Source organism: Mesoplodon densirostris, chromosome 11 (assembly GCF_025265405.1).
Source record: "Mesoplodon densirostris isolate mMesDen1 chromosome 11, mMesDen1 primary haplotype, whole genome shotgun sequence".
Taxonomy (NCBI): Eukaryota; Metazoa; Chordata; class Mammalia; order Artiodactyla; family Ziphiidae; genus Mesoplodon; species Mesoplodon densirostris.
The window spans coordinates 105,186,414-105,763,129 of NC_082671.1; the positions used below are offsets into that span (position 1 = coordinate 105,186,414).

Consider the following 576,716-nt stretch of genomic DNA (forward strand, 5'->3'; position numbering starts at 1 on the left):
GTAATATTCCATTGTATATATGTATCACATCTTCTTTATCCATTCATCTGTCAATGGACATTTAGGTTGTTTCCAAGTCTTGGCTATTGTGAATAGTGCTGCCATGAACATAGGTGTGCAAAAACATATTTGTCAGGATGAGAAATCATTCTAATGCTAAACAAATGGTTTTAACTGTAGGATAAATAGAAGAAATAATGGACAAGATTCTACCACAAACTTAATGAAAACAGAAGGTAATATGGACCCAAAAGTTGTATTTTTAAGTGATAAAAAATAATTAGACTTTAGAAGTGGAAAACATTTGTCAAGAAAATATCATAATGCATATAGGTAATAATACTGTATTGTATATGCAAAAATTGGCTATGAGGATAGATCTTCTATTGTGTTCTTATTACATAATAATAATAAACAGAAAGGGCAGAAGGAAACTTTTGGAGGTAATGGATATGTTTGTAACATAGATTGTGGTGATAGTTTTACAAATGTATAGTCATCATTTCCAAACTCATCGAGTTGTATAAGTTATATATGTACAGCTTATTGTATATCAATCATACCTCAATAAAGTGGTTTTAAAAAAATATCATTAGTACACAAAGGTTAAATAAAAGATCTTTGTTATATGGAATATACACTCTTCTGTTAGATGATTTTCAGCACCAATATGAATCTGACATGGTGCATCTATTAGCTATTCCAGCAAACAAACCGCTACAAAATTTAGTGGTTAAAAACAAAAAGTATTCATGTAGCTTTATGGGTCGGGTGATCATTTCTATTGATCTGGGCCAGAGTCAGCTTATTAAGTCTCTGTGCAACTCTCTTTAGGTGGTAAATCAGCCAGCTGGCCTCTGTTAAGATTATTTAGTCTGTGTTCCATGTGGCCTCTCGCCCTCCAGCAAGCTAGGCCAGATTCACTCCAGATATTATCATTCCATATATTAGATATGATATTATTCATTCCAGATATTACCCTGCTAATATCTGCTACTATCCCAGAGAGAGAGAGAGAGAGAGAGAGAGAGAGAGCTGAAACACACAGGTGTCCTGTGGCCTAGGTGTAGAACTGAAAAACTTCTGTCATATTTTATTGGATGAATTAGGAGACTGGGATTGACATATATACACTAATATGTATAAAATGGATAGCTAATAAGAACCTGCTATATAAAAATAAAATAAAATAAAATTCAAAAAATCAAAAAAAAATTATTGACTAAGGCGACACAAAGCCATGGTAGATTTAAGGAAAGAGGAAACAGACTCCACCACCGTATGTGAGTGGCTGCAAAATCACATTGGAAGCAGAAAGAACAGGGCATTATGAAGTGTTAAATCCTGGTGGCCTAAAAGAGAGTGACATTCAGGGACTAAAATGTGGTTTCTAATGGTTAAAGAGTAGGCTAAGTGGGGAAGAGATACCATGCTAAGATGCCTTGATTATGTCATAAGAAAAATAGAGTCTATAAGAAGAGAGGAGCAGGGCAAGGCTGAGAAGTGGGAAGATAAAGATACTGATAGGATGCTATTAAAATAGTTGTTAGAAAAATTAGAGAGTAGTTAGTATATTTGAGAGTTTTCAGAAGTAAATTGTTGATGGATTGGTGTTGGCATATATGGATGAAGGCCAATCAGTGAGAAAGAGGAATGAGGGTAATACCAAGGTTTTAGGCTTAGACAGTTGGGTCTTAGCACTATTCCGTGAAGAACATCACAGGACAATTGATTTCTCCTTTTTTGTGGGGAGTAAGTGGGGCTGTTGAGAATTAGTAGAGTTTCGGAAATGTTAAGTTTTTTAAACCTCTGACAATAATACATTTCAATGTTGTAGGAGAAACAGAAGTCTAACTACAAATTGAGGAAAGGATAAGTTAGCCAGAGACATCTTGTGCAAATAACTCTTTTATGATAGTTCTCTGAAAAAAGATGTAAAGTTGTAGGATGTAGCCAGAGGAGGATGAAAGATTGAAGGAAAATTTTGTTTGCTTTTTTAGTGCTTCTTTGCTTTTGTTTTTAGGGTGGGAAAAGCTTCAGTGTTTTATAGGTTGAGAAAAAGGGAGAAATTAAATATATAGGTGGTGAGAGGTTTGGGGATAGGATTAGCTTTTGAAAAAAGAAGGGAAAACAATTTCAAAAGTGTGTCATTAGATGATTTTATATGCTCCAAGATGGGGACTTGAGAGTTAAATGCCTAAGTTCTTTTCTCTGCTCTGATGGTTTTGGTTAGCGGAATAGAATATTTAGGAAAATGAATAAGATATAGAATAGCTCCCTTGGGAAGTTTGGGTAGAGAGCAGGCTGAGGACACCTAGAAGGACTCTGTGAAGGAAGGCTGAAGTACTCTGGAAGAAACTTATTTTTGTTGCCAGGAACTTTGTTCAGCCTTTTCATAGGTGTCACTACAATGAGATATCTCATCAGCTCCTCCCTAGGCATGGAATCCCATCCTACACATGGAGAAATGAAGTCTCCTGGAAGATGCATTACCTGATCATCCTAATACTGGGGGGCCAGGACCAAGGATGTCAGTCTAGGTCTATTTGGATCCAAGGCAGGTCTTCCCACACCATACTTCCCTCAAATTTCAATTTTCTATGGTTTTCTGTTGATACTTGTCCACAACTTTTAACTCTCCAACTCCCATCCCTGATGAGAAAGCACTTCGTCCGTAATCACATGTACAAGCCAAGGGTTGGTCCCTCCTGAGGAACCATTTACAGAGATCAAAGGCTGCTGCACGGAAAGGAACCGCTGTCTCATTCCCACAGGGGCTGCCCATTTAGAAAGCAGCCTTGCTGCTCTGCTCTCTCTGATTAGTTATCAGGAAAAAAAAAGGAATTCTTAAGATGCAATATGGAGCAATGGTGGGGTAACACACACCTCAATGTTGGTGCAGCAGATATGCAGGACTTGTACCATCGTTCTAGTACCTGCCCAAGAAAGCCTCCTTTTGTGCAACAAGATCCCAGTGAAAGAAGACTGAGCAGGAGATTATGGAGAGGGTCAGGACAGATTACCCTAGAATATTCCTCCTAAATCTGATCCTGTGCAGCAGAGAGACCTCATCAGGGGCTTCCAAGGAGTCCACCCACCTGCACATCCTGTGAGCAATAGGCATTGGGCATCCCACAACAGATGGGATGCCATACCATCCAGAGTTAGTGCAAAGAGAAAAAAAGCTTTAAAATGGATTTGACATTGAAATTGTAGCCTGGACTAAGCTGCACTGGGCTTTTCAGAACCTAACAGAGCAAAAGCACTGAAAGATCTTTATAAGATGATGTTTAGTGGCAGGAACATGAGAAACAATAAGTCATGGTTAAATATAGCGATTGGAGAAAAGAAATAAAACCACTTCATATTTATACCCCCACTAAAATCAGACTCTTTGATAAACAAGTTACACATGGAATCATAAAAAATATGAGTTAATAGGACCCCAGACACTTAGTATTTGACATGTTTTGGAAACAGCTTCAGAGTGAAAGTTAAGTCTAAGGATTCATATACCTAGAGATGGTGTGCGTGGCATGTGAAGTACAAAAATCATGGTAATATTTATAGATGACATTTTTAGTTGTTACTTATTTGCATAATTTAAAAATGTGTTTTTACCATAAACGTTGTCTTCACTCAGGAAAACAATTCCTGCATCTTGTTTACTTTTCATCTTCTCAATGTTTCACCTCCATAGCTAGCGCCACTCCAATTTCTGCCTCATTTAAAAATAAAGCGTCTCCATTTCATTTATAACTTCTGGGTTTCTTTCATTAAAAAATAAAGCTGATTATCCTCTATTTGCAATAAACTGCCTACTCTGATTTTCTTTTCTGATCTTAAATAGTCAGTCAAGGTTGAGAGGTTTCCATGGGCTGAGAGAGTCCTTCAGAGGACTCGAGAACACCTAGGTATAGGTTCAGAGCCATTGGAACTCTAATTGTGCGATTCTGGTTTCCTCCCATCTGGATTTATTTTCAAATGCAAGTGTTCCATAATTCATTCTCTTTTTTATAATTAAATAAATTCTAGCTGAAGGTCTGAATATTTTAAGGAGCATAGTTCTTGACACGAATTGGATGTTTAGTCTTTTATTGCGTTCATGATATCTGTAGCTAGATAATCTGGAGTTTAGAAAGACAAAAAATTCCTCAGAGTAAATCCTAGTGCTGACAAAAAGATGGCAAATGCTAATGTGGGATCATGGAAAACCAATAGATCTGAATTCAAGTCTGTATCCCAGTGCCTTCATTTCATCGATTGCAACACTGAGGCAATGATTCTTACTTCAGAAAGAGGTAGTCACAAATATGATATCAATTTTAAAGTACCTGGTACTTAATAAGTGTTCACTTTCTTTCTTTAGCAGTTATAAAGGGATAATGTAAATGTTACATATATGCTTATACTCTGTGATATGTTATGGACATATTTATAAATTTGGAGAACATGAACACATTCACCTAGAATTGAAATAATTTTGTTCTGTGTTTTTGACCAGAAAAAGGATGGGAAATCTCTCAAATGTATTTTCATCATTTAAGTCTTCCTGGAATGCTTTTTCCCATCTGAGTTCTATGCCTTACCCCACCTTTGCATATTGAGATGCCTCCTATTTTCCATTCTCCTTCACCTAATACAGCTCTGTACTAATATCATATATTCCTATCAACTAGTAACATCAATCAATTATATCTCCTAGACATTTGGATTGTAAGCTTTTTTCTTCTTTATAATTTCATGCAGGGGTATGTGTCATGGCAAAATCCTGTTAAATGAATTTTTTAATTTAAAAAAAAGTACTAGACAGAAGAAAATATTACCTAAACTTTCTTGAGTGCTTACTGTGTGTCCAGGCTGTGCTAAGTACTTTACATAGATTATCTTATTTAAACTAAAACCAAGCCCATGAAGTAGGTATAGTTATTATTGCCATTTTACATATAAGGCCGCTAAGGCATAGAGAGATTAAGTAACATCATGCTGTCACATGGGGAGGATGTAGATTTGAGATTCAAACACAAGCAGTCTTCTCCTTGAGCCTACGCTATTATTTTATTAATCACTATTATATTTTTTTCTCTTTCTCCACTCTTCAAATTCTGTGAGGAGAATGCTTCAAGAGAAAAATTATAGAGTTAAGTGGCTTGGCAGAGGCAAAATATATGTTAGAACATAATACATTATAGAACACAAAATCACATCTATGGACTGTATTCGTTGCCTACTACTATTATAACAAATTACCATAGATTTGGTGACTTAAAACAACACAAATTTATTATCTTACAGTTATGGAGGTCATACATTTGAAATCAGTTTCACTGGGCTAAAATCAAGGTGTCAATGGGCCTATATTCCTTCTGGAGGCTCCTAGGGAGAATTTGTTTCCTTGAATTTTCCAGCTTCTAGAGGACACCTACGTTCCTTGGCTATGACCCCTTTCTCTACCTTCAAAACCAGCAGTATAACACCTTCTCTATAGTCTGGCATCTGCTTTTGTTGCTTTGAATTAACTGTTGGTAGAAATTGAACATTAAAGATGCTGCAGATGAGGGCTCAGAAAAAAGTGAGAGAGTGATGCCAAAAGCTTGGTCTCCCTGCACCAGTGCAGGGTCAAGTCTCGGAGACAGAGTTTTGGGTGAAGTAGAAAAGGACAGCTTTATTGCCTTGCCAAGCAAAGGGGGACACAGCAGGGGAGGATTTGATGAGGAGTTTTATAACAATGGCCCAAGGGTGGGGTTTCCGACAAGATTAGGGTGTGTGCAGGGTCTCAGGTGGTTGGTCTCCTAATCTTGATGAGCTTCTCTGGTCCCTTTAATCTCAGGTGGTTTCTTGACTGCTCCTCCCTTGATTAGCAACTGTTCAATTCCACCCTTTGGAACTCAGGGAAGGTCATGGAGGAGGCTGGAGTCTTGCCTACAAGAATGGCGACAAAAAAAGGCTTCCATGCTCAGGAGCCCACAGTCGTCCTCCCGCCCCCCCCGCCCCCCCCCCCCAGTTTCAGGAGCATGGTAGAGAAAGCTATTTTCTTAGAGAATAAATATGTTTTTTGTAAAAAGTTGGTATAAACATAAATGTTAAAGGCACTTCTGGTGAATGCTCACAGGGAAATGAGAAACAGGTTATCGGAAATTGAAGGAAAAGAAATCCTTGTTATATAATGGCAGAAAACTTAGTGGCATCGAGTCTTTTAGTTGCATGGAAAGCAGAACTTGAAAATAATGAACTTGGATGTTTAGCTGAGATTTCTAAAGTACTGAAGGTGTGATTTGGTTCCTTCTTGCTGCTTATTCCAAAAAGCCACTAGAAAGAGATAAATTGAAGGAAGAACTTAACCAAAAAAGAACTAAGGACTTAATGATTGGGGGAAATTCTCGGCCTATGCAGATTGCAAAAGAAGCTAAAATTAGGAAATTCACTGTCAGGAGAATGTACTCTGGAGTGAAAGCCAAGGGTGTGTGTAGCTAGCCAGCCTTTTGCTAACACCTAAGGAATATCAAAAGCTCAGAGTGTTAAATCACACAGAGGCTCTTTGAAGAGATTAGGCACGTGACTCATAGATCTCCTTCATCTTCTCAGCAGAAGCCAAAGTAAGAAATACGATTATCCAGGAAAGATCTGTGGAGGAGCCTCTTGCCTCATAGAGTGGACTCCTGTGATATATGCTTGAGACTCACACGTTTCTGGGAATGTTATACCAGCAGAAACACTGGCAGCTTGAACTGAAAGGGGCCGAGAGAGAACCAAATGAAACAAGGGCTGTCGAACCTCAAAATTCTACAGGCAGGAAACAGGCTTATAAAACTACTCATCTCCAAAAATGTGCTACTCTACATGCAAAAGGGAAGATGACTTCTGTCCAAAGGCCAAATCTCCCTCCACCCACTGACAATTAGTGGGCAAGAGCCGTTACAGGCGGAGGGAGGGGGCTCCATGCAGAAACAGCCCAGTCAGCTCTGACAGTCATCTTGAAATTGGTCATGCGGTGGTCTGACCAGCATCACCTTGATTGTGTTAAGTACAGTTAATCTTCAGTTCCAGGGTCAATTTGTTCCCATTTCCTTGAGGCCAATTCTTGGAATTGTGGCAGCTTATGTCATGGCCATAGCCTGGTCATCATGTAGTTAACTTCTTCCACCTGCTGGAGGTTTCAGTATCTACAAGGCAGCTCACAGGATATGGCTCAGAATATTATCTACAGCCCTTGAGGAGGAACTAAAAGTCCTTGACTGTGCTTACGGACTAAACTATTATTATTTGGTCTCCTTTGACTGTTTTCCTTTGCTTCTACATTTTCTCACTTTTCTGATTAAACTTATTCTTTGGCCAAAGTTTTTCCACAGACAAAATGTAGGCTGAGGATATGGGGGGCAAGGACCAGAGGGTCCTGCTGTGTTTCACTTAGATAAGATTTTGGACTTGATACTGAATGAGTTGAGGCTTTTGAGACCTTGCGATGGGGTGAATGTACTTTCATGTGGGATGGATATGAATCTTCAGGGACCAGAGAGTGAACTGTGATAGGATGAATAATGGCCTCCCAAGATGTCCCCATCCTAATACATCTGTATACTATGAATATAATACCTTACATGATAGATGGGTCTTTGCAGACTTGCTTAAATTAGTATCTTGAGATGGGGGGATTACCCTGGATTATCTGGGTGGATCCAATGTAATCATACGACAGAAAGGAGGATCAGAGTCCAAAAGAGGAAATATACAGACAAATGCAGATGTCAAAGAGAAGAAAAGATGCTACACAGCTAGCTGACCTTGAAGTTGGAAGAAGAGGACATAAGCCAAGGAATGTAGGCAGCCTCTAGGAGCTAGAAAAGGCAAGAAAACAGATTTTCTCCTACAGCCCCCAGAAAAAAATGCAGGCTTGCCAATGCCTTCATTTTAGCATAGTGAAACTGATTTTGGATTTCTGATCTCTAGAACTCTCATAAATATAGGTTGCTTTAAGTGACTAAATTTATGATAATTTATTACAGTAGCAATAAGAAACTAAAATATGGTTACTGAATAATCAGATCTATTTGTTCTGCAGCAATATAAGCACTGTTTCTTCTCTGAAGAATGAAGTTAAAACAAGATAAGGCTACACTCCCATTAATATATGCTAAAATATAGAAAATAGGGGATTTTTAAAATATATATTTACTATGTATCCTAGGAACTTGATAAAAATCACTTTTTAGAATCTAGTAGCTTCTTCATCGATTCCTTAATGATGTCCTGTGAATAAAGACAGTTTCACTTTATCCATCCCAACATATGTGATTTGATCTTATTTTACTTTATTATTATTATCATTTTTTGCATTATATAGCTGCCTAAGACCCGCAGTAAAAAACTGAAAAGAAGTAGTGAGTGCAGACAACCATGTTTTGTTTCCAATTTTAGGGAAAGAAATCATTCCATTTTTTGCCACTAAGTTATTATACTAGCTTTTCATTTGATGCCTTCTGTGAAGTGGAGTGTGCTCTCTTCTATATCATGAATATGTGTTGAATTTTGTTATATGCTTTTTCTTCAGCTACTGAAATCATCCTATAATTTTTTTTCTCTTCTAGTCTGTTTATCTGATGAATTGCATTGATTGTTTTTCAGTGATAAACCAGCCTTGCATTCCTGCATAAATCATACTTGGTCGTGATTCATTTTCATTTTTATATCTTTGTGGAATCAAGTTGCTAATATTTTTTCAAGAGTTTTTGTATCTATGCTCATGAAAGATATAGGTCTGATGTTTTCTCCGTAATGTAAGGTTTTAGCTTAGTGGAATGAGTAGGACAATAATTATTCATATTCTATTTTCTGGAAGAGTTTGTGGTATTATTTATTCCTCAATAGTTCAATAGAATTACTAATAAAACCCAATAGGCCTAGAGTTTTCTTTATGAGAAACTTGAAGTTTTCACTACAACTTCAAGTCCTTTAGGAGAAGTAGAGCTATTTCTTCCTGAATAAACTTTGGTAGTTTGTTTGTTTTTTTTCTCCTAAGGAATTTGTTCATTTCATATAACTTGTCAACTGTGGTGTCATAAAATTGTTAATGATATGCGTTTTTTATCCTCTTAATTTTATAAGATCTGTATTGGTAACACCTCTTTAACTCCTGATATTGATAATTTTTATAATCTTTTTTTTCTTGATCAGTCTGGCTAGAGTTTCATCAATTTTATTCATCTTTCCAAAGAATGAGCTTTTGACTTCATTATTTTTCTCTATTGTGTTATGTATTCTATTTTATTGTTTTCTGTTCTTACCCTTAATCTTGTGCTTACTCGATTTAATTTTCTTTTGTTCTAGCTTGTTAAACTGGAAACTTACATCATTGATTTGTGACCTTTCTTCTATAAGTATAAAATGCTATAAATTACTCTCTAAGTACTGTCTACACTCCAGATTTGGGTGGGTTTTTTTCTTTCATTTTTCTTTCATTGCAGAGGGTTTTTTGTTTGCTTATGTTTGTTGTTGTTGTTGTTTTTCATCTATGGGTTATTAAGGGTAAGTTTGTGAATTTCTAAATATTTGGGGTTTCTTTCCAGTATCTTTCCATTATTGATTCTAGTTCAATTCTGATGTGACCAGAGAACATACTTTATATAATTTCAATTCTTTTAAATCTGTTGATACTTATTTTATGGCCCAGAATACATCTTGGTGAATGTCTCTTTTGCACTTGAAAAAAATGTTTTCCGCTCTTGTTGTATAGCATGTTCTATTAATGTTAGTCAATTTCCTTGATAACGTTGTCTTCTATAGCTGCACTGATATTTTAAATCTACTTCTTCTATCAGTTACTATCAATTATTATTAATCTACTATAATTGGTATTTTTCCACTTCTTACTTCAGTCCTGTTAGTTTTTGCTTCCTCTGTTTTGAAGCTGTTAATATGTATTTACATTTAGGATTTTTTTTTGTTTTTTAAATAAATTCATTCAAGTTTGAAATAGAAGAAGCAGGAAATGATGAGACAGAAATAGTATTTATTTGGCAGGAGTGGGTTTTTTTTTTTTTTTAAGATTTCTTTAAAATAATGCACAGTTCAGTATTCTGTCAAATCATACAGACTGAAATCTATTTTACTTGTCAGGATACAATTTGTTTTACAAATTAATTCCCACTAAGCTTTGAATGGCACAGAGCCGTGTACAGAGGAAGAAGCAATGAAGTTTATTGAGATCTCTCTGGACAGGTTTCCTTCTTAGGCATGCTTCATTTGGTAATTCTCCATGCATAAACTGGCTTTATTGTTCACAACATGAGTCTGAGTTGGTGGGAATGGCTGAAAACAGTACTTAGAGAAAAATGGTATATAAATTATGTCCTCAAATCTGAGACACTAGAAAGCACTGACGAAGGGAATCAATGAGTAAATTCTGGGTTAATGGTTAATACTGTGGAACACAAGTTTTCCAAGCTTTACAAATAAACTTTGTTCTCTTTTTTCATCATATATAGATCTTTTTCCGCCACACAGTATTTTATTTATTGTTTGAAAAACTTCAAAGGAAACCTGGACAATTTTATTCCCAGGAGGTTGTTTCACCATCTGCTCAAGCAGTAAAACTTCATAGAACTTGGTATCAGTCTCAGGGTACGTCTACACAGCACCAATGAAAAAGAGATTTCATAACACTCTAATTATTTTTGGTTAACAAGTAGGAGAATTTGACCGGGAATGTTTTCTGCTTCCCATTTGTTAATTGATAATAATCCTAGTAATCAAATATTAACTAAATTTTGACTTTTAATGATGTTATCTGATTAAAGCAGATTTATTTATGAGAGGCCTTACCTTGAATAAAGTTTATGCAGCTAGAATAGTCCCATTATATAAGCTTCATCCTTTCATTTTTTCACCTAACAAATATTTACTGAGCACTCATTTTGTACCAGGCACAATTCTGAACACTGAGATAGTAAGAAAAATAAAATAATAAAATAAAATAAAAGTGCCTTCTCTTACACTTTAATGTAAATACAGTCAATGAGCAGATGAGCATATAATGTCAGAGATAACTACTAAGAGGCTAAATGATCAGGGACTTCCCTGGTGGCACAGTGGTTAAGAATCTGCCTGCCAATTCAGGGGACACAGGTTCGAGCCCTGGTCCAGGAAGATCCCACATGCTGCAGAGCAACTAATCCCGTGTGCCACAACTGCTGAGCCTGCGCTCTAGAGCCCGCAAGCCACAACTACTGAGCCCATGTGCCACAACTACTGAAGCCCATGCACCTAGAGCCCGTGCTCCACAACAAGAGATGCCACCGCAATGAGAAGTCTGTGCACCACAAGGAAGAGTAGCCCCTGCTTGCCGCAACTAGAGAAAGCCCACACACAGCAACAGAGACCCAGCACAGCCAAAAATTTAAAAAAATAATACATTTATTAAAAAAAAAAAAAGATGGGCAGGAAAAGTTTCTCTGAGCAGGTGACATTTTAACAGAGACATGAATAAAGTAAGAAAGTGAACAAGGCAGTTATCTGGAGAAAAATCACCCTAAGCAAAAAGAACGGCTGGTTCAGAATCCCTGAGACAGGAGTAAGCAAGGATGCCAATGTGTCTCAAGAAGAGAAAGTGGGTAAGGGGAGAGTGGTAGGAGATAAACTCTAGGGAGGTGAATGGGGCAGGGGTCACATCATGTGGTATTTATTGCATTTTATCCCAAGTGTGATGGAAGATCACTGGAGAATTTGAGCAGGGAAGTCATTTGATCAGGGAGTTATTTGATGTTTTGAAAGGATCCCTTGGGCTGCTGAGTGGAAAAGAAAACAGACTATACGGGTGTGGGCACAAAAGGGGAAGTAAAGAGACCAGCTAGGAAGACACTGCATAGATCCAAGTGAGAGAGGGAGGTGGCTGAGAATAAGCTGTAAGCCAAATAAATGAGAAATAGCAGGATTTTTTATCTCTTTTGAAGAGCTTTTGCTAATGGATCAAATGTATGAAGGAAAGAAGAGTCCTATGTCTCCAGGGTTACCAGGTCACCACTGGTTGAATGGATGGTCCAATTACTGAAACCGGAAAGAATCAAAGGCTCAATTTTGAATAAATCAAAAGTGATATGCTTATTTACACCTAAATGAGATGTTGATCAGGAAATTTGTAGAATTCTGGCATTCAGGAATAGATGTTAAAGCCCTTGAAACAAATTTGGTAGTCACCAACATATAGATAGTATTTAAAGCCACGAGAACGGGTAGAAACAAGATCTGAGGTTGGCGCTTTGGATTAATCTATTTTTGGTACCCTGGTGTACTCTGTCACGGAGATGAAAGAGTGACTACTGGGGTAGGATCCAAACAAAAGTGTGTGGTCTTCTGGAAACCTAGGAACAAAAGTGTTTCCAAAAGAAAAATAAGAAGTGATAAGTTCTGTGCATTTATTTGCTTCTTAATTCTTTCACTCATTTTATCCCAATTATAATCAATATGAGTAGGAAGAAATACCTACTTTTTATCTGTTGAAGAGCTAGAAAATGAAGTTGAAATAAAAACAGAAAATTTATGAAAAATATAGGGTCACAAATTCTATTTTCTGATCATAGCACCTGGGATTCACACCAAAGCACCCCATCTTTTATTTATAAGGTCATCAGCACTCATGGAATAGCACTTCAGATGAGCAACACACATATGAATATACATCTGCATTAGTTGCTATGTTTAATGGCAATGACAGAATCTTTTTTTTAATCCATTTCCAGATTATCAGTGATGTGGGTAACCAATATATTTAGAAATGAATCCTTCACCAAGAAACTAAAATAACTGTATTGGACTCCATTCCAAATGATCTATTCTTAGCTGATTAAAGGAGTAAAAAAGAAACACTCTGAAATGTTATCTATTACTTAAAATTCTGAGTATAATTTTGGTGCTAAAAGTACTCCAGGACTGTAAGTTTATAGTGTCTTAATCTACATAGAGCATCGGGGATATTGTATTTATTTTTCTCTGATGTTAAAAGAGCCACAACTAGTATATTCCCCTGATAAACACACTGTCTGTCTCCCCTGACAGGAGCAAGTCTGCACAAGTTAATTGCTTGGACCTGACAGTGCAGAGAACAACAATAATAAATGGGGTGTACTGGGTTGTAGAAAGAACAGATGTGAGTTTTCTGCTCCACTCTAAGATGAATTAATTCTCTATCCTCCATTTATATATGCTGTGGTCACCATTGAAGACCTGTGTTTAAAAACTCTATGGTAAAGCACTCTTCATATGGTCTCCACTATTTCAAAAGTCTCCAGTGGCATCTAAAACTTCTACTGTAAGATATAGTCCTTTTTTTACTGTGTTGGGAAGGGGGGACCTTTACTTGAAATGACACTGAAGTATGATTTTTGTTTCTGGTTGTTCTAAAAACCTCTTGCTTACAGACTTACTACCTGGAGAAACTAGAACTGGGCAATTACCTATAACTTTTTCCCAGTGGAAAATGTAGTTGAAATACATTTTGTAATACATTTTGCCACTTTATTTTTTATCTGACTCAAAGGATGCACATATTTAAGCTCCTAGGAATGTAGCATTAGCTTAGGATTCAGAAGATTGATCCATGAAAAGAAATGCACATATTTAAATATCACACCAAAGTAAAAGTGTTTTTTGTCACAGATTTCATTATTTAAGGCAAATCCAATGCAAACCTCATGTGTATTTATTGCTTCTCTGGGCACAGACCAAACTCTTGTGGATGAAAACATTCTGAGAATCTATCACTAGATAGAAGTTAAGGATATGGGAATATGTTTTAAGCTCCTGCTGTACTCCAAGTGCTGTGCTAGGGATTTGCGATACACTAGCTCACTCAGTAGTTACAATAGTCTAGTGTAATGGTAAGAAGTTCTTCTGAGGTGTTAATTCTCTGATTAAGGTTAAGTTTTCTCATCTGTAAAGGACAGAGAACAATCGTACATCACTCATAAATGCTAAAAGAGTTATGCCTCTAAATTGCTTCCCTCAGTCCTTGCAAAGAAAACTCTCTGTTGGTTACATACATCCTTTGAATTAAAAAAAAAAAAGGTAACTAATAAAGAAACAAATTGCTTTCTATGTAACATGGTACAGGTTGCATAGACCATAAAAGGAAGATCTAGAATTTAAACCCAAGGCTGTTTACAGATATCTATAATCCCCACACTCATTGACTGCTTACCTGCACACTGTACCAAGAATTTACATGCAGTATTTCACTCAATTGAAAAACAAATACTTGTGGCAAAGGTAATATTATTTCCATTTTACGGATGAAGAAACTACAGATCAAAAGTATTAAGGAATATTTCTAAAGCTGCCAGAGTTCATTTAAGCCGGAACCAAAACCATGCCAACTATACTGCAACTCTTTTTGGAAGAAGAGACTCAAGATCTGATTCTGTGGCCAGCACATAAGCAGCATCCATTAAATGGCTGTGGAATGGATGACTCTAAATCTAATGATTTTTCTGTATCGTCACTCCACCACTGTCCAAGAAAATCTTTGTTAAAAGTCACACTTCACAGAGTGTTACAAGATATAGGGCTTCAAACCATTAACTGCTGCCAAGCCAAACTGAGCTTTTTAGGACTGCCACCAGTCCTGCAAGGGGGCGAGATGAATCCTACAATTTCACATTTATAGAGTATTAAGTAGCTTGTTTAGAGAAAGGGAAAAGCCACCTGAGCAGAGTCAGAAAGACAGAGATTCGTAAAGCCCCTAGTTTCCTCATCATGCCATGGAAAGGGGCAGGGCATCTCCTGGACATGATATGGGTTCTGATCCAGTAGCACCAGGTAGATTAGGGTGAAGTATCACCAACTTGTAGAAATTGTTTAGATATACCAACTGCCAGTCTCCTGGAGACTTTGGGACCTGATAAACAATGTGGCCCTCTTGATTAGAGGAAGAAAGTACCCAGAATGTATAAAACTCCACTTGGATATAACTGATCATGGAGTCATTCCTTATGTAACACCAGCTTATCTAATCAGGGAAAATTTTAACTCCAGTCCTAATAATCATTGAACATCCACAAAATATAATTGGCTTTGATAAATTTAATATACTGTGCTTGACTCTTTTTTTTTTTAGTGATCAACAAATTTAACATGATGTTAACATAGCATGAATAACATCCTACAAATATGGGAAATTTCAATAAATATTTCATTTTGTTTATTTTCCTGGAATATATCATTAGATTTCCCCCCAAAGAACTTCAGAGAGTCATTTTTAATGTTCTTTAATCCAAACATAAAATGGTGTCTAGAGCCAGACACACTGTAGTGTGGGAAGCTTCCCCACACAGTTATGCCAAGGTACCTCAGCTCTTTTATTATTCACCTCAGACTCTTCCTGATTATTTGCCAAATAATACTGAGGCAGAAACAAAATTAAAATAAGACAAAATAAATTAGAGCTGTTGAGATAAAATTAGCTCTTCTACACTTACAGGTAGCCAGGAAAAGGCATGATATCTTTAAGGCTCAAGTTGACTAATTCTAAGAGATAGGATAGATGAACTAATGTTCCAATAAAATGTATGTTGATCAAACTATGGACTTTTGGTCTAAGAATTGACATTTAATGTAAAAAGGAAGCTAAAAGCAACAAAGTCATTGGCAAGCTTGACCTAGGCTGAGAAAGCATCTCATGTGGAAAATCCAGAAGCAGTATGGATGCTAAAGAAACTTAAATAAAATTTCAGAGCATTTATATTTCTAATAACACAAGAATAGGGCTTTGCATTTGCACATATCTTTTATTTTATTTTAAATTTTTGTTAATATGTTTTTTATGAAAATTCTGTTCTTGCATGTGGCTAGCATCATTGTCACACAGTCATATCATGTTCATTCCTGCTTTCACATTCTGCTCTCACACCCCCTCATATGAAAAGCTGGGGCATGCTAAGTCAGCCCTAGAATGAGAGAGGAAGCAGGAAGGGTAGTAATGGGATGGTTACAGGGTTAAGAACAGAGGCTTGACTGTAAGACAGACTTGGAGTTGAGACTTAGCTCTACCATTTGCTGGCAGTATATTCTTGAGCAAATTATTTGATTTCCCTAAACTGTTTCCTCATCAGTAAAATTGGGATAATAATTTCTATCACACGGGGATGTTATAAGTTTTAAATGAGATCACACATATCATCATTTTTGCCTAAAGCCTCAAGCATAAACACTCAGTAATTTTAGCCAAAAATATGATTTTAGCTATTATAAATTACCAAGTAGTTCTTAGTAGTTAGTTCTGTGCTATCTAATTTACATGTGCAAAAAGATGCTATAAAATATTTTAATTTCTCAGTTCAGTCCCCCTTGAACCTGTGCATAATGTTAACCCAAGACTTTCCTGCATATGGGGATGAGAAGTGAGACCACTCTTGCTCCAGGCGGAGGTTATTGTTAGAAGATGCAAAGAACTAATGGTCAATGATTGCCTTTTAGGCTTTAAAATCTCCCAATCTAGGTGAAGGTTGGAAAACAGAACAAAACAAAACCCACCCCAATTTTTCTCTGGCACTCTCCCCACCACTCACTTCAATCCTATGTCTCTGAGCTGGGGAGAAAAAATGAGAATTGGAAGGAAAGAAAGCTGAAGCTTGAATGCTTAGCAGTTGATATGGAAGCACTGAAGCTGAGGTAAGACACGCCCCTTTAAATATGAGAAAACAAAAGGTGAGGATATTTGAGGCCAACTTCCTGGATGAGCTCTGACAGGTCTGCAGATACCCTGGGTCACAATGATGTAGGTGCCAATTGAATCAGGGTGGCTGCCTGGGATTTCAGTGGCAGAGAATATCTGATGGGGACCCAGTCTACTTCAGTCTCAGGAAGGTTCAGAAAAACAATCAAGCCTTAGCTGAAGGCAGGAGAATCACATAAAATTAATCTTTAATTCAATGGAGACACGCATTCTCAAATAGTAGCTTGTACTGAGTGGCAAGAGGCCATTGAAACAAATGCCAGTGGATGTGGAAGCCAAACAATTGTGTGTTTCCTTGGATACCAGCACAGAGCAGATCAAGACCAAGAAGTGGAGTTCTCTCCCCACCAATACTACAGATTTTTCATAAGCCCTTAAACTTAGAATCAACTTCACGGATAAGGAAAGTAAGGAGAGATCATTCTATATTTGACTTTAAACTCTAAATGATTGCAAAATATCTAAATTTCCCTAGAATGAATGGATTGCAGATTCTGATCCTGGATAGAATCGGTGATCAAGATAGAAATTAAGTTCTGGTAGGAGAAAATAAAATTACTTTTCTGAACGCTTGACTCTTTAGCCTGTGGAAATACTGTGTTCTACATATGCAGCTCTCATTGACTATACAGGCTAGGTTTTACTTCCATATAGCAAAAGAATAAACTATGTATCAGAGAGCATATCTCATTAGCCTAACACACACCAAGACACTGTGGCTGCAGTTGGGGTGACTGTGGCCAGGTGTAGGGTGGGGCCCTAGTTATTACAAGTTATTCAAGTAAGTAGTCCAATGCTTCTCAAACATTGAGGTGCATAAGGGGCTTATTAAAACTGCCCTGTGCCTCAGAGATTCTGGTTCCTTAGGTCTTAGGTGGAGTGTAGGGAATTGAAGCTTTTATATGGTGTCTAGGTTATTTTGACACTGGTTGAGCTATCCAACACTGGTTCCAGGTAAAAAGAAAATAAAAAGAGAATGAGAGAGAGAGAGAAAGAGAAAAAGGCTGAAGCATATGACTAAATATTAAAATAATTATGTTTATACAAAATAGTTATTAGGTAGTAGCATTATAGTCACTCTTTAAAGAAAGATATACTCAGTTGCAATATTAAGGAGAAAATGCTAAGTTTAAACAATTGAATTGCCTTCTAAATTTATCTATTGTTGTTCAGGCAATGACAACCATAAGCCAGACACCATGAAAGGAATATAAAACTTATTAGAAAAATTGTAAAATGCAAGCATTACTACAATATATAAATCCATAGTAACAGTATTTATTTTATAAGTAAATCACAATAGGAGGTATGTGTTGACTAAATGAGTATAGAGCAACTGTTTTAAAATGAATTTAAGAACATAAACCAGCAGCTTAGGGGACAAAACAAAGCAATTTACTGGCTGAATAAAGGATGGTGTGCATATCATAACTGGACAGAAATTAGCCTTTGTGGCATTGGCTGGAAGAGGGGTCATTAAAATGTTTACCAGTAAGAAGCAAATTAACTATGGCAAGACCCTGCCACCCTCACTCATTTCTTCTTTAATCTCTCACCTCTTGTAGGAACAGAACATTTTTTTGCAAGCCAAGTAAAAACACAGACTTTTTCAGCATATTAGCACAATAATGTTTTGCTCAGAGTTGCTAAGATTTGCAGGCAGGGTTAACAATTGCCTCAATTTACCCAGGACTGTGCCAGTAGTGGCACTGAAAGTCTCACAACTCTAGAAAACCCTGAGTCTCAGACAAACCGGGATAGTTGGGCACCCTGTTTGCAAGAATAAAGATAGCTTGTCTTAGAAATATTCTATTCATAAGAATATGAAGACCTTTGTAATAGGAATCATATTTTGAATTGTACTCATGAGTTGCCTCTTTTGTCTTTTTGAGCACAAGACTTTAATTGGTCTGCTCGAAGCATCCATCCATCTGGGGCATGGCAGATGAGCAGTGCTTTACAGAGAAGTAAAAAGTTTGGGATTTGAAATGAAAGATTCTTGGTGAAAAAAACAGTGTAAAGTTTGGCTCAGTATGCAACTTGGGGCTATTGAGACAATGGTTTTCCACTATCAATATTAAGCCTTGAAACGTTATGTTTCCAGCCAACCTACATTCTTTTTTTTTTTAGATGTTGGGGGTAGGAGTTTATTAATTAATTTATTTATTTTTGCTGTGTTGGGTCTTCGTTTCTGTGTGAGGGCTTCCCCTAGTTGTGGCAAGCGGGGACCACTCTTCATCGCGGTGCGTGGGCCTCTCACTATCGTGGCCTCCCTTGTTACGGAGCACAGGCTCCAGAGGCGCAGGCTCAGCAGTTGTGGCTCACGGGTCTAGTTGCTCTGCAGCATGTGGGATCTTCCCAGACCAGGGCTCGAACCCGTGTTCCCTGCATTGGCAGGCAGATTCTCAACCACTGCGCCACCAGGGAAGCCCCAACTCTCTTGAGAGATTATTTGCAAGATTGCTTTGTTCTCTCTGTATTTCATTGAAACAGAGATTGGAAGACATAGAATATAGAGTTCTTCTTTAGCTTAGAAATGATCGTCCATCTACCTTGAAAAGCCTTGTTGAAGTGGAAGATGGTGGCATGGGAAGAGGCGGAGTTTGGTCTCCCCACAACTAGGGTACCTGCTGGACACTGGTGGAGAACCTCAATGCCCAAGGAGATGGGAGGAACCCCCGAGCGACCGGGTAGGACGTAGGGGGAGTGAAGTGGGAGGAGAAGTGGAGGCCAGATAGAACTTGTGCCCCTGAGCAGTAGCTGGAAGGAGGGAGAGGTTCCCACCCCTGGGGGGACGATCAGGGGGGAGCACGCTTAGCATTTCCACTGCCCAATTGGGCCCTGGGAAGCCTGAGGGGCTCCCAGGCTGGGTCCTCCACCCTCCGAGGCCCCCTGCAGGCCGCATTTGTCCTAGGGGCATAAGAGGGAGGGAGGAGGGGGAAAGAGGAGGAGAGGTGGATGGGAAGGGGCCTGGATCCTTCGGGATCGGAGGATCAGGGGAGGCATGGAGGGTGTTACCTCCACTCACTCAGCCCTGGGAAGCCTGTTGGGCTTCCGGGTCTGGTCCCCTGCCTTCCGGGACCCCCTCCAGCCACGTGGTTCCTAGGGGCATAGGAGGGAGGAGGGAGAAGAAGAAAGGCTGATCAGAGGGTCAGGGGGGAGCACAGCTAGTGTTTCCCCTGCCCACTTGGGCCCAGTGACCCGATGGCAGCTTTAGCTTTAAACTTAGTTGAATATTTACTGTGCCCCTAGTTGTAGGCCATTCCCCTTCCCGTATCCCACTCAGAAACCAAGATGCTGGTCTGGTAGAGACTACATTGCAGGGATAGGAAGCACAAATTCCCTAAATGGATAAATAGAAGTAATGGTAAGTTGAAGACCTTCTACTACTACCACTTGTTTCATAGACCCATATAGTTCAGCTATTTGTATCACAATCTCACAGAATGGCCATTGATTCAAAGTATATATGGCACCTTAAAGGACAATACTCTAATATTGCAAAATGTCCTCCCCAAGCTGACACCTTATGTGTACTTTTGAGAGGCCCTTCCAAGATTCTGTAAGATCGACAATTCCTTACCTGTAGATCTCATGATCATGTCCCCTTTGTTATACCTCCTCAATTGTATAGTGATGCCTTAGTCCTAGGTGATGTTATTTCACAATATAAGCACACTGTGAGCCCTCTGACATTTCTGCTAGCTGATGTACTGTATACATGGGTACATATCAATCTCACTATGGATGAATCGCTATCAATATAGTCAAATAGACACCAAGTGACTGGTTGGATTCCTCAAAAGATGAGGGTTTAGTATTAATTCATTGCTGACTGATCAGACATTCAGCAGTAGGTTAACCTTGGTGAAAGAGAATCCAAGCTATTAGGCCCATAGGTAGCCATTATCCCAGCCAACATAGCCTCTCCATTCATGAGCCAAATGTGCAACTACTAGGGCAAAGAAACAGAGGCTGGCTAGCATACTAAATGAGTAATTATGTACATCTGATTTTAATGGCTCCTCTGAAATTGGTATGCTATAATATGAATTGTTTTGAAACAAAAAGATGTACAAACCTTTGTGCCACTCCCAGATGTATCCATCTGCATGCCTCTTGAATATCTCCTTGTCTCCAATTTCCTATTCTTGCACTTTCCAGATCCTTGAACAACTTGCAAAGCTATCCATCACTTCCCAGGAATTTGTGTACTTTGAACCACTTCTTTGTTCACATAAATTTGATGACAAGTTATACTGAATGAAGTTCTGTCTACTTGGGGGACTTTCCCTCACAAATGTCTTCCAGGGCCACTCCAAGTGGTGATAGTGTGTAGCAGTCTTTTCTTCACTTGCACCAACACATTAATCAATCCATCCAGGATTCAGACTAGGTGCTTTGCACCTCCATCATCTGGCCTTAAGGAAACCTCAAAGAGGATGTATCTGTGAGCTTAGAAAGAGTTGTCTTAACAGCAGTAGGTGACAAAGGGTTCTGGTCAACAAACCAATGTAAAGTGTCCATTATCTAGTAAGTTTATCCAACATGAATATGCCCTCAGGGACCAGAGGAATGACTATGCTGGAGATCTGTGAAGTGGACGTGAACTAGGACTTTATCACTGGCCTCTGTATATCTCCCTCTACAAGGGTGGGCAGTTGATGTTTGGATCTTCAGGTATGAGTGTCAGCTCAGAACCTGTATCTTAGTGCTCTCAGAATATCTGAGTATTTCTCCTTTCCCCAATGTATGCTATTTTATTAAAGGAAAAGGAGTGGAAGAATGGCTGTTGAATGTGCCTTCTATGTATATTCCTTCTGGAGGGTTCTTCCTCTCCTTCAGTCAATAAGTCTGAAAATTGGCTAAGGTCTGGAAACAAGGATTGTGATTTTCCATTACAGAGGCTGGCATCAATCTTCTTCTCACTTGTTCTTGACTTTCTTTGATTGTATAGGTCAGGGGTCAACACACTTTTTCTGAGAAGGGCCACACAGAAAATATTTTATGGCTTTTCAGGTCATACAGTCTCTGTTGAACCTACTTAAATTTTCCACTGTAGCACAAAACAGCCATAAACAATAGGTAAACAAATGGACATGGCTGTGTTCCACAGGCAAACGACTGGCTTTGACCCACAGGCTATAGTTTGCTGACCCAGATCCAAGTCTAGTAATACCCTTACTGGCTGCCCATCTATCTCATCCATAAGAGATCTGTCATCTCTCAAATAAGATGAAGCCTCAAAAGTCAGTCCCTGAATGGCATTCTGACCTTGCTGCCCATCATAATAATTATATCTACTTTGCTGCTGATGACTAAGGCCTGCCTCCTAACATCAAATATGCCACAATTTTATTATCCACATTGACCCCAGGGAGACAAGCTGTATACAAGCATCTTCTATCATCAATGGAAGCCTACAGAGACAGTCACCACTATGCTTCTCATCAATGCTGTTGCACTCCTTAATATTGAATTCCTTATCCTTTCAGGAAAAGGAATATCCTCTGGGATCTTCCAGGAAACAGAGCCAGATCATATTTTTTCCACTTGTATAATAAATTCATTTTAACTTGTCCATTCATCTAGTTGGTGATGGAGTTCTTATTACTATCTGAGTGGTAAGCTCTTCAATTTCAGTATCTCACATCAAGGGGACAACTTCTGATACTCTCCTAAGTTGAGTTCCTCAACAAGCATACCCCATGAAAAAGATATGAGGACAAGCAAATTGTTTGAGAGTTGTACTCAAGACGTACTGTCAGGGGAAAGAGGAAGAAAGACAAGTAAGGAAAGGAAGCCAAATACAGATTGTGTTATCAAGCAAGTTACTGATTTGGGCAACTAAAATGCAATCTTACTGAGGAGCTACTAAAGACAATGTAGCATTGACATATATACAATACCAAATGTAAAATGGATGGCTACTGGGAAGCTGCTGCACAGCACAGGGAGATCAGCTCGGTGCTTTGTGACCACCTAGTGGGGTGGGATAGGGAGGGTAGGAGGGAGGCTCATGAGGGAGGGTATATGAGGATATATGTATACATGTAGATGATTCACTTTGTTGTACAGCAGAAACTAACACAACATTGTAAAACAGTAAAGATGTGAAGAAAAAAAAGACAATGTGAAACACAGCTCAAAATTATCCTTCCCAAGGGCCAGGAAAGCTGAACTATATATATTCAAACTCTAATCCATCATTGGCCAAGGACTGCTCCCGGGGTGCTAACTCCCTAATACTTCTAGATGCCCTGAATGTATAATGAGAGAAACTCTGAGACTGAAATAGCAGGAACTTGCAGCAGGACACTGTGGTATGGTCTGGTACCATGAGTACCAAGGGGGTATGGGCAGGACATCAATGATATACGCTACGTACAGTATAGCTGATGGAAAGGAAGAAAAGGATGGGTAGAAGAAAGATAAAGAACGTTTATTTCTTAGAGTAAAAAGCTAAGATACTGTAACACAGACACTCCCAAAATGCTAGGGTTCAAAAGAGATAGAAGCTTATTTTCCTCTTGTGTCACACTCAAAGTTCCTGGTCAGTATGTGGCTCTTCTCCATACAATCATTCAGAGGCCATGGTTATGGCAGTTCTGCAATATTCAATATGCGGCTTCCAAGGCCACACTGAAAATCACATTTTCAGCCAGGGATAGCGGAAAAGAACAGAAGGTAGAGATTTGATTTTCAGCATGTATGTTGAAGCTAACAGACATCATTCTCACACATGTAACGTTAGCAAGATTTTGTCACAGGATCACCCTTAGCAGCAAAGCTATCTGGCAATGTTGTTCTTAACTGGGAACACACAGCTCAACAAAAGTTTTTACCATGGAAGAAGAGGAGAATGGATTTGGGGGTAGTTTCTGCTTCATAAGATAAGAGGGGATTCTTCCAATAGAGGAGAATCTGTATACTAATTAAAGTTCATAAAAACAAACAAACAAAAAAGATTGTTATAAATATATTATTCAAAATTTCAAAGACAATCAATATAACAACCAAAAATTAGCAAAAAAAAAGTGCTCTATTTTAATTTTTGGAGGAACCTCCATACTGGCTGCACCACTATTCCCAGCAACAGTGCACAAGGGTTCTGTCTAAAGGTAATAATAGAAGTTACTCATATAATTCAGTGGCTTGAAAGTAACCACTCAGGAATTTAAAGTGAACAAGGTTTTTAAACTACTGTAGATTTTTCGAGATATGGGGGAGAGGGTCCGATAGAATTTAATTTTTACTATTGTTTTGAATATAATAAAAATACATTCTGAAAGTATAAAAATGAGGTATATTCCCTTGATTCAGGAATATAAAATAAATTATAAAATATGCTGTTAACTAATAAAATCAAAATACATAACAGCATGTTTAATATAATCCCATCTGTCTAAATAAGAAAGGATACACACACAATAAACAGAATATGCTTGTCTATGTTTACAGATATTTTTAGAGAGAGATATAAAGATTATTCATAATGGTTGTCATCAAAGAGTGAAATTGCTGGTCAGAACTTTGAATTAGAAAAAGGGAGATTTCCATTTTTCTGATTTTTTTTTACCTCTTTAATTTATTACTTTGGTTTAGAAAAAATTTTTAAATATATTTACAGGGAAAATAAATCCATTGAGCTAAAAAGTCAAATACTCTGATCTACATTTTTAGTCATGGAACTTAAGCTGCAAACTATCTTAAAACCCCTCAGTGTTCTCCACAGCTGTCTCCTATCAGTTCATGGAATCATTGTTATAACAGGACAGAGTTTTATTAACATGGGCAAAGAAGAGCCCTCTCCTACCTCACAGTCCCCGTCAGTGCCATATGACTGGATTCCATCCACTCAAAATAGTTGTAAGTAGCATGCATTCATTCATCCATTTAACAATTCATTCATCTTAAAATTTTGAGTCAGAAGCAGCAACAAAATCATTAGAAGCAGCTATAAAAATGTCATGACGGTGATGGATGGTGGAAAGAGAATTTCTGGAGACAACAGTGTTTCAGAATAGACATTTGCATTGTTTAAGGGGGACTCCAGCTATGGCCAGAGTTGGAAGAGATTGTCTTTCTTTGTCCAAAATTTTTTATCCTTTTTCATCATAATGCCTTTAGAAGTAACAGCCCTCCGAGGGGTAAATATTGAAAGGAGGAGGTTCTATTAATAATAATTCTTTATCCTGAGAACTTTATTGAATGTGATTATTTAAGTATGGTAGATGTCCTGATGCATCTGCTCACTTGCACCTACTTTGTACAACCCATGAGAAATAATGACCACTTTTAGTATAACGTGCATTCATGAGTTATGTTTTGAACATAAGGTAAAATTTCCATTTCCACATAATGAAACTTTTTTATGATGTGATCATTTTTACTCTTCAGTTTATGCAATGCAATTTTTATTCTCCAAAAGTGATCAAATTTGCCATATAGTTTATGCAGTTAGGTCCTTGTGACCATTCAGAACACATCACACTGACTCTACCTTTGCCTGATGCTTCTGATCACATGGACATATTCCAAAAGTTGTTATTTGAGATACTTATTTAAGTCACTTGAAAGCATTGGTGTTGGTTGAATTCCCACTGGTCCCTTAGGGCAATAGGATAGGCTTGCTGCTGAGTGGCATTGTGGATTCTGCTGGGCCAAGACCAGAGCTGAGAATTCCACTCTTAAGCATCAGTGTCATGGAGGCCAATGAGTGAACACAGCCAACAAAACAGCAAACATACCTAACATTAAAATTGCAGGAGGTGATTCAGAAGACCATACAATCTGACGCCATCAGAGGCAGACATTAAAGTAGAGGTATGAAGAAACAAGACTCTAGAGCTAGGATATGAGTACAAGAAAAAGAAAATTGAACAAAAAGGCCAGTGTTGGCCTTAGACAATTGCCTAAATAAGCATTAGGCTGCTGTCTGTGACAACCTCCACCCAGTCCCCCTCTTCAGCTAGCGTACTGCATGAAAGGGGCAGAATATGCAAGTGAGGGCTACCTGTTCAGATCTCTTCTGTCTGCCCAAAGGCTCTGTATAGGCTAGTGGGGCCCTGGGCTCAGGTAAAGCAGCCAAGCTTCCACTTGGATGCATTATGGCTTTTAATCATACTCCCTTCTGCAACCTTAACAATCTGTCCTCAAACAAAAAGTGCACAAAAACACACAACAAAACCATAGATAAACAAACAAAAACAACAGCAAAAGAAATGAGGCAAAAATAAAGGAGGAATCTAAGCTGCATAACAAAGAGTACCAGCTTGAATATGACAGGATTTCTGGCAGCTGTCCCCCCGCCCCTACCCTCCCCCCGACACCAAATATTAGCAGGTAAATAATGTGTAGGCAAGATCCCATCCCAATAAAAAACATACAAGATTTATTCTTCTATTTTTTAATGATGAAATTTCATCATTTAATTTCTTCTATGAATATGTATTGAGTTCCTATTGTCGATATTCCAGGGGTATTCCAGAAGATGCAATGGCCTTTGCTCTCATGGAGTTTACAGTCTACTGAGAGACAAATCAGTGATCCCACTGAGCTAGGCTTTCAAGTCTAGAAGAATTAAAAAGGGTGCCTTGGAAGCATGTAATAGTGGAAATTGGCTGGATGGGCAGGGGTGTGCTAGCGTAGACTGCTCAGCTTCTTTGCAGTAGTAGATGATATTCTATCCAATATGTAAAGACATTTCATTCCAAGTAAGATTAGCACATGGCTTTTGAATTATAAACACTTTAATAAAATAACAAATGCCCTATAGAAATTAGCTACATGTTCTGATGCTCCAAATTTTCAATTGACAATAAGAAATCTAATTACAGACACTGGGGAGGAATTGCTTTCTTATGAAAATGAAAAAACTGTTACATAGCAGGACTGAGAGATATCACACCTGAGCTGAGAGCCAGCTGTGCTTCATCCCTACTTTCCAGTGCTTTGTAATGAAGTTCATCATCTTCCCAGCATCGTTAGAATCCAAAAGACTTGGATTTGAATCTCACCACACTACTTGTAACTGGGCTCTTCTGCAAGTGTCATCTTCGAAAAATGGGAATAAATAATACTTGTCAACATTGAAGGATTAAATGTGAAGGCAGAGCAAAATGCATAGTGCAAGATGGACCAGGTTGTCTCAAAAACAGAATTATCTCTTTGGTGAAGAGTATTTTTTTATATAATTCAGGAGGAAAACTGGCCACAGCCAGCAAAAACACAGAGAGAAAAATCCTGAGTTCCCGTACCTATTGTCTGAGACTTCTACCCAGCCACAGAGCTCCCCATTTCCCACTAGGCCTGTGAGGCCAGCAGAAATTAATTAATTTCACTAACATCTGGCTCAGTTCTGAGATTTCTTTTCATAAGACAAAAAGAGTAGACACTGTGACTTGTGTATTAGAATTCTAGTACTGCTGTAACAAATTACCAAAAATATAGACGTTTCAAACCACACCCATTTGTTATCTGAATTTTCTGTGGGGCTCAGCTAGATCTCTGCCTAGCATCTCACAAGGAGGAAATCAAGGTGCCTGCAAAGTTGGTTTTCCTTTCTCGAGGCTCCAGGGAAGAGTAACACCAAGCTCATCCAGGTTATTGGCAGAATCCGAGTCCTTGTGGTTGTAGGCATGAGGTGTTTCCTGGCTGACTACCAGCCAGGAGCCCCTCTCAGTTCCCTAAGCCCGCGTGCATTCCTCCTCACATCGCCCCTTCCATCTTCACACCAGCAGTGGGTTATATCTCTGACTTCCCCTTCTGCTTCTTCCAGCTAGAGGTATTTCTCTGCTCCTAAAGCTTTTGCAATTAGATTGAGTCCATCCCTGTATTGTTAATTGAGCATAATCTCTTTATTTAAGGCCACCAACCTTAATTCATCAGCAAAGTAAATAATATATTCACAGTTTCTGAAGGATTAGGCTATGGGCTTCCTTGGGATGCTATCATTCTGCCGAAATCAGCCTGGTTTCACTCTGGGAGCTGGAGGAAATGGTATAGCTATGGGAAAAGGGGAGGAGGGGACCTGTGATAGAAAGGGGCTGACTAAGGGGTTGACTGGAGATAAAGAAGCTGCATCGGGTTGGGGGTTTTGTCTGGTTAGCAGGGTGTTTGCTGCTTGGTTGGCTTTTATGTTGAATTTGAATACCTTTAGGGTCGTCAAGTATACACTTACTAGTTCCACATTTCCCACCATTCCTCATGGTGTTACTCTGCCCGGCTTTACACAGTTATCTTATATCCCTGCCTCTGAAAGTATCTGTGTTTACAAAATCTGCCTAAAATGAGATCCACAGGAGACAAATGAAGAGGAAAGAAGTGGGGCATATGGGAGCCAGCTGTGTATTTGGCCATAATTCTAGCCATCCCCTCCCATGGGGATCTGAAGGATGCTAATAGACCATCCTTTGTATTCTCCACAACAGCCAGAAGATGGTTTCTTGAGTGATTCTATCAGTTCTCTTGATACTTTTCTCTTCTAGAAGGAATTGGGAGCATACCCAAGAGGACAAAAAGGAAAAGGTCTGCCAAGCTACACTCATATAGTAGAGGCTCAATAAATGGTTACTAGCTCACTAAACTGTCTCTCTCTGTGTAAGCTCATTCCTTAACTGTTTATTAAAATGCCTACAAATGAAGGTCTGTGCGCTTGGCATTTATCACACTGAAAAATTTATAATATGAATAAACTCGCAAGAAGCAGTACAGTGACCAGACAGGTAAGAACACAGGTTCTGGAACTGGGCTGCTGAGATGCAAGCTTTGGCCCTACCATTTACTAACTGCTTCCAACTTGGGAAAGTTATTTAACTCCTCTGTGCTTTGCTTTTCTTACTGCAAATTGGGAAGAGTAATGAAACCTATTATACAGATATTTTTGTGAGGATCAAATAAGTTAATAGACATAAGGGACTACCTGATATATAGCACTTCAATAAATACTGAATATTATTATTGTTAAAACCTCTTAATTTGTTTTTATAAAATCTCTGATCTTCTTTTTAAAAGACTGAGTAATGCATTTGAGAAACAGATTAAAATGTTATTTTAATATCTGTGTCTAAAGTTAAACAATGAACTGGCTTCTCACAAGGAGCTCAAAATAAACTACCATACAAGAAATAACCATAAAATACCACAGTGGAGAGTGTGGAGAAAAGGTAGGAGAACAGACTCAAATATGTGTGGAGAGGTGGGAATATAACTGACAGAGAAGCATAACTTTGTGGAGTTTATACCTTAGCAGGAAGTGGATTTTCTATAGAGCCAAGGAAGCTTAAACTTTGGGAAACTTAAACTTTCACAATGCAAGACCCTTCTAAAACCTAGGAGGGGACCTAACTATGTGTGAATTTAGTTTTGTGCTAGTAATTTTGAAATAATTTTCTTTTTCTTTTCCAGCTTTATTGAGGTATAATTGGAAAATAAAATTATAAAGTATGTAACATGATAATTTGACATATGTATGAATTGTGAAAAGCTTCTCTCATTGAGTTAATTAGCACATCAATCACCTCACATATTTACCTTTGTGTGTGTGTTTTGTGAACATTTAAGTTCTACTCTCTTAGCAAATTTCAATTACACAACAGTGTTATCAAGTATAATTATCATGTTATATATTAGATCCTCAGAATTTATTTATTTATTTATTTTTGAACTATTCAGATTCATTTATTCGATAATTCCTTTCTCCCATTTCTCTTCTATTTTATTTTTTTTGAATTTTATTTATTTATTTTTATACAGCAGGTTCTTATTAGTTATCTATTTTATACATATTAGTGTATACATGTCAATCCCAACCTCCCAGTTCATCCCCCCACCCCCGAGAACTTATTTATTTTATAACTGAAAGTTTGTACCCTTTTACCAGTCCTCCCCTTTTCCCCTCACTCCCTACCCCACTACCAGCCCATGGCAACCACTTTTCTGCTCCCTGTTTCTGAGTTAAGTTTGGTTTTTTTGCTTTTTTTTTTTTTTTAGATTACACATATAAGTGATACCATGCAGCATTTGTCTTCCTCTGTCTGGCTTATTTCACTTAGCATATGCCCTCCAGATTCATTCATCTATGTTGTCACAAATAGCAGGATTTCCTTCTAAGACTAAATAATATGAATATTATTTCATTGTGCATATTATTCCATAGTCACACATTTTCTTTATCCATTCGTTTGTCAATAGACATTTAGGTTGTTTCTACACAATGTTTATTGTAAATACAGCTGCAATGAACGTAGGAATCTCTGTGAGGTAGTGATTTTATTTCCTTTGTATACCAAGAAGTGGGATTGTTGGATCATATGGTAGCTCTTTTTTTTTATTTCTTGTGGAATCTCCATACTGTTTTCCGTACTGGCTGTACCAGTTTACATTCCCAGCAACAGTTTTCAAGGGTTCTCTTTTTTCTACATCATTGTCAGCATTTTTTATCTCTTGTATTTTTGATAATAGCCATCCTAACAGGTGTGAGGTGATAATTCATTGTGATTTTGATTTGCATTTTCCTAATGATTAGTGATATTGAGCACCTTTTCATGTACCTGTTGGCCATTTATATGTCTTCTTTAGAAAAATGTCTTTTCGGGTCCTTTGCCCATTTTTTAATTTGGTTATTTATTTATTGCTATTGAGTGGCATGAGTTACTTGTATATTTTGGATATTAACCCCTTATTGGATCTGTGGTTTGCAAATATTCAACTATCCCTTATTGGATATGTGATTCGAAAAATTTCTCCCAATCCATAGGTTGCCTTTCATTTTGTTGATGGTTTTCCTTGCTGTGTGGAAGCTTTCTAATTTGATGTAGTCTCACTTGTTTACTTTTGATGTCTTTACTTTTGGTGTCATGTAGTCAGTTCCTTAAAGAAGGTCCACCAAAATGAAAAAGACATCAGATCTCCCAAAACCAGGATATTCATCTGAAATGAATACATTTCTTATATGGGATACTTGAGATCCACATGTAATTTGTTAGTATTCCTAGCATTTATTTCTGCCGGTCTCTGCGCCATTGTGTCTGCTCTAGGTTTGGCTTATCAACAGAGAACGTTCTGTATTTCAAGCCAGCAACCATTTTATGATAAGAAAGTCTTCTCTGTCCTGTAGCCATCACATTTATTGGAGGCTACATTCTGGAATTTCTACCTCCTAATAGTTCTCAAGGGCATTCCCTCTGCTCTACCTCAGCTGCCATGGTCCCATTCAGAAACTCATCAACTCTGTCATGGATGAATGCAATGGGCTATCTGTTAACTGATGTCTAAACTCCCTCCCTTACTCCTTCTGGTCTATTTTTCATACTGGCAATAGTATTATCTTTATAAAACTCAAATATGGCCATAATAATCCACTTCATAAAATTTTTCAATTACTTACCATTTCCTATAATTTAAACGCTAACTCCTCGGTAGGAAACTAAGATCCTTCATAATCTGGCCAATGTTTTTCCCACAGTGTAGTCCCAACTTCTACGGTTTGCTTTGTTCCTATGTCCCTGCTGCATTGAATTACTATTCATTTTTTGAATATGCTATCCTGTGTCATGCGTCCATGCTTGTCCAGGCACTCTACCCCGGTAATGATGGCCTTAACTTTATTCTCTGGTTGACCATAAGGTGTCTGGTGAATTCCAAGGCATCTGTCAAGAGTTAGTTTTGATTTTTTTTCTTTAATCACCTATGTTAAGAATCCCTTGGAACTGGCATTCTTTCCTTCATGTGCCCATTATTCTTTGTACATGAACTCCTTCATAATCATTGACCTTATCTTCAAGGGCAGAAGCCATTTTCTTTACTGTAACTCCTACAGCTACCACATTTTGAGCATATGGCATGTTTCGATAAATTTTGGTGAAGAAATGATTGAAAGAATGGAATAAATATAGAGCAATTAGAAATGGTTGCCTAGAAGTTACTTCTTATGAATAAATCTTTTCCTCCCAAGTAATACTTCAATAAATGTGTCATTGACAAATGTCATGTCTTTTCCTTCTGTACTAGTCTCTTGAGTACTTATTACAGTGCAGAGCACATTGTAAATACTTCTTAATTGATTAAATATTGTCAGCAAGGGCAATCTAAAGCACACTCCATTTAACTTGTCTGACAGAAAAGCTAGAGAGTGTCTCACAGAAGAAAATAGGGGCGAATAAATACAAACTTGCACCCAGAGGGTGGAGAATTTGTTTCCATTTTTAATCTCTCTAAAAAAGTACTGATTACCCAGGTTAGGGAAGACTATCTCTGTGATTAGAAGACCACAGCTATTTTTATCTTATAGGAAAAGCCAGTGGGAGTCATTAGATCCTTTCATAGATTAATCTAACGTGGGCTTTTGTGTTCCCATGCCTTGGAAATACATGTTGCTTGCATCTATATTGATTTCAACATGTGTAGCTCTAGGCTCTGTACACAATGTATGTTGATATACTTTATGTGTTTTTTCTAATTGTAGGAAAATTATAAGCAAAACTTAAAGAATAAAACTATTTATAATCCCAATATAAGCCAAAATAAGTGAGAATTGGTGTTTGTCATTGCTCTTCTAACAAACTCATAATTAATATTTTTTTAAAAAGAAAAAATATTTTCTCTTAAACATCCATATATTACCATCAAAAGTGCATGCAAAAAGACTAAGCTGAGAAAAATGTGATCAAGGTTTAGATGTACATGCCAAATATAGTCATTGGAAGTATTTAAGTATATTTCTGTGTAAACATATTCTGAAAGAAATATATTTTGTCATGTATTCCTCTAAAATCTGGCACTTAATGTGTTCTAAGATTACAAGCATAAAATTAGCATATTATTATTGTAAATTAGAATGGCAAAGATATGGGTAGCAGCACATTATGAAATGCCATTAGAGAAAAATGGGTTTCTTCCTCCAGGAAATATTGAGAATTCTCTCTCTGTCCTATACTTAAAGGGAAATATTCATTACAGTTACATTTTTTTAAAGAATCATAAGTATATTATTTGCAAGCTTCCTTTCCTCCAAATGAAGACTGGGCAAATCATTGTAATTGAAATCATCTTGAAGTGATGTGAAATTGCATGTCCCTAATCAGTGGTAGTAACAATAATCATAGCTACCATTTATTGACTGTTAATTTTGTGGCAAGGATTTAATATAAATTATTTCAAAATCCATACTACAGCTCAAAAAGTTAAGTATTATTATACCCCCTTTCCACAGTTGATTAAACAGAGGCCAGGAAAGTTCAAGTCGACTGAGGATACAGCCTTGGATGGAAAGTGTAGAGTCAGGAATCATATTCAGGTTACAGCCTAGCTCTCATCCACTGGGTCATATTTGCTCTGGGGAGAAATCTTGAGTCCCCTAGGCTTCTAGCAACCTTGTTGTCAGGAAGGTTTCCTTCTTTATAATGTTCCATTTCCTATGTAAGTCTATTTCTTCCAATTCTGTCCCCTGAGGAGAACAGCTGGTCCATGTCCTCCTTCTAATAAAATTAACTAATTCACTGGTAGAGTAATTTTTCTTATGAGAGATTTTAAAGCCCTAGAGAACCAAGTATTTACTCACAGAAGAAAACAAATCTGCACCGAACAAATGCAAGAAGAATGTTTCTTTAGCATCAAGCTTTCCCTATATTTTCAACATGGGTGGGACAGAAAGAGGTAGACAATGTAAAAGAGCCAGAAGTAAGATATTTAAAAAATATCTAGCTCTAGATATAGTTCTAGTTATAGATCTAGTTCTAGATCATAACTATGATCTAGAACTTGCTGACTACAGATAGAAAAGTTGATGGAAACTCCAAAAATACTAAGAAAATACCTACGCAAACATCTTCAGTGTTTACATCCCAAACCAAATTGTAAAAAATTGCTTAAAGTATTATAAGAATGTTTCACTACAATAATATTTGTTTTTAGATAAGGCCCTTTTCAGACTTATCATTCAATAATCACTTTGCAATTATTCTTATTTTATGAATATTTTTGCTGGTTCTTTAGCGAACTCTCATCTGACTCATTTAAGGCTTCGCTGTGTTTTTACCCATTAATCTCAGCCTCTCCTTTGAAAATTAATCTGTGTTTAATGGCCACCTTATGTAATATGCAACAAGGCAGGACTCTCCCATCCATTCCAAAAAGGATAGCATTGAAATATGTCATTAGGCTTATCTTTGCATCAAAATCTCATTCATCCAATGACCAATCTGGGGAATTTTAGAACTTTATTATAACTTTTTTTTTCATAGTGACTAGGGATTAGAATTCCAAATCATTCTATTTCTCAAGGGATTACCAACATCATGGGGAAAATAAGGGCCTTTGTAAGTTGAACTAAAATATAAACTTTAAAATATATTTAAATCACTACAGACTTAGAGCAGGGGAGTCCTTTAGTTCTCTCAGTATATTTAAACATGACTGCAGTTTCTAACATTTACTAACCTGATAATGAATTCAAAAGGTAAGGCATTTTCTCTTGAGTATAAATATACTGCTGAGTCCTATCTATACCAGAGTGGCTGGACTGCATAATGCACAGCAAATTATCTCTAAAATAAAAACTCTTGAAAATTAATACTGTTTTGTAAGAAAATACAGAAGAACCTAATCTCTTTGGTGAATGAATGAATGAATGAATGTTGAATAATTGGGTTGTTTATTATCCCAGTCTGTACTTCCAGCCCCTGTCCTTCCCCTGAAATTTCTGGACTGTGATAAACCCACAAGTCCACAAGGGAAAATCCTTATCTAAAGCAATACCCTTCCCTTTCTTTTATTTTTCAGTCTGATGTATTGACCTGTTAGGTATCAGTTTGACCAATATATTGAACTCCTACTGTCTACTAGATTCTGTGCAAGTCACAAAGAATCAAGGGTCAATAAGAATAGTCTTGTCCTCCATGAGTTGACATTCTAGTAGGGAGACAAATGGATAAACAGACCACTTCTATGCAGTGTGGAAATTATAATGATTGAGGTATGGTTCAGTGGAATAAAGTCACACCAAAAAAGTAACTAACCACTTGTTAGAGCTCCCATCTCATCACATTTAAACCTGTGCACTCCTGTCATTTGCCACTTATATTTCATCTATGTGTGCTAAACTTTAACCATGAAATTACCAAATTCCATCAATAATACTGCCACTCAGATGTGAAAAGTATAATAATAGCTAACTTTTATTGATATGCCAGGCATTATTGTGAGATTTTATGTGTATTAGCTCAGTTAATCCTCCCAATTTCCTGTAGGAAGTATGGTTATGAACTCATTTCACATACTAGGAAACTAAGGCAAAAGAGGCAAAGTTACTTTCTCAAGGTCACAGAACTAGAAAATAGAACTAAAATTCACACTCAGACAATCTGACTCCATATACCCAGTTCTCAAACATTCCATTCCACTGCTTTCTAATGACAGAAGGTTAAACAAAGTAAAGAAAATTTGATTTGAATCTCAACGGTAGCAGTAATTAGCTCTGTGATCTTAGGCAAGATTTCTAATTTATCAACTTTCAACTTTTTCAGTATGAAATACAATTAAGTTTTTCTTGTGGCAGTTTTCAATGCGGTCTTAAAAATTCTTTGATCCTAAATTTCCATTGAGAGGTGAGGTATGTTTCTCCCCTTACATCTAGGCTCTGTAATTGCCCAACTAAGGCGATGCTGTGCCAGTTTCCATGTTTAGTCCTTAAAAAATCTGTCCGCTTCTTCTTTTCTCTTTGGATGTTCTCTCTTGGAACCTATTCTCCATGGGTGAGGAAGCTCAGGGAAAGCCTATGTGTAGGTGTTCAGACCAATGGCCTAGGTAGAGCTCCAGCCAATACCAACCTTAGATGTATAAATGAGGAAATCTTTGAGCTGACTCTGGACACAGAGTATGGCTGTGACTGCATGAGAGAGCTTGAGCAAGAATCACCTACACCCAGTTCACCCCAGAACCATGAGGGATCATCAAAAATCATTAAATTGTTTTAAGCCACTAAATCTTAGGGTGATTTTGTATGCAGCGATAGGTAACAGAAACCATTCTGTATTTTGTCAGTATTGTTGGAACAAGTACGGAAGCCCTTAGTATATTATAAAGTACTATACAAATGGAAAGAAATGTTAGCCTATATTAAGTGTGCATAAGCAACTGACTCCATATGAAATAAAACAAAACCACAGCGTTCAATACCAAGGGCCAGTTAGTAAATTCATTTAAATCCAGTCGGTATTCCTTGACTGTCTATGCATACCTAGCAACAAATTAGGTTCCATAAAGATAAAAAAACAAGGGTAGGTATATTCCATGCATTCTAAGACTATATAAAATCTCCTTACAACTAAGCAACAAATGAAAGGAACTATTTTATCTAGCATCCAAATTTCTCAGAAACATTATTTTATCCCTTAAAGCACTGTTCACTTCTTGATAGAAAATTTGTTGCTGACATCAGGAAAATCTGGGTTTCAATCTTTCCTTTAATACTTCCTTGAGTGCATATAAAACATCTCTGGTGAGAGGTTTCCATTTGTAAAATGAGAATAATAACATCTACCTTGCAGAATTCTTGGGAGGATTAAATGGCACAACGTATCCTAAGAGCCTAGTACATAGAATGAGATCAATAACGGGCAGCTCCCATTATAATTGACCTTTCTAGGTGTGTTCTCCATTGCAAATTTGCAGTAAAGACAATCCTAGATACCTGTCATCATAGTTCAGAAAAATGGCTACAAAGTTTTCCTGTGTTCTTTTCTTAAGAATAACAGGCTACATTGATCTTGAATTACTTCTAACTCTTCTCATTTGAACTGCACATGCATCAGCAAATCCTGTTGATTTTACCTTTTACCTTTTTAACGTACCCTGGATCCAATGCCCCTCATGACCTCCACTGCTACCAATCTGGTCAAGTCACCATCACCTCTCACATGGATTATTTGCAATAACTCTCGTATTAGTTTCCTTACGGCTTCCATTTAAAGAAAAGTGCCATAAACCAGGCAGTTTAAAACAACAGAAATGTACTCTCATGTCACAGAGGCTAAAAGTCCCAAAATCAAAGTGTCATCAGGGCCATGCTCCACCTGAAGTGTCTAGGGGAGGGTCTAGAAGCTCAGCTCAGCACAGCTTCGGGGACTTGCTGGCAATCCTTTGGCATTTCTCGAATTATGGCAACATTAACTCCTATCTCTGGTCTTCTCCCCATGTGTGTTTACATTTCCTTCTTATAAGGACATAAGTCTGTGGATTAGAGACTGCCCTAATCCAGTATGACCTCATCCTAATTTGATTTCATCTACAAAGGCACTATTTCCAAACTAGGTCATATTCACAGGTATTAGGGGGTTCGAACTTCAACATATCCTTTTGGTGGATACATTTCAACTCATAACACTTCCCATCTGCTTTCCCTGATTTACCCTTATGTTCCTCCTTGGCTCAAACCCTCCACTGACAATCCATTTCCTATGAAGTAAAAAAAAAAAAAAAAAAATTCAAAGTCCTGAAAGAAGACAAAGGAATTCCTCTCATCTTCTCACGTCTCCCTATGCTACACCCACCCACCCCATGGCCATTTCTCCAAACTTCCTCTCCCTGGGGCTCATTCTATTCTAGCTACATCAGGCTTCCTCTCCATTCTGGCTCTCCTGCCTCAGGGCCTTTGCACTTGGTGTTTCCTGAATATAAAATTCTCTTCCTCCCCTCAACTCCCACAGCCTCATAGTTTGCTCCCTTTTTTCCTTCAAGTTTCTGTTGAAATATCACCTTAGCAGAGAAGCCTCTCCTGATGACTCCACTGAAATTAGTACCCTCTTCTACCTTATAGTGCTTAGTCAGCAACAGTATCCTGGTTTGTACTTCTTCATAGATAGCACATGTCTCTAAAGGCCATATTATATATTTATTTGTTTAACATTTGATTCTACTCCACCCTCCTCACCCCACACACACTATAATGTAAGCTTCAAGAAGACAGGGACTTTGTTTTGTTTACTTTTTTATCTCCAGTGCTTAGAAAAGTGTCCAACAAATTATAGAAATCCAATAATAATCCAAATGGTACTTGTCCATAGAAATGCAAGTTGGTTTGTTGGAGATTTGGTTGATTATTGCCCTACAGATATTGACCAGTTTGACAGTTTTCATCTAAGAAAATTTATATCAGCATTCCCGATGGCATTATATATGTGTGGTTCTTTAAGTTCCTTTGAAGAATTTGTAACATCCTTCTAGTTCCCTCTTAATAATCTTTTAACAAGATCCACATTGATAAGGTTTCTGAAAAGGGATGGTTGTGAATTGAGCTTCAAAGAGAGTGTAGGAATGTACTGACATGTGGGGAGGCACAAGGCAAAGAGGGCAATAAGGATTTACGTATATTATTCCCTGTTATTTCATAATTTTCAAACAGGTAAAATCATGAATCTCATAAAAAGTAATGCGAACACAAGTCAACAATTTTATTTACCTCATTAATTAATGAGGGGACTAGTAAGAGTTTAAAAAACCAGTAGAGTTACTCTTTATAAGTCCAATTCTTCTTCAAACTGCCATTAACAGGAATTGTTTGCATTGCTATGGACAGGAAACATTATTGATGCATTATTAGTGCACTGTCAGTAGCCGTCTACATGTTAATCTTTATCTCTCTAAAGGTGCAAAGTACACCAGCCAAAAACAATCAAATGGACACACCCCATAAAAATAAGATAATCCCTGAAAAGTACCCTAGATAACATCCAGTATTCCACTGAAAGCGCATCCAGTAGTCTTTTTCAAAAACCTTTCAGGATTTTCCTAAAAATACCAAGCAGGTTATGAAAGATATAGAGACGCACATTCCTGCGAGTGATGAATATTTGTCTGGTTGGATGAGGGGGCAGTCCAGTTAGTGACAGATGTTAGTTCAAAAGGCAAGTTAGGATTTTATATAACAAGTTATGGAAAATCACTCTAAATTATCAAGCAGAGGAGTGACTTGATGAAAACTATGTTTGAAAAGAGTCATTTTAGCAGGTGTGTAGGATGGAAACTTAGAATTGGAGGAGAGGCGGGGAGAAGATGGAAAGCAAAAAGATGCACTTGGAAAATTTCTGTGGGAATTCAGCCCCGATTTAGACCTGGGACATGCAAACGATCCAGATAAGTTTGGATAGAGAACACCGGTCTCTGGGACAGAGAAAGTAACCAATTGAGGTGACCAGGAGAGAGTCAGCTTCCTTGGAATTGTTCAGACGACACCTGATTGTGGGAGTTTTTGTATTTCTAAAATGTGCTCTTGCTAACATTTGACAGTTTATTTCTCTGCAATTCTATTACTTTTTGATAGCATGCTAATAAGTGACTTTTTTTTTTTTTTTTTTTTTTTTCCTTTTGCGGTATGCGGGCCTCTCACTGTTGTGGCCTCCCCCGTCGCGGAGCACAGGCTCCGGACGCGCAGGCTCCGGACGCGCAGGCTCAGCGGCCATGGCTCACGGGCCCAGCCGCTCCGCGGCATATGGGATCCTCCCAGACCGGGGCACGAACCCGTATCCCCTGCATCGGCAGGCGGACTCTCAACCACTTGCGCCACCAGGGAGGCCCAATAAGTGACTTTTAAGTTCAAAATATTATATTCATCTTTTATTTGAGCCTTGGACTTTTGTAAAGTTTTCTTGCCTGAAATGTTTTCTCCCTAAAATGTTTTCCTGCCCTATCATTTGAGAAAGGCATACATCTATAAAACATTCAAGTGTATCTACTTCACTTCTATAAAAGTATTTGTGATATCCTTTTTTTGATGAATGTTGTTTAGATGTTGACTCTAGTGTAATTTATTAATGTAATTTTACTAATATTTACTTAGTGCTTTTTTTTTTTTTTTTTTTTTTTGCGGTACACGGGCCTCTCACTGTTGTGGCCTCTCCTGTTGTGGAGCACAGGCTCCGGACGCGCAGGCCCAGCGGCCATGGCTCACAGGCCCAGCCGCTCCACAGCATGTGGGATCTTCCCGGACCGGGGCACGAACCCATGTCCCCTGCATCGGCAGGTGGACTCTCAACTACCGCACCACCAGGGAAGCCCTACTTAGTGCATTCTTTAAATGTAGTATTGAATGCTGGTAAAGCTCCTAACAATACTTACAGCAAGCTTAGAGAAACCCATTCTCTTTCTTTTTTCACAGCTTCATTGAGATATAATTAACATATAAATGTGTGTACGTTTAAGGTGTACAATGTAATGCCTGATTCATGTATATGTTGCAAAATGATTACCATAATAAGGTTAGTTGTGTAAGTTTTTCTTTTAAATAAGTGGCTCAATTATATTTTGAGTGTGAGTTTTACTGGCTTTTACCTGGCTTGTAAAAAATAAGAGAAACCATCATGTCTATTCAGTATTAGAAAGCAAAACAAATCTTTCAGGTCATTTTAAATCTATAACAACACATGTTTGAAGTAGTTAGGTTATATCCTGATTTCAAGAAAACCAAATATCAGGGAACACTCCCATCATAATTTCAGCTAAATAATTGAAGTTCAAGCCATGCTTCCGATCTTTGATTTGAATATGCTTTCTTCATTGGCTTGGATTTTGTAGAAATTAAACAGTGGTGTTTTAAGAAAATGCCCTTTTCGTAGCTTGACATATTCTAAGTAAACACACGCACTCTAAAAATGCATATCCAAAGTTAACCTTTTGAAAATTCAAACTGTACTGAGGACATCATAAATGATTCACCAGTGACAGACATATAGGTAATTTTTATGACCTGAGCCATGAATCGTTCTTTAGTTCTTGATTCAAGTGACTACTTTTCACTATATTGAGCCATGAATTTCAAAAATAAACCTTCTGCTGATAAGGAGATTTACAGAGAACAAAAAAGCCTGAGTCAAGTATTTATCTGGGACTAAATTCTGTGAACTAAGCTTAGTTCAAGCAAAAGGTTTTCTAAGCAGTTCATTTATTTTAATATGGTACAAGCATTTTGGAGTTGCACTGTAGCTTACGTTCACAGTGCATTGACAGAAGAGGAGGGGAAAGGCCTGGAGGTAACATTTCATGCATTCTTAGAGATAAGAATTGAGCATCTGCTAGAAGCAAAGCTCCATGCCAGATGCTCCAGAGATACATAGGCATAGCCTGTAAGGAGCTTATACTTATAATAGAGGGAATAAAACCAGTGCACAGATCATAATGTTATGACAAATTATAATATAAGACAGAATATTATAAATACTCTAGGAAGGGCATAAAAACTAACTTTTTCAGAAATTCCAAAGACAGAGAAAGAGCATTGGTTTTCCAGGGGAATGAGAACTTCACGGTGTTTGAATAGAACAGTGTTTCTCAAACTTCTGCATTCATAAAAGACGCCTGGGGAGCTTGTTAAAATTTAGATTTCTGGACCATCCCTAGAGATTCTGATTTATACAATCAGTCTGCATTTCTAACTAGCACCCTGGGTGATTTAGATGAAAATGGCCCAAGAACCGTGCTTTATGAACACATGGTTAGAGCCTTAAAAGATAAATAGCATTGAGAAGACAGTGATGAAAGGAGAAAGAATTCAGATTAAAGGAATGCTAGAATAAATGAGGAGATAGAAAGGTTTGATGTATTATCTGATCTCTACGGGGGGCTTTGGGATCCCTTTCCCCACCCCAATTAGCTTATTAAAATAATGGTTTCCATGAGCTGTTCTAGAAAATGGAGAAACTTGGAGGTCAGCAATAGAACACATTTAATATCACTACCCCTAAATTAACCCTAAATTGCCTAAAAGTTGATAAAGAGTATGTAAAATATTAATAAGAGGTCCTCACATTGCCAGGTGAGCTCATTTAAACAGCTACAGAACTCCCAAGGGAAAGGCATCTCAGGGAACTTGCAAGGAAAGTGAGTGAGGTGATGCACTCCTGAACAGCACACGGGTACTGGTTTTTTGTGGGCCGGCTCTAACTGCCCTATATTGCTGGAGCCAGCTGGCTCAACTTGTCCCTCCAATCAATGGGCAGTTTTCATAAACATGCACTGATGATTGGCATGGCGGGCAGAGGGTGGGGAAGTCAACTAGTTTTCTCCTGTGTCCAGCTGCAAGTGATTGGGAGTTCCCTATGTCCTGTATCTTTGGACATAAGCTCAGATTCCTTTATTTACATTTTACTCTCACTCTCATCCCCACTTTGCATATTATCTATCCTCACACAACAGAAAATGTTGGTGAAAATGTTGGTTCACAAACTGGAGAGTTCCCCAGCTGAAATCTGAAACTGGCCCCTGTACACATAGGGCAAGGAGAGACTGAAGAAAGAGACAGACTACTCCAGAAAAAGCCATGGAACTTATTGACGAGGTTTATCTTGGATGGCTGCAAGATGAGCAGGTCTCCACAACCGCCTGCCAGAATCTTAAAATTTTATATAGACATTTATATAACTTAACTGAATTAAGTCATGTTTCCAGTCCAGATGGTCTCAACAACACCTTATGCTTTCAAGGCTGCATCCTTAGAATGGCTCCTAGTTTGGGAATGAGAGGCTGAACATACACTTTAAGGAAGGGGAGGGAGGGAGGAGCCTTCAGTTGCCTGGGTCCAGCTCAAAGGTGTCATGTCCTATTGATGACCTCTTCCCCCAAAAGAGGAACCTAGCACTCCTTATCTGTGTCGGCATATGGCTAAAGCAGCAGAGATGGGGCTAGAACTCAAGGAAAAACATTGTATAGTTGGTAAACATCCAGCCTCCACCGGATGAGAACTTTCTAAGTGCCCATCATCACAGAAAGCTTGAAAAGAATCAGGAACACTATGGTTAAAATGTGGTATATGGTAAGAAATGAGAACCAAGGAATAAATTATATGCCAAAGGCAAACTGAAAAATCCTGAATTAAGGCAAAGGACTTTTTCAACAGAGCAAAGGGAATCATTGCACATAATTCAAATTGGTCTGTAGGAAGTTTGAACTGTGTGCAAAGCATGGAGAAACTGACTAAAGGCAAGACAAACATAGGAAACTCTAAACAGATTCACAGAGTTAGGATTATTCTTTTATAGTCAGCCCCCTAAAACATGTGGTGTTGATCTACGGAAGAAATTCAATTACAGCATTCATTCCAATTTGTTTCTTAATGAGCTTTCATGTAACATCCAAAGCATAAGCCCAGAGGATTTATTATTGAACACTCTAGAAGAAGAATACAATTTTAATCACTTAAATTATATAAATAATTGAAAAAATCACGAAATGGAAATTTAAGGGATTATACATGCATTTGTTTATTTTCCTTCCTCTATATACTTCCATCACCCACAATCTTAAGAAGCTATTTGTTCTATATCTCAGGTTCTTCCCATAATAATTGCTACTTCTGAAAAAGTTATCAAAATAGAAATTGTTTGTTTTCATCAGATAATCTTCTCTAACTTGGGTGGGTAAAAAGGATGAACAGGAGAGATCTTCAAGGTTGTATTTAACTTTTCCCTATGTCATTAAATATTCACTTTACCCTCCTCCCCACCCCCAAGTCTTAATTTTTCTCTCATTGAAACCACAGAATGATCAGTAATCTTCCCCAACTCCACAGACTTCACAGTCTTTCCTAAAAGTTCAGTCCATATCCAACTTTCCCTTTTCTTAAAAGTAACCTAAGATGTGTATTATATGTTTTCCTATATTCTTTTATGATATTCTGTTTTATCCATAATGGTCATTTGTCCAATCACAAAAATTCATTCTAGGCAAAGACCTATGCATTATATTACTTCAATGTCAGCCTAGTATCTAATATAGGTTTGAGTGCACAGTAGGTTAATAAAAATTCACCATTCATTAGCTCCATAGTGATTGTAGCTTAGACTTTTATCATTAGTAACATATGAAGCATAGCGGTGGCATGTGAGTCAGACAATCATATAATTCACCTTCAACTCCATTTCCTACTAAAATATCAAGGAATAAAAACTTGACACAATTTTCCCAGTCCAATCCATGATCTTACAAGGAATTTCAAAGACATAAATGGCACCATTTTCTGGGATAGATTCACTTTCTGTGGTAATAAGTTAATACTGCAAATATTTTCTATAAGAAGATAATTTGAGAAGGCAGCATGCATGCAAAGACAAGTGTATGTGACGCTCATACATTACGAAAAATGTGCTGTGTTATTACAGATTTAACTTTAGCAGTGAACAAAAATCTCTTTAAAAAATATAGACACTTTTTAAAAAAAAACTGTACTTCTTGGTTAGTTCAGCTCTTCAACTAAAATTTCTTCCTTGTGCATTTTGCAACTTTTGGCAGGTTTATTGTTGAAAAGCCAAGGTACATTCCTAATTGCACCACAGTAACATGCATTTATCATTGGCAAATATTCCACACTATAAATGAATTACTGTAATAGATGTGTTATGAAATAGCATCTTATTATCCTTCTGTTCTTCTATTTTCTCTACCAAGAGGGTCAAAGTCGATCACAAGTGTTCCTCTAAAGTGATATTTTTGAACAAATTCAAAGAATGGTGTGAGCTTTCAAGCTTTAGTTTTTCAATACTTTAAAATGATCAACACTTTTTTTTTCTAGTTATGCCTCTAAATCCCCCAAACACTTCTTGCTGTGTGCCTATACTGGAAAGTCATTGGTTTCTATACTGGCACTTAGGTTGTTCTCAATCAAGAAAATGTGATTGAGAATTTATTATATTTGAAGTTGCTGTCAAGAAATAAAAAAAAAATCATCTCCATCCTTGAAGAATGTATAATCTCACTGTGAGATAAAATACATTGATATAAAATATCAAAGAAGTGTGAAATGGATGGTATAGTCAATAAGAACTATATACACTAAAGAGAGAATCTGTTCAGAGGAGAGAGATTTCAAAATGACCCCAAAAATGTAGCTGTGAATACATCAATGCCTAATATAGATTATACGATTTCCAATTGATTTTATTCACGTGTGTTTGAAAACGAGAGAGAAAAACATCTACCCTACACCACTTCATAAAGCTTTAGCAAGGTATTAGAGTAAAAATATTTATCGGCTCTATGGTATGTTGGTAGCTGCCGTTTTAATGTTTCTGAGGTAGGTAAAGTGGAGTTGTCAGAAACATAGGAGCGCAGGGTTCTGTAACCATCTTATTTTTAACAACTTTAATGACCTCTGAAGAAGGCAGTGCATTGTCTATAAGGAGAATTCTCCCCAAACAAGTCCCACATAAACATAGACTAACTAAGGGATCTACACGTGTAAGTGAGAAAGTGCTGGTTAGTATCAGATATGCTTGCAGAATGAGAACTGGGGAAAAAAAAAACCAACACACAGTCTCATCTCATGATTTAAATGAAGACAAAGATGTCACCCTATACATACATAGAGCAAAGTTGTAATGGATAACAATATCAGAATCCCAAAATTCTCACATAACAAAATTTAACAAGAACCAAAATATTAATTTGACTTAGGTACAAAAAATAGCCAATATTTAACTGAGATTTCTCTTGGCAGTATGCAAACTTTGGACCTTTAAAAAACTAAGAGCTATGTAGATCAAGCGGATGTTTATAAGAAAACTACATATTTAGGCATTACTAGAAGTACTGTAATTAAAGCATGGCAAGAGATATTTTGCTCTATTTTTGCAATTTGGCCAATCTGTACAAGGTTTGTATTAAGTCAAACTTCTCAAATGATGATAAATATTATGGTAAGTGTCCACAGTCAAAGCAAACAAAATATTTGCACACGAAAGTCAGACAAAGTATTTACTTTCATTCAAGTTTTTTTTTTCTCAAGTAACTGAGAATGACTAGAAACTTAACACATGGGAACTCTTACTTTAAAATGAATTTGTGACAAAACAAGCAAACGTCCATTTATCACCTCTAACATTAGAGTTCCTGTGTTTTATTACTAACCAGAAAGGGCAGCTTGATTTTTTCCAGTTTCATTTAGCCAAAGTTAGGTTTTAGTATTTCATTTTGGTATTTCAGCTGCTCAAGAGAACACCCAGATATGAGTATCTATGTACCCAGATATCTACTGAATCTTATTGGATGGCTCTAGAAATGCACATACTTTCTATTGAACCTAAAGTAATAAAATCACACTTTAAATCTCTCCTCTAAGTCACCAGGCATTTTCTCATATGCAACAAGATGAGAACTTCCAAACTAGAAAATGGAATAATTTGAGTCTAAATGATTGGAAAATGATTTGAATATGTAGTATGGGACTATAATTTCACTTTTGAAATGTGGAAATATGCTTGGTTAAAAGTTCTGTCATCTGCTCTCAACTCTCCTCACTCTTCTCCTTCATCCAAAACACACACACACACACACACACACACACACACACACACACACTTCAAACAGCTCAACACTAGTCAATTCTTGCTCTTACTTTGTAATTTGAACAGGATCGAAATTAATATTTATTTTGGAACCTGTGTTTATTATATGAAATATTCCATTTATTTTACTCAATTTTTTTCAGTCACAAATCACTGGAAAATATTTAGGTGATCCAAGTACCAGAATAACAGTTTTTTGTATAATATATTCACGACATACTTAACTGTAGTCCTTTAGGCACCTGCTGCATTCTGCATGTTCTCTGTCTTCTGAAGTCCACCCCCGTCTTAAACATAGCAAGCCTACTTTCCAGTCCTACTTTCTAATCCCTTTCTTGGTGCTAAATTTTGCTGTATGTCCACCTAGTAATGTTACATTGAAGCCATTCCTGTTAAGCTTTAGCTTTAGGACTTCTACATAGATCTTTGCTAATTAAGCAGTTCCCTCTTATACTTTACCCAGCAGGCAGTTGTTGAAGTTCTGAGGTAGACCTGAATTTTCATAAGTGTCTCAGTGAAGTTCGTCATTGTGAAAATTATAATCCTAATAACTTAATAAAAACCTACTAACTTGGAAGATCTTACTCTACAACAAAATTTCTTTTCCCTATGAAAAATGGGTTCAATATGAAATCGTATGGAGATAACAACCTACAGGGTAAATGATGGAGAATGAAAAAAATAGCAAAAGCAGGATAGAGGGGATTCAAGACTTTTTTTGGCCACATATGGCTCAAGAGTTCTCCAATTAAACTATTCACCCTCTACCAGCTTGCTAAAATGTTCCAGAGGTGACAATGTTTCTAGTTCCCTTTTTAGTGAAAAAAAAAATGAATTGCTTGTATTCTGAAATCTGTAATTAGCTAGATAATTCAGGAAAGGAAAACAAATTTCAGCAACCCAAGGGAAGCCAGGAACTAAAGGATTGACGAATGAGCACAATGACTCAAGAGCACACCTAAGCAGATTCAATCTACCCAGATGCCCTTTGGGTCTTGTTTGACAATCTCAAGAACACGTCACTTTCTATTATGCACACTGATCTAGAAAGAGCTCCAAACTTTCACTATTCTCTTTTCCGTGTCAAGTGAAAATAAGCGCCTGCTGCCGAAAAAGGCTCAGTGTTCAGCTGGCAGGTCACAATGGGAAAGAGAAAGAGAAAGAGTAAAAGAAGCTGGAAAAGAACTAGAAAAAAGAATAATATTTCAGAGGATAACAGTTTATAATAATAGCTTATGATGTGCTTATCTCCCTGATGTAATGATTTTAACCCATGTATCAGGCCTGAGCTCCAATTTCAGGCACTTGCAAAATGGGCAACAGAAAAAAAAAATTGTTCTATTCAGCAGAGCAAAGGTGCAGTCATTTGCTGGAACGCCATGCCAATTTCAAAGCAAAATAAAAGTTGAAAAATTGTTGTTGCTGATAATGGTAGATATGGATATAGTCACAAGACTACAGAGACTCAATAAGACTATAGAGAAAATGACGTAAGACAAAGTGGGTGACAGGAGAATGTCAATGTCAGAATACAGGGAAAACGAGGCATCTAGGTGGATGGCAGGGAAACAGCTTCCTGCGATGCGTCAGTGACGTGTTATAGCCCTACGGTCAGTTGTTCAAGACTCCTATTAGCCTTTCACAATTAAGCTAACTGAAAACACATTTTGCATTTCTATATTCAAAGAATGTTAAACAACAGTAAGAAATTCTTAGATGTCTAAAAAAACAGGTACTTTCAGTAACATTCTGTAACTGTTGCTTACGCTATGTAATGTTCAATTTGGTATGTGTTGCCCAGAGGTCCTTGACCATGATGACTGTGTATTAGAATCATTCTGGGGGCTTTAAAAAATGCTGATGCAGATACCTCAAGCCAGAGAGTCTTCTTTAATTGAAGTGTGGCCCAGGCAAAAGTATGTTTGAAAAGCTATTTCAGTTGAGTCTAATGTAAAGTCAGGGCCTGTGCCTACCCAATGTTTCTTAAAGCGTGGTCTAGATGGATGGCCTCTAGTGTAGATGGAACCAACTACAGTCCTTGTTCAAAGTGCAGATGACCGTATCCCAGCCAACACTTACTAAGGCAGAATGGCTAGAGTTGGGAGCCAGGCAGAATTGTTTTCTTAATAAGCTCCCTCATGATTGTTAGAGGGAATTCTTGTTATTGTGCCTGTATAATTTAATGTCATTTGACAGCCTCTTCAAATGATGGTAGCCATGCTCTATTCCCCCAATTTATATTTTGCAATAGCCATTTTCTGATTTATGTGATTGTTCTGCAGAGAACAATCATTTGACAAAGAAATAAATAGACTATATGGGTATAGATATAGATATAAGATATACATGTATATATGATATCTATATATGAGATATGTACATACATATGCATCTATATATCTCCAGTATATGTGGACACTTGCCATAATCCTAATAGGAGTATTCTTGATTCTGGCTTGGAACGCCATCCATTTCTTATTCCCATGCTCATGGCAGAGGAGAATTTCCTACGGCTGAATAAAGTATCATGGGTAAGGCTCAAATGGGTGGCTATGCACAGTCAAGTCTAATGTTCTCTGAACAATCCTTAGAAACAGAAAAACCCAGAGACATTGAAAAGCTATACTTTGAGTACTACTTATGCACCCTGATTATACATATTTTATAGTCCTGTTGTTATTGAAAACTGTTCTTGAAATTCAGGGAACTTGACAGTCTGTAGAACGTGGAAACCTATTAAAAAGCAATCTGAAAATGCCTTTCAGGTGAAACCACTTTTCCCAAAGTGCAGATCATTTCATTTATTCTAAAGGCATATAATTAGAAAGGAGACTGAATTGGTATTTTTTTCCTTCTTACAGTATAGCACAAATACGTACTTCTTTACTCCAGCTTCAGCATGTGTGTAGTTTTGAAAAAGTCCTCGTCAAAAAAGAAAGTGATTTTTTTCTTTTTTCATGGACCTCTACAGTGTGTCTACTCAGAATTTTAAAAATCGGTTCTCAAGTAAAAACAGAAGCATACTTTTAAAAAGCAGAAGATATTATTTATCTCGGCCTTATCTGAACATGTCAGAAAATTAACACAGTGATGAATTACACATTACTGTACAAAACTTTATTATCAGAGGCAAAATTCAAATTTGTTCTGCTTAAAATACAGAAGACAAATTTTCTCACTTAGAAAAATCCATTTTGTCAGTGCTTGATTATAGTGGAATAAAAACTTCATGTTGAACACATACTGATTGAATTTTTACTGAATAATTTTAAAGGCATACCATAGAAAACATTAACCTGCTAAACTAACACAAAGTTATTTGGTAAATGCTTTAACAATCATATTTACTAAAAGAACAGTTACTTTTTTATTCCTAAATCATAAAATATTAGAAATGAAAAAAAGTGCCTCCATTTGGCATATTTTAAATAAGTCTGTTCATTTGGAGAATGGCTCTAGGAAAATAAACTTTGTTGCTGAATAAATTCAAGTTCATTAGAAATAGTCCACATAATATTTTTAAAAGATTATCTGATGAATTCAGTGGTGTCTGCAAAGCCAATTATGAAAGCTCAAAGGCAGAATTTCTCTTCTTGCTTCAAGTAAGTGGACAAGTGCACAAGCTTCATAGTTCTACTGTGTTTTAGTTTTATAGTTTTGGTCTGTTTTTTATCAAAATGTAAAGGGACTAAAATACAGCAAAGATAAATGGCAAGTATATTCATATATGGCAATGCACAAGTAGCATTTAAAAAATAATGTGGGGTTACTATTATACAATATTTTAAAGGGTAGAAATACAACATTCACTTGAAACATTTTTTGTACTTAAGTGACAGATAATAAACCTTTTAAAAATGAAACTGAGTAGCAAAAATTAATAATGAATGTTTTCATCCAGTAAGTCATAAGTTATGTGAAAGTGGGAATAGTGAACAAGAGCAAAAGTAATATTGTGAACCTTGTTGGGGTTAAAAGGAGAGTGACTGAATGATTAACTTCAAAAGTAAACAAAGCTACAGTAATCAAGACAGTATGGTACTGGCACAAAAACAGAAATATAGATCAATGGTACAGGACAGAAAGCCCAGAGGTAAATCCACACACATATAGTCACCTAATTTACAACAAAGGAGGCAAGAACATACAATGGAGAAAAGACAGCCTTTTCAATAAGTGGTGCTGGGAAAACTGGACAGCTACACGTAAAAGAATGAAATTAGAACACTAGCTAACACCATACACAAAAATAAACTCAAAATTGTTTAAAGACCTAAATGTAAGAATGGACACTATAAAACTCTTAGAGGAAAACATAGGAAAAACACTCTTTGACATAAACCACAGCAAGATCTTTTTTGATCTGCCTCCTAGAGTAATGAAAATAAAAACAAAAATAAACAAATGGCATCTAATTAAACCTAAAAGCTTTTGCACAGCAAAGGAAACCATAAACAAGATGAAAACACAACCCTCAGAATGGGAGAAAATATTTGCAAATGAAACAATGGACAAAATATTAATCTCCAAAATATACAAACAGCTCATGGAGCTCAATATCAAAAAAACAAACAACCCAATTAACAACTGGCCAGAAGACCTAAATAGTCATTTCACCAGAGAAGACATACAGATGGTCAAGAGGCACACGAAAAGCTGCTCAACGTCACTAATTACTAGAGAAATGCAAATCAAAACTACAGTGAAGTATCACCTCACACTGGTCAGAATGGCCATTATAAAAAAAAAATCTAGAAACAGTAAATGCTGGTAAGGGTGTGGTGAAAAGGGAACCCTCCTGCACTGTTGGTGGGAATATAAACTGATACAACCACTATGGAGAACAGTATGGAGGTTCCTTAAAAAACTAAAAATAGAACTACCATATGACCCAGCAATCCCACTACTGGGCATATACCCTGAGAAAACCATAATTCAAAAAGAGACATGCACCACAATGTCCATTGCAGCACTATTTACAATAGCCAGGATATGGAAGCAACCTACGTGCCCATCGACAGATGAATGGCTAAAGAAGATGTGGCACATATATACAATGGAATAATACTCAGTCATAAAAAGAAATGAAATTGAGTTATTTGTAGTGAGGTGGATGGACCTAGAGTCTATCATACAGAGTGAAGTAAGTCAGAAAGAGAAAAACAAATACCGTATGCTAACATATATATATATATGGAATCTAAAAAAAAAAAAAATGGTACTGATATACCTAGTGGCAGGGCAGGAATAAAGACGTAGACATAGAGAATGGACTTGGGGACATGGGGGGAGGGGGAAGCTGGGGCAAAGTGAGAGTAGCATCGACATATACACCACCAAATGTAAAATAGATAGCTAATGGGAAGCAGCTGCATAGCACAGGGAGATCAGCTCGGTGCTTTGCAATGACCTAGAGGGCTGGGATAGGGCGGGTGGGAGGGAAGCTCAAGAGGGAGGGGATATGGGTATATATGTATGCATACGGTTGATTCACTTTGTTGTACAACAGAAACTAACACAGCATTGTGAAGCAATTATACTCCAAAAAAGATGTCTAAAAAAAAAAGAAAGTAAATACACTGCACATTCAAGGCAGATGTTCTTAACTCTACTGTCTTATTTGCTATAAAACATTTCACTCTTTCAGTTACTTACATGACATAATAAAAATGTATGCGATTAGAACCAAGTTGACCTGTGCAGAGGTAGGTCAAAGTAGTTAACTGTAACTACACAGAGGAGGCCAATGGAAAATGTAACTTCAAGTAAATTAAGGAGCTGCAGTCCATCTATATGGTTCTAAGCAGAAAGAGAGAAATATTTCTCTGACGTCATCGCTAAGCAAAAGGAAAGTTCTGGCTAAACTAATAGGTCTCCTCCATATGCAGGGTAGAGATTTAACTTTATCTTTTGGTCCACTGGTGAAGAGCTTTGCAATCCATCTTCTCCTTTCCCTTATTTTTCATGGCTCGTTGGCTGGACTATCTCTTAATTACTTGTAACAGCTTAAAACCCACTACACAGCACATTAATGTAAAACACTTTGATGAAAATTTTTATAGGCCACATGAAGTAACCTTGTTAAGAAATGAGTAGTAAACCAAAATGTACTAATTAACATTTTTCTCAAATTAGCCAATGACAATGAAAAAGTAAGCTAAGTATCTATTCAAATCTTCTACAGAGACTGGTCTGTATGGATAATCATTATGTTTTCAGGCATGTAGGAGGCAGATTAAGGACTAATTTAAGCCGTATAAGGCTTGGGTTTGCAGGTTCTTGAATTCTCGCCAAAACCTACCACCAGTTACACAAGCTCATTACAACTCTTAGCTTCTGTCTCCTCACTGGTGATTTGGAACTGATGGTATTTCACAGGGTTATTAAATGAGATGATACCTACACAATGCCCAGCATTTAGGAGGCACTCAAGTTTTTGTACTTTCCCGATATTATAACTCATTTAACTAACACAGCACAAACAATTAATTCTGATTAAAATGAAGAATGGGTCTTTCTTTTTTCTTAGTGGATTGGTACATGAACTGGGAATGTGCAAAAGATAAACATCTTCAATGTACTATCCTTAAAGTACTAAATATTCAACATTAAATCCTGTAAAGTGTTATGTTTTCAAAGTCTGGGTAAAATTATACTGCCTACCAGTAGGGCTATTTGTGAAAAACCTATTTTAAAAATAAAATTCTTATACAGTATACATAAAATTAGAACATACATTTTCACCCTGTTTATTTTTAATATTTAAGACAATTTTTTCTAGACTTTGAAGTAAAATTTCATAAAATCAAATCAAAATAAAAGCTACTGGAGTACACTTTTGTTTTTTTCTGAACATAAGCAATACATATTAAACAAAATACTAAAAATAATAATAATAAATAAATAAATACTGGGTTAGCCAAAAAGTTCGTTCACGTTTTTCAAGCTTATGGAAAAACCCGAACAAACTTTTTGGCCAACCCAATATTTTAATTAAGAAAAGACCTTATTAATTCAAAGCAATCGAACTGAAAGTTACTCTTATGTAATTAAATTTTGGAATTCCAGGATATTTTGCAATAACATTTTCATACTCAAAAGTTCACATATACTATTTTGAACAAATACATTATTGCCTAGTACTGTATAAGAATTGTTGAACCTGTTTTTAAAAACATATGATTAACTTAAAATTAACACATCGTGAATATACAAACAGTATGCTAAAACCATTTTAGAAAACTTCAACTACTTTTACATAAGTAGGTTAAACATTTTTCCACAACTTACCGATATTATTAAAATGCTCAACTTTTCTTAAAGATAAATTCTATTCTAATTTATATTCCAACTATAAAAGTTTAAACTATGTGGTTTTATTATGCTTTCCAAATGTTACACAATTAAGTGCTGTGAAACAGTGAGAACTATCCTGAAGTACGACAAATATTTTGAGAGTGAGTATACAAAAATAATGCCTAATATTATCTATACCTAAAAATTATTTAGTTCCTTTTCTGTAGTATGTAGTTATCTTTCATGTTGCCCTTATTGGTTCATTATTTCTCTGTTTGTTTCATTTATTGTGATGTAAATTCCTTTAAGCCTTGTTCATCCTTTCCTTTCCTCTCAAAAAGTGTTTTGTGAAATAAAAGGTGCTCAATAAATATGTTTAATTAAATTAAATTCTGTCAGTACATAATTAGCAGTGCCAAATGATAATAATTCAGCTATGGTCTGTGATAAAGAAAAAAAACAGGTGTGGGAATCCTAATTTCCCATTATATGAGCTTTTTCTTTAATAAAGTATATGTGGTTACTTCATGGGTATATTGAGGAGAATAATTAAACTATTTTAGGTTTCTGACTTCTTAGAAAAAATTCCTTAAAATTTAATAGCCAATAGGTTTGAATTAAATATATTACTGTAAACTTCTTTAGGAATCCCTTTACTGCATCTGATATAGTACTACAGTTGCACGAAAATGGTTTTTGCATAACTTAGTCTGCACAGGTTTATAAACATTTTACTGAATATTACCTTTGCTGATTTAAATGGACATCATTTTATCTGTGGTCTGACCATCTGTTACTACAAAGTTTATCAGAGAAATCTGTGTGGAAAATAAAGCAAATTGTCAGTATTTTAAGGTCATATTTAAATAATGTTCAACAAAATATTAAAAAAAAGAAAACTATTATCAATGGGCTGTATTTTTTGTCCCAATATTTGGCTATTTACGCTGACCAAAGTGAATGCTGATGAACATTTCTTCTGGTTTGACATCATGCAAACTAGAAACACAGACTTTTTAAAAAATAATGTGACTATTGTAGCTATATTTAATCAGTATTTTGATATTGCTTCTGGTATTTGGAAAATCTCCAGTTAATGCAACTGATAGAGGTATTTCAAACATGTCTTTCTATTTTAGTTGTAGGAAGGTTTTCTTGAAGATCTCAAGTTATTGTAATTGTTCCCAAAACAACAACCATGTAATTTTAAAAAGTTCATGTTGCTACTCTGAGTCTCAGTTTTCTCATCAGACTATTAGGGCTAATATAATTTATTATGTTTTTGAAAGTAGTCAAACGAAACAGCATATGTAAAAGTTCTTTGAAAATAAATGCAGTTTATACATATATGGTTTAATCTTAGGAACCTTGTAAGATTTTACTGTTATAATATTTGTCAGTTGCACTATCAAAAAAATCTCAGTCCTATGATATAATTATCCTAGAAATAATGTAAACCAAAGTGAGTTTAACTCCCAGGTAAAATCCATGTTATTGAAACTGAAGAATAAACCTAGCATTGTAGATATTAGCCTTAGAGGTTGTGCTTGCATATGTAAAAAAACTTTAAAGATTATAGGAAAATTTTAAGGGAAAATGTGTAAAAATGGGGAAAACTTTTTATTTACAGGTTACCTAGAGATATTTAATGCTTCAGAATATTTACTAAATATTCAGTAAATATTTAGTCCTTCCTAACTGAAACCAAGTTTTGCTGTTGTACATATAATGGCACAGTAATTTTTTAAGCCTAGATTTTGGACACTTTCAACTATTTGTTATTTCATGCATGTATATGATATGTAAAACAGATAAAGAAGAGAAAATAGATAAAAACTCTATGTAGAAAATAGAATTTTATAACTTAACTACATTTTACAGAATATTCCAAGAGATGTCATTGGTCATTTTATTATTTTGAAAATATTACTTATTTAAACAACTAAAAAATGTTAATGTCTGATATCATCTTCAACATTGGAAAGGATAAGTTTTTGAAAAATATGTAGAACAAAAATTCCATCTCAATGCTATTGATACCACTATACTGTTGAACAAGTATTATATGAGGTATTGAACATTGCACATAATTATACAGTTAGGATTTGACATCATAGCTAAACCAGTTGTTCAAGGCCACTAAAATACTGAAAGAGGATTAAGATTATTAACAGTGCAGAGGAAAAGAAAACTATAAAAGCCCTTCTAATTCAAAGCTGGAAATGGTGATTTCATTCAAAAGAATGTCACAACTATTAAGAGTTTTCAGTAATTCACGACATAAAACAAGACATCCTCCTCTAATTTATTTTTTCTATTACATGAATCCAATGGTGATACAGTACATGTTTTGAACCTGCATGACATTGTGATCTTTATTATTGTTATGTTTCAGAACTTACCCCTTGAGGGTTTCACACATATTTGAAATTATATTAAATTTCATCACTTCAGATAGGTGGCATGACTTTTAGATTTTATACTAAGCATTACTCTGTGTTATTAACAACACATAGAGTATCTAAAATTAATATAGTAATTGAAGGGCTGAAAAATTTAGGTATGAGTAATAGATATTAATTGCTAAAAAGATAAAATTCAACCTTAGGTGATCCTTGTTCTATGGATTATTAAATTGTTCCTCTTTATTACAAACCTAATAAATCTATGGCTCCAGTTTCTAAAATACCTACTTTTTCCCCCAGTGTTCAGTGACTATTAGAGTTAGAACATTTCGTTCAATGATTTGCAAGATGTAGAGGAGTGGAAAACCTCAGGCAAACATAAAGTGGTCCACACACATTGGCTTATGTACACTTAGTTGTATCTGCATTTCATAACGGCAAACTTAAAATATGTTCGTTTTTGAGCATCTAAGCAACGTTTGGAGAACTGGCGTACTGCGTGAGAACACCATTTAAAAACACTTGTGTTCCATAATACAGCCAGGGAAAGACTATTCAACATTCCCAGGTAGAACAGAGCTGTCAATACTAAAGGAAAAGCTTTGCTCAAGAAAAGAAACTTTTCATCTTAACGAATGGCACACCTGGCATCGAAGGTCATAAGAATCCATTTGAGTTGTGGTCGCTGAATGGGAGATTAGATTCACACAGACACAAAGGTCAACACACAGGAAGAGTTTTAACTCTCTGCACCACCCAACATGAGATGGAGAAACAAAGAAGATGGAAAAGAAACACTTTCTCAGCACTGATAATCATTAAGTATACATAACTGTTTTATCCAATAGGAAGCTGGACCAAAATGATGACAAGGATCTATATTTACGATGTGAGGTTGCCACAGGAAAATTAGCAGAGCGTTTGTACATAGATTTTGTTTAAATTCATTTTTATGTATAGAATAGACCATTCAGGAAGTAGATGAAAAAATCTATAACAGTTGAGAAATTTAGTCAGGAAATTGTCAGGAAGGATAGTGTTGAGATAAATTCTTTGAAGCCTTTCCAAAGTTTGCATAAGTTTATAAAAAGAGATAAATTTTCTTTGAGCTGAAGAGAGTCTTTGCACAAATGCAGTGTACAACATACTATATACATATGGGGCCTCCCTATGTACATATACACATGCATAGACTATCTATATGCAGTTTTTAATGTATACACAGCTTTAACTCAAAGGAAATGAGTTAGCAGTACAATAATCATTGAAAGACAATCCAAGTGCTGAAATAAGTGACACCAATCACTTAAAGGGCTATCTCACTTCTCACATTGCCCATGACTAAGAATATAATTCCCTGTTTTAGTTTTCCTTTCATTGCATCACTGATTGTCACAGATAATCTTTGTGCTTTTGCATAATGTCAATCCCAATGTAACATATATTCACATACAACATTGGACATTTTAAATAAGCATGCTAGAACACAGGCAGGGCCATACAACCATGCACAAAATATTCTGAATATGTTTTTTCCATACTGACTGCAACGTCAACATGCACCACTATCATATTTGGTCCTGTACAGTGAGGAATGTATAGCTGAAGCAGTCATGGCTAGTTGCACTTGCAAGAGTTTCTTTAGAGAAGAACACCCAGTAGAGAAACAAAACAGAATGAATGAAACAAAAAAATCTCCCCAAACCAAAAATTAAAAAAAAAATTTCCTCCCACACGTTAACACTGAAAATCTGGCCATTTTCCTCATTCCACACAAAGCAGGTCTTCTCACAAACTTCTGAGTCGAATTGTTTTTAAGAGACACACATTAGTGTCTCAGAGCTTTTCCTAACCATTGGAAAAGCTCATCTTGATAAAGCATTTTCCAGCGTACATTGGCTTCGACAGTTTCCACAGCTCTTGAGAAGGAGGCAGCAGCTACTCCATCATAGCTCTTCATGAAGTTCCTTAGCTGGAAATAGAAATATTAAAGTAGCAAATGGACAGCACAAAGAATATGGTCAATAGTACTCTAATAACTTCGTATGGGGGCAGACAGTTACTAGACTTATTATGGTGATCATTTCATAATGTATGCAAATGTCAAATCATTATATAGTATACCTGAAACTAACACAATATTGTATTTCTACCACGTTTCAATAAAAAATATAATTTAAAAATGGTAAATACACATGTCTTCAAAAGAACTCATGTCCAACACATATAAACAAGAATCTATTTGAAGAAAAGTCACAGTCACTACAGAAGGTATATTTAATATGTGGAATCAGCTTAGTAATGAAATGGAATAAAACAGATTGTGTCCACTAGGTGTAATGTAATTTTTTTTGGAACTGAAAGGAAAAAAAGAGTGGACATTACAGTTTAAATAGCTCCAAATTCAGCTTCTTGATTCATAAATAAATATTAAGATAGACATATTTAATTTGTCTTTTCATAATAGGTTGATGGGATGGTGGTAAAGACTAGTTCTAATAACAAAGCTATCTAATGTAATAAATAGCCTTAAAATGAATATAAGGATTAAAGTTCCTCCCGCCCAGCCTGAGTGAGCCAGAGTCCCCGAAGAAGCTGCTCCTTTAACCCTGTCCTGTCTGAGCGAAGAACAGACGCCCTCCGGCGACCTACACGCAGAGGCGGGGCCAAATCCAAAGCTGAGACCCAGGAGCTGTGAGAACAAAGAAGAGAAAGGGAAACCTCTCCCAGCAGCCTCAGAAGCAGCGGATTAAAGCTCCACAATCAACTTGATGTACCCTGCATCTGTGGAATACATGAATGGACCAGAAATCATCCCAAATTGAGGAGCCCGGAGTCAGTGCTGTGCCTCTGAGGTGGGAGAGCCAACTTCAGGACACTGGTCCACAAGAGACCTCCCAGCTCCACATAATATCAAACGGCGAAAATCTTCCAGAGATCTCCATCTCAATACCAGCACCCAGCTTCACTCAACGACCAGCAAGCTACAGTGCTGAACACCCTATGCCAAACAACTAGCAAGACAGGAACACAACGCCACCCATTAGCAGAGAGGTGGCCTAAAATCATAAAAAGTCTGCAGACACCCCAAAACACACCACCAGACGTGGACCTGCCCACCAGAAAGACAAGATCCAGCCTCACCCACCAGAACACAGGCACTAGTCCCCTCCACCAGGAAGCCTACACAACCCACTAAACCAACCTTAGCCACTGGGGACAGACACCAAAAACAACGGGAACTACGAACCTGCAGCCTGCAAAAAGGAGACCCCAAACACAGTAACATAAGCAAAATGAGAAGACAGAAAAACACACAGCAGGAGAAGGAGCAAGATAAAAACCCACCAGACCTAACAAATGAAGAGGTAATAGGCAGTCTACCTGAAAAAGAATTCAGAATAATGATGGTAAAGATGATCCAAGATTCTGTTTCCCAGATCCAAAATCTTGGAAATAGAATAGACAAAATGCAAGAAACAGTTAACAAGGACCTAGAAGAACTAAAGATGAATCAAGCATCGATTAAAAACACAATAAATGAAATAAAAAATACTCTAGATGGGATCAATAGCAGAATAACTGAGGCAGAAGAATGGATAAGTGAGATGGAAGATAAAATAGTGGAAATAACTGCTGCAGAGCAAAATAAAGAAAAAAATATGAAAAGAACAGAGGACAGTCTCAGAGACCTCTGGGACAACATTAAACGCACCAACATTCGAATTATAGGGGTTCCAGAAGAAGAAGAGAAAAAGAAAGGGACTGAGAAAATATTTGAAGAGATTATAGTTGAAAACTTCTCTAATATGGGAAAGGAAATAGTTAATCAAGTCCAGGAGGCACAGAGAGTCCCACACAGAATAAATCCAAGGAGAAATACGCCAAGACACATATTAATCAAACTGTCAAAAATTAAACACAAAGAAATCATATTAAAAGCAGCAAGGCAAAAACAACAAATAACACACAAGGGAATCCCCATCAGGATAACAGCTGATCTCTCAGCAGAAACTCTACAAGCCAGAAGGGAGTGGCAGGACATAATTAAAGTGATGAAGGAGAAAAACCTGCAACCAAGATTAATCTACCCAGCAAGGATCTCATTCAGATTTGATGGAGAAATTAAAACGTTTACAGACAAGCAAAAGCTGAGAGAGTTCAGCACCACCAAAACAGCTTTACAACAAATGCTAAAGGAAATTCTCTAGGCAAGAAACACAACAGAAGGAAAAGACCTACAATAAGGAACCCAAAACAATTAAGAAAATGGGAATAGGAACATACATATCGATAATTACCTTCAATGTAAATGGACTAAATGCTCCCACCAAAAGACACAGATTGGCTGAATGGATACAAAAACAAGACCCATATATATGCTGTCTACAAGAGACCCACTTCAGACCTAGAGACACATACAGACTGAAAGTAAGGGGATGGAAAAAGATATTCCATGCAAATGGAAACCAAAAGAAAGCTGGAGTAGCAATTCTCATATCAGACAAAATAGACTAAAACAAAGACTACTAGAAGAGACAAAGAAGGACACTACATAATGATCAAGGGATCGATCCCAGAAGAAGATATAACAATTGTAAATATTTATGCACCAAACATAGGAGCACCTCAATACATAAGGCAAATACTAACAGCCATAAAAGGAGAAATCGACAGTAACACAATCATAGTAGGGGACTTTAACACCCCACTTTCACCAATGGACAGATCATCCAAAATGAAAATAAATAAGGAAACACAAGCTTTAAATGATACATTAAACAAGATGGACTTAATTGATATTTATAGGACATTCCATCCAAAAACAACAGAATACACATTTTTCTCAAGTGCTCATGGAACATTCTCCAGGATAGATCATATCTTGGGTCACAAATCAAGCCTTGGTAAATTTAAGAAAATTGAAATTGTATCAAGTATCTTTTCTGACCACAATGCTATGAGACTAGATATCAATTACAGGAAAAGAGCTGTAAAAATTGCAAACACATGGAGGCTAAACAATACACTACTTAATAACAAAGTGATCACTGAAGAAATCAAAGGGGAAATTTAAAAATACCTAGAAACAAATGACAATGGAGACACGACGACCCAAAACCTATGGGATGCAGCAAAAGCACTTCTAAGTGGGAAGTTTATAGCAATACGATCCCACCTTAAGAAACAGGAAACATCTCGAATAAACAACCTAACCTTGCACCTAAAGCAATTAGAGAAAGAAGAACAAAAACATTCCAAAGTTAGCAGAAGGAAAGAAATCATAAAAATCAGATCAGAAATAAATGAAAAAGAAATGAAGGAAACGATAGCAAAGATCAATAAAACTAAAAGCTGGTTCTTTGAGAAGATAAACAAAATTGATAAACCATTAGCCAGACTCATCAAGAAAAAAAGAGAGAAGACTCAAATCAATAGAATTAGAAATGAAAAAGGAGAAGTAACAACTGACACTGCAGAAATACAAAAGATCATGAGAGATTACTACAAGCAACTCTATGCCAATAAAATGGACAACCTGGAAGAAATGGACAAATTCTTAGAAATGCACAACCTGCCAAGACTGAATCAGGAAGAAATAGAAAATATGAACAGACCAATCACAAGCACTGAAATTGAAACTGTGATAAAAAATCTTCCAACAAACAAAAGCCCAGGACCAGATGGCTTCACAGGTGAATTCTATCAAGCATTTAGAGAAGAGCTAACACCTATCCTTCTCAAACTCTTCCAAAATATAGCAGAGGGAGGAACACTCCCAAACTCATTCTACGAGGCCACCATCACCTTGATACCAAAACCAGACAAGGATGTCACAAAGAAAGAAAACTACAGGCCAATATCACTGATGAACATAGATGCAAAAATCCTCAACAAAATACTAGCAAACAGAATCCAACAGCACATTAAAAGGATCATACACCATGATCAAGTGGGGTTTATTCCAGGAATGCAGGGATTCTTCAATATACGCAAATCAATCAACGTGATACACCATATTAACAAATTGAAGGAGAAAAACCATATGATCATCTCAATAGATGCAGAGAAAGCTTTTGACAAAATTCAACACCCATTTATGATAAAAACCCTGCAGAAAGTAGGCATAGAGGGAACTTTCCTCAACATAATAAAGGCCATATATGACAAACCCACAGCCAGCATCGTCCTCAATGGTGAAAAACTGAAACCATTTCCACTAAGATCAGGAACAAGACAAGGTTGCCCACTCTCACCACTCTTATTCAACATAGTTTTGGAAGTTTTAGCCACAGCAATCAGAGAAGAAAAGGAAATAAAAGGAATCCAAATCGGAAAAGAAGAAGTAAAGCTGTCACTGTTTGCAGATGACATGATACTATACATAGAGAATCCTAAAGATGCTACCAGAAAACTACTAGAGCTAATCAATGAATTTGGTAAAGTTGCAGGATACAAAATTAATGCACAGAAATCTCTGGCATTCCTATATACTAATGATGAAAAATCTGAAAGTGAAATCAAGAAAACACTCCCATTTACCATTGCAATAAAAAGAATAAAATATCTAGGAATAAACCTACCTAAGGAGACAAAAGACCTGTATGCAGAAAATTATAAGACACTGATGAAAGAAATTAAAGATGATACAAATAGACGGAGAGATGTACCATGTTCTTGGATTGGAAGAATCAACATTGTGAAAATGACTCTACTACCCAAAGCAATCTACAGATTCAATGCAATCCCTATCAAACTACCACTGGCATTTTTCACAGAACTAGAGCAAAAAATTTCACAATTTGTATGGAAACACAGAAGACCCCGAATAGCCAAAGCAATCTTGCGAACAAAAAATGGAGCTGGAGGAATCAGGCTCCCCGACTTCAGACTATACTACAAAGCTACAGTAATCAAGACAGTATGGTACTGGCACAAAAACAGAAAGATAGATCAATGGAACAGGATAGAAAGCCCAGAGATAAACCCACGGACATATGGTCACCTTATCTTTGATAAAGGAGGCAGGAATGTACAGTGGAGAAAGGACAGTCTCTTCAATAAGTGGTGCTGGGAAAACTGGATAGGGACATGTAAAAGTATGAGATTAGATCACTCCCTAACACCATACACAAAAACAAGCTCAAAATGGATTAAAGACCTAAATGTAAGGACAGACACTATCAAACTCTTAGAGGAAAACATAGGCAGAACACTCTATGACATAAATCACAGCAAGATCCTTTTTGACCCACCTCCTAGAGAAATGGAAATAAAGACAAAAATAAACACATGGGACCTAATGAAACTTAAAAGCTTTTGCACAGCAAAGGAAACCATAAACAAGACCAAAAGAGAACCCTCAGAATGGGAGAAAATATTTGTAAATGAAGCAACTGACAAAGGATTAATCTCCAAAATTTATAAGCAGCTCATGCAGCTCAATAACAAAAAAACAAACAACCCAATCCAAAAATGGGCAGAAGACCTAAATAGACATTTCTCCACAGAAGATATACAGACTGCCAACAAACACATGAAAGGATGCTCAACATCTTTGCTCATTAGAGAAATGCAAATCAAAACTACAATGAGATATCATCTCACACCAGTCAGAATGGCCATCATCAAAAAATCTAGAAACAATACATGCTGGAGAGGGTGTGGGAAAAAAGAAACACTCTTGCACTGCTGGTGGGAATGTGAATTGGTACAGCCACTATGGAGAACGGTATGGAGGTTCCTTAAGAAACTACAAATAGAGCTACCATATGACCCAGCAATCCCACTACTGGGCATATACCCTGAGAAAACCATAATTCAAAAAGAGATATGTACCAAAATGTTCATAGCAGCCCTATTTACAATAGCCCAGAGATGGAAACAACCTAAGTGTCCATCATCAGATGAATGGGTAAAGAAGATGTGACACATATATACAATGGAATATTACTCAGCCATAAAAAGAAACGAAATTGAGCTATTTGTAATGAGGTGGATGGACCTAGAGTCTCTCATACAGAGTGAAGTAAGTCAGAAAGAGAAAGACAAATACTGTATGCTGACACATATATATGGAATTTAAGAAAAAAAATGTCATAAAGAACATAGGGGTAAGACAGGAATAAAGACACAGACCTACTAGAGAATGGACTTGAGGATATGGGGAGGGGGAAGGGTAAGCTGTGACAAAGTGAAAGAGCGGCATGGACATATATACACTACCAAACGTAAGGTAGATAGCTAGTGGGAAGCAGCCGCATAGCACAGGGAGATCAGCTCGGTGCTTTGTGACCGCCTGGAGGGGTGGGATAGGGAGGGTGGGAGGGAGACGCAAAAGGGAGGGGATATGAGAACATATGTATATGTATAACTGATTAAATTTGTTATAAAGCAAAAAATAATAAATAAATAAATAAGTTTTTAAAAAAAGGATTAAAGTTAACTTTTTGTGCTTAGAGAGAAAATTATTCATCTTCTCAAATAAATAGTATGAATGCCTGACACTATCTTTGATAGCAAGGAAATATCAAAATTATTGGGCGGTGGAAAAAAATGTAATGATGCTATGAAAAGTGGATGATAAATGACACTGCAATTACCTGAGCAACTAGATTTAGAAAGAATGAAGGAGGAATGTCGATTCATTTAGCTAGAGAATTTGAGCTTTAATTAAAATGTTATAATTTTTGAATGTTTTGTCATAATTTTATGGATAAAATATTTTCTCTAGGGAGTCCACATACTCTGGGAATGCTCAAGGATTTTATTTCAAGATTAAATACTAGCAGTTTTTCTCTCTGTTTGGTATGTCTTAAGAAACTGGCAACCAACCAGCAATTGCAGTGCTAATAGACATCTGAAAAATCAACTTGCAACACAGAAGTGTTATACTGTGTAATTAGTGTGGGGTGTGATTCATCACATGGTGGGCACCACATGGAGAATATGCCAGGAGAGAAATGTCATCAAGCTTGACTCAGGGATAGGGAGATACAGGGGCAGGGGAGTCATTAAAATGGAGTTAATTATACCTTTCTGAATTAATCTAGAAATTGGTTCATGGGTAGCTTGGTTTGTTTATGACAGTATTACTTTGATTACATGATACTGATGGTTTTTTTCAAAGTTTATCCTCTACTTTCCTACAAAACCTGGTGCCCTGAAGCATTAGCAGTGGAAAACCATATCTCAGAGCTATGTTCTTTATAAGACTTCAAATTCACTATGCTTTAATAACATGCAAAATATTCAATGTATTATGTAACAAAGATTTATCAGTGCTATCCTTAAAACTGATCTGACACCTGACCAGATTTACACATACAAAAGAGGATGAAAGGAAAGACTAGAATTTATTGAATACCTTCAATATTCTGGCACTGTGCCACACACCTATACCAGTGACATGTACACATAGATAAAAAGGAAGTCTAATGAAAGCATTTGAATCATATTTTTAAACTTAACTGACTAATCCAGTGATTCATTTGTATTTATATATTTATGTTCAGATTCATTCAATCTATATTCCTAAAGCAACAAATAGTACATTTTAATCTATACTTTGAATTTTGCGTTTTATTACAAAAATATGTACATTACAGTGTACATTTGTACATTACATCTGTGCATTACAGTGGCGTTATTTACATAATACAGGTCAATCAGGAAAACAAATTACAGCTACTTCTTTTAAACTATGTTCCACATTGTTACATATTTTCCTAGGCAGTCACTGAATGAATATGCCGGATAGTGATAAATGACCCTTTGGCAACTTTGACTCTGTGGAGTGTGCTCTTGGCCTTTTGACGAGGTAGAAAGCCAGCCTGAACACATGATGTAAAACTCTTAAGTCTTCCTCAAAGGCAAACTATGGGATTGACTATGAATGTGTTATTGACACAAAGATAGTAGGTCAGGTTATCCTGCAAGAGAACTCTCAGTAGAAAATGTAACTGGGGGTTCTCTAGGGATTCATTCCTTAAATCACTATTTAAGTGCACTAAATACTTCCGTTGTGAGCTCACAGAGCTTGGGACGACTCACATGCATCTTACGAGTAGCTTATTCATCAGAACACATGTGGCCCACTTTCCATAGTTGTCATAAATTGATCTTATTATGCCTCATACTCCTCCACAACTCTTCTGGCGAACTTGTGGTCAGAGCAGCCATCTGACTGGTCCTGGGGCATGATCACAGCACCTTCCAGACCCCCGCCTCACTTTAGAGGGCATGGGGTAGATGGAAGGCATCTGGCATTCCAGTTTGCTTATTTTGGCAGCTCTTTGGTAGATGTTCTGCTGCTATTAGTTTTTATTATTGTGCTTCCTAAATATTTATGCCATCTTATGCTTTTATTTGAAAATGTTGCAAGTTTAGACATTTTTATAAAATAACATTTAGTAAGATGTCAGAGTTGCTTGTGTTGTTCCCTGTTCTCCTTAGCACAAAACTTCTAGACATGTTTGTTAATTTCCCTATTAAAAAACATTTTCGTATTTGAAAAACATTTAGTATTTAGTTTAGACATTTTTATAAAATAACATTTAGTAAGATGTCAGAGTTGTTTGTGTTCCCTGTTCTCCTTAGCATAAAATTTCTAGACATGTTTGTTAATTTCTCTATTAAAAACATTTTAGTATTTCGTACTCTTGATTTAGGGTACTCTAGACCTTAAACATCACAAAATAATTTGTAAAGTGCAGCACACAATATACACTTAGTAACTATATAAATGAATCGAATTAGCTATTGCCCGATTATGAGGTTTATATTTTCAACATTAAAACTGTAAATGGGATGTCTGTAATGCACAGGATCTATGTTCTTTTAGATCAGTGTTGTATATAAGGCTCAAGCGGCCAAAAAAATTAGTGCTGGGGCTTCCCTGGTGGCGCAGTGGTTGAGAGTCCGCCTGCCGATGCAGGGGACGTGGGTTCGTGCCCCGGTCGGGGAGGATCCCACATGTCGCGGAGTGGCTGGGCCCGTGAGCCATGGCCGCTGAGCCTGCGCGTCCGGAGCCTGTGCTCCGCAACGGGAGAGGCCACAACAGAGAGAGGCCCGCGTACCGCAAAAAAAAAAAAAAAAAAAAAAAAAAAAAAAAAAAGAGTGCTGAAGAGGATGCTGAACGGGCATTAGTATGGAAAAATGGCAAGGGCCTCTGAGGTTCCATGAGGTTGTACTTCCATTAGTTTAAAATTAAGGAAGTGATGTACTGTTTCATGGAGAAATATTGTTCAAATTGCTACAGCTATGTAATTAGAAGGAAATTGCCAGTTTCAGGTACCAGAATGTAGTTTTGGGGAAGGGACCATAGAAAAATGTAAGCGTCTTTGCTGAATGCCCCTAAAGTTGATGGGGATCATTACAATCTCAAATTAGTTTTCAGAATTCATAAAGATGCCAATTCACTTTTGATCTATAAACTTTTGAAAATAAGAATATGCTACATTCAAAGGGAGCATATTGGTTTCTCTGCTTACGAGGCTCACTGGTTATGGGAAAATGAGACTGAAACTTCCTCAGTTCCTTTATATTTATGGAAGGGGGTTATCGGCGATACAAATTAACCCCCTGCCCACCCACAATCCTACAGTCGATGATTAGGTAATAAAAGTATGGAAAAGCCTCAGGCAGCAGTTGGTAAACTGGAAAGTCAGTGCAAGCATCTGTGTCATGAAGGGATTCATCACTCAGGCTACAGAGAGCCTGTATTGTGAAGCTAGCTGCTTTGCAGATAATGGATTAAAAGCCACAGTTGAGTTTCAGTTTTCAAATGGCACCTTTCATTATAGGGGTATCTTGGAACATTTCAAACGGCAATTAAGTCAAGTGTAAAAACTTAAATATGTAAGTGAAATATGTAAAGCAAAATGGCCATCATATGATAAAATCAATTTAAATATCCATTTAACAGATGTTTTTCCATGAGCTGGGTATTATACCGAAGCAAGGAAAACGTGAAAGATAGAGTTAGAGAACAGAAGAAGAGGGAGAGAGAACAGGAGAGAGGCAAGGGGAGAGGAAGACGGCAGAAGGAAAGGAGCTAAAAGGAGGGGAGGGGAGAGGGGAGGAGAGGAGAGATCTTTCACGTCTGTGTTCACTTCAGTGACTGCACAGGTTGTCACTAAATGAGCCTTTCATTCCGATTATTGAATGTAAAATCAAAGAATTAAAACTACTTCATTTAAATACATAAACTCATTAACTTAATTGTTCTTTATTTCTCTTTCCTATGGATATGAAAGAATTCCTTCCCTTTTAGCTTCCTTTATTAAATATAAAAAGTATAGTAAAACATGTGCTAGAGCTTTCAAATTCTTCAGCATTGGGAACACACATAGGGATAAAAATTGAATTTCAAATCATTACAATCAGAGACTTAGCTTAGCTTAGCTCATGGTGTGAAAGAATCCAAGTGAGTGCGTGGGGGATGACCATACAAAATTGGACAATATTAGGAGATATTAGGGATGGTGCCAGGGTGGATGCTTCTGGGAGAATCCTGCTCAATGGGATGAGCTCTGTGTCACAGCATTGGGCATTCTGTCAGTGAAAACTGAGGAAACTGTGATTCTCAAAGCCAAATCTCAGCTATATTTTATAATGGAGTTGAGCAGCAGACTAAAAAGCAATAAATGTTTGAAGCCCAACTCATTTTAATCAGTCAAATATTTTGCTCCTTCCTCCTACCTACTTACCCCACCCCCCATTTCATACCCCTAACTATTAGAGATGTGAATTAATGGTCACAAAACTAGCTGGTTTAAATTTCCAGAGACATAAAACAGAGAAAAAAGAAAATGTTAGATACTCTGCAAACTGGACACTAGTCCTTAAAAAAATAAGTTCAGTTTCATCAATGAAATCCACTTGTGATTGTATCCAGCAGAACTTTAAATGAACTATTAATATCAATATATGTTGCCAGATATACTTCCATCCAAATGTATGAATTTATTCCATTTAACAAACCAAATAGCATGAAGCATTATTACCGTATCCAATTGTCATTCTTTGTGTAGACCAGACCACAAAGTAATGAATCTCAAGTTCTGTACCTCAATAGCAACCTTGGTCCTCTGTATCCAAATACTGAGTCATTGTGACAGGATAGTTTTTTTGTTCCAAGGATCCCAAACTGGGTTCACAGAATCAATAGAGGGGTGGCTGATTGGATCAAAGATTTCTGGAGTGTATTTGGAGTCTCCCAACTTGAGAATCTTTGCATTCAAGCACCTCTCATGGGAATTTAATATTAAATACTAATATGTTAGAAATACCTTTGCAAATAATGAATGGCGTAAAGTCTTTAGCATGGGTGTGTGTGTGTGTGTGCACGTGCGCACGTGCTTCAAAGGAATGGGTATGACTTTATTGGAAAGAAATGGTTGAAGTAAATGTATAATTTCATATCTTTATAAAAGAAAAGCATTAGAACTCATCTGAAAATATTTACCTCTTTCAGTTCACCTTCAGTATTAAGAAATTCTGTAACTCCACTGATAAGTTTGGAATTCAAAAACAATGCTTCTCCATACCTTGAAAGATTAAAAAAAGTCTTAATGTTAAAGCAGGCAGTAATTTAGGAAATACTACTACACATTTTTTTTTTTTTTTTTTGCGTTACGTGGGCCTCTCACTGCTGCGGCCTCTCCCATTGTGGAGCACAGGCTCCGGAGGCGTAGGCCCAGCGGCCATGGCCCACGGTCCCAGCCGCTCCGCGGCACGTGGGATCCCCCCGGACAGGGGCATGAACCCGCGTCCCCCGCACCGGCAGGCGGACTCCCAACCACTGCGCCACCAGGGAAGCCCAACACATATTTTTTAAGAATCCTTCTCAAGGGCTCCAAGTGACCTGTGTTGTCTTAATGCCATTCAAGGCCATTTCCCTAGGGAGTCAGGGAGGTGCAAAGAGCTGTGGCTATGGGATGCCATCAAATGCATCCTGATTTGGCTCAGTGTTTCAAAGAGGTCTAAAGAGAGCCCTCTAAAATTATATTTAGGAATTACTATATTTCCAATATAAAGCTAGAGAAAGAAACATTTTAAATTTTTCAATTTTACTTTTTTTTTTTTTTGGCCGCACCCCGTGGCTTGCAGGATCTTAGTTCCCTGACCAGGGATCGAACACTGCAGTGGAAGCACAGAGTCCCAGCCACTGGACTGGCAGGGAATTCCCTAAAAGTTTAAATTTTAAAGCAACCTAGATCACTGTAAGGAAGAAGGATCTTACCAAAAGAGATAGAACTGCAGGAAAAACTTGGGTATTAGCAGTAAGTCACACAGATCCTTTGGTCTGGTTAGTCAAAATTGACATCGGCATTATCCTTTTTCATTCCTAGAAACTGAGCCAAATTTCTCAAAAATGCTCCCAAAACATTAGCATTTTCTCATGTGAGTTTTAAAATAAAACATCAAATTGTTCATTTGAATGTCATAATCTTTGTACCACAAGCATAATTACTTGACTCATGACCCAAGGCAAAGAACACTATGTATCAGTGAGTTGGAAAGATTTCTCATTTCATTTATTGTCTACTGTGTTAAGGGTACCTATCACAGGTTATCATATTCTTTGAAATTAAAAAAAGTACACTAAACTAAACTGGAGGCAGGATCAAGATGGCTGCATAGAAAGACCCTGAACTCACCTCCTCCTATGACATGCCCATAATACAACTATATAAAGAACTTGAGAACAAATTATGTATCCATTCATGATAAAATCCCTCAACAAATTGGTATAAAGGGAACATACATAAACATAATAAAGGTCATATATGACAAGCCCACAGTTAACAGCATACTCAATGGTGAAAAATGAAAGCATTTCCTCTAAGATCAGGAACAAGTCAAGGATGCCCATTCTCGCTACTTTTATTCAACATAGTATTGGAAGTTCTTGCCACAGCAAACAGACAAGACAAAGAAATAAAAAGAATCCAAAAAGTGGAAAGGAAGAAGTAAAGCTTTCACTGTTTGCCGATGACATTATACTATATGGAAAACCCTAAAGGCTCCACAAAAACAAACAAACAAACAAACAAAACCTATTAGGCTAAATGTTCAATAAAGTTGCAAGAAACAAAATTAATATACAGAAATCAGCTGCATTTCTATACACTAATACTGAATTATCAGAAAGAAAAGTCAAGAAAACAATTCCATTTACAACCACATTAAAAAGAATAAAATATCTGGGAATAAATTTAACCAAGGAACATGAAAGACCAGGTACTCTGAAAACTATGAAACACTGATGAAAGAAGTTAAATGCAACATAATTAAATGGAAAGATATACAGTGCTATGTATCAGAAGAATTAATACCGTTAAAATGTGCATACTATCTAAAGCAATCTACAGATTCAGTGCAATCCCCATCAAAATACCAAAGGCATTTTTCACAGAATTAGAACAAATAATCCTAAAATCTGTGTGGAACCACAAAAGACCTTGAATTGTCAAAGCAATCTTGAGAAAGAAGAACAACACTAGAGGTATCACACACCCTAACCTCAAACTATACCACAAAGATATAGTAATAAAAACATATGGCACTGGCACAAAAGCAGACACGTGGATCAGTGGAAAAGAAATAAATCCATGCACATCTGGTCAATTAATTTGTGACAAAGGCAGCAAGAATATACAATGGGGGAAAACCAGTCTCTTGAATAAATAGTATTGGAAAACTGGACAACTATATATAAAAGAATGAAAGTGGACTATGTTCTTATACGATATACAAAAATAAATTCAAAATGGATTAAAGACTTGAATGTAAGACCTGAAACCATAAACCTCTTAGAAGAAACCACACACTCTGTGACATACGTCTCGGCAATATGTTGTGGATCTGTCTCCTCATGCAAGGTCAACAAAAGCAAAAATAAACAAATAGGGCCACATCAAGCTAAAAAGCTTTGGCACAGAAAAGGAAATCATCAACAAATGAATAGGCAATCTACTGAATGGGAGAAGATATTTGCAAATGATATGCTTGATTATGGGATACTATCCAAAATACATAAAGAACTTATAAAACTCAATATAAAGAAAAACCATTTAAAAAATGGGCAGAGGACTTGAACAGACATTCTTCCACAGAAGACATACAGATGGCCAACAGGTACAAGAAAACATGCTCAACATTGCTAATCATCTGGGAAATGCAAATCAAAACCACAATGAGATATCACTTCACACCTGTCAGAATGACTATCAACAAAAAATAAAGAAATACCAAGTGTTGGTGAGTACACGGAGAAAAGGGAACCCTCATGCACTGTTGGTGGCAATTTAAATTGGTGCAGCCCCTATGGAAAACAGTATGGAGGTTCCTCAAAAAAATGAGAAAACAGAACTATCATACGATCCAGCAATTCCACTCACGCGTATTTTTCCAAAGAACACAAAAACACTAATTGGAAAAGGTATAAGCACCCTTGTGTTCACTGTGGCATTATTTACAATAGCCAAGAAATGGAAGCAGCCTTAGTGTCTATTAACAGATGAAAGGATAAAGAAGATGTGGCATTTATATATACAATGGGATATGACTCAGACAAAAAAAAAAAAAAGGGATCTTGCCATTTATAACAACAAGGATGGACCTAGAGGGTATTATGCTACCTGAAATAAGTCAGATAGAGCAAAACAAATATTGCATATTTTCAGTTATATGTGGGATCTAAGAAAAAAAACAAATGAAAAATTATAACAAAGCAGAAACAGAGCCACAGATACAGAGAATTAGTGGTTGTCAGAGGGGAGGAGGGTGGAGTGAAGTGAAGGGGATTAAGAGGTACAAATACGAGTTACAGGGCTTCCCTGGTGGTGCAGTGGTTGAGAGTCCGCCTGCCGATGCAGGGGGCGCGGGTTTGTGCCCTGGTCCGGGAAGATCCCACATGCCGCGAAGCAGCTGGGCCAGTGAGCCATGGCCGCTGAGCCTGCGCGTCTGGAGCCTGTGCTCCGCAACGGGAGAGGCCACAACGGTGAGAGGCCCGCGTACCGCAAAAAAAAAAAAAAAAAGAGGTACAAATACTAGTTATAAAATAAATAAGTCACAGGGATATAATGTACAGCACAGGGAATATAGTCAATAATATTTTAATAACATTGTATGGTGTGTAATTTATAAAACTATGGAATCACTATGTTTTATGCCTGAACTGTATTGTAAATGAACTACATTTCAATAAAAAAAAAAAGTACTCTAAAGATAAGATTATGAGTTTTTTTTTTTTTTTTTTGCGGTACGTGGGCCTCTCACTGTTGTGGCCTCTCCCGTTGCGGAGCACAGGCTCCAGACGCGCAGGCTCAGCGGCCATGGCTCACGGGCCCAGCCGCTCCGTGGCATGTGGGATCCTCCCGGACCGGGGCACGAACCTGTGTCCCCTGCATCGGCAGGCGGACTCTCAACCACTGTGCCACCAGGGAAGCCTGATTATGAGTTTTTGAAAGCAGAGGTCCAGTCATCACTACAAGAGGTTTTCTAATGCTGTTCTTACCTGTGGGAACTTAAGTAATTTAGCTTCTGGAACCTCAGTTTTCTCATCTGTAAAATGAGGGGAGCTAAACTGTATGACCATCCTAATTTGCTGTAATTCTAACATTGAACTATTCCATGGGAAAAGTTATATCAATAAAATAAAATAAATCAACATTCAGTAATAATATAAGTAATCATTAGTGATCAATATGTGGTTACAGAAATGGCCTACTGTACAGGAATGAGAATAATTCTTCAAAGAGTGTTTTGCTTATGCTTTGCTTGCAGTTATGTGAAGAAGAAAAAGGCACAATCTTTTCTCTGAAGGTAATATACTGTCTAGTATTGTAAACAAATCATTCCCAGTTATTGTGGCTAACTGTGGTGAAAATAAAATTATACAGTGTTCAGAGAAATTCTCTTTAGCTGCGGGGTCTTCAGAAAGGCTTCCGGGAGATGATGCCAGATAGATTAAGTATGGGGTAGTTCAAATATCAAGGAAGAAAGTAATTTTAGGCAGAGAGCCAACATAAACAAAGGCAAGGAGGTGTGAAACAACATGGTGTATGCCGCCGACTACATGCATTTGGTATTGAGTGTATAAATTGTGAGGCTGAGGATAATAGAATAAGAGGTAGGAGGGTTAGGAAGAGAGGAGCTTAGATTTTCAGTGTGGCACAGGGTACTGAAGGTTTTACAGCAGGAAAATATCATTTTTGCTTTTCAGAGAGATTCTTGGGACAAAGGGAAGATGTATGTGTGTGATTGTGTATGTGTGTGTGAGTATGTGTATGTGTGTGTGAATATGTGTCTGTGTGAGTGTGTGTGTGTGAGTGAGTGTGTGTATGTGTGTGGTGCTGGTGGCGGTAGATGTGAATATAAAGACAGGAGACAGAAGGCTATTGTGAAGAGTACTGGCAAGAGATAAGAACCTTCACTAGGGCAGCGGTAGCAGGAAAGAGAGGAAGAATTCAAGAAACACGACACATTTAGGAATTGTTAAATTATAAGACCTCAAACCTAAGTGTTACCTATGTCAAGGGAAAGGGAGAACCATATGTAGATTTCCAGGTGCCTGGCTTGAGCAATTGGTGGATGACCATATATTTACTGCGAAAAGGAAGACAAAAGGAAAATGACGATTTACCCCAGTAGGGGATCTCAACAAGAAACTGTCTATCATAGGGTGAAGCTTAGGTGAAATGTCTGAGTTAGAGATGTAGATTTGGGAATGGTTCAAGCCACGAGATTTGATGGCAACTAAAACCAGGGAGAATCTGCAGGGCAGGAAGCAAGCAGAACCTTGGACAGTTTCCCCATGAACTTTCATGTTCAAAGATCGACAGAGGAGTAGAAGATGGAGGAGACAGTCCTATTTGTTAAGATACACACTGCCGTGTCTGTAGAAACGCTGAAGCCTCAATCTTCCTACCTTTTTTTTTTTTTTTAAGTAACAGACTTTAGTTTTAGAGCAGTTTTATGTTTACAGAAAAATTGAGCGTAAAGTTGAGTTTCTAAATGCCTCTTCCTCCCTCTTCAGAGTTTTCCCTATTATTAATGTTCAGTTAATAAAACAAAGAGGTCATTAGACTGAAGTGGTTTTAATGCTGTCTCAACCTTTCTACCTTTTGATTAGAGATCATGGACTCTCAGTGAAACAAAACAGGCATATCAGGAACCAAACATTTTTTGGTAGGGACTATAAACTATACATGCATTACACTGAACTCTGATCTACAAAACCACTCCCTAACGAAACTGTTTATTTGGTAGATATTTGATACTTTTTGAAGTGAAATACTTGTTTATATATATATTAATTCCACCTTGTGTCTGACTATTCATTATACTATGTGCATGACAGCAAAGCAAGCTCTAATCTTTCAAACATTCCAATTTCTGAGCTGAAAGTACTAGGGGAAAAAATGTGCTTTCTAGGTATATCAGTGCTTTCTAACAATGAAATATTTATAGATAGAAATATGTTTTAATATGACATATCCATTCAAATTGAACTCATTATACAAGGTCAACCAATAAAAATATGCTTTTAAAAAATAAAGTTTATACACCAGTTTTTAAGAGATAGAACAGTAGGTATGTTGTCTGGGGACATTTAAGTTGGAGAACATGCAGGATTTACATGCTTTATGATGAATTTAATTTTAAAATACCATAGAGATTATTAGAGTAATAAATTAACATTTATTATAATATATTTAAATACATAATGAAATATTTTCCAAAATTGAGGCTGAATTATTCTCAACATGAAGCAAGATGGCTCAGGAATAAATTCTACTGCAACTAGAATACAGACATTCAAATATTCCTTCTCGATATCATGGTTTTATTTCAGGTGTTTTATGATATGTATATTTTTTAAAGAATTTAAACAATTCTACAGAACTAATTAAAGTTTTCTTGTTATAATACCATTACATATGACTCATAAATCATCTTTTCTACAACACACTCAGGATATAGGGTTTTAATGATATGATTCCTTCAACCTAAGACAGTTTGATAGATCTTCCAGGAAAGCTGCAATGCTAAACCTTTTCACTCTGCACATTTCCATATATAATTGTGGTTATCAATCTTTAATAAATGAATAATGTTATAGAACTGTTAAATTAATTCTGAGTTTCACAAGGGTGGCAACACCCATCATGGCTGACTACTTCAAAATCTAATGCTATTATCTGGACCTTGGTTCTACCACAAAAAGTAGGGCTTTTATCTCTCATATGTCACCTTTGACTTACTCACTCCAGTATGAATGATTGAACTCTTATTTTTACCTGGTATTTAGTATCTTCCATTTATCTCTAAAAAATTTCCAGGCAAGGTCTCGGCCATGTGGATTTCGAGCTACATGGATTATCACATCAATTGCATCTTGATCCAGCACCACTTCAGAATTCAGTGATAGATTTAGAAGCCTTTAAGAATAGAATTGTGGGGAAATTTTTAGTCCAATAACAAAGATTTTTTATAAAATTACCAAAATTACATGATTTAATTTATCACAGTCTTCAAAGAATAGTCCAGTGTAAACTTTACTAAAAAAATTTTATCAATAGAACAACTTTGTTTTTATAAAAGGAGGAAGATCAAATTCATAGTATTGTAATTAATATATTAATTAAAGTCTGAACAATCTTGTGGGTGGAGAAATCATAGTTTTTGTTTGATGATGCAAACTCACTTTAAAAATTCTTTTTAATAAACGCTTCTTTTTATAATGAAATATTGTCTTACATATATATGAAAAAACATATAATTAGTTAGAAACTAAGGTATACCTTTCAAATCAACAAGCTTTAGTCATATTAATATGGCAGTTTTCCTTAGCTCTACAAAGATAAATTTTACAGTAACTAGCATATATTTAAGGAAATAAAAACAAGTTCAGTACAGTCTGATTAACAGAGAATACTCTCATTACACGAATTTTAAAAATTAATTGACCCACCTATTTAATAAATTCCTGTCATCACTGCAAGTTAAGGCTTCCAGTAATATTTTCTTTTCAGAAACGGCCGTGGTGGAGTGGAATTTCATCCATATGAATTCCCAGACATCCTCATCTAGTAGTGAAACTCCTGTACAGTAGACGATGTCTCTAACATTTAGTGGTATTCTAAAGAAGCAACCCATGGTAGTTTTCTGTTAATTAAAACCTTCATAGTATTGAAAATAAAGACAGATTCTGCTCTACTAGTCAGTTTTTAAAAAGATGGTTTTGTTAATTAGATTTACCTGAAAGAGATAATGCTATATAGTAACAATATTCAAAAATATTCCCAATTAAATGAATAAAATAATGTATTTTATTTAAAGATAGTTTTGAATGAAATTTTTTCCACTCTTGAAACTATATAAACAAGAATCAGAACATAAAGCCTTAAAAAAATAGAAACAGGGTGCCTTATATTTCCACCAACATTCATATATTTATCAATCAAAAATTTTGCTCTCAGAATTGTTAGACCCAAGAGCCACAAGAAAGCACTGGATGAAGAGACTGACTCATCTGGATAAAACAGAAACATCTCCTAAATTCTTAGACAATTTTTTCTAAAATAATTTTTCTCAAATAGCTCTCCAAATTTTGGAACCTAGAAGATAAACATAAGTAGTAAATTTTGAGAAAGTAAATGTTACAGTGGGAAACTGTTACTCGATTTAATTAATCTTGGCTATTTATAAGCTGCAATTCTCATGTGTACTCCGCCGTGGCAATGTTTTACTAAATATTGTTCTTTCAAGTTTTGATATATACCCCACATTTAAAAGAACTGGTCTCTTAAAGAACAGTCCAATCTTTTAAAAAATTAAAAATGCATTTCTGCTTTGTATAATATTTAGTAATTTATTATTAAAATTTCTCATTTGTAATTTGAATGTGGTTAATAATAAGAAATGTTTTCTCTGGATAACAAGACGAAACAATCCCTTTTAAATATTTAAGACTTTGATGGTTAAAACATTGCTTTGGTTAATGGAGTATTTGGAAAACAGGAGGAAGCATCTGAATGACTACCAATAAGATGATCTTCATCTTATTCTGTTAAGCAGCTAAGTAGGTCTACAATCAGGATATTGGAGATTGTGTATCAGGATACCAAATGTGTAGAGTTGTTAGTACTATCATACGAAATTCACAGTTCCCAGAAATGGCTAAAAGTATATTATTCTGTCTCTTCCTACCAATAATTAAAATGTTTGGAGAATAGTTACTTTAATCTTGTTGACTGAAGCTTTTTCTCCTTTATGGTATTTGAAGGCAAGCATTTTGTTTGTTTGATAGATTTGTTTTGTTTTTGAAGAAACAAAAGGAATATAGACATCAGAAGAAACCAGAAAAGAGCTTCACTTCTTTCTCCTGTCTTCCCTCTCAGCCCTGGAATCCCTTGACGAAGGTACCCATAATAGTCTTCCCAGTGGGTGGTGAAACCTTCTTCTCCCTGCTCTGTTTATGACCAGCTTGCCACACGGCACATCTGCAATCACTAGGGAAAACATTGCCACCATATGTTGAAGAGTGTGTCAGTCCTGGTAGATACAACATAAGATTACAAAAATGCATCCATCTTTACTAACTGCAATAAGTTAAAAGTTTAAAGTCTTCCTTTAAATCAAGAGCTAGAAAAGAGGATGAATTTTTTCCCTCCAAATATTACAGGCTACAGGGCACAACACTGTATTATTATTGTCATGATTTTGGCCAAGAGGTCACTATAAAAATTTGCAAAAACTAACAAGAAAATGTCTACTTAAATCATCAAATCATAGATCAATGCATATTAGACCTAATAGTAACAGCTTACTATCTAAAAAAAATGCCTTAAGCAATTAATATACCAAAGAGTTCAGGGATAGAGCCCACTGAATGAGGTTTGTTACTGCGTATGAAACCAGTCTCCAGTATCAAGCAGAAAGGCATATGGAAATATAGAAAAGGCAAAAAAAGAAAGAAGAAAAAGGAAAAAGAAAAAGGCAGATACTAAACTACGTTCCTTAGAAATAACTTGTGTCATATACTATAGTCATTAGCAACAATCCATATTTTTGCAATTCAGTAGGTGCTCCTGGCTGATGCTGAACTGTGTAAAATGCATACACAAATGAATAAATGGGTTGGTCAGTGCAAAGTCCTGGACACTGGCTAAAGGGGCATCAGAGGTAGAAAATACCACTTTTGCACAATACTACATTCCAGGTTACCTATCTTATTTTATTTCGTCTATACGATAATATCATGATATCTGTATTATAAATTTATTTTTGCAGGAGAGGAAACTGTTCTTAGAGAGGATATTTTGCACTATAACAACAGTATAGTAAGTTGAGAATCAGGATGGGCTATACGTGAATGTCTTTCTTATTTCTATCAGCTTAGACATAGCTAATGATGATGAAAATAAGATATATAGATTTCTGTTAGTAGTAATCATCAGTAATTGTCACTGAATGCTGATTTTTGTTGTTCCATAAAACGCTATCTTATAGAAAGTAAGAACAACCAAACCCTGGATCTAACTAGTAGGCTGCAGAGTAATACCAGTGCATCCAATCTACAATTCCCTTAGTGCTGAACTGGCCACAGATGTCACTTCTACCCCCTTTTTTTCATTACTTTTTTTCAAGTCCATAGTTTAATCAGTCTTTTTTTTTTTTTTTTTTTTTTTTGCGGTACGTGGGCCTCTCACTGTTGTGGCCTCTCCCGTTGCAGAGCACAGGCTCCGGACGCGCAGGCCCAGCGGCCATGGCTCACGGGCCCAGCCGCTCCGCGGCATGTGGGATCCTCCCGGACTGGGGCACGAACCCGTGTCCCCTGCATCGGCAGGCGGACTCTCAACCACTGCGCCACCAGGGAAGCCCCCAGTCATCTTTGATAAATATTCAACGGTGGCAAGAATGGTTTTCCAACAATAAGCTTCCATTCTGTTCACCAGAATCGAAATGACACTTGTTAAAACACAGCCTCTGGCTGACTTAAAGGACATAGGCTGGGGGTGTATTTAAGGAGCTGCTGTGTAGCAAGCTGATCATATACAGAGCAGGGAGAAGAAATCTTGAAAGGGCACCCAGCAATGAAGTGCTGGATGAAGTGGCAGACAGACCATCCTGAAGGAATCTAACAAAAGTTGTTCTGGGCAAAGGAGGCTTTTGAAAGCAAAGCTGCCCAGAATAGAGGCAAATTCTGTTTTTGAACCGGCAGCCTCAAACAAGAGAAAGACCACATAATTTGGATGTGCTCTGGAAGAAACTGCAGGTCAAGTTTCAGGTTCATGAGCAGCTATCCCCCTGTGCATAGCAGATGCATCAAATTTCATTACTATGAAAATGAGACTTACATATATTTACATATATAATCTGAAACCTGTTGATGGTCCACTGAAAAATAGCCCTTGATCTCAGCGATGAATCCCCAAACTCTCAGGAAAGTAATGGCTATTAGCAGATGCTGGGAGGTACACTTGCTTAAAATTCATAAGGCTCCTTAGAAGAGCAAGGATAGGGCTTCCCTGGTGGCGCAGTGGTTGAGAGTCCACCTGCCGATACAGGGGACACAGGATCGTGACCTGGTCCGGGAAGATCCCACATTCCGCGGAGCAGCTGGGCTCGTGAGCCACGGAGCGGATTAGCTGGAAAATACCACTCTGATTTTTCTAGCATCTCCTCCCAACCCATCAAGTCCTTATCTTCCTTACTCAGCCACCAGATAAAGAATCAATGTATAGTTCACAAGATTATTTGTACTGATCACTGAAAATAAAACAAGATTGGTGAGCACTGAACTTGCCAAGGGCCCTTGGCTCCTAATGATTTCCATTGTTAATGAAACCCCCTTTTGCTGCCAAATTTGTAAAGATGCGCCAACAACATTTTAGCAAAATGATTGCTCTGGGGACACTTTAAGATCTCTTTGTATAAACCAAAGTCATTAGGAACAAATGAAAAAGCTCTTTTTTTTTTTTTTTTTCGGTACGTGGGCCTCTCACTGTTGTGGCCTCTCCCGTTGCAGAGCACAGGCTCCGGACGCGCAGGCTCAGCGGCCACGGCTCACGGGCCCAGGCACTCCGCGGCATGTGGGATCCTCCCGGACCGGGACACGAACCCATGTCCCCTGCATCGGCAGGCGGACTCTCAACCCCTGCGCCACCAGGGAAGCTGGCCCAAAAAAGCTCATTTTTTGTAAAGCATGAGCTGAAAAACCTACAGAACTCATAGTTATGAATAGTGCAAATGAGTCCTATGAGATTCTTGATATTAGGATTACAGGGAGAGAGAATATGGAAATTGTTTATGAAAATGTGAATATCCCCATGGTCATTTCTCTTTAACTGCTGCCTCAGAAGTAAATCTTTTAGTGGAATTTTATCATGTGGGAAGAAAAGCTGGGTATGGTATACATTATAGAAAAGAACAGGGAGCTGGTATCTTCCTACAAGATGAATGGGGTAATGCTGAGCTCAAAGGAAGTGCCTTTATCTTTCTAAGGTACTGACTTTGCAGAAATGATTACCTAATTAATGTAACTTCTACTATGTTTTTTATTCTCCTCTCATTTTAAATAGCATGATGACAGAGTTCATTTGTATGATAAAAGTTTTGAAAGCATAAAAATTCAGTATATCATTTTGGAATAATTTATATTTTGCATTTTGGTGATATGTTTAAACCTTTTTTACCTTGCCAAAAGCAAATGCCTAAAAACTAAAAGCTTTGGGGTAGAAGTTAAAAAATTAAGCAGTGGAAAAATTAAAGGCATGTGTCTTTTAGGAAAAATTTTTTACTGAGTTAAATAATAATGGTGACGTAGTGGTATTTTAAAACATAGTAAATTGGTAATTATTAAATGGAAAATTGTGAAGTAGATTGGTAAATTAAGATAAATAACGGGAAACTTTCCAAAGATTTTGCTATGAAATTTTTCATTGTTGCATTGTATTTTAAGGTTAAAAATCAGGACTCATTTAAAATAACAATAAAGGACTAGTTTAAGATATAAATAGCAACTAAGAATGATATCATAGATTAATATTTAATGATATGGTAAAATATAGTATTTAATATGATGAAATATATTTTTAAGGACAGAGTGTAATATATATATATATATATAATATCACTGTGTTAAGTCTAAAGAAAAACATTAATGTGTACGTTAAAAGAGAGGCTGGAAAGATAAACAAGAATATTAACAACATTAGCCTCTGGGTTTGGGGATTTTAGGTAACTAGTGTTTTTTTTACTCACATATTTCAAATTTAATAATTTAATAACTTTTACAGTTACTTTGGAAATAACTACATTTATAAAGATAAAATTCTGTTACTTTTAGAATAAAATATATACCAATATAAAAAATGCTGTTGAATAATATATAGAAATAATTCTGATGATACAGTTAAAATATCTCCCAGAGGAAAATTATACTTGCTAAAAGAAAAAAAACACACTATTTTAAAATATAAATTTTGATGCTTAATCATGATATGGGTCTATTTATTTCTAAGCAGGTTCTTAGTAGACCTAATTTGGCCAGTAACTGCCTCCAGGACTGGGCAAGTCAAGGTCATTGCTTTGGGCTTTATTTTTTTAATCCTAATTGGACAAGGGCTAAAGTACATGAGTTCTAAGGTCCCTTCCTGCTCTGTTAGTACAAGTGTCTTTTCATTAGTGATTGTATTAACATTGAAATGTGGATTTAATTATTTTCAAAGACAATAAAAAGAATTCTCAAGTCACTGGCCTCTCGAAGAATACCTCTTTCTTTCAGTGGCACTACACATGCCATTGATATAGAGTGTGGCACACCATTTAATTAATTTTAATTAATTTTCAGTTCATTTGAAATATCATTTGCCTATTCTAACTAAAAATCGGAAGACAGCTTCGGTTGAGGCTTCCTCACCAATACTCCGTATCTTGCTCTGCCTTATAAGTACAAGCACTCTTACTTCTTTTGGGGCAGACAATCCTAGACTTTTAACTATCAGACTGAAAAATAACCTGCATTTACAAAGGCTGACCCTGTCCATCTTGTCCGCTACCCCCATCTCTCATTCTATCCAGATTTCTTGGTCCCTTGACTGCTGCTAAGAAAGCCATCCTGAATAAAAATTACAGCTGTTTAGAAGGAATGTGTGACTTTTTGCACCTACCTGTCTGTTTCCTCATCTGGAAAATGGGAATTATAATTCCTTACAGGGTTTTTACAATGATTAAATGAAACAATGTTTCATTTGATATTCACATGAAAACGGTGCATATCAAGGGTTCAGTATGGATTTTAGATAAATGTTGTGCATAGCCAAGTACAGGGGACATAGAAAATTGTCTAAATAGGTAGTAATAACATCTCTCCTCCTCATTACTTTTACTACTATTATTATTAGGATGCAGTGCCAACAAATATTCCTATCGTTCCCAAATGAGTACTGGACTGTAAAGAAAGCAAAAATAAAGTTTTTAGACAACCTTGCTAAAAGTGAATGAGTAATTATAAAAGTCACTACAGACACTACATCTCAAGTTTAAGGCATTACAATGAAATACACTTTTATAATTCCACCTGGCTTTACTGGTATACTTGTCAATCAAATACACTGCTGAATCTATACAGAAACCCTGGCAACCAAAGGACTATCGTTCCTTAGTATCTCTACAAGGCCCATGGCCAAGGAAGGACAGAATCCCAAGTGAAGTGTGCAGTTGGTGAGTGGCTGGAAGAACAGGAGACAGCAACGCTGTCAGCGGCACCTTTCATGCATCAGCTGGGGCTGCTCTGTTTCTGAAGAGTCTTCTCACTGGTGCCCGCACAGCCCGCTCATTCCCACTGAACCTGGAGCACGAAAAAACAAAATACCCTTTGGACCTCAAAACAAAATAGAGTTGGGGAAACCTGGTGGACAATAGACCAACTATATTTAAAATTACTGTGTTCTGAAATGATATTCCAAACCTCTTCACATTTTATTTTTGCATATTTGCTAAGAGGTATATGCTGCTCTTTCCATATGAAAGAAAAAGGATTGCTGGGAATGGGTGAGTCATTTTAACTCTTAATATCCCAAATGTATCCAGAGTGTATTTTAAGATAGCTGCACTCCTTTTAAATGGCTCTTATAATTAAAATAAATGTACTTTAAAAGAGACGTTCACTTTGCTTAAGCTGAAATAATATATATTACATTATATTTTAAACCTTTAAGTCCCTATATATACAGTAGCTATTATTTCTACTGGCTGGGAAGGGAAAGGGATGGAGAGGGTTAAGTTTCTGGGCTGTAAGACCACTTCATAAAATATAATAGCTAAAGCATAAGAACAAAAGAAACCAAGTGACTCAGACAACATTAAAAAGAAGAGGACAAGAAGAAGGAGACATCAAAGAAAAAGTAGAAAGAAAGAATGAACACATGAGACATGTACAGAGTGGCCAAAAAATTCAGAGTAAAAATGACAAAGACAGGCATGACAAAGACCTACAAAAAGGTAAAGGGGAAAAAAACACAGTGAGAGGAGAATTTGTGACTTGATTTGTTGAAAATTTTTCTTTGGCCTGGATTTTGAACACATTCTATTGAAAAGCCTAGAACAAAGTTATTTAACGTTTCACAACTCAGAACGCTTATGACATCCAGAATCAATTATACCCATAAGACCTCCAAAAAACTGAACTGGTTTATAACAAAGATAGAAAAATTAAGATATCCATGATGACTCACTTTAAAACAGTGAGCAGCAGGCTGCTAGCATAAACAGCTCTAAAAATATAATTTAAAACTTAAGAGGTATACAGTTGTAATAGAAGTTGTGAAATGGCTGATAAATTGCCCTATTTATAGATGCCTGTGTTACAGAGGAGATAAATTGTTTCTGGATAATTGCGTGCCTATTATCCGTGGCTTCCCAACGAATTTCAAATCTGCTCTATCCTGATACTTGAATATTTAAGCTTCTTCTTCACTTAGCTCAGGTCAGAGCACTGTAAATCTAAGTGCCTCCTATGATACGAAATCTAAATATAGATGGTGTTTTCTGAATCACAATGCTTAGGAATCAGTACTTACAGTTAACTTTTAAGATGAAAGATAATGATAGGAATGACACATTAGTTACAAGAGCAAATCCATAGCACTATTCCCATTCAAATCATGATCCAGGCTTCAGTGTTTATGAAAACTCCACTGGATGACATAGGGCTCCACCTGAACAAATAAATCTTGTTGCCCAGGAATAACTTACAGCAACAGTCATTGTCTTGAATTCTTCATACAAAGGTTGAAAATGGCACCAGTTTATTGTATCCATCAAATTACTACATCGACAAATGTATGGGTCTATGCAAATGAGGTTTATCTTCATTTCTAGTGCACTGTCAAGGTCACTGTGGTTAATAAGGCTGATTGTACAGCTTGGGAAGAATCAACTACAGCCATTTAGTTAATTCTTTAGGCATAACAAACTGTCATGAGTAGGCAATAATTAATATATTTTCCTCACTTGAAAGGTTTCCAACTAAAAGATTTTATTTGGCTAAAGTAAACTTTACTATTCTCTGTGTGTGTTTGTGTCTGTGCATTGACCAAAATGTAATTCTGTATGTTTTGTAATTTTGTTAGATTCACTGCATAAGAAAATGCTGTACTTTTTAAAAATAGAGAAATGTTCTTTTTCTCATCAAATCCTGGATGTTCTGTGGCTTCACTGAAATGCACTTTGATCCTCCTGTGAAAAGGCAGTGAAATCCATAAAAAACTTTATAATACATGTATGTATGCTAAGGAATAAGGATGTATATAATTAAATTTGATAATTAAATATAGTTATAAAAAATCTAGTCCTGTTACACAAGGTAAAATAAAATTACTGATTAAAAAAAGAAGCTGGGGTCTGGAGAAAGGGAGAATGGCAAGAGTGGATGAAAAAAGTTACAAAACAAGCTAGAAGGCCTATTTTGCATTGGGAGATAAGATAGCTGAGACAAACATACACTTTAAAAGAGTCAACTCAATGTTATGACTTTCTGAAATAAGTGAAATATATGTATGCACACATACATGTAATTGGCAGGTATTGGTCATAATGTTGCATGTGTATAAAGAAAAGGGGAAAACAGTGCACATTGAATGCCTGCACTGTATGTTCGTTTCAGCATAAAATAAGCAAGGTTTGCTTATATATGAAAATAAAAGTCACTTCAATTTTTTCTATTTGGTTTTTTAATTATAGAAAGAACCTCAAGTCGCTAGAAAGTAAAACAAAAAACCTCTTTCTAAATATTTAGATGTGAAGGGATTCTGAAACACGAGAATGGGTCCTTTGCTGTGAATTTTAAGAATATCTCTATATATTATTCTATCTTCATGCGATAGGTCACTCCCATCTTTTTTTCCTACACAAGTAAAAAAATAATATTCTGAGGAATCATCATATTAATTTTGTCTGAATTTTATGAGGAACAAGAAGAACCTCCCTTCTCAGTATCTTCTTTTATTCCTCCATTTCATGATGAAAATCTTAAGTAAGAACAGGGTGAAGTTAGCGAAAGTTAGAAGTCTTATTTGCTATCTATTGGTAGCACTCCTTGAAATCTCATCAACACAATACAAAATATTATGTACCAAGTTTTGATTGCAAGGCAGAGGCTAAAGTTGTGTGTATTAGTTTCATATGGCTGCCATAACAAATTACCACAAACTTGGTTGCTTAAAACAACAGAAATTTATTCTCTCACAGTTCTTATGGCCAGAAGTCCAAAATCAATGTGTCAGCAGTCTGCTTTCTCCTGGAGATTCTGAGGAATCTGTTCCATGCCTCTCTCCTAGCTTCTGGTGGATCTGGCAATCCTTCGCATTCCTTGGCTTGTAAATGCATAACTTCAATATCTACCTCTGTCTTCACATGAATTTCCCTCTGTGTTTCTCTGTTCTTTCTCTTCTGTCTCTGATACAGACACTCAACATTGGACTTAGGGTGCACCCTAAATCCATGCAGTCTCATCTCAAAATCATTAATTTAATTACATCTACAAAGATCCTCTTTCCAAATAAGGTCACATTCACAGATGGGGTTTAGGATTTAGACATATCTTTTAGAAGCCACTACTCAGTCCATGGAAGTGTGTGCATGTGCTTTTATTTCTCCTATTATTGCCAAGAAATTACAAGTCATCAGAGTTCTTTCTCACTTTCAGATATTTTAAGATATGGGTAACGCAAAACAATATTTGATGACTATGGAAGATCTTTCATCAACATGATCACAATATTGAGTAAATGCTATCATACTATCATTAGAAAGACTACCATGAGTTATTTTCATTTTGAGATAGAATAACTTATATGCATGAAATCAGTCCTAAGTTTTAATCACAAGGGGGAAAATAAATACAAAGGAAATGTTGTTGATGTTGCTGAAATAGTTTTCTCAGTGCTAATAGCAATGCTTATATTATTTTTGGAAAATGCAGAGGAAATTTCTTCTTTATAGTGGTTGGTAGTAGTAGCAATAAACCTTGTAATCAATGAATCTTGAATCCATCAGTATAACCTACTGTCTGTGAGTATGTAAGAATGTTTTGGAAGCTACAAATATTTTTGTTGGTGCTTCTGCTCTGGCCTAGTAAATAATAATGATTACTATTGTAAGTTTAATCACCACTGTTCCCTGTGTTGCCCATGTAAATCTATATTTACTTAGTACTCGTACTGTGATAAAGTCAGGCAGTTAAAATAGAGCTATTCTATAACTAATCAATAGGCGTATCTTTTGACAGATAACACAAAAGTTCAATAGTGTTATGCTTGAAATTGGTATAATATTAGGCAAACAATATTAGCATGATAGGAAAATTACTTTTGGCAGAAATGGGGGGAAAACCAATTATACTGAAAAGAAAAAAAGTTCAATTAAATCAAATTATTTTCAAAAGCACACCTCTGTAAAAATTAAAATACCCTGAAAAAATACTATTGACTATTTGCCTCTATGCATGACCGATAATATAATATTTTTAAGTAAAATGTCAGGAAAAGCCAAAAGGGTTGGGAAAAGGGAAATAAGTGTATGATTATTTCTGCATTTTAAATTAGAATATAAAATCGTTAATGCATTTAGATTACAAACTAAATGTGACTGTAAAAAAGTGAATAGAATTATGCACTTATATTAGCTCTCAATGTAATTAAAGTCCCTGCTACACTGAAAAGTAAATTAAAAACACATCCAAATTAGTTAGTCCTGCAAGTAGGTCATTCAGTCAAATAGTTATCTGATGACGAACTGAACTGAGCTAGCATGTATTGAATTCTCCAAATGGCAAGGACAAGTGGTAGTTTCAGTGTGATTCCAAAGAAGCATAGGGAGAAGAGAGATTATAAAGTCCTCTTCTACATTTAGTTATAGCCGCTCCTGAAGTAATCTTATACGTGACCTCTCCTTATACAAAATGTTAGTCAGGTAGTGATTGACTACGGGTTATGAAAAAGATTTTCAGTCTGACAAAGGAATTCACGATTGGATTAATTCACATAGCAAGCCCACTTACTACATTTCACATATGGCTTTTCTTCTCCATAGCTTACCAAAATACTTCTATTTGTTAACATACTCTCATCTTAGAAGAGAAATCCCCTTAAGATTTGATGAAGGAGCATAATCAATTAACGGGGATTTTTGCTCTTCTCAGCAAATAAAAACAAAACCACCTGATGAACTGAAAATGAAATTATAAAACTTCCAGAGGATGTTCTTGGGTCAGTATAGATTCTACCCAATCACCTAAACTTTTGAAAGTACCAAGACTTTAATCTTGAGAAATGATGTTGGGGAAGAAGGCCATTTTTTTTAGGTGACTTTTTCTTTTTAATTTTCATTGGAGTGTAGTTGATTTACAATATTGTCCCAATCTCTGCTGTACAGAAAAGTGCATCAGTTATACATATACATATGTCCACTCCTTTTTAGATTCTTTTCCCACATAGGTCATTACAGAGTATTGAGTAGAGTTCCTTGATTGAGTCACAGATGTAGAAAACAAATTTATGGTTACCAGGGGGGGAAGGGTGGGGGGAGGGATAAATTGGAAGACTGGGATTGACATATACACACTACTATATATAAAATAGATAACTAATAAGGAGGGCCATTTTTATACACTGTTCCTTCCTCTTAGCATCTCCTTTCCCTCTTTGCCTAGTGAACGTGTATCTTTCCTGTAGGCCTCAGGTCAGTTGTCACTCTGCAGGAATGTCAGCCTCACTGACAGGTCAAATTGTTCTTTTCTTGTAAATCTTCCTCTGGTTCTCAATACGCTAAAATCGTACAGTATTCATATGACATCTGATTAGTCTCAGTCTACCCCATTGGACGGTCAACTTCAGGCATGAAGAAACTGTGTCCTCTTGCTCATCACTGTAACCCGTGACTTTTAGCCTGATGCTTGTGATGCAGCAGTTACTCAGGGTAAGTTTGGTACATGAATCAAGCACTGTTGGAGTCTGAATTAATACCGATTAATCACATTAATAGATATTACTATGGAAAAATTACTTTATTTTAGAAATAAAGCTAAAAGTTAAAAACCAAGTTGACTCTGATCCAGCGATTCCATTACCCAAATGTGAGTGGTGAGCTTGGCCTTGTAATGCTGCATCCATCACAGGGAGGGACACAGCATGTTAAAGATTTTTTGTTTTAGCTTTAAAAAACTACTGAGGAACAAATTAATAATAAGATGTCGATGATGGTGATGATTTTGAAGATAATTGTGAATTATTCCAGAGGTTCCCATAACACTTTCTGCTTTAAAGAGTCTCTGTGCTGGAGTTATGCAGACAACAATTCATAATGAGGTGACTGGCCATAACTACTAAAATATAAAATATCTACGGAAGAAAGGTGATAGAAGGAAAGTGTTTATCCTTTAAGGTTGTTTTTTTTTCCCCAAGCATATGATAAAAGTAAACAAAAATACATACCCTTAAGTTTTACATTGTGGGAAACTAGCTGAAAGTACTTTTAAAATCTACATTACAAACATTCAAGTAGGTATTTCAAAATATTCTTCCCCTCACCCCAAAGGGTCTGTTATAAAGAACAATTAAGAGTGGAATTCTCACCCATGGTGCGTGAAGTTCTCTACTAACAATGCCTCAACTGTGCACAGTGTGAAATAAAGAACTAGCCAAATAAATTACAGTATAGGATGCTCACGTGCAAGTAAAAATGTGAACTAAAAATACAGGTCAATCAGTTTTAAGCTACTTAACATAATCCACTGGGACTATAAGTGCCTTTTGCAGCATACTTCCTAAATTCTTAGAAATTAAAAATTAAATAATTTCTGCTCCTCTGACCAAAAAAACCAGTTTCTATGTTTCCATGCCAATTGTTGGTAGGAGGTAAAGAAATACATAACTTGACTTGTAAAAGCAGTATTGCCTAACGTAGAAAAATAATGCTTTGAGTCAAATATTTGAAACATGAGAAAATTATAAAAACTATTTTGAAACTATTTTAAAAATTATTTTAGATATAAACTGCTTATTTTACAATGCAAGATAGAGGCAAGTAGTTGTATTTTTTGAGGGGAAATGACTTAAAGTAAAATTAAGAATTATGTAAGGTCTCTGGGGACATCTACAAGAAAAAATTTCAGACATAAGTCCTTAGACTATATACCATTTTTACATATCCATAGCTATAGATATATCTATATGTTTAAATAGATGCAACTTTTAAAATTTATAGTGGAAAGGATTAATAATAAGTGAAAAATATACAAAAATTGGCAGAAGAAATAAAACTTTTAGAATACACTGAAAATGTTCATCTTCAGGGCCGCTATTCCATGTTGTGATAGCTCAGTTCTTAGCCTTGAACTCCTTTCTATTCTCTCCCTGGACAATCTCATCTACTTCTCATTTCTACCTACATCCTAGTGCAGGGGTCTGCAAAATGAGGTGTTTGTACCTCTGGGGGTAAAGTAAGACTTTTCAACGAGTACCTAAGGATATGGGTAGCATTATGGCAGTCCATTTCCACATTCTAAACTCTTATATAGATAGTTCTTTTTTCATAAAAACCCTTCTCCCACTTTCTCTCACTTTCCAGGAGAGAGGCATATTTCTCATTCATTCATCTTGCATGTTTGGAGGGTGCATTGTACTGCAGTATCAAATAAAGAGAAAATTCTAAATATTGGTGTTGATATCTAGAAAATGAGTTTTCAATTTTTTAAAATCTCTGCTTCCATAAAATTTAAAGAAGGGACTGATCAAGCTGTCAGGTGATAATTAAATTTTGGTGATAGATTACTATGTGATTTTTGGCACAAAACTTGGAAAGATTTTGAAGAATTGTGTTACATTCCTGTAACAGAACAACTTCCATTCCCATCTATTTTCATTTATAAGGTTTTTCAACACTTTAACATAAAAATATGAATAGAATTGATGGTGAAACTTTCTCATTCTAGCAGTGAGCAATATTTATCTGTGAGTATATAAACTAATTGGAAAAAAGGCCAATTTCAATTTTTACTTTTATATTTAACAATTTTTATTTTCATGTTTAGAAATTATTTATCAAAATTTGCAATGTATTTATGTGATCAAGTATATACAGTAAACAATTGTAATGAAAACCCAATTTAGAGGAAAAGAAACGTAACAGGCTTTTATGATGACGTGAAAAAATTTGTGTGTGTATGTCTATGTGTGTTCTGTGTATTTTTTTCACTGCAGAGAAGTATGATAGGGTGATCCAAAAAAGATTTTGAAGCAAAAATATATTATATTAGAACATAATTTGAGGGAGGAGAAAAGATTGTGAAATTTGTGACTAGTAAATAAGAACATAATCGTATTTTTAAATGTCTAATGATAGTTATAAAATAGCTATGGGGCTTCCCTGGTGGCGCAGTGGTTAAGAGTCCACCTGCCGATGCTAGGGGACACGGGTTCGTGCCCTGGTCTGGGAGGATCCCACATGCCGCGGAGCGGCTGGATTCGTGAGCCATGGCCGCTGAGCCTGCGCGTCCGGAGCCTGTGCTCTGCAATGGGAGAGGCCACAACGGTGAGAGGCCCGTGTACAGCAAAAAAAAAAAAAAAAAAAAAAAAAATAGCTATGATGTTTCAAATCCACTGTATACATTTAAAGGTCTTGAAAGAATTTTATTGAAAAAAATCTTTATTTACAATATGCTGGAATTTAAATCCTTGCAATTATTTATTTATTTGTTGGTTTGTTTAATAAATTTATTTATTTATTTTTTGGCTGTGTTGGGTCTTCGTTGCTGCGCACGGGCTTCCTCTATTTGCGGCGAGTGGGGGCTACTCTTCGTTACGGTGCACGGGCTTCTCATTGAGGTGGCTTCTCTTGTTGCGGAGCACCGGCCCTAGGAGCGCAGGCTTCAGTAGTTGTGGCATGTGGGCTCAGTAGTCGTGGCTTGTGGGGTCTAGAGTGCAGGCTTAGTAGTTGTGGCTGGCACACGGGCTTAGTTGCTCCGCGGCACGTGGGATCTTCCCGGACCAGGGCTCGGACCTGTGTTCCCTGCATTGGCAGGTGGATGCTTAACTACTGTGCCACCAGGGAAGCCCCAAAGCCCCTCTTGCAATTATATAAATGTACGATAAAAGTTTTAGATTTAGACTGAAAAATGTCATTTTAGGCAATTCATATGCATAAAAGTTTGAGCCCAAGGGATTATCCTAGTAAACTGTCATCAAATGCCTTCCTTTCTCTTACTTTTCTTTTTGCTCCGGACGCGCAGGCTCAACGGCCATGGCTCACGGGCCCAGCCGCTCCGCGGCATGTGGGATCTTCCCAGACCGGGGCACGAACCCGTGTCCCCTGCATCGGCAGGCGGACTCTCAACCACTGTGCCACCAGGGAAGCCCTCTCTTACTTTTTATATTAACTCCTGTCTCTCTTCCTTCCTCAGTCATGTTCAAATATGTCCCCTTCACTTCATTTCCAACACCAGCACTCAGGGCCGGAAGTCTTCCCTGATCTCTCTGATCTGGTCAAATTCCTACAGGACAGTCTCTCAGAACACCACAGACCTCTTCTTGGTTGCACTCACCTGAGTTTCATTTTTAGCTTTATGTGATTATTCTGAACAATTTCTGTCTCCCTCCTACACTCCCTCCTTGCCCCTGCATTCATCTTTAGGATGGGTAAGGGCACGGACCACATATTCTCAATGCCAGTCAGGCGGCAGGGGCTGGCATTGCTTGAATGAAGGAATGCTGCCTTCCAAGTGTCTAGCACAGTGCCTGATACATCATAGCTGCTCAATACATACTTATCGAATACATGAATAAATGAACATATATCCCCCTTTAACTATATAATCAAAAGAGAACCCAAAGTGGACACATTGTGAGGAAACTGTATGATTTATGTGCAAGCACAGTGAGTGTGAAATTTTGGACTGTTGGAGCTGATGGAAGCACTAGAGATTTGTTCTCACTTTAGAAACAGGGTTGAAATTTGGAGCCATTAACAGACTTGTCTTATCCTACAGCTGCCTAATGACAAACTAGGAGCAAACCTAATTCCTCACCCCAGCTCACTGGAGGTTTGGGCAGCCCTGCCCTTTCCACTACTCCACATAGACTCCGTGCTGTGTTCACTCGTCTGCAACAGGACTATGCTGGTATCTGACCACTAAAATGGCAGATCTGGATGGTATAACTTTAGCCTACGAAAACTTGTAGTAGGTCGATGTACAGTAAAAAGAATACAAAAAGGAGTGTAAAGAGCAGAGGTAATAGGACCACAATAACTTGGAAACGTGGGCAATAAGTTAGGATCTATGTTTTCAGGGAAGAAAACATGAGGTTTCTGAACCGAACACACACAGACCATAATGGGAAGAGCCCTTTGTCCCTCCACCTTTACGTTCTCACATAAGTAAAGCAAATATTGATGGATAGAGAGCAGACACAAAGGAAAGGAGCTTAACTGGAGCTCTTTACACTATGAGATTAAAAAAAAATGCTATGGCTGGTGGAGGGACATGTACTGTAAATAGCAGCTGATTAAGGGGAGGAAAGAAAATGTAACATTTACCCAGAGGCCAAGACAGCCAGTATTTCTTAAAGCGGGGAGAAAAGGGCAAATGTCCCCCTGCTCCTAATTGAGAGTCTCTATGGTAATGTTTTGTTTTTTATTTTATGTTACAGGTCACATCCTTATGTCCTCAAAACTGATAGAGGGTTAAGTCTAATATTGAAGGCATTCTATCAATGTCCTATTCTGTTCTATTCTACACTGTTCTTACTTTCCCTATCTAAAATTCATACCACTCATTACTCGGGGGGGGGGGGGGGCGGTCAAAACAAGTATTCAATAGCAGGCAACTTCAAAGATGATTAATGTTGTATAATTTCCTATAAGCGTCAGATATTATATAGGCATTATTTTACATACCTCTCACTACTTGTTTGGTTGTTAGTAGTACTGCCACTTTTCAGATGATGAAACCAAGTGATTTTCCTAAGTTAATTTAGTTGAACAGCTGCAATTTGATCACGGTGTCTTTGACTCTGAAGACCATAACCGTTCCTAATACCAACGGTTCCCAAAGTGTGGTCCCCAGATTAGCAGCATCAGCATCACCTAGAAACTTGTTATAAATACAAATTCTTGGGCCCCATTTCACCTACCGAATCAGAACTCTGGAGGTGGGGCTCAGCACAAACTGTTTAACAAGTCCCCCAGTGATTCTCGTGCACAATCAGGTTAGAGACCACAGGCTTATACAGTGTAGCATAAAACTTTTGCTTAAACTCACTGCAGAGAGTACTTGAGTTCTCTTGGGTGTCTTTTTTGCTTTTCTTTTTTTGATCATTTTTGAACAAACATCTATTACTGATGTATGGAAATTTGATATACCACCACAGAATTACCGGCAGTAGGGGTAGAAAGTAGACAGGCTAGGGACGGAAGCCCAGATCTGCCACCTATTGTTATATAATCTTGGCAAGTTGCATAACCTTTGTAAGTTTTGGATTTCTCTTCTGTAAAACTGAAAATAAAAATGACGAGATCATGCACCAAAGGCACTTAGCCCAATCCTGAAATGTAATAAATACTCAATAAAATAGATATAGTTTTCATTATGATGATCATTGTTAAAGACAATAATATTGGTAACATTATAATTAATTGTATGAGTAGTGAAGCTTATTATTGCTGTATTATGTATGCTGCAAAGCTCCAGGGATTCTCCTCTACTTACAAATTTTATTATAAAATGGCCTTAATTTTTTCAGTTTCAAAATGAATTTCCAATTAATTTCAGTTCACTAAACATTTTTAATTTCCCACAATGTACAAGGTATTCTTCTCTTTTAGGGTATCTTTTAAGTAGGGTATTGATACCAGTTATCAATTTATATGTTAGGGAATGGATATCACCATTGAATACTTTTTTAAAATTAAACACTTTAAATCTTTACTGTGTCTTGGCTTAAAGCTTTATTGGAAGATTGGGACTGACATATACACACTATTACATACAGAATGGATAACTAATAAGGACCTACTATAGAGCACAGGGAACTCTTCTCAATACTCTGTAATGACCTACATGGGAAAAGAATCTAAAAAAGAGTGGATATATGTATATGTATAACTGATTCGCTTTGCTGTACACCTACCTGAAACTAACACAAGACTGTAAATCAACTACACGCCAATAAAAATTTTTAAAAAAAGAAAAAAATATCTTTTCACATTATTTGAATAATAATACATTATCACAAAATTAAGAGCTGTGTCAATTGTGGACACATTTAACTTCAGGTTAAATTTTTCTTCAAAGAAAATCGCATATTGCTCTATTGAGACCCCTGGACAGTTAACTGTACAATCTCGACAGTGCTTTAATACAGACAGTTTCAAATAATAATTCACTTGCAGTAAAAATATATCCCCTCTATTTTACTCAGTGAAGCTCAGACCAATTAGTTCTTGTTTATTTGCACCAACCAGTGAAAGAAACCAATTTCTGTCCCTTTTATTATGCTTTTTTTTTTTTTTTTTTTTTTTTTTTTTGCGGTACGCGGGCCTCTCACTGTTGTGCCTCTCCCGTTGTGGAGCACAGGCTCTGGACGCGCAGGCTCAGCGGCCATGGCTCACGGGCCCAGCCGCTCCATGGCATGTGGGATCTTCCCGGACCGGGGCATGAACCCATGTCCCCTTCATCGACAGGCGGACTCCCAACCACTGCGCCACCAGGGAAGCCCTATTATGCTTTTTATCCATACAAAAAGGCTTTCATCTTTTCTGTCTTTTTTTTTAGAGTGAAATTCTCAGTCCTCACTACCTCCTCTTGTAGCTGGTGTTTTCAAGATCTTTTTATCATTTGTATTGTTCTCTACCGGATGCTTGGTGATTTGTCTCTTTTCTGAAATGTGGCATTCTGCTGAACTTATTCCCCAACCACAGACTAACAAAACAGGAACATAGCTCAAATCTGTCTGTATGCATGACATCACCATTACAGTTCAACACAATGTAGCATTTGAATATTTTAACAGGGCTCAGAATGTCGACTCATTCAATGTATCATCCACTGTAATTCTTGAATTTTTCTCACTGCTGCTACCATCTCTAGCTTTTCATTGCACGTTTTGGTTCCATTACCCTGCCCTGCACCAACTTTCCATTCCATTTTCCTGAATCCAATGCCACCTATTCGACCTATATCCCCAGTATATCAAGATCAGGCTCTATAGTAACACAGCACCCCAGAGGTTGCAATCCCTGCTACTTCCATGACTCCTTGTCCTTTAGATTTATTAGCATAAATACATAGCATCTCTCCGACCAAAAATTTTTAGTATACAACTACATTACCCTTGGAGGGTTTTTTCAGATGATTTTTAAGTTTCCAGTTAAACAAAACCAAGCAAACAAACAAAGCTTACTGGTCTGTTACTTCAGGCACATTTAAAAAGAAACCTAGCCCTCCCCTTAATTGACTCAATTTAAGAAAGTTAAACTCAGCACCAAGAACAGGAGTACATTATTGTTTTATTATTGAGCTGTCATCCCCGAAATATAGATTAAACCTCTGATCTTCACACACAGGTAGCTCAGTGAGTATCATGTACCCTCCCTGCAGGAAGTCACTTGTATATGCTGGTTCGTGTCATATGGTTGGTCAGTTGAGTAAACCTTAGTAAACACAGAGTTAGTTTCATTTAGCAGGTTTACTTGCCCAGTTACAAAAGAAAGCAAAGCAGGAGAATATAAAAATGATGAAGGAAATAACAAAAGAACCTTAAAATATTAGGCCCCAATTTAATTATTTTACCACGAATAAATGACAGGGTTATCAAAACTGAAATGAGCTGACACTTTCATCTATAGGAGAATTATTGAAGTGATTGGTGGTTCAAGCTCACAAATCAAAAATTGCTGCACTCCTGGGCTTTCCTGGTGGCGCAGTGGTTGAGAGTCCGCCTGCCGATGCAGGGGACATGGGTTCGTGCCCCGGTCCGGGAAGATCCCACATGCCGCGGAGCGGCTGGGCCCGTGAGCCATGGCCGCTGGGCCTGCGCGTCCGGAGCCTGTGCTCCACAACGGGAGAGGCCACAGCAGTGAGATGCCCGTGTACCACAAAAAAAATAAAAATAATACTATGAAATATTTTTAACCTCACATTATGTATTAAAATACTGTACTGTGAAATTCCAAGATACAAGTTTAAGGTTTCTGTCAAAGGTCACTAAAAGAGTAAAGGTTTTTCATAACCTTTTTGTTTTCAATTTTTAATATTAACATTTGCTACGCTACTTCATTTATATCAAATGCTCACAGTTGTTTTATAAATACCACAACCTTTCTAAAGAACCTTAGAGTTTGACCTAAATTTAATTATTTTGTTCTCATGGGATAGCAAAGCTATCAAAATTTAAAATAAGGCGACACCCTATATTTGAAGAATAAGTCTGGATTAAGAAAGGTAGTTTAAAACTACATAAAACATTCCAAAGATATGTGTATTGTGGCTTTCATGCTGTTGCTTTGTAAGCTGTGAACCTGAAACAAAGTTTTGCAGTGTTTTTTTCTTGTCTTGTTTTTCTCCAGTTGATAAATGGAATGTGTCCACTGAGAATCTGAAAGTAGTATAAATCATATCAGAAATACAGGATTTGGTTCAACTTACCTGTTTCTGTTGCTGGAAATCCAATCTGAAATAAGCGTTGATGCCTGTTGGTGACAGTGCTTGTTGCCAAAACTACATGCGAGCATTATAACTTCTCTACGTAGCTCTCTGGGTATCATCAAAAGGAAAAGAAAAATTAACAAACGGTGTTAATATCTAGAGAGAAAAGGAAACTCATTACACTACATTACAGTAGATAAGTAAATAATTAGCACAAAGTTAATTTTCAGATATAGAAATTCCATTTTGCTGAGCAAGAGATAACTAAGCAGGGTAGAAGTTATACGTAAAAAAGTCTTCTCTGGAAACAGTACTATAGTGAGGGGTATGGGTTCAGGTCTCAACTTTACTGATAGAGGCAGATCTTAAATTAAAACACGGCAAAGAAAAGCCTTTCTTCTCAGTACCAGGCGGTGGAAACTGTGCTGCCCATCAGAAGTCCTCCCAGGAGAGGGAAATGAAAGATGCAGGATGAAAGTAAGGTCGTCTCATGCTGCTAAAGTCACAGTGGTTTTAGTGGTGTGTTACTGTACAGTTCTGGGGGAAAAAAGCAAATAAGAAAATAAAACCATACTCATGTTGGTAGGATGCTTGAACAAGAGATCCATTAAAATTGTTTTTTGGCCAACCAAGCTTGATGTACGTTGTTGCAACTTGCTTTAAAATATATTCCTAAATGGGGGGAGGGGGTAAGAGAAAAAAAGATAATATTTTCAAATCGCTCCATGCTGACAATTAAAATTATACAGTAAAATTAAAATATTTTCTAAATGAACCAACTTTGAAATATCAGTAAAATTATGGACATGGTAATGCTCTATTATAATTTTATTCAACTTGATATTTCAAATATAGAAAATTAGTGTAAAATACAGTTGCAATGATGGAAGTCTACTCTTTACTTCCTACTGAACAATTAAGTAATTTGCACTATTAAATATTTGAGATGATAATTTTTGCAGCAGAACAAGAAAAGTGAGGAATATTGATAATTAATCCATACATACATATATACAAATGTATGTAGATATAGTTTATGAAAATGAGCACCTAATATTTATGTGTTTTATGTCAATAGACCATATTTAATGCAAAACTGTGCTATAAGTCCAGTCAATAGCCTAGCCTTTTTGAACATGACGTACACAGAACACTCTTCAGTAAAATGATGTGGGATTTCAAAGTCAAAATCCATTCATCTAATGATATATTTAAATATCAGTAGCAAGGTAAGATATGCTCTCTTCACTTTAATGTGGTCCTTGGATTTTGTCAATGGAACGAAAGCACTGGAATTACAGTAAAAGCAATTCTTAACTTTTATTGAAAATGAGGTGTCTGATATGATATACTCTTCTAAAGTACAAATATATACAAAAATATATTTTGCTTTACATAAGTTTAATATTGCAGTGTCTCTGTGTTAAGAAGAAAAGAGTAATAAGTCCTTCTCTAGCAGATAAAAATTATACCGTAACTGTAATGATACATTTCCACACATGTCTGTTTCAAGGGCTTAGACAAAACTAACAACAATGAACAGTCAAGCCAGGATTATTCCCATTTAAAAAAATATTAAAACAGAGGTGCTTTCATGTAGGTTTAGGATAAAATAGAAAGAAGCAACTCTTATGGACATCACACAGTTTAGATGGCTCTAATAAACAGATTTCATGTCATAGCAATCTAGTCTCGAGTCATTCCAAATGCGTAGGTTAATTAGCAGAGCCAGTATGTCATAAATTAGGATGATTTTATAAGACACAGGGCAGAGTCTTGAAATAACTAAAAAGAAATAATTAGTGCCTAAAGGTGACAGGAGTTACAGAGACATATTCTCATATGCAAAGCTTCACTGGTGATAAGAACTTTTGGAATCAAAAGCTCATTAGCAGTACTTAATCCTAATCTTATTCAAAATGATTATTACATTAGATTAGGTGGTGTCAGCAGTGCAATTCTGGTTTTCCAGTCTTCAAGCTTAGAAAATCTGGTCAGGTAACATTTTGGAATGTTTGTCATGTCTTCAGGTCTATTTGGATTATCTGTTGTTTGCTCTCCTATATCCCCTTAGACCCAATTATGAATGGGCTTTGGCCTCAATGTTGATCTTATCCTTGTTAATTAAGGAAGTGAACTGAATTTACTATGTCCTTTTGGTTAAAAATAATGACTAAGAATCTTTACTGAAACTGTCTATGTTCTGTGAAGATCTTTGGATCCCTCTCCCCAGGTTAAGTCCTTTGTGAACACAGAGCCCTTTAACTCTAGGGAAGTAAGTTTGAACTTTAAGGATGTGCCATGTGTATTTGTTCTTAAATTCTGAGGCATTTAAGCTTAATTGACACTTTTAGGCTAGAACAAAAAGTAGCGTGTATTACATTTCTTCTTCAAGAATTTGCCATTAGTGTTGCACAGAAGATCAGGACAAAAACAGCACAAATTAGAAGGAACTAAAATAACTCAGGATCAGTTGAATATAGTAGATAATGAGAAAACAGTTTATCTTCTGAAAATAAGAAAGAAGAAAATATATCTTTTTACATTGAAGACATTGTATTTCTCCATGCGGTCCAGTAATTTATCTAGAGGATAAAGAGCTCGGCTGGCGGCGTGCCAAGGAAGAAAATCCTTCTCCTCAGACAGGTATCTGATAAGCTCCAGGGGAATATTCTGAGGCAAATAGCCAGCTCTGCACAGCCAAAAAAGTTAATGTTAATTATATGCAGAAAATATACATGATGATGCAAAAATGAAGATTTTACTTATGCAAATAAAAGGCAGAAAGCAAGATTCATCACAGTATAAAGAAGCCATACTCAGTACTATAAAAATAAAATTACTCACTTTTTAAATATAGTCCTACTTAGGATGCCAGTGTCCCTTAATACATACAGAGTTGGGGAGTTAAAAATTTGAATGAGCACAAAAATATCAGAATGCATGTTTTTAAAAAGGAAAGAATTGTGGAATTTGAATAAATCAACTCTAGGTATTTTCCTTCACAGAAACATTTCAGCAGTCACAAGTAATTGAAAATAATTGATTACTGAAATGAAATTCTGGTTTCTCAATGGATTCTCTTTACTTTTCATGTAGCTCTGTATATTTAATCCAGGTTGTTTTCAAAAGGATAATCAAATTAAAATAGCAATTTACAGTTTTGACTGTATCTATGTTACATTACCATACAAGCATTTTTCAAACCTTCCTGTTTAAAAAATAAATGCTTTCTATAACACTTATGAAGATCAGAGTTAGATTTTAAGTCCAAATTACAAAAATGTTAAAGAAATAGACTCTTCCCATTTATTATTTTCAATAGGTTCTGCGTCACTGTGGGGACCAATGTCAGATTCTTTGGAAAATATGAAACTATAGCTTTTTAAAGTTATTTGAACACATGCTGCCCACATTTAAAGAGGGTATATCCAAAAGACGATCCAAAAAGAAGTGACTACATATAAATTCTACAGTAGATTGCATATAAAATCCTTGCAAATCAAAGCAATATAAATGACAATACACTATGTATCTTACTGAATTTTTTTTTTACATTAATAATCAACTGAATGCAGACTTTTAACACAGGGGATGGGTAAATATGAAAGCAACCAAAGCCTGGTTATCTTCTTTACCTACATTTCACACCATTATTCTCTGTCGTGTCACAAAATTAGATAGACCTTTTTAGTTGTGTTTGGTAGAAGGTGGACAGGGAGAGAGCAAAGCCTTTCTCATCTTCATTTCGAACAAGTTTGCCAGATTATTTAGTCTTTACTTGTGTGATAAGCAAAAACTACTCTAAAGACAAATATTAACTTGCAGCTGTGTTTATAATGTTCATAATAAAAACCAATTCTGAAGATTACTGGATTTAATAAATGAACGAGCATCACTCTATGATTTTGGTTCACTCCTGGTATAAGATCAACCACAGTTAATGTCTGACATAAATAAGAATGATGAAAATAACCCCAAGTTTCTACATTTCCACAAAATTTCCTGGAGTTTGTATGATTTGGACTCCACCTAGATTTGTGCCACTTTGCTTGTACAGTTTCCATTTTACACATCCTTGCAGAAATAGCATGAAATTAGGCTAAGGCAGCAACAATTAAATAAGAAACTTGATATTTTTGCTAATGTAGCACCATAATAAAACAGTTAAATTTTACTTACAAGGGTTTTAAAAGTAACGATTTGTTTTTTTTTCCTTAAAAGTAACACAGCTTCCAGTATTTCAGATTTCATAATTTGTTTCCCCTGAACTTTTAATTCTAGATATTCATTAGCATGGTGATCATAAATTTGCCTCCCCTAAAATTATATAATCCCCATGCCATGAATTATATAATTTTAGAGTTGAATAAGATTTATCTAGAAGCCATTATTCTTTTGTTGAGGAAACAAGAAAAATAAGGTATTAGAAAAAAAAGAACCTTTAGTATGTAGCTAATTTATTAGGGCCCTTCAAATAAGTTTGGAAAATCAAGAAAGGTGTTTGGATCTATTTTCTCACAGATTTAAACATACTACCTTATGTCACTTATAATTTATTACGTTTCTTTTCTTCTCTATAAACGGATGGACATCTTTCAATGACTTATGTTTTGTGAGAAATATGACTACAAATTTAAAAATATGACAAATAATGTTATGAAAAGAGACTTGGACCCAAGAAAGAGCATGAAACTGAGGACGAGCCTGGAACCATGAGTGCCTCCTGAACAATTAAACAAATTCATCTCTCCAAGCCCCACATTCCTTATCTGTGAAATAAGAGGGTTGAACTAGGAGATATCTTTTTTAGCTCCAGAACCCTTTTATTCTAACCTACTTATCTATAATTTAGTCTGCTGAAAAAATTATTAACACAATATGGGCATAATGTATTTGCTTAAAATTTTGAAAAAAAAACCTTATAATTTTTATATTCCCCACTCTTCAGTTGTTTGATATGTTATGTACAAATCTTCTAAGAGTCAGAGCTTGGATCTAGGTTTTATAGGTCATCTGACACAGTGTTAGAAAATTAAAGCAAAGCAAGACTAATAGATAGTTCAAATAATGACAAGTACAGAAAAGTATTCATTAAATGAAGAAATGGAGCAGGTTCTGTTTTGAGTGCTTATGCCAAAAATTGCTAACTGCTCACCAAAATCCACGTTCTCCTCGACTTCCTGGAATAGAGTATAATTCCTATTCCCTTCATAGTTATGTGTGGTCACGTGACTAAGCTCTAGCCTGTAGAATATAAGCATTCCTCGCTGTCAAGCTCAGCCCATAGACATCTTTCATTGGCTCCTCCATGTTCTTTTTCCCTAAAATGAATCTTCCAGGATGACCTTGTATTGAACTCTTGTATTGAACATGTCAGAAACCCACCTGGGTCTCTGGATGACTGCATCCCCAAGTACCAGTTCTCACACCCAGTTCTGTTATGTGAGCAGGAAATACACTTCTATTGTTTTTGATCTGAATATATGTTTGGATCTATTTTTTTTTTAAAGCAGTTAGCGTCTCTAATGCCGTCCTCAAATAGAATAAGAAACAGATTACACTCAAATTGCCCTCATTTTGCGTTGTTACAAACATATGTAAGTAATCATCTACTGTATAATTCAATATACTTGCATTTAGCCTACTAAATCAAAATATGTAGCTATACTCAATTGGATAAGAGGATAATCAGCTTCATTACAAAATTAAGACTTGTAAGAGATAATGTTGGTGAATAAGTTACCTAGTTTAGATATGTGTTTGTGTAATTGGCTGGTAATGATATCTGTGATTACTACTACTGATAAAGTAATCAATATAGGGAAGTGTGTGGAATCCCAGTGAATGGAACATGACATTAGCTCAAAGTAATCAGCCCAGAAGGGAGCACACTTAGGGGCCTGATGCTGAAATGCAGTTTCCTTAAATTTGCATCATCACAGGGAAATGTTGCTAAAAAATGGGGGGGGGGGATTAGCAAATTTAAAGAATATTTCATATATAACTAAATGTGTTTTATTAATCTTTTAGGAAGAAATTGTAGATGATATTTATCTTCTCCACTGTTGAGGTGGGGCTTGGCATAAGAAATGAGTTAGGAATCAAGAAAAGACAATGAAGAAGAGAAGCAAATGAGGAAAGTTTAAGAAATGGATAAAAGATTGCCTACTGCACCTATACAGTTCTTCCTCCCATCCCTGCCCCCCCAACACACATACCCTCCCCTCCTCCTTCTCTAATTTACGGGAGCTTGCAATGAAATATATTTTTAGGCATACAAGAGAATATTTTTATAAGAAGGAGATTAAAACCAGACTATATTAACTGATGTTAAAGTGCACTGATCTTAGCTGGCTTTGTTTTCACCTAAGATCCAAAACTACTTTTAAAAAGCTGCTCTGAATTCCTGTGAATGTTAGCTCCTAAATCTACTATGATGGGTGGCTTGTACACAAATAACCTATTTTACCATGAATTTTCCTTAAAAGCCATTGGTTTCTGGGTGCTTGAAACTTAGGAAAAAATAAAAAGCACAATCTTCAGACTTTTCAGAGCATCATATTCCAGTTTTCATTAATTGAATATTCATTTAAAGCCAATGAATAGCCTATTACATTATTTCACCCTATATGGAGAAGATACTGTAACTGTCCCTTAGGGCATATATATATATATATTTCTCTTTTTTTTGTGGTACATGGGCCTCTCACCACTGTGGCCTCTCCCGTTGTGGAGCACAGGCTCCGGACACGCAGGCTCAGCAGCCATGGCTCATGGGCCCAGCCGCTCTGCGGCATGTGGGATCTTCCCAGACCGGGGCCTGAACCCATGTCCCCTGCATCAGCAGGCGGACTCTCAACCACTGCGCCACCAGGGAAGCCCAGAGCATAGATTTTTAAAGCAATTACTGAAATGCTTAATTAAGAAGTTTACTATTTTATCTATTATTCTTTGTTATTCATTATTAAAAGACTTTAATGTGCTCTTTGTGGGAAGATCCTATGGTGGAGATTGAAAATTCCACTAGCCCTCAGAGTACCATAGAATAAAGAGGCAACTACACAGGAGAGTTATCTGTGTCAACCATGGGTCCATCTGGTCATTTCTTAGAGAAAATAAAGATATGATTCAGGCACTGGCAACTGTTGCCTGCAGCAGAGGTGAAAAGGAAGTTATAGTCGGCCCTCCACATCCACGGGTTCTGCATCAGTGGATTCAACCAACTGTAGATAAAAAATATTTGGGGAAAAAAATGCCAAGGACCTCCCTGGTGGCGCAGTGGTTGAGAGTCCGCCTGCCGATGCAGGGGATACGGGTTCGTGCCCTGGTCTGGGAGGATCCCATATGCCGCGGAGCGGCTGGGCCCGTGAGCCATGGCCACTGGGCCTGCGCATCCAGAGCCTGTGCTCCGCAACGGGAGAGGCCACAACAGTGAGAGGCCCGCATACCGCAAAAAGAAAAAAAAAAAAAAAAAAAAAAAGCCAAAATTACAGAAAGTTCCAAAAGGCAAAACTTGAATTTGCTGCATACTGACAAATACTTACATAATACTTACATTGTATTTGGTATTATAAGTATTAATCTAGAGATGATTTAAAGTATCCTGGATGATGTACGCAGGTTATATGCAAATACTATGCCATTTTATATAAGGGACCTGAGCACTGGAGGATTTTCATATTTGTGGGGGTTCCTGAAACCAATGGCTGAAGGATACCAAGGGACAGCTATACTTACTTGCAGCCCCACAAAATTATGAACATGAAGTTGTACAAAAAGGAGTCTCATAGTCCCTTGTCCTCCTGTTGTTTTTCTCCCAGGAAGCCCTCTCCCAAAACTGACTTAGGCACCTATTTTCTGACCTCACATAACACCTTGATAACACCCCTATTCATAATAAATATCATGGTATTAATCAGAATTTTATCATGATACTATCTTTCTCACTCACTGGACTTAGATCTGTAAGGAAATGAAGCATTCTTTTTACCCATCTTTTTATCCCCATAGCCTACTGCAGAATCTAGTTCAAAATAGGCACTCAATATTGTAAGTTCAAGATGGCAGAGTAGTAGGACGTGTGGTCACTCTCTCTAGCGAGAGCACCAGAATCATAACTAACTGCTGAACAATCATCAACAGGATGATGGAACTCACAAAAAAGATACCCTACAGGGCTTCCCTGGTGTGGCACAGTGGTTGAGAATCTGCCTGCCAATTCAGCAGACACGGGTTCGAGCCCTGGTCTGGGAAGATCCCACATGCCGCAGAGCAACTAGGCCCATGAGCCACAACTACTGAGCCTGCGCATCTGGAGCTTGTGCTCCGCAACAAGAGAGGCCGCGATAGTGAGGGGCCCACGCACCGCGATGAAGAGTGGCCCTTGCTTGCCGCAACTAGAGAAAGCCCACACACAGAAATGAAGACCCCCACACAGCCAAAAATAAATAAATAAAATAAAATAAAATAAAATAAAAAAAGATACCTTACATTCAAAGACAAAGGAGAAGCGACAGCGAGATGGTAGGAGGGGCTCAATCACAATAAAATCAAATCCCGTAACTGCTGGGTGGGTGACTCACAAACTGGAGAACAATTATACCACAGAACTCCACCCACTGGAGTGAAGATTCTGAGCCGCACGTCAGGCTTCCCAACTAGGGGGTCTGACAGGGGGAGGAGGAATTCCCAGAGAATCAGACTTTGAAGGCTAGCAGGATTTGATTGCAGGACTTCAACAGGTCTAGGGAAAACAGAGACTCCACTCTTGGAGTGTGTGCATCAGGACCTGGTGGAAGGAGCAGTGACCCCACAGGAGACTGAACCAGACCTACTTGCTAGTGTTGGAGGGTCTCCTGCAGAGGTGGGGGGTGGCTGTGGCTCACCACGGGGACAAGGACCCTGGCAGCAGAAGTTTTGGGAAGTACTCCTTGGTGTGAGCCCTCCAGAGTCTGCCATTAGCCCACCAAAGTTCCGGTAGGCTCCAGTGCTGGGTCACCTCAAGCCAAATGATCAACAGGGAGGGAACTCAGCCCCACCCATCAGCACACAAGCAGATTAAAGTTTTACTGAGCTCTGCCCACCAGAGCAACAGCCAGCTCTACCCACCACAGGTCCCTCCCATCAGGAAGCTTGCACAAGCCTGTTAGATAGCCTCATTCACCAGAGGGCAGACAGCAGAAGCAAGAAGAACTACAATACTGAAGCCTGCAGAAGGAAAACCACATTCACAGAAAGACAGACAAAATGAAAAGGCAGAGGACTATGTACCAGATGAAGAAACAAGATAAAACCCCAGAAAAACAACTAAATGAAGTGGAGAGAGGCAACATTCCAGAAAAACATATTCAGAATAATGATGGTGAAGATGATCCAGGAGTTCAGAAGAAGAATGGAGGCAAAGATCGAGAAGATGCAAGAAATGTTTAACAAAGACATAGAAGAATTAAAGAACAAACAAACAGAGATGAACAATACAACAAGTGACATGAAAAATACACTAGAAGGAATCAATAGCAGAATAAGTGAGGCAGGGCCTCCCTGGTGGTGCAGTGGTTGAGAGTCCGCCTGCCGATGCAGGGGATACGGGTTCGTGCCCCGGTCTGGGAGGATCCCATATGCCGCGGAGCGGCTGGGCCCGTGAGCCATGGCCGCTGAGCCTGCGCATCCGGAGCCTGTGCTCCGCAACGGGAGAGGCCCGCGTACGGCAAAAAACAAAAAAAAGAATAAGTGAGGCAGAAGAATGGATAAGTGACCTAGAAGACAGAATGGTGGAAATCACTGCCACAGAACAGAATAATAAAAAAAAAAGAATGAAAAGAAATGAAGACAACCTAAGAGACCTCTGGGACAACAGTAAACGCACCAATATTCCCATTATAGGGGTCCCAGAAGGAGAAGAGAGAGACAAAGGACCTGAGAAAATATTTGAAGAGATTAGAGTCGAAAACTTCCCTAATATGGGAAAGGAAATAGCCACCCAAGTCCAGGAAGCACAGAGTCCCAGGCAGGATAAACCCAAGAGAAACACACCGAGACACATAGTAATCAAATTGACAAAAATTAAAGACACAGAAAAATTATTAAAAGCAACAAAGGAATAACAACAAATAACATACACGGGAACTCCCATAAGGTTAACAGCTGATTTCTCAGCAGAAACTCTACAAGCCAGAAGGGAGTGGCATGATACATTTAAAGTAATGAAAGGGAAGAACCTACAACCAAGATTACTCTACCCAGCAAGGATCTCATTCATATTTGATGGAGAAATCAAAAGCTTTACAGACAAGCAAAAGCTAAGAGAATTCAGCACCACCAAACCAACTCCACAAAAAATGCTAAAGGAACTTCTTTAAGTGGGAAACACAAGAGAAGAAAACGACCTACAAAAACAAACACAAAACAATTAAGAAAATGGCAATAGGAATATATGTATCGATAATTACCTTAAATGTGAATGGACTAAATGCTCCAAACAAAACACACAGGCTCGTTGAGTGGACACCAAAACAAGACCCATATATATGCTGTCTACAAGAGACACACTTCAGACCTAGGGACACATACAGACTGAAAGTGAGGGGATGGAAAAAGATATTCCATGCAAATGGAAATCAAAACAAAGCTGGAGTAGCAATACTCATATTAGATAAACTAGACTTTAAAATAAAGAATGTTACAAGAGACAAGGAAGGACACTACATAGTGATCAAGGGATCAATCCAAGAAGAACATATAATAATTATAAATATATATGCACCCAACACAGGAGCACCTCAACACATAAGGCAAATGCTAACACCTATAAAAGAGGAAATTGACAGTAACACAATAATAGTAGGGGACTTTAACACCTCACCTACAGCAATGGACAGATCATCCAGACAGAAAATTAATAAGAAAGCACAGCTTTAAATGACACAATAGACCAGATAGATTTAATTGATATTTATAGGACATTCCATCCAAAAACAGATTACACTTTCTTCTCAAGTGGACACGGAATATTCTCCAGGATAGATCACATCTTTGCTCACAAATCAAACCTCAGTAAATTTAAGAAAATTGAAATCATATCAGGCGTCTTTTCCGACCACAACTCTATGAGGTTAGAAATCAATTACAGGGAAAAAGACGTAAAAAACACAAACACATGGAGGCTAAACAGTACGTTACTAAAAAACCAAGAGGTCACTGAAGAAAACAAAGAGGAAATCAAAACATACCTAGAAACAAATGACAATGGAAACACGACCTATCCAAAACCTATGGGATGCAGCAAAAGCAGTTCTAAGAGGGAAGTTTACAGTAATACAGTCCTACCTCAAGAAACAAGAAAAATCTCAATTAAGCAATCTAACCTTACACCTAAAGGAACTAGAGAAAGAAGAACAAACAAAACCCAAAGTTAGTAGAAGGAAAGAAATCATAAAGATCAGAGCAGAAATAAATGAAATAGAAACAAAGAAAATGATAACAAGGATCAATAAAACTAAAAGCTGGTTCTTTGAGAAGATAAAAAAAGTTGATAAAACTTTAGCCAGACTCATCAAGAAAAAGGGGGAGAGGACTCAAATCAATAAAATTAGAAATGGAAAACGAGAAGTTACAACAGACACCGCAGAAATACAAAGCATCATAAGAGACTACTACATGCAACTCTATGCCAATAAAATGGACAAACTGGATGTAATGGACAAATTCTTAGAAAGGTATAACCTTCCAAGACTGAACCAGGAAGAAACATAAAATATGAGCAGACCAGTCACAAGTAATGATATTGAAACTGTGATTAAAAATTTTCCAACAAACAATATCCAGGACCAGATGGCTTCACAGGTGAATTCTATCAAACATTTAGACAAGAGCTAACACCCATCCTTCTCAAACTCTTCCAAAATATAGCAGAGGGAGGAACACTCCCATACTCATCCTACGAGGCCATCACCCTGATACCAAAACCAGACAAAGATATTACAAAAAAAGAAACAGAGCAACATCACTGCTGAATATAGATACAAAAATCCTCAACAAAAGACTAGCAAACAGAATCCAACAACACATTAAAAGGATTATGCACCATGATCAAGTGGGATTTATCCCAGGGATGCAAGGATTCTTCAATATATGCAAATCAATCAATGTGATACACCATATTAATGAATTGAAGAATAAAAACCATATGATCATCTCGATAGATGCAGAAAAAGCTTTTGATAAAATTCAACACCCATTTATGATAAAAACTCTCCTGAAAGTGGGCATAGAGTGAACCTACCTCAACATAATAAAGGCCATATATGACAAACCCACAGCTAACATCCTTCTAAATGGTGAAAAACTGAAAGCATTTCCTCTAAGATCAGGAACAAGACAAGGATGCCAACTCTCACCACTATTATTCAACATAGTTTTGGAAGTCTTAGCCACAGCAATCAGAGAAGAAAAAGAAATAAAAGGAATGCAAACTGGAAAAAAAGTAAAACTCTCACTGTTTGCAGATGACATGATACTATATATATATATAGATAATCCTAAAGATGCCACCAGAAAACTACTAGAGCTAATCAACAAATTTGGTAAAGTTGCAGGATACAAAGTTAATGCATGGAAATCGCTTGCATTCCAATACACTAACAACGAAAGATAAATTAAGGAAACAATCCCATCCACCATTGTAACAAAAAGAATAAAATACCTCAGAATAAACCTACCTAAGGAGGTAAAAGACTTGTACTCAGAAAACTATAAAACACTGATGAAAGAAATCTAATATGATGCAAAAAGATGGAGAGATATACAATGTTATTGGATTGGAAGAATCAATATTGTGAAAATGAATATTCTACCCATAGCAATCTACAGATTCAATGCAATCCCTATCAAATTACCAGTGGCATTTTTTACAGAACTAGAATAATAAATCTTAAAATTTGTATGGAGACACAAAAGACCCCGATTAGCCAAAGCAATCTTCAGGGAAAAAAAAACAAGAGCTGGAGGAATCAGACTCCCTGACTTCATACTCTAGTACAAAGCTATAGTAATCAAGACAATATGGTACTGGCACAAAAACAGAAATATAGATCAATGTAATAGGTTAGAAAGCCCACAGATAAACCCATGCACCTATGGTCAACTAATCTATGACAAAGGAGGCAAAGATATACAGTGGAGAGAAGACAGTCTCTTCAATAAGTGTTGCTGGGAAAACTGGACAGCTACATGTAAAAGAATGAAATTAGAACACTCCCTAACACCACACACAAAAATAAACTCAAACTGGATTAAAGACCTAAATGTAAGACCAGACACTATCAAACTCTTAGAGGAAAACATAGGAAGAACACTCTTTGACGTAAATCATAGCAAGATCTTTTTTGAAACCACCTCCTAGAGTAATGGAAATAAAAACAAAAATAAACAAATGGGACCTAATGAAACTTCAAAGCTTTTGCACAGCAAAGGAAACTATAAACAAGATGAAAAGACAGCCCTCAGAATGGAAGAAAATATTTGCAAACGAATCAACAGACAAAGGATTAATCTCCAAAATACATAAATAGCTCATGCAGCTCAATATCAAAGAAACAAACAACCCAATCCAAAAATGGGCAGAAGACCTAAATAGGCATTTCTCCAAAGGAGACGTACAGATGGCCAAGAGGCACATGAAAAGCTGCTCAACATCACTAATTATTAGATAAATGCAAATCAAAACTACAGTGAGGTATCACCTCACACCAGCTTGAATGGGCATCATCAGAAAATCTACAAACAACAAATGCTGGAGAGGGTGTGGAGAAAAGGGAACCCTCTTGCACTGTTGGTGGGAATGTAAATTGAGACAGGCACTACAGATAACAGTATGGAGGTTCCTTAGAAAACTAAAAATAGAATTACCATATGACCCAGCAATCTCACAACTGGGCATATACCCAGAGGAAACCATAATTCAAAAAGACACATGCACCCCAATGTTCATTGCAGTGCTATTTACAATAGCCAGGCCATAGAACCTAAGTGCCCATCAACAGATGAATGGATAAAGAAGACGTGTTACATATATACAATGGAATATTACTCAGCCATAAAAAGGAACGAAATTCAGTCATTTGTAGAGACGTGGATGGACCTAGAGACTGTCATACATTGTGAAGTAAGTCAGAAAGAGGAAAAAAATATCGTATATTAACATATATATGTGTAATCTAGAAAAATGGTACAGGTGAACCAGGTTGCAAGGCAGAAATAGAGACATAGATGTAGAGAACAAACGTATGGCCACCAAGGGGGAAAAGTTAGTGGTGGGGGGGAAGGTGGGATGAATTGGGAGGTTGGGATTGACGTATATGCACTAATATGTATAAAATCAAAAACTAATAAGAACCTGCTTATAAAATATAATTATAAAACTAAAAAAAAAGGCACTCAATAAATGTTCCTCAAAACTAAGTTAAATTATGGTAATAATGTCAGTTTTTAAAAACAAGCACATTTTACAAATATATTAAAACTTAAACAGAACCATATTTTTTAAATTAAGCATTTTCTAAGGTTAAACAATACCAGCAGGATGGAAAAATTTTATTGGAGTGATCTTTGTAGTACTTTTGCTCATCTTGTTTATTAATGATACACATGATAGAAGACAAGAAGGCCACTGCTAACTAGCCAACAGCTTTGAAAAAGTTAGCCTATAATAAAGTAAAATAGCTTTATAGCCAGTGAGAAAGCAGAAGCATTATACAACATATCTATACTTTTTTTCTCTGATTAATAAATAACTTTCCTATTCTCCTTTATGTGTTATTTTATACCATGCATTTAAATAAATTGAGGGAGGGCTTGGAAATCTCTTTCTCCTGGTCAGTAAATTGACAAGAGTGAATTACATGATCTCTAAGTTTCCTCCTTCCGTAAACATTTAATAATGAAAAATAAAGCATCCAGAAATAAATTTTGCAATTTGTATAGTTCCACTATCACACCACAACCATCCTTTTTTCTCCACACACAAACTTGTTTCTTCATTTCCCAACATAATTTCTCAAGAAATCAGCCATGATCTAAATTCAGAGGGTCCACTAGGCACTCAGTAATGTTAAGAAGCAAAGTCAGTGTTTGGCCTTTAGTTGGAAAAGTCAACAGATGTTAGCTATTTTCCCCCAAAATGAAAAAGTCCTTAGCTTTACAACCAAAGTCAACTAATTTATTTAATTTTATTTTTTAGAAAACTATCAATTAGTATAAGCTATACTATATTGAGGAATTACTGTATTCCGCCTACAGTGCATTGTTTTGGAATGACATGTCTGTTTCAGTTTATTAACCTTAAAAGCTTCAAGATCAGTACTATTATGCCTTTTTTTTTTTTAAGATAAAGAAGCTAAAGTTTACAGAAGAGAAGCACCTTGCTGAGCTCACCTGGCTAATAAGCCGTAGGGATGGAATTCAAAGCCAGGACTGACCAGAAAGCTCCCCATGGGTCCCCTGCATGAGTCTGCCTCCCCAAATCCCATTTGAAATAAGGCTAAAGGCTTTCTTTCTCCCTTTCTTTAACATCTGTTTACATGTCATGATCACAGCACTCATCACCCTTAGACCAGAAGTGCAAATAAATAGCTAATAAAATCTCAGGGCTATAAAGGGAAATTAAGCAATATTAGGGAAAGGAGATTTATGGGGGAACAATTTAAATCGGGTGTTTAGGGAAAGGCCTCCCTGAAGACATCTGCATGAAGTGAGAGAACAGGCTGAGTGAATCTGGCAGGAGGCGAATTATGATTGAGGAAACAGCAAGTTTAAAAGTCCTGAGACAGGAACAAATTTGGGATCTTGAAAGATAATAAAAGGGACTTTGTGGCTGAAGTGGAATAAGCCTGAGACAAAGAGTAGGGCCTGAGGTTGCAGAGGTTGGTGGTGCTAGATCATGAAGGCTCTAAATAATAAGGGCTTCAGGTCATTTGTCTACAGGTAATGGGAAGCCACCAAAAGTTTTTGAGCTGGGAAATGACATGATCTGATTTATATTCTAAAAGGGTGACTCTAGCTGGAAGAGAGAGCAAACTCAAATTGCCACATGGTCTTCCAAGATGAGAATGAAGTTAAATAGGATTTTCCAGTTGATCTTCTCTCTCTCGCTATATAGACTATGCTTATGAGAAATATATAACCTCTTGAGTGAAATCGATGTCATGAAAACAGACATAATGCTTTGTTTTGTTTTGTTTTTAAGGTAGGCTATGCATGCGATTTGTTTTAGAAACAGTTTCTTATGCAGGTATCAGAAAAAAAAATTCCAAAGCCTTATCCATGCATTATTTGTTTTTGCTCAATTGCTAAAAACAGCATCAGATGATATGGGAAGTTCCTGGAGAAATCATTTAAACAATGAGCACATTTTAAAAGAATATATAGTGTATATACAGGAAGCTGTATATTCCATTTTGAGTTAATTAGAAGATTTATTCCAGAATTTAAATACAGAAAATAGCCTGAAAGAACACCAGAAAAATTATCCACGTAGCTTATAATTTCCAAGGAAAATACAATGCTTAAAGTTGGTATGGAATTCTGCTTTCTGGGCAGTGAAATTTTCCAATGCTCTACAGAGCCACATGGGAGTAGAACGAATAAAAATTACAGCATGACTTTGCAGAATTTGAGTTTACTGACATCAGGATATCAAATCATTAACCTAAAGGTCCATAAATCAGTGGAGCTTCTAGCTTCCTATATGCCTCCTTTTTCAGAGAAATGTGTGAATAATAAGAAACTAGGAAAGAGAAAAACATCACTCAAACCAAGTCACTTAGAAATAACTGGGTATATCTCCTCTTGTCTAATATTTATGTCAAAGTTTTGTCTTTTATATAGATTTTATTACATTGTATGTAAGTTTATATATTTAACTTAATTTTCCATATTATTAGGAATTCCTCATAATTACTTTCAAATTAGTTCTAAGAATATTCTGTTGGGAAGATAAGTGTAGTTCACCGTTGTTGAGCATTTTGGGTATATACATTTTTCATATCTTAAGTAACAGACCTATGAACATCTTTGTGCATAACGCTTTTACATATTCTGGATGATTTTCTTTGGATGGAACACCCAAATTCGAATTCTCATGTCACTAGTTATAAAATATTGTGGTTCCTGGCAAATCTGAGTTCATGTTTTCTGGCATCATCAATCAGCCACTGGTCTCAGACAAAGGAAAAAAGGCAGTCACTGTGGTGGCCAACACAGAGTCAGCACTCCCTACGTGCCAGTCCCTATGCCAAGTGCTACACATACATTATGTTATTAAAGCTTCATGACAATCTTCTGAGATCAGCAACATTACTATCCTCATCTTACAGATCAAAACTGAGCTCAAGGGGCTTTCCTGGTGGCACAGTGGTTGAGAGTCCACCTGCCGATGCGGGGGACACGGGTTCGTGCCCCGGCCCGGGAGGATCCCACATGCCGCGGAGCGGCTGGGCCCGTGAGCCATGGCCACTGAGCCTGCGCGTCCGGAGCCTGTGCTCCGCAATGGGAGAGGCCACAACAGTGAGAGGCCCACGTACCGCAAACAAACAAACAAACAAAAAACAACAAACAACTGAGGCTCACAAAGGTTACTGAACCTCTCCAGGGTCATACTGCAAATAAGGATGTTGCTGTTATTTGAATCCGATCTTCCTGCTGAGCCCGTGACATTCTTAACCACTATTCCGAAAGACCTAGGAAGTAATTTTTTATTCTTTTTCCCATCTTCTAGTTTAAAAAATGAGGATAGGAATATGGGGGAAATCAAGTGGGAGTAATCTCTGGGGGCCTTATGAGGAAAAAATAATATAAGAGAACAGATGTGGAAGGAGAGACTGATTTGGTCCATGACAGTGACTCTGAAATGGAGGCCTTAGTGGACTCATTGTAGATAAAGCTTTTAGACTTTGGTCGTTTGTGTCTCTTTTGCCAAAACCACTTTCTTCACCGCTGTCCCCCATTCCCTGGGCCTCTTCATTATCAAGTCTAATCTCCATATGTCAAGGAACATCCACAGTTCAGACTGGCCTGGAGGGGCTAACCAGTTAGGAGCAACATACCTACCATGAAGAGTGTGCATTACAACAACACTTTGCTTTCAGAAATATCGTTGACAGAGGTAAAAACAACAGAGCACTAGAATGTGTTCTAAAAAAGAGAAGGAGAGGTAATCACATAAAATTACAGTCTTTAATTTAAATAAGAGGAAATGCTTCAAACGACAGAAGATGTTTTCCATCTCAAGGTCTTATGGGAAAGGAACAAATTAAGGGTATGGAAAGTGATTTGGGGTCCTAAACTCAGGCTTAGAAGGAACAGCAAAGGACTTGAATAAAAGCATATGAAGCACTGGAGAAATCGCTTCCTGGACAGAACTGCAGGGCACCTCCTGGGCCTGGAGAGCCCACCTCAGTGAAAAATCTCAACAAGAAATCTCAAAATCAAGGCAATCCCACCCCCAGGGTATCCACAGAGGTAGTGCTACATATATGCGGCCACTATAATTCCCTATGTAATTTTCTAAATGTACAGCTAAGGTCTAAATTTTGGACTGACACGAAATTAAGCAAGAAGGTACAGTCCAAAAAGTGGAGGCATTTTGAAAACAAAACAAAACACTTACGAGAGTGTGATCTAGTCATGTCCAAGACAGTGATGACTCAGTTGGGAAGATGTTTAGAAGAGGCACCGAAAGTGAAATCTAACTGATAACTAAAGGGAATCTAACAAGAGCGAAGTGATAGCATCCCATTTAACCCGGGTTCTGCAGCCAACTTGAAGAAGCTCCTGGCCAATGTTAGACATTCTGAGTGTCAATAGGAATAAAAACGACAATGGATTTAAACTTATCAAATATACTTAAATCCATAGGTCAAAATGATACTTAACTAAAAACAAAACAAAACAAAATAATTGGTCACTACATAGAGGACTGGCTCATTATTTTTGATGCTGAAAAATGCAAGGAAACAATCAGGCATTTATCCCGTCTTTCCTTAAGAACTGTATCACTGGGTCACCAAATAGGAAACGAGAGCAAGTTTCTCTTTGAAAAGCTATTTCTTTTATAAACGGAAAAGGAATGAATGAATCACCATTTGCAAGCTCTAGTGACAACAGATTTAGGCACTGAACAGAAATCGCTGCAAATATCATAAAAAGAGAGGCTACTCTTCATTTTATGTGTTCATATAGAGTCAACTCTGAAGCTAACTTGCTAAAAGCCCTTAAATTAAGCCTGTAGACTTGATTACCAATTTATAGGTGATAGAGAAGACAGAGGAACACATAAAAATGCAGAGTGGGGATGCAATCAGCAAAATCCAAACTGTGGGAAATTATACAGGACAAACAACGTCATTCTTTTTTTTTTTTTTTTTTTTTTTTCCGGTATGCGGGCCTCTCACTGTTGTGGCCTCCCCCGTCGCGGAGCACAGGCTCCGGACGCGCAGGCTCCGGATGCGCAGGCTCAGCGGCCATGGCTCACGGGCCCAGCCGCTCCGCGGCATATGGGATCCTCCCAGACCGGGGCACGAACCCGTATCCCCTGCATCGGCAGGCGGACTCTCAACCACTTGCGCCACCAGGGAGGCCCCAACGTCATTCTTTACCAAATAATTTGGAAAGAAAATTTTTTAAAGGTGAAGAAGAAAACCAATAGTTTAAAAGTGATCGAAAAACATATCAACCAACCACAGTGCAGTAATATCATTTGAATCCTAATTCAAAAAAACTGTAAAAAAAAAAAAAAAAAAAAAGTGGCATTTTATGAGACAACCGGAAATTTGAACACTTCTTGAGTATTTGATTTTTTTTTTTTTTTTTTTGGCCGCACTGTGCAGCTTAGGGGAATCTCAGTTCCCTGACCAGGGACTGAACCCGGGTCATGGCAGTGAAAGCCTGGGATCCTAACCACTAGGCCCCCAGGGAATTCCCCTGAATATTTGATATTATTGAGGAAATACTAATTTTAGGTCATCATGTTTAATAATATCATTTTTTAGATACACATAGTAAAGATTTTTTTGAAGAAATGATTTGATGTCTAGAATTTACTTCAAAATAGTATGAAAGCTTAGTTGGGGATGTGAATGAAATAAGACTGACCATGAGTTAATAATTGCTGATGCAGAGCAATGGATACAGGGGCTTTGGTACATAGCTCTAGAGGTTTTTTTATATGTTTGAAATTCTTCATAATAAATAGTTAAAAAACTGAAGCAGGGACTAAGTTTTATTTATCTTTGTATCCCCAGCATGCATCATAAAACCTTCACATTGCAAATGCTTAAAAATATTTGCTGAATAATGAGCTTCAAGGAAGGCAACATTTTTAGTCTCGGTTTCCTTCTTTACAAATGGGAGAAATGGTATTTACCTCCCAGGGTCATTGTGAGGGTTAAAAGAAGAGAAATGGATAGGTAGTTTGTAAACCATAAAGTGTCACACAAATGTGGAGAGCCTTAAGGCTGAAGAACCAGAACTAGAATTCAGCAACCACATGTTCTGCACTTGTATTCTGACCTTGATTTGTTCCTTACACAGAGCCACTAAACTCATGGATAGATCCCAGCACATTCATTTTCCCCTTAGGGACAAAGTACCAAATGGTAGTGTAATTGCCAAGGGAAAGTTATTACTCTGTTCTGAATTATTTCCTTCATAAATCCCAAACCAGTCAAACAGGCTCTGTCACAAAAATGACAGGGTTGCTGTACAGTGATGAGAATCCCACATATGAGTGCTCCATCAATCTGTGAGTATCCCAACCCTCCAAAGTCATTCTGAATCGTGTGTTTAAATCAGAAGTGGGAAGCCAGGCTGGCAGCCTGTTGGTCAACATTGTGGAAACAATGAAAATGAGGTGATTTACTCAGCTATCAGCTATAGAAATATCCCATCATCTGTCTTATGCAGATTGTACAACATGTGACAAGCATTTTGTTTTTCATTAAACATTTTCTGTTGCATCAAAGGAAAAAAAGTCTTTTCATTTGGTAATGATAACAATCATCCACATTTCTTTGAAATTCAATCATAGCTGCTACTAGCATGTCAAAAAGACAATTTCAAGCAACAATAGTGAACGAGAGGAAAGGGAGAGAGAAGGACACACCTCCTGCTCATGCCATGCATTTTCTCCTTCTCTAATCTTAGTAAAAGATATTCATCTTTACTTATGGAGAAATGAAATATCTGATCTAATTCTTTATGATTTAAAGTGATATTTTCCTGCCTCTCATAATCTTATACCCTATTCCAAATTAGAGTTAAAAGCCACTCAATGCCATTGCAGATGAAATGTGGAAGGTAAAACCTGTTACTACCAATGAGATAGAAAAAAGGACTTCTACTCTATAATTCATTGTATAGAAAAAAGGATTAATACCTTGAAAAAGATAGTTGTGCCCCCTTGAAATCACCTTTTGGGGAAGCAGGCATGTTAGTGAGATTTTGGATAATTTGTTTCCATCGTAAGAATGCTAAATGATAATTTAAAGTAAGGACAAAGCTAAACAAACTTGCTGAGCCACAAAGAGTACAAAGTCAATGGGTAGAAAGTATAAACAGTGTAAACTGTTAAAGAGTATAATCAGTATAAACTAAAGAAACTATGCTTTCAATTTATTTGAGTATTCATACCAAAAGGAATTTTAGATTTGAGACATTTTCAATTCTTGGAATTAAAACACGTTGAAATACTTTTGAAATCATCTAACAACTATATATTATAACAGATAATTTTTATCCTTTGGGACACTAACTTGTAGACAATTTATAAAACCTCCAGAGACAGAAGTTAGTGGGGGAAGTAGCTTCCTCTAATAGCTACATAGCTGTCCTGCCTGTCAATTTTAGCTTTAACTTCCAGTGTCACAAAATTCTGAAGATATACTATTTACATAGAAACATTTAATTAATCTGGATCCCCAACTCAGAAATACGTGACCTTAACCTTTCCTTGATTTTCTTTAATGTTGAAGATGTTCAAAAAAAACTTAGGAAAAGTAATGATAATGATGTTCTAACTCCTTAATGATGATTAGCAATTAGAGGACATTAATGGTATAGATTTACTGTGTTCTAACAATGACACTCATTAATTTTAATAACAGTCCTATAGTTAAGTCCTTGCTTACTGTCTGAAAATTTACCCCTCATTACCACTTGTAGGAAGTAATTTTTAAAAGTTGAAGCATTAATGAAAATACAAACAATACCAAAAAGTGCTAGCTAATTCAGAACAAGTATATATATTTACATTATCTTAAAATATTATTATATATACCTTTTTTACAAGAATAATGTTTAAAATTTTTTCTATTCTGCTAAAATGATCACATGTAGTCCAACATTATTGAAATTGATATATAATTGTAAAAATTAGAAATATTTCTCCACTAAGAGAACCACTTTATTGAGAAGATAATTCCAGAATCTTAATTTAATAAAACTCATTGTCACTATTATTTAATGTACAATTATAGTACAATAATAATTTTCATGAGAATCACATATTTAATATTAAAAAGTAAAAATTTAGGAGAAAAAAATGACATAGTGTCAAAATCTTTTAAAGAACGTAGAGAGTTTTAGAAAAATGACAGAAAACTAGGACACTCCATATGACTAAAACACTTTTTAAAAACTTACACTTGCTACTCTTTCTTTCAAAGTATTTTAAAAGAACTTTTTCTATGGATTTATCCATAGTTAAATCTGTATCCACTGAGTCCCTGATAGGAAAAATAAGAAAATCATGAGACGTACACTTTCTAACTTTTATGCCCCTTCTGGATTTTTACTGGCTGAATTATTTCTAAATTTTCTTGGTTTAAAGATTTGCCTCTATTGTGTAACCTTAATTTGTTTCCTTTGTTCCATGTACAAGTGGATTCAAGACTTACCACCACCCCTTTGCATTCAAAGGTTAACTTGACTACGTAAAAGACTTTGTATTCTATCCACTGAAATATACTTTACTTACAGAAATCTGAGCCAGTCTGAATTTTCCACTTTCTAGGTAACCTGTTCTGTTTAATTTTTAAAGCCTAAGGTATTCACCAAAATATGTCTTAATATTAATCGCTCTGTGTAAGTTTTTTCCTTAAACACAGGGTTCCCTTTTGATCTACATGTTCACTTCTTTATTGTAAGAAAGTTTACTCTTCCTATGCTTTCAAATTTTTTTATTTGCTTGCTTCTTTTTCATAAATATTAAGTGCACACACCACACACACATATACCAACACACAAACACACTGCATGTCTCTTGTTTACATTAACATTTTCATTGTTTTTTCCATTTCATTTATCTAAATTATCTCCATGTCGTCCCTGAACTATGTTTTCCCGTGTCTATGTAATTTTTCCTGCTTCTAATACAGCTTTCTTTCTTGTAATGCCAGATCACTTTTATTTTTTTTTTGTTGCCTTATCTCTTTTTCTATTTTCTTTAAACCCTTGTCTCAAAGGAAACCACATCTTTATTTTCATTCTTGGAAATCACATAGATGAGCATATGTGAATTTTTTGCTTGATGTTATAGTTCTTCTGTTGTTACTATGATTCTTAACTATCTTCCCTATGGTATCTTTCCATAGTTTTATGGCTTTCAGGATGGTATAGGTTTGAATTTCACTCATATTTGAAAAGGGTAGTCCTGTCTAACAAGTAGTTGCTGATTGGTTGTGGCTAAAGAGCAATCATAGTGAATAGACTGGGACAGTAGCAGTTTACACTTAGTGATATTGTTATTTCAGACCTGGTTCTAATCAAATCAGTGGTTCCATCTGTTTAGGGGTATATTTCTGCTCCATAGTCTCTTTCAGAATATGCTGGAGAGCTGTGTGATTCATAGTTCAACCTTGCATATTGAAAGTTCCTGTTGTGGAGATTTAGCATTTAATTGTCTCTCTCCAGCTGTCTCAATTAATGTTGCCAAGCCAACTGCCATATATATTTCTTCCCCACCCCACTATTTCTGGCCCCTGCTTCCTGCAAAAAGTGGGAGTTTGCATGTCTTCTCTTTAAGGCCTGAATTTGTTTCCTGCTCTTCCATGTAGAGAAAGATTCGGCAATGTAACCCATCATGCCTCCAGATTCCATATTCCAAATAAAACCGTCCCTTCATGGATGTGCCTTTCATTTTTAAGATTTCTGTGTCCCATAAAAGGTCTGTAAATTCTTTCATCCATTTTCAGAATCCTTCTTTATTTGGGCCCATAATTCAGTGTATTTGTCAATTGTTCTTTATTTTTTTTCTTCCTTCTTTTGGTTATTGGCAGTTGGTGTTGGGGAAGCAGGGAAGTAGAAATATCATTTCCTTCAACTGAATATTTTTTTAAACAAAAGCATAATAAACAAACAAAAACCGGTCCTGCTAATCTGGGTCTTGAGAATGTTGTCTTGAAGCCAGTGTTCTCATGTATTTCTGGTAGCATATTCAATTGGTATCTGTTGATTATTCAGCTTGCTCTTGACCAAATCAATTTCTTTTTTCATCCTGAGGACGCAACTAGATTTTATTTACCTGATTCCCTCTCAGTCAGGTATTACCATGTAATTGATTTCTACCAAAAGAGAGTGAGCATATCCAGACCGACATTTTAAAGCTTATTATATGTTTCTCCATGCCCTGTCCCATTCTGTCTTGCTGAAATAGAGACAAACCCAAGTTCACCAATGGGCTGCTTTTTAAGGATAACAACCCTTGGTCTACTTGATAGTAAGTCTTTTCAAATAGGAATATAACTCAGGAGATGAGCTTAAATCCGGTTCTCCTGTTGAAGGCTGAAGAACACAAAATAATCCCAAATATGTCGAGAATCTGAGAACCAAGTCTCAAAAATATTGTGGGAGTGGGTATGCCTAAAAAAAAAATAAGAAGGTTACTGAGGTTTTAAGGGGGTTCTGTTTCCAAAGATGATATAATCTTAGACTAAAAGCATGTGTAACTGTTTAAGACTTGAAACAACCCTTAGGCACTCAACCTTCTACAGGCTTGGAAGTGCAATGATAAAACTGTGTGGTACCCAAGGAAACTATGTGCCCATGACTCACCTCACATGTGTTCATGGAGGATGACGGAAAAGGAAGAGTCTCTCAAAGGGCAGATCCAGAGACACCAAGAAAAACCGACCAGGGAGCTATGCTCAAAAAGCAAAATCAGAATTTAATCAAGAAACTTTGTCCACCACCAAGAGTTCTTCTCAATGGCTCCTATTTTTCCATTTTTCCCTCTCTTGAATGGCAGGTTTTATTCTATCCTAGCCCCACCACTGAGAATCAGTTGTGTGAGAGACAATCAACTTATTATTTCCTCGGATTTTTTTTTATTTTGTAGAGATCTGTCCTTCACTTGGAGATACTGGACTTGGAGCTGGTTTGTATTCAAAAGATAGAATTTCAAAAGGTGCCATTTGAATTCCCCATTTGCTGACCAAGAATAGAAAGCAAACAAAAAATCAGCATTTCATTTATTAAAAAGAAAAAAAAAATAGATGGCAATCCCATCTATCAGGAATTTTCCTCTGGTATCAGGTAAAGTTTTCTTGAAGATTTTCCAATGTAAAGAAGCAGTGTAGAAATTTAGTTGAAACATTTGGAAAACAAAAGTGGCTGAAGACCATGTTGATTCTAGTTAAATATAAAGATATGGTCACTGATGTTAAGCTCTGGTAATTAATAATTGTAAATCAACCAATGTGTTGTCCACCGCATGCTAGGTATATTACACAATCCATTTGTGGAGGCAAACGGTGGTTAACTATACTTAATTTTGCTTGTACAATTAGATAATTATTACTTGGCAATTTTCTGAGGTAAATAGTGTTTTTAAGAAGACTGTATTTCAAGAACAAGAAGAGATTATAACAGTTTTTCTCTCCTTTACCTCCTCAGTTGAGGCATGTAGATTAGGAAGAATAGCACACTACTTGTTTTAAATAAGCCTTTTTTATAACTTCTATTTTAAAATATATATTAAAAAGTCCCATATAACTTATATTTTAGAATATACACACATACACACACACACCCTTCTCTTACTTTTCCTAAAGTACAAACTGCTACTGATTCATGGATAAAATATAAAAAGGACCCCCCAAAATTGTTAATAGTTAAAAATGAAATGTATGCACCATAATATTCTAAACATGGATCCAACAATAAGAAACTCCAAAAGATCTCAAGTTCGATGAGGCTTAATGAAGAGAGAGAAACATCTGGATTTCCACGTATCAGTACGTTCCCACATAGCAGTGTATAACTAGAGACACATTATATTCTCCAGAGTGACAGATTTTTACCTTCCTATAGTGCTGCCCCATTAGTGACTTAATCAGATAAATATGGTTTAAAACTGGATCACATAAAAAGTGAAACTGGTCGGCAAAGGGAACATTTCTAAATGGCTTTTCTGTATTAGCAGGAAATGGCTTTTCTGTATTCACAGGTAACTGTAACTTGGTGAAGCCAAAATTTGGACATTCTTTTTCTATCTAGGGATTTGAAATCTGAGCATGCCTCTTAATCCAAAATTGGGAGCAAATTTTCATAATGGCAAGAAATTACTTTTTAAATTTATATTTCACATTACTTTTTTATTTTTTTTATTTTTTATTTTTTATTTTTTATTAGTTTCTGCTTTATAACAAAGTGAATCAGTCATACATATACATCTGTTCCCACATCCCCTCCCTCATGCATCTCCCTCCCTCCCACCCTCCCTATCCCTCCCCTCCAGGCAGTCACAAAGCACCGAGCTGATCTCCCTGTGCTCTGCGGCTGCTTCCCACTGTCTATCTAGCCTACGTTTGGTAGTGTATATATGTCCATGCCTCTCTTTCGCTTTGTCACAGCTTACCCTTCCCCCTCCCCATATCCTCAAGTCCATTCTCAAGTAGGTCTGTGTCTTTATTCCCGTTTTACCCCTAGGTTCTTCATGACATTTTTTTTTTCTTATATTCCATATATATGTGTTAGCATACGGTATTTGTCTTTCTCTTTCTGACTTACTTCACTCTGTATGACAGACTCTAGGTCTACCCACCTCATTACAAATAGCTCAGTTTCGTTTCTTTTTATGGCTGATTAATATTCCATTGTATATATGTGCCACATCTTCTTTATCCATTCATCCGATGATGGACACTTAGGTTGTTTCCAGCTCCGGGCTATTGTGAATAGAGCTGCAATGAACATTTTGGTACATGTCTCTTTTTGAATTATGGTTTTCTCAGGGTATATGCCTAGTAGTGGGATTGCTGGATCATATGGTAGTTCTATTTTTAGTTTTTTAAGGAACCTCCATACTGTTCTCCATAGTGGCTGTACCAATTCACATTCCCACCAGCAGTGCAAGAGTGTTCCCTTTTCTCCACACCCTCTCCAGCATTTATTGTTTCTAGATTTCTTGATGATGGCCATTCTGACTGGTGTGAGATGATATCTCATTGTAGTTTTGATTTGCATTTCTCTAATGATTAATGATGTTGAGCATTCTTTCATGTGTTTGTTGGCAGTCTGTATATCTTCTTTGGAGAAATGCCTATTTAAGTCTTCTGCCCATTTTTGGATTGGGTTGTTTGTTTTTTTGCTATTGAGCTGCATGAGCTGTTTATAAATTTTGGAGATTAATCCTTTGTCAGTTGCTTCATTTGCAAATATTTTCTCCCATTCTGAGGGTTGTCTTTTGGTCTTGTTTATGGTTTCCTTTGCTGTGCAAAAGCTTTGAAGTTTCATTAGGTCCCATTTGTTTATCTTTGTTTTTATTTCCATTTCTCTAGGAGGTGGGTCCAAAAGGATCTTGCTGTGATTTATGTCATAGAGTGTTCTACCTATGTTTTCCTCTAAGAGTTTGATAGTTTCTGGCCTTACATTTAAGTCTTTAATCCATTTTGAGCTTATTTTTGTGTATGGTGTTAGGGAATGATCTAATCTCATACTTTTACATGTCCCTGTCCAGTTTTCCCAGCACCACTTATTGAAGAGGCTATCCTTTCTCCACTGTACATTCCTGCCTCCTTTATCAAAGATAAGTTGGCCATATGTGCGTGGGTTTATCTCTGGGCTTTCTATCCTGATCCACTGATCTATCTTTCTGTTTTTATGCCAGTACCACACTGTCTTAATTACTGTAGCTTTGTAGTATAGTCTGAAGTCAGGGAGCCTGATTCCTCCAGCTCCTTTTTTCGTTCTCAAGATTGCTTTGGCTATTCGGGGTCTTTTGTTTTTCCAAACAAATTTTGAAATTTTTTGTTCTAGTTCTGTGAAAAATGCCAGGGGTAGTTTGATAGGGATTGCATTGAATCTGTAGATTGCTTTGGGTAGTAGAGTCATTTTCACAATATTGATTCTTCCAATCCAGGAGCATGGTATATCTCTCCATCTGTTTGTATCATCTTTAATTTCTTTCATCAGTGTCTTATAATTTTCTGCATACAGGTCTTTTGTCTCCTTAGGTAGGTTTATTCCTAGATATTTTATTCTTTTTGTTGCAATGGTAAATGGGAGTGTTTTCTTGATTTCATTTTCAGATTTTTCATCATTAGTGTACAGGAATGCCAGAGATTTCTGTACATTAATTTTGTAACCTGCTACTTTACCAAATTCATTGATTAGCTCTAGTAGTTTTTCGGTAGCATCTTTAGGATTCTCTATGTATAGTATCATGTCATCTGCAAACAATGACAGCTTTACTTCTTCTTTTCCGATTTGGATTCCTTTTATTTCCTTTTCTTCTCTGATTGCTGTGGCTAAAACTTCCAAAACTACGTTGAATAAGAGTGGTGAGAGTGGGCAACCTTGTCTTGTTCCTGATCTTAGTGGAAATGGTTTCAGTTTTTCACCATTGAGGACAATGTTGGCTGTGGGTTTGTCATATATGGCCTTTATTATATTGAGGAAAGTTCCCTCTATGCCTACTTTCTGCAGGGTTTTTATCATAAATGGGTGTTGAATTTTGTCGAAAGCTTTCTCTGCATCTATTGAGATGATCATATGGTTTTTCTCCTTCAACTTGTTAATATGGTGTATCACATTGATTGATTTGCGTATATTGAAGAATCCTTGCATTCCTGGGATAAACCCCACTTGATCATGGTGTATGATCCTTTTTTTTTTTTTTTTTTTTTTTTTTTTTTTGCGGTATGCGGGCCTCTCACTGTTGTGGCCTCCCCCGTTGCGGAGCACAGGCTCCGGACGCGCAGGCTCAGCGGCCATGGCTCACGGGCCCAGCCGCTCCGCGGCATATGGGATCCTCCCAGACCGGGGCACGAACCCGTATCCCCTGCATCGGCAGGCGGACTCTCAACCACTTGCGCCACCAGGGAGGCCCATGTATGATCCTTTTAATGTGCTGTTGGATTCTGTTTGCTAGTATTTTGTTGAGGATTTTTGCATCTATGTTCATCAGTGATATTGGCCTGTAGTTTTCTTTCTTTGTGACATCCTTGCCTGGTTTTGGTATCAAGGTGATGGTGGCCTCGTAGAATGAGTTTGGGAGTGTTCCTTCCTCTGAAATTGTTTGGAAGAGTTTGAGAAGGATGGGTGTTAGCTCTTCTCTAAATGTTTGATAGAATTCGCCTGTGAAGCCATCTGGTCCTGGGCTTTTGTTTGATGGAAGATTTTTAATCACAGTTTCAATTTCAGTGCTTGTGATTGGTCTATTCATATTTTCTATTTCTTCCTGAGTCAGTCTTGGCAGGTTGTGCATTTCTAAGAATTTGTCCATTTCTTCCAGGTTGTCCATTTTATTGGCATAGAGTTGCTTGTAGTAATCTCTCATGATCTTTTGTATTTCTGCAGTGTCAGTTGTTACTTCTCCTTTTTCATTTCTAATTCTATTGATTTGAGTCTTCTCCCTTCTTTTCTTGATGAGTCTGGCTAATGGTTTGTCAATTTTGTTTATCTTCTCAAAGAACCAGCTTTTAGTTTGGTTGATCTTTGCTATCGTTTCCTTCATTTCTTTTTCATTTATTTCTGATCTGATCTTTATGATTTCTTTCCTTCTGCTAGCTTTGGGGGTTTTTTGTTCTTCTTTCTCTAATTGCTTTAGGTGCAGGGTCAGGTTGTTTACTCGAAATGTTTCCTGTTTCTTAAGGTGGGATTGTATTGCTATAAACTTCCCCCTTAGAACTGCTTTTGCTGCATCCCATAGGTTTTGGGTTGTCGTGTCTCCATTGTCATTTGTTTCTAGGTATTTTTTAATTTCCTCTCTGATTTCTTCAGTGATCACTTCGTTATTGAGTAGTGTATTGTTTAGCCTCCATGTGTTTGTATTTTTTACAGATCTTTTCCTGTAATTGATGTCTAGTCTCATAGCATTGTGGTCGGAAAAGATACTTGATACAATTTCAATTTTCTTAAATTTACCAAGGCTTGATTTGTGACCCAAGATATGATCTATCCTGGAGAATGTTCCATAAGCACTTGAGAAAAATGTGTATTCTGTTGTTTTTGGATGAAATGTCCTATAAATATCAACTAAGTCCATCTTGTTTAATGTATCATTTAAAGCTTGTGTTTCCTTATTTATTTTCATTTTGGACGATCTGTCCATTGGTGAAAGTGGGGTGTTAAAGTCCCCTACTATGATTGTGTTACTGTCGATTTCCCCTTTTATGGCTGTTAGTATTTGCCTTATGTATTGAGGTGCTCCTATGTTGGGTGCATAAATATTTACAATTGTTATATCTTCTTCTTGGATCGATCCCTTGATCATTATGTAGTGTCCTTCTTTGTCTCTTCTAATAGTCTTTATTTTAAAGTCTATTTTGTCTGATATAAGAATTGCTACTCCAGCTTTCTTTTGATTTCCATTTGCATGGAATATCTTTTTCCATCCCCTTACTTTCAATCTGTATGTGTCTTTAGGTCTGAAGTGGGTCTCTTGTAGACAGCATATATATGGGTCTTGTTTTTGTATCCATTCAGCCACTCTGTGTCTTTTGGTGGGAGCATTTAGTCCATTTACATTGAAGGTAATTATTGATATGTATGTTCCTATTCCCATTTCCTTAATTGCTTTGGGTTCGTTATTGTAGGTATATTTCTTCTGTTGTGTTTCTTGCCTAGAGAAGTTCCTTTAGCATTTGTTGTAAAGCTGGTTTGGTGGTGCTGAACTGTCTCAGCTTTTGCTTGTCTGTAAAGGTTTTAATTTCTCCATCAAATCTGAATGAGATCCTTGCTGGGTAGAGTAATCTTGGCTGCAGGTTTCTCTCCTTCATCACTTTAATTATGTCCTGCCACTCCCTTCTGGCTTGTAGAGTTTCTGCTGAGAGATCAGCTGTTAACCTGATGGGGATTCCCTTGTGTGTTATTTGTTGTTTTTCCCTTGCTGCTTTTAATATGATTTCTTTGTGTTTAATTTTTGACAGTTTGATTAATATGTGTCTTGGTGTATTTCTCCTTGGATTTATTCTGTATGGGACTCTCTGTGCCTCCTGGACTTGATTAACTATTTCCTTTCCCATATTGGGGAAGTTTTCAACTATAATCTCTTCAAATATTTTCTCAGTCCCTTTCTTTTTCTCTTCTTCTTCTGGAACCCCTATAATTCGAATGTTGGTGCGTTTAATGTTGTCCCAGAGGTCTCTGAGACTGTCCTCTGTTCTTTTCATTCTTTTTTCTTTATTTTGCTCTGCATCAGTTATTTCCACTATTTTATCTTCCACCTCACTTATCCGTTCTTCTGCCTCAGTTATTCTGCTATTGATCCCATCTAGAGTATTTTTTATTTCATGTATTGTGTTTTTAATCGATGCTTGATTCATCTTTAGTTCTTCTAGGTCCTTGTTAACTGTTTCTTGCATTTTGTCTATTCTATTTCCAAGATTTTGGATCATCTTTACCATCATTATTCTGAATTCTTTTTCAGGTAGACTGCCTATTACCTCTTCATTTGTTAGGTCTGGTAGGTTTTTATCTTGCTCCTTCACCTGCTGTGTGTTTTTCTGTCTTCTCATTTTGCTTATGTTACTGTGTTTGGGGTCTCCTTTTTGCAGGCTGCAGATTCGTAGTTCCCGTTGTTTTTCGTGTCTGACCCCAGTGGCTAAGGTTGTTTCAGTAGGTTGTATAGACTTCCTGGTGGGGGGGACTAATGCCTGTGTTCTGGTGGTTGAGGCTCGATCTTGTCTTTCTGGTGGACAGGTCCACGTCTGGTGGTGTGTTTTGGGGTGCCTATGGCCTTATTATGTTTTTAGGTAGCTTCTCTGCTAATGGGTGGGGTTGTGTTCCTGCCTTGCTAGTTGCTTGGCATAGGGTGACCAGCACTGTAGCTTGCTGGTCGTTGACTGAAGCTGGGTGCTGGTGTTGGGATGGAGATCTCTGGGAGATTTTCGCTGCTTGATATTATGTGGAGCTGGGAGGTCTCTTGTGGACCCGTGTCCTGAAGTTGGCTCTCCCACTTCAGAGGCACAGCACTGGCTCCTGGCTGCAGCACCAAGAGCCTTTCATCCACCCAGCTCAGAATAACAGGGAGAAAAAGCAGAAAGAAAGAATTAGTAGAAGAGAGAAAGAGAGAGGGAAAGAAAGGAAGAAGGGAAGAAAGGAAGGAAGGAAGGAAGAAAGAAAGAAAGGAGGGAGGGAGTGAGGAAGGATGGAAAGAAAGAAGGAAAGAAAGGAGGGAGGGAGGGGGCAATGAAAGCAAAAGGAAGAGTGAATGGAAGAAGGGAGGGAGGGAGGAAGGGAAGAAAGAAAGAAAGACAGGAGGGAGGGAGGGAGGAAGGAAAGAAAAAGAAAGTGGAAAGAAGAAGGGTGGGAGGGAGGGAGGAAAGAAAAAGAAAGAAGGAAAGGAAGAGCGGAGGGAGGGAGGGAGGAAGGCAAGGTAGGAAAAAAAGAAAGAGCAGGTAAAGTAAAATAGAATAAAGTATGAAATATAGTAGCGTTATTAAAATTAGAAAGTAATTATTGAAAAAAAAAAAAAAAACGGACCGATAGAACCCTGGGACATATGGTGGAAGCAAAGCTATACAGAGAGATTCTTACACAGAAGATTACACATACACATTCACAAAAAGAGAGCAGGGGGAAAAATCAAAAATCTTGCTCTCCAAGCCCACCTCCTCAATTTGGGATAATTCGTTGTAAAAAGAGGAAAAGGGCAAGAAGTCTGAAATCTTGCTCTCTAAGTCCACCTCCTTACTTTGGAATAATTCGTTGTAAAAAGAGGAAAAGGGGGGAAAGTCTTAAATCTTGTCGTCAAAGTCCACTTCCTCAATTTGGGATGATTCGCTGTCCATTCATGCACTCCACAGACGCAGGGCACATCAAATGGACCGTGGAGCTTTAATCCGCTGCCTCCGAGGCTGCACAGAGAGATTTCCCTGACTCTGCTCTCACAGCTCCCGGGTCTCAGCCTTGGACCTGGCCCCGCCTCTGTGCGTAGGTCGCCGGAGGGCGTCCGTTCTTCGCTCAGACAGGACGGGTTTAAAGGAGCCGCTGATTCGGGGGCTCTGGCTCACTCATGCAGAGGGGAGGGAGGGGCGCGCAGTGTGGGGCGGGCCTGCGGCGGCAGAGGCCGGCGTGACGTTGCAGCAGCCCGTGGCGCTCCGTGCGCTTTCCCGGGAAAGCCGTCCCCGGGTCTCGGGACCCCGGCAGTGGCGGGGTGCACAGGTCCCCCGGAAGGCGGGGCGGACAGTGACCCGCGCTCGCACACAGGCCCCGCGGCTGCGGCGGCGGCGGCAGGTGGCGGCGGCGGCGGGCGGCGGCGGCAGCGGGCCTCGGCGGCGGCGGCGGCGGGCGGCGGCGGCGGCGGCGGGCCGCGGTGGCGGGCCGCGGCGGCGGCGGCGGCGGGCCGCGTCGGGCGGTGGCGGCGGCGGCGGGCCGCGGCGGCGGCGGGCGGCGGCGGGCGGTGGGCGGCGGCGGGCCGCGGCGGCGGCGGGCAGCGGCGGCCCACGCCCGTCTCCGAGGTCCACGCCTTACCCGCGGCTCGCGCCTGTCTCCGGCGCTTCCCTAAGCAGCCCTTTTAATGCCCTCTCCTCGCACACCAGGAAACGAAAGTGAAAGTGAAAAAAGACTCTTGCCTCTTCAGCACCTCCAGACCCTTTCCCCGGACTCCCTCCGGGCTAGCCGTGGTGCACTAACCCCTTCAGGCTCTCTTCCTGCCGCCAGCCCCAGTCCTCTCCCTGCGCTCCGACTGAAAGCCGATACCCAAGCCTCAGCTCCCAGCCCCGCCCGCCACGGCGGCCGAGCAGACAAGCCTCTCGGGCTGGTGTGTGCCTGAGGGCACCGATCCTCTGTGCCGGAATCTCTCCGCTTTGCCCTCCACACCCCTGTTGCTGTGCTCTCCTCCGCTACTCCGAAGCTTTCCCCCTCCGCCACCTGCAGTCTCCGCCCGCGAAGGGGCTTGCAGTGTGTAGAAACCTTCCCTCCTTCACGGCTCCCTCCCACTGGTGCAGGTCCCGTCCCTATCCTATTGTCTCTGTTTATTCTTTTTTTCTTTTGCCCTACCCAGGTATGTGGGGAGTTTCTTGCCTTTTAGGGGGTCTGAGGTCTTCTGCCAGTGTTCAGTAGGTGTTCTGTAGGAGTTGTTCCACGTGTAGATGAATTTCTGATGTATCTGTGGGGAGGAAGGTGATCTCCGCGTCTTACTCTTCCGCCATCTTCCTCCGGCCCCCTTCACATTACTTTTTAAATTTAAATTTCACAAAGATGCTACCACGTTAACTTTTCCATTTTGATTTCTTCATGTTTGTCTTCCTCTTCTACGTGGATCTATTGCAGTCACTTTATTTTGAGATCTCTTTGAAGATTATCCTGAAATACCATATACTGCTAACATGTTTGAGATCTATTACCAGATAATGGTGGACACAAGTGTCATGATATTACATGTGTGATGTTACTTGTTTCCTTCTTCCAGATGTATTTCAAGGCTCACCCTAAATTCTCAAATGCCGTATCTTCCATGAAGTATTAGGAGATTGTGAGTATACCATCCAAAAGTGATCCCTCTTTCCTTAAAAACACTGTGCCCTTAAAGCACCTAACATTTATATTAGATAAACATTAAATCCTTTAGACCTTAATGCATTACACTAGATAAAATCTTCCATTAGATAATTGTGAGATTATAATCTCTCTCTAAATTCTAAGACATTTGAGAATATGCTGTTAAATTTTGTACTTCATATGTTTAATAGATGTAGTTCATTATGTTTAATATAGTGCACTGTTACAGTAGATTCCTCATAAACATTTGCTTAGTGAACAAATGAAACACATATATTTCTAACAACTATTACTTGATAAAAAATTAATTTTGTTGTGAATATTGTTTTTAAGAGATTCCTTGCTGCTGTCAACATCACAAAGCTGCATTTATCCAGATATATTTGCACCTCTTTGATCTCCTTAATTATCAAAACTACTAAATTTAATATTAACATTCAACTTTGATATTTAAAATTACATACTTCATGTTGGAAGAATTATTCTAAATTACAGTAGTATTTTTTTCTCAAAAGAAAGCTAAGAAAGAGAATGTTATAGACAAAGACAAATTAAGGTGAAAACAGTCAACAACTTCAACAAACTACATTCAGATTAAAACTTGGGTATACATTTTGTACTTCAGTACAGTGGTATGTATTTCTAATAAAATATATCCTGAATAATTTGTTTTAAATTGAGGTAAAACTAATGTAAAAACCTATCCTAGATTAACTACTTTTTTAGCCCTAAAGTCTCAACTCAATATCATATGTCTCTTGAATGTCATGACAGATCCCAGTCTGTTATGGAATGTCATATAATAACAGAAAATATTGATTGAGTGCTTATTGGACCTGGAGCTACATAGAACTTTTATTTAATTACATGATCTCATTTAATATTCAAACTAAAACTCTGATATGGATACTCTTTTTTTTTTTTTTTTTTGCGGTATGCGGGCCTCTCACTGTTGTGGCCCCTCCCTTTGCTGAGCACAGGCTCCGGACGTGCAGGCTCAGTGGCCATGGCTCACGGGCCCAGCCGCTCCGTGGCATGTGGGATCCTCCCGGACGGGGGTATGAACCCGTGTCCCCTGCATCGGCAGGTGGACTCTCAACCACTGCGCCACCAGGGAAGCCCAATGATGTGGATACTCTTTTATCCACATTTTGTAGTTGAGGAAACTAAGGCTAAAAGTCAGTAACTTGTTCAAGGCTATATTTTTTGTTGCAGCTGGGACTAATATCTATATTTAATTCCGCAGTCAATGATTTTAACCACTATAATTTTCTAAACAAAATTAGAGGAGAGCAATTATTTTTTTAAAATAATTATTTCTTAAACTTATTTTGGTCTAGAGAATAGAATAATATAAAAACGGAAATTAATAATACCAGTTTTAAAATTAGCCATGCTAGAAATACTCTCATATTATTCTTGGGAGAAATTTGCCAATATTTAAGAGCAACTTGACAATCTGTTTCAATGATTTTAACCATGGACTCAAAAATTGAAGTTCCAAAACTATATCTTAGTAAACAGCAAATAAATAATAAAACTGCATGCAGAAATATATTTGTCAGAATTATTCATAAGTGAAAGTTTGAAAACATTCTAAATTTCCAATAATATAAATATTTTAAGTTAGTTATGGTATATATAACCATAAAAAAGAATATTAGAGAGCATTTCAAAATTATTAAGATAGGGAAATAAAATGCATAAAGATTGAAAAGGAAGAAATAAAACTATAGTTATCTCCAGATGACATTACAATGTTTGTAGAAAACCTTTAAAGGAAACTATTAAATAGCTATAAGAAATAATAATGAAACTTGGCAAGGTTGCAGAACATAAGGTCAATATACAGAATTCTTATACCTCAATAATAAAACAATTCAATTTTTTTAAATGTACAAAAGACTTGAACAGATATTTCACAAAAGAAGATACAGAGATGAAAAATAAGTGCATGAAAAGATTCTCAACATCCTTGATCACTAAAGAAGTGCAAATTAAATCAATAATAATAAGATACATTCCACACACAATATAATGGCTAATGTTAAAAAGACTGGCAACACTAAGTGTCGGTGAGAATGCAAAGCAAATGAAACAGTCATGTATTGCTTGTTGGAATGCAAAGTGGTCCAGTCACTTTGGAAAACAATAGGGTAGTATCTAATAATCTTGCCAGACAACCCAGCAAGTCCACTCCTAGGTATTTATTAAGAGAAAGGGAAACATAATCACATGAAGATGTTTATGCAAATATTCATAGCAGCATTATTCATAACAGACTAAAACTGGAAGCAACCCAAATGTTTAAAAAATATAAATGTATGTTTTTTCTTGCTATTACTGCTTAATGAGTAACTATTTTCCAGGAAAACATCTGTAAGGGTCTGTATCTCTGGCGTGCAAACCTCTGCCATCCAGGAGGCTACCAAGGTGCCCCGGGGCATCTCTTGTTCCTCACCAGGTAAATAGCCATATTATAGTTCTCAATAGCTTTCTAAATAGAGTTTGTCTTAACTGCTCTCCTAACTACTTTCTCTGCTTCCACCCTGGCTTCCTCACAGTGTATTCTCAATAAAACAGCCAGAGTGATCCTACAAGAACATGTCTGACCACATTACTCTTTTGTTCAAAACCCTCCCAATGGCTTCCCCTCTCACTCTAAATAAAACCCCCAATTCTTACAATAGACTATAAGGCCTTACATGGTCAGCGCTGTTACCTCCCTCCCTAAATCATCTCATCTTGCTATACCCCTCACTCCATTAGGGCCACATCTGTCTATTTGCTTTCCCTTGGACATGCCACACACATTCTACCTCAGGGCCTTTGCATGTGCTGTTCCTCTGTCTGGAATGCTCTATTCCCAGATGGCTACCTTATTTAGCTTTGTAACATAAATAACAACTCAAATATCAAATGAAAAACAAGAGCTTCCCTGACCACGATATTTAAAATAAACTCCTTCTCTGTTAGCCTCCTCCAAACTCTCTCATTCTTTTTGCTTTTTATTTATTTACTCTGAAAGTATCACCACCTGACAAATTTTTACTTGCTTGATAAACTAACTGTAATCCTATCCACTGTAATATAAGCAGAGACTTTGGCTCTTTTATTCACTACTGTTTACTCTAGTGCCTATAATAGTGCCTGGTACATAGTAGGTGTTTACTAAATATTTGTTGAATTAATGAACTGTCACATTGTGGATAGGCCACATGGAATCACCATTTCCATCCTTATCTATGTATATATATTTTTTTCTTTCTTTTTTTTTTTTTTTTTTTTTTTTTGCGGTCCACGGGCCTCTCACCTCTGTAGCCTCTCCCGTTGCGGAGCACAAGCTCTGGACGTGCAAGCTCAGCGGCCATGGCTCACGGGCCCAGCCGCTCTGCGGCATGTGGAATCTTCCCGGACCGGGGCACGAGCCCGTGTCCCCTGCATCGGCAGGCGGACCCTCAACCACTGCGCCACCAGGGAAGCCCTATCTATGTATATTTTTAACTCCCATGTATCTTCAAATGTGCAAAGCTGTTACTATACAATTGGAAGACATTGCTGACTAACTTTGTATTACAGAACTTTCCATTTGTGAATTATTCTTACTAATGAGCATCAGAAATTGAAATAAAAACCGTCAACCCACTAAAATTACATTGACGTACTTGCTTCTCATGTTTTTCATTATTTTCATTTTGCCTGTTTGTGAAAGATGTTCTCATATCACTTATCTGTTGAGAATAAGGAGAACACACTGTTCATTTTAATGTCATGTATATATGCTTTAGAAAATGATTAACTGATCTGGAGTGAAAAATAGATATTGAATGATGACATACAAACCAGGTAAATAGCTATTGAAAGTTTTTCTTACTAGTTTCTATACATTCTATAAAGTACAGACTAACAAATAAAGAACATATGGTTCTACCTTACTCTGAATTTGGCATATTTTTGAAGTAAATAAATATTTGAAAATGTCTTCACCAACACTTGGAACTCTCTATTGTTATATGTGATAATTATTTAGTATATAATGCATGTTCATATTTTATCTCAATATCTTCCTTTTGCTAAGAAAATCAATTGAATTTATTTTAACTAAACATAGGCTATGATTCTTGACTTTTAAAATTCTGGGGACTTCCCTGGTGGTCCAGTGGTAAAGAACATGCCTTCCAATGCAGGGGACGTGGGTTCGATCCCTGGTCGGTGAACTAAGATCCCACATGCCGTGGGGCAACTAAGCCTGCGTGGAACAACTACTGAGCTCATGCGCCTCAAGAAGAGAGCCCACATGCCACAAACTACAAAGCCCACGCACCCTGGAGCCTGCACGCCACAACTGGAGAGAGAAAAAATCCACACACCACAACTAGAGGGAAGCCTGCGCACCACAACAAAGAGCCTGTGCCGCATTGAAAGATCACATACACCTCAACGAAGACCCTATATGCCACAGCCAAGACCCAACACAGCCAAAAACCCACAGAAAATAAATAAATAAAATAAATAAATATAATAAAAAATAAAATTCTGTATGACTTTTCCCATATGAAAAGCAAACATGACAAAATAATCCTTCTGAGGCCAAATATAATGATTTCCTCACAGCATGAAATAAGTATTATGGTTCTGTCTTTGTTATCCACCTACCTTTCAATCCATGTATCCATCATCTATCTAGCTGTCAACAAACTCATTAACGTTCACTATATATATAATTTATTGAAATACCCTATGTATTACTTTTGCATTTATTGAAACACAAATTTTCATATGGATTTCTGAACTCTTCACACTCTATGAAATAGCTGATAGTCTATCAATGTCAAAATTCAACAGACTGCAGTAACATTTAAAAAATGTAAATAAGGGGCTTTCCCTGGTGGCGCAGTGGTTGGGAGTCTGCCTGCTGATGCAGGGGACGCGGGTTCGCGCCCCGGTCCGGGAAGATCCCACATGCTGTGGAGTGGCTGGGCCCGTGAGCCATGGCCGCTGAGCCTGCGCGTCTGGAGCCTGTGCTCTGCAACGGGAGAGGCCACAGCAGTGAGAGGCCTGCGTACCGCAAAAAAAAAAAAAAAAAAAAAAATGTAAATAGGAAACCTGAGAAACTCTACAAAGATGGAAATTAAAAAGTGTGGTAAGTTAGGAGGCAAGGGGCTTAATTGCTCTGCATATTAACTATATTTCTATAATAAATTTAGTCTCACGATCGTTGAAACAAGGGAAGTAACATTTCCCTTGATACGGCCTAAATAAAGCCCATGATCTGCCCTCAGCTTATGCAATTAACTTCCAGTGCATTTGCACACTGGGAATGCAAAACCAAGTAATTTTCACCCGGAGTCCTTTCTATTTTGGCATTTCTGACAGCATTCCCAAGAACCCTCCACGAATTTAGAGTGTGTTTAAGTCAGCATCCACATAAAACTCTCTGATACTCAATCATTATTCTCTTCGGAGCCTATTAGCCTTACTTGAATTTGTCGCATATGGACTGCTAGAGTAACATTTTCTTTCTTATGAAAACTCTCTTTTTTCCCCTTTGGTTAGCACTACAACCTGGTGACCTGGAGAGCTGATATTGAACTTCTGTTTAATACTCACCCTAATTAGCTGAAGCAGCTGAGCAACCAGAAACCCCTGCCTCCCTCCCTTCTGAGGCTCAAATCCACTGTACTCCAGGCCATTCCACTTTAGGAAGGAAGAAGTCAATCTGCGAGTCAAATGTGGTCTGATTCTGCAGGGCCACGTGCTACTTCTTAGCTTCTGAGTTGGCCTGTACACATATCTTTAAATAACATTAAATAGGCTTTGGCACAGTTGCAACAAGTCAAGTTTTCCTAATCTGATGTTTTCTCACATCCAAAATAGTGAAGGCCTCTTCACTAGTACTCCATTTCACATAAGGGCATTTGAAGCATTCCACACAGGCTAGTTGAAATTGCATGCAATTAAGGGACAACCTCATGTATTTAAAATAATCTCCCAAGGCTTTAAGATTGCCATATAAGCAAAAGTGTGTGCTATTTCGAATTAATCACTCACCTTCATTGCACAAAATGTTGGAACTAAGTTTCCTTTCCTTTCCGCTCTTTCCCAAATCATTGTCTCTTCAAGTATAAAAATGAAATCTTCTATATTTTCATGGCAAGTAGAAACTAATGTAAAACACTTATTTTCCATTACCTTTATTCTAGTTTCCTTATCAGGATAGCATTGCTACCTCAGGTAAATAAGTTATTGAAGCCCAAAATAGATTTTCTGAGTTCTAGGAGAAAAATACGAGCAGTTCTTATAACTGGCTGATTAGTATGTTTGTTAAGAAAGCTTGCGATCAGAAAGGCCCCTAAGAATCTCTGTTCCAAAGTGGGAAAATATCATTACAAGACACCTTAAAGTAATTACTCTAGCATAAAGCCTGCATGAATACCTATATTCATGTATTCCTCATTTTAAAAATTTCTCTATAATTTATCATAATAAAAATGAAAAGAGGTTTTTTGAGATTTCTTTGAAAATTAGGCTTTGACATTAACAGACTAAATGCCAGAGGATTCATTTACTTTTCTCCACAGACTAAGTCTAAGAAAACTAAGTCTAAGAAAACTAAGTCTAACAGACTAAATGCCAGAGGATTAATTTACTTTTCTCCACAGACTAAGTCTAAGAAAACTCTTGTTTTCTTCTTTCTTATTAAGTATTTCTTGCTGAAAGAACCTATTTCCTTCCCTTCCCTTCCCTTCCCTTTTCTGCATCTTTCTAAGTTCCTGAGTCCCTCAAAGATTATCACAGAATAACTACAAAAGCTAAAGATGCCTTCTTCTCACACTTACCACTTGCTCCAGGTAGCTCTACTGTTGCTGCCTACTTGCACTGTCAATAGCTTTACAGATTACTCCAGGTTTAGATGCCAGATTAACTTGCAAGAAAATTCTGCCATGTTGTTCACCCTGGACAACTACTGAACACCTCAGGATTCAATATGCATGTGTATGGTTGATCTGTGTTAGTATGCTCATTTGGGAGCTCAGCTCGGTGCTCTGTGACGACCTAGATGGGTGGGATGGGGGGTGGGAGGGAGGTCCAAGAGGGTGGGGATATAGGTATACATATAGCTGATTAACTTCATTGTACGGCAGAAACTAACACAACATGGTAAAGCAATTTTACTCCAAGTAAAAAATAAATAAATAAAATAAACATAAAGGTGTCTCCTAATTATATGAGAAGCCTCCAGGAGATTTCCATGCTTGGGAAAATTTCTAAGACACCCAGATTTTGAGTTTTGCTCACAGCTATCAGACGGCATATCCGAAATGGTAACATATTTAATAACAAGAATAAAAAAGTGTTTTTGAAGAGTTAAAACTGAATCCTTGATGTCCTGATTGTTGAATGATCAGCTCATGACACTAGGATCCAAAGAAAGCCACTCTCACTGCTATTGAGGATACTACTCTAAGGCCTTTTAGCTCCACAGGAGCACCTGCCTGTCTAAGTCGATGCCATAAATACCTTCTGGGCCTCAAAAGCAGTGATTTTCATATTGCTGTGGGTGTCAGAATCACATGAGGTGCTTCATAGAATGCAGATTCCTAGGTAGTGGTGGGAATATGCAATTTTTAATAAAATGTCTCAGGTGTGGTGGTCCTGATGCAGGTGGTCTCTTAGCTCATACTCAAAGAAGCACCGCACCTGAATATGCAAAAGATTCCCAGCAAGCAGGAGAAGAGATAACTCAAATTCATGGAAGGAAAAACACTAAGATAATACTATCACAGTCCAAGAATCTAACATCAGAGGAATATTTAGGTCTCTGTGCTAAAAGCACATATTACAAATATCTATTCAAGTAAAGCTGATGGTATAAATGACCATTTTGGAGGAAGCTTTACCTAAATAATTTAAATTATGTGTGAACAGGTATTTCAAATTATTGGGAAGCTTAGAGAAATCCTAGAGAAATTCTTATGAAATCTCAGGCTCAGGTTTCAAAGCAATTATAAAATCAAAAGAATCATAACTTTGCGTCAAATGTGACCAGACAGTACTAACTACAATGTGAATTCTAATTTTTTAAATTTGTGAGACACTAAAGAGCATATATACACTTATTCAAACAAATTTGTACTTGCATTTGGAAATTTAGACTATTTATTCTTAAAGAAGAATGGCTTATGCAAATCTATGTAAGCTACAAACATCACCCACACTTTTGTAACTCAAGAGTGCAGGCTCTTATGAAAATGGATCAAACCTACAGCAGGATGTCGAAATATCTCTCTTCTACTTTCTACTCAGCACTCTCAGACATTAGACATTAATATTAAAACATTTTCACCTACAGAGCTGAAACACAAATTTTGCACTGGAAGGTTACAAATTTGCTTTTGATTTAATGCAGTACAATTGAAATGTCTCTAAGAAAGTTTGTCGTCCTCAAGAGCCACAGGCCTGCCCTTATGCCCCAGGAGGTTTGAGCTTCTCAGAAGTACCTGGAATGTATGGTAGCTCCCCCTAAATCCTTATCTCAAGGACAACACCTGTGACTCCACCCTAAAAAGGTTTCTCAAGATAGCTCAAAGGAACATGTTACCTCACTCTTTAACCTTGAGCAGACGGGAGTACCCCTGTATGAACAGTGTGGCTTGAAAATTCAGGAATCTACTCTAGCCTTTTACTGGGTGATCAGAAAGAAAGCTGAAGACTCCCAGCTCATTACAGTAAATGTCCTGAAAATGCTTTCAAAGTATTTTTAACATCTACTGTGACAAAGTGTTGCGTAAACTAAGACCAATTTGGAGGACTTTGGGGTATGAATTTTTAAGTAATTGCATGCAGAAACGTATAAAATGAGAGGGCTTCAAGGCTGACTTTTTTGTATATCTCAAGAGGAATGTTAGCTGATAAAGACAAATAATTAAATCCCCAGTCTCAGAGATGTGAGAAATATTGTGATCTCTTAGGGAAGGCCACCGATCTCCTGAATGAACTCATTATGAGTCACTATTCAGAGTATGGAAAGATCTGCCCTAGCGAGAAAGTCCAAAAGCATAACTACAAGCTAATTTTAAATAGCCTTTGGTCAATGGCAAAAGATTGGAAGCATATAGCTAACAATAGATCTTATTTTGCAATAAACAATTTTATCACTTTCAGGATTTCACAAGTATTTAATTGTAATCCTTTTGCACACACATTCTAGTGGTTTAACAAAAGATAAATAAGAACATAACCTACACATGGTTACTTCTCGCAAATGATTCTAATACAAACAGCTGAAGAATCATCCTTCTCTCCCTGCCCAGTGAGTACAATATAAAATCCATTTTAATCAGTATTCCCAGTATTCTATTATTAATAACTCTTATGATTCCATTATAAAACACAGCTAAGGAAGAAAAATGTTTATACTGAGATTATATAGCGCTTTCAAAAAAGAAAAAGGCAGGAATTGAGGAAAGAATTCTGAAACTAAATATCCTTTTTGAAATCAGAATTTATAAAGTGGTAGACAATGTCAGAGGGATCCAGGATTCTTAATCAGGTTTTGCATAGCCATGTTCAGGTGAAGTAAAGCAGTCCCGTTATCTCCATAACCGAGTGGGGAAATCAGGACAAAATGTCCAGTCTGCCAAGGTATTTCTCATAAAATGTTTCTAAGTCATTCCTTCTCAATGTCCCCTACAAAAGGTCAACACATTACAATTTAAACGTCCAGCCATCAACATAGGAAAAGCCACTCTTCCTCTAGCCCAGTTCAAGATGAAGTCGCTTTTTAGGTACATAATGCTCCTATTTTCTGCAATGAGCAAAGAAGTAATGAACACATGTTTGGCAGGGGAAACTTTAAACAAGGTAAAAGAGAGCCATCCAGAAGACACAGAACCTCTAATAAAAACTACGATAGAGGAAGTCTCACAAGGAGCAGATTAGTACCAATCAGTGTGCAAACGTTGTTAAGGCAGTTTTAACAATGCTGTTATCAGTCCTGAAACTAAGGCCCAGAAACAAAAACAATGCATGAGGGTAGGTTTGAGGCATTCTCATAGTCTGCTTCTTCATGAGCCATTATATTTTCATTGGCTCACATACTGAATTTCCAGTTTTCCTAACATATCGCAGATTTATAAACTCAGAAACAAGTTGATAAAAATGTATTTATTAATTTTTTAACTTATACAGTCTTCAAAAATGTATTAACTACTACTGATGACAGCTCACCAGTACTTAGAGCACTTCTAAGTGTGACATTCATAATCTCCAGGTACAAGTGCTTGTGCTTATTGTTAATAAAACACTAATACTTTAAAGGATATAACTGCTATCTTATTTCTTAACAAAATTTGCAAACTAAGTCGTAAGATTCTGCCCTAGTTAGGCTTTTTTATGTGATTGGGTCCTTAATGGAATAGCCTATAACAGAATTTTTAAAATATGCTACGCAAGCTAAAAATATATGTTATGACATTAATAATGCAATAATCTGGCATGTGTTCTACAATACATAATTGAATTTTCCAGGAAACTGGTGACTAAATAAATAAATCAATGCAGTAATTGCCCAGGGCAAAGGTGGTGATGATGATGGTGATGATGATGATGATTTATCTCTGGAACTCTTGGGTATGAACAAATGTTCCAAACAATTTTCATGTATTTTGACTATTTTCAAACAAAATACCACATAGGTCCACAATCCAGCTCTACACACTTTTATAGCTTTTTAAAATCATACTCAGAGTATGTTAATGATTTTAAATATCCAAATCCAGTGAATATTATACTTCCTAAAGCGCATCTTCCAAATTTCCAGTTTCTACTACATATTAAGCTAATAAATAACTTCAATAAGAGTTCTTACGTTATCAAGCTGCCAATTCCACTCCTTCTCAAATCTATGTTTTAATCAATTTGTTGCATGAGCATCACTGTGGTAACAGTTTTCTTGCCCTAAATCCATCCTCTAGTTTACACTTTTTCCTGCTCTCATTTTATTACTTTTTGTTTGCGGTACATGGGCCTCTCACTGTTGTGGCCTCTCCCGTTGTGGAGCACAGGCTGCGGATGCACAGGCTTAGGGGCCATGGCTCACGGGCCCAGTCGCTCCGCGGCATGTGGGATCTTCCCGGACCGGGTCACGAACCTGTGTCCCCTGCATCGGCAGGTGGACTCTCAACCACTGCGCCACCAGGGAAGCCCTTTATTACTTTTAAAACTTTAGCAGATTTCCATAGCAAACTTTCATTTTTCTGATGGTATTTCCTATATGATATCCTCCAGACCACATTAATTCTTTATATTACAACATTTGCATATTTTATTCATCGTATTGACATACTGAATATAGTTAGTTGTCTACAGTGTATTGTCCCTGCTAGACCATGAAATCATTGAAAACAAGAAATGCATCTTGTTCATTTTTATATCTCTCAATCTAGCAATGCTTCATCAAAACAAAAACCAACAACAAACATGAACACCCAACAAAAAATATCTAGGCATTTAGTCACTAACTTCAAAGTTCAAGTCATAACTCAATGATATTTGCGAGGCAATTGATTAATTCCTTACACACAAGTAATGAAAATTAGAACATCTAAGTGCAGAAGCAGTGTCATTTCCTATAGAAGCGTATACCATAAAAAATGAGGAAATAATATGACATTTCCAGAACCAATGTAAATAAAGCTATAGAGCTTGACTTAGGGACCTAAAAAAATGGGGAGAAACAACATGTTTTGATATTGGAAAGTTCACATTTGAAAATATGTTAATTCTTTAAAAATTAACTTATAAATCCAATCTATGCATATTCAGTCAAAACTGCAGCAGGATTTTTAATGGGCTTTGTCAAACTGATTTAAAAATCTATACTTAAGAGAAAACACGTAAGATTTTGAACAAGAACAAGAGAAAATGTTGTCAACCACAACATACTATAAAGCTAATCAGAGCAACATGGTACTAGTGCCAAAAAGAACAGAGACCAGTTAAACAGAATTGAATCAGTTCCCTAAAATATAATCATTTGCATTAAGATAAAGATATCATTTCAAATCTATGAATAAGAAAGTCCTTTAAACAAATAGGATTAAATAATTGGTTATAAATATATTAATGTTAAAGAAAATTAGACCACTCTTCCATTCTATACATAAAAACTAATTAGAGAAGGAAGCGTGAGGAGATGTAAAAACAAAAGAGCTTTCAAATAAAAAATGGAATATTTTCAAAATGTTCATATAGAGAAGGTCTTCTGTGGAAGTCAGAACCAAAGAAACAGAAAGCTACAAAAGGAATGATTTAACATATAAATTAAAAGCCTTTGAGGTGATGAAATACACCACAAAGTATAAAAAAAAATGACATAGTGTTGAGAGAAAATACTGTAAAACTGTTTTCTACAAAAAGGAGTAAAATCCAAAAAAATCCAAAATATATAGGAAAAGGGTAGGAAAAATACCTCACCTATCTTCTATTAGGCTTTTGTTTTTCCTTAAACCAGGTAACAATTCACAGAAGAAAACAAAATACACATGGCAGATGTATATGAAAAGATGCACAAGTTAATTCAACTAGTTCTGTAACAGCTTCAAAAAAATTATTTTTGCTGCCATACTGTCAAAAATGTAAAAGATGTATATACTCTTTATTATCATGAAGGGTTTGGGGGCATTGGGTCCTCTCGTATGTGGTTGATGAAGGGTTCTACTGGGAAACCCTTTGGAATACAATTTGTAATATTTATCAAAAATCTTATACTCTTTAAACCAAAAATTCCTCTTTCAGGAATCAATCCTATAAAAATATGTATATGTACAACAAAAGACTGTTCAAGAACACTCAGTGCAGTCTTGATTATAATAATGAAAATTTAGTAACAGTGGAATAAAGCTCCTCAGATTTATTTTTATAAATGAGTAGAAAACAGAATGTATTTCTGTTCATGTAAAATAAATTAAACTGTTTGGAAATGTTTAAAAATGGCTGGATTTATATACATCAAATATTAATTTTATCTGTGAAGAGGGAGGGTAAGAGCTATAGGATGTCATGGAAGGAGTGAAAGAAAATTTTCACATTGTTATCTCTCTTGTTTTAATCACTACAACTAGAATGCATTCATGTGGTTTTTATATATTTAAAAAACAACCATAGGGCTTCCCTGGTGGTGCAGTGGTTGAGAGTCCGCCTGCCGATGCAGGGGACACGGGTTCGTGCCCCGGTCCGGGAAGGTCCCACATGCCGCAGAGCAGCTGGGCCCGTGAGCCATGGCCGCTGAGCCTGCGTGTCCGGAGCCTCTGCTCCGCAACAGGAGAGGCCACAACAGTGAGAGGCCCGCGTACCGCAAAAAAAGAAAAAAAAAAAGAAACATAAAAAATACCTAGAATATGTGTACTTAATTGCACAAAAAGATAGTGGGCCTGAAAGTTTATAGTTTGAATAATTAATAGCTAATTAGCAATTCATTCAACAAATATATATTGGTATAATCCTGTACCAAAGATTAAGTTAGGCAGTAGTAATACAAGGATGAGACAAAGCCCTACCCTCAAGATCACCCAAAAATCACAGGGACCCAGAAAAGTAGTTGAACTATAAGGTGACAACTGCTAAAGTACAGATCCACAGGATGTCACCTTATTCTTTCTGGGAAGGACAGATATGTTTCAGGTAAGGTTGTGCAAGTGAAATTTTATTTTTAAGTGAATAGCAATATTCCCAACAGACAAGGGGAGTGGGAAGAAATTTCATATAATGGGCAGTCACCCTGACCTGAGGTCATAAGCGCTGCTGTGCTACTATCTGCAGTTGAATGTCACCCCTCCACCCCTCACTTAAAACCTGTGCACCCTGAGCTAAGAGACTTAACCCCTCTCAACCTCCATGACTCAGCTATAACATGGCTGCAGTAACCACACCCACTCCATGGGTTTACTGAGAAGACTGAACAAAATCATTCATAAAAGCCTCAGTACAGTACCTGGAACATACATATTGATAAATATTTGCTACTCTTCTGTTTGTTATCTATAAAGAAGCCAAAAGGAGCATGGTGTGTTCAGGAAACTGAAAGAAGACTGACACAGGTTGGTAGCAAAACTTTGGAACATTTACTAGAATACACTGAAATGTGAATAACCCTTAACTCCAGTGACTGCAGGGTGTTTCCAAGTAAATGCAGAATAAATCTAATCTTGTGTTTATTTACCTCCATGCTAACAGAAAAATTATCTCACGATCAATAGAACAAATTTCAATATATATTCAAGGAGATCTGCACATTCCCCTGGTAAATTTGTATAAATGATAATGAAATTGTTTACTTCAAATGTTTAAGGCTTCCAAAATTGTTATTGAAAGCAATGTTCTGTATTAGACAACAAGGAATTTAATTTTGGAAAAAAAAATCATCTACTAAAATTGAAATATTTCATTAAAAAATAGCTTCTATCATTTAATGAAGATGAGTCAAAGATCTTTTCAATTTCCATCTTTCCATCTGCCCTCTCTCTTTAGGATATCATTACTTGTTTGCTTTCTCACCATCATTTCAAACACGTAAGGATTCACATGAACTACCATTTCAAATCCCCTCAATCGTCCTATATTACCTGGCTCTTCTATTACTGCATATATATGAAGCCCTGGCCCTGTCAATTACTAGCTATGTGACTTTAGGTAAGTTACTTGACTTCTCTGACTCTCAGTCTCCTCATCTATATAATGGGAATAATAATAATAATACAGAACTGCTTATCTCATAAGGTTGTTGTGAAAATTATACAAATTACTGTATGTAAAACAGAACAGTGCCTGGAAATTTATGTGTTTAATTAACTGGTAATATTAGTTCTCTTCTAGTTCCCTAACCTTTCCTTGTGGAACTCTTAACATAGCTCTCTTTTGCTTGCTTCTCTCTCAGGGCAATGTTACATTAAGTACACTCTCTTACTGGCTTTCTGAACTCTCTAAACTTCTATGTCAAAATAATCTTCATGTTATATCTAATGCTTTCTTCAAAGTCTTCATATCTTACTTAATCTTTATCTCCACATATGACTATCTTGTCAGGCTTTCCTCCACCTCTATCATTTCTAAATTTTTGTCTCATAATATCAGATTATTAAAATTTAAACTATACTTGATGTGAACAATACAAAATATTAAAAGGACTGAGTTATTTTACTATTTAGCCTCAAAATTGAGTAAAATAGCTTGGGTTTACAATCAACATTACTTTAAAGGAATAGCTATTTAATGACTATTCAAAAGAATAACTGATTTTTAACATTATAAATCTAACTATGAAAATAACACAAATATTACTATAACTAGTACTATAACTTCTGCTACAAGATTGATATATATTTTTTCCAGAACAGCTTTAACCAGTAGAATATTTATTTCTGTCTTGCAGCACAAGATTTTCATAATGAATCACATTAAAAAATACAATTAAAAAAAGATATACTAGTATATGTCATGAAAAAAAATGCTGATGCTTCAAGGTACTTTACATCAAAAATTAAATATGGCACAATGGTCATTTTGTAGAGTTCATTAATGAAATTGTAAAGAGAGTATTAATCTTGAGTGTTAAATTGAACTTGTGGTGAAAATTGATCAAGCTTCTCCTGACTCAGAAATACCCCATGGCTACTATTGATCAAGAGTTTGGGACACTGATTATAATTCATATCCAAACACAAAGGGTGTGAGACAGAAATTATTTTTAAAAGATTTCTTATTCAAAACATATACACTATTTAGCTTAATAGAGGAAGTCTTAAGGGCATTAGTTTTGTTGTGGAGAGCCACAGGAAAACGTACCTGGCTAGGCTGAAGGCATCGTCGATCAAACCTGCTCGGTTACTGACAGAGAGAACCTATGAGGTCAACCAAAAAAAAAAAAATGGAATCACTTAGGATTAAAATGGCAGATGTTCATATGTCAAAACAGATCTTTGATGAGTAAATCCAATTTACCTCATGGTTCCTGATTAATTGATCAATTAATAATCTCCAGTTCCTTAAATCATAGTTGACTCTAAAATAGCCAGTTTGATTGATGTTCCCCAGTAACCAGCTTCCTTTGTGCAAAGAAGTTATTCTGTGGTGTTCTGAAAACAGCATTTTAGGGAGTAAGAGAGATTTGCAATTTTAAGGGTTAAAATAGAATGAAGTATGTTTTCTTAATACCAGATATCACAGTACCAATAATTAAAAGAGGACACCATCCTAAATACCTAATTGAAATCTACTCTTTAGTCAATTAATCACTATAGCTAGAATTTGCTAGAAAACCTTTAGTAGCTTACTCATTATTACCCTTGACAAAACCCTGTTATGTATATATAATTTTCTTTCTCAAGATAAATGTAACCAAGAAATCTACTACTGTATTCATGTGGCTTCCAGTTACATTGTATATGTATCTGTGGAAAAGGCTTCAGTTGCACATTCTACTTATTTTATTCAGCAAGAAAGTGATTAAAATAATAGGGCCCATTTATTTGAAAGTCACTGTTATTTCTTACCCTTTTCCTTGTGCTTTCTTGGATGTGCTAATAAATAACAGACTTTCCAGCATCATCAATAATGTTGGAAAAAGGAACCTCATTTATTTAAGTCTCTAGTATTTCTACATATAATTAGAAAAAAGATAATAAATTCTGCTTATTGGAATCACTTTGGAAAATGGTAACTTGATTATATTCACTGGTTAATTCAATTAAAGGAAGCCAGTAAAAGCAATCTTATAACTTATATATTTAACCCCTTCAAATATGATATAGACAGAGAACTCATTCACTTTTAATGGCAGCCTTTATTGACTTCCCAGAACCATAGTTTACAATTCTAATTATTTTGTTGCTGCTGCCTTCAGGACTCATGCTTCATAGAAGTTGCATAATGTATGAAGTTTACTTAAAATTCATATTTTATACACACACACACACACACACACACACACACACACAGGTCTATCTAATTTCCACAGTGACTCAAAACCACAAAATGCATCATGGAAACCATTCATGTCAGTTCTGAGGAAGAGGCATAACCTCTAATTCTCACTCTATTATCCAGGTTTTTACACATCAGACAACAAAACAAATTTTATTTTTACTTTTCTTAAGTGTTGAATTTACAGAGTACTTTCTCTTAAGTAAAAGTCATACAAAAAGAGGTTATACCACAAAAATTAATGAATGAATGTTAAAGATCATTAATTGTTCACGTCTAGAATGGGGTGGGCTAATGTAACCAATGCATGTTACATATTATCAACTTTCAGAAATACAGTAAAAAATACTTAAGCATAAATTTATAGTAAACATAAAAATCTAATCTTTAATGTTTCAAAGAGCACTGCAACTTCTTGACACCTTTATTAACAGTATGTATTAGAACAGATGAAGAAATGAGGCTCAGGCAGGTTAATTGAATTGTCTGAAACGGTGCATCTCAAGTATCCTGACTTCCATGCCCTTTTTACCACGCATTCTCTGTTGATACAAGATGGTATAACGTTTTTATTGTATATGATACAAAGAAAGGCAGGCATCTATTGTTTTTTAGTATTCTATTATTAAATTAATAACTAAAACTTGAAGGTTATTACTGTTCATGAATATTTTTACACCTTTGTTATAAATGAAACCTTTGGAGAAATGATTCCCTAAAAGGTTTTCTAATACATTTTTAAATACCTTTTTCTTTCTACTTAATTATATCTCTAAAATGTTCCTCATATTAACTAACAGAAAGCAATGAATTTTAAAGAGATCTTTTTCAATAGCCTAATGAGGTACAGTATGTGATGAGTACCATAATAAAAAGTATGGAAATTATATTTCAAGTGTTCATAATAACAATTAAAATTTATATTTAGAATATATCCAAAATGGCACAAGACTTAAATTATATCAAGGCACAAAGTAGTGGTCATTTTATAGTATTTTATATCTTTATATTTTATCTATCCTTTTGGAATAAAAAGAGAAAGCATATCAGATCTTTCTACTAAATGTTGGCTGGTTGCAGAACAATCAGAATTTAAAACACATAAAAAAGTGAACCAGGGTAACAAGGGTAACAGTGTGAAACAAATTCAGGTATAATAGCACATACTAGTTTTCTCACTGGACTCTTGCAAGAATCAAATTAGATAATGCTCTGTAGAGATTATAGAGAACCATTCCTGTGTATCCAGTGGCAAAGTGTCAAAACTGACAGATCTGCAAAGTAACCTACCAAAGTATTAAAATCTTGTGTGTGTGTGTGTGTGTGTGTGTGTGTGTGTGTGTGTGTGTTGTAAATAAACTTAGAAAAGAAAATCAAGCTCCTAAGACACTTTCGGCAAGTTATTTCTCAAGGCTTAATTTTCTCATTTGTAAAGAGGGGACTAAAAACAATGCTCTCTTTAAAGGCTTGTAACTTTCATATGAACCAATATTTAAGGAAAGCGTTATAACATTATGCCGTTTTTAATGTTTACTTCGAATTTGCAGCATCAATTTCCCTTTTAAGTCTTTTCTTTCCTAACATTTTTTTAAAAAAATGTCTGGAGCTCGTTCAGGTGGTGCTCTGAATCCCCTCTCCTCTCGCACCCAGAAACAATGGTCTCTTGCCGCTTCGGCAGCTCTAGACTTTTTCCCGGACTCCCTCCCGGCTAGCTGTGGCGCACTAGCCCCTTCAGGCTGTGTTCACGCCGCCAACCCCAGTCCTCCCCCTGGGATCTGACCGAAGCCTGAGCCTCAGCTCCCAGCCCCCGTGTGCCCCGGCGGGTGAGTAGACAAGCCTCTCGGGCTGGTGAGTGTGGGTCGGCACTGATCCTCTGTATCTCTCTGCTTTGCCCTCCGCACCCCGGTTGCTGTGCTCTCCTTCATGACTTGAAGCTTCCCCCTCCACCACCAGTCTCTGCCAGTGAAGGGGCTTCCTAGTGTGTGGAAACCTTTCCTCCTTCACAGCTCCCTCCCACTGGTGCAGGTCCCGTCCCTATTCTTTTGCCTCTGTTTTTCCTTTTTCCTTTTGCCCTACCCAGGTACGTGGGGAGTTTCTTGCTTTTTGGGAAGTCTGAGGTCTTCTGCCAGCATTCAGTAGGTGTTCTGTAGGAGTTGTTCCACATGTAGATGTATTTCTGATGTATTTGTGGGGAGGAAGGTGATCTCCACGTCTTACTCCTCTACCATCTTGAAGGTCCTCTCTTTTCCTAACATTTGGCATTAAATTTATTCCCTTCCATTGCACCTTAATTAATAGCCAGTCAACATGCAGGCTACTACATATATGAATGTCTGCATTCTCAGCAGTTTCATAGTAAAAACAAAAGAGAAAAATCCTTTTACCTACTTTCAATAATTTAAAAATTTGTTTTAAAACAATTTTTAGACTAAAATTATCTGTACCTTAACTTGGAATTAATTAGATAATCATCTGACACAACAAAAAACTGAAGTGTCAAGAGCATTTAATGATTCAAATAAAATTCATACTTTACATTGTTCACCAATGTCTTGACCTTAGTATCATGTGACATCAAATTGATATTACTGAAAATGAAAAATTATAAAAACATTGATCTGATTGTTATAATTAAAAGGTGGAATGTTTTATATATGTTGATAAGAATTGATCAGAATATTTTCTTACTCTTTCTATGAAGAAACATTTTTCATTACTATTAGTTGACTATATTTTGAAAAAAAGGGGATCTAAAAGGAGACAAATTTAACAATCTTTTATTCTTCCTAATCCTTGTCTGGTGTCAGTTTTCTCTTTGTCATCAGAATGAAGGAGTTCGAGACAGAACTAAAAACATTTAGAACAAGACTAAACAGGGAAAATAGAAAGGTTGCCTTTCTTTTAGGTCCCACTTAGAAAATTCTTCCAGATTTATGTATTCATAAAGTTTTCAAGAAACAATTACTTGGTATGAACATTCCATGCAAAAGCCTTAACATTTCGAGTAAGATAATGTTTATCAACCAGAAGATTCTGCTATGATATAATGAAATATGACACATTACACTCTGCAGGTTGCACACTACACAACTTTGGGGTGAGGGAGTGTGCAAGTAATATCACAGTCCACGTAAATATCATCTCCCAGAGTTATGCACCGCAAAAAGTATGCAGCTGTGAATAACACCTAAATGTATTACCATAGGGGACGTTTTAGGCAAACATACGGTTTGAAATATCATGTTGTTATTATTCCTGATTAATAATAAAAGACTGTAAATAAAATCAACCTCTCAAATACAACCTGTTGCCATTGGTCAAGAAAAGCCATGATAGTAATAATCTAAAATGGAGTATAATCTGTTTCACTATGCTGTACACCTGAAACTGAGGTAATGTTGTAAATCAACCAAACTTCAATAAAAACAAAGAAAAAAAAAAGAAAAGTCATGATACTCTTCTAGATACTCTGTGTGGAATAAGCGGATACCATGAATAACAGCATAGACATAACTAGGGAGTTATAGAGGAAATGGACCTGGGAAAAGTATTCAAGAAGAATCAGACTTGCCTTGAATCCCTGCATTGTCTAAAAGTGAAAGTTGGGGATGATCCTGACATTTGATCAGTGTCTTTGCACTCTTCTAAGTTCCCATTTTCATCTACCCTCCAGTGAGAAATGTTTTATTACTGAAAACTGTTCTATTTCGTGTTCCTAGCAATCCTATGGAGCGATGACTTCATTCTAATAGCTGAATCATTACAGTAGAAGCTCACTGCTTTCACTCATCATTTCATAATAAATTATGTAGATAAATAAAACAACCACATGAAGATAAAGAGAAGTATAAAGACAATAGAGTAAGTGTGAATTCAGAATCACGGTATAAAAACTAATTTGAAGCAATGAAAAGAATAGATTATAGTAAGCAATTTAAAGGAGAAACACCAATACATTTTAAAGTAAGCATTTCAATGCATCACTACATTACATATGAATGTTTCACACACAATGTATATAAATGAAAGCATATATTTTCATAATATGTGATGATGTGTTAAAAATACAACAACATGAATATCTGAATAAAAATTCAACTGGCAAAACAAGTGTTTATATTTCTGGTAGGCAGATTAGATTCTGCTGTGAGACCTTTTTCTTATATGTATGTGTGTATGTATTTTAAGCACTTACATCTCCCTAATAGGAGCAAGACTGAGGAGAAGAAACAATATTTTTTGTTGTTTATTTATACTTTACCTTACTTCAAAAAAAGATTTGTGGTTGTTTAAATTATGCTTCCAAAATAGCAAGAAAACATAAAGTAGCAGAATGTGAGAAAGGAGTAAGAAAAACAAAATGTGAACATACTTGACCATTTAAATCTAAATGAAACGTTACAGAAAAGATGATAATTGGCTTTTTCTTCAATTCAATGGAAAACAGAAATAAAACAGACCTGTTTCACACTCTAGTATGAAGCATTTAGATTGGATTCAAGAAATAGCTTTCTGACAGTGAATTGAAATAGGTAACTATCTTATTTGAAGATATTTAGAAATAGAGTAGAATCTCATCTTTCTCTGATCCTTAAGAGTTAACCCTACCTAAGGGATGGTTTTATGACCTAGCAAGCCTCTCCCTTCTGGCCCTATAATTATCTAATTCTACAGAGAATATTGCCTCACCCATTCTTTAAAGAGCCAGTCTGGTAAAGAGAAGATAGCTGGAAAATGGAATAAAAAATGTGGCCTGTGTTTCAGTATCTGGCATACTGTTCTATTGGGAGTTACGATTGTAATTCTATTACATTCAGGATTATAAAATAGTACAGTTTAAAGCAGTTAAGATTAGTACAAGTACTTAGATTTAAATTTTCTCTTTACCATCAAAGACACAAATAAATTTAATAATTATATCAGTGGACTGAAATTAGAGTATGTAGAAACTATACTATATTATACTTAAATTTATAGAGGTTATTCCTCTATATTCTCTTTCTAATTTGTCTTTATTCACATTTTTATAACAGCTGATACAAGAGGTTAAGTTGCTAAACAATTATCTGAAACCAAATTCTCAGGGGAGAACATATTTTTTACCTGATTTGTTAGACACCCAAATAATTGCTTCTGAAGACACATAGCTTCTATTTCCTACCACAATAGTTAATGGGATCTGCCACAGGTAACTGCAAAATAAAAGAGAAACTTTAAGAATAAAAATGGTTACAACAAACAAACAACATTTCCTATGTACCTCCTATGTGATTTTTCTTATTCTCTTTAGGAGAATTTTTTAAATTCCCCAGTCATAAATGTAAGGAATAGGCCAAGAAGATGAATTCACTCTTTCAATGTCGCTAAGCAGACTTGGACTCTCAGAGTTTTAATTTCAACACAAAAGATGGACTACCAACAAAACAATTTATCTTGGAAAAAAAGATTTGAATTTTACATGAGGAATAAAAAGTAGCTAAAATCTATAAATCTGAGCTGCACCATATATTGAGTAAAGTCTTAAAATAACTCCTTTCAACTTGATTCTGCATTAGATTAATGCCTGTTCCAGTGGTTTCATGCATTTACATTTCAACATTCTCCTCATTTACTTAACTATTCTTAAAAAACACCTTTGTCAGATTGTATAGAAAGGATAATACAGCACAGATAAAGTTATTCAGCAAAGTAGGGACAAAAAGCAAAACTGATCAGATCCCCCTAAAATCCAGATCAATACAAAGAACACCATGGGACACAATGCTTTGTTTTCTGAAATGGAATTTCCAAATTGATGTGTGAAATCAACCACCAATGTGCAAGGATCAGTCATGAGTCTCAGCTATTAAAGAGAAGCGTTTTCTAGAACATGACTTTTTATAGGACAAAAATTTAGGCCTATACTTGTACGTGAAGTAATATCAATTTAACCTCAAATGAGCAACGGGAGATAAATTGGATAGTCTTACAATAAAATCCAATGACTACATTTTGTTCCCCTAAAATATAGCCAGGTTATGTTAACCAATCATTGCACCATTAGCAACAGGGATAGTCAACAATATGCAGTATGAGAAAAATATTTCTGACCTGAAAACTATAAGAATACTCTATGAGCTCAGTAACTATGGGAATTAATGGAGAATTGAGAATTTTTCAGGGAACATGTCTGGGGCTATGTAGCTAAAAATAGAATGAATATGTCTTTTGATGGGAGAGGACATCTCCAAATCTATCATATGGAATTTGATTATTATTTTATCATTTCATGTCTCCCATTCACAATAATCAGAATTTAGTAATAGCAAAAATCCAAATGGAAGACTGGAAGAAATTCCTAGTGTTATACCAACTGCTATCTCCAACATAGAAAGTTAATATGTTTAAGATTCTAAATTTTAAAAGTATATGCTATACTTAATCAGACAAACATTTTTGAGTGTCAACTATGTGGAGACATGCTGCTATACTGAATGGACTCCGGACAATTGATCAGGAAATAAACAACCTATTGTAGCGAAACAGGTATTGTTTGTAGGGTAGACATTGGTGAACGCCAACCCATGTACACTCTTTAACAAATATCCCCAAGCTCATAACATGATACCAAGAATATGCCACAAGTATTTAATAATGGATTTACTGTTAGGAAGATACAGAGAATTTATATAATAAATTTATATATAAATATGTATAGCTGTTCTCTAAAACTAATGAATCTTTTCGATTAACTGAAATTATTAGGTAAGAGACAACAATGCCTGACTCTGCATCTGATTCTCGAATTAAACTATGAACTCATTTTTGTGTACCTAATATCTTCCAAAAGCCTGGAAATGAAATGCTTCCATAAATTGCTATTGAAATGGATTGAATGAGACTGAAGTAAAATAAAAGGAACTATATCAGTCTATAATAAGACAGAGATTAACTTTATGAAATTGATTTTTTTAGAACAGATTGTCTATATTGAGTTGGGGCAACTAAATTTTGAAGGCAAATAAATATCAGTTAAAGGGCCAGAAATATATAAAATTGAAGATGTTTAAAACTCTTCAAGGATAAATGTCTTTTTTGTAACGTGATCATAAAATATTTATGAAATAGTACTTGCCCCTAATATAAACATACTTATAATTTTACATTTATTTAAACTGTATCCTTCTAAATAATGAAACTAGAAATTACAATAAAAATTGATATGTTTTGATTTTGAGTTTTAGCAAAAGTCTCTAAAGTCAAGAAGGAGAGATTCATATCAATACCTCCATTGTTGCTTACAGACAATTCCACATACAAGAAACTTCCTAAATGGCAGACACTGTACTGTATAGCAATGTTCAGATGCAAAAAAAGAAGTTAACTTTAAGGTATTGCGATACAAACATTGGGGCATTTTGTAAAACTTTTAAAATACCCTCTATATTTTTCCTAAGAATGTTTTTTGGCCTCTATTCTATGTGTGTGTGTGTGTGTGTGTGTGTGTGTGTGTATGTATACACAAAATCTATACATTGTCACAAAGACAAAGTAAAAATTACAAATCACCAAGCACTATATGAAGTTTATATTATTTCTGAATTGCTATACTATCAATACTATACAAGTTATTTTCCTTAACTTTCCAAACAACACATATTTGATCTTTCTACAAATTTCATTTTTAAGATCAAAGAAAGCATGGCAATTATGTTGCTTTATGATTACAACTTAAAAGGCTAGAAGACCCTAAACATTGTGGGTGAAAAGCTCTGTGTGGTGTGCTGTAAAAAAATCCAAAACTGCAGTGAGTTATGTTAAAAAAGAACCTGTGAAATTAAATTGTGCCCCCGCTCCTTAAGTTTAACTTGAATTTTAGTCATCTCATTTTAAGAAGAAAAAAACAAAAACAATGCACTTCAAAAGACTCTCAAGATATTTTTTATTTAACAGTTCCTGGGACTACCTCTCTTCAACGTAGGTCACATTTTTATAATAAAGCAATGTTTATTCTAATGATTATGTTAAGGTAGAAAAGAGTAGGTGCTTATTTTAGCTGGAGTGAAAAAACTTTTTAAAAAATGGTACCAATATTAGTGAAGCATTAATGTAGATGCCATGAAAAATGGTTCCGAGGTTGCTATCATCGGACCCAAAACAAAAGGAGATAAATATAATTCTCTGTAGCACAGGACTCCAAGAAGCTCCATATGTATAGGAGACATTACTGAACATTACAATGTATTAACTTTATAAAGAAAAAAAAGCTACACAAATTCACAATTTCCCAAATACCAAAATGCTAGCAAATATTTTACTCACTTTCACATATCAACTAAATTTATGCAATTATTATATAAAGATCTTTCCTTTCTATGCTGTAATATAGCTACCACATATGAAAAATATGATTACTATATACATTAAAAATGTTCTAGGCATGTTGTAGTGACATTCCAGTGTCCTCGACAAAACTGAAGACAAAGAATTGATTATACTGTCACAGAAAATATCCACAATTCATGGGTTTCCTGGCGTAAATGGGCACCATGTTTTACTGCATTAACTATTTGCAGTATATGATAAAGATCTAAGAAGGTTACAGACAAAGCGCAGATAGAATTGGTATTGAAGATTTGACCACAATGTTATAGTGAATTAAATTATCAATAATATAAAACTGAATACTAAAATTTCAACTGCAAACTTTATTATTTCAAAATAGATATAAAATAAATTTTGAGACTGATGGAATGCCATGCATTATCTCACTCAATATTTTCTATGCCAAGTTCTCAGCGTTCAAAACCATTCATATGATTTTATAACTCCAGCAAAAACAAAGCTCTGTAACAGCTTTGTATAGGTATATATACCTATGCAGACTGGGAGAAAGCCTTCTTTTAAAGAGTCAGACTTGCGGCCGATACATCTGGCTCATATTATAGGTTGACAGAGTATTTTTGTTCAAAATTTGTTCTGTCATCTGCATGTCCTTTAGGTTTTTCTGCATCAGTGATGTTTGTGTAAGAATGATCATTCTCAAAGGCAAGGCCTGAATCTCTCTAACTTTGCCACAGTCAAGTAGTTTTTATGTAATTCCTGACAAGGCCAGGGTTGATGCCTAAGCAGGTTTCACCTGGGGCCAGACCGTGGTTGACCAGAAGCAGTGTTTGGCAGCTGTGAGGAATCCAGGCTGGGTGAAGGGTTGACAGAGTCAGATCCTGACAGTGTGGCAGGATAATACCCTGTATTCCACAGGTGCAAACAGTTAGATTACAAGGGCAGTCTGCTGAAGGACAGTGTATATAATGAGCAGGAGATTTAAGACAAAACTTTCTTAGGTGGGTTCCCAATTTAGTCACCAGAAAACATTCATGAATTTCTCAGTCACTTCTATCTGGACCCTGTCTTGGAGCTACCCTACTTAGGTATGATTTTCATTCCTCTTAGAGATAACAAAGAAAGCTTAATGCATGCTTCACATATCCTAGATACTGATGGATGATAAAATCAGATTCCTAATATACCAAATGGGAGACAGCATGACCAGTCTAATCCCAACGCCTCACTTTATTTATTAATTTTGACCTCCATCCCTCCCTGTCCCGCTCCCAACCTCTTATCCGGATATCTTAGAAAAAAATACAATGAAATGATTTAAATTCTATCTTTCCTTGGCTCAGCTTTAATAAAGCACAAAAGAGTGGGAAAACATGAACTAGGAAAGAATCACTACATGCTGAATTTTCAGGAATTAAATAAGAATTTCAAATGAAAGTTAAAGTAACAACAAGTCAAGTTCTATGTATGTTGTGTTAATGGTTTTTAAACACTAAAAGTGAGGGAAGAGAATGTATTTTGATCCTAAGTGGCATTGATACTTAGACCATTTTAAATGGATCTAATTTGAGTTCCTCTGGCTCAGACACTACTTAGTCTGGTTGTGGGTTTTTGTTTGTTTAACTAGCCTTTCTGGATTGTTAGTTTCTGTTCTTGTCTATTCTACAAATCTTGGTTTTCTCAGTACCATTTAATCCACTTCAAAGTATTTTAACTTTCTTAAATTTAATTCAAAAAACATTTACAGGGAAAAGTAAAAAAAAAAAGCACACATTATTGTTTTAAATGACCATCATAATTTAAATCCTGTCTTCTTAAAATAACTTTAGCATGCTGCCACCTTGATAGTTAAAATATCTGGAAATGGGAGTAAAAGAGGGTTCAAAATGAAAATACCATCTGTAAATAAAGAAATGAAAACTATATTTTGAGTACTTTTCATAATTCTGTTATCAATTATTTTTAAAACGTTAAAATGCAAAGTGAAACATAAAACAAAAGCAATTTTTCCACATAAACAACAGAGTTGTACCTGTTATTTTGAGGTTCATGTGCTTTAGTTTTAGCACTGATGTCATAAATAAAATGTTGCTGTGTAATTATTATTCTATTTTCTGCTGTTGTATTTCCCAAGATGGTGATAACAGGATAACCCATCTGGAGTGTCCACTGATCCATTACTTCTTGTATATTTACATACTTTCCATTCCTTTTTAAAGCCTTTATAACCAAAATTGTATAAATTAATTTTATAAACATAAACTATAAACATAATTAACATTAAACCATTTTCATGTTTACTTTTATGATTTACTTAAGTATGAAAACATTTAAAATCGGTGCAACTAATATAATGTGTTAGTAAAATTAATCTTCTTGCCTTAGCTTAAGCTTCATGCATATATATATATACATAGAAATAAAAGCTTTATTAACATTAAAGTTTTTACCTAATGGAAGATGAAATATATTTTATTGTTAAAGCAAGTACTTACTTGCAGCATCTTTAAGCATCCCCACCCAGTATGTCTAGTATTAAACTTAAATACTTGTTATTCACTTATAGAGAGAAAGTTCTTTACCATCCATATTTCACTCAAACATGAATATCTGACACCCTATTAAAATTATATTTCAGAAGTATTATCATGTTTGAAAGTAGGCAAGATATCTTTAACTACCATTGTAGCTGAATTAATTTTAAAACTCATTATCCTTATAATATAATACATGAAAGCAATATCAAGAAAAGGGAAATATAAAAAGTAAAAACAAACCATCAGTGTCAATAAAAGTTATGAATGTTTTATAAACTCCATTCAAATATTCAAGAAGAGGCTTTGGCTTTCAAGCTTCCTATACTTTACCTCTGATAGTGTATTCCAGAGATCATTTCTGGCTGCATTGCCATACTTATGAATAGTTAAGTAATCCTACAAAGAATATAAAATTGTAATTACAATTCAAAGGCTAAGCAATTTCCAGTAAACACATTTATTTCTCAATTCGGTTAACCATTTCCATTTGTTGGAACTGCCTTAACACAAAGATAAAGATGTGCAAAAAAGGTGAAGAATCTCATTTTAAAATATTCCAAAGAGATTGAACTATAGCATATTTCTTAATTAAATCATCAAACAATACTAATCTCTTAAAATTTATTTTCATAGCCATAATCACTTCTTATGGATTTCCAGGGTCAAAGATCTTCCTCTAATTTAGCAAGTCAAACTCAGGCAATTTTGAAGAAACTACCTGTGCAATGAAATATTTAGGGGAAACTTTCTCATCAGGCTTTCATGTTGAAGTGTTGAAAAAAATATCTTGCTTTATGGAAAAAGGAAAAAAACAACCTGACTGATATATTCTTATGTGAAGAGGGATTGTTTTGCCAAAAAGGTGATGACTATCTCCACAACTTGTCCAGTTCCCTGTCTCTCTGCAAAGGACAGGCTGCCTAATACAAAAATGATATATACATATTTCCATGAGTTTGAAACACATATTAATATTTAATAAGAAAAGGTCAATCCTAAGTTTATTTAATATTTTTGAGCTTAGGACTTCACATTTCTCATTTTCAATCATTAGTAGTTTAACATACACACTTTCTGATTCATGTCTGTTCCCTTCTAAGAAGCGTGGTTTATGTCCCTGTGAATGTGTTATTTAGTTATGGCTACTTGGCTTTTTTTTTTCTGATTTCAAAGTGGAAAAATCAATAGAAAACAGTGTTTTACATTATGAAACAGTGTCCCCTCCTTCATCTGAAATTCCATTATCTCTACAACACCTAGGTAGTAGACAAAATCTTAATTTACATCATAGTACTAAACTGAAAAAATTTTGCTGACTCCTTTCAGTACTTTATGTAGAGTGGAATACTTTGGGGATAATTAAAGTTGGGGAAGCAAATTTTCTGAAATACAAATTGTAGCACCTGTGACAGATTCAGCTTTCTTGGTAACTCACAGCACAGCAAATGGCAACTCCCACTTAATCAGACTCCTAGAGATGCAGTACTCAACACTAACTTAGCAACCACAAATTCATCGTCATCATCAGGTGTTAGAAATAACTTTACTGAAAAAACACAAGCCTGAATGACCAATCTGAATCCTAACTTTGGCTTTGAACATGCCACATGAGGCATTTCCAATTAGAACTCAAGGACCAGGATTTAAGTCAGCTATTTCAGATTTAGTTGTCAGAATTATTTTTTATGCTTGTTTAGCACTTAAGTGAATAAATTTGGGGAAAATAGGAATTATGAAACATAAATTTAAATTTTATTTTAAATAAATAATAATAATGCTATAATAATACAGTTTTAACATTAGAACTATTTATTATTGGATTCTGTTTATGTATAGTGCTGCTAGGATAATCCAAAAGAGGGAACAAAGGAATACTACATAGACCTTGAAAGGTCCAATACATAACTACATGTTTCTCTTCACAGACAGATCACAAAAATCCAACAGTTCATGATATGAGTTGACCTTGGCCCAATACTGATCATCAACTTGAGCTCTCGGTTCTCTCCCCAATTCAGAATAAAGTTCAAATTTACATTTCAAGCAGGCTGAAATGGCAAAAACTCAAATGTTTTCCTTAGTTATTTTAACCTTCCTCTTGCACAAATATAGTCATATTTTGAATTGAGGAAATTTTGCTTTGTCTTTGTAGAATTACAAAACCACTTAAGAGAATAGTGAGTGTGGTTTTTTGATGATCAATCATTTATTTACTTGTCCATCCCACAAAATGTATGGTGCACTTTGCATGTGCCAGGCAGCTTACCAGGTGCTGGGGCAACAGTGGTGGAGAAAATTTTACTGAGAATAACTAGAAATACTGAGATGCGATTTGTGTAGGAAGGTTTCTGTGACTGAAACTGGGGAAGTCTTGGTACAATAACCACTTGATAAGATGAATCAAATATTTGGTATGAGATTGAATAAGAAGATTTTAAGTTCTGGTCAAACCTACAAGTCAATGAATATGGACATGGCTGGAGTTATGAACCTGAAATGAAAATTTATATTTATGTGTATGAAAGTCAATCAGCAGTAGATATGACATAATATAAAGTAGAAGAATGATTTAATATTAACACTGTAAAGAGAATTGTGGGTTCTCTATAAAGAGTATTTCAGAAACAGTAGAGTTGTTGAAAAGAGTAAAACCAAGACGACCACTAGAATATTCTTAAGGAACATAAACAACAATATAAACTGATTAAAAGTTAAAAGCAGGGACTTCCCTGGTGGCGCTGTGGTTAAGAATCGCCTGCCAATGCAGGGGACACGGGTTCAAGCCCTGGTCCGGGAAGATCCCACATGCCGCGGAGCAACTAAGCCAGTGCGCCACAACTACTGAGCCTGCATGCCACAGCTACTAAAGCCTGAGCACCTAGAGCCTATGCTGCGCAACAAGAAAAGCCACCGCAATAAGCCCACACACCACAACAAAGAGTAGTCACTGCTCACCGCAACTAGAGAAAGCCCGCGCACAGCAACGAAGACCCAGTGCAGCCAAATAAATAAATAAATAAATAAATTTTTTAAAAAGTTAAAAGCATGTTAAGCAAAAGTATATTCTGATACATAAAGTGCAGGAATGGGAGTCTGACTGTCTTTGTTCAAATCCATATTCCAACACTCCCTAGTTGTATGATCTCTGGCAAATCACTTAAACTCTTTGTGCCTGTCTTCACATCTAGAAAATAAGGATAATAAAAATACCTGCTGCATAGAACTTTTCTGAGAAATAAATGATTTAATATCTGTACAGTGTTAAAAAGCAAAGAGTGCTTAACACAGTAATGTCTATTCAATAGACAGTGGCTGCTATAATCTTATTAATCATTTCAGGTTACAGGTTGGAAAACTGAGTAACAAAAGCAAAAGCATCATTAATGATAATAATTAAAGAACACAGTTACATGAAAACAATATTTGCTTCCCTTTTAGCACTAAGTTGCTTTATATTTTATTTCATTCAATCCCAAGATGACATTTATGAGTTAGATGTTATCATCAACACTTAATAAATCAAAACACTGGAACTCAGAGACTCCAGCCTATGTCCAAACCCCACATCTGTGCACACAACTGCTGACCCAAATCCAGTATCTATGAGATGACACACAGGTGACTAAGAGTCATGTTTAATGCTGAACTCATTGTCCTCCCCTATATCAGCTCCTTTTGGGAGCCCTTCCCCAGGGATGACCCTTCCATCCACCTCAACCAAGGAGTCATCTTTGATGCCTTTCTCTCCCTTTCCACCACATTCAGGTAATGATCCACATCCTAAATAGCCCCCTAATATTCCCCCTTCCTTTTAGCTGTTTGACAGCCACTGTACAGTATCTTGCCCAGATGACTACTACTGCTACTACTTCTGCTTTGTCCCTTTCAAATCTAAGCTCTTTCACGCAGTCATGCATGAATACTTTTCATCAAATATACATATGAATCCCTGCTGCCTTCAGAATATAGTCCAAACAGACCTCAATGTAACTTAAAGGTGTCCCTTATAGTCCGGTCCCTCTGTACCTCTCCAATCTCATCCATTACTTTGTTGGCCCCCTGCCTCAACTTAACCATTTTCACCTTTCTTGCAGACGTCTAATGCATATTTTCTCCCTTTTCTAGTCCCCTGCACAAGCAGTTCTCTACACACTCTTTTCTCCTTTGCCCGTTTAAATTCAATTCAATCTCCAGGACTCAAGTTTGCATGTCCTTCGGGAATCCTTTCTTGCCCATTCTCACCCCCTTCCTAATTCTGAGTTAAGCACCCCTCTTATATTCTTACATGCTTCACCATATAAGAGCAATTATCACACTGTTATAATTGCCTGTTTACTAGTTTGACTGCCCACATAGTCTATAAACTCCATGAGAGTGAGGACCCTGTGATTCCGTTTACCACTATTTAACCAGCATCTATGTGCCCAGCCTGGTACCCAGTAGATGCTCAATATATTTGTGTGATTTCTGACTTTCCTTATGCAGTATGCCTTTCTGCAGACAGCTGACAATGCAGTAAAGAGAGATTTCTTGTACCTATCATGTTCCCCCTAAATGTCATATTTAAATGCTAAATACTTAATTTATTATTTCAGTGAGTATTTGTCGGATATATAACTTGCAATGATATATACAGTTGGCCCTGATGTCATCAAAAGACTGTAAACTATTGGGTATGAGACGGTTTTTGTTTAACTTTCTTTGCTAACAAGTGACACGGTTCATAACATTTTATATATAAAAGCCAATGGGACTAATAAAGACAAGGGGAAAAGTAAAAAGTGAGCTGAGGAAGTAAAGCACTATTATCTTTTAAGATTTATGTGGAAATAATTATGGAATACTTGCTCTACTATTAACGAGCCCTTCAGCATGTTGAAACAGAGGATCAACCATATAAATGGTTTATTCCTCAGGACACGGAGGGACAGTTTGATAAAAATCAAAGAGGGGGCTTCCCTGGTGGCGTAGTTGTTGAGAGTCCGCCTGCCGATGCAGGGGATACGGGTTTGTGCCCCGGTCTGGGAGGATCCCACATACCGCGGAGCGGCTGGGCCCGTGAGCCATGGCCGCTGAGCCTGCGCGTCCGGAGCCTGCGCGTCCGGAGCCTGTGCTCCGCAACGGGGGAGGCCACAACAGTGAGAGGCCCGCATACCGAAAAAAAAAAAAAAAAAAATCAAAGAGGTATGGACTGGCTTGTATGTGTTCAGCTGCAAATAACAAAAAATCCACCCTGGGATGACTTCCTTAATAACAAGATTTATTCTTTCCTACTATAAGAAGGTAAGATAGAGCCGCAGCTCTTTTCCTATGGAATTCTTTTGGCCCCATCTTTACCTAAGTTTTGGCTTTATCCTCACATTTGGGGCTAGATGGCTGCAGCAACCCCACGCATTCAGATGTAACATCACATAGAGGAAAATATGGATTTTTTTTTCCTGAGAATCTCTGTTTAAGAATCAGAAAAGCTCTCCCTCAAATCCTACATCAAACTCCGCACGTTTCCCGTTTAGCCGAATTCTATCATGTGCTCTAAACAAAATCTGTTAGTGAAATTTTGGGGGGGGGATTGCACAAGTCAGGACCCAGTCCTATGAAGTATATGATTATATAGATGAGGATGAGAATCCAAACAAATCAAAATTTGGTTTATAAGAAAGAAGAGGAGACTAGCTTATGGGTAGATCACCAACAGTGTTTTCTCCAATGAGACAAGGGATGCAAGTCCAGGCCTCAGTGACCCTGGGAAGCAGGATCCTTTCTACTTCCAAGAATAGTCTGGGAAACGCCAGGTAAATCGAGCACTGACTTTTCTGACTATGTGACAAGAAGTTTGAAGCAAGGGTTTAAAATATTGCTCCTTTCTATTAAGAATAATTGTACCTCAAAATATTTGTACTGGGCATTTGTCATTCTTTTGGCTTTCTGGTATTTAAACACCACCTTTATATGAGGGCAATAACTCATCATGGAATCTTAGAGGATAGTGAGGGCTCTCTCACTTGAAATGGAAGGGACAAAATGCTAATCCTCTCCACTCTTCCTGTCAACTACAACATGGACACAAGTGGATACTTCATCCCAGGACTGTTAATCCTACAGGATCAATGCAAAGGAGCAGCAATCACTGAAATTACATTCCCTGTAATGGTGACACTGAGGGTCCAGATACAGCCATGCTAATGGCAGCAACTGAACCAGCCAGTACTGTGACATGACCTTGGCTAGGTTTCTTAATTTCCGAGTCTCCTTTAGTTCCTGTTATCTGCTTTGTAAGCCTGACTCTCCACACTTCCCAATGATTCCAAGGACTGCCCTACATACTTCCAAAAAATTCCTTTTTGCTTAATTTAGTCAGAGTTTCTTTCTGTTGCTTGCAACCCAAAATCCTGGCTGATACAACACTAATGGGTGATACACAACAAAGATGTCTTACATTTTCTTGGTTTCCTCAGCAAGAAAAATAGAAATAATCTCTCAGGACTTATGCAAAACATAAAAAAAGAACACCCAGTTCTATTTAGTAAATCAACTGGGCTTTTATATTATTAGGTATGGAAGAAAGAGGTGGATAGTTTAAAAAAAAAGAGGCAGATAAGAAGGTTGGGAAAAAAGATATGAAAGTTCCACAGAGAGGAGTGCACAGAGAGTGACAAGAATAAAAAATAAAACTCTGTAAAACTTGTGTCTTAAACAAAGCTTCTAGAGCAGAGGCTTTTAAATTGGGACCCATAAGGTCTAGAATTAAATATTTCTAAGTGTGGGCATTATTAGGGTAAAGTGATCTTAAAGGGATCCATAGACAACAACAAAAGCAGATTAAAAGCTGCCAGATCACAGCAATGTCACACAAGGGTTGGATAAAACCCATTTGAAGCCTGGCCATGCATTTCAGAGGATGCTTCTACATTCCCTGACCTTGAGAAACAGAAGTAAAAGACTAAGACAGCGACAGTTGACCAACTAAAACACAAGAAAGCTAGGCTATAGATCAAAATATTACTTTTGTTAATGTCTGAATACTGGTTGGAGATTATGAAATTAAGTAAAAACAAGTAGCCAAGTACTGAAAAAGCACTATGCAAAATAAAAGAATGTTTACATTTTAATTCTACTAGATAAGAACCAAGGATAAAAGGAATAAATAATTATTAAATTTTTATTATTAAATTATAACAAGTTTCCAAGGAGGAAATCCAGTAAAATAGAAACCATTACCAAACATTCTGAGGTACAGCAGTTTCTGACCACAGGATACAATAAAAAAAGAGGTGGAATTTAGGAAGGAAAGTTGTTTGAATAGCTACGATGATAATAGTTGAAAAGTCAGTTATATCATTGTTTGCAGGCCATTTTGATTTTGATTTTTTAAATGTGTGCTTAACTTAAATTTACTTTCAGAAGTTGCTTGCTTAGATATAGGAATATTCAGATATTTCCATAGGAACAAAAGGGCATTTCACATGTTTTAAAAATCCATTACTCCACCTAATGAGTGTAAATTTTGTAAAATCAGTATACTCTCTTAAAGGACTGTGAAATATGCCAGAAAATTTTAAATCAAAACAACCTGCTAGCCCATGAAAGTTTTTTTTGTCTGTTTGCCTGAAATTACAGACAATGGCGTATTCTCACTTCAGTTCTGTTTTCGTCTATCTTTTATTTAGCAATTATAGATCATACCAGCAATGCCCCAACATGCAGGAGCATCACCAGAGGCGCAATATTGCCACTGTTGAATTTGTACTCCATCCCAGAACAACCTGACAGGGTCCTACGCCTGTCAGCAAAATAGCGTGAATGTTAAGTCTATAGGGGTGTTCTGGGGTACTAAAATATCCCCACCTCTCACTTCTGCTGCTAGCTTGAAATATTACTGAGACATAAAATGAATCTATTGGTAAAACTGAAGTTTGTGAATTGCTTTTTCTGAATGCCCTGGTAAAGGGTTTGGACCACAGCAAGCTCACAAAACAGATAAAGTATATCCTGGCCGGTAAGAATATACTGCCTTTTGTAAATCAAGATACCCACTGACTGCAGGCCATGTACAGGGAGTTCTCTCACTCAGCCCCCGGTGCTGGCGACTCGCTGAGAAGACAATGAAACTCAGTTGAGAAAGAGGTAGTGTGCATATTCAGAAAAACTAAGAATTCAGGCCAATCCTTACCAGCCATGTGATCTTGGGTAAGATATCTATTTTCTCTAAACCTTAATTTCTTCAACTGGAAAAAGTAGATAATACAGCACTTACTTGAGAACAGTGTGCATAGAAAATGACATAAAACAAGTAAAGCACTCAGGAAGAAAAAGCCTGCCACACAAAGAACCCAAGAAACGTTAGTTATTTTAAGATCAAGCTCAAGGGAAGAAAGTCTAGAGTCAACATCTTCTTCTTCAACCCTAACCTCCAAGAGAAGTCAAAACGTTCTAGAGGCCCAAGGAAATTAACTGGACTAACTTGTAGGAGGAAAGTGCCCAGAGGACATTTTTTTTTTACTTTTAGAAAGTAAAATTGCAAGAAAAAAAATTGAGATCAAAGCTTCTTTAGACTTGAGAAAAGCTTAGAAACCTTCCCTTATCCAAGGGTGGAGAAAGAAAGAGACTGTGAGGTCTAGAACTCTGTTTTTCGCCGAGGCCTACTGAGGTGACAAGACCACTAATGGGGGGAGGGGTCCATGAAATGGGGGCACTAGTTAGGTTCCTCAGCACAAAATAGCCATACCTAACGGAGCACTAAAGCAGGAAAGACACTAACCTCCAGGTGACCAGAAAGGCAAGGGTTGGGCAAGATACATACCGAACATTCGGGCAGCGTGCACTATCTCACTTCTTTCCTGAAACTAATATGACTGACTATCAGTGTGGATGAGAACAGACATTCTTCGCTGTATGTTCTGGCCTGATAAAGTTCCCTGGAACATTCTCCTATGAATGGGCATGACATAAGGGGAATTCCATAAGGACAGATTAAATTTCCCATATGCTCAGAAGCATGAGGGATTTCTTTTATTCAGTGTTAAAATAATATACACTTACTAATATGTTATTTACTGTTAACATTACTAATGGCGGGTATTTGTCTATCAGATCCTTCCTGGTTTTGTTTCCCTGGTTATCCAGCTTCTATTTCATAGTTTATCTTAATTCCTAACAAACAGCCTCATCTCCTTTGCAGCTCTGTTTTTCAATTAGACTAGTTGGCAAATATCCCATTCCTGGATAAATTCAAGTATTTGCCTTCTTCAAACCTGTACCCATACAGCTGAGCATCACAGGAAAAAATAAGGCAATTGAGCAGTTGTGTTTTCTTTTTTTTTAAATAAAAACTGGTTCACCATATTTATTTGTTTGTTTGTTTGTTTGTTTTTGGCTGCGTTGGGTCTTCGTTGCTGCCCACAGGCATTCTCTAGTTGTGGCGAGCTGAGGCTACTCTTCGTTGCAGGGCATGGGCTTCTCATTGCGGTGGCTTCTCTTGTTGCAGAGCATGGGCTCTAGGCGCACGGGCTTCAGTAGCTGTGGCTCGAGGGCTGTAGAGCACAGGCTCAGAGTTGTGGCGCACGGGCTTAGTTGCTCTGCGGCATGTGGGATCTTCCGGGACCAGGGCTCGAACCCGTGTCCCCTGCATTGGCAGGCAGATTCTTAACCACTGCACCACCAGGAAAGCCCCTGTGCTTTCTTATAAATTTCATAAGCACCAAACTCAAATAGGCACTCAATAAAACCAGGCAGCCATGCCTTCCTATTCTTCCCAATCCTCAATATTCAAATCTGTCTACTGGGCAGCATTACCTCACTTTCAGCTATTGACCTTGCCTCAGATACACTAAAAACACAGAATTTGGAATTCCCTGGTGGTCCAGTGGTTAGGATTTGGTGTTTTCACTGCTGTGACCTCAGGTTTGATCCCTGGTAAGGGAACTAAGATCCCACAAACCTCAAAGTGTGGCATAAATAATTAGTTAATTAATTTTTTAAAAAAAGAATTCATCAGAAAATGAACTCCTTTATTTTCCAATTTCCAAATTTACTGGAAGGGTCTCTCCTATCAAAGACCAGTCTTTTTACTGTCTCAAGAACCAAAATCCGAGTTGTCTCTTTCTTCTGCAACATTATCAAACTCTTCTGTCCCGACTCCTTCTCTACCAGCCTAAAATGAGTACAACCGCCTCCCATCTTTAAAAAACAAAACAGAAACTTTCCTTAGCCCGTATCCTCCTCTAACTACCTACCCTGTTTTTCTGATCTCCTTCCTTGGAAAATTTAAAAAATTTTATCCTACATACACTATCTCTACTTAGGTATTTCCCATCCACTCTTATTTTTTTTAGATTAATTTTTATTGGGGTATAGTTGCTTTGCAATGTGTGTTAGTTTCTACTGTACAGCAAAATGAATCAGCTATACATATACATATACCCCCTCCTTTTTGGATTTCCTTCCCATTTAGGTCCCCACAGGACATTAAGTAGAGTTCCCTGAGCTATACATTATGTTCTCATTAGTTATCTATTTTATACATAGTATCAATAGTGTATATGTGTCAATCCCAGTCTCCTAATTCCTCCGGACTCCCTCTTCCCCCTTGGTATCCATATATTTGTTCTCTACGTCTGTGCCTCTATTTCTGCTTTGCAAATAAGATCATCTATACCATTTTTCTAGATTCCACATATATGCGTTAATATACATTTGTTTTTCTCTTTCTGATTTACTTTACTCTGTATGACACTCTTTAACCCATTCCACTGAAGTCATTAAGTTGCAAACTGCCAAAAGGAACACTTTTTAGTCTTTATTCTGCTCTATCCCTTGGCTGCATTTAACCTCCTTGATCACTTTCTTTTTATTGAAATAATAGGCTTTTTTCTTGACACGAGTAACACCATACCCTTGGTGTTCTGCCTGCCTCTCTGACTATTCCACCTCAGTCTCTTTTACCAGCCCCCTCCTCTTCCTTCAACCTCCAACTGCTACAGCCCTTCAGGGCTTGGTCTCAGGCCTTCAACCCAGAAACTTCAGAATCATTCCTAGGTACTTTTTCTTCCTCATCTCTCAACTACCACACTCTTCACCCAATCTATACCAAGGTCCATTTCATTCTCCCTTCAAAAAACATTTTGAATCCATCCATGTCTCTGTACATCTACTAACTATTTAAGCCTCTGTCATCTCTCACCCGAATATTAAAATATCTTCCTAATTTTATTACCTGATTCCTCCTCTCTTGGTATGCTGATTGCTCCAATCCCAATGTATTATTACAATTAGTCAGATAACTATTTTAAATATAAATAGAGCCATGCTACATCCCAGCTTTAAAACTGTTGAATAGCCTCCCACTGCACTCAGAATAAAACCCAACCCTCTTAAGCACAGTGCACTTTGGCATCCCACAATTAGCTCCTGCCCTCATCTCCCCCCTCATCTCTTGCCCCTACTAACGCTGCTCGCCTACATTAGTTTCTTTATTTTCCTTGAAAATGCTCAGTTCCTTCCCTCAGCCCTTTGCACAAGCCCTTCCATCTTTCTGGAATGATCTCCCCGGACCCCCACCTCTTTCTCACCCTTCAGAACTGAAGACACATGCATTCTTCCCAAGGAGGATTTTCTAAACACCTAACCTAAAGTTACCTGACCCACCCACCCATATGTTATCATACAACATCCGATTTTTTTCCTGCCTAGCATTTAGCACACTTAGTAAATAGGCCTGTATTTGCTCTTTTCCTTTTTAGCATCAATCTTATCCAGTGATATGATTCATGAGATCAGGAGGCATATCTGCTGTGTGTAGCATGCCCTGAATGCTTGTTATTTATCATAGTGTCTAACATTGAGCGGCTATGTAATAAATACGTGTGGAATAAATGAGTAACTGAACATATCTGATGGGTGAACAACGTGGATATAAAACTAAAGAGAGCTGATACAGCAAGAGAAATCACAATTTTGGTTTATTAGCACAAAGCACTAAGAAAAGTTTTTAACACTAAAATGAGTTATTGCTCTTAAGAGGGGAAAAATGATCTGTAACATAATCATAGAGAGAGACCTTGAGCAGAAGAGAAAAGATGAATACGAGAGACTGATTGCAAAAGGAAATGCGATGCAGGATGACAAATGGATATCCCCATTTCTTTGTGTGTCATACTAACACAGAGCCTTCTCTTCCATAGACAGAAACACAGAGGTAGATCAACATGGAATTTTGAATACATTTGAACCTTTTGTAAGATAGATATCTATCTAGGCTAAGATAGATATCTATCTTATCTTAGGCTTACACCTCTTAAGCCACTAATTTATAACATATGGTTTTTCAGAACAATAATTTTGACATTTAGATATGATAGGGAAAAGAAGTTGTATAAATGTTATGGTTCATTATTTTTATAACTGTTGAATATTTATAAATAGTTATGTTATAAAAAAGTAGAACTTCAGTTTTTTAAACAGATAAACACATGGATAAATATGTCATAAAAAAGCAAGTGATAAGAGTGAAATGCAAGAGAATATATGAAAAGTTTTCAACCTCAATTGTGATAAAAATATATACACTGAAATAGCAATATTTTACTTATTAAATTAGTAAGAAATTTATTTTGAAAATAAGACACAATGTTGTTTGCTTAGTGTATTGTAAAAAGAGAACTTCAAACTTTATTTCTACCATTATATATTGGCTTAATATTTCAGAAGAAAAATTGATAATATGCTTTGAGAAATGTAGATGAAGAGGCAATCAAAATATAATGGGAAAATCTATAATTTAAAAATTGTTACAGTGTTGTTTATTTAACAAAAATTGGAAAGCAATCTAAATGTTTGCCAACAAGGAAAAAGCTAAAAATATTATGTACATCTATGCCATAACACTAGTATTAGACTCTATACTAAAACCACCAAGCAATTATGAAAATGTGAGTAAAAAAGAAAAAAAAAACTTCCCAACCTAGAAGGTTTCTTTAGCATCAAAACTTTCAACATTGCCAAATATATACTTCTAGGCTATTACATGAACATTCTGAAAAGAGAACATAAAATAAGAGAAAAAATAAATTAAAAAAGGAAACGAAAGAAAACTGCTGATGCAAGAGCTAAGTAGATTAGAGAAAAATGCCTCTAAGGCAAGTTTATTGTACCTCTGAACTAGCAATCTAACCAAATGGTAACATTTACAAGGGGAGAGGGTGTTTGCAGATAGGTATACATACCCCAGTGTGTAGAATTCACTGATGTGTATGCATTTACACGCATACCAATATACGAATATGTCACCCATTAGCCAAATGTGTCAAATCATTTCACAAATACATTTTAAAGGTATCAAAAACATCATTTTATAGTATCAACCCTATGAGTTAAAATGAATAACATATCTTGAGCTCTTAACGAACAGGCAAAAGAAAACCAGTAAGAATAAGTTTCTAAAACCTCCCATTAAACCGGGTCAATGCTTGTGGGATGAACAAATAGAGATATATGTCATTACTAATGAAGGCTTTTTAGTTAATGCTATACAGTCACAGTAGTCAAGTAACAACATTTAATTCAGAGGCAAAATGATAAGGATTCAATCAGTAGCTGTATACAAACAAATTCATTGAAATTGAGTTATAGAAGTTATTTTCTCTGATTGAGAAATATGAATAGCTATTGCTATTTAATTTTTTAAAGTACTTGATTTTTATTAGAGATAATATTCTTGATTCTCAAATCCATGGAATCTTTCCTTAAAATTAATATTTTTCTCTATAGCATACTCATTAATTTTAGCTTTGTAGTTGGTCTTTAATAAGTTAAATGTTAATTAGGTCAAATCCAATGACTAAACATCATCAATGATAGTATTATAATCACATGGTATTGACTGATCACAAAAAATTATTATGATGAGTTAACCTTTCTACCTATACCATACCTAAAACTGCACAGTGATTTAAGTGAAACACGGAGAAATTGAACAAAACCTATCTATGGTCATTTAATTTTAGATTAAGCATGATTCAGCTACTATCTGGATAAAAGCCAATAATATCTCTTCAGAAAGGAAATTAACTTTGACACATGGTCTCTGTTCCTCTGTTATTTTCTGACTTTTCATTTATCTAAAAACCTACATGCAAGGGAGCAAACACTCTTTCACAAACATAAGCTTGCAGTTTTCAAATAAAAATCCTGTGTACATATGTTAACATATAACTTCTCACTGGAACACAAGTTATTTAGTATGTTGTTGCTACTAATAATCCCTATAGCTTTGTGCTGTCATTACCTTCAGGCTATCAGAATTTTATGAGCACAAACCAATAATAATGATATTTCCCTTTTGCTTTCTATCCACACCTCATTGCCTTACATTGATTTGCATAAGCAATTTCCACCCTGATAATTGGAGGCAAACATCTTTTTGTAGGTTACCTTATGGAAAAGAGCAGTTAAATACTAATCAAGAGAAATCTTTCCTTATTCAACCATATTTTAAATGATATTGAATTACCCTCATTAGATAAGCAGGAGGGTGACTCACTTTCTGACATGGATTTCAGAGTGAGTTTATATCAAGTTTAGCAATGATCTTTCTTCATAATTTCAGTTCCCTGGTATTGCCTCATAACAACATGAAGAATGGTACTGTAGATCATTAAAACAATATTGTTTTGTTTGAAAAGAAAAAGCAGTAGTTATGTACTAATTATTTTTTAATAGCTACTGAGCCAATCAATGTTATTTGAGGATTTCAAAATTATAGCTTTATTCTTTTATTTCCAAAAAACTCAAAGAAAAATTTAAAAAATGTTACTAGGGGGATTAAAACAAGTAAAAATGAATTAAGAAAGGTTAAATTCATGTGAAACAATTCTATCTAAAAGAATCCTTATCTGAATTATTTACTTTAAAAAGAAGCCTAGAATACTTATGTAAGAATGAGGATTTGAGCTGTGGAAGCTTAAATTATAAAAACAAGGTAAAAGAAGTAGATCCTAATTTAGTGGATCTATACACATAAACATTGCTACATATGGGTGAAAATTAATATATATGTACTTAAACAATAAGAAGCCTAGGAAATTAAAAATGTGAGAATTTCAGAAAGATTCAGCAATTCTTACAGTAATAGGGTTTGAGCATGAGGTAAACTAAGATGACACACAGAACACAGTGCCACCAAAGCCAACTGAAGAAAGTGATTCAAGGACTTCTGGATTACGACGGTGAATTGAACAACCACATCTAAGTTCACTCCCTCCCAAAACCTGACTAGAGCTACACTGAGTGTATGGGTGTTTTTTCTCTGTGACACCAAGATTTCTTGATTTTCTGAAATCTAGCGGTGGCTTTCCTGACTTTCACTCCACTAACCCTCCCAACAGGGTCAAAGCCAAATAGTCTTAATACTCAGATGATTAACTGAAGATTCAAGGACACTTTTGCACATCTAGTTAACAAATTTTCCCATCAAATTGAAATAGCTGTCCTAAATTAAAGTATCAAACCCAAATTGTCTAGCTAGTAAAATGCATTAAATGTCTTAGATGCAGAGAATTTGAAAGATGAAAAAAACTTAGAGAGCATTTAATTCTACTCTTGCATTTTGTAACTATAAAGTCAGAGGCCACGAAAGGTTTAGTTACTAGCAGAAAGCCCATCATTAATTAGAAACAGGAATAAGAATTGTTTCTCTCTACTTATTCCATTGCCTCTTGTGTCCCCAAATATGCCAGCTATTGATTTGGGAAATCGATTATGGAAGAGCAATAGCTATACAGAGTTTGCAAAAATACAAATATTTCTATGTTTTAAAAAATGTATTATTTACGAGTGGCATACATGATCCAACAAGAGTTTAAGCTTCGTTTGCTGTGTTCCGCTTTCAATTTAAACATCAAAACAAAACAGAAGCTGACATTAATGGTAGTCAGGACTAATTTTTTATGACTGTATATACTGTCTATTACATTCTAAATAGATAGAATGTATGTTCTGTCTATTACATATTGTAAGAAGTTTTGAGGCAACTTATTTTAAAAATTATGCAAGACTGAACCATTTAAGCATCAGACAAAATTCAAGAGATAAGGGAAGTAGACCAAAAAATCAAGAAGATCAGACCAAGCAAAGTTGTGATTATTCACTATAAAAGTGTTTACCACCAGACTTTCTGATAGCTGATCGAATAGATTTATGGGTACTAGGAGTCCCTTCCTACTGAAGGATATACGTGTAAGTTGAAACCTGAAATATGTTGTCCAATACAAAATATTACAAAAGTTAGAAAAATGTAGTTGAATCCATACTCAAATATTTGCTAAGTTAAATATAAACATGTGAACGGACCCATCTTTCTATATTATTATCATGTTTAATATACAAATATATTTATAGTTTATTTTATATCTATGTATATTTATTATGATATATCATATATTTATTTATATTATATTTTAAATTTATATCGTGTAAATATATCATATTTTATATATTTGTGGTTGTAAAAAATGTTTGCTTTGTTCCCAAAAGAGCTTAAGATGGTTAATTAGGATTTAAAAAATACAAGAGAACACAAGTTTTAGAAGAAACCACCATTATACTATTGTCCCTGTGTGAAACATCAGGGCTAAGGTCCAAGTACTAAAACAAAAAGAAAAAAAAAGGAAAGGAAAGGTGGAGGAGGGAAGAAAGAAGAAAGGAAGAGAGGGAGGAAGGAAGAGAGGAAGAGGGAGGGAGGGAGGGGAAAACATATGAAAAATATACTGTCTGCAACTTGGGATGCCGACACCTATAAATCTAACCCTGGCTCCGTCTGCAAATATAAACTTCCATTTGTCAACATAGAAATATCTATGGTTAATGTAAAGGCAATTAATAGATTTTCCAGCAGAGGTAAGTGCTGACAGTCCAGATTAGCTCTTTCAACAACATGTAAACCAACACTCCCCAGAGCCTTGTGGATGGGAAATATATTAATATCAACTCTGTGACCACTTAGTACCATGACATGAAGTGTCTGTTCAGGAGGTCATTTCCAAACTGTATTCCATACATCTTCATGCACAAGAGATGATAATTTATCACTTAGACGTAGGGATCTACTGTAAACTAATCCAAACTGCTGATGATACACTAAATAGACGTAGGGATCTACTGTAAACTAATCCAAACTGCTGATGATACACTAAATCAGTTTGAGTGATGAATATAAATAAAGCTGCAAGGGAAGTACCGAAGGATAAAGATCTATCTGATCAATGAGATGTCACAAGGCAAATGAAATGCAATGTTGACAAACAGAGTCCCACAGTTGAAAATTAACCAAATCAAGTATCAGAGCATAAAGGTGCACACATTAAAACAAGCTTCAAATGAAAATTTAATATAATGGGAGTCAGAGGGTATAGTCTAACTGTTTCAGATAAAACTGAACAGACTGGGTCAGTAGAAAAGGGTGAATTAAATATTGATGTATTTTGCATACTATAGAAATTGTGACAAGATAAAGAAAAATGTTGCAAAACAACAATCCTTTCCAGATAACATAACTATAGTTATTCAATCTGCCAAGCAAATCTATACACACAAGTGAGAAAAGAAAACAATAAAAATTGTATACAGAAAATGATTTCACATCAACTTGTGTAGCCCTTATGAAAGCTTAGATATTTTCTGGAACTGTACTGTCTGCTACAACTTCAGTGGGAGAAACAAAGGAGTGGGGATAAGGAAGGACGTTTCTCCAGACAGTTGATATTCATGGAGGGCACACCTGGAGAAAAAAGGTTTTCCTAACTATGTGATCAGAATAGAGACTTTAGCACCCGCAAACAGGTTCAATGGGATTCAGCTATTCTGAAGGTGTCCCTAATGGGAAGAGCTGATTTTAAAGTAAATTTCAACCCCTGCTGGGACAATTCAGTAAAAAAACTTTCTAAGGGAAATTATTCTTCAAGAAATTTATATATTTTTTCTCTGTTGTGTTAACGTATTTATAGCTTTGTCATAACATATTTAACTCTTGCTTTGTATTTTATCTTTTGGTTTATTTTGGGTAAAGATAGAATTACACTACTAAAATATGACCTGATCCCATATGTAGTTTATTTAAATTTCAGAATGAAAAGCTTACTAAGAACAGCTAAGATTGATTGCTCTCTCTGTCTTAGCATAATTGTATTTCAGGTGAACATCAATTTACTTTAAAGGACACTTCTAAGTAGAATGCATCATAAATAATTCATCAATCACAGCTGCTAGGAACATCATTTACTCCAACAGATTCAATGGAATAAAAGTTCTATTTCTCTATATTTGCCTTCAAGAATTTAAGAATCCTCCTTTTCTAAGAATCTACTCCCAGATTCCATACATCATACTATAAATGTATTATAATAAAACTGTTTCTTTTTTCCCCCTTTATTTAAAACAGTGCATTTTCTAATTTAAAAAACATTTAACTATATTTGGAAAAAAATAACAATCTACGTATGTCAACATTAAAACAGCAAACAACATAAAAGGCACATATCTGAAAAAAAAGCGTTAAGAATTTCTCAAGTACATAATTCTAAGAAGGCTAACATAACGTTTTCACTTTATATGAACTTTTAAATGGAAGAAAAAGGAATCAGACTTTCATAAAATATTGTATAGAATACTTAGGATCTAATATATTTGAAAATTACTTCAGTTTTAAAATGCATATTAAAGAGATTCTAAATGGTATAATGGTTGGAGTTTTGTGGGTTGGTATGGAATTTTGTCTACCACTTTGATTTGTCATGTGGAAAGACACTGATTACCTTATTCATCTTAAAGTTTTCCATCAAATTCAGCATTTTTTTATTAGCAATTTCCCAAACTGTGAAATATCTTTAAAATAAATACATGTGCCTGATGGCACAGTGGTTGGGAATCCGCCTGCCAATGCTGGGGACACGGGTTCGAGACCTGGTCTGGGAAATTCCCACATGCCACGGACCAACTAAGCCTGTGCGCCACAATTACTGAAGCCCGCGTGCCTAGAGCCCGTGCTCCACAGCAAGAGAAGCCCTCACACCACAGCAAGGAGTGGCCCCTGAAAGCCCGTGCGCAGCAACGAAGACCCAAAGCAGCCATAAATAAATATATTTGGAAAAAAAATAAATGCAGGAACAAGGAAAAGTGTAAGAGAAAATAGAAAGCATTTTACTTACTTGCAAACCCCTTTGAAATACTGAATGGCCCATAAAATTAGCCAGCATTCTAATTAAAGCAGCACCCTGTAAGAAAGAGTATTTTTTTAAAAGAAAGAAAAAAACATTTCAACCAAGTCACAGGATTCTAAAATTATTCCATACCCATTAAAAATAATTTGCTTCATTCATTCATGCTATTTTATTCTTTAAAATAGTTAAGAAATAAGAGAATTATGAATGAAATAATTCACTTAGAGGTAACAATTGCATTTTTTGTTTTGTGGATCTAAAACTTTTGTGGATATAAAACCAATGACTTCAAAATAGAAGTCTCTTGGATAAAATCTCTCAGAGCAATAATAAGCTGTAATTCAGGAATAATAAATATTTTATTGAGCATTGTATACGACAAAGTTAATAAAACATGGTTCATGTACTCACAAGTTCATAATCTAGTAAGGGAGGGACAACCATGTTAATAAATAATCATGTTAAAACATAGCTTTGAAGTAACACAGCTACATACTCTACCTCTGGTTCAATCAAGAATAATTTAGCCAAAGAAGTGGACAGTAGGAGTGCCAAGCAGTCGGACTGCTTGGGTTCAAATCCTGGCTCTGGCATTACCCTCCATGTTTACCCAGGAGAAGTATTTAACCCCTCTGTTCCTCACTTTTCTCACTTGTAAAGTGTAGGCAATAATAGTCCCAATTTACTATGGTTGTTCTGAAATTTAAATATATTACTGTATGTAAGTAGTTCAAGCTGGGTTTGAAAAACAGTAACCATGATAGAAATATTAGCTGTCAGTATTATATCAAGCTAATGATTTTTATTTCCTGTGTTTTTTTCCTTTTAGAGTCTTCTATAAATCCATATACAAGTAGAACACTTACGTGGCTGATATAAATATTTAGAGTAATAGAAGAAAATACTAATTTAAGAGTCTACCTCACTTTGAGAACAGTTATTTTATTGTAGAGCAATATCAGTGCAAAAAGGCTGACATGAAACCAATATGAAACATTCCAAGAAATGATGGCTAAGCCTGGATGATCACAAATCTGTATGTAAAATATAAATAAGCCTTCAAGGAGATATTTCAATCTGCACCAAATTGTATGAAGCAGTGAATTATAAGCAGCAAAAGTTTAAATATAAATGATAGCCTGGTTTTAAGGGAAATAAATCCCTTTATGACTACATTTCCCACTTCATACTCATTACAAATTCATACCCATCAATAACTAATTTCTTACCAGGTGTCTCTTTTTTATAAGAGAATCATAAGAACCACATATAGACTCATCCTGCCTGGGGCTGGACTGCAGCAGCCAGTACAGAGATGTAAGAATGAATTTCCATTGTTTGTTACCAGAATTGTTTCCTGTAATTCCAAATTTTTAATGCAGTACAGTACCCAGGCTCCATGAATCACCATTAAAGAAATGTCTCAAAAACTTTCAGTCATCACCACAGTTGCTCTCAAAACTGGTATTTTATTCATAACTCAACAAATGATGAACTGGACAAGCCATAGAGTTGTATGCCTCTTCTGGTATATCTTCTCTTTGCTTTCTTTTGCTTCTTAGTCTGCATCTTCTGCACACTTGCATAAATCCATAAAATATAAGCATTTATGATTCAATCTGGGGACCAGGTTAGAATTCCCTTTAGAACTTATCAACTCTGCTCCTTGAATTACCTTGACAAGCTCCCCTCCTATATATTTCCCAATCTAATCTACCCACCCTGAGGGTGGAAACTGTCAGTTCCGCAGAAAAACTAACCCTTGCCACCTGGGGCATGAGGCAGAATCTCGAGTAGCCAACTCAAACTTTCCTTCAGTACAGAATAGCCATCTTCAGATGATTTAAGTGCTTCCCTCTAGGCAATAAAGTCTTGGTCTCTTGTCGGGCTGTAAAAACTATCAATTTAGCATGGGCTAATGGCAAAAGAGTTCTTCCTAACCATAAAGAATATACCGGGCTTCCCTGGTGGCACAGTCGTTGAGAATCCACCCGTCAGTGCAGGGGACACAGGTTCGAGCCCTGGTCCGGGAGGATCCCACATGCCGGGGAGCAACTAAGCCCATGCACCACAATCACTGAGCCTGCGCTCTAGAGCCTTCGAGCCATAACTACTGAAGCCCATGAACCTAGAGCCTGTGCTCCGCAACAAGAGAAGCCAGCGCACCACAAGAAGAGTAGACCCTGCTCGCCACAACTAGAGAAAAGCCCGCACGCAGCAATGAAGACCCAATGCAGCCAAAAATAAATAAATAAATAAATAAACAAACAAACAAACAAATAAATAAATAAATAAATAAAAGAATGTACCCATTTTCCTGTCTAGGCTGAGCTGTAGCAGAGTACTAACAGGAAAGAAAATCTGGAAATATAATCAATATTTAAAAGTTATAGAATATTACTGAACTCCCTATTATTATTATATTGTATAATTTAATTAACTTTTCAAAAATATGTCTGTCTTGCCAGTTTGAACGTTTTAAGTTCTCCAGAGTAGTATGCATGCGTTCTTCTATATTTAACTAGCCTTTTCTTTCCAAAGCTCAATTTAAAAAATCTCTATTTCATAGAACTTCATAGGCAGATGGGCTCTCCAAGTGTTATCATGCAGCCAACACATACTAAGTACCTACTATATATGGGTTATAACAAAGATCGTACCTCTTAATGCAGGCAAAACTCATTGTAAACCTTTGTTCACAAAAGAAAACAATGAATCCCCTTTCATTGTGTCTTTAAAATATTTTTTCACCAAAGTAAACATAATTTACAACATTGTAATTTATACTCACTTGTGACTCAAAATTCTAGCCACAATCAAGCAAACTGGATGTTACACAGCCTAAATAGCTTTATGGGAAATAAATATACTATTTCTGCAAGATTTGTATAATTCTGAAACTTAATCAAGAAAACTTATCACTATATTTGCTATACTAAAGTTCAGAGAGATATTAGGATGGAAACCACTACCTGATTTTTTAAAAAAAATTTTTTTGGTATTTATTTATTTATTTAGGCCGTGCCTGGTCTTAGTTGCAGCATGCACACTCTTAGTTGCAGCATAAATGTGGGATCCAGTTCCCTGACCGGGTTCAAATCCAGGCCCCCTGTATTGGGAGTGCGGAGTCTTACCCACCGGACCACCAGGAAAGTCCCACTACCTGATTTTTTTAAGGTTTCATAAAGAATATTCTACAAGAGTATGATTATAAACCCATTAGTCATTTAGTAATTTTTGTATTTGTAGTATCTTTTTCATATAAGTTCGTAGCTAAAATTTCTTTTATTTTACATGAAATCATTTGCATGCATGTCAGTCTCAAAGACAGTAAACATCTCCAGAGAAAGGACTGTGTCCTTATGACTTGGTACCCCTGATCCCTCTTCCTGGCTGAGAAAGCTTCTCCTTAACACAATACCTGGGTGAGAGAGGAAGAGAAATTAGTTGCACACATAGCAATTATTGTATTTGCCATTCTAGAAGACTACTCAGCCAGGATAGACAGTTTATTACTTTATCTTATCTTTGCACTTCAGTGATAGGTAATCACTTTGAAGAGAGGAAGATCTTCTCCACTACTTTATTCTTTTAACATATGCTGACAGAGGAAGGCTGCGTGCTCAGGATCCTATAAAGCATAAATAGGAATGCCACAAGTCTCTATCCTCAAGGACCTCAAACCCTCCTAAATGAGATGAGAAGATACAACGTAGTATAAGATGAATTACAAAAGAAATAAAATATTCTACAGTGTTTCAGAAGAGAGGGAGAATGAAGGGTAAAGAGGATCTAAAGAAGTGTCACTTGTGTTGGACTCTGAAGGATGGATGGGATTCCATGAGCAAAGGTAAACACAGAGCATGCATGGTATGGGAGGAACAGTCTTTGTGTGATGCCACGCAGGTGTGAAAGGGAAAAGCACAAGTGGCTAAGGTAATACTGAAAGACAAAGGGCTTACAACTAGGTGATAGAAGATTCAATGGAATATAAGATTGAAGCAGTTGTTAGAGAAGATTGAATGCCAGGACTAAGACATTTGAACTCTGTTAGAGGGTCAGGAAGAATTTTTGGAAAAGTGGTTAAAAAAGTGAGGATTCATCTATAACATTCCAAGGAGGAAGTAGAATAACCAGGAGCAAATGGTAGCAGTGAGGACAAAAACCAGAGCTAGGTTTAAGCAAGAGAACAAAAACCATTTTAAATCTGAAAGCCTGAGTGACTAGAAGATGATATTAGCAGACATTTGGAATTTAAAAGAAAGTGTTAGGTGAATATGGTAGCATTCATTAGAAACAGGTGGAGTTTGAGGAAAAATAGGGGACCAGAGGAACAGAAGGAAAATGTGACCATAGGAATGATATTACTGGAACGTTTTGATTGAAGACATAAATTAGGATTTGTAGGGGGTGAGATTGCCAAGAGAAGAGTTCTGAGGTTTTAGTGAGGGAGATAGAAAACAGAATTTAGAAAGTATGTACTCTGTATGACTTGCACTTGAGTGCCTGTAATAAGCACTCAATGAAGACCTGTTGAGAAAATCAATGAAAAAAATTGAAATGAAGAGCAAAGGATGACACACTGTGATTGAAAAAACAAACAGAAGGAGAACTGGGTATACGTGTGGCAAAGAAAACATATTTTAAGAATAAGTGCTTCAGTTTTAACAAAAATAAGATAGCTAAGAGAAGACCAAAGTCGGTCATGTTTAAGAGAGGGCTATTTAAATAGACTTGGTGTGAAAGCCAGATTGCAAAATAATGGAAACAGAGGAAGAAAAGAGAAAGCAATAAGCACGTTCACATGAGGTTTGTTTGTGTTTTTGTTCTTAAAAATGTGGGAGAAAATTTCATGCAAAGAAAAGATAATCTACTAGAGATAGGTACTACTAGATACACAGTAGATTGAGAGATGGTTGCTAGAACAAAACTCTAGGATAGCCAAATAAGAAGAGAATTAGGGTTAGTCTTGGAAAAGGATAAAGACAAATTTCCTCTGAGACAGGCCTAAGACAGAAAATGGAAGTAAAAAATAAGTTAAATTTTTTGAAGTATAAAACAATGAAGTTGACGAAATAGACTGTAAGCTTCATCGAGGTGGAGACTTGGTCTGTGTGACTCACCACTGTAGATTCACTGCAAAAAACTTTCTGGTACATAGCAGGTTCTCAACAACTACTGAATGAGAGATGGCCTGTCACTTTTCAGTAATGTAGGAGATGTGGCCCCAAGATTATGTGATTTGAAAGAGTAGAACTAGGTTTGAATTAACTCCAGTGAGAAGGTAAAAAGGAGTCCAAAACATGTAGAAATGTGCAGAAAAGTCGTAAGTCCTAGTTTAAGTTATTAATGACATAGTTGTCATTCATTAAGCAACTGTTATGTGCCAAATTCACTATATTGTAAGGAAAATGCTACTATCCTTATTTGTCAGTTCATAAAATTGAGACTTGAATGGATGTGTGTAACTTGACCAAATTAACACAGGTAGTGAGCAGGGAAGCCAGGATTAGAAACCCAGTCATGTGCAACTCCAAAATCAGTAATCTTAACCAATTTGGATGACTTTCTTGTGATCCCAAATCAAAATAGTTACATGATACTCTTCAGAAACACTGGGTATAGTAAGAACTTGGAAAAAGAAAAGAAATTCTTAAGACTTACTCAGAGCTTAGAATCAATAGGTGTTCCCAGAAGAGGACAAAGGGAAACCTAATGGAAGGGACCTAGTTGAAATAGCTGATCAATATGCCCAGGATTGAGGATGAATAGAAGACATAAACTGGCTAGCAGAATAGAACATGTTGATGGACTAGGAGACATAAAGCTCGTTCAGGCAGGCTCAGTAGGAACAAAGGGCCAGCCAAGTTGAAAATAGTGATATTTTTATCAGATGCTGTGCCTGGATGTGGCAGCTGTGAAAAGGCACTGCTTAGATTCCCTCCTATTGCTCCTTCGCATTTGCCACCATGAAGGCTGCACTTCCCTCAGTTCACTCCAAGCCTATGACTTTCTCCCTTCCCTCTCTCCTTGCACAGGCTGTGAGCTGCAGTGTGGTCTCAAGGAGCTCTCGCTTCCTTCTCTGGCTCTTTTCCCAAGTAAATATCTCACACCATTGTGTTTCCTTCTCAGAAGACCTAACCCAATAGGGCGACTTTAAATGCTGAAATACAAACAAGTATAAATTGTTGGATGATAGGTCACTGGAATAAGTTGGTACTGAGTATACTCTAATATTAAGTAACACACACACCCAAATAAAACCTTTTCCTTCTTAGTCTTCTCTAGAAGTCCTTTAGAATGAAATTATTTGTAATGAGGTTGATGGACCTAGAGTCTGTCACACAGGGTGAAGTAAGTCAGAAGGAGAAAAACAAATACCATATGTTAACACACATATATGGAATCTAAAAAAAACACAAAAAACAGTACTGATGAACCTAGTGGCAGGGCAGGAATACAGACACAGACGTAGAGAATGGACTTGAGGACACGGTGGGGAAGGGGAAGCTGGGACGAAGTGAGAGAGTAGCATTGACATATATACACTACTAAGTGTAAAATGGATGGCTGCTGGGAAGCTGCTGCATAGCACGGGGAGATCAGCTCGGTGCTTTGTGACCACCTAGAGGGGTGGGATAGGGAGGGTGGGAGGGAGGCTCAAGAGGGAGGGGATATGGGGATATATATATACATATAGCTGATTCACTTTGTTGTACAGCAGAAACTAACACAACATTGTAAAGCAACTATATACCGATAAAGATATAGATATATATTGATATATATAGATATAGATATAGCTACAAAAGAAGTCCTTTAGCGTTTATATTCCAATATTCCACATTACAGATGTGTTTGCTCTTCTCAAGGATAGAAGCAGGTAAGGAAAAAAGTATCATTATATTCAGTCTACATATGGGAGAAACTGAGACAAAGGAACAGGTAATCTGTTCAAAGTGACACAGGTATAGTAGTTACCGGAAATTATCTCCATTCATTCAGTTGTTGAGTTCTTTGGTTAGCACAGAAACCTACAAGGTGAGACTTTCTTGTTACTTTCTAAATTACTGAAAGGATTAGTCTATTGATCCTAAACCAAAGTACTTTTATAATGTAAATTTCTAAATGATGTCTTTGCACTATATCTGGACATGTGTGGAGATTATGTGATGCTCTAACATGATTTGTTACTGAAGAATGTCTTCGGTCTGGAGTAAAAGCATATCTTAAATCCTCCATGGTTTTTCAAAAACATGTTTTTTGCTTTATTTTTTACAAGAGTATGATAGCTATATCTAGGACCCAAGGAAAAGGAAAAATAAGTAAATAAAATATCTAATCTTGAAAATCATTCACTCTCAAATTGATTACCCAAATGAAAGGAAGAGAGAAATACAGAGAGAGAGAGAGAGAGAGAGAAGAGGAAGAGAGAAAAATTGGACAATAAAGAAAGTTAATTTGACAAAGAAAGCAGAATTAATGCCTCATTGCCCCAGTCACTCGCACCTGGAACCTTGGAGTCCTCTTTGATTTATTACTTCCCGAGGCCAAGTTTCTATCACTGCACAGCTGAATTATTTCACAGCCTCCCAGCAACAACCTCAGAAGCATTCTCACTTTCACAAGTCCATCTTATGGACCAATCAGACTAATTTTAATAATTGCTTCTGAAGAAGCGTAATGTCTGCTAAAAGTCCGAGTTCTGTCATCTACTGGATGTGAGAGCTTAGGCATATTATAGAAGCTGCCTAAGTATCTATAATTAGAACAGAGCAACAGCAACAAAGATTACTTCTACCAATGATGATTATGGTGATAATACTTACCTCAAGATTTTTCTGAGGATTCATTTAAATCATTCATAAAGTACTTGGAACAGTGTTTGGCATATAATTTGCTTCAACCAAAGTTTGTAGTTATTGCCATCATCTTTATCATTACCATCGTTTTTATGTTAGCACCCTGCCCTCCAAACACTTTCCTTTTTAAAAACAATTTCTATGGTAGTAAATAAAGGCCATACACAATGAAACTCACCATTACCTACCAATACTTCTTCCATATGGCCAAATAATCAGCCTCTAGTTAAGCTGATCTTCTCATATCCCTCGAGCATACCTTATACCTTCATGCTTTAATCATGCTATTTACTTCAACTGCAATGACATTCTTTTTCAATCTTATATTCTAAGCCCCATAAATTATTCAAAAGCACAGGGAAAGTCCATACTATATTATGAAACTTCCTACAAATGTGTTAGTCCTCAATGCTTTTCTCTCTCCTCTGCAGTCATAAATCCTTTAAGTCTAAACTACAAAATTTATCAAATTATTTTACATCACTCACTAATTGTTTCATATGACCGTTTCTTCTTCCAACAATTAGATGTAGGTCAGAACATTTAGACTTATTATTGGCACACCTGTTAGTTGTCAGTGCCATAACTTTTCCATTGCCAGTGAAAGATGGTCCTAGCTAAGAAAAGTATCCACCAACAACTTGCTAGATTCAAATCAGCAATCCAAACCATGAGCTTGTAGCCAATACATGGCTATTCAATCTTCCCTAACATGAAAGTTAGTTTATATCCTACACTGCAGCCTTTTGTTTTTTAGTATTCTCAAGCATTGGTATTCAAACAGGGTAATATATATTTAAGTCAATAGGAAACCAAGAAAGAAGACCACAGATCTGAGACAAGAAAACAGGGAGCTTTCAACAGTGCCAGAAATAGTACTTACATGAAAGCATTCAAATAGAGAAATCTGAAACATAACAATACTGTAAACTCAATGAATGTTCATGAAAGTATAACTTATTAAGAGTAGAAATTAACAAAATAGAAAATAAAGAAATTATTGAGAAGATGAAAAACATTTGTTATGACTTAGCATTCATTCAAAATATTATGTCTTAGTAAACTAGAAAGAGAAGGGAATTCATTAACATGTTAAAGGCCCTCTTCCACAAATACACTGAGTGGTGAGACATTGTAAGTCCTCTCCATTATGATGGGAATAAGACAAGAATGCTCCCTATTAACACTTATATTCAAAAACACAATAAAATAAATGAACAAATAACAGAGTTACAAGCAAAAGCTAGAAACGAAGAAATAAATTAGTATTATGTAGAGATAATGTGAAAGTCCTTACAGAAATACAAGAGAATCTATAGAACTAATCTATAAAATCAATAAAAAAGTGCAGCAAGTTTGCCTGACACAGACTAATACATACATATCAAGAAAGTTAACATAAATCAGTAAAAACTAATTTAAAGAATTAATTTAGAAAGAATCCTATTCTCAAGAGCAAATATACAAACAAATACGAAAAAAACAAAAATTATACGGAGAAATTAAAAGTTTGCTCAGAGTTTTCATGGAGAAAATTACAGAAATTATCCAAAGACTCAGGGACTATATTCCTCACAAAGCTAAAGAGAATTGTTACTGTAAAAATGTCAATTTTTACAAATGGTATTTTTTATAACTTTACAATCTTTTTACAATTTAAAAATGTCAAACTTTTACAAATAAATGTCAATTATTCCAAAATTAATGTATAAAATCTTCAAAGGGTTTTTTTTTTTTTCTAGAAACTGTCTTCATCTGAAAATTCATAAGGATTGGCAAACAGTTAACAATAGCAATTTTGAAAGAGAACAAGACAGGGAGAATCATCATACCCAATATCAAACCTAAAAAGCTATAGTGGTTAGACCTTAGACAGAATTATTGAAGCAGGAATGCACATGTAAACCAGGGATCAGAATTTTGGTGCAAATGCACCAAAGCTGTTACTGGTGATAGACGACAGAGATGGTATCACACATGAGTGGGAGTAGAGCAGGAAATTCAATAAGTGGCACTGAGAAGATTGGTTATCTAAACCAAAATGACATTACACTGTACATCACACAAAAAAGAAACAACAAAAATATCCAAATGGATTAAAGGACTTAATATAAGATGTAAAACTTAAAAAATATTAGAAAAAAATCTCAAAGCCTAGCTTTCAGAATTTGGGATAGGGCTTCCCTGGTGGCGCAGTGGTTGAGAGTCCGCCTGCCGATGCAGGGGACGCGGGTTCGTGCCCCAGTCTGGGAAGATCCCACATGCCGCGGAGTGGCTGGGCCCGTGAGCCATGGCTGCTGAGCCTGCACGTCCGGAGCCTGTGCTCTGCAACGGGAGAGGCCACAACAGTGAGAGGCCCACGTAACGCAAAAAAAAAAAAAAAAAAAAAAAAAAGAATTTGGGATAAAGAAGTACATTTAAACAAAACAAAAAGCTTGAAGCATAAAAGAGCAAATGGACAAGTAGACTACATCTGAGTTAAAAACATCTGCGTGATAAAAGACATCATAAATTAAAAGATAAATTACAGTCTTATTAGTAACCAAAGATTAGTATCCAGAACACAAAGAAAACCATTCATTAATCAATGATTAAATACATAAGCAAACAAATTTTAAAACAAAGACCCCATTGGAAAATGGGCAAAGGATATACACAGAAAATTTAAAAAGTAAGAAACTGGGCAATAAATACATAAAAGTCTTAATCTCACTAATAAACAAAGAAATGTAAATTAAACAGGAAGATAGCATTTCACAGCCATTAGCCAAGCAAAAACTTTGGAAGTTTAATAATACCAATTATAGATAGGGATGTGAGGAAACTATCTCTCAAACATTCCAGTGGGAGTATGAATACAGGTACCAACACTTTGGGGGAAAACTGTCACACTAAGGTAAATTTAAAGATTGATTTTGTGAATTTAACAAACAATTATTGAGGGCTCACTGTGTCAGGCATTACTATAGGAGCTGAAAATGATGCAGAGAACAAACCAAATAAAGATTTCATGGAGTTTACATTCTAGGTAGAAGAGGCAGTTAATAAACAAAGAAACAGCTTAATACAATCATGCCAAGTACTGACTATCACTATGAAGAAAAATAAAGCAGGGTAAGGGAAAAGAGAATACTGGGGAAGATGGACTCTCAAATTTTACATAAGATAATCAGGTAATATTGCTCTAATAAATTGACATTTGAGCACAGACATGAATTCATTAAGAAGCAAGCCATGTTTACAACTGGGGAAGAACATTCCAGGCAGATAGAACACACATAGTTAAATTTTGAAACCTAGAATTCAGGAAAGAGATTGGGATTAGAAGCCTAGAAGCCCCAGGCTCCCACAAAGAGACTGAAAATAATAACCATATATATGTATATATATATATATATATATATATATATATATATATATATATATATATATGTCAAATTATAACATATGAGTATAAATATATCTGAAGAATGGGTTCTGGAGTATTTCAGCATTTAGAAGTTGAGAAAAGTTGAGTTCATCACAAAAGATGAAAGAGAAACAACAAGTGAGTGTGTAACAAACAAACAAACAAAAAGAATATGGCATCTAGGAAATAAAATGAAGAAAGTGTTTCAAGGGGGGAATGATCATTGCTATAAAATGTGTTTGAGAAAGCAAGTAAACTAAGTTGAAGACTAATTGGATTTTGCAATGTGGAGTTAATATTTGACCTGACTAGAAAGATTTGGTCAAATGGTAAGAATGAAAATATAATTAAAGTGGTTTTAAAAGAGAAGGGGAAAAAAGGAATTGGGGCTTCACATTAAAAGAATACAAAGGCATAAGGAAATAGTCTGGGGGGATGTCAGTCAAGGGATGTTTATTAAGAATAAAATATAACATTTTATGCAGATAAGGGTAATAAAGTAGAGAAGGAAAATTTGATGATTCAAGAGAGAAGAGACAGTTCTGCTTAAGCAACCTCCCCAAACAGGTGAGAGGATGAAACCCAGTATACAGTGGCGGCATTGGCCTAGATTGAAGCACAGACATTTATCCACTGTAACCAGGAGCAAGGTATTCAACAGGTGAGATGTATATAGAGGTTTGAAAGTGGGAAAACACTGATTGCCATTTCTCAGTGAAATAAATGCAGAGTCAACAGATGTTGTATCCCTCTTTGACTTAATCTTGCTGGTGGAAAACCCCTTATTCCATGATATATCTTTAGAGCTTTCTAAGAATATTTTGGTGCTACCATTTTTTAAAAGAAACATCTAATAGAAGAAAAATGAAATAAGTTGAATTTAATTAGCCAGACATTTAGACTATGCTTTAAACAAGATCTTATGAATAATAATTTTCTCTTAAAAATCAAATTATTAGTGAACATATTGTAATTCCCATTAAAGTAGTATAAAAGTATTACCAGAGAAATGGTTTAAGAGTAAGTGATAAAAATATATTGTTTAAGTTTCTGAACCAAATGGAAGGCTAAAATGTCCCAAACCAATAATAGTATTGAATGAGTTAAGCTAATTTAATTTTGTTTTAAGAATTCAGGAAACACCATTTGTTTATAGGACTCTAAATGCTCTTTAATCCCAAATTCATTTTAGAATTTACAAACAACAGGCTCTCTTAAATATCAGCCAACAAATGGTATCTTCGTCACTTAATGCAGAACAATTGTTCCTTGTCGGAGTTAAACTATCACAGCTGGAAACCCATATGAAATTTAGCTTATTAAGAAAAATACAACATGATTTAATGTTAGTGAACAAGGCATGTCAAACATGCTCCGTAAATAAGACCTTTAAGAGACACTTGCATAATATTGTGCTAGCAAATGTCACAAATTAAATACTTAACAGAATCACTACAAATTATGTTTCTGATATGTTTTGAATACAAAATACTTCCCTAATTTCTGTCTAATATAAAAGATGACATGGTACTTCTTAAAGAGACATTGCTGAATTACGTTGAATGCTGACAAGTTAAGTAAATATGGTTTATTATGCAAACAACCATATATGTTAGTGTAATGAAACTTTAGTGTCAGTTGGACATTTTGTCTGAAAATTAGAATACAGCACTAACTTTTAATAAATTACTAAATTGCATATTTTCTTTTCTTTTTTTTTTTTTCGGTACGCAGGGCTCTCACTGTTGTGGCCTCTCCCGTTGTGGAGCACAGGCTCCGGACACGCAGGCTCAGCGGCTATGGCTCACGGGCCCAGCCGCTCCGCGGCACGTGGGATCCTCCTGGACCGGGGCACGAACCCGCGTCCCCTGCATCGGCAGGCGGACTCTCAACCACAGCGCCACCAGGGAAGCCCCTAAATTGCATATTTTCTGAGTAATCTAAACATCTGCTTTTTCATCATGCAAAATATTCAGATATTTGATAATATCTATAAACAAGTTTATATGCAAAACGTATAGTTATGTGGTTCAATTCATTCTTCTTTCCAATTTTTCTTTGCTAAATTTTATTTTTATTATGCATATTGATGTATACAATAGTGCGGTGTATAAAATATATATGGTGTACATCAGTACATTTATATTTTTTATATAATATAAAATTATATTGACAGAAAGAAAGATGAATGGGCATATGACTCTTAGGAGAATAGTATTTTCTTACATCTGTCTCTTTCTTCTTTATAATTCCTCTCACACATTATGACCTGTATTATCTTTTGAGAGATTATGTAAAGATTAGTCTCTCTGGTTTCCCTGCACTTCCCATTATCCTTGCATTTGAACAAGTTCTTCATGCATGAAAAACGCCCCAATTGCCCAAATCGTCTTAACTCAAATATGACTCAAGTCTTCTATTAAGTCTAATGCCACTTTTTGAAAAAGAAATCTTTCCTAACTCAAAATCCAGAATTAAAATTGTTCTTACAATTCTCCTAGAGAAGTTGCTTTTTATATCTATTCTTACATCTATGTTGACGTAAAGCACAATCTGTCTTATTTTGAGAATTTACATATTAACAACCATTTGCCACACCACTGGGAGTCAGGAGGGGCGGGGTCATGATCCACAAACCCCAGCATCTTTCTGCATGACTATACATTCAATACATGTTTACTAAATGAGATGACTAAGTAAATGTATCAATGTGTGAAATATTAGCAGAAAACAAGAGGAAAAAAAAAGAAAACAGTAAATAAGTATGACAGCAGTCTTATTTGGGACAAACACTATCCCAGGTGGAGATGCAAGGAAGAAAATGATTGTATAAAACTAAATACAGATTTTATCATCCATCTACACTGACTTCTTTTTCTGGATTCCCAAATTCAGGATTCCCTTCTATAGATTTACTCTAATATTTCTCAATATTTGTTGATACTTTTTCTTAAGTAATCTCATTCATTCAAACATTAAATTATAACCTTTAGTTATAAAAGGTCCTTTTGGTATTCATATTAATGTCATAAACAGACAGGCCTCCAAATCTCAGATACCCATCTGCAGGCACTTTGCTGTCTCTGTACTCAAGCCAGAGCACTGTCAAGTGTAGCCTGACTGAAAGCGACACTTGAAGAAGAATGAAATATGGTAGAAGCCAGGCACTTTTGTGTAATTTTCATGTTGAAGAGAAAATCTATTTAAAGGTTATAAAGAAATGATCTTACAGAGGACAGATAACAGAAGCAAGAAGAACTACAAACCTGCAGCCTGTGGGATGAAAACCACATTCACAGAAAGATAGACAAAATGAAAAGGCAGAGGACTATGTTCCAGATGAAGGAACAAGATAAAACCCCAGAAAATCAACTAAATGAAGAGGAGATAGGCAACCTTCCTGAAAAAGAATTCAGAATAATGATAGTAAAGATGATCCAGGACCTCGGAAAAAGAATGGAAGCAAAGATCGAGAGGATGCAAGAAATGTTTAACAAAGACCTAGAAGAATTAAAGAACAAACAAACAGAGATGAACAATACAATAAGTGAAATGAAAAATACACTAGAAGGAATCAATAGCAGAATAACTGAGGCAGAAGAACAGATAAGTGACCTGGAAGACAGAATGGTGGAATTCACTGCTGTGGAACACAATAAAGAAAAAAGAATGAAAAGAAATGAAAACAGCCTAAGAGACCTCTGGGACAACATTAAATGCACCAACATTCACATTACAGAGGTCCCAGAAGGAGATGAGAGAGAGAAAGGACCCTAGAAAATATTTGAAGACATTATAGTCGAAAACGTCCTGAAGATGGAAAAGGAAATAGTCACCCAAGTCCAGGAAGCACAGAGTCCCAGGCAGGAGAAACCCAAGGAGAAACCCGCCAAGACACATAGTAATCAAATTGACAAACATTAAAGACAAAGAAAAATTATTAAAAGCAGCAGGGAAAAATGACAAATAACATACAAAGAAACTCCAATAAGGTTAATAGCTGATTTCTCAACAGAAACTCTACAAGCCAGAAGGGAGTGGCACAATAGATTTAAAGTGATGAAAGGAGAGAACCTACAGTCAAGATACTCTACCCAGCAAGGATCTCATTCAGATTCGATGGAGAAATCAAAAGCATTACAGACAAGCAAAAGCTAAGAGAATTCAGCACCACCAAACCAGCTCTACAACAAATGCTAAAGGAACTTCTTTAAGTGGGAAACTCAAGAGAAGAAAAGGACCTACAAAAACAAACCCAAAACAATTAAGAAAATGGTAATAGGAACATACATACTGATAATTACCTTAAATGTGAATGGATTAAATGTTCCAAACAAAAGACACAGGCTCACCGAACAGATACAAAAACAAAACCTGTATATATGCTGTCTACAAGAGACCCACTTCAGACATAGGGACACATACAGACTGAAAGTGAGGGGATGGAAAAAGATATTCCATGCAAATGGAAATCAAAAGAAAGCTGGAGTAGCAATTCTCATATCAGACAAAATAGACTTTAAAATAAAGAATGCTACAAGAGACAAGGAAGGACACTACACAATGATCAAGGCATCAATCCAAGAAGAAGATATAACAATTATAAATATATATGCACCCAACATAGGAGCACCTCAATACATAAGGCAAATACTAACAGCTATAAAAGAGAAAATCGACAATAACACAATAATAGTGGGGGACATTAATGCCTCACGTACACCAATGGACAGATCATCCAGACAGAAAATTAATAAGGAAACACAACCTTTAAATGACACAGTAGACCAGACAGGTTTAATTGATATTTATAGGACATTCCATCCAAAAACAGCAGATTACACTTTCTTCTCAAGTGCCCACGGAACATCCTCCAGGATAGATCACATTTTGGCTCACAAATCAAGCCTTGGTAAATTTAAAAATATTGAAATCATATCAAGCACTTTTTCTAACCACAATGATATGAGATTAGAAATGAATTACAAGGAAAAAAATGTAAAAAGCAAACACATGGAGGCTAAACAATAAGTTACTAAATAACCAAGAGATCACTGAAGAAATCAAAGAGGAAATAAAAAAATACCTAGAGACAAATGACAATGAAAACATGATGATGCAAAACCTATGGGATGGAGCAAAAGCAGTTCTAAGAGGGAAGTTTACAGCAATACAGTCCTACCTCAAGAAACAAGAAAAATCTCAAATAAACTACCTAAGCTTACATCTAAAGGAACTAGAGAAAGAAGAAAAACAAAGCCCAAAGTTAGAGAAGGAAAGAAATCATACAGACCAGAGCAGAAATAAATGAAATAGAAACAAAGAAAACAAGAGCAAAGATCAATAAAACTAAAAGCTGGTTCTTTGTGAAAAACAAAATGGATAAACCTTTAGCCAGACTCATTAAGAAAAAGAGGGAGAGGACTCAAATCAATAAAATTAGAAATAAGAAAGGAGAAGTTACAATGGACACCGCAGAAATACAAAGCATCATAAGAGACTACTACATGCAACTCTATGCCAATAAAATGGACATACTGGAAGAAATGGACAAATTCGAAGAAAGGTATAACCTTCCCAGACTGAACCAGGAAGAAATAGAAAATATGAACAGCCCAATCACAAGTAATGAAATTGAAACTGTGATTAAAAATCCTCCAACAGGGCTTCCCTGGTGGCGCAGTGGCTGGGAGTCTGCCTGCCAATGCAGGGGATGTGGGTTCGTGCCCCAGTCCGGGAAGATCCCACATGCCGCAGAGCGGCTGGGCCCGTGAGCCATGGCCGCTGAGCCTGCGTGTCCAGAGCCTGTGCTCCGCAACGGGAGAGGACACGGCAGTGAGAGGCCCACGTACCACAAAAAAAAAAAAAAAAAATCTTCCAACAAACAAAAGTCCAGGACCAGATGGCTTCACAGGTGAATTCTATTCAACATTTAGACAAGAGCTAACACCAATCTTTCTCAAACTGTTCCAAAAAATTGCACAGGAAGAAACACTCCCAAATTCACTCTATGAGGCCACCATCACCCTGATACCAAAACCAGACAAAGACACTAAAAAACAAAAAAACTTACAAACCAATATCACTGATGAATACAAATGCAAAAATCCTCAACACAATACTAGCAAACAGAATCCAACAGCACATTAAAAGGATCATACACCATGATCAAGTGGGATTTATCTCAGGAATGCAAGGATTCTTCAGTATATGCAATTCAATCAATATGATACACCATATTAACAAATTGAAGAATAAAAACTATATGATCATCTCGATAAATGCAGAAAAAGCTTTTGACAAAATTCAACACCCATTTATGATAAAAACTCTCCTGAAAGTGGGCATGGAGTGAACCTACCTCAACATAATAAAGGCCATATAGGACAAACCCACAGCAAACATCCTTCTCAATTGTGAAAACCTGAAAGCGTTTCCTCTAAGATCAGGAACAAGACAAGGATGTCCACTCTCGCCACGATTATTCAACATAGTTTTGGAAGTCCTAGCCACAGCAATCAGAGACGAAAAAGAAATAAAAGTAATACAAGTTGGAAAAGAAGAATAAAAACTGTCACTGTTTGCAGATGACATGATACTATACATAGATAATCCTAAAGATGCCACCAGAAATCTACTAGAGCTAATCAATGAATTTGGTAAAGTTGCAGGATACAAAATTAATGCACAGAACTCTCTTGTATTCCTATACGCTAACAATAAAAGATCAGAAAGAGAAATTAAGTAAACAATCCCATGCAACAAAAAGAATAAATACCTAGAAATAAACCTACCTAAGGAGGTAAAAGACCTGTACTCAGAAAACTGTAAGACCCTGATGAAAGAAATCAAAGATGACATAAACAGATAAGAGAGGTATATACCATGTTCTTGGATTGGAAGAATCAATATTGTGAGAATGACGATACTACCCAAAGCAGTCTGCACATTCAGTGCAATCTCTATCAAATTACCAATGGCATTTTTTACAGAAGTAGAGCAAAAAAATCTTAAAGTTTGTATGGAAACATTAGAGACCCCGAAAGCAACCTTGAGGAAATACAGGGAACTGGAAGAATCAGACTCCCTGACTTCAGACTCTGCTACAAAGCTACAGTAATCAAGACAATCTCGTACTGGCACAAAAACAGAAATACAGATCAATGAAACAGGATAGAAAGATCAGACATAAATTCACGCACCTATGGTCAACTAATCTATGACAAAGGAGGCAAGGATATACAACGGAGAAAATATAGTCTCTTCAATAAGTGGTGATGGGACAACTGGACAGCTACATGTAAAAGAATGAAATTAGAACAATCCATAACACCATACCCCAAAATAAACTCAAAATGGATTAAAGATCTAAATGTAAGACCGGACACTATAAAACTCTTAGAGGAAAACATAGGAGAACACTCCTTGACATAAATCACAGCAAGATCATTTTTGACCCACCTCCTAGAGTAATGGAAATAAAAACAAAAATAAACAAATGGGACATAATGAAACTTCAAAGCTTTTGCACAGCAAAGGAAACTATAAACAAGATGAAAAGACAACCCTCAGAATGGGAGAAAATATTTGGAAGTATATCAATGGACAAAGGATTAATCTCCAAAATATATAAACAGCTCATGCAGCTCAATATTAAAAAAAAAAACCCAATCAAAAAATGGGCAGAAGTCCTAAATAGACATTTCTCCAAGGAAGACGTACAGATGGCCAAGAAGCACACGAAAAGCTGCTCAACATCACTAATTATTAGATACATGCAAATCAAAACTACAGTGAGGTATCACCTCACACTGGTTAGAAAGAGCATCATCAGAAAATCTACAAACAACAAATTCTGGAGAGGGTGCAGAGAAAAGGGAACCCTCTTGCACTGTTGGTGGGAATATAAATTGATACAGCCACTATGGAGAACAGAATGGTGGTTCCTTAAAAAGTTAAAAATGGAATTACCATATGACCCACTACTGGGCATATACCCAGAGAAAACCATAATTCAAAAAGACACATGCATCCCAATGTTTATTGTAGCACTATTTACAATAGCCAGGTCATGGGAGCAACCTAAATGCCCATCGACAGACGAATGGTTAAAGAAGATGTGGTACATATATACAATGCAATATTATTCAGCCATAAAAAGAAACGAAATTGGGTCATTTGTAGAGACGTGGATGGACCTAGAGACTGTTATACAGAGTGAAGTAAGTCAGAAAGAAAAAAACAAATATCGTATATTAATGCATATATATGGAACCAAGAAAAATGGTACAGATGAACCGGTTTGCAGGGCAGAAAGAGACACAGATGTGGAGAACAAACGTATGGACACCAAGGGGGGAAAGCGGGGGGTGGGGGTTGGTGGTGGGATGACTTGGGATACTGGGATTGACACATATACAGTAATATGTATAAAATAGATAATAAGAACCTGTTGTATAAAAATAAATACATAAATAAATAAATTTTTAAAAGTTTGGAAAAAACAAGGTGATCTTATAGTAATGAGAAAATGTCTCTGCATATCGGTTTTTTTTTTTTTTGAGGTATGTGGGCCTCTCACTGTTGTGGCCTCTCCCGTTGCAGAGCACAGGCTCCGGATGCGCAGGCTCAACGGCCATGGCTCACGGGCCTAGCCGCTCCGTGGCACGTGGGATCTTCTTGGACCGGGGCACGAACCCGTGTCCCCTGCATCGGCAGGCGGACTCTCAACCACTGCGGCACCAGGGAAGCCCTCTCTGCATATCTTCTAAAGAATAATTTTGAACTATTACCTGTCATCAACAGAGTATTTACAAAGTACAATTATTCCAGCAACATAAAATATCAATTAGAAGCTTAATAACCAAAGCAAAAGAAGCTGGAGGCTTGAGATAACACTTCTCAATTGTCTACCAATAGCTGACAAAAAGGAAGCAATTGCTATTGTCTGAATTGCTAAAATAAAGAGGATTTTAGCAATGTTTTCTGAAAAACAGTATAAACTAATCAACCCAGTGGAAGCACAGCAATAAAATGCATGACCCTTTGCTCCTCAGTACCCTGAGTATCTGGAGTGTCTGGAAGGGCTGTTCAGAGTGAGTACAACAATGGGATGTAAAATATATTTCAGGGGAAAAAAAACTTTATATTGAACATGATTTGAAATAACTGTGTGTTGAAAAAAAAGGGTATAGGTAAAAATGTCAGAGGAACATCAGATAAAATCCAGAGATAGGATAAAAAGTTTTAAAAAAGTAGATATAAATTTTTTTTCGTGGAATAAAGAAGGCTAGCCAAACACTTAATAATAATTTTCAAATATAGGGAAGTTTCACATAAAGTAGATGTGATTGGTTGATTTTTAGGTCCACTGGGAGTTAAATAGGAACCACTTGAAAAAAAGAAATGACTGAAAGAAAGAAAATATTTCTTAACCATGAAGGACTTACCATTTGGTGTTAGCCATCAATGGAATATGTAGATTGTCCTTCAAAAGTTAGCTTCAATAAACTGTATTTTCTTTTTGTATTTAGGATTTAAGCATTAATCTGCCAGAAAGTATAAGAATATTCTTTCGAAAGACCTGCTACAATCAGGCAGCTATGCATGGACTCTTGTTTAGTCCATCTCCAAACTGGCACATTCTTTGATTCATTCATTTAAACAATATATCCATGTAACCCAGCCTCCTACTAATACAGGTATTGCTCCAAAATCCTTCTCTCCCATAGCTCACTGGTATTCCTTTTGGGAAGAAGATAATAGCCTAAAAATTGCCAACTTCACACACACACACACACACACACACACATGCTAATAAGAAACAGAAGAAGCCTAGTGTATTATCTGAAGATTCTATATTATATATAGTAAAGGCAAAAAAACCCAATCCTAAATTTCAATAATATAATCTCAAAATATACTGGACAGAATCTTTTTGTTTTGTAATTCACCAGGCTAATTAATATTTAAGTATTTCACTATATTGTACTATTATTTAGCTTTGAATGAGTTGATATTTTTAGAAATAAGTAACCTTAATGAAAATAACTGTGTCTAACCTAAGAATATAATATTTTTCAATTTAAAAATAATACACATGCCTAAAGGGCAAAGTTGTTTTATTCTTATTTTAAAAGGGGATTTCAGATTTTCAAAACTTGCTTTTTCTAAAACATTTATATAGTCAAGTGATATTTTTCCAAGTGACTTCACAATGAAGTAAATTGGTGCGTTGACTATATTCACAGGGTATTTTATGTAAGCATCCCTACCTTGTTAGTCTAATTCAGAAACTCTAGATTTAAATATATCTTAGTGTAAGTTTTGTCTTGAGTGGTATAAATGCATCTTTGGGGACAGGTATTAAAAGAAGCCTCCATGGAAAATTAAGGAAATTAAAGTCCAGAAGACCTGAGACTTGGAGGTCAGTTCTCTGAACTTTTAGGCATACTTCCTCCATGAAGAAAACTCACTAGACATGACCATAAATAACTATGCCCTTCATTGGGGCTCAGGATTGTCTTTTTTCTGTGAGACCCAGGATGCTGCTTACTCATCCAGACAAAATGTTTCTGGGCCTCCTCTTATAGCAGAAGCTTTATTTAGCAGTTGTACTGAACATCTCATATGTTCTGACGCCACTGACAAGGACAAAAGCACAGCATATTTTTTCATTAAGCATCCATACGAGGAACTCTTCAAGGATGGGCTCACACAAGAGGTTGATGAGATTATTTACACGGATGGGCCATCACAGAGTTCAAGAAAAAACGTTGAATAAAGTCATGCTTCTCAAACCACTGGGCTATAAACTGAATTTACCATTCTACCAAATTCATAATAAATAAAACATGTATCATCAGTGAATACTAGCACAGCTAATGTTTCGATCACTGCAACTAATCCTCGATGGAAATGGATCAATTGAAATCTGCATATCATTTTATCATTCAGATAATATAGAAAAGCAAAGAATAAAAACATCTTGTCTAGGGCATGAGCTTGATAACTGAATGACACTTTTTAATCTTCACTGTCCAATTCATTCATACATGACATGACTGATTTCCTGGAAGCTAAGGGAATTATTTTACTGTGCCAATATTTGCAGGATAAGGGAAATAATTGCTTGAATAAGGTTTTCTTTATCTCCCTTTCTGCTATTCTGACTTCAGGGTGAGTTTACAGAGAGAATGAAATGCCCAAATTAAAGTTTCATCAAACCACCTTCAGCTGTTCTCAAGAAAGTAAATTAGCCTCTTCGCCCATTTCATTGAGAGATGGATTCTTTCTTTCCTTGCTTCTCCTCTAGAAAGGCAGAAGTTGTAATTTTCGCTTAGATGCTTGTGGGTAGCAGAGTGTAATGGGGAGCAGATTAGTATTTGAGGACTTGATAACATCTAGAAGCCAGTCAACGAGGTAAGTGTTCATCACCATCCCCTCTTGTAAAAAATGAGGACAGATTTTCCCTCAAACTGATTTTTTTTTCTCAGTGGCAAAGCACAGATGCATTTTGTCCCAAGAGAGTTTCAAAACTCAAAAACATATCATCTAGGGAACAAAATCAGCAAGCCATTTATCACGAAGCAAACCTTTCTGACAGTGGTGGATCATGAGCACAAAGAATCAGCCCATTTTCAAACTTTTCACATAAGGTACACTTTTGTGTAATGCCGTCAAGCCAGATCAATAAAATCTGAAGTTTCAATATCTGAGTGAAGGAGTGGAAAATAATTTTAAGAGAACATGTGATATTCCACAGATCACACTTTGGGAAATACCATTTTTGTACAATTAAGCTTCCCAAGACACATACATAAAAATGCATACTGCCCTTTCTCCTAGGAATCTATAAGGAAGTATTTGACATTCTAAGTGAACATATACATCACAGGTTCTCTTCTTACCTTCCCAAACTTTAGCTTCTTGTACGCGGCATCAAATTTCTACCTCTAACTTTCCTGCATTCTCTTAATCGTCAACCAAAACAAGAAATAGCGATTGCTGCTACCACAAGAATTTTAGAAGAAATAAACCACTTAAATACCTGGTGATCCAGCAACCTTTCATTTTAGAAGCAATTAAAGGTCGATAACTTTCTTATGGTTTAACATAGAGCAAATGTAAATGGGGAAAAGCAATTGACTCTTATTTCCTTCTTGCTGGGACAAAAGCAAAGGTGTTTTACTCTGATCGTAGCAAATTTCTCCTGCATTCCACCAGCAACATCGTGGCTTTCACTGGCAAAAAGTTCACCGAAAAGAGACATTACAATGAGCTGATGAAAAACATTTGGTCCCAAAGCTATAAAAATGTTTTCTCAAGCAGAAGTGGAAAAAGATTTAGCTCTTCAAGTAAACAAGACTGGAATTAGGAAGAAAAATGCCATAAAGGGGCAGATGAGTGGTCTGTTAGACTGCAGTCTGTCTCTGACAGAGGCACCAAGGGATGCTGAGAAGCAGGTATGCTCGCTGTTTTCCATGACCCTCATCTCAGAGGTGAGGGTATGTTCTGAACTTTCCTAACCTCTCCATCAGGCTTGTGGAAGGAATCACAGGATACCAGAACCAGGGAGGATCACTTAATGTTTGAGGAAAGTAATTCAGGATGAGTAGAAGTTTTATTCTGCATTATTTTTCAGGATGTGTGACTAGTTCAAACTAAAGAACTCTCGAAAAGGTAATGTTACCATTTAATAAAGCATGACTCTGCTTAATAGTACAGACCATATTTACTTCCCTTTTTCATACTAAATGTTTAAAATAAAAACCAGAAATATCTCAAAAGTCACTGCTGTTAGGAATCTGAGCCAACTAGGAATAAAATGTGCATCACTACCTTAAAGCCTCTGAGGGTCTGGAAGGCAGAATTAATCTGTTAAAATTCATTCAGGGACTTCCCTGGCGGTCCAGTAGTTAAGACTCTGTGCTTCCACTGCAGGGGGCACAGGTTCAATCCTGGGTCGGAGAACTTAAGATGCCACATGCCGCACAGTGCAGCCAAAAAAAAAAAAAAAAAAAAAAAAAAATTCATTCAAACTACAAGTATTTATTGTGCACTCACTATCTGTAAGGCAGTGAACTAGGTAATAACAAGGATATCGCTAAAGCTTTGATTCTAAGAGAACTAATTAAACAGACATATACAAATAATTTTAAAATGCGAGATCTACTAGAAAAGAAGTGACTGTCTCTTCATGTTTTATGTGCAATATGTTCTCAAAACAAAAGAAATAGAAGGCTGACCAGTCAAGTGTAGTTGATGAAGACCACAGACAGAACTGCCAGTGTGTGCAATCCTAACTCCAACACTGGTGATTTGGAAAGGTTACTGCCTAAGTTTCCTCCCCCACAAACTGGGGATGGAAAGGGTATCTGTATCATCGGGTTGCTGTAAGGATTATATGACTTAATACATCTAAAGAACTTATATAAAGGTAACTAGTACACAGAAGTGCTAATTGAGGTTATTATTTCAGACATAAATACCTTTAAACATGCTAACTTTTCCCCAACACTACCACCACACGCATTTCAAACTGGAAAAACATTTTTAGATATTAGATAGCACTGAAAATTTTTACTTTTACACTTAACGGTGTGACTACTAAAATAGTTTTAGTTGCTCCAATTTAGTTGCAAAGTTCCTGCTGTGACTGATGCCCTTCCAGAAGGAAAATGATATAAGTGTTTGCACATTTCATCTTAAAATTGTGGGGTTGGAAAACACAAAACATAGATATTCAGCTGCTTGATCACTGCTCTGCTTTGGCTTATAGTACTGACCAGGGGGATACATACCCAAAATTCTCTGCTTCAGGCCAGATATTTTTATGGCTCTGAACTAATTGCATCCTACTGTAAAATTACAACAAAAAGTCAGTGCACAACTGAACTGCACCCATCGGTTTGCTTCTGAATATGCTCCACTCTGTGGAAGCCTAACTATACCTCTGAGACACTGAGACCCACACGGCTCCATTCCAGCCCATGCACATCTCTACTCAGGGTCTCTCACCTCCAAGACAGTCTTGGCATAGAATTTTTCCTAGGATCCTTAGGCTGTTGGCTCAATTGCGGTGAAGGAGTGTAAACTGGGAAGAGGTGAGCAGTGTAAACTAAGGATGGATGAGAATGAAGGCCAAAGAAAGTAGAAGTATCTGTCTGATCCAGATAGACTCTCCAGGACCTATACAATAATGGCACTGGTTTGCTTAGGCAAGAAATTGTATCTGAAAGACCTTTCAAAAGAGAGATGAAATAAATGGTCAGATGACAGGCAGAGTTATTTGAATAAATGTATAACCTTTTCTACTGTGAAAGTCAGCACTTATTTGACTAGATGATCAGGCAACGAGAGAACAGAATTTGGAGTCAGTTAGGCTGGGTTAAAACCTTGGTTCTTCTACTATGAGCTGCAGGAACTTGGGCCATAAAATGTAACTACCATAAGCATCAGCTTGATGTAATGTTTAAATGGAATGATGTGAAACTCCAGGAACAAAGTGAACACTCAGTAAATAATAACTATTAATATAAAAAGTGTGCTGTGTTTAATTTTTTTTTTTTTTTTTTTTTTTGCAGTATGCAGGCCTCTCACTCTTGCGGCCTCTCCCATAGTGGAGCACAGGCTCCAGACGTGCAGGCTTAGCGGCCATGGCTCATGGGCCCAGCCGCTCCGCAGCATGTGGGATCTTCCCGGACCGGGGCACGAACCCATGTCCCCTGCATCGGCAGGCAGACTCTCAACCACTGCGCCACCAGGGAAGCCCTGATTTTTAAATTAATGTCTTGTTCAAGCTTTTAAGATGGCAGTAAAAGAGAATAAAGATAATGAAACAGTGCTTTGTTGATAGATAAAATTTATTACTTTAAAATAAAGAAAATCTTGGATCAAACTCAGAGTTCTGTTTCTAAGAATGTTGCACTGTTTAAAGCAAAAAACTTTAGTCCCTGAAACTAAGAAGAAATAATTTGACAAAGAAATAAAGGATGGAAAAAAATAAGTGAAGCTACGTCTTGAGACTATGCATTGCCCACTTGTTAGACCTTCTCATTCCCTCTCCTATGTCTCTTAACCCCTCTTGCATATTTCCCATGTTTCTGTCTCTCTGTGCTGCACTGTAGATAGTTTCTTCAGTTCTCTATTCCCATTTAAAATCTCTCTTCAGCTCACTGTAGTCTGTGATAAACCATCTATATATGTACTCTATTTTTATTTTTGTATTTTATTTTATTTTATTTTATATTTTATTTTATTATTTTATTTTATTTTATATTTTATTTTAGCAGTATGCGGGCCTCTCACTGTTGTGGCCTCTCCTGTTGCAGAGCACAGGCTCTGGACGTGCAGTCTCAGCGGCCATGGCTAATGGGCCTAGCCGCTCCGCAGCATGTGGGATCTTTCTGGACCGGGGCACGAACCCGTGTCCCCTGCATCGGCAGGCGGACTCTCAACCACTGTGCCACCAGGGAAGCTCTCTATTTTTATTTTTATTCACTTTTTATTTTTTACTTTACTGATAGACAACTTTATTTATTTATTTATTTAATATTATTTTTTTTTGGTGGTACGTGGGCCTCTCACTGTTGTGGCCTCTCCCGTTGCGGAGAACTGGCTCCGGACGCGCAGGCTCAGAGGCCATGGCTCACGGGCCCAGCCGCTCCGTGGCATGTGGGATCTTCCTGGACCAGGGCACGAACCTGTGTCCCCTGCATCGGCAGGCGGACTCTCAACCACTGCGTCACCAGGGAAGCCCCCTTTATTTATTTTTAAATTAATTTTTATGGGAGTATAGTTGCTCTACAATGTTGTGTTAGTTTCTACTGTACAGCAAAATCGATCAGCTATAAATATACATTTTAAAATGCAATTATTACATTTTTATTTCTAGAAATCCTCATTAGTTATTCTTTTTAATCTGCTTGCATTGTGCTTATATTTTCAAGCCTCTTTATTTCCTCAAATTTATTAATATATGATTTTATACCCTATGTCTAACATATTCAATGTTTTAATCATATGCATGGGTGATTCTGCTCTCTATTGTTTCAGCTGTCTTGTGTTCATGGACCCCTCTTTCCTTTCATAACTGGTGATTTTTGACTGGGAGATGCTCTTTTTCCTAGGGATTTATCTGTGGAAATCTTTTGAGATGTGATATGAAGGCATGCATTTCTGGAAAGGGTTTGTTTTAGTTCTGTGTGGCATCTGGGGATACCACTAGTCCAGGACCAAGAATTTTAAATCAAAATCCTGGCTTGGTGTTCACAGTGTACCAAGATAGTTTTCATCTGAGCTACAATGCTATGCAAGAGTTGCTTGTGACTGCAAATTTTCATGAGAATTTTCTTTCCCTCTCCATTTGCTGTCATAGTTTGGAACAGACAGTTTCTTTGTAGTCTCCTGAGGAAAGGGACAGGTTTATTTCTAGTACATCTGTGTGCTAAAGGTGCAGCATTTTAAGGTCCTGGCTTTATGGGAGGCCTCCCATTAAACTTCTCACCTTCAGCTTTGTCTTCTTTTCCTAGCTTTGTAAAACCTTGAAAACTGTGCTCAAATACTACTGGTTGGAAAAATGACCTCAAGGCAAAAGCCAACTTCAGTATTTTTTTTTAATCTCTGTCTTTTAAAGGTAAGAATATGTTTATGAAATCACAGTCAACCCTTCTAATACTGATATAAAGACAATTCAAAACAAAACAAAACAAAAGCTGAAAGAAAGCCAATTCTATTTTTAAAAAGCAGAAAAACCAAAAACTTGATTCAGTGCTATCAGAAAATATGCAATAGCATGAATGATAAAGGATATATAAAACAGGTAGTCTCTAGATAATTTTCTCTGTAGGTCATCAAATGACCCTTAGCCTCCTCTGAAAGAATCCATGAAAATACCTGTGAAAGTGTATCCAAAGAAAATATTTTCATTATTTCAAATGAAATGCCATATTTACCTTCAAAAGGGGCCAAAGAGAAAGGTTCGTTTTTGTTTGTTTGTATGTTTGACTAGAATTGTATTTACCTTGCAAAGTAATACAGTTTGGCCTGTATGAAACAAAAACTCTGAGAATTATGTATGTGTTTGATTAATATAGAGTGAATTGTTTAATACTTGGCTAATGATAAAATAATTGGGGGATAAGTCTTTTGCACTTTATATTAAGACTGGTAACCATATAGGGCTTTTGAAGATTTCTATATTACATCAATATACCACGGGTGGTTGATTAAAAATGGGAGGTTGTTATAGTAAGTAAAGAGGTGAATCCATCAGATGCTAAAACACTACCCACTCATGATTATTCTACTGGAAAATTCATTCAGTTCAACTTCTTCCAAACTATTCTATTGTTATAAGTGTATAAACTACTTACATTGTGAATATTTTTATTCTTCACTTTCTCTAAGCATGCTTTTTGTAAAAATGAAGTTTTATCTCTGTTCTTCTTTTCCTTCTACTTTACTTCTCATTTGTCAAAATGTCAACCGTTAATTCCAGTTGCCTTTCTCGTTTATCCTTTAAATCTTAATTTATTCCTAACTTTACTTGTCCTTTTCCTAACTACCACAGAATCCCATTATACCAGAAAATCTATTCAAAATATTGCAATCCCCTTATGTGCTAGGGGAATATACATTGGCTGATTCCCAACACTTTTCAGTTTCTATCTTCAATTGCCATTTCTCTCTGAATATCCTGTATAAAACTTTGAGATTCACAAGTCTCCTGACTGAACTGAACTTGTATTGTTAACAGAAGCCCCGTTCCTTTCTGAGATGCGTTGTAGCTGCCTCCTAGGCTAATGGAATTAAAGTCACATACAGTTGCAGGGTGAGCAAGTTACAGGAATGGAGTACTCTTTGTATATTACCATTTATACTTATTGAAATGGTACTTTTTATTCCTAATTATGGTTATTGATGGAGTCTGGCATGAGTGAACCATTGCAAAAGTCATTAGAATTAGGCTTTTTGCATAAGCAAAACACTAAGAACAACTGTAGCTGTGGAAATATTGCATAAAGCTACTTTAGAAGCGGGATCTCACTATAGCCAAGTTCTGCAAGCTAAGATTTACACAGTTTTGCCTCTTAAGCTTCTTGTATTGTGTGATCATCACTCTGGCTTTAACAAAAAGAGCAGAAGGATAAAGTCAAAACCAACATTGCACTTTCTTAAGCATTTCAGCAAAGTAAAAAAGAAACTGTGTGCAACGGAGGAATTCAAAACTAGCATATTCAGTCATTAGTTAATAATAATAAATCAATGAGACACAAGCAGGGAAAGAGAGGGTAAGAATCCTTTGAACAGGGTTAATCCATTCCTTATACTACCGAGTAACCTGTTACCCATTTTCATTAAATACATAGTTTTTCTTTCAATTTCATCAAATAAATCAGGGAAGAGCAGCTAACAGGGAGAAGTACAAGTGGCTTGAAAGAAAAAAGCAAGCTGTTTTAAGTATTAAGATTTGAGCAAGAAAAAAAGAAGGAAATCATTCAAATGGTGATGAATCAGTCAAACACATGTGCAAAAGAAAGCTTGCCTCCATCAGCAAAATGCACAAATTAATAATTTACCAGTAAGTGGTAAAGGCATTTATCACAGAAATGTCAATAAAATCATCTCCTCCTACCATCTACATTTTCTTTACAAGGGCAAAAAAGCATTTCCTTTACATGATGTCTTAAAATCACATAGGCCTATAATAATGGTTATTTCAAGGCCAAAGGCAAAGACAAGACTCGCTGGTAACAAAGAGAGCCACTAAAGTAAGTTATATCCTAGACAGTCTTTTCATAATTTTTTATAGATATCAACAGATGATTCGGAGATGGATGGGACTTATCTCTAAACTTCCCCATTTTACCAAAGAAGCAAGTAGTTTGCCTCTTTTATCATTCACACTTCTACATTTATTAAAAAGGGAGAGGGGACTTCCTGGTGGTGCAGAGGTTAAGAATCCGCCTGCCAATGCAGGGGACATGGGATCGAGCCCTGGTCCAGGAAGATCCCACATGCCGTGGAGCAACTAAGCTCATGTGCCACAACTACTGAGTCTGTGCTCTAGAGCCCGTGAGCCACAACTACTGAGCCCGCATGACACAAGTACTAAAGCCCACATGCCTAGAGCGTATGCTTCGCAACAAGAGAAGCCACTGCATTGAGAAGCCCACGTACCGCAAGAGTAGGCCCTGCTCACCACAACTAGAGAAAGCCCGCACACAGCAATGAAGACCCAACACAGCCAAAAATAAATGAATAAAATAAATTTATAAATAAATAAATAAATAAATAAAAAGGGAGAAATTGGGCTTCCCTGGTGGCTCAGTGGTTAAGAATCTGCCTGCCAATGCAGGGGAAACAGGTCCGAGCCCTGGTCCGGGAAGATCCCACATGCCGCGGAGCAACTAAGCCCGTAAGCCACAACTACTGAGCTTGCGCTCTAGAGCCCATGAGCCACAGCTACTGAGCCCACGTACCACAACTACTGAAGCCTGTGCACCTAGAGCCTGCGCTCTGCAACAAGAGAAGCCACTACAATGAGAAGTCTGGCACCGCAATGAAGAGTACCCCTGCTCGCTGCAGCTAGAGAAAGCCTGCACGCAACAACAAAGACTCAACACAGTCAAAATAACTAAATAAAATAAATTTTTAAAAAATTTTTTAAAAGAGGGAGAAATTGAATGATACAAACATAAACATATGCATGCAAATTAATTTCTAATAAATTATGTATTTTATATTACATTATTTGACTATGATATACCATGGAGGCAAGATTCAAGAAAAACTTTTTTAGTAGTCCTACAATTTAGTTTGCTAATTTGGGAGCAGATTTTCAATTTTATCTTTAAAGAATATCAAAGAATGCAGATTTTATCACCGTCAATGGTTTATATTGAAATGTTTAATTTCTTTTTATGTCAATAAGTTTTATCTTAGATGAACTGAAATTTCTCCTTATAATTTAAGGCCACTTATCTTACTCTGACCTTGATGTTGACAGAGAAGTGGTGAACAGTGTTCCTATAATGACCATTTATATATTAGAGCCAATAATTAAGTCATCTCTGAGCCCTCTACATTCCAAAGTAGACATTTGTAAGGTTTTTAGCTTTTTCTGATAGGATTTACCTCCAATTGTTTCTAAATCAATCTCTCTCTCTCTCCATTTCTCGCTCTGGTTCTCTCTTCTTTGCTTAATTTTCCTCAATCTCTTAAGCTTGTTCACATTTTCCTTATGAGATGATCATAACCATGGATTATTATTTCCCAGACTTTATAACCTTTATTTTTTATTTGCATGCCAGTATAGTACTTATTGAATAACACTGCACTTTTTCGTTCGGGGAAAATCTCTAACTTTAGTATATGTCAAAAGACTGTAACCCAAATCATATTTCCTATTGAAACAGTGGCATAATAGGCAATTACTTAAAGAAAGTATCCTGGTAGAGTGAAAAGAGCATGAGTTAGAAACAGAGAGGTGAGAATCCTACCTCTGACACCTAGAAGCCTGAGAACAACATTAACTCCCTGGGTTTCTGTTTACTCTTTTTTTTTTTCCCCACATATAATATTTTATTTCGTCTCCCCAGTGGAATCTGTTTGTTTGTTTGTTTTTAACACCTTTATTAGAGTATAACTGCTTTATAATGATGTGTTAGTTTCTGCTTTATAACAAAGTGAATCAGCTATACATATACATATATCCCCATACCCGTCCCTCTTGCATCTCCCTCCCACCCTCCCTATCCCAACCCTCCAGGTGGTCACGAAGCACTGAGCTGATCTCCCTGTGCTATGTGGCTTCTTCCCACTAGCTATCTATTTTACATTTGGTAGTGTATATATGTCCATGCCACTCTCTCATTTCGTCCCAGCTTACCCTTCCCACTCTGGGTCCTCAAGTCCATTCTCTATATCTGTGTCTTTATTCCATTCCTGCCCCTAGGTTCTTCATGACCTTTTTTTTTTTTTTTTAGATTCCATATATATATGTGTTAGCATATGGTATTTGTTTTTCTATTTCTGACTTACTTCACTCTGTATGACAGATGCTAGGTATATCGACCTCACTACAAATAACTCAATTTTGTTTTTTTTTATGGCTGAGTAACATTCCATTGCATATATGTGCCACATCTTTATCCATTCATCTGTCGATGGACACTTAGGTTGCTTCCATGTCCTGGCTATTGTAAATAGAGCTTCAATGAACATTTTGGTACATGACTCTTTTTGAATTACGGTTTTCTCAGGGTATATGCCCAGTAGTGGGATTGCTGGGTCGTATGATAGTTCTATTTTTAGTTTTTTAAGGAACCTCCGTACTGTTCTCCATAGTGGCTGTATCAATTTACATTCCCACCAACAGTGCAAGAGGTTTCCCTTTTCTCCACACCCTCTCCAGCATTTGTTGTTTGTAGATTTTTTGATGATGGCCATTCTGACTGGTGTGAAGTGATACCTCTTTGTAGTTTTGATTTTCATTACTCTAATGACTAGTGATGTTGAGCATCCTTTCATGTGTTTGTTGGCAATCTGTATATCTTCTTTGGAGAAGTGTCTATTTAGGTCTTCTGCCCATTTTTAGATTGGGTTTTTAGTTTTTTTGATATTGAGCTGCAATGAGCTGTTTTTATATTTTAGAGATTAATCCTTTGTCAGCTGCATCATTTGCAAATATTTTCTCCCATTCTGAGGGTTGTCTTTTTGTCTTGTTTATGGTTTCCTTTGTTGTGAAAAGCTTTAAATTTCATTAGATCCCATTTGTTTATTTTTGTTTTTATTTCCATTTCTCTAGGAGGTGGGTCAAAAAGATCTTGCTGTGATTTATATCATAGAGTGTTCTGCCTATGTTTTCCTCTAAGAGTTTTACAGTGTCTGGCCTTACATTTAGGTCTTTAATCCATTTTGAGCTTATTTTTGTGTATGGTGTTAGGGAGTGTTCTAATTTCATTCTTTTACATGTAGCTGTCCAGTTTTCCCAGCACCACTTATTGAATATTGACGAGGCTGTCTTTTCTCCATTGTGTATTCTTGCCTCTTTTATCAAAAATAAGATGACCATATGTGTGTGGGTTTATCTCTGGGCTTTCTATCGATCTATATTTCTGTTTTTGTGCCAGTATCATACTGTCTTGATACTGTAGCTTTGTAGTATAGTCTGAAGTCCAGGAGCCTGATTCCTCCCGCTTTGTTTTTCTTTCTCAAGATTGCTTTGGCTATTCTGGGTCTTTTGTATTTCCATACAAATTGTGAAATTTTTTGTTCTAGTTCTGGGAAAAATGCCATTGGTAGTTTGATAGGGATTGCATTGAATCTGTAGATTGCTTTGGGTAGTATAGTCATTTTCACAATGTTGATTCTTCAAATCCAAGAACATCTATTTACTCTTATGTAAATTGAAGACAATAGTATCTACCTTATAAGGATAGGAAATTTAATGAGATAATTATGTGGATGCCCAGTGGCAAAATAAAATCTCAAAGAACGATTGATACTGTTCTTCCTACTACTAGTATTATTGGCATTATACACCTGACCAAAAGCATATTGTTCTACTGTTTTACAGAAATAACCACAAGAGCTAGTTAAACAATATATATCATGGGAATATATGTATATATATAGCTGATTCACTTTGTTATAAGGCAGAAACTAACATACCATTGTAAAGCAATTATACTCCAATAAAGATGTTAAAAAACAAAAACAATATATATCATATACCAGAACCTGTAAAGTATGTAAAAATGTGTCAAAGAGGACAAAATAGTAATGTTACATTCACTTGAGAGCCTGTATGTAGTAGACTGTGAATTGAGAAAGCAAAGGCTACAAAGGACATGTTTAGAAGAATAAGAGCTGGGAAGATTTGCACAACAGGAGGCTGACTGTGCCTGAGGCAGGAAAGTGTGGAGACAGCAGGAGAAGAGTTGAGCTGACTGAAAAGGGTCCCAGGTGGTCCAGGGCTGAGGGGTCAGGCCCCATGTGACAGAACCCATTAGAAAGCAGAGTGAATGGGCAACACAATCTTCCTCCCCCACCCCCTCCAGAATTCATATGGCATTACATCTGAAACTCTTTATCCTATTTCAAGTGCCAAGTCTTTATCCTAATTCCTATAAACAGATGGGATCTTTCCCTCTGAAACAGCACAGTGTTTTGCTTATATTGCTTTTCTGACATTTACTTTAAGTCAACAAATACTTATTAAGTGCCTACTATATGCAGGCAGCATAATGAGTCCTGGAAGACAGTGAAAATCACACAGATCCCTCCCTTTGTGAAGCTCACACTCAATGGGGAAAAGTGGGAAGCCAGATCATATAATAAACATAATAATGAATAAACTGTATTATACATTTGAAGGTGATTAAACGGTATGTGGATCAGAATAAGAATAATGAATGAAGAAAGGAGTGAGGGTGTCAGTTGACATTTTAAATGGGTGGCCTCTTTGAGAAGGTGACATTTAAATAAAGTTTTCAAGGAGAACAAGTTAGAACTATGATGATATCCAGAATAACATCATTCCCAGATCAAAGGCCCTAGTGTGGGAGGGAGTTTAGCTGGATTTCAGGAAAAGCAGGAGAGTTGGTGGAGCACGATTACCATGAGTGAAGGGATACTAATAAGAAGAGGTAAAGTCAGAGAGATAAGAGAATAAGGGTCAGGGGTCTGTGGAGGACTTGGGAAGAATAGGGTAAGTAGAGATCAGGTAGGGCCTCATGGGTCACTGTAAAGACTTTATCTTTTATTCTAATTTTGATGGGAAATCATTGTAGGGTTTCTAGCAAAGAAGTGGCACTATCTGGCTTAGGTTTTAAAAATGATCACTTTGAGTGCTTGGTTAAAAATATACTGTAGGGTTGCAGGACTAGAAGCAGAGAGAGCTTTTAAGAAACTACTGTGGCAATATGGTGGTGATTCCGACCAGTATAGCAACAGTAATGGTGGGGAGAAGAAGTCAAATTCTGGAAATACAGCAGACACCATAAGATTTCCTGACAAATAGGATGAGAAAAAGAGAGAATCAAACGTGGCCTGAGAACTTAGAGTTGCCATCCACTGAGACGGCTCATATCGTATTTTGCCTTGAAATAGATTTATTTATTAAAAGTTTTATATATAAGAGCCTAGTATTTGGAGTTACACAGATCTGACTTCATATCCTGCTTGTTCACTTGCTAGATGTCTGACCCTGTGGAAATCACTGAACTTCTTAAGTCTTAGTTTCCTCATCAGTAAAATGGGTTAAAAATGCCAAATCCCAAGTTTTCTGTATGGAGTAAATGGGATAATACATGCAAAGCATTTCACAAAATGCCTCGTACATAATAAATGCTTGTTAAATGAAAGATGTGCTTTACTGTAACTCTTAGTGTAATTACTGTTTTCATTTCATATGTTTTATGTCTACTACTGGGTTATATTCTTGAAAGAAGACACGGTCCTATTATTATTATTATTATTTCTACAGAGAAACACTCTGTCCTGTATCTAGAATTAGTATGGGCTCTCTCGCTGTACTAACTGTGGCCTGGCTGACACCACACTGTGGGTGGGGAACCTGGTATCAGAAGGGACAAAAGATGCAAATGGCGGATTGGCTCTTTCCTATTCACTTCTAAAGATAATAGAAATCATACGTATTTTCCTCTTTAGCCATACAAGAATTTTAAATTAAGTCTGGAATATGTTGGTAGAATAACAAAAGTTGAATTTCCACTCCCCCACTTTTTTCTATTCATATTTGCTATGACCCTTTGTGGGTTTTTCTCTGCTTGACAATTCTTTCCTTTTACTCTATGTAATTTCATTTGGTCTCTAAAGTATATCAAACTTGTTATAAGAATTGCTGAGGGCTTCCCTGGTGGCGCAGTGGTTGAGAGTCCGCCTGCTGATGCAGGGGACACAGGTTCGTGCCCCGGTCTGGGAGAATCCCACATGCCGCCGAGCGGCTGGGCCCGTGAGCCATGGCCGCTTGGCCTGCGCATCCGGAGCCTGTGCTCCGCAACGGGAGAGGCCACAACAGTGAGAGGCCCGCGTACTGCAAAAAAAAAAAAAAAAAAAAAGGAATTGCTGAAAAGTGTTCTTGTTTTTAAAGGATCCTCTTTAAATTTGCTTAAGTCATTTTGAAATCTGTTCCTCTCTCCCAAGCTTGTAGCAATCCTCTCCAGCTTGGTACCATATGTAAATTTAATGAGCATTCGCTCACTTTAATCATCCAGGTCACTGGGTCATTGATTCTTATTTCCCTTTGTGTTTTTAGAGTTAAGAGACTCTCTCAATCCATCTCTTCCAGTCTTCCTATGTATGGACAGTATTTTCCTGTTTCCATTTCACTTTTACGATAAAAGCATCCTCATTTTCAACCTACTATTAAAATGGAAAATTTGTTATTTCCCAGGATGTAACTCTCGCTCTCTAACTCTCTTTTTTTAAAGACTAGTTCTCATTTTATTTCTCTTCCCATTCTAAAAATATATATGTAATTTTAAGAGTTTTTTTTTTCCTTTTAATACTGGCCTTGAGACGGTCCATACTGAACATCACTATTTCTTCAAAAGCACTCAGTTCTTATATTCAAATCCACAGAAATTAGTATCTGGTTTTTGTTGGTTCCTAACCTGTATTTCTTTATAATCTTCTCTACCCCTATAATACCGTTCTATATAAAAAGTTGTTTAAAGTGTAATAAAATTACTATGCAGGAAAAATTACAAAAAAGTAAGTGGGAATAATTAGAATAATTATTAAGGGAATAGTTACAAGAGATGATAAGCAAGCAAAGCACTGATGCAATGAGAGGTTGACTGTTGGAAGAAGTTAATGTAGCCTAGTAACAGGGATCTTCAGGGAAGAGGGCACAGAAGAGCAGTGGCAAGAAGTGACAATCAAAACAAAACAAAAAAATGGGCTACATGCTACAACTCTAGCTGCTACAATCTTTTCTGAAATGTCCAGATCTATCATATTACTTCCATCTCTACCACACCTACAGGAATATTCTTTCTAGAATACATATTTATTTATACAATGTTATTCCTTTGCTTAAAACTCTTCATTGGTTCCTCTTCATCTGCTGGATGAAGTTCAGACTTCTTAGTATTGCATAACAGGTCCTCCAAGTTCTTACCAGATTATCTCCCCAGCCTGTCTACTACCCCAAATCCTCACCATGGTATGGCCATGTTGAAATCCTTGATGTTCCACTCAGTCACCATTGTGTTCCTTTCCTGAGCCAATTCTATAGAATAGTCCTTTTTGCCATTTTGTCACTCCCCTTACCCTTAACTTCATGACTCTGTGTATCTTATACATATTTCTATCATAACTCCTAAGATTCTGAGGTTGGTTGGCATCCATTACTTTTATCTGGCCATCATATTCTCTGGGAAACCCTACTTCCAGTGATCCCATTGGACCTACCAATTGTATGACCTATCTTTCCCACCAGAGGATGAGTTTATGACCCATGCTAGCTATTCAGAATGTCCATAGGGACTGTCCATCCCATAGACATAGGGATTGGCCAATGGCGCTCTATTACTTAATCAGAACAAATCATAGCTTTGGGGAGAAACGGATTCTCTAGTGAGGGAGGCAGTTTACTCTCTCCCCAAGCTCATTAGGATCACAAGCTTGAGGACTCTATCAGCCTAAACTTCTTTTTAGGCCACCTATCTAAGAATCATCTAGAAATTAAGTCAGAGACAAAGAGCCAAGAAATCAATGTAAGGTAGATTTCTGATGACATTGTTAAAATGCATGGATTCAACCATTCCTAAACATAACAACACCTCAGACTTACCAGTTACTCAGTCAACAAATTCTTTCTTAATGTTTCAGATGGTTTAAGTTTCTACATTTAAAATGGAAATATTGCTGTTAACACTCAAATGCTACTGCACTGACTTATTTATATGCTATTCTCCTTTGTGTCATATTACTGTTATATCCCAAGCACTCAGCACACAGTGCCTGGAACATAAGTTGAGGCTTACAAATGATTTTGGAATGAATGCTCCAGCCAAGTTCACTGATCAAATATGACAGTGTTTAAGAACGTTGGCTCTGGAACATGATTTCCTGGGAAACATATCCTTGGATTGACCGTGATTCAATATCTTCATCTTTAAAATGAGGATAATGAAATAACAACCCCTAAAGGGGATTATGAGAATTAAGTGAGTTAATGAATGTGTAGAGTTTAACACAGTGCCTAGAACAGAGTAAGCATTCAATAAACGTTAGCAGTTGATATTATGGCTGTACAATTATCTATATTACCTGTCATACACATCCCAGAATGACACAGTTTATCCATTCCATCCACAGAGTTAAATTGGTTATTGTATATTACCCACATACTAATCGCTGACAGAAAGAGTCTGAGAGAAGCCAAATTGGAGAAGTAGTCTAAAAATCTAAATATACATCAAGGCCTGGTACAGAGATTATCAAACTGAAGCCCCTGAGATTATAGCCAAATTGTTCTGAGCTTTGTTTTTCCACATTCGCACTTTGTTTTTCCACATTCGCATTAATCCAACAATGTATACAAAAATACATAAAAATGGATAAAGAAGATGTGACACATATATACAATGGAAGATTACTCAGCCATAAAGCGAAATGAAATTCAGTTATTTGTAGTGAGGTGGATGGACCTAGAGACTGTCATACAGAGTGAAGTAAGTCAGAAAGAGAAAAACAACTACTGTATGCTAACACATGTATATGGAATCTAAAAAAAAAAAGTGGTTCTGAAGAACCTAGGGGCAGGACAGGAATAAAGACGCAGAATGGACTAGAGGACACGGGGAGGCAGAAGGGTAAGCTGGGATGAAGTGAGAAAGTGGCACTGACATATATACACTACCAAATGTAAAACCGACAGCTAATGGAAGCAGCCGCATAGCACAGGGAGATCAGCTCGGTGCTTTGTGTCCACCAGAGGGGTGGGATAGGGAGGGTGGAGAGAGACACAAGAGAGAGGAGATATGGGGATATATGTATATGTATAGCTGATTCACTTTGTTATACAGCAGAAACTAACACACCATTGTAAAGTAATTATACTCCAATAAAGATGTTAAAAAAATAAATAAAATAAAATTCAGTGCAAAAAAACAAACAAACAAAAAAACATTATGACCAAATGGTATTTGTCCCAGGGATGTAAAGAAAGCCTAAAATTGAAAAATCTATCAATATAATTCACCATATTAACAAACTAAAATAACAAAAACAAAAATATGATCATCTTGATAGATGGGGAAAAGTATTTGATAGAATCAGTATCCATTTTGTATTAAAACCCTCACCAATGCAGAAGTAGAATGTAACATTTTCAACCTGATAAAGAGTATTTATAAAAATTTAAAGGCAATATCATATCTAATGGTGAAAGACTGAATGTATTGCTCCTAAAATCCAGAACAATACACGGATGTCTGCTCTCACTTCTATTTAACATTGCACAAGGTAAGTATACAAAAATAAATTGTATTTCTAAATAGAACAACAAAAAGTCAAAAATGGGAATTAGAATACCAGTTAAAATAGCCTAAAATGTGAAATACTTAGAGATAAATCTGAAAATAGATATGAAATATTTATTCATTGAAAAGTACATTGCTGAGAGAAAATGAAGAGGCCCTAAATTAATGGAACAGTATACAGTATTCATGGGTCACTCAGTATTGCTAAGGTGTCAATGCTCCCAAATTATTTTACAAATGGAATTCAATCTGTGCAATTACAACAGAATTTTATAGAAAGTGAAAAACTCATTCTAAAATTCATATAGAAATTCAAGAGATCAAGAATAACCAAAAGAACTGTAAAAAAAAGAACAAAGTTGGAGAACAAACAACCTTATTTCACAGCTTATTAAAAGCTACAGTAATCAAGATTGTATGGTATTGGTGCCAAGATAAATAAATATATCAATAGAATAAAATAAACAGTCCAGAAATAGACCCACACATAGTTCACTTATTTCAACAAATGTGCAAAGGCAATTCAACAGGGTAAATAACAGACATTTCAAGAAATGGTTCTTGAAGAATTGGATATCCATGTGCAAAAAAAAGAAAAACATTCAATTCAAGCTTCACACCATATACAAAAATTAACTCAAAATTGAATATAGATCTAAATATAAACTTAAAACTATAAAACTTTTGGAAGAAAAAACAAAAGAATAATCTTCATGGCCTTGAATTAACCAAAGATTTCTTAACTCTGACACAAATAGAACTATCAATTTTAAAAAATATGATAAAACACACTTAATCAAAATTAAAATAGTTTGCTTTTAGAAAGATACTGCTATGAAAATAAAGAGTAGGTCACAAATTGGGAAAAACATTATTTGCATATCATATATATGATAACCTGCATTCAAAATATATAAAGAATCCTCATAACTCAATAATAAGAAAACAACCCAATCTAAAAAAAATGGGCAAAGGATTTGAATTGACCCTTCACCATGGAAGATATATAAGGGAGAATATGCAAATGAAAGAATGGTCAATATCATTAGTCATTAGGGGAATGTAAATTACAATCACAATGAGATACCATTACAGTATCTAAAATTAAACAAATCGATTATACCTAGTTTGTGTTGGTGAAGATGTGGAAAAAGTAGAACTCTGGCACACTTTCAATGAGAATGTACCATGGTACGATGGTTCAACTACTTCGGAAAACAGTTCAGCAGTGTCATAAAATATTAAACATATCTATCATCATCTAGACATTCCAGTTCTAGGTATTTACCCAAGAGAAATAAAGGCAGATACACATACAAAGACCTGTACAAAAATATTCACAGTAGCTTTATTTGTAACAGCCAAAAACTGGAAAAAAACAAATATCCAGGTGAAAAAACAAATTATATTATATCCATATATTCTGCAACATGAATTGTACCTCAAAATCATGATGTTGAGTGAAAGAAGGCAGACAAAAAAAGAGTGCATACTGTATAATTCCATTTACATAAAGCTCTAGAAAATGAAAATTAATCTACGGTGAAAAGTTGATCAGTGGGGGAGTGAGGAGGGATGGGAGGAGGTATTACAAAGAGGCATGAGGAAACTTCTGATGAATATGCTCATTAACTTGATTGTGGTGATGTTTTCACTGGGATACATATATCAGAACATATTAAATTGTACCTTTTAAGCATGTACATTTTATTGTATTTTAATTATTCCTCAATGTAGTTGTTAAAAAGAAAATTTTCTCTTGATAAGTCTTCATTAAAAATGTGTAGATCCTATCATCAGTTGAAAACACAGTAAGGACAGTATTTCCAGTATTTCCATTATACTTAAGCATAATGATACATGGCTAGAATGAAGACAAGCCCACAGCTAACATCATACTCAATGGTGAAAAGCTAAGCCTTTCCTCTAAGATCAGGAATAAGACAAGGATGCCCACTCTTGCCATTTCTATTCAACATAGTACTGAAAGTCCTAGTCACAGCAACTAAGCAAGAAAAAAGTAAATAAATAAAAGACCTTCAATCAGAAAGGAAGAAGTAGAATTATCTCTGTTTATAGATGACATGGTCTTATATATAGAAAACCCTAAAGACTTCACTAAAAAACTGTTACAACTAATAAATTAATTCAGTAAAGTTTCAGGATGCAAAATTAACACACAGAAATTATTTGTCTTCCTATACATTGACAATGAACTATCTGAAAGAGAAATTAAGAAATCAATCCCATTTACAATAACATCAAAAGCAATAAAATACTTATAAATAAATTTAACCAAGTAGGTGAAAGACATACACTGAAAACTATGAAACACTGGTGAGATTGAGGAAGATACAAACAAATGGAAAGATATCCCATGACCTTGGATTGGAAAAGTTAATGCTGTGAAAATCTCCATACTACCGAAAAATGATCTAGAGAGTCCATGTAATCCCTATCAAAAGTCCAATGGCATTTTTCACAGAAATAGATAAAAATTATCCTAAAATTTGTATGGAGCCACAAAAGACCCCAAATAGAAAAGTAATCCTGAGAAAAAAAGAACAAAACTGGAGGCATCACAATTCCTGATTTCAAGCTATATTACAAAGCTGCAGTAATCAAAACATTGTGGTACTGGCAACAGGTACATGGAACAGTGGAACAGAACAGAGATTCCATATATAAATCAACACATATGTGGTCAACTGATTTTTGACAAGAGCACCAGGAACACACAATGGAGAAAGGTTAGTCTCTTTGATAAACAGTGTTGGTAAAACTGGATATCCACATGCAAAAGAATGAAACCAGATTCTTATCTTACACCACTCACAAAAATGAACCTGAAATGGACCAAAGACTTATATGTAAGATGTAAAACCATAAAACTCCTAGAAGAAAATATAGGGGAAAATATCCTTGACATTGGTCTTAGAAATGATTTATTGGATAAGAGACCAAAAACACAGGCAACAAAAGTTAAAATAAACAAATTGGACTACATCAAACTAAAGAGCTTTGGCACAGCAAAGCAATCAATAAATTGAAAAGGCAACCTGAAGAAGGAGAGAAAGCATTAGCAAACATATAGCTGATAAGGGGTTAATATCCAAAATATATAAAGAACACATACAACTCAATTGCAAAATAATAATAATAATAATAATAATAATCCAATTAAAAAATAGGCAAAGGACCTGAATAGACATTTTTCCAAAGAAGACATACAAATGGCCAATAGCTATATGAAAAGATGGTCTACATCACTAATCATCAGGGAAGTGCAAATCAAAACCACAGTGAGATATGCCACTTCATACTTGTTGTGATGGCTATTATCAAAAAGGCAAGCGATAACAAATGTTGGTGAGGATGTGAAGAAAAGAGAACCCTTACACAGTGTCGGTGGGAATGTAAATTGGTACAGCCATTACAGAAAATAATATGGAGGTTCCTCAAGATATTAAAAATAGAACTACCATATGATCTCGCAATCCCACTCCTAAATATCCAAAGGAATTTAAACCAGTATCTAAAGGAGATATCTGCACACCCATGTTCCTTTCAGCATTTCTTCACAATAATCAAGATATAAAAACAATCTAAATGCCTTTCAACAGATGAATGGATTAAGAAAATGTGATATATATATAATTGAATATTATTCAGCCATAAAAGGAAGGAAGTCCTCCCATTTGTGACAACATAGATTAACCTGGAGGTCATTATGCTGAGTAAAATAAGCCAGAGAAAGATAAATACTGAATGGTATCACTTATATGCAAAATCTAAAAAAAAAAAAAGGCAATTTCATAGAAACAGAGAGTAGAGTAGTGATTACCAAGGGCTAGGGGAAGGGGGAAATGGGGGTGATATAGGTCAAAGGGTACAAATTTTCACTTATAAGAAGAATAAATTCGAATGCTCTAATGTATAGCATGGTGACTACAGTTAATAATACAGTTCTGTATACTTCAAAGTTGCAGAGAGTAGATCTCAGGCAATCTCACTCCCCACCCTCAAAAAGAGTTAACTAGGTGAGGTGACAGAGGTGTTAATTATCTTGATCTTGGTAATCATTCTACAATGTATATGTGTATCAAAGCATCACATTGTACACTTTAAATATATACAATTATATTTGTCAGTTATTCCTCAAAAAATTAAAAAATAAAGATACATGGCTAGAGACAAATAAGCCAGTGTCCGTTACGATGATGACCTGAGCATCATGGCACAGTTTGCTCATGTATCACATTTGTAAACTGGTAAGACTTTGCACCAAAATGTAGAGAGGGTAAAATAATAATCATTGTAACTTCCTTCTTTCCTACTGTTTTAACTCTTAACCTTCTTGAATGAATTAAAAATTACTCAAATATATGAAATTTGGAATAAATGTTAACTTACGTGTAAAAGCACATCTATAACATATTTAATCAAAATACTATTTTCCTGATATTATTCATGCAGAAATAATACTGGTATTTACAAATAGTCTTTTAGAATTGGTGGTTAGGTGGGAAATAACCACAGACATGTCTCCAAATGCATCTCAAGCTAACTTAATAAATTATTTTCTGCATTATATTTTAAGAATCAATAGAGTTGAATGAACCAAATGTGCATCCAGCAAAATCTAGCCAAAAATATCATATATAAAAGTGAATGTGTACTTTAAATATTTATTTAACATTTAAAATAAAAATATTAACACTACATACTTTAAATATGGTACTACACTTCCACTTATCTTTATAAAACATCGAAAATATCCTTTCTGAGCCAATGCAATGATCAGTGACTTGAAAAGATATTTTCTAACACAATTTGCAACTTTACATATTATAGCATACAATGTTAACTAATAGCATACAATATTAACTAATAACCATTGAGATAGTCATTTCCTGGGTGCAAAACCAAACATCCAAATTACTGCACCAAAAAATTCTGATGAATCATTATTTGATCTCTAGTTATAAAGAGGAATATCTTGTTTTTCATAAAGAATATTAGCAACTTGTTTTTAAGCTTAAAACGTTATTAAATCAATAGAGTATTTATATAGAAATCCTAACAAACGCAATTCAATCTACACCAAAGACAAAGTAGATTTTAATACTATTTTAACAATTATTAAGTGGCTGCTAAGTGTTATACACTGAGATGTACATGCTCCTGTTAAAATTAGAACAACAAAGGGACAGAGATATAAGGAAAAATCCTAATCCAGGTAACAATGGAAAAAAATTCATAATATACCTTATTGCTACAGACGTCTAGTCATTGGTCCAAAATCTTTACCATTGAAAGTCCAGTCCTTAAGTTTTCATTAATTATGCTTATTATCCAGGAAACATGCTTAATTCCCCAAATCTCCCTTAAATAATGTTTATAAAATACATATGTCAGGTCACTGCCTATACCCATTTGCAGCAGCCAATCAAAATATGTATTTAAGGGGCATTGGCGGGAAATAATTTGTCACTATATAGGTCAGCTCTCTTATTAATAATAATAAAAACTGACATAACACCATTTGTACAGCAACTTCATATCAAGACTCCAAAGATTTATTCCTTAATACTTCCCATATTTCTAGGCATTATTTGGCAAACGTTCTTCTCCATCTTACTGATTTATAAAGCAAAGCCCTAACTCATAAAATGACATGAACCTGGTGACTCTATGTTTTCTAACTCACAGTCCATTTCTATTTGCCAGGGAGAAGAGAAAGATATAATACATCTAGCATGAAATAGTTTGGCTAACCCAGGATAGTGAAATATCCAATTGGTACTTGGGTCTTATCTATTCCCACCTTTTTATATGCGATCCAGTCAAACACCCTGTCAATATCTGTTGCCCGTAGCACTTCCTGTGATACTGGATGGGAACTGGCCAAGCCGTCAAGCAGCATCACTTCATGTAGAACATCTGTCAGAAATCTCTGTTTTTCCTGCAATATAGTAGATGGAACAACATCATAGGTGATTCCTGGTTATGACAGAATATGTGTGACAATATGAACAGAATGTGTTACTTAATTGATGATGCTCATCAACCTACATGGTGAGACTTAACTCTACAGAGAAACTGGTAAATAAAATGCCCCTTAAGTCACTCTAAAATAACAGTGGTTGACTTGGGCACAACATGAAACAAAATCAATGGGCTACAATGGGCCCTAAATAGATAGAAACAATGGACTCTATGTTTTAACAGCGGTTAAAACAAATTTGGAGCGTGGGCACATAAATGAAACTGACTAAGCTTGTTTATGTGTTCTGCAGGGTCAAAACTAAAATTCCAGTCCCAAATAACCTTTTCATAGTTAATCCAATATAAGAATAATAACTAAATTTTCAGAGTTCCATTGCTATTTCTTATTTCTAGTCCATTTAAACAACACATTCCCTCTCTTTCTGTTCCTCCCTTTCTTTCCCTCTCTCTTTCTCACTTATCCTCTCTCTAATACACACACACACACACACACACACACACACACTTATTTTCTAAAAGAATTTCAGGAGACCACCACAAATAATAAAAGGCATTGCTGACATCAAACTATAATATCTGTGTATGTGGATGTGATAAGTGAATTCAGAAAGTGGAGAGCAATAGGTATCAACAATCCATTTTGTGAAAGCAAACAAAATCGTGAGACTTCTGTGCATTGCTGAGACATTAGTATTTGCTCTAATAAAAGCTGACTTGTAATGTTAGTAATAAACTGTAAAGAAAAAAGTACTTCTCTGTTGTTTTTGCTTTAAGAAGCCTGCTTTAAAGAAACAGCTTAGGTTCTGTTAACAAAAATGCTGGCAGCTATTAGTCCTCCTAGTCTCCTGCCTTCACTGAGGGAGAAGGAGAGGAAAAAGAAGTTGCAAGAGATATCAAGGGCTAAATAGCCCTTTGATAGTTGGGACCTGAGAGGTATCATTACAGAGATAAGACTGCAACACTTTAATTGCTCTAGCTAATTCTGAATTCATTCCTGGAGCCTCCAAATTTTGGGTCAGCAGATAAACTGCACTTTATTTCTGAGTGAGTTGTAATTTCAAGCCGAGAGTACACCAATCCTGGATTTTAAAAATTGGAAAGAGAATAAATATACTAAGAAAAGTATAGTTAACTAAGCACATATGTTTGTGTTAATTTAAATCTGGCTTTAGGGCTTCCCTGGTGGCGCAGTGGTTGAGAGTCCGCCTGCCGATGCAGGGGACACGGGTTCGTGCCCCAGTCTGGGAGGATCCCACATGCCGCAGAGCGGCTGGGCCCGTGAGCCATGGTCGCTGAGCCTGCGCGTTCGGAGCCTGTGCTCCGCAACGGGAGAGGCCACAACAGTGAGAGGCCCGCGTACCGCAAAAAAAAAAAAAAAAGAAATCCTGGCTCTTACGTGAGATAAAACATCAAACAAAATAGTTAGCCACAGTGAACAAAATAATAGTTTTCTCTTACAGACTAGAAATGCTAAAGAATTTTGAGGCAAAACACAGTAAAACAGAATTATTTATGGAAAGTTTAATGGAAGACGTAGAATTTGATCTGATCCTTCAAGTAACTTTAAAGTTGTGTGCATGCTCATGTGTTTGTGTACAGGGAAGAATATATTTATGGTGCATAGTCAACAGTTTTTATTCTACTCTATATTTTAAGGACACCATGATAGGCCATTCTACAACTTTCAAAATGCAAAACAATAAGGTAAAATGGAGAACTTTAAAATCTGTTTACAAGAAGTTTATTGTTAACAGTAACAATAAATCCTACCACTCTAATACAGACACCTCTTGGAGATGTTGCATATATGCCTACATTTAAACAGTTCTAATAATACTGAATATGTGTGTCATTTTGTACTGAACTATTTTCAAAAATATGCTGTGTTTGAATTTTTGGAGAACAGTGTAAAGACTTTTCAGAAAAGTAAACAAAGTGTGAGTGAATGCACAGAGCTGAGAATAACACATGGAAAAGAAGTAAGGCACTATTGTTTTATTCATTCATTCATTTAACAAACATGTATTAAATTCCTACTCAATGCCAGATACTGTACTGTGTTTTGGGAATAAATATATGACTAAAATCTAGTCCTCAACCTGAAAGAACTCAAAAGTAGTTGAGAAAGACAGGTAAACAGCTATCTGTATTATAATATGATGGATGTTATAAAAACACAGAGGATGAAATGATTAATTAGTTCAGAAAAGGCTTCACAGAGGAAGTGACATTAAAGTGGGTTGTTCAAAGATGAAAGGTTACTCAGATGAATGGGGGAAGCAGCTTAAAAGGGCAAATCCTGGCAGAGGAAACATGAAAAAAAGCTGGTCTGTTTGAATCCTCAGTTGTCAGGTTGAAGAGTTTGGTCATAATAAATAGGCAGGAGCAGAGATAATGACATAATAAAAGTAGTGTCTTAGGAAAATTAACTTATCTGAGTTATACAGAGTGGCTTGATAGATGTAGAAACAGGAGACAGGAAGTGGCTATTGTACCAAGAGGCGATATGGTGATGATGTATTACAACAGGTGTTGCTGAAGGACTTTTTTTTTCCTTTTTTTTTTTTTTTTTTTTTTTGCGTTATGTGGGCCTCTCACTGTTGTGGCCTCTCCCGTTGCGGAGCACAGGCTCCGGATGCGCAGGCCCAGCGGCCATGGCTCACGGGCCCAGCCGCTCTGCGGCATATGGGATCCTCCCAGACTGGGGCACGAACCCGTATCCCCTGCATCGGCAGGCGGACTCTCAACCACTGCGCCACCAGGGAGGCCCTGAAGGACTTTTGATTCTGAGAGATATTTTGAACGAACAATCAACTGACATTGATGCCTTGGTCCCCTTAGTGGATGATGGAGAGGAAGTACTAACAAATAACTACATGGAATGAAGTGACGGAATTTTAAAAGATTTTAGATTGACAGAATGTTTTAAAAGGTAGGGGGCATGCTACTGAGAGAAATGGAGAAGTGGAGAAAATTTTGGTTTGGAGGGCAAGTTAAAAGATGAGTTTTAGGGGGCTTCCCTGGTGGCGCAGTGGTTGAGAGTCCGCCTGCCGATGCAGGGGACATGGGTTCGTGCCCCGGTCTGGGAAGATCCCACATGCCGCGGAGCGGCTGGGCCCGTGAGCCATGGCTGCTGAGCCTGGGCGTCCGGAGCCTGTGCTCTGCAACGGGAGAGGCCACAACAGTGAGAGGCCCGCGTACCACCAAAAAAAAAAAAAAAAAAAAAAAAAAAAAAGACGAGTTTTAGACATATTGCAAGGAATGTGACAGTGAACATTTAAAAAGCAATATGTCACAGGCAACTGAACGTAAAAGCCTAGGTCTAAGATAAGGGGCAAGTGCTAAACAACTTTTGGCAAGAAACAGTAATCTGTATACAAATATAAATGAAGTCTCGGAGAGAAGCAACTTTTTTTAACAATTATTTCTTACAATATTAACACTTCATATACTGGTATTTAGAAATATATGTGAAAGGAGTTATTAAAAATTCTTAACACATCATTAGATACACCTGAAAAAATCAATTCCTTGATGTCTCCAAATGGCTTCTGCCTGAACACGTCAAGATCTGAATAGTCATGGTGATGGTGGGAAAAGAGGAAGTACTATTGGAAGGGAGGCTTGTCGGCAAGTTCCTATAGAAAGGCTGACTAATTTTAGTGAAGAGCAATACCAGGTAGACACTTTGACTCTTGTCATCAGAAAAGAAAGAAAAAAATCAAGTAATCTGAATCAAGATCAAATAAAGTCAGATACATCAAACCACACAAAAAAGATGAGAGCAGAGCCTGAGCCAATTCAAGAAGTGGTGAGGTGCTCACAGTCATGAAAAGAGAGGAAAAACATTCTCTGGGCAGATGTGGGTTACATCAGAGCAGCCACAAGGACTCAATTTTCTTTTTTTTTTTTAATTTAATTTCCTTTTTTATAATTTTTACTGGAGTATATAGTTGATTTAAAATGTTGTGTTAGGGGCTTCCCTGGTGGCGCAGTGGTTAAGAATCTGCCCGCCAATGCAGGGGACATGGGTTGGAGCCCAGGTCCAGGAAGATCCTACATGCCGCGGAGCAACTAAGCCCATGTGCCACAACTACTGAGCCTGCACTGTAGAGCCCACGAGCCACAACTACTGAGCCCGCGTGCCACAACTACTGAAGCCCACGTGCCTAGAGCCCATGCTCCACAATAAGAGAAGCCACCTCAATGAGAAGCCTGCACACCGCAACAAAGAGTAGCCCCCGCTCACCTCCACTAGAGAAAGCCCCCGTGCATCAATGAAGACCCAATGCAGCCAAAAATAAATAAATTAAGTAAATAAATTTAAAAAAATAAAATGTTGTGTTAGTTTCTGGTGTACAGCAAAGTGAATCAGTTATACATATACATATATCCACTCTTTTTTAGATTCTTTTCCTATAATGTCATTACAGAGTATTGAGTAGAGTTCTGTGCTATACAGTAGGTCCTTATTAGTGATCTCTTTTATATGTAGTCGTGTGTACATGTCAATCCCAACCTCCTATATTTATCCTTCCCCCCTTCCGCCCTGGTATCCATAAGTTTGTTTTCTACACCTGTGACTCCACTCTTGTTTTGTGAATAAGTTCATTTGTACCATTTTTTAGATTCCACATATCTAGGAGGATGGGTCTGAATATAAATAGCTCTTTCATTATTCCTGGGAGAAAAGACAGGAACACTGCTGCAAAATTGATGAAAGAGTCCTAGACTGTAAGAAAAATATCTGCCATTCACTAGCTCTCTGACCTTGAGCAAGTTAATCTTTTCAGACCTCAGCACCCTCATTTGTAAACATATGTGGTTGTGAAGATTAAAGATAATTTGTTCTACAAATATTTATTGAGTACCTGCTATATCCCAAATGGTATGTCTGGTTCTAGGGATAAAAAGATAGAAAAACAGGGATCCAACCTTCAGAGATTTTATCCTAGTAGAAAGAGAGACAAAGATGAAAACAAATATTGAAATAGCACCTACTATGTGTAAAAATGGAAGTAGGTTCAGGATACAGAGTGACTACTCAGAGAAGGCTGTGATTGGTTCTGTCTGGAGAAAGGAAGGAAAGCTTCTGAATTGATAGTTTGAGTTGAATCTTTAAGGGGGATTGAGTTTTCTAGGAGAATATCACAGAAAGGAGCATTTTGGACAGAAAGGAATATCTGGGAAAAACCATAGAGGTATGAAACAGCCTGAGCTGTTTGGGGGACTCCAGAGTTTTGCGTGGCAGAAGGCAGGGAGTATAATGGGGTAAATGACTAGTGATTAGTGCATAGAGACAGACAAGAACAGAATTATCAAGATCCTCCATGGCAAGTTAGGAAGCTAGAATTAAGAAGTGACATCACCAGACCTACATTTAGAAAGATGACTATGAATACTGGAAAGCGGACTAGAGTGAGGGGCAACTTGAAACAAAATAGGACAATACAGCACAATTATGCAAAAATAGCACACAATATGGGCTTTATCTTTGTGATCACAAAATATTATACCATTATTTTTCTAAAATTTAGCTCAATTTTGTGATGACCAATGGTGATCCAACAAGGTATTCACTTTGAAATTCCAAAATGTATGAATCAAATATAGATTTAGACATAAATATAAAATAGGCATAAATATAGATATGTATGTAGATACACATAAAGATAACCAAATAGATACAAATATTTCCTTTTCAGTATTTTCATTAGTTTATTTAAAGCAATGTCTTATTCCAGTTTTTAATATTGACAACATCCTCTTGAATATAGATAAAGGCACTTTTCTAATCCATAGAGTCAAATGAACAAGAATGTCTGACAAAAATTATTTGAACAATACAATCTAATTCCACACGTTTACTGATTGCTTTGTATACGTAACCTCCACATGTTGGAGGCTGGGGAAACAAACGAACTGGGGACACAATTCCTGCCTCCAAGCAACTCCCATTATGATAGGGAAGATAGACATACGTACAACTCATTTGTGCCATTTGACAGGTAACGTATTAGTAACCAAACAAAGTACTATGGGAGTAGAGAACAGAGGGAACGTTATGGGTAAAAGTGCTTTCAGTGTCTATGACCATGTTGATTGAATTTCAACTGATCTATCATAAAAAGAAGAAATTAGATACTTTGTGTCTTTGGAAATCTATACACCATGGATGAAGCCTTTTAAGATTTCATAGGTTAAACAAATGCCACATGAGTCATTACTAATCTGAACCCCTTGCTTGCATAAGACTAGAACAAGGATACAGGTATACCTAGCATTGCATATTTTGGCTTTTTCACTCTTGTTCTTCATGACTTATTCAAATCAGGACAAATTAGAGGAGAGGAATACAATCAAAAATCCAAACAAGAAAAGCAAACATATTGGAGGAAAATATACATCAGGTTTTATTTATGTGATATGGTATCTCTGTGACGTCGCAATTATCATCTTTTGTAAACACACAACACAATGCCATATGTGTAAAAATTATAAATTATTTGGATTCCAAGTCTCTTAAAATATTAAAAGAATTTTACTATGTAACTTTATATTTCATCCCACTTTTATAAAGTTCTAAAATGTCCAAAAGTATTTTAAGCTTTACTCAGTTGAAAGTTACCTAGATGTACTTGTGAAATATAATGTCATTATTTAGCTGATTAGTTAACATTTTGTGGATAGCTAAATCATACTGATAAATGAAATAAAACTAAAGATGTAGTGAAAATAAGTGTTGCTTCTATATAGTATTTCTTAAAAATTAACATTTCAAAATCTCATGTTTAAAATACACATGCCTAGGATGTTGATAATCATTTTCATGGGCAGCTTGTTAAAACAGTCCACTTATATTAAAGTCAGACTTATGTAAACACACATATATGCAGTAGGCATTAAAGAATAATTTTAGAAATAATCACCATTAATGCCTATAATAAAACAAGCACTGTATTGAAAATTTTACCTGTTTTTTTCCACATAACCTTTTACAGTAAGTGGTACATGAACATAATTATCTGCGTAGATCTCTATTGATTTAACATTATTCTGTGATTTCACATGAACTTTACAATAAGTAACCAAATGTGTTCTATATGCTCTTATTTCTTTTAACTATCAACTACTTTTCATTCACTGCCAAGCCACAAACACTTTAAGATGCCTTAGTCAACGCACTAACTAAAAAAGCAATTATATCTCTATAAGACTATCTTGGATGACTTTATAAGGCTCTCATAATCCCAAATAACTCCCTGCACAGGTTTTTATGAACGGATATCCTCTCAAACATGACTAACACAGAGAGAAGGTGGGTTAAATTGTGAGTCTCTTCAATGACTACATCCTTCAGCTGCCTTATGTTTTGTTTGTAATATCCAGGCTGAATGTGTCATGTCTAATATTATCCAAGATGTGACACAGCTAAGGGAAAATGCTAAGATGAAACACAAAATGTACTGCATTGTATTCAACCAAATTCTGAGCCTTCTGCATACTTACTCAAGAACCTTTAAGATATAGCAATATTGATATGGCAGAAGTCACCATCAATTAGTCATTTACATATTCATTAATTATGATAATCCTGGGTCTTACAGAACAACCTTCAATGTGCTTCAAATAATGTCAATCACAGTAATAATTATGAACAGGTTGTCTAATTACATAGCTCATTCTGATTCTAGCAGCCCAAAAAAATCACTGTGAACAATCACCATATGCCATGTGCTTTTATATAACCCTCTTAAAATGTTCATATCATATATTTTTTGGATTTCTTGACATTTTTTCCTTCTGTTTTCCTTCACTTATCCAATGTAGTTTTATATACTTTGAAGTTCAATATCCTTTTTATTTCAATGAATGAGTTCTTATATAGACATAGAAACTGCTTATAATCTTTCATAAATTATTTGTTGCCCATAATTTCTTTTTTTGTTGTTAACTTTTGACCAGAATTTTATTATTTGAATTCCTCATAGATGCTATACTTTGGGTTAAATGCTGAGAAATGATGGTAAATAAACAGTCCTTAACTGATGAAGCATATTGTTTAGTGGGGGAGATTGACTTCCTCTTCTTTGCTAATTAACATGAACTCATACCCACTCTTGTACATGTCACTTCAGCATCCTCTGCAGAGAGGTAAGCTTCTTCACCTTTTCAATAATCCTCTCTCTACTTTGGCAGTAAGAATCTTTTCCTCTATCTCTATGCTTAATTGTTTTGAGTAGCTGATAAGACATTTCAATAAAATCAAATTTGCCAGTTTTTTTGATACTCACACACCTGTTTCTCACATCCATCACAAGAAGTTGCTAATATTTTCAGACAAATCAATAATAAGCTAACAAGGCCCTAGAATATTTGATTGGTAAAATGTAATCCAGAGTATTTTTAAACACACACTGACTAATCATCTTAAACAGATTCAATTTCTACTTAAATCCTAATAGAAACTTTCTTATACAATTCAGGTCTGGAATAATTCCAAAAATAGGTTAGCCAACTCCCAGAAGTCATTAACATTATTACCAAGTAGCTAGTTTATTTTATGTTATTTTAATTTATGAAATAAATAATAATTAAAATGACCTTAATTCTGTAACAAAATTTTTATTAACTTGATAATGAAATTTATTAAATAACACACTTTTGTACTTTAATTTTAATATTTAGTGATATAACTGATCAGTTCATCAAATAATCTAGCTAAATAAAACTTTACACTTGTTGCCAGATCACAGAAATCTGTATATTTCCAATGAAAATAAAAAGCATTAATTTTTCCAAATTTAAAAGATTTACTAACTCATAACAAACAACTCCAGAATACATAAAGTGCTATGGCCAAAAAAGTTAACCAATTCAGAAAGGAAACTCCACATTTATTCCCAGACCCTATATATTACTGTATCTCAAAGTAAGCTACTATAACATTTATAGACTGATTATAAAATTAGCAAAGAAAATCTTTACTACTCAGAATGCAAAATCTGGACTAGCAATCCATTTTTAAAGTGCAAAAATATTAAAATATTAGCATTCCAAAGTCATTCTGAAATGGAACAGTATACTCAAAAGTATTATGTGAAGGCAATTTCTTTGCTCTTATTAATTTTTAATATGTGATTCACAAGATACTCCACTGGAAAACATATTTTGGACCCTAAAAGTAATACCATTATACTTAAGTACCTAATAGTAATAGTAATATTTGTAGTAAGAAGAAGAGGAAAGGGCTTCCCTGGTGGTGCAGTGGTTGAGAGTCCGCCTGCCGATGCAGGGGACACGGGTTCGTGCCCCGGTCCAGGAAGATCCCACATGCCGCGGAGCAGCTGGGCCCGTGAGCCATGGCCACTGAGCCTGCGCGTCCGCAGCCTGTGCTCCGCAACGGGAGAGGCCACAACAGTGAGAGGCCCGCGTAATGCAAAAAAAAAAAAACAAAAAAAAAAACCAAAAAAAAAAACAAAAAAAAAAAAGAAGAGGAAAAATGTCTTAGAGTTTTAAAACTATTCTGTGACAAAAACAGTACAGGTATTTCAGACATATTTTGAATATGGAGAAACAAGATCACACAGCTATTAAGTGTCAAAAATCTGGGACTTCCTTGGTGGTCCAGCGGTTAAGACTTTACACTCCCAACGCAGAGGGCATGGGTTCGACCCCTGGTCAGGGAACCAAGATCCTGCATGCCACACAGTGTGGCCAAAAAAAAAAAAAAAAAAAAAAAAATTAATCCACGGGATAGGTAGAAATAAGGAAACGAACTTCATTCTAGGAAACTGTAAAGTAGGATTACTCTGACAAAAAATAATTTAACTTAATTGGTAAAATACATCTATGAGACTTTGAGGACACTGATGTTCTTACTCATCTGTGTTCCCCATCTCTAACAGAGAAACTTGCAAAGACTGGGCATCCAAAAAATGTTTGTTACATAACGAAAAATGAGTGAGTCAATATAGATTAATCCCTGGAAATATTTTTTAAATTAGGGGCCCTAAAAATATCAGCAAAATGCTTAGCAACTAATAGAATAATATCATTTTGTTGTGAGAAGCCAAATTATTTTCAGGCCTAGGAAGTGATATAAACCATCATCTCTCAGAAGAAGCCAAAGATTCCAAGAAAAGCACCTTATGGTCTTAAAAAGTAAGACAAAGAAACACGGAGAGTTTTTATTTTTAATTAGTCATCTTCAATATTGTATTGTGTTTAATGTCCTTCAAATTGGACTGATCAAGTGGATAGTCGGGAAGAGAATGTAATTAATGCCAAGTTTTGTTCTTTAGGAGCAATCGAACTAAACCTCTCTTTAATCAGAAAACTTGGGAAATAAATAATAAATAGATAAAAATATCCCACCATCACCACAAGCGCCACTACAACCAAAAGTACAGAAATATTTTTTTTAAAGCACTTATATTCCAAGCAAAGCTGCAAAGCTTAGGGAAAGAACAGAACTTAACTGAGAAGAAAGATACTCAAATTCTAAATAAAAATAAATAGCTATTGTAAATCTAAGCAAATATTAGAGAACATGTTTGATCCATGTAATATAAAAATGATAGTAGGTAGCTAAATCTTTTTCCTGTTCCATTATTTGGCTAATCCTCTGAGACTTACTATGCTAAATTTTATTTTCCAAACATATCTATGAATATGAACAGTCTGATTGAGATTATGGATCTGTGTTTTTGAGCTACTGTATAAACAAAACAACTTCTGACAGAGGCATGGTTGGTCAACTAAGAGCAAAAAAAATAAAAATAAAAATCCTCATCTACCCAGACCTTCTAACTGAAACCACCACACTAAAGACAAAATACAGTGTGTATAAGAAGCTGATATATAGCAGGTCTCTGCTAATAAGCCATGAGGTTTATTCCATAGAAATTAGCAAAATGAATGTCTCATTTTGGGTACTTGATAATTCTTTGAATGAACTAATTAAACAGAATGAATGAAATGTATAACTGAATGGAATGGTAAAAAAGTGGCAGCAATCCATCAAACTAGTTCATATAAAATTAATGTTAACAGCACTCAGGAAACACATCACTGAACTATAAATAAAATCTTAAGAGAAAATTTTAAATGATTAAAGGAATTAATTGGACACAGGTGGATTTGAAGTAGGTTCTTAGAGAAGAGAAAGCATCCCCACATATCTTCATTTGTAAAGACAAATATGACAAAGATAACACTCCAATCATTAGAAAGAATTTTATTTCATTAGTCCCAGGGAAAGGTAAAAAGCTAAAGATATAAATAATTTCAAAAGGGGCTTTTACTTAAGTCTGTGAATGGTAGATCCACAGAGGTTATTCAGCTCAGTGTCAAAACATGTTCTACCCCAAATCATCTTTTTGGATTCATGGTTGAAGAGAGCTGCCTGAGTGGTGGCCTGCACGGTAGTCTAGCCATTACCACACTCTCAGACTCTTAAGAAAAATGACAGCAAAGATGCGTACTCTCAAGATACCTAGCAGAAGGTCCTACTCTATTTCACAGCAAATTAGCATAAGTAAAGTGTTTAATGGTACACAGTAAATGCTACCTAAGTGTTTATTATTGCAAGTGTTACTGGAGTAATTGAAGCAAAATCTTCATCAACCTCAAGTTATTGCTTTTTGCTTTCTCTTGACAGGAAGCTCCTTTACATTTTTTGATTCATATCACTTGAACTCACTACTTTCATGTATCACATCCTTGTCTAGCAACATCTGAACAGTGTTAAAGTAACCTTGATGAAATGGAAAAAAAAAAAAGTCCCATAAAGTGTTATGGACTGAGACAGTCACTCCTTGCTTAGAAATGAGTGTGTTCTAATATCTTTTAATGCATATAGCTGCCTGGTTAAGGATGAGTAATAATTAGAAAATTAATGAATTATTCTTTGGTCGTCCTCTTAGTCCCCAGCTTTCCTTTTTGGTTGTGTTCATGTTACAGGTTTTGCAAAGCAAATTCTCTTTAACATATCTGAGATGATACTGAATGATATCAAGTGTTGAACAATTCATGTATCATAAGAAGATAAACGTTTTTACCAAGCGTGGTAAAAGGGACAGATTAAACTGGTATAATCTGCTATTGCAAATCATAAGTATTTGAGAACAATGATGTCTAACGGAACATTTCATCATTTTGATATAAATTTTTGGCATCATCAATTTTTTTGTTTATCAAGTGATGTCTGACCATTTTTAGCAAGTTGGAATATTTTGCTTGCAAACTGCTCTTACCTAAAAAGGGAATGAATGGGTTAACTTTTCCTATATTATTTCTAGATATGAGAAAGGACAGCGTTGCATTGTTAGGCTCCAGGTTCAGAATAGTTTTCTTCTTAAGGAAGTGTCTAATCCTGTCAATTTATTGGTTACTTTTGAAATTCCTAAGGAAATGCAGAAAGACCTTGACACCATGCACACCTGAACACAGTCTTCGGAAGAAATACTTTATTCTGAAGGGAATGCTCATTTATCTTTTATCTCCAAGTTTAAAATATACAAAACCTGAAACAGTTAGTGCCTTTCTGAATATAAATGGCTTTTTAAAATATCATCCTTTAAGAACATACATGAAATTTCAATTTGAAGCTTTGTTTTAAATTTTAAAAATTCACATAGTAGGGCTTCCCTGGTGGCACAGTGGTTGGGGGTCCGTCTGCCCGTGCAGGGGACACGGGTTCGTGCCCCGGTCCGGGAAGATCCCACATGCCGTGGAGCGGCTGGGCCCGTGGGCCATGGCCGCTGGGCCTGCGTGTCCGGAGCCTGTGCTCTGCAACGGGAGAGGCCATAGCAGTGGGGGGCCCACGTACCGCAAAAAAAAAAAAGGTAATGTGACTAAGAAATACCTCCTAGACATGTACCTGAATGTATAGAAGTATATGTGAATATATGTGAATATGAATGAATTATGTTTGCTTTTTCTTCCCTTTCTAAAGATATCTTAATAAAACCTGATCTTCCATTTGAAGCAGTAAACGAAGCAGATTTACATTTTCTGAGACTTAACACACCTTGATGACAAACTTTTCAAGTTTCCATTTCCCAAACAACTGTGAAGCCAACAATGTCTTGATTCTTATATAAGATCTATAAGTGTAGACAAAACAAATGTATGAATATATTATAAATACTTCAACTGTTGTTTTATCCTCAAAAATATATTTGTGCCATAAAATTTCTAAGTCAGTTAATGTGCATCAACAGTTAACAAATGACTGGCCTTATTCATTATAATAGATATCCATAACAGGGTTACCAGCGCATCAGTAAGATTGCTTGCATAAAGCACAGAGTCCTAAAATGAGAAAATATTAACCCAATTAGTTATTGTATTAGCCTTAGTGAGAATTATTTTAACACGCTAGTGTAACAGGTGCACTTCCTGGTTTCACTGCTCTTCTTTGCTAGAAATTCTTAGTATCCCTTCAGTCACCACTAGTTAGAACCCAAATCTCTGGCCTGATTCTTAACATGGACATCCTTTCTTGGATTATCCTAATTTGTATACTCTGAGTGTTAGTCTCATTCTCAGTGCATTGGGCCTATACACCTGAGAACTCCTCCTATATTTACTCAGAATTCAGACCTGAATTCTATGAGACCCTTTCCTCTAATGGTACCAGCCGCTGTTCTCTTTGCAGCTCTTACTTCCTCTGTGGACTTTCTTTGTGTTTGTAATAGGTCTCTTGTCCACCAAAGCCCCAAACTTTTCTAACAACTAATGATAAGGAAAAAGCAACCCATTCTCCCAGAATAGAAGGCTACAGCTCCCCAGATTCTCTCAAGTGAGAAAAGAAATTTTTTCTCTTCTTTAAAAAACAAAAGTTGATGTTTTCAGCACACACACAAAAAAGACTTGCAGAGGGGTCCGGAGGGAAGAGTAAAGGGAAAGCATAAAGAAGAAGTCTATTTTGAAGACCGTGACCCCCAGGAGACCCAAGTGAGCACTCCTTCTACTTTTCTTCTAGTCTTTCAATGTAAATGTCACTTTTAAGCTACTGAGAAGGATCAAAAATACCACAGATCCTTGGGACTAGCCATCAGAAGCTTTTAAAATGTTCACATTCAATATGTCAGTCATTTGAGAATAAAATATCATCTACTAGTTGAAAATAATTGGATCACCTTCTAATTTACTGATTTCTCAGGAGTAGCATATTATATATGGATTTTTAAAATCATAATAGACAAAATACAACTCTATGGAAAATCAAATATATATGATGTATGTGTATATACATATACACATTTATTTGGTATTCAGTATTTATAAAGTAAGATTCTAAAATAAATATTTAATTCCCAAATGGTCTATCTTTGACACCATAGCCCTCCTGGGCAAATATATTTTGATATTGATGAATCATAGGCAATAGTACCAATGTACCAACTACTGTTGAAATGTATATTAACTAACTTTGAAAAGCATGTGAAAAGCTTTCTTCCCTACAGACATTAAATCAAAGATGGACTTAAGACATGAACAGCTGAACAAGTAAAATATTAACCAAAACAATTTTTTCTCTCTCTAATTTTCTATTTCCCCCCCCCCTTGAGTAGTAGTAGAGTGTTTATTATGGTTTAGAATAATTAAGCAGTATATCTTTACATTTAAACTGGAAAAAAAATTGAATTCAATAAACTCTGTATCTATTTCAGTTCACCAATGATTTTCTCAACTTCTCTTTGAATAAAAACAAAATAATCTAAGAAGTAAAGGTAATTTTATTGCAATGCCTATTAAATTTAGCAGGCAATTTTTGTTGAAGCACATTAAAATGATACTGAGTCTAATGGCAGAATTCATTTTTACTATTTTAATCCTGCCCATGATAAAAACAATTGAGAACATTTATCAAAGTTTTGGGCAATACACTTTGAGATATCCTAAGTATTTAGCATAATGAAGTTCAGTTGCACGATTCTCTATTAATAGTTATCTTTATGCCCAGGTATGTGCCCTCATAAAAATTTAGGAAGAATTCCCAGTCTGCAGACTTTATCAGTGTATACAATTATTGCTGTGTAAAGCTCCTTAGCATCCCAAATTATTTAATAAAAGAACATACACTCATGTTGAATAATTCTCATTATAACAAGTACGTCCTTACAAGGCTACATTCAGGAAATTAAAGGTTACACCTATCATACAGATACAAATTATAGTGAAAACCTGAGCAATATTCACAAGGGATGTGATTTTGCCTGCATCGGCATCAGGTCTGTAAAATAAGGAGTTTTTCATGGTATCATTTTACTATTAATCCTTTTCCTGTATTAAAGCTCTTTTATTATAGACTTTTTCAAATTTAAATGATAAAGAATTGTTGAAGAATAGTAACTAGGCAGCATGAGTGTTTTCTTTTCTCCCTTTGGACGGCCATCAACAGCATACTGTAACTTAATCATCCAATAATGTTGTCATTAACAACCAACTTTGATCAAATAACATCAAGCAAAAGGACTACTCAACCTATGAAATCTAACCCCAGGCCTGAGCTGAAGAAGTTGCTTCTGTTGATCTTGACACTTCTGTTTGATGAATGAAACATGATATAAGACTTATGTTCCTATAGAATAGTCCATATTGCCAATATAGATAAGCATTGATTTGGGGAGACTGAGTCTAGATACAAAGATTACAGAAAACTTTTTGTAATCTACACATAATTTTTAGAAATCTAGGGTGTCAAAATAGATTACTAGGGTTGGAAATGTTAGGGTATTTATACATAAAATCAATGCCCCTTTGTAATGGAGCATTTATTATTTTCCAGGTCCATGATACCTACTCACATTTGTATAGCGGTTCATGCATTTCAAAGACCTCGAAAGTTATTTTCTCTTCACAAAAATTATATGTGCTTACCAAGTCAGTATAATCGCCCCCACTTCTCAAATATTAAGGGTGAGTCAAAGAAGTGAAGTGCCTTTCTTGGAATCTGAATTTCTTCTTGCCTATCCATTTCCTGACCTTATATCATACTACCTGGAAAGGCCCATATCTATAAAATGGTATACTTGATCAGTTTATTGGGGAAAAAAATTTCATAGTAGTTTTTATTCCATGTAGTGTTTTTAATGTAGAAACTGATTATTGCTTTAGCAGAAACTGACTGTAAACACATACACACACGTATATACAACCTAAGATTTTACGAACAGTTAAGCAGGCTACACAAGTATACTATCCTAAATCAGAACAAGAGCTTCCTTAACAATACAGTGTAATTCTGGGCTTCCTTATTGCTATTCCATCGAAGGTAAACTGTCATAGCAATCTCCCTAGCAATCTGAAATTGTATTTCAGTGCTTGAGCCTTGGTGTCTAAAAATAATTAAAGCACTGTTTTTGAGATTAGAGGCAAGAGGTCAGCTTCCCGAATTTCTTTACTTCTGACACAAGCCTGACTTCCAGTTTTTCTAATTGAGGCTAAGTTCTAGTGAAGCCCAAGCCTTGTTCTCCTAGGTGAGTTTGTGTGCATATCACAACAGTACGAGTTACTGCTAACACAGCCACCACTCTTGTTCTTTCTAGTATTTCTTACACTCTCTTGCTGATGCCACTATGAAAAATAGTGCTGACACAGCCTTAAAGTCACTTAATATCCTTTCTTACTTATGTGGCTAACTTAGTCCTAAAATTTTGTTTGCAAAGAAGATATTAATGATCCTTGGAGGAGAATTTGTTTAGAGTCTCTTATAGGTTTTATAAATTTAGTATATTGAGGTACTCTACAACCTAAATTGAAAAAACTACTAAAAAAGCAAAAGTAGCCAATGATCAGACAGTATTTGTAATCTTTAAAATCCTAACATAAAGAGACATAATAATAAAACCTGTTTTCACTATTGCCTAATTAATTGTGATGGACCTTATTCTTTCATTTCTTAGTTTAATCCATCAGTAATTCCTATTTTTGATTATAACATATGGATTAATATCTTACCAGCTCAAGGTTTTTATACTTCCAGTGCATGGTATGTATTCTGTTAAGGACAAAGTCTCAGATGTGTTATTTACACTCTATATTAATTTTCAATATTTCTTATAAAAATGTTCTCCATTTATAACTTAACTGATAAAGATAATGAAGGAATATACAAAATTATTCAAAGATAAAATCCAGTATGAGAACATTGAAACTTGGGATTCACTGCCATGCTAAAACCATCAAAAGCTGTCAGTTTTCACCTCTAGTATAATTCTGTTGATTCCTTTTTAACCTAAAAAGGTTTAGGTTATAATGTTTATAATGATGAACAGAAAGGATTTTGTCATAGATAGGTGAATGAGCTGAAAAAAAAGAAAAAGCTTACCTATATGAGTAACATGCCATTTGTAATACTAATATCTTTTAATATTGAAACATAATAGAATTATAAATCAGTAATAATCCACAGCATAGTGAAAATTAAATGATAATTTTAAACAAATTTGGTTGAAAGTCAACTAAAAACCAAAATATATTTTTACGAATATTTCAATATCCTTAAACATTTCAGCTTTCAAATTTCGTATTTGTTTAAAAATTAATTAATATTGATGGTATTGATGATTTTTCTTCAAAGTTCTTTAAAGACATTTTTAATTAATTTTAATGCCATAATAAAACAGTTCAAGTAAGATTTTTTAAACTGTATAATATATAATGCATACCTAGATACATAAGGCTAAGTAAAATTAACTCACACATTTGTGCAAACGAACCATGTTGCCTTTATAAAATATAAGCAAAACTGGATAATTCGAACATATCAATATGATATTACAATTATAACATTTCTTCTGAGATATGTAAGATTACCTTTCTTACTCAGCAGGAGTTGGTTGAATTTATGGTAGAGAAGTTGTATCATGACTTACAGACATCTTTATATTTTACCTTGGTTTAAATACTATTCAGATCATACTTGCAATCATGACAGATAACTAGATAGTCACATAATAATTTAAACATCAAAAAAGAGTGGTGTGAAATAAATATATATTATCACTCATGCTATGTCACAGGTGAAAGCTTTTGAGCTTCTGGAAGTTGACAAATGTCAGTACTTTGCAACTTTTACATAGTGCCACTTAAAATAAATTTAAAATTCAAGATCCCAAACATATACCCTGGGTTCTACTCCATAATAACATAGTCACTTACTGATTAATGGAAGCTTAGACCAAATGAAAAACTTACATTAAATGACATATAGAAATCATACCCTCCCTCCACTTTTTCTTCTAGGATGTTCTAGAACATCACTGCTTAAGGTAAAACAAATCCTACTTCAGGTTCAGACGTACAGGTATGGGTATAATGTGTACAACTCTTTATAGTGACCTCTTATTAAATCATTTAATCCTAAAGTAAAAACAGCAATAATGCATCAAAAATTTTAGCTAATTTTTGAGTTCATCACATTGAAGAAATATTAAGTTCTCATTTTTCTATATATTGAAACATCCTATATACTTAAAATATAACTTATTGATTACTGTTACCTTCTCTATTTTAAGGGATAATTTATCTTTGTTATCAAATACTGCAATCTAAAATATTTCTATTTAGAAAACTTGTACCATTTTGAAATCAGCGTATAACCAATCAGATTCTATTTAGTTCTAATAAACAAAAATATTTTGGACTACTACTGTTTACATTTTGGGTTACTTTTCCTTTATTGGATAGCTTTTTTTTTTTTTTCATGCATCGGTTGGTATTTTCAGTCACGTCTGATGATAAGCCCAATGTAACACAGGATCAACCTTTCACTTAGAGTTCCAAACAACTAAAAAGTGCACTTACCATGTTCCAGCCAGGGTAGAGGTAGTCTGTACCAACAAACTCAAAGTAGTGAGCAAATCCCTCCTTCAGCCACACGTCTTCCCACCACACAGGAGTCACGAGGTCACCAAACCACTGCCGTGACAAATGAATGGGCATCAGATAAAATCGCGTCTATCCCAGAATTATTTTATCTAAAATTAAATGTATTAAACTATGATTATCACAATTGGAATTCATTCCCCAATTGATTTTGTGAGCTTAAAATACATTGTGGCAACACCATTGATTTATTTGACTACTTGGATGACACTAATTTTCTATAAATGCATTCAGGGAAGAACAAAAATAAAATGTTCAAGGAACACAAGAAGAAGATTTAGCCTGGAGAAGAAAGGGCTCAGGGTAAAAAAACTGACAACAGCTTTCTTCAAATATTTGAAGACCTAGTATATAGAAGAAGAAAACGCTTGGGTCTTATGGCTCAAGGGGACAAGTCAGTACTAATGGATGGAAATTAGGGTTGTAGATTGGTAGACATTGCTAAAAATGCAGGAGACCCTCTAACAGACTGAAATGGATGAAGGGGGAAAAATACTACCTCGAGAAGTGGTGAGCTCATCACAGGAAGTACCGAAGCAGCGCCTTCCAGTGGCAGAGGCAATTCACAGACGACATCGGCTGATTGAAGGAACTAATAAGGGCTTTAAGATGCTCCACACCTGACTCTCCATGATTCTATGATAATGAGGGTTGGACCAAAAAATCTCTAAGATCCCTTCAGGAAAGTAATGTTGTAATTTATAATTGGTGTTTTGATTAGATCTGGATACATTACTCTGAAATCCTTGCTGAGTTCACCAAAGCTTAAAGGAATTCTTTTTTCATTAGAAAACAAAACAAACAAAAAAAATTATACACGGTAACTATCCTACAGACTTGGGACTTAATGATGAAAAGTCAGACGATGTCCCTTCTCAGGCAGCTGACACTTTATTGTGGAGGAAGGGACAATGAGATGAGATAGAAAATAAAAAATAAGCAAATGAACAATACAATTTCAGATCTTATTAAAGTGTGATAGGAATGGGGGACGGGTCACTTTAGACTGTAGAAACGAAAAGATTCTCTCTAAGCAGATGACATTTGAGCTCAGACTTTAATGATAAGAAGAAGCCATGAGAAAGCCTTAGGCAAGAGGATTATAGGCATTTGTAAGTAACCCTTAGTGTGAAGACTCTAAGTGGGAGTGAGTTATTTAAGAAGCAGAAGGAAAAGGTAGTGAGACAAGTATCAGATCATAGCTTTACAGCTTTAGGAGCTAGAGGAAAGAGCTTGGTGGCTGAGCATTTCAATATTAATGAAGTATCACTTACTCAAGAGGATCTCTAATAGAAATACAAATAAGAGATAACTCTGAATATGCTGATGACCACAAAACAAATGATATTTAAAACATTTTCTGTTCTTGATCAGAAAGTAATGTTTCTTCTCCCTTAAATTGAAAGCCTGTCTTAAGAATTGTGACAATAAATAGGTCAGGAGAAACGGTAATGTAGAAAATAATTTGGTAATGACAGTGGAAATTATTATGTGTTTCTCCCAGCTTCTGGCTCATTTCCGCATAGTAAGTAGCCGAGCACCACTAAGCTAGAACAAGAAAGTAACTGAGAATCTGGAACAAATGAAATCCAGTTCTAGAAACAATGATCAGTGTGTTCTTATTTCAACAGAACTCTACATGTAACTCGTTTCTAGGAACGTTCAAAAAGGACATTGATTTGCGTCAAAGAATTGTATGTTTAGCTAGAAACCATTTTTAGCACAACAGAGGAGCCCTGGTTATCTCTGCAATGGATCCCCTTAAGTCTCTGCAGCAAGGAACACACGCCCAAGCTGAGCAGCATGACAGGTACAAACATCTACAGGTTCACTGCAAAAGGCTGACATATAGGTAAATGGTCATATGGCCTAGAACAATTTATCATAAGTCCCTATTCATGTATTATCATTTAGCTGTTCAGCCTCTTTTACTAACAACATTTTCCACTTCACTTTCTTAAGGTTTTCAAGCTTTTTAAAAAGATTTTGGGTTAGTAACAAATTGAAGTTTTACAGTATCACACTGTGATTTCTGTTGTTTTCACTTAAAAACTATCCACAGTTTCTGGTAATCAGGGCAAGGATTGCTTTTTATTAGCACAAATGTTTATTTTCAGTTATTTTTTTCACTAGAATCAAGATTCTAATAAGCATTGTGAAATCTCTGTAATACCTTCTACTCATTGTAAGAAAGTACATAAAATCAAAATGAAATTAATTTTATCTTAGCTTCGTGATAAAGCTGGCAAATTTACATATGAATTTCTAAACATGTCAAGACAAAAAAATATCAATCATTTGAGAACAAAGAGGCTGTCGCAGACTTAGTGAAAGACTTCCTAAGTGTCTGTGTGATGGGAGAAGGGGAATAACAAATTGATTTCAGCAAAAGCAAATTTTGACATGTACACAAAACTCAGCTGCATCTTTCAGCAATGCAATAAATCATTGCCATCACTGCACTCACCATATATACACACCAATAATCACAAGAAAATAGAGCAAGGTTGACAAAGAATAGTGAGTGGATAGGGTCTCCAAAGAGGCTGCTGGGTAGCAGTGCCATCTTACTCCTCAACTAACCTGAATGACAGTTACTTATTCAACATGATCCGTGTGTTTGCTTTCGTTTGTGACATCATTTGAGAACAACCTATCTTCCAAAAAGAACTACACGGTGCTCTATATGATTAAAACTTAATTGGGAGGATAATAACTTAGCTCCTAATCTAAGTATCTGAAATCATTCTACATTCTTGATAGTTTGCAATTATACTTACACCTGATCCTTTTTCTCATACCTGGTGACATATCTCATGAACAATGACCATGGTGACATCCAGCAAATAAGAAATAGATGAAACACTGGGATCCAGCAGTATTCTTTGTTCCACAAAAATACTTAGTCCCCAGTTCTCCATAGCAGCATACGGATGCTTAGGCACAGCTAAAAGATCTAGAAATAGAATAAAACAATTCCAAAGGCTTTAACAAACATGTCAGATTCTAAATTCATATCCGACAAAAGTCCAGAAATCCTAATTAGAAGAAATACTTGTTCTTTCTCAGTAATTTTTTTTTCTAAATTAAACTACCTGCCATTTCTACGTGACAGCAGAAATATAGGCTATCACTGTAAATGCTGGCCATATCCATCCATCACAGTTCATTTTCAGACCCAATGCTGTAGGAGGTTGGAAGTATCAGCACCATTATTGATGGGCCTATTCTAATAAGTTGCAGAAAGTCACGGAAACCAAATGCGGCAGGAATCTGCAGAGTCAAAAGGCATTGTGCCTTCCAATGACAATATACTCAGCTCAGTGCAGTACATGCTGTACTCCTGCTTTTACCTCAATATTGTTTAAAAGAAAACATCTCACATCAGTTTAAAAATCTGACATGCCATATTTCTACTTGCTTAATTCTAATGTATTTTTTGAGTTTTGTTAAAAATAAAATATTACATATAAATATAGCTCAGATAGAGAAAACTAAAAAAGTAGATGTAGTGTCAAAAGGACTATAGAGGGGGGCTTCCCTGGTGGCACAGTGGTTGAGAGTCTGCCTGCTGATGCAGGGGACACGGGTTCGTGCCCCGGTGCGGTAGGATCCCACATGCCGCGGAGCGTGCGCGTCTGGAGCCTGTGCTCCGCAATGGGAGAGGCCACAACAGTGAGAGGCCCGCGTACCACAAAAAAAAAAAAAAAAAAGACTATTGAGGGAACCTGCAGACTCTGGTCCTGGTCCTGCCTCCACCATTAATTAAATATATGACATCAGTAAATCACTTTAATTTCTCAAGACCACAATTCTCTCACCTATAAAATAAGGTTATTAGACGTCATGATCTCTAAAATCCCTTCCAGCTCCGAAAATCTATGATTAGATGATTCTAAGATTTGTGCTTATTTTAAAAGGCTGTAGAGGTATTATCAACGTTTGCTTAAGGTGACACAGTAAGTACATGCTTTGATGCACTCCCTCTGCTCAAACACATAGCAATGATAAGTAAAATATTAAAAGGAAAAACAGAAAATAATCTCCAGGCTTGAAAATAAACCTCTCCATGGACCAGAAATGGTACATAAATGCAAACCAGTGATTGCATGTGAAGCCACGGGCAGTGGCATTTGGGAACTGGATCCAGCAGGATCCACCGGAGCCAAAGGCATCTAAGCCAAGCTGATAACTTGTTGCCAGGGGCTGAGGTAGGGCATGCATGTGCAGAAGGACTAAATGTAGCTGGTGCTCAACGCTGCTTGGGAAAGCTAGCAAGCGGCCACGTAAGGATTCGAACCCAGGCAACGTGGCTCCACTTTCCCATGTAAACCCTGGACTAACTCCCTAGGATGCTAAGAAAATAATGGTACAAAAATGTTTGCTGCAGTATTCTTTGTAAGAGTGAAAAGAGAAAACTGCAAGCCTTTCACCGAGATAACTGACAAAGAAACTGTGAAATAATTCTAAAAAGGAATACCATATAACAACTGAAATAGTCTCACCACTAGATTCTAACACTACATGTATCATCACGGATAATCTGAAAAACGTAATGTTGAGGGAACAAATAAGGTGTAGAATGACCCTTACCATATACTACTTAAAAACAAGCAGAATAGTACCATAGATTGCAAATGGATACTCACACATTCACACATATACTCAGACAGACAGTAGTGGTAAAATGCACACACAGTCACACACATATAGGAATGATAAACACCAGATTCAAAATTATGATTGCTTCAGAAAAGAAAGAAGGAAGAAGGAATGAGGGAAGTCTCTTAGGTTCCTGGAACCAATTTCAACATGTGCGCATGTGGGGAGGGGATGTGGGAGGGTTTGTCCCACACCGTCTATAAGTAATTCTTGGATTCCAACAGAGTGACCCAGTATTCAACTCAATTCTGATACCATCCACCCGAAGATAGAATCAGATTCCACAGGTTAAGGGTTCAGTCCTACAACACTACACCCTCCATCCCTACTTCAAAAGCCAGTCCCAAGCCCAGGTTGTTACCTGTGCTTCTGACCTATGGACTAAAGATAAGTCAAGTATGGCCCCTGTATCCACTACATGGAAACATGACGGCTTAACAGAAAAAATAAATAAAGAATAAAAAGTCCTGTGAAAAAGCGAGAAAACAGATTTAGTTGGAGAAGTTCTTGAAAGAGATAGTATCTGAGTTGGACTTGCAAAGATAAGTTGGATTTCGACAGGCAGACAGAGGTACTATATGCATTCATTTATACAAGTATGTATTTACTGAGCATCTCTTTTGCTCAATACAAGCATTGTTTGTTCTGTCATCCAAGCTCCTTGCTCCCTGCTCTCATGGCACTTATATTTATTTGTGGGTATGTGTAGGAAGAGGAGGTTAATTAACAAGTAATAAATGAATGAAAGAATTTTAGTAAATGATAAATGTTACCAAAAAATAATAGAGTAAGACAGTGATTGACTGGTAGGGTGAAATGAGTGAAGTGTGGTCAAAGCAGGCATCTCTAAGGTAATCACATCTCACCTGAGATGTGAATAATGGTAGAAGCCAGCTGTCTGAAGATCTGTGGAAGTATTGATACATTGTTCTAAGAATTGATACATTGTTCTAAAAATGCACAGGCCCTAAGGAGGAAATGAGGCTAGCATATTGGATAGAATGAAGGTTGGTGTGGTTGAAGCATATAAAGGAGAAGAGTATAGATGTGAGAATTATACAGAGTGCAAGTACGTAACAAATAGACATACCTCTGCTAAAGATTTTACCTTGAGACCTTCCTTAAATATGAACAAACTAGGCAATAGAACAACATTGCACCAACTCTGCCTGCTACCAGCAGATGGCAATAGCAGTAGCAGGTCTGGGGCCATTTACTTGTAGGAACACGGGGACTTATGGACAAGCCTGTTGCAAAACAGAGGCACTTCTGTTTGCTGGAGTTCTCCAAGAGCCGAGAGTAGTCAGGTCCCCAAGACTAAGTCAACAAATCAGGCCGCACACTGGAATATGGAGTGGCTCAAATGGCACGGAGAGAAAATTCCAGACATGGGCCAGATGCGAGTCTAAGAGTTTGGAATAAAGAAGGTACAGCCAGGGGCAGTCATCAGACAGCAAAAACCTGACTAGCAGCCTAAGCAGGTGTGGTGAGGGGGCAGCTGAAGGTTGGTGCCAACAATCTCAGGCAATGGTGACTTAAGTAGGCAGCTGGTGACAGGTTGGTTTCCAGAGATGTAAGGGCAGAGAAGTCAGACCCGAGTAACAAAGCTGTACTTCAGCCAGACAAAGACTCTTGAGCAAATGGAGTCAGATTCAGATAAAGTGATTGAGAACAGAGTAAAACACAGAGGGATCAAGCACAGGAGGCAGCTTCTCAGATGCTCACAGGCTTTACAATAGATACAGGGAACCATGTCTATGGCTGGAAGAAGGAAAAAAAAAGAAAAATTTAAAAATTAGATTACGCTACTACAGACATAATAACCTTCTATCAAAGTACTGAAGAAACTTGGATTTTGTTCTAACAACTATTGAGGCATAATTTAACTGTGTCTCTCTGCTCTATACCTTTATCTCATAAACAGTTCTATATTTTAAGAACACCTTCCGGAAGCATATATCCACATAAAGACTTGTACACAAATGTTCATAACAGTTTACTTCCAATATGCCCAAACTGGAAATAATTCCAATGTCCATCAATAGATGAATGGATAATGTGTGGTATATCCATACAATAAAATGCTGTTTAGCAATAAAAAGAAATGAGCTATCAATACGTGCTACAACATGGATGAGCTCCAGAATAGCTATACTGAGTAAAAAGGAAGAAAAAATCTATATGTTTTATGATTCATGTCACATAAAATTTTAGAAAATGCAAATTAATCTATAATGTCAAAAAGCAGATCAGTAATCACCTGGGGACACAGATAGGAGGGATTAAAAATAGCAACAGGGGGCTTCCCTGGTGGCGCAGTGGTTGAGAGTCCGCCTGCTGATGCAGGGGACACAGGTTCGTGCCCCGGTCTGGGAAAATCCCACATGCCGCGGAGCGGCTGGGCCCGTGAGCCATGGCCGCTGAGCCTGCGTGTCCGGAGCCTGTGCTCCGCAACGGGAGAGGTCACAACAGTGAGAGGCCCGCGTACCGCAAAAAAAAAAAAGCAACAGGAAAGAAAGAATGTCTCTATGTGTAAAACTGAGTCACTATGCTGTACGGCAGAGATTGGCACAGCATTGTAAATAACCTTTGATTAAAAAAATAAATTAAAAAAGTAACAACAGGAAACTTTTGGGGGTGATGGATAGGCTCATTATGGTGATGATTTCATGGGTGTATATATATCTTAAAACATCAGATTTTACACTTTACATATGTGCAGCATACTGCATGTCACTATACCTCAAAGAAGCTGTTAATACCTTCAGTAACTGAAATATTCTTTTGCTTAACTTTGAAGATAATAAGATTTATTTACAATGAATTAAATTGTTTCAATTTTTGCAAAATAATTTGTCATGAGGCTATATCCATTAACGTGTGCAACCACAACTCTTTAATATGCCTTGAAAACAGAAGTAAGAAAACTCGAATGTTTCAGAGTCAAACTTACTTGGAAATTTAAAGAAAATCCTGGATAAAATTATGCATAGGAGTCTGCTCCCAGTTAATTACCCTAGTCCTAAAACTATAGGCAGATAACAAATATTCATATAATACTAGTCAATGTGATTACATAAATCACCATAAAAATCTGACTTTCTCTACTTGTTCCCTTCAGTGCACTAGAATTTACTTTCTACCTTTAACACTGTTGAAACAGCTGTCGCTAACTAAGAGCACAAAATCTCATGGAGGCCTCTGAGTTCTTACTTTTTTGATACTGCCAAGGTTTATCACACTGCCAATTAGGGTCTGTCATAGAAAGATATCCGTGTTTCTCCTCCACTTCCCAGATTACCCTTTCTTCTTGTTGTTTTTGTTCTTGTTTGTTTAATTTTCTTGTCATCTTCTGATTTTGAAAACAGAGTTCTAGGATTTCCATCTGTGTGTGTGTGTGTGTGTGTGTGTGTGTTTTAACTCATTCTACTAGTTTTCTTTGAGTGTTCTCACCCACTCCAATGTCATCTGTCACCACCCACATGCCCAGATAGCTCTCTTTGAGCTCCAGAGGAAAATATCTAAGCACCTTAGGAGTAGACTGTTAATTGATAGTCCCCCCTCCACAGCCACTAATGTACTATTCCTTCTAGAATAATCCTCTCCCCTGTAATCTGGCTTAAACCTTAAGAAAGCTTTGCAGCTTCCTCTTTTGGACTCTGGGGAAGGTCAGTCACCAAGAAAAATGTCCCACTACCCTAACAACACCGTGCTAAAATGAACCCTGAAACCACGTGGAAATGTTCAAAGAATCATCAAGCAGGGTCTTATAATACATACAAACCGAATCCAGTCTCCAGCATTAGGGGCAATGTTCTGATGTATAACTTCATAAACTAGAAATAGACTTTAATGTATTCTACATTATTAAATAACCACTAGCAAAAAAACCACGTGCAGTATCAGGCCTCTCCTCCCTGCCACAGTCAGATTCTGAGCTCACAGATCAGCAGAGTTTGTTGTCCAGGATCATTTCTCCTCTGGTGACAAGTCATGCTGAATAGAGCTTAAAACTAGTTTTGCCTGATGTCACAAACCACACAGATATTTAGACATTACCGAGCTCCATCCAAGAAAGAACACTGAACTCTGCAGTTCTGGTCATCGGCTCCATGGTTTCGCGGTTTGCCGTGCGCAGTGCTCTTCCGCTCCTTTACACTTCTCTGCTCAGTACCGCTCAGAGGCGCTCCCTCCAGACCGACAGACACGTTCTGAACTTCGCCCTGCTTCTTCCGCCCCAGATCTATCCTGCTCTCAAAGCCCCAGACTTCGGCACTAACTCTTCCTTCTGTTTCCTTCACCCTTTAAATTTCAGCCTCAATGCTATCTTCCATGCGGTGTCCTAGCAGCATCTCAATCACAATCCAAGTCATCTTTCCAGCACTGCAACCCGGCCCTTCTTGGCAGAGGGCAGTAGACATAGCAGTTAAAAGTTGGAGCTTTAGAGTCCACACTGTTTGGGATCCAAACCCAGGTCTAACATTTACTGGCTATGGAACTTCAAACAAATTATTTAGTCTCTCCCAGCTTCCATCCCCTCATTGATAAAGCGGGGATAACTTCCTTGCAGGTTGTTGTGAAGATTCAATGAGATGGTCCGTTTAAAGCACTTAGTCCTGAGCACAAAACATGATAAATCAATGCCATCACTATTTGGGTCTTTCCAGTTCTTCCTCACCTTGGGGAATCAGATTCGTGACAGGCCTTAGCTTGAGAGAGGAGGAATCTTGTCTTCTAACAAAGATGAAATGTTGGCTAATGTGTTATGCTAGGCATTCTGATTTCTGAATTGAAAATGTTGCTTATGATGTAAAGCAATACAGGACCTACCGAAGAACAAACTTAAAAAAAAAAAGTCATAGGACATTCTCATTTTATTATTCAGGGACCCTAAATAAGTTTTAAGGGTATAGCAGGTTAAAAAAAAAAAAAGTTGTGTTTTGATTATGCCATGACTGGCACTTGAAGATACTATTTACATAAGCATTCATGCTTAAGTATTAAAAAATAAAACTCCTTGCTCTGACAATTACCACATGTGACTAGTATAAATATAAATTGCATTTGAAATAGTAATATTGATAAGATAAGATTCATAGAAGTCATCTTTTACTGGTATTTATAAAATGAGAACCAACATTTCCTTTCAAGGGCATATTCTGAAGTTGTTTTTACTCACAAACAGATTAGGTACTGAATGGCTGTTTTTAAATTCATTTGACAAAGAGGAGTTTAAGCTTTGCTATCCTTGGATACATTTCCACCAAATTTAAGACCTATATTGGAAAAGAATCTAAAAAAGAGTGGATATATGTATATGTATAACTGATTCACTTCGCTGTACACCTGAAACTAACACAACATTGTAAATTAACTAGACTCCAATAAAAATTTTAAAAAAAGAGTGAATTGGTCCTTCAAAGCTTTAAAACAGAACACACTTTCTCCTGATGGACTTTCTATTTGGGCATATTTCCATCCAAAAAGATTAGTTTCAGCTACATACTTTAGCCTATAACAGAATTTTCATCAGTACCACTTGTATTCACTAGCTTAGCATTTATGCTCGCAAACTCCTAGCATTCTCCTGAATTAGCATTAGGCCCTAATATGCATTCAATGTTTTTGCTGATCCTCCTGCACACACTCAAAAGACTTTTTTTTTTCATTTCTGCAATCACTTTTCCTCGACACTTCCTGATTACCGTCAATTGCAAAGGAGGAACACTTTTCATGGTTTGTCTAATTCCCTTTTTCCCTGAAAAAGAATTTTTATGCCAAAGGACTTATCCCATATGCACAAGGAATGTTTGTCATTTTCTCACCCATTTAATTTTTAAAATTAGCTCTACTTTGATTGCCATCATCACATTTTGCATCTTCTCTCAAGCACTTTCAAAACTTACGGTCTTTACTTTAATGGACATGATTGGCATAAACATCAAAAACACACTAAATGATTCCTATCACCATCATTTGGTGACAGGCCAACTTGATTAATGCTTGTTATATAACAAAGATTTGGTGTTATCTAAGAGAATGTAGGTTGTAAGTAAGGTTCCTTTCTATGAAGCTTTCGTTTACTATATTTTTTCATTTATTTCTAAAATACTTATTCATTACCTAACATAGGCCAGACGGATCTGAACACTGGATATATAAACCCTGAACAATAAAGACACAGTCCCATTAAACCCTCATGGAGTTTAAAAACCAATGGGGAATACAAACAAGTTTAAAAGTATACATATTATAGACACACATGAAGGAAACCGCAGGGTAGTACAGGCGCTAACCTGAGTACATGGTATGATGGAAGCAGCACAGAGCAGAGACTAAGAACATGGGCTGTGAGGCCAGATAGCTCAGGTTCAAAACTCCATCCTGCTACTTAGCAGGCTTGTTACTTATCATTTCTGCCCCTCATTTTCCTTACCTGTAAAAGGAAGATGATTATAATTGCTACTATTTCACAGCGTTACTGCGAGGGCCATTGTTGGAACACAACTCTCAAGTATCTTTCACATTTCTGTATGTCTTAAGAGCACAGATACTGACTGGTTTTTGTTCCAGACTATCTTTTTAAGGATATTTGTATAGAAAAAAACAGAGAGAGTGTCTTCTCAAAAGCAAAGGACAGGAGTACATGCCATAATTTATAAAATAACTAGATTCTTCAGGGTCCTCACCTATTATATAATCCATTGCATATGCAGGTATCACCTGGACCTCTTTGCGTTGATCTTGTGAATTGGGGCTCAGGGAACTGGCTCAAAAAATGTTGATACTCTGGCTACTGCTATAGCTAAAGGAATAAAGTTTTATTGTCTCTAATCCCAGAGTTTCATGTCTTCCACCAAGTTTCAAGAAACAATGGCAGGCTGACTTGTCAAGCTTGCAAAGAGGGTAAGATAAAATCTCAGACTCTTCTCAGTTCTTGACAACTATGTGAGTGAGATGCTTGGAACAATACCTAGTTCTCAATAGCTGTTAGCTATTGCAGACAAAAAGCCCCTCCAAAGATGTCCATGCCCTCATTCCCAGAACCTGTGGATATATTAAATTACTTGGCAAAGGGGAATTAAGGCCACAAATGGAATTAAGGTTGCTAATCAGCTGACCTTAAAATGGAAGAGTATCCTGGATTATCCAGGTGGACTCAGTATAATCACAAGGGTCCTGAAAAGCAGTAGGCAGAAGAGTCGGTGTCAGAGTGAGGAAATGAGAGAAAGACCCTGGAGGCCATTGCTGGCCTTGAAGATGGAAGGGTGTCACAAGCCAAGGAACACGGGGCTTCTAGAAATTAGAAACAGCAAGAAAATTTAGAGATTCTCCCCTAAAGAAAAGACTTTAGTGAGAGCAGTGTCAACCTGCCAACCTACAGAACTGTAAGATAATAAATTCATGTTGTTTTAAGCCACTATGGATGTGGTAATTTATTACAGCATCAATAAGAAACTATTTAATAGAGTATCATCATCATCATTACCTTTATCACTTTTACTATATTGATAAATATGCTATATTACTATAGTATTACTCTATTATATTACTATGATATATTACTACAACAATGTTACTATATTACTGTCATTATTACCATATAAAAGAGGTCCCAAATCTTAACCTAAGAATTGGGAAAGGCTTCCTGGAGAAAGTCAGTTATGAGATTTGTTCAGTTAGCTGGAGCAAAAGTATATTTCAGGCTAAGGGTATCTGAAAACAAGTGAGAGAGAGCATGGGACTTTCAGTAAACAAAAACTGGATCAATATGGCTGAAGCATATAGTGACAAATCCTGTATGGGACATGCTGAGTTTGAGCTGCCTCTGGAACATCCAAATAGAGAGATATCCAGTAAGAGGCTGAATGTAGAGGTCTGATGTGTTGGGGAGAGGTTTGGGCTGGGGGAACAGATTTAAGAAGTCATCAGCATGTATATACTAGACTATGACCCATGCTGAGCATAGAAAAAGACTAAGATATCTGAGGAGCACTGAGATTTAAGAAACAGGCAGAAGAAGGGGGCAAATGAAGAAGGCCCACAAAGGACACTAAAAGGCACCGTCATAAAAGGTGGGGGAGAAGCCAGAAATGTGACATCACATCATTCCACAGAAGTGAGGCAAGAGTCGACAGTGTCTACGAATATCTTAGGTTTATTTATAAAACACAGATATTATACACTGAAGTAGTTAAATACTAATTAATGCTTTCAAAGAATACTAACTTACCATTCAATATCATTTTCAGAATGAATTATAGAACTTCCTATATAGATACAACACAAAGTCTAATTATATGTGTTGGCATCATCACCGAAAGGGGGAAGAATACCCAATACTCTGTTAGGGGCTTTCATTAATCAGCTATTTAATGGGTGTTAGTTGCTGGACTGGGCCCATCCCACAGCGTGGAACTCAGGAGTCTTTTTTGTTTCAAAAGTCTGAGGTATCTGGGAATCATTTTAGAGGTTTGGATAGCTCTTTGACACTCTTTAATTGACAGATTCACATTTCCAGCAGAAGAGAATATAAAAATAGTACTATTTATAAATGAGCATTCTTAACTCTTGAAACTTCGAGTTGTCAGTAAAATATATTTCCAAATTCATATGCACTTCAGGCAGTCTGAGTACAGAGTGGTTTCTCCTAAAAGAAATTTATGTAAGTTTGGTAAAGTGGAAACAAAGATTCATTGTGCCTTAAGGCCAATTCCTCTTAGTATAAACTGTACTAGTAATAGATACACCACTCAATAAAAAAAATGCAAATATATCATTCAAAGGAACCAATGTTGGATAGTTAGCTTAAAATTGTCTAGCATTATTTTCAAGCAAAAAATCAAATACTTGTTGAAGCCCCAGAGGGAAAAAAATCACTGAAGTCCAATAGTTGTTGATTTTTTAAAATCACTTCTTATAGCAGTACAAACTATTATCTGATATTAACTGGCTCTAAACAATGGATGAATTTTCAGAGAGCTATAGTAGTCTAAAGAGTAGATTCCAAAATTCACTGTGAATTTTAAAGGTTCCTAAGGGAAATCGCTGATGGTGCTTGGGGTAATGAAGGCAGAGAGAAAAAGGAAGAAAATAGAGTTAAAATATAGCACAATTATAGAAACAGAAAACGCAGTGACACTGTGCCACTTTACTAAACTTTAACATTTATTCGAAGCTAATTTGCCTTTAAGAGAACTAAAATAGAACCGTATCAGTTTAGCCCTTGGTGTTTTACTAAAAGCCTCTACCTTCATATAACCCAAACATATAGATTTACCATTTGAAACAGCATCAGGTCACTCAACGCCATGAAGAAAATGAATGTCATGTCCCACTCAGGCTGAATTATGTATCCGATGGGAGGTATTGATCAAAATATGAACCATGTCTTTCATTACTGAAAGTACCTGATGCTTTGTTATAGATATCTTCTGAGAGTATAAAGAAACTGCCTTTTCCAAATTTTGCTACAGAATAGTTTCTGAGAGCATCTCTTCAATGATTTTTTTTCAAAACCCATTACTAGTGTTCCAAATATTCCCTAGTTCAATTTACATTAGATCAAGAAATGAAATACAGGAAGAACTAATAATGAGCCAGAGATTGAACTGAACCCTTTACTTCTCCAAGCTCCAGTATCTAATGAGCATCACTAAGTTATACTCCTAAAGTGTATTTTATAGGAAAGAACATATTTTGTACGCCTAATGGGGAAATGCTGAAAAGAGGGGATTTTTTTTGGACCCATCATAAAAATGTTGCTCTTAATGTAAATACTCAGGGAATTGACATAATTGAAAATTGCCAGAAGCCATTTTCCTAACACTACAGTTAATAGAGCGTGAGGGTTCTGCAGCTCAACACAACGTGTAACTGATCACTGTACACATGCAGCAGGTAGACTACCATGAAGAAAATGGTAACACCCTTCTCATTATTTCTGTTTCTTCTTGTCCTCCTAAAACACTATGCAAATTTTGCACTTGTGTCTTGGAACCTGTCTGAATCATTATTAAAATGAAAGCCAGCATTCTGTGGAGTGCTACACTAAAAGGTACAGGTCCAAGGACACTAAAGCTTATGCTCATGTTTTGCAGGAGCATTTGGGATATTCCACTCATGGGTGGGGGATGGCATCCTTAGAGCCTGAGCACCTTACAGCCTGGGCAGAAAATGGTACAAAGTGTCTAGGATGTTATAAGAGCTAACTGTCTAAAGGAACTTGTATCCACCGCTTGGGATCTCAGGGCATTATGTATGTGTATGTATGTATGTATATATGTGTGTATGTGTATATATGTGTGTATAAGTATTTACTATATAATATGTGTACATTATATAAATATACATACTGAGTGTACATAAGTGTCTACTCTATATAATATTACAAAAATACATATACACACTATATATATAATAGAAATTAGCTGAAGTTTGATGAATTCATTGAATTTTATGAGTTTATTATTCTAAATTTTATGAGTTTATCATTCTAAATTCATTCTAGAAGTAGACTGCTTTGTATCTCATCCTATGTAAGTTCAGGCAGATGGAGGTATGAAAACCAGACCACAATTTTGAGTTTTATCCCCAGGGGTCAAATTTAATAATAATAGCTAATAATACTTTCCAAAAATTAGCCTCAAGGTCTCCAAATTAGCTATACAAATACACTAACTGTAACTTTGCTGCTGGTTTTACTCCTAACCTCCTGATCTCTACCACACCTCAAGTTTAATCAATTGTTGACTACTAGGTATGTTCTCATATTTAATGCAATTGGCAGCAGAATCTCAGGACCAGCTCCAGATCTAGTGAATCAGAATATGCAGTTTAACAAGATCTTCAAATGATGCATGTATACCATAAAATTTGAGAAGTGAATCTTCTAAGACAGGGTGGTTTCCCCCAGGGGTTGTATAAGACTGTCTATGAAGGTGTGAAAGTAAATTAGAACTTTTATTTGTATTTATTTTTGTCTGATACAGATACTCTCCCTGGTTGAATTATCAAGGTCCATCAAAAGAGAGCAGAAGTTCCATAGACATCAAAACGACAAACATATTTCTCCTTAGTTCACTTTCAAGGGATTAGGGCATGTGGCAGTACAGAAGCACCCAATTAAATGGATTTATGGATTATATTATCTAGTGTAACTAAACCAACCCTCACAAAGTAAATAGGTGACTTAAAAAGACACCTGCGGGCTTCCCTGGTGGCGCAGTGGTTGAGAGTCCGCCTGCCGATCCTAGGGAACACGGGTTCATGCCCCGGTCCGGAAGGATCCCACATGCCGCGGAGCGGCTGGGCCCGTGAGCCATGGCCGCTGAGCCTGCGCGTCCGGAGCCTGTGCTCCACAACGGGAGAGGCCACAACAGTGAGAGGCCCGCATACAGCAAAAAAAAAAAAAAAAAAAAAAAAAACACCTGCAAAAAAAAAATAGATTGAGGTTCAAAATAATAACACAGACACCAAAAAAAAAAAAAAGAAAAAAGAAAATAACAGAAAAAGAAAATGATAGAGCTGACAGTCTTTCAATTCTAAGTAAGAATAACTACGTTTTTTTTTTTTTTTTTTTTTTTTTTCCGGTACGCGGGCCTGTCACCGTTGTGGCCTCTCCCTTTGCGGAGCACAGGCTCCGGACGCACAGGCTCAGCGGCCATGGCTCACGGGCCCAGCCACTCCACCGCATGTGGGATCTTCCCGGACCAGGGCACGAACCCGTGTCCCCTGCATCGGCAGGCGGACTCTCAACCACCGCGCCACCAGGGAAGCCCATAACTACCATTTTGAGCACATATAAGGGCCAGTGAGTTTCTAAGTGATTTATATGTATTAACTCAGTTAATCCTGACAATTCTTTGAGACAGACGCTATTCATAGCTCTATTTTGCAAATGAGAAACTGATGCACAGAGACATTAAGTTAATTGCCCAGGACAGTCTGGTGTTAGCAGAGATAGGGTTCAAACTTCGGCAGACTGGCTTAGATCCCCCAGCCACTACACTCCATTCATTCTATTCCATCTGCATTATAAGGTGAAAACACTGCTATAATTACTTATTACCAAAAAATCAAAAAGAAAACAAATTTATCAACAAGAATACTTGCACTATTGATTTACATCCATTCTCATTAACAAACTTCACTTTGAACTTCACTTGAAGTGTATGTTGTGTCTTGAAATTTAGCTACTGAAAGTATTATGTGTACTATTTCAAAACTAAATAAATATAGCTACGCAGAGACGAACATGCTCAAAAGTTTTATAGTAGTGGTGCACAACCAGGAAAAGAAAAATAGGAGACTTTTGCCATAAAGCAGTAGTTCTCAACTTTGAGCATTCATGGGAATCCCCTGGAGGGCTGGTTAGAATACATATTTCTGGGCCCCAAGCCCAGAGTTTCTGATGCAGTAGAGCTGCGGTGGGACCTGAATCTGTCTTTCTAACAAGTTCCCGGTGATGTTGATGCGCCTGGTCAGGCGATCACACTTTGAGAATGACTGTTATAAAGGAGCATTTAGAACAGAAAACCTCAAATATTGTCATACATTTGAGTCACCTGGGAAACCTTTAAAAATATTAATGCCTCATGCTTCTCCCAAGACTTCAAATTGTTCTAAGGAGGGAACTCAGCCTCCTTACTCTTTACATGGCCCTAATGTACAGCAAGGGTTGAAATCACTGCTTTAGGTAGAGGGAAAGTAAAAGCAGAAAGACTGGTTCAAAGTAATAGAATCCTAACTAAAATACAAAAGTGTTTCAGAGGTGGAAACAGACACTACTTGTTAATTAATTAAATATTGAAGATAAGAAACCCACCAAAGAGGCATAGACCATGCTACCTAGTTGCATGAATGGGTAATGAATCGAATTATGGTGTTCCATTAACCATGATTATAAATCCAGGGAACCAGAAGGGTGAGAGTCAGAAAGGGGAGGGGGGAGTAAGAGGAGGAGAAAGGGAAAATAATTTTGTAGTACAAACAGAACAAATTATTTTCATAATGCTGACCTCAAAAGTCCATTTTTGCTAGTAATAGAAAAGTGATACAAAAGTTCCTTTCCATTAACAGCATACACTTCCTTAAATCATTCCAGCAGTTAAAACTTAGGCTGCTTAGCTTCAGAATCCATGTTCTTAATCTCTACTCTGTGCTGCATCCTGTTCTATTTTTATATTGATGGAAATAGGACTCAATTAAATGCCAAACAATAAGTCAAAAATAGTAGGGATTAGCACCCAAAGCTCTGAAACATTAAAAAGATGATGCCTACCCTAGTCTATCTTTTTATTCCTGATGAGCAGTCTGAACTAAGTCTATTGTTTTAAAAAGCTTTTTGAAGAAAAACAAAACGAAACAATACAGGCAGTGTGTCTGCAACGCAGTGAAAATAATGTTGAAATTTCAGATCATATGGACTTCTGCTAATAGCTAGGAAGACATAAACATTATTTACAGATTTTATTACAAACTACCAATGCTGATTTCCACAAATGTTTAATCCCCTCTTATAGAATTGTACAGTCAAGACTAAGTAAACTTGCTCTAAATGCTTTTGCTCAAGTGCCAACGAGTTCGTGTAAAAACGTAGTTCAGTCTCTATTTTAAACATAATTTTGTTGTCAGCTGAGAGCCGGCATTCTTTAGTATAGCATAGTATCTGGTGTTAATGAAAAACATCAAAACCTGCTCCCCCATATACAAACACCCTATAACGAGAACAAATGAATTTTAATCCTTAGAGAAAAGGGGAAACTTGGGATCAGATGCAAACCATGCTCTGTTGACATTCTCAAATTAAGAAAATATATATGGCAAGGTACTGACTGCTACAATATACAAAAGTTTCATTTCCACTCTGGCTGAATGTAACAGCAGGTGGTAAAGTGGCATTACAAAACAGTCACTTTCACTTTTAAGTCCAAAGGCAAAGGACCCATTCTATTTGCAGAGTTAGCTTAAGTTACTCTGTTGCTTCTTCTATACCTACATATACTCACGAAAAGTAAAAATAAAAAAAATTTCCATTATCTCCAAAGGCAAACAAAATGACTAGTTGATAATATGTCTCTTTTTCTTTCTTTCTTTCTTCTTTTACTTTTCTAGATTGCTTTCTATAAGGCTGTGGTTCAAATCATTAGGCTAACCTACAATAGCTCTTCACTTATCTAACATGCTTTAGTGACCTTAAGTATTATTTTGTAATGATGTCATAATTCAGAACACAGTACATGATGGGCACAACTTTTAAAAACAGTTCTAAGTCAAATGTATTAGGTATTAGGATCTGACTTTCAAATAAATTTTTACTGGAACACTAACACCCTAAGTTTATGGAAGCTAATGAAAACATATTAACTGCTTAACACTGATACTAAACTGAACCAATGCTTATTTGCCAAATTATTGATTACTCAGTATGTTTTTCAGTTGAGGGAAATCTGTTTTATCATGAATTTTTAGTGGTCTTATTTGTTAGACTAAATACAGCCCTACTGCTAACCCAAATGACATCACTATACAAATTACAAAAACGCCACCTCTTCCTCAAGGCACTGTACTGCCATGTGCCAGAAAACAGTCTTAATAAATCTACAAACCTATGATGGCTCCAAACATGAATGGTGTCCTTCCAGAGTTGTGCAATGTACAACCTAATCTATTAAGTAAGTTATGTCAAAAGGATTAACAAGAAATGTTTCCTGATCCATAGAGCTCAGAAATCTAATGTACTCTGCAAGGAGATACTGAGACAAGCTTTTAAAATAATAAGTCCACTTGTGAAGAGATGATTTATGAAACACCATTGTGGAGGAAAAAACTTTTCCTCTCCCCTTCTAGGTTTTTCTGGCTCATCTAAGAATTAAATTGACATGAGACAGATTAGTAGGAGAAAATCAAGTTTAACTACATACATAGGGGAGCTCCATAAGACTAGGAGGCCCAAGAGCAAGTTAGACAATTGAAGGCTATCACCTGGGAGAAGGAGACCGGGATAGGAGCCTGGGACTTCAAAGGGAAGAAAGGCAATTTACAGGAAGATGAAGAAGTGCAAATGTTTGGTAAACAAAAGTTTGCTGGGGCCATGCAGAGATAATGCGACACAGAGAAGACTTTGATCAAACAGGCCTTGCTAAGGTTCCCCCAGTCTACCACACCTAGTTCACATTACACTTTAGTCATCTGTGGTGATAGTTCTTCCTGGAACAAGTCTTTTATCTAAATTCTTTTAGGTGATTAAGGGGAAGAAATAAAAGCCCTTCCTGAGACTTTTGTTTCTTAAAAACATACAGCCCAAAATAATCCTAAAGCCAAAGAGACATATTTTGGGGTGGCAAAGTTTTGTTCCCCTACATCACCATATTTGATTAAATGACCCCGTGATCATTAAGAACGTGATGGGAAAAAGCTGTTTTGCTTTACAGAGGACATAGCAGAAGACAAATGGACTTAAAAGTGTTAGAGTTATAGTTTTTTTCTGACAAGAGAGATATTGTACATCTAGGTAACGTACCAAGAAAGTCTCCTTACTTAACGTAGTTCTCAGCTCTGCAGTGCATTAGAATCCATTGAGGAGCTTTAGAAGTACTGATGGCTGGGCCTCAACCCCAGACCAATTCTGTATGAATCTCTAGGGATGGGGCTCAAGCATCAATCTTTTTGGAAGTTTCCCAAATGATTTCTCATGTCCAGCTAAGGTTTAAAACCTCCAACTTAGATGATTTTACAAACAGTGTTCCTACGTAACATAGACTAGAATGGTGGTTCTCAAATTCTAGTGTGCATTAGAATCACCAGGAGGGTTTCATTAAACAGACTTGCTAGGCACAACTTCCAGAGTTCATGATTTGGTTAAATGTTGAAGCTTCTGGTCAAAACCTGTATTTTGAGGACCATTGGTCTAAAACCTTACTACTCAAAATGTCCTGGGATGGGGACTTCCCTGGTGGCACAGTGGTTAAGAATCTGCCTGCCAATGCAGGGGACACGGGTTCGAGCCCTGGTCCGGGAAGATCCCACATGCCACAGAGCAACTAAGCCCGTGCGCCACAACTACTGAGGCTGTGCTCTAGAGCCCACAAGCCACAATGCCTGAAGCCTGCAAGCCACAATTACTGAAGCCCGCGCACCTAGAGTCCGTGCTCCACAATAAGAGAAGCCACCATAATGAGAAGCCCGCGCACCTCAACAAGAGTAGCCGCAGCTCGCCGCAACTAGAGAAAGCCCGAATGCAGCAACAAAGACCCAACACAGCCAAAAATAAATAAATAAAATAAATAAATTTATTAAAAAGAAAATATCCTGGGATGGCAACTTTGACTTAACTGGGAACCTGTTAGAGATGCAGACTCTCAGGCCCCATCCCCTTCTGAATGGCTATCTGAATTTTAATAAGGTTCCCAGGTGATCCATGTGGAAATTAAAATTTGAGGAGCACTAGTCTAGACCACAGACCAATTAAAAAGTCTACTGGGATAAGAAGGAATATAAATGGGGATGAAATAGGATAGGGACTTGTGAATAATGAAAGAGCTCATATTCTAAAAACTTCAGCTCTAATCATCAGTGGCCACATGGGCATGCGGACTCACTGTTACCAGATATTCTAATTTTTCAAAACGGTTAGTAATCTGTTTTTTTATGTGAAATCCCTCAACTGTAAAATATTAGTAATTCATTCAAAGGTTTTATAACACCATTAAGACCAAATAAAATATGTCTGTGGGCCGTATTTGGCCCATAGCTTGCCTGTATGTGACCTCTGATCTAGAAAGAGTCAATCATAAATTGAATTAGAGTTTGAGATAAATCACTGGAAATCTCCTAAGAACCCTTCCTTTAAAAGCTTAAGATAAATGATATATTTGGCAACAGTTAATTATTTTCCATAGGGCATACCTCTGCCTGACACAAACTCAGCAAAGCATCAGAAATAAAATGTTAGACAGGGCAGCTTTGAAATATGTTATGGAAAAAAATATGCAGCTATAAGGTAGGCAGCAAGAGAGGATGCTGAAACGCCTCAGGAGTGCCTCTGAAGAACATGAGATGTGCAAGCAATCAATCTCAAAACGAGAAAGGGGAGACATTTGATTGTGTTTACTGATAAGTACACCTATGGACACAGCAAAATTTCTAATCATAAGCCTTTGAGAGTAGGAGAAAAATGGCTGTATTATACAGGTAGAATTTATTTTCCCTTGTAAAAGAAGATATAGTAAAACAACCTCAGTTCCATACTTCCTCTCCACCTTTGTTTAACAGCACTGAATTGTATCCTTTCCTTTTATGAAGCAGTTTGAAAATTTTTTCCAATGGAGGCACACAGTATTCTCAATATATGACACTTTAATGGTCATTGAGTATTTTTTCTTCAAACCTTGTACAATCACTTATTAAAGTCATCTTAGAAGCTATCTAGAGAATAACAAGAAGGTACCTTTGAGAAAGGCCACATAGGACTAAAAAAACACAAAAGGAGTAGTTAAGCAAGCTGAAAAGAACCACGGAAGTCAAATTATATAGCTGAGTGGGAAAAAAGAGAAAAGAAAAGTTATGAAAACTGCTTATTACTGTGCTAGAGTACCAGTAAACAAGCAAAGTTTCATAAAGGACTTAAGAACGGCATAGAAAAAAGGGCTAAGGTAATATCCAGTCTCTCCTAACCAGGCTGTCCTTCCTAACACATTTCTTTCACTATGTGATCTTGAACTCCATAACCTCAAAAGGCTCTCTCTCCAGGATGACTACCACATTTCTTAGCCTGTGATAAAAGGTATTCGTAATATAATTTAGCTTTAATCCTATTAAATTATTAAATACTACCTCACTTTTCTCTAAATCCTCTCAATTAGGCCAACAATTAAGAGAACAGATACTTTTCTGCACTCTTAAATACATCTTTATAAACCTTTCAAGCTTTTGCTGTTAAAATAATGAAAGAAAGTTTAGCTGGATGCCTTCCTTGGTTCAATATTTGAGAGAACCACCATCATCTCTTACTTTATTCTCTCATTAGCCTGTTTAAAAAATTTTGGGTATGCCAAGGACAGTTAACTACTAAAGATATATTAGGTCATTATTTTTTCAAAGAAAATGTAAGTAGCACCTCAAACTACATTTGACATCTTAAATGACATATATGAGCAGATAAGGGACAGACTTTTACAGCCTTATCAAAATAAGGGAATTTGTACTTGAAGCTGCCAAGATTAGAGATTATATATACTAGGATCTGCATTTATAAGATAACTTTTCATCTTTGGGATTTTTAAAAAAATATTGAAATTAGAACATGATATAAAGGAGGAATGCAATGAAAATCAGAAGCACTTTGCTTTTTACCTTTGCCAGAAAGAAACCATGTGACTTAAGACCAAGGCACTTCAGTTTCTTTATTTTAAACTGATGTCACCATTTTCATTATATACAAAAGGAGGAAAGAAATAAATTAGCATTTAATCAAGTCCTAATAAGTGCCACACTCTGTGTTTGGCAAAAACACCAGTCAGATAAGAGGGTGAACCAGACAATCTTTATGGCCCTTTTAATTGAAAAGTTACCTCATTCTATGGAATATTTGAGTAAATTGACATGTAAATCACATGTAAATCCTGATCACAGTAAGTCACACAAGGACCAGTGTTCTCTTGGAATCCATTCTCTTTCTATCGCAGCCTCACTCAACTATAATGAATAACTCCTTTATCTACTTGTTAGTAGGAAATCCAGAACTATAGAGAGAACCTACATAGCAACCAAACAAGATGCCTTTCTTCCTGGCAGCATTGCCAAGGTACATTACAATGTTAGAGAGGGGTTTAAAAAATATATATATAATATAAATATACATATATATATGAGCAAAAGGTTCCAACCAACGTATTCTCCATTTTTCCTAATGATACTCAAAATTTTTTTTTATTTTTAGCAGTTCATTAACATTGCTATGCTCATACTGAGCTACTGATACTATGCTAAATCCTAGGAAAACAAAATTGAATAATAATCCAAGCCCTTGTTTCTTAGGACCCAAAAAGGTATTAAAACAAATAGTTTAAGTATATAATAAGTGCAATATACCTAGGATGCCAAGAAAACACAAAAAGAGGGTGTTAATTCAATCAGAGAGTCAAAGGAAGGTTTCCTAGAGTAAATGATGCTTGAGTAGGTCTCCTAAAGACAAAACAGGGGTAGGACAAAAAGCAAAAGGAGGCATAAGGCATCTCAACCAGAGGGAATAGTAAAAGAAAGACACAAGGGGTAAAGTTGCACAGTACGGTGGAAAAAGAGTTGTAAGCTATTACTGTAGTAGAGTAGATGTAGCAGAGTATGGGGAAATGAAGCTGTAGTGGCAGTCAGTACTAAATCATGGAGGACCTTGATTCATGTCAGGCTAAGAATTTGGATTTTATCCTATGGGCAATGGGAAACCAACGGAGGGTGCAGGAGAATAGCATTGCCAGATTTGCCTATATTGCATTTGAAAGATGGATCTGAGCTAGATATGACAGAAGGCAAGAAAATCAGTGACAAGTGTGTCCCTATGTTGTGTGATATTAACAGAACTGTGGAAAAGTGGATAGAATTAAGAAATATTTAAGATTTAACATCAGAGGAGTAATATGGAGACAGTAAGATGGAAGAATCTAAAAATATTCTCCTTATGTTTATGGCTTTAGGGCCAATTCCCTACATAGGAGTACAAACAATTGAGATATGAAATACATGGGAAGAGACTGGAACTGGCGAGGGTGCAAGTTTGGGAGCAGGGAAGCTGAATTCTGTTTGGATCTGTGGCAAAAATATGAGTCATAATCCATGAGGGGAGATTCAGCAAGCATTAATCAAAGTGGAAGAAGGAGAAATAGGAGACAGTGCTATCAAAGGAAATAAAGTTCCAAGAATGAGAGAAGGATCAGTAATGCCAAATGCAGCAAGGAGATGCAGTGAGACAAGTGCTGAAAGCGTGCTTATTGGATCTGGTGATTTTGCCTTTGCCAGGCAGTTTCAGTGGACCACTGGGAATGAGAGCCGGACCTCTGTAGGCTGAGGAGGGACTAAGTGGTAAAGAAATGACAGCAGCAAGTCTTCCAGAGATTGAAAACCCACATAGACAGGTGAGACTTAGCCAAGCATCTCTGCTTCCTCTTCTGAGCAGAAATCTTCTCTGTATGTTATCACATAACAGTGAGGATCTCCATCAAGATGGCTTAATAATAGAATTATTTCCCTCAGACTGAGTGAAAAGCCTTAATCACATTTAAAAGCCATTGTGAATAATAGTTATTAAGCACCTTAATAAATCTCCTGTAGAGGGGTGGGATGAGGCAGGATGCCAACACATAAATCTCTAATAATCCCAGCATTATTTAGGAACTAGACCCTGTTTGCCAGGTGGAATGTTGTCCTAAACACACCTCAAACATTATAAAGAACATAAAGAGACATGCAGCTTCAATTAAGCCACACCCCCTCTTTTGCTTAGTGTTTACAGGGAATGTTCTAGAGAATTCTAGTCTGTTGCTCCCAAACTTACTCAAGGAAAATGGGTGGCAAAAAAGAAGAGGACTCTCATGCAAATTAACTTATTTCTTTATATATATATATTTCAAGCACTGCCACTGAATTATTATTGTTCTTTTCTATAATAAAGCATTGGCTTTATTATCTTGTTTATTGCTATAATTTGGTGATTAGATTCAACATGTACATGATGAATTTGGCCTAACAACATCAATAGGAATGAAATAGCTTCTAGTTCTTTGGAAATGAGAATGCATCTATAAGAGCTCTCTTCATTAAACTCGAACCTGGTATAACATATTTTATGATGCTTCTCATAACAGTAAACCACTTAAAGAGATTCTTCTTCTCCAAGAGGATTAATAGGAAGCTGTACTTCTCATCAGACTTTTCCCACACCTCCTGTTGCTTTCCCTTCCCTGCCTGTCCTGCTCAATGTCAACAACTTTGTGTAGAGCAATGATGGACTGCCTTATCCAAAGAGACTCGTCACAGGTGGCTTCTGCAGACAAAGAAAAGTCAGTCATCGTGGGGGCAGGAGGGAAGGAAGCAAAGGGAATATAGGGAAAATCGAAAAGTCATCATCAGGCAAATTTATTTCTGCTTCAGCCAAGCAACAAATTACCTTTTTTCTTGCAAACGACTACATAACTTTGATGACGAAAAAGGAAGAACTTTTTATCTGAGAAGAGGAACAAGTGTCAATTAAAAGAGAAAAAAAACCCAACAACAACCAAAATAAAGTAAGAGGAACCTGTCACAGCATAGCCACTCTGAACTGCAAGAGGTTAATATTTATCTGTTTTTTTTCTGCAAGCCCTTATCACCTTACATATTCTAAAATTTAAAGCAATGACATGGAACTGAGCAAAACAGTGTTTTGATCCTCCCTAATTTTCCTAACTTCCGAAAGTTATAACAAACATGAATATCCCTCACCCCAAAAACATCACCAAGTGTGTATTGTTTATTAATTGAGTCACTTGTTACTAGTTCCTGGATTAAAATCCATTTTGTATGTGCACACTACCCTTCGTAGTCAGGGTAAAGGTATAATGTCATCTGAGTCCTAATAATTGAGGTCCTGATTGCCATTATTAACAAATACTTACCAAGCATCTATTTGTGACAGACACTGCGCTGAGATCTACTCTTGATGTTCTAAGCACACTGTAGCTCCTACTAAGAGACTAGTGGAAGGGTGTAGACCTCAGATGCCAGAGGCAGGCTGCCTAGAATTGAATCCTGAATCTGCCATTTACTGCCACTGCTGAGTCTCTTTGAGCCTCGGTTCCTGTTTTGGTCAAAGTAGGATAATATGACTATATATGTCATAGGACTGTTAAAAAGATTAACTAAGTCAGTACATGTGTTAGCATGTAATGCATGCTTAATAGGTCTTATCCAGCATTTTTAACATGAATTTAAAGAGGAAATATATTTTTGACCCCTCTACAGAATAAAAAGTTTGTCAAAAACTCATGTCAGATGTCAGCTTATTCTCAAAAACATATATGTAAAAATTGAATAGAGTCAATTTTGCATGTGTATAAAGGTGAATTAAAAATGGACTTCTGGGGCTTCCCTGGTGGCGCAGTGGTTGAAAGTCCACCTGCCGATGCAGGGGTCACGGGTTCGTGCCCTGGTCCAGGAGGATCCCACATGCCGCAGAGCGTCTGGGCCTGTGAGCCATGGCCGCTGGGCCTGTGCGTCCGGAGCCTGTGCTCTGCAACGGGAGAGGCCACAACAGTGAGAGGCCCACGTACCGCAAAAAAAAAAAAAAAAAAAAAAGGACTTCTGAAGATTCTTACCATGCTCTATTCCATAAAAATTATCAAACCATATAAGTAGAAAGGGACAACGGCAGTTCAAAACTTGCCTGAATCTGACTTCTAATATTTTTCTTATTTGATGTTTTTGGACAATAATTACAGAGGTCCTGAGGACAAGAGAGTGGTGTAACAGGGCTGGTTTAACACCTGAAGTGTTACCATGTGACATGCAGCTGAGAAATGGGTGACAGGGGGCCAGAGAAGGATAGACTCTGAACTGACTTAGAGCTAAGGGGAGATTAGAAGAAGACACAATCATAATTACTTTCGTAGAATGCTCACTCTCCATCTGGCAACGTTCTAAGTGCTTTACTCACGTTAACTTGTCTAACCCTCACACAACCCAAATTAATAGGAAGGTACTATTATCATTCTCACTTTGTATACAGGGAAACTGAGAGAGGGTAATTCACTTGCCCAAGGTCATACTATAGCCAATAAGTGGTATAGGTAGGACTGGGCCCAAACAGTCCAGCTTTTATTCATGATACTGTACTGCCTCCCTCAAATACAAAGTGATGTAAATGTGTAGCTTAATTTAACTAGGTCATGCATAAGCCAAAATTATAAATATCAGAAAATAGATAATGGAGGGTATGTTTCATGGTGTGTTTATTCAATGAGATATTAACATAAAGTTAATATGTAGATGATAGGGGGTTACATGTTAAAATGTTGCTTTAATATAATAGAAACTGTGAGCTTCACAGGAATGTTTGATTATCACACTTAAGATGGGAGTTCATACTGCATTACACCTGTCCAGATTCTTCCTTGATAGTGTCAAACAGAATGGGATTCTAGAAGCAAGAGAGCTAGAAAATTTAGAGAAATAGCTCTCTATTCTTCAATACCTCAACTTTGCTGAACTTTCAAGCATCCTAATTCTGTAAGGCATGTTGGACTGATTCTCTTGCAATATAAGTAAAGGAAGCGTTAATACTTGTACCCGGGCCATGTCTTATTACCAGGCCTGACCTCACAGGAACCCTGTGAAGCCTAGCAGATGGCATATGCCTGAGTAAACAACACAAAACAAAACATCATTATTTTGTAGAAACACCTCAGAAATAATCCCAGTGAAGTAATCAGGATAATGTCTTTATATACAGGACATTTTAAAATTTTAATGGGTTTGAATTATGATCATCAAACTAGACTAAAAACCAACATGACAAAAAGGAAGAGTCGATGATTTAGTGAAAAAACACTGGTGAATTATCGGGATTGGAAATAAGTCTGGTCATACCCCATATCTTTATTAATGACCTGAAAAAAGCCCACACCATGTTAATTAAATCTATAAATGCAGCTAAACTGACATGGCATTTCCAAAGGTTAAGCTAGGACAAAAGTTAAAAAGCATCTTCACCTTAAGGAAAATATTTTTAATAAGTAGAAGTACTGGCATAAACTCTCACTCAAAGCACCATCAATTATCATCAAACAGAGCTGCTCTTTAAATAAAGGTCAAACTTCACATAATAAAACACTTGAGGATAGACTCATGGCCCTGGCTTTAAGAGAAGCTTCATCATTTATATTTTCATTTAGTGTAAAAAACCTCCCTCTTATTTTTATTGGTCAGAGGGGAAAATATGTGGACAAGTAAAAAAATTAAAATTTCACCTTATATCAATTATACTTATTTTTTGCCTTTCCTACTTAATGAACCAGAAACTCTCTGTTTACTAGTAATAACACAATTATGTCCTTGGGAACTGGTTTTTATATTGCAGCTATTTATTCCCTTATCTATCAGGTCATTAGTTCAAAATTATATGTTTCTCTTGTAACAGCTGATAATAATAAATTCTTACATTGCATCCCAAAAGAACCATGAAAAAACTCCTAATACCACTTCATTCAGAGCAAACACAGTGCAACAATGGATTGGGGAAATTTTGACCAAAAATGTATGCCCAACTTTGACACTATTTTCACTCAAGTATTGTACCCACAAAATTAAATCAAATGCATTTTGAATGAATGCAAGAAAAGCAGGACAATGTTATTAATGTCATAAAATTAGAAGAAGCATATAATAACCTGATTTAGAAGAGATTGAGGTGAGAATCATTCATTCCTGAATAGCTCTCGACCCCATTTTAGGAGAATTTGGCTTAATTCCCCAACTCAGGGAGCTCTCAACCTAAAAGAACACCAATACTAATGAGCTCATATCATAAAGATCCATTCTTACAAGATTGATTAATTAAATAAGCTATTGCACTTTGAGGAAAGATTTCCATCCTTTTGGGAAGATGGATTATCACAGTGGTTTCTAATTTTAGCTATTTAAACTTGCCATCCTTGTTCTATAGTCCAAAGACCACATCTTACTTTTCTTCTTCTGCTCTGGAGTAGAAGGGGGCAACAGAAGGAGACAAGAAGTGGGATTCATTCCCACAAAGTGTGAGGCTGTCGGGGATGGAGAGTGCTTTGGTAGACAGAGTTTGGTTGGTTTTTTTGTTGTTTTGTTTCATTTTTTACCAGAGCCTTTGATTCTTCCCATAACTGATGTAGCCTGGAAGTTAAGAGGTATACACTAAAATATAGGATCTTAATACTAGAAAGAACCTATGAGGGCATTTTGTCCATGGCTCCCTTAAACTGGCCTATCACAAGAATCATTGAAAAACATTTATTTTTGATAGGAATTTCAGCAGTAACTGAAAGTCTAATCTAGGGATTCCAAATATTTCCAGAATGGTGACATGAGGAGCTCTCAGATCCACTCCTGAACAGAACAGAGGCGGTGTGAATGATGGGAACAACAAAAGTAACATCTTTGGAAACGCCCGAAGGATATATAACAAAGGAAGGAACATTTGTTTCAAAAAATCTGCCAAGTTCTCAGTAAGAAGAGTGTGAGTCTGTGGCACCTGAGCCACAAACCACTCACTCACTCACTCCTGTCCCCAGGTCACCATAATGGGAACTCCACTATGTCACCTGTGACCAAGAAGTGGAGGCTCAGGAAACTCTCTCCCACCAGCTCCCAAACACAGTGTCTCCTAGAGGGAAAGGATGGCAGCATCTCTCCCCCACCCCCAGCTCCACACTGCAGAGACTAAATTCCAGGTATGTGCAAAAAGACATCAGAAGCTTCCTTTCTATACCCAGTCCCACTTGTATGGTAGAGACTCTACCCCAGGTATGGCTGGTTGAGAGCACCATGGCCCCAGTTGCCTTTGCTGCAGCTTTCTCAAAGGGCAGAGGTTCCATACTGGGAGAGGCAGGCCAAGAAGACTAGAGGCTATTGCTCCTGCCTGGAACCACTCTCATAAAGCAGGGGTTTACTCATAAAGCAGCGGTTTACTCATAAAACGGGTTTTACTCCAAAAGAAGCAGGTCATCATCCCCAGGCCCAATTCCAAAACAGTGGCTCAGAGATTTTGCCTACGGGAAAGGCAGGGTATAAAAACAGACTACTCAGAAGCTATCCCCATAGATTTCTTTATTTGGAACAGAATGGGGAAAAATCAAAACCTAAAAATAGTCTCAGAAACCATGGATATTTTGGTAGTAAGCAATTAAAAGGAGGCTCGTAGCTCCATAAAAGCAACAAGCTAAACCATAGGCCAATTTGTTTACCAGAGAGAATCAGAGAAAGAAATAGCTAAGAGCCCTCCTAGGGTCAAAACAAACCTCAAAGACTGCCTTAAATTACTCCCACACAGGGCCTGAATTTAATTGAACTAGAGTTTAAAGAATTCATACTAATTCATCACAAACTCTTTCCATAAAATAGAAGAGGAGGGAACACTTCCCAATTCATTTTATAAGGCCAGCGTTACCCTGACGTCAAAACCAGACAAGAGATCAAAATTTAAGGAATTATAATGAATACAGACACAAAAATCATCAAAATACTAGTTAAGCAAATCCATAAATATATAAAAAAGATTATACACCATGACCAAATGAGATTTATCCCAGGAATGTAAGGTTGGTGTAATATCCAAACATTAGTAATGTAATACACCAACCAATAAAATAAAGGACAAAAACCACACATCTCAACAGAAGCATTAAAAGCACTTGAAAAAAAAACTAACATCACTTCATAATTAAACATAATAATGAAAGGGAACTTCCTCAGTCTAATAAATGGCACCTATGAAAACCCCATACCTAACATCATACTTAATGGTAAAAGACTAAATGCTTACCTACTAAGATCAAGAACAAGACAAGGATCTTCACTCTCTCCACTTCTATTCCTCATTGTACTAGATGTTATAGCCAAAGAAATTAGGCAAAAAGAAAAATTAAAAGCATCTATAGGGCCTCCCTGGTGGCGCAGTGGTTAAGAGTCCGCCTGCCGATGCAGGGGATACGGGTTCGTGCCCCGGTCTGGGAGGATCCCATATGCCGCGGAGCGGCTGGGCCCGTGAGCCATGGCCGCTGGGCCTGCGCATCCGGAGCCTGTGCTCCGCAACGGGAGAGGCCACAACAGTGAGAGGCCCGCATACCGCAAAAAGAAAAAAAAAAAAAAAGCATCTATACTAGAAAGGAAGAAGTAAAACTGAGTCTATTTGCAGATGACATGATCTTTATACAGAAAATTCTAAAGAATCCACTAAAAACAATTAGGACTAATACATGAGTTCAGCAATTTTACCAGAAATACGTTCAATTGCAAAAGTCAATTGTATTTCTATATACTAGTAATGAAAAACCCAAAAATGAAATTGAGAAAATAATTCCATCTACAATGGCATAAAAAAGAATAACTACTTTGGAATAAATTTAACAAAATAAATACAAAATGTATACACCAAAAACTACAAAACATTGTTGAGTAAAATTAAAGACCTAAATAAATGGAAAGACACCTCACGTTTATGGATCAAAAGACAATTTTAAGATGACAATACCCCGTATATTGAATTAAAGATTCAAACCATTCTCTATCAAACTCTCAATTGGTGGGACTTCCCTGGCGGTCCAGGGGTTAAGACTCCGCACTTCCACTGCAGGGGGTGTGGGTTCCATCCCACATGCCTCGGGCGCGGCCAAAAAAAAAAAAAAAAGTGAACGGAACAAAAACTTCACAAATCCAATCATTGCCCCTTCTTTGCTCTGACTCTGAAATGGTGGTCCATTGCTTCCAGAGTAATTCAGACTCCAACTCTTTGTCTACACTTCTCTAGAAAAAAAATCTCAAATGACTTTTTAGCAGAAACTGACAATCTGATCCTAAATTCCTAAATTCAACAATCTTGAAAAAGAAAAACAAAGTTAGAGTACTAACCACGTCAAGGTTACAGAAATTAAAACACTTCTGGTACTGGCATAAGGATAGACATATGGATGAACGGGATAGAATGAAGAGTCAGAAATAAACCCTAACATTTATGGTCAATTAGTTTTTGACAAAGGTGCCAAGACAATTCAATGGGGAAATTAGTCTTTTCAACAACTGATGCTGTAGCAACTGGATATTCGCATGCAAAATGGACCCCCTTCTCACACCATGCACCAAAATTAACTCAAAATGGATCATAGGTCCAAATGTAAGAGCTAAAACTGTACAACTATCAGAATAAAATACAGTGACCTTCTGTTAAGTAAACCCCCCCTAAATATGACACAAAAAGCAAAAGGGACAAAAGAAAAAATAGTCTAAGACTTAATCAAAGATAAAAAAATTATGCTTCAAAATATACCATGAAAAAAGTGAAAAGACAACCCACAGGATGGAAGAAAATATCTGTGAATATTATACCTGATAAGGGATTTGTATCTAGAATATATAAAATATTCTTGGGACTTCCCCGGTGGTGCAGTGGTTAAGAATGTACCTGCCAACACAGGGGACACACATTCTAGCCCTGGACTGGGAAGATCCCACATGCCACTGAGCAACTAAGCCCATGTGCCACAACTACTGAGCCTGCACTCTAAAGCCGGCAAGCCACAACTACTGAGCCCACGTGCCACAACTACTGAAGCCCACATGCCTAGAGCCCGTGCTCCACAATGAGAGAAGCCACCGCAATGAGAAGCTCGCGTAATGCAATGAAGAATAGCCCCAGCTCGCCGCAACTAGAGAAAGCCTGTGCATAGCAACGAAGACCCAGCCAAATAAATAAATTTATTTTTTTAAAAAAGAGAGAGAGGGGCTTCTCTGGTGGCACAGTGGTTGAGAGTCCGCCTGCCGATGCAGGGGACGTGGGTTCGTGCCCCAGTCCGGGAAGATCCCACATGCCGCCGAGCGGCTGGGCCCGTGAGCCATGGCCGCTGAGCCTGCGCGTCCGGAGCCTGTGCTCCGCAATGGGAGAGGCCACAACAGTGAGAGGCCCGCATACCGCAAAAAAAAAAAAAAAAAAAAAAAGAGAGAGAGAAGAGGGGAAAAAGAAAATACAACCTTAGAATTTTAAATAAATAAATAAATAATAAAATAAAATATTCTTACAACTCAATAATAAAATGACCACTCAACTTAAAAATGGGCAAAGATCTAAATATATATTTCTCCAAAGAATATATACAAATGGCCAATAAGTATATGAAAAGATGCTCAACATCCTTATCCACCAAGGAAACCATCCCTTTGAAAAACGGTATGGCAATTCCTCACAACGTTAAATACAGAGGTACCATATGACCCAGTAATTCCAGTCCTAATTATATACCCAAGATAAATAAAAATATATGCCCACAGAAAAAAGTGTACATGAATATTTATAGCAGCATTATTCATAATAGCTAGAAAGTGGAAACAACTCAAATGTTCATCACCTGATAAACTGATTAATAAAATGTGATATATCCATACAATGGAATATAATTCAGCAATAAAGATGAACGAGATACTGATTCATGCAACACTGGATGAACTTTGCAAACATATGCTAAAAGAAGCCAGCCACAAAAACCACACATTGTATGATTCTGTTTTTATGAAGAGTCCATAATAGGCAAATATATACAGGTAGAAAGTAGATTAGTAGTTACCTAGGTTTCGGAGTGAAAGGGCCATGAAAGAAATTTTTATTTTTGGGTTAATGAAAATGTTTTGAAATTGATTGTGTTGGTAATGGTTGCATAATGCTATGAATATAGTAAAAACCATTTAATTGTACACTTCAAATAGGTGAATAGTCTGGTGTGTGAACTGTACAGATACTTTTCAGTTGCCTCTACAGCATCCACCCCCTCCTCTTAATAACAAAATAAGTTTTAAAAACTGTTATATTAAAAAATAAAGCTCAATAAAGTTATTATATTTTTAAAAATCGAATGTAGGCTTTGTCAGCTAAAGACGGGGGCTCGGTCCTTTTTAATATTTTATCCACAGGCATTCCAGCAAGTTCATAAATACAGATATATCTATATATATTTAGTTATTTATACATAAATCTGTCTATATATATCATAAACACGAACATGAATGCTCACCATCACACTTATCACATTCTTTATAATGGCAATTTATAGAACTGGTTAAGTAATTTAATGCATCCAAATCCTACAGTATCCTGTGGTTGTCATCAAAAACTTCCACATAGATACATTTGTTCTTATGTATTGACTCGTAAATGCGTTCCCAATATATTAAGACAAATTTATAAGGGTTATAACTTAATATGTAAAGATTGATTCAATATATGTGGAATACTATAACCCAAAATGTTAACAGCAGTAATATCTGGCTGTTGGGATTACTGTTAACATTTTTTTTCTTTTATTTTTTTCTTTAAACTTTCTATGTTGTCAGAAAGTTTAACAATGATGTGGTACTTTACAAACAGATCACTTAACCCCACCCTAAAACTACTGAACTTCTGGAGGTATGCCCTAGGGAATATGAGTTTCCTCAAGTTCTCCAGGTCATTTAGACATAGCCAATCTGGCACAGTTGTGCGGTTTATTTTTTTATTAAAAAGTTTTATTATTTATATTGTGAATAAGCAATACATTCAAATAATTCAAGGACAGGAATAAAGATGCAGACGTAGAGAATGGACTTGAGGACACGGGGAGGGGGAAGGGTAAGCTGGGATGAAGTGAGAGAGTGGCATGGACATATATATGCTACCAAATGTAAAATAGGTAGCTAGTGGAAAGCATAGCACAGGGAGATCAGCTCGGTGCTCTGTGACCACCTAGAGGGTGGGAGGGAGATGCAAGAGGGAGAGGATATGGGGATATATGTATATGTATAGCTGATTCACTTTGTTATAAAGCAGAAACTAGCACACCACTGTAAAGCAATTAGACTCCAAAAAAGATGTTAAAAAAAAAAACCCAAAGATATAAACAGGTAGATTGCGATGTTATCCCCAGCCCCTTTGTACCCAGCTATGAGGTTTAGATATCAATAGTCTATATAATTTCTGACCTAATAAAAGAATGGCCTCCACAACCTATCAAACACATGGCCATCCAGCTATACATGAATCCATAAAGGGAAAGGGAGTCCTCAACCTCAGAAGGCAGACTATCCTATAATCAGAGAACTCTATTTGTTAGTATATTCCCTCTATTTGTTAGTTGTCTCAATATATTAAAAGCCACCCATTTGTGTTAGTCTTATCTGCATTACAATAATGGTGCATAAAATCATATGGGAGAGTGATATATCCTATGGAGGGATGTTTTTCCCTACTCTTTCCCATGCTTTCCCCCCATGCACACACACAAAAGTTAGGGACACAGATGAAGCAAACTGTCATTGAGGTTGAAAGAGTGAACGAAAGTAACTTTTCTGGCATGATATCCTTCATGAACTATACTAACAGGAAATTATCCTAAACAGTGTGAAATATGGCAGAATGAAATGACTTGCAGCTCTACCCAGAAGCTGACGAAGAGAGGCTGGACCCTGGGGAAAGGGTGCAGAGAGGTTAAAGGGTTGTAGAGAGAGTCCAAGAAGTGAACACAAGCAGGGTCCCTTTTAGGCCAAGTGCCATGGCACTCATATGCAAATTAGAGAAAGGGCCTATTCCTCCTGGTTATCCCACCTTCTAGATCAGGGTTTGGCAAAGTACCGCCTCTAGGGCCAAATCTGGCTACATCCATTCATTTACATATTTCCTATGGCTACTTTCAGCAACCATCAAAGTAGCCAATCAAAGTTCTAAAAACAGAACTACCATATGACCCAGCAATTCCACTCTTGGGTATATATCCAGAAAAAATGAAATCTCTAATTTGAAAAGATATGTGCACCCCAAATATGCTAGTGTTCATTACAGCACTATTTACAATAGACAAGACATGGAAGCAATCAAGAATCCATCAACAGATGATTGGCTTAAGAAGATGTGAGATAGATAGATGATAGATAGATAGATAGATAGATAGATAGTGGAATATTACTCAGCCATAAAAAAGAATGAAATATTGCAATTTGTAGCAACATGGATGGACCTAGAGAATATTATTCTTAGTGAAATAAGTCAGACAGAGAAAGACAAATATTGTGTGGTATCACTTATATGTGGAATATAAAAAATAATATAAATGAATCTAGATACAAAACAGAAACAGACTCATAGACATAGGAAACAAACTTATGGTTAGCAAATGGGACAGGGAAATGGGAGGGGCAAATTAGAAGTATGGGATTAATAGATACAAACTAATATACATAAAATATATAAGCAACAAAAATTTATTGTATAGCACAGGGAATTATACCCAATATATTGTAATAACCTATAATGAAATATAATTTACAAAAACAAAAAACAAAACTGAATCACTATGCTGTACACCTGAACCTAACACAGTATTGTATATCAACTATACTTCAATTAAAAAAAGAGAAAAAATTGCAATTTATAAACCTGTAGAGAAGGAAAGCTCAACATATATATTACACATTTCTATGAAAACATTTTGCCCATTAAGATACATTAAAAATTTTATTATATTCAACAATGAGAAAACAGCATGTGCCAATGTAATTATTTCTTCAGTCAATCAAACATGTACCAATAATACATCACTACATACTTTAAAACTATATAAGTCTTGAATTATTGAGAGGTTATACATACTATATTTCCTTGCCATGTAATTGCATTTACTTCACACTATAGCAAATGATTCCTTAATAATGTAAGCTCCATCCCTACTGCTAGCTTGATTGTTTGATTCATCACCAGTGCTTATTGGCGTGACCGCTTAGTGTCTTACTTTTCCTTTCTAGATCCTCTGACTTTATATCTACAAGTTTCGGCAGCTCTAATGGTTCCTGGGCTTCTTAATTTCTTTAGCAAAAATTTTTGTTGCTGTTGCTATCCAAGTATGGTTTTTTTAATCACAGATCCACAGTAAAGGGCAAACAGTTAAATACATTTTTAAATATAAATAAATAAATAAATTCTTTCCAGGGATAACATGAGGCAGTGTCAAGGTTTTCCTCTTTTTTTTTTTTTTTTTCTTTTTTTTGTGGTACACGGGCCTCTCACTGTTGTGGTCTCTCCCGTCGCGGAGCACAGGCTCCGGACGCGCAGGCTCAGCGGCCATGGCTCACGGGCCCAGCCGCTCCGAGGCATGTGGGATCCTCCCGGACCGGGGCACAAACCCGCGTCCCCTGGATCGGCAGGCGGACTCTCAACCACTGCGCCACCAGGGAAGCCCAAGACTTTCCTCTTAAAATGGTTTCTTTCAACTGGGGATGGAAGCAGAAAAATGGCACAGAAACTTCTCATGTTGCTGAGAATTGAGAGAAGAGAAAAATCTTGTTTTTCCATTTACTTTCAATCTTGCTTGTAATCAAAATTTCTTTCAAGAGCCTTTCCATCAGCTGTCATGAAGTGAGGATCTTAACCGAGGGCAAATTATATAAACTCAATTGATCTGATACCAGTACAATTGCTAAACTAAACGAAGCCAACACACATACATGCAGACGATCTGGTTAAAAACTTTCTCAAACTCTTCTATAAGTAAGAATTTTAAAACATTAAATGTACTATGAAACAGTTGGGAACTATAAAACAAAGTTTGATAGTAACTATATATTGTAGGCATATTTAACCAGGAATATGCAAGTTGCATTAGCTGCAGAAAGTGAAACAAACAGAGAAGTAAAACAGATCCAGCATAGCTTTTTAAGGAAAAACACGGATGGTTTTGCTGGTCCACTGAGTGCCAACACTTCCTGTGCTACAATTGAAAAGCACTTGGGTTAGTCTAAGCCACACTAACCACAACAAAATGCATATTCAATTGCTTTTTTTGATCAAGATATTCTAAACCCACAATAAAGTTTAATGTAAAACACAAGGCCAGTATTGCTTTCATTTCTCTTACAGGAGTAAAGTTTTTATAGTGACTTTAAAAGTTACTATAAAATGGTTTTATAGTAAATTTTTAAAGGATTTTCTCCTCTTTCTTAGATTTCTTCTCTCTCATTTTAGTTTTAAAAATAGTTGTTTTGGAAGAATTCCTAGACACTATGACAATAGGAATTATGTTCTGGAAAAGAATTTAACACTCTTTCACTAAACAGTTATTGAATAGCTGCTGGGTACTAGTCACTCAAGGAGATACAAAGATGAGAAATAAATAGTCTCTCCCCTCAAAAACTTTAGAATTAGAGGGATCCAAGCATAACAAAGTAAAAAGGAGATGATTAGTGGTTAATATTTATTTAGAAAAGTATAAACAAGTTAGTATGGGAAGGAGAGTTGGAATTTAGCAAGGGGAGACAAGAGACTTCACAGATGAGACAGTGTTTGAGTTAGTCCATGGGTTAGTTTTCTATGGCTGCTATAACAAATTATCACAAATTTAGTGGCTTAAAACAAACTGATTAACTTGGGCCTCACTGGGCTAAAAGCAAGGCATTGTTAGTGCTGGGTTCTTTTCTGGAAGCTCTAAGGGTGTTATGGGTTGAATTGTGATCCCCTGAAAAAATGGGATGTTGAAGTCCTAACCCATGGTACCTATAAATGAAATCTTACTTGGACATAGGGTCCTTTCAGATGTAATCAAGTTAAGAAGAGTTCATTCGTATAGGCCCTAATCTAATATGACTATTATTTTCAGAAAAGGAAAATCCCACATAAGGACAGAGACACACAGGGAGAATGCCATGTGGTGACAGAGGCAGGCATGGGAGTGATGCAGCTGAAAACCAAGGAATGCCGAGGATCAATGGCCACCACCAGAAGGTAGGAAGAGGCAAGGAAAGATTCTACCCAGAGTTTCAGAACAAGAATGGTCCTACCAGCATCTTAATTTTGAACTGTTAGCCTCCAGATATCTGAGAGAATAAATTTTTGTTGTTTTAAACTACCCAGTTCTTATGAACCTAGTGGCAGGGCAGGAATAAAGACGCAGATGTAGAGAACAGACTTGAGGGCACAGTGGGGGAAGGGTAAGCTGGGACAAAGTGAGAGAGTAGAACTGACATATACACACTACCAAATGTAAAATGGATAGTTAGTGGGAAGCAGCCGCATAGCACAGGGAGATCAGCTCGATGCTTTGTGACCACCTAGAGGGGTGGGATAGGGAGGGTCAGAGGGAGGCGACATGGGAATATATGTATACGTATAGCTGATTCACTCTGTTGTACAGCAGAAACTAATACAACATTGTAAAGCATTTATATTCCAATAAAGATGTGAAAAGAAATTTTTTTTTAATAAACTACCCAATTTTCGGGACTTCCCTGGTGGCACAGTGGTTAAGAATCTGCCTGCCAATGAAGGGGACACAGGTTCGCTCCCTGGTTCAGGAAGATCCCACATGCTGCAGAGCAACTAAGCCCGTGCGCCACAACTACTGAAGCCTGCGCGCCTAGAGCCCGCGAGCCACAACTGCTGAAGCCTGCGCGCCTAGAGCCCACACTCCGCAACAAGAGAGGAGCCACCGCAGAGAAGCCTGCGCACCGCAATGAAGAGTAGCCCCTGCTTGCCGCAACTAGAGAAGACACAACGCAGCCAAAAAAAAAAAAAACCCACCACTACCCAGTTCTCTGCACTTTGTTACAGCAGCCCGAGGAAACGAATACAAGGTGCAAATCTGTTTCCTTGCCTTTTTCAGCCTCTGGAGGCCACTTGCACTTCCTGCCTCACGGCTCTTTTCCTTCACCTTCAAAGCCAGCAGGGGTGGGTCTGGTCCTTCCCATGTTGCACCACTCTGAGCACTGCTTCCATTGTCACATCTCCTTTTCTTTGTGTCTTGTCTTCTGCTTTCCTCTTCCACTTTTAAAGACCCTTGCGGTTACATACAACACTCCCAGATAATCCAGGGTGATTTCCCTATTTAAAGGTCGACTGATTTAGTGACCTTAATTCTATCTTCAGTCTTAATTTCCCATTTAACATAACGTATTCATAATTCCTGAGATAAGGATGAAGATATCTTTAGGGGACCATTATTCTGCCAACCACAGTCCATAAAGCAGAGCTCCTCAAAGCGTGGTGGACAGACGAACTCTATCAGAATTACCTTGGTGTCTGATTCCTAGGCCTTGCTTGCTACCTTGTAAGTGGGGACCAGAAATTGAAAATTGAGCAGGATTTCTGATTGGTGGTCTTTAGAGAAGAAAGTATCTCAAATGGAAAAATGATTTGAGTCTATGTATAAAAAGAGAAAACTGAAGATGGTGATCACGGAATCATAGTATAGTTTTACCATAGGGAAGGATAATCTAAAGGAGATTCGTGAAAAATAAGTTTGGAAATGAGGATGGTGCCAGAGCTTCAAGAACTCTGAGGGTCCATTTAAGTGAGTTTAAATTAACTTCACTTGGGAGGTCAAGAAACCAAAGACATTATAGAGATAGATACCTATTTCTTGGACACATTTGCTTTCTCCCCAGAAAGTAATTTATACCAGGAAGAGTAAAATAAAAACAATCAGCTGTTTTTGAAGATGTAATATTGAAATAATACCATTTTGTATTATTCAGTTGTGAGGCCATTTTTTTTTTAACTATTCCTATCTTAATCCGTTTCTCTCCAAGAATAAATCACTGGCAAGAACTGAAAAGATAGATTGTTAATCAAAATCTTTCAGTCACTTGGCACTGTATATATAACCAGATCATAGTATCTTGTCTTTCACTGCTGATGAATATAGACTCAGAAGATTGTCCAGGGAATTCAAAGATTAAATGGTAGAAGTTGTAATAAATGTTAGCCTTTTTCCAATTCAACATAATGCTAACTGCTAGTTGACCAATTTTCAAACTCCTGCCATTGTTTCAAAGTACACTATAAAATTGGCGAGATTTTCATACCCTTGTCACTATTTCTAGGAAACATAAAATCCCAACTGAAAAAGAAACTATTTCTAGAGATAAAAATTATAAGAGATGAACAGTAGCAGCCCCAGAACATTTTAAAACAATTGTTTCAAGATGAGAGATAATGAATCGTTATAGCTATGAAAAAGACACAAGACTTTATAACAATAAATCTACATCAATACTACGGAATAAGGGTGGACATATATATCTGTTGTCTCTGTACCATAAAATATTTGGCATTCTGGTTTACACAACATTTCTATTTAATTGAGTATTGGAATATATACCTATCATAGCTTTTACAAAAATGTCCTGAGGCAATGAAGTTTTTGAAGTCGTAATGGAACTGCCATTACCACCATAGATTAGCCTTAAAAAGCGTACATACCTAGCAAGAAATAACGTAAATATTTCTCTAGATTTTCCCACTTTACTCATTGCCCAAGAAAAACAAAATTCAATCAATCAAACTAATTAACCAGAACGGCACACTGTTGCAGATTGCATTTTTCAAAAAATGATCACAACAGTATGTCCCATCCCACAGGATCTTCCACAATGTGATCTCACAAATTCCCTACTGCCTTGAACCCAGGCTAGCTTTAGAGACCCTCTTATCACCCATAGAATGTAGCAAAATAATGCTTTGTGACTTCAGAGACCAGGTCAGAGAAAGAGCTACAGCTCCTGCCTTTGTCTCTGGGAATCTTCTTTCCATGTGTTCCTTTTTCCAATACCTCTCAGAGCCAATTGCCATGCAATAAGAAGGCCAAACCACACAGAGAGGTCACGTGTATGTACACTTGTGTCATCAGTCACAGCTGAGCCCAGCCTTCAATCCCCCCCGCCTCCACCAGCCAGTTATCCGACATGTGAGTAAGAAGCTCCCAAATGAGTCCAAGAGTCACCCCAACCTCAGAATTTCCCAACTGAAGCTAGATATTGTGGAGCAGACACAAGCCACACAATCCATGATCCTAGCAAAATGTTTGTTGTATGATACCACTGAGTTTGACTTCCTTTGTTATGCAGTAGAGATAACTTGAACAGTCATTCTAGTTCATATTTTGTATAAAAATTGTACTAATCCCAAAGTTAGTCTGTTAAAAAAAGGAATCCAATATAGGATATTGGACATATAGGACATACAGGAATCAGGCTACGTGTACTAAAAGTCTACACCTACAGGCTAAGACCCATGCCCAGCCCTCAGACCAAGTTGAGAACCTAGCCTGAGAGTATATTGGGAATTGTTTCTCCAGTAAAGATTGGGATCTACTTCCCCACATCTGATATGCCAAAGTTGGAGGCAATCTCAGTACATGTGAAATAGATCTAGAGTCTCCCTACATATCTTCTGTGTGGCCAGTTTGTGTGACTGGCTCTATGCAATAATCTCAGGTGGAATTGAACTGAGTCTACTTACATGGCACATTAATCCCCTTGGGTTTTTTCAAGACCTTTTCTCCTGGACTGAACTCTGCTCCAAGAAAATTATTCAGGTTCCCCTTACTATGAATGAGAATCCATCTAATGCAAAGAACCATGGGTATCATTATGTATCTCGTCATGCGGACTCATTGTACCTGATGCTGGCTTGGATCAGAAAGGTCCCAAGTCCCTTGGACTTGCTTATGTATACAGTTTGTACCTTCCAACATGAGTCCCAATCTTGTCCTAAGATTGTTCCCTCAGCTCCTGATCTTCATCCTATGAAAATTAGGATACTAGGAGTGGCCTCGCAGATAAAGAATCTGCGAGATAAAGAATCAAGAGCATTAAACAAGACAAGGCTGCAGCTTCCAAAATTAGGGATGGACTGCCTGGATCCTGATTTTCAGGGTTCTAAGCTAGAGCTCCTTAATTACATTCAATCTATTTCCATACCTGACCTTTGGATATGAGGTGGGCCTGAATCTACAGATAAGGTCAAGTAAAGGGTAAGATGTAGCAGAATGTAGAGGCCAGGAAAAGGGCACTTCTTAATAGAGATGATTCTTCCTCTGCAGTTCACAATGGCAATCTTTGAAATAATGGATTCTAGAATTGTACCTTTTTTTTTTTTTTTTTTTTTTTTTGTGGCACGCGGGCCTCCCACCGCTATGACCTCTCCCACCACGGAGCACAGGCTCCGTACGCACAGGCTCAGTGGCCACGGCCCACGGGCCCAGCCGCTCCGCGGCATGTGGGATCCTCCCAGACTGGGACACGAACCCGTGTCCCCCGCATCGGCAGGCGGACTCCCAACCACTGTGCCACCAGGGAAGCCCTGTACCTTTTTTAAATTTGTTGATTTGTTGGCTGTGGTTTTATTAATTTGCCTTTATGCTTCTTTGGAAAATGGAACATTTCTCCATTTCCATTCTTATTTTCCATGATTTTTCAAAGATATACCCATTGTAGTTTAGCAGATTCCACCGGAATTTACTGGGACACAATTCATCAAGGTCTGGGAAGGAAATGTAAGGCAAGTAACATTAATTTATTAAGTGGCTACAATTTACCAGACCTTTTACTCATATCAGTCATCGCCTTTAATCTCCTACATTCCAGAAGCTAGTGTGTTTTTCCTAATTACTATGTAAGGCAACTGAGACCCAGACGGGTTAAATACCCTGCTGGAGTTCTAAAGCAAGAAAGTGGCAGAAGTCAAGATTCGAACCTACATCTGGCTGACTCCAAAGCCCCTGCACCTTCCACCATAAAGGTTAAACTTGTTTGGAACAGTTATTTGTCTCCTATCTCCTCAATCCAGGAGGTCTAATTTTTCTTTATAAATGTTTCTCTCATTGGTCTGAGGATTATTTTCCTTCATAGAGAAGAGGAAGGAAGAATTGAAGTTGAGAAATTTCTCTTCTTCCTGCCAGCTGACCCAAGGAGTACCAGCTACTCTCTTTTTTTGCTTGCCCCAAACATAATTTGCCCTTTTGATTATTACTAGCACTTTTTCTCTCTTAAAAAGCCTCATCCAGGGCTTCCCTGGTGGCGCAGTGGTTGAGAGTCCACCTGCCGATGCAGGGGACACAGGTTCGTGCCCCGGTCCAGGAAGATCTCACATGCCGCGGAGCGGTTGGGCCCGTGAGCCATGGCTGCTGAGCCTGCACGTCCGGAACCTGTGCTCCGCAACAGGAGAGGCCACGGCAGTGAGAGGCCCCCGTACTGCAAAAAAAAAAAAAAAAAAAAAAGCCTCATCTAAATCTGTTTTTACCTTTCAGACCGGGTTCATTTAAGTCCATGCCGGTCTTCTAATATTCATGTGTGACCTGAGGCAAACTTGCTTAACCTGAAGCTCGTTGCCTCATCTCTAAGATGAAATAACGATAGCATCCAACTTACAGTATGTTGTGGGGTTTAAAATACAGTGTGGTTGTAGAAAGTGCTCAGCAAGTGTCATCTACTATTTCTATCATCATCCTTGGTCATCCACCTCTCCTTACATCTTTTTGTGCACATCCTTTTAAATCTTTTCTCTGACAAATCCATCGAGGAGCTTCCTGGATAGACCCATTAATTTCTTTAAACACTGATTATACCATCAGACTTTTATTTGAAGTTATTTTCCATTCCTCTTTGTTTATCAACTCATTCTTAAGTCTCTATCAAAAGAATTCTACACAGATTTTCATCTACTAATTTTGAATTGTGATGTGTTCAAATACCTCTTCTCTGGTTACTTCTTGGATGACACAGCTGCTTTTTCCTAGAGTTACTTCCTATCCCTTCCCTTTAGTGTCTCCTTGGCCAGATTTAAGTCAAAATAGCAATACTTCTACTCAATTACTCTATCCTCCAAGAAAATAAAGTAACTTTTGCTTATCATCATTATCCTTGTATTTCCTTGATAACTTTTTGTAAAAAATAGAGACTGTAATGAAGCATTTTCTTCTTCTTTAGCAACAAAATGCACAGGAGACAGCAATGTTTCTTGGAAGCAAAAAACAAAAGACAAAATTCTGTTATAGACTTGATCTCTGACTCAGCATCTGATTTGAAACAAGAAGACCTCTTGATACTTTCTTTTTCTCACCTGAAATACTGGGACAATAATGTTTTCCCATTATTGGTGTGAGGATTGATGAGACAATGTAAAGAGCTTTGAGCACCTCCGATGAAAGTTGCTCTATTATTACTTTGATTTCCCCTTAAAACATAGAGAAATTAATTCACCAGTCTCTATGGAAGTTTTAAAAAATCCATTTTGCTCACTTTTTCCAACAGAGCTGGAAGAGAAAGAAGTTTACCCAGGAAAAGATACAGATTCAATTATGTTGTACTATATTTTGTCATCAGAACCATGAAACATATTCGACTTAAGAAATTTTATATGCAGTTGACAGCTTTTAAATATTTTAAATATGCATTTACCTAAAAAAGTAAATAGGCATTTTTCAAGTAAGTATCACATATTTTTCAATCATCCATGCAAGTATTTATCTTACATTCTGCTATTATAATGGAGTACAAAAAGAGAAACACTGAAGTAATAAAAACTTTTGAGTCATGCCTGAATAAATGTGGGAATTAGAAGTTACTCTTGAGAATTATTTGTGATTCACATCCTTATGCCTCAAAGAAATTGAGCAACACACTCTCTCTGCCAGTTATTTTTGATAACAAGAGTTAATAAAGTAGGAATTATAGAGAGATTTAAACTTTAGCATAAGTTCTGAAATATCTTTAAAAATAATACCTAGGACATCTGAAAACACAAGATACCCTAGCTGAGTTCACAGCCTACTTCCAGATAATTCCCATATATGAAATTTTCATTTTTCTACTACATTTGGTAAACAATATACACAGTAAATGTTCCCACGTAATTGAGAAAGATATTGAAAAATATGAGAAAGACTCATGAAAACTGGTCAGTAGACTTATAAGAATAAAATATATTATTAATATTTGTGGGAAGGAAATTATGCTTATTTAGATCTAAGGCTTATTTAAATGATTAGAGTCAGAAGTCATGTCATCTAGGAAACTAAGGAATCAAACCAGGAAAAAAAACTTCAATAACAATATAAATTGTATGCACCAAATAGAACCTCACTGCCTAGGGATTTTGGAAAACAAGGTGGAAAAATCCATCACAGAGCACTAATACAAATAAAATCCAGTAAAGAACATTACTAAAGACCACCTCTCCAGTATTCTTCCTTTCCTTGGAAATGAGTTTCAAATCCAAAATCATCATTATAAACACTCGATACAGACAGTATCACTACTTATTGTAACTCCAACATGCAAAACACAATTTGTTTTACAAAGACTCAGTGATGTCTTGGTTTGCCCCAGACTGCACAGGGCAGAAAAGAAAACCAGAGTAATCAAATAAGCCAAAGCTGATGTGAAATTCCAAGAATAAGAGTCTAAATCTATAATCTTCACCAAGGCTAATCTCCCACTGGTTCCAATTATATATCTATAGGGAAAACACAATTGAAATTTAAGACTATTAAAGTCATGTTCCAGCCTCCCTGTGGTTACTACATTTGCCTTTTACATGTTAGTGGCAGAAGCAAAAGAATTAAGAACTAAATAATAAAGGAATGAACTATAGCAGTGGTTTTCCAAGCAAGGTGTTGAGAGGCTGGGCAATGTGAGGCAGCATTATATCACATGCAGAGATCTCATTTATGGAAAGGACTCCGCTGCTAAAATCGTGAAATACAAATTCATGAACTAATTAATAGTAGGAGAACCTGCCATAGAGTCAATTGCACTGGGCTCAGAATCAGACAAATATAACTAAATTCAAAGCCTGTTCAGACCCTCACTAATTTTTAAAAATATAAGCGTTTTAACACTGGCTTCACAGGAACTATTGGAATGATGAAATGTTTTAATGTATGTAAAGAGATCAGCAGAGAGTAGTAAATGAATAAATTATATCCTCCCCCTCCTCACCCCAGAAGATACTAAGGAGGGATCATTTAATACATCCCCAAGTCTCTACCAAAACTAAACACTATCCATATTAAAAACTTAGAAAGCAATTTTACAGCTAGCCGTCTCTTGTAGGTTATGACAGTGGTTTACAACCTCACTGCCAAGATGCTGGTCCCTACTACTTACCTAACTACAAATTAAGTCACTTTCATCTTGACCTTATTCAATTACCATACTCCATTCTTAATTCTAGGCTTCTAGACAGAAGGTGGTTACTGAGAAACTCTTTGCCTTCTTAAATTTATTGTCCAAAACTAAAATCTATTCATGTCTTTTTAACCTTTCTTTCTTTGTTCTTTCTTCTAATTCTATGCAAATGAACAATCACATCAAGTAGCTAACAATGAATACTGGGTTAGTACTACAGCCCATGAATTTCACTGTCTATCTTTACCAGTCTTGCAAATTTATCCAAAGGTGTCCATGGATACCTGATTTCCCCCAATATGATACTTTTATTTCCCCGGCTTCTAGTTTGTAAAGAAACCAGTTTCATTAATTCCTTAAAAAATTCTAAGTCTAAATTTGAGCTTTGGGGACTCCCCTGGCGGTCCAGTGGTTAAGACTCCACGCTTCCAATGCAGGGGGTGCGGGTTCAATCCCTGGTCAGGGAACTAAGATCCCACATGCCACGCAGCGCAGCAGAAAAGTAAAAATTAAAAAAAAGAAAGAAAAAGAAATTTGAGCTTTGTTTTGCCACCAATTTGCTATAATCCTGGTCAAAATCATGCAATTATTCATTTCCCTATGTATAAAATATCACACCAACCAACATAAGGGAATGGCAATGTCACACAGAATGAGTAACCACAAGAGAATCTGTTTCCCCAAAAGGCTACTAGAGGAAGCCAGGTAATTACCAAACTTAGTATCTTCTGTATTTATAAAAAACATACTTTACGAAGTGCTGATTTTAAAATTTGGCCCTGGTCACTGAAATAATTTTTCATATTTTGAAACTTTCTTTCAGGATGTATCTCACAGATATGCCCACAACAACTTAGAATCCATTTATAGAAAGAATAAAATAAAAATACAAAAATATAATAGGCCTCAACCCTAAGACAATACATAAGCAAATGCAAACTACTATGACAGGGGCAGTTCATATAAATGCTAAAGGGAATTAATTTTTAAAAGATTTATTCAAAAACAGTCACTTTGCTAAAAACTGGCATGTAGCTTATCTCATTTTATTATCACAATTACCCAGTGAATTAAGTAATATTATATGATTTTATAGACAAAAAGAGACCTGATTAAATTAAGTAACTTTATGAATAACTACTAAGTCGTGCTGCTGAGATGTGAACCCACATCTGTATGACAAGGCTAACATCCTTTGCATTTTTACCATAATGATGTGACACTATAAAGAGTTGTGGAGGACTGTGATCCTCTGGGTCTTTTCCTGACTTCCAGACCCTCAGGAAAGTTTTAGGTTTTGCATGTTTTGATTATGGTAGACAAATTTGGGGCAAGTAATTTACTATATTTGGGATGTATTTTCTCATTAGTAAAATAGTCTTTATCAGCACTATCTATGAGAAATAAAATGTGAGCCAATATATAATTTAAAATTTTCTAGTAGCCAAGTTTAGAAAAGTAATAGGTAAAATTAGTTTTAATAATATTTAACCCAATATATCCCAAACATCTTTCCTACAGGTAATTTATATAAAAATTATTAATAAGGTATTTACATTATTTTTTCAAATCTTAGAAATTCAGTTTGTATTTTAGACTTATAGCACATATTTAACTAGCCATATTTAAACTAGCCATATTTCAAGAGCTCAGTAGTCGCCTATGTCTATTGACTGCCATATTGGGCAACATAGCACTAGACAAACTTCAAGTTCTCTTCTACCCTCGAAGTATAGAGACTTATCATTCTATAGTTTGCAAAATATACTCAGATGCTGAAGGGAATCAAAAGAGCATTATGTTGTAAAATTATCTTAGACCAAAGTAGCAATGACATGTATGGATTTTATTGCCTAACTACGTCTTTCATTATTATTGTAGGATAACATAGATAGAAAAAGTAATAATATATTTGATATATATTTTGTCATATATTTTATATGTGATATGAAATATCTTGATATTTGATAAGACAATTCTCCCTCACCTCATAACCCTTTTCCAAGAGTTTTTGACTCTCTTCTTGACTCTTTCAACTTCCATATAATTTCTGAACCAGTTTGTTGAGTTGAACAGAAGAGTCTGCTAAGATTTGGTTTAGAATTCATTGACTCTACAGATCAATTGAGACAGAATTAAGACTTTCACTCTATTAATGTTTTTTGTTCTATATTTATTTGGGTCATTTTTAATATAAATTTTTATATTTTTTCCACAGAACTCATATATCTTAGATTTATTCCCAGCTACTTCATATTTTTTAAACTAAAATGTATTATTTTATTTTACCTGCTATGTTGCTGGTGTATATATGTATCTCTGTGTGTGTGTGTGTGTGTGTGTATATATATATATATACACATATAAATTGCATTTATATGTATGTGTGTATATATATATACACACATACATATAAATACAATTTATTATTGCATTTGAATATGTACTAGCAATCTTATTAAATTTATTAATCATAATAATTGAATTTCTTGGTTGTTCTATGTAGGATTATGTCATCTGTAAATAATGGCAACTTTGTATTTTGTGTTTAATCCTTTTGCATCTTTTGATCTTTTTCTGCCTTACGTCGCCAGCTAAGGCTTCCAGTGTGATATTAAATAGAAGTGTTGGACAGCTGGCCAGCATCATTGTCTGATTCCTGACCCAAAAAAGAAAATGTTTAATGTTTCATCATTAAGTTCTATTCGGCTATACGATGTTTGCAAATGAAGTTTTATCACATTAAAAATGCTGATCTTAGGGCTTCCCTGGTGGCGCAGTGGTTGAGAGTCCGCCTGCCGATGCAGAGGACACGGGTTCGTGCCCCGGTCCGGAAAGATCCCACATGCCGCGGAGCGGCTGGGCCCGTGAGCCATGGCCACTGAGCCTGCGCGTCCAGAGACTGTGCTCCGCAACGGGAGAGGCCACAACAATGAGAGGCCCACATATCGCAGGAAAAAAAAAAAATGCTGATCTTAGATTGCAAAAAAAATTTGTCATGAATTATATACTGATTTTGATTAAATATTTTTCTCCATTTATTGAAATAATATATTTTCTCTTTTGTATTCTTTTATTATCCGTGTTCACATTGACTGATTTTCAAATGTTCAACCAATCTCACATTTCTGGAATAAACTCAACTTTGTAGTGCTGTACTTTTTTTGTGTGTGCGGTACGCAGGCCTCTCACTGTTGTGGCCTCTCCCGTTGCGGAGCACAGGCTACAGATGCGCAGGCTCAGCGGCCATGGCTCACGGGCCCAGCCGCTCTGCGGCATGTGGGATCTTCCCGGACAGGGGCACGAACCCGTGTCCCCTGCATCGGCAGGGACTCTCAACCACTGCGCCACCAGGGAGGCCCATGTAGTGCTGTACTTTATACTATTTACTTTGTTTAGGATTTTTGCATCTATGTTTATGGATGAGAAATACCTGCAATTTTCCCTTTTATAATGGCCATGTCAGGTTCTGATTTTAAAATTATGCTGGCTTCATAGAATAAATTGAGGAGTATTCCTGCTTTTATATTGAACTTAAGAATTTTTTGAAATTGATATTATTCTTTTTTTTACTATTTGTTAGAATATGATAGAATTCAATAAAGTCAGCTAGAACCAGAGTTTCCTTTGTAGGAACATTTTAGCATATTCAATTTGTTTAAGAGATAAAGAACTGTTCATATATTTCTATACTTTTGTCAACACTAATAAGTTTATTTTTTCTAGGAATTTGTCCATTTTACTAAACTGTCAAAACTAGTAGCATAAAATATTAATAAAAGCCTCACATTATTTTTAACATATAGAGTATCTGTGGTGATACTCTTTTTTTATTCTGTACATGGATTATTTGCACATTCTCATTTTTTATTCCTTGATTAATCTCAACAAATATTTGTAAATTTTATTATTCTTTTCAGGAAATCAACTTGTGATGACCTGTTTTTGGATTGTTTTATAGTTCTTTAATTTCTGCCTTCTTCCTGGATAAGGCAAGGACTTTAGAGCAATTTAACCACATTTATTCCTCTCCCAGTAGATAGGTTATCACTACCAGTTACTTTATTTCTATTTTACATTTCATGATACATTTTTATTATTATTTTAAATAATTAATGTTACTTTATATTTGCCTAGGTATTTACCAATTTTTTCTTGTCATTTCTCTTGTTTTCCAGACCTTCCATCTGGGATTATTTTCCTTCAGCCTGAATGACATCTGGATTGAAATTTTAGTCTAAATTATGCTGCAATAACACATGACTACAAAATCTCATTGGCTTGCAACAACAAAGATTTCTTTTTCTCTCACATTTATGCGTATGGTGGATCAACTACAGCTATGTTTAATGTACTCTTCATTTCAGGATCAAAGTTAAAGGAGCAACTCCTATCTAGGACAACAGTTTTAAAAATTCTGCTCAGAAGTGTCACTTCTGAGTGACATGTCACTTCCACTCACACTCAATCAGCTAATAAAGTGATATGGTTAAATCTGATAACACTGAGGCATGAGAGTCAATTAGAAATAGTGGGAAAACCTGATATTAATAAGATCTTCCCAACCTTTTTTTTTTTTTTTGACGTTTCCACTTGACAGTGTCTGTTGATGACGAACTCAGTATTTGTCTGCCTGAAAAACGTCTTTCATTTACTGACATTTTCTGGGTATGCAATACTCTGAGTATTTTTTCCTTTCAGAACAATAATGATATCATTCCACTTTCTTCTGACTTCATTGCTACCATTAAGAAATCAGCTGTCAGTCTAACTGTTACCAATTTGAAGACAATCATTTTTTTTTTTTTTAAATCTCTGGCTGCTTTTAAGATCTGAACTTGTATTTGGTGCACTGAATATGATATATTCAGGTGTGTATTCCTTTCTACTTATCATGCTAGGGATTTGTTGGGCATTTTGAGTCCACAGACTGTATTGTTCTGTTCTGAAAAATTTGCAGCCAATATCTCCTCAAATATTTTCTCTTCCCCATACTTCCCCTCCGTTTCTTCTAGAATTCCAATTAGTCATGTATTATACCTCATATACTAGACTTTCTTTTTCTCTCCTCCATGAATTTTAATGTTTCTTTCATATAAATATTTCATATATACATTTTTTTTTTCTTTGCCTCTTCAAGCTAAATTCTGGAAAGTTATTCTGACTGATTTTCTGGATAATTATTCTGACTGATTCATTGAGTTTTTAATTTCAATTATTGGATTTCTCATTTCTAAAGCATATATTTATTTCACTTTCAAATATGCTAGGGTATGTTTAGAATGCTCTAACTTCAGAGACATTTCTATTTCTTTGAACATTGTTAGCATGACTGTTTTATAACTTGTAACTATAATTACAATAACTATAGTATTTGCACATTTGTTTTTGTTTTATGTTTTGTTAGTTGGTTCTTGCTGTTGATACCTTATTTCCTTCTGTGATTGCTAAGAAGTGCTATTGAGTAATTTTCCTTAGAAAAATATTTACAGATACTCTTTGAGGCTAACATGAAGATAACTTTCTGCAGAAAAGCTTTTAATTTCCTTCTATCAGGTCCTTAAGGATACCCCCAGTTCAGAAGCAATTAAACAGAATTCAGATTTTGGGGAGCCATCAACATATGCAAATTTGGGTTTCAAATACACATGAGAACCAGATTGTGGTTATAACCTCTCTGAGCGTTTCCACTTCTGCTTTGGAGAGCATCAAGATGATCTTCCTTACAGACCTGTACTAGAAAAATGAGGCCAGTTTACCTTTACTCCTCCCACATTGCTTGGGGTTCCCAACTCTACAAGAGGAGTGCTATCTTTTAGATTCTCCACCTAAAGTGGGTCCCAGGTTTGTTTCCTGTCCACGCTATCCTATTTTCACTTGAATTTAACTCATTTGGCAAACTTCCTCAGAGAAAAGTGGGGGATTCAATGATCCTCTTAACCTTCTGGTTCCAGCTTTTATTTATATTTTAATTTGGTTGATCTTTACTGTCTTTTTAGATCTTTGGTGCTTAAAAAAATTTTTTTTCCATTTTATGGAGCATTTTTAGTTGTTATTATTCCACTGCAAAGGTTGGTCCAAATAATCTATCTCATCATGTTTCCAAAAAGGGAAATTCCAAGATGTATCTTTATTTAAAATTATTTAATATTTCATTGATGTTTTTCTAACAGAAACATATTCATTGCAAACAAAACACAAATAATATTTGTCTCCCACCTTCATTTTATACTTTATTTAGTGGAATGTATATTCCTCATCCTAGATAAAAATCGCAATAGGTCTCATGTTTTGGATATCCAGCCCTGGACAACAATAAGTTTTAAACCTCAATTAGCATTAAATTGTTTCACTTCCGCCCACCCACCCTCATTAACTTTAGCCTGCTTTGGTCTGTAGTCTGCTGTTTTGAAAGGGATCTCTTTGCTATTCTACTCCACACTCTCTACTCAATTTCTCTCCCATTTGATCCCTTTGCTATTCTACTCTACTGTACTTCTCTATATGCAATGTCTTCCCCTTTCACTAACTGCTAATTAGCCTGTCTCCAGGATTAAAGTTGTGTGTGGCAATCAAGAGATTGAGTCAAGGGATTGAGCTACATGAGTTAAGGGAACAAAAATGTACTTACTTGGATGAGTGGCTTTGTGCTCTCTGAACCTGGCAAATTATGAAAGCTGACTTTTGATGAGGTACTTTGTGGACTTAGAGGATGGTTCCTGCAGGGCACATGTGATTCTATTCCTGATGGTCATTTGAGATGGTTTCCTTAAGGCCTGGCTAATAATGGTACATTTCCAGACTCTTTTCTCTGATGATAACCTTTGGATCAATCCTCAGGTGATTCCATACCACTTTTCTCCTGTGTAGCCCATATTCAGTCTATGGGAAATGTGCCCTGACAAACTCTGCAAGTACAAATCAATCAAAACTCATCAGCGCTCTTTGTCAAAAAGCAATGTGTCAACTTTTATCATCTCCAGATTTCTCAGGCAGGAGGCAGACCTCAGTCTTAGATCTGCTTTAGTTTTTCCTCACATGTAAGAAAACATAAGTCCTCTATGGTTTCCAACTGTAGAAAACACATTTAGAGATATAGGTTGCCTCACTTAAGTCTTTCCAAACCAGCTTTGAGAGGGAGGGAACAGACCATCCTTCTCCTAAAGTCAGTAGAATGGAGACTCACGACAGCACAATAGCTCTCTAAAAGAAATATCTTTGGCAATTCATTCCCCCAATCCTTCCCGACTCTTTAAGGCCTTGATGAGGTATCCAAGTGTCATGGAGCAGCTTATCATTTATTCTCTGCATGAAAAATGAACCATCTTACTCCTACCTGGCATCCTTCTATATATGATTTTAATGACACCTCAATCAAAAATGGGACATTCTGTACACTTTGATATCATTGTTTTATAATCAAAAACAAATTATCAAAAATTTTAAAAATTATTAACCCCACATTTAGCCATGATCTATCTGTGTGATGCTTATAGTGAAAAATCTCATACCTATTTGCACCATTTCTTTAATAATTTTTTACGACAAGTAAAACTACATGATATAGTCAACTGAATGGATTTTTAGAATTTCAAAATTTTTAATTGATGGAAAAAATCCAAATTCTGGTAGAAAAAAATGAAAGCAATAAATATGCATCTCACAAAGAAGAAGTAGGAGGGAGAACTTTAGAACTCTCTAAAATAGCAAAATCTATTTCAATAATACTTAGGAGAAGTAGTATGTTAAAGTTTCCTTCAGGAGGAGAAAAATTCACCCTCACCAAAAACATCCAGGTACGTCTCCACTCATTTCTTATTAGGGCAACCAACACCTACCAGTAAAAATTCTATTTCCTCTAAAAGCTGTGCGCCTCTCACATGAGAAGAAGGCTGAATATCCTGGTCCCTGCTCAGAAGCAATGATATTGCAAATGGAGAGATCTTTGCTGGATTCCACTGGGAGTCTCAGTGGAAACAACAATCTGTTGTCAGTATACAGAGCACTATACAATGCCCTGGGAAGCCCTAATTCTCATAAATCAAAAGCTATACTTGAATGTGACTGATCTATTTTAGGGAAGGCAATCCTACTCAGAATCAGATTTGTCACAGCACATTCCTTTAATCCTTAGCAGTATGAGCTCTGTAAACACAGTATTTGAAATAATATTACACATTATTTTACACAGAAGCCTTCAGAGTCCTGCATCCCTGAAAGCTTTCTAGTGAAACAGCCAAGTAACTTACTTAAGCTTCTTTCTTCTTCTTTTTTTTTTTTTTTTTTTAAGCAGGAGAGAAGTGAAAGTGCTATGGGCCAGTAAGCAAAGTAATGTTTGAATATTGAGAGGAGTTAATGAGACAAAAAAAAGAGCTGTTGCAGTTGGCAAGTCTTACAAAGCAAAGGTTCCTGCAAAGGTAATAGTGATATGAATTAAAGACAAGGACACTGACCATCTATTTGATGTTTATACCCCAAAATGTTGCCCTCAGTAACTGCACCATATCTGCAAGACTGCCAACTTTCTTGCAAATATAATCCTCATGAAATGTTATGTCTTCCTTTACACTGACCAAGCGCATTCACCCTTTTAGAAACATCACAAAGGACTTTGTGTGAGGCTTTGAATGAATCTGCATAAAACCTCTGTGAATTAGCCAAGTGAGTGTTTTGTTTCTTTGGTTTGTTTTTTATTTTCCCTTCTGTGGTCCAAGCACACACGGAGAACAGATGCGGTAGAGAAAAAGAAAAATAACAGTAGACTTCAGTGAGCTAGGCTTAAGATAGGAGATGACTTTGGGGAAAAGTATAATTAGGAATTAACTGAGTATTAGAGATATGATATACCAATGTACAACTAGAGAACCAAATCAAATCATGAAAGAGGACCACTGAAGAGAATAGAGACATCTCAAACAATAGCAACTAGAGTTCTGATCTATGTAGAGATCATTTTGAATGAACAAAAACAGACAAGTTATATACAATATTTTCAAGTCAGTAGATAAAAAATTAACACCTCCATGAGGTGTTCCATGACCTTCCCCCATATCTACCGCCAGATAGAGTCATTAGAGTGTCCTGGGTTATTGTTCTACCATCTATACTCATATATTGTTCTCTTTGTCTCAGTACTGTCTTCTGTAAAAAAGAACTAGTGATATCTTAAGGATGAAACGGGATAACTCCTAAATGTTCCTAGCACATGCCTTAAACATAGGAGGCACTCAACAAATGACCATTAAGATTCTACTCTAAATATCTTTACTTAGATCTGTCTCCCTCGTTACAATCTCCTTGAAGAATTTATCATCTACTGTTAATTGAGAAGTTACTGTATACTAGGCACAGATCTATGTGTTTTACATGCAGATGCTATTGTTATCCTTATTTTACAGACAAGAAAACAGAAGCACTGACAGAATAACTAAGTTGCTCATGGTCACCTATCTAGGAAATGGCAGAGCTAAGACTTAACCCAGGTAGTCTGGCACATAGATAGTACAACACACTGAGTACAGATACTATAGAAACATACACACATACACACACATATGTTTGTGTGCATCCTGCTTAGCTACGAATAGCATAGAAATCAAGTATGAGTCAACTTCATCTCCTTAATATTTTCCTTTCTACCCATAGTCAAAATCAGAAATTCCTGCTCAAACCAACTTCAACTAGGACCTACCTCCTTCACTCCACTCCAAGCCCCCATGATCTGTTTTGGTAACTCTGGTTTCTGTCCTATTGGGTTCTACTTTTCTGACTATCTTCTGCAAATGGAAGCCCGACTTGAACTTCCTAGCTGAATTTCAATGTTGGCTTCATTCCAGAATCTAGATTACCCTTCAGCTTGACACTCTGCCATCTTTGGATATGGTCTATCCTACTCCTGTGTCCAATCCAGGTGCCTGGGAATGCACTCTGGGACCTTATTTTAAAATCCATTTTTCTTTTAAGGCAAGTATGAATATTTAGGTTCTAACTTGGGATTGAACTCCAGTGACCCTGGGCAAGTTTTCAATCTCTCAGTTTCCTCATTGGAAACTATTAGGATTTGTCTCACCAGGTTGCTATGAGAACGAAATAATATCATATATGCTACACAGCAAACAATGCAAACGTGCACTGAATGAAAAGAAGGCTGAGAACAGGATAATTCAGTCTGCTTTTATTATTTTGTCTACCTGAATGTCCTTCCTATTCTTGACTTCCTCTTCATTCTTCAAGACTCAGCTCAGTCATCATCTCTTCATGTCTTCAAGGAAATGCCTCTCTTTGCTCTCGCAACTATCTAAACAAACTTTTATCTTAGTATTTGCCACATTCTGTATCATGTGTTTCTTTGCCTATACTAGATTTTCAGGTTTCTGAGAGAAGATGGTATGTGTGTGTGTTGGGGGGTGTCTGGGGTGATTACATATTACTTACTTCTGTTCTCCCATCATAGGCACCAGCTTTTTCTGGACTTAAGTAAACTGAGTAGATCTTATGCCAGAACCACCAAATGAGAAGGTAAAAACTGGCAAAATAATGAGGTTGGGTGAAGCAGAGGGAGATTTGTGAAGAAGCAATCATCAGCTTACAACTGTTTCTCAGCTCCAAGGCAGACTGTAGGCACCTTGACCCTCCACCCTGCCACTGAATCAGGCAGTCTCCCCAAGTGTACTAATCACCTTTTACCTTAGGAAGTGAAGGATGAAAGTGTGTCCTGCTGAATATGTCAGTGGGGATACTTCATAGGAAATGTAGCATCGTCAAAAGTAGAATGGGATAGTGTTACGGGATGAACTGTGTCCCCTAAAAAAAATGTTGAAATCCTAACCCCTAGTACTTGTGAATGTGACCGTATTTGGAATAGGTTCTTTGCAGATGATCAACTCAAGATGAAGCTATTAGGGGAGCCCTAGTTCAATATGACTGATATCCTTAAAAAGGAGGAAATCTGTACACAGAGACAGACCCGTGCAGAAGGAAGACATGCACATGCAGAGAATGTCATGTGAGGACAAAGGCAGTGATCAGGATGATGTTCCTAACGAGCCAGCGAGCACCATGGATTGCCAGCAAACCACCAGAGGCTAGGAGAGAGGCACAAAACAGATTCGCCCTCACAACCCTCAGAAGGAACCAAACCTGCCTACACCTTGATCTGGAACTTCTAGCCTCCAGAGCTGTGAGACAAGAAAATTTCTTTTGTTTAAGCCACCCAGTTTGTGGTACTGTTACTGTAGCCCTAGCAAACTAATACAGATTTATTTGGGAAGCAATAAGGAAATCTCATTAAAAGATAAGTATAATAGAATTCAGTCAAGAAAATAAGTAAATGTAACCATCTTAACCAAAATACTGAAACAAAGAAAAAAAGTGTTACTTATCTCAGGCCAACAATTCCACTTAGCAGCTTTTCATCCACATCTAGAAAGGAAAGCACTCTTCAGCCCCAGCCATTACTATTCTCTTCCCAAATATTTGTGGTCCATTCTTGCTCATCTATTTCTATTCTTTCAACTGAACTTTAAGAGCACTTGTCAAGTTTATTTTAAGATAACACATAAAATGATTCAAGTAGATTATTAAATGACACTGAATACAGATTCAAAGATTTCTTATTAATGATATTCCTACTGCTTTGATAAAATCTGTTGTTAATGTGAAAGTGATCTTAAACTTTTCTTATATTTAAACTGCCATTTGCCAGTTTAAAGGAAAACCTCAATTTCTATGTGTAATGGTCAGCTGCAGTCTCTAGAGCACGCTGTTTGGGGGCAAATCCTTACTTTTCCACTTGCTGTGAATGTGACTAAATAGGTTTTGGTGCCAATTCCAGTGATGGCGGAGAAGGTTCCTACACCAAGTAGGAGTTCTCTAGTATGGAGGTCCCCAACGTTTTTGGCACCAGGGACTGGTTTCATGGAAGAAAATTTTTCCACGGACCGGCGGAAGCAGGGAAGATGGTTCAGGCGGTAATGCGAGCAATAGGGAGCGACGGGGAGCGGCAGATGAAGCTTCGCTCACTCGCCCTCCCGCCACTCAGGTCCTGCTATGTGGCCCAGTTCCTAACAGGCCGAGGACCAGTAACAGTCCGCAGCCCAGGGGTTGGGGACCCCTGCTCTAGGACACCAGCTGAGTGTCCTACAATTCAACTTAATTCCGACACTATATACCCAGAGATAGCACCAGATTCTCCAGGTTAAAGGTCCAGACTTACAGGACTGCCCCCCCCCACCGCACAGCCCCCACCCCACTTCAGACGTGTCAATCCTAAATGAGGGTTGTTACCTCTACCTCTGACCAGCTGGCTAGGTTCCAAGGACACCCTCCTCAAGTTTGATTCATTTGCTAGAGCAGCTCACAGAACTCAGAGAAACATTTTACTTACTAGATCATGGGTTTATTATAAAAGGATATAACTCAGGAACAGCCACATGGAAGAGATGCACAGGGTAAGGCATGGGGAAAGGGCACAGAGCTTCCATCCCCTCTGCATGTGAGTCACTCTCTGCCATCTCCACATGTTCATCAATCCAGATGTCTCCAAACCATGTCCTTGTTGGGTTTTATGGAGGCTCCATTACATAGGCATGACTGATTAAATTATTGACCACTGGTAACTGATTCAACCTCCAGGTCCTCTCCCCTCCCCCTTCCTCCCTTCCCCTCAAAGGTCAACGGGTAGGACTGAAAGTTCAACCCTCTAATCACTGGGCTGGTTGTCTGACAACCAGCCCCCATCCCTAGGTGCCAACTAGAAGTCACCTTGTTAACATAACAAAAGACACTTTATCACTCTCAACACTTAGGGAATCCTAAGGGTTTTAGGAGCTTTGTGTCAGAAAGGAACAAGGACGAAATATATACTTCTTATTATAAATCACAGTACCACAGTAACTCTAGCCACTAAACCTTTTCAAGGCTCAGTTTTCCCTTCTGTAAAATAAGGATAATGTAATCGAGAACCCTATGAGGCCTTCCCAGAATAGACCTCCACCCATGTCCTCCACCTGCTTTTCGTTTGTAGAAAAACTTTAGTCAAAGAATAAATTTAATCAGAGAAGTGAGAAAATGCAGAAAGAAAGGAAAACAGTCAAGCAAGACAAAATAATAATACTTTGGCCATTAAACAAAGTCAAGGACATTTAGTTCTTCCTCAAGGACTATAGATGATATTCTGAGCCATATCCTTTGGGCTATTTTGCAGATACTGAACCCCCCAGCAGGTGGAAGAAGTTAACTGTATGTTGGCCACAAGCACGTAGACCCCCAAACTGTTTGGAACCAGAAGATTGTTGATGCTGACTCTCCATTACCTCACCACCGACCAATCAGAAGAACGTCCATGAGCCAACCACGCCCTGCTCCTTGAATACTGTAAAACTCCTCACTACCCCCTCCAGGGTAGGCACACAGTCTTGAGGGCATTAGTCCCATGTGGCCCACTTTGCCTGGCAAAGCAATAAAACTATTTCTCTCTACTTCACCCCAAACTCTGTCTCCAAGATTTAATCCGGCCCCGGTACACAGAGGCCGAATTTTGGCAACAATAATGGTAATACTAACCACACAAGGAGATCAGAATTCAGTGAGAAAATAGATGTAAAATGCTTAGTAAATGCCTCATATATAGTAAGACCTCAGTGAATGACAGCTATCAGTTTTGCTGTCCTTAGTATTAGGTATGTATTAACTTCCTAATGATACACTGGAAAAATTATAACTGTCATGGAGGTCTGCCTTAAATAAGACAACCCCCCAAAAAATCACTTAAAAAATAATATCACTTAAAAATAAAAACTAAAAAGGCTACCATGTATTCTCTGAATGTTAATTTTTTCCCTAGTATATATGTCATTTATACCAAAGTGAAGCTGAAAAATAGTGGTATGCCTACAAAAAAAGAAACAAGTGACTGAGTAGAAACTTCCCAGAATATTTTATCTTTAAAAATCACCTAAATATTCTCAGCAGATTATCTTAACTGTATACAAAATATAATAATTCAAGATAGAAATTATTTTAGTCCACTAATGTTCTCCTTCTCTAATTGAAAATTACTTCCTTCAAATAAAGACATAAAGTGCTCTAGGTAAGATTCAAGAGAACATTACTCAACATGCAAAATGTTTCAGTAATCATAGCTTCCTTAATTAAGACTTTTTTTATTCCCTCAAATCTGAATAGCATACAATATACAGTGAAATCAAACATGTGATCTAACAAAATATACATAATCTATAATCCAGTCCTGATATGGTTTACTTAAAATCGTCACTATAAGCAAGGGCTGTGATTTACTTTTAAGTTAGTTAGAAATATAAAGTAATAACTTGAAAGACATCTTTGCCAGTATCTCTGCCAAATCCTCACTCCCCCAAGGTTTGAGAATATGCAATACTTGTTAAATGGAAGCTCCTGAGGTGCATAGCTGCTGAAGTGTATAACAAACACATTTATCCTGAGAGTTTTTATTTGTCAATATGTGAAATTTGATTTTGCTTACACCTCCATATTAAATAAATATATGTGTAGTGTAACATGTATCTCTCCTTTGGAAAAAAAAAGAATTACTCATACTAGAAGCAATTAATACCAATAACTAGTTTTCTACATTGCCATGGAAAAACTCTCAAAAACCCGGAAATTACTTTAATACCAATAAACTTGAACACCTTGCAAAATACTTTCTGCTACAGTGTCCCATAAGTCAATTTTCACTATTTAAAATGACTCATTTTACTAAAACACAGGAAGACATATCTGCTTAATTGAACAGAAGAATTTAACATACTTCCATAGGTCTCTCATCTATATTCACCAAATAAGTCATTTTCTGACTCAAAAGGCGTGATATTCGTCTGTCAATATGCTAACAAAAAATGAAAATGACAAACAGTAAGATTCCCGTTTATCAGATTTTAAAACTGAGGTCCAGAGAGATTTTTGCCCAAGATTAAAGAGTGAGTTAGTGGTTGAGTGAGAAATTAAAACTGAAATCATTGCACTCCATTTTCTCCCTTGATAGGTTATTCATCTACATTTTAAAATAGACCACAGACAACTGAGATACAGAGGCAGTAAAGAACCTAGAAGTGTGTCAGTCACATATCATTGAAAGTTCACTCTTTTTTAAAAAAGTAGTTTGTTTTTAAAGTCATAAGAATGACTACACTTTAATAAAGAATAAAATGAATTTTTTTTTAAATTAAACTTGTGCAGGAGTCCTCTAAAATCCACTGAAAATAAGTTTTTTTTGCAGTTGATATGTCTTGTCAATTACAAACTGGATTTAATTTGAACTTTCTACTTGCAAATTTTAGCTTTTGCCATGAATTACAGTGGTTCTCATGATTTTAAAAAAACTGTTAGTAACTCACAGCTTTGACATTTATGTTCCTATGTGAATAATACAATAAATAAATCATCCCTATTTCCTTTATTTTATTAAGCAGCAAAGGTGTGGTTTATAATTATTACCATTATTAAATAAGCAAACAATTATCAAGTTCCACATAGGATTATTCCAGAAATTAGAATTTGACCCACCTGCTGGATAAAATGGTTTCTTAACAAGAATTAGATATTCTTCTCTTAAAAACTCAATTTCATGATCTAATGTTTAGGAGACTCTCCTCGGCCACTCTGTGAAGATTTTTCTAACACTGGTCTTCAGGTAGTACTTGGAGTTTAATTTTTCTATTAATTTGGAAACAGCTCAAGTCTGGACTGGTAAAATGTTCCTATTAACATTAAGTATGTAATACTTCAATGTGCACCTTTTGAAGAAAGGGGTGAGTGAAGGATACCCCACCAATCCCCCACTCCATTAACAAGTTCTGCTTGCATTTTTTTGTCTATATTGGAGCTCAAGTAAGATTTAATTTTTTTTTACTAGATCTTTATTGGAGTATAATTGCTTCACAATACTGTGTTAGTTTTTGTTGTACAGCAAAGTCAATCAGCCATATGCATACATATGTCCCCATATCCCCTCCCTCCCACCCTCCCTATCCCACCCCTCTAGGTGGTCACAGAGCACGGAGCTGACCTCCCTGTGCTATGCGGCTGCTTCCCACTAGCTATCTATTTTACATTTGGTAGTGTATATGTGTCAATGCTACTCTCACTTCGCTCCAGCTTCCCCCTCCCACCCCGTGTCCTCAAGTCCATTCTCTATGTCTACATCTTTATTCCTGCCCTGTCACTAGGCTCATCAGTACCTTTTTTTTTTTTTTTTTTTTTTTTAGATTCCATATATATGCGTTAGCATATGGTATTTGTTTTTCTCTTTCTGACTTACTTCACTCTGTATGACAGACTCTAGGTCAATCCATCTCACTACAAATAACTCAATTTCGTTTCTTTTCATGGCTGAGTAATTTTCCATTGTATACATGTGCCACGTCTTCTTTATCCATTTATCTGTCAATGGACACTTAGGTTGCTTCCTTGTCCTGGCTATTATAAATATGCCATCTGAGAGAAGGAGAAGGGGACTTCTAAAGAAAGGCGGGCTTCCCTCGTGGCGCAGTGGTTGGGAATCTGCCTGCCAATGCAGGGGACATGGGTTTGAGCCCTGGTCTGGGAAGATCCCACATGCCGCGGAGCCACTAAGCCCGTGAGCCACAACTACTGAGCCTGCGCGTCTGGAGCCTGTGCTCTGCAACGGGAGAGGCCGTGACAGTCAGTGAGAGGCCCACGCAGCGCAATGAAGAGTGGCCCCCGCTTGCCGCAACTGGAGAAAGCCCTCGCACAGAAACGAAGACTCAACACAGCCAAAAATAAATAAATTTATTAAAAAAAAAAAAGAAAGGCAACTTACAGGAAGATGAAAAAGAGCAAATGTTTGCTAGTAAATACATATTTGCCAGGCCATGCAAAGCCAATAGGACCCAGAGAGGACTTTGATCAAAGAGTCATAGCTAAGTTTCCCCCACTCTACCACACCTAGCTCATATTATACTTTAGTTATTTATGGTGATAGTGCCTCTTCCTGAAACAGGCCCTTTATCTAAATTCTTTTAGGCAGTAAAGGGGAGGAGGTAAAAGCTCTTCCTGAGCCTTTTGTTTCTTAAAAACAATCAGCCCCGGGCTTCCCTGGTGGCGCAGTGGTTGAGAGTCTGCCTGCCGATGCAGGGGACACAGGTTCGTGCCCCGGTCTGGGAGGATCCCACATGCCGCGGAGCGGCTGGGCCCGTGGGCCATGGCTGCTGGGCCTGTGCGTCCGGAGCCTGTGCTCCGCAACGGGAGAGGCCACAACAGTGAGAGGCCCGCATACCGCAAAAAACAAAAACAAAAACCAATCAGCCCCAAATAATCCTCAAGACAAAGAGACATATTTGGGGGTGGCAAGTTTTGTTCCCTTACATCAGGCACTGAGAAATCATACATGGTTAACAAGATAAAATTCTTGCCCTTAGGATATTTCCAGTTGAATAAGTAGACATTATTATATAAATGGCAAAATACACAATACCATGAGTATATACATGCTATAAAGAAAAATAAAGAGGGACAAGGAGATAGGATCTAATAGGTAGTTACTTTTGATAATATCATCAGGGAATGTCTATCTGATAGGAGGTGGCATTTGAACATATTCCCAAAATATGTCGCTGGTGAAAAAGCATTTCAGACTGAAGGAGCAATAAGTTAAAGGATGAAATGAGACTGGTGCATTCAAGTAAGCATTAAAAAAATCATATAAATAGAGAGGACTAAGCACAAAGGCAATGGTGGGTTTGGTTAGAAAGGTAACCAGGAGTCAGATCATGGAGGGCCTCATAGGCTGACAAAAGGGCTTGTTCTAAATTTGATGGAAAGCAACAGAGGGAGTGTTAGGTTGCACCACGCAGTCCTGCAAGCCCTGTACTTGCCCAGCATTAATACTGAAGAAAGCCCTGCAGTCAGTGACAGAGACATTAATGGTTTAATAGGTGGGGGATCTTACACGTCTGAAGAAAGGTCTTGGAGTGATACCCTATCATGGACGGCAGACTGCAGGCAGGACATGGCAGCAGCCTTCCCTCTGGTCAGGAGAGAGAACTACCAGTTATAGGGGGAACTGACCTCAGGTTAGCTCATTAGTTACCAGGTGAACCAGCAGAGAGGCATGTCTCTTCTAGCCCCTCAGGCTAACGACCTTCACTGGGCATATGTCTTCCCCTTTGATAAACTATCGTAGTGGAGCCCTTCTGATCTAAAGATTAGAGCAATCACTACTTGGAGCCATGGTCAAGTACATAAGCATTTACTGGTTAGGCTCCATGATTAAGAGGGAAGGTCAGTCATATGAGTACGCTGTAGGTGAAGCAGGGAGTGGTCGAGCAGGAGATGTACAGAGAGCAAGAGAATAGCCATCTTAGGTGGCCTGGCCATACAGGGAGAGACTGATGTAAATGTGATTTATATTTTTAAAAGCTCACTCTTGGTTGTTTAGACAACAGAATCGGGCAGCAGGGAAGGTTGCAAAGAAGTTGCAAGAGAGAGAGTAGTTTAGAGGCTGGTTCAATAATATATGAGGAAGAAGATGGTGATGTGGACTAGTGAGTAGCAGTAGAAATAGGGAGAATGAGTGAAACACAGTATACATGTTGAAGGTAGAAGCCTAGAGGACTTGCTGACGAGTTGCATGAAGGCTATACAGAAGACAGAATCAAGACTGACTCTTCAATAGTCTACCTAAGTATCCCTCTACCTGGGGCTGCCATTTGTTAAAATGAAGAAGATGGAAGATGGAGCAGGCTTGGTGCGGGAAACAAGGGTTCTATGGTGGGAATGTTTACCTGTTTAACATCACAAATGTCAAATAAGTTAGAGCTCACAGAAGGTCAGAGGTGGCTTAGTAAGCCTCATGCCTACCAGGCCCACATTTTTCAGAACTTGGGCCACAAGAAGGTGGCCCTCATGTTGCGATGCAGTTATTCCCGAGAAGGAAAGGGGGAACAAGGAAACGGTGGGGAAGGAGAGCGCTTAAGCAAACAGTCAATTGCAGGGAACACATCTCATGTTTCAGAATCTGTCACATTTTTAAACCTAGCAAATAGCAAAATTGAGGGTCTGCTCTGACAGTGTCAGATTTTGTGTATCTGTTGTCAAATATATCAGTCACTGAAGATAAGAGATGAAAAAAACTACAAATAAATGATTACAGAAAAGGAAATACGCTGATCCTCTTTCTTAGACAGTGGTTGATTTATTTCGAACAATATAGTGCTGTGTTATAGTCAACATGTTTTTTGTACTGAGCCTAGACAGTGAATCTCAGATTGTTGAGCTCAGATGTGAAGTGTGTCACAAGTATTACAAAGATGTTACTACAAATTTCATGAAAGTGTTAAAGCTTACTATTAATAAGTCTTTTCTCTGTTTGAATCAGGGTTAATATATCGATACAATTCCCATACATTTGCTTTCTGCAGTGCTTCACTGGGAGAGAATGAATGGGTTGGGATGACAATTAGTAATTCATCTGGCTTGTGTGAATGTGCTTAGGTATACACTACCCATTTGTGCTCTGAAGGTGGCAAAATTTAATACTAGTTTAGATAATTAACTGCCTAGACTTAGAAATGTTAAGATGAACTATTTTCAGGCCTACCTTATTAATGTGCTAAACTTAAATGTGTTAATAGTCACCAGTGTCTAATAAATGAGGCAAGACAACATTTCCTGAGCTCTCAAATTCTAAATACTGAGCAATCTGACTCATAGCTCAGATAACAGGTAGATTCTAAACATGCCACTTTCAACAGGATTTAAAGGAAATCCACAGAGCAGCATGTATTTGTGACTTTTACCCATCTCATTTCCCAACACAACTCTTCCTTTTCTTAGGAATAACAAATTTCCTAAGAAAAAAATTGTACAGAGAAGAAAGTCATAATTAGATTTGACTATTGGCTTTTCTTAATAGACAATGAAGCCTATTCAACCATCATAATCCCAAGCATCCAGGGCATCTCTCAACAACTTGAGTCTTTGCCATATTTATATGTGTACATTCCCTAATCCGATTCAAATTCACATCTGTTCCAAGCTCTTTCTTTCTACCCTCTGGAACTCCCTAGGCATCATTAGCAAATTCTCCTATCTCCTTAATTTCTTTTCTGAGTGTTTTGTTTTGTTTCTTTGTTTCTTTCCTGAGTGTTTTAGCTCTAACTGAAACTTGGCTACGTCTTGAAGGGCACTCTCTCAAATGGGGGTGATTTTTCTTTCACACCCCACAACATACAAGCCTGGAAGTGTCATCCTTGTTTAAAGCTACTTATACCACCTCCCTAACAATCCCAGCTTTGAGGACGTGATACCGCCTGTGTCCCGGATTCATCTGCTGCTGCCTCCCAGGCATCGCATTTCATTAAATGCTGCCTCATTGATGATCAGGAAACACTGACTTTGTTTCCACCACTCCTCTGTCATCCTTCTTGCATGTCTCAATGCCCACATGGATAATCCTTCAAGACGCTTGAGAGGCCTTGATCTCCTTAGTTCTAGTGTTCTTTTCCATTGACCACATCCAGACCATAGTCATACGCTGGACATCGTCATTCCCAATAACTGTACTACCCGGAAATGTCTTCACGTCAAGCAGTCCACTTCTTGCTTGTAACGTCCTACCTGTACAGCCTTGTTCTGCCACTTCTTCTGCTGCAACAATACTTCACCCTCCTTTCTGGGATCTCCAACCCATTAATTCTACACATTTTCACAGCCACTCCTCCTCTCATATCCTAGGTCCCCATCACCCAGGTTAGATGATATGGGATCACTGTGATTATTTAATAATTCCCTTCCTGTTATCTTCAACTCCTTGGCCCTCTCTCCAACATTCTCACTCAGCAAAACCTCCACACTACTCTATTCCTATCCTGTGTCTGCACTGACTTACTAATAGTATAAGTTTTAAATTTAGGACCATAGAGTTAAGTGGGCCCCTCTGCTGTGCAGCAATCATACTGTATTTCTGTTATGATTTTGCTCTCCCACCCTCTAAGACAATTATCTCACAACTCTCCCCTTCTCAATCTCAGCCATTCTCTACTATCTCCTTTCTTAATTTGAAATTAGAGGTTGCAGAGAAAAATGGACATCTTAATCCTGACAAAATCAAGGTTTCCAGACATCACTCTTTTTCAGTGACAATGTGAAATAAATTTTAAAGGGTATTTGATATAATAGCCTTCATGTGAATATAGGATATGAATAGTCTGTGATATATAAGATGTGAAGGTGTATGTAATCAGTATATCTAAATAAATAAATTGTATACAAATATACCATATTTAGTTTTTAAAGGTATATATAAATAAATTGATATATAGTGTATAAATAATATAGTACATAATTATTGTTTATTAATACAAATTTAAATTCCATTAATGTACGTATTCTTTATATACTTAGGATCAAAACAAATTCCTTTAGGAAGAACAAAGTGTACTTAGTATTTTGAATGTACCAATTCAGTTTAATTCTTAAGCATTTATTAAAAATCTAGAAAAAAACAAATCCCTAATAAGGATCTGCTGATTTGAGGGATTTGTAATTTTTACATTGTTGAACAATGAGGTTATCGAGTAATATAGGATTCAACAAACTGCAGCCTATGGGCCAAATCTGGCCAGCCATATGTTTTTGTAAATAATATTTTATTGGGACATAGCCATGTTTATTAATTTATATGTTGTCTATGGTTGCCACTGTCTTGCAAGAGTTGAAAAGCTGCAGCCAAGACGGCATATGGTTCACAAAGCTGAAAATATTTTCTACCTGACCCTTTACAGAGAAAGTTTGCTGACCACTATGATATTGATTATGGAGACTTCTTTACATGATTAAAATTCTTTCTAATCACAGATTTTTTTCACTACAGAGGGAGAGGCAAAGTAACAATACTTTAAAAGGTAAAGCAATAATTTCTTCTTAAGTAGTCAAAGTAACTGAAGCAAAATAGAATGGTAATGGAAAGGCCTGCATAATTCAAGTGGTTGCTACAGTCATTATTTTGGCCTATTCCTCACTGTCATCCCCACCTCAGCCTAAGCAAACAGCGTTGTAAATGACTCAAGCCCATGCACGGAAGTGTTAGACAGCTTGGGCTGCCATAACAAAATACCATAGACTGTGCGACTTAAACAACAAAAATTCATCTTCTCACAGTTCTGGAAGCTAGAAATCTGAGTTCAGGTTGCCAGCATGGTTAGGTTCTAGCGAGAGCTCTCTTCCTTTCTTCTTGGCTTGTCGACACCCACCTTTCGCTGTGTCCTCATGTGGAAGATAGAGATCTCTCTCTCTTCCTCTTCTTATAAAACACCAAAGCTAATGGATTAGGACTCTACCCTTATGACCTCATTTAACCTCAATTACCTCTTAATTACCTCCTGTCTCCAAATACAGTCACAAGGAGAATTAGATCTTCAACATATGAATTTGGGGGAGATACATTTCAATCCATAGCAATAAGAATTCATGATTTGGGGTATATCCAAATTTCTGCTACAGACACGGAGTATTGGTTTTGCCCAGGAGAGGAATTTTGCTCATCAAATTTCATACCATTTACCAGCTGGCTTATTAGTATTAATAAAAATTAACAGGTTATATCTCAATGTACTTAAGAAGCTAAATGATCCTAAAAGCTATCAACCTACCAATTATTTTACAGCTTAGTGAATATTTTTCTGCCTGTAAAATAAAAAGAATTGCTAAACTATTTAAAAGCTAAAACCATCCTATTTTATACTATTGAAGACACACTCTAGGTCACTCATGCATTATTTCCCATATGAATATAGAACCCACAAGGAAAAATAATAAAGCCAATAAAGAATAAATCTAAGTTATAAACCATTAAAATTCCTCCAACTGAAAAATGGCATTTGGGACTCACCCTCTCTCAAAATTATCCTTTAAAAAGCTTAAGCGCCCTAAAGGCTTCACTTACAACTACCATATTGGATTTGCTCTGCTTGTATATTGCAACCTCCCTTACTAAAGTTTGTTTTACACTTCAGTCTGTTTTACATTTCAAAGTCCATAAGCAGCAGCATCAAAATTCTCAAAGACACAGGAATGAAAAATTTTGAGACTAAAAGATGGACCAGGAGTCCATTTTACATTTGAAATCTCTCAAAAAGTTTTAGTCTCAATCCTAGATCCCCCAGTGTCATGGTAGATAAAGTCATAATGTTAAAACTTTTAAAAATAGCTGATTTTTTTAAAATGAGAATGGCATTTTTTTCAGCTTTTTTTTTTTAAACATCTTTATTGGAGTATAATTTCTTTACAATGGTGTGTTAGTTTCTGCTGTATAACAAAGTGAATCAGTGATAATACTTCATTCAAATGATTATATCACTTCTACATTAGCTAGAATTATTTTTCTAACATTCTTTTTACTTTGTAATAATCTCCCAATATCCATCCAAGTTGAATTTTATATGGTTTGCTGAGGATCTGTCTCCTATATTTGACAAGGGAGTGAACAAAATACGTACACCTCACTCAGTTTACAATAGCACATCTGCTTCTCATCTTACAAAATTATAAGTAGATATTCTATGGTTTACAGCAAGGATGTTTATTACCCTTTATTATCTGATAAGATCAAAAGACTTTAATGCCGAAGGCAAAGGGATGCCCTGATTACGATTACCACTTAGAATTCCTAAACCTTAGAAATGATAATCAATAAGTAATCATGGCAAATCTTTACAGTGGAAACATCTGAAAAGTTCTGAATTGGGTAAGGAACACTATCACAATCATATTGGAACAAAAAAAAGAAAAAAAATGTATTTTGACTCTTTCTCTCCTAAGAGCATTTTGCCTTAATTGACTTTTAGATACTTAACCTTACTTTACATAACTATCCCTCAGTCTCAGTTTCTTGAAATGAAGCTATTTGGAAAAACCTTCTGATCTCAATATAAGCTGTTTTAGCTCTCAAGTTTAAGGCAACAGTCACCTTTCTTTTCAAACTGCCTGATTGGCAGTGCTTCTGTCAGCAGTAATCCCCAGCCTCGACTTTAAGAAAATGGTCCTCCCTTTCTCTAGGGCTTTGGCTAACAATTTGGCTATAATTAATTCCAGATTGACCAATGGCCAGTGAAGGAAGTAACTCACTCTCAGAAGAGGATTATTACAACCACAATTTTGTTCTAAATACAGCTGCTCCATCTAGAAAACACAGAAAATACAAATTATTTACCTTGCTATGTTAATTTCAAATGACCAAGAAAAAGAGAAGGAGGCATAAAAACATTGTTCCCTTTCATTGTAGCTACACAGAAAAAGTAAGCCACAGGGGGGAGAAAAGAAACCTCATAGTTTTTCAAACTTGTCACAATTTTCTAAACTGCAGTTGAAACTGACATCAAACCTTCATTTGAAGTCCTATTGTAAAGTAGTAAACTCTGTTGATCCTCCCTTCAAAATACTCAGAATCTGCCCATTTCTCACCACCTCCACTGCTATGACTCTGGTCCGATACAGTATTAATTTCTTGGATTAATATAGTAGCTTCTCTCTGCTTTGGGTTTGACTCCCCTTCCCCCAACAACCTGTTCCATGAAACAGCCAATGCGATCCCTTAAAAATGTAAGTCCTGATATGGACTGAATTATATCTCCCAAAGTTCATTCGTTGAAGCCCTAACTCCCACTGTGATGGTATCTGGAGATGGGACCTTAAGAAGCAGGTATTCAGGTTTAGAAGAGGTCAAAAGAATAGGGCTCTCATGATGAGATTAGTATTCTCGTAAGAATGAGCACCAGAGAGCTTGCTTTTTCTCCCTCTGCCATGCCATGAAAACATGCCAAGAAGGTGGACATCTGCAAACCAGGAAGAGAGCTCTCACCAGAACTCAACCATACTGGCACTCTGATCTCAGAGTTCCAGCCTCCAGAACTGTGAGAAAATAAAATTCTGTTGTTAAAGCCACCCAGTCTATGGATTTTGTTATGGCAGCCCAAGACACTAGAGCAATGCCTTTGCTCAAAATAAAAGTGAATGTCATTCAATGGCTAACCAACAAGATCCTTCACCACTTGGCACAGTTACTTCTCAGACTTCATCTCACCCCACTCTGTCTCATTCACTCTGCATCAGGCACACTGGTCCTTCAACAAGTCAGATATCCTCTTCCTTAGAGTTCCCACACTCTTTCAGATTTTGAATCAAATGTCACCATTTTCAGCAAGGCATTCCCTGACCATCCAACCTGTTTAAAACTTCAACCCCTCCCCCCACCAATATTTCTGACACTTGCTTCTCTGCTTTATTTTCTCTAGAGTACTTATCACTTTCTAACATTATATACTTATTTTATTGTTTGCCTCTCTGCCCTATTAAAATATAAGCCCAGTGAGGATGGGGATTGTTGTCTCTTTGGTTACCTGCAGATTCTTCAGTATCTAATAGAACAGTATCTAGTATATAACAGGTATTTAACAACGTTATCAAATCCATGAGTAAATGTTGTTTTCATTTCAAAGAACAACAAGAGCTCATAGACAGCTAGATACTTATTTCATTTTCAGATTGCAAAATTATCCCAGGTACAAAGTATGGCCTCTTAATAGCCTCAGTCTAGAGTTGCCAAGATAATGAACCAAAAGCTGAATACTTCTTGGTATCAACTCACCCATTTTTCACCAAATATTTCCTTTACATAAATTCTAATCGGAAAGTGGCTGCAACTATAACTAATTCAACTTTCACCTCTTTCACTTGTATTTACCAAAAAAAAGAGTTTCCTTGGTAGTTTAAATGAACATCACCATTATTTCTTTGTTTATTCTGTTAAAAATAAATCATATTTTATTTCATTCACCAAGTAGCCAAAGCTTTGCCTTTTTCCCCTTTCTAGTGTGGTAAAGATAGTTAAAAGAGGAAGAAGACAGAGATTACTCATTCATTCAACTATAATTTATTGATTACCTACCTTGGGCCAAGCACTGTTCTAGGCAGAGAGAATAGAGCAGAAGACAAACAGACAAAAAATGTCTGTTCTCATAGAACATTCACATTTGGCAAAGGAGGAGAGGTAGCTTAGAGACAGATAATAAATAAAATAAAACATAAATAAAATACATATTAAGGAAGATAATAGAAAGTGCTATGGAGAAAAGTAAATCAGGGAAGAGAGATGGGAAGTGATTGGCAAGGCTGCAATTTAAGTAGGGGGATCAAAGAAGACCTCACTGGAAAAGGTGATATTTCAGTCATGCACATATCTGAAGGAAAAGTGTTCTGGGCTGAGGGAAGAATGAATGCAAAGACCCAAGGCTGGCACATGCTTGGTATGTTGGAGAAAAAACAAGGATGGCACTGGAGCTGAAACAGAGAGAGTGAGAAGGAGAGAAGTAGGAGGTAAAGTTGGAGTAGCAGCAAGTGGCCAGATCCTCAAGGGTCTTGCAGGCCAAAGAAGAATTCTGGATTCTACTCTATTATTAATGGGAAGCCACTGGAACATTTGAGCAGGAGTGCAACATCACCAGGTAAGTCCAATATCCTTCCCAAGAACTCAGTAAATTCAAGTATCTCACGTGCTCATACCACTTTAACTTCACATTTCAGTGAGGTTGAACTCCTCACCCAGGCAAGAATGAGAGTAGTAGCTTTGGAAATGTGGAGAAGTGATCAGACTCCAAGTACATTCAGCATGTGGAACCAAAGGGATTTGTTGATGGTTCAGATGAGTAACATGAGAGAAAAACACTACAGGTCTAAGGATTTTTTTTACCTGAACAACTTTTGAAGGGATGAAGCTCTCGTTTACTGAGATGGGGAAAACTATGGAAGGAGCAAGATAGTGGTTTAATATCGGAAGCTAAATATGAACATGTTAATTTGAGATATTCATTAGGCATCCAAATGTAGCTATCAAATAGTCAGTAGAATGTAGAAGTTTGGAGCTGAGGAGTAAGAACCAGGCTGGAGATGTAAATTTGGCAATCCAGCATCAGCAGATGGCATTTAAGCCATGAGGCTGGATGAGGGCACCACATAGGTATCAAAGAGAAGAGATGCAAAACCGGAGTCCTGGGCCATTCCAGTATTAAGCAGCTAGAGAGGGGAAGAGGAGGAAAAACTGGACTTGGAAAGAATGTCCAGTAAAGAAAAACAAACCCCCGAAACAGGAAAATGTGTTGCCTTGAAAGACAAGTGAAAAATGTGTGTCAAGGATTTGGAGAGAACAACTGTGTCAGATGCTGTTGACAGCTCAAGATGAAGACTGAGAATTGGCCATTGGATTTAGCAATGTAGAGCATTACTGAACTCAACAAGAGCAGTTCTAGTATAGTGCTGGGGGCAAAAGCCTGATGTAGAGTGCATTCAAGAGACAAGGGAAAGCAAGAAACTGGAGTCAGTGGAGACAGACAACACTTTCAAGCAGTTTAGCTGTAAAATAAAGGAGAGAATGGTATAGTAGCTGCAGTCAGTGTGCATGTGTGTGGTTAGGCTGAGAGAAATAGCACTATGTTTTTAATGCTGATGGGGAAAGACCCAACAAAGATGGAGAATTGAAGATCCAGGAAAGAGAAGAGAGAATTGCTAAAGGGATGTCCTTGAGCAGATGAGAGAGGATGGGATCAGGTGCACAAGAGGAGGAGGTGTCCATTACTGGACCAACACCACTCGACCCACATTAATAGGAAAGAGAGCAGAGCATATGGCACAAGACTCGTGCAATGACTACATAGGAAAATGTTGAAAGTAGTTGTTTCCTAGCTTAATGGTAAAGCTGTAAGGGCCAAATACTTCTGTTGGAATATGTAAAACAGTGCCTTGGAGGCATCTATAAATAAGCCCTGATTAAGTTAAGCACTTTCTAAAGTTGCATTCATTTTCAGGATAAACAATATTTCACAAAACCCTGATTAAATTAGTGAAAATATACTTAGGAGTAAATCCAAAGCTGTGAAGCTCTGAAATTCTTAAAACCAGAGAAGGAGGGAGGAGGGCAGTGAACAAACTGAACAAGTAACAACATTGGCAAAAACTAGCTACATAATAAAAAACTTCTCTTTAACTAGACTGCAAGCTTCTCGTGGAAGAGGCCACTGTTGCTGAGTACAATATACATAGTTACTACTCAATAAATGCTGTTGAATTAATTAGTTAATTCAGTTCTATAGCTGGATTGTGTTGCATAAAACTCTCCAGCCAGTGTACTTGTGGTTTGCTAGTTTATAGTAGTAATAATCTTATGCATCATTCCCACTAAAAGGCACTGTTTTCATTGATTTATTTTTTTTTGTATTAGTAACTGAATATTATAAACATTGAGCATCACATATATGTTTTGTTTGCTAGTACAATCTTGGAAGCGTATAGTAATAGCTGCAAAACAGCTTAACAAGAACAGTTAAATGGCCATATTATAGAATAATTAATGCAGGGGGAAATGCCTTGCTAAATTGTGTCAAAATACTTCTTAAATATTGAAGTAACTGTGTCTGTTTTAAAAGGGTTTGGTGGTGTTTCAGCACAAATGGTTATCAGAGTGAAGGTTAGGAACATATAAAAAATATTTTCCATTAAAAGACATGATAACTGTTGGGTTGATAAGAAAATCACCACATGAAGGGTTTTTCAGAAATAAATTACTGTCATAAAATTGGGAGACTATAGTTATTTGATTCCAAAGAGGGGGGAAAGGATAGTCATTTGAAGAAACTTATTTCTCTAAAGTACCTGGTAAACTAGAAAGCAAAGAACTGCCTCATCTGATTTCCTAAGAAATGCACTAGTAATGTTAACCTACAGAGATCCTTATGTTAGTCTCCACCAAGAAACCACATCATTAAATAGGTCCAGTGTATATTCAAATATTTTTAGGGATTCTGGTTGAAGGAAGCATCTTGGGAGTGAACAGACATTATACATAATTAGACCAGACTATATAAAGAGCTTCTAGAGATTTTATTTTATTATTATTATTATTATTTTGGGGGGTACACGGGCCTCTCACTGTTGTGGCCTCTCCCGTTGCGGAGCACAGGCTCCGGACGCGCAGGCTCAGTGGCCATGGTTCACGGGCCCAGCCGCTCCGTGGCATGTGGGATCTTCCCAGACTGGGGCACGAACCCATGTCCCCTGCATCGGCAGGCGGACTCTCAACCACTGCGCCACCAGGGAAGACCGATATTTTATTTTAAAAAGCAGTGCTGGGATTCCCTGGTGGCGCAGTGGTTGAGAGTCCACCTGCCGATGCAGGGGATGCAGGGGACACAGGTTCGAGCCCTGGTCTGGGAAGATCCCACATGCCGCGGAGCAACTAAGCCCGTGCGCCACAGCTACTGAGCCTGCGCGTCTGGAGCCTGTGCTCCGCAACAAGAGAAGGCCGCGACAGTGAGAGGCCCGCGCACCACGATGAAGAGTGACCCCGTTCGCCGCAACTAGAGAAAGCCCTCGCACAGAAACGAAGACCCAACACAGCCAAAAATAAATCAATAAATTTTGAAAAATAAATAAAATTAAAAAAAATAAAAAGCAGTGTTAACTTGAGGCTATCAACAAAACATATATATAGTACTCAATATTTACCTAATCAAAAGGAAGGTAAGAAAAGTCATCATTTAAAAAAATTAAGCCTCAAATAATAACTCAAGTATGAGATGTATAATTAAAATGAGAATAGTATTATATGATTATCACCTCAAATTAAAAACAACAAATATACTCATTACTTAAAGAAAAAAGAGGGCTTCCCTGGTGGCGCAGTGGTTGAGAATCTGCCTGCCAGTGCAGGGGACACGGGTTCGAGCCCTGGTCTGGGAAGGTCCCACATGCCGCGTAGCAACTGGGCCCGTGAGCCACGGCTACTGAGCCTGCGTGTCTGGAGCCTGTGCTCCGCAGCAAGAGAGGCTGCGGCAGTGAGAGGCCCGCGCACCGTGATGAAGAGTGGCCCCCGCTCGACGCAACTAGAGAAAGCCCTCGCACAGAAATGAAGACCCAACACAGCCAAAAGAATAAATAAATAAATAAATAAATAAATTTATTTAAAAAAAAAAAAGAAAAAAGATACATAACCACAGAGAGTGAAATGTATAGCAGTCAATACAAATATTTTATGAAAGAGAAAACTCCAAAGCTTTACTACTTGCAAATAGCAAATCATCATCATCACCATCAACATCATCATCATCATCATCACCTCCATCATCATCACCACAATAAAGAAATGGATCTGTTATAGCTTAAACAAAACTCAGTCATTCAAGCTAGCCTCTCTTATTCATGAACTTCAATAGGGCAATTTATCCCATAGCTTATTTATTCCATTATAGAAAAATAGATAGACTCCATCAACATGATACGTAGAGCCTAAGGTATCCATGGCTTTCCCCACCACACAATTCTCAAAATCATTTCTCCCCTTTCTTTTCCACCTCTGATTAAATTTGTTTCTTTTTTCAGGACTTTAGTAAAGATAAGGCTTCTTTTTATGTCCCTTTCATGCCTACAGCATTGTGCAATGATCCCACATTCTTAACTATATGGTTCTACATTTTTGCCCCACAAAATTTTGGAGCTTGATTATATTCTATATAGTGTGAGTCCCTAATCCATTAATTCCTGTAAATATCATATTCTCTCCTTAATGAAATCACAACCTCCTTGAAGCCATAAATTCTTGTTACAAAATACCTGTGCTCCCTCTACAATTACAGCACTGTGCCAAGGAAGTAACAAATTCTTCATAAAAGCATGGTGTCCTGAAAAGAAGCAATCAAGCAAACTCCTTTATGAAACATACTGATTTACAAAGTAGCAGCAAAAGAAAACTGAAAACGATTATAATTAACTGAAATCTAAATAGGATGAATAGCAAAATATTCCAATACAAATCTGAGTCACTTTATCTGCCACCTAATTGACTTATTAAAAAAAAACTATCATGAAAAAACATATAAAATACTCTAATATATCTTCTGATTGATGAGATTATGAGTTATAAGACGTGCTTATTTATTTTTTTAACAAATTTTCTATAAGGACCATATATTACTTTTTAACATCAATATGAAATTAACAAAAATAGTTATTACATTATTCCTCTAGCAATCAGATTACCTAGTTTATTAAGGTGATCCATATTTTAATCACTGAATTCTCAAAGTTTCTGGAATCTGTTTCATCAGAATCCCAAGAATCTGGAGCCAGAGAGCCTGGGTTTGAATTATAAATCCACTAATTCCTGCTGTGTGATCTGAGTACATTACTTAGTCACTTAGTGCCGAAATTTCGTCACCCGGAAAACGAGAAAATAACAGCCACTACCTCAAAATGCTGTAATAAAGATTAAATGGGTTAGAATGTAGAAAGCCCTTAAGAGTGGCCCACATTTAGTAAACACAAATCCATTTGTTTTTGTAGTTGTGGTCAGTAAGTTTTGGGGATAAGAGGAAAGATAAGTTAATTATAAGTCAATAACAACCTTCTTTTAAAGTAAACCTCCATGCCTCAGAGAGTTCTCATGAAAATAGAGCACAGAGCTATAGAAAGGCTTGCTGTACTGTATCAAGTAGATTCTATACCTCACATTACAACTTAACAACAAGAAAGAGAAAATCTCTACAAACCTCCTACTAATAGTTTTAATTACCTAATGGAGAGATTTAAAAACAAATCCTTACACAGCATACCCTCCTGCCTATTTGGGCTTTAAAATGTTAAAGGAATATCCTTATGCAACAAGGAGAATCAATACTGTCCCAGCCGCAAGCATCAGAATTCCTCTTAGGGAGCTACTCTGATAAACTACTTGGAGCGGAAACTCAAATCCTTAGAGCTGAGCTAGCATTAGATGATACAATGGCAGAGAAAGTTAAGACCATTCAGCATGAGAAATGAAGAAAAAAACTGGGAAAGAGAGCAGATATTGCCGAGTTTATGACAGAACAGCAAAGTGATTTTTAAGAAAAGAAGGATTCAATATTACATTTTAAGGGTGTGTTTGGGGTTTTTGCAATGTAATGCCCTGACATTTACATATGCGCACATCCCCGCAAAGCACCAGTAGAGTCAGACCAACTGGTGGAGGTCTGTTTGGGGTTTTCTAATGCAAGTAAAAAAAAAGAGGCAAGTTCCACAACTCCCTTGACATCTGGGACAGGGACAACCTGTGAGGTAAGGATGTGATCTGTCCACAGAAACAGTTCTTCTCAAGAAGTGAGCATTTTTAGAACACACATATTTCTCCTTCCCTCTATTTCCAGAACCCTCCCCATGGGGAATTTTCAAAAATGCTGATCTGTGATGTGTACTCACTGTCTCTAGCTGCAGCATCCACCCCATTTGCTCGTGAACACACCCATCAGGTTTTTGACCTGAAACTGCTCTTGCCCAGGTCACACGGTGGAGCCTCAGTGAATGGTCAATTCTCAGTCCTCATCCATCTCGACTTACCACAATGTATCATCTGCTTTTCTGTGAAATACTTTCTTCACCAAATGCCCAGAACGTCTAATATACCTATTTCTTCAGTGCCTTAATCACTTGCTTCTTCTCAGTAGCCTTTACCAGCTCCTAATCTCTCTAACTGCTAAACTGTTCCTATTCTCTTTTTTTTTTTTTTTGTCTGCATTCAGTCTTCATTGCTGCGCGCGGGCTTTCTCTAGTTGCGGCGAGCAGGGACTACTCTTCATTGCGGTCACTGTGGTGGCTTCTCTTGCTGTGGAGCACGGGCTCTAGGTGCACAGGTTTCAGTAGTTGTGGCTCATGGGCTCTAGAGCGCAGGCTCAGTAGTTGTAGCACATGGGCTTAGTTGCTCTGCGACGTGTGTGGAATCTTCCTGGACCAGGGATCAAACCTGTGTCCCCTGCATTGGCAGGCAGATTCTTAACCACTGCGCCACCAGGGAAGTCCCTCCTATTCTCTTTTCTACCTGCTCTCACAGCCTTGGTGATCCCATCCAGCCTCATAGCTTTATACATCATAAAATGCCAGCAAATGTATATCTCTAGCTGGATTACTCAGCCAAACTCCATATTTGTCAATTGAACTGTCTACTTGAGTTTCTTACAGACATCAGATTGCCACCTAAATGTTTAATAGATGTATCAGTCTTTTTTTTTTTTTTTTTTTTTTTTTTTTTTGCGGTACGCGGGCCTCTCACTGTTGTGGCCTCTCCCGTTGCGGAGCACAGGCTACGGACGCGCAGGCTCAGTGGCCATGGCTCACGGGCCCAGCCGCTCCGTGGCATGTGGGATCTTCCCGGACCGGGGCACAAACCCGTGTCCCCTGCATCGGCAGGCGGACTCCCAACCACTGCGCCACAAGGGAAGCCCCGTATCAGTCTTTAAAATGATCTCTTTCCACAATCCTTCTCTCTCAGTAAATGGCAATTCCATCCTTCTAGTTCTTAGGCGCAAAACCTTGGAATCACTCATGGTACGTCTCTTTCCCCCAAATCTCACATCCGGTTCATCAGCAAATTTGCTGCCTCTACTTTCAATATATGCCTAGAATTAGACCACTTCTGACTACCTCACACTTAATATCCTAGTCCAAGCAATATCAAATTTTCCCCGAATTTTACCGTAGCCTCTTAACTGGTTTTCATGCCTCTGCCCTTTCCCCTACAATAGGATCTTTCAATCTCAGCATTATTAATATCTTGGGCTAGATAACTCTTTGCTGTAGGAGGCTGTCATGTGCATTGCAGGATGTTTAGCAGCATCCCTGGCAATAGTACACACTCCACCAGTCCCCCTTGAGTTGTGAAAAACAAAATGCCTCCAGATATTACCAAGTGCCTCTGAGGGACAGAATCACCCCTCAGTGGAGAACCATGGCCCTACAGTGTATTCAACCTACTGACAAGAGTGACCCTTTTATAACAGAAGCCAGATTATGTAATACCTCTGCTCAAAACTGACCAATAGATCTCCATCGTACCACCCCCCCAAAAAAAACCAAACAAACAGGGCTTCCCTGGTGGTGCAGTGGTTGAGAGTCCGCCTGCCAATGCAGGGGACGCGGGTTCGTGCCCCGGTCCCGGAGGATCCCGCATGCTGCGGAGCGGCTGGGCCCGTGAGCCATGGCTGCTGAGCCTGTGTGTCCAGAGCCTGTGCTCTGCAATGGGAGAGGCCACAGCGGTGAGAGGCTCATGTACCGAAAAAACAAACAAACAAACAAAACAACAACAACAATAAAAAAACCAAAGTCCTTACCACAGCCTGCTGGCTCTACAGGATCTGTCACCTACCCACTACTCCTTGACCTCAACTCCTATTTCTCACCCCTTTGCTCACTCTGCTCCAGTCCTACTTGCCTCTTTGCTGTTCCTCAAATACGTGAACAAAGTTCCCATCTCAAAGTCTGGGCACTGTGTTCCCTCTGCCTAGAGTCCGCGTCCCATGATATCCACTTGACTTACTCCTTCACTCCCTTAAGTTCTTTGCCCCAAAGTCAGCTTCCCAATAAAGCTTTCCATGTTCACCCATTTAAAACATCCATCCTTTTCCCCATGCCCCATGTGCTCCGCACACTTCCTATCCTCCATTCTAGCTTTATTTTTAATGGCACTTATCTCCATCTGACATGCTATATGTATCACTAATTGCTTAAATGTCTGGCTCTACCTAATAGAATGTTAAGCCCCAGGTGGGAAGCGATTTTTGCCTTCTTTTATTTGCAGCTGCCTCCCAATGACATAGAAAAGTACATATGTGAGGTACTCAATAAATGGTTATTCAATAAATGAGGGAAGGAGGGAAGGAAGGAAGGAAGGAAAGAGGGAAGGAAGAAGGAAGGAGGGAGGGAGGGGGGAGGGAGGGAAGAATAGGTGCCTTGGAAACCATCTTAGATCTAAAAAGTCAAGGCAGATACAGCTGATACCCAGGATACATCTACATTCATCATTTACAAAGACTGAGTTAATGTCCATAGAATTCATTTAAAATATAATTTGTTATGTATAGTAGAAAGTAAGGATTTGTCAAAATGCTTCTGTGCTTCGGAATTTTTATGTAGGGAGCATTTAGAAAGTATATTTATAAATCCATTAACATACAGCTCTAAATATTTAAAGGTATATTAAATAAGTAGAACTTCAAGAGAAATTTTACAAAGTGCAGGGGATGTGGAAACTCCACTAGATACATAAAACGGAGTGTGCTGGGATTAGTCAAATCATTCAATTATATACACCATAAGGTAGCTTAACAAGTAATAGTAACAGTGAACAAAGCTCTTTTCTACAGATGAAAGACTGCATAGTTCAATTGTGAGTGAAAGTGAGGAACAGAAATGCTTCCTGCTGCAAGCTGACAGTTACATGGAACCCCCTGAAGTTATAAATTGAGTTCCTCTACTAATTACTGGTCTGAAGGGGACAAAGATTCACATTTTATTTCTCTTGCTGAACGTGCAACATAAGCCCTCGTGAATTTTACATTAGGGTCAAGCTGGGAAGTTCCCATCCTGTTTTACCTGGTGTAGAGAACAGTGTCACCGCCATGCAAATGAAGTCAGGTCTTCCTTTCTGCCTTGGGTGCCTACCAGGGAGATTTCAGTGTAACAGATTCTAATAGGGAAGTTGATATAGAGGGGGAAATAAAGAAGGAAGAACAAAACAAAATAAAACATAGATCCTATTTGAAATAAAATTCTGTTTAGAAATTTGAAAGAAAATCTTAGGGATTCTAAGAGCACACGTTTCAAAAGACCTCAGAATTTTGTAATATCACTCACTAAAACTGTATGCTACACCCACTGATAACAATATCAACTATTCTATCTACTTTCTGAATCACTGATTATAAGACCAATAAAGCTACACAGCAGGCAGGTACTTTAGTGAAATAGGCCCATGTCCAGAGACAAGAACCTGCGGTTCAAACGCTAATACTTTTGACTAGGTAAACACTTTATTTTTGTCAATGAGTGATAACTTTTATGTGGATGCTGATTAAGAACACTCCTGCGAAGGAAAATGGATGCGGGAGGAGGGGGAAGAACAAACGGTTGTGATATTAATATTTCCAAACAGGTTTTCTGAGGAGAAAAAATAGCTTCAGCATTTCTAATGGGTATAGATATACCCTTTCTAACTTCCTGGAGCATCACAGTTCACTCCCCGTAAAAGCAGCAGCTTCATGCAAATTAGGATACCAAAATTCATTCATGTACTCATTCAACAAATAATTATTGAACCTACTCACTTTGTAAAAGAATGAAATGTAAACATATTCATGGTGAACACAGTCTCCATCATTGCAATTTTCCTCCTCTCTTGTTTTTATTCTATTTACTGTAACTGTGTACTCAAAATGACTGAACAAAAATAATCTAATGGATGGCTCATACATTCAGGGCTGACGTGAGAATTAGGAAACAGAAACTGATCAATGAGTGGCTTCTTAGTGTAAAATATTGTATAGTTCTGGGAGTCATCAAGCCCTAGCTTGAAATCCCAACTCCTTTTCTTACTGGCTGTCTGAGTAAATGAAAGACTCCCAGGTCTCAATTCCCTTATGTGCAAAATGTTCTAACAGTACCTACCCACAGAGCAGTTGTGAAGAGTAAACAAGATGTTGGCAAGCACCCCTCTGTAGTGCTTACTCCACAAATTAGCTATTTGGGTTATCTTCTGGAATCTTAAACTCACATAATGCCTTTCTTAATTCCTATGAGCACTTTTTGGCAAGACTTAAAAACACTGAATTTTATGTTACCTCTTCAGAAGAAACTGTGTTCTGTGCTCATCTTCTCTAAAAATATAACCCTTAGAATGTTCATGTTTCTGGATGTCTCAAATAAATGCATGAAGAAGAAATTCCACCTTCAAGAAGCCCTTACAATAAAATAACCAAGAAAATTCTTACCTAGTTTTGGCAAGGAATAGGGCACTTTAAAGTAGTCTTCATAAAATTCTATTAATCTCTTTGTTATATGGAGAGCATAGTCCCCGGATCCTCTTCTGATAGCATCAGGTCTTGCATATAAGCGTACCTAATTAAAAATATATAGAAAAGTTACTTTAGCCTTTTGATCCTTCAATTTTATCTTCCCTGCATATATGAGCCTATACAAATCGCTTTGAATACGACGAATATTAAGCAGCATTCTTGTTCATATATCAAAGCATGCTGTGGCTGAAAGAACCAAACTTAAACAATTAAAGTAACCAAGTTGAGCAAGTCACAGTTTCCCAGCTTTAAAAGTTGACATAGAGAAGATTTATATTGCATCAAAATAAATATTCAAAGTTATCACTTACATGTGCTTGCTAGAGATAGGAAGGTACGGTGGATTAGTATAACGGTGTCCTGACTATGCTGAAAGCAGGCGGGATATGGTGGCTTGGCAGGAGAGAAAATTCATGGTTTGTTAAAGTTCCATTGCAACAAGCTTTGGAAGTATTACCAGGCTGAACAAAAAAATAATTTATGCTTCTTCTTTTCTTTGGAAGCAACTATCCAATTGTCCTTATTCCCAATATGCAAAGTAGGATAGAAAACTTTTCATGTACATAAATGATTGCCATTTTGGAAGGCTGTCTGCAACCGTTCCTGGCTTCAAAACCAGCTGAAGTAAGTCATATTTCTAACACAATCTGGATACTTAATATTGATTTTCAAATCAAGCATTGTATATTATCTAGTCCTTGGCCAAAAAGGAGCCTGAGGCAAATAACATAAAAACTGAAAAAAACTAACAATTGTACAGAAAAGGTTAAAATGAGATTAGTTTTCTTAAAGCTTTCATAAAGCTATCTGGTATCTTTCTTTCCAAAGGCTAAATCTGTGTTTCACAGATGTGGTACCTAATCCTCATATCAATTCTTTGAATAAGAAATACGTATTTTGTGGAGCAGCGGAGAGCCCGGGAGGTACTTAACCTCTTTGGGTCTCAAGTGTTCTCATTTATAAAATGAAGGTGTTAGCCACCAGCTGGTTGCTAAAGTGCTTTTCAGTTCTAAAACACATTACTTCCAATCCCATTTTACAGATAACGGAGTTTCCGTTCTTTGCAAATCACTAAAAAAGTAAATGGTTTACTTGGTGTGTAGAAATGGATCTTTATATTCAACAGGAAGACAAAAGAGAGCTGTATTCAATCATATAAAAATCGATAATATAATTAACTCTTTATTATTCTTGCTTAAAGAAAGACAACAGAGATGTGTATAATCAAAAAGAGCAAAAAGTCAAGGAAAACACATTCTGACCTTGTTAGAAAGACCTGTAATTCAATAAGATGTTTACTGAATTCAATAACAATTATTTACTGAAATTGTAAAATGACTTCCCATCTGACAACCAAACGAAATGTAGTTCACAGTTGCCTACAGTTTTGGTTGGCAGGACTATAAAACCAAAAACTGTCAGGAGACACAACCTGCAACTGCAGAAACTACCACTCTCAGAGAGACAGTGGTTAGGACCCCCTACCCCTGACGTCAACTGCTTACAAACATGCAATGTCTTAAGTTCCCAAAAAGCAGACCCTAAGGAAAGTATGAGTGTGTTCTCAAGGAGAAGCCTACAAGGGAGCAAGGAAAACAATATAAGGCAGCATAAAAAGCCAAGCAAGGGTGTAATTTCAAGTGGAGTCCTGGCCTTGGCCTGATCCTACAGGGAGCTCTAGAGTGTAAATTTCACTGGTGAGTTTGTGCTGCCTTGAGGTAAGAGAGCTTCCATATTCCTGCATCTCAGTCATTGGATACTGGTTACCCAGGAGAAGCCATAAAATCCCAGGCACTTGTTCTTGAAGGATCTGGATGATGCAGCTCCTGTGGTCCAAGGAGAGTCCTTGGGAGAAGAGGTTAGGTGTGAACTGTTAGAAGCAAAAGAGTGAGAGCTGGGTGATAAGCACACCAAACAGGAAAGGAGATCTGGCCTGTGCACCAGTAGCATACACCACAGACAAGAATCATTCATTCCTGCATTCACTCATTCAACAAATATTTATTTGGCATCTGCTTTGCACCAGGGCCTGGACTAAGCATTTTTAAGTGATGAAGAAGACATATTCTCTAACCACAGATGGTACAAAGTATTATTGGGAACAAAAAGCAATGAAAATGTAATCCTCATTCTCAAAGAACTTCCCATTAATAAAGGTAAATTAGATAATAATAACAGATAATGATGCATGCCATATGAATGGTAAGTCATGAGTGCCAAGTGGATACTGAGGAGAACAGATAGTTTTCAGAAGGTTCAAGGTGAAGTAAATAGTAAATTCATGTTAAAACCTTATGGACCACTGCAAAATAATGCAGCAAAAGGTCACTGATTTTACTCCCAAGGAGCATCATTAATTTTAGTAGAAACACAGCCATTCCTGTCAATCAGCTCTACCTGTTAGTCAAGCTATCTGTAGGCCCAGACAAGAGAAGCACAATTAAATCAATCTGGTTGTCAAGATTTGATGGAAATGATCCAATCTGAGTGAGAAGATAAAATGTACACATGATGAGTACAGTCTTCATTTACTCATTTAGACATTTATTGCACGCCTGCTGTGTGCCAGGCATTGTACTAGAGGGTAGAAATAGAACAATAAAAATTCCTGCCAGAAAGTAAACAAAACATTTACTCTTACTGCTCTTAAGAAGCTCACAATATGTGGAGAAACAAACAAATAAATCAACAGCAAAATACAACGTGAGAAATGTAACTGCATTTTGCCTTCCCTCCCATTACAATGGACTCCTGTAGTACAATGGAATGAACTCCCGTTACAAAGGACTGAGCTCCTACCCACGGCCAAACCCTCCAAACTCTACCCCTCCTGCCTTTCCGAAGACATTATTCTCAAATTTCTCCCCTTTATCTCCCGTATTACCAATTTATGCTTCCATACTGGATCCTTTTCATCAGCAAACACATACTCTGTATCGTTTACTATGCTTAAGAAAAATCTTTGTTGACCACAGTTCCTCCAGCAACGGTCCTTGAAAGAGTCTCCTATATAGTTAGAATTAACATGTAAGTTAACATGCAAACTAGAATACTTTCAAAATGAACAGGAGCACTTAACACCCGGAGACAATAGGTATAAGTAGGGTGGTTGCCCATTTATACTCCCTGTTTCTGGTCTCTCTTGAAGTCACCGCAACAAGGCTTTCATCCCCACTACTCCACCAAAACTGCTCTTATCAGCACCACTTATGGCCCCAGGATGCCAAATCCAACCATCCAACCGTCAGCTCCCAGTCTTCAACATGCTTAACCTATCAGCAGCATTTGATACAGTTGATCATTTCCCCTCTTTCAAACACTTTCTTCACTTGGCTTCTATCTTACTTTCCTTCTATCTGGTTGACCACTCCTTCTCAGCCTCCTGGCTGATTCATCCTCTTCCTCTCCCTCATCCCTCTCACTTCTTAATGTTGGAGAATCTCAGATTTTAATCCATAGACATCACTTCTTGGTCTACACTCAGTCCCTTAAAGACAACATCGAGTCCCATGGTTATAAATATTATTTAGATGCTGAAGACCTACCCCATAATTCCAGACTTCCAACTGCCCACTAGACATCTCCACTTGGATATCTAATAAGCTTCTCAAAATTAACACATCTAAAATCCAAATACCCAATCTCTCTCTCTGTCTCTCTGTCTCACACACATACACTCACACACATACACACCTGCTCCTCCTGAAGCCTTTCCATCCAGCTGCCCAAGCCCAATACCTCAAAACCATCCTTGTTTTCCCTCTTTCTCTCACACTCCCAGGTTCAATTGGTCATCAAATCCTTTTGGATCTACCTTAAAAATATACCTAGAATCCAATCACTTCTTACAACCCCACCACCACCATCCTGGTCCAAGCTTCCTTCATTTCTTGCCTGGATGAGTGCTCTAATTTCCTACTGATGCCTCATCCCCTACTCCATTCAGCCTCTTCTCTACACAACAACAACAACAAAGTTCCAATTAAAATAAATATCAGGGACTTCCCAGGTGGCGCAGTGGTTAAGAATCTGCCTGCCAATGCAGGTGACACGGGTTTGAGCCTTGGTCCAGGAAGATCCCACATGCCGCAGAGCAACTAAGCCCATGCGCCACAACTACAAAGCCTGCTCTCTAGAGCCCGCGAGCCACAACTACTGAGCCCGTGCACCACAACTACCGAAGCCCCCGTGCCTAGAGCCCGTGCTCCGCAACAAGAGAAGCCACCGCAATGAGAAGCCCACAAACCGCAACAAAGAGTAGCCCCCGCTCACAACAACTAGAGAAAGCCCGCGCCCAGCAATGAAGAACCAACACAGCCAAAAATAAAATAAATAAATATCAAATCATACCACTCTTCTTTTTGTCCTCTAGTGGCTCCCCATGTCATTTAGAGTAAAAGTCCAAGTTTTTACAAGGGCTCCCAAATCCCTATAAAAACCTAATCCCCTTTACTTCTCTGTCTCATTTCCTACCATTTTGCTCCACACTAACCTTACACCAATTATACACTAGCTTCCTTGGCATTCCTCAAACATGCCAGAGAGATTCTCTCATCAAGGCTTTGAGTTTTCCCCTAGATATCTCCACAGCTCATGCCCTCTCTTCCTTTAGATATACTTTTCCAAATATCTTTGCTTTCTGAGCTGTCCTCCCTCCCACCCCAGGACTCTCTATTCTCCTTCCTTGCTTTATTGTTTCCCATACATTTATCACCATTTAACAAAAGATATGCTTTACTTATTCATTTTGCTTCTGACTGCCTTTTTCCTAAGAATGTAAGTTGCATGAGGGCAAAGATTTTTATCTATTAGTTCTAACAATACAAATGTGTCACTGTGCTAAGGCAACAATGTTAACCAAATGATAAGTGATTTTAAAGGCAACAGTAAATAGTAGGACTTAATTATAATACTGGTGGTAATTCATGGGGGAATATTAAGCCAGAAAATGATAAAGTTACTTTTGCATGTCAGAAAGATTACGTCAGTGACCTATACCAGGTGAACTGAGATATAGGGGGATGCTTGTGAAGACGTCCAAGAGAAATAAAATTAGAAAAGTGAAGAGATACATAGTGATAGGTAAGACTGGATACGTAAAGAGAAACTTCAAACCAAATTAAAGAAGGGTCTGTAAACCAGATGGTAGAATACTAATTCACTCCTATAGCCATAGGCAAGTCACAGATTTTAAGCCACAGAATGACAGAATCAGAATTAAGTTTTAGTTGATGACGCTAGCTGCAGTATAGATGATAGATGAGGAGGGACAAAGGAAAATAAGTTAGACTTATTTCAAACAAAGGAAATAAGTTAGACTATTGTAGTGAAAGTTGACGGTGGTTTGGACTGGAGAGATGGCAGGAGGGATGCAGAGAAATGGAGAGATTTATTCAATTGGTCCTAACATTCTATTGAACAAGTCCTTTAGTTACCAAATAAAGACAACTGTAGTCACATTCTTAGTAATGAACAATCATTCACCTTATCTGTACCTGTCTCACTCCAGTGCCCAGTTGGAACAAGCGAGACCAGCTGAAGGATGGGGTTGGGGGTGGGGGAAGTCCAAAATATTTCACAAACTGGATAATTCCTTTGTTGTTAATCAAGAGTTGGCTGTGCAATAATCTATTTTATACTGTGAAAAAAAATCACAGTTGTTTTCTTCTTTTAGAGCAACTAGGTTCTACTTAATCATAACACAGAAACGAAATCTTCAAAAACAGAGTTATCACTCAAAAGCAATGAAAGATAATTTTATTACACCTGCTCACTTGCTCTTCTGACATTCCACGATAAGAGCCCAGCTCTGAAAATGTAAATTGCTAACCAGGCTTTATCTCTCCCTCTGCGTAGCTTCTTCCTACAACCAATATAAACCAAACTGCACATTAAGGTCCAGTAGAAAGGACATTATACTAGGAACTGGCACACAGGGATGTGACACTCAGCTTTCTCAGTAACGACTGTCAACTTGGGAAAGTCTGTTAACTTCTCTGGGTCTCAGTTCAGAGTTCCTTCCAGGGATAATAGTTTATCATTATCTATATATCATATTAACCCTGAGAGGCTGGTGCATCACTAATTTGCGTAAATTGTTCTCATCTAGTCACTACTTATTTTGAAAAGAAAATAATGAAAAGTTTTTGTTTTTAATCTTCACTCAGTTGAACTCCTTGACATTTTTTGCTTCCCTTGAAAATACACACCAACTACTCAGCCGTCATTCTCCATCCTTTAATCGAGTGTTCCTCTTTTTATTTCCCTGAACTGTCCATGAACTTGGTACTGACCAGACACACATAACTATAGTAGCCAGCCAATATGAAATAGAAGAAGCTGGCCTTGGAAAAAATGATCTTAGGGCCCCACCACTGTGGGAATATACAGCAGCAATGAGCTAAGGTTTAGGAGCTACATATTTTTTATCCCATAGAAAACTTAAATGCCCAAAATAGGTATTCCTAGGGGGCTTCTGTTTGACCCAGTGGCCTTTACTCTGTAGTTTCATGGACGCTCTATATTTAAAGTATGTTTGCTTTATCTTTTTATAGGATCTTAAGACCAGTCGATCCTTGAACAACATGGGTTTGAACTGCACAGATCCACTCATATCCGAAATTTTTTAAATAAGTACATTGGAAAATGTTTTGGAGATTGCAACAAGTTGAAAAAAAAACATGAACCACATAGTCTAGAAATATCAAAAAACTTTTTAAAAGGTAAGGTATGTCATGAATGCATAAAATATATGTAGATATGCATATAACATATCAAATATGTGTTAATTGACTGTTATCAGTAAGGCTTCTGGGTCAACAGTAGGCTCTTAGTAGTTAAGTTTTGGGGAGTCCGGAGTTATACATGGATTCTCAACTGTGCAAGGGGTCGGTGTCCCTAGCTCCCTTATTGTTCAAGGGTCAACTGTGTGTTGATCATAGAAGGGGGAAAATACTAAAGGCAGATACCATCAATCCCACTGGTCATCTCACTTTCTCACAGTAACAGGGATGGCAATTAAGTTTCAACTTATTCTGACAACTGAGAGTGGCTTCTTAGAGGACACGTCAGGAGGAAACTTGACACCACATCTACACTTGTCAGGAGAAAGTGCCATGATCTGTGAAATGCCATCTGTGCTGCTAGGGGTAGGAGAGGTGGCACTGATGTCAGATATATGCCATTATTAGGACAGAATATTCTTTAGAAAGGAGTCATAATGGTAGGAAACAGATAAGTTCAAACTGACTGTCTCTGATAGCTGTGCAACTCAGAATTAGAACACCAAAGACAGTTAAATGACATCATCAATGGGATATTTAGTTAGTTAGCTACTATTTAATGAGCATATATTAATGGTCATGCGCTGACTGTCCAAAGGTAAGCAAAAGAGACATGGTCTCTTCTCTCAAGAAGCTTGCAGTCCAGTGGGGAGATACAGCAACTAAGTCTAATCATTGAGAAAATCAGTGTGGACCAAATTTACAATGGCTCTTCAAAGAAGTTCTCTCCATAGAGATGGTGATTCATCAGAACAGGGACAGAGAACCATGGAAGTAAAGAGAAGTAAACAACTATTCAAATTCTTATGTATAATGTTCTACTTTCACTGTATTAAAGATTTCAAAGGAAAAGTAAAAATACATATACAATTGTAATATAATGCAAATAAGTAAACACATGCAGTTGTCAGAAATATTATAAAATTTTACACTAAATAATTCTGGAGACTTTCTTCTAATAATTTAAAATACTTCACAGATTTTCTTATTTATCTTTACAAAATACCTGTAGAATCAGTTTGGTGTTCAGCAGTGAATTCTGATTATGTAGATGAAGAATCTGAAAAGAAGTTTTTCTATAGTCACTGAGTCATTTTAAAGGACAGTGAAACTAAATTTCTCTAGTGCCTTTCTTCTAGACTGTTTTAATTATTTGTTGTGTTAAAAATGAATTGTGGTAGTTGCTATACAATTATGTGAAACAGTGTGTAGTTACACCATACAGCAGAGGGAAAAAAAATTTATAGCACTAGCACACCTGTTAAATAAAGACTTGAATAACATTTGCTCTGATTTGACATTTGTAGTTTGGTATGTTAAGTTAAATAAACCTTCTGGCTTGCCAGAGTTATTCTCTGAGAAAAGTTCATACTGAAAGAGTACATGAAGAACTTTGGAAGACACAGAAATTATTTCATGGCTTTCAAATTTCACTCTAATAACAATAACAAATTTACTTTTCCTTTCACCTAACTGAAAAAAATCAGTCCCTTTCTTTAATAACTGCAAAACAATGATGTGCTGTCACTAAACTCTCCACCATTACAGCTGAATTAATTCGCCTATGTGAATATAATTTGATTTGGAGGCTCTTCATACAAATCAATAAAACAAAACAAGCCGGGCAGAAGGGAGCAGGTGATTTTGACACTATGTAGAAGAAAAATACATCGATACAAAGAGGGAAGGATGTTGTAAACAAGAAGCTAAAAGCCCAAGAATATTAGTCTTCTTTAAAATTCGGAAGATACTGGGTTTTTTGCAAAGAGAAAGGAAAATAAACACACACAGAACTCTGACAGAAACAAGGAGCCAGAACCTAGATGCATGAGCCAATAAACATAAAAAGGAGGCTCCAAGGGGGATGGGGAAGGAGCTGGCGTGACTGGAGCAGGTGGTACAAGGGCAGGAGGCAGACCTAACCCCCCAAAGGTATCATGTCCCAATCCTTAGAACCTGTGAATGTTATCAAAGGGACTTTGATTGTGATTAAATTAAGAATTTTGACATGAGGAGATTATCCTGGATTATTCAGGTGGGCCCTAAATGTCATCACAAATGTTCCACTATGAGGGAGGCAGAAGGAGTTTTGACTACAGAAAAGGAGAATGCAATAGGATGAGAGAAGCAGAAAGAAATCTGAAGATGCAAAGAAGGAGAAAGAGCTCATAAATCACTAAATGCAAGACATGCAGCTCTAGGAGCTGGAAAGGCAAGGACCAGATCCTCCTCTAGAGCCTCCAGAGGGAACCAGCTTTGCCAACACCCTGATTTCAACCCTGTTAAAACTCATTTTAGATTTCTAACCTCTGGAATAGGAAGAGAATAAACTTGTATGGCATTAAGTCACTGAGTTTCTGGTAATTTATTACAGCAGCAATAGGAAGGTAGTATAACTTTTTTCTATCTTCATGCCAGTTAACACACTGATTTGTGTTAGATTTTCAGCTTCATATAAGAGCATATTTTGTACTTCTCTGTGTGCCACTCTTTCTGTTGTAGACATAATTATTTACAGCTTTCAATCTGCTAATGTTGGCACAAATGATTTACTTACATATATTATTACCAAGCACAGAACACATTATTGCACGTAATCGGTACACACACACAAAAGCGAAAGGACTGAGTAAAAGAATCATCTACAGCAATAATTTTCCAAGTGTTGTCTCATTATGCTTTGCAGCAGAATCACCTGGGGTAATTGTTTAAAATTCAGATTCCTGGGTCAATACACTGCAGAAATGCTGAATCACCTCTCTCCATGGGGCCCTAAAATCTTCATTTTAACAAACTTACCAACTGAATTATATATACACTAAAATTGAAGAACTACTGGCCTAGAGTCACTTAAGAACCTTTAGTTCATTCAGCCCCACAGAAAGCAAGCCTCAAGACTGGAAAGAAATATGTAGCAAAAGCCTAACACACAGGAAAACATATATATCCTTATTACTTAAATCTCTTTCAACATCAAAGTCTTCAATGAAGATACATTCAACATGACTGTTATTATTTTTAACTCGAAAATCTAATCTTTCTTTCCCCTGCACAATAAACTATAAACAACAGATGAGTCAGATCCAATGTTTGGAAACCAGTAAAAGTTGTTTAATACTGTCACACCCCATAGATAAAACGGTAGCATTTAATCCCTCTCGGAGATAGAGTACATCTTTTGTAGTAAACTGAATTGCAGGTTTGTGTTTTTTTTTTAGTGAGATAGAATAAATGTAGAGAATTTCCTTATTAAGCCATCCATTTTATGCCTGGTCAAATTTCTTCAGCAAGACTGACACCCAAGAACATCTACTTGTAAATACAGGAGCTAAGGGCTCAGTTGGATTCAGTTTCAATTTGTTTTGTCCCATCTGTCCTTTTATTCCCTGCTTTCCAGCAACCTGCTGACCTTACTTTTATGTAGGCCACTTTCTCCTCCAACTCAGCACCATCCAGTTCAAACACAGCATCCCTCCTGCACCAACCCTCTCTTGTGGATCTTTCAATGATGCAGGCAGCCTTCCACTACCTAGGGGTCAGAACTCAGATTTCCTTTGTCCATTCTCTCAGTTAATAAATATTTATTGAGAGTCTACTCTGTACCAGGTGCTCTTCTAGAAAGGAAACCAAACAAATAAAAATCCCTACCATGGAAGCTTATATTCTGGTAGGAAAGATGGATAAATACAAACAATACAAATAAATGCTACAAATAATACACTATAAATAGTAAACAATACAAATAAATACAAATAATATATAGCATGTTAAATAGTAATAAGTGTTCAACATTAAAGTAAATCAGAAGGATTTACAAAATGTCAAAGGCCATGGAAAGCCTCACTGAGAAGGTGGTATTTGAGTAAAAATATAAAATAAGTAAGGATGTAAGCAATGTGGATACAGATTCCAGGAAGAGCTACTTAGGAGTGTCCTGAAAACTTTCATTTCAGTCCTCAAGCCTCTCCATTCAACTCTTTCTTTAAAGAAACTACAAAATAGAGAAATCATATAGAAAAGTACAGTACAAAAGTGCATTATTCTTATACCCTTAACAGATTTAAGTAATGTGGATATTTTTCCCCATTTGCTTCAAATGTTTTTTAACCATGTAGAACATTACACTTCCATTGAGGCAATACACCCCCCTCTCACCACGCCCCTCCCCCCTACTCCAGAATTAACCGTGGCCATGAAGTACAGGCTTCAGTAGACTTTCAGTTCATGTTACAATTGTCCTGCGTTTTAACGGGCATGACCCATTTCTCTTCAAAGGAGCTATACAATTTACATCCCACCAGCAATGTATGAGAGTCCCTGCTTCCCCACATCCCCATATATTTTGAAATGTATGTTCATCAACGGTTATGAAGTGGTGTCTGGTTTTTAGTTGTAATTTGCATCATCCTAGTAATGCAGGTGTTAAGCACCATTTCAAGTGTATATTGGCTTATATGTTCCTGTTCTGCAAACTGCCCTGTTCCTTTGCCTAGTCTTCCATTGGATCATTTACCTATTTTCTCAGGGTTCATAGTAGTCCTTTGTGTATTCTGGACCGTAGTCATTTGCCTGTGTATGATTTACAAAAATCTTCTCCTAGTCTGTGCTAGTCTTATACATTATGTCCCTGATCAAATAAAGTGTTTTACTTTTAATGCAGTCAAATATCAAATGTTCCCTTTAGGGTTTCTGCTTTCTGGGTCTCTTTAAAGAAATCTTTCATCACCCTCAAGGTCAAAAAATATTTTTTCCTACATTTTCTTTTAAGATTTTTAAACTTTTGCTTTTCATAGTCAGAGCTTTAACCCATGCAGAATGTATTTATGTGAATAATGGGAAATAGTGATCTCATTTTATTTTTTGCCGTGTGGATGATCAATTGTCTCAGTACTATTTATTGAAGAGTCCTGCCTTCCCAACTGATTTATAATGCCTCTCTCCATATACGAAGTTCTCATACAAACTTAGATCTCCATTGTTTTCTGTTGGTCAGTATGTCTGTCACTGTGCCAACAGCACATTCTGGAATCACTAAAACTAAATAATAAATTGTGGACTTCCCTGGTGGCGCAGTGGTTAAGAATCCGCCTGCCAATGCAGGGGACATGGGTTCGATCCCTGGTCCGGGAAGATCCCACATGCCGCGGAGTAACTAAGCCCGTGCACCACAACTACTGAGCCTGTGTCTAGAGCCCACGAGCCACAACTACTGAAGCCCATGCGCCTAGAGCCTGTGCTCCACAAGAGAACCCACCGCAATGAGAAGCCCATGCACAGCAACAAAGAGTAGGCCCTGCTCACCACAACTAGAGAAAGCCTGCACGCAGCAACGAAGATCCAATGCAGCCAAAAAATAAATAAAATTTTTTTAGTTTTCAAAAAACTAAATAAGTAATAAACTGTGAGGTCTAATAAGACCAGTACTTTTCCTTATTATTCTATATGAATTTTAGGATCATTTTCCACATTTACACAAAAAAATCCTCTTGGGGACTTGGAGAAATTGCACTAGATTTGCATGTTAATATGACACCTTCAAATGTTAGATCTTAACACCCATGCCTATGGAATATCTCTTGATTATTTCAGTCTTTATCCCATCTTTAAGTTTATCAGTTTCCTTCATATAAGCCTTGCACATCTTCTATTAGATTTACTTCTAGATACCTTATGGTTTGTTGTCACTGTGAATGGGATTTGAAAAATCATATTTCTAATCTATTGTTTCTGAAATTAGCCACTTACTGATTTTAGTAAAATGACTTTGAAACTAGCCAACTGTCTGAAATAACTCTAATAGTTTTTCTGCATTGTTTTGTGTTGGCTGGTCTCAGTCAAGATTTCTAGAACAATGCCAAATTTTTTTAAAAAGCAGTGAAAGAAGGCATCCTTATCTTATTTTTCGCTTTATTTGGAATGCTTCTACTGTTTCACTACCAACTATAATTCTTGCTGCCAGATAAGGAAATTCCCTTCTATTCATTGTTTGCCAAGAATTGTCATGAATAGTGTTGGATGTTTCTAATGCTTTCATCGTATCTATTCAGATAATGTTTTTCTTCTTTTTTTCCTGTGTTCCATTAGGGTAGTGAATCATAATAATAAATTTTCTAGTGTTAACCGTTTGCTTTCCTGGGGTGAGGGTGGGGGCGGGGTAACCTACTTAGATATGTTGGGAAGCTTTTCGTTTGTTTAAGATTTACCTTTTCCCAGATAGTGTTTTAACTAAAACACACCTATAAAACTGTGTAACCTGGTGGTTTTGTGTGAGAGGACAGATTTTGATTAGTGATTCACTATATCTATGGTTATTGATAATTCATATTTTTCTTAAAATTATGCATTTCACCTAAGTTTTAAAAGCATGAGAAAGAATTTCTCCATAATATTCTCTATTTTTGAAATCTCTCCATCTAGAGTTATTTCAATTCTAATAATATTTGTACTTTCTTTTTTCTCTTGATTAAAACTGTCAGAGGTATGTCTAATAGTCTTTCCAAAGAATTCTCTTATGGTTTCATTAAGCCTTCTATTATTTCTTAGTTTTTTATTTCATTGATTTCTAATCTTATCTTTATTATTTCCCTGATTCTTACATTATACTCTGTTATTTCTCTAAATGTTTCAATAAAATGATCAGCTGATGAATTTTAAATCATTCATGTTTTAATATGATCCTTAAGGCTCTTTATACTATATTCTTTAAGGCTATAAATTTCTTCTAAGTATAGCTTTTACTTGCATCCATGAAATTTAATAAGCAGTGTTCTCATTTTTCATTAATTTCTAAATATTTCATAACTTCCTATTTGACCCATAAATTATTTAGAAGTATGTCGTTAACTTCCTAATGTATGTGATTTCCAGGTTACTTTTCTTTATTATTCCTATCTAACATTATTGCCAAAAGCCTGGGCCATTTGACAGATTCTTGGTATTTCTTCAGATTTTTTCTAGACCAGTAATTAACGAAGTTTTTAAGCAATGGATCTAGATGCTTGAAAACAATGTTTAACCACTAATTTTTAAGTAAATGGTTCTAAATATATTGAGATTAATATTGTTTTGTTTATATCTTCTAAATCTCTACTAGGTTTTTTGCCTTATGTTCCTGAGAAAGATATTAAAATCTCCCATAAGCTCATTGATTTGGTTGTCCATCTATAGTTCTGCCAACTTCTGCCTCGTATATCAATACTTTGAGTCAATATTATTAGGTGCATACGGGTTCATGTCTTCCAGGTGAAATCCTCTTATAATTTCAGCCTCAATAATGTGAATGCCTTAAAATATATTTCATCAAATATCACTGACTTTATCCTTCCTTTTACATTCAAAATTGTGGGCTTTATATTTAAGATGCATCTTCTGTCAAGCATAGAATCATATTTTACTTCTTTATCCAATTTTTTGTTCAATTTATTTAAACTAAAACAAAACAAAAACTTTTTCATTCTATATTTTAATAGGTAAATTTAGTGTAGACAGATATATAGATATAGCTACAGATAGATTCCTGTTCTGTTCTACTATCTTTTTCAATGTTTGCTATCCATCTTGCTTTTACTTTGCTTCTTTTTTCTCCTTTCCTGCTTTAAGTAGATCTATCATTTTTTCTCTGTTCCATTTTTATCCTTTTTGTCATTTCAAAATTGTATAAACTAATATTTCTATCTACTCTTTCAGTAGTTGCACTTAAATGTCAGTGCATGATGACTTTACACAGTCTAATGTTAATCTGTATCTCTACATGCCTTGAGCACAAGGACCTGAATACACTATACATTTAGTATAGTGTGGTTTTCAAGTGACCAGGTCTGGAGCTAGACTACCTGGATCTAGATCCTGCCTCTATCTCTTCCTAACATTTAATAGGTAACTTACTAACCATCACTCTGCATCAGTCCCTTCATCAGAAAAATTAAATTAATGATAAAAATGCTAATTGTAATTGCTTGAGAATTATGAGAATTACATTAGTCACTATATGGAAAGGGCTGAGAAAAGTGGCTAGTATATATGTTAGCTGTTATGGATTTTCACTTTCGCATTATACTACTGTTATAAGTCATTTTTTACATCATCAAAGTTAGTCATTATTATTATTTCACAGGTGATATTTATTTAAATTTACCAACAGGTTCACCAATCCTTGCTTCACCATTGCTTCTTTCTTTCTAGGTTAAATTTTCTTCTCCCTGGGGTATATCCTATAGTCATTCTTTTCACAATGGTCTGTAAACAGAAAACTCTTCCAGTCCTTCTTTCTCTGGAAATGTCTGTATTTTGCCTTCACTCATAATTAATAATTTATCAGAATATGGAAGCCCAGTTAGGACATGACTTTTTGAAAGTTTGAAAGTTTGTATTTTGAAAGTTTGTATCACACTATCTAGGGGACTCTGTTGTCACTGATGAGATGTCTACTTGTCATCCCTTTCTCAATAGGTGATCTTTCTTTTCTCCCTGGTTACTTTTTTTTAAACATGAATAGTTTTAAATTTTCAGAAAGAAACAGTGATAACAGTATAATGAACCCCTGTATTATCATCTCCTAGATTCAACAATTATCAAGAATTTGCTTCATCTATCTTTTTCTTTTTTCACCTGAAGTATTTTTTAAAGGAAATCACAGACATTATGTCATTTCACTCATACCATATACATCTCCAAAACTATATTTTTTAATTTAACCACGATATCATTATACATCTTACAAAATGGTCTCCAGCTGCCTTTAAGGCTTTTTTTCTTGAGTTTGGTGTTTCATAGTTTTACCGCAATGCTTCTGATGTGGCTTTGTTTTTCCTTATCCTGCTCAGGTCACTTTTGATCTCCCTTCCACTACAACACACTATCCCAAATCTAATCCATCAATCAAGCCCTTTTAATTTTACCTTTTTAAATAGATTTTTAATCCATCACTTCTCTCCATATCCACTGCCATCCAAGTCAAGTGATCCCATCTCTCTCCTGAACTACTATTAATAACTTCAAAACTTCCATTCCATTCCTTCCCCTCTATATTCAATCTTCACAAGGTAGCCAGACAGTTCTTTTCAGAATACAAATTTGCTGACGTAACCTCTGTCTTCAAACCTTCATTTTTCTGGGAGGAAAAGGGTCTAGGAGGTCCACGTGGTCAGTCCCTAACCAGCTGTGCATAAACCGTTTACTTAATCCTGATATTGCCCCCAACATGTACCCTCCACCATAGCCGTGACCACGTTCTAATTGACTTTTAAGACTCATGCATTTTCCCATCCCTTCTCTAGGGAAACCATCCTTGGAATCCAAATCTAGATCAAGGTTTGGTTTCGTCCTTTTTTATAAGTTATCAGAGAGAACACGTGGCACAACTGCGATTCTGCACCTTCAGTTTTCTTATGTGGTTATTTGATAAATGCCAGTCTCCCCAGGATAATAAGAGTTCCAAGAAAGCTCCTAATTGTATCCTCATGCTTAAAAGAGGAACTCGCACAAAGCAGGAACTCAACTCAGCATCAGTCAAATGAATGAATGAATGAACGAATGCACGATTGTCCACGCATTCCTCCTCTGTGCTTCCAATCTAATCTGCAAACTCCTATCATATAGTACTCATCACATTTGACATTATTAGTAGTTTTCCACTCAGTCTTCCCAAATATATTATGATCCCCTCAGGGGCAGGTAATGTGTTTGGTACACTTATATCTCCAGCAACTGGCCTGGTGTCTATATGTAACATGTATTTAACTATAAAGGAAGAAATGAGTAGAGGGACACTAATTTTGATTGGTTCTCAGGCACATGGAACTGAATAGATCATTCTTCTTAATTTATACATTCATTCTTCATTCCCATTTTACTTATCTGAGCACCTGTTATACTCCAAGTACTGATTTAGATTCAAAGGACCAACAAAGCAGACTAGATTTTGGCCCACACTGAGCTTATGCCATGCCATGCTTTCATCAGTGATCTGTGAAAGTTTCCTTTTCTGTTTTAGATTTGATTTTTTTGATACATCTTTATTGGAGTATAATTGCTTCACAACGCTGTTAGTTTCTGCTGTATAACAAAGTGAATCAGCCATATGCATACACGTGTCCCCATATCCCCTCCCTCTTGAGCCTCCCTCCCACCCTCCCTATCCCACCCCTCTAGGTCGTTGAAAAGCACCGAGCTGATCTCCCTGTGTTATGCAGCTGCTTCCCACCATCTATCTATTTATTTTATATTTGGTAGTGTATATATGTCCATGGTACTCTCACTTCGTCCCAGCTTCCCCCTCCCCCTGCCCTGTGTCCTACTGCTTTCCCCTTTATTCCCTATTTCCAAGACCATTCTTCACTCCTTTGTAACTAATGTTATGCACTTTCTATCCACCCAACATACCTGTTTTTACATGTAAGTATACCCAGGAAAACACACAATATATGTGTGTGTATTTATTTTTTTATAAATGGTATTATGTTACAATCTCATTCTCTTTAACATTTACTATTTGTTCATTCAACTAATTTTGAAATCTACCTATGTTTTTAAATATAAAATCTAGCTAATTTCTTCCAAGCATTCCATAGTATAATCCTATAAATATACCAAGGTATCCATTTCCCTAGAAAAGGACTCCTCTGGTACTTTCAACTCCTCACATCCCCAACATCAATGCAATAAGCATCCTACTGTGTGTCTCCATGTGCACGGACTTGATAGTTTCGCTCTGGAACATGTGCAAAAGTAGAACTGCCAGGATGTCAGGGTTAGCATACCCAGTTTCCCTAAGAACTACTGCTGCTCCCTAAAATGGCCACACCAGCTTAGACTCCAACAAATAGTGGAAGAGGGCTCCCCTCATTTTTCCATCCTCACCAGCACTTGATATTATCTGATTTTCACACCTTTGAAGATCTGATTGTTGTAAGGTATTATTTGGTTATTACTTAAATACACATTTCTCTGACAACTAGTGAGACTGAGTATCCATATACGTATGAGAGATCTGAAGCCAGATTTCCACTTAGTATCCAAGTAGTTATAAGTATATTATTAATTGTTCTGTGACTCAATTGCTTCCTCTGTAAGGTAGGGATGATAATAATACTTCTATTTTGAGGAATGAAACTGTTAAAAATTAAGCACCAAGAAAAAAAATCTGATACAAAGAAGTGCTCAATAAATGTTGGCGGGCTTCCCTGGTGGCGCAGTGGTTGAGAGTCCGCCTGCCAATGCAGGGCACGAGGGTTTGTGCACCGGTCCGGGAGGATCCCGCATGCCGCGGAGCGGCTGGGCCCGTGAGCCATGGCCGCTGAGCCTGCGCGTCCCACATGCCGCGGCTGGGCCCGTGAGCCATGGTCGCTGAGCCTGCGCGTCCGGAGCCTGTGCTCCGCAACGGGAGAGGCCGCAGCAGTGAGAGGCCTGAGTACCGCAAAAATAAATAAATAAATAAATAAATAAATAAATAAATAAATGTTGGCTATTTTTATAATTATTTATTTTCATTCATGTATCCTCTTCTGTAAATTGTCCATTTATGTCCTTTAATAATTTTTCTTCTATATTTCCTGTATATTCCTTTCTTGTTTACATGAGTTTCTTGTATATTCTGAATATCAATCTCCTACAAATGTTTTTAAATGAATAAGTGAATGAGTGATCAGAGATTAAACATGCCTGTTTTGTCTTACAGAACTCCAACTGTTTGCTCTTCTGCTCACTGCCTTGCTGAGTCATTTTTATTCACAAATATTGAATTTCAATGTATTTTAATATGGTCAATAAATTTTAAATAAAATTTAATTTATATTCCATTTTTCTAAGTCAACAACAAACAAAATCCACAATTGCAGGAGGAAACATCCTAGCTCCACTGTGAAAAAGTTAAACTATTCTATTTGTGGTTTTTATTGGGCAATTTATTAGAAAAGTAGAAAGGTAGTACAAAGAGCTATAGAGTCTGTCAAATCTTCTCAGAGACAAGTACTTTGTTTCCACTTCAAACTCAGTATTAAACTAGAATAATCCTTAAAATGGGCTTGCAAAATAATTTTCTGCAAGATTACCAAAGGAACTATTATCATTGTTAAAGGGGCCCTTTTAATAAAATTCTTAGTAATCATTTATAAAAACACACAGAAAATCTTAGAAAATCTCAAAATAGAGCAGCAATAAATACTTGATAAGAATTAGTGTTTAACGAAAATCTATGTGGAGAATCCTAAAGTTTGTGACTCTTTTCGTAGCAACTCTAAACAACACACAAATCGACAACTGCTCAGTTCATATTTACATAGGAAGACTATGATTACTGTATCTTATTTTTAAGCAGAGATGCAAAAGTATCGGTGAAGAAAAAGTAATTATCTCCATCTTGAAAGAGTGCAATTTATATAAAAATGAGGGGGTAGGGGAGGGATCACAGCTAAATAAGAAATGAAATAATGATCAGTCACCACCATTTCCACATGCCACCTGGACGGCCTTCTACTACCTGATGCTGCTTTACAGTTTTTTTAAATTATTATTCTTTCATTATTTTTTAAAAGAATTTATTATCTTACAGTTCTGTAAATCAGACGTGTCATCGGGCTAAATCAGGGTATCACCAGGGGCTGTGTTCCTTTCTGGAGGCTCTAGGGGAGAGTCTATTTCCTTGCCTTTTCCAGCTTTTTATTTTTATTTTTATTTTTTTGGCCGTGCAGTGCGGCATGTGGGATCTTAGTTCCCCGACCAGAGGGCAAACCCGTGCCACCTGCAGTGGAAACCTAGAGTCACAACCACTGGACCACCAGGGAAGTCCCCATTTTTAAATTTTTAATGGAAAAGTTAGGTGATGTAGATAAGAAGTCACCCATTGACCGACTTCCGTCTGTCACATCTTGGTGAACAGCAACCTGTTCTGATATGGATTAGTAGTATTCTAAGTAGATAAAACAGACACAATTAAGAAAACGTTGGCCAAATCTCTTTCTTTTCTAACTAATTCCAAAGTGGATATGCAGATTCATTTAGTTTATGTCATGAACATCACTAGATGCTGGAGTTACAATTATGAGCAAAAACTCACAACATCCCTAGTGGTTATGACTCAGCAGGGGAGACAAATGTTAAGTTTAAAATTACACAAAAGTGGAATTATTCTGGAGGATAGGATCATGGTCAATGTTATTATGAAAGTCTATAATAAAAGAATCTGACCTAGTCTGAAAGATCAGAGAAAGCTTCCCTGAGCCAACATCCGTAGGGAGAGAATGAGTTACACTGGTGAAAGGAACAGCATGTTCAAAACTATGGTGTAAGAGATTGTAGTAAGTCCACATCTATGGCTGGGCTGGAGAGTATAAAGGAGACGCAAGATATAGGTGGGAGGAATGAGGGGTTTCCAGAAGGTGCCTGGCTATTTGGCTATCTTAGGTGTTTAATCTTTAAATAAAATGGAAAGCTACTGATGGGCTTTAAGAAGGGAGGCTCCAATGTAGAAAATGAATCGGGGGAAACAGCAAGAATGGAAACCAATTATTAAAAATGTTTCTATAGCCCAGGTGAGAGACAGAAGTATCTTGAAATGAGGTGGTAGTGATAGAGATGAAAAGAGGTGCCAGGACTCTAGAGATACTGATGAGGCAAAATCAATGAAGTTATATAGGAAAGGACAGATGCAACAAAAGCCTCTTTCATTATTTCTCTAAGACTTTCTAGGCATTGTACTGCTTTTCCTATTATGGCTGCCAGTTGGTCACATCCCTGCACGTTAAAAAGGAGCTACACTCTTGCCACTGTTTGGACACCCAGGCAGAATTTTTCGTGCATCCATTAAAGAAATAGCTTTGGCACCATTTACAGTAAAGAACAGTTTTAGCTGCAGATATTCTGTAATCTACACTTTCTGTAACATGGCAGAACTTATTTTACAGACCAACCTGTGATCCTATTTAACCCTGTGGGGCATAAGTTATTTTCATTGCTGTTAACTTTGTTTGCTTCCTCAGTGTGTCTGATTATCATACATAGGATGCCTACTGCCCAGGGCTTCATTCTTTTCCAAGGATTTGTTCCAGTTCATGAAATATTTTATCTGAAAGCTTGTAGAAATTTCGAAAAATTTCTAACCTTTTCCTCTGGATCTCCTACTAGTTGAACAAGGTATGTATAACAGACATACAAACATGTTTAAAGATTACACAACAATTTTTCCTTCAAGTTCACAGTCAATTGTATGCAAATGGCTAGTTCTACTTGGCTAGGTTTGGATTCTTTTATTATAGACTCTCATAGTGACATTGACCATGATCCTGCCCTTCAGAGTAATTTTACCTTTGCGTAATTCTAAAATTGTTTGTCTCCCTTGCTAAGCCATAACCACTAAGGATGCTATGAGCTTTTGCCATGTTCTCTCTCAATTGGACTATCAGATTTATTTCTTAATATCCATTCACATATTCAGAAGATACATCCATTTTTAATTTTTAGAATATATCTGTCCTCCCATTTTTCTATCGAACCTCATTTCTCATTAGCAATTTCAATAAGATAGTTTGGTACCTGCAGGATCAAAACCTAGCCAAGTAGAACTAGCCCTATCAGCCACCCACTGGAATTCTGGGCACATACATCAGAACAGGCAGGCACTGGTTCAAAACACGGACTTTGGTATACTAGCTGTATGGCCTTAGCCAAGTTACTTAACCTACCTAAGCCTCATTTTCCCATAAAAAAAGAAGAGTATAACAAAATATGCTGTGTTCTATGTCATATGATATAGTATATAATACGTTGGGATATAATACATAAAATGCTTGGCACAGAGAAAAGTGTGGGAGATATCATCACTATGACTGCTAGCATAATTGTTCTGTTTCCTGCTTTCCTCCAGCCATGGCCATCCAACAAAGAAGGACAGATGTTTAAGAAGTAAAGGTTGTGTCAAAGATTTCTCTCCTGGCATATGGAAAGACACAAACTTGAGTAAGCCATATAGCAAATTAGCAATAAATTCAAAGAACTGGGTAAGTTCATCAAGAATAGGTGGAGAGAGAAGATGTAAAATCATACCTGCATGTCTCTTGTGTAGGTTAAATGAAGGAGTAAGTTGTTGTTCCAAAGAAAAAAGTACATGGAGTATGGAAAATGATTACTGTAGCTTTGTAGTATAGTCTGAAGTCAGGGAGCCTAATTCCTCCAGCTCTGTTTTTCTTTCACAAGATTGCTTTGGCTATTCATGTTCTTTTGTGTTTCCATACAAATTGTGAAATTTTTTGTTCTAGTTCTGTGAAAAATGGCATTGGTAGTTTGATAGGGATTGCATTGAATCTGTAGATTGCTTTGGGTAGTAGAGTCATTTTCACAATGTTGATTCTTCCAATCCAAGAACATGGTATATCTCTCCATCTGTTTGTATCACTTTTAATTTCTTTCATCAGTGTCTTCTAGTTTTCTGAATACAGGTCTTTTGTCTCCTTAGGTAGGTTTATTCCTAGGTATTTTATTCTTTTTGTTGCAGCGGTAAATGGGAGTGTTTCCTTAATTTCTCTTTCAGATTTTTCATCATTAGTGTATAGGAATGCAAGAGATTTCTGTGCATTATAGATGTATGAATCTATGGAATAGAATTCCAAGTCAAGAAATAAACCCTTATACTTATTGTAAATTAACTTTTGGCTAGAGTGCAAAGACAGTTCAATGGGGAAATAATTATCTTTCCAACAAATGGTGCTGGGAAAACTGTATATCCATAAGCAAAAGGATGAAGTTGCAGCCTACTTCACACTCTATCCAAAAATTAACTTAAAATGGATCATAGGTCTAAATGTGAGAGTTAAAACTGTAAAACTTCTAGAAGAAAATGTGGGAGCAAATCTTCATGACTTTGGATGAGTCAATAGTTTTTATTTATTTATTTTTATTATTTTTATTTTTTATTTTTTACTTTTTTTGTGGTTTGCGGGCCTCTCACTGCTGTGGTCTCTCCCGCTGCGGAGCACAGGCTCCAGACACGCAGGCCCAGCGGCCATGGCTCACAGGCCCAGCCACTCCGCGGCATGTGGGATCCTCCCGGACCGGGGCACGAACCCATGTCCCCTGCACCGGCAGGCAGACTCTCAACCACTGCGCCACCAGGCAAGCCCCTGGATTAGTCAATAGTTTTTAGATATGATCTCCAAATATAAAGGTCAAAAGAGAAAACTAATTGGACTTCATCAAAATTAAAAACTTGTGTGCTTTTACCTTCAACAAAATGAAAGGACAACACATAGAATGAGAGAAAATATTTGCAAATCATATGTCTGAAGAGACTTGTAACCACATATATAAAGAACTATTACAACTCAATTATAAAGACAAATCATCCAATTAAAAAATGAACAAAGTATTTGAATGACATTTTCCCCAAGGAGATATGCAAATGGCCAAATGCTCAACATCTTTTGCCATTATAGAAATGTAAATCAAAACGTTAAGAAATGTCAAGCTACTACTTGACACCTACAAGAACAGCAATGATAAAAAAGACAGACAATAACAAGTGCTGAGAAAGAAGTGGAGTCATTGGAATCTTTGTACACTGTTGGTAGGAATGTAAAATAGTGCAGCCACTATGGGAAACAGTTGAGAATTCCTCAAAAGGTTAAGCACAGAGTTACCATATGACTCGACAGTTACACTCCTAGGTACCCACCCATGAGAAATGAAAATATACTGTATACAAAACTTATACATGAATGTTCATAACAGCATTATTAATAGCAGCCAAAAAGTGTAAACAATCTAAATGTTCATTAAGTGATGAACGTATAAATAAAAGTGGTATACCCATACAATGGAATATTATTTGGCAATGAAAAGCAATGCAGTTTATGAATTACTAATACATGCTACAACATAGATGAGTCTCAAAAAGTGCTCAGTGAAAGAAGCCAGTCACAAAAGACCATATTGTATGACATCATTTATATAAAATGTTCAAAATAGTCAAAACTATAAATAGAGAAAATAGATTAGTGGTTCCCAGGACTGGAGTGGATGCAGGAAGGTTGAGGATATGGAGGTGTGACTGGTGATAGGTACAAGGTTTCTTTTTGGGGTGTTGAAAATGTTCTAAAATTGGGTAATGGTGATGATTGCATGACTTTGTAAGTATACCAAAAACCAATGAATTGTATGCTTTAAAAAGGCGAAAATTTTGGTATGTAAATTATATATTCATAAAGCTGTTAGAAAAAAATGGTATATACCACCAATTGAAGACAAAAGATGGCAGCACAGATTTGAATCTAGTATCTCTGTTTTTTATTACCTTTTAGACTTGTGTAAGAACAAGCATATTCTGGTTTATAACTAATGCCACGCAAAAGAAATGCATGACAACTATTCCCATTTTAGAGATGAGGCAACAAAGCCTCAAAGAAGTGACTCATTTATAATCATACATCTAGGAAATAACAGGCCCAGACCTAAACCAGGTTTCCTAACTTCTAAGTCTACTTCAAAGTGCCCTTTTTACTGCACCAAAGACAATCCCAAGGCCACACAGCTTGGCCTTTTTTGACCAAAACTGCACATGCAATTAGCTATAGTCACAAGTTACCATCCTCAACAATAACTGATATTTTTAGACCTTAGTGTAAAGTAAGCAGGGTCTACTACTCAGGATACTGTAAGGGTGTGTATTTGTCTACAAGCCAAAAAGAGACAAAGGGTCAAAGAGTATGCCAATTACCTTTTAAGGAAATTCTCTTACTAAAAGTAAAACAGAGGAAAGAAAGAATGAACCATGTTTGCATTCATTGTTCCCAGGTGTCAAATAAAGTCACTTTAATTACAGCATTTCTGGTGACATTCCTTTCAAGATTGCCATATAATGCTTAGAAATTTCAGAAGCATAAAGAACACCTATTTGTCTAATAAGGCCAATAAAATAAAATAAAGTCAGGCAGATTAGAAATAAAACTAGGTATTTCCATGATGATTGTGGAATATTTGTGTCAGTAAATGAATTTCTGATACATGTGGTTAGCATTTTTAGGAATGTAAAGATAATCATAGGAAAAGATGGTAAAAATGCACACTTAGCTAAACTCAACTTTAGGTATGAGAAATCATAACTACCATATAAAATCCATAGTAGAAATGAAACAGGATTACATCACTGATGACTGCTAATATTAATGGACCAGAGGGGACTATGTTCCCTGAAGCTAAACATGTCAGAGGGGAAAGACATACAATTCAGCTTGAAAAAGCAAAATCCATTAACCATGAAATAGGGAAACAAAAAATCAAACTTTCCATATACCATATCCTACTGGAAGAATATCTATTAGAGAAAAAGACCTCTACCAAACAAAATGTTTTCAATGCAAAACAAATATAAAAATAAATGATTTAAAGTCAAGAAAAATTCCAGAAAATTTATATGGTTGATATTATTTTGGCCATACAGATCCATCAAAGTACCAATATACTTCTTTGAGTGTATTGATCTCAAAAGAATGCATGTTGATTGGAGTGTACTTAAACACATTTTTAATTTAAAAATTATCATAGAAGCTACCACAGATTTCATGTGAAGCATTCCAAGTTTATGTTTCCATCATGAAATTACTCCAAACAACATCTAATCTGGAAAAGAAGTCCTAGCCTATCTAATAGGAAGTGTAAGACAAATCAGAGAGATTTGACCCTCTCAGCCTACTTAAATTTGCTAAGATTTGTAATGGCTTCCAGAACAATCTTTTTAAAATATTACACACCCAAAAGTAAAACATGACCTGCATCCATTAAAGAGTTATTCACATGGCAGAATTCCCAGATGGAAAAGATCAATGCCATTGTCAGCAATCAGAGTAATTAACTATTTCTCCAGTGGTGCAGGGTGATGCAGAAAAGAGGTGACATAGCATATATACACAGAGAATTAAACCAGCAGACAGAGGTCTTCTACTGCTTTAATGGGATTAAAGAAATAAATTCCTTAAAAAATGCCACTGGTAATGTGATAGGGATTGCATTGAATCTGTAGATTGCCTTGGAGAGTATAGCAATCTACAGATTCAATGCAATCCCTATCAAACTACCAATGGCATTTTTCACAGAACTAGAACAAAAAAATCTTAAGTTTGTATGGAGACACAAAAGACCCTGAATAGCCAAAGCAATCTTGAGAAAGAAAAACAGAGCTGGAGGGATCAGGCTCCCTGAGTTCAGACTATACTACAAAGCTACAGTCATCGAAACGGTATGGTACTGACACAAAAACAGAAATATAGATCAATGGAACAGGATAGAAAGCCCAGAAGTAAACCCACACACCTGTGGACACTTAATCTATGACAAAGGAGGCAAGACAATACAATGGAGGAAAGACAGTCTCTTCAATAAATGGTGTTGGGGAAACTGGACAGCTACATGTAAAAAAATGAAATTACAACATTCTTTAACACCATACACAAAAATAATCTAAAATGGATTAAAGACCTAGATGCAAGACTGGATACTATAAAACTCTTAGAGGGAAACATAGGCAGAATACTCTTTGACATAAATTGCAGCAATATCTTTTTTGAGCCATCTCCTAGAGTAAAGGAAAGAAAAACAAAAGTAAACAAATGGGACCTAATTAAACTCAGAAGCTTTTGCACAGGAAAGGAAACCACAGACAAAACAAAAAGACAACCCGCAGAATGGGAGAAAATATTTGCAAACAATGTGACCAACAAGGTATTAGTCTCCAAAATTTACAAACAGCTCATGTGGCTCAATATCAAACAAACAAACAAACAAACAATCAAAAAACAGCCAGAAGACCTAAATAGACAGTTCTCCAAAGAAGATATACAGATGGCCAAGAGGAACATGAAAAGATGCTCAACATCACTAATCATCAGGGAAATGTAAATCAAAACTACAATGAGGTATCACCTCACACCAGTCAGAATGGCCATCATCAAAAAATCTACAAATAATAAATGCTGGAGAGGGTGTGGAGAAAAGGGAACCCTCCTACACTGCTGGTGGAAACGTAAATTGGTACAGCCACTATGGGGAACAGTATGGAGGTTCCTTAAAACACTAAAAATAGAGCTATCATATAATCCAGCAATCCCACTACTGGGCACATATCTGGAGAAAAACATGGTTTGAAAGGATACATGCACCCCAATGTTCACTGCTGCACTGTTTACAGTAGCCAAGACATGGAAGCAACCTAAATGCCCACTGACAGATGAATGGATAAAGAAGATGTAGTACATATATACAATGGAATATTACTCAGCCATTAAAAAGAATGAAATAATGCCATTTGCAGCTACATGGAAGGACCTGGAGATTATCATATTAAGTGAAGTAGGACAGAGAATGACAAATATCATATGATATCGCTTATATGCAGAATCTAAAAAAAAATACAAATGAACTTATTTACAAAATGGAAACAGACTTACAGACTTAGAGAACAAACTTATGGTTACTAGGGGGAAGGGGGGAAGGGATAAATTAGGAGATTGGGATTGACATATACACACTACTATACGTAAAATACATAACTAACAAGGACCTACTGCATAGCACAGGGAACTCTACTCAGTACTCTATAATAACCTAAATGGGAAAAGAATTTGAAAAAGAATAGATATATGTACATGTATAACTGAATCTCTTTGCTGTACACCTGAAACTAACACAGCATTGTTAATCAACTATGCTCCAATATAAAATAAAAATTAAAAAAAAGAAAAATTCCAAGATGACTGACACATATAAACTTTTAAAAAGTTGCTCAACTACTACAAACAATAAAGCATATGTGTGGGAAGCCTCTCTAAGATGATCTCCAGGGATCCCTGCCTGCTGGTATTCAGGCTTTTGTGTAATCACTTCCTCTTGGGTATTAGCTAGACCTGGCAACATGCCACTGAGGGGCAGATATGGCAAAAATAATGGGATGTCAATTCCAAGATGGGGTTACAAAAGATTATGATTTCTGCCTTGCACCCTACCGGGCTCTTCTAGCTTGCTCACTTTCATGAAGCCAACTTTCATGATGGGAGTTGCCCTATGGAAAGGCCCACATGACAAAGAACTGAGGGCAGCCTCCAGCCAATGCCAGCAAGGAATTGAAGCCCTTAGTCCAACAACCTGCAAGGAACTGAACCCCACCAACAATCATGGCAGTAACTTGGAGGTAGCTCCACCCCAATCAAGCCTTGAGATGACTGCAGCTTCTGCCAGCACCTTGATGGCAGCTGCATGAGAAACCCTGAGCCAGATAACCCAGTTAAACTGCATCCACATTGTTGACCCACAGAAACTGTGAGACAATAAATGTTGTGGTTTTAAGCCACCAAATTTTAGAGATAATTTGTTACACAGCAAAAAATAACATACAATATTCAACAAAAATAATACCTTAATGACTTCATCTTTGAATAAATATAGTACTGATTTTAGAATGGAAAGATCCTTGTTTCCATCCCATTCTTATTACCCAATTCCAGAACTTCAGTATCTCTCATGTGGACTTGTCTCCTTGCTTCAAGTTTTGTCCCTCTGAATCCATGTGTTATGGGTTTATGTCCCTCAAATATTCCTATGTTGATGTCCTAATCCTCAGAATGTGACCTTATTTGGAAATAAGTTCATTGCAGATGTAATCAATTAAGATGACATCATACTGGAATAAGTGGGCCCCTAATCAAACGTGACTGGTGTTCCTATATAAAGGGGAAATTTAGACACAGACACGTACACGTAGAGAATGACATCTGAGACCAGAGTTAAGCTGCCACATGCCAAGGAACTACCAGAAGCTAAGAAAAAGGCTTAAAACAGATCCTTCCCTAACACCTTCAGAGGGCACCAACACCTTGAACTCAGACTTCTAGCCTCCAGAACTGTGAGATAATAAATTTCTGTTGCTTAAGATATTCAGTTTGTAGTATTTTGTAACAGCAACCCTAGCAAACGAATACATCATCTTCTTCACAGCTTGCCAAAATATATATATTTGAAATACAAATCTCACCATGTCATTGCATCTATTCATTCATTTATTCAATAAATATTTACTCAGTACCTCCTACATGCCAGGCTCTAAGTTAGTTACTAGACATTCAGTAGTAAACAATACAGCTGCAACACACACTAGCACACAGGGTATCCTGGTTTTTGAGAAAGGTGGGGCATCTCCAGGTAGAATATTGAAAAATGGTACTCTCTCCTAAGGAATGAATTAACTTAAATATGCTCCTCTTAGAGGAACAATTAGACAAAAGTACAACACGGGACAGACATTGGTTTTATCTGGGCAGAAGAATTACACTTGGTAAGGGTGTGCCTACTGGATTTTGGCCTGCATTCCCACCCTTTTGGCTGGATGCTTTTGTGAGGAGACAACTTGTACAGTCATTAAAGTCAGACCTGAGTAAAGAACTTTACTTCTCAACCCTCACAGATCTTTCAAATCTTAGTTTCCTTCATGGCTCTCCATCCCGTTCTTTGTTGGGGATATACAAGAACCCAGAACCTCATGCTCAAACATCCCAGACAGGGGTTTGCTGGAGCCAGCTCCTACAATATTGATAGGTCTCAAAGTCCACTGAATGACCCATAATAGAGAGAAGAATGATAGAATCTTCTAGAGGTATCCAGAAACAGACCACCTCAGGCATGAAATTTCTGTTCTGCATGGCATTTTCTTTGAAAAATATATGCAAATTTTGCAACTACTCTATGATATATACATTCTTATTTTAATAGAAAAATAATGGGGTTTCCTCTCCAACATCTGAGTCAAATTGATTTTATATCAAGGTGTGTTATGCTAATTCTATTGCTTCAACTGAGGAACACTTGACACTATTTGAGAAGCACAGAAAGCAGACTAGAAGGCATCCTGTGATCTGGCCTCAACTGTCTTTCAATGTGAGGCATCAGGGCTTCTACACTGGCCCCAGGCTTTGGAGGACCTTGCTCTTCCTCTTCTCCAGCTGAGTCTCTCCCCAAGGGATGAAGAATCCTTGGAGCCCAGGGGGTGTGACAAGGTGGAGCCCACACATTGCCCCACACCATAGACAATAGACAATGCTCCAGATACCCAAGGATCCAGAATTCCATGTCCAAACAGCACAGACAGTGGTGTTCTGGAACTGGCTCCTAATGGTTCATAAAAGTCCATTGTTATATTTGCAGAAATTTTGCAAGCTAGATGTTAAACATGGCCATTATTTAAAACAAATTATGTAAACTTAAAAAGTTATATTGAAAACTAAGTAAATATTCATTATTTATTATTTAATAAACATTAAAAACTCCTCACTTTCTAATTATTTTGCTATTATTTATGAACTTGAAGTTATTTATGTTATATCTGTATGATAGTAATACATACATAGAAATACATACATAGAAGTACAATGGTAGGCTACTGTGCTTCTCTTAATCTGCATTCAGTGACATCATGTTGTTAGCCTGAAACTGGCCATGGTAACAGTATTTACACCACAAAAATCAGCAAATGCTATACATCAGGACTTGACTTATTGTCTTCTCAATTCTTTAGGCACAAGAAACTGCTGAAGAAAATGTTAATAACGTAGATTAAACTTAGAAATGTGTTGTGTCTCTAGCTGTTACACATAGGCATAAAAAATTACAGAAATATCTGTCTAGTACTCAAGAACTATTATATAATTTAGCAAAGAAGTCACCCATGTCATTGAGGAGACAGTGAAGTTCCACTTCATGGTTTCAGTTTCATCTTACTCATTAATGTAAATAAAATATCAACCACCATGCATGTAGGGACTGTACTCAGAAAGGTAGCTGTTACACATTCACATACCACTAGGCCCAGAAGCCGTTTCCAAGGCCAACACTGGACTTTTCTTTGATCCTTCGTCCCAAGAGTGGACCATGCTACCTGGGGGGTGCACCTGTAGGGACAGACGTGCAGCCAGGGGTGTTTACTTGTAGGAAAAGTGCCCCTCATCATGCCTGGCCAAGCCAGGAGTGGGAGGACAAAAGGACTGCAGCTGGTCAGACCTCCACATGGGGACTTGGGCATAGCTTCCAATTCTACTCCGACCTAGTTGTGCATGGATTAGAGGCAGTCCAGATACCATACCACTCTCTCTGATTGGCTTGCCTTTTGGAGGCCAACAGCATCAGACTGCCTGCAATTCTCCACACCCCCAAACCATGCTGTCTTCACCAACAAGCCCTTGCTCGTGTTGCCCACCTGCATGGGGGGCCCCTTTATTTCCATCATCCTATCACCAGAACCTAACCCAAGGGCCTGAAACACAGTAGGACTTGAATATTTGATTGGAATTAATGAATAAGTGAATTTTATGGGCACCAGTGCTTGGTCCACTACTTATTAGTTATGTGGCATTAGTTAAGCTCTTCAGGCTTTAGTTTTCTCAGAAGTGAGGATAAATAAATCTCACCTTGTTGTAAAGGCTAAATAAGATATTATATGTGATAAATATAGCAATAGCATTTATTAAGCACTAACTTGCTAGGCACTGGGTTTGTTGCTTCACATACACTATCTCATTTTAACTCTAGGAGATAGGTACTATTATTATGCCCATTTTAGAAAGGCAGAAACTGAGGCTTAAGAAGTTTATGTTCACATAATAGGACTCAAATAATAGCTCTTTACGCCTACAAAAGCAACAATATATTTGGGTCAGTGTTTAACTTACAATAAATTCCAATAAAAAGATTATTAAAACATTAATAAAGAAGTAGCCCATATAATCTGCCCATATATTTAGTAAATCTTGTACTGAAAAGCTAATATTAATGAGTCCAATGAAAACAAATTATAAGAAAAGCAATTAATATAGTCAAAGGAGATTAATATGATCCTATTATAAAGCTGGTTTAGACAGACAAGAATAACAATCACAAGGTAAATTTTCAGTGAAAACAACACAATACAAATGATTTATTACAAGTTATAACTAGCTAGTGGTTCTCCAACCACTGGAGAACCACTGGCTGGAGAAGGAGAGAAGGGCTCTCTTCTTTTAGAATCAATGAGCAAGAAGATACTTTAGAAGTTCAACCCTTTCTTTAGATCCTTTAAGTTTCCCTACATCAAATCCTTAATTGTATTAGTCATACTACTTTTTATTTGCTTCAAAGAAACTTACAAGAAAGTATATTAATTAAAAAAAGTACCAATCATCAGGCATGAATTACCTTTAACACTGACAACATAAACTCTTGGCACCATAAGCAGGAGGGTACATAAAATTAAATTTAAAGTAACAATAACAATATTGACAACTATACGTGGCCTAAGATAAGAAAACTTGGACTGCTGTTGATCATAGTCAGAATAATGTAAATCTTAATATTTAAGTTTTCAAATCAATACTTACTGGAGAAGTGACTTTCATTGATTTCTTCTTTGAGTTACTCCTGTTGATATCCCTGATATATGTTATTTAAATAGCATAGTGATTAAGAGCATAGACTCTAGAGTCTGACTGCTTGGATTAGAATCCTGATCCTAACAGTCATTAACTATGTTATATAACCTCCTTGCTCCTCAGTTTGCTCATCTACAAAATGGAGACAGTAATAAAACCCACTTCATGGGATGTTAGTATTATATGTAAAGCACTTGCAATAGTGCCTGGCACATAATAAATGCTATGTAGTGGTGATGATTACTAGCATTTTCATTGAAATTAAATAATATCTTGTTATAGACTGTATGTTTGTGTTCCCCTTAAAATTCATATGTTGAAATCCTAACCCCTGACATGATGATATTTGGAGTTGGAGCTTTTGGTGGGTAATTAGTTTAGATGAGGTCATGAGGGTGGAACCCCCATTATGGGATTAGTGCCTTTATAAGATAAGACTAGAGAGCTAGTTTTCTCTCTCTCTCTCTCTCTCTCTCTCTCTCTCTCTCTCTCTCTCTCTCTCTCCCTACCATGTGAGGATAGAGGAAGAAGGCTCTCACCAGACACCAAATCTGCCAGTACCTCCATCTTGAACATCCAAGCCTTCAGAACTGTGAGAAATAAATGTTTGCTGTTTAAGCCACCCAGTCTATGGTATTCTATTATAGCAGCCCAGAATGACTAAGACATATCTCAAAGCCTAGTTGCTACATGGCTGAGTTCAAAAAAAATGAAAAAAAAAATCTCTATCTGAGAATCACATCTATGGAACTATATTACATGCCACTATAATGAAGAAAGAAAATCAATGAACGTGTTCTACTTCCTATATGTCCAACTCTATCTTCTTCTAATATTAAGAAATACAATAGAACTAACTCTTCCTCAGAGTATTAGCTAAATCTACTTATAAAATACATAAATTATGCTCCAATGGTGTTATCTTTATTCATTAATTGCCTACTTCACTAGTTAATGAAAATTTAAAAGACTGCTTCTTCCAATTCCATATCTCATTACTTACACGAACCATATGCTCTTCATTTTTGCTTTCTTTAGAAGCTAGAGTGCACTCAAAGATATTATTTTGGGAGAAATACACTTTTTCAGGTGATACAGGGAACTTTCTCCTCTTGAAAACCTATTCTGTTCTCTGAGAGTTGAAAACACTGAAAATTAGCTTGGCATACACATCTAAAAAGAAATAATTAGTTGAGCACCAAAACAAGTCTTTAGCTCTGGTAGATTTAACTTGTTTCACTTATACCATACTTCTCAAGTATTTTCCAATCTAAGTAAAAGGTTATATCCCCAGTTTTCTTTAAATTATTATATAATGATGCAAATAAGTGAATAGAATCAAAATATAACAAAACGCGCTAAAAATTTAGGAAGACAAATACCAAATATTGGCAATTCTTTCTCTAAATGGGCTCCAATTTTATTTCAAATAGCTCTAGATCCACAGAAATTTGGGAGTTTTTAAGGTCTTTTCTTATTTAAATCTTGAACACTGATTTTGAATTGTTTCAATCCTTTCTACCACGTATCTATTTCCTGTTGTTTTGTAGCTTACCACTTCCACAGACTAGTTCTTCCAAAACATTTTTCAAAAATTTTCTCCTTCTGAACATATACCCATAACTTACCAGCTCAGGATTTTCAAGAAGTACAATATTTTGTTTGTTTTTAGGAGATTCTTTTAGAACTGCCTTTGTAAACTTCAGATTCATCTTTTACAAATGGATATTATTTGTCCATAGTTTTTAAATCCTGTTGACTCTACCTTCCAAATAGCTTTTTAATACTGCCTCTTGGCTCCATCCTTATTGGTATCTCCAAATCCAGCCCCTCACCACTTCTCATCTAGATCAATGCACTAATCTTAGAACTCTCTCTGATTCCAATCTTAACTTCTTCCTATTCAGCTAATTCTGAAGGTTTTAAAACACTTTTCCAAGATGAAAATATTTAATATGATCATTTTCTCCAATGTCAGGCCGATTTCTTTTTTACCCGATGCCGTAGTTTATCTTAGTGTTCACTCTTGGTGTTGTATATACTATGGATTTTGACAAATGTATAATGATATATATCCATCATTATAATACCATACAGAACATTTCTACTTCCTTAAAAATCCTCTGTGCTCTAACTGTTCATTTCTCCTCACTGCCCGCTGCCAGTTCCTAGCAACCACTGATCTTTTTATTGTCTCCATGGTTTTTTTTTTTTTCCAGAATATCATATAGTTGGAATCATACAGCATGTAGCCTTTTCAGATTGGCTTCTTTCACTTAGTAATATGCATTTAAGTTTCCTCCATGTCTTTTCATGGCTAGATAGCTCATTTCTTTTTAGTGCCAAATAATATCCCATTGTCTGGAGATACTACAATTTATTTATCTATTCACCTACTGAAGTACATCTTAGTTGCTTCCAAGTTTTGGCCATTATGAATAAGCGTAAGGCTAACTTTAAAAGAGAAAAAGTTTAAAGGCTTTTCCCTCTTTAAAGAACTCAGACTATGTTGATTGTTCAATCCTGGCATTCTCAGAGAAAAAAATTGTGCATTACTATTCTCCTTCTGTTAGTATTTCTTTCTAAAGAGATGCTGTAGGTTCACAAAATTCATTCAGAATACATCTTCCTCATAGGACATGAGTTATATCACCATAAGCAGCAGCAGCTGCATCTTCATCATCATCTGCTACTTAATATATTTATAGCACATCATTGTTTGCCAAGGGCTTTACATACATCAACCACTCAGTCCTCCTTAGAGACTTGTGAAGCAGAAGAAATTTATCCTCAGTATAAACAGGTGACTTGGGCAAAGTCATATATAACTAGTACATGGTAGATCCAAAGCTAGAACCTACAGTCTCCAACTCCCTTGACCCACTACTTCTACTGTCACCTTCACACACTGATACTCAAATATTTTCTTTCCTCTGCTTTCAATAATTCCAAATTCTGAAGTTCAGTGTAGCTGTTAAGCATCTATTTCTTCATTGTCCTTGAATTATTTGAAATTTACCAGGTAAGTGCCACAAGTAGGAAATACCCGATTGAAGAAGTCACAATCTATCTACAAAATCAATCGGGATTTTTTGCATACCTGCCAAAAAGAAAAGCAATCTTCACCACCATCCTTCATTAGGAAACAACAGGATTTTTGCCTGAGGCAAGATGGTAGAATACAGCCCCAAACTGGCAACAAAAAGCTTCAGAGGAAAGCACCAGCATCAATCGCATAAATAAGTATACGGAGAATAAGAAAATGCATTCCTTTCCAACACTCTGTGAAAACAGAAGTGGGCACAGTGACACTTATTCAAAAAGTCATCTGAAACACATTTTTAAGTTCCAATTAGCAGAAAATTCCTGCAAATCCGAAATTTCTACAAGTTAATTTTTTCTGAGATCTGTTTGAGGATTTATTTGCTTTCGTTGATATGTTTTCACAGATCTCAAGTTCCTCCCTAAAAGAGAGTTACTATCTTTTGTTAGTATCATGCTTAGCCATAGTCAAGTGCATGCAGCAGGAAAACGGCATATTTATCCACCTTGCTACATTTAAACGTTTGCACTGGGCTGACAACAAAAAATAATAATAATTTCAATGTAACTTTCAGTTATGCATATTAGGAACATCATGTAAAACCAGGCAGGCAGCAGTGAACCTAAACCAGCCAAAGACCATAAGCAGGAACTCTTCTAAGTCCAGCTGTTTAGGAATAATGCACATAAATCACAGAGCAAGCAAAGGGGAACAGAATGTATTTCAGGCTTGGCTTGGAGGATAAGACATACGAGACACACTCAGGAAAACTAAATTTATACAGTCTAGAGAATGAGCTTCAAGGAGGGAACCTGATCATAATCTATAAATACCACCAAGGTAACACCATAAATAATTAAGAAGAACTATCCGTTGTCTCTGAAGGAGGTCTGAAAATGAAGTTTTAGATTTACGTCTCCCTTCCTTTCTTCGTGGTATCAAAACATGTTTGTACTGAGAGTCCTTTGCTCTTGCCCGGGATGTACCGGGACAGAGCATTAGACAGGTGGGTGCCTGTAGCTAGTCTGCCCTGCCTGAGGAGCGCGCCTAACTCTCTCTCTCCAGCCAGGCAGCTCAGACCTGCCCAAAAAGAGCAACTGCAGGAGCAGAAGGATAGGACCTCTCTCAGCACATGCCTCTGCCACTGCAAAGTGAGAGCATCCACACTCTTCTAAAACTCAGAGAACTGGGCTACATGTATTTAAAATATTTATTGTTGCATCTGTTTGCTCAAATGTATGTTTACCATGTGCTAGGACAGTACTTCTCAACCCAGGTGCATACAGATCACTCGGGGGTTTCCTTAAATGCAGATTCTCATTTAGTAGGTCCAGGATGAGATTCTGCATTTCTAACATGCTTACAGGTAATGCTGATGCTGCTGGACCACGAACCACACTTTGAGTAGCAAGGGGTTAAGATCTCAGAGTCCCTTGGTGTAGACAGACGCAGAAATAACTAACATACAATATGATAACATGCAATAGGCACCTAACCCAGCCTGAGAGACACAGAAAAAACAAGCTTCCTGAAGAGGGCAGTGGGCAGTCCTTGAGCTGAGTCTAGAAGATATTAGTGATATTAAATACCAGGAAAGAGCACCCAGGAAATTCTCATGATCTTCATTCATAGATAATTAACACAGATAGTTTGAGGATCAGGAGAGATTCTATTAGCTGCTGATTCTCTTGGATTGGCCTATAAGATTTTACAGTGTCTTAACCTAAGACAGTGTGGAGTAGAAATAGCATAGGCTTTTGAGTCAAATAGCCTCTCTGAATTTCAGTTTCCCAATGTAAAAGAAGTATAATAAAACCTGCCTCCAGGGTTTTAGAGGAGATAACAAATATAAGTTCTTAACAAATGTTAAAACTCTTTTCCCCTTTTACTGACACCTAAAATAAACTGCTTTTCCAGAGTCACTATAAATGCATTTTCCCCACATTCTATGTAACTGTTTCCATTCCTGACTACTCTAAATGTGCTTATGTCTAAGGAAAATCACATTGAATTTACAAATTTTGCTCCTTTTTTTAATGTGTTAAGTGTATTATCCCACTTGCTCACTCAGCATTTTAAAAATAATTTCTCATGAATCTGTTCTTTAACAGAAATAAAGATATGGCAATCTTACACCCTGGGTTTTCAAGGCAGCTCTGATTTCAAATATTCTGCCCACTCATCAAACAATTGTCTCCAATTTTTGGCTTCAAAATATGGTCACCAGAGATCTAAAACAGAATATTCTGAATGTATTACATTTTTTTAATTCAATAAGCTCAATTTGATAAATGTCTATTTTTACATGCCTACATGTGAGACTCTCTGGGGCAAGCTTTACATGGTTATGACACTGTCCCTGCTCTACAGTTGTTCACACTCTAGCAGGTGATTGTGTATGTGCAGGGCGGTGGCTAGCAGGAGGTGGGAGAAGGTCTGTATGATATATACACACCCAAGTATATGCACCAAGGCTGCTGTTTACTGCCAAGTCACTTGCTTGTTTTAATGTCTATCTTCTTTACCTCTCTGGCCCATAAAAGAAAAGGCTGAAATGATAGATGCTTAAATGCCAAAGTAATTTCTAATATCATATATGTGTGCCCCGTGGTTCCTTTGAACTTAATGTCTGCAGCTCAAAGGCTAAGCCTTCTTAAAATGGCTACAAAATGGCATGTAAGGTCTATACAGTACTAATAGGGTCTACTCCCTGAAATCTCTTGACAAAACATGGAATTTGCCCCCAAGAGAACATAAAGAAAATGCTCTGTGATTGGCAAGCTCCTAAGGAATGTGTGATCACAATAAACTAGAATTGAGGTGGGAGTGGATTTGGAAAATACACTGTTCTTGTCCCTGTTCTGTCTTGAAGAATATGATGGAACCCTATAGCTACTATTTATATCATTTTTACTGAAGAAATTTTCTGGCAAGAAAGGAAAAATCTACAAATGAGCAAAGTATCGACTATGGCAATTATGATGATGAATGATTTGCTGAACAATATATTACACAGAGACTTTTGCTCTCCGTGAGCACTGTAATGTCATTATTTTACACCGTGCCCCTTGAAATAGAATTCTAGCAGCAGAAACCACTGCTGCTTTTCTCTTTACACTTTGAAAGAATTAAAAGAAGAGAGAGTAATTAGGAAAGCCATTCAGAGGACTCTCAATAAACCTAAAATTATACCCATTCCACTAACTATAGAAAATCAAAGGTTGATTTTTAACCCCCAAATAGCTGGACCATAAAACATCACTTCTTTCCATGCACTGTCCCTTAAATTTGAATTTTACAGTGTAATAATGCTTTAAAAAAAAAAAAAAAAAAACCTATGTTTCTTGAGCAACAAAATTTCCAATAGGAAGTCTATCCACCCCAGGAAAAAAGTACGCAGATGACCAAGATCCAAAGTAACACTTCATCTCAATTCCAAGCCCAAATCACTAACTCAGTCTAGTGTGTTGATATTTTTGTCCCCATTTCCATCTTCAGAAGTGTATTTCCATCTTCAGGCTACATAGGCAAGAGGCTCAAACAAGATTTACTAATGGCACAGGCATGCATTACTGACCTAATACACACCTAATCATCGAGGTTTGTGAACTTCCACCTACTGGGTCCCTTCAGCCCATGTTCATCCATTTTTAATGCATAGAAAAAGAACTCTTCAGTAGTGCAGAGCTATTATTTTAATCCCATTACTGTCACAAATTCTTCACAATATCTCCCAAACCACCTTCTTTTCTACAACTAGACCTCAATTATCTTCACCTGGATTATCACTCTCTCCAATTTCAAATTCCTCATTTTTAACATTTCTGTATTCAGGTAACCTTCAAATCTGTTAAAAGCAGCTTCCTTTACAGTTTTTATTCTGGCTTTAGATCTCATAGTAAGACATGAATACATATTGGTAAACACTCAGAAACAACCTATATTTTCTGATTTAATTTTTATTAGTTTCTCCACCATTTGAACAATCCATCAGTCCTCACTGGGCATCATCATACTGCTTGGCCCTGAGTTAGGAGCTGACGAAGAGACAAACAGGTAATGAGCATCCTCCCCATTACTAGAGACATTTAATCAAGCACCTAACAACCATTAGTCAGGGATTTAATTTCCTTTGCCTTTTCATATGTTCTTATTTACTTTGATCATTCCAGGAAACGTATTCATCTTCTCCTAAATCAGACTACCCTTCACAGACAGTAATTTCAGTGAATGAGAAGAACAGGGCAAAGTGTTAAAAGCTGAACTGTCTAGTGCTTCTCAAACGTTAACGTCCACATAAATTGCCTGGGAGTCTTGTTTAAATGTAGATTCTGACTCAGTACGTCTAGGCTTGGCCTGAGACTATGCATATCTAACAAGCTCCCAGATGATGCCTGATGCTGATGCTGCTAGAGCATTGAGTAGCAAGGGGCTACATTGGAAGGTCTCTGAGTGCAGTGTCTTATCTGTCTTTCAGCCTCACTCTAGACCAGTGCCTAGCCTGCTACCTAGCATGTGGTAAATGCTCAGCAGCTATCGTTGCAATAAATAATTAGTTGTGGGGCTTCCCTGGTGGCGCAGTGGTTGAGAGTCTGCCTGCCGATGCAGGGGACGCCGGTTCGTGCCTCGGTCCGGGAAGATCCCACATGCCGCGGAGCGGCTGGGCCCGTGAGCCATGGCCACTGAGCCTGCGCATCCAGAGCCTGTGCTCCGCAACAAGAGAGGCCACAACAGTGAGAGGCCCGCGTACCGCAAAAAAAAAAAAAAAGAATAATAATAAGAATTAGTTGTGGAAGAGACACAATTAAAGAAGAAGAAAAGAATATAGGAAAGGAGTTCATTCATCTCAACTCAATTTTTCTCTTGTATACAGTTCGTCAAATCATTTTTAAACCCAACTTCACATCCTGGCCATCAAACTGATCCATATTTGACTCATCGTCCCTGTCCCTCTGCTTCTTCCTGCACACTTTCCCCTCAGACTGGGCCATTTTCCCCACTGCAGGTACATAAATGCACACCCATCTTATAGAGTTCCCCATAACCTGTTCCTCTTTATGGTAGCATGAACCTAGGGCCACCAACCTCTTCAGCTCAAGGTCCACCAACCTCTTCAGCTCAAGGCCCACCAACCTCTTCAGCTCAAGGCCCACCAACTTCTTCAGCTCAAGGCCCACCAACTTCTTCAGCTCAAGGCCCACCTCTTCCATGAAGTTCTGTCCAGCTTCCTCAGCCATCTTTCCAGCAAGTCTGCACCTCACGGTTCATTTTGGACATTGGAAGTAAAGCACAATGACACATGAGCACCTCCACAGCAGAGATAATGAGTCATTCTGAGGACAAAGTGACGAAATGTCCTTATATCAGAGTAAAATTCACTGAGAGCTGTCTTATATTTGCACGGTCCCTGCTAAGTAAAAAAAGAATATTAATCGTCTTCAGAGGCTTTCTCCATTCTTTACCTGGGACACAGGAACAAGTGAAAAATCTGAGTCAAACTATATGTAAAGACAAGACATCCGGACATGCCGTGGTATGATGGTTAGAGCATGGGTTTTGGAAAACAAAACCCAGGTGTAAATCCTGGCTCCATCACTGTTATATCACTGTTATATCTATGGCTTTGGCCAAGTCTTCTGGCTTGTGGGAGCCCAAAGCTCCACATTTAAAGGGGAGAAATGATACCCAACAATATGTTTGTCAAGATGAAATGAGATAATAGATGTGAACTGTTTAGCCAAGTGCCTGGCACACAGTAGGTGCCCACAGTGTGCTACTGTGGCCGTTTCCACAGAGGGTTCTATATAGGCTCTCATTCTCAAACCGTGGTTCACAGAGGCAGCAGTAAACTCATCCAGGAACTCGTTAGAAATGCAAATTCTCAGGCCCCACCCCCGACTTCCTGAACTAGAAACTCTGGGAGTGGTGCCCAGGAATCTGTGTTGTTTTGATTTTTTGGCGGTACGTGGGCCTCTCACTGTTGTGGCCTCTCCCGTTGCGGAGCACAGGCTCCGGAGGCGCAGGCTCAGCGGCCATGGCTCACGGGCCCAGCCGCTCCGCGGCATGTGGGATCTTCCCGGACCGGGGCACGAACCCGTGTCCCCTGCATCGGCAGGCGGACTCTCAACCACTGCGCCACCAGGGAAGCCCCAGGAATCTGTGTTTTAACAAGCCCTCCTGATGAATCAGATGCTCACTAAGTTTGAGAAGCACTATTCTAAAGATTAAAGGAACTGTAGGTGTAAACCACCTAAGCTTAGTGTTAGGGACAAGAGGAGATACTAAATGGTTCCTATCATTTTTAATACGGTATGATTTTTGCTCGAAAAGTGCTTTTATTCTACTTCCTAACACTAACATGTCTTGCGCCAGTGTGTTGAACTACCTAGTCGTTTCAGTCATTTCGTAACAGCTCTGCCTAATTGCCAACCGTTGAGAGTCCCAAACTGCTGCTCACAAACGATTTAATTGCTTATCCAATTGCCTACCTAGAAACCCCCGTGGGTCTAATTACCAGTGGCTGACCCCTGGCTGCAGGAGCAGGACGGTGAGCTCTCCCATCACCTGGGAGAACAGCACTGGCGGCTGAGCGCTGAGCTGCGCCCTCCAGTTCTGAGCTACTCCCAGGACCAACTACATGCAGGATTCTGAACTGCTTTGCCTCTTTTAAGCTTTGATGTTGATCTCCTATTTTTCTTTGCTTTTATTTTTTGAGAACTGGTGGGGGCAGGGGTGGGGGAGAGTTGCTTTTGTTTCCTTAACTGCAGAACAGTCAAACTTTTCCATAAACACTGTGTATTGCTCAAGGCCAGACAGTTAAGCAGCTGGGGCATATTGGGCACTGCCTGTTACCGATTTTATTTCCTTTTCACTGCACTTGCAAGCAGGTCATTTATCTTTAAGTTAGCAAGCAAGGAATGGGAAAGAAAAGAAATATGTTTTATTTAAAGCAGTGTTTGGGGTTAGTCTTGATGAGGGAAATGGGCACTGCCTACTCTGAGTTCATTTTTATTACACTGCACTGACAGCTAAACCATTTCTCTTTGCTGGAATCCCACTTTCATGTCTCTGCTTCCCTTATGTTTCTCTTGCTTCCCCCACTCCCACCCCTCCTGTGGTACCAGTGTTCTTGAATTTTGAAGATGAAAAACTGGTAGAATCCAAGACAAATGATTCCTTTGGGTAACAAGCTCCAAGATAACCTGTTTCCTCTCTGAGGGAGCTAGCATGGGAAAAGTAAGCCATCATTTCATGGTGTATAAACCAGAGAAGAGCTTTTTTTGTCCATCCAAATAGGCTAAACAATAATCAAAGAAAATATTCTACTCCCACCATGTATTCTTCTTTAAAATGGAGATACAGGATTCTGCCATCTATCAATGCAAGCTGTACTGTAACAGTGAAACAAAATTGAAACAAGCCAGAAATTTCCTCAAAAACCAAAGATATCAATGTTCTTTAAGAACCTCCACTTGCTTGCTTTTAAAATATGGGACAGCACCCACTTCAAAAACTTGATAGAAAAAGGTATTGCATTACCAATAGGAAGGGGAAAAAATGGTTTCAACGCATTTACTATCACTATAGTAATTCTCTGATTTCCCATGATTTGCACTAGATATACCTAATTCATGTTTCCAAATAAAATCAGATTTTCCTGTAGCCTAAATCTTGTTTGAAAATTGTTGAGTTTGTTGTCAACTATATAAACATTTAAGGATTGGTTTATCTGAAGTGGATGAACTCCACCAACACTTTATTTAATATCAGAAATAAGAATATACCTTTAATGCTCCCATAATACCCTCTGCTTTGTTTATCACATTAGACAGTGTATGATAAACACTGGTTTTCTTATCTGTCTCCTAATCAGGTGACTGTGAGCTGGGAAGCATGCACTATAACGTGAGTCTAGCAAAAGTTAAGAATATGGCAAACTCTCCATAAGTATGTTGGTAATGAGGTGAATGAATAAGAAGTCCATAAAACTTTGAAACTATTTCCTATATATTTATACAGACCTATTTTCAATGACATCAGACAAATGAGACCAGATAAAAATGGGGATACCAGAAGGATAAGTCATTATACAGAAGCTTATGTGATTTAGCTGCTAAAATAAACTAGATATTATAGTATAAGATAAAACAAATAATAAATTATTTACTCAACTAGGATTATGTCAATTAGGAAAATTCTTTGAAATTATGCCACCAGAAAACTAACAGTATGACAGGGCAAAGAAAGTTAGCAACAAAGAAACTTTTCCTTACTGTAAAATTACTTCACTCCATATAAAGTTAAATCTTTTCATTTTAAACCATTTCAGCAAAAATTTTTCTGGCTCAGTTGGTTTATGATGCATGTATAACTATAGTTTCTCTCTAAAATATAGTATGGTGGAAATGTACTAAAATCTCAGAAGTATCTAGAATAAAGATGATCTGCATGCTCCCACCCAAGGCCCCTCCAAATCAAAAACACAAATCGCTTTCCTATTTTATCTTCCTAAAACCATGGTGAGTTAAATCATCGATAATTCAAAGGTGAACGTAAGAATATCTCTGTCTTTAGGCTTATGAACAAGCTTTTAAAAAGAAAATCAGTAGACAATGTGAACACTGTTTATGAAAAGAATGTCGATCAAACTTAAATTTGAACCATTAAATTGTAGTAAGATGACCTACCACAAAAATAAATTCCAAATTAGGCAACTACTTATAATGTGTCCATAACACTCAGCTTCTGTCTTAACTGTCCCTGAACACCTCACCCACCGTATCAATGCCTATCAACGTAGAGATCTAATTTTAGTATGTGTCAGTACACAGCAAAACGGAAGTACACCAAGCTAGCATCAAACTCAGAATGTACTTTTGGGGACTCAGATTTAAATATTTTGACTTTAGTTGATATAGTTCATAACCTGACATTGTTTAAACCTGGTAAGCCAGGTTTTTCTCTCTGATACCCCTGGGCCAGTTACAATGTTTGTCAGTATGCAAAAACCAGAGTGACTGGTGTTGACTAGGTAAAAGCCAAGCAAGGGCAATTACTGAAACTGGGCTGCCTGCCCTGTACACACTCCTAGTGAGAAAACTGAGGAGCAAATGTGTAAGTGAGAGACCAATGACAAAATGAAGTCTTAGCAAATTCCCAAAGCAATCTTTTGAAAGTCAAAGCTAGTTCTTTTATATTTCCAGTCTGATATGTAATCAAATAGCTTAGGTGTTAATTTTATGCTACAACTTTTTTTCTCTTTTAAAATTAATCCCATAAAAGAGGACAACTGCTAAGAGCTAGTTTCATCTGGGATTTAAGGAGCTTCAAATGAAAAAAAAAAAAAATTGTTCAAGTCTGCAAGCAGAAAAATAAATAAATAAATAAATCACCCCTAAAATGATATAGAACATCTCTTCATTGTGGTCTCAGAGCAGTTTCCTCTATTGACAATGTCACTGTGAATATTGTGTTGAATTATGAAAAGAAATCTCTATCGTCAGTCTGGTGATTCAATGTTTTCTACTAAATGATCCATCAAATAGTAATGATGTCCCAAATATGAATAGTTTTAGACCATTATGGACCTAATCTAAGTATTTCAATCAGGAAGAAGACTTAATGATGTGAGAAAGAACATTCATTCATTCATTCATTGGCTCATTTTCTCACCCACTACTTATTAATTTGGGAAATCTACACCAGACTCCTATGACTGCCCAGCCCTCAGGTCTCACCCCTATGCCCCATTTTCTCTGTAGAAGTCCTAATATGAATTAAGGTGTTATAAGGAAGGGATCCCCCACTCAGATTTCATTCTCACTAATTAGAGTTCCTGTTCCATGTCTCCATCCTCTGCGCCCTTGCTTCTCACTGGACAGGTCAGCTCAAGCCATTTTCTGAAATAACCTTCAGTTTGTACAAAAAAACACGAGTAAGATAAAAGTCCTCACAAAGAGTATCCCCCAAAATCAAAATCTGTTATTTTTTTCTCTAGTCTATAACTGTATGCTTAAAGGAATAAAACTTAGAATCATAAAATCAAAGAACTTTAGAGCTTATCAGGATAGACACAAAGCTAGAGATATGTAATAATCTAACCCAGGAGTTTCCAGATAAGGGTCGCAAGGTTGCTGCCACTCTTTCTCAGTGTATTCACCATTTAGATCAACGTGAGAAAAGTCAGAGCAATGTGCCAAGTTATCACAAAGCTTAATTTGTTCAATGTGAAAAATTATCTGTCATTCTGAGAGTGCAGTTCCTACTTTTTTGGTGTTAAAATACACTCTTTGATGAGATGAAGGCAGTAATGATGGTGGTTTGCTGGGGGAAGAGGCCCTTGTGTTTACTCAGAAGGTTAAAAGTTAGGAAACTTGTGTTGGTCCAGGATATTGGTTTCTTCATTTTTCTGTTGTGAATCCCCTAAGCTTAAAGTTTATTTAATCCTAACATTATTATTTTATAGATGAAGGCTGGTGAGATTAAAAAAAAAACCAGAACACAGTAAAATAAAGTGTCAGGTGGGGACATAGGATTAGTGTCTTGACAAGTCAGTGCCTTTTGCTTTTGAACTGTATAGGTGTTCTTTAAAAATAATAATAACAAAAGAAAGAATATCTTCCCCAAAACATAGAACGGTTGGTGGTTAAGAGGAAAGCAGAAACCCTGCCAAAGGTTCTAGTTGCTCTGACTCTGTGTTCTAATTGTTAACAATGTCAACTACTTAGAGCACTGGATTGAGAATTGTTTTGAGTGGTCTACAAGAATATGACTCGCCCCCATGCCCACAAACAAACTGGCAAGTTACTTGATTGAATACACTGCATCAAATGCTTGGTTTACAGTCCCATAAAGCAAGAATCAAATTTTGTGTAGAAGCAAAGTGAATTGCACAACAGGTAGTTATCCAGTTAATTGAAGCAAAAAGCCCCAAACCTACTAATAAAAAAAAGAACTGGCTGGCTGTATTGTCAATTTCACTAAATAGTTCCTCATTTTAAAGTAATTAAACTCTGGAGGAGCTTCAAGATAGTGGAGGAGTAAGACACGGAGATCACCTTCCTCCCCACAAATACATCAGAAATACATCTACATGTGGAACAGCTCCTACAGAACATCTACTGAACGCTGGCAGAAGACCTCAGACTTCCCAAAAGGCAAGAAACTCCCCACGTAACTGGGTAGGGCAAAAGAAAAAAGGAAAAACAGAGACAAAAGAATAGGGACGGGACTCGAACCAGTGGGAGGGAGCCGTGAAGGCGGAAAGGTTTCCACACACTGGGAAGGCCCTTCGCGGGCGGAGACTGCGGGTGGCGGAGGGGGGAAGCTTCGGAGACACAGAGGAGAGCGCAGCAACAGTGGTGCGGAGGGCAAAGCGGAGAGATTCCCGCACGGAGGATCGATGCCGACCAACACTCACCTGCCCTAGAGGCTTGTCTGCTCACCTGCTGAGGGGGAGGGGCTGGGAGCTGACACTCGGGCTTCGGAGGTCGGATCCCAGGGAGAGAACTGGGGTTGGCTGCATGAACACAGTCTGAAGGGGCTAGTGCGCCACAGCTGGGCGGGAGGGAGTCCGGGAAAAAGTCTGGAGCTGCCGAAGAGGCAAGAGACATTTTCTTGCCTCTGTTTCCTGGTGTGCGAGGAGAGGGGATTCGGAGCGCTGCTTAAAGGAGCTCCAGAGACGGGCGCGAGCTGCAGCTGAAAGCGCGGACCCCAGAGACGGGCGTGGGACGCTGGGGCTGCTGCTGCTGCCGCCAAGAAGCCTGTGAGCAAGCACAGGTCACTCTCCACACCTCCCCTCATGGGAGCCTGTGCAGCCCGCCACCGCCGGGGTCCCGGGAATTCAGGGACATCTTCCCCGGGAGAGCGCATGCACGCCTCGGGTTGGTACAACGTCACGCCGGCCTCTGCCACCGCACGCTCGCCCCGCCTCCGTGCCCCTCCCTCCCCCCGGCCTGAGTTAGCCAGAGCCCCCGAATCACTGCTCCTTTAACCCTGTCCTGTCCAGGCAAGAACAGATGCCCTCAGGGGACGTAAACACAGAGGCGGGTCCAAGTCCAAAGTTGAACCCCGGGAGCTGTGCGCACAAAGAAGAGAAAGGGACATTTCTCCCAGCAGCCTCAGGAGCAGCGGATTAAATCTCCACAATCAACTTGATGTACCCTGCATTGGTGGAATACCTGAATAGACAACGAATCACCCCAAACTGAGGAGGTGGACTTTGGGAGCAATGATATATATTTTTTCCCCCTTTTTCTCTTTTTGTGAGTGTGTATGTGTATGCTTCTGTGTGTGATTTTGTCTGTATAGCTTTCTTTTTACCATTTTTCCTAGGTTTCTGTCTGTTTTTTTGTTTTCTTTCTTTTTTATTATTACTTTAAAAATCTTTTTTCTTAATAATTATTTTTTATTTTAATAACTTTATTTTATTTTACTTTATTTTACTTCTTTCTCTTTCTTTCTTTCCTTCCCTCCTCCCTCCCTCCCCCTCCCTCCCTCCCTCTCTCTCTCTCTCTCTTTCTTTCTTTCTTTCCTCCCTTTTATTCTGAGCTGAATGGAGAAAATACAAGAAACATTTCACAAGGGCCTAGAAGAAGTAAACAGCAAACAAACAGAAATGAACACCACAATAAATGAATTAAAAATTCTCTAGAAGGGATCAGTAGCAGAATAACTAAGGCAGAAGAATGGATAAGTGATCTGGAAGATAAAAGAGTGGAAATAACTACTGCAGAGCAGAATAAAGAAAAAAGCATGAAAAGAATAGAGGACGGTCTCAGAGAACTCTGGGACAACACAAAACGTACCAACATTTGAATTATTAGGGGTCCCAGAAGAAGGAGAGAAAAAGAAAGGGACTGAGAAAATATTTGAAGAGATTATAGTTGAAAACTTCCCCAATATGGGAAAGGAAATAGTTAAGCAAGTCCAGGAAGCACAGAGAGTCCCATACAGGATAAATCCAAGGAGAAACACACAAAGACACATATTAATCAAACTATCAAAAATTAAATACAAAGAACAAATATTAAAAGCAGCAAAGGAAAAACAACAAGTAACACAGAACGGAATCCCCATAAGGTTAACAGCTGATCTTTCAGCAGAAACTCTGCAAGCCAGAAGGGACTGGCAGGACATACTTAAAGTGATGAAAGGGAAAAACCTACAACAAAGGTGACTCTACCCAGCAAGGATCTCTTTATAATTTGATGGAGAAGTTAAAGGCTTTACAGAGAAGCAAAAGTTAAGAGAATTCAGCACCACCAAACCAGCTTTACAACAAACGCTAAAGGAACTTCTCTAGGCAGTAAACACAACAGAAGGAAAAGACCTACAATAATAAATACAAAACAATTAAGAAAATGGGAATAGGAACATATATATCAATAATTACCTTAAATGTAAATGGACTAAATGCTCCAACCAAAAGACAAAGACTGGCTGAAAGTATACAAAAACAAGACCCGTATTTATGCTGTCTACAAGAGACCCACTTCAGACCTAGGGACACATACAGACTGAAAGTGAGGAGATGGAAAAAGATATTCCATGCAAATGGAAATCAGAAGAAAGCTGGAGTAGCAATTCTCATATCAGACAAAATAGACCTTACAACAAAGACTATTACAAGAGACAAAGAAGGACACTACATAATGATCAAGGGATCAATCCATGAAGAAGATATAACAATTGTAAATATTTATGCACCCAACATAGGAGCACCTTGATATATAGGGCAAATAATAACAGCCATAAAAGAGGAAATCAACAGTGACACACTCATAGTAGGGGACTCTAACACCCCACTTTCACCAATGGACAGATCATCCAAAATGAAAATAAAAAAGAAAACACAAGCTTTAAATGATACATTAAACAAGATGGACTGAATTGGTATTTATAGGGCATTCTATCCAAAAACAACAGAATACACATTCTTCTCAAGCGCTCATGGAACATTCTCCAGGATAGATCATATCTTGGGTCACAAATCAAGCCTTGGTAAATTTAAGAAGATTAAAATCGTATCAAGCATCTTTTCTGACAGCAATGCTATGAGACTAGACATGAATTACAGGAAAAAATCTGTAACAAATACAAACACATAGAGGCTAAAGAACACACTACTTAATAACCAAGAGACCACTGAAGAAATCAAAGAGGAAATACAAAAATACCTAGAAACAAATGACAATGAAAACACAATGACCAAAAATCTATGGGATGCAGCAAAAGCAGTTCTAAGAGGGAAGTTCATAGCTATACAAGCCTACCTTAAGAAATAAGAAACATCTCTAATAAACAACCTAACCTTACACCTAAAGCAATTAGAGAAAGAAAACAAAAAACCCAAAAAGTTATCAAAAGGAAAGAAATCTTAAAGATCAGATCAGAAATAAATGAAAAAGAAATGAAGAAGACAACAGCAAAGATCAATAAAACTAAAAGCTGGTTTTTTTAGAAGATAAACAAAATCGATAAACCATTAGCCAGACTTATCAAGAAAAAAAGGGAGAAGGCTCAAATCAATAGAAATACAAATGAAAAAGGAGAAGTAACAACTGACACAGCAGAAATACAAAGGATCATGACAGACTACTAAAGCAACTATATGCCATTAAAATGGACAACCTGGAAGAATTGGACAAATTCTTAGAAATGCACAACCTGCCGAGACTGAACCAGGAAGAAATAGAAAATGTGAACAAACCAATCACAAGCACTGAAATTGAAACTGTGATGAAAAATCTTCCAACAAACAAAAGCCCAGGAACAGATGGCTACACAGGCGAATTCTACCAAACATTTTGAGAAGAGCTAACACCTATCCTCCTCAAATTCTTCCAAAATATATAGCAGAGGGAGGAACACTCTGAAACTCATTCTATGAGGCCACCATCACCCTGATACCAAAACCAGACAAAGCTGTCACAAAGAAAGAAAACTACAAGCCAATTTCACTGATGAACATAGATGCAAAAATACTCAAAAAAAATACTAGCAAACAGAATCCAACAGCACAATAAAAGGATCATACATTATGATCAAGTGGGGTTAATCCCAGGAATACAAGGATTCTTCAATACACGCAAATCAATCAACATGATACACCATATTAACAAACTGAAGGAGAAAAAACATACGATCATCTCAGTACATGTAGAGAAAGCTTTCGACAAAATTCAACACCCATTTATGATAAAAACCCTCTGGAAAGTAGGCATAGAGGGAACTTTCCTCAACATAATAAAGGCCATATATGACAAACCAAGAATCAACATAATCCTCAATGGTGAAAAACTGAAACCATTTCCATTAATATCAGGAACAAGACAAGGTTGCCCACTCTCACCACTATTATTCAACATAGTTTTGGAAGTTTTAGCCACAGCAATCACAGAAGAAAAAGAAATAAAAGGAATCCAAATTGGAAAAGAAGAAGTAAAGCTGTCACTGTTTGCAGATGACATGATACTATGCATACAGAATCCTAAAGATGCTACCAGAAAACGACTAGAGCGAATCAATGAATTTGGTAAAGTAGCAGGATACAAAATTAATGCACAGAAATCTCTTGCATTCCTATACACTAATGATGAAAAATCTGAAAGTGAAATTAAGAAAACACTCCCATTTACCATTGGAACAAAAAGAATAAAATATGTAGCAATGAACCTACCTAAGGAGACAAAAGACCTGTATGCAGAAAATTATAAGACACTGATGAAAGAAATTAAAGATGATACCAATAGATGGAGAGGTATACCATGTTCTTTGATTGGAAGAATCAGCAATGTGAAAATGACTCTATGACCCAAAGCCATGTACAGATTCAATGCAATCCATATCAAACTACCACTGGCATGTTTCACAGAACTAGAACAAAAAATTTCACAATCTGTATGGAAACACAAAAGACCCCAAATAGCCAAAGCAATCTTGAGAATGAAAAATGGAGCTGAAGGAATCAGGCTCCCTGACTTCAGACTATACTACAAGGCTACAGTAATCAAGACAGTATGGTACTGGCACAAAAACAGAAATATAGATCAATGGAACAGGATAGAAAGCCCAGAGATAAACCCATGCACATATGGTCACCTTATCTTTGATAAAGGAGGCAAGAATATACAGTGGAGAAAAGACGGACTCTTCAATACGTGGTGCTGGGAAAACTGGACAGCTCCATGTAAAAGAATGAAATTAGAACACTCCCTAACACCATACACAAAAATAAACTCAAAATGGATTAAAGACTTAAATGTAAGGCCAGACACCATCAAACTCTTAGACGAAAACATAGGCAGAACTTTCTATGACATAAATCACAGCAAGATCCTTTTTGACACACCTCCTAGAGAAATGGAAGTAAAAACAAAAATAAACAAATGGGACCTAAGGAAATTTAGAAGCTTTTGCACATCAAAGGAAACCATAAAAAAGATGAAAAGACAACCCTCAGAATGGGATAATATATTTGCAAATGAAGGAACTAACAAAGGATTAATCTCCAAAACATACAAGCAGCTCATGCAGCTCAATATCAAAATAACAAACAGCCCAATCCAAAAATGGGCAGAAGACCTAAACAGACATTTCTCCAAAGAAGATATACAGATTGCCAACAAACACATGAAAGAATGCTCAACATCATTAATCATTAGAGAAATGCAAATCAAAACTACAATGAGATATCATCTCACACCGGTCAGAATGGCCATCATCAAAAAATCTACAGACAATAAATGCTGGAGAGGGTGTGGAGATAAGGGAACCCTCTTACACTGTTGGTGGGAATGTAAATTGATACAGCCACTATGGAGAACAGTATGGAGTTTCGTTAAAAAACTAAAAATAGAACTACCATATAACCCAGCAATCCCACTACTGGGCATATACCCTGAGAAAACCATAATTCAAAACGAGTCATATACCACAATGTTCATTGCAGCTCTATTTACAATAGTCAGGACATGGAAGCAACCTAAGTGTCCATCGACAGATGAATGGATAAAGAAGATGTGACACATATATACAATGGAATATTACTCAGCCATTAAAAGGAATGAAACATAGTTATTTGTAGTGAGGTGGGTGGACCTAGAGACTGTCATACAGAGTGAAATAAGTCAGAAAGAGAAAAACAAATACTGTATGCTAACACATATGTATGGAATCTTTAAAAAAAAGAAAGAAAGAAAGAAAGAAAGAAAATGGTCAGAAGAACCTAGGGGCAAGACAGGAATAAAGATGCAGGCCTACTAGAGAATGGACTTGGGGATATGAGGAGGGGGAGGGGTGGGCTGGGACAAAGTGAGAGAGTGGCAGGGACATATATACACTACGAAACGTAAAATGGATCACTGGTGGGAAGCGGCTGCATAGCACAGGGAGATCAGCTCAGTGCTTTGTGACCACCTAGAGCAGTGGGATAGGGAGGGTGGGAGGGAGGCAGGTGCAAGAGGGAAGAGATATGGGGACATATGTATATGTATAACTGATTCACTTTTTTATAAAGCAGAGACTGACACACCATTGTAAAGCAATTATACTCTAATAAAGATGGTTTAAAAAAATAAAAGTAATTAAACTCATCTTTATAATGAAAAGGTTTCACTGTGGTGGTTCACACAGACAGAGACATGGCTTCAAAATCATTGACTAAAATCTTTAAAAGACTGAAAACAGCAGAGATCTACACGTACGGGAAATGATAAAATATAGGTAAAAATGATAAAATAAAGGTAGAAAGACAATACTGTATTTTTCCTAGCTTTTTGTTCCTAGGGAAAAAATCCCTTATTTTGTTGTTTTTGTTATTCATTATATTCTCATAGCTTCTTTGCTCCTAAAGCATCAAATTCCAGTTACAACAACAACAATTGCCATTGTCGTTTTTCTTTACAAAATGCTGTTTGGTAAACAAAAATGTTCATTTGTTTTACTGATTTTCTTTCTCAGGTTTTTCCTTTCTGAGATTTATATAAACATGTAAAAATACATAAGTCTCTGAAGATGAAATCTAAATCTCTTTAGTGTGCAGTGCTTTAAAGTACATGAAAAAATGTTTAACAATTATCCTGTTGGATAATGGTGCCTTCGTGAGAAGAAAACTGGAGTGTGCAGGCTTAACCTGAAAAAAATAGGATTTAATTTAGAATTAAGCCTTTTTTAAAATAACAATGTTATGTTTACATAACCAATAAGAAGGGTTTTTTTCAGGTTAAAAATATGGAGCAAATGGCTATGGGCAATGTTTTATGCCAAAAGAATTCCACTGAGTTTTGTTTTGTTTGTTTTTCTCTTTTGTTTTTCATTTTATTTCAAACAATTTGCTGCTTTCTTGTGCTATCCCTGAGAGGAATATTTTAGCTCAAGAGCTCCCAACTGATGAGCAACAACTTTAGAAGCACAACTTATTGTACATTTACCATTATTATCACCCATGTTTTCTGAAATGTCAAGTTATACCCAAGGTCTAGAAGGATGAAAAAATATCACTTAGCTAGCATGACCCATTAAGGAGTTTTCTAAAATAATACTGAAGATTATGTAAGAGGCTTCTTTCAGATACAAAAATCTAGAGATGTAAATGAAGGTCTGCAGAGATTCACAGGGGAAAAAAAAATTCTACTCTTTCAGGAAGAAGTTATCCTCAATATAAAATTGTTGTTTATGCACGTCTACTCATAGTAACAGGCAACAGATACCATTTGCTCAACAAATGGTACATCCTCCCTATCACCAGCACCCCTACTTCCTGCATGAGGCCTCTTCTATATCCACAGGGTAAGTATATAAAAATCAATAACTGTCGCATCAGGGAGATGCAGGTTCTAGTCCTGGCTTTGACACATTTACACGTGTCTGCTGTTTAACCCCACTGAGCCTCCGATGTCTCTCAGTATCTTGTTGGTTTCAAATTGATGTAACAAATAGAAAGTATCCAGTGGGTATTCATTAAACATGAATATTTCGATTATGCCAGTTTCACTACTCACTTTTGTTAGACACCTTGGTTCCGAGGAAGAGAAAGTCAGTGCTAAGCGGCTGATACAAACAGAGAGGCTACTGTAAGGATAAGCATATGCAGGAAGTACTGAACAACCTGGTAGGAGGAAGGGCAGGAATTACAGTATACGTTGGTCTTAGAAAGCACAAAACTATGTGGTAGAGGTGAACTTTGGGATTTTCAATGAATATATTCTTCCATTAATGTGACTCAGTTAGTTCTTCTGCATCTATTCTCTGTCTTCTTTATAGACCAGATTCCTTTCCTTCCCATACCCCTCTCTCTCTCCTCTTTTTTATTCTTCTTCTTTTTAATTTTTATAACATCTTTATTGGACTATAATTGCTTTACAATGGTGTGTTAGTTTCTGCTGTATAACAAAGTAAATCAGCCATACGTATACTTACATCCCCATATCTCCTCCCTCTTGCGTCTCCCTCCCACCCTCCCTATCCCTCCCCTCTAGGTGGACACAAAGCACCAACTTGATCTCCCTGTGCTATGTGGCTGTTCCCAGTAGCTATCTATTTTCAATTTGGTAGTGTATATATGTCCATGCCACTCCCTCACTACGCCCAGCTTAACCTTCCTCTCCCTGTGTCCTCAAGTCCATGCTCTACATCTGCGTCTTTTTTCCTGTCCTGCCCCTAAGTACTACAGAAGGATTTATTTTTTTTTTAGATTCCATATAAATGTGTTAGCGTACAGTATTTGTTTTTCTCTTTCTGACTTACATCACTCTGTATGACACACTCTAGGTCCATCCACCTCACTACAAATAACTCAACTTCATTTCTTTTAATGGCTGAGTAATATTCCATTCCATACATGTGCCACATCTTCTTTATCCATTCATCTGTTGATGGAGACTTAGGTTGCTTCCATGGACTTGCTATTGTAAATACAGCTGCAATGAACATTGTGGTACATGACTCTTTTTGAATTATGGTTTGCTCAGGGTATATGTCCAGTAGTGAGGTTGCTGGGTTATATGGTAGTTCTATTTTTAGTTTTTTAAGGAACCTCCATACTGTTCTCCATAGTGGCTGTATCAATTTACATTCTCAACAACAGTGCAAGAGGGTTTCCTCTTCTCCACACCCTCTCCAGCATTTATTGTTTGTAGATTTTTTGACGATGGCCATTCTGATCGGCATGAGGCAATACCTCATTGTAGTTTTGATTTGCATTTCTCTAGTGATGAGTGATGTTCAGCATCCTTTCATGTGTATGTTGGCAATCTGTATATCTTCTTTGGAGAAATGTCTATTTAGTTCTTCTGCCCATTTTTGGATTGGGTTGTTTGTTTTTTTGATATTGAGCTGTATGAGCTGCCTGTACATTTTAGAGAGTAATCGTTTGTCAGTTGCTTCATTTGCAAATGTTTTCTCCCATTCTGAGGGTTGTCTTTTTGTCTTGTTTATGGTTTCCTTTGCTGTGCAAAAGCCTTTAAGTTTCCTTAGGTCCCATTTGTTTATTTTTGTTTTATTTCAATTTCTCTAGGAGGTGGGTCAAAAAGGACCTTGTTGTGATTTATGTCATAGAGTGTTCTGCCTGTGTTTTCCTCCAAGAGGTTTTTTTTTCGTTTTTTGGTTTTTGGTTTTTGGTTTTTTTTCGGTATGTGGGCTTCTCACTGTTGTGGCCTCTCCCATTGTGGAGCACAGGCTCCGGACGCACAGGCTCAACAGCCATGGCTCACAGGCCCAGCCGCTCTGCAGCACATGGGATCTTCCCAGACCGGGGCACGAACCTGTGTCCCCTGCATCGGCAGGTGGACTCTCAACCACTGCGCCACCAGGGAAGCCCCTCCAAGAGCTTTATAGTGTATGGCCTTACATTTAGGTCTTTAACCCATTTTGAGCTTATTTTTGTGTATGGTGTTAGGGAGTGTTCTAATTTCATTCTTTTACATGTAGCTGTCCATGTTTCCCAGCACCACTTATTGAATATTGAAGAGGCTTCCTTTTCTCCATTCTATATTCTTGCCTCCTTTATCAAAAATAAGGTGACCATATGTGCATGGGAATATCTCTGGGCTTACTATACTGTTCCATTGAACTATATGTTTTTGTGCCAGTACCATATGGTCTTGATTACTGTAGCTTTTTAGTTTAGTCTGAAGTCAGAGAACCTGATTCCTCCAGCTCTGTTTTTCTTTCTCAAGATTGCTTTGGCTATTCAGGGTCTTTTGTACTTCCATACAAATTGTGAAATTTTTTGTTCTCGTTCTGTGAAAAATGCCATTGGTAGTTTGATAGAGATTGCACTGAACCTGTCGATTGCTTTGCGTAGTATACTCATTTTCACAATGTTGATTCTTCCAATCCAAGAACGTGGTATATCTCTCCATCTGTTTGTATCATCTTTAATTTCTTTCATCAATTTCTTCCAGTTTTCAGCATACAGGTCTTTTGTCTCCTTAGGTAGGTTTATTCCGAGGCATTTTATTCTTTTGTGTTGCAATGGTAAATGGGAGTGTTTCCTTAATTTCACTTTCAGATTTTTCATCATTAGTGTATAGGAATGCCAGAGATTTCTGTGCATTAATTTTGTATCCTGCTACTTTACCAAATTAATTGATTAGCTCTAGTAGTTTTCTGGTAGCATCTTTAGGATTCTCTACGTACAGTATCATGTCATCTGCAAACACTGACACTTTTACTTCTTTTTTTCCGATTTGGATTTATTTCTTTTTCTTCTCTGATTGTGTGGCTAAAACTTCCAAATTATGTTGAATAATACTGGCAAGAGTGCGCAACCTTGTCTTGTTCTTGATCTTAGTGGAAATGGTTTCAGTTTTTCACCATTAAGAACGATGTTGGCTATAGGTTTGTCATATATAGCCTTTATTATGTTGAGGTAAGATCCCTCTATGCCTACTTTCTGGAGGGTTTCTCTCATAAATGGGTGTTGAATTTTGTCGAAAGCTTTTTCTGTATCTATTGAGATAATCATATGGTTCTTCTCCTTCAGTTTGTTAATATGGTGTATCACATTGAATGATTTGCATATATTGAGGAATCCTTGCATTCCTGGGATAAAACCCCACTTGATCATGGTGTATGATCCTTTTAATGTGCTGTTGGATTCTGTTTCCTAGTATTTCATTGAGGATTTTTGCATCTGAGTTCATCAGTGATATCGGCCTGTAGTTTTCTTTTTTGTGATATCTTTGGTTTTGGTATCAGGGTGATGGGGGACTCATAGAATGAGATTGGCAGTGTTCCTCCCCCTGTTATATTTTGGAAGCGTTTGAGAAGGATAGGTGCTAGCTCTTCTCTAAATGTTTGATAGAATTCACCTGTGAAGCCATCTGGTCTGGGGCTTTTGTTTGTTGGAAGATTTTTAATCATAGTTTCAATTTCAGTACTTGTGATTGGTCTGTTTATATTCTCTATTTCTACATGGTTGAGTCTTGGAACATTCTGCTTTTCTAAAAATTTGTCCATTTCTTCCAGGTTGCCCATTTTATTGGCATATAGTTGCTTGTAGTAATCTCTCATGATCCTTTGTATTTCTGCAGTGTCAGTTATTACTTCACCTTTTTTATTTCTATTTCTACTGATTTGAATCTTCTCCCTTTTTTTCTTGATGAGTCTGGTTAATGGTTTTTCAATTTTGTTTTTCTTCTCAAAGAACCACCTTTTAGTTTTATTGATCTTGGCTATCATTTCCTTCTTTTTTTAAAATTTTTTCTTCTCTGATCTTTATGATTTCTTTCCTTCTGCTAACTATGGGGTTTTTTTGTTCTTCTTTCTCTAATTGCTTCAGGTGTAAGGTTAGGTTATTTATTTGAGATGTTTCTTGTTTCTTGAGGTAATATTCTATTGCTATACACTTCTCTCTTAGAACTGCTTTTGCTGCATCCCATAGGTTTTGAGTCGTCGTGTTTTCATTGTCATTCGTTTTAAGTATTTTTTGATTGCCTCTTTGATTTCTTCAGTGATCTCTTGGTTATTTAGTAGTGTACAGTTTAGCCTCCATATGTTTGCTTTTTACAGATGTTTCCCTGTATTTGATGTCTATACTCATAGCATTGGGGTCAGAAAAGATACTTGATACAATTTCAGTTTTCTTAAATTTACCAAGGCTTGATTTGTGACGCAAGATATGATCTATACTGGAGAATGTTCCATGAGCACTTAAGAAGAAAGTGTATTCTGTTGTTTTGGATGGAATGTCCTATAAATATCAATTAAGTCCATCTTGTGTAATGTATCATTTAAAGCTTGTGTTTCCTTATTTATTTTCATTTTGGATGATCTGTCCATTGGTGAAAGTGGGGTGTTAAAGTCCCCTACTATGATTATGTTCCTGTCAATTTCCCCTTTAATGGCTGTTAGCATTTGCCTTATGTATCGAGGTGCTCCTATGTAGGATGCATAAATATTTACAATTGTTATATCTTCATTCTGGTATTGATCCCTTGATCATTATGTAGTGCCCTTCTTTGTCTCTTCTAATAGTCTTTATTTTTTTAAATTTTATTTATTTATTTATTTATTTTTGGCTGCATTGGGTCTTCATCACTGCGTGAGGGCTTTCCTCCAGTTGTGGCGTATGGGCTTCACATTGCGGTGGCCCCTTGTTGTGGAGCACAGGCTCCAGGAGCGTGGGCCTCAGTAGTTGCGGCACGCGCGCTCGCAGTTGTGGTTCACAGGCTCCAGAGCACAGGCTCAGTTGTTGTGGCACACGGGCCCAGTTACTCCACGGCACGTGGGATCCTCTTGGACCAGGGCTCGAACCCATGTCCCCTGCACTGGCAGGCAGATTCTTAACCACTGCACCACCAGGGGAGCCCAATAGTCTTTATTTTAAAGTCTATTTTGTGTGATATGAGAATTGCTACTCCAGCTTTCTTCTGATTTCCATTTGCATGGAATATCTTTTTCCATCCCCTCATTTTCAGTCTGTATGTGTCCCTAGGTCTGAAGTGGGTCTCTTGTAGACAGCATATGTATGGGTCTTGTTTTTATATCCATTCATCGAGCCTGTATCTTTGTGCTGGAGCATTTAATCCACTCACACTTAAGGTAATTATTTATATGTATGTTCCTATACCATTTTCTTAACTGTTTTGAGTTTGTTTTTGTAGGTCTTTTTCTTCTCTTATGTTTCCCACTTAGAGAAGTTCCTTTAGCATTTGTTGTAGAGCTGGTTTGGTGGTGCTGAATTCTCTTAGGTTTTGCTTGTCTCCAAAGGTTTTAATTTCTCCAGCGAATGTGAATGAGATCCTTCCTGGGTAAAGGAATCTGGATTGTAGGTTTTTCCCTTTCATCACTTTAAATATGTCCTGCCACTCCCTTCTGGCTTGCAGAGTTTCTGCTGAAAGATTAGCTGTTAGCCTTATGGGGATTCCCTTGGATGTTATTTGTTGCTTTTTCCTTGCTGCTTTTAATATTTGCTCTTTGTATTTAATTTTTGATAGTTTAATATGTGTCTTGGTGTGTTTCTCCTTGGATTTATCCTGTTTGGGACTCTGCACTTTCTGGACTTAACTGACTATTTCCTTTCCCATATTAGTGACGTTTTCAACTATAATCTCTTCTAATATTTTCTCAGACTCTTTCTTTTTCTCTTCTTCTTCTGGGACCCCTATAATTCTAACGTTGGTGTGTTTAATGTTGCCCCAGTGGTCTCTGAGACTGTCCTCAATTCTTTTCATTCTTTTTCCTTTATTCTGCTCTGCAGTAGTTATTTCCACTATTTTATCTTCCAGGTCACTTCTCCGTTCTTCTGCCTCAGTTTTTCTGCTATTGTTTCCTTCCAGAGAATTTTTAATGTCATTTATTTTGCTGTTCATCAGTGTTTGTTTGCTCTTTAGTTCTTCTAGGTCCTTATTAAACGTTTCTTGTATTTTCTCCATTCTATTTCCAAGATTTTGGATCATCTTTACTATCAGTACTCTGAATTCTTTTTCAGGTAAACTGCTTATTTCCTCTTCATTTGTTTGGCCTGGTGGGTTTTCACTTTGCTCCTTCGTCTGCTGTGTATTTCTCTGTCTTCTCATTTTTCCTAACTTACTGCATTTGGGGTCTCCTTTTCACAAGCTACAGGTTCGTAGTTTCTGTTGTTTTTGCTGTCTGCCCCCAGTGGCTAAGGTTGTTTCAGTGGGTTGTGTAGGATTCCTATTGGAGGGGACTGTTGCCTGTGTTCTAGTGGATGAGGCTGGATCTTGTCTTTCTGTTGGCCAGGACCAAGTCTGGTGGTGTGTTGTGGCCTGTCTGTGAACTTATTATGATTTTAGGCAGCCTCTCTGCTAATGGGTGGGGTTGTGATCCTATCTTGCTAGTTGTTTGGTATGGGGTGTCCAGCACTGTATCTTGCTGGTCATTGTGTGGAGCTGGGTCTTAGCACTGAGATGGAGATCTCTGGAAGAGCATTCCCTCTTTGATATTACATGGGCAGCAGGTCTCTGGTGGACCAATGTCCTGAATTTGGCTCTCCCACTTAAGGGGCTCAGGCCTGACACCCAGCTGGAGCACCAAGACCCTGTCAGCCACAACACTCAGAAAAAAAAGAAAGCAAAGAAAAGAAAGAAAGAAAAATAAATAAAATAAAGGTATTAAAATAGAAAAAAATTTAAAATATTATTAAAAATAAAAAAATAAATGTAATTAAAAAAAGGAAAAAAGAAGAGAGCAACCAACCAGTAAACTAATCCACCAATGATAACAAGTGCTAAAAACTATACTAAATTTTAAAAAAAGAAACGGATAGAGAGAACCCTAGGACAAATGGTAAAAGCAAAGCTATACAGACAAAAATCACACAGAGAAGCACACAGATACACACTCACAAAAGAGAAAAAGGAAATATATATATATATATATATAAAATAAAAAGGAAGAGAGCAACCAAATCAATAAACAAATATACCAATGATAATAAGCTCTAAATACTAAACTAAGTTAAACATAAAACCAGAAACAAATCTGATGCAGAAAGCAAACCCCAAGTCTACAGATGCTCCCAAGGTACACCTCGTCAATTTTGGGATGTTTCCTTGTCTGTTCTGTTATTCCACAGATGCAGCATACATCAAGTTGATTGTGGAGATTTAATCCACTGCTCCTGAGGCTGCTGGGAGAAATTTCCATTTGTCTTGTTTGTTTGCACAGCTCCTGGGGTTCAACTTCGGATTTGTCCCCGCCGGTGAATGCAGTTCACCTGAGGGTATCTGTTCCCCACCCAGACAGGATGGGGTTAAAGGAGCAGCTGATTAGGAGGCTCTGGCTCACTCAGGCTAGCAGGAGGGAGGGTTACGGAGTACAGGGCTAGCCTGCAGCGGCAGAGGCCGGCATGACATTGCAACAGCCTGAGGCATGCAGTGTGTTCTTCCAGGGAAGTTGGCCCTGGATCATGGGACCCTGGCATTGGCAGGCTGCACAGGTTCCCAGGAGGGGAGGTGTGGATCGTGACCTGTGCTTGCACACAGGCTTCTTGGTGGCTGCAGCAGCAGCCTTAGCATCTCATGCCCATCTCTGGTGTCTGCACCGATAGCCTCAGCTCGCGCCCGTCTCTGGAGCTCGTTTAGGCGCTGCTCTGGATCCCCTCTCCTCACGCACCCAGAAACAATGGTCTCTTGCCTCTTAGGCAGTTCCAGACCTTTTCCTAGACTCCCTCCCGGCTAGCTGTGGTGCACTAGCCCCCTTCAGGCTGTTTTCACAGAGCCAACCTCAATCCTCTCTCTGGGATCTGACCTCCGAAGCCATAGCCTCAGCTCCCAGCCCCTGCCCACCCCGGCAGGTGAATAGACAAGCCTCTTAGGCTGGTGAGTTCTGGTCAGCACTGATCCTCTGTGCGGGAATCTCTCCGCTTTGCCCTCCGCACCCCTGTGGCTGCACTCTCCTCCGTGGCTCCAAAGCTTCCCCCCCGCCCACACTGCATCTCCACCAGTGAAGGGGCTTCCTAGTGTGTGGAAACTTTTCCTCCTTCACAGCTCCCTCCCAGAGGTGCAGGTCCCATCCCTATTCTTTTGTCTCTGTTTTTCCTTTTTTCTTTTGCCCTACCCAGGTACGTGCAGAGTTTCTTGCCTTTTGGGAAGTCTGAGGTCTTCTGCCAGCATTCAGTAGGTGTTCTGTAGGAGTTGTTCCACATGTAGATAAATTTCTGATGTATTTGTGGGGAGGAAGGTGATCTCCACGTCTTACTCCTCTGCCATCTTGAAGGTCCCCCTCCCTTCTTCTTCTTCTCCTTTTTCTCCTCCTTCCTCTCCCTCCCTCACCCTCTCTCTCTCTCCTTATTTCTAACCCTATGCCTAACCCCATTCCTATCTCTATCTCTATCTCTCTTCTTATAATTTCGTCTTGCAAGAGATCCATCATGACCAACCCAACTTCTCTCTACATCATGACTTTCAGCTTCATTTCCACATCTGCCTCTTTTTATAATTATTTCCTGGTTCAAAGTTGCTAAGGGGAAATCTGATTGCCCCAGTTCATCTTTTTGCACCAACACATACCACTGAACTAGCTTTCTTTGGGTCAGATGCCCTCACGTAATCCAATCAATTGTGGAACTGGGCTGAGAAGGCAGAGCCAGGAGCACTTGGAACAAACATGGCTGCAAAAGAACAGCCCTTTCAATGTATGACCTAGTGGAGCTGTGGGAAGGCCAAACCCTGAGAACAGCAGCAAACAGACTGTTGTCCTTTTCTAGAAATCACCAAGGGTTCTAAATCTTATTTTAGAACACATTCTGAGGGACAGCACAAAGTGGAAAAGAGGGTTATGTGTAGTTAAGCTGAAAAATTCTGCTCCTCACCAGGTAATTCTAATAAGCCACACTCTACCATCCACATCCAGGTTGAAAACCACTACTCAATAGGACCTACTTTATCTCTTAATTATACTTCTTTTTATATTGTTTACTGTTTAAATTTATTGAGTCACCCCAAATTGATTGTGACCTTCTTAATTATAGTTATTGTACTTTATAGAGACATGTCTTTGTAACCTTTCTCTTTCCCCTACCCTGAAGATGGTGGGTAACCACCTAAGTGCTAAATTAATACTCTCGTAGACATATATAATTTTAAAATTGGAAAGAACTTTGGAAATTTGCACTTCTCTCCTTGTCTCAGAGATGAGAAAATAGAGTCCAAGACAGGGAAACTTGTTTGTCTAAGATCACACAGCTAATCAGTAACAAGGCTAAGGTCCTACCCACAGCTCACACATCCCCTGTATCTATTGCTGATATGATACATGCACATGGATATCTCAAATACTAAAAACTCATTTACAAGTTATGGAGCTATTACTGAATTTGTCAGGTACTTCTTTCAATACTTGAGAGGTATCTATAAGTCTGTGTACGTACTGAACAAAGAGTCAACCATCAATATTTTCATACACAGTCTATTCTCATTATTCACAGTAGTTATGTTCTGCAAACACTGAACAAATGAATACTGAGCCGTTGTTCCTAGGGAAAATATAGGATTAGGTTCCTACAAGCCTTGGTCACATTTTCATCAACCAATCAATATACAGCCTTGTTTTATGTCCTTTTCTACTTAAAGACAAGTTATTTATTACATGTTTTTCATTAACGTTGAACTCACTGTCAACAGCACTATAACTCATGCCCAAACAAAGCTTACCTAACACACATATTTTCTCCATAAGGCACATCACAGCTTTCTTGTGCTAAGAAACACTAGACAGCAGTTCAGCACTATGCTTAGGGGCCACTTTAAACTGTGAAATCTCTAACAAAAAGCCCAGAAATGCAGGGGGAAAAATAACTGGCACTAAATAGATCATGAAGAGGACACTTGTCTACGGTACAAGAGCTGAAACAAGTAGACAAAACATCATCTTGTTTGACCTCAGCTGGAAACAGTTATGTCAGGTTACTCAAATTTTTCACCATTCTGAACATGCCTGAGAATAACCATGAAAGTGCCATGAGTATTGATTTTGAAGTTACAAATTAATTTTAACAAGTGAACAAATTTGCAAATAGAATCTGTGAACAATAAGGATTGACTGTATTTATATATAACCTAGGTGATTAAATTGCATTCCATTTTCTCCCTGATATTTTGTGATTTCCTAGCCATAGAGACTATTATAATAAACAGTTCCTTTGATGTTAGTGGAATATAGCCTCCAGGACTACTGTTCTTTGATAATATTATGTTACCTACAAATAGGCAGAGAGCACCAACGCTAAGCAAAATGGTACATTATTTACAAATAATTGTTAAGTACTGCTACTTTTGTACTTTATAACTATTAACCTTGCATTTTAACATATACCTCTGTAATGCATTCACAGTAAAGAGTGCCTTTTAGAAACAAAACTGAATATATTTAGAACACATATAGACTTTAATGAATATTCACTAAAGAAAAGGCTTTAAATGCTTGGTAAAATAGATGCACATTTACTTTCTAAAAGTAACAACATACAAATGTATTCTTCCCTGGGTCTATATAGCCTCAAACACAAGGTGACCTCTGAAAAGTTTCTAGAGCAGAGATTATGAACTAGTAGCCCAAAGGTTGAATATCATGTTGGTTTTCCTGAACAGTGTTAATCCACTCAATGTATTTTTTTTAAAATTTGAATTAATTGCTGAGATTTATAAATTAGGAGAACTCACTAATTAGAAAAAGTATAATTTTCTGAATTCTCTTGAAAAAAAAATTGTGTGCTAACACTGCTCCCCATTCTTGCCTGGAAGCCATTAGCCAGCATTGAAGAGTAGCTGCCTCCAGCGCAGGGCAGCTGCCCTCTCCTGTTGGCCTCAGCTTCTGGAACTTCCTATTACCCCTCACACTACGGCTACATGTCAGTTGCATTTTCCTTTTATAAAATTAAGAGGTAGGTTAAGTATTTCTCTTACTAATCTTTCCAAATTGAGACCAAAAACAGTTGAGAATCACAGTTTTCATTCTCTTGCATCTTGCTTATTCACAGCAGCATTGGAGTTGGTGATTCCTATTCTAAAGCTAAGGTAGACACCCTTCTGACTAAGAAGTTAAAATATCCTCCATATGGAATCAAAGCTCGATAATGATCTTACCTATAGCTTTTGACAGTTCACAGAGGCTCATGCATTATCTAATGTAATCTTCGCAAGAAAGGTAAGGTGGGTAGAGCAGGTAATTTCATCCTCACTCTACCAAGAAATCCAAAGCCCACAGCTATTAAACAGCTAGTTTAGTAGCAAGGCCACAGAGCTAGTAACAGACTAAGGAAGGTGAAATCCTATCTTCTAATTGCAAATTCAGAGCTTTTCCTACTATAGTCTACATATGGGCCAAAGGGCTGATCCATATTTTATTGCATATTTCCCTTTTTAAATATATTCTTGTCATCAAGGTAAAATTCCAGAGTGATAGAAATTAAGGTGTTGCTTTTATATTCCACACAGAAGAGTCAACTTCACTTGAATAAGGATACTTTTGTCCACATCACTCCATCAACGCTACTAAAAAATATATGATTCTGTGTGTGCATGATCCAGTGTGCATATACACTCCTCATGAGTACATGCCATAATAATCAGATGCTTCATTCAAGACCATATATTTTACTCCAAGCTTCCGAGTGATCAGTGCACAGAGGGAAGCATCATCTGCTACCCAGTTCACCATATCAAGGAAAAAAATATGTTACTGATGTCTGAGAGATACTTTCCCCCGAGAGTCCTCATAAACTCCCTTTGATGCAATATAAAGACCCTGATTCTCCACAAAATTAAAACAATGAATAAAACAATAAACCATGCTTCCCTTGGCTATTTCATATATTTCCCAAAGCAGGTTGATGGCATAATGACAAATCATAATTCAGTAAAAGCAATCCTACTAAATATAAAATAGTCTAGTTACTTAGCAAATTTTACGTGCAGAGTAATAAAAAGATAGATAGAGAGGTAGATAGATTAGATTAGATAGATAGATAGATACATAGATATGTAGATACATGGAAAGAATATCTAAGAAAGTATCTATAAGCAGCGTACATTTCAGGCATTCCATACATAATATTTTTCCAATTCAAGCTTTTGATTATGTATTGTGCAGAAAAGAGTTAAAGGTTAAAAGTCTCTGACAAGATCTTGGTACTGAAAATTTTCATGTTTGTTGATTAAAGACAAATCCATAACTTTTGAGAGTGAATGAGGTGGGTCTAGGCTTGACACTGCATATGAAATAATTGAAGCCCTTTCCCACAGTCCTACGGAGGGGAGCCAAGGGAGGCACTGAGGGCAAGGTCAGTGACACCTCTTTTCTCACCTAGACAGCTGGCCCCTCTATGAGAGATCAGAAAGCGACACAGGCTATGGCACTTGACCTCTCTCCTGAGTTTCAGTCCTGTATCATCAGCAATCTGCTGAACATCTCCATCTGGCCATAATGTGTCCTTCAGTATGCTTTTTCTATTCTTGTATTCCCCATCTTCAGTGATGACCTCACTTCCTACCCATTCATCCAAACCAGAACCACAGGAAGACTGTCTGTTTCCCCTCCTTCCCTTCACCCCACCATGGGTGACCCAGTCTTCCAGGGTTAGCTTTCACCCACTGTGCCCTCTCTCCATGCCTACTTCTGCTGCACTGATTCAGGAGAGAACTACCTCTCATGGAGGTTCCTGAATTATGCTCCTAATCATTTCCTTGTCTCTCCTTCTTCACACCTATCCTCTTTCTTTCTGATGGAGTAATCTTTCCAAAATAATAATAATAATAATAGCAGCACTTATTGAGACGTTACCACATGCCAGGCACTGCTCTAAACACTTTATGTATATTATCTCATACAGCTTTTTTAAACTTCAGCTTTACTGAGGAATGATTGATAAATAAAATTATAAGGTATTTAGCAAATGTCTCATACAATACAGTGCTAACAACTCTAGTCAGCATTTTTTACAGTAGATCCTCAGACCTTATTCATCTTATAGCCGAAAGTTTGTATACTTTGACAAACCAAACCTCTTCCTATTTCCCCGACCCCCACTCCCAACCCCCTGGCAACCACTTTTGCTGTTTCAGATTCCACATATAAGTGGTACTGTGCAATAATTGCTTTCTCTGGCTTATTTCACTTAGCATAATGCCCTCAAGGTCCATCTATGTTGTCTCAAATGGTAGAATTTCTTTCCCTCTCATGGCTGAATAATATTTAATTGTATATATATATATATATATATATATATATATATATATATATTATATATATATATATATATATATATATATTATATATATATATATATACACCACATCTTTTTTTTTTAATTGAAATGTAGCTGATTTACAATGTTGTGTTAGTTTCTGGTGCAGCAAAGTAATTCATATACATATATATTCTTTTTCATATTCTATTCCATTATGGTTTATTACAGGATATTGAATATAGTTCTCTGTGCTATACAGTAAGACCTTTCAGTTTATCCATTCTACGTAGTTTGCATCTGATAGTCCCAAACTCCCAATCCAACCCTTCCCTTCCCTCTCCATAGACTTGTGGCTGCCAAGACTCACAATGTCTGTGAGTCTGTTTCTGTTTCACAGATAAATTCATGTGTCATATTTTAGATTCCACATATAAGTGATATCATATGGTATTTGTCTTTCTCTTTATGACTTACTTCACTTAGTATGATAATCTCTAGGTCCATCCATGTAGCTGCAAATTATACCACATCTTATTTATCCATTCATCTGTTGATGGACATTTAGGCTGCTTCCTAAATGAATAATGTTGTGAATAATGTTTCAAGGAACATGGCAGTGCAGATATCTTTTCCATATATTATTTTTATTTCCTTTGTGTATATACCCAGCAGTGGGATTGCTGGATATGGTAGTTATATTTTTAAGTTTTTGAGGAACTTCTATACCATTTTCTATAGTAGCCGCACCAATTTACATTCCCACCAACAGTACACAAGTGTTCCCTTTCTCCATATCCTCGCCAACATTTGTTATTTGTGGTCTTTTTGATGATAGCATTCTGATAGGTGTGAGGTGATATCTCATTGTGGGTTGGATTTGCATTTTCCTGATGATTAGTGATGTTGAACATTTTCTCATGTGTCTGTTGGCCATCTGTATGTCTCCTTCGGAAAAATGTCTATTCAATTCCTCTGCCCATTTTTTAACTGGATTGTTTAACTTTTGCTATGGAGTTGTATGAGTTCTTTGTATACTTTGGATATTAACCCCTTTAGATACATGGTTTGCAAATGTTTTCTCCCATTCCATAGGTTGCCTTTTCATTTTGTTGATGATTTCCTTTGCTGCACAGAAGCTTTTTAGTTTGATGTAGTCCCACTTGTTTATTTTTGCTTTTGTTCCCTTTGCTTTGGGTGTCAAATCATCTCCAAGACCAATGTTAAGGCACTTACTTCCTAGTTTTCTTCTAGGAATTTTATGGTTTCTGGTTTTATACTCAAGTCTTTAATCCATTTTTAATTGATTTTTGTTTATAGTGTAAGATAGTGATCTAGTTTTATTCTTTTTGCATGGGGCTGTCCAGTTTTCCCAGCACTGTTTATTGAAAAGACTATCCTTTCCCCATTGTATAGTCTTGGCTCCTTTGTTATACATTAATTGCCCATCCTTGTGTATGTTTATTTCTGGGCTTTCTCCTCTGTTCCATTGATCTTTGTGTCTGTTTTTAGGCTAGTACTTTACTGTTTTGATTACTATAGCTTTGTAATATAGTTTAAAATCAGGGCCTGTGATGCCTCAAGTTTTGTTCTTCTTTCTCAAGAATGTCTTTTGTGGTTCCATACAAATGTTATGATTACTTGTTCTATCCCTGTGAAAAATGCCACTGGAATTTTGATAGGAACTGCACTGAATCTGTTCATTGCTTTGAGTAGTATGGACATTTTAACAATATTGATTTTTCAATCCATGACCAGGGAATATCTTTCCAATTATTTGTGTCTTCTCTGATTTCTTTTATCAGTGTCTTATAGTTTTCAGTGAGTGGATCTTTCACCATCTAGTTTTATCTAATTTAACATATAGTATTATATCATTATGGTTGGAAAAGATGCAAGATATGATCTCCATCATTTTAAATTTATTAAGACTTGTTTTGTGATTTAACATATGATCTATCCTAGAAAATGTTCCATGCGCACTGGCAAAGAATGTGTATCCTGCTACAGTTGGATGAAGTGTTCTGTGTCTGTTCAGTTCTTTTGGTCTAACGGGTAATTTAAATACAACGTTTCCTTATTGATTTTCTGTCTGGATGATCCATTGTTGAAAGTCGGGTACTGGGTACTGAAATCCCCTGCTATTATTGTATTGCTGTCTATTTCTCCCTTCAAGTCTGTCAATATTTACTTTATATATTTAGGTGCTCCTATGTTGAGTGCATACATGTTATTCTTCACAACTCTTTGAAATCATCCCATTTTCACATAAGGAAATTGAGTCACAAAGAAAATAAACACCTTTTCAAAGTTCACTCAGCTGGGACATAATGGAGCCAGGATACAAGAAAGACCAGTCTGAATTCATACACTGCACTCTTAACCACTGAGAAACAGAAAAGCAGCCCCTGACATCTGCAAATTGGCTTGAAACTCACAGGCCACAATGTTCTGCTGTTGGTATAAACAATCTCAAAGTACACCAACATCAGCCACGGTCACTATGACTGTGATGAAGTGAGACCAAACCCAAGACCACTTCAAAATCAGGTCTAAGCGCACACACAAATAAGGTTATTGTGCTAATGACAGAAATAGCAAACATCCCCCTCTCCAAGTAACATGAGTGACCACTGCCCCTCTACAAATTACAGCTTTAAATCCCTCTAGTCTACACTTCTTATGGATAAAATTGATTAAGGTACCAAATCATATTATTACCCCTATTTCCTGATAGACCCCAATCCAGAATGAACCCCCACTTTTTAGGACACTCCCCCAAATCACCCATATCTAGTAAGTCCTTTCTAACACCTTTTTACTGAGATGTCCCCTTATTGCCAATAGCATGGATTGTCCCTCATTGTAATAAGCAATAAATCCAATTTTTCCCTTACAGATTATGTCTTTGGCTAAAGGACAGTGACACCACAATGCTCTACTACCTCTAATCATGATGTTTTCCATGATGAAAAAAAGCCTTTTGGTGGCTACACATCCCCTACGTAGAAAAATTCATTAGGAGGAAAACCCACTCCTCCATGCTCTTATCCTTGCCTTTCTTCAGCCTCACTCCTAACACACCCTTACTTCTGCCACCCCACCCCTAACATTCACCTTGACGTCTTACTACAGCAACATTCCCAAATAGTCCACACTTTCACACATGCCATTGTTCTGCCTTGAATACTTTCTGCCCGTTCCATCCTACAACTCCCTACCCTTCTGCAGCCCCTTCCTCATTATATAGGCTGCCATTGGCATTCCCCCTCCATGTACCTACAGCTCCCATACCTCTAATACAACTTTTCTCCACTAGATTAAACTTTTAATTTAACTGATCTGCTTTGCCCACTTGTAGCTCCAGCTTCCACCAGAATATAAGCTCCAGGCATGGAAGTATCATGCCTAAGTAATTCATTAAGAGGATACAGTAGAAAGAGCAGGATTAAAAAGGCTAAATTACTTAGAACATGTATAAAAACAGACAACTAACAAACTTTCTGAGACTCAGTCTCCTCATCTATTAAAAAAAAAAAGAAATGATAATACATGTAGGGTTGCTTTAAAAATTGAAAGTACCTAGTATAGTGTCTGACACTCAATACAGGGTTCCCCTGCTATTTGAAAGTAGAGCATTCCTATGAAAACTTTTGTAAGCCAAAACAGCTTAAAGTGAAAAAACAATGACCTTAGAACACATCTTGCTAACGGATGTACAAAATAAATCAAGATAAAGCACAGATGCTCACAGACACAGTTGAAAGCTATGGAGGCTTGATGCCAAGATACTGGGTATAGTTTCCAGGGAAGGAGCTTGGTGGTGCCAGTCTTTCAGCTCAGGGTGTGTGCTGCCTCTATAACAGCTCGCTGCAAAACAAACACTGAGTGCTAGTTTCACTTTTCACCTTTTTTTCATGAAAGTGAATATCCTCCTTGTATTTCTTTCAATTAGCAAAAACAGGTACTAATGTAGATCTTTCATAAAAGCAAAGTGCTGTAAAGCAAACTTTCGAAAAGCAGGGGATACCTGACATGTTTAATGAATTTAACATACAGAGCACGACAAAATATATGTAACTCTTCTTTTGATATGTATTATGTCAAACCCCTCTATTTTTAAGTTGCCATAACCTACATTCTCAGGAATCTGAGTTTGCATTAAATGCTATCTTATATGAGCTAGTCCAAGATAACAGTGTAACTTATATATCACAACACATTTCTCTGAATGATCATTCAGTTATAATCTTTAGACCAAGGAGAGACTAGTTATTTAATCCAATGCACTCTTATTTTTTAAATAGATAAATTGTGGTACACTTGACCCTTGAACAACATGGGGGTTAGAGGCACCGACTCTCCCTCAGTCAAAAATCCACTTATAGCTTTTAGTCAGACCTCTGTATCCATGGTTCCACATCTGCAGGTTCAACCAACTGCAGATCATGTAGCACTGCATGTATATATTGAAGAAAAACGCATATAAGTGGACTCATGCAGATCAAACCTCTTTTGTTCAAGGATCAACTGTACATTCATATGATGGAATTCTGCCACATGTATCTACATGAATGAATTTTACAGACATGAATGAATTTTACAGACATGAGTGAAAGGTCAGAAACCAAGAGCATATACGGGTGATTCCATTCATGAAAGGTTAAGAAACACACAAAAACTGAAGTATGCTGTCAGAGGTCAGAATAGCACTTTTCTTTGGGAAAGAGGATTAGTGACTAAGAGGAAGCCTGAAGGGGACTTCTTAGGTGTTGGTGAATTCCATTTCTTGATCTGGATCTGGGTGGTGGTTACATGGCTGTTTTCACCTTGTAAAAATTCATTGAGACATAAGCATATGACTTAGCCACTTTTCTTGACATTTGTTATACTTTAATGAAAATGTTTATTATTAAAAGAATGATAGCGTCAAGTATTAGCCATACTCCATGGTAGCTGTCAGGTTCCCAGTGATACCTGTTCTATAGGTAATGCACTCATTTTTAAAATGCAAAGGGTGCAGCAGCGTAAGTGACGATCTGAAAGTCATATAACAAATCCATGACTCAGAACTAAAACCTGCAATACTGATTTTCTTGCCAGGGCTCTTGATTTATGTGTGTACAATGTTACTCCATGTAAATATATCAATGTCTTCTCAAGGAAAAATTTCCTTGGATCTGTCATTTGGAAGCTGGAGTATAATATATTCGATGAAAAGCTGCTCTTTGGCCATATCCCAGCTATTACACTGGCTGCTGGCAGAACATCTTCTGAATCTGTGAAAATTTGCAAATCAAGGCCAGGCCTCAATCCACAGCTGGTACAACACATTTCTGTTTGAAATGAAATTTAGTTGCGTTCTGTTTTTCCCAGCTAAATTACACATAAAGGGGGAAAAATCATTACATATCCATTTAAGGTAACCATAATTCCAAGGCCACACAATGCAATTAAAATGCTGCAGAAAATCAGGCTACATGGCAATAATGCTGCATTGCCAGCTCTCCTCTTCCATCAGTACTGAGAGGCTGGTCAGAGTAAGCCAGGGGTGAGAGTGCATAAGGCCATCATCCCTGATGGCAGAACCCAAGGCTGAACCACAAGAAGGCCAGGCCCCCTGGTAGCCACAAACACGAGCCCAGGGATTCTGTTGCCAGCCATACTCTCTGGCAGCTCAGCAGATGTGCCTCTGAGAGGCCCTGATTTGCAGATCATCTGCTCAGGTACAGGGAAAAAGTACACACCATAATTCTACAACTACGAGTCCTAATATCCTGCAGCACTTTACTATTTTAAGTATTTAGTCAGCAATAATGCTGGGCCCATTCATAACTAGATGCTGATTAAAAATGCACAAGAAGTCATGAATTATGGTACAGATGGCTGCTTGAAAATAATCTAAATTTTATATGGACTTTACAAAACTAAACTACTTGTTTCATAAAATGTTGCCACCTTGAGGAACTTGTGTAAGACTTATCAGTTTGTTCATTTTTTTCTTACAAAATTAGTAGAAAGCAACCCATAAATATCACTTTGAAGTACTTCCTAATCTCACCGAAGACTAAGGTAATGGTTTATCTTCCTCACATAGATTATACAAATGAAAGATCTTGAGGGAAGTAGCTGAGAAAACCTTCAAACAAGTCAACTTAAAAAAATAATAAAAAGACACAGTTTTCCTTTAAACGGAACAAAAAAAATATCCTTTAAAAAAGCAAAGGTCAGAGTTGGCCAAGATGGTGAGGGAGGAAGACCCTGTACTCCCTCCTCCCACAGACACACCAAAATTGCAACTGCTTACAGAACAAATATCTATGAGAATGACCTGAAGACTAGCAGAAGAGATTTTCCACAACTAAAGACAAAGAAGGAACCACAGTGAAACAGGTAAGAGGAGTAGAGATGTGGTATAGTCAGGACCCACACCCCGGGTTTGGCAACCCACAAACTAGAGGAATATCACAATTTTGGAGGTCCTCCCCAAGGAGTGAGGGGTCTGAGCCACATCAAGCTCCCCAGCCCAGGGTTCCTACACCAAGAAGATGAGTCGCCAGAATGTCTGGCTTTGAAAACCAGCAGGGTTATGTTCAGGAGACTCAGAGGGCAGTAGGAAACAGAAACTCCACTCTTAAAGGGTGTGTGCAAAATCTCACATGTTCTGAGTCCCAACGCAGAGACAGCAGTTTGAAAGAAGCCAGGGTCAGACCCACTTGCTGATCTTAGAGAGGCAGGAAGCAACTGGGGCTCCCCCTGGTGGTAGAGACCCTGGCAGCACCCATTTGGGGGAGCTCATTCTCTCACAATAACACCAGTGCTGACAAGTGCCATTTTGGAATCCTCGCTCTAGCCCACTAGCTCCAGGGAACTTGCCCCAGCCACTAGTGAGCCAGCACTAGCCCTAAGCCTCCCACGGCCACCCAAAGAGCCAAATAGGGAGTCTGCCCTACCCTCCAGTGGACCTGCAGCCACTGCACAAGGCACAGCCTCGCAGCCAACAGGGCCAGAGGCCAGCCCCATCTACCAGCACACCCACAGTAGTCATCCCTGTCACAACAGAAGGACATACGCAATCCACATAGGGCACACCTCTGGAGCATACAGATCTGGTTACCAGAGGGGAGTGTACTGCTAGGCCCCATAGTACATCTCCAAGGTCACTTCTCCAAGACCAGGAAATGTAACCAACCTACCTAATATACAGAAATAAACACAAAGAATTAGGCAAAATGAAGAGATAGAGGAATATGTTCTAAATGAAAGCACAAGATAAAACCTCAGAAAAAGAACTAAATGAAGTGGAGATAAGTAATCTACCTGATAAAGAGTTTAAGGTAACGATCATAAAGATGTTCACTGAACTCAGGAGAAGAATGGATGAACACAGTGAGAACTTCAACAGAGTTAGAAAATATAAAGAAGAACCAAACAGAGCTGAAGAATACAATAACTGAAATAAAAAATACACTAGAAGAAATCAACAGTAGATTGGATGATACAGAATTGGAACAGAATATGGAATACAGGGTAGTGGAAATCACCCAAGCTGAACAGAAAAAAAGAAAAAAAAATTTAATGATGATAGTTTAAGAGACCTCTCAGAAAACACCAAGCATACTAACATTCACATTATAGGAGAAAAAGAAGAGAGAAAGAGCAGATAACTTATTTGAAGAAATAATAGCTGGAATCTTCCCTAACTTGAGTATGGAAACAGACACCCAGGTCTAGGAATCAGAGTCCCAAACAAGATGAACCCAAAGAGGTTCACACCAAGACACATTATAATTAAAATGGCAAAAATTAAAGATAAAGAGAGAATTTTAAAAGCATCAAGAGAAAAGCAACAAGTTATATACAAGAAATCTCTCATAAGACTATGAGGTGACTTCTTAGCAAAAACTTTGTGGTCCAGAAGGGCGTGGCCTGATATATTCAAAAAACAAAACAAGAAAAAAACCTACAAACAAGAATACTCTGCCTGACGAGGTTATCATTCAGAATTGAAGGAGTGATATCGACTTTGACAAACAAGCAAAAGCTAAGAGTTCAGGACCACTAAACTAGTTTTATAAGAAATGTTAAGGAGATTTCTCTAAGCAGAAAAGAGAAAGCACACTAAAAATATGAAAATAATGGAAGGAAATATCTCACTGGTAAAGGCAAACATATAGTAAAGGGGGGAGACCAACCAATTATAAAGCTAGTAAGAAGGTTAAAATACAAAAGTAGTAAAATCATCTATATCTGCAATAAGTAGTTAAGAGATACACAAAACCAAAAGATGGAAAATATGATGTCAAATACATTAAACATTGAGGGGGGAGTAAAAATAGTAAAAATGTATGGTGGTTAGAATGCATTTGAATTTAAGAGATCATCAACTTAAAATAATCAACTTAAAATATCATATTGTTATACAAGAACCTCAAGGTAACCAAAAACCAAAAACCACACACACACACACAAAAGGAATTCAAACATAAGACTAATGACAAGGGAATAAAAAAGGAACAAAAAGGAATTATAAGCAATCAAAAAACAAAATTTTTAAAATGTCAATACATACATAGATATTGATAGTTACTTTAAATATAAATGGACTAGATGCTCCAATAAAAAGATATAGAGTGGCTGAATAGATAAAAAAACAAGACCCATATATATGCTGCCTACAAGAGACACATTTCAGATCTACAGACACACACAGACTGAAAGTGAGGGGATGGAAGAAGGTTTTCCACACAAGTGCAAACAAAAAGAAAGCTGGGTGGCAGTATTTATGTCACACAAAATAGACTTAAAAGCTGTAACAAGACATAATGATAAAGAGATCAATCCGAAAAGAATATAACAATTATAAAAATATATACATGCACCCAACATAGGAGCACTTAAATACATAAAGCAAAAAACTGACAGTAATAATGGAAGGGACTTTAACACCTCACTTACATCACTGGATATATCATCCAGACAGAAAATCAATAAGTAACAATGACCTTAAATGACACAGTAGATTTGATTGAATTAATAGATATATACAGAAAATTTTATCTCAAAACAGAGAATACACAGTCTTTTCAAGTGCACATGGAATATTTTCCAGGATAGATCACATGTTAGGGCACAAAGTAAGTCTCATTAAATTTTAAAAGACGGAAATCAAGGATATTTTCCAACCACAACAGCATGAGACCAGAAATCAACACAAGAAGAAAACTGCCAAAAAACCCAAACACATTAAGTCTAAACAACACACTACTAAAAACCAATGGGTCAACAAATAAAGAGGAAATCAAAAAATGCCTGGAGACAAATGAAAATAGAAAAACAAGGATCCAAAATCTATGGGATGCAGCAAAAGCAGTTGTAAGAGGGGAGTTTATATCTATACAAGCCTACTTCAGGAAACAAAAATCTCAAATAAACAATCTAACCTTATGCCTAAAGGAACTAGAAAAAAAGAAGAACAAACAAAATCCGAAGTTAATAGAAGGAAACAATAAAGATCAGAGCAGGATTAAATGAAATAAAGACTAAAAAAACAATAGTAAAGGTCAATGAAGCTAAGAGCTGGTTCTTTGAAAACATAAACAAAATTGATAAACCTTTAGCCAGACTCATCAAGAAAAAAAAAGACAGAGTGCCCAAATAAATAAAAACAGAACTGAAAGATGAGATGTTACAACTGACACCACAGAAATACAAAGGATCATAAGATTACTACAATTATACACCAATAAAATGTACAACCTAAAAGAAATGAATAAATTCCTTAAAAAGTGCAATCTCCCAAGACTGAATCAGAAAGAAACACAAAATATTAACAGACTGATTACCAGTAACAAAATTAAATAAGTAACTTAAAAACTCCCAACAAACAAAAGTCCAGGACCAGACAGCTTCACACGTGAATTCTACCAAACATTTAAAGAAAAGTTAACACCTATCCTTCTCAAACTATTCCAAAAAATTGAAGAGGAAGGAACGCTTTCAAACTCATTCTATGAGGCCAGCATCACCCTGATACCAAAACCAAACAAAGACACCACAAAAAAAGAAAATTACAGGCTAATATCACCAATGAACATAGATGTATAAATCCTCAACAAAATGTTAGCAAACCAAATACAACAATACATTAAAAGGATCATACACTATGATCAAGTGGGATTTATCCCAGGGATGCAAAAATAGTTTAATATTCACAAACCAGTGTGATACACCACAGTAACAAACTGAAAATAGAAATCATATGATCATCTCAATAGATGCAGAAAAAGCTTCTGACAAAATTCAACATCCACTTATTATTAAAAAAATCTCAACAAAGTGGGTATAGAGGGAACCTATCTCAACATAATAAAGGCCATATATGACAAACCCACAGCTAACATCATACTCAAAGGTGAAAAGCTGAAAGCATTTCCCCTAAGATCAGGAACAAGACAAGGATGCCCACTCTCACCATTTTTATTCAACATAGTATTGGAAGTTCTAGCCACAGCAAACAGACAGGAAAAAGAAATGAAAGAAACCCAAATTGGAAAGGAAGAAGTGAAACTGTTGCTGCTTGCACATGACATGATACTATATATAGAAAATCCTAAAGATGCTACAAAAAAACTATTAGAACAAATATATATGAATAAGTGAATTCAGTAAAGTTTCAGAACACAAAATTAACATACAGAAATCTGTTGCTTTTCTATGCACTAACAATGAACTATCAGAAAGACAAATTAAGAAAGCAATCCCATTTATAATTACCCCAAAATAATAAAGTACCCAGGAATAAATCTAACCAAAGAGGTAAAGGACTACAAGTAGTCTGAAGACTATAAGACACTGATGAAAGAAACTGAAGATGACACAAACCAATGTAAAGATATAACATGCTCATGGATTAGAAGAATTAGTATCGTTAAAATGTCCACATTATCCAATGCAATCTATAGATTAAATGCAATCGCTATCAAAATACCAAAGGCATTTTTCACAGAACTAGAATAAATAATTCTAAAATTTTAATGGAAACACAAAAGACCTCAAATAGCCAAAGCAATCCTGAGAAAGAAAAAAGCTGAAGGTATCACACTCCCTGATTTTTAAACTATACTACAGAGCTACAGTAATCCAAACAGTATAGTATTGGCATGAAAACAGACACATAGATCAGTGGAACAGAACAGAGGGCCCAGAAATAAACTCATGCTTATATGGTCAATTAATCTAGGACAAAGGAGGCAAAAATATACAATAAGGAAAAGACAGTTTCTTCAATAAACGGTATTGGGAAAACTGGACAGATACATGCAAAAGAATCAAACTGGCTACTTTCACGTAAAAATAAACTCAAAATGGATTAAAGACTTAAATGTAAGGCCTGAAACCACAAAATTCCTAGAAGAAAACATAGGCAGTACGCTCTTTGGCATGGATCTTAACAATATTTTTTGGACATGTCTTCTCAGGCAAGGTAAACAAAAGCAAAAATAAACAAATGACTATATCAAACTAAAAAGCTTTTGCAGAGCAAAGGAAATATCAAGAAAAAGAAAAGGCAACCTACTGAATGGAAAGAGATATTTGCAAATTATACATCAAATAAGGGGTTAAGATCCAAGATATACAAATAACTCATAGAGCTCAACTTATAAAAAACATACAGCTCAATTAAAAAATGGGCAGAGGCCCTGAAAAGGCCTTTTGCCAAAGGAGACATACAGATAGTCAACAGACACATGAAAAGATACTCAGCATCACTAATCATCAGGGAAACACAAACCAAAACCACAATGACATACCACCTCACACCTGTCAGAATGGCTATCATCAAAAGGACAATGAATAACAAGGGCTGGTGAGGATGTGAAGAAAAGGGAACCCTCATGAACTCCTGGTAGGACTGTAAATTGGTACAGCCACTATGGAAAATAGTATGGAGGTTCCTCAGAAAATTAAAAATAGAACTACCATGTGATCCAGCAATCTCATTTCTGGGTATTTACTCGAAGAAAGCAAAAACACTAATTATAAATTATATGCATATCAATATTCATTCAAGCATTATTTACAATAGCTAAGATATGGAAGCACCGTAAGTGTCCATCAATATATGAATGAATAAAGAAGATGCAGTATATGTATACCATGGAATATTATTTCACCATAAAAAAGTGAAATCTTGCCATTTGTGACAACATTGGTGGATCTAGAGGGTATTAGGCTAAGTGAAATAACTCAGACAGAGAAAGACAAATAGTATATGATATCACTTTCATGTAGAACCTAAAATATAAAACAAACACACAAAACAAAACAAAAATAAACTCAGAGACACAGAGAACAAATGGGTGGTTGCCAGAGGGGAAGGAGTAGGGGTGAAATAAGTGAAGGCGATTAAGAGGTACAAACCTCCAGTCATGAAATAAATAAGCCATGGGAAGTAATATACAGCATAAGGAATATGGTCAATAATACTGCAGTAACTTTGTATGGGGACAGATGGTTACTAGACTTATCATGGTGATCATTTCATAATGTATGTAAATGTCAAGTCATTATGTTGTATACCTGAAACTAACATAGTAGTGGACTTCCACTATATTTCAATTAAAAAAACTAAGGGTAAAAATACTCTAAATAAACTTAACCTTTAAGACACCATCCTAATGTAAATTATATAGATATACCTGCCTAACTATTTTTAAATACGTAGTACCGAGTTAATTTGGTCAATTTGCAATGAAAATATGAATTATATTAGCAGGTATTTGTGGTTCAGTGAGTACAAACTTGCCACCTCATTATCTGAACACTGGTCCTGAAAGTAATGTTTAAAAAAATGTTTAAACATAACCACATTTCAAATCCTAATCCCTAATTCCTTCATTTAATCAGTGGAGCTGAGTCTGAAAAAAAAAGACACAATACCAGAAAGCAAAACAAAATCACAGTAACCGGACATCTTTACTTTTTAAAATTCTGAAGTGTTTTTATGCAGTTGCTACAATTAAGATATAAATTTCACCTGCAACTCTTAGTAGGGCCGAAGGGTTCCACAGAATTACCATTTTTCCTTCCATGACATTCATTTGAAACAGTAGCAGTTTTATGCAAATAAAATTAATTTCATATTCATGTACTGTGTCTATGATAAATACTGCCATAGTGGATTATGTTTCATAAGGTAAATGTTATATAGGAACAACTCATTCCCAGTGCATTTAATTTTCAAAATCAACCAGAAATCAGGAGTAACAGATTGCAAGTTTGCAATTTGTAAGGTGTTTTTGTTTCTTTTCTTTTTTTTTTTTTTTAAGAAATACCTGATGCTCTGGTCTTTCACATTCAGATCATGTGTGATAAAATAGGTTTTTGTCAAAAACTGAGAAGGGTCAGAAATTTTATCCTGCTTGCAAGCTAACAGTTTAGCCTGCCACAGTTTGATAGATTTTGGCAAACACATGCCTGGGTCAGAGGCAAAGGAGTTTATTCCCATAGAAAAGCAGGCAGCGTGAGCTTCCTGTTCAAATGAGTTCTTGGCCCCAAGTCCAATGTGGATGATACAGAGTGGCCAAGAGGGATGCTGCACACACAGCGGGTCCCAAGATCGGGAAACTGCCGATCTTCCAAAGAGAACTGCAAGCAAAGCTGCCTAACCTTTGTCCCTAAGGGGATTTATCCTGGTCAGGAAACAAATCTGCCTTCTTCCCTAGGAGGCACTACCTCTAGCTTCTAAAGCTGTTTGCTATGCCAACATCCTTGAAAAGATAGTCCAAAACAAAATCTGTCACAAGACTTGTAGAAACACCACGGATAATTGTCCCCAAACGGTTTTGTGTGCTGTACTCCATCCTTTATTAAAATTAGTTCTTCTAAAGAGTTCCACACTTCATCTAAAAATAAAAAGTTTGCACTAGTTCTGTGAGAACATTTTTCCAATGATAAAACTGTATGAAGTTTGATTTTGACAAACAGAAAGAAAAATAATGCTTTTTGATGGTAGGATTAATTTCAGTACAATTAATATATATTTGGGCTATATATTATACTATCACAATTATATTTTATTCCCATAAAAGAACCTTTTAAAAACACTCATTAGAGCATTTAACAAGTATTACAAATATTTTGTATGTTTTAATTTAAATTAGATTTAATTTATTTAATTTAAATAAATTTAACTAAAGTTAAAAGGTGAGGGAAAAGTACAAAGAGACTATACAGAAACCTGTGCTCATATCTGGTCTATCAGGTGCTCTACAGTATCAACAAAATTGTAGAATTTTTTAAAATAAGCCAATATTCTGGAAGTAGCCAAATATTTTGGGTTTTGGAAAATAGTAGCAAAATTATCTGCCTACCTGACCTAGTTGTTTGAAACTATAAATATTGCCCAAAATAATAAAATCATAAAATTTGATAGCTCAGAAGAATTTTAATGCTTCTAATCTAATTGAAGATAACCTAAAGTCTTACAAGAGCAAAAATATTTCAAATGGCTAAGAAGGAAGGAAGGAAGGAAGGGAGGGAGGGGGGAGGAGGGAAGGAGGGAGGGAGGGAGGGAGAGAAGGAAAGACAAGCCTCCTTTAAAAGAAAAAAAAAATCTGTTTGCTTCAAGACCCTCTAAAACTAGATAGAGGTTTCTTCACGTATATCCATAGAGATGGAGGAAAAAAAAAAGGAGAAAGGGAAATAACAGCAGACATATGGGTCACTACTTTATTACTTATTAAAACTTCTGGAACAATATTTTCTCATTAGCCTAAGAAGTTGATGTTGATGTTTATCTCATATTTTTTAAAGTGGCATAACCTTAAAAAGTTCACAGAATTATAATTTTCATGAAATTTTATTAAGGTTTGAGAGGATAATATAGCTTAATGAAATCTGGTAAATTCATGACCTACCGGAAAGTGTGTGCATCTGCTCTGAAGTGGAGTAACGGGAAATAGTCACATGCTACCAATATTACCTTTTTAACACCCACCACACTGTTACATAATAACCAGAGTATCATTTGTTGTGTTATTTTTTTATTATTATTTTTAAAGCAATGGCTGAGTGCTGTTGGGTCATAATTAATAGCAGGCTGGAGAAGTTCTGGTCATCACTTTACAGGAAATGTCTGACCTTAGGTCATCATCTTTATTATAAGTCATTCTAAACTCCTAAATATAGAAAATAAAAAGCAATTCCTGTTGTTTGTTGAACAACTGCACACAATCATAAAGTTGATGTGCTGTGAACGATATCAATACATTTAGCCAGCAGATAAATGGAGCCTAAGGGATGACACTGAAAAGTCATCATACAGCATAATAAGCAGCAAGAGGGGGAATCAGCAAGGTGAGGTGCTTTGACTACAGCCTTTAAAGGCAGACCTGGTTTTACTAGCTGTATGACCCGGGGCAAGCTCCTTTTGGATTGATTTACCTGTAAAATGGTGATAAAAATACCTACTTCTAGGTTTGTGCGAGGATTCAGTGAAATGTATTTAAAGTGTCTATCTCACTCAACAAATGTTGGCTCACTTTGCTTCCCCATCTATTTACATCTATACTAATGCTACAATCCAGACTTCAAAATCTATATAATAGTCCTCATGAAGAAAATAGGAAGAAAAAAAACAAAGAAGAGTAAAAAGAAGCCTTTTTCCAAGGAAGGTATCAAATGACTCAAAGCTATCATAGCAGACAGTTAAATAATGAGTTTCATTCTCCCCCATATGTTGTGGGAAGAGCTTATATAAGCCTTTCAATTTTCTCTGGTTGTGTTACTGGACACCTACCAAAATGTACTGACTCAAGCATGGCACTCCAGATTGGCTAGTGTAATGGACAAAATATAATTAAATTCTCTTATTATTATATTATCATACAGATTAACTGAGTTTCTCCATGGCAGTTGTTAGTGTTAGCAATTTAATTAATGTTCCATTAAAATATCGTACATTTGATGATGTATGATACATCATACATGTATAATTTGATGTATGATTTGATGATGATGATTTGATGAATAGTCAACAATATTTACTGAGTAGGAACTGAGAAATACAACCTCTTCTTTTCCCTGAATTTTCAGCCATGTTAATGCACTGAGCCCACCTATGACAATTGCACTGCTCACACTAGGTGCTTTAAGTTATAATGAAGCCTGCATCTGTGGACTCATTAGCTCCATCTCCACTCCACAGGCAGATACACAGACATATACAGTCATACACCACACATGCATAGATGATGAATAAATTAGGGCATAATTAGTAATGAAGCCCAGTAAGAGGTTTCCAGACACTATTTTAAAAGAGCTAATTGATATAAATGACATTCTGGAAAAAAACAGAACATTTGGAAAAGAAAAAATATCTGTGGTTGCCAGGGGCTGGAGGTCAGGAGAAGGAATTGACCATAAAGTGGCATAAAGGAACTTTGGAGAGCGACAGAAATATTCTATATCTTGATTGTGGTGGTGGTTACATGACTGTACGCATTTGTCAAAATCCATAGAATTATACACCTACAAAGGGTGAATATTGCTGTTTATAACTTATAGACCAATAAACCCGACTTTAATAAAAGCCAGCTAACTGGAAAAGGGAAAAGAAAGTAGAGGGACCCTTCCTGACAACAAATGCTATAATTTATCCTCCAATAATGATCCATGAAGCTAAAATGCAGAGTTGTCACAAACCTTTAAAAGAACCTACAACACTCTATACATGAATAAATTCTTGGACTCAATACCATTAAAGGTCAGAATCAACTGAAATTGGTATTGATTAAGTACGGTCAAATTTCAACTCCACATGCTAAGGCAAAGGAAGGAAATAAAATCCATGAGGAAAGCAAAAACTTCACTTTAATTAGGAATTTAAATGGCTCCCTTTCCTCTAATAAGTTTTATCTTCAGAGCTGTAGGTTAAAAATATAATCAAATATATAATTAAAATTATTATAATTAAAATCTAAAAACATTTCCAATTCCCAATGCTGCTCTACATTTATGTAAACATTTCACATTTTGAAGCATTTTCACATTCATTACTTTATATAATTCCTGCATAACTGGACACACAATGTAGTATATTATGTGGGAATAATAAGACTTCTTTATTTTGTATAGTATTTCAGAGTCACAGAGGACTTACATGTATACTATCTCCTTCAATTGTCACTAAAGCACATGCAGTAAAGATTATTAAACTGATTTTACAAAAGAGTTAAGTAAAAAGCAACTGGCAATGGTTAGAAGATTTGCCCATAGTCTCAGATCTAAATTCTGAATTTTGACATGGGACTTGAACCCAGGTTTTCTGACTCCTAATAATAATATCTAGACTTACCTATTAGTACATATTAAAGCACTTAATTTGCACAACAACACTATGAATTGGGCACTATTATTGTCTCCCTTTAACAAGTGTGGAAACTTGTTAAGTTTCCTTAGGGGTTAAGTAACTTGGCCAAGGTCGCACAGCTAGAAAATTGAGGAACCAGCATTCAAACTCAGGCAACAAGGTTCCAGATTCCACAGTCCAACACCCTGGAATATTGTGTGTCACAGCATCTTCTATTATTTCTGCACTAGGCATAAGGTCTCTTCTAACCAATAAGTCTGTTTTAATGGAAATTGCATTAAATTAACAAGCAACAAATTAGAATGATCAGTGTTTCACTCCTTTTCTGTAGGGCTTCAGATCTGACAGAAAGTGAACTGTTTTTCACCCTATCCTGTCTCCTGGCTGGCCACGTTCCTAATACAGTTAAACCCCATGGAGCATAACTGCTCTATTATATACTCTTCCCGATTTTCCTCTCCTTCCCCTACACCTTCTTTGCAACTTCTCCCCGGCTTTGAAAAACCTCATCTTCTACGTCCTTTGCTGCTACAGCCTAACCACAAAGAGCAACTGAAAAAAAAAAAAAAATCACCATGAGATTGGTTTCGCCATGAAGTCTTGACCTCCAGTGTCAGCTGGACATTAGGACCACTCAGTGATCTCTGTCATACAAGACAACTCCCTTTCCCACTCGCCCACTCCTCCACAGCTACTATTGCAAAGCCTCATTATTTTGCCTGGGTACCTTCCCACTTCTCCTTATCTCTCAACACATGAACGTTTCTGGCACTTAATTCAAGAAGCTGAACCAGTTGATATAAAATCTTCAACTCTTTGTCTCCACATATAGTAATATTCCTGTTTGCTTTATCTTGTACCACCACACCTCCACTTTGGGGGGAATAGCTGTTTTTCCTCTTGTTTCCAGTTATTCCCCCAGTTATACCTTTCATCCCAGCCCCTCTCAACCCCTTCGGGATTTCTTTCATCATTGGTCGCCAGTCTCTCCAGTAGCTTTGCAATCTTCCTCTCCACTGCTTTTTTTCCATTTAGCCCATAAACATGCTAAAACCTTTTTTTTTAATTTTTAAAAATTCTCTCTTAATTTGTGTCTACCTCTCGTAGACTTTCTCTTCACAGTCTAACATGTTGAAAGAGTAGATGCGCGTCGTCTCCTCTTCTTCACCTCCTCTTTGTCTCTCCAAACAGTGTCATATGTCTTTTACCTCAAAAATGACTTTGCAAAGGCGTGCAAAATTCAATTCAGTATAGTAGTTGTCTGGGGCTGGGATGAAGGGAGAAGCATTCGGAAACGTTCTGGGGGCGATGGAAACAATCTGTGTCCTCACTGTGTCACATCAGTCATAACCCAACGAAGTTTACACTTTCAACGGGTGCCATTAATTATTCATAAATTATACGTTGATAAAGTTGATTAAAAAATAAACTCAGGGGCTTCCCTGGTGGCACAGTGCGGCGCAGTGCTTGAGAGTCCTCCTGCCGATGCAGGGGACACGGGTTCGTGCCCCGGTCCGGGAGGATCCCACATGCCGCGGAGCGGCTGGGCCCGTGAGCCCTGGCCGCTGAGCCTGCGCGTCCGGAGCCTGTGCTCTGCAACGGGAGAGGCCACAACAGTGAGAGGCCCGCATACCGCAAATAAATAAATAAATAAATAAAAATAAACTCGGTGTGATGAGTTCTAAGGTTAAACAAAGAACAAAGAAATGAATTAAAGGAAGTAGACTAGAGTTATCAACAGGTAAAATAAGATAAATTATGCAACTAGATACCAAATTGAGACGTGAGTTTCTTCTCAAATAAGAAAAGGAATAATATTAGACTAGAGAAACCACTTCATGGTACTAGAATTAAACAAGGAACGTATCACCTAGTCTTCACAGTTAGAGTTTAGGTAACATAACAGCTTTTAGAAATATAGATATAATAATTAGTTGAACTTTTTATGTATCACTTTCTATTTTTTAAAAATAAGTGCATAGCTCAGGATGGCACTGCTGGGACCTTCAACTTTTAGACTGTACGTCTGAGGCATAAAGTTGTTTGTTGTGTACTATGTTTGGTAGAAGTTTGTCTTACTGTTTCTCTACTAAGAACTCTTTTTACAGAGTGGTTTGTTATTGTAGCACTTTTTACAAAGAAACTATACTTGAACAGTTCCAAACTGTACATACTGTATGAAGCTTCTCCTCTCAATGGGTTTCTTATTTCTATGTGGAATTTCATATCTTGCAGTGTCCTGTAAATAAGGATTAAATTCCACCCTTAAAAAAAGAGTAAGTGCATAACATTAAATTATACTCGATGAAAGAATTTCTACAGCTACCGATAAAAAGCCTGGACTGGGCTTGTTACTTTCTGACAGTATAATACACTGCAGAAACAGACAAGGATTGAAGAAAAATCATCTTCTGCATGCCAGATATTTCATATATATAACCTCATTTCATCTAACAAGCTTTTATTATGCATGTTAGATGAAATGAAATCATTTATTTAAGCGGTTAAATAACACAGCTAATATGTAGTAGAACCAGAATCAGTTCCAGAATCTATAAAGCTTAAAACCCTTCCTCTATGCCATACATATCCAATCACCTACAGGAGTGGGTTGTCAACATGCCCATTAAGTGACCTCTCAGATATCAATTGCCTGAGGAAGTCACTGGCAAATGCTGGGTCACAGGCAATTTGTCCTCACATTCACTGATGTGTGCACAGACTATGGAACTGTGGAGAAATGGACTAGGAGAAATAAATGTGCTTTAGCCACCAAGAAATGTGGAAGTCAGAGTCTCTACACTGAGAGCTCACCTGTACTCTCCCTCAGTCCTCTCAAATGATGTGGACCAGAGGAGGAATTTCAAGAAAGCAAAAAATATGTGATCAACCTTATTTCTATTGCCTTCAGGCAGTTATTGGTTGAATCTCAAGAGTTCTACACCATATAATATTGAAGAAGCAGGCATGAACAATAATAAGTACCTTGACCATAAAGCATTTGCTTTTCTATAAAAACTACATTTTTATAGGTGCACATAAAATGTGTTAGCTGCAAAATGCACTCTCAAAAGCTCAATTAATTACTTTGTTGGGTGGAGTTATCTAGTATTATCCATTCAGAGAGTGGAAACATTTCGATTTTAGTTTCAGTTGCGCAAATTCAGAACTGTTCTCTCTGATGACAATGAGCAACTAACTCAGCCATTCCCTGTATAACACAAAAATTGCAGGTATCATCTCAGCGTAAAACAAACTGAGAGTATTCCTCGAATTCTCATTTTCTCACAACCCATAGCCAATATATCATGAATCCCAGCAATTCTACCTTTAAAATATAGCCCATATTCCACTACTCTGTTACACTCCACTACCCACACTGTCACCACTTAGATGGTCTCTCTGCATCCGTCCTTACCCAATTATAGTATATTTCCACACTGCAGCCAGAAGGGCCCTATTGAAATATAAGTCTGATATGTCATTCTTCTGCTTGAAGTCTTCCAAAGGCTTTCCATCACACTCAGATTGAAAGCAAAAGTCTCTATAATCACCCATAAGACCCTACCTACACAGCACACCACAGATACACACACACACACACCTGACCTCATCATCTACTATTCTCCTCTTCACCCCAGGGCTCTTCTTCCAGCACCTGGAACACTCCAGGCATTCCCCTGCCTCAACACCTTTGCACTGTCTGTTCCCTCTGCCTGGAATCCTTTCCCCAGATACCCCAATTCTCACTCCTACAGTTAAGCCTTTGTTCAAATATTCATTTTCGGAGAGGCTTTAATCGCCCTATTTTAAATTGCATCACTCTTTTCCCTGTTTTGTTTTTCTCCTTAGCACATATCACAGTCTCACATATTATGTATTTTATTTTCTTGTCAATCTCCCCCCAGTGAAGTAGAATGTAAGCTTTTTTTTTTTTTTTTTTTTTTTTCTTTTCTTTTTGCGGTATGCGGGCCTCTCACTGTTGTGGCCTCCCCCGTCGCGGAGCACAGGCTCCGGACGCGCAGGCTCAGCGGCCATGGCTCACGGGCCCAGCCGCTCCGCGGCATATGGGATCCTCCCAGACCGGGGCACGAACCCGTATCCCCTGCATCGGCAGGCGGACTCTCAACCACTGCGCCACCAGGGAGGCCCAGAATGTAAGCTTTATAAAGTTTTATCTGCTTTATTCATTGCTTTGTTCCCAGTGCCTGGAACATCGGAAAATTCAAGTAAATATTTGGTGAGTGAACATTACTGTATGACTGAATGAATGAAATCATAACATCTACACAGAGAAGAATACTTATCTTCTTGTTTGCTACAGCTGTAGTATGTACTGTTCCTCTAGTACTGTTGCCAAGTCATTTAATGTAAATTTAAAATAAATGAGAAATTAGGGCAAAAGTCTGCTTTACATGGCTGAGTACTGGAATTGTGTGTATCATAAAATGATTCCTACCCTCCCTGATTTAACAATGTTAGCATTATGCAGATTTTCAAAAATCGTTTTCTAGGCTGTTATTTACAGAAATATTATGCTTAGTCCACAATTACTTTCTGACACGGAATCAAAAACTGATGGGGGGATTGATGAATACTGTCCTTTAGTGTGTTTTTAGTGAATATTACTGATTTGGAAAACATTCGTAAGAGATAAATATGTATAAAGTCTACTTGTTCCTCCTGCAAAATATTAGATTTAGACATCTGATCTCATAATTTTTTTAGAAGAAAACCAAAAGAGAGTTTCAATTAGATATCCACCAGGACAACAAACTCTAGGCCATGAGGCAGGGAAAAGGGAGATGACAGACCAACCCAAACTGCACAGGACCTGTTTAGTACCAATGTCTCTCACTAGCAGTAACCCAGCAAGATGGAGTTCTTTGTAAGATGGAGATGTCACATCCAAATGGGCTAAAAAGTAATAACAGCCAAGGCAGAGAGGGGAAGAACACCAAGAGGGAAATCCAAGAATGTCTTCCAAGATTTGGAGTGTATGGAGGGGTAATGTAGCCGTATTTGAAAAGAAAGGAGTTTTAGGCACAGAGTCAGTGGAACCAGTAAAATTACTGGAGAAAATGATTTACTCTTGCCAGATTGCATCTATACCTTTAGACAGACCTTGCATCTTCAGCAATAAAATCTCATCTCTGTTGGGTTTTTTTGCCTGGCTTGGTAATGCCCGGCTCCTATATGAAACCAGACTGGGAAATTCCCTTTCTCTAGTTGCAGATGCATCCTGATACAACTGTCCTCACACATTTGGGGTATATCCTACTAAAAATATTAGGACCTATTACTGAGGAGGCAAAGGATTCTTGCAGCCCAAATCCTCTGGGATTCTTAGTCATCATTTGGTGATTAATTACTTGGCTTGTCATCAATGGCAGTTTATGCCTCTATGATCTCATTTGCAAAAATCATATCATGAGCACCAACAATGTTCCAATATCTTCCTCAGTAATTGTCCGGAATGACTGAGCCTAGAGCCTATCAGTGGGATTTAGTAATATATTTTTTCAGAAAGGATAAACTTTTGAAAATGATTTAGTCTAATTTGTGGAATAACATTTATTATTTTCTAATGAGAATGTCACGTGTCATGTTTAAAACTTTGTCAGAGTTATTCTGTTGTTATTGTTCAGGTTTGGATACTTTTGAACAAAAACTATCAAAAGGACGTTGATTTTATTGGAGTCTTGGTTTTTTTTTCTTCTTTGGTAGGGTATTCTAATAAAATGTTAATCTCAATCTCTCTCTCAGAATATTTATCTAACCACAGGATAAGATGACAGACACAGGGGACAATGAAATTGATTTCTGCTTACCTACAACCCTATACAACTGCTTACTGATGAAATACTTCCCTAAAGAGAGCAGCATGCTATGAATGACTTACTATTTAAAAGGTCAGTCATGGACTTGGAAAAATATATTCCTTATATTAATAATTTCCTAAAACATTCTTGATTCAGTTATGTGTATAATCTGTCTCAGTGATACTGGGAGTCAAAAGAAATCTAAGGAAAGACTCTTGATGAGAATAACCATCTCAGATTTGAACCTGGTTATGAGGAACTCTTTATTAACTGGCCTTTTGATTACAGACAGACTGCACTAAGACTTCTCAGAGACTGTTTGTGTCATCTCAAGAGGATAAATAAGCCTAGCCAGGTATTTTCCTATTTGATTCATGAACTAGCTATCATGGAGAGAGGCCTATATATTTATATAAGTCCAATTCAGATTTTCTATGAATCACACTCTGGTGGGATCACTGCCACTCCAAAATTTCCTAATATTTATCAATGATCCCCTGGATTATTGGGCACTATAAACTGAAAATGCTGCCAAATTTACTAAATAGTATCAGGCTCTCTCTGCAGCTATCCTATCTTATGGTACTATTTTTCTGTTCTCATTTAGAACTATGAAAACAAAGTAGATACTAAATTAAATATATATAGTAGTAAAATTCTAATAAAATCTGAAGGAGAAAGGACTATTGACATTACTATTATCAATAACGGTCAAACATGTTTCATATCTAAAGTTAGAGAATCTAAAAACTCTAACTACTAGGTTCATTGGGGCAATTGAGGTAGTGTAATTAGATTGTCTCATAGAAAATGCTTGTAGACAGAATCCGTTGAATATTTTAGCTTTAACATCCACCAACTATGTGACAAGGATCAAGTTGGTAGGCCCTTTAAGATTCCAATTCCTCACCTATAAAATAAGGATAATGATAGCAGCAACGTCACATGGTTGCTTTTCACTGCTCCTGACACACATTTAGTATTCAATAAATGTCCAACGTTCTCATTATGTTTTAATGATAATAATCTGTGTCAGGGGCTGCTAATTGTCTACTAATGCTCAATCCCCTTGTTCTTCAGTTTTGGAACCCCTCGTTTTTAGCTCAACACAGGGCTTTATGGAATAAAGACTACATTTCCCAACGTCCTTTGCACTTAGGTATAGCACGTAAGAAAGTTATAAGGCCAATGGGAATTTTTTGTTTTAATGCTTTATGTGTGACTTTCAGGATATGCCTTCAAAAGGAGGGAGCAGAGTCACAAAAGATCATCCCAGACAAAGAAGCATGAGAAGAAAAGCTTGAGTCTATGCTTTTCATTTAGAAGTGTATATCTGAGCACTTCAATATCCTCTCAAAGACGAGCCCCCATGTCTGAAGGTTCAAATTCACCGTGCCTGTACAGTAGGGCCCATAAACGTGAACCTGAAAACCAGTCCACAGGTGATTCTTATATGAACATGTACCTTAAGAACCACTGCTGTAGAGTCTCCACCAAGTCTCCTACATCTAGAATATGAAGACCAAGGGAATATCAATCAAACAGTACGTTGGAAACACTGCAAACTGAACAAGACTCAGACTATCCCTAAAACAGCCAAACAATGCCTGACTACAGAACACAGCATAAAAAGTTCCTGTCCATTTGTTCTTTCTACATGGTGAGCTATGTCCTTTAATTATGAAAAACTTTGTCTCTTAATCCATTTCCCATCCAGAACCTCAAAGTCTCTAATAACGTAGTCTAGATTTCCCTTAACTGCATTTGTGCGTACATTTATCTGAAGAAGTAAGTAGATATCAGTGAGTGAAAGTAGTCTTGATGAGCCCTCTGTCACCTCTTGAATACCTGCTCCAGGTTGGCTGCACATCTCCAGGTGGAGTCATCTCCATAGCTTTCATATAGTCATCAACCACTATGTCATTCTTCTAGATCAGGGGTTCTCAATCAGGCGTGATTTTGCCAGGGCCCATTTGACAATGTCTGGAGACATCTGCAGTTGTCATGACTGGAGGGGCTACTAGCAACAACTGGGGAGAATCCAGGGATGCTTCTACACATCATATAATGTGCAGGACAGACCTCCACAACAAAATGTTATCCAATCCAAAATCAACAGTGCCGAAGGTTGAGAAACTGTTTCAAAGGGTGTTGAAAGAACCCCTTCCCCTACAGACACGTGGATAGAATGCCCAAATACAGTCTCTGAGAAGCAGCTCGCATCTAGCTAGGACATAAGCTCTGTGAAGAAAGAGGCCGTGCTTATTGTGCACAGCCCTGTGTCTGCCCTGTAGACATCCAATCTTAACATCTGTGAGACAGTACAGCGTAGCAGTGAGGAGCATGGGCTCTGCAGTAAGACCACTTACTAAAAATGTCCTAAGGTAATTACTATGAAGATTAAATGAGTTAATCCATGTAAAGTTCTTAGAACAGTATGACACATAATAAATGATTAATAAAATAATGCTATTTAAAATAAAGTAATAAATAAGACAATTTGGTGAGGGAATGAATAATTTTATGATGCCCCAATAGTGCAGAGAATCTCTTCCATCTTTTCCATCTTTCAACCTCTATGTCCTTTTGTTACAACCCACCTTAAATCATATCCTGATAAGTAGTAGGAAATAACTTTATTTTTTAATATATGAACATAGATAATAGACATAGGATCTCCATGTCTTCAAATACCTTTCTTTCCCTGGTTTCCCGCCTCCCACCTCCAGAAGCAATTCCTCTATAAATCTAAGAAGATTCCATCTTCCCACATATGACAGAACCTCAGAGAAACATCCCTCACACCCTTCTTCCTTCCTCTAATAACGAGCTTATAAGTCACTTGCACAATGTTGGTAATCGCAGGAAAAATAAATACCACAAATTTTTGCAACACTTTTTCACAGTGGCATTATGCTGGGGTGTCAAGATGAAATAGCAGCGTTTCTTGTCTTTCCCCTCGGAATAATCCTCCTTGGCCTTGGAAAACTATCTTTTTTAAGCTGCTGCCACAAAGGCTCCCATTTTACCCTCCTGTGGTCCTTCTCCATCTAGCCTACCTTAGCTTACTCACTAGCGAGACAGAAACCTAGCCTTGTCAGTATAGCTGCCATGCATTGAACATCCTTATGTGTCCAATATTGTGATGGATGTCTCACTCCCATTGTCTCTTTTAAGTTTCTCAACAGTATTACCAGGCAGGCATTTTTATCCCATTCATATCAGAGAATGTGGCTCTAGTTGAGATATCTGCCTCTAGTAAGTGATGGAATCCAAAATCTAACCCCCATCTGCTAAACACCAATTCTATTTTCACTATCCTTCTTGACCCAACCTGTGCTTGACTCCTTTACGGCTTCCTGGAAAACACACATCATGTAATAGAATCCCTCCACTCTGGGCTGATTCTTTTACACAGGACTACCCCACACACTCGTTGTGCACACTGCCTGTCTCTAGGGTAGGGGTCCCTAACCCCCAGGCCATGGACCGGTACCAGTCTGTGGCCTGTTAGGAACCAGGCCGCACAGCAGGAGGTGAGCGGCAGGCTAGCGAGCAAAGCTTCATCTGTATTTACAGCCACTCCCCATCGCTCGCATTACCGCCTGAGCTCCACCTCCTGTCAGATCAGTGGCAGCATTAGATCCTCATAGGAGCGCAAACCCTACTGTGAACTGCGCATGCGAGGGATCTAGGTTGCACGCTCCTGGTGAGAGTCTAATGCCTGATGATCTGGGGAGGAGCTGAGGCAGTGATGCTAGCGCTGGGGAGCGGCTGCAAATACAGATGATCATTAATAGAGAGGTTTGTGCAGAGACCATAATAAATTGACTGCTTGCAGACTCATACCAAAACCCTATCAGTGAGTGGCAAGTGAAAACAAGCTCAGGGTTCCCACTGATTCTGCATTATGGTGAGTTGTATAATTATTTCATTGTATATTACAATGTAATAATAATAGAAATAAAGTGCACAATAAATGTAATGCACTTGAATCATCCCGAAACCACCCACCCCCGCCCCGGTCCATGGAAAAACTGTCTTCCACGAAACCGGTCCCTGCTGCGAAAAAGGTTGGGGACCACTGCCCTAGGGAAAGGGGAGGTAAAAGTACTGCTCTCACCATGAGCATTTCAGACATTTCCACGAGGTCCTTCTGATGAAATTTCTCATTGTTTAATGAATTACTGAAAAATAAATAAATAAGAACACTCCTCCATTCAGGAAAAGTGTTCCTGATTCAAATGATTGTTTTTTCCTCTCTGAAATGCTCGGAGACACATCTGCATTAATTCTAGGCATGTGTGCAGATAACCTAACTTTCAGCCTGACTTGCCATTTAAAAGATTTACATTTCATCAGAGAGACACATACAATAAATTTACCATACTAAGAAACAAAACACTGTATTTCTTCATTTTCTTTCTCTGGCATGACAGGCATGTGTAGTGTTAAGTCAGAGGGGAAGAAAACATGAAATGCCTCACTCTGGCTAAGCCTCCACCTGAACCTAGAACTGTATGGAGAAGAGGGAGAGAAAATAAGACAGGAGGGGAAAGAAAGCAAAGAGAAAAACTAAGAAGTAAAGACACAGTACTAAAGAACTCTCCTCTCAGTCAAGCAACCTGAAACTCTGAGGTTTTGTTTGATTACTTTTATTCCCTTGTCATCCAAATCAACACACTCATCAAGACCTATTGATTTTTCCTTCAAGCGCATCTTATAACACCCATGCCTTGAATATTTACTGAGTGACTGCTATGGGCAAGGAAATATGCTATATACCATGGAGTATATAGTATATACTAAACATATAATTTCTGTAAGCTGCCCGGAATATATATATATATATATATATATATATATATATATATATATATATATATATATATATATATATATATATATATGTGTTGTGTGATTATATGTATAATATAGTATATGAGTATGTTTTTCACTGGCAATAGTTCTTATCCTCACAGATCTTGCAATCTCATAAGTAAAAAAAAAAAGATGTGCAGAAAACAACATAATAAATTTATTAGGACAATGATCCAAAGAGAGTTATAATTAAAGGGCTATTACAGTTCAAAGAAGAGAAAGAATCTAGCTAGGGCAAGGCTTCGTGGCAGAAATGAAACCTAAAATTGCCTAGAAGAACAGTTAAGCTCTTGTGCTGGGGTAATTCTTTCTTGTCATATCAATATTCTTTAAAATCGCAATTCAGTAATTAAAGTACAGCACTTCATGCAGTTATATTTAAAAAAAAAAAGCTTCATTGCCATGTAAAAAAGACATAAGAACAGTCAAAGCATTTGCCTTCACCAGGTCTAAAGCACCATTATCCACACTCAGCCATGACCTTCTGGAGATGGGCTTTCAAAACTCCAGGCTTTCTTCCCTTCCAATGTATTTGGCATGCTTCTTCAAGATTAATATTTCTTAAACCTCACTTGTATCATGTCATTCCCTTATCCTTTGGGGATCCTGACTTCTTTCCATTTCCAATCTAAACTTGTCTTTCTGACCCCACTCCACCTATTTATTTTCCCTTCCTGTGACTCCACCTTTCATCTTCCCTGGGATCTAGCCCACCTCAGGAGCTCCACTCCCTGGGTGTGAATGCTGGCTCTGCCACTGTGAGCCACGCAACCACGGGCCAGCTAGGTATTCACTCTCTCTGTGCCTCATTTTCCTCATCTAGAAGATGCAACAGTTCTTGCCTCAAAACATTAAATGAAGTATTAAACAGAACAGTGTCTGGCAGCTAAGTACTCAATAAATGAAATATATATTTATCTGATGATTGCTGACAGGATATACTTCTTCCCTTTCTTGATAATGTTATACTGGTTTTCCTTTGAGAAATTACTCCTCCCCAGATTCCATCTGCCCCTATGAAGGAATCCCAGAATCTACATCACCCCTGGAGATGGGCACTCTATTCAGGCAAAACAAATTGCTCCCTCTGTCTCTCCTGGGAATTTGAGGACTGCAGCCAAAACATTCGGATGACAGAGCCCCAAGAAGATAGGTAATTGGTAATTACTGTCTAGATGCTCAAATCTGTTCTTCCCAAGACATAATTATTTAATTCTTTCCGGTGAGCTGGCCAGGATCCCACCACTGATATTGTCTTTTGCTTAAGTTTTCCTGAGTTGCTTTCAGATACTTACAACCAACTAAGTGATATATTAATCATCTCACTCTGAAGAAAATCCCATGGTCATCCCTTCCTTAGACACTCTCTTCATCTCGCAAAGAAGGCTCTCTAACTTGCCTTTCACCTTCCCATCTTCACCCCTCCCTCAAGTTCCAATACTCTTCAGTAAGTATCTGTCCACGTTGATCTCCTTCTCTGTTCTCCCTTGACCTCTAACATAGCACTGAATTTACCTTTCCTTTATAAAATACTGCCTTGTACCATCCAGTATGTGGTAATGTGTTTATCTTGTCTAATCAAGTGGCTCTTAAACCCTTTGGAAATGAAATCTATACCTTATACATTGGTTTACAGCAGTATTTAACCTGGTTGACTACTGTTTGCTTTTGATTAACTGATTGACTAACTGGCTGATTGATTAACTGCAAAAAGTTGATAATTTTTCCTCTCTGTCACTCAAAGTCCTACATCTTTGTGAACTTCTTATGAATTCTGCCTGGTCTGTTCTCTCTTCAGTCATCTTAACTATGCCAGGATTTCCCAATTATCTCAGTTTAGTACTGAACACAGTTGCCTAATACAGATTTGTGAATGGATAAAGCAATGGTTTTCTATGGTTTTAAGAAATATGATAAGAAATAAATACTTTTCAGTGGCATGTGAACAGTACATTTGGATAGTGATTGGTTTTAGGCATTCACCAATCCCCCCCACCCCCAATTAAACCTAATCAGAAAACAGCAGCATTTCACAGACCCAGCAAGTTTCCTCCTGCCATCTGGTCTGAAAAGGAAGTCAAGAAACATTAGTAGGTGGCAGGGGCTAAAGACAGTTCTTTTAGTACTTGGATGTCTTCTTCCACTCTGAATATTCAGCTTTATATATCCAACTGAATACAAAGACCTTCCAGGAATAGTATTTGATTCTTCAGCAAAGAATTTTCCTCTTTGTTTCATGCAAGTTCCACCTCCAGAAATATTAATATATCTCGACCAAATACCCTAGTTAGTCTCTGAAATTGACATCAAATCCTGTAAAAATCATTTGAATCTCAGTAATATCAACCTTTAGAATATAATTTAGTTTCATCATTTGTTTTATATCATGATTACCCAGAGATTTTTTTCTCTGGACTGAAGTACATTTTATGTCTGAGACCAGATGCAAAAGTTTGGATACTCTTTTCGTGTCAGCCATGATCTAAGACTCTCCACTTGTTTGCCATACCTCCACTTACTTCCTGTTCCTAGATCTTCAGGAAAGTTGAGCTAGGCCATCATGACAGCTTTAATCAAACAGGAAAACTGATCCTGGTCAGGTAAATAATGGACAAAAGGAACTGAGAGTCTTTGGGGAAAGGTGATAAGACATTTCGAATTATCCCCATGCTTGTACAGAAAACTCCTGATACGATCTGAAGCCCTCCCAAGCTCAAATCCTTTAATGCTTCCCTCTTCTTAAAGGATAAAATCAATGACATACAAATCCCTCCATGATCTGTCCCCTGCATAAATCTCCAACCTCATCTCTCACCACTTTCTTCCTTAATATTACAAAATACCCTACCTCCCTTAGATTATAAAGGATTGGGCAAAACAGTTCTTCAAAGTAAAAGTCCTGAAGAACTAGAAGTAAAAAGAAAAAGTAAGATAAAAAATAACAATAATAAATCTTAAATTATAAGGAAAGTACACAGCAAAGTAAGGAAAAGCAAACTCTTTCAGATTAACAGATTATACGCTATTATGCTACTCTAGATATGCCGGGACCATATCTAAGAGGCAACTGGATTGGTGGCCTCCATTGCAACCACCCAAAATTTTAGCAGTGCGATTGAGGGAAAGAGGATCACCACCAGAATCACCTCCTTTCTACCAAGAGAGAATCGACCTGGTTACGCACCACGTGATCCATTACACACATCATCAAGTTTAAACATACTACAGCCATGAATACTCTACAATGACTAAACTGTTCTGTTTATTTTTATTTAAACCTTTTTCCTTTAGCCTCAATTAGCCTCTTCAATAGGTAGACTCTTAAACCTCAGGGCAGTAGATAAATCATGGATTATGCAACAAAATCCATTATCATTCATCACTTAATCCAACATCAGCCCAGGCCAGCCACTAGGGGATGGAGATTTGCTGAGGCACACACCATTACACACCAACATCCCAGTGGGAACCTTGGAGCTGGAGAGTTAAGCTCCTCCACTAACTAAATTCTGCCTACTCGGTCCTCTCCCTCTTCCGCTGTTGACACATCCCTCCAGCCGGCCACTCTACGCTCTGTTTCAGTAATCTTCATTATCAACAGCTCTTAGCCTTTACACAAACCCCTGACTCCTGCTACTTCTACTCACATTCTCACCTATATTTAGATCCTCTCTCATCCACCCTCAGAGCCAGAGAGGGATGAGCACTTTCCTGACTCTTCCACTGCTACTTTTATACCATGATTCCTCCACTTTTATGAAAACACTCTCCTCTTTTGAAGTTAATGGAGTTCACTAATTCTCTTCCCCATCTAGGCCTCCAAGTGTGATACTCACACTTCAAAAGTCTGAAGCCTGCCTACAGCTTTCTTACTAACATTCTCAAGGATTGCCCCTCAATTGTTTTGATGTTTGTTCCAATACAGCCTCGCCGTTATTTTATCTCAGCTCCCTCCGTGATTCTAACGTCAATCCCCTTCATCCATCCAACTTTGTAAACATTCCTCCAACTTAATTAAAATGCAGTTAAAATTGCAATTAAACTGCAATTAAAGTTCCTCCAACTCACCCTGAAATCTGAAACCTCCTTTCTATGACAGCTTTCTACTTCATCTACTTCATCACTCTACTCTGACTTTTTATTCTCATGGTGACTTCTATTCTTCATCTGTCCCAATCCATTTTCCATGACTATCACTCCCATTTTGGGTTCCCTTGCCTCTCTGGAAACCATGGCCTATACTTTCAACATTGTCTCTCTAGATGTCGTACCCTCTTGATTGCTGGCCACGTGTGTCTTGTCAGTCTCCCAGGTTGAAACTCCCACATCTGCTTTCTCTGTTCCTATTCCTGGGTTCTTAAAACTTGCAGAAAGGTACAAAGGAGTGTTGGATATTTCCCCTACAAAGACAAACTATTAAACACCTGGTAGCTCTTTGGCTACTGTCTGGAAACGTTTTTGTTGTTGTTGTTGTTCTCTTCTACAGATTCAGCACTCCTGTATCTAAAAATCACTTGTACCAGGCTCTGCATACATGTATTTTCTTATCCTTTCCCTTAACTAGTACTCTTAAGGACATAGTCTACAATCACTACATCCATTTGTCCACTCTACACTCACTCCTTAACAGAACCCATTGGCTCTATTCTTACCACACTAATGAAATTTAAGGAGGTTCATCAATTACATTTTTTTTTCTTTTTAACTTCTCAAACTCCTTGACTCCAATAAACTACTGACCTGGCCACATAGCCTGCTGACAAGAGTACAGATCTGACTGGATGACCCAAGCCTCGCTCAGGCATAGCTCTCATGCAGCAGAGGTGAGTTAGGCACCAAAATTCCATCACAGGCACCTAGGTGGCAGCCAGGGCCACCTAGCCAATAGTCCAGCTGTCACCAGCCAATCAACAGCACTCAGAGGCTTTCCTTTCTTGTTAGAGGACAGAGACAATTGCTGGTCTTTCAGTTTATAAGAAACACCCCCACTTCTCCTCCCCTGTACTAGATCCTCCAGAGCCTCAACTCTGCACTGAATCCAGTTCCCTGTTTGGCAGTAAAACTTTACCTCTCAGTACTCAGCTCTCCTTCACATCTTCCAACAAAGTGCCTAAAAAGTGAAGATACCTCTATTCCAACATTCACTATTTTACATTCAATATTGGTCAAAATTACTTCTCATGAATTTTCACGCCCTATACGTTAACCTAACCAAAAGGTTTTGGAAACTTCTGACACTGTGACTTCTCCGAAGGGAATTCACTTACTTATATGTCCAATGGACTTTCACTGAGTACCTCTCACTTTCTATATACAATAGGGATGGCTGATCTTACAAAGATGAGTAAGGTATGGCGCCTGACTTCAAAGAGTTCACAGTCCAGCAGAGCAAAGAGGCCAGCAAGAAAGGACTATAAACAGAGAGATAATGACTGTGAGAGATAAGTGTACAAAGTCTTCTAAGAGTAGGGAGAAGGAGGAGGATTCTCTCTTCTAGGGATAATCAAGAAGCCTCCACTTATATTCATAAATAAATTGTAACCCAACTCTTCTGTCACTACTTCTTTTTTTTTCTCTATGGACCATTACTGTATTCGATTGCATTGTAATGCAATCGAAACAAAAGGACCCCTATTATTACCATGGACTTTTTTTAACTGGATTTTTTATCATGGATTTTTTAAGAGCTTAGAGTACATTAACCTACACTCTTTTACTCCTGTTAAAAAGAGACCTAAATTTTATTTCCAGTAGGAAACTACATTGAATAATCACGTTTTAAGTGTGTATACACAATGTCACTAGAACCCTAGCATCAGAAATGTGCATCACATGTATGAGTGTGTATACTTTCCTGGGTATAGGTATATGTACACATACACCATCACTGTAAATTTTGTGTATCCTTCCTATTGTAGTCAGTCCACACACACACAAAAATAACCTGAAAAATATGTTTAGGGCACTAGTAGTTGGTTTTTGCTCAGCATCTCTTCTCTAGAAACTCCTGTTTTTTTGGTAACGTATATTCTCATTCACAAGGTGAAGCAGAAGATGTCATGTTCCTGTGATGTGCATTCTCTAGACACAGTGACCAGAGATGATCATATGACTCAAACAAGGACCATCAATACACTCCCCATGAGTTTGGAAATTTATAAAGGTCAGTTTCCCTTTTGGGGCCTTCATGTCAATATGCAAAACTTGGGATTTCTGGCAGCAACATTCTACCATGTGACTCAAAGAACAGAGGAAGCCTGTCCACAGTGAGAGGGTAAAGCAAAGCAGAATACGCACTGACAAAGACCTGAAACAGGATTCCCAAGTTTCTCACAGTGCTCAAAGTTTCAGGTCCACCCCTCACCTGGAATTCTTTGAGATGCTCTGACATTTTTCTTATAAATTTCCCTTTTTTGCTTAAGCTCAAATTGAATTTCTATCACTTCCTAATAAAAAAATGCTGACTAATAAAATTCTATATAATCAGTTATATAATAGGAGGAACATATCACTCAAGTAGTGTATGTTGTGCATCCAACTGGCCAAATAAAGTGAAAACTCTCATTGGTTGTGATAACCAGTTCAGAATACATAGTGAATCTGGAGGACAGAAACCATAGAGATGTGATTACCTTAAACATTAAAGTCATTCTTGACTCTTTGCTCTTCTTCTTCCCCAATGTTTACTTTTTCCTATCTTTTATCTCTCACCAAGTCCTACCAATTCTTTCTTTTAAATGCCTTTCATAACTACACCATCTTATCCATTTAAATTATAATTACCCTAGTCCAGACTTTCTTAGCTAAATGGACCCTCATTTCCAGTCTCCTCATGTCCACATATTTTGCATGCTTCTCTCCAGGAGATTATAAAAATTATACATATCATGCTTCCAGTTCTTAAATTTCCAGTGGATCTTACTGTTAACTGAATAATAATTTTAAAATTTAGCCAGGCATCAAGCCCTTTCATAATCTAGATTCCATCTACCTCTCAAACGTACATATCCCTACTCCTTTCTATGACTTCTGAATATATCATCAACTTAATTGTCATCAACAGAGTGAGTACAATGTGTCAGGCACTATGCTTGTGATTTTATAATCCCTATAATACTTATAACAACTGTGATCATTTTCCAATGAGCTTTCAAATTCTTTGACACTATTCCCATTGACAGATGGGGACAATGTCCCCTCCACTAGAATCCGGACCCATCTAAGTTTTTAAGTAACAAAATGCACCAACAGTGACACTGTTAACTTCTTAGGCTAGGTCTGAAAGGATAATACAGCCTCTGCCTTGCTATAAGGAAGAGAGGGAAAAAAAGATGGTGACTAATATATTCTATACAACCATTTATAATGGAATGAACAGGCAGTGTGCATCTCTCGGTACACTCACCTTTGGAGGCCTGAATCACCAGTAACAAGTCTGACAAACATTAGGCTGCAAAGAAGCTCAGGCCACACAGGGAGACCATTCATAGATGCTCCAGATAAAAGCCCCAAATGAGAGCCCAGACAACAGCCAACAACAAGTAAACACAGTTAGTAAAGATTGCCCCCAGATGATTCTGGCCCCAAGCTGTCAAGTCACTCTCAGTGAGATGAGCCTTCCCAGCTGGGACATCGAAGAGCAGAGATGAGTCATTCCCTGCTCTATGCTGTCCATACTCCTGACCCACAGAGTTCAATGGGCGTAAAAATTGGTAACTTTTTTTATTGGCCTTGGGACTGTTAGCAAAAGCTGGAAGATCCTTGAGAGGATCCTTTAGCCAAAGCTTTATAGCCCTTGAGGAAGCTGTTGGTGATAGCTTGAAGGCTATAATGGTAAATAGTATTGGAAGCTGAAGGAAAGGGGACCTTTGTTATTAAGTGGAAGAAAGTTTGACAACACTGTTGCCTGCAGTACCATGGAAAATAAGAAATATAACTATTGAACTGCATTTTCTAGCTAAGAAGATTTCCAGGCAGAACACTGAAAGTGCCACCTGGCTTCTTACTGGCCATGAAAAAATGCAAAACCAGAGAGATGAGCTTAAGAACAAACTGTCCAGTTTCCAAGCAAAATTTAGAAGAAACAGAAAAGAGCCAGGACTTGCTGAGCTTGAAATTAAGACTCTTTCTCCTGCCCAGCCTCTCCAGATGGCAAAATATTCTTAAAGTAAGAAATGGCCTTAGGAAAAAAACACAGGTCACTGTCAGGAACACATGATGAAGCCAAGGATGTGACTTCAGAAACTGTTAAGACTTCAGACACTCTTAAAGTGATGCCCCATAAACCTTTTTAAAAATACAAAAGGTTTTCTAAGGATCTTAAGGGTGTGACTCATAAACCCTTTCTGTTAAATAATAGAGCATCTAAAAATGTCATGGGTATTATTCTCCAAAGCCTCAAGGTAAACAAAGTCTCATCTTAAAGAGACTTGTATATGTAGTTTTGTCTAATGGAATGGATGTAACTTGATACATAAAAAGCCAACAAAAGTTTTTAACATAATTTTACCTGTTTGGACTTAAGGCAAAAGAACCAATACAAAAGAAAAATAGGCTTTTGAAACCCCCTACTTTTTACTGGTAGGAAGCAAGCTGAGAAGGCTATTTAATTGCAGACATAAACTACTTTTTAATTGGAAAAGAAAAGATGCCTTAGAAAAAAGAGCTAAGAGCTCAAAGGGCAGGGCCAAGTGCCAGGAAGAACAACTTACAGGGAGCAGCATTGAGCCATAATTAAGGAGGTGCCAATATGTGCCCACTTGAACATCAGAATTGCTACGGGCCAGTGGCTGCTATAACTTCCCATTTTCTCCATTCTTGAATGGAAAGATCTACTGCAATAATTGGATTTCCATCTCACCATTGTCTGTTGTGGGGGAAGGATAGATAATATATCTCTTTAGTTAACAGGTCTTCAGAGCAAGAGAAACCAGGCTCAAGAAATCAAACCCAAGTAGTCTCATCTGCACCTAGACCTAAATTAGACAGTGAGATCCTGGACCTCAAACTTCAGCCTAAAGCTGCAATGGAATGAGACCTATTGGTGAGTGTATTTTTTACATGGAATGAATGTAAATAATTTGTGGCCAGAGAGCAGACTGTATTGATTTTAAAACAAGCCCACAAATTCTTTGACACTCCCCATCAATAGGTAGGATCTATGACCTCTTCTAGAAAACAAGGCCATCCTTATGACTCACTGTAATTATTAGAATGCAATAGTGATGCTGTGCGACTTCTGAGGATAAGTCACCAATGGTCATACAGCTTCCACCTAGTTCTTTTAAAACACTCATCTTTGGAGCTCTGAACAACCACATAAGAAATCCAACCATCCTGAGGCCATTAGACTTTGAGCAAGCCCAGATCACATGGAAAGGCCACACATAGATGCTGTGGCCAAAAGCCCTATTTAACATCCCAGAAGACTGACAGAACAATCATCAGACATATTAGTGAATATGATCCAGATGATTCTGGCTTCTAGATGTCAAGTCAACCTCAATCATCAAGTTTCCCCAGCTGAGGCCCCTGACATCTCTGAGCAAAGATAAAGTGTTTCCGTTGGGTCCTTTAAATTCCTGACCCACCGAAACTTTGAAAGTAATAAAATGGTTGTTTCATGGCACTAAACTCTGTGATAGTTCGTTGAAGGAATAAATGAATAAACAAATACTGCCAACTGAGAATGTGAGCCTGGTGTCAAGGAATTTTCCAATTTTTCAAGAGAAGCCAGATATAAATCACATTATGAGCAATTTCCCAATTTCTAAATGTTGACAACTAATTAGAAAACTGTTAAGACATTTTGGGGATGGGTAAACAAAACATGTCTGCAGGCTTGGATTTCACCTGAAATGGATGAAAAAATTTGGATCATTTCATCCAAAATGATCACATGAACTTCATATAACCATCCCACACCCAAGATTCTAAAGCTAAATTTCCACTCCTTCTAGATGTTAAGAGTTCAGAAATGTCATTCCCATGTGTTCTCAGTAATAAAGAGGAATGACAATAAAAAGAAAATAGATCGAATTTCCAAGGGGTGAGACACAAAAAAAAGAAAACCAGGTTTTTGTTTTTGTTTTTTTAACATCTTTATTGGAGAACAATTGCTTTACAATGGTGTGTTAGTTTCTGCTTTATAACAAAGTGAATCAGCTATACATATACATATGTCCCCACATCTCCTCCCTTTTACATCTCCCTCCCACCCTTCCTATCCCACCCCTCTAGGTGGTCACAAAGCACTGCGCTGATCTCCCTGTGCTATGCGGCTGCTTCCCACTAGCTATCTATTTTACATTTGGGAGTGTATATATGTCCATGCCACTCTCTCACTTTGTCCCAGATTAATCTTCGCCCTCCCCATGTCCTCAAGTCCATTCTCTACGTCTGCGTCTTTATTCCTGTCCTGCCCCTAGGTTCTTCAGAACTTTTTTTTTTTTTTTTAGTTTCCATATATATGTGTTAGCATACGGTATTTGATTTTCTCTTTCTGACTTACTTCACTCTGTATGACAGACTCTACGTCCATCAACCTCACTACAAATAACTCAGTTTTGTTTCTTTTTATAGCTGAGTAATATTCTACTGTATATGTGTGCCACATCTTCTTTATCCATTCATCTGATGATGGACACTTAGGTTGTTTCCATCTCCGGGCTATTGTAAATATTGCTGCAATGAACATTGTGGCACATGACTCTTTTTGAATTATGGTTTTCTCACGGTATATATATGCCCAGTAGTGGGATTGCTGGGTTATATGGTAGTTCTATTTTTAGTTTTTTAAGGAACCTCCATACTGCTCTCCATAGTGGCTGTACCAATTCACATTCCCACCATCAGTGCAAGAGGGTTCCCTTTTCTCCACACCCTCTCCAGCATTTATTGTTTGTAGATTTTTTGATGACGGCCATTCTGACTGGTGTGAGGTGATATCTCATTATAGTTTTGTTTTGCATTTCTCTGATTAGAGATGTTGAGCATCCTTTCATGTGTTTGTTGGCAGTCTATATATCTTCTTTGGAGAAATGTCTATTTAGGTCTTCTGCCCATTTTTGGATTGGGTTGTTTGTTTTTTTGATATTGAGCTGCATGAGTTGCTTGTATATTTTGGAGATTAATCCTTTGTCAGTTGCTTCATTTGCAAACATTTTCTCCCATTCTGAGGGTTGTCTCTTCATCTTGTTTATGGTTTCCTTTGCTGTGCAAAAGCTTTGAAGTTTCATTAGGTCCCATTTGGTTTTCTTTGTTTTTACTGCCACTTCTCTAGGAGGTGGGCCAAAAAGGATCTTGCTGTGATTTATGTCATAGAGTGTTCTGCCTATGTTTTCTTCTAAGAGTTTTATAGTGTCTGGCCTTACATTTAGGTCTTTAATCCATTTGAGTTTATTTTTGTGTATGGTGTTAGGAAGTGTTCTAATTTCATTCTTTTACATGTAGCTGTCCAGTTTTCCCAGCACCACTTAGTGAAGAGGCTGTCTTTTCTCCACTGTATATACTTGCCTCCTTTATCAAAGATAAGGTGACCATACATTCGTGGGTTTATCTCTGGGCTTTCTATCCTCCTCCATTGATCTATATTTCTATTTTTGAGCAAGTACCATTCTGTCTTGATTACTGTAGCTTGTAGTATAGTCTGAAGTCAGGGAGCCTGATTCCTCCAGCTCCGTTTTTCTTTCTCAAGATTGTTTTGGCTATTTGGGGTCTTTTGTGTTTCCATACAAATTGTGAAATTTTTTGCTCTAGTTCCGTGAAAAATGTCATTGGTAGTTTGATAGGGATTGCATTGAATCTGTAGATTGCTTTGGGCTGTAGAGTCATTTTCACAATGTTGATTCTTCCAATCAAAGAACATGGTATACCTCTCCATCTATTGGTATCATCTTTAATTTCTTTCATCAGTGTCTTATAATTTTCTGCATACAGGCCTTTTGTCTCCTTAGGTAGGTTTATTGCTACGTATTTTATTCTTTTTGTTCCAATGGTAAATGGGAGTGTTTTCTTAATTTCACTTTCAGATTTTTCATCATTAGTGTATAGGAATGCAAGAGATTTCTGTACATTAATTTTGTACCCTACTACTTTACCGAATTCATTGATTAGCTCTAGTAGTTTTCTGGTAGCATCTTTAGGATTCTCTATGTATAGTATCATGGCATCTGCAAACAAAGACACCTTTACTTCTTCTTTTCTGATTTGGATTCCTTTTATTTCTTTTTCTTCTGTGATTGCTGTGGCTAAAACTTCCAAAATTATGTTGAATAATACTGGTGAGAGTGGAGAACCTTGTCTTGTTCCTGATCTTAGTGGAAATGGTTTCAGTTTTCCACCACTGAGAACAATGTTGGCTGTGGGTTTGTCATTTATGGCCTTAATATGTTGAGGTAAGTTCCCTCTATGCCTACTTTCCAGAGAGTTTTTATCATAAATGGGTGTTGAGTTTTGTCGAAAGCTTTCTCTACATCTACTGAGATGACCATATAAGACAAACTTTATTTTAAACTCTATTTTGTCTGATATGAGAATTGCTACTCCAGCTTTCTTTAGATTTTCATTTGCATGGAATATCTTTTTCCATCCCCTCACTTTCAGTCTGTATGTGTTCCTATGTCTGAAGTGGGTCTCTTGTAGACAGCATATAAATGGATCATGTTTTTGTATCCATTCAGCCAGTCTGTCTCTTTTGGTTGGAGCATTTAATCCATTTACATTTAAGGTAATTATCGATACGTATGTTCCTATTACCATTTTCTTAATTGTTTTGGGTTTGTTATTGTAGGTCTTTTCCTTCTCTTGTGTTTACTGCCTAGAGAAGTTCCTTTAGCATTTGTTGTAAAGCTGGTTTGGTGGTGCTGAATTCTCTTAGCTTTTGCTTGTCTCCAAAGGTTTTAATTTCTCCATCAAATCTGAATGAGATCCTTGCTGGGTAGAGTAATCTTGGTTGTAGGTTTTTCCCTTTCATCACTTTAAATATGTCCTGCCACTCCCTTCTGGCTTGCAGAGTTTCTGCTGAAAGATCAGCTGTTAACCTTATGGGGATTTCCTTATATATTATTTGTTGTTTTTCCTTTGCTGCTTTTAACATTTTTTCTTTGTCTTTAATTTTTGATAGTTTATTATGTGTCTTGGCATGTTTCTCCTTGGATTTATCCTGTATGGGATTCTCTGCGCTTCCTGGACTTAATTGACCATTTCCTTTCCCATATTAGGGAAGTTTTCAACTATAATCTCTTCTAATATTTTCTCAGACCCTTTCTTTTTCTCTTCTAATTCTGGGACCCCTAGAATTCATATGTTGGTGCGTTTAATGTTGTCCCAGAGGTCTCTGAGACTGTCTTCAATTCTTTTCATTCTTTTTTCTTTATTCTGCTCTGCGGTAGTTATTTCCATTATTTTATCTTCCAGGTCACTTTTCCAGTATTCTGCATCAGTTATTCTGCTATTGATTCCTTCTAGAGAACTTTTAATTTCATTTACTGTGTTGTTCATCATTGTTTGTTTGTACTTTAGTTCTTCTAGGTTCTTGTTAAACATTTCTTGTATTTTCTCCATTCTATTTCCAAGATTTTGGATCATTTTACTCTCATTACTGTGAATTCTTTTTCAGGTAGACTGCCTATTTCCTCTTCATTTGTTTGGTCTGGTGGGTCATTGCCTTGATCCTTCATCTGCTGTTTGTTTCTCTGTCTTCTCATTTTGCTTAAATTACTGTGTTTGGGGTCTCCTTTTTGCAGGCTGCAGGTTCATAGCTCCTGTTGTTTTTGGTTTCTGCCCCCAGTGGCTAAGGTTGGTTCAGTAGGTTGTGTAGGCTTCCTTGTGGAGGGGACGGGTGCCTGTGTTTTGGTGGATGAGGCTGGATCTTGTCTTTCTGGTGGGAAGAACCACAGGCGGTGGTGTGTTTTGGTGTGTCTGTGACCTCATTATAATTTTAATCAGCCTCGCTGCTAATGGGTGGGGTTGTGTTCCTGTCTTTCTAGTTGTTTGGCATAGGGTGTCCAGCACTCTAGCTTGCTGGTCATTGAGTGGAGCTGGGTCTTAGTGTTGAGACGGAGATCTCTGGGAGAGCTTTCACTGTTTGATATTACGTGGAGCCTGGAGGTCTCTGGTGGACCAACGTCCTGAACTCAGCTCTCCCACCTCAGAGGCACAGGCCTGACACCCAGCTGGAGCACCAAGACCCTGTCAGCCACATGGCTCAGAAGAAAAGGGAGAAAAAAAGAAAGAAAGAAAGAAAAATAAATAAAGTTATTAAAATAAAAAAATATTAAAAATAAAAGAAGTAAAACGTAATAAATGAAAAGAAAGAAAAAAATGGAAAGACAGAACGCTAGGACAAATGGTAAAAGCAAAGCTATACAGACAAAATCACACAAAGAAGCATACACATACACACTCACAAAAAGAGAAAAAGGAAAAGAAATATATATATATTTTTTTTTTAAAAAAAGGAAGAGAGCAAGCAAATCAATAAACAAATCTACCTATGATAGTAAACTCTAAATACTAAACTAAGATAAACATAAAACCAGAAACAAATTAGATGCAGAAAGCTAACCCTAAGTCTACAGTTGCTTCCAAAGTCCACCGCCTAAATTTTGGGATGATTCGTTGTCTATTCAGGTATTCCACAGATGCAGGGTACATCCAGTTGATTGTGGAGATTTAATCCACTGCTCCTGAGGCTGCTGGGAGACACTTCTCTTTGTCTTGTTTGTTCGCACAGCTCCTGGGGTTCAGCTTTGGATTTGGCCTTGCCTCTGCATGTAGTTCGCCTGAGGGCGTCTGTTCTTCCCTCAGACAGGACGGGGTTAAAGGAGCAGCTGATTCGGGGGCTCTGGCTCACTCAGGCCGAGGGGAAGGAGGGGTGCGGATACGGGGTGATCCTGTGGCGGCAGAGGCCAGCATGACATTGCAACAGCCTGAGGTCCCATCGTTCTCCTGGGGAAGTTGTCCCTGGATCATGGGACCCGGGCAGTGGAGGGCTGCACAGGCTCCCGGGAGGGGAGGTGTGGATAGTGACCTGTGCTTGCACACAGGCTTCTTGGTGGCTGCAGCAGCAGCCTTAGCATCTCATGACCGTCTCTGGTGTCGACGCTGACAGCTGTGCCTTGCACCCGTGTCTGGAGCTTGTTTAGGCCATGCTCTGAATCCCCTCTCCTCGCGCATCCCGAAACAATGGTCTCTTGCCTCTTAGGCAGGTCCAGACTTTTCCCCGGACTCCCTCCCGGCTAGCTGTGGTGTACTAGCCCCCTTCAGGCTGTGTTCACGCAGCCAACCCCGGTCCTCTCCCTGGGATCTGACCTCCGAAGCCCTAACCTCAGCTCCCAGCCCCGACCCGTCCTGGTGGGTGAACAGAGAAGCCTCTCAGGCTGGTGAGTGCTGGTCGGCACCAATCCTCTGTGCAGGAATCTCTCCGCTTTGCCCTCCACACCCCTGTCGCTGCACTCACCTCCATAGCTCCGAAGCTTCCCCCCTCTGCCACCCCCTCGTCTCCACCCACGAAGGGGCTCCCTAGTGTGTGGAAACCTTTCCTCCTTCACAGCTCCCTCCCAGAGGTGCAGGTCCCATTCTTATTCTTTTGTCTCTGTTTTTCCTTTTTTCTTTTGTCCTACCCAGGTACAAGGGGAGTTTCTTGCCTTTTGGGAAGTCTGAGGTCTTCTGCCAGCATTCAGTCAGTGTGCTATAGGAGTTGTTCCACATGTAGATGTATTTCTGATGTATTTGTGGAGAGGCAGGTGATCTCCACATCTTACTCCTCTACCATCTTGAAGGTCTCCCCAGAAAACCAGGTTTTATACTTTAGTTCCACAGTTAATAAACAAGGGTTCCCAACAGCAATTTGGTTTTCCTTTTTAGTATTCTTAGTATTTTTAGATTGTAGAGCAAATTTTTTTTTTTTTTTTGCGATATGCGGGCCTCTCACTGCTGTGGCCTCTCCCATTGCAGAGCACAGGCTCTGGACGCGCAGGCTCAGTGGCCATGGCTCACGGGCCCAGCCGCTCCGCGGCACGCAGGATCCTCCTGGACTGGGGCACGAACCCACATCCGCTGCATCGGCAGGTGGACTCCCAATCACTGCGCCACCAGGGAAGCCCAGAGCAAATTTTTATTTCAGTTGAACTTCCAATGTTCTCTGGTAGCATGTTTTATCTTTTCTACATAAAAATAAGTAGGAATTTTTTAATGTTTACTAATTACTTGAATTCTTAACTCTAATCGAAGTCATATTTAAATAATTAGAGTGTGTCTGTTTTTAAATATGGATCACTTAGCAACAAGCATAATTGTGTACAGCTGAGAATAGTTTTAGGATATTTTAAAGAAATCATACTAGGAAAAACACTTTCAATGTACCCTATGTTCCTAACAGACCCACATCATGTAGTCAGTCATCAACTTTTGAAGATGTATAAGGGAATGATATGTCTTAGTATTCCTTTTCTGTGTATGGTCCAACATGTATAGCCTTGAAGTATCCATAGGAGACATAACAAACATCAGAGGAATTCAACATACCAAATAAGAAGTCCAAAAGAGTAAAATATCTTTTTTCTAGCCTTCTACAGCCAGCATTTAAGGTACTGTTTTAATGATTATGTAGATTAATTCACTATACACAGTTCTTTAATAATAGCATTAATTTTGTATGCAGGCAGATTTTATATTTTAAATGGGTTCCACAGTGATTTAAATTGTAAGTAACGGTGAGAAAAATTTATTTAGCCAAACCCATTATTCAATATTTAGGCTGTTATGGAGCTATGAACTTCCTACGGAATAAGAATATAGATTTCTGTACACTTCTTCTGTTATGTTTGAGCAACACCAAATAGGATGGCCACCAGATGGACAGAATCATTACCTGAATTCTCATATCGACACACAGGTGAAATGGTGAAACAGAGCTCCTAGGGCATGGGGAGGGGGGTGGGGTGTGTAGAGCCCCAAATTTGGGATCAGACCAATAGAAGTTTTTCTTGCAGCCCTACCACTTGCTTACTTTTTACTCTGGTAAAGTTACTTCATCTCTTTAAATCTAAATTTACTTTATTCACTTGGAAAAATGGAATTATAATACCTTGCTTTAGGGTTGACATGAAAATTAAAATAAATGCATATTTATTGTGTAGGCCATTGAAATGAGGAGAAAGCTCTTAAGAGGCATGACCTGACTTAATCTGACTAACGCAATACAGTAATATGTAAAAAGTGCCTAGAACACCATGCTGTTATAAATGGTAATGATCCTAAAGAATCCAACTGATTCTTGTTATAAATTTAATACAGAGAATGAATTCTCTAGGCTTCCCTTATATCACCCTTCTCTAAGTACATATGTCTATAGACTTGCATGCTATGTGCTAAAAGAAGCTTTGTACCTTACAGAAATTCTAACACATTGGCAGAAGGACTTATGTACAAAAATGTTCCCTGAGCATTGTTGTTAATCAATGAAAATCAGAAAAAAATGAAAATGTTCATTTATAGGAGGATGACAAATTTTGATATATTCACTCAACCACTCTATTCAGATAAACCACAAAAACAAAATTTTAAGCAAAAAATAAAATAAAGTTGCAGAATGATATCTATAATATAAAACCACTTATATGAAATTTTAAAGCATGGAATGTATTGTAAATAGATTTATACTTAATAATTAATAATATACTTAATAATTGTGTGATAAGGTGCATGGAAATGGCAAAATCCAAATTCAGGGCAAGGCAGGAGGTAGGAGGCAAGGCAATGAGATCAGGTAGGTGTCCACAGAGGGCTTCAACTCTATCCAATATGCTTTACTTTCTAAAAAAATAAATTAGACTGGAGCAAAGATGGTAAAATGTTTAGATTCTATAGAGCTGGCTAGTAGAAGTTTATTATATTATTCTCCCCATTTTCTGTATATTTGAAATATCTTACAGTAAAAAGAAGCTTTACCATCATATAAATAAAAGGAGGCAATTTCCCATAATAGACAATAGTTGTTCCAGAAATACTCAGGCGATGAAGAAGGACAGGAATGGCAGGAGTGGGGAGGTGATTAAAGTAATAAGAGGGCTGGGTATAGAAGAGAAGCTCCTCTCTGACTCTGAAACCAGGAAGATAATTTTCCTTCCAAGGATTAAGGAAAGAATTCAGCTATGTAAGTTGCGAAGAGAATAGAAATGATTCATTGTTAATCCAGAAATCAGTGTACATTATCCAGAAACAACATTAAGCTTGAAATACTTACTACAACCCCAGTCTTGGTGGTAGTTTCTCTGTATGTGAAGTTGCAAATTGCCCAGGCTAAATAATACGTGGACATGAGAGGGGTCTGTGAAAAGTGATCCGTAACCCATCCATCTTCCTCAAACACGGAAGTTTCCACCGGCATATTGGATAAAGATAAATAGGTTGCTTGATGCTTGATGCTGATTTTGAAAGTAGCCTTGTAGATTGGCTCATCAAAACAAGGAAATGCCTTTCTGGCATGTGTAGGTGAAAACTGAGTAACACCAAGGAACCTGGAAAAAAGAAAATTACATTCTCAATTACATTTGTGGCTTGAGTTCAGTTATAACCATTTTATATGCTTCTGCTTATAAAATAATACGCTTTAGCCGAATTACGAGACAGTTTTTTTCTGAATCAAACTTAAGTGCATGAATAGCATGGAAGCATACTTCATACATATTTCCCCAACAATGAAAATTCTTCAGGGAACTTTTGTCTCAACTAAAGGAAATTCTCTAAACCCAGAGCCATGCTTATTAGACAAAATATTACACTTTACAGAAAAACAACTCATCATCATATTGGCAAGTATTGGAAAATAATGGTTCTTCTTTTTGGTATGCCTCAGTCTCCTCTCCAGAACTGTACAACCAGTAAAGACAATGAAATCAAAATCCAAAACTTGTCATCAGATACAAGCAGGGCATAGACCATCACTGAGAAACATCTATGTCCTCAAATGTCAGTAAGACATGGCCTGATTTTGTTAAGGAAAAGGATTTTGAAATCTGACAAAACTTGGTCTGCATTCTGGCTCCACAACATTTCTTAGCCGTATCATCTTGGATGATTACTAAATTTCCCTAAGGTATACATGTTCATTGCTTAAAAGGAAATAATCATGCCTAACTTAAAAAGCATTGTAAAGCTTAGTAGAATGGAAAAGGGGATGTAAAGCACCTATCACTGTGAATAGATGAACAGCACCCAGAAGGCAGTTAATAAGCAGCAGCCACTGATTCACAATATCTTCAGCCTTTCTTGGAGTGCTATAATATACATTTACATAGAATAATCCAGACACCATTGGTTTTTACCACTCATAATATATATTTACTATATAAATAATATGTTAGTATATGTTAATATAATAAAGTAAATTAACTAATAAATATCTATATAATAAATACACCAATGTGTGCACACACACACACACACATATATATATAATATTTAATACCCTCAAGTTTTCAGATCAAGCTGCAAAGTTGCATCTCATTAAAGCTCCAGAAGCACCCTCTATATTCTTTCACTGTTATGGTTACAAATCAAAACACTCTAAGTATTTGAAGAAGGACACACTTTTAACTTAAAAATGGGGCCATTATTTATGAAAACATTCATGACATAAATTAATTAAACTGTTAAAATAATACTAGTTAAAACTGGACATAAGTCAATAACAGACCCTTCATAAAACATTACTGAGTGCTACAAGTCGTTTCTTTAAAAGGCTCTTTCCCCATAGTAGTTCTGCCACCCCTCCCCTCTCCATCATCCACAGTGTTCATGGTTAATCTCACATGGCACACTTTCCCGCTAAGCCAAAACTTGGCCTTAAAATTACTCTCAGCACAGCACTTCAGGCAGTTACTACCAATCAGTAGGTGTTGACATGTGTATTGAATCTTACTGGCTATCCCTGGCTCAAACCATGAACTGTAAATGTTTATACTTTTGTAAAATTATAAAGCTTACATGCATTATTGACGGCTTACTTTTTAAAAGTTTAGTTTTGAAACAGAGAAAAATAAGACATTTTAAAGATCAATTGTATATTTATTCTGAGAGAGGGGAATTGAGAATTATCTTGAAATAGTACTGGGCTGCTGCATACCAGGCTTGGATATATCACTTAACTACCTGAGTCTATTTTTTCATTAATAGAAGGAAAATAATATTTTCTCGGCCTCCCTTACAAAACTGTCAAGATGATAAAATGGGGTAATGTATAGGAAAGAAGTTTTAACTATAAATCTTCAGAAAAATATAAGGTTAAAGTTGGAAGCAATCTTAGAAACAAATTGTCCAGCTCTCATAAATTCCTAAAATGAAAAAGTAGTTCCAGTAGGGTTAAGTGATTTATCCAAAGTTACACAGGCAATTAGTGCAAAGCTGGCTCTAGAATTCACATTTTGTGTGTCTGAGTAAAAGGTAATTTTATTTCAAAAACAGTAAAATTAATCTTTAGCCATAATTTATAAACCATGTTTTAATTTGACTATTGGTAATAAAGGTTCTTCTTTCCAAACTTGCCAGCATCTTGGTAATATTTTTTCCTATTTTCTACTGATAGTAATATAGTTCTTGCTTAACGGAGTGTCAGTAACTTTTGATTAAGATGCACCCATTTACAATTTGCCCGTGCTTTTGTCTTACATATGTTCTTGAGTCTTATCTTTCTTATTAAAATGTCCACTGAGCTTCATATTTCTCTACTGAGGCTATTTAAAAGATACCTATGGAATTTAATATATGAGGAAAAGTGTTCCCTTTTAACTTTCAAGTATCTGAGAAATCCAATTCCAGTCATTGAGCAAATAGATATTATCTGCTATGTGTGATTTTTCGCTCTATTAAGTGTGTGGTAGGATTTTTTTTTAAAAAGATATAACCATTTTTGTCCTTAAGGTCTTTGCAACCTACCTGAAAAGGGAAATATATATAATACATAAGAAACAACTAATGATACTAGGGGAAAGTTCTGCAAGAGTTCAACAGAGAGGCTGTACTTAGAATGTATTAGTCATTAAGTAAAAAATCAAAGGTGTCTTTGGTATTAAGTAATTAAAGGGTAGGAATTTATTAGATGTAGAAGATCTAAATACCTCTGGGCTAATGAGAAATTAATAAACCAAATATTTATGCAGAAGAATCATGTTGTGCTCAAGTCTCCTTTTCCCTCATATAGTAAGTAAATATGTTAGTAAGGCTAGCAATTGAAATCACTGATTCTCAGAGTTGAAACGAACTATAAAGATCATCTAGTGACTTTTTCTGCAATTAATATTCTTAATGAATTCCTACACACAGTATATATCTATGCACTGAGGGCCGCATATATTTGATAATGTCTAAATGAGGAAAGACCAATTTCACAGTCTGGCACCTGAGGACGACTGCAATTGAATTTCAATTCAGTATTTAGCAAATCAAAACAAGCCCCTTGGAAAAGAAGAGCAGTTGGACTAGATTACAGTTAGGGTCTTTTCCAAGCTTGAGATCCTATAACTGAACAAAAATTAAAAAATAAAATATTCCCTGAATTTGATGAGATGTTTTTAAAATATTAAATTACGTTACTGCTAAATGGCTTTTTGCTACAAGATCTATTATAACGCATTTGCTTCTCTTAGTCAACATTTTTGAGTGTTCAACGCTGTGGAGAAAACGATAAATAGATGTACTCCCTTCCCTCAAAGAGTTTATACTCCGATAAAATAAATAAAACATATGCCTAAACAGGTATCGAACAAAAAGCCATGACAACGAGGGGAAATGAATGAAGAAATTACATCTTCCAAAGCAAGGTTTCTCAACCTTGGCACTACTGCCTTTTTTTTTTTTTTAATGTTAAGTACTGGTGAGTCAGTGGTAGAATTCTCCACACTGCTGACATCGAGGGTGGATAGCTATTCTTTCTCAGGGCCATCGTGTGCTTAGCAGCATCCCTGGCTTCTACCACTAGATGCCAGTAGCACCCCCTCTCTCCCGTTGTGACAACCGAAACGTCTCCGGACACTGCAGATGTCCCCTGGAAGGCAAAACTGACCCCGCTGAGAACCAGCAGTCTTAAGAATTGAAGGAAGGCTTTATGGAGGAGGAAGCGTAAATTCCTGGGTAGTAAGGGTCACAGACAGATTGGAGAAGTGAGCCAATTGACTACTGGTAGCACAGAAATAAACCTTTAAAAAAGTTTTGACTCGGTCTGCACATTAGTGCACAGCACTGGATGCAGGCATGCTGCTTGTGCATAGATCTCTGTGTCTTACTTACAAATAAATAAGCAGGATTTTCTGTCTGGAAAGGGCCCACACCCTGGCTGCTTACATGAGCATCCTCACTTGCCAACACACTTGGACCTGATGTCCTCTAAAAAATGATGTCGACTTCCGGAGAAGATGGCGGAAGGGTAAGACGCGGAGATCACCATCCTCCCCACAGATACATCAGAAATACATCTACACGTGGAACAACTCCTACAGAACACCTACTGAAGGCTGGCAGAAGACCTCAGACCTCCCAAAAGGCAAGAAACTTCCCCACGTACCTGGGTAGGGCAAAAAAAAAAAAGAAAAAACAGAGACAAAAGGATAGGGACGGGGCCTGCACCAGTGGGAGGGAGCCGTGAAGGCGGAAAGGTTTCCATACACTAGGAAGCCCCTTCACGGCCGGAGACTGCGCGTGGCGGAGGGAGGGAGCTTTGGAGTAGCGGAGGAGAGCGCAGCCACAGGGGTGCGAAGGGCAAAGCGGAGAGATTCCCGCACAGAGGACTGGCGCCGACCGGCACTCACCAGTCCGAGAGGCTTGTCTGCTCGCCCGCCGGGGCGGACGGGGCTGGGAGCTGAGGCTCGGGCTTCGGTCGGAGCGTGGGGAGAGGACTGGGGCTGGCGGCGTGAACACAGCCTGAAGGGGGTTAGTGCGCCACAGCTAGCCGGGAGGGAGTCCAGAAAAAAGTCTGGAGCTGCCGAAGAGGCAAGAGACTTTTTCTTTCCTCTTTGTTTCCTGGTGCGCAAGGAGAGGGGATTAAGAGCGCCGCTTAAAGGAGCTCCGGAGACGGGCGTGGGATGCTGGGGCTGCTGCTGCCGCCGCCAACAGACCTGTGTGTGAGCGAAGGTCACTCTCCACACCTCCCCTCCCGGGGAGCCTGTGTAACCCGCCACTGCTGCGGTCGCGGGATCCAGGAACAGCTTCCCAGGAAGAGCGCACAGCGCGCCTCGGGCTGGTGCAACGTCACGCCGGCCTCTGCCGCCTCAGGCTTGCCCCGCCTCCGAGCCCCTCCCTCCCCCCCCCTCCCCGGCCTGAGTGAGCCAGAGTCCCCGAAGCGGCTCCTCCTTTAACCCTGTCCTGTCTGAGGGAAGAACAGACGCCCTCCTGCGACCTACATGCAGAGGCGGGGCCAAATCCAAAGCTGAGACCGGGGAACTGTGAGAACAAAGAAGAGAAAGGGGAATCTCTCCCAGCAGCCTCAGGAGCAGCGGATTAAAGCTCCACAATCAACTTGATGTACCCTGCATCTGTGGAATACATGAATAGACAACAAATCATCCCAAATTGAGGAGGTGGGCTTTGAGAGCAAGATTTATGATTTTTTTCCCCTTTTCCTCTTTTTGTGTGTATGTGTATGCTTCTGTGTGAGATTTTGTACAGCTTTGCTTCCACCATTTGTCCTAGGGTTCTCCTGCCATTTTATTTTTTTAATTTTTTTAATAATTATTTCCTATTTTAATAACTTTATTTTAATCTATCTTACTTTATTTTACTTTATCTTCTTTCTTTCTTTCTTTCTTTCTTTCTTTCTTTCTTTCTTTCTTTCCTTCCTTCCTTCCCTCCTTTAGACAATGAATCATCCCAAATTAAGGAGGTGTACTTTGAGAGCAAGATTTATGTTTTTTCCCCCTTTTCCTCTTTTTCTGAGTGTGTATGTGTATGCTTCTATGTGAGATTTTGTCTGTATAGCTTTGCTTCCAACATTTGTCTCAGGGTTCTATCCGTCCGTTTTTTTTCTTAATAATTATTTTTAACTTTAATAACGTTATTATATTTTATCATACTTTATCTTATTTTACTTCATCTTCTTTCCTTTTTTCCTTCCTTCCCTCCTTCCTCCCTCCCTCCCTTCTTTCTTTCTTTCTTTCTTGTTCTACTAATTCTTTCTTTCTACTTTTTCTTTTTATTCTGAGCTGTGTGGATGAAAGGTTCTTGGTGCTGCAGCCAGAAGTCAGTGCTGTGCCTCTGAGGTGGGAGAGCCAACTTCAGGACACTGGTCCACAAGAGACCTCCCAGCTCCACATAATATCAAATGGTGAAAATCTCCCAGAGATCTCCATCTCAACACCAGCATCCAGCTTCACTCAACAACCAGCAAGCCACAGTGCTGGACACCCTATGCCAAGCAACTAGCAAGACAGGAACACAACCACACCCATTAGCAGAGAGACTGCCTAAAAACATAATAAGGCCACAGACACCCCAAAACACACCACCAGACGTGGACCTGCCCACCAGAAAGACAAGATCCAGCCTCATCCACCAGATGACAGGCACCAGGCCCCTCCAACAGGAAGCCTACACAACCCACTGAAACAACCTTAGCCACTGGGGACAGACACCAAAAACAACGAGAACTACGAACCTGCAGCCTGCAAAAAGGAGGCCCCAAACACAGTAAGATAAGCAAAATGAGAAGACAGAAAAACACACAGCAGATGAAGGAGCAAGATAAAAACCCACCAGACCTAACAAATTAAGAGGAAATAGGCAGTCTACCTGAAGAATAATGATAGTAAAGATGATCCAAAATCTTGGAAATAGAATAGACAAAATGCAAGAAACAGTTAACAAGGACCTAGAAGAACTAAAGATGAATCAAGCAATGATTAGAAACACAATAAATGAAATTAAAAATACTCTAGATGGGATCAATAGCAGAATAACTGAGGCAGAAGAATGGATAAGTGAGGTGGAAGATAAAATAGTGGAAATAACTGCTGCAGAGCAGGATAAAGAAAAAAGAATGAAAAGAACTGAGGACAGTCTCAGAGACTTCTGGGACAACATTAAACGTACCAACATTCAAATTATAGGGGTTCCAGAAGAAGAAGAGAAAAAGAAAGGGATTGAGAAAATATTTGAAGAGATTATAGTTGAAAACTTCCCTAATATGGGAAAGGATATAGTTAATCAAGTCCAGGAGGCATAGAGAGTCCCATACAGAATAAATCCAAGGAGAAATACGCCAAGACACATATTAATCAAACTGTCAAAAATTAAACACAAAGAAAACATATTAAAAGCAGCAAGGCAAAAACAACAAATAACACACAAGGGAATCCCCATAAGGTTAACAGCTGATCTTTCAACAGAAACTCTGCAAGCCAGAAGGGAGTGGCAGGATATATTTAAAGTGATGAAGGAGAAAAACCTACAACCAAGATTACTCTACCCAGCAAGGATCTCATTCAGATTTGATGGAGAAATTAAAACCTTTACAAACAAGCAAAAGCTGAGAGAGTTCAGCACCACCAAACCAGCTTTACAACAAATGCTAAAGGAACTTCTCTAGGCAAGAAACACAACAGAAGGAAAATACCTACAATAACAAACCCAAAACAATTAAGAAAATGGGAATAGGAACATACATATCTATAATTACCTTAAATTTAAATGGACTAAATGCTCCCACCAAAAGACACAGAGTGGCTGAATGGATACAAAAACAAGACCCATATATATGCTGTCTACAAGAGACCCACGTCAGACCTAGAGACACATACAGATTGAAAGTAAGGGGATGGAAAAAGATATTCCATGCAAATGGAAATCAAAAGAAAGCTGGAGTAGCAATTCTCATATCAGACAAAATAGACTTTAAAATAAAGACTATTAGAAGAGACAAAGAAGGACACTACATAATGATCAAGGGATCGATCCAAGAAGAAGATATAACAATTGTAAATATTTATGCACCCAACATAGGAGCACCTCAATACATAAGGCAAATACTAACAGCCATAAAAGGGGAAATTGACAGTAACACACTCATAGTAGGGGACTTTAACACCCCACTTTCACCAATGGACAGATCATCCAAAATGAAAATAAATAAGGAAACACAAGCTTTAAATGATACATTAAACAAGATGGACTTAATTGATATTTATAGGACATTCCATCCAAAAACAACAGAATACACATTTTTCTCAAGTGCTCATGGAACATTCTCCAGGATAGATCATATCTTGGGTCACAAATCAAGCCTTGGTAAATTTAAGAAAATTGAAATCGTATCAAGTATCTTTTCCGACAACAACGCTATGAGACTAGATATCAATTACAGGAAAAGATCTGTAAAAAATACAAACACATGGAGGCTAAACAATACACTACTTAATAATGAAGTGATCACTGAAGAAATCAAAGAGAAAATAAAAAAATACCTAGAAACAAATGACAATGGAAACACAATGACCCAAAACCTATGGGATGCAGCAAAAGGAGTTCTAAGAGGGAAGTTTATAGCAATACAATGCCACCTTAAGAAACAGGAAATATCTCGAATAAACAACCTAACCTTGCACCTAAAGCAATTAGAGAAAGAAGAACAAAAACACCCCAAAGTTAGCAGAAGGAAAGAAATCATAAAAATCAGATCAGAAATAAGTGAAAAAGAAATGAAGGAAATGATAGCAAAGATCAATAAAACTAAAAGCTGGTTCTTTGAGAAGATAAACAAAATTGATAAACCATTAGCCAGACTCATCAAGAAAAAATGGGAGAAGACTCAAATCAATAGAATTAGAAATGAAAAAGGAGACGTAACAACTGACACTGCAGAAATACAAAAGATCATGAGAGATTACTACAAGCAACTCTATGCCAATAAAATGGACAACCTGGAAGAAATGGACAAATTCTTAGAAATGCACAACCTGCCAAGACTGAAACAGGAAGAAATAGAAAATATGAACAGACCAATCACAAGCACTGAAATTGAAACTGTGATAAAAAATCTTCCAACAAACAAAAGCCCAGGACCAGATGGCTTCACAGGCGAATTCTATCAAACATTTAGAGAAGAGCTAACACCTATCCTTCTCAAACTCTTCCAAAATATAGCAGAGGGAGGAACACTCCCAAACTCATTCTATGAGGCCACCATCACCCTGATACCAAAACCAGGCAAGGATGTCACAAGGAAAGAAAACTACAGGCCAATATCACTGATGAACATAGATGCAAAAATCCTCAACAAAATACTAGCAAACAGAATCCAACAACACATTAAAAGGATCATACACCATGATGAAGTGGGGTTTATTCCAGGAATGCAAGGATTCTTCAATATATGCAAATCAATCAACGTGAGACACCATATTAACAAATTGAAGGAGAAAAACCATGTGATCATCTCAATAGATGCAGAGAAAGCTTTCCACAAAATGCAACACCGATTTATGATAAAAACCCTCTGGAAAGTAGACATGGAGGGAACTTTCCTCAACATAATAAAGGCCATATATGACAAACCAACAGCCAACATCGTCCTCAATGGTGAAAACCTGAAAGCATTTCCACTAAGATCAGGAACAAGACAAGGTTGCCCACTCTCACCACTCTTATTCAACATAGTTTTGGAAGTTTTAGCCACAGCAATCAGAGAAGAAAAGGAAACAAAAGGAATCCAAATCGGAAAAGAAGAAGTAAAGCTGTCACTGTTTGCAGATGAAATGATACTATACATAGAGAATCCTAAAGATGCTACCAGAAAACTACTAGAGCTAATCAATGAATTTGGTAAAGTAGCAGGATACAAAATTAATGCATAGAAATTTCTGGCATTCCTATATACTAATGATGAAAAATCTGAAAGTGAAATCAAGAAAACACTCCCATTTACCACTGCAACAAAAGGAATAAAATATCTAGGAATAAACGTACCTAAGGAGAAAAAAGACCTGTATACAGAAAATTATAAGACACTGATGAAATAAATTAAAGATGATACAAATAGATGGAGAGATATACCATGTTCTTGGATTGGAAGAATCAACATTGTGAAAATGACTCTACTACCCAAAGCAATCTACAGATTCAATGCAATCCCTATCAAACTACCACTGGCATTTTTTACAGAACTAGAACAAAAAATTTCACAATTTGTATGGAAACACAAAAGACCCCAAATAGCCAAAGCAATCTTGAGAACGAAAAATGGAGCTGGAGGAATCAGGCTCCCTGACTTCAGACTATACTACAAAGCTACAGTAATCAAGACAGTATGGTACTGGCACAAAAACAGAAAGATAGATCAATGGAACAGGATAGAAAGCCTTGAGATAAACCCACGCCCATATGGTCACCTTATCTTTGATAAAGGAGGCAGGAATGTACAGTGGAGAAAGGACAGCCTCTTCAATAAGTGGTGCTGGGAAAACTGGACAGGGACATGTAAAAGTATGAGATTAGATCACTCCCTAACACCATACACAAAAATAAGCTCAAAATGGATTAAAGACCTAAATGTAAGGCCAGAAACTATCAAAGTTTTAGAGGAAAACATAGGCAGAACACTCTATGACATCAATCACAGCAAGATCCTTTTGGACCCACGTCCTAGAGAAATGGAAATAAAGACAAAAATAAACACATGGGACCTAATGAAACTGAAAAGCTTTTGCACAGCAAAGGAAACCATAAACAAGACCAAAAGACAACCCTCAGAATGGGAGAAAATATTTGCAAATGAAGCAACTGACAAAGGATTAATCTCCAAAATTTATAAGCAGCTCATGCAGCTCAATAATAAGAAAACAAACAACCCAATCCAAAAATGGGCAGAAGACCTAAATAGACATTTCTCCACAGAAGATATACAGACTGCCAACAAACACATGAAAGAATGCTCAACATCTTTAATCATTAGAGAAATGCAAATCAAAAGTACAATGAGATATCATCTCACACCAGTCAGAATGGCCATCATCAAAAAATCTACAAACAATAAATGCTGGAGAGGGTGTGGAAAAAAGGGAACACTCTTGCACTGCTGGTGGGAATGTGAATTGGTACAGCCACTACGGAGAACAGTATGGAGGTTCCTTAAAAAACTACAAATAGAACTACCATATGACCCAGCATCCCACTACTGGGCATATACCCTGAGAAAACCATAATTCAAAAAGAGTCATGTACCAAAATGTCCATTGCAGCCCTATTTACAAAAGCCCGGAGATGGAAACAACCTAAGTATCCATAACCCGATGAATAGATAAAGAAGATGTGGCACATATATACAATGGAATATTACTCAGCCATAAAAAGAAACGAAATTGAGCTATTTGTAATGAGGTGGATAGACCTAGAGTCTGTCACACAGAGTGAAGTAAGTCAGAAAGAGAAAGACAAATAACAGTATGCTAACACATATATATGGAATTTAAGAAGAAAAAATAATGTCATGAAGAACCTAGGGGTAAGACAGGAATAAAGACACAGACCTACTAGAGAATGGACTTGAGGATACAGGGAGGGGGAAGGGTAAGCTGTGACAAAGCAAAAGAGAGGCCTGGACATATACACACTACCAAACGTAAGGTAGATAGCTGGTGGGAAGCAGCTGCATAGCACAGTGAGATCAGCTCGGTGCTTTGTGACCGCCTGGAGGGGTGGGATAGGGAGGGTGGGAGGGAGACGCAAGAGGGAGGGGATATGGGAACATATGTATATGTATAACTGATTCACTTTGTTATAAAGCAGAAACTAACAAACCATTGTTAAGCAATTATACTCCAATAAAGATGTAAAAAAAGTTTTGCCTCACATATTAACTTCGCACCCTGTCTGCTCTCTTCCAGGTTCCGATTTTCTCAGAGCCCAGTGTTGCCCGTCTACCTCGAACACCTCTCTCCCCCTTGATAGTCTCCTTTCTAACTAAGAGAGCCCGTTTCAAGCTCAGTGTCCACAACAGGCAACAGTGTCTGTTGGATTTCAGAAACATAATCTTGTCTTCGCTGCATATATTTTATGGTTGCCTTCAACTGGCGGAAGTGAGACTGCTTTCCATCAGTAAAAACGCCAGAGACTTCTAGAGAAAGGGATTTGGAGCAGAAAATAATGAGTTTGGTTTCTGAGCAAATTTCAGGTGGAGTTTGAGGTGGTAGCAGTACACCAGGTAGAAAAAAATACAAAACAATTAATTAACGATAGAGAACATTTTAATATAGAGTAAAGATGTGAAGTACCTATGTAAATACTGCAAGAAGTAAAATAAAACAGCATGAGGCCGAAGGTAATGGGGAAGAGCATTTTGTTGTCTATTTTTCTCCTGCTTTCTCAAACATTTTTATCTTTTAAGGAATCCCTCTATTATCATAAAAAACATTCCACCTCCAAAAGTGATATCCTGGAAGTGTCATTCCAAGAATGTCACTTTAGCATAACTAGAAAAATATGAATAATATACATGTATTTTAATTCTCTTCCATCTAAAATAAATTACTTGATTTCTTAACAACTTGTCTATTTGACATTTTGCTTGAGCTAAGAAGTAGAGCTTAAAGCTCTATGTTTCCTCTTAAGGATACAGAGAATTGATTTCTTCTTATTTCTGCGGAAGTTCACAAGGCAAGCTACTTGTGTCAAGTCATTATAAGATTCAGCAGAAGTAATGCATTAACATTGGTTGATACTGCCAACAAATTACAGTATATGATACAATTTCTGTTCCATTATTTTCAGTTTGCCTTTTCATAAAGTTAAAATATGCAGAAGAAACAAACATTTGCATAACACTGCTAGTATTCAGATTGATTCATGTTTCATTGTGGAGCCCACCAAAACCAAGAGAACCTCAAGAATGGCAAGGCGTTTTTGAGAAGTTTACATTTTGGCCACATCTGTGCAGACCACACATACAGCACAGTGAAAAATGCTCTTTGAACTTGCTTCTATTGCAACTGCAATTTGCCTATGGTGTCAATAGTTTAAAATTGGTAATAAAAACTCCCAAGATTGAAAGAAGTGATCCAGTGGATCATCCAGCTACTATTCAACTGTTTCCAGAAACTGAACAAAGTTACAAGATCATGGAAGTTACACGTCCCATTTAAAGTTAAGGTTGTTCATCAAAATGCAAATTATTACTCAATGACAAAACATTTTAAGCCAAAATGGGTCATTGTTTAGACTGTGTGTTTTTATGTACTTCAATGAGTCAGTAAAACTCTGCCATTTCAGAAGAGAAGTGTTCCTGCTGAATATTCAGTGCTGTAAGCAAGCACGTAGTCTATTGTTTTTCAAATAACCATTCTAGTAAACTAAAAACATAATGCAATAATGCCAGCAAAATGTATGTAGGAAGTGGTGCACATGTGAATAATCGTGTTATAAAAACAGAGCATAAAATTCATAATTGTTTTCATTTTTATGCACTAAATACTGTTATCGAAAATGAGCACTGAGTACTTGATCACCATTGATGAAGAGTATTACGAATGCACTAAAATTACTTTCCTGTGCCATAATGTTAGGTTTTTGATAAGAATAAATAAACTAGTGTCTGCGATTCATTTCTTTAATAGTGGAAAGAGAAAAAGTATTACGTAAGTATTATGAAGTACTACTACTGGTGAAACTCACAAAGTCTTGAGAACAGTATCTAACGACTGATGTGCCTTTCCCTCAGTACTTGGAGCTTTTCTTTTCCTGTACTAGCTTCCAGTGACAAGAAAGGCACCCTCCTGACCCTTTGGTAGCTGGTTTGCTGACAGAGAGCAGGGCCATAATCAGAGCTGTGAATTCCTTTTGTTTCACACACTCTTCCCACCCCCTCACTCCGCTCCATCTCAGTGTCTGGACCAAGCATGGAGCTTCTCTAGTTGTGAAATACCACAGCCTTTCTCTTCTCTTCCTTCTTCACTGTGGAAGGGCTCTGCTTCTTCCTCTCCCCCATCTTTTGAACTCTGCTTAGGGGGGCAAAACAAACAGCAGTGGAAGGGATGTCCACAGTGACCATTTCCCACTGTCTTGCTAGTAAGGGGAAACCTAAGGCAAAAACATTGAGCCTAAATGACCTTGTACCAGCTCGAAGGGTAGATGTCCAGACATGTAACAATATAATCGTATTTCATACCCACAAACGTGCTTACCGGTTGTCAGACACCATTCTAAGTGCTTTATTACTTAACTCATGTAATCCTCACAAATAACCCCATGAAAGAGGATATCATTAACCCCATTTTCCAGATAAGAATACCAGACGCAGGACATTTAGGAAGCTTGGCCAAGGTCATAAAGCTAATAAACGGCAGAGTCAAGACATAAATCGAGGCAGTCTGGTTCCAGAGTCCCTGAACACACACACACACACACACACACACACACACACCTTTCCACCCAGCAACACAACTAAAAGTGGCTCACTTATTCTTAAAGATATAAAAAGTAACCAACAGTGGCAATTTTACAACTTCATTCTTTTTCCATCCTATGATTTTTTTTTTTTTTTTTGAGTGTGTAGTCATGAGGAAAGATCCGAATACTTAAACTAAAACTTCACCCAGCAAATCAACACAGGTCTGCACTGGGAGGAATCCATTCTCCCCTGTCCCTGCACACCTGTTGCCGGAGCTCCTTAAACCCTGGGCCCCTTGTTTCTTCAGAGACTGAGAAGGCACAGCTGGAGGCAAGGAGGGCAGGAGTGGGGAGCCTGGGAGCCTCCACCTCAACTCGGCCTCACCCAGTACCATCTTGTCAGTCCTATTTCACTCTCACAGCCCACTCACCACCATCCAGCTGTGCCTGGCTGTGAATCATTTCCGATTGTCCGAAGAACTGGGAAGGGCAGGAAGTGCTTTGCATCTTTATATTCTCTCAAATCCTATGTAGCAAAATTCTGTTGGAGAGAGCAGCCACTCTCTAGTGGCAAAAAGCAGGACGGCATGGGTCTTTGAGAAACTCTGCAAGAACCCAGCCACTACTGTAAGTTTGAAAGGATGTGAAGGACACAAAGAATTAAAAGGACGCTAAGGTGATGGTCATGGCTGGTGGGTAGGAGGATGAGCCTGGGGCTACGGAGGGATGCCCCTCTTTACACACTGCCAAACAGTTACGTGTTAAAGGTAGACTATTTCTTCTTCACTCTTTTTACACCATTCTTTAAAGCCATGCTTAAAGAGGTGAGTCCTATTCTTAAAGAGACAACTATTGTCCACATGTCATCATCCTCCTCAAGCAAACCTAAACTGTTGCCCTGTTCTGTTGTCTCAAGCCCAGCCACATACACGGTGGCCAAAACTGATTTGAGGAAACAAACATTATGCAAATCCAACACAGGGAAACCAGTCACAGGTCTACCTTTGCTTGAAAGAGATCCAGAGCATATAGGCCGTTTAGAGTTGTTTTGAATAAATAAAAACACAGGCAAATTAAGTTAACTCTTTCATAAATAAGGTATACTGTATTACTATCCAAGGTGATCAAAAGCACAGCAAGACAAACACCAATTGTATGGATTTTCCTCCCTGAATAAGTGATTATTAAATGGTCAAAACTTTCTTTCCCCCAATAGTTTCTAGATTTAGTTTACTGGTGGCATTTTGAATTGTGACCAAAATCCAACACTGGACTCAGTTTGGACATATGGTTATATGTGCAGTGACAAGAAAACAATGAGCTAAGTCCATTAAGGAATCATATAAAAAGTTTTCAAAGAAACAAACCATTCTCCCAGATTTTTCAGTTCCGAGCCCTCTTTAGAGGGGCAAAAAGCCATTTACTCCAACTTGCTCATGTAAAGATATCTCCTCAGCAGAGTAAGTGAAGAAATGGGGCTGCTTTCAACATAAAACAACATGGTGGCTTTCTTGTTTTTATTAAATACTATGATTATTAATTCACTCCAGAAAAAGTACAAGGTACCAAACCATGTATGCTAATACCACAAATGATCAATGACTACCCATATAATCCTCTATGCTCTCCACAAGATTTTTGCAAAGGAGTTTTTGGCAATTCTCTTTGAGAACCACAATTTTATCTTCTCATTTTACTTGGAGATCATGGTTTCTCTCTAAATAACCCTTGACAGAAAAAGACCTCCTTTTTTCATCCTGTCTTCTGTCACTGTGGCATGTCACAGACCCAAAGTTTGTCACAGAAAAACAGTCTCCCTTTTGAAAGTGAATAAAATGTTCATTTACTTTGGGTAAATTTCCTCTTTCAATCCCGCCATCTGGAGCTAAATTAAGGTACCCTACTTTGAACACGGGTATGCTCGCCATCTGGCTGCCCCAAAGTGGCAATTACTTCAGGTAAATGAAGACTTTGCCTAATTCTAAGCAAGCATATTCTACTATAGGATATTATGGCGTGAATACACACCCTCCGCATCTGCCTGCTGCCCACCTACCTGAGGGAAAAGGGAGTATATATTCTGCCTAACAGAGGTAATTTACTGCTGTGTGTAAGCATTTCAAATTTAAGAGAATTTATTTGCAATATTCAACAAGTGGTGAATCTCCCTTTAGCCAAATGACTAACTGAGAATAAAAGATGTGCCTCAAGTGGAGAAGCCTTGGGTTCTAACCGGGAGCTTGTCTTCCAACCCTTATTGTAATATGGGAACCAGGAGAGGTAAGTCTTCCCTGTAGAACAAAACCAGGGAACCTTCAAAGGGTCAAAGGCATACAGCACATAGTGAAGTCTAATTTTCCTGCCTGACCCAAATTACATCTCTCAGACCTCTGAGGAGTGAGTCAAAGAATCAGATTGATTATTAACAAGTTGTTTCCACATAGACTAAGTAAGGTAGACTGAATGGTAGTACTGATCTTTTTAAATATTTCAGGTTGCTCACTGTGACTCCCCATTGCCAGATTAAATATTTATTTTCATTCCAGAAATTATCTGATAAATTGGCAAAAATTCTGACTAACTAAAGACCAAGACAAGTAATCACTAATCAAATGAAAATTTAGAGTTTGCATTTATGTCCTTTTGTAATGAAGAGGAAAAAAGAGGAATAAGTACTTTCTCTAAGAGGCTGTTTAGAAATAAAATCATCCTGGGATCTCCAGAAACAGCAAATCCTGCACAACTATTGGGATGCAGAGTTTAGCCACATGTGCACTAGGTTAAACTCTCAACCATCTTTGGGGAAAACTGAACGAGAGAGTTTGAATACAAATATGCACTAGGGTACAATAAATCAGTTATGGGTCAAGCAGGAACATCTGGTCTTTTTAAGAGTCCTGTTCGTTTGAAAGCACTGACCACAACAAGCTCAGTTCCACCAAATATATTTTGGCATGGCTCAAAGAACAGGACTTTCTGGAAGTATTTATTTCACCACAGCAAGATTTATCAGTAGGATATGCAACTCCCACTATTGACAATTTGACATAACATGCAAATGTGCCTTCTATGCTTTTCCCCAAAATGTGATATGATCGTGGATTTTCTTTTTAATCCTTTTAATCTGTATTCTTTAGAATATGTCAGAGAAATTGGTGGGAGGGGGTTTAAATTAATTAAATTAGGAGTTTGAAAGTGAATCATTTATACATTCACTTATAGGAGACTTTAATTATCATACAACCACTAAAGCATTGGACAATTTATTTAGATGAGGCTACACCACAGGACTCTATAAATACTAACACTTTTGTGTTCTCTTATAACACACTGAAATTTCTCTAGCCTCTTATACTATATCAGCTTCTTCTGAGAGCTTCCAGACATCATGAGCCCTGGTCCAGGGATCAGAAAACCAAAGTTTGAGTCCCAGCTCTCCACTGCCAAACCTGCTGACCTCAGGAGCCCTGGACTGCTCTGATCCCAAGTTTTCTGCTGTTGTGAGACTCTCTTGAGAACAGGGGAGGCTCTGCCAGTGGCATCATTACTAATCTCCAACCTGCCTCCACTCCTAAGGTTGTTGATTTCATTTTTAAGTTCATTTTGGTTATTCCCTGGCCCTACAGCCACTTAATTAATCAAAGTTATTTTAAATGCAATGGGCTAGGGCAAAAAAGCAAGAATCACTTGTTTATTCATTCAACAACATGCTTGTGAGCTCATACCACAGGACACTAATAACATGAGTGGGCACTCTATGTGCCAAGTACAGAGTTACGTGCTTTTCAATGCATTTACTCGTGGACACCTGCAACAATCCTATGCGGATATTATTATTATTTCCCCAAGTTAAAACTAAAAGTATAGGTTCTGCATCCAAACTGCCTGAGTCTAAAACCTGCTTTTCTGGCTCACGATGTTACAAGTTACTCGACTTCTTGGGGCCTCCATTTCCCCATCTGTACAGTAGGGAGTGTTGATAGCATCTATCTCATGGGGTTCTTGTGAGATTGAGTTAATACAGGATGCTCATTAAGCACTAGAGGCTGTTACTGTCAGGAATTGGTGACTTAGCTTAATCAGCTTCCTCAAGCCTTCACCACAAGTAGAGCTGCAGCTGAGATTTGAACCCAGTTCTGTTGGACTCTGAAGTCTAAGCTCTAAACAAGCGATGGAGAGTCCCATAGCCTCTCAAAAAAAAAAAAAAAAGAAGAAGAAGAAGAAACAGAATACTGCTCAAATCTAAAAAGCATCAAAGGCACTCACTAACAAGGCATTTGAGACTGACGGTTAGCTTTCCCCCTTTCACCGCTGGAGCCATTTCCAGAGGCAGTAACTCGTGAACAAACTGGAGTCACTCTGTGTTAGGAGAGAGCTGGCAGAACCGGCAAGAACATTTCTCGCTGGCAGTGACCATGGCAGCCGCCAGCACCACCACCAGCCCACCCCCGCACCCTTACTCTGTCATTGTGACTGGCTTTGACTGCCCCGAATCTCCACTTCCAGTTTTGTAAAACTTCATGGAGCCAGAGCCTATCCAATACTCTGCGCCTTCCAGAAACGGGCATGGTGGGGGAGGGGAGCATCTTGCCCTGCCTGCCCTGTCCTGACATCTAACCGGGATGCGCTGCTGCCCTGGCCTCTGGGGCTCACGAATTTTCCCTCGATGGTAACTAGGCAGGCTTTTGAGGTCACCCTGGCCCGACGTCGCTCAGACTACACACTACCCTTAAAAAAAAAAAAAAAAATTGCTGTGTGCCCCAGGCTGGCTAAGGAACTTTGACGGGGCAGGGGGTCCCAGCCTAGAGGAGGAGTGGCATTTGGCACTGGTGACTGAGTTTGTGGAGTTGGCCGCAGGGAGAGCCCAGGCACCTGGGAGACCCCGAGAGTTCTGGGTGATGGCCATACCTCACCTTCGCTTCCTTCCCCCATCCCTCGCTTCCCGGGTATCCGAAGCTAGCCCGGTCCCTGGGTGGCCGGCTGTCCGGCGGTTTCAAACAGCCTGGCTGGGTGGGGCGGCGCCGGGCACCGCCTCCCTCCGTACCTTCTCTCCCCGTGGAGCACGTAGGAGCTGCGGAAGAAGCCCAGGAGCTCGTTCTCGATCAAGGCGTTGTAGATGATCTTCAGATTGTAATTCCTCTGCGCGTCCAGGGTCCTATTCAGCACCACCACCAAGACCTGGGTTGGCGGGTAGAGGAAAAAGCCCGCCACCGGGACCGCCCCGGCTACCCGGTCCTCGGCCACCTGCACCTTCTCGACCGCCACACGGGAGGCGTGCAGCACGACGTAGCGAGTGGCGTTCCGGCACGCGATCTCCACGTTGACCTCCCCGGAGAAGGTGAAGTTCTCCATGAAGGCGGTGAGCATCAGATTGTAGTGCAGCGGCTTGAGGTGGCCCGACAGGCGCAGTTGAGTCCACGGCTGCCACTGCTCCCGCTCCTCTTCCGACGGCGGCCGGGCGGAAGGGGTCTCAGGGTTGGCCTCCCCGCCTGCCCCGGGCTGCGAGGAGTCTCCGCCAGCATGGTGGTTGCGCCGGGCCGAACCCGGAAGGCTTTCGTTGCCGCCGCGCGCTGGGAAGCCGGCGGGGCCGCCGTCGGCGCCGGGCGGTAACCTCGCCCCACACTCGTCGAAGCGCAAGCTGAGCAGCACTGCGAGCATGGTGACGGCGAGCAGCGCCACGATGGACACGGCGAAGGCCAGCACTAGCCGCCTGTGCACAGTGATGTGGCGCTCGGTGGTGCGGGGTCGTACCCCCATGGAGTCCGCCCACGGGTCCGAGAGGCCCCTGCCGCCGGCCCGCAGCGCGGCGTCGTTCTCCCCCATCGTGGCCGCGAAGGGTGAGCTGCTCTTCTTAGCCCCCGCCGCCGCCGCCTCCTCCTTCTTCTTCTTCCTCTTCTTTTTCTTCTTCTTCTTTTTCTTCTCCTCCTCTTGTTCCCCCCGCTCGCCGTCCAGGGCCATCACACCGCCCCCTGCTCCTCCCCCGCCCCCTCCGGCACCCCCCGCGGGCGGCCCACCCGGGCCACCGCCAGTTCAGGCATCAGAGAGCGCACGCGGGCGGAGGGCGCGACGCCAGCTGGGACCCTGGGGAGACTGGCCCGGCTTCTTTTAAGACGGGCTCTGGCCGTAGGCGACAGCAACCTCGGCGCCTCCCATCAGCCCCGCCTCTCTCCGGACACAGGCGGCGGAGGCGCGGGGCGGCGAGCTCTGGGACGCGCCCAACTTGGAAAGCGTCTCGCTCGCCCCAACGCGCGCTACTTCTCCGGCGGGCGCCGGGCTCAGGGGCACATGCTGCCCCCGCCCCTGTGCGCCTGCGGCTTCTAGCTCGCAGTCCCCTACGCAGAGCTTTCGCCTGGCTTTCCGCGGGAGCCTTTCCGCGGGAGCCTTCCCGCGGGTCCTCGGCTGGCAAGTACAGGGAGCGATGGAGAAGGAAGTTAGGGCTGCCGTTTTCTCTCCCCACTCCAGCGGCGGCGTTCAGTCCTCTGGGTGGGATGTGCTCGCAGCAGCAGTGGCGACGGCAGCAGCAGCGGAGGCGCCCGAGCCATGCACCCCGCAGGCGGGGACGAGAGGATGGCCGGGAGGAAGAGACCGGGGTGAACCAGCCCAGTGAAGTCCCAGGGCCGCAGAGCTGCGCCGGAAATCTGACCTGGAGAAGCCTTCTCCTCCAGCCTGGACACTTTAAGCAGAGGTGGCGGCATACAGCGTGAGGTTGCACAGCGGACAGCGAGCCTCGCTAGTTCCGACGTTGCTCTGACCTGCGGAGATGACAAGTGAGCAGGAAGTGTCCGGCCGGGCCATCCCCTTCAGGTAGATGAAGCTCCGGGTTTGCTATGTGTCCCCGTGGGGAGAACCTGAGTGCGTGTGTGCGAGTGAGTGTGCGTGTGTGCGCGCGTGTGTGCGTGAGCGTGTACACACAGGTTCCGGGTCTAGATTGCCAGAGCTACTCTGGCTGCATTCAGGGACTGAAACTCCCCGAGAAAGGCAAAGGAGCGAGCGAGAAAGCGCGAGGAGACTGGGAAGACGGGAGGGAGGGGAGCGGCTGAGCGGCAGAGGCAGGCGCTGGGAGATGAGAGAGCTTTTCTCCGCTCTGTCACACCAGACACACACAACCACAGAGCGGGTAGCTGAGCCGCGTGCAAGAAGTACCCTGTAAATCGTCAGCGCAACAAGCCCCGCAGTCACCCCTCTTGCGGACTCTTTAGCCCCACCGCGCTTCCCCGGAGGCATCGTTGGAGCCTTTGGCTATTGACGCCAAGAAGCAAAGGAAGATCCGGCTGGGGAGACGTAGCTGTCTCAGGTTTCACACCAAGCTCGCCAGAGGATTTGGAGGATTGTATGTAATTGAAATAAATTCTCCAAAGCCTGACTACGTATATTATACTGTGTGCTGTGTCCAGGTGTGCAGTATTAAAATAAGGGTTAGCAAGGAAACATTAGAAACCTCCGGAAGTCAAGGCTAAAGAAAAGAGACGAGTTTTTCCCATCGAAAAATTCCTGTTTTTAGATTGAGGAAATGATTAAAATCTAATACCTAAAGTGTAATATTCGGGACCACAAACTTGAGACTGAGAAAAGCTGAGGACATGAGCCCCATTACTTTAGAATGAGAACAGTGAACAAGTATATTCTGTGATTGGTCAGTTTTTCACTTCACCTAGCCACAATTACTTTTTTTTTTTTTTTGCTGTTTTCAGTGTTATCATGAAAATTGTTTAAACTTTTTTAGAACAGTTATCAATAGGAAGTGTCCACTGACAGCAGGATCATCAAAACAGATTCATATACCATTGGCTGGTTACGGATTCTTGTCTAAGTTTGTAGAAGCTTTAAATATAGTGCAGAGTATGTATGAGTATATGGGATATCCAGCCTATAGAATTTGGCTGAAGAACTCTAGTTGGAACAATATTCAGAAAACAGCCACTCCAAAGGTAACAGCTCACAGGCAGGAGTCTCTAGTTTTTAATGAAACAAAATGTGATGGGCTTCAGAGTCCATTTTTAAAAATGCAGAATAAAAAGAGAATGAAGTAATTCCTTTTTACACATTTCTTTCACGTCTTCAAATCCTGAAGGCATTAAAAGAAAATCATGTCCCTAATTATTTTCTTACAAAAAGGAATGTTTAATGCCACCGGCTTTGAAGTCCTGAAAATATACATTAAGGTATTGTGTTTGGCTTTAAAAGCATGACCAAAGAGCCCAAAATATGCATCAACTTCAGCCCGAAAACTACTGAAAACACAGCCCTATGTTCAGTGAAGCTCTTTACCATCTACCCCTAGATGGGATACATTCCCAATGCCATACATTCTAAATGTCCATTTGAATCATTTTTTCCCCCTATCTTTATTGGAGCGTAAATGCTTTACAATGTTGCGTTAGTTTCTGCTGTACAACAAAGTGAATCGGCTATATGTGTATCTGTATGTGTGTGTGTGTGTGTGTATATATATATATATATATATCCCCATATCTCCTCCCTCTTAAGCCTCCTTCCCACCCTCCCTATCCCATCCCTCTAGGTCATCACAAAGCAGCGAGTTGATCTCATTATGCTATGCAGCAGCTTCCCACTAGCCATCCATTTTACATTTGGTAGTGCACATATGTCAATGCTACTCTCTCACTTCATCCCAGCTTCCCCTTCCCCCTGTGCCCTCAAGTCTGTTCTCTACATCTGCGTCTTTTGGAGAAAAGGGAACCCTCCTGCACTGTTGGTGGGGATGTAAATTGATACAGCTATACAGCTATAGTTCTCTCACTATGGAGAACAGTATGGAGGTTCCTTAAAAAACTAAAAATAGAACTACCATATGACCCAGCAATCCCACTCCTGGGCATAAACCCTGAATCATTTTTTTTTTTTTTTCCTTTTGCGGTATGCGGGCCTCTCACTGTTGTGGCCTCCCCCGTCGCGGAGCACAGGCTCCGGACGCGCAGGCTCAGCGGCCATGGCTCACGGGCCCAGCCGCTCCGCGGCATATGGGATCCTCCCAGACCGGGGCACGAACCCGTATCCCCTGCATCGGCAGGCGGACTCTCAACCACTTGCGCCACCAGGGAGGCCCAACCCTGAATCATTTTTAAATGATGATAAAACAAAGTGCCAGGGTGTTTTTTTTTTTTTTTTTTTTTTTTCTTAAGCATGTTGTATGTGGGCCGTTAGCAACAGACCAAGGGAAATGCCACATTCTGTTCAAGTTACTTTTTTATGCTCTGTTTTTAAATCTCTGTGCTCTTGCTGCCCATATGTATCTGCCTGTATGAATTTTAAGAGTTGAGGAGTCGAGGTTTGTTAGTTTGTTTTCACAGAATCAGGAAACAATATAGGCAGGCAAAAAGAGCTGTGTGACTCTTAGCAGCTCACCAAACTTCTCTGACCTTAGGGTACTAATCCAGCAGTTCAGGATTATTGATCTAAAGTCCATGGATTCAACTCACTTGCATTATAAGAGGGATCTGGAACCAACCCCCAGAAGTCTGAGAACCAGTACCTAAATGAAGAGGTTACCCACTAAAGGATCTTTAAGACCTTTCTGTAAAATGATATTAGTCAAGAAAAGATTCAAAGAAGGCTTTTTCTGTTCTTCTTTGTATTTTATCCATGTACTTTTGAAAATTTCTACATGGCAACTCTCCAAAATTTCAGAATTAAAATATATTTACCAATTAGTAAAGTCTCTACCGTCTATGATTAAATTAGTGGATGGGTTATTTTTGAGACCTAAGTGGAGTGGACACAAGCTTATTAACCTGGAGTGAACACAACTTATTAAAACACTGATTCCCCTAAAATGCAACTTTAGCCAATAAACTCAATATCAAGGTCAAGTGGGTAAATATTTCTTCCTCTCATATCAATGTTAAAGAAGGGTCCCAGTGAGCTTTTCTTAATTTCTGAAAGTACATAACGTACCTCTAAGAAGCAAGTACTTTGGTATAATAACTTGTTAATTTTATTTTTTAGCAAATGTCTATTCTACCCTCCTCAAACCAAAACAAAAAAAAGGGAAAATTTCACATGGTGTACCTAACAAAAGTCTTAAAGAGATGATTCACTAGTATTCCTATAAAGAAGTTGCCTTCAGTGTGTAGACGATTAAATTGGAGAGACTCTGACTTGGTCAATGCTAGAGCCATGCAGGGGAGTAAGACTTTCCAAAGTGCTTGATGCTACTCTCAGAAACACGTTTATTATTGGGAGAATTTATGATTATTTCTTTAGCTAATAAATGTCTTTAAAGCCATTTTGTGGCCATATTTGATTTAGATGCTTGTAAAAGTGAAAAGAGTCTGAATGTTTAATATCCATAAAGCCAAACAGAAGTTACTAATTAAATCTACACCTAAGTCCTATGACTAATCAAACTGAACTATTTTCAGTGGATGTGCTGGCTTCAGAGGCTTTACTCTGATTGTTTACACTTGAACTGCTTTTTTTCTCTTCCCACTGGTTTGTAGCTAGAGACACAACTGAAGTGTCCTCTTATACTCAGCCCCTTCAAGTGTGATTAGCACTTCACTTTCAGAAACAGCTTGGCTCAAGAGAAAGAACTAGATACAAATCTGCCCTCACCTCCCAACATTATCCTAACCTACTTACCTGACTCAGTTTCTTGATGGGTTCATGTACAGAAGTTAAATAGACTAGGTAACCTCTGAGATCTCTTCCAGTTCTCAAATTCTGTAAAAGAAATTCCAAAGCTAATACAACAGTCTCTTTATGCTCTCAGGGATTTTAAATTAATATTCTCCATTGAGAAGCCAAAAAAAATCAATTCAAAACTCGAAGTTTAATGGGTAAAGAGACTTTGTAAAAATACCCTGTACTAGCAAAAGCATATGGAGAAAAGAAAACAGCCCCTGCTACTCTGGCAGGGGAAACAGGACTGATCTATTTTATGAGAGGGAAGTGTCCCTGAAGACCCCACACAATCGGAGACCAATGCTGACAGTGAATGGTGGGAATCTCTGTTCACCAGCTAAAGTGGTACTGCCCTGTGACACTAAAAGCAGTTCGAAATTTGAGATGGTAATAACTTGATGAAATTTTTAATTTGGGGAAACTCACAATATTGCATACTTCTAATACTTTATAATACATAATTTCAAAATTTCATACCATTTGACCACTGCATCTGTTGACATTGTTACAGAGTAACATTAAGAAATACCCTTCTAGGGCTTCCCTGGTGGCGCAGTGGTTGAGAGTCCTCCTGCCGATGCAGGGGACACGGGTTTGTGCCCCCGTCCGGGAAGATCCCACATGCCGCGGTGCGGCTGGGCCCGTGAGCCATGGCCGCTGGGCCTGCGCGTCCGGAGCCTGTGCTCCGCAACGGGAGAGGCCGCAACAGTGAGAGGCCCGCGTACCGAAAAAAAAAAAAAAAAAGAAATACCCTTCTAGATAGAACCTTCCTCAAGATCTTAATGATGTAAAGAGGAGGACTGTTTAAAATTAGCCATAATTGAGACAGTGCAATTCCATAATGTCTACAGTTTGCTAACTACAATTAATACCTTGATTTAACTGTTAGTTATCTGACTTCTGTTTATTTAAAAAGATTAATCTGAATTGATATCATATCTAAATGTGATTATGTCTTCTTTCCTCACATAAAAATCTGTGAAATTATAAAGTTGTTTTAAAGGGAAAACATTCCCTAACCTATTAATGTATTACTACATGTTATTAGGCCTAGTAAAGTCTCATAATCATGCTAAAACAGAACAAGTATTACAACATAAAAAGGGCCTCTCTAGATGGCAAATATAAGGAAAAGCATAATTAAATATCCATAGTACTATTCCCAGTTCTATAATTAAATGTTATATCCAGAGAGGAGAGAATTAGGATCTCAAAAAAGTTGTATTGTTATTTGGGGGTTCTAATGTTAGGTTAAAACTCTTCGGTGTTCACTGTGGGCTTTTTGGTTTATGATCTCAGTAAGAAAGCTTCATAAAAAGGCAAAGAATGCATGATGGAAATGTTTACAGTTTATTCATGAAACCTACAAACATAACATAAACCAAATCCTAAAATCAGAATAGAAACTGGGTAACTTTCCAGAGATGTTTCTGTTGAACTAGTCAATCTGTCTAGTAGCTCAAGAAATAGAAATAGTATATACACCCAATATAGTTTTTGCCATGCATTTAAGTTGTTCAAATCCATGTTTCTAGATATATATGGCAGGAAGAAAATAATAATAATAACAACAACAGTAACTAAAATTTTTCAAGGGCTTACCTTGCACCAAGTATTTGTCTAAGCACTTTATGTCATCTTATTTAATCATGAAAATAACCCCATCAGGTCAATGCTGTTATTTCCCCCATTTGACAAATGAGGAAGCATAGGCTCAGAGAGATGAAATACCCTGTCCAAAGTCATTTAATTAGTAGAGCCAGAATTCCAGACTCCATCATCTGTACACTTAACCATTATGCCATAGTACTTCCTGAAAGGTAAACCAGATGTAAACTATCCAACTGCATAATTGATATTTGCTGCATAAATTATGAAGTCAGTTCCAGGCAGAGTGCTGGAGGTATAGCACTGAATCAAACAGTTGTGGTTCCCCCCATCATTGGAGGGTACAGTGCCTGGCACATAAGTGCTATGTGAGTGTTTATTAGATGAAATGTACAGAGAAATGTATAGAGAAATTAGATGAAATGTGTAGAGAAAAGGTAGTATAACCCTGAGCAGAATAATATAATTTTATAAAGTAATGATAGAAAGAAAAAAGGAGAGCATTATTCATCCTTGATTGAGAACGAAGTAGTTGAGGTTGACTGTAGTTTATTTTCATTCTGCAGAACAAGCAGTTTATATGCCTTAGAAATCTTACGTCTTGAAGGCATTAATAAATGTATCTTTGACCCAGGCTTATGTGACAATTCAAACTTGCATGATTAGAATAGTGCCTCACCTCTTTCAAACCATGAAAAGTATCTGCTTCAAATGTACACTTATATAGTTACTAAAGTCACATAAAGACATAAAGTATCCTGCTCTATTTCTTCCATATGTATCTTCTAATCCAATTTTTTCCCCTTTTCCACTCATTTATTCACCTTCTTCCATTTAATAATAAAACATATTACCTCTTAAAACCTGCATTACTAAACATACACAAATAGACATTAGTTTGATATATAAATGTGTACAGCTCTTTAAGTGAGGTAATTACATAGTGTATTATATACCACAAAGGTGCTAAGAGACTAGATCTTAAATGTTCTCACAAGATAAACTAATTATGTGATGTGACAGAGCTGTTAGCTAATGCTACAGTGGTAATCATATTACGATATATAAATGTATCAAATCAACACACTGTACACCTTAAACATACAATGTTATGTGTCAATTAAATCTCCATTTAAGAATGAAATAAAAATAAAATTAATTCATTAAATGAGGTAATTACAATAGTTTTTTAAAATTTGAGTGGCAAATGATCATTGTAAATGGGTTGATAAAGAAATAAAGATAAATAGGGTGAAGTTTTTCTCTTTTAGATAATGAAATGTCACTAATCTTGAGGTCATGTACCTGTACATGAGTTTTTGAAAGCTGATCTTGACCTACAGTATTTTTTATTTTTAATAATATAAAATATGTAATATATAGTTTTAATAGTCATTATTCTAGTCAAAGATGCACTCATTTCTGAGTAAGAAGTACATCTTAGAAAATATTTCACGAGCTATATAGTATGTATATTACACAATAATTGTAAAAATTAAAATTGCATTGTTTTTCAACTCATTGAATTCCTACTTTGAAACCAAGGGGAAAAAACAACCCACATCATAGTATTTCCTTTTAAGTTTTAGGCCTGTGCATGAATAACATTATCTCTTAATCATGAACTGAAGAATAGCCTCTTCTGGGATCCATACCTCCTTCTTGCTCATAACCAGAAGTGCTTGCTAGAGAAGACCCAGTTCTTTCCACCACATGGCACTACAACTAAGGATCCTCCATGCCTCTTTACTTTTTGCATTGTATACTAAGGCTACACCAATGCCATACCATTTTTTTCTTTCTCTGTACATGGTTTTCTGAGGACATTTCCCCATTCACATCCAGGAAGTATTCTCCAGGTGCCTCGAAAGTTAGGTGAAATATGTATTTGGGGATCTAGGAATTATTTTTGGAATTCGAACAATTAGACTTTCGCTAAAATGCCTTATTCTTGGTGGTTTAAAAAAATTATTTATATGCTATTACTACAAAAACAAGCATACCTCAGAGATACTGCAGTTTCGCTTCCAGACTACCGAAAAAGAGCAAATATCACAATATAGCAAATCACACAAATTTTTTGGTCTCCCAGTGCATATAAAACTTATGTTTACACTCAACTGTAGTATATTAAGTGTGCAATAGCATTATGTCTACAAAAATACATACTTTAAAAATATTTTATCGCTAAAAATTGCTAACCATCATCTGAGCCTTCAGTGAGTCGTAATTTTTTGCAGCAGTAACATCAAATATCACTGATCACAGATCACCATAAAAATATCATAATAATGAAAAAGTTTGAAATATTGTGAGAATTAGCAAAATGTGACACAGAGGCACAAAATAAGCAAATGCTTTTGGAAACATGGCACCGATAGACTCAGGGTTGCCACAAACCTTCAATTTGTAAAAACGCAGTATCTGTGAAGCACAATAAAAGAAGGTATGCTTGTTAAAAGTCTAAATATATCATTTTACTATAAATATTATAGTGTTAAATCAGTCTTTTTTAACACTTATGTTAAGTGCTAGGCACTATACAAAACATTTTAAAAATGGTCATAATTTATAACCATACAATTGTTGTGAAGTCTGAATCTGGAAAAAAAAATTCCCTACAAAAGAACTACACAAAAATATTCAAACTACTAAGTTTTTTGAAAATATAATTGGCTGCTTGATTAAATGAAACTTTTTTTTACTCCAAAACAGTCTGTAGGAAAAAAGCAACGAATGTGAATAGGAATGTTTTGAGTTACTAGCGTATTACAATTTGGATGATCATGTCATGAAATAGGTTTAATTCTCATAATAGAATTGATTTACTATAGAAGTTGCTTGTGATCTTCATTTTGTCACTTTTCTCTTTAGTGCCACCTTGTGGGTTAGCCAGTAACAATAAATATACAGTATAGGGTTTTGAGTTTGGGTTTTTTTTTTCTTTTCCTCTACTGTGTCAAAGCTGGTCTTAGAAAGTAGTGTGGTAAAACTCAGATGTGAAGCAATTTCTTTGTCAGAGAAGCAACCACTTCGCTAGAAGATATTTGCCGTAATTCTGCAATTGGCCATTCCAGACACCAGAACTGTTTCTCAGAGATTGGAAATATTGGCGTCTACACAAAAGTCGATGTTCATTTACAGGATAATCACCAAACTTATCTTGGATAACGTAAGTGGCAAGCTCTGACTTGTGATTTTTTCCATAAGAAAAATGTTTTCTTAACTCAGTATCATCATTTCTACAATAGTGTCCTATGAGAATTGATTCTAGGTGACTTGAAACACTGTTTAATCCTGTTTTAAAAAAACCTCACATATCTGATTTAGTCTTGTTTGCAGCTTACTTCTAATACCAGATTGAATTTGCATTGAGTTACCTTATTCAGTTCATTTTTTAATTATGATGCTGCAGTTATAAGGAACTAAGGAAGAAGTCAGTATAGTACGTCGAAAGCTTTCTTTTATTAGAGACACACAGGAAACGTGTTATATATTCCCTAACACTCTCCATATATTGGAGATGCTATAAAAAGCTTTTGAATAGCTAAACAAAAAAGAATAGTTTCTCCTCTTTAAAACACCTAAACATGTTAGAATTTATTGCTAAGTTTTTTTGTGGTATGATGAAAAAATAAATCTCTAAATTGCATTTATGGTGTCATTTCAGAGCAAGTGAAAATCATGTACAGTCTGGTCACTTTCAAAGTGTAAATGTCCGTATCTGAACTCTTCCTTCCCTATTAGGACTAGAAGGTTGTACCATGTGTTATTCAAAGAGTAATTTTCCTTGGATGTGTAATAAGGCCTCAGCTCAGATTTGACCTCTAACCTGAATGTTATAAGCTATCAGTTATCTATGATGGAAGCACACCAACAACAACAAAAAAAAATTTAAGTGTTGTTATAGGCTTGCTAAAATCTTAGTATAGAAGCAAAGCAGCCAAACGCTATCAGTAAGCAAGGCTGAGAAAACCTTAGAATTCAGCTCCCTAGTCATTTTTAACTTGAACAAGTCTTATGCATTGTCTCTAAAAGTAATAAGTTGTGTTTTCCAATTCAGGAAATGCATTTTAATTATTAATTTTTGTACCCTTTGATATTTGAATTTCTCCATGACATATTCTGATACATATTTAGTTTCCAGTGGATTTGGTACAGGAGCAAAAGTTGCCTTAGAATGACAACATTCAATCTATAGTCCATTTAAACTTTTTTTTTTTCCATTTAACCTTTGCATGGCTACCATTGAACAAGTCAGTGTTCTTAGAGTTTAACCAAAACAAACAAACAAACAAACAAAAAAACCAAAAACCCTAGCTAAAGGACTTTCTAATCTGGGGACCACGAAAACTTGCAACCATTTTTCCACTTAAGCTTCAGCTTCAGCTTGTTAATAATAAAGGTGTGTCTTCCTTCAGTTTAAGTTGAATAAACTGCTGTATAGTGCCATCCACAAGATTCCTTGGATACACGTGCTACTGTTGTCAAGGTAGGGGCTGCACTATATTTAAGTAAGTGGTACCTCCATTTGCCACACAGTTTTAACTCCAGGGATGAATTTTAGCCTCTCTTCATTTTTATTGTATTCATTTTAAATAGATGGGTTTTTTACAACAAGTTACAAAGCAGCAAAACACATTTCATATCTTCTCTGTTACAGATTCCAAATTAAGCAGATCCTAATTAATTGGGTTATATTATGTAACAACAGCCTTTCACTTTAATGTCAAAGGGCTTTTGTGATCTCTATTCACTTCCTCTTGAAGTAAGACTGAGCAAAATATTTTCTTGACATTTCTGAGAATTTCATTTTCAGTTTCAAAGGATCATTTATTCCTTTAATCTTCCAATGTGAAAAAGTAATGAATATTTACTTTTTTTAGTCTCATTTTTAGAGGCGCTAACATTCAACTAGGTAAACTTAATAAGTGATAGCTATTAATGTTCTCTTTTGTCTTCTAGACAGAAAATCAAAGCTATTTAAAATAAAGGATGTGTTTAAAACCAATATATGTCCACAAGTTAACATTAATGTTTACAAACACTTTCTGTGATCATCATGTCTTATTTGGGTATATTGTCTTTGTTTATCTATATCTACCTCAAAAGATATGGAGCTAGATATAACTAGATGAGACAGGTATACTGTGTTTCCATATGGTCTGAATAGAAGTGTATGATTAGTCACTAGGCTAAGCTGCAGTGTTCTAAGGTACACAAATAGTTCTCTGTGTTACTCCTTCATTTTCAGTGCTTGCCATGATAGCCAAATTAAACTGCGATGTGACAGTCATCCAAATATATAATTCTAAAACCATGATTATAGGATCATTTCTTTATTTCTATGAGATTTACCTATAGTAAATCTCTGTTTAATGTTCGGAGTTCTATAGCAGTTCACTTCTAAATGTTCAGAGTAGGAGCTATACCTTCTAGGATGTGCAAATTATCAAGTCCTAGCAACACCATAAAATATAATCCATATTACGAATTGAACAGAATGAGCCCTCAGATCTGATTGCCTAAGGCTCAAAATGTTAATGCTCCTGACACACCTTATACATATTAGCAAATTGAAATGGCATTAAAAGAAGAGAACGAACTGTGGTCCCCACCTCAGCATCACTTCACCAGCCTTCCTATCCCTGCCCGCTGGAGAGGGGAGCTTCTGTTCTGCAGACCTGGGGGTCGGGGGAGGCTGCAGATCTTCACCTCCTGTCAGTTTCTACAATTCCAAAAAGGATCAGGCCTGAGGAATTTTATCTTCTGGTGTTCCATTGTGAGCTGACTTAATTAAATTTTTCCCAAAGTGCCAAATTCTCCAGTTCTTCCTCAGGAGGACAAATTGAGAAGACAGAAATAGGTCCAAATGAAGTGAAATTTTTCTTAATTAATTCAAACAATAACACCATGAAAAAGCGCTTTGAATTTTTCAATTCCCAGGCAATTGGTTCTAAAAAGAAAAACATTCTAAATTATCCATATGCCCTCATTAGTCTAGAGCACTTGCCCAAGCAATTATTTGCAAAGGTAATATATAGCGCCTCATGGTGATTTACTTGTTTTTCTAATACCTTTTGCCCACAAACTCTATAGAACTGAAAGTGTGTCAGCAAAGAGAAGTGACTATAAGAGAAGGCTCACTAATATACAACAAAATATGTAAAAGTAAAGGGAAAAGAGCCAAATCCCATTTTAAAAAATCAAATTCTACAGATGGTAAATGTCACAGACATCATTTCTTATTTATTGATAACCACTTAAGAGTAATCTATAATTTCTTCCTAATCTTCAGAATAGGTTTCTGGCAGTCACATAATCTGGGGAGAAATGTCTTCTGAAATTATCACCTGATTTTGTAAAGTCCAGACAACTTGAAACAAACTGAATACCCTTCATTTACCCAATAGCCATTCAAAAATATTATAGATAATGAACAGTAAACAAAATAACAATTTAACTGAAAGATGCTTTAACTGAAAGATAATTTTCACATCCTTTGGAATCCAGTCCAGGACCATCAAGATAGAGAAAAATACAGCCACTGGGCACTGTGTTTTCTTTTTCTCAGAAAACCATTATCCTCTTCCTTGGTACAGTACTTATTCAACAGCTCAGGGTGGGGTTGGGGGGAGGTAATATCCTAGGAAAGTCAAAATTCTTATCTAAATCCTTCTTAAATTGTGCCTTTCGACATAATATATTGTATGAAATGGATTTTAAAAGTAGTATTTAGAAATTACTTTCCAACTTTAATTATAAATTGGTATAAACTTTATGGAAAATAATATAGCAAGAGCTAGCAAAATCCACAAATCTGAAAACTGTAGCAAGACTTCTGAGCTATCCTGTATTGCAACTGTTGGCATGACTCTCTTCTACTAGAATTAAAGCTTCTTCAGGGTAGAAGACATGTATATTCATTTATGTCTTTGCAAAACAAGCAGTCTCTGGACTATATTGCGTTCTTAGTAAGTACATGTTGAATGAACAAATGCTCCATTCAGTATTTGTCACCAGCTTCTTGGCCCCTATTACTTCTCTCTCTGATTTAAGGCTTCTCTTCTCCTCCCTGCCCAGCACTCTTTGGCCTCCATGCCTAGGGAGGGTGCTCTTCAGCTTGGGCTCCTATGTATGGCCTCAGTGAGCCATCCTACTGGAGTTGGTCCTATAGCCAAGACCCTACCCTTCCCTAGCTCTGGCCTAGAGACGTGGCATCAGAGTACTTGTTGAAAGTATTTCTACATTTTAGAAGGAATGAACTAACAAACAAAAACTGTATCATTTTCCCTGAATAAGCAAGTAGTAAGTAAGTAAGATCTAGAATCAGCTTCTGATCCTCTCAGCTTCAGTTTTGGAGACCAAAGTGATGTGTTCTCCCAGAGGGAGAATTTGACTAGATGTTGAGACAGTTTAGGCCACACAGTGGCAATCATACTTTATGCAGGAGTTACATTCTGAAGTAGGTTTATAAGGTAGGAAGCACTTATGGTCAAATTTTCCCTTGAAAAACTCCCTAAACCACCCATAAAAGGCAGTAAACCATAGTTCTGTGTACCCATTCCTATGTACAGCAATATGTACACACAGATGTAAGTATAAAATGTGTGCAGTATATACAATACTTAATTGAATTTGAGTAAACTATCCATATGCTGTTTTAATAGCACTGCTACCAGTTCACTACTGTGTTTCTGTGATGCCAAGATAACCAGCCAATGCAGAAAGTTCAGTTAAAAGTGATGGTAATGGCTGCCTTCCTTTCTTTGCAGCAGGAAAGCAGTATATCCAGAAGAGGATATAGGATTAAGAGATGGGGTTTTTTTCAAGGGGAAAGTTGGAGTTCATTATAACATACTTACATGCTGATGGGAATGAGGCAGTCAGAGAGAAAATCTTAATGTAGGAGAGAATGCAAAGAGTTGCTGGAGTTATGTCCTAGAATGGGTGGGAGGGGATGGGTTCCAGAAGTAAAGGGAAGAGCCTTGATTTGAGGACAATTGATCTGTAGGAACCAGTAGGAAGATGGTTAAGCGGGAACATTGTGAAAATGGGTGGATTCTTGTGAAAATTCTCACTCAATGGTTTCTATTTTCTCAGTGAAAATAGGAAGCAAGGTCATCAGCTGAGTAAAGATGGGGAAAAAGGTGTTGAACCTTTCAGGAAATAAGTGAAAATATGCTACAGTAATCTGAGAGGATGAGTAAATAGGAAATAGAAAATGGAAATGTTGGGCATTGAGATTATTGGGCGTTATTATTATTGAGTGGACACAAATTTAAAGTTTTTTGAAGCTACTCTCTGCCATGTAGGTGTAGGCCTGGAGTAGTTGGAGAGTTGGATTTAATAGGATTCAGAGTCAGGCCACAGCCATGGAGGGAGAGTGGGGCAAGGGAGATAAAGGGTATTGGCACGGGAGCAATTTTAAACATAGACCATGGAATCAAAACTGGTAGGGAGGCAAATGAGGAAATGAAGGTTAAAGACAATGAAAATGAGGTAGAATGAACAGATTGTAGGTCCCTGTAAAGTTGAAGAAATATTATTGCTTAATATTAATTATTGAAATGAAGCTACTGCACTTAAGGCACAGTGAATCCCAGAAAGTCATGCCTCTTGTATCTTAATAGGTAATACATACCCTTTGCTCCAGAACTCAGACATATATGTATCCTTTTCTATGCTGTCATTTATTAAGAATTCAATACTTTACTCAACTTTAATGTATAGTAGGAAATTCCTGTACTATTATGAATCCAATCTTTTATTTATATTTTCTTCCAATACTCCTTCTACTTTTTCCTAGCCATGACTGACACCTAGCTTTCCAATAAATCCATTTTCATAGCAAGCCTCATCATCAAAAGCCCCCAACTTACGTATGAGGAGGAATTAGCAGGCTAAAACAGATGATTGTATCAACTGACACAGAAAAAGCATTTGACAAAATCCAATACTCATTCATAATTTTAAAACTCTCTCTGGGCTTCCCTGGTGGCGCAGTGGTTGAGAGTCCACCTGCCGATGCAGGGGACACAGGTTCGTGCCCCGGTCCGGGAAGATACCACATGCTGCGGAGCGGCTAGGCCTGTGAGCCATGGCCACTAAGCCTGTGCGTCCGGAGCCTGTGCTCCGCGACGGGAGAGGCCACAACAGTGAGAGGCCCGCGTACCGAAAAAAAAAAAAAAAAAACTCTCAGCAATTTAGAAATAGACCAGAACTATCTCAAGTTGATAAAGAGCATCTAAAAAACAACTATACCTGTCGTTCTTAATAGTGAATGACAGAATGCTTTCCTCTAAGATAGGAAACAAGGCAAGGATTCAGTCTCACCACTCTTTTCAACATAGTACTAGAAATTCTAGCCACTGCATTAAGGCAGTAAAATGAAATAAAAGGCATACAAAATTGGAAATGAAGAAAAATACAACTGTTCCTATTTGCAGATGACATGACTATCTAGAAAATCCCAAGGATTCTACAAAAATAAAACTCCTAGAACCTAAAAAGTTATTCCATCCAGGTCACGGGATTAAGATCAATACAGAAAAATTAATGTCACTTCTATAGAGTAGCAATAAACACATGAACACCAAAATTAAAATATACTTACAATCATTCTAAAAAATAAAATACGTAGGTATAAACTTTACAATATATGCACACTATCTGCTTGCTGACAATTGCAAATGCTAATGAGAGAAGTGAGTGATGACCTAGATAAACAGAGAGACACCATGTTCATAGATTGGAAGACTCAGCATAGTAAAGATGTCAGTTTTGCCCAAGTTGATGTGTAGGCTTAATGCAATTCCATTAGGGAAATGTGAATTAAAACACAATTAGTTGTCAGTACACACCTATCAGAATAGCTAAAATTTTTAAAAGTGACAACACCAAATGCTGACAAGGATGTAGAGAAATTGAATGACTCATAACATTGCTAGTAAGAATGTAAGATGAGGCTTCCCTGGTGGCGCAGTGGTTGAGAGTCCGCCTGCCGATGCAGGGGACATGGGTTCGTGCCCCGGTCCGGGAAGATCCCACGTGCCGCGGAGTGGCTGGGCCCGTGAGCCATGGTCGCTGAGCCTGCGCGTCCGGAGCCTGTGCTCCATGACGGGAGAGGCTGCAACAGTGAGAGGCCCGTGTACCGCAAAAAAATAATAATAATTAAAAAATCAGGCGTGAAAAGAATGTAAGATGATACTGTTACACTGGCAGGTTTTTTTAAACTAGACATGCATTTCCCATACAACACAGCAATTCTATTCTCCAGCATTGATCCCAGAGAAATGGAAATATATGTTTACACAAAAACCTGTATATCAGTGTTCAAAACAGTGTTATTCATAATAGCCAAACATCGGAAACAATCCAAATGTCTTACAAGGGGTGAATAGTTAAATTGTCATATATCCATCCCATGGACTAGAACTGGGCAATTAAACAAAAAATGAACTATTGATATACACAACAACTAGGATGAATCTCCAGGGAATTATGCTGAGTGGAAAAAAAGTTAATCCCAAGTGGTTGCATACTCTCATGTTGCATACGATTTCATTTCTGCAACATACATTAAATGACAAAATTATATAAGTGAAGAACTGACTCATGGTTTCCAGGAGTTACATACAAGGGTAAGGGCAAGCAGGAGAGAACTGGGCACAGTTATACAAGAACAACACAAGGGATCTTTGTGGTAATGGGACTGTTTTGTATCTTGACAGGTGGTGGTCACATGAATCTACACATGTAATGAAATCATATAGAATTAAATACACACATACACACACATTCAAGTGAGTGTGTATAAAACTGGTAAAATCTGAATAGGTTGATTGATTGTATTCAATGTCAATTCTCCAATTCTTATATTATATTGTGGTTGTCTAAGATGTTAATGTTGGGGGAAACTGGGTGATAGAGGTACAGGATCTTTCTGCATTATTTCTGTATAACTGCATGTGAGTCTCAATTATCTCAAAGTAAAAAGTTTAAAAAAATAAATTATAATGAGAGAGAGAGGGAGGGAGGCTTTCATATGAAAAACAGATCATTTGAGCAATCCTATGCTTTAGAAAGGGAAAGTATGCAATAAAAATCAAACAATTTTAAAGCTGTAACTTATGTTAAAAAGTCACAGACGGGGCTTCCCTGGTGGCGCAGTGGTTGAGAGTCCGCCTGCCAATGCAAGGGACACGGGTTCGTGCCCCGGTCTGGGAAGATCCCACATGCCGCGGAGCGGCTAGGCCCGTGAGCCATGGCCGCTGAGCCTGCGCGTCCGAAGCTCCGCAACGGGAGTGGCCACAACAGTTAGAGGCCCGCGTACCGCAAAAAAAAAAAAAAAAAAAAAAAAAAGTCACAGACCATTTTGGGCAAAAGCAAAAGAAATAAAAACAGCAGCAAACATTTTTAGCTTTAACATTAATCTTTTAGACTATCTTTGGCCTTTTCTCTGGCTAAAAGGAAAGAAGTCTTCAGATCCACTCTGAAGCCTTTCTTAAACTGAGAAGCCTCTGATACCTTTTCAAAGCAGCTTAGTGTCACACATTCTTTGACTATCCTCTAAGAGTCTGTTTGCAACTTATTAGAAAAAAATTTTAAGTTGCCTTCTGACCATGCACAATGAATTCTCATTTTATCCAGTTCCAAATTACTCTCTGACCTTTAGCATAACAGAGAAACATCTTTCAGCCCCTTAAAATCCAAAGAAACAAAATTTAGACGAGAGAAAGCAACTTCAAAGCTGGACTATCTGACTCCCAGACCAGTGAGATCCTCCTGCCATCTTCTACCTTTCACAGAGTTTCGCCAGGCCTGACTTTTCTACATTCTAAACTGCCAGCCCCTAATGATCTCTCTTATCTCTGAACTTCTATAACATTTATTATGTATGCTAATGTGTTTTTTTAAATTGAGCCATATTTATATGCAAAATAAATACAAAAAGCACTCATTTTAAGTGTAAGTTTGATACATGTTGAGAAATGAGTTCACTACTGTATAACCAACACAGTTAAATTCCAGAACATTTCCATCACCCTAACAAGTTCCCTTGGCCTCTTTCTCCAGCCCTCAGCCGCAGGCAACCATTATTTTGCTTTCCATCCATATATTTTAGTTTTGTCTATTCTAAAATTTTACTTAAATAAAAGCATAAAGTGTGTATTCTTTTGTGTCTGGCTCCTTTAACTCAGCATACTGTTTTTGATATTTATCTAGGCAGTTGTGTGTATTAGTAGTTATTCTTATTCTATTACACATAGTTTATCCACTCACCTGTTGATGGACATCTGGATTGTTTATAGTTTTTAACTATTACAAATAAAGCTGCTGTGGATATTCATGTACAAGTCTTTGTATGCGGTCATATGCTTTTATTTATCTTGGGTAAATACCTAGGAGTGGAATGGCTCCTAGGATCAAACGGTAGGTGTATATTTAACTTTATAAGGAACTGCCAGACTATTTCACATTCCCACCAGCAACATATGAGAGTTCCAGTTGTTCCATATTCTTACTAACACTTGCTTAGTCTTTTTAATTTTAGTCATTCCAGTGGGTGTGTAGTGGCAGAACATGTGGTTCTAAGTTGCATTTCCCTGATAACATATAGCGCTGAAATCTTTTTATGTCCTTATTAACCTTCATGTATCTTCTTTTATGCAGTGTCTGCTTAAATATTTTGCTCATTATTTAATTGGATTATTTGTCTTATTATCCAGTTTATGTATTCTGGATAAAAGCCTTTGTCAGGTACACAGATTGTAAATATTACCTCCTAATCCATGGCTTACTTTTTCATTTTACTTAAAAATGTCTCTTGAAGATTAGAAGTTTCTATTTTAATAAGATCCAATTTATCATTTAAAAAATCTTATGACTGGTGCTTTTAATGTCTTACCTGAGAAATTTTTGCCCACCTGAAAGCTATGAAGATTTTTTCCTGTGTTTTTATCTAGTGGTTTTATAGTTGATCTTTTATATTTACGTCTATAATACATTCTAATTATCCTTTGATTTAAAAATAATGATGAAAACCAGAACTCAACTCCCTCTGTCTCCATTATAAACTTATTTTAATTGAACTTATTAGTGATTCAGTGTTTTATTTTAAAACCCAAAGAATTAATAAATGTACCCATCATTGTAATAAATAAGAATATTAATATTTATTAATGAGAGTTCCAAAGATATAAACTGCTTAGTTTATTAGCAAAACATTCATATTTCACATCTACCAAAGTAAAAGCATTAACTATGAGAATTTCCACCTTAATCATGCTCTTATGATCTCCATCCGTGGTCCTCTCTTTACTCTTGAAATGCCCACAGCACAATAGATCTTACAAGGAAAAGTGACCAAAGGAGAGCCCAGTAACAATTCCACCCCCTCTCATATTTGAAGAGTTGGGGAAAAAACTATACAACTAGTAAATTCTAAAGCTGCCTTTGCTCTCCTTCCCTAATAGTCTAATATATTTCCAGTGACTTATCCTCTAAAATGGATGGTCTCAGAATTCTGTCAGAGGGAGTTTCATAATGACTTAGGAAAAGCATCTTATAATATTGATTCATTTTTTAATGTAAGCAATATGAAAACGCATGTGGATAAGCATTTCTCTGATTTAAATATTCATTCCATTAGTTTTACATATACAAACATACATACATAGATAGATAAATAGATAGATAGATAGATAGATAGATAGATAAATACCAGTGGTCTGCACCTAACAAAAATGAGGTTCCAAAACACCATTCTGGTATCTGCAATACCGAGAAAGAGGTTCTTGAAATTGTTCTGGCTCATTCTCCACTCAAAATAAGCCTGGTCTGTACAATATGACCTAATATTGTATTATGTAAATTACATGTCTTTTAAATATTTTTGTGCTTGCAGGTTTCTCAATATAAACTCAAAATAGATTTTGAGTGTCTACAATGTAAAAGACACCATGCTATGTTCTATAGCGCTGATCTTGAACTCTGGCTACATGTTAAAATAACCTGGGAAGTTTTGATAAAATGCCAATGGCCAGGCCTACCTCAAACTAACTGAATCAAAATCTCAGGCTGAGACACAGAGTAACCAAATGATTTTCATGTTCAGCCAGATGGAGAGCCATTGCTCTAGATTAATGGTTCTCAAAATGTGGTCCATGGACCACTGGAGGTCCCTGCAACCCTTTCAGGGGATCTACTAAGGCAAAAGTCAAAACTTTCCCCTAGGTCCTATATAACAACTGAATAAAACGTTAGCATGTAATATATACATTTTTGTAAAATTGGATTGAACTGAATTAATCATGATTTTGAACATCCAACTTAATACAATGTTTCTGAACCAAGATATTTTTGTCAGAGAGTAAAAGAACCGACAATAAAACAGCAAATTTTCCTGTACCTTCAAGGTACAGGTACCTTCCTGTACCTAGTGACTTTCTCATGTGACCTATTGGACCTTCACTATCATTTTATATCATCCTGACATACTCTGTAACAATGACTTTCAAACTGGGGCGCACATAATCCTGGAGGTAAATAAGCTTTTCCAAAGGATATGGTATTAGAGGTAGGTAGTTCAATAGAAATGCATTGTGGATTCTATTGTAAATGTTGCATTTGACAATACTGATTCTAAGTCCAGCTCTAATATATCTCTTCTTTGGCAGTTAATTACCACTTGGCCTCTCATTATAGATGAAAGTAATAAATATCCATGGGTACATGAACTAATTGAAAAATAAAGAGCACCTTAATTTCAATGAGATGAATTTTCAGTAAAATTTTACTTTTTTTTTTTACTAATTATAATAATTTTTAATACATTTGTTTCAATTGATAATGTACTAAAAGTTATTTTAATGATAATTCAATCCAGAAGGAAGGTTGTCATACTTAATGGTCTCATAAAGTTTTTGAAAATTAAAAATATAATTTATATATATTTTATTGAAGAGAATATGACAGGTTGATCAATAAGAGACTTTCAAGCATAGCAATATATTGCATTAAGATCAAATTCTTTGGTGATTGGAGAATGAAAACATAAGTTCAGAGAGAAAAGGGAATATGTAAGATTTCTGACTGACAAAGGAAAGCTTGTTCATGTATTCTTCAAATTATTATGGCATTTGGATTCATTTGACTCAGGTTAAACACAATAGAACAGTTCTATTTTGAAATGTCATTATTTAAAATTCACAAGAAATTGTATCTTTTGCAACCATTTATACATATAATAAAATTTTTAGATGTTAACCCAACAGTGTGAAGGGGATGTCAGTAATTAAAAAAATTATTTTACAGGGTTCAGGAAAAACTGATGGTCTAGAGTAAAAATTGTCAAGTTTTATCTGGGCATTTTTTTTTTTTTTTTTTTTTTTTTTTGCGGTATGCGGGCCTCTCACTGTTGTGGTCTCTCCCGTTGCGGAGCACAGGCTCCGGACGCTCAGACTCAGCGGCCATGACTCACGGGCCCAGCCGCTCTGCGGCATGAGGGATCTTCCCGGACCTGGGCACGAACCCGTGTCCCCCACATCGGCAGGCGGACTCTCAACCACTGCACCACCAGGGAAGCCCCTATCTGGGCATTTTTTCCCCCAACTCATCCTATTCAATATACATTCCTCTTGAAGAAGTCAGATGGTGTGTGGGTCAATATCTCACCAGTTGTGTGACATAAATACATTCCTAACTCACCGTATCTGTAGTTTAGAAATCCAAATTCCATTATTTGATTTTATACCTATATTTACATCTATATCTATCTATTTAGCTACTCAATCACCACATACTACTTTTTTTCTCCCAAATCCCAACCTTCATAGAGAACAAACAATGAAATCACTCCACTGTCCTGTAAGGCTACAAATCCTTAAGTTTTCTCCCCGAGATTTCATAGTCCCTCCAGAAGTCCCTCATCTCTTCTGTGGGAATCTTCCATTCTCTGACCCCTATAAGAAGCAGCAGGATATTGCTTTCTTTTCAAAAGATTCACCTTTACTCATTTGGGTGTATTTATATATCCACACATATGTCAATATACCCATTTATCCATATATCTGCATATTTATATACATTCAATATTCAGTATCTTTTCCCCACATTTCATGCCCCTTCATAGGAAATTATTTAAAAATTTTTTCTTTGTATGTAAATTCATACACACACACCTACACATATTTAGTTGAGGTATCTTTATACAATTGGGGGCATAGTATATATTCTGTAGACCCACCTCATTATTAACTACAACAAAGTACAAAGTACCACACTGTATTTAACCATGTCCATATTGGTGGCCATGCAAGAGATTTTCAATGTTTAGTCTCAGTCACAAGGTTCCAAAGAACATTCTTGTGAATATATCTTCTTGCTCATATTTGATTATTTCTCAAGGATAGATTCCTATAGGTGGTATTACTTGCTCCAAGACTACACATTTTAACTTTTAATAGATGTTATACTCCAAAAACTGTGCCATTTTACATTCATATAATAATGAAAGAAATATATGTTCCCTTATACTTTCATAAAAATGCATGTAATCAACTTCTATAATGTTTTGCCAATTAAATAGGCAAAGAATGATTTCTTGTGGAAATTTTAACTTGCATTTCTTTGACTTCTGGTGCATTACTCTGTGAAAAGTAGCATGCACTTAATTTGAATTCCAGCAATGCTAACTTATTCTTTCTCCCTCAGGTCATATTTATGTGCTCAGTATTATTTAGATATGGCTTTTGATTCCCCTCTGACTCCTAAAAAACATATTTTTCAGTTTCCTGTTTTGGATCATTTCCTCTTTTCTATTTTTGTCTTCATCTTTCTTGATAAACTGTATAGAGAGGTCTTCGTCAAGCCTGCTTGCTTTCACCTCAAGCAGCTGACTTGCTTTAACATAGCTGGATATTGCTTCTGGTAAGAACACAAACCTAGGACACTCCCTGAAGGGCCAAAGGAATAATCACCTCACCTTCCATTTCCATTCCTCCTGCTTTTGGTTAGTTTCTAACACTTTTGTTATTAAGTGTTAGAAAAGTTATCTTCCTTCCTCATATTAAGGTGGTGTTTTTGAAACTTTTCCACTAAGTTGCTTTTATAAGCAGAGAGGAGTGAACTTGGAAATAATGATTTGTTTTCTTATTCCAAACCTCTGAGTAAAATTAAAGTCCATGTGACTGGAGTGAAGTGAATGTGGGAGAGAGCTGGAGAGGATAAGGCCAAAGAGGTAGCAGGGTCCAGATTTTAACTTTTACTCTTGAGTGAGAAGGTATGCCACTGGAGGATTGTTAACAGAGGAGTGGCAGAATCTTACCTCTTAAAAGGGCCATTCTGGTTTCTGTTTAAAATAGAGACAGTTGCAGTAATACAGGCAATAGGTGATGGTAGATGAATTTAAGAGGAAATACAGAAGAGAGTGCAGTGGGTGGGTCTGGATAATGAATACTTTTTGAATGTTGAAACAATAGGTATGAAATGTAAGATAAAGAAGGAACCAAGGACAAATTTAAAGTTTTGACCTGTGCAACTTAAGGGACTGACTTACTATTTACTAAGAGGAGAAAGACTACAGAAAAAGCAGATTTGAAGAAAAGTTTATGAATTTGATTTTGGACATGCTAAGTTTGTGATGCCTATTACTTCCGGGTAGAACTGTTGATAGGCAGTTGGATATATGAGTCTGGGATTTAGTGCAGTGCTCGCTTTGGCAGCACATATACTAAAATTGTGATTTAGTGCAGTTCAGTAGAAATATAATGCAAGCCATGTATGTAATTTTAAATTTTCTAGTAGCCATATTTTAAAAACTTAAAAGAAACAAGTGAAATTCATTTTAGTAGCATATTTATAACTAAAATATCTCCAAAATATTATCATTTCAACAAGTAATAAATGTAAAAATTAACAAGATATTTTACCTTTTTTTAACTAAGTTTTCAAAATCTGGTATATATTTTCACTTTACATCACATCTCAATTCAGAAAAGCCACATTTTATGGGCCCAATAGCCACACGTGACTGGTAACTATCTTATTGGACAGCAGAAGTTTAAAAAAATAGACGACTACAGAGGCTGCTCTGTGTGGAGAGCAGATTAAACAAAAAAAACCAAAAAAACCTTGAACAAATTATAGAAAGAATAATACTGTATTTTAAGATATTTTGGCAGCAAGTAAAAGCCTCACAGCAAACCTCAAACAGGCTTAAAGTAAAATATGTATCAGCCATCAGAGGAAGTTCTGAAGTGGGGCGGACTCAGTCATGTCATAAAAGGCCCAGGTTCTTTTCATGTTTTTGCACTGTCATCTGTGTGTTGCCTTTACCCCAAGACTGGTAGCAAAACATCAGTAGCAGTCCCAGATGTTACATCTTGATACAACAACATTCAGAAGTAAAATAAACGAAGCATCAGTTCTTGTGTGTCTCTCTTGGTAGTGATAAAAATTTACCAAGAGACCCCCTACCCACCCCACCCCTGCGTTAGGATTCATTTCATATCTTATTGTCCAGAGTTGAGTTATATGTTATTCCTTTAACCAATCACTGTCAAGAAGTGAAAATGCGGAGTTCTGAATAAAATGAAATAGGCATTCTCCAACCTGTCTCTCCCACTGAATGCAGTAATAAAACCAGGGAAATATAAATGAAACAGATATTTGAGGACTCTTAAAAGTGAACAGCAGCAGGCAGATTTAGGAAGAAGATAGGGATTCAAATCACCCCTGAACCAACAGTGAGTTTCACTCTTTTTTTTCCTCCAGAATCCCACAGCCTGATCTTAAGGCAGGCCAAGAACCTCATGTATACTTTGGTGTGGATAGAGAGATCTCAAGAAGAAGCCCTCTAGTTCAAGATCAAAGAGCAAAAAAGACTACTGGCAGCAACAGTCATGGCAGCAGGAGTCCACAGGCACCTAACACACTGAGGAAAAGGAACTTTCCTCTCTGACCAGAGGAGCTGTGGTTCCAAGAAGGCAACAAGAAACTCTGTTGTTTTTTTTCTCTCTGTGTCCTCCAGATGAAAATAGATGACCACAGGGGGAATTCTCTGAAAAGTTGGCACAAGTTTCAGTTTGGTCCTGAAGTTCAGTACAGTTGCAGGAACTATGTGGCAGAGGAGGGTAATAAAACCCCAGCTTTCCAGCCAGAGGACTATAAAAGGTAGCCACAGGGAGTCTAAAATACTGAGGAGATAATGGAGAGGGAGGAGCTTGAGAAAGCAACACCATAAGATTATTTATGAATTCCTGGGCTCATCCTGGAATTGTACATACATGGATCTGACCCTAAACAGCATACCAAAGATTTGATAACTGAACTGAGAGATCCAGGTCCCAGACTGGCCACTGGATATGGGACAAATTTGCGTAGCTCAGCAAATGTTTTGAGACAAGACTGTCATTGAAACCACAACTTATAGAAAGCTAACTGGAACTAATGGCTTGAACCCAGTAGGTCAACTGGCTGCTATATAAAAATATCAACAATGTCTGTAAGATTTAAACAAGACCCAAAGTCTCATAACTTAATATTCAAAATGCCTAAGTAATAATCAAAAAGTACTCAACATATGAAGAACCAGGAAAATCTCAACCCACATGGGAAAAGACAATCAACAGATGCCAATGCTGAGATGACACAAATTATGAAATTATCTGACAAGGAATTTAAGATACAAAAATGTTCAACAATTAAGGGTGAACACTGTTCAAATGAGTGGAAAGATAGAAAGTCTCAGCAATGAAATAGAAGATGTAAAGAAGACCAAATAGAATCTTTAGAACAAAAAAACTACAAAAACCAAAATTTACAACTCATTGGTTATTCTCAATAGCTGAATGGAGACGACAGAGGCAAGATTCAGTGAAATTAATGACAATAGAAACCATCCAATCTGAGCAATGGAGAGAAAAACAACTGAAAACCTGACCAGGGACTCAGAGATCTATGAAACTATACCAAAAGGTCTAATATTCATTCCATCAGAATCCCAGAAGGAGAAGAGAAAGAATGCAGTGAGGAACACAATATTTGAAAAAGTAGTGGCTGAAAACTTCCTAGATTTGGTAAAAGGTATAAACTTACAGATTCTAGAAGCTTGGTGACTCCCAAACAAGATTAAAAAAAAAAAAAAAAAAAACTTTGGTATCTCTACATCCATGCTCATACACACCATACTCTCACTACTAAAAACTAAAGAAGAGAATCGTGAAAGCAGTTAGAGAAAAATGACACATTATTTGTAGCAGAACAACAATTAGAATGACTGTGGATTTCTCATTAAAAACCATAGAGACCAAAAGGAAATGGTACAACGTTTTGAAAGTTCTGGAAGAAAAGATCTGTCAACCCAGAATTCTATGTCCATTGAAAACCTCTTTAAGGAATGAAGGTGAAATAAAGGCATTCTCAAGTGAAGAAAAATTAAGAGAGTTCATTGCCAGTAGACATGCTGTAAAAGAATTGCTAAAAAAACTTATTCAGACAGAAGTGATACCAGAGGAAACTTGGAACATTATTTATAAAGCAAGAGTATCATAAATGAAAAAAAAATTGGTAAATGTAATATACTATTTGCCCTTGAGTTCTTTAAAATATGATTGATAGTTGAAAGCAAATATTATAACATTATCTATAGGTTTTCAATAATGAGGTATATATGACAATTATAACACAAATGGGTAGGATAAAGCTACCTATATTGTGATAAATTATAAGAAGTTAAATATGTATATTATAATGCCTAGAACATCCATTAAAAATAAATCTAAACAAAGATATATATTAAAAAACATAATCAAAAAATTTAAAAGGAGTACTAAAACAATGTTCAAATAACCCAACAGAGGCAGGAAAGGGGAAACAGAGGAACAAAAAACAGAGAAAACTAACAGAAAAAAAGGTAGACTTCTAACCAAATATATCAGTAATTATATTAAAGGTTTAAAGATCTAAAAATGTCAAAAGATGAGATTGTCAGAAAAAATTGAAAAACTTTATGATCTAACTATGTGCTGTCCATAAGAAATTAACTTCAAATATAATGCTATAGATACATTTAAAGTAAAAATATGGAAACAAAAGATATATTATGCAAACACTAGTCAAAAAAAAGCTAGTATTGCTATGTTAAGATTAGACAAATTAAACCTAGAATAGAGAGATTAACGGGGTAAAAGAGAAACATTACATAATGATAAAAGAGTCAACTCACCATGACATAACAAACCAAAAAGTGTGAGCATCTAACAAGAGATATTCAAAATACATGGAGAGGGACTTCCCTGGTGGCACAGTGGACAGGATTCTGCGCTCCCAATGCAGGGGGCCTTGGTTCGATCTCTGGTCAGGGAACTAGATCCCACATGCATGCCACAACTAAGAGTTCATATGTCACAACTAAGGAGCCCACATGCCTCAACTAAAGGAGCTGGTGAACCAGAACTAAGGAGCCCTGGAACCACAACTAAGGAGCCTGTGAGCCACAACTAAGGAGCCCACCTGCCACAACTAAGACCTGGTGCAACCAAATAAATGAAGAATAAGTAAATAAATAAAAAACAAAACAAAAAAATGAAGAATAAAAATTGACAGAATTGAAAGGAAAAATAGACAAATCTACAATTACAGATAGAGTTCAACACTTCTTTGTCAGAAACTGATAGAATCAGTAGACTGAAAATCAATAAGAATTTGGAAGAACTGAAAAATACCACTAACAAACTGGATTAATTGGCACTTATAAAACTCTCCACTCAACAACATTAGAATACATGTTGTTTCCAATTAAACATGGAATATTGTCAAGATACATCATATCCAAGATAAAAATACCTAAACAAATGTTAAAGAATTAAAATAATGCAAGAAAATCCCCAAACACTTGGAAATTAAACAGCACACTTCTAAGTAATTCATGATTCAAAGGGAAGTTCTCAATTGAAATTAGAAAATATTTTGATCATAATGAAAATAAAAATTTACATGTCAAAAAATCAGGGATGCTTCTAAAGCAGTGTTTAGAGGGAAATTTATAGCATTAAATGCTTATATCAGAGAGGTTTTAAACCAATCATTTAAGCTTCTAACTTAATAAACTAAAAGAAAAAAATTAAAGTAAACCCAACACAATCAAAAGGAAATAATAAAATAAGAGCAGATACCAATGACATGGAGAACAGAAAAACAATAAAGACGCTCAAACCAAAAACTGGTTCTTTGAAACGATCAATAAAATACATAAAACTCTATAAAGACTGACCAAAATAAAGACACAAAGTATCAGAAATGAAATATGGAATGAATGAATCAGAAATATTTTGGTAATAGTAGGAATGATAAAGCAGATAACACTCCAGACAACTGAAAGTATGAGGAAATACTATGAACTTTTTTATGCATAATAACAACCTAAGTAGTCCTATGACTATTTAAGAAATTGAATTCACAGTGAAACACCTTGTGAGAAAAATATCTTCAGTCCCATATGGTTTCATCAGTGAATTATAACAAATATTTAAAGAAGAAACAACACCAACAATTCTATGCAAACTCTTCTAGGAAATAGGAGAAGAGGGAGCACTCCCCAACTCATTTTATGAAATCAGCATTACCCTGATACAAAAACTAGAAAAGACAATACAAGAAAAGAAAATTATAGAGCAATATTCCTCATAAAAATAGATGCAAAAATACTCAACAAAATATCAGCAAATCAATTGCAACAATATATAAAGCAAATAATAAAACACAGTCAAGTGGAATTTATCTCAGAAATGTAAGTCTAGCTCAATACTCAAGAATCAACCCATGTAACCCATCATATTAACAGTGTAAAACCATAAAATTACATCAATTTATGCAGAAAAAAAATTGAAAAAAATTTAACATCCATTATAAAGAACCATAGCAAACTAAGAATAGATAGGAATTCCCTCAACCGGGTAAAGAATATCTACAAGATCCCTATCACTGATATCATAATTACACGGTGAAAAAATTAAATGCTTTCTCTGTAAGTCTGGTAATAATAAGGCAAATATATCTACTTTCATCACTTCTAGCCAGATCAATCAGGGAAAAAATAAAATAAAGAGTCAAAAGGCTTACAGATGGGAAAGAAAGGCGTAAAACTGGCCCTACTCACAGATAACATAATTGCTTACATAGAAAAATCAAAAGGAATCTACAGAAAAAAGGCAAAAAAAACAACTCTTAGAACTAATAAGTGTTTAGCAAAGTCACAGCATACAAGGTTAATAATACATATATTTCTATGTAATAGCAATAATCAATCAGAATCAAAATCTTTTAAGTAATACCATTTAAAATATCTCCAAAAAGAAATAAGAAATAATTAGGTATAAAGTTAACAAAATATGTACTGAATCTGTATTCTGAAGACTATAAAACACTAATTAAAGAAATCAAAGAAAACCTAAATTAATGACAAAACATTTAAAGTTTTTGGATTGGAAGACACAGCCTAGTAAAGATGTCAATTCTCCCCAAATCAATCTGCAGATTCAAAGCAAGCATTCCAGTCAAAATCCCACCAGAATATTTACTTGGCTATAGACAATCTAATTCTAAAATTCATATGGAAAGGTGAAGGAACTAGAATAGCCAAAACAATTTTGAAAAAGAAGAATAAAGTATGAGAAAGCATGCTGTTCAATTTTAAGACTTACTATAAAATACAGTGATCAAGATAGTGTGATATTGGCAAAAGAAAAGACACATAGGTCAATGGGACAGAATAGAGGGAACAGAAACAGAACCACACAAATATGGCCAACTGATCTTTTTACAAAGGTGGAAAGCCAATTCAGTGCAGAAGGGATAGACTTTTCATAAAATGGAACAATTAGACATCCATTAAAAAAAGAACTTTGATCTAAATCTCACACTTATTACAAAAGTTAATTCAAAAGGGATCAAAGATGTAAAAATAAAATGCAGAACTATATAACTTTTAGAGGAAAACGTAAGAGAAATTCCTCATGATCTGAGATTAGGCAAAGAGGTCTTAGATATGACACACAGTTATAAATCCATAAAAAATGGATGAATTGGACTTTATTAAATTTTTAATTGCTCTATGAAAGATACTATTAAAATAATGAAAAGACAAGCTACAGACTCAGAGAAAATATTTTTAAATTGTATATCTGACAAAGGACCTGTGTCCAGAACAAATAAAGAAATGTCGTAACTCAGCAGTAAAATAACCCAATTAAGAAATGGGCAAAGGACTTGAACAGACACTTCACCAAACAAGATGTATATAAATATAAGCATACAATAAAAGACAAATAAATGTAAGAGAGTGGCTTAGATCTGTTAGAAACTGTCACAATGGATAAATTCTAGATTGAATTGAGATGTGTGAAAAATAATGTAAAAATAAATTTGATTTTTTAAAATTATTTGGAGCAAAAACAAGGAAGCAATAAGCCCTCTGTTAAGGGCAGATGGTATAAGGTTAACAGATGACAGAGAGAACATGGAACCATCTAATTGTTATTATGCCTCCATTTTATCTGTCAAGAATATGACTTTATATTAGTGAAAATGGTGAGTTACAAAAACAGAATGTACAATATAATTCAATTTTAGATAGATGATAAATAGATAAGCAGACATATATATGTGCATAGAAATAATATGGGAAGGATATATGTGTATGTGCATAGAGATAATATGGGAAGGACATACACTAAAATGTTAACAGTTGTTATTTCTAGGTGTAAGATTTTCATTTTTTTTTGCTCTGCATATGGACTTCATGAATATTCCATAATGTACATGTATTGCTTTTAAAATAAAACAGAACAAGTAAGTGATTTTAAAAGGGAAAAGATGGTAAAAGGAACTTTAAGAAAATAGAAGCTCCAGGTGAGGAGGTCCTAGAAGAACACATAGATTTTATGAGTTACAATGAAATACGCCCCAGAGCACTGCGAGAAATTTTATAGAAGAGACCATATGCAAAAGTAGTTCTAGTCTTCAAGAAAGAAATGTCATCTTCTGAAAACTATACCAAGATTTTACACCTAATAATTGGAAGAACAGATTTGGAGAATTCAGAAAAGAAACACTACTAGGATCCCAACTTAGGCTCACTAAAAATAGGTCATGACAGACAAACCTCATTTCCTTTTCTAGACAGTTACTACTAGAAGTGATGCCTGCTATGTCCTCAGATTTGACCTGTTCAACACTTCTTTCTTTCTGATGACAGCAGCCTGGTTTTATTTTGGGAAACTACTTTGGCTATTTAATAGACTTCTAAAACTTACCAAGTCCAATGGTTAATTCATCTTTTCCTCTAAAACCTGGTCCTTCTACTATCTTTCCCATCTCAGGAAATAGCAACTGCAACCTTCTGTTACTTGGGCCAACCTTTCTGGAATCATCCCTGACTCCTCTCTTTCTCACACTCCGCCTTCAAATCCATCAGAAAATACTGTTGGTTTTACCTTTAAAATAAACCAAAGATCTGACCACTTTCTCAACATTGCTGCTACTATGACCACACCCAGTCCCACTCACCATCTCTCCTCATCTAGGTTATTACAACAGCAGCTAAGTGAAATCCCTACTTCTATTCTTGACCACCTATATACTCTACTATCCTTTTAATACACAAGTCAGGTCATGGCACTCCTATGATAAAATGACTCTCCATTTCTCTCAGAGTAAATACCAAGGTCCTTTCCATGGCCTTCAGGACCCCTCATGAAATGCTTCACTTTCTTCTCTTCCTCCTGCTCTCTCCCTTGCTCACCTGGCTCTAGCCACAGTGGCCTCCTTGCTGCACCTTGAAACAGCCATGCACTCCCTTAGCCTCAGGCCCTTTGTACTTGCCCTTTCTTCTACCTGGAATTCTCTACTTCCAGATCTCCCCATAGCTATATCCTGGTTTGCCTGAGAGAGTCCCCATCTGTGCCTGATATTCCAGCGTGAACACACACAGTCTTAAAAGTGTTCCCATTCGGATGATGTTATATGGTCACCTTACTCATGGCTCAGAGCCTCATCTCTTTCAAGTCTGCTCAATCTCAACTTCTCATTGAGGACCCTCTCATACCTGACTTAATATTGTAGCCCTACCCCAGCACATTTAAATTCTTTCCTTGTTTTGTGTTTTTTCCCTATGGCTCTTTTCACCTTCTGATATACTATATTACCTTCTTATTGATTATGTTTACTGTTTGTATTCTGTCATTACTTACATAAGCTCCATGAAGGCAGACATCTTGCCTGTTTCATTTTCAATATCATATCTCCAGCAGCTAGAACAGTGCCTAATATAGAGGAGATCTCAATAAATGTTGATTGATAAATGAATGCACAAATGAGTGCCTAGAAACTTGTTTTCTCACTAGATATCAAAATGAAATAAAATAAAAATTTATATTTGGGGACCTTGAGGAAAAATAAATATTCTATAAAACATTCCTTATGTATATATTGAATATATATATATAATGTCAGGATTCCTTTATTCCTTTGGCTGAAAGTGACAGAAGTTTAACCTGAACTTCCAGAAGTAAGGGGGAAAAAAAAGAGGCAGAGTGTTTATTGCAAAGATAAAGATACTGCGAAGTCTCACAGAAATGAAGGACCAAACCTTAGCACAGCAACTTCTGGGATTTTAGAGCCTGGACACAAGAATTAAATGCAAACAAGATTCTTTCTCTTCTCTGCTCTTCCTGCACATTGGCCTTATTCTCTCCTATTGCAGACTGACTATGGAAGTACTTTTTCTCCCAGCTCCCAGCTGTAGTTGGAAAAAAAATCCCAGAGATGGACTGATTCCTATTGTTGCCAGCTTGAATCACATCCACTGTGGAAAGAGGATGAAACACTGTGATGGCTCCCCCAACCCCCAGAGCAGTCACTACTGTCAAAAATGCAGGTTCCTGCCACAAAATGACAACTCTTCCCATATAAATGGGACAAGTACTTCCTCAAAAGAAATCGAGTCCTTTTCCCAAAGGAAATGAGAGACACTCAGAAGACAAAAAATAAAAGTCTAATTCGATAGCTTTTTATATTTTTAAAATGCCACGCTATGCTATAACGTATTCTGGAGATTAATAAACACCAACATGTTCTTCACTCATAAATGTGTAAGACTGCTTTCTATACATTGAGTCTCTGATTCAGCACTTTGATAAACTCTGCAATTTTACCATCCAGTAGCCAATTTACTCTGCTTTAATAAGACACATTACCAAAATACTGCACATCGCATAGTCAGAGATATTCTCTCTTTTTTCACTGTGTTAAATAATGATATACATTTTCAATTTATCTATGGTGAATGTTAGAATATGACAGCTGTATTTGTTTTTCACGATGTAAAGTGAATGATAATATCTCACGAGCTGACTTATTTCCTTCTTTTCTATCCACAATGATCTTACTGTGCTATTTCAGCTTAAAAATATGGATATTGAGGCACCAGCTGCTTCAACTCTAGAGAACAGTTATTTCCCATGAACCAACAACTTTACTTAAAAGAGGAGGGAGACAGAACATAAGGAACCTTTTCTCAGGACCACCCAAACCAAATAAACAAACAACAATGCAAAAACACTACCTAAGTTTTGACAACATTGCAAGATTCCTTTTGTTAAGGTACAAGATACAGAATTTCCCAGGAGAACAACAAAATCAATGAAAGCCTGAATTCTCATAATTAGAGTTGTTGTTATTATTATCATGTTATTGACACAAAAATGCCTCATCCTCATTCCCAATTAAACTTGCTGTATAACTTGTGCAAAGCAAATGCTATAAATTGAACTAAAATGTTGTGGATGACATGTGGAAGACTTTTTCTTTTTAATTTTGTTTTTGTTTTATGGGTGTTTCACTTTAAAGAAATCTAACAGATTTTATCTCCTTTTAGAAAATCATGCATGCAGGGACGGAAGCAGTGATTTATGCTGTGACATAATATGTTTTTGACACAAAAAGTACTTGTCAAAAATGCAAGATACAAAAGCAGCTATTCTAAGTGTTTTAAAGGGAAGAAGGAAAATCTGGCTTTCTTCAGTCAATAATACATCTGACATAAATAATGACTGAGAACTGACAGCTAAAGATGTGATTTAGATGTTTTGAGTTCGTCAAGATGAAAAGGTAAGTAATATCAATTTTGTATTCTATAGTAACTTTGCTGTAATGTAACTGAACTTCTTATGGCAACAAGAGTTATAATAATTGTATTAGTAATTGGTGAGTCATACAATGAATAATATCTTTAACTGAATACTTGTTTTCATAATGTAGCTACATCTCTGCCTCAAAATTGAGTTCGGTTTGGCACTATAGAAGAATAGATTTAACCTTTCGTCTTCCACCTGTCTTATATGAGTAATTTCATTTTTAAAAATACATAAAGAGGGAAAGAAAAGGAAAACCATGAGGGTAAGTAACGATGTAGAGTTTTAGCTAGCCATGGTCCTCAGAAACAGTGAAGATTAATTTGGGAAGGTACGACGTATCTCAAACCCTGCAAAATATCAGTACACTTTCATAAAGCCAAAGAGAAATGTCTGTTCTGAATGGCTCCAGAAAAATCATGCCTTCACAAAATATTTTCTTCCAATGACTCATACTCTGCTTTGGGATTTCAAAACTTCCCATTTGCATATATTGACTGCTTCATTCTGATGCAAACTCTAGCTTTCAGACTCCAAGCTCATTTTTACAGGTCAAATTTAGGTAGGAATCGGTAGCAATGGCTTCCTCCTTTTACATGACCGTTCTTCTCACCTCATCCCCCCCAAAAGCCAATATTTTATCGGTTCTTTTATTAAAAAGCTATGATTTTCATACTAAAATGTTATCCTGATTTTAGAGATAGATTAAATACATCTAAGCTTTCCTGGTTTAGGCTATATTATGGTAACATGAAGCCCAAGTTCAAATACTCATGTTTTGTTGTAAAGTCACTTGGATGCCTTTGCATTTTCAACAGTACTTTGCCATCTATGACAATGACTGGATAGATGTTCTCACCAAATCCATGTATCCTTTTTTCTGAGCTCAAAACTCTATTTCATGGAGGTAGGAGTGACCATGTGACTGAGTTCCAGCCAATAAAATGTGGAGAGGTAATGAATGTGGCTTCCAGATTTCATCCATAATGAGCTTTCATGCCAGCTCTTCTGCATCTGCTGGCTGAATGAAGGGGTCTCAGAACATACAGGAAGGTAGCGACACGACACCTTAGGACCTAGCTGAGTTCATAAGTGAACATGTGGAATGCTGTCCAAATGCCATGCCCGTGAAAAATAAACTATTATTATGTTAGACAGTTGAGATTTGGGGACATATCTAACTTAGTCACTAGAGTAACCTTAACTAATACACACTCCCACTCCAAAATCTGGTTGAGTGGTGACCAGGGTAGAGAGTGATCACTGGGATTGCTTTGCAGGAAACATTCACGACCTTCTCCCTCCCACGGTGGGAAGAATGTACTTCCTGAATGCCTGATGTTGTGCATGGACCCAACTTGCTTTGGCCAACGGTATGTTAGTAGATGTGATGTGAATAGGCCTTCAATATGCTTGTGCAGTTTGGGCTTGGCTTCAGCACTCTGCTGATCTGCCTGAGAAAAGCATGCCCTGGGTAGATGCCCTCCTTCAGCATAAGCCCCTCAAAAACACAAATGCAGCAGACCTGAACCCAACCCACTCCCGGAGAGAAGGTCATCTGACCCAGAACAGAGCCATCCAGCCAAACCATGGTTAACCTGATGATCTCTGAGCAAGAAAAGCATATGCTTATTGTAAACCATGGCGTTTCAGGGTGGTTTGTTGAAGCAATAGCTGATGATGCAGACAGGCAGCCTTAGTGTAGTGTGGTCGAGAGTGCAGACTATAAGACCAAACACTTCATGTCAAATCTGTATCATTTATTACCTACATTTCCTTGTGCAAGTTATTTAAACCATGCCTCTGTTTCCTCATTTATAAAATGAGATAATAGTACCTATCTCATACTAATGGTAGTAGTAGCAGTACCTAACTCATACAGTTACTACTTATAAAGTGCTTGGAATAGTGCCTGGCACACAGTAGCCACTGCAATAGCGTATATGAGATAAAATAAACCTCAGTAACCCATAAATACTTCAGCAAATTACCCCCAACAAGAACAAGATGCTGCTGCCAAGGGATGCTTGAATTCCCCAGAGATATTCTTCCCTGCAATCAGGAGTCCATGTTACAAAATGTTTAAAGAATTCCATCTGTTGAGGCTTCCTTCTGATGAGTTTAATGACCTGGATTTGAATTCTTGTTCCACCATTTGGGACCTTGGACACCGTGCTGATCACTGGGTCTCAATTCCCTCACCAGTAAATGGGGACCGTAACAGTACTTAGCTCAGCAGAGTAGTCAGTGTTATAGTAGATGCTCTATAGAAAGCATTTTAGTACAATATATAATGCTTACAAACACTTAATAAATATTAGTTATTCTTCACTTGGACAAACAATTTTAAGAACAACCAGGTCACTTTTAGCTTGTGAAGAAGTGGATTGTAACTTCAAAGTACTGTTTATCTAAACTCACCAAAAGATTACCTTCTCTGATGTTTTTAAGGCAGAGGATATTTTTCAAAAGAGCACTTAAGGGACCTCCCTGGTGGTCCAGTGATAAAGAATCCACCTTCCAATGCAGGGGATGCAGGTTTAATCCCTGGTCGGGGAACAAAGATCCCACATGCCGCGGGGCAACTAAGCCTGCGCGCCACAACTACTGAGCTCGCGCACCTCAACTAGAGCCTGTGTGCTGCAAACTACAAAGCCCACACGTCCTGAAGCCCATGCGCCACAACTAGAGAAGAGAAAACCCGCACGCCACAACCAGAGAGAAACCCGCGCGCCACAACGAAGAGCCCACGCGCCCCAGCGAAAGATCCCGCGTGCCTCAAGGAAGATCCCGTGTGCAACTAAGACCTGACGCAGCCAAATAAATAAATAAATGAGCACTTAAAACCACAGCAGTTTCTCTCCTCTACTACCATAAATCTTTTTAGCTTTATTTTCATTTTGTTCTAATGTATCAGTATAACACAAATCATGAAAATCATAAAATGATGCCCGTTATTATGTCTGTGTTACCTTCTCTTTACTTTTATGTAAATAATGTTGTCTCTACCTTCTATTTACTAACTAATATATTACTAATATTTCTGGTATTAATCAAAAAGAGCCCTCAGATCACATTCAACTTAATAGCAATTTAATTTAAAAGGTAAGAGATGTGGATTATATGCGATACTAAGCCACAATGTGTGTATCTTCTACATGAAAACAACCCTAATTTCCTTGCTTGACTGAGAAGAGAAATAAAAAGAACGATTGCTACAAGTCAGGAAAAATTCATAACTTACCGGGGGTGTAACAGCTGTTGATTTAAGGTTTGCATCTTTGATAACACGATGCTGCTGGGAAGACAACATCTTTTTGACAAAGCTGTGAACATAAAAATTACAAGGCTTTACTCAACACTTAAATATTTTCTTTGTATCACTTACAGAAAAAATTATTTCTTTTATTTACTTACACTAAAATGTGTTTGAAGTATACTGTATCTCATCAGCAAGCTTTACAATAAAATTTAGTGTTTCCTTGTTCCATAGGTATACAGTACACTTGTCACATCACAACTAAAAATTACTTAAATTATCCTCAGTTTAGAGAAATGATCTGCTATTGTTATGTACAAGTAGTTCCTACCATTGGAAATACAAGCACGGAATTGAGCATACACTCAGGATATTATTCATTTCTTTTATTATCAGCTGGAAGTAGGTGATTGAAAAATTAGGTGACAAAACAAAGCAAGTACTGCACTGGCTGGGGAAAAAACCTGCAAAGTGGAATCTTGAAAATGTGTAAAAGAGAATAACTTTGCCATGGCAGTTAGAAACAATAGAGTGTTCTCATTTATCTAAAGGCTGCTGCGTTATTGCATATGTTCCTGCTCTGTTGACTCACAAACTGAAATTTTATGCTGAGCTTTTGTGTCTCAGTGAAATGCACTGAGAACATCGTCAAGGAAGTGCAGAGAATGATCTAGTGATCGCCTGCCTCCTTACTCTTCAACAAGACATAACGTGCTTCCTTTCTTCTGTGAATTATACTTATTTTAGAAAGTCAGATTTCCTTATTTTTAAATATATTTTTCTTTAAATGTTTCTTTTACCAAAGACTGCCTTGCATTGTCATTGAAACCCATAGGTACCCCAGCCCTGTAGTTCTCAGAGTCACTTTTTTTTTTAATATTCAGAAAACATGATTTGATTGCTCATGCCACATGCTTCGAGAAATCCAAATCCCTCTTTGTCCCCTGAGAATTGGGGTATAGTTGCTTGCAATTCTCCTGGATACCTCTCACTCTTCAATTTTACTCTGAATTCCTTCTTTTGCTTAATTCTTGATCCCTATCAGTTGTTCCTCCTCCTGCAACTATACCTCCTTCTCTCTGTACCACTTCATCTCAAGTTGGACTCTACTTCTGGTTCCTTGTTCAAAGCACCATTACCCAAGGTTGCGTGGACAACAGAGTGCTACTGGAGGTCTCAGGGAACATAAAAGAGCTTTACGTTTAATGTTGAACATCGTCGTTCATTCATTTATTCATTAATTTAACTAATATTTATTAAATACCTACCATGTGCAGGTACTAGTCAAGATCGTAGAGATACAGTAGTGAACAAAATATTTTTTAAAACACTTGCTTTCATAGGGCTTGCACTCTAGTTATGGGAGAAAATAAAATTAACAAGTAAAATATATGTCACAGAGTGACATTATCAAGCAAAATAAAGCAGGGAAGGGAGAGGGACCTTTGGGAAGGGTGCAATTTCAAGTAGAGTGGTAGAGGATTTACTGTAACAGTGTTATTTAGGTAAAGATATGAAAGAAATAAGGGAAGAAGCCATGGAGATAAGTTTGGAAAGAATGCTTTAAGTAAAGAGAACAGCAAATGCAAAGGCCCTGAGGTGGGAGCTTCCCTGGAATGTTAGAGTTATAGCAAAGAGAATACTGGGGCTAAGCTGTTAAATTTCTCACTACTTAGACCCTTCTCCTCAGTCCAGAGTCCTATATTAACTGTATTTCTTTATTTTTTTGTATTCTTGAAGTTCTGGCATCTACAGCCTCGCTGACTGGAAGATTGTCCTGCCAGGGCTACCCAGTCCTTAGAGATAGCAAACTACTTTCCAGGAAGTATACTTTTCACATGCAAATTAACCAATCCAGAGCCCAAACTCAGGACCATCTCCACTATCTGACTTTTACATTCCAGGAGGCAATATTCCTCTACCCTAATCACCCCAGGGCCAGGTGCCAGACAACTAGGGACTACCCTCATGTCCCAGAGCCCAGCCACTTATTGCAACTATCCAATTCAATATCTGCCCAGCTGCTTATCCTGCCTCACCCACGCATTCTTTGGAAAACCACAATAGAGGCTTTTGCTCATGCTTTCCCCTTGCTTCTTCTACTCCTGACTGGTCCTGGTGCTTGCTCATGTGGCCCTGCACAGGATGGGTTCTTCTCTTCTCTTGGAAACTATAACAAACTATCTTTTCAATGGCGATCATCTCCTGATCTGTTGACCACATTATACCTGAATAAAACCAAAATCCCAAGTACAGTTTAAAATAAATTCTTACCAAGCATCCAGTGGACAACTCATGAATTCTTTTTATTCCTCAATATAGAAATATTGGTAGTCTTCTTTCTAGTACTGGCTCCTATTCAGACTAGGTCTACCTTGGTCTAACTAGTAGGCACGTTACTTAGTTTTCCCGCACAAAATAAAAGTCTTCCTGTGGCACAAAAATTCTACTTTCTGTCTGATTATATAATCCTAATCCCCCGCCATCACTCCATAGCCTCAGTCCAACTGTCCACACCATTTAACTCCTTAATATATGTGATGCCTCCGAAGTCAGACAAAATCTACCACCTAACTGTGAGCAGTGTGTTCACTAAGGAAGTGACCAAATCCAAGCCAAATATATCCTGCCAGAAGACCCTGTGGCATAAAAATCTTGTCGTTTTTTCAGAGGTAACCATCTACAGACCATAACAAGTTGGTTTCCCTGGAGACTCTAGGTTCTGCATTGTCTGGACTCTAAGAAAACCACGTGTCTGATTTGATAAGACAAAGGCATCTAAGGCAGGAATGGCCTCATGGGCCACCCTTACCTTTGGCTGGGGACTTAATAATGAGCTGGTTTTCCCAGCTGTTGGACAAGAGAAATCTCATCAAACTTGATATTCCTCCAAAAGGGGATTGGGGGGGGTGGCTTCCTTGGACAAGTAAATTTTGTAAATACTGAATAATATATCCCACCTCTATGACCCTGGTGATTGTGCACATTACACTATGCAAACTATAAAATTCGAGTGGAAAAAAAAAAGTAAATATATGCTAGAGTCAGTAAAAACCTGATCTCCAATACTGTGGGCATCTCAGTGACTAGTGAAACATAAAATGCTTTGTTTTGGGGTTTGATGTTTTCTCTTTAATTTTCATGTTTGTTCTTGGTTGTCAAATAGACATATATTTTAATCTACTTTTAATTTTAATCTTAAGAACAGTCAAAACTCTTAATCAGCTAAAATTCTGTCTAGTATGTGAATTAATTCTATGGCAACAACAGATTTCTGGCTTCCAAGTGTTGATAAATGTCCAAATTCCAAAAATGAAAATATCGTCTCTTTTACCCATTTTCTTTTTACATTTTATGTTCATTCTTGGCCCTAAAATAACCCCAGTGTGTTATTTTTCAATTACATTTCTATAGAGTGATAAAAACAGAATCATGATTCATAGTAACAATATGTTTGCCTTAAAAAGAGTTTTGTGCTACTAGAGGGAAAAGAATACATATCTGTTTAATACATTACCATATTTTCTGGTTTATAAGCTTTGGCAGTTTATAAAGCATAGTCAACTTTTATAAGCATATGTTGGGGTTTGGGGAGAATTTTACAGCAAGGAGAGTAGAGGGAAAACACACCTCCCTGCCCTGACAAGGTCAATGGGTCATCCTGCTAGGGTGCTCTGAGAGCTTTTGCAATCAGCCACTCTGGGGAAAGCTTTGGGCTCTGACTGAGGAGCTCTGGAAGTTGTGAGAATGTCACTGTACTATAGCATCATAGGATTTCACCACCTAGTGGCAACTACTGAAAATTATAGCCAGCTACCCTGAATGAGATGCCTTTTGGGTATGTTTCTAAACAATTTTCTATTATACACAGGTTTTATTTAACAGTGTGAATTTTCATATTCTGAATTGATTATGATGAGATTGATAAATTGGAAAACATGTTGTGCAAAACACAGATTATCAGTTATATCAGGATAATGCCTGGATGCCAACACATTCATGTTTCTTACATTCATGCAAGACAAAGAAGTGAAGCAACTGTTACAACAGCTGCTTTCTTTATCATAATGGGGTCATAAGGATGAATGGAATGTATGGAAGCACTGTGCTAATGGCAGGATTAGTGGTAATGAGAACACAAAGCCTATTATTAATGACCAAAACCTAGATGGGATCTGGGGCAATATTTGTTAAACATTCTAGATGAAATATTTCATTATTGTAATTTTCAAACTCTTTAGGACCTGAGGCCCTTTTTCTCACTGAAACAACAGGTATTATAACACAACTTTTGACAGCTACAATTTTTCTAGGAACAAAACTATCAGGTGGTGGCAGACCAGAGACCCTCTTGCTAGCACATCTACAAACTGACAATTATTTACACTGTTTCTTGTACTGCAAACATATCCATTTTTTCCAGATCCATTAAAATGAATACTGAGAATTCCACTCCATTCTGTAACTCTGTATTAGCATCTCACCTTTCTACTCTTTTAATAGTTCTCCTTGTCTTCAGGGACGAATTGTTTCTCCAGTGCCCATTTTGGAGCTTTCCACCCCCCACTTCTTTAACTCATATATTTTGCTGCTAAATCTCATCTTCCTTTTTTAAATTTATGAGTTTTTTGAGGCTATGTGTTAGTGTAAATAGGTAAGCTAATTTTAATTAAGATTTTAAGTAAGTTTCATAAGGCATAAATCAAATGATTCGGTAAAGTCCAGATATATTATACCTACTGAATTCCTTTCATCCACTTTGTAATTTGATCAAAGGAATGCAATTGAATATCTCTGGCATGATCTGTTCTGTATAAGCCCATGCTGTTTATCACCCAGGCTTTCACTGCTCTCTTGATGCATATATAATACTTTTTTTTTCTTAATATCCGCTCTGTTATTTTACTAAGAATTTAAGATAATAATGGCCAGGAGGGCTTTCTTCTTTCTTTCTTTCTTTCTGAAGTATTTTTAACTCGGTTATTGTTCCCATTGTTTTTGAAATGCTTTGGCTGTCCCAATCCCAAGAAATATTTCCCAACGGAAACATAAACGCAGTGGGTAATTTTCCTGGCAAGTAAGAGTGCTTTATTTAAACCAAATGTGCTTAATTGCTGTGTTCCATGTGTTCCTTCTTAGCCTATTGAGTTCAAATAGCTTATTGATGTTATCATTAATCTTAAATTCCATTGTCATCTTTTCAGCTAATTATTTCTTGATAGAATTATAAGAAAAGTCTGCAGTTTCTGAAGCATGTGCTAATTCAATCAGAGGTTATGTTTGTCGTCCATTTTAGAGTATTTTTAAATAGTTTATACCAACTCCATAACAAATCCAATTATGCCAGCCTCAGCATATTTAAATGATGATTCTATTTGTCACTTGGGTACATTCTTTAGAACGGTAAGTCGAACAATTACTAGTTGGTCTCTGGAAATTCACAAATCAGCAATGAGGTTTACAGTCTGTTTTACATGATAAGCTGCAGATTGCAACTTGAATTTCTACTAATTATAAGTAATTTCTATTTGACTTATATTTATTAATAGAACTGTCACTTCAAATACACTTCAGTTAAAATCAATTGGCCCTTTTTTAAAGAGTTTTCACAAAATAAAAGGACCGTTTCCACACCTTTGTACCAATTCCTCTAGAAACTCTCAGGAGTGAACAAGGTAAGGTGTGCATGATAGTGTAATCATTGCCCCTCATGTTCAAAGTGCTAAGAAATGTCACCTTTCCTTATTATATCAAACCAGCTCTACCTCTGGGCCCCCACTTGCCAGCACTATCAGTCATTTTAAAGAGCTCCCATTCCTCTCTTAGGAGGAAAGATCTTGGTCACACTTGAGATGCTCATCATACCCATTCACATGCCAAGGTGGACTGCTCTGCAGGTAGCATCCATATCATCACTGCCCATGTGACAACCCTTAAAGCACTCTCCTTGGGAGTTATGACACCTCCTAGGCTACTTTCAGGAGACACTGGTCTCCACAACCCAAGAAGCAGTCAGCCTTTGCTCTCTTCCTCTCTGAGGAACTCTCCCACCCCCTCAGAGCTTTAATTTCTCCAGGCCCTAGGGGGAAAAAATACTCTTTTTACACTGGTCCTGTTTTTTTTTTTTTTTTTTTTTTTTTTTGTGGCACACCATGAAACACTGGACAATCAGACAGCCAAGTGCCAAAACTCAAGACCACAAAAGAAATTGTTCATTTCCCTGGTTTCTTTAGAAATACAGTAAGAGATCTCTGATAAACAGACCCAACGCAGCTGAAAATAAACAAATTTATTTTAAAAAAACAGATACATTCATGAAGTGATAAAAGTAAAAGAGGAAAGACAGTAGAGAATAAGTTAAAAATTAAGAACGAAATTAGTACATACAAGGCATTCTATGCCATCCCATCAGCTTGTGAACATAGGTCAAAAATTTGACTCTAAGCATTCATTTGCCCAACACAAAGAAGAAAACATGACTAGTACATGACTCAAAGTGAAGAGTACTCAAGAGAAGCTGAAGTATCCCAGTATTGAGTCACAAAGAAATCCATCTCATTTCCTGCATAGAAGACCCTCTGTGATGTGAATAGCATCCTCAATACTACATTTGTTGAAAATGCAGTGTCAAAGTTCAGGGTAGACCAGTGGCACCATACTAAAGCTTAATTCAGCAAAAGCAGTTCCTACTGGGATGCATCAAAGAGATAATCTGGCTTAATATTTAAAAAACAAACAAAAAAAGATTTTAAGACACGTTTCCCACAAGGGAGCATTCTGGAAATTTTGAGAGGTTTTTTTTTTTGGTTGTTCTTGCTATGTTTGTGGGACACTTCAGGTATTTGATGGGAAAAAGCCAGGTGTGCCAGACATCTTCAAAGCATGGGAGAGTCCCACCCAATGAAGATTTGCTTCACACCTCCATACTTTTAACATGTCTTACCAGACATTCAACTACCGAATACATGCTTGGACATGTGGTAGCATTTCAAGATAGGAAATATGTTTTCTTTGTTATTTCATCACTGACCCAACCTATGTCATATGAAAGAAATTATTTTTACGTTACACTTATAACTAAGACTAGCTCCTCGCTAATTCATTTTCTCCATTTGACAGTTTGTAATTTGCCATGGCATTCTTATCGTACGCTGTCAAAGGCTCTTCCCTTTTCTTATCATTTACATATAAGTCAGGTTATCATTACTTAACGTTTCACTAGTTTTAATTAGGGTTCCCTTGCTTCTCTGCCCTTTAATTTTCCTGCCTGTATACAGAATGGCTTCTGACTTTTTTTATCTTTAATCCAAGTATTCATCATAAGTAGCTGCAAGCATCTGACTACTTCATTATGTTTTCTAGTATAATCGTGCTTGAGCACTTACATATTAATATGTATTACACGTTATTTTATTACAAATTACATTCCTTTTTCTTTTTCCTTTATTTATAGTTAAAGTATCATATTGCTCTTTTTAAATTATGTTCTTTTTAAAAATTAAAATATGTTCCTTTATGATATTTTATTATCTCTGAATTTCATTTCATAATAAAAGAAAAAGAGGGAAATACAAAGTATTTGTTATGAAAAGGGACCTTTGAGAATGATAGAGGTAAAAGCCACTTGTAGGGATGGGAAATGCTTGCAAAGAAGATAGACTAGTATCACAATTCCCAATGGGATACCTACTTACATAGCACATGAGGTGATCTGCACCCATGCCTAGGTGGATGGGGGCAAAGGAATTAGAATGAAATAAAGCGAAATGAGGGAGCAGGGTCAGCGCACTAGCCTGCACCCCTACCACTTGAAGCGGCAAGGATTTGAGAATGCTTGAGTTTCCAGTGGGAGGGAACACCACAGAAGATAACTAAAGCAGCTGCCTGACAGACAAGAGAGCCCCAGCAGTGAGAGGCTCTAGGGTGTACCACTGGGGCCCAAGGCTGATGGGACATGGGAGAGGTCTTTCAGGAGTCCATGTCCCATGTCAGGATGATGCAGTGAGGACTCCCATGTAGCCCTTGAAGAACAAACACACACATCCTATAGGGAAGCCAGGATTTGAGTACTTGTTATACAGAAGCCATCAAGGGAGGACCATAGCAGTGCTACTTAATTTCCCCTTTTCCCATTCTTCTTGCCAGACCTGAACACCCCAAAGGATACACAGTAGCCCAGAAAAGAGGGGAAGGAAGAAGATAGGCTCCTCTCCCTTCCCTAGCAAGGATCACTCCCTGGTCAAGGGCAAATTAGAGAATAGGTAGTGCTTTGAATTGGATGAAAGAATCATTAGAGTGAACTTTGTATACCTAGAAGAGACTAGAAAACAATGGGATCTGTCCAATTGTAGATATGGGGTGAAAAAGGGCAATTCAACTGAATATGTTTAAAGTCAATTATAGGAGAAAATTAAGATATTTTATGTCTATATCTTACTGAGTTCATTTTGCTGAATATACTGACTAAGGCAGATAGATAGATAGATAGATATAGAAAGATAGATATAGATAGATAGTAGATAGGCAAATAGGTAGGAGATACATTTCTATTAAGTTAATAGCTCTATAACTTGAGGTTAGAAATTATTCATCCTTTTAAAAAAAAGTTGAACAACTTTTTATCTAGTCCAACTAGACAGGACTATAATCCTAGATTAATACAGACAAGTATCAGAGCCCAATATTCAAAGTTGTCCTTGAACAGTCATGGGAAAAGATGCTCCTCTGTGCCTGCTTTATTTGGTTTGAGTGTTTAAGTCAACTGTGCATAAGTTTTACTGTCAGAGAATCCTGGTTTCTACAAAATTCAGAGTTGTTAACCTTGGGTTGCAAAACTAGGGAAAATATATCTCCAGATGTCCTCTGGATGCTGAGTCTCCAAGAAATCAACACCAAATTCAGGAGACTATATTGTACAATCTGTCCTCATTTTCTGATTTTACAGCTAAACTCGGGTTCCCCCACATGGATTAATCATACTTGAAATTTTTAAGCCATGAAAGGAGATTATAAGAATATTTCAATTTGATGAGATCCCAGACTGCCTCTTCTAATTTGTTTCTCAGGTCACTATGCTGACTTGATAAAGAGTTTTTGGCAATAAAGAAACCCTTGTCACACAGGACCCTACAAGGATGTCATCCATACCTATGTGAATAGAACTTGTCTGAGGCTATCAGCAGCCCCCTGGGTGAAGAAGTTTCATCATTGAACCCTGAGGCAAAATTTTTTAAAGTGGTCGGAAAACAACAATTATCTTCTGTGATATTCCCTTCCACCAAAAACTCAAGAATCCTTGTCACTCCAGAGGGGAGGGATGCAGACTAGCCCACTAAGACTCACAAAGACTGAAAAACCCTCTTAATTTTATCAGCCCTCTAATCAGGCCAACCATGAATGCAGATGGGGTCTAGAATAATTCTGAAGAGTGATTCAATACATGGAAAAAAATTGCTTTAACATGACCCATAGTATTCATCTGAGGGACAGTAGTAAGCAAAGAACAAATGCTATCATCTAGAATAATGGTTCTCCAAAAGTGGTCCTCAGACTGGTGGCATCAGCATCACCTTGGAATTTATGAGAAATGTAAATTCTCACCCTCCTACCCCTAGAACATAATGAATCAGAAACTCTGGGGTGGAATCCAGAAATCTGTATTTTAAGAAGACCTCCAGGTGATTCTGACACATGCTAAAGTTTGAAAAACATGGATCTATGATGCTGGCTCTCAGAGTAGAGAGAGGGGGAAACTTTCCCCCAGATTATTCCATGAGGTTTCAATCAGCAACAAGTTACAGAATGTGGCAAACTGTATTTTCCAAAGATGGCTGGAACAATATCTCCCATCCCACGTGCTCTGCTTACAATGACATTGACTATCTTCCCATCAGGAAACTGGGTCAATGGCCCCTACCCTTGAACCTGGATGGGCTTGTCTTTCAGTGTTAACCAGTAGAATGTGGCAGAAGAGATACTACGTGACTTCCACAGCTCAGTCACTAAAGGAATTCGACTTCTGTGTTGCTTGCTGTAATACTTGCTCTTAAGACTTCAGCCAATGTGTTAGCAGTCTGAACATAATCTAATAACTTTTACAGCTCTGGGAAACTGAAAATAGAAATGCCTTCACACCTAGAGCCTTCCAAACATTTTTTTCCCTTTCCCACAATTAAAAGAAACGTTCATTTTTTAAAAAATAATTATTGGGGTAATATTTTGTTTTTAGACTGATATACTACATATTTTCATATTCAAGAAAGCATTTATGTTTATCTTTTTAACCTAAAGCACAATCCTAAATATTTTTAAGGAATCCAATGTAACCAATTACTAATCATAATAAATCAGAGATATTAAAACAAAAATCTCCAGTCACTGACTTATATGTCAGCATGGTTTGAACAGTGGGGGTGCAGGGATGAACATTACATGTAGACCCTTAAGGTTCAAGTATGCTCCCAGAGCATGCAAGAATCTATGTCACCCATCATTATAGCAGTATAAAATTCTATAATCACTAAATGTCAGTTTAACCTCCACAGTGTGAAAGACCCTTATAATACGCTGATGTGTAAAATTTTAATGTCAATAAATAATTATTTATGACAAAAAAGTAAACAATCTTTATGTAAGCAATCTAAGTGTCCATCAAAAGATGAATGGATAAAGAAGATGTGAGATATATATATATATATATATATATATATATATATAATGGAATATTACTCAGCCACGAAAAAGAATAAAATTTTGCCATTTGCAGCATCATGGGTGGACTTGGAGAGCATTATGCTAAGTGAAGTAAGTCAGACAAAGAAAGACAAATACTGTATAATATTACTTATATGTGGAACCTAAAAAGTACAACAAACTAGTGAATATAACTAAAAAGAAGCAGACTCACTGATATAGAGAACAAACTGGTGGTTACCTGGGGAGAGGGAAAGGGAGAGAGGCAATACAGGGGTTGGGGATTAAGAGGTCCAAACTATTAGGTATAAAATAAGTTGCAAGGATATATTGTACAACATGGGGACTATAGCCAATATTTCATAATAACTATAAATGGAGTATAACCTTTAAAAATTGTGAATCACTATATTGTACAGCTATAACTTCCATAATATTGTATGTCAACTAAACTCCAGTTTAAAAAAAAGTAAGCAATCTTAGCCCCCGAGGTTTCCATGCTGTGAAGCCCAGACTAGCTCATAAGGAGAAATCACATCAAGAGGCCCTGAGACTGGAGATGCTTGGGAAAAGCCCAGTTGCTTCGATACCCAACTATTCTAGATCCAAGCACCACGGTTTGACTGCAACTGCCTGAGAGAACCTGAACCAGACCCACTCATCTCTGTCCTTCCCAAATTTCTGACCCACATAAACTGTGAGAGATAATAAAATAGTTGTCACTGTTTTAAGCCACTGATATTTAGAAGATACCTGAACATTTGGTGTTCTGGTGCTATAAAATCATTTTTTTCCGAAGTTAGCCAGTCACCCTAATGCCATTTATGAAATAATTCAACTTTTCTTTGTTCATTGTAAAAGCCATGGTTACAATATTAAATGCTTTCATTTCCTTGGGTCTATTTCTGGACTTTTTCCTCTAAATTATTAATCTATGCCCCTACCCTTGCACCTTTTCTATGATATTTTAAATATAGTTGTGTAATATATTTTAATAGTGAGTAGGACTATTCCCACCCTGAATGGCCTTTTTCAAAAGTCTCTAGTCTGCTAGATGAATTTTAGAACCATTTTCAAGGTCTAATGATAAATAAATAACAAAACCACTGAAATTTTAATTGAGCTTGTCTTAAATTGGTAGATTAGCTTGTTTCACAATATTAAGAAGCCCCAAGGAACTTGATATATTTTTCCACTTATTTAAGTTTTCTTCCACACTATTCAGTAATTCTTGGGTTTGTTTATTCTCATAGTCCTAAACATTTCTTGGAATTATTCTCAAGCATTTTCTATTTCTGTTGCTAGTACTATTTAGATTTTCTTGTCCTCTCCCTAAACACATACACATACATATTTCTAACAATCATATTGTAAAAGTATTGTCTGTTCATAAGTACCTTACTAAAGTTTCTAAATAATCCCAACAGTTTTTCAGTTCATTCTCACAAATAAACTGGATTGATATTTCCAATTAGATAATAATATCTCCTGCAAACAATTATAATTTTGTTGCCTCCTTTCCAATGTTCCTTGCTCCTCATTTCATTTTCTCGTCTTGGTGCATTAGTTAAAGATTTCAGGGGGAAAAATTAATCAATAATTATACATTTTTAAATAAAAAAATAAAAGTTGTTAGATTTCTTTACGACTCTCTTAGAGACAATCCTATCTATTACTGTCTTTCACAATAAGAAAAGGCAACAAAAAGACCCCATCAAAAATATCCAGTAACATTCCTTGGCAGAAGAGAAAGCAGATAAATAAAAATGAACCAGTTAGAGCCAAGCTGATGTAGAACAGCCATGTGTGTAAATAACTACAGTATAAGACTCCATGTTAAATGTCATCAAAGAAGTTCAAGCAAAACACTATGAGAAGAAAGGAGAAATAACTTCTGACTAATGGAAATGGGGTGACCTTTGAGTGGGAGTTTGAAGTATGGCTAAGATTCCAACCCATGAAGATAATACAGAAGATCAACAAAGGTGGAGAGAAACGAGTACTTGGGGAACAGTGAGTAGCCTGGTTTGGACAGAGTGGGAAATGATAGAAAAAACTGGAATAGCCTGGAGAGTGCAGGAATGCCAGGCTAACAACAAGCACAAGAGTAATTACCATGAAATGGACCCTTGTCATGTGCCAAGCATTGTCTCAAGAGCTTCACCTGTATTAACCCTAAACACAGCGACAAACTTAGACTATATGTTTTAGGCCGTGAATGTCTATTTTAGCTTTTCAGCAGGAAAATGAGCAAAGCAAACTTTAAGAAGAATAACTTGATAACAACTTTCAGGACTGAAAAAGGGGAATCTGGAGGCTGTGGAGACATTTAAGAGGCTTGCTAAAAGATGCAATCCAAGTCATATTAGGCTTCCACTCTGTAGCCTCTAGCCTCATTTGGCACTTTCCCCACCACACATCCCTTTTCTAAACCATCTTAAAGGGCAAACATGTGGTGCCCTTTCAAACGCCCATGGCTTTTTACATCTCATTTATTATCTATGCCTGGAAGGCCCACTCCACAGTTATCCTTTCTTTTGTAAATCTTAACCTATTCCAAGCTTGGTTAGTTACTTCTTCATCTCTGCAAATGGTACTTTTCCCATACCCCAGTAAGTGTAGTTATATTTTAATTAAATGTTTAAAATCATTCTTTTTTTTTTTTTTTTGCGGTACGCGGGCCTCTCACTGTTGTGGCCTCTCCCGTTGCGGAGCACAGGCTCCGGACACGCAGGCTCAGCGGCCATGGCTCACGGGCCCAGCCGCTCCGCGGCATGAGGGATCTTCCCAGACCGGGGCACGAACCCATGTCCCCTGCATCAGCAGGCGGACTCTCAACCACTGCGCCACCAGGGAAGCCCCATCACATTTTAACAGGAAGAAATTAAGAAGGAGCAATCTCAGAACGAAAGGCCATTATCTATATTTAATTCATTTGACTTTATGAAGAATTCATTTCATTGGGATTGATTCTCTTACTTCTCTGCTGATAAAACTTAGCCTAGACTTGAACCAGTTCATGGAACTAGAGCATTAGGGATTGTAGTGTGTTGAATAGTGGTTCTCAAAAAGATATGTTCAAGTCCTGGCCCATGGTACCTGTGACTGTGGCCTTATTTGGAAAAAGAGTCTTTGCAGATATAATTACATTAAGGGGCTCGAAATGAGGCCATCCTAGACCCAACAATGAGAGTCCTTATAAGAAAAAGGCAGAAGGAGATTTGAGACACAGAGACACAGATGGGAAGGCCATATGAAGGCAGAATCAGAGACTGGAGTTATGCACAGCCATAAGAAACACAAAGGACTGCCAGCAGCTACCAGAAGCTGGGAGGCAGGCATGCCACGATTCTCCCTTAGAGTCTCTGGAAGGAACAAATCCTGCCGACACATTGATTTCAGATTCCTGGCTCCCAAAACTGTGAGAGAATAAATCCCTGTTATCTTGAACCCCCCAGTTAGTGGTAATTTGTTACGGTAGCTCTAGGAAACTAACACAGGGAATTATTCAAATTGGAGAGTGACAAAAAAATGGCATTATGAAAATGTAAGAAAGGGGAAGAATCTGCAGCCTGAGAAATGACATTGTATTTGGTATTTTATTCCTAGAAGAGTAGCAAAGTGATAGCACTCTTGGGCTTCCCTGGTGGTGCAGTGGTTGGGAGTCCGCCTGCCGATGCAGGGGACACGGGTTCATGCCCCGGTCCGGGAGGATCCCACATGCCGCCGAGCGGCTGGGCCCGTGAGTCATGGCCGCTGAGCCTGCGCGTCCGGAGCCTGTGCCCCACAACGGGAGAGGCCACAACAGTGAGAGGCCCGCGTACCGCAAAAAAAAAAAAAAAAGGGATAGCACTCCTAACTCGTTTAGTTGAAAGCTGATAACTATATGCAGCTATAAAAGCTGTATGCTAATCAGACTTGTTTGACCAAACTTATACCTGATCCAGAAACCACAATGATAAAATTTTTCATTACTTGCTTTTAAAATCTCACTGACATAGAATGGCCATCATCAAAAAATCTACAAACAATAAATGCTGGAGAGGGTGTGGAGAAAAGGGGACACTCTTGCACTGTTGGTGGGAATGTAAATTAATACAACCACTATGGAGAACAGTATGAAGGTTCCTTAAAAAACTAAAAATAGAACTACCGTATGACCCAGCAATCCCCACTACTGGGCATATACCCTGAGAAAGCCATAATTCCAAAAGAGATATGTATTACAATGTTCATTGCAGCACTATTTACAATAGCCAGGACATGGAAGCAGCATAAGTGTCCATCGACAGATGAATGGATAAAGAAGATGTGGCACATATATACAATGGAATATTACTCAGCTATAAAAAGAAACAAAACTGAGTTATTTGTAGTGAGGTGGATGGACCTAGAGTCTGTCATACAGAGTGAAGTAAGTCAGAAAGAGAAAAACAAATACTGTATGCTAACACATATATATGGAATCTAAAAAAAAAAGCATTCTGAAGAACCTAGGGGCAGGACAGGAATAAAGACGCAGACATAGAGAATGCACTTGAGGACACGGAAGGGGAAGGGTAACCTGGGACAAAGTGAGAGAGTGGCATGGACATATATACATTACCAAATGTAAAATAGATAGCTAGTGGGAAGCAGCTGCATTGCACAGGGAGATCATCTCTGTGTTCTGTGACCACCTAGAGGGGTGAGATAGGGAGGGTGGGAGAGAGATGCAAGAGAGAGGAGATATGGGGATATATGTATATGTATAGCTGATTCACTTTGTTATACAGCAGAAACTAACACAACGTTGTAAAGCAATTATACTTAAAGATGTTAAAAAAAACTCACTGACATAAAATAACGATGATATAGAAAGTAACTGTACATTTTTTCCTAAACCTATATTGCCTATAGCTTACAGTGGTATCTTTATTTGAATAGATATATAATATAATTTCATTATTGACCTATGAGTGAAAGCAAAATTCAGGGCTACTGATGTAGTAGACTACTCTTTTGGCCATTGCTAAATCATGAACTGAGCTATATCATGGTTCATAATCATATGCACATTCTTTGTTGTAGACAAAAGAAATTAAAACTCATTTTAAAGTTTACTTTAATAATATGCAGACAAATGAGTAATGAATATATTTGACTCTGGGTTTCTGCAAAATAAGTCCAATATTTGGTTCTAACAGTTTCCCATCAAACATAGTAAAAAAAAAAGTTGAGTTGTTCTGCAATCCGACACTTAGGCTTATGTTTTAAAATTTTTTTTATGCTTCTCATGTATCTGATTCATTATATTGTGCAACAAAAGCATCTCTCTTTCACTTAGCATACTGTTGAATCTGCAGAGATCTTGCTACTTTAAATGTATATGCACTTTTCTTCCAGCATAAAAATCAGCTGTTAAGTTGGACTGATGGAGCAGCAATTTCTGGCTTTTACAGAGATTAACAATGCTTATTTCCTCCTACAGAGACCATCTAACTGACATGCTGTACGTTGGTGACCAAATAAGAGATTGACAGATGTAAGGAATTTTCATGTCCTGTCAGACATCCACTGGCTTTTTCCAAATACAGTAAATGATCTCTGGCTTTTTAAGAATCTGTTGAAGAATGCTACCATCCATTAATTACTAAAGGCACTAGGGAAAGTCCTTAACCAAGACGTGGATGAATAGTTATTTAGGAAACCAAAGGCTAGAAAGAGAGTTATTTAGCATTAATGAGGTTATAGAGTAATTTGATTCATTACGTCTACAGGCTGAAATTGAATGGAACAAAGTTCATTACCAGGTCTGATTTCCTGAGTGGGAAATGGTAGAGATACTGTGTATATGACTACCTTCCCTACACCTCCATTTGAGTGCTTTTTTTTCAATGTTTTTTATCAATAAATATTATCCTCTTCCTATTTTGTTTTCTTAAGGTAGCAAAGCACACCAACAGACATGCCAAAAGAAATCATTTATGGTATGTGTAATGAAATCAGAAAACTATAATTGCACATCTGAATAATTCCCTTAATGCAATCTTACTTAAAAAAAAATACTAACATTACCTTAAAATCTTTTCAATGAAAAAGTGCAAAAAAACCCCATCAAGTTAGGTTGCTGTTTATTTTACATGGCCAATACCATTAAAATAAAATGCCAGAGTTCAATTTATGTATTTTTTTCAGTTAAATTATTTATAATAGGAATTTCTCTCACCTTTCTGAAGTGAAATGAATAAAGATTTAATTCATTAGATGACTAGACTGGTATAAAACCTTAGAGGAAATGCAAATGGTAATTGAAATATAGAAATGACATTTGTTTTGGTGATATAACAAATCAATCAGCATAAATTGTCAAGCTTACAAAAATATCACGAAAATATATTCTGCATTGTCCATTAAAAGGTACGCTTTTTATATTTAAAGCACATATTTCACAAGGGAATGAGAGAAGTAGGAACTGTGGGTTCAAGTTGATCTGAATGCCATGAACCTTATAGCACTATCGTGTCCCTACCTCTCAGGAGAGACCCCCTAATGAAGACAGAAGATGTGGCCTTTCTCCTGGCTTTTCTACCTGACAATTCTACCTGACTTTAACTAAGTTGTGTGACCTTTCTGAGCATCAGTCCCCTCATCTGTATTAAATGGGGTTTAAACCGTAGACATATAAAGTGCCAATCATGCCCCTGCCACAAGGATTTTATAAGAATCAAATGAAGTAATGGGTTGAAAATGCTTGGTAAGTTATAAAACACTACAGAGCTGGCATGCCTTAGTAGCTACCCATGAGTCCCTGGCTGCCAGACTAGAGTCTCATAGAATCAAGTACAAAATCTACCCAAGCAGTCTTTCCTTGACCTTATTCACTGGATTTCTGGGAAGTATGAAGCCTACTGATATTTGAGTGCCAACTATCTAGTCTTTATATAGCCTAATTATATAGTTCTCCATGACAATTCAGAGTAACAAGTTTTGCTATTCACATTTTACAAAGGAAGAAAGAGACTCATATTGGCTAACTTGCCTAATTTCATTTAGTAATAACAGCAGAGATGAAACGCAAACTCAGCTACGTCTTGTGGCAATGCCCAAACTTTTTTCCGCCTAAATCAGTAGCCCATCCAAATTTCTCCTTCTGGCTAAAGTGCAATTGGAGTGGAAGATTCAGAAGTGAAATATAAGCACAACCACAATCCTCTTCTGTGTTCAAAGTTTGCCACTTAGTTTCCAGATTGTCAGTCTCCAATCATTTCTGAGGCCCCCAGAGAATTCAGGTGTCACTGCCACCATCCAAATGAATTCCAGGGCACTGCTGGGCCACGTGTACATTTCCACCTGTCCTTTTCAACTCTTGATGAAGACACAAAACAAACCTGCCTCATGAGGCCAAATTATCTAAATCTTCATGGGCCCTGAGAGTCTAGCTGAGCGATATCAGACTACACTAGTGTCCTAACAATTTGGTAAGAGCATTGAAGATGGGCAAACAATTGTTGAATATCATGGCAGAAAGTGTGCAGTGACTTTAGGAACCAGAGCTGGCTCTAACCCATATGATTCCCATTACTAGCTCTGTGACCTTAGGCAGTTACCAGACCTCTGTGAGCCTTATTTTTCTCCTATAAAGATTAAAATAGCACCTCAAAGTGTTAGGAGAGCAGTGAGGTCACATCCCGGAAGCACCTAACACAAAGAAGGCACTCAACGAATGAGAATTTGGTGGGATGAAAAAGTCAAAAGACATAAAAACTCTTGCTCCCTGAGATGTCTCCAAAGCTTTCAGAGATTCAGGACTATTGCCGCTGTGAATGAATAGCACAGGAGAATATGTATGAAGAAAGAAAAAAATAACTTGCTTCTTTTGCCAGGGGTAGGATGAAGACAAGTTATCTGAGAGGAGAAAAAGTATAGCTACATGATTTCAATCACAATTGAAACTTTATCTTACAGTGTCTATTTTTCTTTTCTTCAAGAAAATGCCAGTACATTCAGCATTGGTAAACACATGTCATTGACTTGTTTGTTTTTATTGCTTTATATTGTAGTCATGGGATAATTTTGTTTAAAATGTTTTGTTAAAACCCAGTTCAATGTAAAACATTGAACTCTTTATCACAAAGTCACCGACACCAAAACCTTTGTTATTAAGTGAGTCAGCCCTTTAAAACATCGAAAACATCTAGAAAACCAAATTCATGACCTCAGAAAAAACAGTAATTGTTTTGAAAATTAAAATCCTTTTCCCCACTCCAGCCAGTAACTTACTCTTCCGACGTAAATGTGGTGTACGACGTAAGTAACCCAAAGGAGGAATCACGCATCATTTTGCCTTAGTGCCAGCAAAATATCTCCAGTTGACAGTTATTAATTTCTAGTCAAATTATCCTGGAATAGGGTCAAAGAGAACTAATGGTTTTACTTTACACTGCAGGAAGTGTTGTGTTTCAGCATTCAGAAGGCAGCGCTCTCTAAAGAGAGCTACAGCAGAGATCAGGAGACCAGCATGCCCTCTCCAAAAAATCTGAGATTATTAAGTGCATTAACCCTTCATGATTCCTCAGGCGCTTTCCCACAAACTGTATTAAAATTATCAAGGTTGTTCATTTATTCTCCATCTGCATTGACTGCAGTGTATAAAGTTTTAAATTATTTAAAAATATAAATGTCTGGTTATAGATATGAGTGACCAAGGATTATAAAAGCTCTTATTGTTTTCATTCACTTTTCAATTTGCCCTTGATTTTGCAATTTTAGCATAGTAAATATGCATATAGAAGTAAGGAAGATCTAAACAGTATTAGTTATATAAAGTTTTTTCTTTTCTGCCTCAGTTCCTAGTTAGGTGATCCATATAATGTGGGTTATATCATGACAAAATCAATTGTTTTCTTCAACTTATATGTAATTCTTTCCACTGGCTCTCAGGAATTTCAATAAATTCAGTTTTATGGTGACAGCCTCTGGTCTTCTCAGTTCACCACTCCTGGTGTGGAACTTCTACTATATGAGATTGCTGGGGAGGGGGTGATTAAGGCCCCGGTATTCAAGGCCTGTCACACCTGGGACAGATTTTCTACCCTATGAATGGGGGCTGGATGGGGTAAGGGCAACCTGGTCCTCTCAGCAGTTGCCTGTCTGGAATAGAGCTGGGGCTGGTGGGGAAGGAGAGGTGAGAAATGCTGGCAGCCTGCCCCTCCGGGGAAAAAACTGTACCCTCAGACTGGGAGCTGGGGAGAAAAGGAGCTCCCATCTCCTTGACCACACCTGCCCAGATTAGAGCACACCAAGTGGAGTTCCATAACACAGGGGTGGTGATGGAGCAGATTGTGGTTGAAATACCACAGACTGTAGCTGTTCTTACCAAGATTTAGATGATTTTCTTAAATGCATGCTTCTTCATTCGCTCTATACCCTCAGGATAATTCACAGAGACTTTAAATGACTGTTTTTTATAATTTTCACCAGTTAACTGTTGTCTCGGGTCCACTGATTTGCTTACCCTGCTATTCCCATTATGATGGTTTTTTTAAGTGTTACTGAAATTTCTATCAGTGTAAACGTTTAGGGCAAAAAGCATTATGAGCTCAGAAACATCCCCTTAGAAGATTTCAAAATTCTTGGTTTATAAGGAAGGAGTTGAAGAAAAAAAAAAAAAAAAAGAGCCTAGAGGCAAAGGCCTAAGGATGCTGACGCCTCCAGGCAGGTACCAAAAGAACAAGTCTTGAAGAATAACAGTGAGAGTTTCCGATTGTGTTGATAATATCTTCAGGACAGTTATGATCGGAAGTTGTCCAGGGGTTGGGTTGCTCTCAGACCTGTTTCCGAGATGGACCTTCAACGTTCACGGGGTAGTGAATAGCAGCCAACAAGATTCCGTTTGCTTTCTTTCTTTTTTCAAACAGAAACCAAATTAAAACAAAATCCAAGACAACTCAGTTTAGTGACATATAACCTATAGACCTTGGTGCCTATCCTCTGCTTAGACCCTGCGGAAAGGCTAAGTTTTTAGAGAGAAGAAGAGTTGGGAGGTGAGGAGGGTGAAATGGAGAATAAGAGAGGAGGGTGCTGGACTGGCAGGCAAAGCTGTCTCTGGAAGAAGTAAGGAGAGGGAGGGTTCCTGTTTCCATAGTGTTCCTTTAAGTGGGAGGGGACAAATGTGCTGGCAGGGAGGTGGCAGCAATGCATCGGTAGCAATTATCTGGTCAGTCAGCTTCATTAACGTGGGAATAAAGCAGCACTCCCTCTGAAATTGTTTGCTCTGCTTATATTATAGGGGGATTTAGGGATTGTATTAGTTTTCTAGGAGTGCCATAACAAAATACCAGACTGGATGGCTTAAACAAGAGAAACGTATTTTCTCGCAGCTCTGGAAGCTTGAAGTCCAAGATCAAGGTATTGGCAAGTTTAGTTTCACCTGAGGCCTTTACCCTTGGCTTGTCGATGGCCACCTTCCTATTGTGCCCTCACTTGGCCTTTCCTTTGTGTGCAAGAAAACCTGATGTCTCTTCCTCTTCTTATAAGGACACTGCTCATATCGGATCAGGGCCCTACCCTTATGACCTCATTTAACCTGAACTGCCTTTTTAAAGGCCTTATCTCAAAATACAGTCACTTTGCGGGCTAGGGCTCCAACATATTAATTTGGGGGGACACACTTCAGTTCATAATAGGTATTATGTATACAAATGTCAGGAAAAATTGTGAATGACTTCAAAATAATTTTTAAAAAAAGAAAGAAATTGGTGTTGGGCCTAGCTCAATTATTAGGGTTATCTCCGCTTTTGGTTATCTTTGACTATAGCCTGTTTAGAAAACTGATCATAATCAAAATGTGTCTTACCCATAGTCAATGTGAATGAATCCTCTTCACACAAAGGCAAAGAGATTTTGTCCAATAGAGAATTAAATCTCTGTAAGTTAAACTCTTTTTTTAAACAGTTGTAACATCTTACTGGTTCCCTCATTAATGTTAATGACTTAAATAAAATCTCTGACACATGTTCATTTTATATTTGTATGAAAATCATGATTTTACCTTTTTAAAAACATGATCCTCCAAAATATTGAGGATTATTTGGGCAATATTATTGCTGCTGCCCTGATTTTTCTGTACTTCATTGGTTTTCCTCCCTTTCCTAACTTTCTTTTCCTTTTCACCAGACTTAATCTCCAGGGTTAGAAATGGAAAATAGGAGGCACATCTAACACTGATGATGAACAAGGAAATGATGGAGGCCCCCATCAGAATTCTGTCATGTTTCAGTTAGGAGCCATGTTACTGAGAAGAACGTTACTGAAGCTTTTAATGTCTTAGATTAATGGTACATACACACATCCATAAAATAGGTATGCTACTCTATGCGAAAAAAAATATATATGTAATTTAAATTTATCTTCTAGAACTTAGAATCTTTGTGGTTCTAGATATTCCAAAGTTCATACCTAAATATTAAGATCAAAATTTTAAGTAGTTAAAATATTTTAATTAGCTGGGAAAAGCCCAGAAGCTAATTCCTTTGTGGTTATTATAAATTTCTTAGCCAGTCTTAAATGATGTCATATTATTTTTGCTCTTAAACCACAAAAATGTCTATGCCTTGGTCTTGGAACACTTTTCCTTGATTTCCTTAACCAACAATTCAGTGATCATAAGCATTCAAGCAACATGAAGGGTTTAATCAACACTTGCATAAATGCATCAGAAAGCACTGGATAAGCAGAGAGAACTTTAAGCAAACATGTACTTTCTTATAAGCCACAATCTGTTGGAAAGTAGGTTAGTTCCAGAATACAGTGTAAAGGAGTTTTAACCTTAGGTGACACACTTGCCAACATCTCTGACCGAGGTGAACCTGTACTCAATATATCTTAACGTAACAAATATGTTTGCCACCATCTTAATGTAGCAGGAATCTTTACAAAGGGAAATCAGAGAGACAAAGTGAATAACCTCATACATGAGATTATCCAAAGTCATCTTTACTCTTTTCCAATAGTAAAAACAAATTAATTTGCTTTCTTGCCTTGGCATTTATGACTCCTAATTTAATCACATAAATTTAGATTTCCTGTGAGAGAATTTGAAACCACATTGTGAACATGACTTTCACATAAGGCTTGTTCCTTTTTCCTGAATTAGAAAGTAAAATTTTGAAAATCCAGTGCTTGTATTAGACCCTAGACAAAATCAGTATAGCTCTGCCATCTCCCGTTAAGTTGATTCAGGACTCTAGGGAACCATGTCACCATCTGGACTGGAGTGCATGTGGTTAGAAGAAGGCCCGGGAGGATGTTGTCAAAAAGACCCCAGCTGGCTGAGCAGCCACCTGTTACCAAGATGAGCAAGGGCACAATGTATCGTATTCATCATAATCCATCTGTTTCTAGTCTCCAAATATCCTACCCTGTCATGGCAGGGTACCACTGACAACAGGAGACGACTGACTCAGAGAGGCCAAGACTGTAAGTCCAGCGAAGCAGAAGATGTCTAGAAGTTACCCATGATGAGAAATAGACAAGGAGGCTGATTTAGAAAGGTCAAGGGAGACAGAGGTAGCAGGCTTGGAGAAGCAGAAAGGCAGGAGCCCAGGGGCTCAGATAATTCAGAGAAGCCATAAGAGCAGCCCTGGTGAGCTGGGTTGGGGATTTACATCCTAGGCAGAATGGGTTGTTTTAATGGCCTGCTGAACACAAGTATTTCTGAGAGACATGGACTGTGGCCTCAAAACAGATACGTATAGATTAATTTAACTCCTGATTAAGACGAAGATATAGAATCTAGAATTCATTTACAGCCTCAATGGCAAATAATAATAATACTTAATAATGGTCAACACATAACACTTAACAAGTGCTTTGCGTATATTAACTAATTCAATCCTCAACATGACCCTGTGAGGTAGATACTACGATTATTCTCAGTTTGAAGATGAGAAAAATCAGGTGCAGAGGATTTTGGTGACTTGCCCCAAGTCACGTAAGTGGTAGAGCTGCGCGTGAAACCCAGCCTCTGTTCTCCTCGCCACTGCTGTGCGCCCCTTTCATCTCCTTTCACCTTCCAAGAAACTGCAATGGCTGAGCTCTTCTCTTCTCATTTTCTTATTTTATACCCCCCTTTCCCTATTTAACCTCTTTCACTCTGATTTCCCCTTTCTCTAATATCATGAATATAAGGTTGGATGTGCATGGCAGAACCCGAGCAAATGACTGCAATTATACAGAGCATGCCCTCTTTCTTCTCCTCCCAACCCACTTGCTTAAGTTGAAATGAGGAAAGACTCTTGTTTTTTGGCTGGAGAGGTTTGGCCTTTGAGTGCCAGAACTGCGTGAAGGACATGAGGACTGTGTGTGTGTGTGTGTGTGTGTGTGTGTGTGTGTGTGTGTGTGTGTGTGTGTGTGTGTGTGTGTGTGTGTGTGTGTGTGTGTGTGTGTGTGTGTAAAGGGCAGGGGTAGGATTTAGAAGGTGGAGACTGGAGAATAGCTGAAGGTTGAAGGTGGAGCTGGAGGGGGCTGTGTTGAGGAAGAACTCCTTGAGACTGTGATTTATACAGGCTGAGTGGAGCCCAAGTGATAAAACGTGGAACAGTTGGGGAAAGGGCAACAGAAGGGACTGAGACATTCAGCACAGCACCAGCAAGTGACAGTGGTGAGATGCTTCCCTGGGTGACTCACAGGCAGCAGACAGCAAAGAGACACAAGCAGATTAATGATCTTGCTCTTCAGATCTCCTGAGAACTTTCCCAGAGATGCCTAGAAATCAACAGGGGAGATTTTCAATGGGAGCAGGAAAAAGCTGTGACCCACAGTTGTGCAGGTGAGCACCACCAAGCAGCAAGGTGCAGATATTTATGTTAATGTGACCTCACTGCTTGTGGAGAATGGAAGGCCCGGGGTGACATCCTAGCTGGCTGGATACTCAGGAACAGAGAAGAGCAAGAGTGATGCGATATACACCAGCCCCTTCAATCATGTTGCACACAGCTACCAACCTATTCTACTAATAAAGGGGAACACAAACATTGTGCTGGAATAGATTAAAATCTACCAAGGCCTTTTCTGTTGGGGTTTTATTTTTGTAATCACTTTTATAAATATTGAATTTTAACCATATGTTAAAGTGGCTCTCCTTTTTGTTATGGAATTTTGTCTCACAGTATACAAACCTTTGTGCATTTCTGCCACTAATACCAACACTTGGTACTTGAGCTTGTCCCTCTAGATGTGGTTCCATTCAAGCCCTAAGAAATTTAACTATGACCTTTTAACTATCTCACTGCACTTGTGCCTTGTTTTCCTAAAGTCAGATTCCACGGACCAGGTGACATAAGGGGTAAAAAACAGAATAAGCACTTTTGATCTAAGCTAATATGACTGGACCATATGTAACAGCCGTGCTGTCCTTCTATTTTCTATTTTGTACATATCTTTTTCAGTCATCAGCTGTAGCAGGCAATCTTAGGGGGGAAACAGCCTTTTAAAAATTCTCAAAAGGATGAAGTATGAGCAGATGTCCAAGAGGAAGATAAAATAACATTGCAAGTGATATGTAAAGATTTATTGACACACTTTAGCAAGCTGTAATAGAAAATGTTGAGGACCTTAGAGCACAACACTAAAAGAGAAAAGGTAAAAAGTCTTCTTTTCACCCCACTGTGTTCAATAAATCATGTAGTTCCAGTTGCTTTCAAGAAGGTTATTCACTTACTATGAGTTGCCATTAGATAGTAGGTCCAATTTTTCATATGCAAAATACTTTCTCCCATTGTTATATATAGATATACACATTACATATAAGGAAGCATTTAGGCATTAATTTATATAATATTATCTTAAAGCTATTACTTTATTGTTATGATATAATTATGTTTATTTCTTTTTAAAATCTTTATTTTGGAATAGTAATAGAATAGCTCCACCAACAAGTCAATCAAATTCCATGGGAAAAGGAATAATATTGAAACATAGTCCATGTTCCTCTACTTTAAAAAATAAAGGATATGGCTGGTGTTAAAAAGATAAACCCTTTCTACATATGCTAGCAGAGGTATAATTAATAAGATGTATAATATTATTTACTTGCCAATAGGAATTAAGTTAGTAAGTATGCATTGAGCATCTACAACAAGGCACTATGAGGTTAATGTTAGCAGGCAGTGCTTACTCTATGGTTAGGGAAGCAAGAAACATGTAAACAACTAACTAAAGTGCAAGATAGAATTAAACAATAATCAGTGCTTTGGCACCATGAGATATCACCTCACACCCATTAGGATGAACACTATTTCAAAAAAAAACAGAAAATAATAAACATTGGTGAGGATGTGGAGAAATTAGACCTTATAAAAACCCTTATACACTTGGTAGGATTGTAAAATGATACAACCACTATGGAAAAAAACAGCATGGAGGCTCCTCAAAAATTAAAAATAGAACAAGCATATGATCCAGCAATCCCACTCTGGGTATTTATCCAAAAGAAGATAAAACAGAATCTCAAAGAGATATTGGCACACCCGTGTTCACTGCAGCATTATTCATAATAGCCAAGATGTGGAAGCAACCTAAATGTCCACCAAAGAATGAATGGATAAAGAAAATGTGATCCACAATGTATATTACTCACCCTTATAAAAGAAGGAAATCCTGTCATATGCTACAAGATGAATGAACTTTGAGGACAACAAGCTAAGTGAAATAAGCCAATCACATCAAGAAAAACACTCCATGATTCTACTTGTATGAAGTATCTAAAGTAATCAAACTCATAGAAACAGGAATGGTGGTTGCCAGGGATTGCGGGGAGGGGGAAATGGGGAGATGTTGTTCAGTGGGTATAGAAATTCAATCATGCAAGATAAAAAATTCTAGAGATCTTTGTACAACAATGTGCATATGCTTTACTGTAATGTACAGTTAAAATTAAGAAAGTAACTTTATGTTATTGTTTTTTACTGCAGTTAAAAAGAGTCCTAAAAAAAAAAAGAATCAGTGCTTTAGTAGCATAAAGTAAGGAGTAATTTCACAGATTCAGAGTGGAGGTAGCATTTGACATGAGTTTTGAAGAATAAGTAAAATTTTGGTGTACAAGAAGGAATGGAAATGCATTAATAAAGACCCAGATGAGTGAAAGTTATTTGAAAAGACAATCAGCATCACTGATCATCAGGGAAATGCCAGTCAAAATCAATAATGAGATATCATCACCTCACACCTGTTAGTATGGTTATTTTCAGAAAAACAAGAGATAACAAATGTTGGCAAGGATGTGAAGAAAAGGAAATCCTTATAAGCACTGTGGGTGGAAATGTTATTTGGTATAGCCATTATGGAAAACAGTAAGGTGCTTCCTCAAAAAATTAAAAATTCAACTACAATATTATCTAGCAAACCCACTCCTGGGTATATATCTGGAAAGACTTGAAATCAGCAACTCAAAGAGATATCTGCACCACCCTCATGTTCATTTCAGTGTTATTCACAATAGCCAAGATATAGAAACAATCTAAGTGTCCTTCAAAGGATGAATGGATAAAGAAAATGAAGCATATATCTATTATATATATATAATAATATTCCATTGTGTATATAAACATATGTATTTATATACATACATACATCCATAAAAGAAAAGGAAGTCCTGCCATTTGCAACAACATAGATGAACCTGAAGAGCATTTTGCTAAGTGAAATAAGCCAAATAAAGAAAGACAAGTTTACTGTATGGTATCAATTCTGTGTAGAATCTAAAATAAATAAATAAATAAGGCCAATTTCAGAGAAACAGAGAATAGAATTGTGATTGCTGGTAGCTAGGGGGAGGAGAAAATGGGGTGATAGAGATCAAAGGGTACAAATATTCAGTTTTAAGAAGAATAAGTTCTGAGGATCTAATGTACAGCATGATGACTACAGTTAACAACACAGTTTTATATACTTGAAAATTTCTGAGAGTAGATCTTAAGCATTCTTACTACACACACAAAAAAGAGTTAACCATGTAAGATTAGTGTGTTAATTATCTTGATCTCGGTAATGTTTCCACAATGGATATATATGTATATCAAATAACCACATTGTACACTTTAAACATATACAATTATATTTGTCAAAAATTGTTTAATAAAATATATATATATATATATATATTTTGTGTGTGTGTGTGTGTGTGTGTGTGTGTGTGTGTGTGTGTGTGTGTGTGTGTGGTACACGGGCCTGTCACTGTTGTGGCCTCTCCCGTTGCGGAGCACAGGCTCCAGTCGTGCAGGCTCAGAGGCCATGGCTCACGGGCCCAGCCGCTCCGCGGCATGTGGGATATTCCCAGACTGGGGCACGAACCCGTGTCCCCTGCACTGGCAGGCGGACTCTCAACAACTGCGCCACCAGGGTAGCCCAATAAAATATATTTTTAAAAATCAATTTAAAAATTTAAAATCATACTAAACCAGTTTAGGATCTGACATGCAAGCAAGGAGAAAAGAATGCATCTGGCCTGTGTGTTGTGGAGATTACTGAGATATTCTTGTAAACTGAGGGCACTCCAAGCATTGTAAGCTCAGTTCAAGGGTAGTTTGGAAAAAATGCACCCACCAGGGAGATAGTGATGGAACCTGACTCTTACTGAGCTCTAAGCAGGTCAACAACCAAAGAAGTTCTTCTGAGAAATCAGAACAACAGGCTTATGTAGTATGTGGTATCCAGAAGACCAAAGCCAAGAAATTAACATCACGTGCTTTACAGGTACTCTCCCGCAATCTGCACCATGGAGTGGTGCAAACAACAAATATTTATAAAAATTTACCATGCACTAGGCCACAAGGCAAATATCAACACAAAATAATGATTGGATATCTTTATCCAGACCACCTTCTCTAACTAAAATGCAATAAAATTAGAAATGAATAACAAAATTTAATTCCAAAAGACTCGTATACTTGAAATATTTGAAATAAACTTCTATACAATTCATGGATCAAAAATAATTCATAAAGGATCCTAGAAAATATTTAGAAGAGAAAATAATGAATCATTACTTAACATTTATGAATTTAGCTATAGTAATATTTATAGGAAAAATTAGAGTCTTAAATATGTATTAAAAAAAGGAGAAAGTTTTAAATTAAATTAGCAGAAGTAGTAAATTAAAAGTTCTATTTTGGACTTGTTAAGTTTGAGGTAAGTATGCAATGTCTAGGTAGAGATGCCAAAGAGCAAATTAAGTATAGAAGTCTAGAGCTTAAGGAAGTGTTCAAGTCTCAGGAGATAAACGTGGCAATCTTCTTTATAGAGGTGCTATTTGAAGTCAAGGCAGTGGGTGAGGTTACCCAGAGGAAGAGTCTATATAAAAAAGGAAGGCAAGGACAGAGCCTTGGAGTGCTTCAATATTTAGAAGAAAAGAAGATGAGAAGCCATTAAAGGAGACTGAAAAGAAGCAGACAATGAAGGAGAAAGAAAACCAGGGAAGTGCACTGAAAAGGAAGGCAAGAAAAAAAGTGTTTCAAGAACGAGGAATTAATCAACTGACTCAACTGCTCCTAAGAGAGAACATGAGACCGATGGAGAGAATTAACCACTGAATTTGGTAAGATGGAAGTTGTTGATCCAGAGGACTGCGGGGAGGGGAAAGCTTGAATTCACCACTCAGGTAAGGAGGTTACCTTTGCTTAAGAGTAAGGCTCTAGTTCCACCTGATTGGAGAAAGACGAGGACAGGTAAAGATACAGGTAAAGTCATAATTTAAAAAGAGTTAAATAGAAGATATAAATTGAAGCTAAGTTAAAGGGGGTAGATTGTGAGAGATATTTAGAAGGGAAGTGGTATATTCAGAACTGCATGTTATGTTGGCTCTGCCTGAAACAGGGCTGGAGACAGAGCAGTCGTCCAACCAAGAGATGGCAAAGAGTCAGGGTTCCAACAAGCAGTGGATGTCATGCTCACATTAAGACAATTCAAGGGGGCTTTATTCAAAAAGAAATTCATTTTTACCCTCTGAGTGGGAATAGCAGAAATCTGAAACTAGAAGCAGTGAAGCTAAAATGGACTTCCCCATTAGACTGAAAAGAAGATGGGATGGATGGCGTACCAAAATCCCAAAAGAGAGCTGGGGAAAACAGATTGCCTTGGAAGATCCACTTCCCGCAGGAGAGACAGAGACATATTACTTGACTTCTTAAACCACATCAATTATGCTTACAAAAACAAAAACTAATTAAAAGAAGTTTTGTTGACAGCTTACGCGTGCTAGGGACTGTACTAAGTTTACATCATTTAAATGTCACAACAACTCTCAGGATGTAGATACTCCCTAAAGCCACCAAGGGAATAAATACCATGACCCCACTCTTCTTCCCTCAGAACTTCTGTCAACGTTCCCACTGGCCATAACCAACAGTCAGAGGACAAGGCAAAACACCGATAGAAAAAGGAGAGTCGTGGAACCTGGGCACATCTAAGACCTAGGTCCACCACAGAGATGGATGCAAATTACATTCCAAATCTGGTTCAGCAACCATCATAATTAATTGGCTTCCCATGGAGGTTGCTTGCAGAAAGAGGCAGCACTGCGGAGGCCAATGCAAATATCTGCTCCGCTTCGCATTTTATATTCTCACTCAAAATTAATAAGACAGTGTTCTGGAGTTACTAAAAATGGAGACTTTATGAACTGTTGGTTATTTCTTAGTGAAAATTCATAATACCTTGCACAGTTTTATGACTCTAACATTACAAATGGTAAGCGGTATCTGTGATATAAGCAAAGACAAGCACCAGAGGAAATTTTACTTAGTTGTCGATATTTTACAAAACAGAAGCTGTGGCAACACCAGGGCAAGGTTGCCTTATGGCAGCCATCAGCTGGAGCCGAGCAGCTGCTTCTCCCTTTAACAGGGGATGCTGATCCCAGCTTGTTCCATCCGAGCATGCGGCACTCCACTAGGTTAACTACCCCATTCCTACAAGTACTTGAAGTGGCCCCTGTTGTAATCCATCTGAAATTCATCTCAGAGGGCCTGGAGCCTAGAGAGGTCCCAGAGTCATCCCTTGTGTTTCCAAATCCTGTACTGCCGGAGATAATTCATGGAATTAACTGGGAGCTTAACAGCTTAAACTAGAGGAGAAAATAACATCAAAAGCAGCCCAAGGGACTTCCTTGGTGGCGCAGTGGTTAAGAATCCACCTGCCAATGCAGGGGACACACAGGCTTGAGCCCTGGTCCAGGAAGATCCCACATGCCGTGAAGCAACTAAGCCTGTGTGCCACGACGACTGAGCCTGCGCTCTAGAGCCCGCAAGCCACAACTACAGAGCCCACGTGCCACAACTACTGAAGCCCATGTGCCTAGAGCCTGTGCTCCACAACAAGAGAAGCCACCGCAATGAGAAGCCCACACACCACAACAAAGAGAGTAGTCCTCCGCTCGCGGCAACTAGAGAAAGCCCACACGCAGTGAAAAGACCCAACACAGCCAAAAATAAAGTTAATTAATTAATTTATTTATTAATTTTTTTTAAAGCCCAAAATATAGACCTCTCTTTTTTTTTTTTTTTTTTTTTTCCGGTACGCGGGCCTCTCTCTGCTGTGGCCTCTCCCGTTGTGGAGCACAGGCTCCGGAAGCGCAGGTTCAGCGGCCATGGCTCACGGGCCCAGCCGCTCCGCAGCATGTGGGATCTTCCCGGACCGGGGCACGAACCCGTGTCCCCTGCATCGGCAGGTGGACTCTCAACCACTGCGCCACCAGGGAAGCCCATAGACCTCTCTTTATTCCACTTTTTTACTTTATTTTTTAAAAATCTTTCTCTGCTCCCCTAACATTGTTTTCTAAAAACATTTATTGTTAAGTACCAAGCTCCTGGATTTGGATTTTACAACTATTTTTGTTGTTGTTTACAGCTGTAGCATTTTATTTTTCTCCCTTATTTCCATTTCACGGTCTAAGATTCCTTAATATTTGTGAGACCTTCACAATCTGGACCCTGCTTACTACTCCACTGCATCTCTTTCTATTCTTCCATAGTTCCATTCTCACATTGATCTCCTCCACATTAAGAGACAGAGAGACAGAGGCAGAGACAGAGAATCTCCAGGAATACTAAACTAATGTAGTTAATGGCATATAAATAGGAAGCCTTCCTTTATCACTGTCCTACACCAAACTCCCTGTTAATATTCTCTTTAGCTCACAGCCTCTCCCAGTGCTTCCCACACCCACAAGGTTGGGTTAGGTGCTGCCCTTGTGCGCTCAAAAATAGCCTATACAATTAGGCCCTACCTGTATTATAGGCATTTGTTTATTTTTCTGTCTTCTCCACTAAACAGCCAGACCCTTGCAAGCCTGATAAGCCGCACAGAGACTGAATTAATCAATACCTAAAGCTTAATTTGGGCTGTCAGTTCGGACGACTGCACCTTCACGGTTGTACTAGGTGTTAATAACACAACCTGGATCCTAAGAGTGATTTCTCCATTTCATGTCCTTTTCATTCCCTGCACTTCCCAATCTCGTCCCCAAAGTGAACTTTCTAACTATCATCTTAATTTTTTTATCCCAGTAGTCAATACTCTCCACTTAGGCTCAGGGAATAAATTTTTTAATTTCATAGTAAATGATATAAACCCTTATCACAATTGACACTTCTGTAGGAAATGTAACTCAAAATGAGATGCCTGTTTTTTCAGGCAGCAGGTATCTGTTCCAGCCCACATCTGTGGGCCACTCCCTCAGTGGAGCCCTCTTATGTCAGAGTTCAAGCCCCTTAAATACATTGGGGTTGCAACAAGTACTTTCCAGTCTTCCCTCCTCACTTTTTCTTCTACCTCACTTTGCCTCTCCTCAACACATACACAAATCCACAAGCAATCTTTACTATACAAACCCATTTGGCTTTCAATTATAAGAGGTGTCAGCTTAATGGATTAGGGATGACACTGTTCCTGTTCCATTCAAGGAACACAGTCAATATGAAATACATCTTCATCCATCAATACACTAGAGATCAGAGGGCTTCTCAGGTCACTCTGTTATTCACCCAGAATACCTTGGATTTCAGTAAAACTACTCAGTGGTACCCTCTATTTAGATGAGAGATGAACACTCCTCCTCACCAAAAAGGATATATGCAGACAAACACTAAAAGGAGATAGAGCTTTCTAGCAAGGTGTCCTAGCTCAGATCCCAGTACCCCCACAATACTGAAGTTCAGGATCAGATGCTAACATTATAACTCACTGTGGATGGATGATTTTTCCACACACTGAACTATGAGTTGAAACGGCAGGTTGCCTCTGGTTACACAACCTCTGACTTGCAAGCCTTCATCATGCAACAAATATATGCTGAGTGTTTCCTGTGTGCCGAGAATTGTGCGAGGCACTAAGGATTTAGAGGTGGATAACACAGCATGACCCCTGACCTCACAGAGCATGAGATCTATGAGATCATGAGAGAGAACACAGGAAGTTAGAGATGAAGGAATGAGCAGACCACACTGGGTTTGTAGAACACAGTAAACATTTTGGATTTTACCTTAAATGCAGTAAAAAGCCATTGAAAAGTTTTAAGCAAGGGGGTGACACCTGTTCACTCATTCAATAAATTTAATTTTCATCTACTATGTGCCAAACACTGCTGTGGAACAGGAGGTACAGTCATAAACAATCACACAATTCTTTGCCCTCATGGGACTACCCTGTAGAAGGATCAGTCACCCAATCAGTAAATAAGTGAAGCACAGCAATATGTGGAAGGTGATGGTGCTATGGAGACAAGAAAGGGAAAGGATGGGGTGTGCCAGTGTGGGCTTCCATCTTAAACTAGGTGGTGTAATGGTTAATTTTATGTGTCAACTTAACTGAGACATGGACTGCCCAGACACTGGGTCAAATATTATTCTGAGTATGTCTATATCTGGATGAGATTAACATTTGAATCTGTAGACTGAATTAAGCAGATTGCTCTTCCTAATACAGGTGGGCCTCATTCAATCAGTTGAAGAACTGAATAGAATAATAGAGTCTGAGTAAGAGGAAACTTCACCTGCCTAAAGTCCAGATTTGCTTGACCTAGGACACTGATCTTCTCCTGCCTTTGAGTTGAAACATAGACCACCTCCTGGTTCTAAGATCTTCTGACTCAGACTGGAAATACACAACCAGCACTCCTGGGTCTCCAGCTTGCCAAGTGCAGGTCTTGGGACTTCTCGGCCTCCATAATCATGTAAGCCAATTCCTTATAATAAATAACTCTCTCCCTCTGTCTCTTGTAGAAATGTGTATATACATATACATATATATATATATATATATGTATATATATATATCCTACATGTATATATATATATGTGTGTATATATATATCCTACATGTATATACACATATAAACGTGTGTGTATATATATATCCTACATGTATATACACATATAAATATGTGTGTGTGTGTATATATATATATATATCCTATGGGTTCTGTTTCTCTGGAGAATACTAATACAAGTGAAATAGGAAGACCTCACTGTGATGTGATATTTAAGCAGATACTTGGAAGAAATGAGGAAACAAGACATGACTGTTTGCAGGGGAATCTAAGAAGAAAGTGCCAGTGAGGTAGGAGAAAAACTGGAAATTGTGATGTCCCAGAAGCCTATCGAAGAGTCTGTTTCAAGGAGTAAGGAATAATCAGTTGTGCCAAATTCTGGCTATAGCTCATTTAAGATGAGGGCTAAGAATTGACTGTTGAGTTATTCAATGTGAAGGTCATTGCCAAACTTTAACAAAAATAGTTTCAGTAAGTTAATGGTGGGTATTGGCCTGACTGGAAGGCGTTCAGAGAGAATGGGAGAATTGGAGGAACTGAGTATAAATTACCATGGAGAGGAAGTTTTCTGTAAATGAGAGCAAAGAAATGGGACAATAGAAAGATGGGGGTTTGGGTAGATATTCTCATAAGAATGACCCAATGAGAAGGGTAAAGTGACGACGCTAGAGAGAGAAGGGAGGATATCTGGGGTGTTTTATTTAGTAAGTGAAAGGAGACAGGATTTCACCCACAAATGGAGGGTTCGTTTTGGATAGGATATAAAGAGTTCATCCAAAAAAATAGGAGGAAAAGGAGGTTGGAGTGACACAGATACTGGTAGGTGGATAGATGTAGTTGTGGGAGCCTATGGATATAACCAAAGTTAGGTTTTAAAAGTTAATTCTGGGCCACAGGACCTTCAAGATGGAGGGGGAGTAAGATGTAGAGATCACCTTCCTCCCCAAAAATACATCAAAAATACATCTACCTGTGGAAAAACTCCTACAGAATACCTACTGAAGGCTGGCGGAAGAACTCAGAATTCCCAAAAGGCAAGAAAATCCCCACGTACCTGGGGTCTTGGTGCTCCAGCCTGGTTTCAGGCCTGAGCCTCTGAGGTGGGAGAGCTGAGTTCAGGACATTGGACCACCAGAGACCTCCTGGGCCCATGTAATATCAATCAGCGAGAGCTCCCCCAGATATTTCCATCTCAACACTAAGACCCAGCTCCACCAAATGGCCAGCAACCTCCAGTGCTGGACACCCCATGCCAAACAGCTAGCAAGACAGGATCACAAACCCACCCATTAGCAGAGACGCTGACTACAATCATAATAAGTTCACAGACACCTCAAAACACACCACCGGATACAGCCCTGTCCACAAGAAAGACAAGATCCAGCCCCACCAACCAGACCACAGGCAACAGAGACTTCCACAAGGAAGCCTACATAACCCACTGAACCAACCTTAGCCACTGGGGGCAGACACCAAAAACAGTGGGAACAACGACCCTGTACCCTGTGAAAAGGAGACTCCCAAACACAGTAAGTTAAGTGAACTGAGAAGACAGAGAAATATGCAGTACGTGAAGGAGCAAGGTAAAACCCCACCAAACCAAACAAATGAAAAGGAAATAGGCAGTCTACCTGAAAAAGAATTCATAGTAATGATAATAAAGATGATCCAGAACCTTGGAAATAGAATGGAGAAAATACAAGATACGTTTAACAAGGAATTAGAAGAACTAAGGAGCCAATAAAGAGTGATGAACAACACAATAAATGAAATTAAAAATTCTCTAGAAGGAATCAGTAGCGGGAAAACTGAGGCAGAAGAACGGATAAGTGACCTGGAAGACAAAATAGTGGAAATAACTACGGCAGAGCAGAATAAAGAAAACAGAATAAAAAGAATGGAGGACAGTCTCAGAGACCTCTGGGACAACATTAAACACACCAAAATTCGAATTATAGGGGGCCCAGAAGAAGAAGAGAAAAAGAAAGGGTCTGAGAAAATATTTGAAGAGATTATAGTTGAAAACTTCCCTAATATGGGAAAGGAAACAGTCAATCAAGTCCAGGAAGTGCATAGAGTCCCATATAAGATAAATCTGAGGAGAAACACAACAAGACACATATTAATCAAACTATCAAAAATTAACTACAAAGAAAAAATATTAAAAGCAGCAAGGGAAAAGCAACAAATAACATACAAGGGAATCCCCATAAGGTTAACAGCTGATCTTTCAGCAGAAACTCTGCAAGCCAGAAGGGACTGGCAGGACATATTTAAAGTGATGAAGGAGAAAAACCTACAGCAAGATTGCTCTACCCAGCAAGGATCTCATTCAGATTCAACAGAGAAATTAAAACGCTTACAGACAAGCAAAAACTAAAAGAATTCTGCACTACCAAACCAGCTTTAAAACAAATGCTAAAGGAACTTCTCTAGGCAGAAAACACAAGAGAAGGAAAAGACCTACAAAAAAAAGCCCCTAAAACAATGAAGAAAATGGTTATAGGAGCATACATATCGATAATTACCTTAAATGTAAATGGATTCAATGCTTCCACCAAAAGACATAGACAGGCTGAATGGATACAAAAACAAAACCCGTATATATGCTGTCTACAACAGACCCACTTCAGACCTAGGGACACATACAGACTGAAAGTGAGGAGATGGAAAAAGATATTCCATGCAAATGGAAATGAAAAGACAGTTGGAGTAGCAATTCTCATATCAGACGAAAGAGACATTAAAATAGACGATTACAAGAGACAAAGAAGGACATTATATAATGCTCAAGGGCTCAATCCAAGAAGAAGATATAATGATTGTAAATATTTATGCACCCAACATTGGAGCACCTCAATACATAAGGTAAATGCTAACAGCCATAAAACGGGAAATCGACAGTAACACAATCATAGTAGGGGACTTTAACACCCCACTTCCACCAATGGATAGATCATCCAAAATGAAAATAAATAAGGAAACACAAGCTTTAAATGACATATTAAACAAGATGGACTTAATTGATACTTATAGGACACTCCATCCAAAAACAACAGAACACACTTTCTTCTCAAGTGCTCATGGAACATTCTCCAGGATAGATCATATCTTGGGTCATGAATCAAGCCTTGGTAAATTTAAGAAAATTGAAACCATATCGAGTATATTTTCTGACCACAACACTATGAGACTAGATATCAATTACACGAAAAAAATTGTAAAAAACACAAACACATTGAGGCTAAAAAAATATGCTACTAAATAACCAAGAGATCACTGAGGAAATAAAAAAAACCTCGAAACAAATGACAATGAAAACACGACAAATCAACACCTATGGGATGCAGCAAAAGCAGTTCTAAGAGGGAAGTTTATAACAATACAATCCTACCTCAAGAAACAAGAAACATCTCAAATAAACAACCTAACCTTACACCTAAAGCAATTAGAGAAAGAAGAACAAAACACGCCAAAGTTAGCAGAAGGAAAGAAATCATAAAGATCAGATCAGAAATAAATGAAAAAGAAATGAAGAAATCAATAGCAAAGATCAACAAAACTAAAGCTGGTTCTTTGAGAAGATAAGCAAAATTGATAAACCACTAGCCAGACTCATCAAGAAAGAAAGGGAGAAGACTCAAATCAATAGAATTAGAAATGGAAAAGGAGAAGTAACAACTGACACAGCAGAAATACAAAGGATCATGAGAGATTACTACAGCAACTATATGTCAATAAATGGACTATCCGGAAGAAATGGACAAATTCTTAGAAAATCACAACCTTCCGAGACTGAACCAGGAAGAAATAGAAAATATAAACAGACCAGTCACAAGCACTGAAATTGAAACTGTGATGAAAAATCTTCCAACAGACAAAAGCCCAGGACCAGATGGCTTCACAGATGAATTCTATCAAACATTTAGAGAAGAGCTAACACCTATCCTTCTCAAACTCTTCCAAAGTATAGCAGAGGGAGGAACACTCCCAAACTCATTCTGTAAGGCCACCGTCACCCTGAAACCAAAACCAAATATGTCACAAAAAAGAAAATGACAGACCAATATCACTGATGAACATAGATGCAAAAATCCTCAACAAAATATTAGCAAACAGAATCCAACAGCACATTAAAAGGATCATACATCATGATCAAGTGGGGTTTATCCCAGGAATGCAAGGATTCTTCAATATATGCATATCAATCAATGTGATCAACCATATTAACAAACTGAAGGATAAAAACCATATGATCATCTCAATAGATGCAGAAAAAGCTTTTGACAAATTTCAACCCCCATTTATGATAAAAACTCTCCAGAAAGTAGGCACTGAGGGAACCTGTCTCAACAAAATAAAGCATATATATGACAAACTCACAGCCAACATCATTCTCAATGGTGAAAAACTAAAACCACTTGTTCTAAAATCAGGAACAAGACACGGATGCCGACTGTCACCACTATTATTCAACATGGTTTTGGAAGTTTTAGCCACAGCAATCACAGAAGAAAAAGAAATTAAAGGAATCCAAATCGGAAAAGAAGTAAAGCTGTCACTGTTTGCAGATGACATGAAACTATACATAGAGAATCCTAAAGATGACACCAGGAAACTACTAGAGCTAATGAATGAATTTGGTAAAGTAGCAGGACACAAAATTAATGCACAGAAATTCCTTGCATTCCTATACACTAATGATGAAAAATCTGAAAGAGAAATTAAGAAAACACTCCCATTTACCACTGCAACAAAAAGAATAAAATACCTATGAATAAACCTACCTAAGGAGACAAAAAACCTGTATGCAGAAAACTAGAAGATACTGATGAAAGAAATTAAAGATGATACAAACAGCTGGAGAGATATACCATGTTCTTGGATTGGAAGAATTGACATTGTGAAAATGACTCTACTACCCAAAGCAATCTACAGATTCAATGCAATCCCTATCAAACTACCAATGGCATTTTTCACAGGACAAGGGCAAAAAAATTCACAATTTGTATGAAAACACAAAAGACCCCAAATAGCCAAAGCAATCTTGAGAACAAAAAATGGAGCTGGAGGAATCAGGCTCCCCAACTTCAGACTATACTACAAAGCTACAGTAATCAAGACAGTATGGTACTGGTATAAAAACAGAAATATAGATCAATGGAACAGGATAGAAAGCCCAGAGATAAACCCACGCACATATGGTCACCTTATCTTTGATAAAGGAGGCAAAAATATACAATGGAGAAAAGACAGCCTCTTCAATAACTGGTGCTGGGAAAACTGGACAGCTACATGTAAAAGAATGAAATTAGAACACTTCCTAACATCATAGACAAAAACAAACTCCAAATGGATTAAAGACCTAAATGTAAGGCCAGACATTATAAAACTCTTAGAGGAAAACATAGGAAGAACTCTCTTTGACATAAATCACAGCAAGATCCTTTGTGACCCACCTCCTAGAGAAATGGAAATAAAAACAAAAATAAACAAATGGAACCTAATGAAACTTCAAAGCTTTTGCACAGCAAAGGAAACCATAAACAAGACGAAACGACAACCCTCAGAATGGAAGAAGATATTTTCAAATGAAGCAACTGAAAGGGATTAATCTCCAGAATACACAAGCAGCTCATGCAGCTCAATATCAAAAAAAAAAAAACCCAATCCAAAAATGGGCAGAAGACCTAAATAGACATTTCTCCAAAGAAGAAATACAGATTTCCAACAAACACATGAAAAGATGCTCAACATCACTAATCACTAGAGAAATGCAAGTCAAAACTACAATGAGGTATCACCTCACACCAGTCAGAATGGCCATCATCAAAAAATCTACAAACAATAAATGCTGGAGAGGGTGTGGAGAAAAGGGAACCCTCTTGCACTGCTAGTGGGAATATTGATACAGCCACTATGGAGAACATAATGGAGGTTCCTTAAAAAACTAAAAATAGAACTACCATACAACCCAGCAATCCCACTACTGGGCATATACCCTGAGAAAACCGTAATTCAAAAAGAGTCACGTACCACAATGTTCACTGCAGCTCTATTTACAATAGCCAGGACATGGAAGCAACCTAAATGTCCATCAACAGATGAATGGATAAAGAAGATGTGGTACACATATACCATGGAATATAACTCAGCCATAAAAAGAAACAAAACTGAGTTATTTGTAGTGAGGTGGATGGACCTCTACAGAGGTAGAGGACAGACCTCTTCAGTCTGTCATACAGAGTGAAGTAAGTCAGAAAGATAAAAACAAATACCATATGCTAACACATATATATGGAATCTAAAAAAAAGAAAAAGAAAAAGAAAATGGTTCTGATGAACCTAGGGGCAGGACAGGAATAAAGACGCAGATGTAGAGAATGGACTTGAGGACACAGGGAGGGGGAAGGGTAAGCTGGGACAAAGTGAGAGAGCAGCACTGACATATATTCAGTATCAAATTGAAAACAGATAACGAGTGGGAAGCAGCTGCATCGTAAGGGGAGATCAGCTCGGTGCTTTGTGACCACCTAGAGGTGTGGGATAGGGAGGGTGGGAAGGAGACACAAGAGGGAGGGGATATGGGGATATATGTGTACATTTAGGTGATTCACTTTGTTATACAGCAGAAACTAACACAGCATTGTAAAGCAATTATACTCCAATAAAGATGTTAAATTTAAAAAAAATTTTTAATAAAAAAAGTTAATTCTTGGACAGGGGCTTCCCTGGTGGCACAGTGGTTAAGAATCCACCTGCCAGTGCAGGGGACAGAGGTTTGAGCCCTGGTCCGGGAGGATCCCCCATGCCATGGAGCAACTAAGCCCCATGCGCCACAACTACTGAGCCTGTCTTCTAGAGCCTGCGAGCCACAACTACTGAGCCCACGCGCCACAACTACTGAAGCCTGTGCGCCAAGAGCCCGTGCTCTGCAATGAGAAGCCAGCGCACCACAAGGAAGAGTAGACCCCGCTCGCTACAACTAGAGATAGCCCACGCACAGCAATGAAGACCCAATGCAGCCAAAAATAAAAAATAAATTAAATAAATAAAAGCTAACTCTTTAAAAAAAAGAAAGTTAATTCTGGGACTTTCCTGGCAGTCCAATGGTTAAGACTGCACTTCCACTACAGGGGGCACGGGTTCCATCCCTGGTCAGGGAACTAAGATCCCACATGACACAAGGCACGGCCAAAAAAAAAAAGTTAATTTTGACTGCTCTGTGGGCAATAGGACAAGTATGAAGGCAGGGAGCCCAGAAAGAAAGCTGGTGTAATTGTTCAGACAAAAGATTTTGTTGGCGTGGACTAAGGTAGTGGCAATGCTGATGAATTTTTATATTATAATTAAATAAGCATATATGTTATCTCATTTCTTTGTATCATCATCAATAATCTTTCTATACAAGTATTTATTCATATATTTATTTTGCAAATAAACTCAAACTTCTAAATTATATCTAAGAATGATTAAAGACAAAGAAAATTTTAAGTTTTTATCATAAATACAGCTAGAAAATAACTTTCCCATACGTTCTAATGTTCTGTTGGGTGTTTGTCAATCTTTAATCTTATTTCAACATAATATTCTGTAATCAGAAAAAAATACAAATAATAGATGACAATATTTCTGACAAATCTTGTCTCCCCATACTTTCACCAATTTCCACAATAATAGATATGTTACAGAAATAGTTCCTTTGTTTTTTTTGAGATGTTACTATGTTACCGAAATTAACAGCTAGCTGATGGGAAGGGAGGTGTGAATCTGTTCATAAACTCTGAAAGAATTATTAGCCAAGGCAGAAAATTTCCATAGAATTGACACTGAAAAAATATACCTATTTTTATTTTCTACATATTCATGATCATTTTTAACCCTACCATAATATGCATTTATTCTTTTTGTCTCTTTTGAAGCTTCAACAAGAAATGTATTTGTAACCATTTTACTTTTTTATTTAGTCACCTGATGTGAAACCATCTAACATGCACAAAATATAAGACTCAACCCCACACTTCCCAGTGAGATTTGAAACATGCCTAGACTCTCTGGTAGAAAATAGGTAATTCCCAGTGAGAGAAAATGTTACACTATAAATAGCTGCCTCTTGCATTAATCCATGGCCTTTACTATTTGCTCCATTTTTTTTCATAAGATTAACATTAAAAAGCCTCTTTGTCACAGACTGAAACTGAATTGTGAAATGTTCTCCTGAATAAATAATTTCTTCCTGAATGTTAATTACATAGGCAATTATCCTGAAGTATAATTTTACCTAAATACAGTGTTAGAAGTTCTACAGATATGAACAATTGTACAAATGCCTCCTCGATGGAAAAAAAAAAAGTTTCTGAGGGCCTCCCTGGTGGCGCAGTGGTTAAGAGTCCGCCTGCCGATGCAGGGGATACGGGTTCGTGCCCCGGTCTGGGAGGATCCCATATGCCGCGGAGCGGCTGGGCCCGTGAGCCATGGCCGCTGGGCCTGCGCATCCGGAGCCTGTGCTCCGCAACGGGAGAGGCCACAACAGTGAGAGGCCCACATACCGCAAAAAGAAAAAAAAAAAAAAAAAAAAGTTTCTGAGGTTGAAATGAAAGTGTCTGACATGCTGGATAAATATGGAACATTTGATGTATTGAATATTAATCTGTATGTTTATAGAACTCATTACATAGCTTTAGGGCAACTATACCAACTAAATATTCATAAAGACAAAATATACATACTTTATTTTCCTTATATATTCATAACAATGATAAAAATAATTATATTGATACTTAAAGATCTAAGCCAAAAGTTATAACTGAGACAGCCTCCAATTACAAGTAATCTGAAAATGACATTTATCCTATTTTGATACTCACAATTTTTCCTCCAGGTAAAGTACTTTATATGCAATTATCAGTTTCTTATTTGATAATAATATGATGATATGCTGATGATGGTGATGGACTAGTTTTCACAAAGCAACCTCATTTACTGTTATAGCCAATAGATTCTTTTTTGTTTTGCTCTTATTTTTTTTCCTGAATTTTATTTAATTTATTTTTATAACCAATAGATTCTTAGTCAAGGATTCCTATTCCAATAAAAGTCACAATCAAACTGGATCCAGGCTCACTTGCTCATTGAAGATAATAACAATAAAGCAGGTACTTTTTATTGAGCACTTTCTATGTGCAGGCACTCTACTAAACATACTACCATATTGTCCTTTTAACCTCACTGCAACTCTATGACGCCATGACAACTACATGGGGAAACCAAGATTAGGGATATTTTTAACTTGCCAAATTCATAGAACAACACTAAAGGTAGATCCAAAATCCAAATCCAGGTCTTAACTCCAGAGTCCACATTATTAAGTAGATGATAGAAGAGTTTTGCAACATAGAAAGAAAAGCCTTAAAATTAGCTCAGAGTTGAAAATGTGCCAGTATTTTAAATCACTACCTTAACTCCTCTGCCTTTTTTCTTCATTTCTAAATATTTATCCTGAGTTGACACTGAGACTGGATTAAGTGTAGTAGCCAAATAATCTGTCTGAATTAGAAGAAGGAATCAATCCGATTATTTGCTGTTAATTTAAAAAAACCTGAGATTTTAAATTTTAGCTTATAAATCCTTCTTACTCAGTATGATCTGCAGACCAAAACCATCAACATCACCTGGGATCTTGTTGGAAATGCAGAAATTCAGGTCCCTCTCTGTCCTGCCAAACAAGTCCCCAGTTTGAGAAGCACTGCTATTAATAATAGATAATCCAGGTTCACACAGACCCAGCACTAATCTCCTTTAAAATTCTAAAAAATTGCAATGAATTTGCAAAAGTGTCATTTGCAAGTCGACACTATAAACTTCTAGTGCTTGATGATAATGGTGAGAAAAAGAGGTCATAAGATGCACCAGGTGAGTTTCAGGGAGTGCTTTCACTGGGTTTTGAAATTCCCCCAAATTTTCCAATCTATAAAACTAACCCAGAAAAGCTTCTATTTAGAGACTTGTAGGCAGACAGCTTTTACTACTGCTGAATTTCAGTGGGAGGATTCTGTTTTCAGAAAGTATGTCAGTCACTGATTTAAAAAACTAATGAATAGAGATGATTTTCACATTATATTAAGGCTTGTTTATACTTCTATTCTGTAGCACGCTGTCATGAATCATGAAAATACCACATTAACATCTCCAATAGTTTTATAACATGTTTAAGAGAACAAATTTCTATTCTGAATTTACAAAATATTCAGTGACTTGTCTACATGGTTATATAATAAGTAAACATCATTATTATTGCTAGTTTAACTTTACATTTTTTACTTAAACTCCCAAAGAATTCATACCAACACTTTTTTTCACCATTCCCAAATTTGCTTGGCATTAAGACAACAATGAAATATTTGCAGAGTACATTATAATCAGCTGTTATAGAAACTTTCTCAAAATGCTACATGTTGAAAGGCACAGGTTAAAATTGTCTTTACCTGTGCATGGAGTCAGGAGTCCACATAGTTTTAGGATTTGGAGAGAGAATTTTCCTGCCTGTATCAGACAGGATTCAGGTGCAGAAAATAGAATCCATTCTAGTTAACTGAAGCAGTACGGAAATTATTACAGGATATTAAGTGACTTAGTCTTTAGGAGGGCTGCAGAAACTGAATGCAGGCTGGGATTAATGGAGTGACTCCCAAAATTACATCACAGAACTTGGACTCTAAGGAAGGTGCTGGTCCTGACAAAAATCAAGGAACTATATAATGAAGAAGCCGCCTATCGAATCAGGAATCCACTGCAATAGCGACTAGCTCCAGAATCACACCACTTCTACCATGATCCACACTAACCAGTCTTCAACAGAGCCTGTTAAGTGTCCTATAAAGCCATTGTCTGACAGATCAAGAAAACGTGATTATATATATATGTATATGTGTATATATATATATATATATATACATATACATATATATGTATATGTATATATACACACTATGGAATATTATTCAGCCTTAAAAAAAAAAAAGGAAATCCTCCTGTCACTTGTAACAACATGAATGAACCTGGAGGGCATGTGCTAAGTGAAATAAGCCAGACAGAAAGACAAATACTGCATGGTAACACTTAAATATAGACTCTAAAAAAAACCTCAAACTCATAGACGTGGAGTGTAAAAGTAGAAAAGAGGTTGCCAGGGGCAGTGGGATGAGGGAAATAGGGAGAGGTTGGTAAAAGGGTACCAACTTTCACCTAAAATAAGAATAAGGTCTGAGAATATAATGTATAACACAGCGACTATAGTTGATAACACTGCGTTCTATAATTGAAATTTGCTAAGATAGCAGAATTTAAATGTTCTCACCAAAAATAAAGGTAAATATATGAGGTAATAGATGTGTTAATTAACTCCATGGCGGGGAATCCTTTCACAATGTGTATGTGTATCAAATCATCACGTTATACACTTTAAATACATTACAATTTTGTCAATTATACCTCAGTAAAGCTGAAAAAAAGAGCCATCTGTCTTGTAAGTAATGGAGTACATGTTAAGATCAGTGTATTCCATTAAAGTCCATCCACTCTCTTAATTTTTTATGTAAAATGAGTCAGATTCAGTGTTCTATGGAATACCATAACAGAGGTTAAGGCATTCAGAAAGTCCACAGATGATAGTACTTGCAGAAAGATGGAAACAGGGAAGGCAAAACGAAATCCAGAAAAAAATAACTATTCCAGTGAGAACAAGTTGCCTCCCCTTCTAAAACAGAAAGGGTCTGATCTACCTGACCTGCCCCTAGGTTGCTACCAGATTTCTGTTCAACATGGTGCAGACTGGACACAGTACTATGGCATTAGCCAGATCAGACTTGGTGAAGGGAACACTATGTCTTGGAGCCCATACCTTAATTCCACCTTGTCACCCCAGTCACTTGCTCACTAGCCCACTGTTCCAGCACTGGGGTGGCTAGTAACTTAATAAAATCATAGATAAAAGTATCTTGTCCACATGGTTATAGAAAAAAAAAATTTCACAGAACGGGCACTAATGTGAATACTGACATGAGATATAAACAATATTATATTCTGAGTCCATTACTAGAGGTCTATCCACATATATCTTCCCCAAACCTACTTATCACCAATCCTCCAATTATGATCTTCCTAAATCCCTGAATATCCAGCCAAACCATTAGCCTCTGTCTGTGAATTGGTATAGACCCATGATTCTGGCCATCTCTGCTTCCACACAAAGTGGAAAATCAGTTATATCATCCAAATTTCTGCCTACTGGAAGGATTTCTCTTCCTTCTTGTCCTTCAGGCCCATGCCCTCTGTGGGGTTATATTGCTACAGCAGGTCACTTTTCCAATGCTCTGTTGTAAAGCAGGGCCATCTGTAAACTAGAATTGAACTTTTGCTTCTTCAGTTAGCTAGTTAGAGAAAACTCGACGTGAGGGCACTTGTGAGTAGAGAGAGAGATGACACTGCAATGGAAGTAAGTTTACTGGGAATGTGAGCCCCAGGCTCTTAACACTTATTAGTGCCAACAGAACATGAGTAGGTCTGATCTCATATATTCCATTCCCACCTGATGATGGAAGACAACATTCATACCTGGTAGAGTAGAAAACACCTACATCATCGCTGGAGACTAAGTTCACATGGTCAGACTTTCAGTGTCTAACAGGGCCCATTAGCACACCAAGAGCAGTTTCTCAACAGTAGAATATTTATTTTCTTCCAAATACTACAGGCTTGCTTTCTATATCATGCTCCTCTAAGGGTTTGCTAGAGGCTACACAGGGCATTTCCAAATTGCCACAGATATTTCAAGCGTCATTGGAGCTGCTGACTCATAAGGACTAAATGACAGAGCTCTGCCCTGAAGGTTGGTCTTACTCTTGGCCTCATTCATACCTGGTAATTTTAGGGGCCCCCTCAGTAAACAGATTCCAAATGTGGGCTATGTTGCCTCCAAACTTCAATGTGACCCACAATGCAATGTGCCTCCTTCTTAGAAGTACTTCGGAGGGGATATCCCTTCACATCCCAGATCACTAGTTTCCAAGAAATTTTACCAAAGTAACTGGCCTTGAATTCTCTTTGGATTTTTCTCCTACTCTCAAATCACATATTTCCTACCAGGGCATCTAGAGTACCGGTCACTGCCTATTTACCACGTCCTGCCATCATGAGGTCATCAGTGAAATAGGCCAGAACATTTGAGATGGTGAAATAATAAAGACCCTGCATAATAAAGGTAGCTACGGTGAAGTTAAGTTTTATAATCCCCATTTTAGATAGGAGAAAAAATGACTAGGAATGTAAGTTCCTTGAATGGCAGGTCTGTCTGTCACCAAAGGCTTTTCTCTTGACCTTTATGGGACGAGATTTGCAGTTCATAGCACAGACAAAGGAATGCGAGTCCGGGCTAGATAGATGGGATAGATACCAAGGTCACGTGCAGTGCCCAACAGTCTCTGTTTACACCTGGCCCATCTCCCTCATTTAAGTAGCCTATTGCGCTCTTACAAGCACTTAAATTTACAATTACTATCCCAGCTCTACTAGGTGCAGAGTTGGAGGAGTGGAGAAGAGCAGGGCATAAATATTCAGTCCAAGAAAGATTCTGTTAGCTGAGACACAAAAACACTATTTTCTGATTTGATGCCAACTGTTTTAGAGATCCACGATAATGAGAGAGGTGCTTGTGCTGGGGAAGAAGAGAAGGTAGGAGGTACCTACCAAGGATGGAACTTAACTTCTCTGGAATCATCTTGCTCAGGCTTCAGGGGAGAAGAAGCAGGAGGGATACTGGCCCTGACAGTGGATTACAGGGTGGAGCTATACCTGTTTATCAAGCAAAGGAGAGACACAGGGGACAGCTGCAGAGAAGACCCCAGGCACCAAAGACCTTCATCCCCTAAGGGTAGCAAGAAATAACCTTTGGTGTTCTGCAAGTCTTCACCTAAATAAATGAAAGAATAAAGAATCCACAATGAATGGATGGCCTGTAGGTCTTTGATTTTCCCTGCTTGCCTACACTTGTGTCATACTGCTTCCAGTTATTTTGTGTGCCCTGGGGTGGTTCCTGAACATCTAGATTTTTACAGAATAATAAAATATGAAAACAATTTTTTTTAATTTATTTATTTATTTTTGGCTGTGTTGGGTCTTCGTTTCTGTGCGAGGGCTTTCTCTAGTTGCGGTGAGTGGGGGCCACTCTTCATCGCAGTGCGCGGGCCTCTCACTATCGCAGCCTCTTTTGTTGCGGAGCACAGGCTCCAGACGCGCAGGCTCAGTAGTTGTGGCTCACAGGCCCAGTTGCTCCGCAGCATGTGGGATCTTCCCAGACCAGGGCTCGAACCTGTGTCCCCTGCATTGGCAGGCAGATTCTCAACCACTGCGCCACCAGGGAAGCCCTGAAAACAATTTTGAAGGCTGATATGCACTTGCCATTATTTTTTTCCAAGTAAGTAAATTTTTGTTTTGTTTTGTTTTGTTTTGCGGTACGTGGGCCTCTCACTGTTGTGGCCTCTCCCGTTGCGGAGCACAGGCTCTGGACGCACAGGCCCAGTGGCCACAGCTCACGGGCCTAGCCGCTCCGCGGCATGTGGGATCCTCCCGGACCGGGGCACGAACCCGTGTCCCCTGCATCGGCAGGCAGACTCTCAACCACTGCGCCACCAGGGAAGCCCCCAAGTAAGTAAATTTTAAAAGTACCATCTACTATAACATCATTTTACAAAAGAAAAAATAGCTCAACTCTCCCAAATCCTGTAATCTCAGGATGCTTAAATTGAAGAAAATTTTTTTTAATTCTTCACACTATTATTATTGCTTTCATTTTGCACATAAAAGTTCCAACTTAGTTATGAACTGGGGTTTGTGAACCACTTCCCTAGACTTTAGTCTAGACTAGTACCTGGACAGTTCTCTGAATAAAGAAACCCTTCATCTCTGAGATACACGAAACCATTAACACTATTATGATGTATAATGGGGTTGACTCAGAGAAAATTGCCCATATTTGACCATTTCCACCTACCAAAAAAAAGAAAAGAAAATTTTATATGGTTCAACCTACTATCATGATCTTTTTGTCTGCACTTGACCATTTTATAATGTCAAATAAATGTTAGAACTATTACAAATGTATTCACAGCAATTCTGTGGAATTACATCTCTTCTGAAGAAAGCATTTAATAATTCTGCACACATGACCATGGGTTTTTAGGGGGAAATTTTTCTTAAGGGCTGCTTACCATGTTCTGCACAGTTGCTAGAAGTCTATACTGGGGCAAACGGAGCTATTAAAATGCTAAATCTTTAAAATATTAGATCTTTAATTACTTGATCTTTATTTACATTCATTATATAACAAACCAGCCTTTCACCAAATTATCTAAAGATTATCAGGTACATACCACAATGTTTAGCACATAATAAACTTTCTAAATCATTAAAGGTTAGTTAGTGTCTTAGGAATGGTTTAGTTAAAATGAGAGGCAAGCTCTTAAATCAAGTTAAGTAATAGAGGTTTGTTGTATCAAGTTGGAGGGCCCTCATAGAACCTGTAATAAGAAGAGGCTGGCTTCATGGGAATAGAGATGTAGGCAACTACTTACCCCACTTTTTCTCCTGCCCTATTTTTTCTCTCTCTCTGCAGACTCCTAATTCCTACTCCTCAGAACACTGGCTTCCAACGTGATACCAAGGCCATATTGGGGAAATAAGTCTCCCCCACTCCCCAGACTCCTGTCTTGGTCTATAAAACTGGAAATTTTCCCTGTTTAGAGACTATTAGAGAGGAAATACACCCTCCCTCTTTACCCCCTTCTCTCATTTCTTTTCTGGGAGTGACTTATTCGACTGGTGAGGCTGAGAAGAGGGTCCTTGTGTGTGCAGAACCCAGGATCTTCTTAATTATTTTTCTTTGGGGGCTTGTCCTGTCCACAAGCCTTGGGTGCTCTCTCTCCTCCAGTGATCTGTCATCTCTGTACAGAACGCTCATCCAGGCAGCCCCTGCCTCCAGGGCTGGAGAGCTATAGAATTCTAGCTGCTCTTTCTGCAACTGGAAGGAAACTTCAGCTACAGGGAATAAGGAGTAGGAAGCTAGCCAGCCCATTTCAGTCTTGGATCCAGATGATATTTTCCAGCTTAGATTTACTAATAACAAAGCTAACATTTTGGTACCTATTTAAGTCCTGAGTCTCTTTCTTCATAGAATTACTTATAATTATCATTCATTTTCTAACAACAAACAGCTCTGGAGCATCCAAGTATCTGCTTCAGTCTCTAGAGCTCTTAGTTCAAGCAAAAGAGATTGAGATAATTTGATTGGTTCAGTTTAAATCAACTGTTTATTCCTGTTGTGGACAGTTACTTCAGTGTTGGCCACAGAAGTGAGGTAAATTGAACCTAGTTCCACCTCTTCAGCAGGAACTATGGGGGAAATTTCAAAGAAGGATGGTAAGTTCGGTAGCCTCACCAAGGGTCAAAGTTCTCTTTGAGTTCTAACATCCCAGGACTCTAAAATAGCATTCACCCCCAAAGCTGTTATTATTTAATGGGCCTCACAGGATGGCTCTTAATTTGACAGATATAAGATCTTTCCATCCAAACTCTACATTTAAAGGATTTCAGGTATTCTCCACTTTTATTGCAATGTGTTCCTGGAAATTATGTCATAAAGTGGACCGGCATTAAGCAAACTATAAAAATAATAGTACAAGTGGGGATGGTATGCCATCAAGTACACTATAATCATGTGCAATGCATCAAAGGTCAAATAGATTGGCTTCCCTGTCCTTATCCCCCCAATCAAAGATACCTGCACAGTAGCAAGCAGAGCAGCTGGAAATTTCCAAGTCTCTCCCCACAGAAACCTGCCCTGATAAATACTTCAAAGACAATGATCATAGAAACTAGTCTCTGGTCAGTTAAAATTATGCTTCAAATCTTATAAGTGGGTATGATGTTCTCTACACAATGACTATGCTAAGACCAATACATTATTAGCATATAACTATATAATTCTAAGCCATGCTGTATGTAAATAATTTTATAGCCTCAAAATTTGACTAAAACTAATATGCAAACTATAATAAATATCAAACACTTAATTTAAATTCATTTTGCTTGCAACCTAGTAATTCAGAAAGACATAGTAAAATGATTTGACTAGCTCAGGGCTCCCAAAGAAGCTGCACAATGTAAGTCAAAACTGAGGGTTGTTTTTTTCTCTCTCTCTCTCTCAACAAATTTCAATAAATGTAGCAGAGAAATTCAAAATCATTCTACTGACCTTGGAGATGAACTCAAAGCACTAAACCAGGTGCCCAGTAAAGATTTGTAATGATGCTAATGATAGGGATTCTCTGAGTAGAAAGCATTTTAAAGGTCAGGAATGACCCACCATTTCTCTCCCTCACTGCTTTCTACTACCAAATTTTATCTACAAGGCCCAGTAACTCAGGCACTCAGAACCAGGAAAAATGAGCCATTCATTCTCACTCTTCCACTTCCTAGTTGACGTTTGTTACCAAGGATCAGCTGCCATAAACTATCACCAGGTCGTTAGGGTACTGGAATACCTAGGCTGGGCTAACCACCATCACAAAGAGACCTAAATGAATAAAGTTTTACCAGAGAAATATATTTCTTCTTCTAGTCTACTTCAAACCATAAACCTATACAGGACTCCAACAATTGTAAACTATAAGATTAGAATTCACAGTACAATTCTAGAAAAATGTCTTTATATTTTTAAATCTCTTGGATTTAATTAAAGTTTAAAAATAAAAGAACACAAAAACAGAAAAAAACAAGATGTATGTCTTGCTCACATAACAGGGCCATAGAAGTCCAGTAGGTTGGCTCTCCTACAGACAGAGTCATTGAAGGACCCAGGCTCCTCCAATTTTGTGGCTCTGCCAATACATAGGGACTTATGTTCACCTGCGTCCAGCTCTCAGAAGGAGAAAGACAGTGGAGACGTCTGCATGGAAAGTTTGCATGGAGGAGGCTAGAAAGTGGCACATATTCCTTCAGCTTCATTCATTGGCTAAACTCAACCTCATGACCACACATAACTGCGAAGGAAGCTAGGAAAAATAGTCTAGCTCTATGCCCAGGACAAAGAAACCAACTTTAGTGAACAGCCAGTAGTCTCTGCCACACCCTATCTTTTCAAAAAAAGCTTTAAAATAGGAATAATGAACTCAGAGACCTAAAATGGCCAAATAAAGAACATAAGTGAGTGACAGGGACCTGATGGGAAGAGTCCAAAACTGGAAAGCATTCTATGTCCCCATATTCAAATCCAAGAGATGGCTGCTCTGAAAAAATGCGGACAGAGTATTGTCAGATTTAATTTTTCAAGAAAAGCCAAAAATCTAGGGCAGTTTTTTAAATGTGAATTCTTCCAACATTAAAATATTGGCAACTATTCAATGCTTTAGAAAAATAATATGCAGGTGACACAAATGTTTCTGCATGCCCTATTTGACCCAAAAGTACATAAACTGCTTTAAAATTTTAACTGGGCTCTAAAAGCAAACTAACTTTTTAACAAAAGATACAACTTAGTACCTTGATGCCTGTTTACAAAGGCTGAAGCTAACAAAAGGACAAATAAACTTCAGAATGAAGGCATGAGTATTAGATAGTATTCATTGTGCTTCCATGAACTACATGGGTAGTAAGCACAACCTAATGCAAAGAGACAAATGGCAGAGACCTTTATAAATCCTAGAAGTAATTAGAAAAAGCACGAGTAGACTCATACTTCTTAGTTTATTAATTATTTGGAAATTAGACTATGATTTGTTTAATCATTTAACAAATGCTTACTATATGTACCAGATACTGTTAGCTGCTGCAGAGAAAATAGGAATCATTCAGATTAAACTCTTCCCCTGAGGAATTTATATTTTAATAAGGAAATAGTATAAGTACATAATGAGCTATAACATGAGGTCAAAAGCAGAAGTGCCATAAGTGAGTTCTGACTGTAAATTTCAAACAAGGAAGAGATTGTACCTGACTAGGGATGATTAGAAATGGCTTCATGGAGAAAGTGGTATGCGAAAGCACGAGAAAGTAAGATTTGGATATGTAGAATGGGGAGGTAGAGAGAAAAATAAAAAGCAGAGAGCATTAGCAAAGACATGGAACTGGGAAAAGTAAAGATGGTGTGGGAGGGTGGTGGGTTAGATGGAAAATGAGGTACCTAAAAGCAAATAAACTCTATAATAGTTTAATCATTTATTCTTTAATAATTATTAACACCCTTGAAGCTCATCAATGGAGATATTTCCCTCTCAACAAGACAAATCTTCTATGACAAAACTGATGCCCATGGTTTATAGAAAATATGTAAAATGTTATTGATCTAAATTTTAGTGACATCAAAACCATGTTATTTACAATTGCTACTTGCTTTCAAGTCTTCTTAAATCCAGTATTTGTCTGATTTACTCATGACATATCCTGCACCAGGTCCAAGTACTGTCATGAACTTCCTGTACCAGAAATCTGCAATAAGTCGGGACCTGACCTTTCTGGTTACAAGCTGCTTTTATTACATCAGTCACCTCCCATTCAGATTTCCAATAGGTGACATTTGCATGGTTCCATCTGTCTAATTTGTCTCTTCTCAAGGCCATATTGCTTCAGCGACATTTGGGAACCTTCCCAATTGTGGCTTCTATATATCTTCAGTTGGTAGAAATTACGTCTGTAGTCAATTTCTCATGATAAGTAGTCTCAAAGATGTTTCCTCTGTTTATTTTAAAGACACATTTTTATATTTCTTGCCCTGGATTTTATATTTGTTTTTTCAGTTCAGACAAATCTCTTCTCAAGTCAATTTAACAATACTGGCCAGATACATTATACTATCTTCTACTGGGGTTATAAATATCCTGGACAAGTAGCTAGAAGTAGTAACTTTTGAAACTGATGTTGAAGTGTGATCTGTTTTCCAGGTGTGTAAGATTTCTTACTACCCATTCTGAAACCACTCCACTCAGAAAGATAACTACCTCTATTTTAATATTCCTCAATTTTCATCTATCAAATCTTGTATCAAACCCACAGGCTACACTAATTTTGTTCCCCTCTGCTTCTGAGATGTTTCTATTTACAACAGTTATAAGAGTAAGCACCTTTATATTATTAGCTTTATTTGCCTGGTCTATTGGGCAAGACTTTTTAAAATCAGTTTTTATAGTTTTTAAATAAGTTTTTATATTTTTATATATTAGTTATTATACCTTTTGGCATTTTAAATTTGGGGCTTGATATTATCAATGCTGTTGCCATTACTCTTATTTTAAATATCATTATTTATGACAGCAATATATTATCTGAAGATTCACTATCTGAGCCTGAATTTCCTCATCACAGTACAGTATTCTACTTACAGCACCACTCTGCTAACCTAAGCCAAAATAAATACTTCTCCTATGTATTTTTCAACTTAGAAGTATAAGCTATCTCACTTAAAAAGTTTCTGGATCAAGTCAGTGAGGCAAATATATCAAAGCAAGGGCACAAACATTTCAATTAATGGTGCTTAACATCATAAAAATTGCTCATTTTCTGAAATGGATGTTAACAACCATCCTCAAAAAACTATTTAACACTTTTCATTTATATATTTGGCAATTATAGCCCGCAGACTTATCCCTCAAAGCATCTCTGTTTTTTTCCTTTGCAAAAGAAAACAGGGGTCTTTTCCCCTGTCAATGACTGGAGTATATATCTTGAAGCTTACTTTAACAAAATTCAATATGGAGTAAGGTTAGAACACAGTCCTAAGTATTCCCTTGTATATGTTTAGCTGGTTGATGATAGTTAATAGTTTTACACATTAGGGGCACAGTTCAATAACTGAAGTTTCAGGCAACTATGCAGTATAAAATATTCATTTTTTAAAAGAGAAAAAATCTTTTCATTGTCTAAGCCAACACCTCATCATGGCATCCTATAAACCTAGTTTTGTAGAAAACATTTTGGCATTTACTCTTTATTACACATGTGTAGAATTTATAATGTATCTTTAACCTAAGATAATATTCATAGAATTTCATAATTTTATTCCTATTGGTCATAGTTTTGCTAGACTGTGGTTTGGAGCATTTTTATCGTAGCTATTTATTTCCTCTTCTAAATGCCTGTGTTTTGTATACATTCCTAGGTAAATGCCACTGAATGACCTGAATTGATTAGGCCTCTTGGTAGCAGGTTTCCAGGTACAATGTGTATTTGCCAAGCTCTATTTATAAAATCAAGTCTCAAAATTACCTCATCTCATATTTTTTAAGCTAACATACAATATTGTAGAATTGTTGCAAGTGGAAACCTTCCGTGTTTGGTACTTTTGAAAGAACTATAAATATAAGCAAGCCAATTTAGCAATGATAAATGCTACCTTCCAAATTCCAATCATATCTGTTCTTAGTTACAGCAATTTCCAATAAAAAAAAAAACTTGGGTGATGCTCAGACACATATCATTTTTAAGACTTAGAAATAAAGACCTGGACTAAGGCCAGTCACTTGAATTGTGGGAATATCCATTCCAAGAATATCTTTTATTGTTATCACCACTCACTTGTCACCATGATGTATTGGACTGTCCAACCTTCCTTACCACTGGGAAAAAAACTTTATTTTCCATTATTTATCTTGTTCTTCTTGCATGCTTTCTGCCTCTCTGTAAGGTATTTTTCAACTCGTTCTTTTAAATAAATCCATAAGAACCTTGGTATCAAAATACCAAAATGACTATTTAGGTTTTGCTACTATCATTTCCTTTGAATGAGACATAACTCTTTTGAAAGTAAAGTTTTCAAAGTTCCTTTATGTTTCATGAAATAAATGGAATAGGACAGGAAATTTTCAAACAAGTTAATGACCACTTTTCATTTAATGACTCAATCTCAATTGCTGTATTTTTTTTTCCATTCTAAGATGACATTGGCTGTGCATGCATCATAAATTTAATAACAACTCTTTAGAAAAAAACATACCACTACATTAATGCACACAATTGATTTTAACTAACTGAGGACAGCTTATGTTTACTCATAGAAATACATATCACTTGCTTTTTGAGAATCTTGGTGTGGTAGATGCAGAGATGAACCGTCCAGAAGGACTTGCTACCCAGGTACGGGGAGGGTGTCAGCAGACAGCCTCCAACTGTCAGCTCCTTTAGGTTCTGCCTCAACTGCAGAGTCACTCAACCTGACTGAAGGCAGCCTTCTCAGGCCAGCCATATTTCACATAGAGCGAGAGTACAGAGCATCGGCCGTTTGAGGCAGACCCAGGACACTCTGATAGGCAATATGCTGTTAGTTCACACCCTCAGGAGCTTCCTGGGTGAAATCTGAAACCGGCCCCCATGCACCAAGGGCAAGGAGAGACCCAAGAAAGAGGCAGACCACCCTAGACTGGTAGCTGGTAAGTTTAACAAACAAGGGAACTTATGTACAAGGCTTATCTTGAGCGGCCACAAGGTGAGTAGACCTCTGTGCCTGTCCACCAGAATCTTAAAAGTTGATACAGAGGCTTTAATTGGGTTCAAACACATGTACTGTCTATTCTAGATGGTTTCAACAACACATTGCTCTCTCTAGGCTACATCTCTGAAAATGGCTTTCATTTGGGAATGGTGGGCAGAACATACATTCCAAGGACAAGAGGGCGTAGAGAGCCTCGGGTTACCTGGGTCCAGCTTGCATAGGTCAACTAGCAGTCACATCCTCTCCATAAGCTCCTCCAACACTCCACCCCTCGGTACCGGCTCTTATAATCTTATAAGCCCCCTCTTCTATTGATACATGTCCTGAGCAGTCAGCAAGGGGTTCCACCAGCATGGAAGGGGTTGCATTGGAGGGAGATGGCATAGTAACCACATAGGCACATGCAAGAGAAAACACAGACTATGATAATGATTCCCAACGTAAGTAACAGTTTTTCCCACCAAGAGCCCCATGATCCGATTTATTAAGTCCCTTAAATTGGCGGTCGGGTCATTCAGAGGGTTCCCTTGTGTCCTCACGTGATTTAATAAAGATGATATATTAGCAGACTCATCAGATATGACCCCCCAACATTCTGTTTGGATAATGACACAGGTTCCTCCTTGCAAGAAGTAATAATATCAAAGGCCCACCCTATTTTATAGGACAGCTTTCCTCAATAGAGACATATCAGTGTTCAGTAAAGACAGGCTTTCCTATCACTTGAGGCTTGCTGGGCGCATGTAGCAAGAGCTTCTATGTGTGCTGTAATGTCCTCCAGGCCAGTCGAGGGGACAAAGACAGTGGCCAAATGGTCGTACCAGTGGAAATCAGAACATGCACATCTGGTCCTGAGAAAAGGGAGGTTGGCAATTTTTGTTACTGTGGGACAGATTCTCCCCTGTGCCCAGGAAAACCCAAGGTGCAGCGGCCCAACCAGCCAAGTGGAAGATTTGTGCTACATAACCATTGGGTCCCATTCAAGGCTACCTGACAAATACCTGTGTGGTGCAACCATCAATGTCAAACCAGTCACGATCCTTTAATCTCCAGAATGTAACAGAAGGCCTATTTCCAGTGATATCCATCCCATATTCCTGGTACAGCTGCATTGGTTCTATTTGGAGCGGTTTTTCTGTTCTCAACACAGGCGTACCTAGGAGCTCAAACGTCCATAATCTGGTGTGAGCCACGTGAAGCCATCCCACATCTGAGTGTAGCCACACCCATGGCTCTAATGGGGGTATTTTTAGGACCCTTCAAGTCAGCAGTTTGATGGGCTGCCTGTATAGTTTGATTGACAGAAAAAGAATACCCATGCTCAGTGTCATTGATACTATGTGGTACAGGCCAGGTTTCTAGATGAGTATTGATAATATCAGATGAACTGAGAGTACTAGTCCTAATTTGTTCTTCCTTAATGTACTGCTTTATTCCCTACCTGAAGTGGTGATATCTAGTAATAGCAAAGGGAAATATGGTACTATTACAGTAGAGAACCTAATGCACGTGATCTTAATGAAACGTCAAAGTTAACATAACCAATGAGACAAACTAACATCCTGTCCCTTATGATATGAAGCACCAAGAAGGACACAAGATCATTATGTAGTATTCTTTTCTCTTTTTTTTTGCGGTACGCGGACGTCTCACTGTTGCAGCCTCTCCCGTTGCAGAGCACAGGCTCCGGACACGCAGGCTCAGCGGCCACGGCTCACGGGCCCAGCTGCTCCGCGGCATGTGGGATCTTCCCAGATCGGGGCACGAACCTGTGTCCCCGGCATCGGCAGGCGGACTCTCAACCACTGCACCACCAGGGAAGCCCAGGCCTATTTTTTAAAGTCTGTCCCATTGACATAATTTGAAATGATACCTTTAGATTTAGACGTATTATCTGTATATCTGTTTTTCTATTCAAGGAATCCCCAAATAGATAAGGAAGACATGGTTATAGCTTGCCAGCTTGAATAACAGAATATAAACTGAGCTTGAAATTAAGATAACTTTAGAATAAATCAGTCAAAGATTTTTATTGTAATGAATTATTAAAGATATCATGGTCTTCCCTGGTGGCGCAGTGGTTGAGAGTCCGCCTGCCGATGCAGGGGACACGGGTTCGTGCCCCAGTCCAGGAAGATCCCACATGCCGCGGAGCGGCTGGGCCCGTGAGTCATGGCCGTTGAGCCTGTGCATCCGGAGCCTGTGCTCCGCAACAGGGGAGGCCACAACAGTGACAGGCCCACATACCGCAAAAAAACAAAACAAAACAAAACAAAAGATATCATATTTTTCTGTTGGAAATAACTTTTGAAGAAAGAAACAAAATAAGTAAAGAAATCTTTAACAACCCTGTAAACAAGACAGGGTCCTAACCTGAGAACACAACATTTGAGAAACACTGTCTAAATTTGTACTAAATTAAAAGAAGTTGCCAGTAATCTACATAATTCACCTTCTCAAGAGTATAGTACAGCCTGGTTGAAGGTAAGTGTAAATTTTTCTGAAAAAAGAAAGATCCCACTAATATCTCCAAATTGGAAGGAAATATATTCTACAGGGTTCAGCTGCAGAAAATAAAATCCACTCTAGTTACTTGAAGCAGAACAGGATTTGATGAAGGAAATTAAGTTCTTACAAAATTGTTGGAAGATCAGGAGAAATGGGGTTGAATCTGGACAGTTTCCAAAGCCAAACAGCTTCTGCTATGATCAGGAAAGCTGCTTCTGCAGGAACCTGCTGAATCAGGGAGCCACATTCTGAATTAAGAAGCTTTAACAGATGACCCCAGAACCATGCAACCTCTGTCATTCTCTATCCATACAAGCAAAAATGGATGCCCTACATCCTGCCTCTTTACCCATGTGACTCAATCACTAATCAATGTATCATAAAAATGCTTCTGCTTGATGTATCTAAATCATGTCCAGAAGCCTACCTGCAAGGGAGACTAGGAAATGTGGTCTTTAAGTTTTTCAGCCTTTGATTCTAGAAGAAGATTGGAATATTTGTTTATAAAGCTACTTTCTATATACTTGGCATCCATATACAACCTACTTTCCATACTTGTATTTCCAAACAACAAAACAACCTCCACAACATGGCTATCAGGTACAGTTTTCTAGCTGTAGACAAGTAGTCATAGGAGGCATTCAAGAGGATTACTAGCATTCCAGGCATATTCATCTCTCTATTTCCCCCTTGATAATTAGGATCAATTATGGCATATAAAACAAGATTAGTCTCCTTTCCTAAAATGGCCAGTTGATGGTCTCATATTCCAATTAAATTCTTGTATCTGCTGGAGGATGCAATCCTCTCTTAGATATAAGAGCTCTAACCTAGGACAGCCCCAAATTTCAGCAACAAGAAGCAAAATTTTCTAAGTAGGTCATTCAGTACTACATTGGTGTAATAGTAAGAGATACCATTCCCTAGGCTCTTACTCTGTTTTCAGATCCTATTATTCCAGCTATGAGAGAAATATGTTGGTCAGAGGTTCAGAGTAAGTACCACACCTCTAAGGCAGCATTCTAATCTCACAAGGTGTTATTTCTTAGGTGCTACCATTACTGAGCTTTCAGTGGTTCATTCCACCATTTCTTAAGGGCAACTGCTTCTGAATGGATATTACCATTTAATCTCCTAAGTATGAGCATGATGCCTTATTTCTTTTGCTTTAAAATTAGTTCTTTAATCAGAAAAATAATTGTGTTGGATACTGTGAATAAGCTATTTAGTTAGTCCTCAGATGTTTGCTGGCAGAAACACAGTAAGCAGAAAAGGCAAATCCAAATCCAGATTGAGTAATCCATTTCCAGTGAGGAAAATCACTGGTCTCTCCATGATGGAAGTGGCTTAATATAATCTAACTATCACCTGGGCATTATTCTGTTGCTGGTAGTTTGGACACTTAGTTGCATCTCAACTATAGTGGAAGAAAATTTATGTCATTGAGCTGATGTAGAACCTCCATGAGTACTACCACTACCATTTTGTTCTTTAACCCAATGAGCAAACACTGGAGTGGCTGGAGAAAGATTATCTTTGTCATACACTGAGTGACCACGATGTTCAAATGATTTTGAGAACCTGCTCTCCAAAAGTGGGAGTCATAAATAACACATGACTCAGGATAAATAAGATACAGTACATAAGTTCTGGAGATCTACTGTAAGACTAGTACTTATAGCTATCAATACTGTATAATTTGTACCATATACTTTGTATGCTTTACATACTTATCAGTAGAGGAACTCTATAGCGAGATGAAGAAGAAAAACAAACAAAAGACAAAAAAAGAGAGAACCCTTTTTTATACCTCACTGTGTTCTTTGGTTATGTATCTTTTCTTTAAATTTCTACCATCGATTCTTTTGTTCCAAAGACTGCGCATTTTTCCTTTTTTTTAAGTGTGGTAAAAAAATGCAAAAAAAAGTAGTAGATAAGAACATATTAAGTATGTGTTCTTAATATACTTTTTTTTTTTTGGCTGCATCGGGTCTTTAGTTGCAGCATGCAGGATCTTTCGTTGCAGTGTGCAGGCTCTTCGCTGCGGCGCACAGGCTTCTCTCTAGTTGTGGTGTGCGCTTGCAGGTTTTCTCCCTCTAGTTGTGGCATGCACGCTCCAGAGCATGTGGGCTCTGTAGTTTGCAGCATTCAGGGCTCTCTAGTTGAGGCGTGTGGGCTCAGTAGTTGTGGCGTGCAGGCTTAGTTGCCCCATGGCATGTGGGATCTTAGTTCCCCAACCAGGGATCGAACCCACATCCCCTGTCTTGCAGGAATGATTTTTTACCACTGGACCACCAGGGAAGTCCCTTAATACACTTTTTACACTTAAACTTGCTAAGAAATAGACCTCATATTAGGTATTCTTACCACAAAATAGTGATGATGATGACAATGATGATGATGATGATGATGATGATAAAGGGGCTGGGAGGAAACTTTGGAAGGTGATGAATATGTATTGGGGAAGTGATGGTGGTAATGCCTTCACAGTGTATATTTACCCCCAAACTCATCAAGTTATACATATTAAATATGTACAGTTTTTACATATCATTCATACCTTAATAAAGTGTGTTTTTTTTTAAGGAAACAAAATAAAAGAACACATGACTCAACCTCTGGGTCTATCTGAAAGGTTCATCAACTTATCTCTTCTTCAAACCACCTTGTCAAAAGTCCTCCAATCTTGTATTTCCCAACCCAGTAGCCACCGGCCATTGCCCATGAATTACAATGTGTACTACATTCAGCCATCTTTCACTCTGGACAAGGTACGCCACTAGAACACAGGGTATGCCCACTGGGAGGATTTCCTTCCCCCTCTCCAATAATACCCTGTGCAAAGGTGTGATGTTTCAGCAGTCAGCCCACTTCCAGCTTAGGCCACATATCATGAGGAACCACCTAGAAACAGACTTAATTTTTTTTCTTTCTCAGGTTACATGGAACTTCCCATGAGTTCCTGGGGCTGGGTTGAGGGAAGAATGGAGTAGAAAGACTTGCACACAACTTCCGGGTAAGATGGCGGAAGAGTAAGACGCGGAGATCACCTTCCTCCCCACGGATACACCAGAAATACAGCTACACGTGGAACAACTCCTACAGAACACCTACTGAACGCTGGCAGAAGACCCCAGACCTCCCAAAAGGCAAGAAACCCCCCACATACCTGGGTAGGGCAAAGCGGAGAGATCCCCACACAGAGGATCAGTGCCGAGCGGCACTCACCAGCCCGAGAGGCTTGTCTGCTCGCCCGCCGGGGCGCGCAGCGCTGGAAGCTGAGGCTCGGGCTTCGGTCAGAGCGCAGGGAGAGGACTGGGGCTGGCGGCGAGAACTCAGCCTGAAGGGGGCTAATGTGCCACATAGCCGGCAGGGAGTCCGGGAAAACTCTGGAGCTGCCGAAGAGGCAAGAGACTTTTTCTTCCCTCTTGGTTTCCTGATGCGCGAGGAGAGGGGATTAAGAGCGCTGCTTAAAGGGGCTCCACAGACGGGCGCGAGTCGCGACTACAAGCGGGGAGCCCAGTGACGGGCGTGGGATGCTGGGGCTGCTGCTGCCGCCGCCAAGAAGCCTGTGTGCAAGCGCAGGTCACTGCCCACACCGCCCTTCCGGGAGCCTGTGCAGCCCGCCACTGCCGGGGTCCCGGGATCCAGGGGCGGCTTCCCTGGGAGAACGCACGGCGCACCTCGGGCTGCTGCAACGTCACGCCGACCTTTGCCGCTGCAGGCTCGCCCCGCACTCCGTGCCCCTCCCTCCCGCCCGGCCTGAGTGAGCCAGAGTCCCCGAAGAGGCTGCTCCTTTAACCCTGTCCTGTCTGAGCGAAGAACAGACGCCCTCCGGCGACCTACACGCAGAGGCGGGGCCAAATCCAAAGCTGAGACCCAGGAGCTGTGAGAACAAAGAAGAGAAAGGGAAACCTCTCCCAGCAGCCTCAGAAGCAGCGGATTAAAGCTCCACAATCAACTTGATGTACCCTGCATCTGTGGAGTATATGAATAGACAACACATCATCCCAAATTGAGGAGCCCGGAGTCAGTGCTGTGCCTCTGAGGTGGGAGAGCCAACTTCAGGACACTGGTTCACAAGAGACCTCCCAGCTCCACATAATATTAAACGGCAAAAATCTTCCAGAGATCTCCATCTCAACACCAGCACCCAGCTTCACTCAACGACCAGCAAGCTACAGTGCTGACACCCTAAGCCAAACAACTAGCAAGACAGGAACACAACGCCACCCATTATCAGAGAGGTGGCCTAAACTCATAAAAAGTCCGCAGACACCCCAAAACACACCACCAGACGTGGACCTGCCCACCAGAAAGACAAGATCCAGCCTTATCCACCAAAACACAGGCACTAGTCCCCTCCACCAGGAAGCCTACACAACCCACTAAACCAACCTTAGCCACTGGGGACAGACACCAAAAACAACGGGAACTACGAACCTGCAGCCTGCAAAAAGGAGACCCCAAACACAGTAACATAAGCAAAATGAGAAGACAGAAAAACACACAGCAGGAGAAGGAGCAAGATAAAAACCCACCAGACCTAACAAATGAAGAGGTAATAGGCAGTCTACCTGAAAAAGAATTCAGAATAATGATGGTAAAGATGATCCAAGATTCTATTTCCCAGATCCAAAATCTTGGAAATAGAATAGACAAAATGCAAGAAACAGTTAACAAGGACCTAGAAGAACTAAAGATGAATCAAGCATCGATTAAAAACACAATACATGAAATAAAAAATACTCTAGATGGGATCAATAGCAGAATAACTGAGGCAGAAGAACGGATAAGTGAGGTGGAAGATAAAATAGTGGAAATAACTGATGCAGAGCAAAATAAAGAAAAAAGAATGAAAAGAACAGAGGACAGTCTCAGAGACCTCTGGGACAACATTAAATGCACCAACATTCGAATTATAGGGGTTCCAGAAGAAGAAGAGAAAAAGAAAGGGACTGAGAAAATATTTGAAGAGATTATAGTTGAAAACTTCCCTAATATGGGAAAGGAAATAGTTAATCAAGTCCAGGAGGCACAGAGAGTCCCATACAGAATAAATCCAAAGAGAAATACGCCAAGACACATATTAATCAAACTGTCAAAAATTAAACACAAAGAAATCATATTAAAAGCAGCAAGGCAAAAACAACACATAACACACAAGGGAATCCCCATCAGGATAACAGCTGATCTCTCAGCAGAAACTCTACAAGCCAGAAGGGAGTGGCAGGACATAATTAAAGTGATGAAGGAGAAAAACCTGCAACCAAGATTACTCTACCCAGCAAGGATCTCATTCAGATTTGATGGAGAAATTAAAACCTTTACAGACAAGCCAAAGCTGAGAGAGTTCAGCACCACCAAACAAGCTTTACAACAAATGCTAAAGGAACTTCTCTAGGCAAGAAACACAACAGAAGGAAAAGACCTACAATAACAAACCCAAAACAATTAAGAAAATGGGAATAGGAACATACATATCGATAATTACCTTAAATGTAAATGGACTAAATGCTCCCACCAAAATACACAGATTGGCTGAATGGATACAAAAACAAGACCCATATATATGCTGTCTACAAGAGACCCACTTCAGACCTAGAGACACATACAAACTGAAAGTAAGGGGATGGAAAAAGATATTCCATGCAAATAGAAACCAAAAGAAAGCTGGAGTAGCAATTCTCATATCAGACAAAATAGACTTTAAAATAAAGACTACTATAAGAGACAAAGAAGGACACTACATAATGATCAAGGGATCGATCCAAGAAGAAGATATAACAATTGTAAATATTTATGCACCCAACATAGGAGCACCTCAATACATAAGGCAAATACTAACAGCCATAAAAGGAGAAATCGACAGTAACACAATCATAGTAGGGGACTTTAACACCCCACTTTCACCAATGGACAGATCATCCAAAATGAAAATAAATAAGGAAACACAAGCTTTAAATGATACATTAAACAACATGGACTTAATTGATATTTATAGGACATTCCATCCAAAAACAACAGAATACACATTTTTCTCAAGGGCTCATGGAACATTCTCCAGGATAGATCATATATTGGGTCACAAATCAAGCCTTGGTAAATTTAAGAAAATTGAAATTGTATCAAGTATCTTTTCCGACCACAATGCTATGAGACTAGATATCAATTACAGGAAAAGATCTGTAAAAAATACAAACACATGGAGGCTAAACAATACACTACTTAATAACGAAGTGATCACTGAAGAAATCAAAGAAGAAATTAAAAAATACCTAGAAACTAATGACAAGGAGACACGACGACCCAAAACCTATGGGATGCAGCAAAAGCAGTTCTAAGAGGGAAGTTTATAGCAATACAATCCCACCTTAAGAAACAGGAAACATCTCGGGCTTCCCTGGTGGCGCAGTGGTTGAGAGTCCGCCTGCCGATGCAGGGGACACGGGTTCGTGCCCCGATCCCGGAAGATCCCACATGCCGCGGAGCGGCTGGGCCCGCGAGCCATGGCCGCGGAGCCTGTGCTCCGCAACGGGAGAGGCCACAGCAGTGAGAGGCCCACGTGCAGCAAAAAAAAAAAAAAAAAAAAAAAAAAAAAAAGAAACAGGAAACATCTCGAATAAACAACCTAACCTTGCACCTAAAGCAATTAGAGAAAGAAGAACAAAAACATCCCAAAGTTAGCAGAAGGAAAGAAATCATAAAAATCAGATCAGAAATAAATGAAAAAGAAATGAAGGAAACGATAGCAAAGATCAATAAAACTAAAAGCTGGTTCTTTGAGAAGATAAACAAAATTGATAAACCATTAGCCAGACTCATCAAGAAAAAAAGGGAGAAGATTCAAATCAATAGAATTAGAAATGAAAAAGGAGAAGTAACAACTGACACTGCAGAAATACAAAAGATCATGAGAGATTACTATAAGCAACTCTATGCCAATAAAATGGACAACCTGGAAGAAATGGACAAATTCTTAGAAATGCACAACCTGCCAAGACTGAATCAGGAAGAAATAGAAAATATGAACAGACCAATCACAAGCACTGAAATTGAAACTGTGATAAAAAATCTTCCAACAAACAAAAGCCCAGGACCAGATGGCTTCACAGGCGAATTCTATCAAGCATTTAGAGAAGAGCTAACACCTATCCTTCTGAAACTCTTCCAAAATATAGCAGAGGGAGGAACACTCCCAAACTCATTCTACGAGGCCACCATCACCTTGATACCAAAACCAGACAAGGATGTCACAAAGAAAGAAAACTACAGGCCAATATCACTGATGAACATAGATGCAAAAATCCTCAACAAAATACTAGCAAACAAAATCCAACAGCACATTAAAAGGATCATACACCATGATCAAGTGGGGTTTATTCCAGGAATGCAAGGATTCTTCAATATACACAAATCAATCAACGTGATACACCATATTAACAAGTTGAAGGAGAAAAACCATATGATCATCTCAATAGATGCAGAGAAAGCTTTCGACAAAATTCAACACCCATTTATGATAAAAACCCTGCAGAAAGTAGGCATAGAGGGAACTTTCCTCAACATAATAAAGGCCATATATGACAAACCCACAGCCAGCATCGTCCTCAATGGTGAAAAACTGAAAGCATTTCCACTAAGATCAGGAAAAAGACAAGGTTGCCCACTCTCACCACTCTTATTCAACCTAGTTTTGGAAGTTTTAGCCACAGCAATCAGAGAAGAAAAGGAAATAAAAGGAATCCAAATTGGAAAAGAAGAAGTAAAGCTGTCACTGTTTGCAGATGACATAATACTATACATAGAGAATCCTAAAGATGCTACCAGAAAACTACTAGAGTTAATCAATGAATTTGGTAAAGTTGCAGGATACAAAATTAATGCACAGAAATCTCTGGCATTCCTATATACTAATGATGAAAAATCTGAAAGTGAAATCAAGGAAACACTCCCATTTACCATTGCAACAAAAAGAATAAAATATCTAGGAATAAACCTACCTAAGGAGACAAAAGACCTGTATGCAGAAAATTATAAGACACTGATGAAAGAAATTAAAGATGATACAAATAGATGGAGAGATGTACCATGTTCTTGGATTGGAAGAATCAACATTGTGAAAATGACTCTACTACCCAAAGCAATCTACAGATTCAATGCAATCCCTATCAAACTACCACTGGCATTTTTCACAGAATAGAACAAAAAATTTCACAATTTGTATGGAAACACAGAAGACCTCGAATAGCCAAAGCAATCTTAAGAACGAAAAACGGAGCTGGAGGAATCAGGCTCCCTGACTTCAGACTATACTACAAAGCTACAGTAATCAAGACAGTATGGTACTGGCACAAAAACAGAAAGATAGATCAATGGAACAGGATAGAAAGCCCAGAGATAAACCCACGGACATATGGTCACCTTATCTTTGATAAAGGAGGCAGGAATGTACAGTGGAGAAAGGACAGTCTCTTCAATAAGTGGTGCTGGGAAAACTGGATAGGGACATGTAAAAGTATGAGATTAGATCACTCCCTAACACCATACACAAAAATAAGCTCAAAATGGATTAAAGACCTAAATGTAAGGCCAGACACTATCAAACTCTTAGAGGAAAACATAGGCAGAACACTCTATGACATAAATCACAGCAAGATCCTTTTTGACCCACCTCCTAGAGAAATGGAAATAAAGACAAAAATAAACACATGGGACCTAATGAAACTTCAAAGCTTTTGCGCAGCAAAGGAAACTATAAACAAGACCAAAAGACAACCCTCAGAATGGGAGAAAATATTTGCAAATGAAGCAACTGACAAAGGATTAATCTCCAAAATTTATAAGCAGCTCATGCAGCTCAATAAGAAAAAAACAAACAACCCAATCCAAAAATGGGCAGAAGACCTAAATAGACATTTCTCCACAGAAGATATACAGACTGCCAACAAACACATGAAAGGATGCTCAACATCTTTACTCATTAGAGAAATGCAAATCAAAACTACAATGAGATATCATCTCACACCAGTCAGAATGGCCATCATCAAAAAATCTAGAAACAATAAATGCTGGAGAGGGTGTGAAAAAAAGGGAACACTCTTGCACTGCTGGTGGGAATGTGAATTGGTACAGCCACTATGGAGAACGGTATGGAGGTTCCTTAAAAAACTACAAATAGAACTACCACATGACCGAGCAATCCCACTACTGGGCATATACCCTGAGAAAACCATAATTCAAAAAGAGACATGTACCAAAATGTTCATAGCAGCCCTATTTACAATAGCCCGGAGATGGAAACAACCTAAGTGTCCATCATCGGATGAATGGATAAAGAAGATGTGGCACATATATACAATGGAATATTACTCAGCCATAAAAAGAAATGAAATTGAGCTATTTGTAATGAGGTGGATAGACCTAGAGTCTGTCATACAGAGTGAAGTAAGTCCGAAAGAGAAAGACAAATACTGTATGCTAACACATATATATGGAATTTAAGAAAAAAAATGTCATGAAGAACATAGGGGTAAGACAGGAATAAAGACACAGACCTACTAGAGAATGGACTTGAGGATATGGGGAGGGGGAAGGGTAAGCTGTGACAAAGCGAGAGAGAGGCATGGACATATTTACACTACCAAACGTAAGGTAGATAGCTAGTGGGAAGCAGCCGCATAGCACAGGGAGATCAGCTCGGTGCTTTGTGACCGCCTGGAGGGGTGGGATAGGGAGGGTTTGAGGGAGACGCAAAAGGGAGGGGATATGGAAACATATGTATATTTATAACTGATTAAATTTGAAAAAAAAACATTTAGGATATAGTTAACTTAGTCAATATTGGTCAATGGCCAAGAACATGACTTTGCAAAATGAAAACTACTTAATAGTCTCCACTATCACTAGAGAGATGGTGAAGTCTATGGTTTGTTGGTACAGATAAGCTCTGAAACGATCCTATTTTGTTTCTCTGAAAGGAAGATCTGTAACTGTGTATACCAATTACTACGTGGTAGTGTCTCTGGATTCTTAATTTTTGTGATTAAAAATTTACACATTCTGCTGTATTATTTTCAATAGCAAAAAAAAAAAAAAAGAAAGACTTGCACAAACCTTATAGCATATATTATACTTCCACGTGATAATAGAGTGCTGCTAGACATGCCCTAAATTATGATTTAGCAAATCAGACACCACTCAGTTTTATGAGAAGCATGAACTCAGCACTCAGTCTGTGTGTACATCTGTGTCCTCCAGTTATATATTCAGTCTCTGCTAGAGTCTAATAGCACACCAAGAGCTGTTTCGCAAAAGGAGAATAGCTACTTGCCAAAGAGAATGTGGCATGTTTGGATTCTGCTACTTATTGAATATATTGAACATATATGAATATACATGTAGTTATACATATTATATATATTAATTTATTTTATATAAATTTTACATTCAGGAATTGGAAAAAAACACAATATATACACATGGACCTACCAAAAAAACTCTGTGGTGGACATTGACCAAAACTCTGTTGATCACTAGAATCTATAAGTCCCCACTCTGACCAGTAAACCATAGTGGTGACTGGGTCCCCATGGATTAGTGCTATCTCAAAACCAGTATCAATAATCACTGAAAGGTCCAGTATCTTTCTTTACCCCATAAAATATCCCTTTGTTATCAGCAATGGGAGGAGGATTTACAGTATGCACTTGTGATGTTTTGGTAGTCTTTCTTCAAGAATACTCATCATTGGTTGACTGAAAATTTGTATTTAACGGTGGTCCAGGAGGAATAAAGATCCCAGAAATTTCTTGTTGTAATAAAGAAAGAGGAAAGAGGAATCCAACGTTGCAGGGAGAGCAAGCAATGATGCCCTTTCACTCAAAAGGCTCTGAGTCTATGTACTCACTTAGGTCTGGGTATTGGTAGGGAGGCTGTGATTACCATGGTGTCTCAAGTCAGGCCTCTGTTCCCAGACCTTGAGTTTTTAGTGAGCTGCCCATCTATTTCATTCCTAGGGCCCCAAGATCAGTAAGTCACCACTAAAAATTTCTGCCATCAAACCACTTCTACCTACTGAAATAACTATGCTCAGCCATTCTGGCATAGTTAAGGCCACACTGGCCTCTGCTACATAAAATTCCATCATTCCCACTAAAGTAGGGATTCTGATTGAATGGCATGTTCTGTCTTCACTTTCAACCTATAGAGAACGGCCATGGCTATCTCACATCGATGTATTTATCAATGATCTGAGTGATCTTGAGAGACATAGTTAGGGGCAGTCGAGTTGATCACACAAGTTAAATCCATTCTAACATTCCTAATTCCCTAATACTTGAATTTCTTCTTTTTCATGATACTAAGGAATTTCTGGCATCTCAATTTTATTAGCTTAAGCCACCATTAAGTCTAGGAGTCAATCAGCCATCAGACCACAGAAACACTCTCAGATGCTCAGACTACACATTGAATCCCAAATCTCTGGTAACTGTGTCCATACCAATAAATTCACCCCATCACAGTAATGGTCTAGTATCTTCAAAATCTATTTCCCACAAATAATCCCCAGCTTTTGGCTGTTATAAATATATTAGCAAAATCATTTAACTCCTTTTGCTTGTAAGCCTTTTCCTCTAGGGCTTGATGCTGCAATTGTTCCCTAGGACATGCAGAGATCTGATCTGGCTGTAAGTGTGGAAGCAATAAGGGTAGGGAGGGTGCTACATGAAGAGAACTGATATTTCTTTGCAAGGGACTTGCCTCACAAAAGGCTGTTACAGGGTCTTCAAGCTAAGCAAGGTCAACTCACTAGGCAACAGAGGAGCAGTAGAGGACCTGGTGAGGTTTGGGGTGCAGAGTATACAGATTTATCCAAGTCTTCCTAAATGATATCATTTCAATGATGGGGTCCAACTTTTTCGGAGTCAATGTTTTCAATTTTGTGAAAAAATAAATGGAAAAACTGTCAATTCAACCTACCTTATAATTCAACAAACAATCTGCAGCATCAGACTTTCCATCTGATTTCCATCTAAATTAGTCTTGAGGCTACAAAAGATGAGAGATTCCTTAAGGACAGTTGTAAAAATTCTTTGATTCTCAGATGGTTTCTAGGGCTGAGAATGCCTAAAATATTGAGCCTACCTTTTTCTTATAGCTCACCAGCACAATTTAGAAAAAAATGGAACAACCCACTCCCAAGTCCTTTTCTTCCTCACGTCCTCCATAGTGGTCTATCACAGTGGATGACCAGAGGTAACAACTTAAGTAATTGCTCATTCTGTGCTGCAAGTGCCTTTAAACAAAATCAAGTCCATTACTTTCCTGTTTTATTGCCTATAACCACTTCTGGTACTAATTACTCAGGTTATCACTCAGGTCTCAGCTGCATACAACAGAATCCACTTTAACCAGTTTAAGCAGAAAGTCTTTATTATAGGGAACTATGTGCTTCCATAAATTTTATAGAGGCAGAGAAGCAGGATTCAGGCTAATATCCCAGGACTGACTCCTAGCCCTTAAAACGACTCTGCCTCTGCTGTGATTGAGAAAGTGACCACTACCACTCCAGAAAGGTAACAAATCAAGAGTCCATTTATACTACTGATGACTGCAAAACCATACTATCTCTGACATGACTGAGGACACTGCCACCACAAGACACATGGACACCCTGGGAACACAGTGGCACCACCCCGTGACAGGAAGCAGCTGACAGGAAAACCATCTGCGACATTAGGGGGTCACCCTCTCATATGCTGGCTCCAGAACCGTGTCACCTCTCCCCACAACCTCTGCCCTCACACCCTCCCTCTCCTGCCTGTGTTCACGTTTTAATCAGTGTCTCGTGCAATAGCATCTCACTGATGAAACATAAGTCTTATCTAAAACTGATTTCTGGAGATCTGGGAATGCAGTGTTCACATACTAAGAAGGATTTAGGGTGGATGCTGAGTTAGCCATTAACACTTGTAGCTTCTCCTTTCACTGTATATCAGAAAAAGTTCAAAATCGTAATGATAGGCCTAGAAAAGACACCACAGTTTGCCTTATTTTTTCTCTGCCCCATGAATGGTGGGGAGACAGGTAAAATTTACAAAGAGCCATAGTTAGAACCAATGATCCACATCCACAAATTGTACTATAAGGCAAACTATATTGACAGGTCTACAAAAATTCATGGGGCTTTTTCACCAGCTTAACTGAGGTAAAATTGATGTGCAACATACTATATATATATAAAGTATACAACACGATGAGTTTTCATATATGTATACACACATGAAAACATTGACACATCAAGATAATGAACATACCCATTAGCCTCGAAAGTTTTCCCAGGTCCCTTTATAACCCATGCCTAGAGGGGTTCTTTTAATTTGACATTACATCATTAGCCAACTCATTCTTTTTTTTTTTTTTTAAGAAAACTACACACCTTTACTCTTTTTTTTTTTTTTTTTTTTGGCTGTGTTGGGTCTTCGTTGCTGCGTGTGGGCTTTCTCTATTTGCGGTGAGCAGGGGCTACTCTTTGTTGCAGTGTGCAGGCTTCTCTTTGTGGTGGCTTCTTTTCTTGTGGAGCACGGGCTCTAGGCACACGGGCTTCAGTAGTTGTGGCATGAGGGCTCACTAGTTGTGGCTCACGGGCTCCAGAGCGCACGCTCAGTACTTGTGGCACAAGGGCTTAGTTGCTATGCTGCATGTGGGATCTTCCCAGACCAGGGCTCAAACCCATGTCCCCTGCATTGGCAGGTGGATTCTTAACCACTGCACCACGAGGTAAGTCCCCAACTCATTCTTAAATAGAGGAACAAATCAAACCCCCTCCAACAAAGAAGAATATTTTCTCAAATCCAAAAAGCTAAACTTTCAGTACAATTCAAGTTCATTCTCAGATAATCCAGAAAAAAATCAACATGTTGGGGCATAGCCCTAGTTCTCTCCTTACCCACCACAAAAATCAATATAGGGGACGAGGGGAAGATGGCGGAAGAGTGAGACGCGGAGATCACCTTCCTCCCCACAGATACACCACAAATACATCTACACGTGGAACAACTCCTACAGAACACCTACTGAATGCTGGCAGAAGACCTCAGACCTCCCAAAAGGCAAGAAAGTCCCCACGTACCTGGGTAGGGCAAAAGAAAACAGAATAAACAGAGACAAAAGGATAGGGCCGGGACCTGCACCAGTGGGAGGGAGCCGTGAAGGCGGAAAGGTTTCCACACACTAGGAGCCCCTTCGCGGGCGGAGACTGAGGGTGGGGGAGGGGGAAAGCTTCGGAGCCGCGGAGGAGACCGCAGCCACAGGGGTGCAGAGGGCAACGTGGAGAGATTCCCGCACAGAGGATCGGCGCCGACCAGCACTCACCAGCCCGAGAGGCTTGTCTGCTCACCGGGGCGGGCGGGGCTGGGAGCTGAGGCTGGGGCTTCAGTCAGAGCGCTGGCGGCGTGAACACAGCCTGAAGGGGGTTAGTGCGCCACGGCTGGCCGGGAGGGAGTCCGGGGAAAAGTCTGGAGCTGCAGAAGAGGCAAGAGACTTTTTCTTCCCTCTTTGTTTCCTGGTGCGCGAGGAGAGGGGATTAAGAGCGCTGCTTAAAGGAGCTCCAGAGACGGGCGCGAGACGCGCCCGAAAGCGTGGACCCCAGAGACGGGCGTGGGACGCTGGGGCTGCTGCTGCCGCCACCAAGAAGCCCATGTGCGAGCGCAGGTCACTCTCCACACCTCCCCTCCGGGAGCCTGTGCAGCCCGCCACTGCCGGGGTCCCGGGATCCACGGACAACTTCCCCGGGAGAACAAACGGGCGCCCCTCGTGCTGGTGCAACGTCACGCTGGCCTCTGCCGCCGCACGCTTGCCCCGCCTCCGTGCCCCTCCCTCCCCCGCGGCCTGCCTCGTGCTGGTGCAATGTCACGCCGGCCTCTGCTGCCGCACGCTCGCCCCGCCTCCGTGCCCCTCCCTCCCCCGGGCCTCAGTGAGCCAGAGTCCCCGAAGCAGCTGCACCTTTAACGCAGAGGCGGGGCCAAATCCAAAGCTGAGCCCTGGGAGCTGTGAGAACAAAGAAGAGAAAGGGAAATCTCTCCCAGCAGCCTCAGAAGCAGCGGATTAAAGCTCCACAATCAACTTGATGTACCCTGCATCTGTGGAATACATGAATAGACAACAAATCATCCCAAATTGAGGAGGTGGACTTTGAGAGCAAGATTTATGATTTTTTCCCTTTTGCTCTTTTTGTGAGTGTGTATGTGTATGCTTCTGTGTGAGATTTTGTCTGTATAGCTTTGCTTCTACCATTTGTCCTAGGATTCTATCCGTCCATTTTTAAAATTTTTTTTCTTAATAATTATTTTTTATTTTAATTATTTTATTTTATTTTATCTTACTTTATTTTATTTTCTTCGTTCTTTCTTTCCTTCCTTCCCTCCTTCCTCCCTCCCTCCCTCCTTCCATTCTTTCCTCCCTTCCTTCCTTCTTTCTTTCTTTCTACTTCTACTAAATCTTTCTTTCTACTTTTTCTCCCTTTTATTCTGAGCCATGTGGATGAAAGGCTGTTGGTGCTGAAGGCAGGAGTCAGTGCTGTGCCTCTGAGGTGGGAGAGCCAACTTCAGGACACTGGTTCACAAGAGACCACCCAGCTCCACTTAATATCAAATGGCGAAAATCTCCCAGAGATCTCCATCTCAACACCAGCACCCAGCTTCTCTCAACGACCAGCAAGCTACAGTGCTGCACACCCTATGCCAAACAACTAGCAACACAGGAATACAACCCCACCCATTAGCAGAGAGGTTGCCTAAAATCATAATAAGTACACAGACACCCCAAAACATACCACCAGACGTGGACCTGCCCACCAGAAAGACAAGATCCAGCCTCATCCACCAGAACACAGGCAGTAGTCCCCTCTACCAGGAAGCCTACACAACCCACTGAACCAACTTTAGCCACTGGTGACAGACACCAAAAACAACGGGAACCAGGAGCCTGCAGCCTGCAAAAAGGAGACCCCAAACACAGTAACATAAGCAAAATGAGAAGACAGAAAAACACAGTAGATGAAGGAGCAAGATAAAAACCCACCAGACCTAACAAATGAAGAGGAAATAGGCAGTCTACCTGAAAAAGAATTCAGAATCATGATAGTAAAGATGATCCAAAATCTTGTAAATAGAATAGACAAAATGCAAGAAACATTTCACAAGGACCTAGAACAACTAAAGATGAAACAAGCAATGATGAACAACACAATAAAAGAAATTAAAAATACTCTAGGGCTTCCCTGGTGGCTCAGTGGTTGAGAATCTTCCTGCTAATGCAGGGGACATGGGTTCGAGCCCTGGTCTGGGAGGATACCACATGCCGCGGAGCAACAGGCCCATGGACCATAACTACTGAGCCTGCGCATTTGGAGCCTCTGCTCCGCAACGAGAGAGGCCACAATAGTGAGAGGCCCATGCACCGTGATGAAGAGTGGCCCCCGCCTGCCACAACTAGAGAAAACCCTCGCACAGAAATGAAGACGCAACACAGCAAAAATAAATTAATTAATTAATAAACTCCTACCCCCAATATATTCTTTAAAGAAAAAATACTCTAGATGGGATCAATAGCAGAATAACTGAGGCAGAAGAACCGATAAGTGACCTGGAAGATAAAATAGTGGAAATAACTACTGCAGAGCAGAATAAAGGAAAAAGAATGAAAAGAACTGAGGACAGTCTCAGAGACCTCTGGGACAACATTAAATGCACCAACATTCGAATTATAGGGGTTCCAGAAGAAGAAGAGAAAAAGAAAGGGACTGAGAAAATATTTGAAGAGATTATAGTTGAAAACTTCCCTAATATGGGAAAGGAAATAGTTAAGCAAGTCCAGGAAAGCACAGAGAGTCCCATACAGGATAACTCCAAGGAGAAATACGCCAAGACACATATTAATGAAACTATCAAAAATTAAAGACAAAGAAAACATATTAAAGCAGCAAGGGAAAAACAATAAATAACACACAAGGGAATCCCCATAAGGTTAACAGCTGATTTCTCAGCAGAAACTCTGCAAGCCAGAAGGGACTGGCAGGACATATTTAAAGTGATGAAGGAGAAAAACCTGCAACCAAGATTACTCTATGCAGCAAGGATCTCATTCAGATTTGATG

General features: G+C 37.5%; 1 protein-coding gene across 1 annotated transcript; it reads right to left on the minus strand.

The window, feature by feature from the left end:
- Nucleotides 1-57,576: 57,576 nt before the first annotated feature.
- Nucleotides 57,577-462,779, minus strand: TRHDE (thyrotropin releasing hormone degrading enzyme). The gene is made up of 19 exons (XM_060113303.1): nucleotides 461,866-462,779; nucleotides 442,705-442,978; nucleotides 328,896-329,022; nucleotides 247,506-247,660; nucleotides 244,624-244,737; nucleotides 225,623-225,760; nucleotides 179,993-180,058; nucleotides 161,127-161,192; nucleotides 160,292-160,479; nucleotides 155,041-155,129; nucleotides 148,957-149,090; nucleotides 148,801-148,856; nucleotides 100,507-100,654; nucleotides 98,537-98,634; nucleotides 97,963-98,070; nucleotides 76,732-76,899; nucleotides 76,058-76,198; nucleotides 69,217-69,298; nucleotides 57,577-57,720 (listed from the first exon to the last, which is right to left on the minus strand). The coding sequence occupies exons 1-19, from the start codon at nucleotides 462,777-462,779 to the stop codon at nucleotides 57,577-57,579; spliced, it is 3,210 nt and encodes a 1,069-aa protein (XP_059969286.1).
- Between the last annotated feature and the right edge of the window lie 113,937 nt (nucleotides 462,780-576,716).

Bases quoted from the DNA above. Each gene is read 5' to 3' on its own strand.
- TRHDE (XM_060113303.1), bottom strand. From the start codon at position 462,779: ATGGCCCTGGACGGCGAGCGGGGGGAACAAGAGGAGGAGAAGAAAAAG. The intron at 225,761-244,623 runs GTAAGTGCACTT...ACTATATTGCAG, and splicing joins TCTACCCTGGCTGGAACATG to GAAAAACAGAGATTTCTGAC. The intron at 161,193-179,992 runs GTAAGTAAAATG...TATTCTTTGTAG, and splicing joins TATTTCAAAGGGGTTTGCAA to GATTACTTAACTATTCATAA.